This window comes from Erpetoichthys calabaricus, chromosome 1 (genome assembly GCF_900747795.2).
Source record: "Erpetoichthys calabaricus chromosome 1, fErpCal1.3, whole genome shotgun sequence".
Taxonomy (NCBI): Eukaryota; Metazoa; Chordata; class Cladistia; order Polypteriformes; family Polypteridae; genus Erpetoichthys; species Erpetoichthys calabaricus.
Genome location: NC_041394.2, coordinates 104,212,312 through 104,789,027, shown reverse-complemented (window position 1 = coordinate 104,789,027; position 576,716 = coordinate 104,212,312). Strand labels below are relative to the sequence as shown.

At 37.2% G+C, this 576,716-nt stretch overlaps 2 protein-coding genes and 1 long non-coding RNA gene across 4 annotated transcripts; 2 read left to right on the top strand and 1 right to left on the bottom strand.

Moving 5' to 3' along the window:
• Positions 1 to 24,693: 24,693 nt before the first annotated feature.
• Positions 24,694 to 61,981, bottom strand: LOC114647571 (uncharacterized). The gene is given in 11 exon segments (XM_051923214.1): positions 24,694 to 24,907; positions 24,909 to 24,913; positions 25,361 to 25,419; positions 25,583 to 25,650; positions 25,652 to 25,748; positions 26,399 to 26,490; positions 26,616 to 26,752; positions 26,844 to 26,863; positions 26,898 to 27,014; positions 27,149 to 27,272; positions 61,799 to 61,981. Coding segments are annotated over 11 exon segments (1,116 nt in total).
• A 22,494-nt stretch (positions 61,982 to 84,475) lies between these two features.
• LOC127528917 (uncharacterized) lies at positions 84,476 to 91,573 on the top strand. The gene is made up of 3 exons (XR_007935540.1): positions 84,476 to 85,033; positions 88,519 to 88,628; positions 91,328 to 91,573. It is a non-coding gene; the product is annotated as an uncharacterized LOC127528917 (long non-coding RNA).
• Positions 91,574 to 164,692: 73,119 nt separating this feature from the next.
• LOC114654218 (protein Wnt-7b) lies at positions 164,693 to 420,400 on the top strand. 2 transcript variants are annotated; one of them, XM_028804638.2, is made up of 4 exons: positions 164,693 to 165,139; positions 180,011 to 180,237; positions 324,064 to 324,335; positions 418,700 to 420,400. In XM_028804638.2, exons 1-4 carry the CDS (start codon positions 165,069 to 165,071, stop codon positions 419,177 to 419,179), a joined length of 1,050 nt encoding a protein of 349 aa, XP_028660471.1. In that variant the 5' UTR covers positions 164,693 to 165,068; the 3' UTR covers positions 419,180 to 420,400. The 2 variants fall into 2 exon arrangements, with proteins under 2 accessions (XP_028660471.1, XP_028660464.1); XM_028804631.2 differs by lacking the exon at positions 164,693 to 165,139 and adding an exon at positions 167,174 to 167,814.
• Positions 420,401 to 576,716: the final 156,316 nt, after the last annotated feature.

The following is a 576,716-nucleotide window of genomic DNA, read 5'->3' as shown; positions in this document are numbered from 1 at the left end:
GAAGGCAGACCATTTCTTTGTCTGCATTTCTACTGAATCTTTAAAAGAAAGATGTGAAAATGGAAAGCGCAGCTTTCAAGTCCTATCATCAAATAAGATGTTCTTTCTGGGTGTGAACTCTGTTACACTGATAATTAATTTGTAATGTTAAAAATAAATCTACATGCTAGCTATTAGTGCAATACATTTTAATGAATAGTAGCTGAGTATTATAATTTTTCCAGTATAATTAAGAGAACAAGATCTACCAAAAGTAAATTAATAAAACTGAGAATAAACAAGAGACGAAGTGTCAGAAAAAAAGAACAGAACAATACATTTTAAGCAAACTTAGATTTATATAGAAGCAAATTGGTTTTGTATATAAAAAAATAATTTGTTCATTTATGAACAAATAACATCCGTAATGTGAATGTTCAAGTTTCCAGTCTCCCCTCCCCCTCGCCTAAAACATACACAATTAGGAGTTCTGAAGGAGTTAATATTTAAAAATGATTATTCAAGTCTTGGTCTGAATAATTGCCTCACTTCCTATTCAGCATTGCCCGCTGGCAGGCAGTCGGGCCGGTTTGTCAGAGCTGCAGCTTTGAGCTGGCACATAGTATGGTCTTCCATTTTCTCCCCAGCTGGCATGTTAAAAAAAGGTATTTCATCACGTACTATCATATATTCACAAATGGGAGACAAAAAAAAGTTCTGCATAATAAGGTGCCAGACAACCATAGAAAACAAACAAAAAAGTTTCTTGGCACGTTGAATTTTTTCAGCCAGCCTCAATTGACCTATAAACCTTTGTGACTGGAACAAATGCAAATAGCACTGACTTGCTTACACAGACCACTAAAGGGTATTCAAATGAGCTGTGATCAACAATGAGCTACTGGGCAAAGCCTCGTGAAAATCCAGTCTGGGTTTCAATGGTGCAATGTCTGAGAATGAACAGAGAATGGAAGGAGCTGTCTTCCACCAGTCTGGCAGGATAACACAATCGACTTTCAGTTGTTCTTCAAGATTCCGAGGAAGTACTATTAACAGACTGCATTCCTGTTTTTTTTTCCTCCTAAATAGGAAAGGCCATATAATCTTTTTTTTCTTCTTTTGTACTTTTGTGTTTCTTAATACCATACTAAAAATATGTTATTGTACAATAAAATGCCCAATGATATTTACAATTGGATTCTACATCATTAATTTATTACAGCCATGGCAATAAACCTAATAAAAAAGATTAATAGGTAGAATCAGGCACCATTTTCCCAGGACAGACTGAAAAGAATTAGCACGCCATTGTTTCAATAAAGAACACACAATGCTTTGTTTAATCTCTCTATGTGTATAGTGTATAGTATTAAAGCCTATTTTCTCATTAGATATTGCCTTTCTATTTTATAATTTTATTTGAAATATTTTTTCTACCAGCTGTATGAAAATGCAGAAAATTAAGAAAGCCCCTTTAAGATATTCCAGATTGTATGTGCTCTTCACTAGTCTAAGACAAAACTTCATCCAAAAGGAAAAACGTTTTTAGTGCTCTTTTGTTGCAGTATGCGTTGCTTTTATGAAATCCCTGGTTCTAATATATTATTACAAAAATGCCCTGAAAGTCAATGTTATTAATATTTGGACCAGTACCTGTATTATTATTATATAATTATAGATATTTTGTTTTTGGGTAGTATTGCTCTTAATGTAGATTTTACTATGCATCTTGCTAGAACATGTCTTAAGCATTTTATTGTTGCCGGGTGCATAGTTTAGAGATGTTTCTTGCATAATATAATATTGATTTAACACAGTTTGTGTTCTGTTTGCATAATAAATAAGAAAATCATCACTGTATATTGTTGTCTCTTTGATTAATGAGTCCATCCCACAGAAAAATGTAAAACATATTTATTTTACATTAAACCAGATACATCTAATTTTACATATACACAAAGTATTAATTTTACTTTATCTTGAGATGTTTGAAATTGACTTGTAGTAACGAACAATAATGAATACCATAGAGTTAATTTAAATTATATATATTCTTTTTTACAAATTTAAATAATTTGTGCAGATTTTATAAGATGTACAAATTATAAGATGTCCAAATATAAAAATGTAGGATATTAAATTGTAAGATCCTCTTAGGCATTTTAATTTTAGACCCCCTTCATGGGCTACAGTAATTTTTTCAGCTTCTCTAAATTAACTTAGCTGTCTTTGTCACCTAGTTTTCCTCATTGTTCAAACAATGTTTCATTATAGGGGTTCTTGTCTTTTTAATTTCAGTTAAACAATTAAGTAAACCAGGAGCACTATAGGATTATACTTAAAGTGCAGAAAAGGACTGTTCATTTCAACGAAAAGTAAATATTTTTGAATGAATAAGAGCATCAACTGTAGTGTGGAGGAGAAGGTACACAGTGAATACATGCAATACGTATATGTACAAAAATATACTTATCAAAGTACATAAAATATATGTTGAAATCATTCACATTTTGTACCTAAATTATTTTGGATTTCTCATGTCAGTAATTAAATGTGAATAAAAACAGCACCATTTTTTCATGTGATTGTAATCGATCAGACTGCATTTTTCAGATGAAAAAGATAAAATAAATGTTAGAGTTCTTAATGGAAATATCTGTGTGGAAAAATACATAATTCAAAAATTGTAACCTCAAAACTAACAATAATTCAAACTAACATGAAAAATGTCATTTTCCTTTTGTTGCACTTTGGTTTATTTTGTGATTTTTTTAGGGTATGACTAAATTACATATTTATCCCTGTAATCTGTATGTTTAGCTAAACCATATGCTGCCAACATGGCATATACTTGATTTCAAGCAATTATAAATGAAAACAGTGGATAACAGTATTCAGCTATAACTGGTGTACAGGTTTGCATAGATAGACAAGGCTTCATTCCATTTCATAAGTATTGTACACATTGTTCTTGACCACTTCATGAAACAAAGATAATTATTTCCTGATTAAAACACTGATTGCAATGAACATTTTCATTTGCTGTGACTTACAATGGTTCTGTCTGAGATAAGTTTGAAACAAATAAACTTGTCTAGAGTGGATAAATTAAAGAGTCCTGCAGATGTATGACTAATTCAAGGTACTTTTATTCCAACACAAAACATTCCTAAACTATACCATACCCATTGTAAAAGTTTTTATTAAAGTTATGTTACTTAAGGCCTTCCCAAGTTTACATATACAAAATTGCAAAATGTAACTTTAATTTATATGATGTAGGTGCAGAAATGTAACGTTTTGAGATTTGTTATGAAAGTGCTATCAAAAGGAAGCAGTTGTTGAAGAATAAATAAATTAAAAAAATAAATGTCATATCAGATAGATACCTGTGTATTCCTTTGGACATCCCTGTTCACAATGAATTCGCTACTCCTGTGTAATTCTTAAATGCTTTACTAAATGTTGTTCACCCCTGGAATGTTTAGTTAGGCATCTAATGCTATTCTTAGTAAAACTTAATGAATGATTTGATTTGAGGTGAACCTAGACAATAAACAGGCAACGATGGAAAACATAGTTTTAATTTTAGGAGGACTGTATTTTGGATGGGGTGGATTAGTAGGGACCAAAAATACACACAAAAGGGGTCTCTGTTGAACAGGGGCAAAGCCTTATAAGGCCCTATTGCAAGAATAAAAGGAAAGTTATGGAAAAACTATTTAATTTATTGTTCTAAAAAGGTTGCAAGGAAGACCTCTGGGGGCAGAAAAATATATGCTGAGAGAGTACTACAGAAGTAGTTACTCCAAGTGCACAGAGACAAGAGAATGGCAGTATGAACCACTGAATAATATGCTAGAAGGCTGCATTAGACTGTGGTATTTTGTTTGGGATCCTGCTGTAGGTTGTAATGGACATTCTTCTAAAGGTTTAAAGGTGAGCTAGTGCTCAGAACCTTAGGATCACACGGGCTAGCTCTAAGAGGATGTACCAAGAGTTCAAGGTGATATTCTTGACCCTAGATATGATCCTCTAATTTCTCTGGAATTATCTCATACTGGGGTTTCAAAGCTTCATCTTGTCAAAAGCTTGGCTAAGTCAAAGTAGGATATCAGATTGGTAAAGGGCTCATCTGTGAGGAGAAAAAGGAGCCAGAGGTTCAGAAAAAAGAACCTACGGTAGTTGAAAAAGAATACTTTGTGTGGTACTAAAGAATGAATGGACCAGCCACTTCATTAAATAGACAGGAGACTGCCTTCTAAAGAAAGGCCTAGATGGGCATAGGAGCTTTTTTCTGTTTGTTTGTCTTGTACTTCATCACTTGTTCTGCTATTACCTCCCTTGTGCACATTATTTAAAATAAAACATACCTTCACCTCTTTGACCTTCATTGTAGGTTTGAGGGCAACTCAAGAACACCTTTCTGCTTCCACAGAATTAAGAAATGATGTACAAATGTCAGGTGAAAAAAATGTTTTTTTATTGAAACAAGTACAAATTCAGTAACATTGGAAACAGGAGAACATCAAGGATTTAAGGGATTCTGGGATCTGACATGTAGGAAAAGACTCATTCCAAGCTATCATGATATTGTAGTCTCTTCAGTGAATTGTTAAAAATGCTGTTATTTTACCTAAATTGATGCTAGTTGTAAAAAGTAGTTTCCCTGCCTTTCTATTTGAAATGAACTTTTTTGCTGATTTGGACTGTAAGAAAGTGTTCACTGTAGCTGATATGTTCTAGGTATCATTATTAGTCTACAAAATATTATATTCTTTTTTAAAGATGATAAATGTTGTGGGCGGCACGGTGGCGCAGTAGGTAGTGCTGCTCGCCTCGCAGTTAGGAGACCCGGGTTTGCTTCCTGGGTCCACCTTGCGTGGAGTTTGCATGTTCTCCCCATGTCTGCATGGGTTTCCTCCGGGTGCTCCGGTTTCCTCCCACAGTCCAAGACATGCAGGTTAGGTGCATTGGTGATCCTAAATTGTTCCTAGTGTCTGCTTGATGTGTGTGTGCGCGCCCTGCGGTGGGCTGGCACCCTGCTTGGGGTTTGTTTCCTGCCTTGCACCCTGTGTTGGCTGGGATTGGCTCCAGCAGACCCCCGTGACACTGTAGTTAGGATATAGTGGGTTGGATGATGGATGGATAAATGTTGTTGTAGTTATAAGTTCATTTAACTCATTAGGAATTTAGAAATTTTATCATAATTGTTGGCTGTGTTATACTTGAACCATGTAACTCTTCTATTTTTACTTACATGAGGTATATATTTGAATTTCTTGACCTCGGCTGTTTAATCCATCGACTCTTCTTCTCTTCCATCTTCATGACTGCTTGAAGATAAACCTGCTATAAATTTTCAAAAATTATCTTGGTTAATATGCAGAGAAATCTGCAGGTGACAGCATTAAATATAAATTGTTATTAATTATTGGTGGTTAGCATTCAGAGCAATTTTTAAGTATAAATATTGTCTTCATATGTATACCATTCATTGGATTTACTGCATCTCTTTTAATAATGTGAATTGGATGCAAATAAACCAAGTACTGCAAGAATTAATTATTTGTTTAGGAAGCCATTAGTGTCATAGAGAGGCACTGTGATGCACTTTTTAAAATGGTGACCACACAGTGCCAGTAGACTGGGTGGAGTTTGCACATTCTTTCCATGTTTGCATAAGTTTTTTTTCATTGTACTCTGATCTTCCTCTCACACTCCAGCATGAAACTGTAAGGGTTAATTGGGTGAGGATAAATGAGTTTCTGTGCCCTGTGATGGGTTGCTGTTTTGTCCAGAGTTTGTTCCTCTTGTGTGCTAAATTCTGCTGTGATAGGTTTCACCTTCCTACGTTCCTGAAAATGGAAAATCAAATCCAGTGGATGAATGGCAAGGTTATTTTCATATTGCCTTTTGCTCTATTATATAAAAAATAATTTATCATATACAAAATAATTTACTGCAGTGAAGTATCACTTTGCCGATTAATTGGCACTTCAAAGTTCTAGTTATGGTATTTGGCATTAGTTTTAATAGAATAGGTTGCAATGTGTTTTAATACTGAAGGCCTTGTTTCTAATATTAATTATGTAGATTGATGATTGTCCACTAAGTGAAAATGTGCCTTAGTGAGCAGCTACTTAAAATTAAAGCCTCATGCTAACATTTTACTTTAACTGATATTAATGGTAGACTGCATGATCCTGACGTGAAATTTAATCACAGTTTAGTTATCACCTTTGTTCAATTTGCACATTTTTCTGCATAGGTTTTATTCATCTGGCTTAGTTTCCTCACACATTAATGATGACTCCCTGTAATTGACTCTGTGTGGGTGTGCCTTCTTATCAACTGGTGCACAGTTCACAAGTGGCTCCTGCCTTTTGCCCGGACTACTCATCAGCTCTCTGGGTTGGAAAACATGGGTTTAGAAAACAGATCACATCATAGGCCCTATAACAATTCCTCAGAAACTGTTTTGCCCAAATTTAGCCCAATGAAAATAAGTAACTTTTTTTGTTACAAAAGTTGACAAGGCAAATACAGTTGGTTTGCAGAACTTTGGAAGTATTATTTAAAAATAAACAATACATTTGAAGCGTATGAGTATGATTTTCTTATTCAGATAAGAAAATATACTGTAAAATTTACTTCTCTGTTCTATTCTTGGACTTTTTGTAGTTAAGGTACTTAAAGTGAAAAAACAATTTTAGCTTCTTCCTTCAGACCCTGTTTTTTATATCTTATAATTAACTACAATTAGAACTTTCAGCTACAAACATGAATGGTACAGTACTTTCAGTCTCAAAATCTTAACTGGTACCTGACTGACTGTGGGGCAGCAACCCCTTTCCTCTGTGGTTTATCTCTTGTTCGAGTCAACATTTTGCTTAATGTTATCAGTAAAAGGAAAATCATGTACTGATGCATGTTTATTAGCTTGCTAGAACGTTTTCTAAAATAATCAGTACTGTCATTGTAAATTGTAAACCTACTGTAAACTAAAGTATTAAAGTGTCAAACACAAATTCATTGTCCAGAGCACAAGCTTCACATAAAGAGCAAAGGGGGAACATAAATAAAATAATCGCCACTATCTAAATCACACTATAGTCCTCTAAGTGGGTGCTAATCCACATGATAGATACAGAAAGTATTGTTTAAGTTATGTTTAATTTTTATGGATATATATGAATAATTTTTGTGTAGTAGTGTAGACAATTAATGTGACCAAACATTGATTTTTTTAATTACTGTGCTACATTTAAAGCCACTTGATAGGAAGTTGAAACCTGTAGATTACTTACAGATAAAATAAAAATAATCTGCTTGAATATTTATTTTAATTTCTTACAAATTATTATTATTACTATTATTATTTTGCTGCACAGCATTTTAAAGTTAGTTTGTAGGTTGCAGGTCTTGCAAAAATTTTTTTTTTCTTATACAGTATATAGTTTTACTTTAGGTTCTGTACTATAGTATCATCTTGTGTTTGTCTTTTATGTACAGAAAATATGCACGTCAATGGAAGGATAATGAAAAGAAAATGTCAAGAGCAAGGCTACCCATGCAAATGTAAAGCAGTTACTAATCATTGTAAATAGTTACATTTTCTCAAGGAAAACACCATCTTGGGAGGTCTCTTTAAAACTCTTTCATCGAGAACTTGCTATTCATCTCTGGTTGAGATGTGCTTATTGATGATGTGCTAATTAATTCAGTACTGAGTCAGGATAAGGGTATACATAACAACGAGGGTTGAATCACTGACTGCAACTTTCCAAACAATTTGAACACTTACAATGGCATAAATTTACAGATTGTCGTTTACCTTCTCTCTTGTGATCATATTTTAAGTTTTGGTTAGTACCTAATTATGATTCAAATTATTTCAAAATGTTTTGGTTTTAAAGTATTACAAGTTTTTAAGGCTTATGCCTAAACTTGCGGTTAACTTGTGAGTAGTGACCCAGCCCTTATGTCTTGTGTATCAAAATCAACAGCACCATCTAGTGTGAATGAATATTATTTCAGATAATGTTACATATTATTACGTTAAAAGATGGGAATGAATATAAAATATGAATTCCTTAAAATATAACTTAAGAATGGTAATATAATATTTTGTGTCTTTGGTATGTGCTACCTTAATAGATATGTAATACATTTACTGTATGATTCCTCTCCCAATAGTTGGTAAAAGGCAATTCTGGATTCGTTAGTCCTGCTGCCAGCATGGACTTCTCTCATGCCTGGCAATCTTTGGTAGAACCTGCCTAAAATGTTCAGAACCTTTAAAAAGTTTTTAAATTTTGCTATATTACAAATGACATATAAACTTTTCTTCCAACTTTTAACATTTAATACAAGATCATATACTCAGTAATAAAAATGATTAATATATAACTACATGTGTTAATATCAAAACTTGCTGGTACAAAACATAATGAAACTACACATTAATATTTGTTTTGGTGACATCTACTACAATAATACCTTTCATTTCTTGTGTCTAACAGCTTTTCACATTAGTAAGGAGGGATTTTAGCCCATTCCACTCATTAGACTCAAAGCAAATGTAAGTTTTTATTATATAACTAGCAAAATACCCACGCTTCGCAGCGGAGAAGTAGTGTGTTAAAGAAGTTATGAAAAAGAAAAGGAAACATTTTAAAAATAACGTAACGTGATTGTCAATGTAATTTTTGTAGGCTTATTTTAGTAATGAGAGTGAATTTGATGATTGTAAAGAGTTTAATTTATGATTGTAAATGTTGTGTATGAGAAATGCACATTTTTAGGATGTAAGGATCTCTTTGTAAATAACGTTTGCAGTTCTGCCCTTGGGCTGTAAAATGACTGCGCTGTCTGCTGAGCTTACTCTTGAGCATGCAACGTAGAGTTGGCCATGTGAGACGCAATCTTGTGTCAAGTCAATGCCGACCTTTTTTAGAGTCTGGCCCTGTGACTTATTTATTGTCATAGCGAAGGAAACCCTTACTGGAAATTGTAGGCATTTGAATTGGAATGGGAGGTCAGAGGATATGAGAGGGATGCAAGGAATAAATACAGTCTCCCCTGAGCCAATTCCAGTGAAGACAGTTGCCTCAATGAGGTTCTTGTGCAGAGACTTGATCTGAAGCCTGGTGCCATTACAAAGTTTTGGTGGTTGTAAGTTTCATAGTAACATAATTGGTGCACCAACCTTTAAAAGTAGAGTATGAGGAGGCATGCCTGGATGATTAAGAGTGTGAAGAAACTAAACGAAAAGGCAGGAGTCACCAGCAGGAAGACGTGAAGCAAGGCAAACAATAACAGGCTTGAAGCGGTGGAGTAAAGAAGAAGGGAGTAGTAAGCATGATGAACAGCTGAGGAAAGTAAGAAGCTAGTGAGGAGGCACATGAGCGTGGGATGTCGTTAATGTATATACATGTGGTAGGTACACAGACAGTGGCCGTGCAGAAAAAGGAAGGGGGACTGGGAGCAGCCCTTGTCTGTCTCTGCCATGAAATAAATCCTCTGTTAACGGAAATAAGGAATGAAATCACCAAAAGGAGAGGTCAGTTCTGAAAGTTCCTTACGGCATAATGGTGAGAAACGCCAAAAAGAAGACGTTATTTTCGAAAGTTCGTTACGGGGCACGGCGCAAAATGAAACATACTTAATGTTTGTAAGTACAGTGTAAAGGATGAGCATGGGAAATTTGGGCTTCCTACGTATATTGGAAGTCGCAGAAATAGTGAGGAGGGGTTTCCCCTATCAATATATGCAGTTTAGGGGGTACACCCATTTCACCCCCTTGGGTGTTGCAATAGGACATTAAACATACCTAACTTTTGTAAGTACACTGTAAAGAATGAGCATGCGAAATTTCAGTTTCCCACCTATATGGAAAGTGTGAGAATTAGTGATGAGTCAGTGAGGGCTTTGCCTTTTATATGTATAGACTAGCAAAATACCCGCGCTTCGCAACTGAGAAGTAGTGTGTTAAAGAGGTTATGTAAACATATATATACATATACATATATACATATATATACATATCTACATATACACATATATACATATACATATATACATACATATACACATCCACATATACAGTGGGTACAGAAAGTATTCAGACCCCCTTCAATTTTTCACTCTTTGTCATATTGCAGCCATTTGCTAAAATCATTTAAATTAATTTTTTCCCTCATTAATGTACACACAGCACCCCATATTGACAGACAAAAAAAAGAATTTTTGAAATTGTTGCAGATTTATTAAAAAAGAAAAACTGAAATAACACATGGTCCTAAGTATTCAGACCCTTTGCTGTGACACTCATATATTTAACTCAGGTGCTTTCCATTTCTTCTGATCATCCTTGAGATCACCTTCATTTGAGTCCAGCTGTGTTTGATTATACTGATTGGACTTGATTAGGAAAGCCACACACCTGTCTATATAAGACCTTACAGCTCACAATGCATGTCAGAGCAAATGAGAATCATGAGGTCAAAGGAACTGCCTGAAGAGCTCAGAGACAGAATTGTGGCAAGGCACAGATCTGGCCAAGGTTACAAAAAAATTTCTGCTGCACTTAAGGTTCCCAAGAGCACAGTGGCCTCCATAATCCTTAAATGGAAGACATTTGGGACGACCAGAACCCTTCCTAGAGCTGGCCGTCCGGCCAAGCTGAGCTACCGGGGGAGAAGTGCCTTGATGAGAGAGGTAAAGAAGAACCCAAAGATCACTTTGGCTGAGCTCCAGAGATGCAGTCAGGAGATGGGAGAAAGTTGTAGAAAGTCAACCATCACTGCAGCCCTCCACCAGTCAGGGCTTTATGGCAGAGTGGCCTGTCAGAAGCCTCTCCTCAGTGCAAGACACATGACAGCCCGCATGGAGTTTGCTGAAAGACACCTGAAGGACTCTGAGATGGTGAGAAATGAGATTCTCTGGTCTGATGAGACCAAGATAGAACTTTTTGGCCTTAATTCTAAGCAGTATGTGTGGAGACAACCAGGCACTGCTCATCACTTGTCCAATACAGTCCCCACAGTGAAGCATAGCGATGGCAGCATCATGCTGTGGGGGTGTTTTTCAGCTGCAGGGACAGGACGACTGGTTTCAATCGAGGGAAAGATGAATGCGGCCAAGTACAGGAATATCCTGGACAAAAACTTTCTCCAGAGTGCTAAGGACCTCAGACTGGGCCGAAGGTTTACCTTCCAACAAGACAATGACCCTAAGCACACAGCTAAAATAACGAAGGAGTGGCTTCACAACAACTCTGTGACTGTTCTTGAATGGCCCAGCCAGAGCCCTGACTTAAACCCAATTGAGCATCTCTGGAAAGACCTAAAAATGGCTGTCCACCAACGTTCAGGATCTGCAAGGAGGAATGGCAGAGGATCCCCAAATCCAGGTGTGAAAAACTTGTTGCATCTTTCCCAAGAAGACTCATGGCTGTATTAGCTCAAAAGGGTGCTTCTACTAAATACTGAGCAAAGGGTCTGAATACTTAGGACCATGTGATATTTCAGTTTTTCTTTTTTAATAAATCTGCAACAATTTCAAAAATTCTTTTTTTTGTCTGTCAATATGGGGTGCTGTGTGTACATTAATGAGGAAAAAAATTAATTTAAATGATTTTAGCAAATGGCTGCAATATGACAAAGAGTGAAAAATTGAAGGGGTCTGAATACTTTCTGTACCCACTGTACATATATATACATATACAAATTTACATATCTACATATATATATACATATGTACATATATATACATATAAATATATACATATCTACATATATATACACATATATATACATATGCACATATATATATATATATAAATATAGACATACATATATACATACATACATTCACATATATATATATATATATATATATATACACACATATCTACATATATATATATATATCTATACTAATTAATAAAAGGCAAAGCCCTCACTGACTGACTGACTGACTCATCACTAATTCTCCAACTTCCCGTGTAGGTGGAAGGCTGAAATTTGGCAGGCTCATTCCTTACAGCTTACTTACAAAAGTTAAGCAGGTTTCATTTCGAAATTCTATGTGTAATGGTCATAACTGGAACCTGTTTTTTGTCCATATACTCTAATGGAGGAGGCGGAGTCACGTATCGCGTCATCACACCTCCTACGTAATCACTTGAACTAAAAACAAGGAAGAGATTTACAGCACGAGTCAAACGCGGGAACGAAGGTAAATGACGTTAATTTTTGAGTGTCTTTTAATACTGTGTAAGCATACATATTAAAACATGTGCAATTAAACGTGTGCATTTACGGGGTGATTTCTCAGGCTTAAAAGCTCGCCTTTTATTAAAAAGGTAAATGCTAACTGTTTTCATTCTGAAGGGCACAAACCACGTTGGATTTTGTAATGATAGTTGATTAGTAAGGTCTATTAAGGGATACGTACAGAATGATTAGTAATGCCTGTGAATGCCGATGCAAGTAGGAGAATGGGCGTGAACTAAATAACGATTAGTAACTTGTAGAGTAAATATCTCTAAAGTCTGTCTATTAAAAAGTTATTATATCTTTCACTCGTGTGTATTGATTAAACTACGAACCTAACAAGATCACTACATGGTGTCAGAAGTGGCGGATTGGAAGAGGAATGTGAAGAAGAGGTTCAGCTTTTGAACGAGTCGCGTGTCTGTTAGTAACCCGAAAACGTGATCAGAAAGCGCTAAGACATTCTAGCAAAAGAGAAAAACAAATATGTTAGGATTACAGCCCCCACCAAATCTCCAGTTAAAGGGAAATGTAGCTGAAAATTGGAAAAGATTTAAACAGAGATTCGAGCTGTATCTTGCTGCGATTGAAGCAGATAGGAAAAGTGAAAAAATGAAAGCGTCTATGCTTCTACATGTAATTGGTGAAGAGGCGCTAGAGGTGTATAACAATTTTCAGTTTGAAGAAGATGGAGACAATATGAAATTGAACAAAATAGTTGAAAAATTCGAAACGTATTGCAACCCAAAGCGCAATGTGACGTTTGAGCGGCACAAGGTTTTTTACATGTTTCCAGAAAAGCAGAGAAACAATAGAGCAGTATGTGACGGAATTGCGTAATAGGAGCTGTTCTAAGAAGAAACCGTCAAGACATCAAAAGACCAATAACCTCTAATCAGAACACTAACACCAGTGAAACAAATATTAACGAGAAAACAAGTATAAATCAGGAAAGAACATCAACTGCAAATACAATTAGCCAGAATATCAAAATGTCAAGTAAAACCACCAGAACGACTCATTGAGACATGTTGAGGATTAAAGGAACATTTTCAATTAAGAAATGCTGAATTCCTTTAACAGTTGTGCTTTTTATACATAGTTTGAATGCTGGATGTATGCCTGAAATGTTCTGGATAGTTCAGTTGTTTGAAGTGATCAAGAATTAAACGGAGTGATTTCTCAGGCTTAAAAGCTCGCTTTTTATTAAAAAGGTAAATGCTAACTGTTTTCATTCTGAAGGGCACAAACCACGTTAGATTTCAGCCGTTAAATGCGCAAAAATGTCGGTACACCAGATAAATAAGCGCAACATATTATCAGTTGTATTGTATGCTTACAATACATATAGAAATGTGTTAATCGTTAACTAATAGTATCGGATGGTGTTTTTCGACTCGCACCTTGATTTAAACGATTGCATGTCTTGGTGGGTTTGCATAGCTTATTGTCAATATCTTTACACCTCTTTTTAAGACTTATTGACTGAAATGGGCTTTCATGAAAAAACTTAGGGCTTTGCTACAAGATACACCCTCCACATGTTAAGGAAGTAAAAATAAAAGGTATATATTTCTGTTTTATTTAAACCTTTTAAGTTCGTATGCATAGCCCCATTTGGTTGTTTAAGTTTTTTTTTTTTCTTCAGTAATATTTAATCTCCTTAAAGAAAAACAACATATGCATTTTACTTTTTTTGTATCTCTTTAGTAATATTTTAGTGTAAAAGGATAACGAGTATTTAAACCTTTTATGTTACTTTATAAAGTTATTTTACACAATGTTGAAAAATTAATAAGAAAGCTACATATTTTGGCATCTGCTGCTTTAATTTTCAATGAAATGAAAAAAGCTCTCCAAGAGAAAACCTCAATGAAGAAGAAACAGTTTGCACTATCTAAAAACGAGAAACCCTCATTTATAAAGGTTTGCTGCAGATGACTTAACTGAAAATAAATGAATAGTTCCTATGTGTATAATACATATTTATCTATTTAACTTATGCCTTTATTCCAGCAACTTGCAACAGCATCTGAGGTACAATTTGTTACATTACTTTGGTTTTTTGCAGCACAGGCAGGTGAAGTGACTTCCTCAGGGTCACACAGTGGTGTCAGTACCACGATTTGAACTGACAAGCTCCGGGTTTGCTTAAATATTACTGAAGAATGAAAAAAAAACGAAAACGGGCAAATGGGGCTATGCATACAAATGTCCATCCATCCATTATCCAACCCGCTATATCCTAAATACATGAGCCAATCCCTGCCAACACAGGGCGCAAGGCAGGAAACAAACCCCGGGCAAGCTGCCAGCCCACCGCAGGGCGCACACACCCACACACACCCACACATCAGAGACAAATTACAATCGCCAATGTACCTAACCTGCATGTTTTTGGACTGTGGGAGGAAACCAAAGATATGTGTATATGTAGATATGTATATATATGTATATATGTATATGTATATATATGTTTACATAACCTCTTTAACATACTACTTCTCCGCTGCGAAGCGCGGGTATTTTGCTATATGTATATATATATGTGGATGTGTATATGTATATATATATGTATATATATGTATATCTACATATGTATATATGTATATGTATATTTATGTTTATGTGTGTGTATATTATATATATATAAGACAGCAACACTCATAACAATAACAACACAATTACATTGACAATCATGTTACGTTATTTTAAAAATGTTTCCTTTTCTTTTTCATAACCTCTTTAACACACTACTTCTCCGCTGTGAAGCGCGGGTATTTTGCTAGTATATATATATATATATATATATATATTCACGGCATTCGTAGTCTGAATCACAATCTGATTGTATGGGTGGTTATCTACCAGGTAACGCTTATGGTTGGCCAGCAAGTCAGCTAACATCCGCCACGGTGCCTTCAGTTGTGAGAAGCAGATCATAGAATGGTTGAAAATAGTTTACTGTCAAATACTGCAAAGAGTACGCGACACGTGTTTCGCCCTAATTCTGGGCTCATCAGGTGTACACACTCACTGCACTCTCTTACGGGAATCGATCCTCAGACGTTAGCGCTAGAGGCGAAGCCCCTAACATTGCGCCACGGCGTGTGTTTCTATTATTTGACAGCATGTAGATCGGGGTAATTACATTCACGGCATTCGTAGTCTGAATCACAATCTGATTGTATGGGTGGTTACCTACCAGGTAACGCTTGTGGTTGGCCAGCAAGTCAGCTAACATCCGCCACGGTGCCCTCAGTTGTGAGAAGCAGATCATAGAATGGTTGAAAATAGTTTACTGTCAAATAATGCAAAGAGTACGCGACATGTGTTTCGCCCTAATTCTGGGCTAATCAGGCGTACACACTCACTGCACTTCCTTACGGGAATCGAACCTCGGACGTCAGCGCTAGAGCTGAAGCCCCTAACATTGCGCCACGGCGTGTGGTTCGTTTATTTGACAGCATGTAGATCGGGGTAATTACATTCACGGCATTCGTAGTCTGAATCACAATCTGATTGTATGGGTGGTTACCTACCAGGTAACGCTTGTGGTTGGCCAGCAAGTCAGCTAACATCCGCCACGGTGCCCTCAGTTGTGAGAAGCAGATCCTAGAATGGTTGAAAATAGTTTACTGTCAAATAATGCAAAGAGTACGCGACACGTGTTTCGCCCTAATTCTGGCTCATCAGGCGTAGACACTCACTGCATATAGCCAAATTCCCGCGCTTTGCAGCGGTAAAGTATTGCTTTTAAATTTTAATTAAGAAGAAAAGAAAACCTTTTTAAATTGAGGGAAAATATACCAATAACAATTTGTTAAGGATCTGTTTTTTTTGAAGCTGCCTTTACACAGACTGTCCACTGTTTTATAAATGAACGCCATATAAGGCCGTCCTTTCTCCTTGCTTAGCGGTTCTGTATTGTTTTATTGTTCGTTTATTACGATTGTTATAGTTATTGTGTAGGTATTTGAGACTCACTTTTCTGTTCAGGTACCCATTTCCTTTATGTAATCCGTGGATTCTCCGCTATTTTTTATTCGTTTATTACGATTATAGTTATTTATTGATTCCCTTCTTTAGCTGACTGCCTGCTCATATAAGGCGCTCTGCTGTTTTTTTGAAGCAGTCTTTACACAGCTTCTCCGCTGTTTTATAAACGAACGCCATATAAGGCCATCCTTTTTCCTTGCTTCACCAAGGAAGCAGCCTTTTTATTTAATCCACGGGTTCTCCGCTGTTTTATTGTTCATTTATTACGATTGTTATAGTTCTCTTTGTATACCACGTTGTCAGTTCAGCACTCCGGCGGTAATATGACCAAGTCGTGCAAGCTTACTATTGAGAATGCAACGTATAGTTGTACAGGAGAAAAGCAATCTTGCCAAACTTAATTTAAACTTACGGTTTACACCGTGCTTTTTTTCCTCCGTAGCTGCACTTATGAATATGCTTGTATGCGTCACTCGCTCGCTTCTTATTGTTTCGCTGCCTTCTCAATTGTGTAATGAGTGATCACATGTGCTGCGTTCAGTCGGTTCACGTGAGCCGCTCTGTTGTGTGATGTTGCGATGTCCACGGCTATATTTAATGTTAGCTAAGACCCGGCACTTAAAAGTTTCTCGCTACAGCAATTTTAACTCTGTTACAATCTATCCAAAGTCTTGTTTATACCTCGTGTCTTCTCATTAAACTTGTATGTCGCGAATATGGTATTGCAAACGGCAGTGGGAGCGTTTCTATAAACTTAATTTAAACTTACGGTTTACATCGTGCTTTGTTTCCGCAGTAACTGCACTTATGAATATGCTTGTATGCGTCACTCGCTCGCTTCTTATTGTTTCGCTGCCTTCTCAATTGTGTAATGAATGTTTTCTTCAGCACTCTTTGGGGCTCTTCCTTGTTTTCTACGTACTGCGTTCACAGTCAGTTCACGTGATTACGTGGGAGGCGTGATGATGCAATACACAACTCGACCTCCCACGGCCAGCGAGCTGCAGTCCATTACAGCAGGGTTCCCCAACCCCTGGTCCGCGGCCCACTACCGGTCCGCAGCCGTCTGACAGCCGGGCCGCGAGAGATCTGCCGGCAACGGCGACTCACTCAGACTTTTCAGAACGCTTGGCAGGCGGGGCTTTGCAGCGGTGCAGAGAGAGGACAGAGACTGAGGTGAGAGACTATTACAACAAAGTATTTTTATGGTCCTGACAGTTTCCCCATATGACATGAGTCTATAGAAGTCACGTTACTACGAAGTACATTCAACAGATGCGTTCATTACAACGAAGTGACCTTGAAATTCTTGAACGAATCATCCACAGAGCAGTTAGATCTGTGGTCGCAGCTCAGTTGTGCACGTTTGCACAATGATCCCCAAACAGAAACATTGTAAAAAAATCTCTTTCTTCGAACTTTCCTCGTACTGTTTTTTTTTTTTTTTGCTGTTTTTGTTGTCTGTGGTTTTCATTGATTCCTTTTGCTTATTGCTTGTCAACATTTGAAAAACATCCATTGGAATTTAACTCATTGTCACCCTCCTATAGAAACGGCAGACACGAAAAAAAGATTGCAGTGTTAATGTTTGTGATGTGCAGTCTGTTAGATTGGCAAATGTAAAGAATATGTCTTTGTTATATGCAAAAAAAGAAGAAAAATCTCAGATTGCAAACGTATGCGAACTGCTTAATAACTTTAATAATAATAGAAATGTTATGTAAATTGTGTATAAAACAAAATGGATTAAATTCATTTTTTTCCTCAGAATTCTATACACAACACCCCATAATGACAACGTGAAAAAAGTTTACTTGAGGTTTTTGCAAATTTATTAAAAATAAAAAAATTGAGAAAGCACATGTACATAAGTATTCACAGCCTTTGCCATGAAGCTCAAAATTGAGATCAGGTGCATCCTGTTTTCCCTGATCATCCTTGAGATGTTTCTGCAGTTTAATTGGAGTCCACCTTGTGGTAAATTCAGTTGATTGGACATGATTTGGAAAGGCACACACCTGTCTATATAAGGTCCCACAGTTGACAGTTCATGTCAGAGCACAAACCAAGCATGAAGTCAAAGGAATTGTCTGTAGACCTCCGAGACAGGATTGTCTGGAGGCACAAATCTGGGGAAGGTTACAGAAAAATTTCTGCTGCTTTGAAGGTCCCAATGAGCACAGTGGCCTTCATCATCCATAAGTGGAAGAAGTTCGAAACCACCAGGACTCTTCCTAGAGCTGGCCGGCCATCTAAACTGAGCGATCGGGGGAGAAGGGCCTTAGTCAAGGAGGTGACCAAGAACCCGATGGTCACTCTGTCAGAGCTCCAGAGGTCCTCTGTGGAGAGAGGAGAACCTTCCAGAAGGACAACCATCTCTGCAGCAATCCACCAATCAGGCCTGTATGGTAGAGTGGCCAGATGGAAGCCACTCCTTAGTAAAAGGCACATGGCAGCCCGCCTGGAGTTTGCCAAAAGGCACCTGAAGGACTCTCAGACCATGAGAAAGAAAATTCTCTGGTCTGATGAGACAAAGATTGAACTCTTTGGTGTGAATGCCAGGTGTCACATTTGGGGAAAAACCTGGCACCATCCCTACAGTGAAGCATGGTGGTGGCAGCATCATGCTGTGGGGATGTTTTTCAGCGGCAGGAACTGGGAGACTAGTCAGGATAAAGGGAAAGATGACTGCAGCAATGTACAGAGACATCCTGGGTGAAAACCTGCTCCAGAGCGCTCTTGACCTCAGACTGGGGCGACGGTTCATCTTTCAGCAGGACAACGACCCTAAGCACACAGCCAAGATATCAAAGGAGTGGCTTCAGGACAACTCTGTGAATGTCCTTGAGTGGCCCAGTCAGAGCCCAGACTTGAATCCGATTGAACATCTCTGGAGAGATCTTAAAATGGCTGTGCACCGACGCTTGCCATCCAATCTGATGGAGCTTGAGAGGTGCTGCAAAGAGGAATGGGCGAAACTGGCCAAGGATAGGTGTGCCAAGCTTGTGGCATCATATTCAAAAAGACTTGAGGCTGTAATTGCTGCCAAAGGTGCATCGAACTTTTTTCATATTGTCATTATGGGGTGTTGTGTGTAGAATTCTGAGGAAAAAAATGAATTTCATCTATTTTGGAATAAGGCTGTAACATAACAAAATGTGGAAAAAGTGATGCGCTGTGAATACTTTCCGGATGCACTGTATCTTTAATAAATTGTGAATCACTGGATTGCTGATGAATTGATGAAAATGTTCGTTGGATCACACTTCAGAGAATACAAAGAAAATTTAGAACTAGATTTTAATTCTGTTGCCAATCACACAGGTGTAGATTCGTGGACTTCTGGCAGTTTCCAATATTTTATTATACAAACATAAGCAGCCCAATAATAGAAATGAAAGATACTGCCATACCACCTTCTGCTTTAGATCTCTGTACAGTCACCTTTTACATGCATAACTATTTTGAGTTGTAGATCAATAATGTTGAATCAAACTTCCCAAAGAAGGATTTCTTTTTACATAGGGATGCTGTAAAATACATTGTAAGGTTTCTAAACTTTTTTAGGGCTCCCCCCAATGGGACGACATGCCGAAGACTGTCCAAAAATGCGATCACTGTGTCTATGGAAGACAGCCTATCGGATGCCGGGACAACCGCAGGCTCCCACTGCTGTAGCAGCTTGCCGCAAAAACAAATCTGAAAAGATTGTGGTCATGTTATGAGCACCTGCCGTCGATGGGTGATACAAGGAACATTATAACTGCAGGGAACAGTATTACTTGGCCATTAACCTGTCCACGAACCTGCCTGATTGCTGTATCTGTGTATAGGAGAGTGGTAGATCCCGCTACAATAAATAACCATGCTGTTCCTTTTTCAAGCTAAATAAAGTTGTTTTTGCTAAAGTACTGAGACTCAGCCTCATGTTTTGGAGTGCAAGACAGGGATTCACACATCATAACATATAGAAGCTTTGGGAGGAAAATCATATTGACTATATTAATTCAACATGCATTAGTAAGAGGGAGAGAGGACCATCTATGTTTGATGTTTGTCATTGTATGTAAATTGTGCTTAATGAAATCATTGGTGTTTTCTTGCAGTAATAACACCCAGGTATTTAAACTATTTTGGGAAAAAGCGATCTAGCTTGGTAGTGATCAAAAAAATTCAATGGAAAAACCAAACATTTATCATGCTAATTTAGAATCTTCACATCTTATGAAATTTCACTATAGCATTTAATTCTAATGCCATACAGTAAATGAATGTGGGTCCAAGATTTCTTCATTCTACATTCATTACTCACAGCATTACAGGTCACTGCAAAATGCTTTTATGAAATGGCAGTGGCCCCGAGTGCCACAACTGAATGTTAGAAAAAGCACAATAAAAGTAGTGATTAATGACTAGTCTATCAAACAAATAGATTTATGATGAGAGTAAGTCATTACCCCTGCCATTCACACTTTCAATTAGGAAAAGCCAAAATTAAACAGTTGGGTTTTAAATAGTTTTGCAAAGTGCTGAGCCATGCTAGCTATTACGATCTGCTTTATGATTTAATTTTTTTTTTAATGTTCCTTTGTCTCTTAAATATTTTTGAACATCACTTCTGGGTTTTTTTTTTTTCATTTTTTATGAAGTTAAAAAGGAATTCCTGCTGTGCCATATTGTTTTTCTTATGGCCACCACCATTTTAGTACTATTTTGTTGGTAATTGCTATGCCATTACTAGGCAGGATGGCCAAGAGTGTGCAACACTTGACATTATTGTTGCAACAGTATAAAGGTCAACTTTGTACATTTCCTTGTTATCCAAGATTGTGGATTGACTCAAATTCTTTAGCATTAGTTCTTGAGCTTTAGCATAAAAGTTATGAAATCTTTTTTGCCCTTGACTACATGACTTATAACTTAATTAGTGTATGAAATCTTGGACTTTTTATTATGACTCTTGTTACACTTCCAGGGGTTTGTTTGATTGATTCTTGTCTTTCTGGTTACAATCTTTGAGTTGTTATTTTTGATATAGCAAAATAATAATAATAACAATAATAATAATAGTAATAATAATAATAATACAATTTATTTATATAGTACTTTTCCCATGCTCATGCTCTCTTGCTTACATTTCAATTCAAAACTGCTGCCACCTAGTGCAGTCAGTATATTGGCCTGGTATATCTCCAACAGTAAAGTATTCCAGATTTTTAGTGAATAAAAATAAAAGGTGGCCACACCAGTTTTTTATGCTTTAGTGTTGACATATTAAGCAAACCAGTGGTTCTAAGATTACAAATAGGAATAATGGGGTTCAGATACTCTAGATAAATTTGGTTTGATCTTGTGATATTGCAAAGCTAGGATCTTAAGATCATTATTTAGTACATAAATTGGTCTAAGTGATGCACATTCTGTCAAGTCTTTGTTTTTATTTGGAGAGAAAGTAATTGACACCTAATGTAACATTTTCGTAGAATTTTTTCCTGTAACTGTAATAAACCTTGGTAACAATAATTATACTTACTGTGGGGTTCCCACAATCATGTAAATCCATAAAGAGTTATGAAAATTAAATTTAATTTCCCAGACCTGGAAAAGTTTTGAATAATTATCAAATGACTATTAAGTTTTGGAAAAGTCATGGATTTCTTTGATATCCATAGAGTAAGGCCTATATAATGTAATTTTGTAAATTAGCAAAATCCTGAAAAGAGGATTGCATTCATTAATGTTATGAAAATTCAAGTAAGCTGTGTAGTGAACTGTAATGCATATCCCAGTGTGCTAGGTAAATGTGTGTTCGGTAAGCTCTGCTAAACAAATGAAAAATACAAGCTATAAAAGGCTCCACAGAGATGTAGACACAGGATGTGTGAAATATAAATTATGCAGTTTGACGTGAAGAGTATGGGTAAAGCTGTACTAGCAAGTCACTGGAAAGGTAAAAAGGTGTTAAGAATGAGAAGGCAGCAAAAAAAACAACAAAAAAAAAAAACGATTGGATTTGAAACCTTGTTCAGCTCCTCTTCCGCTATCACAGCAAAGGTTAGTGCAATTCCCTTATGTGATGAGGTAGCTAAGCAAACAAAGAAATACAGTATATGTCCAACATGGATGTATGTCTACTGAAGATTTGTAGGTGCTGAAAGTAATTTGTCAAGAATAGTGCGAATCAATCATGCAGCAGTTTTGGACAACTATTGATAACAATGTTCACTCACAGTGAAATCCTACCTAAATTTTCATGTTGTGAAACAAAATATGCATATTTTATCAACAAACTGAGAAGGCCTTTCATTTTAATTAGACACTTAATCAATAAGCTCAAAAAAACAGATATACAAGTGAGGAATTGGAATGATGGGGAAGTGAAAACTAAGTATGTAGGCACAGAGTTTATTAACTGGAGAGAGTTTGACTTGTTACCGATAGAGCTTTTGCATAATTTTAACAAAACATTGATCAACATAGGATCATATTATCTGTGATGTTTTTCATGATAAGTAAATATAGATTGAACAGATGGGAATTGGAACATACCATTTCCAGCCTCTACTGGATATTCAAATATAGTCTTCCACGCAAAGAGGACTTTGTTAAAATCACAGATTGGAACCCATTTATGCTGAAATTTTGTCAATACTACAGGTTAGAAAATATGGCCATATGTGAAAGATAATTATGCTCTGAATAATATTGCTATTTGCTGAGAACCATTTTATAATATTTGAATTTTAATTCTAATACTGATTTTAAGCAGTATTTCTTTTTTAGTTACTAAACAAAAAATGTCATCTAATATTTACATAACGTGCACATGGCGACATAAATCATGTAGTCCATGAGGATCATATCATTCTTTATATAGCCAGATGCACCATAGAAGAAAAACATGTATATCTGATGCACATTAACAAGCAAATTGTGCAGAAATTAAATTAAATAAAGCAGTAACCATAGACGCTGATCTGATTCACAATTAACACCTCTCAGTATTAATATTTCACTTACCATATTCAGTTTTTCAGGATGTTATAATGTAATATATGTAATATGTAAAAATAGCTTGTGTTTATGAAGCATTTCATGAACGAGAAAAGTTATATAACAGTTGACCTACCTGTTTTGGCTAACCATTAAGAAATGTTGCCAATTTTCTAAGAATGAAGATATTATTGAGATTAAAGAGTAATGCCATGCAAAAGTGTATTTCTAATAAAAGTTTTAACTCTGCAAAATCTGTGGGAACTATAGACCATTTTATTTACTGATTTGGTTTTTGTTTTTTTCAAAGTTTAATAAATCATATGTTTGACTTAACATTGTTCAAGTCTTTGTACAATTTATAGTTCATGGCTGTAGTCAGTATTTTGCATACCTGAAATAACTAATACTGCGGTGGGTTGGCACCCTGCCCAGGATTGGTTCCTGCCTTGTGCCCTGTGTTGGCTGGGATTGGCTCCAGCAGACCCCCGTGACCCTGTGTTCGGATTCAGCGGGTTGGAAAATGGATGGATGGATGGAAATAACTAATAATCAAATCATTATTCCTGTAGTGGATTCAAGTGTGCAATAGTTGAGCCACAGGAAAATTTGTAAAGCAGAAGCCTAAAGATATTATTAGTTAACTGACACTGTTATAAATCCCACATACCTGTTACATCTGGATTATTATTGTAGCAAGTAAGTTGCAGAAGTGTTTAGAAGCTATGGAAAAGTCATGGAAAAGTTTTCTGAATTTTGATGGTAGAAAAGGATGGGAACATTGTTACTGAGATGAAATCTCTTTATAAAATTTCACTGGATGGCTAAGTGGGCCAGTAATGTTCCTGCTTTGCCATTAGTTTATGGCATCTTGAATTTCACTGAGATTATTGAGCTTTGTGGTATTTTTATTTTATTAAAGAAGTCCTTGGCTACATCCACCTTCTTTACACTGAAAGGAATAAAAGACTAAACAGTATACCTTAAATGTGTTGTGAACGAGGGACATGCACTAAGGGGCGGATACAGTGGCACAAGTCCCTGCCACTTTCCCTTCACTGGCCCAAGTGATCTTTTCTCCTGTTTGGACCTAAGCACAAGTATGTGAGAAGAAAGAAATAAGGAAAAAGAAACAGTACAAAATATTTAAAAATCGATAAAACAAAAAAGCAGGTTTCCAAACCAAGAGCATTTAAAAAAATAAAAACAGCCCAGTCTCGATGACAATTTATAGAGGACACAAGGGTTAATTTACATAGATTTACATAGTTGTACATGTACATATAGATTACAACTGCTATTAATCCTCTTGTGCAAATACTGATCTGTAACACTGAGCTTATCAACATACACAGCACTATATGCATGGCAATTGTGTCAAAAATAAATTATAAAGTGCTAGTGGTGACCATTTAAAAAGGATAACATTAAATAAATGGCTCTAGACATTTGCCAGAGATTCTTCATAGGTGATGTTAAAGATGTAATGAAGTCTGAAAAGTTCATCTATGGCAGTTAGGGAGATGGTTCCTGCACAAAGGATGAGCTGCTTGTCAACAAACACATCAAAATTGTCGATCCTCTTCTTGGTTCGTCCTACTGCATGTAGATATGGTTGGTGACCTTCTGTCTTGCTTTGATATTCTTTTATATGGACAGGACTATAAAAGAATGACAAGTTAAATTTGCATTTGATAAATACACGGCACTTTCAAAACAGAACAGAATTATTTAATACATTTAAACACTTCAAACAATGAATACACATTTTAAATTAAAGAGTGATAAGGTTGAAAATAAGAAAAGTGCTACAGCTAAAATTTAACAGTAAGTTTTGAGGTTGTCAGCAATTACAAGTTACAACTGTTTGTAATTCACGTCATTGTTCAAATATGTTGGAAAACAAAGACAAGTACAGACCACTGTGATATGGTTAAAATTGATATTAAATTTACATGTCATAAATAAGACTAAAAAAATAAGATTACATATTGGTCTTGGGTGAAAAGCAACAGAACAAGTCCCTTCAGTACCAATCAACCAAAAAAAATTCATCCATGACTGTACAACACATTGCAAAGACATTGATCTTGCATTAGTAAATTTACCTTATGAAAATGTACAAGCCTGTCAGCATCAATTGGACTGATTTTAGCCTTCTTTCTTCCTGCTGAAGGTGGTAGCAAATACAACAGCAGCAAGAAAGGGGAAATGTCACTGTCCCAGTCTGATGGAAAAAGAAAAGGGGTCAATGCTCAGAAATATTAATTAGTATACAGTATAGAACAGATAGTCTTGCCTGCCATTTAAAATTTCAAAATTCTACTTACCATTTTCAGACTGTTGTTTCTCTGATGCACTGATACAACTTTGAAGTTCTGCTGTCAAAGTGAGAGACTGCTTCTTTGATGACTTTCTGCTTGAATGCTGTCTCCCACTGCTCAAGCAAATTTGCGGTTGTTTCAGTATTGAATAGCAAAATAAAGTCTTGATTCCCTTAATGAAATTGCACACAGCAAAACAACACAAATCCATCATGTCTGAATCACATGGAGTTCCTTAAACCTAGAAATAAATATAAGGGAATGCTTGTACTTATCAAACCCTTAACATCTAAAAATTTTGGAAAGATTTTTAAGATGTCATTTGAGCTTTCTGGTTTGTGAACGAGTTCTTGCTGATGCTTAAAGGTTTACTTTATCTTTTGCCTAACTTCAGTTTCATCAGATGTGTGAAGAAGGCATGAAATGGCTTCTCTGCATGCATCTCCATCAAGTCGTTCAGTGACCTCTGTTCTTCTTAAACGACTTGGTCCACCAGTCTCACGAGACATCAAGCAAACACATATTGGATTCTTCCTTGACAAAGTTTTAAGCCGCCATGCAATGAATCCTGTTCCCTTCTCTGGATCATAAAAATGTTCCTAAAATGAAAGGACAAACAAGGAAGCAATAATATACACTTATTAAATCTCAACAGTAAATTACAACTATATAAATGCTTCAATTAATCATACCAAATAAAAATTGTCAAATACTTGCAAAACAAAAATATTAATAAATAAAATTCATGTATTTATTTTAAACAATTCATTGCAGTATTCAACTACATAAAAGTACATGAAAGTGAAAGAAGTGTGCTTACACAGCCCTTTGATGAAAATGGGTCTCTTAGAGCAGTGTAAAGAGAAACAATGCCCAAGGCATATGTCTCTCTCAGTTTACGGGTGAGGATCCTCCTGAAAATTTTATAAGATTAAGCAGAACTAAGTCATTTATCCAAAACTTAAACCTCCATATCTATATGAATAGACCCAACGTAAGCTTGAGATTGTGTGCATTTATCAATGCTCTAGTATCTAACCCATGAACCACTGTCATATGGCTAACAAGAATGTTAACAAGCTGCCGTTTTGTGCTGTGCTTCTGTGTTTTAATGAACTCATATTCTTCGAGAACATCCACACCATCAGGTTTTTCTTTCAGGGCGTTTTGAACAATCTAGTTATTAAACATAAAAAATATATGAAGGAGCTATATGATGACATCACACACAAAAGTTATCCATGAAGGCAGATATAGCCACATTTACCTGTTTTGCCTTTTCTGCAGCTGTCATTTTGAACTTGCAACTGTCAGTTTGAACTTGCAGACAGGTTTGGCTGTGTTCTCTCCAACCCTTCTACATCACTTGAGTTTGAAAACATATCAGTGCATGTACTTGGTGTTGAGGTATTCGTGGGTGAAAATTCTTTTTTCAAAAAGGGAAGAAGAATATTGATTAATTTTCAAATATTTTATGAAGACATTTGAACATTTCTGAAAGAAATAAAATGCCATCAGAAACATCCAGGTCAGCAAAATTTCTTGTGGAGGACATTTTACTGTGAAGCATACCTGTGGGTTGGCTTTGAATCAACTCTTGAAAAATATCTTCTTCCACATTAGTATCTGTCTCATCAAAGACTTGAAGTGCATTGTTTGCTGTAAACCCAATTTTGTTTTCACTGATAATGACTGACTAAAACAGGAGAAATTTGATAATAAATATTATAAAATTAATTTTTCAAATCAGAAGTAACATTAGCTAACGTTTAATTAAATTCAAATTTACCTTCGTTTAGAAACTCCTCAAATTTGAATCCATTTTGCAATTTGATATATTTCTTCACTTGAAGGTAATTCACCTACACCAGCAAAATGATCCCTAATAAAAGAACTTCGATGTTAGCTTAGAGAGAGCAGCTATTTAACAATCTGTTAGAACAGATTAATATTGGCTAAGGCAACTTTGTTGTTGCTACATACAATATTTAAGAACATAAATATATCTATTATGGATGGATATTTTTGTCAAAATTACATAAATAAATGTTTAAATAAATACATCTATGAATAATTAAGTATAAGTTGTTATTTGGGGATAAAAATGACATGAAATGTAAGTATAATTGATTAATTTTAACTAAGAATATGTTATTTATTTATTCATATATTTATTAATCTCTATAGTTATTTATTTAACCCCTTGTCATCTGAGGGCATTTTTCAGCAATTTCCACTAAAACACTATAATAAACCCTTATTATCCAATAAATAAAGGAAGGACGGTCATTTTTTCACTAAAACTTGACATATAACTTATCAAATGTGCTAGATATTATGTTTGTGTCTAATTTAAACATTCCTTTACTCAAAAACCAATGTGATTTTTCCATATTTTTTTTATAAAATACAATATATTTCAAGGTCAAGAATGCCAGGTCAGTTGGTTTTTTTTTTTACCTCTGAGGTGTTCCCAGACATGTCGACTCTACCTGTGAAAAGTTTCATGTTGATAACACAAAAAAATAAATAGTTACAGCATTTGGCACAATGGCTCCATAATATAAAATTTATATAATATAATATAAAATATTTACAACATATAAATAATTTCATATATATATATATATATATATATATATATATATATATATATATATATATATACACATATATACACACATACAAAAACACTCACATTTGCATTTATTTTTCTCATCTTTGGCACTATCCTTTTTTCAGACATGGGCATGTTATATATCATTGGAAACATCTCAGTCCCAGCTTTAAAATTGCGTGAAGATTGCAATGGCACGACCCACTTAGCCAGAGCCGTCAGATCACTGTTACCGTACCCACCTGCTCTTTAACATTGAATACCTCACTAACACTTCATCCCGGTGTGACGAGCTTGGGATCATTTTATTTACCAGAGGCTGCTGTCAATTTTAATATATAACATGTCTATATTTGCTATTGCTTTCCGAAGTTATATGCAACAACACATGAAAATCACGCTCAAACTCACTATGAGTGTGTAGTAGACGCCCATTGGCTTTCAAACAAGGTTGTTTTTGTCGGTGTGTGTCGTAGTTCATCTGTTTGATATGGTGAAAGGTGTTTTATAAAACATTTTTTTTTACCTTTGTCGCTTTGAGTTTAAGAGGTATTTGGACCGAAATATCCCTCCATAATCTACTCGAATCATTAATTTGCTAAAATAACAAATAGTCTATTTCGATTTTTCAAGGGATCTAACTTGTTAATATTGGCATGAAACGCTAACATTATAAATGTCACTTATAAGCATAAAATGGCAATATACTTGCTATTATAAAAATGTATTGATTGACATTCAATCATTTTTTAGTTGTTAATTTGTTAAAAAATAAGTATTATTCTCACCTTAATTTATCAACCTTCTCTCAGTGCATTCAGTAATGGCCATCATTAAAGAAAAAGGAAGTGCTGTTCCAACAATGTATATACGAGGGGGGACCCAAAAATAACCGGAAGTTTGTTGTTGTTAGGTTAGTACTTGTAGTACGTGGTTGGGCCGCTAGGGCGATCTAGTTACACTCCTCACAAGTCAGTCTGCCAAGTGCCATCAGTCTGGAAGGTTGTGCTTGTGTTCAGTGAATTTTTTTGTAAAAGTAGGTTGCGCAACAGTGTGAGAAGGAAACGCCCTGATTTGTGGGAGTCGGGCGATTGGTTCTTTCATCATGACAATGCTCCATCTCACACTGCTCTCAGCATTCGCCAATTTTTGGCAAGAAACGGTATGACAACCCTGAACCACCCACCCTACTCACCGGATTTAGCTCCATGTGATTTCTTTTTGTTCCCTCGGATGAAAAAAGACTTGAAAGGAAGGCGTTTTGCTGACGTCGAAGAGGTAAAACAAGAAACGACCAGAGCATTAATGGGCATTACTTCAGACAAATTTAAAAAATGTTTCGAACAATGGAACAAACGGTTAGATAAGTGTATTTCCGCCAATGGAGAGTACTTTGAAGGAGACTAATTGTAGTTTGTACAGAAAATTAAATTAAACACGTTTTAAAAATATTTCCGGTTATTTTTGGGTCCCCCTCGTATACCTACTCCCCAAAATAACATACACTCTGTAACACTTCCAAGTGTTGATGTCCTCAAATCAACACCAGAATCAACACTTGTTAACTCAGAAAAAATTAACACTGAAAAAGCAACACTAAACAACACTGAAGATTTTGCTGTGTAAGCAATGTGCTGTGTTAATGCTAGGCAGGCTGCAGTTTACTATACCTTACAGAAATAAAATATAGTCTGTGATAATTATTGCTATTAATTCCACACAAAATCAGTAGTAAATACTGGTGTGCTGGTTGTGTTCTTTTATATAACATCATGATATGGAATGTCTTTTTCCACAAACAGCCCATATTCACCTTGTTTATAACGGCAGCTTTTTAGTTGGCTTGTTACAAGTTTTTGCCACTCCCTGTTATTAGAGATTTATCAAATAACTTTTTCTCAGGGCTCAAAATTTTCTGTCTCTTATTTCTACTGCATTACAAAAAGTTGTCCAAAAGTGCTGGTTAGACTGAAAGGTTGTGGTTTCCAAGAGCAGGACAATATGAAAAGCATCTGCTCTGCCATTTGACGGAACCCAGGGCAAATGTTCACGTACATGGACATTGCTTTAACTTTTTCACTGGCTAAGTGTTCTCAATGTAACTCCTTTTTAAAGTCAGATGTCAGGAACCAAATGCAGAATGGTTCATCATTAGGCTTTCTTAAAAACTCCAGACAGGCCTTAAATAGATTTTTTGAATAACTGGGTTTTATTTTCAACATTGCACAGTGACCAGTATTTTTTAGAGCTCATTATATAGCTTACACAGGGCTCCAGACTGTGACTAAAATAGTCACAAATGTAACAAATAATTATAATTTGTAATAATTTAAAATTTTGTTGCTATTAGTGACTGATATAATAACTTTTTTATTTATCTTTGGTTATTTCAGTGCAGTTTTAACCACATTACCACCATCATCAATCACTACTGTTCTCTTGCTCAGATTTAAGTTTTAATTTAAGATTTAAGATTTAAGATTTAATTTCCCATTGGGATTAATAAAGTATCTATCTATCTATCTATCTATCTATCTATCTATCTATCTATCTATCTATCTATCTATCTATCTATCTATCTATCTATCTATCTATCTATCTATCTATCTATCTATCTATCTATCTATCTATCTATCTAAGTTATCAGTTATATGTAGGCACCAAACACACAAGTTTACTTGTCATGGTGTTAACAGCAAGTACTTTCTTGGTAGATCGGTTGGTATGTGGCTATTTGAACAGAATCTGCCTCTCAAAGAGGAAAAATGGCAGATATAAAGTGATTTATAGTATGATTGGAGTAACAGTTCTTTAGATAGTGACAGCAAAATAGGTAAAGGTGATAAATTTTATTTATTGTTAAATAAATTTTAAGTAAACTGAATTCGATGATACTACTTTTGAATCTACGTAGTGAGAAGTGCTGCTGCTGTTCATTGAATCTCCAGTGAGCAAAGCAGGTATATTGGGTTTTAAAGATCTCTTACAGTATTTATCTGTTCATAACTGACATGTTACATATAATTGTGACTGAGACTAACAGATGTGCACAAGAACTGATACACCACTGCACACTGAAAACCAACTACAAAGTGAATACAGTGATGTCAGTCATGAAGAGTTTTTTTTGGCATTTATATATTAAAGCATAATTTGGAAGATTTAAGTTGAAATGTAATGTAAAGGAAATATTTTACTGCAAAGTCATACTGCCGCATATATGTTAAATATGAAGCTGGTATATGTATGTATACAGTCAGTTGAAGTGCACCTGAGTAAGTACTATACTAGCAGCAGATCAAGACCAGATTACATAGAATAGTACAAGGAGGCAATCTCCTTCAGTGCTGTCTCAATAAACAGCAGAACAAGGTCAGTACCAAGTTTAATTAATCCACAGCTAAATCTGTTTTCCTAAGTTAGCTCCAAGCATGTATCTCTGCATCCTGAAGCCTATTGCTCAGCTAGTCATCTGATTGACACTCAATGGTAGCACACTTGATGTCTCGTCCTCTCTCCATTAAGGATGCTTGAAGGGTTAGAGCTCATGGAAAAAAATGCATCCTCTTGTAAACTTATTAAAAAAAGATGAAATCATTAAGTGACAGTAGATCAGCTGTTGTAATTGTTTTCGTGTATGAAAGGCACAGAAATCTCTATAAGGAAAGAAATGGCAGCAAAAGTTAAAGGTAAATAGCATAATATCTGAAGCTTAATTGTCTCTCCGTAACTCATTGGCGGATCTTCCATCAGAGTGACCTTGGAGGTACTAAACATGGGGATCTGCTCTCCAAGGAGCCTTGGCATATGCAAGAAAAAATAATGCCTGTAATTTTCTCTTTGTGATTTTACCTTGTGCTCTTTACAATTACACATACATTATATTGCCCCCAAAACAATGTAATTTATGAGTGACCGCATGCTCTGATTGTTGAAGGGGTCCACCCCCCAGCTTGTGTTGTGTTTATATGTGATTTTAATAGAGTTTAAATATATGTGTTTGACACCCTGGGGTTAGTGGGAGTGCTAATCTGGTCTTGCTGTAATTCATTTCTCAATTGTGTAGATAATACTTAAAAGTTGGTACTTGTCATTCATTTTGCACCCAGATTTTCCTAATAACAAAATTAATCCAACAGTCACTAAAACATATAAAATACCTTGCCATAGGTGGGACAGTATTCGTAAAGAATGACTCATCGCAGCACACAGTAGAGCACAATCTCTATATGATACATATTATGAGAGGTGTCATATCAGATCTAGAGGGCACCCACAAAGATATCTCCATGACACTCCAAAGGTTTACAATACGAAAGAAACTCTCCCAAAAATATCCTTCATTGTGTACTTTCCAATTTCTTATGGTCATCAACTTTGAGTCTTTTTTATCAAAAGATAATGGTTAAATGGATGTTTAGCTGCATTTTTCTATATGTCAATGTCTCAGTTGTCTCTTTTGAAGTAAATATATATTATTTAGTATTGTTCTGTACTTCAATGCAAATATAAATCTAAAATATGGTTTCTATATTTTAATGACATATTTGTGCTTTTTCATGTCAATAACACTGTGTCTGATGCTTGCAGAATTCATTTTGTAACATAACCAACTGTACCAAGTCTGTTACACTTGCTCATGAGGTGAGTTAAGTTAGCATGCAACTTTGTTCTCGTTCTCTGACTCCAAGAAGCACACTGCAACTGCACTTATAGTCTTAGTCTTGGTTGGTTGATAGTCTGCAGCTCTGAGACACATAGTAATAAACAACACTGGTTCTGACCTTATCAGCATGTGATCTGTTAGCACACTGCAGCTGACCCATAGAGTCACTTGGTAGTAGCAGAAGCAGTGTGATTCATCGAAGCCTCATTTTTCTATGTTATGCCCCTTTATCACAGAATGCAAAAGTGTCTATTGGTGAAAAATAAGTAAGCATAGAGATTACTCTTCATATAATATAGGCTTCTGTAATACTTTCATGTGCTAGCTAATTTTTAATAATAGCACAAACATAAAATTGCAGAATTTTTTTTAAGTGTTTGGTGCATCTCCGGTGGCTCTTTCACTATTATAATTTATCATAAGAAATCACATAGTGAGTTTAAAGTAAATATTGACAACAGTGCATATGAAAGACTATCTAAATCAATCAATTAATTCAACAGACTTTAGCGACATATTAGAAGTTCATGTCTTCAAGAATGTCCTTGACTTGGGTATGACAAAGTTAAACCATTGATGTAATGTGACTTTTTTTAGTAAAGCAGGTCATGTAGTTGTAGGGTGAACTTAACTTTTTAAGAGGATACATCTGTTGAACAAAGAAAAGGTTTTAAAAACATACACACACACAGACACAGAGACAAAGCCTAAAGCATAAAAATGCTCCTGATTTTGCAAATGGGAAGTGTGCCCCAAAGGAGACCTTGGTCCATGTCCAGTGCCTGTACAAAAACTGTTGAGAAGGACTTTATTAAAGAACAGAAAGTAAAATGTAATGTACCAATCTCACGCAAGGAAGTACTGTTCACAAAATATACATCACAAACCCTGCTGATGAAAAGAATGGTATGTATAGAACAACAACAACATTTATTTATTTATATAGCACATTTTCATACAAATAATGTAATTCAAGGTGCTTTACATGATGAAGAAAGAGAAAAAAAGATTAAATAAGAATTTAAATAAGGGAACACTAATTAACATAGAATAAAAGTAAGGTCCGATGGCCAGGGAGGACAGAAAAAACATATGAAGACATAGAAGACATATGAAAATGTGCTAAATTTATTGGGTAATTTGCAGGTAAAATTTAATCACAAACACTGAGTGAGACTTCAAAGAAAAACTACATTTCAGTCATTATAGACTGTGGAACCGGTGCATCTAAAAGAAATAATGTGCATACTGCAAACATATTTCTTCTGCTGTACCTGTGAACATTCTTTTAGGATTAGCTAAGATTAAACATGGCCTTTCTCAGGAAATACTATAAACAATAAAATATACATTTAATAATGCAGACCAGCATAACTGCTGGTAAGATAAAATCTGTGCTTTGGGTCAAAAGTGGAAAAGGTGCTTTCCTAAGAGGAGAGATAGGAGAACATGTATTTTCATTTAACTATTGTGATGTAGAGGTTGTCACTCAGATTGCTCATCAAAGGACAGTTTGCAGACATACCATATAGCAGTAGTTTGTATGAGGTCATCTTGACCTGTACAGAAACTTCATAAATGTTTTGTATTTAGTTAAGATCATGCTTGTGCTACAGATATCAGTTGCACAATGTAAGTGAGACATTTCTGCACCAAACAGTATAAAATCAAAACTGCACAATTCACCTAATGTCTACAATTATAACATGAGGCGATTGGGACAGGATCACCTCAGATAACCCTTCACTTGAACTTTTGACACTGAGCCCTGTGTGTGGCACTAGTTCAGGTGTAACAAGAGGAAAAGGAGTATACATGGTTGCCAAGTGAAACTTATATTTTTTTGTTCAGTGATACCTGTACTATCTCAGAATCTAATGAGCAGACACTTAGTTTGTGACTATACAGTGGTGCCTTGATTTGTGAGCATAATTTGTTCCGGATATGTGCTTGTAATCCAAAGCACCATCCATCCATCCATTATCCAACCCACTATATCCTAACTACAGGGTCACGGGGGTTTGCTGGAGCCAATCCCAGCTAAAACAGGGCACAAGGCAGGAAACAAACCCCAGACAGGGCACTAGCCCACCGCAGGGCGCGCACACACAAACCAAGCACACACTAGGGACAATTTAGAATCGCCAATGCACCTACTGTAACCTGCATGTCTTTGGACTGTGGGAGGAAGCCAGAGTACCCAGGGGAAACCCACGCAGACACTGGGAGAACATGCAAACTCCACACAGGGAGGACCCGGGAAGCAAACCCAGGTCTCCTAACTGCGTGGCAGCAGCGCTACCCACTTAAAATTACACCAGAACAAGCAAAACAACATTCAATCAAAAGTACAAAGATAAACATTTAATAAAATTAACATATGTTAAAACATAATCAACACTTAACACACTACCCCACCCAGTTCAGACAGCAATATAAACCCAAATTCCATTTTGAACTAGGCAGAGGCCCACCAGGGTATTTTTAACAGTGTTAATGAATCCTTGCCAGATTCTGAAGGAGGTCAACACCATCCAATGTAAGGAAAAAGTGATATTTTCTAGTTTTAAAATACAGTAACACATTGCTTTACTGTTGCGTTACAAAGGTTGGGTTAGGATTCTTTCAGTTAAGCAAGGTATGTCTGCATGCACATAGTGTAGTATAAGAGATCACAATGGATGAATGGGTGCATAATCTTACAAAACAATAAGAGTGTAGGACCTTGTAATCAAAAAATGCAAGAAATTACAATCTGAAAATGTAGAATTATAAAAAACCATGAATAATATATGAATACATAAAAGACAAAAATATAACTGCATGTAACAGTAAAGTAAAATCACATAGATACTGACTAACAAAATATCAAAGATGAGATACATTTTATACAAGACAGACACAAACACAATAAACAATAATACACAAAAATGCACAAATGTATGCTCAAGAATAATTTTATATAATAAGACATAAAAGCTTACAACTAAAAGATACACTGTCTGTCCTTGACAATATTTTTAATATTTTCCCTTTTTTATTGTTATATATTTACCTAAATAAGAGAAGCCCAGCAAACAACTTTTACACATGGAGTCAGAAACCAATGCCAGATAGCCCCATCATGTATAACAGGATTGACTAAATAGAGAACACGGTAGCTAACCAACTATAGTCAGGCAGTGAATCTGGTAGATAACCATACATGGAGCAATGGAAGAAATTTTATTGCACCTTCTGTCTTCCCACGGTACATTAAAGAAGAGTTCAAACAATATTGCACTAGTGAAGATAGACAGCTAATTGAGGTTCAAATTAGGGTGATGTTAAAATAACAACTGAAGGAGTTGATAGTTACGGCTTTTATGCACATGCACTACATGAGCCTTTTAAGGGCCCTACATTGGTAAATATTTGGGTGATGGAAAATGGTGTGCTACAGTTACTAATGTTTTTTTCCCCTTTTGCCTTTAGAGTGGAGGAAGCAGCCATTGAGGATTTCTAACATCACTTCTGCTCCACCTCCTAAAAGCCACACTCCTTCCACCCAGTCCTCTGTATAGGAATGAAGCCAATGAGATTAATTATGTAAAAGAGAAAAGAAAACTTTTTATGAAGGCTCAGATGTTCTCCACTGGCATTCTGTGGGTCATCAGGCAGGGCACTGGCAACCTCAAGTTAAAAAAGAAGTGAACGAGAGAAAAAGGAAAAAGAAAGGGAACGAGCATAAGCTCATACAAGATGAGATCAGGAACAGGATGGAATGAGTTCTGTGTTCTACAGAGCAGAGATGGAGATAGAGAGATCCAACTTGGAGGAGAGATCCCGATCCAATGAGCGATTTCAGGAAACAGTGAAGGCATAGTAAGGCTGGTGTAGTAGAAATTTAACATCTTATTAAAGAAAGACATATCTGCTAAGAGGACAATTCAGTAATCAGGCAGGAGAAGAGCTGTTCATTGTATCTTTTAATTATTCCTCAGCAAAATTCCTTAGAGGAAGCATTCTTTAAAAGTAGTTTGTTACAGCATGGTCAGAATGACCACAATGGTAAGAGAAACAAAGAATAGAGGTTCATTTTATAAACTGTTGAATATACATACAGTGTCAATCAATGCATATATTTTACTCTGGTTGGTTCATTGGTTTACACCCAAATGATTTATATAAAATAAAAGTCTGTTATATTATATTCTGGTTCTTCTTATACCCTTTGAGATGAGCTATCACCCTTGAAATTTCTATGCATATAACAACTGTCCATTCTCATTTATAGGACATCTGCTGATTTCTTAGTCATCCTTCAGTACATTTTGTATATTACATCAACCTTTCTTCTGGTACATTCTTTATTTGACCATCTCAGTATTTTTCCTAAACCAATTCTTATATTTAAATGTGCATTTTGTTGTTCACTTGACCTTTATCTGGTTTCCTGGTGTGCCTGAACAGGTTTCTGACATTTATTAAGCACTAGCAAAATACCCGCGTTTCGCGGCGGTGAAGTACTGCTTTAAAATTTTTATTAAGAAGAAAAGTAAACCTTTTTAAACTGAGGGAAAATATACCAGTAATTATTTGTTAAGGATCTCCTTGTTTACCATGTTGTCAGTTCGGTCCTCCGGTTGTAATATGACCAAGCTGTGCGCTGAGCTTACTCTTGAGCATGCAATGTATAGTTGGCCATGTGAAAAGCAATCTTGCCTCAAATCAATGCCAACCTTTTGTAGGGTCTGTCCCTGAGACTTATTAATTGTCATTGCGAAGCAGAGCCTTACTGGAAATTGGAAGCATTTGAATTGAAATGGGTTTCATCGATAACTTTGCATCCAGCTTTTGAGAGTTTAAATATTCATAAACATCGAAGTGTCCACTACTGAAATTGTCACCTGTGAATCTAAGATGTTTAAGAAGCATTGGCGGTTGTCCAAAGGTATAAAATATTTGGCCATTTTGGTACACTTGAAAGCGACAACCGAACAATTCAGCGGCAGCCATCAACTCACATGCAGAACCATAGGTGAAGAGCTTAAACATTTCACTCTTATAGTGCTCCTGTGTAGTATAATTATCTCCTGTACCGTCATCAGTCCACACCTTGAACCTGTCCCAGTCATTCAATACATAAGACACAATGTTCCTCCGGATATCAAGAGTGAGCCTGATATGGCCGTGCAATATGTAACACGGAGAATGGAAAAGGCAGTCCCCATCTCCGGGCATGGAAACCACTCGGTAAGTGACAGTTCTTTGATCGATGGTGATCACCTCGATAGACATGTTAATGGGGTTACGGTTGGAACGCTAAAGTAAATGGGTACCTGAACAATGTAAACTAAGTCTAAAATACCTACTCAATAACTATAATCATAATAAATGAACAGTAAAACAGCGGAGAAGCCGTGGATTAAATAAAAAGGCTGCAGTTATCAGCAGTGAATACTGTGGCGAAACAAGAAAGGGAATGAAGAAACTGGAGCGACAGACGGCCTTATATAGGCAGGCAGCCAACTACGTGGGAGGTGTGGGGATGGGGGACCCAATGCCGCCTCACATGGCGACCGAGCTACAGGCTATGGACGTATATATGTACGTAAGTAGGATTCAGTTAGCGTTGGGAACCTGCGTACCAAATTTCTTGAAGATGGGCCCATAAGTAACAAAGACCATTGGAAAGTTCAATATGGCGGCCGACAGTGGCGTCATACCACAGAAATAAGTATGTACATCGGTTTCGGTTAGCACAGGGAAGCTGCCTACCAAATTTCATGAAGATGGGGCCATAAATACGAAAGTTTAACATGGTGGACGTTGTCAACCGTTATGACCGTTACGCGTAGAATTTCAAAATGAAACCTGCTTAACTTTTGTAAGTAAGCTGTAAGGAATGAGCCTGCCAAATTTCAGCCTTCTACCTACACGGGAAGTTGGAGAATTAGTGATGAGTGAGTCAGTGAGGGCTTTGCCTTTTATTAGTATAGATTTATGCTATTTCTTTAAGATGAATTCTGTTTTACCCCAAAAGTATTCTTCCACACTGGCAAGAGAAGTGAGCACTTCAGAGGGAAGTGGTCAAGGTGGAACTGTGTGTGACATCAAGAGAAGCTGCTGCTGTTTTGGGGGATGGGGTAACAGCAGTGACCATAAGCAGGTTTCCTGGGGGTTTGACCCAGTATCCTATCCATCCATCCATCCATTTTCCAGCCTGCTGAATCCGAACACAGGGTCACGGGGCCCAGTATCCTACTAGAGGCCAAAATCTATTGGACGCTCCTGGGCAGTACTGACTACGCTTTCAAATGGGACTAAGGGATCCTTTGTTTTAAACTGCTTTTATACTGATTTTATTTTAAATCTCTCGCAAAGTGACTTATGTGCTCTTGAGTTTTAATTGAATGTTATTAACTATTTATTTATTGATTTGTCCTGGACACTGTTTATGTTGTAGACACTGTGGGTGCTTTAATTTTTTATGATGGAATTAAACAATTCTCAAGGGAGAAAGAAAAATATAAGGGTGGATGTTAATACAAGAAGAATAAGATGGTGGTAAAAAGTGAAAGTCAGGGTCAAGATGTATCAGAGAAGAGACATGATGATAAGGGAAGAAGTACTGCTGAGGAGCAGAGTGGAGCAGGAATGGCCAATTGCTCATGGAGGTCCTGTGGATGCTGATGGATGGCAATGGAAGAAGGGAGAAGGGCTCCTGTGGTCCCCAGAAACATTGAGGGATTATGGTGAGGACAGAAGACATCACTTATAGTTGAGCAGGTCTTTTGGGGGAGCAGCTGAGAAGAAGTTATGGAAGGATGTACTGAGGTTTGTGAATTTTTAATTGCCAGCTTCTGACTGTGTTTTAGTGTTTAATTGTAACCCATTTTTTTTATTAATGCATGTTAACTTCCCAAATTTACTGTTTTCAGTCTATGATTATTTATTGACTTTTTATCTGCATTGCACTTTAATTTATATACTGTCTTATTTAGTGTTTTTATAATAAATACATAATGCACATTTTCTGCCACTCTTGTTGTATTTGTCCTAATTCGTCCTAGTCCACTTCAGTTAAAGACTATTTACCCAGGTTCAGAAAGAGTATGCCATCTACAGACAACCTGAACATCACAATCTGTTATAGCTTTCTTTTTCCAGCTAGACTGAACCTAAATTTTTATTCCCTGTGACCAGAAACGGCAGAACTGGAAATGGAGTGGATGTGACATCAACCTTCTTCATTCAGACTGTGTTTCTCTATTGTAAAGAGGGAAACGGAGAGTGAGTGAGTAACTGTTACAAAAATCACCACACATTTGCGTTTGACATATGCCTCCATTATCAAATTTGACAGCATAAATAAACTGGTAATCAAACTTCATGTTAAATCAAAGGGAGAGACTTTTGATTGTCTAGCAGTAGAGCACTTCTCTAAAAGCAAATGATTGTAGTACTTTGTTTCGTTTTGACCTCAGAAAGAATCTTTAATTCACTACTTTGTAACCATTCTGACTTCTTAATAGCAATAGTAATAGAAGTTGTAGTTATAGTAGTACTGTTGCTCACATAGTTATTCTAATCTTCACAGGCACCACTGCTATCTGCTTTCTAATTTATGAACATCCCAGTAAAAAGTATTAGTTTTTCTGTTGCAAAATTTGCCATTCAAGATAATTTGGACATCAAGATAAAGTTATTGTCATGTGTACATAGTGCAATAAAATTCTGGTGATCATTGCAAATAGTAGCTCCCAATAAACAAAATGGCATTATGAAACAATAATAAATAGGAGTAAGAATAATTAAAATAAAAAGTGAAATATATCAACATTGAAAAGTTCAAGTTGGAAATTAATAATAGATTCTGAAATCTTGATGTTCAAAATGTAAAAATTAACCCAAAAAGATCTATTAGAAAAAGACAGAATCTTAACAGTATGCTGTTATCCTTGGAACAAAGATATGACCACTTCAGAATGTGCATTTGCTTTTGTGTGTTGTAAGCAACAAATAGTGGTTATGTTATACTTAACAAATTGTATTTTATATCATTTTAAATGTTTCTTCAGAATAAAACCCTTTCAAGGGCACATGGTAAGACCTGAGAGAGGAAGACAGGCAAAGAGAGACTGTGTGCTACGCCTTCGAAGCAGGCTTATAATATACCCATAGGAAGCTAGAGGGCAGACACCAAAACTATGTCCTCTTACTTCTGCTACCTGTGAAATAAAATATGTAAAACTACCTGTCACACAATCTCTATTCATGGAGCAGCATTGTTCATAGTCAAACCGTCCTTAGAAATGTTTGCTTCACCATGAGCTGAACTTGACAAAAGTCAATGGGAAAGGAGGAACTGGACTAATTTTGAATGAAGTAGTCCTTTAAGCGTCCCTGAGGGCTGGGGAAGTATCTGCCAACTATGCCTTGTAAATAGTAATGAATCTATTGTTATTATTATTGCTCTAAGGTTTGTTATGATTAGGCACTGGGCAAGCATGGCTCTTTGCGCACACATTTGGCCCATTTCCCCTTCCCTAATATGGGCTCAATGCACAGCTAGTTGGCCATCGGGACATGAAGATCAGTTTGCGCTACCTCATTCTAACACTTCCCTGTTTGAGCTTAGGAGTAACAACAGAGAAAAAATGTGTACAAGTGTGTATGTGCACACCTAGAGGGGGTCAGTTTTATATACTCAGGAGGCTGTTTATGTAAGTAGCTGATCTGCATGGCAAGGACCAAAACTTGCTTAACTGAGCAGTGAAGGTACAACAAATCTATGAAGAACAACAAAGTATTTTCATAATATGTTCATTTAATGTGCTTCTCAAATAAAAATACTGCACTTTTTTTTAATGCAATCAGGGTTCAAAACCAGCTGGAGTAGTGACATCACACATGCGAGAACCAAATTAAGTAGTTATTTAAACATAAGGTGGAATCAGCTTACAATATGCATGCATGAAAGTTTTGTTCATGGTTGCTACAGGTATGTGATGTCATGCTGGCCTTGCAAAGCATCATAGGGAGCTTGGAAAAAAAATATTTGTCTAAGATATTCACACTGCAAATTTCCAGAAGAATATTCAGCCAACAAGGTCAGTGGCGAACACAATGTATTTGCTACAAAAAATGCTTTAGCAAACTTCACCGATTAACAATAGTCCTTAGTAAATCCATTCATAGTAAATTGAATGCCTTAATTAAAAAAAACAAATTTAGACCTTAATGTTTGTAACAAGCACTGCTCCCTCTTTTCTACAAAATTTGAGAAAAGTAATATCGCTGTGGTTTTTACTGTAATCTCAAGAATGAAGCAGTTTAAAGTTACATTTTTGGTGAGGCACTGAGAACCATTTGTGTAGGAAATACATCTTTACCTAGGCATTTATTTTCATGAAAATGAATGTATCTTTTGATGAAATTTGCATTCGCTTATGAAATCATTTCCAGTATTTTAAAAAGGTCTGTATATTATAAATGTAGTATTTTTGTTTTCAGTTCTTGGATGTATGCTATTGTTTGTTTTTCAAGTTATTTCTTATTTAAACATTTCAGTGCAATTCACCTAGTTTTCATAAGCAACAAAGACAGCACCTTGGCTCAAATCCTGACAAATGTCTGTCGGTCAAATCAGGAAACCTGACACATGGAACAGTTTTTATATATCCACATAAATGCTAGTGCAATTTTTGTTGAATCATGAGATTAACAATCTAAATCTTATTAACTCTGGAGATTTAATGCACAAGTTCATATATGCAACAGAATTACAGTATAAAACTAGGTAATTTTATTTCATAGTGCTCTGACAGACACACTGACAGTATGTGCATCCTCAGTTAAGCTCTCTATTAACTGCATGTGTAGTCAGGAAAGGTTTTATGTAGTGGGTATGATTCATGGAAGAAACAAGTGCAAAAAATACTTGGACTTCAATGGTGGTCAGTTGAGAGCACTACTCCATCAAAATAGGATACTTCCCACCAGTATGTGTCCACAAATTGTTTGAAGTATATAATTGTATCCTTTGAATTACATAACATTACAAGAATAAATCATTTATATATATAATTGGGATGCATTTTGCACTGCTATAGCAGCAGTCTCATGTTGGTGATCCTCCATTATCAAAATGCAGGCTGTACGCACCACCTGGAGCACAAAAAGTAAGCTGTTATCCACAGAAGTTAAACATTACCATCTATTCAGGCTTTTGACTCCAGATAATCTATACATATTAATAAAAGGCAAAGCCCTCACTGACTCACTCACTGACTGACTGACTGACTGACTCATCACTAATTCTTGAACTTCCCGTGTAGGTGGAAGGCTGAAATTTGGCAGGCTCATTCCTTACAGCTTACTTACAAAAGTTAGGCAGGTTTCATTTCGAAATTTTACGCGTAACGGTCATAACTGGAACATGTTTTTTGTCCATATACTCTAATGGAGGAGGCGGAGTCACGTATCGCGTCATCACGCCTCCTACGTAATCACGTGAACTAAAAACATGGAAGAGATTTACAGCACGAGTCAAACGCGGGAACGAAGGTAAATGACGTTAATTTTTGAGTGTCTTTTAATACTGTGTAAGCATACATATTAACACATGTGCAATTAAACGTGTGCATTTACGGGGTGATTTCTCAGGCTTAAAAGCTCGCCTTTTATCAAACGCGGGAACAAAGTTAAATGACGTTGTTCACTGGCTTTTAATACTGTGTAAGCATACATATTAACACATGTGCAATTAAACGTGTGCATTTACGGGGTGATTTCTCAGGCTTAAAAGCTTGCCTTTTACTAAAAAGGTAAATGCAAAACTATTTTCAATCATTCTATGATCTGCTTCTCACAACTGAAGGCACCGTGGCTGATGTTACGTCACTTGATGGCCAACCATAAGCGTTACCTGGTAGGTAACCAGCCACTCACTTCACTCCTTTACGGGAATCGAACCTCTGAGGTTTTCTTTTGTTCTTAATTAAAATTTAAAAGCAATACTTCACCGCTGGAAAGCCCCTCTAGCGCTGACGTCCGAGGTTCGATTACCGTAAGCGAGTGCAGTGAGTGTGTACGCCTGATCAGCCAAGAATAAGGGGGAAAGACGTGTCGCGTACTCTTTGCATTATTTGACAGTAAACTATTTTCAACCATTCTATGATCTGCTTCTCACAACTGAAGGCACCGTGGCTGATGTTACCTCACTTGCTGGCCAACAATAAGCGTTACCTGGTAGGTAACCAGCCACTCACTTCACTCCCTTACAGGAATCGAACCTCGGACGTCAGCGCTACAGGCAAAGCCCCTAAAATTGCGCCACGGTGTGTGGTTCGTTTATTTGACAACATGTAGATCGGGGTAATTACATTCCGCGCCACGCCGTGTGGTTCGTTTATTTGACAACATGTAGATCGGGGTAATTACATTCACGGCATTCGTAGTCTGATTCACAATCTGATTGTATGGGTGGTTACCTACCAGGTAACGCTTATAGTTGGCCACCAAGTCAGGTCGAAGTGATCACTCGAGTGAAGGCAGCTTCACAAAAAAACAGATCCTTAACAAACTGTTATTAGTATATTTTCCCTCAATTTAAAAAGGTTTTGTTTTCTTCTTAATAAAAATTTAAAAGCGGTACTTCGCCGGTGCGAAGCGCGTGGATTTGACCGACTGACACATACAGACATATTCATGAGTGCAGGTACTTCGGAAAGAAAGCACCGTGTAAACCTAAAGTTTAAATTAAGTTCATAGACCTACAAAAGATTGCCATTCATTTGAGGCAAGATTGCTTTTCTTCTGTACAACTATACGTTGCATTCTCAAGAGTGTGCTTGCACGGCTTCGGATATAGATTATATATATATATGTATGTCTATATATATAAATATGTAAGGTTATAAGTACTGCCTTACTTCTCTTTAAGAAAGGAAGATGTAATGATACTTGATTTAAACGATTCCATGTCTTGGTGGGTTTGCGTAGCTTATTGTCAATATCTTTACACCTTTTTTTAAGACTTATTGACTGAAACGGGCTTTCACGAAAAAAGTTAGGGCTTTGCTACAGGATACACCCTCCACAAGTTAAGCAAGTAAAAATAAAATATATATTTCTGTTTTATTTAAACCTTTTAAGTTCGTATGCATAGCCCCATTTGGCTGTTTAATTTTTTTTTTTCTTTCTTCAGTAATATTTAATCTCCTTAAAGAAAAAGAACATATCCATTTTACTTTTTTTGTATCTCTTTAGTAATATTTTAGTGTAAAAGGATAACCAGTATTTAAACCTTTTATGTTACTTTATAAATTTATTTTACACAATGTTGAAAAATTAATAAGAAAGCTACATATTTTGGCAGCTGCTGCTTTAATTTTCAATGAAATGAAAAAAGCTCTTCAAGAGAAAACGTTAATGAAGAAGAAACAATTTGCACTATCTAAAAATGAGAAACCCTCATTTATAAAAGTTTGCTGCAGATGACTTAACTGAAAATAAGTGAATAGTTCCTATGTGTATAATACATATTTATCTATTTTACTTATGCCTTTATTCCAGCAACTTGCAACATCTGAGGTACAATTTGTTACATTACTTCTGTTTTTTGCAGCACAGGCAGGTGAAGTGACTTCCTCAGGGTCACACAGTGGTGTCAGTACCAGGATTTGAACTGACAAGCTCCGGGTTTACTGAAATATTACTGAAGAAAGAAAAAAAATGAAAACGGGCAAATAGGGCTATGCATACAGATGTCCATCCATCCATTATCCAACCCGCTATATCCTAAATACAGGAGCCAATAAGTAGATATGTATATATACAGTATATATATATATATATATATATATGTATATGGTTGAAATAGTTTACTGTCAAATAAATGCAAAGAGTACGCGACACGTGTTTCGCCCTCATTCTGGGCTCATCAGGCGTACAAACTCCACTGCACTCCTGACGTCCGAGGTTCGATTCCCGAGAGGGAGTGCAGTGGAGTTTGTACGCCTGATGAGCCCAGAATGAGGGCTAAACACGTGTCGCGTACTCTTTGCATTTATTTGACAGTAAACTATTTCAACCATTCTATGATCTGCTCCTCACAAACTGAGGGCACCGTGGCGGATGTTAGCAGATTGCTGGCCAACCACAAGCGTTACCTGGTAGGTAACCACCTATACAATCAGATTGTGACACAGACTTCGAATGCCGTGAATGTAATTACCCCGATCTACATGCTGTCAAATAAACGAACCACACGCCGTGGCGCAACGTTAGCGGCATCGCCTCTGGCGCTGACGTCCGAGGTTCGATTCCCGAGAGGGAGTGCAGTGGAGTTTGTACGCCTGATGAGCCCAGAATGAGGGCGCACGCAGGAAGGAACCACGGCCACCAACTTTAAGACCATTGGATTACGACGACAACTCGCAGAGCCACGCCCACCAACTCGGACGCGTCAACTGGGAAAAAAACGCCGTCATTTATCTTCGTCTGGGCTACAGTACACATGCACCTCTGAGCCACGTTGACTTTTCGCTTACGACACACGACCGCGTGCACCATAGCAAACTGTTTTACACACTACATGCAGCAATTCGTTTCCGCGACAAACATGCGTCTTCTTACATGGTCCTGCAGGAACACGGAAAACGTTTCCCGCCCACCAAAGCAGGACCATGTAAAAAGAGGCATGTTTGTCGCGGATGTGAATTGCTGAATGCAGCGTCTAAAACAGTTAATAGGCTGCAACAAAATTATGAAAGTACGGGCGCATTTTTTCACACAAGCTGTGTGTGTGTGTGGGTGGGTTGGTGTTAGTTAATTAGTTCCTCGAAGGATTTCAACATTTAATATGCACAAGCGGTAACACTGCAAAATCAGCCCAAGCCAGAAAAGACGGCTGGCAAAAAGTGGCCGACAAATTAAACGCGTGTGCATTGTACTTACTGAAAGCAGCGGTACGGATTTTGCAAATGTTCATTTTTTTCCCTCTGCTTAAAAAACATTTAAAAAGTGGCGTGATTATGCGGCGTATATTATGTCGCGGCTTGGTATGCAGCATTTATAACAGTTTGTTTGTCGCGGATAATTTGCCTTTTACTATATAAACGCGTGTGCATTGTACTTACTGAAAGCAGCGTTACGGATTTTGCAAATGTTCATCATATATAATCCACCAAGTCGGCCGACCGTGCGGGCGCATTTTTTCACACAAGCTGTGTGTGTGTGGGTGGGTTGGTGTTAGTTAGTTAATTAGTTCCTCGAAGGATTTCAACATTTAATCATCATCATATATAATCCACCAAGTCGTCCGACCGTGTGATACAAACGACAGAGCACCGCCCAAGAACTCGAACCGCTAGAGAGACACGCCCACCAAGTCTAAGAGCACCAACTCTAATACGCCTGCCCGCCTGACTGTTAACAGCGTTCAACCCCAATGTGCTGGAGTGTAAAACCATCACAACTATCAGACGCTGTCTATATCTAAGAAGATATATAGATATTCATTATTCATCCAGCACGCGTCCACCCACGCTCTCAAGGCATTCACAGTGCCTGCTCATGTGCTCGAACACAACAACTCACCACACACAAATCTTGCTTTATTTGACTCAACACGGGAAACCTCACCCTGCCCGGACACGGAGAGGATTGACAGATCGATAGCTCTTTCTCGAATTGTTCCCCACGAACGAGGAATACCCACTGAGTGCGGGTCATACGCTCCCCACCCCCCTCCTACTACCGTGGTCGGGTGACTTGGTGGATTATATATAGAAAAGCAGCCGAAACCACAAAGAACAATGAAAGGACAACGTGGCTCAGAGGTGCACAGATGACAGTGACTCAGGTGAGGAGTTGGGGGCAGCAAGTCTTTGATAGGTTGCAACAAAATGATGAAAGAACCGGCGCATTTTTTTCAAACAAGCTGGGTGGGTGGGTGTTAGTTAATTAGTTACTCAAATGATTTCAAGTTTAATATGCACAAGCGGTAACACTGCAAAATAAGCCCAAACCTGAAAAGACGGCTAGCAAAAAGTGGCCGACAAATCAAACGTGTGCGCATTGTACTTACTGAACGCACTGTTACGGATTTTGCAAATGTTCACTTTTTTCATTCAAAGCGCTATCCACACAGGGAGAAACCGGGAAGCGAATCCAAAATCTTCCACAGTCTCCTTACTGTTAACCAGCAACACTACCACTGCGCTACAAGGCAGAAAATGCAGTTAAAGAATGCACCGGGCTCAATTTTATTTTCACTTCTGTTTGGACAACTGTGTCGTTCAGGAAGTGTTCACCCATCAATACATAATTCTGCGGCGTATGCTACGCCGCGGGTTGGCTAGTCTTTATATAAAGGGAAAGAGAGAAAAAGAATTCTTTTTCTTTTTCCTGTATGATACAACACCCCAAAGGTTTACCTAGTGTTATTAGGAAATGTTAGGTAGTAATTCAGTAGCATTTAGACAGAGCTAGGTCAATAGCTAATAGAACATAAGAAATCTGACAAATGAGAAAAGACCATTCAGTCCATCAAGCCTGTTTATCTAGCTAATAGCTAAACTGTCCCAATATCTCACCCAGATACTGAACTGTACTTCTTAAAGATTGTCATCAGAACTTTTTGTATCATATTGATACAGATCAGTAATCATTGTGAAATTCATCAATCTGACCTAGATTGCAATCATTTATTGGACCTTATTGGATGCCGTGCTTGACCCCTGCTTGTGGGAGGAAAAGGATAAAGGACTTTACTTTTTTAAGGCTCTCATAGTAATGTGATATATTTTTGTACTTTAACTCTTTGAACTATCCATAGTTCTGTAGTATCCCATTTTAGCCTCTCTCCGCTGGAAGTGTTGCATTGAGTTTAAAATCTTGTTGTTTGTTTTTAAAGCCTTGCATGGTTTCGCTCCAAAATATATCTGTGACCTCCTTCGCCAGAAGTCTACATGACAATCATCATCAAGTCCTTCCATGAGAACCCTAAATACAAAGAGGACTGTTCATTTATGTTAGGTAGAATGCCCAGAGGAGGCTGGGTGGTCTCATGGTCTGGAACCCCTGCAGATTTTATTTTTTTTCTTCAGCCGTCTGCAGTTTTTTTTGTTTTTTCTGTCCTCCCTGGCCATTGGACCTTACTCTTATTCTATGTTAATTAATGTTGTCTTATTTTAACTCTTACTTTGTCTTTTTTTTTCTCTTTTCTTCATCATGTAAAGCACTTTGAGCTACATTATTTGTATGAAAATATGCTATATAAATAAATGTTGTTGTTGTTGTTGTTCACCACCAAGAGCACTGAGGTCATCTGGACGACTGCTCCTTGTAGTGCCAAGATCTCAGTTGAAGTTAAGGGGAGACTGAGCTTTTTCAATTGTTGCTCCTAGGCTTTGGAATGACTTGCCTCTGCACATCAGGTCTTCACCCTCTATCGAGGTCTTTAAAAGTTGGCTTAAGACCTACTTGTTTTCTTCTGTCTTTCACTGTGTATGATGGAATTATGGTGGATGTTATAATTGGTTGTTTTATTAATCTGCGTTTGCATGATTGTTTGTATTGTGTTGTGGAGCTCGGCCCGGACATAGACAGGCGGACACATTTACATCACCCAGCACACATTTATTATAATTCTCCATATTTACAACCAGTGCACACACACCCCAAAGTCCCCAAAAGTCCAGGCCAACAAGTCCAATGCCTCTTCCTTCAGGCTGCCTCCTCGCCTCCTCCAAGACCTTGTTCTTCCTTCACTCCCGACTCCAGCCCACTAACAGAGGGAGGCGGCCCCTTTTATAATCAGCCAGATGTGCTCCAGGTGCCTCCCAACAGTCTTCCGCCGGCACTCCCCAGTGTGGCGGAAGTGCTGGCTGCGCACCCGGAAGCACTTCGGGTGTCTCCGATCCTCTTCCCCCCAGCACTCCCGGGTGTAGCGGAAGTGCTGAGGTCCAGGGCTCCAAAGGCATTGGGGTGCCTCCTGGCAGTGACCACGGGCCCCTACAGGGTTGAGCTTCAAAGCTCTGTACCCGTGGCCCCCATAGCCACCAGGGCGGTCGCTCCCACGTGGTCTGGGGGAGGCGTAAGCCCTCCTCCGGGGCGTCCTAGCCGTTCTCCCCCCCAGCCACCTGTGGCAGTGTTTATTTTAATGCCTTTTTGTTTAACACTTTGGCACAGCATCTGTTGTTTTAAATGTGCTTTTATAAATAAAATAATCTAATCTAGTATTTCAAGTCCAGCTGCTTTGTGCATCAGCTTTTTATGATGGACCAGCAATGAAAGCTGCAATGTGTCTTTTAAATGGGAAATTCCATTACAAACCCCATCCAAATCTCTCTCATTAAATGTAAAGTTTAATGCAAAGAATTTTTTTATTAATGAACATAAGTCTCATGTATCATTTGCAAGCAAAGTACTCTGCTGACACAGATGTCAATGGCATTAATACTGGAGGACACCTTCAAAAAACTATTTCAAGACAGTGCTTTTAGGAAATCTATGTAAAGTCAACAAGAAGCAAACAACCAAAAGTAATAGCAAAGTGGATAGCTACAGCTAGAAGTCAAATTCACATGAGAACATGAATTGTATGAAAACAAGAGGGGGGCAAAAGTAGAAGAGTTGGAACATGCAGCGATTGTTCTTCTCACTGAGACTCCTAATTATTGGTAAGTAACCATAACTACATTGTGGTTAAGTACATTATATTGATGAACACTGGAATCTGCATTCATATACAGTAATCCCTCCTCCGTTGCGGGGGTTGCGTTCCAGAGCCACCCGCAAAATAAGAAAATCCGCGAAGTAGAAACCATATGTTTATATGGTTATTTTTTATATTGTCATGCTTGGGTCAGAGATTTGCGCAGAAACACAGGAGGTTGTAGAGAGACAGGAACGTTATTCAAACACTGCAAACAAACATTTGTCTCTTTTTCACAAGTTTAAACTGTGCTCCATGACAAGACAGAGATGACAGTTCTGTCTCACAATTAAAAGAATGCAAACATATCTTCCTCTTCAAAGGAGTGCGCGTCAGGAGCACAGACTGTCAGAAAGAGAGAGGAAAGCAAGCAAATCAATAGGGCTGTTTGGCTTTTAAGTATGTGAAGCACCGCCGGTACAAAGCTGTTGAAGGCGGCAGCTCACACCTCCTCCGTCAGGAGCAGGGAGAGAGAGAGAGAGACAGAGAAAAACAAACAGTCAAAAATCAATACGTGCCCTTCGAGCTTTTAAGTATGCAAAGCACCACGCAGCATGTCGCTTCAAGCAGCTGCACAGAAGGTAGCAACGTCAAGATAATCTTTCAGCATTTTTAGACAAGCGTCCGTTTTGTCTAGGTGTGCGAACAGCCCCCCCTGCTCACACCCCCTACGTCAGGATCAGAGAAAGCCAGCGCAAGAGAGAGAGAGAGAGAGAGAAAAGTAAGTTGGGTAGCTTCTCAGCCATCTGCCAATAGCGTCCCTTGTATGAAATCAACTGGGCAAAACAACTGAGGAAGCATGTACCAGAAATTAAAAGACCCATTGTCCTCAGAAATCCGCGAACCAGCAAAAAATCCGCAATATATATTTAAATATGCTTACATATAAAATCCGCGATAGAGTTAAGCCGCGAAAGGCGAAGCGCGATATAGCGAGGGATCACTGTACTCTAATTGCAATAAAAACAGAAGAGAGGCACTATGCTTAAATGTGGACCAAAAATTTTATGGACATAGCAAAGGAGCTAAATATTGAAAAGAAAGTTTCCATACTTATCACAGATAGTATAGTATAGTATACTATAGTAAGGGTCTTCAATTCATATGTACTGTACTGCACAGAGTCTTAGCACAAAAGCAAAATGACAGTGGGCAAAAGATGGAGTCTCTTGTACAAGACATTGTGGCAAGATGGAATTCAACTCTGGAAATGAAAAGGCATGTCTTTGGAAACCCAACAGCCATTGAGAGATGCTCTGGTCTCATAGAAAACCAGCCTCAGCATTGCCAGTGACAGCTGAACTAGATAAACTGCAGAACTTGGAGGCACTACTGAAGCAATGCAGGTAATTTTCAATATTAAGGATAGCTTATGCATATACAAGTGTATGATTGTCTGAGCAGAAAGGTATTTGCATGAGCAAGGGAGGGAGCGAAATAGGGAGAGAATATCACTGTGAGATTGTGTGTATGCATGTGCAAAAGAGATACAGTACAAATATCTCTATGGCCACACTAACATGGATACATTTAAAAACAGTTGTTAATGTCTGGAAAACATTCAGGATTAAATCACTTAGAGATCTGTACTTAGACAACGTCTTTGCATCCTATGAACAATTACATTCCAAATTTAACTTTCCAGCAACACAGCTTTTTCACTACCTCCAAATATAGAAACTTTACTAAACAAATCCTGTCCATCTTTACTCACCTCCCACCTACCTCTATGCCGGAAAAAATATTGATCAGTCTTGATGACTCAGACAGCATTTCTGTAATATATAAAAACATTTTAAAGTCCCTCCCTTTCAAAGATCCCAGAGTACAGTGGGAAAAGAATCTCTCACTCAAAATTTCCGAAAAGGAGTGGAAGGTAGCAATGTACAGAATTCACTATGCAAAGGATAGAATTACTCAACTCAAAATTATATGTCAAGCGCATCTCTCTTGATTAAAATTGTCCAAAATTTTTCCAGGGCAAGATCCAACCTGCGAACATTGCAATCAAGTTCCAGCCTCATTGGGCCATATGTTTTGGATATGCGCCAAAGTAACATAATTTTGGGCCAAAATCTTTAAATGCCTTTCAGACAGCCTTGAAGTCACCCTCCTAATCCAATAACAGCTGTGTTTGGTGTGCTTCCAGATGGGCTTAAAGTGGAGAAGTAATTGCCTTTACTTCACTATTGGCATGTAAACTTATCTTTCTCAACTGGAAGAATTCTAACCTCTTTTAACTCAGTGAGTAACTGATGTTATATATTATTTGAATTTGGAAAAAATCAAATTCTCACTTCAAATAACATCAATATCATTTTAAAATAAGCATTTAAATCAAGGAAGTGGATTCTCTTTCCTTTTTTATTCTATTTATATTTATTTAACACATTTTTCCTACTATTAAAGTTTTACTCTGTTGGTCTGGCTCTCTTTCTCTCTCATTTGATTTGAACCTAGTTTTTGTAGAACTTGACTTGCTTGTATGGAATGTTTTTGATTTTAGATAAATTCAATTAAATGTATATATATATATACACCACAGGGCACACACACACACCCACACGCCAAACACACACTAGGGACAATTTAGGATCACCAATGCACCTAACTTGCATGTCTTTTGACTGTGGGAGGAAACCGGAGTACCCAGAGGAAATCCACACAGACATGGGGAGAACATTTAAACTCCACGCAGGGAGGACCCGGGAAGCAAACCTGGGTCTCCTAACTGCGAGGCAGCAGCGGTACCCACTACGCCACTATGCCGCATATTATATATATATATATATATATATATATATATATATATATATGCATATATATATGTATGTATATATATCTATATATATACCTACTTCTAAAACAAATGTTTTAGATTTTCTATTTCTATTTTCTTCTATTGATTTTCTGTTCTCTTTTGTGTAGGTCCTTGATGAAATTTTTGAGAAAAGAAAAATGTGTTTCTTGCACAGTAGATAGATAGATACTTTATTAATCCCAATGGGAAATTCACAATATTGCTGCCTGCTTGTGCCAGCACTCTTGGGTAATCGAGAGCACTGATGCTGACCCTGCCTACATGGTCAAATTCAAGCAGACCTTAAAAGAATAAGGGAAACACCAACTTTACATGGCTGTAGATGGCACCACAGCATTCTTCCCAAGGTTTAAGAACCCAAAGTGCCTTCACATAGGTGTGAGGGGTGGGGTATGGGCTTCAATCAACATCAAGCTCAAGTAGGAGAGTCTAGTATGAATGCAAGCAACAAATTCAGGGTCACTGATGAAAAAATTCAGTTCTTTTAACTAATGAGAATGAGGATTGGGAAGTGTGTTGAACATTATAAAGCAGAGCCCACCATCACCACAGAGGACTGTCCACTAAGGTGGCAAGAATAAGTAGAGTCACACAGCATGGTTCCCTTTGCATGCAAGTACTTGAGAATACCTGCCACATCAGTACCTTGTAAAAGGTTGTTTTCACTCTTTAAGCATTTTGTATGGAAGAGCACAACACTTTTTTATTTGAAAATGTCAATAGACTTTTTTTGTCTTGGTGATTGGCTCAGTGCAAAGTAATAGGAAAATGATGGGGGCTGGTTTATTTTGTGTTTTGTAAAACAAAAGGGGAAAAATTAAAAAGTCTTGTCACTTCTTGTTTTGGGGAATATTGTGTTACAACAAAGAAGGTATGGCTATAACAAAATGCATTACTTTTTATTTGAATAATCTTTTTGTAGGATCAAATTTGAAATAACAAAAAGTTATGATTAATCTCAGTTAATTACAAAAACAATATGTAATTAATCACAATTAAACATTTTAATCATTTGACAGTTCTAATCTTTTTTTAGAAGACATCCATGAATTCATTGGTCTCTTGTAGTTTCTGATTTGGAAAGTATTTATTGGTTTAAGTGTTCCTTCAAAGTGAAATGTAGCTGCTTATCCTGTATATAGTTCATGGATGTTTGATATCACAATATTGGCAGAAGTTCACTTATAAAGTTGCCAATGTTTGAATGTCAGTTGTAAGGTCCGGTATTCTTAACAGTTTGCCTTATTTCCCCTAAAGCACTACCTACACCTTTTGTATCTAATAGTCTAAAGTGGTTCTTCAGCCAACTAGGAACTCTGGAGAACACACAATGCTCCGTTTGCTGCCTCTTATAATCTCTCTCTCTCCCTCTCTCAAAACAATAGCCATAATTCCCAATAATTCCCAGTTTTTACCCCGAGTTTTATTTATAAATTAAGTTCAGAATGCCAGCTCACATAGAATCTCCCTTTATACAGATAGAATCTTCACATTCATCTGATATTCCAAATAATCTAGACCATTTTAAGACATTTTAAACCCTACAAAATCAATAGCGCAGAATTCTGTAATAATAACATATAGATTCAGGCTTACTGTATGTACCATCATCCATTCCTGTGACTGAAAGCTTCAGGTATGTTGAAAGTTGTCATCTTTTCCTCAGGCAGATGCAGATTCTCCAAAAACTACTGTTTCAAGATCAGAGCCTCTGTTCTTGCTTGTCAAAACATCTTCTCTTCTCCTAGCTGTGCATTGTCATTATTAAAATGAGTATTGTCCAATGCTTTTATTTTATAAATGCCATGGTCCCACAACTCCTCCATCTGATTGTTGGCGTCAGGCCAGGCTGCCAATTTTCTAAAATGACAAAAGACCAAATCTTAAATATTCAACTTTAATTCATAACATGTGTGATGATTAGGTATGTATTCTATGTTTTTGTCTGTCACATGGTAATGGTGATTGTGAGCTCTTGGTCCCCACAATCACATTTTTGTAATCTCTCTGTCCTTTTTCTTTTTTCAAGACAGGTGTCTCTGTTGACATATCTAACCATGCATTACATCTCACGTTCCTTTCACAAAGACTTGGCGTCTACCTTTTGTGCCCTACTTTGTAAATATAGTTGTACTTCTCTTAATTTCTGTTATGATAATGGAAGGTCAAAAAGAAATAAAAAGAGTAAATAAAGCCCTAGGCTGGACAATCTAGAACCGAGAGAAATGGAGAAAGTCCCTCTATTGTATGCTAAACAAAAATAAGGTAAACAAAAATGAAAACCCAATGATGCAGGCCAGAACAGAGACTACATCTGACAGATCTGAGGTCAGAAAGAGAATCAAAATCACAAACCCAAAACACTAAACAAAAATCAAGATCAAAAAACAAAGCAAAGGTTCTTTAACTATTTTGTTTTAAATTGCTCCAATCTGAAACAATAAAGAAGTTTTGTTGTTGAAAAAATACAAGAGATTTCAGGGAACATTTTTCAGGAGCAATGTGTTGCCATCTTTTATAGGTGGAGAGTGATGACTCAATACATCATGCTACCACTGTGTACAATGAGTGCACCCAGCACTTTTCTCTATGTATGTTAGCATCATTCCTGTTTTCTTCTTTTGGATCCATATGTGTTGCTCTTTATCCAAATATCTTTTTTTGAGAGATACCATTATTAACTCATTTTTATTCTTCTAGATCTATCTACACTACATTTTACATTACACTAATTAAAACGTCTCTCTCTCCCTCTCTCTCTCAATCTCTTTCTAACTCTCTGTCTACTCCAGACTGGAAAACTCTACCGCTATCACAGCCAACCCACCTTTAGATTTTGGAATCACGGATAATAGGACATTCATTGCATCTATCAAAGACTGAAATGCACATACTGTATACAGCTCTAGAAAACATGTTTGCCTGTTGCCCAATGATGCAGCCCTGTGTTTCTTCTTTTATGCTACATTCTCCACTTGAACTTCTTCTGACTTTGCTGAAGTGTTGCAGATAAGCCTTTTAGTTATAGGGAAATGTTAGCCTTTCTTAGACTCATGCTTTAACTTAAGAAGACATTAGTGTTAAGGGTTATGGGAGCTAAGTTAAAGACGAAGAGCTGATTTATCAATTCTGAATTGTTTCCTTCACAACCCATGTCTTCATGAATGCTTAACAAACAGTGATCATTGTGGCAGATGGTCGGGGCCCTTACCCAGCCCAGGATGTCTCCACAATGGAAAGACTGGGAGAGAGAACATGTTTAGAGCATTATCTCACCCAGAATGCTAGAGGGCAGCCCCTCTGAGTTGTTGCGACATCACACACTCCCACAGTGCTTCTTGGGAGTTGGAGTTTGGTACAGCCTTGTTGGGTCTCGTGAGTGCCGCCAGGGGGTGCTGCAGTGGCTGCAGAGCCCTACTTCTACCTCACCCAGAAGTATTTCTGGATCATGCTAACGGGCCACCGTAAATGCTTCTGGGTGCGGCCTAAAAGCCGCCCATTGCCACTATTCCTGGAGCCAGAGTCGGGAGGAGGAGGAGGCAGAGAAGAAGAAGAAAAGAAAGTGCCATTGTTGTGCTTCACCATACTTCGTGCTTGTGTACTGTGCTGTGCAGCTGGGGAATGCAGGAAAAGGTTTCCCCTAGCAAAAAAAATAAAACGTGTGTTGCTGGACTTGTGCCTGGTGTCTGTCTGTGTTGGGTTTGGAGAGCTGGTGCGCTCTTTGGTGTCCACATCATTAAAGAATGGTGTTTATGAAAGAAATCACGTTTTTAGTTAATGATATTATAAAAGGAGCTATTTAAAATAAAAAAAGATTAAAAAATGAAACCTCACTTTATGTTGTATATGGATTGTATCTGGATATGCTTTTGTGTATAAAATGAAATTCTCACAATAGTAAAACATATTATTGAATGGGTTAATGTTAGCAGCATTTGTGAGCACTTCATTCTGTTACTTTTGGAGAACAAAGAAGCAGCTGGAATGGCTGCACTTGAAATAATGTAGCTGCTTTGATCACTAAAATAAAAATCAGCTTTATGTCTTCCTAATGAATGAAGTTTGTATTGAGTTTACATAAAGTTTTGCCAAACTGGAATTAGATGGATTCTCTTTATAAGCTTCCAAAGTTGATATTGTGGTTTAAGGTCATTTTTTAAAACATCTGCTCATTTCAAATGCAGAAAAATAAACTTTTTTTTTATTAATCCCACTGGCATCTTTCTTTATTTTCTGATAATTTGGCAGCTGGACTGACAGGGAGCATATGTTTAGTTGGGATTATAACCTTACCAGAAGAAAAAAAAAATGGGCAAGGGTATTACCAGAGTATTAATTTGTATTTAACTGAGCACAAAAGTAATGAGTAGAAATATTGTAATATATATAGACACATTTCAGTTGCACTGATTACTTTGTGATGTGGTATATTCAACAGCAAGTGGCTGTGGCTGTTTTCTTGTTTGAACTTTAAGAAAAATGCTCACTTTTGTTAAACAAATGAAAGCCATGATTAAGAAATTTTAGATTCCCAAATCTCTGATTCTTGTGTTGCTGAATTAAGACATTTTGTCTATTTAATCAAACTGTTTTGCTAATAACCACTACTACTACTAGCCAACAGCACATATTTTTATGGAAAGATATTTTTGTTGGTCACAGTGTTTCATGGATGTCCCATCCAGGATTGGATCACTTGCACCAGTTGTTTCCACTGTAAACTTCATAATGTAAATCAATTAGCAAATGAATGGATGGAAAAGGTAGCAGGAGTTAAGGAGACCAAGTTTCATAGTACGTCACACTCAGTACTGGAAAACAGTAACAGTGGATGCTTTAAGTTGCTGGTAGTATTTAATATTGTATGTTATTTATTGATTAAAATAAAAATAAATAATAAAAATTAAAGACTCCTACAAAATTATATCAGAGTGCTACATATTCAATAGCATTAACTTTATGTTCATTGTTTTTTAGCCAGTACAAATAAAATGTTTTCATCCCTGAATGCGACAGTCACAAAAAAGACATATATTGTTATTAATATTATAATTAAATAATTTTCATGAGCCCAAAGGGATGAAAAATAATGAGTTAAAAAACTGTTTCATTATGTCCATAATCCAAAAAAGTTACAACCATAGGCAGGCATCAGACAGATAGGCAAAGTTTTCAAAGAGACTAGACAAAGAAATATAAATCCATGGATGGGCAAAACTAGAAAAATACAAGATAACAAACTAAAGTAAACAGGGGGTTTTCACAGAGGCTATAAGTCAAAGTGCTATAGCACTTCTTAAATTAGGGGCTTCCATTGTTATTACCCTTACCTATATAATAAAGTGACACCTAGATCGGTGAGATTTCTAAGTACTCTATCACTAAATTGACATTTGGGTGCTCCCTTCAAATGATGCCACTACAATTTTAAACAAGTTCCTGGACAATTTTTAATTGTTCATTGTAAATGACTCTGTTAATGTTTGGTGGCATAAGTGGGAACCTGATTTAAATTTTGTGTATTTGGAATAGGCCATGGTTTTTAAGTCACTGAAGCATACAATATGTTATTAATGCAATAGTTTGGGGTTTTATTATTAGTTGTATAATTATTGATAATATTCTCACAGCTTTTCATTTTGTGCAGATAACTAATGTAAAGGGTGCAATCAAAAATTCAATGCCTTGTAAAGGCTATAAATGTGAACATCATTAAAAAACAGAACTGACACATGTTCAATTTTATTTTTACGAAGGTGATGGTTTTAAGTTTATTATTTTTTAAACGTGTTGACAGATACAATATAGTATAATACAATTACTACATATTATACTAATTGGTAATCTTGTGCAGCTTTCCAGTGTTAATGTGAAATTGTCCCTAGATTTCTCCAGAGTGAGAGCAATGAATCATGCTTTTTGTTTTCATGTTCTCTTGGATGAGGCCAAACACAAACACATAATGATTTCATGTCTTTAATAACTTATATTGTGCATAATCTTCTGTTGTATTTATTCACATAAAATGTCCATGAATTCATTTTTTTGGGGGAGGGAGCTGCCTTCCTCACCCACTGTGTTAACAATTCTGTACACCAAATGATTAGACAACCAAAAACATCTGCATCATTGAATAACAAACTAATGCTTAAAACCAGACCTCCACTGCAAACTGGATGAATTTACAGCTCTTTTTTAAAAATCTATAGGTTGACAAATCTTAATATTTTGGTCAGGTGAAGGAATGACCGATTCCAAAAACTAATGTTGGGACACCAACCATGTCATCCTATTTAATCAAATGAAGTTTTAAAGCAAAGCAAGTGCAAGTTGGCACAGGAAATAAAAAAAAGTTCAAAAACAAACAACAAAATGTAGCCTTCTCGAGGCTGCATTTTACCTCTCTCTTGAGTGGGTCAACTCAAGAGAGAGAAGGCTAAGAAACCAGCAGGTAACACTGGGGTTAGAGTCCTTGTGGACAAGGTCAACTCACACCCCTGGAGATAACAGTGAAGTTTTGTGATTGCCTCTAGGAACGGCCTCCCTTTTAATCACTGCTTAACTTGTTTCCCGGTCCAACAGTTTCTGGCTGAGATAGGGTGTTCAGCTCTGTCAACAGCCTAGCTCAATATGGCTCCCAGGCTCGTGTCTGAGATGTTGGTCTGGAGGAGAAAATGACAGAGAAAAGTTAGGGGAGAACAACGCGATGGTGTGCGTTGGCCCCATGCTAGTGGGTCCTTCTGGGAAGCCTCTTGAACCAGCTACTGTCAATAACGTACCTGAGGGATGAGCCAGCGAATGAGGACACTAACACAAAGCAAGGGGTAGATGTATAAAAATACAAAGTGCTTTTATTAAAATAATGTAAAGCAAATCTGTGTCCAAAAGTGCAGTGCAAAAATGTTCAATAAATAAATAATCCAATAAAAAAAACAGTGATGGTGGAGGTTTAAAACAATTTAAAAAATAATCCATTAAAATGCAGTTAACACAGCCAGGTGTCCATCTTTTAAAAACACAGTCCCTGGTGCATCATGTAAAAACGGCCATCTCCTCAACGTACCCCTAGGCAAGGTGTTGCAGCTGAAGAGACGCCTTACAATTCAGCCAACCTTCTATGCCCTTTCTCCTAGGCTCGGGCCCTGTAGCGGTCTCTGGCTCCCAGAAGGGCAAGACCCCGAGCCTCCAACTCCCGCTGCCAGGCTTGCATCCCTGTAGTCCATTGCACCACCCACAGGACACCTCACTGTGCCTGCCATTACTCCTGCAGCTTCCGCTGCCTTCCTCCTGGCCTTATGCGAAGTCACTCCAGCTTCCAGGTCACTTATCTAGAGTGGCCTTCAGCTCCTAAGCATTGACCACACGCTCCCTCGAGGGACTTCCTCACAGCTGCCTGCCTTCTTTCGCGCTCCCTCTCTCCTGACCACTCTCTCTCAAGCCCTGGCTCCCTTTGCTTCCTGCCATCTCTCCCATCTTTTAACTTCTTTTTCTTTCATTTCCTATTCTTTTCCTCCTTTCTTACTTTGCCGGCTCCCTTTTATCTTCCTCTATGGGTGTGTATCGCTTTAATCATGCACTGCAGAAAGCCAAAAAGCAATTGAGACAGACCACACCAGCATGCACAGGTGCGTCTCGCCCCAATTACTCCACCTTCTTCCTGCAGCTGTGTTTGCACGCACACCCACATAGGTCAAACTGACCATTCATTCATTTATTTATTTATTAAAATGGACTCCTGACTATTAAGCCATGGACCTGACATTATACCACACACTTTCCCCTTTAAGCCTCCAGTTTCAAGGGAAAGCTCCATGCTTCAGCCAAACTGGTGGCCTCAGTCCACGGCATGGACCCACACTGCACTAAAACCAACAGTAAAAGTACTAAAACAAACCCATTCATAAAAACAAAACCCAAGCTCCCTCTGTAAAATCAAGATATTAAAAGAAACAATAACTTTAAAGTGACAAGTAAAAAAAGTAATAAATAAATGCTCATTCAAAATCTCAGTTCTAAAATGTCCTCCTCAGGCTTGAATCCATGGATTCCTTATAAAGTCAGGCATCTATCCTACTTGCTCTTTCTCTTCCTGCAGTCTTCAGTCCTCACCGTCTCACCTCATTCCACTGCTGCTACCAAATTTGGCGGTGCGGGTCTGCTCCACACTCCCTACTACATGCGAGAGCCTCTTTAACTCTCAACCATTAATAACATAACCAGGAGCAAGGGGTAGGTGAAAAAGGATACAAGTGTTTTTATTAAAATAAAAGTAAAAAGTAAGGTGTCCAAAAGTGTAGTGCATCAAAAATTTCCTTAAATAAATAATCCTTTAAAACAGTAAAAGTCTGTGAATTTAAAATCCAGAATAAAATCAGAATAAAACGAACAACACAGCACAGTCATGAGGGTACTGCTCCATCTGACAAGGCAAGCTCAACTCCTTCTTTGTCCTCAAAAAAAAGCTTTCCAATTGCTCGATCAGCCACTGGAGACACAAGCAGCCGCTGTTCTCTCCGACCCCCATCTTGGTTGTCCTCCCATCTTCCTTCTCGTTCACCCAGTGTATCTTGGATTCCTGGGGAGGATTCCACCATGCTCGCACCACACTCCTCTACAAATATTCAGCATGGTGAGCCACCCCAAGAGTGTCAATCATTTGCTCCAACGTCCACGCTGCCTTTCCATACTAGAAGGCTGGCTTGTCCTGCCATTCCACCTGATGCCGGTGTGACCTACAGGAGGCGCACCAACCTCCCAAACCCAAACCCAACACAGACAGACACCAGGCACAAGTTTCAGCAAAACACAAATTTATTTAAAGTGGGAACGCTTCCCAAACCATGTTCACAAGCAGCACAGTACAATAAACAGCACAAGTACAGTCCCCAGTATTGTTTCTCCTTCTCATTGGTTCTCTGTCTCTTTTTCTTTTTTTGCCCCCACTCCTCCTCTGACAAGCTTTGCCTCTCGCCCTCCCGACTCTGGATCCCGGAACAGAAGCAGGCGGTTCCTTTTAAACAGCACCTCGGAGTACTTCAGGTGGCTCGTTAGTGAGGTCTGGAATTACTCCCTGGTGTGGTGAGAGCCCAAAGTAGGGCTGTACAGCTTCCACAGCTCCCCCTAGTGGTACCCACTGATCTCAAGAGGGCTGCAGTGAACTGTACCTCCCTGCATGCCCTGTGGGAAAGACAGCAACCGAGTGGGACTGTCCTCTAGGGCCCCGGGGGAGATAATGTCCTGACTACACATCTCTCCTCCGGTCCTCCCACAATATTGGCATCCTACAAGGGCCCCTGGCCAACTGTGGCACTGGTTTCATGGCTCTCTTTCTGCTCTTTCTCGTTCTTTTATTTTTTTCCCCTGTTTCCACCTTGTACTCCCTTTTTCTACACTGGGGAGGTTTGCAGGTGCGATTGCATGATTACCACCATGTCAGCCATGGCAACATGTCAGCATCCTTGCTTCCAAGATTAGCTAGGTCATATTGGGTGGCCATGCCCTTATCTGCTTGTTTATCTGGCTGGGTTTCACCTCCAAGTGAGTTTTCTCCATTCATGGCCAGGCTCATCTTTTCATCCAGGCACGTTTGATCCCTGTCAAGTTTACTTTGAGGCGAGTCAAAACCAGTGATATTTTCATAATGAAAACGAGAACTAGAACTAAAAATATTGTTTTTTGTTTTACAAGCACGAGAACTGAAATTAAGGCAAACAGTGAAACTTGGGTTTAATATAATCACGTGATGCAACTTTCGTAAAGGACCATTGTTTGTTTGTTGAGCACATTTAGTTTGTCGGGTTGAAGCAGTAAGCACGTGTGGTTGACGATTGCGAGTTTTTGCACAGTTTTGCACATGTTTGCGGGTAGAAAGCGAGAAAGTAATGTGTGCAAATACTTTAATTAGAGCGCAGATGATGATAAAAGCAAATGAAATGAGTCTTGGAGTTTCAGTGCAGGACTTAGTGGAAGACGAGCTCTTCTCTGGCACTTCAGTACTGGCAGCAGAAGTCATCAACATACAGTCTGCTGGTGCCAGTGGCCGAGGACCTTGTCTGTGCACTTGCATCACAGGCGTTCATAAAGCAAATATTTTCATTGTTTGGCTATCTGTGCAACGGATATCATTGCAGCATGAACAAATCTCTCGAAATGTGTGCTTGTTTGAAGCTTAACAGTAACGTGATTGCACAGACTGGTTTCTTGGGTTGAAACATTTGATCTTGCTAACTATACTCATCAGGCCACATAATCTGTTTGATCAATCATAGTTAAGCTGTGTTTAACGGCATTATGAACAATGAGTGTATTTTGTTGACTGAAACATAACTTGCGTTGAAATACACGTAAGCCGGCGTTTGTGGTCTTGCAACAGAAAAAAAAATCTAAAATTGTACTAATATTATGTAAAAAGGCCAGAACTAAATAAAACAAAACAAAACTAAAATTTTAAACACAGAACTAAATAAAAATAAAAATTGTTTACTCCACTGAAAACTAGAACGAAATAAAAATTAATTTTATAAAATAAAATAAATACTTAAACTACAATTAATATCAGAGCTAAGATATCACTGGTACAACCTGTTAACATTCCATAAGGAGGCTTTGGTAGTAAAACCAGCTGCCCTTGGACAAGAAGCCTGCAGATGTTGGTGGGGGACTACTGCATCTTGCTGTGTATACAGGTTAGGTAGGCCTGTTTACCGTTATGTTTTTGTGACAGGATGTAATGGCCTGCAACAATGGAAATACTGCTGCTGAAGTATATGGAAAGGGTGTTCATTAACTCGAACTGAGCTTGTAAAGATAACCATGAGAAAGGTGTGTGTTTATTTGTCTTGAATTGCCCATCCACAATCCATTATGTCATCCTCTCAGGGACAATTTTCCATGCTTTGTCCCAGCTCCTCACAGTGGTAACGGTGAAGCAGTGGTGAGGAGTGATCCCTTTTCCAGGGAAGAAGCTCACCCTCTTTTGGACTCAACTCTGGCCTCTATGCTCTTACAGCAGCTCCCTGCAGTGCATTGGCCTAAGTTATTTCACTAAATCCTCCAAAGCTGCCCAGGATTGCCTCATTACTGAGCAGACAAGGTGTCCTGGGAGGGCATGGACCAAGAAAGCATCTCAACCACTGACTCGGCAGTATGTTTCCCTGGGTGCAAAAAGTGGGTGAGCTTTCACCAAAGTTCAAATGCCTGAGCCTGCATTGGGCACTCAGGGTCAAAGCGCCATTCCCTGCAGCATTGGGCACACAGAGGTTAGCTCATAGCAGGCCAGTATTTCTCTTTAAAGAGTAAGGTAGTCCACAGCAGCTTGTTATCTTGTTCTTTTAAATCATTTGTTGTGACTCCTCTGTCAAAAAATGAATGAATAAACAATGCTGGAGGATGGCTGTGTGCTCAGAGATGAGCAAATGGGTTTTTGCATCATTCTGAGGGTGCATCGGGATGAGTAGCTGTGCTGGCCCTTGGCCTGTTCTCAGTTGGTGCACCTTGGTGCAGCTTATTTACCTGTTCTTGCCAGCTGCTGTACAATGTCTGTCAGGTTAACTGAGTCTGCCATGTCAATCGAAAATGATCCTGCTGACTATACAATATAATACAACTTATTTTTGTATAGCCCAAAATCACACAAGAAGTGCCACAATGGGCTTTAACAGTCCCTGCTTCGGCAGTTCAAAAAGAGACCCCTTTCAAGGTAGGTTGGGCGTGCAGTGGGTGTCAAAAAGAAGGGGGTCAATACAATACAATACACAGAACAGAAGAAATCCTCAATTCAGTATAAAAATAAAAATTTTACAAGTACGAAGCAGAATTTAAAAGTAGATGATATGCCACCTTTTGTTGGATGAGGTAAGTCAGATAAGAAATGTTGGGACACAAACTGGGTCATCCCATTTAATCAACTGAACTTTTAAAGCAAAGCAAGAGCAAGTTAGTGCAGGAAACAAAAGGTTCAAAAACAAACAGCAAAACATAGTATTTTTCAAGGCTGCACTAGTCGGCTGCCTTAAACGGGTGAACTTTCGTAGGAGCTCTGTTCTGCAGTTTGCTCTGTCCACAAATAGGTGCCTCCTTCCAAAGGCCCTTGGTTTTGGAACTATGATTAGTGAGTATAAAGCATATGGCCATGCTCATAGTGCAAAATTTGCAAAAATGCAGAGAAATTTTAATTCCCCCAAGAATTAATAATAAGACACAACAGCAGCAATAGGGACAAGCACCTCTAGTGCCTAATCATTAATGACACTTTTTCCACAAGCATGAGGAACCAGGCTAGTTTTGATTTTATTTCTTGAAGATTATAGGTTTATACAATTATTTTTATCATATGCACAGAGTACAGTGAAATTCTTAGCTGCACATGTTAATCAGAACTCAACATGTCATGACTCTTTAGCACCATGATCAATAATTATGCCCAGTGGCATAATAAAAAACAGACAATTAGTGAAAATTAGTAGATATCCCATGTTAATCTACTCTCTATATATAAAATCCTAAGCCTAAAAGTGCAACGATTTTCTGTAACAATTTTACATGACATTTTTATGTCACCTTTTTTGTCACGCTTTAAATTGGGCTTATTTTAAAATGTACATACCCTGTATATATGTTTGGTATTATTCTTTTCAGAATTTATCAAACTTTAATGTGATGTTGTTAGATTTTCAGATTCTTATTCTGTTTTTAAATTATAAACTAAAAAATATCAAGAACTCACGTCCCGCGAGACGAGACTTTGTGCCAAGAGATTTAACCACGCCGGGGGCCAGAAATAAAACACAAATAGTAGGACAGCTGCTGTGTAATCTTTTAAATGGTTGAAGCACCACGCGAGATGCAGATCATGCGGCACGGCAGCAGCAGCAGCAAGCCAGCAGCTGATCGTACAAAGAGGAGGTAAAAAAAAACTATATTTGTTTCCCATTGTATCACCATTTAAGAGGGGATTTCGGAGGAGCGATCGCGTCTCCTTGAGTTGCGTTAAGCCCTTCTCTTCACAACGCGACCGGCAGAGACATGAAGTGGCTGGCATGTATTGCATGCCGGGGGGGTTGGCGAGTAAAGCAAGCAGGGGGCGAACCCCCTAGTACGTATATAAACATCTCTTTTTACTGAAATCATCTGCAATATGTCATGACTTTCTTGCTGTTTGCTACACATATGGAATGACTGCCAATGAAAATGCCTTCAGGAAGGCTGCAATGACATTGTTAGTGATTTTTTTCCACCTATGTCACAATGCAGATGATGAGACTATACTCAAAGCAATGTTTCTCTCTATAAGTACAGCTTATAAATGTTAACCTATTTGTTTTATCTGGGTTTGCTTTGTGCAATAATCACTTTTTTGTGGAAAACATACTTAAGTGTTTTTGACCTCAGACAAAGTGCAATTTTTTTGGCTGATGACAGTGTTTATTGTGAAGTCTATTGTGATGCATATTCATTAGCAAATGCAATTCAAAATCAATGTCCCCTGTACATGTGACAATATAGACTCTTTATACTAGAACACATACGGGACACAAGCTTCCTATTACAAAATTTACAAACGCATACATTGTATGTTGTTTGTTTATTTTTGATATTAAATTCCTTTTATTTCATTTTGTAATGCACTTTGAGCTACATTGTTTGTATGAAAATGTGCTATTTAAATAAATGTTGTTGCATTGTCACCTTTTGGTTAATTTTAGGTCTTTATAGATTACAAATGTTTTTTTTGTCACATTTCTTCTTCTGCATTTTGCTATCCTGAAGCACTATAGAGCATTTCTGGATTTGGTTACAGTTTAGCTTTTAATCACTGAGTCCTTTTAACTACAGCCATGCATTGGCTCTTTAATGTTTTAGTCTCCACCCTCATCTTTTCTTGTGAAGGCATTTTTGACCTGATTTGAGGACATGAAAAAGAGAAGCAGTGAAAAGAGTTAAATGTACCCAGTAAGAATTCTGCCGAAGTTTAGTAAGAATCTGTGACACTCAATTTGTAACAAATGCATAATTTTAGTAAAGTAACTGCTTTTGCATTCTCTTAATTATGTAAGAATTAAGATACAAGTATTACAAGAGCTCCTCATATCCTGCACTGCTCTACGTCACTTCACGTTAGCACAAAACATAGACTGTGTTGGCTTCTTTTTATATTACTTTTCCTGAAGACATGATGTCTCTTTCAAATAGCTGAGTGGTTAAACACAATAGAAATAAAATGTTTCATGCAAATAAACTATTATTTCATTTAAGCACATCATGGACCTTGTAAACCTCTGTTGAAATAAAACAACAGAAAACATTAACGACTATGGCATATTTGCTGGCCCTTCCTTTTCTGCTATAAACTGTAGAATATTCAGTAAAATAATAATGCATTCGATATTAAAAGAAAATAAAGTTACGTTGACCTTCACACTGGAAATTACACAGCATATGTTTTAAACATGAATATTTGTCCCATTTGTATAAATAACTCCTGCGTTTACTATATTTCACAACCTTATAATTCCAAAAACTGATTTAGAAAATTAATGGAAGTGTGGATAAATAGGAGTTTCAATCATAAAAACTGCATGAAACTGACTTACTCAATTTAGGTAATAACCAGGCACATGGATACAACCACTTATTACTGCTTTATTTAGAATACTAAATAGCCATTTTGTAATAAAATGTAATTTTGAAATACTACACTAAATCTTTAAAAAGTGCTTTTTATTTTGTGGTTAAAGTGTAAGATTCAGATGTGTAAAACATTTGCAGAATTACAGTACCTAATAGAATTAATGTGGTTATGTACTTGCACCCCCAAAGATAAATCAAAAAGAAAAGAAAAACCAAATAAATTATACTATAACATCATTAATTTTTAAATGTCTATGCCTTTCTACTTGTTTCAAAAGCAAATATGTAGATTAGTTTATATTACTGAGTTCTTGAAAAAAAGTGTAATAACTGTCAAAATAGCAATATATGAAAATATTTCCTTCCAAATGCCAGAGTGGGTCAACAAGGTTTGGAAACTACATACTTGTCATTTATGCTCCAAAAGGTTCTCTAGGGCAGTGGCTCTCACACTCAATCCTGGGAATCTAAAGTGACTGCTGTTTTTTGTTCCAACCAACTTCTGTTTCTAATTGGACTCCAAGCCTAACTAAACATGCTGTGATTTCCCAGTTGATGTGCTTTGGGATCAATTTAGAAACTCCAAAACTAAGTTTGATACATTTTTATTAGTATGTACCAAACATTTTTGTTTGGAACATGGGGATGATTTGTTGTTTTCAATTTTTCATTTAGTTTTTAACATTTTCATTGTATTTTTCATAACTTTTCCAGTTGTTCTGGGGCTTCATTTATAAAGCTTGTATATGCACAAAAAGATACTTGGAAACGCAACTTCAGATCGGGTTGGGAATACCATAGCCAAGCCTGACTCGCTTGTCTTTATCTGCTGTCATATGGTGTGGGAGCATATACATAAAGCATTTTCTTACCAGCATAAAAAGGCAATTTGCACCAGTGTCTAGTTTTCCCTAACAAAACTGGAGCAGTTTAATGCACTCTCCAGGTTGGCTCCACACTCCTGGGTGCTTCCAGGAGCCTCTTCAACCTGTAACCATTGACAGTCATGTACCGAGATGAGCCGTCCAAATGAGAACACATATATTCAGCTAGGGGTTGATGCATAAGTGTCAGGGCATTTCTGAAAAAAAAAGTGCAAATAGTACAGCAAATCCAAGAATCAATCGATAAATAAATAATCCAATGAAAGCAGTGACAGTTCGTAAGTTAAAATCCAGAGTTAAAATCAGAGTAAAACTAATACAGTCATTAGGTCTTTAATGTTCATTCTCTGATCCCAGACGAGCCCAGCACAACTCTATGTCCGTCTCCCCAGTTCACCCACCCTTGCTCAGCAGGTGGAGACTCCAGCAGCTACGGTCCTCTCCACTGACCCCTGTCTTGGCTGCCCCCAATCAGTGTCAGGTAGACCAATCAAGGTTGGTTGTCCTCCTGTCTTCCTTCTTGCTCCCCTGGTGTACCTTGGCTCACTGGGGAGGACTCCACCACGATTGCACCCACTCCTTTAAGAATAATCAGCAGGTACAATCCGCCCCTACAGTGCCAATTCTTCATTTCGCAGTGGGGCTAACAACCATGCTGCCTCTTACTCATTTGCAGGCTGGCTCGTTCTGCTTCACCACTCAATACTTCTCTCAAGGCTCTCTGTGTCTCTCTGATCTCTTTGTGCTTTCTCTCTCTCTCTCTCTCTCTCTCTCTCTTCCCCTCTCTGCCATGCAGGTTCATTTTATATGGCCTGATTGGGCGCAGGTGTGATAGGCTGTCTTGTTTGAGGTGTGAATGAGGCACCTGACTCATCCCTCTATGGTACCCGAAAACTTTATGTGTTCTTATATATAAAACCCTGGCAAAAATTATGGAATCATTACTCTTTCAGGATGTTCATTAAACTTTGCTGCAAAAAAACAAATCACAGATATGACACAAAGCTATTTTATTTAACAGCAGAACACTCTGGCATTGTAAAACATACCTGAACAAGTTAAATGATTCCATCATTTTTTCCTCATCGTTGAGTGATTCCATAATTATTTTCTGTATTTGATCTGAACAAAAACTGTGCCATTAATTACAACAATTTCCTTTAATTTTTTGAGGTATGTTTTAAATGGCAGAATGTTCAGCTGTTTAATAAAATAGTTTTGTGTCATATCTGTGATTTATTTTTTTGCAACAAAGCAAAATAGCTCAATGAACATCCTCAAAAAATAGTACAGTAATCCCTCGCTATATCGCGCTTCGCCTTTCGCGGCTTCACTCCATCGCGGATTTTATATGTAAGCATATTTAAATATATATCGCGGATTTTTCGCTGCTTCGCGGGTTTCTGTGGACAATGGGTCTTTTAATTTCTGGTACATGCTTCCTCAGTTGGTTTGCCCAGTTGATTTCATACAAGGGACGCTATTGGCAGATGGCTGAGAAGCTACCCAGCTTACTTTTCTCTCTCTTGCGCTGACTTTCTCTGATCCTGACGTAGGGGGATTGAGCAGGGGGGCTATTCGCACACCTAGACGATACGGACGCTAGTCTAAAAATGCTGAAAGATTATCTTCACGTTGCTATCTTTTGTGCAGCTGCTTCCTGAAACGACATGCTGCACCGTGCTTCGCATACTTAAAAGCTCGAAGGGCACGTATTGATTTTTGCTTGCTTGTTTTTCTCTGTCTCTCTCTCTCTTTCTGTGCTCTTGACGGAGGGGGTGTGAGCTGCCGCCTTCAACAGCTTTGTGCCGCGGTGCTTCGCATACTTAAAAGCCAAACAGCCCTATTGATTTTCCTCTGCCTTTATGACAGTCTCTGCTCCTGACTCCTTTGAAGAGGAAGATATGTTTGCATTCTTTTAATTGTGAGACGGAACTGTCATCTCTGTCTTGTCATGGAGCACAGTTTAAACTTTTGAAAAAGAGACAAATGTTTGTTTGCAGTGTTTGAATAACGTTCCTGTCTCTCTACAACCTCCTGTGTTTCTGCGCAAATCTGTGACCCAAGCATGACAATATAAAAATAACCATATAAACATATGGTTTCTACTTCGCGGATTTTCTTATTTTGCGGGTGGCTCTGGAACGCAACCCCCACGATGGAGGAGGGATTACTGTAATTCCATAATATTTGCTAGGGGTTGTAGAAGAAAGGAAGGGTATATTTTTCCCCAAAATGGAAGCCTATTCTAAAATGTTATTGATTAGATACTGCCATATTTTAAAATAGTTTTGAGCAGATCCTCTTGTTTTTTTTCCAATTTCAAGTAGTATAGACAGTTACCCACTGACTTGGCATGTTGTCCCTGTGTCTGCATGGGTTTCCTCTGGGTGCTCTGGTTTCCTCCCACAGTCCAAGGTTAGGTTAGGTCAGGTTAGGTGCATTGGCGATACTAAATTGTCCCTAGTGTGTGCTTAGTGTGTGGGTGTGGGTGTGTGTGCCCTTCAGTTGCGCCCCGCCTGGGATTTGTTCCTGCCTTGCACCCTGTGTTGGCTGGGATTGGCTCCAGCAGACCCCCGTGACCCTGTCTTAGGATATAGTGGGTTGGATAATGGATAGATGGATGGTACTTTAAGCCTGTCGTGGAGTACACCCAACACAGCTGTTAAAGGGTTGGAGTGATTGTGATACCGAGGCTGTCAAATAGGTATGCAAAGATTTTTGTCCAAAATGCTGTTAATTTGGTGCACACCCAGAACATATGGCCCAGTGAGGCTGGAGCTAGATTGCAACATTCACATGTTGAATCTTGCCCTGGAAACATTTTGGACAATTTTAATCGAGACAAATGCTGATTTTAAGTTGAATTATTCAATGCTTTGCATCTATGGAGCTAGAGTGTATTCTATGCATGACTGCTTCCACTCCTTTTCTGAAACATTAAATGACAGAGTGTTTCCCCAATGAGCTCTGGGGTCTTTGGAAGGAAGGGACTTTAAAATATTTTTGTAAATTGTAGAGATGCTATCTGGGTGTTCAATACTGATCAATATTTCTTCTGAAATAGAACAGGTTAGGAGATAAGTAAAATTTGGCAGGTTCTGTTTAGCAAAGTTTCTGGCTTGAAAGCAGTGGAAGAATTGTGTTGATGAGAAGTTGATTTGAAGAGTAATTGTTCATACGATGCAAAGACATTATCTCTGTACAGGTCTCTTAAGTGTTTTAATCCTGGACATTTTACAGACATTAAATAGTGTATATGTTTGAGAGGGTGGGAAAAGGTGGTTGTCATGTAGGGGTGCAACAAATAAAAGCTTGTCAGTCTTAAAGTGCTTCCTACATTAGCTCCATATTCTGAGATAGTGAAGGACAATTGGATTATTAGTGTATTGATGGTAATTTGTATTAACTGCGGCACAAAGGAGTGAATAGAGAGAAGTATTATTGAAGACCAGGCTTGTGTATATTCATTGATTTGTGGCAATGTCCAGGCTGCCTCATGCATAACGGCGTGTGTAGAATTCACACTAAAACATGGCATACGGACAAAAACGGAAATGTGCGTACACACAAAAAAATCCAGATGCATAAATCTGTGCGCACACCAACTTCCGCATTCTTCCACTCCATAAATCCTGGTCAGCATGAAAAGTAACATACGTGCACATGCCTGCTGCCCCACCCCGTCTCCTCCCAGAATTATACCTTGTTGAATAAGCAAATCAATATAAATATCCCTTAAGTTCAGCGTTCTGTGAAAAGACAATGGCAAAAGCACAGAGGAAAATAGAAAAATTTCAGCGAATACCAAATAGCGGCAAAGAAAAACACACTATTTGTTGGTTTAAACAGTGGTATACACAACAAAAGGAAATGGATCGAGTGACATAGAGTGTCAGAGAAGCTCGAAAGCTCAAGTTCAAAAAGTCGCACAGTGGCAGAAATAAATAATAAGTTGTCAGATATCAAAATCACAGTGAAAAGGCGAGCCATAGCCCATCGTCTGAGTGTCATATAGAAGCTTATTAGGGCACAGAGAAAAGAAGAAAAAAAATAGGGACACAGTGGGAAAAAAAAACTTGAAATGTCAACTTTAATTTTGTCATTAAAGTAGAATGTCATAAACTTGCATCTTAAAATCGTTTAATTTAATAGTTTCTCAAATCTCATCGTAACTAAAGTAGCAAATTAAATGCTTTGTTTTGTATGTCTTATTCTATGTGTGTGAATCACTACTTGCTTCCTAAACGGGCTTTCTTTTCCTCCAACAGGACACAGAATACATTACATTCATGATATCACAGCTTGCTGAACAATTTAAATACTAAGATGTATACTTGATATAATTTTCATGATGATAGAAGTTAAAGCATGTATTAAATATGGGGGCACGGTGGCGCATTATTAGCGATGAACTGGCGCCCTGTCTGGAGATTGTTTCTGCCTCCCACAAGATGCTTGCTGCACCATGCGACCCTTTGATGAAATTATTTATTGCAGCAGTACTGTCTCTCTCAAATGTACTAACCTCCTATTCCTGTCCTTACTTTTCTTTGTCCAAGTAACTAATCGCCACACAATCAGCTCTATAATACATGTACAATAAGTAAGCTGAGAACACCAATTCTTCAAAACTTTTAAGGAACATTGAAATATCTTCGTAGTCATAAAATTTTATATGTATAATGTAATAAACATACTTTGCTGCATTTCATCTTAAAAATGATATCAAGAGCTCCAAGAAGATAGCGCTTAGAATTCTAAATCGACTTAGAAGCCAGTTGTCATCATATGTAAATACACGCTTTATAAAGTGGCTCAGGTTGTGCAATATTATAACTGTATCGCAAGTTTACAGTGTGGTAATTGTACTTATATGTACAAACAGTTCTACCAGGAGCACTTGATGGACTGATTGAGTGCGTTTATAGTTCTTGGGATGAAACTGTTTCTGAACCGCGAGGTCCCTATAGGAAAGGCTCTGAAGCATTTGCTGTATGGGAGCAGTTCAAATATACTGTGCACATGGCAAAGGTAGCGTGTGCTTGATGCTGTTGTGATGGATGGCCGGCAAGAGCTTCTGGCCCTCGCCCCCAGGCCGCCAGGAGGAGCTCTCCCGACAGCATGGACGTGCCCCGAATTCCAGCAGGGCCTCATGGACTTTGTAGTTTTTATGCACAGCCCTGCTGGATACCTTGGGGACCACCGGGAGTTGCTGTAGGGAGGCTCGTGGACTCTTATGTGCGCTATAACCTGGAAGTATGTCCTGGTCACGTGAACAGGAGAAGTGACGTACTTCCAGGTTGAAGAAAATGACTTTTACCCTGACCCGGAAGTAATAAGGACTTGTAGACTGTTGGGCAGGAACACCTCCGGGTCAGGGAGTATAAAAGGACTCTGGGAAAGCCCAGACACTGAGCTGAGCTGGGAGGTACGGTGGCGAAGTGTCTGGGAGAGGAGGATTGGTATTGGTAGAGTATTGATTTATTATATGAGTAGTGTGGAGTGGAGGGTGCTTTGTGCACGTTATTATTATACAATAAATAATAATTGTACAGTTACCTGGTGTTTGGAGTGGTACCTGAGGGTTCAAGAGGTCGATAAACGCCTCTACTGCTACACTGTATACCAATTCTCTTTCCAATCAGCTGCTGTAGAGTTGTGATTCCACACTCAGATACAGTGGGATAAATTCTACGAGTGGTGCAGTGAGAGTAACAATGTTAAAGCAGCTATGGTGTTTGGAATAGTTTGGCCATTCCGTGGACCATTATATTGTTACAGGTTAATTACAATCAGATATCTTAAACTAATAAACAATATGTGATTAATTTCAGTGTATTTGATAAAGCCGTGTCATGGATGTGGATCTAAAAAAAAGGGAAACCACACTGGAACAATAGCATTGCTTTGATGCTGGGTGCCGCCAGTGTGCAAAACCAAGCAGAGAACTTGTGTACGCCAGGGATTGAGCTGGTGTGAAAATGCGCATGGCTTTACGCCAAGTTTAGTTTTTATACATCACCATTCCTTCAATTACCAAGAGCATTATTTCGCTCTTCAATTACCATTATTTTGCTCTTCAGTTACCATTCAATTACTATACTATTCAATTACCTTTCAATTACCATACTATCAATTACCATTATTTAGCTCTTCAATTACCAAGAGAATTATTGCTACTTATAACTCTTCATAACCTTTTATAGCTACAGCCAGCCATTTTTTTCATGTACTCTCCACATCTACAAATATCACTCGGTCTAGTCTTTCAACCACTATTTAAAGTAACTTCCTCATCTACCTGCTTTCAACTCAGTTACCCTTTATAATCATAATTCAAACATCTGTTCTGAATTACCTGGAAGATATAAAGAGGAATGGACTGCCTATCAAGTGCTTAATTAACAAATGCCCTCATACCAAACTGAATAAATGACACACTTGCATAGGAATATAACAAAACAGAACATTCTCAAATTTGATCAATACATTTAAGGTTTGTGGAGGTCCAAGGCCTATCTGTGTGCAGCAACAGATGTGAGACAAGAACTAGCCCTTGGCTGGGTAAAGGTCCTTGACAGGATTTACTGACGTACACACCTACACCCAGACTCTGCTGATTTAGGTTCTGTAGTTAACCTAGAACAAATGTATTTGGTGATACAAAAATAAATCTAGATTATTTACATATGGAGACATAGAAAAAATGTGTGAACTCTACTCTGACAACAACTGGGAGTATGATTTAAATCCAGGACACTGGATACATGAGGCAGCTGCAATGCCACAGTGCCACCCCAACATGAAAATAATGAAACCAAGTGAATTTGCAAAACATGCATGGCAAATAATTATTAATTGTTGATAAACAAGATGAATATTCAAACGTCATCACAAAGATCAATAAAAAAAAAATGGAGAAAAAAAATAAAATCTGCAGGGGTTCCAGGCCATGAGACCGCCCAGCCCCCTCTAGGCATTCAGCCTAACATAAATGACCTCAATCAGTCCTCATTGTATTCAGAATTACAAGTATATCAGCCTGGCCATGAACATTTAGAAACAATACTACAAATTTTACATATGAAAGTTTAAAACTCACCTTAATATAAAATGTAAAAAACTCATAACCTTGAGAATGAAATCAAACTCAGATTCTTCGAAGTTTTTTATTTGGTTATTCCGAGTTTAACAATTAACCAACAACTTTGTTTTTCTGGTGACACATTTTCTTTCTAGAAATTCTGTGCAGTAAATGGATATCTCCTGAGTTGATGTGTATTACTCTTAATCAAGTCCTTTTTTCTTGGTTATTGCCTTTTGAGAATTGCAATTTCCTGCTTAACACTCCTGATTTCATGGCAACATAGCTTTTCGGTTTTTAATTTACTGAAACATCTGTTAATTATTTTCAATACTGATCATTTACCTGGAATTTGGACTGAGTGAACTCTGTCACAGATGGAGTTGCACATGTGTACATCATTTAGGAACTCTGCCTTTAAAATATACATCTCACTTTATAGTTCTTGAAATTTTTTGTTTATTTGAATCATCTGGAAAGTTAAAAAGTAACAAGTTTTGATTTTCTGTTTCTTAATTTGTTAAGCCCCCATTTCCTTATTTTATAGAGGGTGGTAAAGTATTTACTGTCTATTTGGAAATTGTTTTTAAGAGATTAAGGTAGACTTGAAGTTGAACACTTCCACCTAAGCGAGAAATGACATTGCACTGGCTACTCACTGTTGTTCAGTTGCTTTTAAAATTCTGCATTAACCCTTTGGGCAACAAGCTCAATAACAACTACTAAATAAATCATGTGACACAACAACAGTCTGGCATTGTCTTACAAATAAAAACAACACCATGGAAATGCTAAGAAATAAGCAACAACCTGGCTCTACCTTAGAAATAAGGAAGCCCCTTAAGATGAACTTCATGTACAAAATCAAAATATAGGGAGTGAGTAAGTCAGCAAAAAAAAAAGAACAATTAATATACATGTAGTGTGAATGTGACTAACTATTGCCATCCAAAGATTGTTCACCATGTGTAGGCACTTTTGCTGCACTTTTGTGTTTGTGCAAATCTACAAAAGCTTGTTCCAAAATCTAAGAAATTGCTTTCTGTAAAACAAAGAACACTGGCTACTGCTATCACAGCTTGGCACAATTGCAAGGTGGTACTTTGTGCTCTGATTGGCTATGGAAGGCCATGATCTGTCCTCTCATTGAAAACATCTGGCATTGATTTAAATATGCACTCCGATTTGCTGGGAAACTTTGGAAAAAGTCTTTGGCTAAGATTGGCCAGTCAGAATATGGAAATGTGAAGGAGAAGAGAATGGTATTCTTGTGGTTATTTCAACAGCTAGTGAATGGCACAACAAAAAGTCAGGTTTATTGTTAGAAAACTCCTGCTATCTGCTTTTATGAAAAATGTTTATTTCGCCAAACTAATCAACAATTAACTGGGCTTGTAAAAAGGTGTTATGAATGTATCATCTTCTTGTATTGCAGGTAGTATGTTGGTAGCCTTAGGGCTGGTTTATACTTCATGCTCAGAATGCTCATGCACCATTGGCTGCCACGCGTTTCCAGCGTTCATTCTGAGCACGTCCTCAGAAATTAACACATTGCCTGCAGCAGTTGGAGTACCAGCAAAAAATCAGGGGGCACAGTGTGTTCAAGTTGGAATTTGATGTCAAAGTCTTTGTTTACTATCAACATGTGACAGCAAGCCGCTTATTCTTATCCTACAGGATAATGTGCATGCTTCGATGTTTGATGAGTGATTCAATGTAGTGAAGTAAATCATCAGACTTAAATGCTGACATGTATTTGTGGTGGGTTTCTTCATCTATTTCTCACATAGGCAATGCAAAGTCCACATATTCCTCATTATATTACATTTTAAAGGTCTCACATACCATCTTCTGTGGTGTCTTTTTCTTCTTTTTTGTTATTTTCGCAACAGCATCAGACTGCATTTGAGCCACAGAGAAAAAAAAATTAAGGACACAGTGAAGGAAAAAAAGGTCTATTTCATGATTAAAGTTGAAAATTAGAATCTAATCTCGTAGTTTATATTGTCATTAAAGTAGAATGTTGTATATGCCATCTTAAAACTGACCCACTTGTTAATCACTATGTGCTTCTGGGGCTTCCTCCTGTGCTGACAACAGCAGCAGACAGTGATTGCTACAGAGATCACCTTAAATTTATTATATTTCAGCTCTCTGCACATTTAGAATCCTTGTATGCTTGATATCACTTTAATGATGAAATGTGTTAAAACATGTACAGTGGTGTGAAAAACTATTTGCCCCCTTCCTGATTTCTTATTCTTTTGCATGTTTGTCACACAAAATGTTTCTGATCATCAAACACATTTAACCATTAGTCAAATATAACACAAGTAAACACAAAATGCAGTTTGTAAATGGTGGTTTTTATTATTTAGGGAGAAAAAAAAATCCAAACCTACATGGCCCTGTGTGAAAAAGTAATTGCCCCCTGAACCTAATAACTGGTTGGGCCACCCTTAGCAGCAATAACTGCAATCAAGCGTTTGCGATAACTTGCAATGAGTCTTTTACAGCGCTCTGGAGGAATTTTGGCCCACTCATCTTTGCAAAATTGTTGTAATTCAGCTTTATTTGAGGGTTTTCTAGCATGAACCGCCTTTTTAAGGTCATGCCATAGCATCTCAATTGGATTCAGGTCAGGACTTTGACTAGGCCACTCCAAAGTCTTCATTTTGTTTTTCTTCAGCCATTCAGAGGTGGATTTGCTGGTGTGTTTTGGTTTCATTGTCCTGTTGCAGCACCCAAGATCGCTTCAGCTTGAGTTGACGAACAGATGGCCAGACATTCTCCTTCAGGATTTTTTGGTAGACAGTAGAATTCATGGTTCCATCTATCACAGCAAGCCTTCCAGGTCCTGAAGCAGCAAAACAACCCCAGACCATCACACTACCACCACCATATTTTACTGTTGGTATGATGTTCTTTTTCTGAAATGCCGTGTTCCTTTTACGCCAGATGTAACGGGACATTTGCCTTCCAAAAAGTTCAACTTTTGTCTCATCAGTCCACAAGGTATTTTCCCAAAAGTCTTGGCAATCATTGACATGTTTCTTAGCAAAATTGAGACGAGCCCTAATGTTCTTTTTGCTTAACAGTGGTTTGCGTCTTGGAAATCTGCCATGCAGGCTGTTTTTGCCCAGTCTCTTTCTTATGGTGGAGTCGTGAACACTGACCTTAATTGAGGCAAGTGAGGCCTGCAGTTCTTTAGACGTTGTCCTGGGGTCTTTTGTGACCTCTAGGATGAGTCGTCTCTGCGCTCTTGGGGTAATTTTGGTCGGCCGGCCACTCCTGGGAAGGTTCACCACTGTTCCATGTTTTTGCCATTTGTGGATAATGGCTCTCACTGTGGTTCGCTGGAGTCCCAAAGCTTTAGAAATGGCTTTATAACCTTTACCAGACTGATAGATCTCAATTACTTCTGTTCTCATTTGTTCCTGAATTTCTTTGGATCTTGGCATGATGTCTAGATTTTGAGGTGCTTTTGGTCTACTTCTCTGTGTCAGGCAGCTCCTATTTAAGTGATTTCTTGATTGAAACAGGTGTGGCAGTAATCAGGCCTGGGGGTGGCTACGGAAATTGAACTCAGGTGTGATACACCACAGTTAGGTTATTTTTTAACAAGGGGGCAATTACTTTTTCACACAGGGCCATGTAGGTTTGGATTTTTTTTCTCCCTAAATAATAAAAACCATCATTTAAAAACTGCATTTTGTGTTTACTTGTGTTATATTTGACGAATGGTTAAATGTGTTTGATGATCAGAAACATTTTGTGTGACAAACATGCAAAAGAATAAGAAATCAGGAAGGGGGCAAATAGTTTTTCACACCACTGTATATTATATTTTACAGCTAAATCGTTAACTTTATTTAAATGATTAATACTGTTATTATTTACACATGTGGGGGGCGGCATGGTGGCAGAGTGGTAGCGCTGCTGCCTCGCAGTAGGGAGTCGCATCCCTGGTGTCCCCTTCCTATAGTTTCACTGTTTTCCAGGTGGGTTTCCACAGTGTGCTGCTTCCAATTACATGCAGGTTTGGGGATTTGGCAACTCTAAAATTATGCTAATGGGTGCTTGTATTCACCTTGTGATGAGCTGATGCCCCATCCAGGGATCGTTTCTGTCTCGTGCCTGATGCTATCTAGAATGGGTGCATCCCATCCATGAATTGACGGATGTAATTGTAATGGGCTTGAATTCAGGGTTTCAAAGAAAAGACAAAATTCCTGGAAAATTCCGCTACAGGTTATTGGTGATGGCTATCTTCGGAACATAAATATTTACCTAACTTGCAAAAGAGTCACCCTGTAGCAACAATGGCTTGTACCTGGCTCAGGTTCCCCTAGGCCTGAGGCTGGTAACGTAATCATTAAACATTCAACCTTTTCAGAGATACTGTGGCAAGGTGTTCTGAGAATTTAATGGATGTTTCCAGCAGTTCACAACAAAGTGAAGCCAAACATTGTTTTCTCACGGTGATGATATCTTTGACAACTAAACATGAAGTATGCGCACAAGTATAAATAGTACGCTGCATCTCATCATGGGAAGTATAAACCTGACCTAAGTGTTAAAGCAGCAAAGGAGAGAGAAAATATAGACATACGTATCACTCTGGCTACCCAAGCCATTTTGATTGTCACCTCATTCCAGGTTGCTTTTCATGATTTACTGAATACTTTTCTGGCCTAGTTAAAGTTTAATTAATTTCTCCATTGAACCTTTCTGTCTGTTTTGTTCTCTGTTTTGCATATCTACTTAAAAAAAAATAACAGGTGCATTTGTAAGCAGACTCTGATGCAGTAGTCTATAATCTGTTAGTGAAAAATATTATTGCAAAGAAGATAATCACAGATGATGATTACTTTTTTATGTGACAATGGTTTAAGATTGGGATGAGGGTTTATCTGTTAGGACCTCCTTGACTGCATTTATAAGATCATCAATGACTGAATCACCTATGAACTGGTGATGAAGGAAAAGACAGATTTTTGGCATTTGTTTCATAATATCTTCAGTTTGTTATACTGTATTCAAAACAGAGTCAGAAATTCCTAGGGGTGTCATAGAGCTCACAATAAAAAACTTATCTGAATTGTACTAAACTCAATATGTTTATGTTGTTGTTTTGTTAGCTTGATCTATAAAATTTGCACTTTTTTGGTTAGTAAAGGCAATCTGAGTATGAACATTGCGTCATTGGTCAACTAAAATGCACATACTTACCGAATGAAGTTTCTGAACTCATCACTGCACCATGTCAATTTACACGACTGAAAATTGCTAACCGTGTCCAATTTACCGACTGAGTGCCAAACTTTCAGCACATTCTTGCTCGCCCCTTTTCCCTTTTTGTGACATATAATAGCATGTTGCCTGATGGAGTCCATCATGTACAAAAGGTTAATAGATACTGCAAGTTCAGCCGCAGTCTCTATACTTATTTTCTTTTTCCAATCTATTGTGTAAAACACAAGACATCAAACAGACCAGCTTCTGTTCTGTTTGTGAACTCCAAAACATCTGTGTTGTTTATTCCTCGTCACTGCATTGTACAGTATGCATTGCACTTCTGGAGGAGCATTTATTGGTTGTGTGTTTTTTGCACAAATAGTCTGCCCCTACGACTAAGACAAAATCAAACCTTATGGGGTCATGGACTAGCTGGATTGAGTCACTGGGCACATTCCTTTATGTGATTGGCTTCTTGGGAACATGTCGCCGACTTCCACAGACTCATTTAAATTATGTAAATTAAAGCTTTAACTGAAAATTGTTGAAAAAGTTGTTTAATGTGACATGATCTTAATGTCTTATTTAGTTGTTTGTTGAAAATGAACATGACTGGTGATGTTTCTCCTTCAACTCATTAACTAGACAGTTATTTTAGTTCTAGAAACTCATTCACTTAATTTATATAATATTTCCATTTTGACTATTTAAATATATTCTTCTTTTATTTTTCATTGGTATCCTCAGATTCTTGTATGGCAGGTGAGGTTTGTGTATTTAATTTTTATTAACATTAATGGCTGGGAAATCAACTAAATTAGTGCAAAAGAAAGGAAGTGACATGTAGCTGATTTTTTTAATTGGCACTAGAAAAGGAAAGACTATTTATTTTCTCTGTCTGTTGGGGTTTTTAAATGAATAATTTGTTAATTATTAATTAATACAACACTATGGGCATGGCGAAAAAAGTACAATAAAAAACTGCAGAACAAAATTTAGGAAAAATCTATAGTATAGCTCATTATTTTCATATGCATTAAGTGAACATGAATAAATTAAAGTTTTTAAAAATGATTGTGTTAAGGCTGATAATTTAAATTCTATGTCCATTTTTAGTTGCACACAAGAATGCATAAGAAGAAGAACAGAGAATGTGTGGAAAGGTGGGGCAGAATCAATACACCAGGACTGTACTAATTACACTAATTAGAACAGAAACAGCCACTGTGGAGACACAGACTGAAAGAGACAAATATGCATTGTCAGTAATTGTTTACATAAGGCAGTATGTTGGCTTTGTTGAAGGCACCAGCAAAATAAGTACACTGCCTAATCAAAAAACTTCAATGAACATATTTCTCACTCAAACCCTGTGTTTCAGTATTTAAATCTGAGTACAAACTGTTGCTCCAAGCATCCAGGAACAATTTCAAATCTGCCTTCAAACACGTATAAAATTGTTTCATTAACTACTGAGAACCTCAATGCTTGTGACACAGCTTATAGTCAATTATAGACTATAGGAGCAAAGTTAGCTGTGGAATAACCACTAATGCCTCTGTCTGTGTATGTTGAGAATCAAGCAACAAACACAAACAGCCATCAGAACCACAGCTCTGGTTTTAAGGTTTGCAAGCTGCTCATAGATGAAGTTAGGTGATCTCTGATGAGCATGAATTGTACATGTACTGACGGTATTAGAAATGGAATCAGGAGATGGGTACGGCTAAATAAACTACCTAAGGTCAAAACTGGGACAGCAAGGATAGAGTAACAGAGCCCAGAACATGGGATAAAAATTGAAGTCAATAATTAAAAAAACAAAAGTGATTCAAAATCAAACATTTACATGTAAACTGATCCAAAATATAAGTCAATGATCATGATCAAAGGGGCAGCAAAAAGTTTGTAACCAGCATTCAAACTACCATATATACTCGCGGATAAGTTCTCCCGCGGATAAGTTGGGGCTTGATTTTACTGTATAATTTCCAGTATTTTATGATGTCAGTCATATAAGTCGAATGCAGAAAACTCACGATATTGGTACAAGAGATTATGATATGCTAACACCCACCTGAGAGAGTAACCATGGAGCACACTGCTTTTTTTCTATGTATTGTGCCTACATGACCACACAGTAATACCTGAACTATTCTGAAGCAACGTTTGCACTGTTTTGTGTTTTTTGTATCTCACACCCTCATACACCTTTTTCGTAAGAGCATCCATTATCTACGATGGAGTGTTTGATCAGAAAAAAATATGAAGCAGGTTTTAAATTGAATGTCGTTGAAGTAGCGAAAGAAATTGGCAACTGCGCTGTGCTGCAACAAAATTCAATGCGTCTGAGAGACTGATGTAAGATTAGAGGAGGCAAGAAGATGTAAAAAAAAAATTAAGTCTCGCATTTTTGAACAACATACAAATCGGGGAATGATTTTATGATCGATTTTTAGGGTTTCAAGACCCAACTGATATGTGAGTATATATGGTAAGAATTAAAGAAAATAATACTAAGATTTTTAGGTTTTCTATACAAACTTGGCCAAACTAGGAAGTGTCCAATGGTGACTTTTATACCTATGACCCTGTGATGGCACAAATCGCACACTTCCTGTTGACCTTGCATGTCAACTGCTTAACAACAGAGACAACAAAAAGCACAAAAGCACTGATAATAAAAACCAAATGGTGGTATGAGAGAAAGTAATGCAGTTAATTAATTGAAGATTCCATTTTTTTTATTATATATTGGTTGGAGACACAAAGATGCTTTAGACTACTACTACAATTAGATATCCAGGGCTTTTGATGATACACCTGTTATGATTTCGGTTAATTGTAAATATTTATATTGTTATTGTGAATTTTTAAAATATTTTGCTATTCCATCATAGGTTTTTGGGGTTCAGATACCATTTATAATATTATTATATTGGTTTTTAGTTGTTTTACATTAGTTGCAAAATATTCATAGTTTTTCTGATGCCATTTTGTTTTTCTCATGGTCATTGTGATTTTGTTGATTTTTTGCATTCTGTTGCTAATTTGGTTGCCACTTAGGGATGATTGGAGGTTAAGATCTTTGATGTAATCAAGTCAATAGTGCAAAGGGTATCAAGAGGCACCTCCTAGTCATATGAGATTCCAATAAGGAAGTTTTGTGTGTGGTTCTTCATTTAAGCATGCCTGGTTTAGATCATTTGGCTTTGTTTTTTTGTTTCTGGATTAATATTTTTTTATTATTTGATTTAATTGAGTTCCTGTTTCAATTTTTATCTTTTGGTCCCAAATCCAAACTGTCTCCTGGTATACTTAGACTGCATAAAACCTCTACTATTTTAGCGCTATTTACCCACTGCTGAATATGCCATGTTTAGAGCACTTTTCCTCTATTTCTGGTAGCAGTTTACATCACCTTACTTTATTCTGACTAGTGGTAATTTTTGACAGTCAGAGGACTTTTTAAAACTTTATTAGAAAGTCTGAGGGCATATTTTCAAACCTTGGCAGTAAGATTAGATGATGGATCACAATCTGCTATTGCCAGTCAGAGCACAGAGCATCACCTTGTAATAGTGCCAAGTTGTGACAGCGGCAGGCAGTGTTCCTTGTTTGTAGAAAGTGATCTCTTGCTGCATTTTTTTTAATTTGGGAACAACATTTTTACATTTGTATGGAATCAATGGCTGCAAAATATTTTTCAACAGCAGAAGTGAAGGCAGTGAGAAGGAAAGAGGCTACTGCTTTGTGCTTACACATGCAAAGCAGCCCATGGCTGACATTTACCCAGATTTAGACTAGATGTAAGTTGATTTTACTGTTTTTATACAGACCTACTCACCATGCTCTGCTTTTGTACATGAAGTACTGTACATTAGCAGTGGCAGGCCGTTGTTATTTGGAGCCTACCTTTTTCTACAGTGCTGCTTTTATTTGTAAGAAAGTGCCAACCTATTGTCTGCTCACATGCTCAGCTTTTGGAGCCAAATCAGTGATGATTATTTTTTGTTAAAAGTAACATCTTATTTCACTTTCATTTTGTTTTACTTGGAGCACACCAGTAATGTCTTTTATTTTTGTGAGATTATCATTTTTTTTTCTATAATGTTCAGTGGGACTGCCTCTGGAAATGGGCCACAGCAATGGGGAGGATGTAAGAGAAAGAGAGAGATAGAGAGTGAAAATTTCAGCAGAGACTTGAATTTGTTTACTTGTTTCAAAACAAAAGAGGTTGTGGTTTTCACTGTTATATTCAAATAATTTCATTGTATATATTCTGAATGTTTCATCATGTTGCAAAGGACTGTTCATAATTGGCATTGCAGAAAAGCGGAATTTGTGCTGAATCAGAGAATGTGAGACACAACGATAGTATAAAATATCACTATGTTACATTTAGAAGTACCAAGGTATGTCCGAGTGGTGATTTTTGGTAATGATGCCCTAAGGGTTAATAATTTACTTTAACATATTATAGACATAAATATTTGTATGCACTCTGAATGATAGTCAGTGTAGAGCGTTATGCAAAAAATAAACTGAAATTTTATCAAATTAGACCCACCTCCTTCTTGCTGTTTCAGAGGAGGAGGAGGAAGATGACATTTCCAAAGGGTGTAGGGGTTCCTTTTCATGCTCCTCGATTATATAATCAGTCAACATATCCTACTCTTGCTAGGAACAGTCAGGGCAGCCTCCCACCTTTTTTCCTAAGGTGTTAAATGGATTGCCAGAACCTCTTTGAAACTGTGCAAAACTCATTCTCTGTGGTCTCTCCAGACCATTCCCACCCCCTGGGTCTTTGACTCAGCCACAATTGCAGCTGCTGTCTTTTTGGCTTGCCAGTAATTCTCTGTCAAATCTGGAGACCGTCCTGCTGTCTTCTGTACAGAAGACTTCTTTCTTCAGCTTGTCAGTTTACAGACAAAATCTGGATCAAATCCAGGGATGCTAGGCCTTCTAACTTGTTTAGATATGGTTATATTATTTTTCTTCATAAAGTTATTTGAATTTTATTTACAAAAACCCAAGAGAAAACTTGCCAACTGAAATGAAATGCCTTGGTGTATAGCTTGTTGTGACCTTTAACTGCTTTCATTGAATGTGCTGCAGCTTGTCTTGGTGTGCTTTATGAAAGGTGCTATGGAAGAATAATTAATTTAATAGTTTACAAATAAAACACAATAAAACAATTCTTATGAAACAGATGTTCCTAATTGTATTGTTTTACTTGAAATTTTCATTACATGTACTTTGTTTTTACTTTATGACAATTATCTGTTTTGAAGCTAAAGCTGTCTAACTTTTGAGCTTTTACTTCATTATAAACTACACCAAAAATTGTGTGATCATTCACTGTTTTTTGTTGATTGATTGCCTCTTAGGAGCAATTAGCCTGTAATGTCTGTAATTGTGCTAGCCAGGCAGTATGTTTGATAATATGAAACTCTCTATAAATAATGCATAATTTAATAATTCATGATGCTGTATTTACCAAAAGTACTCATCAGAAACAATCTTTCATTTATTTTTTCTCCTTGCACCAATGTTCTGGAAAGCATTGTTTAATCAGTTCAAAGATTATGTCATTACGACCACTAAGAGTTAACTGATGCAAGTCTGTTTTTCCATCCAAATTACTGAAATGCCAACCAGAATGGAGACATTTATAATCATTAGGCAGCATGCCAAGCTAGAGTTTCTATTTCAGATTTCTGAATAGCAGTAGCCTAAATTCTCTATTCCTAATCTCATTTCATATGAAATACTACTCTGTAAAATCCATTTTGCTTTGCTTTCCTTAATACTTGAAGGGATATTAGAATTCATTGAGGTTTATCCCAAGAAAACAGCCTTAAAGACCGTCTTTAGTGAATACTGTCAAAAGTGTCATTAAGAAACCTGCAAGTTCATCTAAAATTGGAGGGGAAAAGAAATGGGGAACTTGCCAAAATCCTAGGCACTTCATGCCAGCGACTAATTTTTCCAACATGAGTCACACTGTAACCCTGGAAAGAAAAGCATTTGCATGTCCTGAACTGAACTTTGGGAAATCGAAAAAAAAAAAAAAAAAACTAACAGTATTCTGACAATACTGGAATTTGAAAATAGATTTTCAAGAATAAGGGTATTTCAGCAAAGTATAGTAGTATTGAACAAACATTCTGAGTGAATAAACATTACAGATGTTTTTAATTTCAGCATCATAGAAAGAAGGTGGACATTTAGAAATGCTAGATAGATATATAATACTCTGAATAACATTCATGAATACACATGGATTATACAATAGACTGAATGTGCAATAATTAGCAGTTACTTTCAGTGAAACTGCCCAACTAAAAAATTTGTTTAGCAGTTGGAATCCAAAAGCTGAGAAAAGAGAAGCCAACAACATTGTCAAACCAAGTTTGAACTAGGCTAACAACAAAACCACAACATGTGGTTATGAACAAATTTGCAGTTTCGTTTAAGCTATTACACTAATATTTATCTTGCTTGCTGCCAATGTATATATCATAGTAAAGAAATATTGTCTCTAAAATTTTAAAAATGGCATTTGGTTGCCATTACTTCATTTACACAGTAATGTAAGTAATTAAAATAAATATTGTTGTCATTTTAAAATATCTTTTATAGGCTTACTACTGTTTAAGTTCTATTTGTGATTAGATAGATAGATAGATAGATAGATACTTTATTAATCCCAATGGGAAATAGTTTAACAGAAATAAAATTGTTCATTCAGGATAAGCAGAGGAAATAAACTCCCATTGTCTAAAAGATTTTTCGGACCTTAAATATTTAAGTGAATACTTAAAAAATCTGAATTCAATAGCAAAAGGAACAACTATGTTATTTAAAGGAATATTTTTTAAATAAGTTATTAACATGCTAAATGTTAATTTATTAATCCATCTACACTCCCTGGGACTCATGCATACTCCCAGTTTCACTCATACCAGCTCCCTGCCTTCTTACACACTGCTATGCGAAGGTTGCCATCCCTGTGATATGTGTTGCATATCTCCCTCTCTTTCTCTTTCTTTATCACTTTCTCTCTTTTCTGGTTTCACCTTGGCCTTTCTCTTGATATATGCCAGTCTGCTAGGTCTGTTCCTGTAAAGGTTGTCTTTCAGCCAGTGATAGTAACAGACAAGGTCAATAAGCAAGTGTCAAATATGTGAGCATAATGTGACTTTTACAGGGACTGATCTAAAAATGCTGCAAAGAAGAATAATTTGGATGTGGCACGTTCTCATTACTGTTTTCCTTTGCTACCTTTGAGCAAGAAGACCATGACCCAGAAGAAGAACTCAGAACTTGGCTCTAGCCATGCCTCCCCTGGTTCCAGCAACTTATTTCCAACATGACGCAGTCTGAAGACTGGAGTTTGTGGTATGCACATCTGTGTAGCATTGTATTTTTGTATTGTTTGTTTGCTCTGCTATTGATAAATAAAACAGGAAATGTTTGATACCCCAAATCTCTTTACAAATTTTGTCTCTTACGTTATAAACATGATGGGTGTTTCTGACTTACAAGTAAAAGACCATGAAAGGGATTTGGATATTTGTGTTGTCACAATATTATATCCCTCAAGGCAATACATAGAAGAATCTTGTGTCATACAAACTATTAAATATAATTTATAGAACATTGTGCCAGAATGGTATAATGCAGTAGTGTAATCCCAAAATGGAAAATGGAAAGAACAAAGACAAAATAAAGCCAAGACCATGAGATAAAGCCTCAAAATCATTAATCAAAAAAGCAGGAGTCTAAAGCCAGTAAAACAGAGAATACCAAGCAAACAGACCTAAAATGCTAAGCAAAAGTCATAGCTGAAAATATAGACGCATAACATCATAAAAATAACAACAAAAATGAATTATCCTCATAAAATAAATATTTTAATGCAAACAATATGCACAATGATATTCTGCACACTTCAAAGCCTTTAAACCATAACAGCAGTTAGACTGCATCTGGAATACTATGTGCCGTTCTGGTAACCACACTGAGAAATAGGAATAGCATCTCTAGAAGCTGTGCAGAGAAGAGCAAACAAGTGCATCCTGGGACTAAATTCTAACATTTTTGAGGAGCTAAATGTCTTCAGCAGGCTATATGTTTATTTTATGAATAAGTGCACACAAGATGGCAAAAAGCAGGTGAGACCTCAAAAAGATCCACCAATCAAGCGTTACAACTGGCAGCCTGACCCAAAAATCCACAGGTCAGCTTTGGTCTGCACAGGCACAAAATGGAAAATTGGCTTTCAAGTTCAAGTTCAAAATATATAAAACTGAAAAGAACAGTCAAGACCTCTGGCTTGAGTGACAAGTCCAAGAAGGGATTTTTATATAGGTAGTGATTTATTTATAATTTACAAAAGAACAGAAATTGAAAAAAGGCAAAGCAATTTAGTCCAATGCATAATAGAACTGAAAAAAATAATACAGTGTACAATATTTACAATAATACACTTTTTCAATGACACTCAATGAACCTCTGCTGGGACCAAGTCCATCAGAATAAAGGTGTAGGGTGGTGCCAGCAGCAATGATGTCAGGTGGGCATGCTTCTTGGACGTGAAACATAATAGTTTAAAAACAACAAAAATAACAATAAAATGGAAAACAAACATAAACCAGGGAATAAACTCTGGCTGTAACATGTCAAAATGGACATAATATAAATCTTTAAAGTTCTCAAATTTAAAATTGGTACACTTAATTTACTTCAATACAATAGTAGACACTGCGCTGAAGATAAAAACCAGGAATCACTGCTTCACTTAACTAATATCTGGCAAACTAGACTAAATAACTGAGTTATGTAATCAACATGGAAATGTTGACTGCATTTAAAAAAACAGATGGCTTACAAGCTAGTGATTAGGTGTAGTTGTTGTGCTAGATGGTGCACATTCTCTTCTCTAAAACACCAAATTATGGATGTTCATATCTTATATTGCAGTAACTCTTCCCTTGTTGACCACACTCTCAAAGATTTCGGTTTGTGCATTTCTGGTCTTCCTATAAAACGCAAAATAACTAGGGTAGCTCAATTTCAGATTCCAGCAAAGGTCGTTCAGTTGCAAAATACATTTGGATACTAATAAACGTACTAATAAAAACATTTCTGAAAATAATATTGTACTAAGTGTGTTAGAATAAAGCTAAAAATTTTAGAATAAAACTAAATATTTTTGTGATTGTTTCTATCTACTCAGTGGCTACTTTATTGGGTATGCTTACCTAGAACCATGCACCACTGCCATTGATTCAATAGCATTATACCGGTCCTGCAGATTTATTGCCTACACATTTTGGCAGCATACTTCCCATTTCACCTCATGCCAAAGGTGTTATGTTAAACTGAGATGTGCCGACTATGGTGGCCATTGGAATAAACTAAAGTCACTGTCACGTTTGTATGCTTTAGGTATCTGATATTTAGAATAATTCAGATGGAGTTAAGAAGCCTACTGTGTGTTAAAAAAATCCTCATATCTAAACACTACTAAAAACCATTATGACACAAAGCAGGACATATCAATGGGTTAATGTTGTTTCTGAAACTGCTATTTGTATGACACAGCAGAAATTGAGAATCTTTATGCCAGATGGCATTTTTCAAATTGTCATTTGTTTAGTTTTGGCCACATACCTACTGTCTCATCTTTCTGTTCTTAGCTGTTCTGACGCACATCCCTTTCATGTTCTGATGCTTTCTGCATACAAAAAAAAAAGCCCTTCCACACACCCCTGCTATAAAGAGTGTGTATTTGTGATACTTTTCCTTTAGTTTTAACAAGTCTCAACATTCTCTTTTGACTTCTCTCATTGAAAAGTCCCCTATTAAAGAGATAAGGTAGAAGTGTAGCAGTGGCATGGAGATGATCTGGAAAAGTGAACTTTGGAAACATCTTTCAAGATTAAAATGATCAGAAATATATCACAAAGCTATAAATGATGATGTTAATTACCAACTATGCAAGATCATATTTGTATAGATTGTTCTAAGACCATTAAATAATCATTTATTTGTCAGATAATGTTGAATTCATAATTATAATTAATCCTTTAAAGGCCCTGTTTGGAGTAACACCAGAGCTGGAGCTGGGAGGAAAGAAGGCATCACTTGACTGGAGAAGAGCAGTGCAGCAGAGGGAGGAGAGAAGGAGAGAAAAAGAAATTACTTGTTTTGTATGCTTGTTATTACAATATATTTGCAATAAACACCCTTTATTTGAACCTGAGACTGTGTTGGTGTGTTCATATTTGGGGCTCACTGGTGCCTCCTGGCCTGCACAACATGCAATATTGATGCTGCAGAACTTCATTGGCCAGTAGAGCAGTCTCCCTCCGTCCTATATTTAAGAGCATCTTATCTTCTGTTTTCTTTAACTATGGTATGCCGGATTTATCAAAGATTTTTTTTATATATTTTGTGGAGCACAGTTTTAATTAGATTATCAGAAATTGCGTCTATTAGCGCACACCGAATAAAGTACATCATTTATATACTGTATCACTCCTCATAGACATTGCGCCATAGGCCTGACTCAGAATTCCTACTGTCAGTTCTGCTATGTAAATGGCCCAGGTGCCTTAATGCATTTATTTTGGGACTGCAGTCTGGTTTCAGTTTTCTGGTTAAAAGATTAGAAATTTCTGAATTCCACTCTTCCTATAAATGTTCCCTTTCTCATATCTTTCTTTTAGTAGATCTCTCTGTTTTTCTCTTTTATACAATAAAGATTGTTTGGCTTTAATTCAGAAAAAAACAGAATATAAACAAAAATTAATATTCATCACAACATCATCACACTGATATTTTTAATCATGTCTCTACTTCTTTTGAAAGGTTTCATCCCACTTCCATACAAAATCAACTTCAATCTCTACTGCAGTACTAAGTATTGAGACACATGTTGCAATTCCCAAAGGACTTTTACTGGAATATGTATTTAGAAGTGCTATGTAAATTCAACAAATGCTTTGCCAAACACCATGTGATTTGGTTAAGGGTCCTGATCAATGCTTTTTGATTTTTAAGTCACTTGTTACTCTTCTGTTTTTGTGAATGCCTGCTAAGTTTTTCTTTTGACCATAGAGTATGGTAAGTGAAACCACAGAGCTGAGATGTCAGATTTAATTTTTATGTTATCCTAAAACTTGTAAACTTGTAAGAGCTGTTCCAATGTTGGTGACGCTCATTTTATCTGCTTCCACCAATACACTAATGTATATACAGCTTCCGATGTGAAGGAGTGGGTACTAATGTCTGCATACTTACTGACTGGTGTGTGTTCTGAGCCTAAATCTCCAAAAAAGGCCCAAGGTCAAAAAACTCAAAAGCTATCTAATGCCTAATTTGTCAAAAAAGTAAAGGGAAACAACAAACTCACTGGCTCAGTAGACAAAAAAGAAAAAAAAAACAGTTCAGACATTTACAAAATTTCTAAATTCTACATTATTAAAAAAATGAAAAAGTAAAAGCAAAAGGTAGTCAAAAAAACAGACAACTCCAAATATCAAAAGCAATAATCATAAACAGAATGTCACATGTACAAATTGTCAAAGACCAGCCACACAAAAAAGCAGGTACAAATGGAATATATAGGGCTGTTTTGTTTGCAAAAATAAAAAAATATAGAAGAACAAAGACAAAATCTTGACACTATGTTGGCACACATTGCCTAAAAGTCGACCTTAAAAATAATAACTCAGATTCATACTGAGAAACAGAAACAGAAAACATAAGAAATTTTTTTCCTTTCAGTTCATTGTGCCTGCTTAATTATCTTACATATACATTGTCCCATTTCATCGTTCAGATTCTTTTTAAAGGTTTTCAAGGAGTCACTTTGAACTGCATGACTTTGTAGTTTGTTCCAGGTTGCCATTACTATTGTTATGAAGAAGTTCACTGTTTCACTGAAAGGATGTTAAAGGCTTAAAGTTTTATTGTTGTCTTTGAGAAACATGAAGACCGGGATTAAGTCCCTATGGGATCTGCTCTACATAAGGTAAGAAAATTAATCTCACAATGTAAAGTATGTTAAAAACAACAGATTATTTTAGCTCAGTATATTTTCTCCTTGACCATGTTCTTCCAGGATTAGTCCCACCCACCACACAAAATCACCAAAGTAATGCAGATATCTGTATCAAAGTGTATAGCATATAAGTTTACAAGAGAGTGCTCCAAGAGCTACAGTCCATACAGCACAGCAGTAATGATTGTACAAAAGAAGAAAATTCTGGACAAATTTAAATAAGAAATAAATATACAAATACTGTGAAATGTGACAATAAATAATAAAAACATCAAATATGACAATAAATTGTCAATAATAAATAAGTGTCACAAAAAATATTTTTGTTTTAATTATTTCTTCATTTATTTATTTCAGAGACACTCATACAACATTAAATTAGCCCTGAAATAAAAACTTTCAGTTGTCAAAAGTTGAGAGAGTAGGCTCTAGTAAAGACTGTTTTTTTGATTGGTGGATCATCTGCAGAGCTTTGCATGATTTGGCAGTCATGTGTATCCTTAAGGTTGTGACTGTGTGCATAGGACACAAGTTCAAGAAAAAGCTGCCAGAATTACTATGTGAAGAGTGTACTTAAATTCAAAAACTTCAAATTCATCACTAGGAGTGTCTGTTGTAAATGTTGCACTTGATGGCCAAATTTTTATGCCTGCTCTACCAATGATGAACATAATGTTATTTTGTTATTTTTATGATTGACAGAGTTGGCAAAGTCAGCTTTCAATTGAGATTATTAACAAAAGCAAAATGCTAGCCAACTTGTTACTCAAAACCAAACAAGGATTATAAATGAGAAAAGGTCTACCTTCCTAAATTATTTTTCTTCATGTGCTTGAGGGCCTGTCTCTCACTGGTCTTCCTAAAAATGTTTCAATGTTCAGACATCGACCGTCTTACATATTATGACCACCAAACTGCAGGGGTTACATGCTCATTCATCATGTGTCCAGCAATTGTGCAGCATCATACTGGCAAAATGGCAGCACTCATGAAATCTAGAAATACATAATAGTGATGTCTATGAAAAAGCAAATGTACAAAAGGGTGACCTGAAGTAATGAATCAAAACTTTTTAAATAAAAATAACATTATTTTTCAAAAATTTAAATGAAATGAACAAAACAAGGTTTCAAAAAAAATGCAGATATGTGCAATAGTTATTATTGGCATACAAATAAAATGCAGTTAAGTGTACCAAACATTATTCCTCAGTGGTAATCTACAGAAATAAATTTCAAAGGATTTTAATTGAGTAATGTTATCAGATGTCTGAAAAATGTAAAATAATTTTTTAAATAAAACTATTGTTTAAACTACGGATAATCCAACACTCAAATGTTTAATCAAAATATTATAAAAATATGTTACCTGCAGATAAGCTGAATATAAAAATTTAAAAACAAAATCACTTCTGGAAAACCTTTTTAAAGCAACGAATAACCTAATGCAATACTTATTTTATTAAAATTAAAATATTGATTTTGCTTAAAAAGAAACCAACAGATACGCATTACTATGGAAGATTTTAAAAAATACTGAATTTTATTTCGCACAAGTTTGCATTTTTAAGATGTTGCCTGCAACTTTGTAACAACATGCAATGTTCATGCTCCATCCATTTGGTGACAGCTAATGAGAAAGACGTTAAGTCCTTGTATAGTGCAATCAGGTAAAAATAATTAAATAACAGTCATAGGTATACATTTAATCTACATGAGCTGAGGGATACATTTAATCTGCCCAGTTTAGGACCACAGTAAAGCAGTGATTATTGCAGCAGCACTGAATGTAAGGAAAGAAACAAACATGGCACGTTGGTTCACTGGAAGGCACAGTCGCACAACCAAGCAGAAAAGAGTGTATGCCAGGGATACACTGAGATTTTGGCACAATTTAAAGACCATTTTGCTGTTGCTGACTGATATGCTGAATCTGCCTGAATTTAAGTTTCATTGGCTATCATTTCACGTGCTGTGTGAGAAGGGTTGCAATGGCCCTTGCAATTGCGTCAAACGATTGGGCTGTCGTACGATCAGAGCAGTTTCTGTCAAGTTATAATTTTCAGTTGGCTGTCTTGTAGTGTGAGCAATATTCTGATGTGACTATAAAAATGTATTGTTTATCAATTGCATTATATTGTACATTGAGTATTGCTGATGTCTTGCTCATTTTCACATTTTTGATTTCATAAATATAAATATCATATAAAACATAGCAACACACATATAATTGGCCAACGACAGAAGTAACTTAGAAAACCTTTACTGGAAGAATCTAAAAATAAACGCACACAATGGTTAATTACATAGAATATGTACCTCTGATTTTCTCCATAAAATAGACAGAACTTATTGTCTGCACCTCAACCATTCGAGTGTACAGTTATGCTCTTTTCTTTGTTGACATTTTCAGGAGCCTGTGGCCATGAAGTTTTTCTAAATGAGCACATATACAACTGCCGACTGTATCGTGCAATGTGAGTAGTTGCTTGCCCACAATTTCTAATAATTGCACAGTGTATGCCCGGCATTACAGAAACCTAAAAATAAACTACCAGTCTAGTTTTAATCCAGCTATTTGCTTTAGATATTTTGACCAGTGGCTAGTGTTTATACTGCGAATCTTCAGGGGCTTGTGTTCACAGATGGAAAAAGGATATGGATAATATTTGCTTCACTGCACAATAATTATTAAAGTTTTTTATAAAATACAAGAAAATTATCAGATTTTGCGGGGTCACTGGTCAATTTCATAAAAGTTCCTGTATGGTCTTAGGATTCAATAACAAAATAAACATAATTGCAAAACAAGTAATAATGAGAAAATTATGCTTCAGGTACGATTCTATAATGTTCATAGAGGACCTCTCATCATCATTACTTTCCATATAGAGATTTTGGGGCCTTTCATATGCTCAGTGAATAACGTTAAAAACAATGTTGATCTTTGGCCCATAAATAAGACAAACACAATTTTTGGATCTATTTTGGATACTAAAATTCTTAGTTTCTTAGTTATCTATGAGAATATTATGTTCAGTAGAGAATGAGTGTACTTAAAACAAATGTATTACATTTTGTTTGTGAATATAATGGAACATTATGAATGGCAAAAGGGGGTTTTTGGACATTGTTTGAAACACTGGGTCACTAAATGATCTAGACACTTTCAAAAGAAGATAGTATCAGTGGTAAGCTAGGCTGGAGAGATGTATGTTGTAGCAATGAGAGGGCCATGTCACATAGTGATGAAACAATGCAGAAACAGAAGAAATTAACACAGTCTCCTTCCCTAATCTTCGAATATTAATAGAAAATCCACACTAGCAGATATTTGTTTCTGAACAAAGGTCTATCAGAGTGACAGAGAGAGAGAGATAACATGATTCAGTGATTTCAAAATATAATTTGAGCAACTGGAAAGAGTGGAGATGTAGCTGGACAAGCCAAGGACATGGCAAAAATCAAGGAAAACATAAAGAGGTCCAGAGAAAGCTGAGGAAGTAAGCAAAACATAATGGAATATGTTAATCCTTAAAGGGCTAAAGGTAAAGTCTGAAAGACAACATCCAAAATGCATCATCTGGTAAGTGTCAATAGCTTGTCTATATATGAAGCGCAACTACAAATAAAAATCGCGTTAATAATATGCTGCCTTATTGTCAAAAGAGATTCCACAGCAGAATCGTCACTAAATGGAATCATAGCCAGATTACTGGCTGCAGTGTAGTGTGGCATTTTAGTCTTCTACAGTTTTGAGTCAGAAGTTATTTTTGAGACTAAGACTTTTTTTCATGGATGAATGAATGAACTGTTTTACTTGCTATGCTATGTCTATCTTATATAACAGTACTCATGTGCTCAAACCCTTTATTTATGGGTCGTGGAAAGCTGGAGCCTTTTCCAATAGCACCTGGTACTTTATTAGCATTGATACATGTAAGTTATCTTGGAATAAAGTACTGAGAAACTGTGAGAAGTGGTCCTTCTCTTCCTTAGTTTACAAACAGAAAATGGTAGTAACTTAGATGCGCATGCTTGTTAATTATATTATCTTTCCTTAGCAAAGAGGTGTGCATATCCTGTGTGGGTTACAAGTTTTGGTGTACAATGTATTTTGCTACCTGTACAGCTGCAGGAGTTTGTCTTGTAAATGCGCAAATGCATTGCCTTAACAGTTATTGATGATGTAGGTATGCTTTGAATGATTGTATTTTATAACTGGATCAGTATTTTTTAGACAGATTAAACTTTTTGATGGGAAATGTTGCAAATAGAAATATTTTATAAACGTTTTAGATAATAGTGTTTAAAATTACACTTAAATCTATACTTCCTCGACCCGCTGCAGTTCGCATATCAGGAGAAGGTGGGAGCGGAGGATGCCATCATCTACATGCTACACCGATCCCTCTCCCACTTGGACAGAGGCAGTGGTGCTGTAAGAATTATGTTTCTAAACTTCTCTAGCGCCTTCAACACCATCCAACCTCTGCTCCTTAGGGACAAGCTGACAGAGATGGGAGTAGATTCATACCTGGTAGCATAGATCGTGGACTATGCTAGACTGGACAGACAGACCTCAGTATATGCGTCTCGGGAACTGCACGTCTGACATTGTGGTCAGCAACACAGGAGCGCCGCAGGGGACTGTACTTTCTCTGGTCCTGTTCAGCCTATATACATCGGACTTCCTATACAACATGGAGTCTTGCCACGTGCAAAAGTTTGCTGACAACACTGCTATCGTGGGCTGCATCAGGAGTGGGCAGGAAGAGGAGTACAGGAACCTCATCAAGGACTTTGTTAAATGGTGCGACTCAAACCACCTACACCTGAACACCAGCAAAACCAAGGAGCTGGTGGTGGATTTTAGGAGGCCCAGACCCCTCATGGACCCTGTGATCATCAGAGGTGACTGTGTGCAGAGGGTGCAGACCTATAAATACCTTGGAGTGCAGCTGGACTGGACTACCAATACTGATGCTCTGTGTAAGAAAGGACAGAGCCGACTATACTTCCTTAGAAGGCTGGCGTCCTTCAACATCTGTAATAAGATGCTGCAGATGTTCTATCAGACGGTTGTGGCGAGTGCCCTCTTCTATGCAGTGGTGTGCTGGGGAAGCAGCATAAAAAAGAAGGACTCCTCACGCCTGGACAAACTGGTGAGGAAGGCAGGCTCTATTGTAGGCACGGAGCTGGACAGTTTGACATCTGTGGCAGAGCGACAGGTGCTGAGCAGGCTCCTGTCAATCATGGAGAATCCACTGCATCCACTAAACAGTATCATCTCCAGACAGAGGAGCAGCTTCAGCGACAGACTGCTGTCACTTTCCTGCTCCACTGACAGACTGAGGAGATCGTTCCTCCCTCAAACTATGCGACTCTTCAATTCCACCCGGGGGGGGGGGGGGGGGGGTAAACGTTAACATTATTCAAAGTTATTGTCTGTCTGTATACCTGCATTGTTATCACTCTTTAATTTAATATTTTTCTTTATCAGTATGCTGCTGCTGGAGTATGTGAATTTCCCCATGGGATTAATAACATATCTATCTATCTATCTATCTATCTATCTATCTATCTATCTATCTATCTATCTATCTATCTATCTATCTATCTATCTATCTATCTATCTATCTATCTATCTATCTTAGCCATATTTGACCTTTTTATGGATGTTTGCATATTTTGTCATAAACTCACTGTTGTTACCATGTCTGTATGTATGTCCTGATGGAACAACTTAGATCCCAGTGGGCCTGTTTTGTTGATATTTGGCACACTTATTATTCTTCATGGAAATTTGTCAAAAAACATCAATTTTCATCAGAATATCTCAAATAAAGCATCTTGTACAAATGTTTGACATTTCAAGATCTTCAATTGAAATGCATTGTGGAATTTTCAGACTTGGCTATCTTAAAACAGAGAAATATTCCCTGTGACTTCAATTATACAAAAGTTTACTATTTCAGATTCACCTTGAGAGACATTACTTCAACTTGTATATTTTGTATGTTTTTCTCTTTTTACTCATCCAAGAGATGTTCTTGATGGCAAAATAGATTCCAAGTATACATTACTGAAATGCTGGGAGAGGTGTATGTGTGTACAAGATACTCCTCTGCTACACAAGCTCACTTCCCCTGCTGCTTGTGTTAAGTTAACTGTAAAAAATAAAATGTTACTTATCTAGAAATGATTGCAAGATGGCAGAAATTATGTGTTACTCTCTAAGCATAGAGTGAACAAATATATACTCAGTATTTATATTATAATAAAAACAAACCCACGGGCGCATTATTTACATTCTAATGAGAATTTACTGGCAAACCTCCAGGCCAGTTCTCCATCATGGTTCAAAGCAGCAAACACTTTTCCATTAGGACTTCACCAAAGATTAGGGCAAGTCTTTTAAAAATGTTTAAGAAACTTAAACTACAGACTTTCCACAAGTAGTAACTAACAATAACACATTAATCAACACCAATTTTACATTTTGAATTGGAATCCCTGCTGTCAATGAAAGCACCTGTTTGGGCTGGTTTTTACATGATATTGTAAAGCACTGTAAAAAAAGCTTGCATTTAATGTTGTCTACTAATGTATGTACTGTAATTGCATTCTATTGTCATTGGTATTTTTGTATAAGACTCAGTATTACAAAAACATTTAATAAAAATGTGATAACTGACTCTTGGATGAAACTACTACAAAAAAGTAATATGGTTCTACTTTCAAATACATTAAATAACTCCCCAAAAGCACCTGAATATTATACCATGCATACATTTTCAAACTCGTTCTACATGTCTTTCCCTGTTTCATAAGCATCTTCAAGTTCAAGATTACTGTTATGTGCACATAGTACTTGACAATAAAACAATACCAACAATAAAAACACACAAACAAACCAAAAAAATGTAAAGCAGCATGCAATATATATCTTATGCAATTATATATGTTGTGACATGTGAGTCACTGTCTTGCACCCAAACGTCGAGGCCACAGACTTCAGGAAAGCCAGCTTTAATCAACTTAAAACAGGAACAGCCAGGGTATTTATTGAAATGGGAGTTACCACTTCCACAGACACAGCCAACAAGCAGTGACATTATCAGTCATCCTGCCTTGGCTCTCTTCTTCAGGTCAGGAACAGATAGTCTTCGTCATCAGGCAGGTTCAGCAGCTGTGGATCAATGGCTGGGCTCAGGTCATCCTGGAGCCGTGGAAAACAGAAAAGAAAAAGAATGGGTCAGGTCAGTGGCCATTTTAAAGTGTTACCCACTTTAACCCTCGGCCAACAGATGTGTTATGCAGTGAGGAACCCCACAGTCCTGCACCTGTACTTATCAAATGTCTCAGAGAAGTAGAATGGTCCCAACTGGTCAAAAATCTCAGAGTGATGCAAATTTGGTCCTACTTTTACGACCAGGATTAAAAGCATTATATCAGTTTTTCCTCATTTAGGAAAATACTCCTTTCTACACTAGGATTTAGGAGAGCTTATAAGCTGTGCTAATTTGCTAGGAACAGCCAGAAGACGGCGTTCAGGCAGAGATCAGTACAAACATCCTGAAAAAGGCTGAAAAATGCTGAACAACAATGAGCTTGTAAAAAAATATTGACATCAGAGAAATAGAATAATGTTCATAACAAATCTTGTACATTATGTGATTGCTCCATCTACACGAGAAGCCAAGCACGCTGTCAGGTTAAATAAAGGTTTTGCTAACGTTAAGTATAAAAAGCAGCTTTGCAATATCGAAAACTTGTAAAACTCACAACCAACCATTTCTTGAATTTTGCTCCAAACTTTGAACAACCTTACAAAGTGTGAGGTAATACAAAAGCTGCATTCATCCAATTCGACATAAAAATCATTTCCTCAAGTGTAAATGAGCACACGTATGTGAATCACCAGTGATATCACAGTATCAGCACACAGGTGGTCATGGATGCAGACTATACTGTAGAAGCCAGCATATTGTCCTGAAGATAAGTGGGGCTGGATGGGTGACTGACAACAAAATGTCCCATAAGTACGCTGAACTCTGAATTTCACTGACCCGTAGAACATTCCCGTTATACTTTACAAGCCTGGGAAGGTTCAAGACTGCAAATGGAGAATCCCAGGGCATTGAATACACAGAATATAAGGGGGATGTCACAGAGAGAAGCATGACACAAAACAGTTTAACTCTTTGAGGGCAGAATATTTTTCCCCCCAAAAAAAGCAGTTTTCTGAAAAGCACACAAAACGATGGTTTAACACTTGAATCAGATTTGCATTGGGTGTGATGAGGATGGATAGGATTAGAAATGAGTACATTAGTAGGTCAGCTCAAGTTGGATGGTTGGAAGACAAAGTCAGAGAGGCGAGATTGCGTTGATTTGGACATGTGCAGTGGAGAGATGCTGAGTATATTGGGAAAAGGATGTTAAAGATGGAGCTGCCAAGTAAGAGGAAAAGAGGAAGGCCTAAGATAAGGTTTATGGATGTGGTGAGTGATGACATGCAGGTGATGGGTGTAACAGAGCAAGATGTAGAGGACAGGAAAATGTGGAAGAAGATGATCCACTGTGACAACTCCTAACGGGAACAGCCGAAGGAACAGCCAGGCGGTCGCAGTTGCAGTGCATCACAATCAGGTTTGTGCCTCTTGTCACTGTAAGTGGCGGTCCTCCCAGGCGAACATTGCCATAGGTGTGTCAGATACATGAACCTGTTTGGAAGCTCGATCAACTGGGGATCGATATATCAGTGGGGGACCGATCAGCTGATGCGGGTAGGTCATATTCATTTTAAATCACTTGTATTAAAATCGGAGTCCGTCAAGTCAGAGTCCAATTTAGCGATATTATGCAAAACTTTGTCCACCAAGTATTTTGCTTTAAGCATTCACTTTGATCTCTTGCTAAATGTCGATCCATTTTTGCCATTGTTTGCTCCTCGCTACATACGCGAGCGCAGGGAATCTTGGTCAAACCAATGAAGCTAATTTTCCTTCTAGCAAAGAAAGTCTAACTAAAATACAATAGTGGGTTTTGTCACTGTTTACAGTTGATTACAACTATCAACCCCTCCTTTTGACAAAAGTCGACATCCGCCCTGAAAGAGTTAAGATGACTAGGAACACTTGATGTTGATGCAAAGTGACACCAATTACCTGTAACTCAGTGTGACATAATACATTATTATGTTTTCCCTATTCTTTTTTTTCTTCTTCATCTCCTGCTACTTTATTATCATTATCTTTGTGGTGAAGCCATAGTGTTAGTATCAAAAACTACAAAACATAATTGTGATTTTGAAGAAAACTACAAAATACCTTCATGTGTGCCATTTTGTGGCTCGGGGTGTTGTAAAATTGTGACATTATTCATTCTCAAATGGGAACTCATACTCCTAGCTGGAAGTAGGTTTAGGATGCTTAAATAGTTCTCATGTCCTAATCTGAGGTACGGCAAATTCTTATCTTAGTCAGACTTTTTTTGCAATTCTTAGAAGTAATTTTGAGATGTTTGAATAAATATTGATACTGGTCTGGCTTTAGTGGTATTTTTGAGGTACGCATCCTTCTTGCCATCTTGTGTTGTTGCATTTCACAACACATTTCATCTGCAGCAATGCTATCACCACACAATACTCGAATTGGGAAAATGTAAAAAATGATCAATATAATAGAAAAAAAGGTTAAAATGACAGAAAATAGTGCAAAAAAATCACCAAAAGCTATTATATTCAGGCACTAGAAGAGTTGGAGAGAAGATATAAAATGTATTTAGCAATACTGTATGTATATGAAGTGAAGGGCGGCATGGTGGTGCAGTGGTAGTGCTGCTGCCTCGCAGTAAGGAGACCTGGGTTCGCTTCCCAAGTCCTCCCTGAGTGGAGTTTGCATGCTTTGGGAACACAAAAGTGGATTTTAAAAGTAATTTTAGTAGGAGCGAGTGGCTAAGGTTGAAACTAGTGCTCAAAAAAAAGCTTTGCCTCGCTAGATGTTCTTTAATATTTTAAATAACAAAAACAAAAAGATTTTAAAAATTGTTCAGAACAAACGCTCATGTCTTTTATGTACTGTACTTTGAAAAAAGAACAATTTCCACATTGTCTTTCTTCAGCCTTATAAATCCGAATCAAGTTAATGGGTGCTGCCATGTTATGTACCATTTACAGCAGCAATGTTATCATGTGCACCATATCACTGTGTGGCGAGTAGGGAATCACAAAATGTCAGTGACTATTACACAATATTGTGACAAATAAACAAAACGCAATAAAATCACGGCAGTTTCAAATTCACTTTAAATAATTAACTTAGGATTTATGTCCTGTAAATGTTTCCTTTAAAGCCTCTCATTTTTTCAAAGCAGTGAATGTCTTAAATTTAAATCTTTAAACACACATCATCCTTTCTTTTGTGTGCAGTGTGCTTCAGGGCTTCAGTGTTACGTCCAGGTTATTAGCAGATGTACCCTAACATCCTCCCTGTACCTGCCGGAAGACAATGCTCATTTCCTTGTACTTTTGTGTCAATGGAAGGAAATGATTTTAACTCTTCAGTTTAGTGCTCAAATAGAAAGTAAAATTCCAGGACACACACACACACACAGATACTTGCATTTTTAAACTGAACTTCCCTGCAGATTTCCTGCAACTGAAAAAAATATTATTTGATTGTTGTTAAAAATAATGCAAACTGAAAGTTGTGCGTAAATGTTAATGTCTGATTAAGTATTTCTCAAGGCTTTTCAGAATGAAAGGAAACCTGATGACATATTACTGATATGTGGGGCAAAAACTACATTTCTTCATAGACATATACAGTATGCAGTATTTATAATAGTATAGTATAGCATTTATACTACTGGTCAAAAGTCAATCAATTGAAATGCAATGAATGACCTAAAATGGTGAAAAGGTAAGCAGTAAACTGCAAGAGGTTTAAATTTAAAGTTTAGGTTAGCAAAAACTGAAAAAAAGGAAATTTCAGAATATTATAAATGGGCCTCCTTCAGGGAACAACTAATAGGTTATAACCTACAAGATGTTCTGCAGCAATTAAAGTAAATTAAGCTTTGCAAGTTGAAGCAAACAATTTGCACAGGTGTCCCCAGTTTCTGTTGATTACTTAAAACCCCTCCATCTGTCTTAAAGCAGAGTTGGAACAGACTGTGTTACTAAATCCTATGAAGTACTACTTGGACAATATTACACTGTAGAAAGGTGTAAATTTCAGTAAAAACATCAGTTAACAAATGAAATGAGACAGAGCATGATTACCCTTAGAAGTTTAGGAGTTTCATTTAGGGAAATTGCAAAAAAAATCAAACTGTCAGTGAGTACTGTATCCTACTGAATCTAAAGGCAATTGGAAACTGGAAGAAACTCTGATAGGAAGAGATCTGGCAGACCCAAAGTCACAACCCAATCAGAATACAAGTTTCTGAGGGTCACCAGCTTAGATGCTTAACAGTGGTTGAAAAAAGCAAGTCTCAGTTTCTACTGTGAAGAGGAGACTTTGTGCTGCAAGCTTGACCGGGGTTAGTGGCAGTGAGAAAGCCATTCCTGAAAGGACAAAATAGTACTTTGAAATACCAGCTGTGGACTACCGAATGTCTTATGGACCAATGAATCAGAATTTGAAATCTTCCGTTTATCATGCAGTGTTTGTACATTGTCAAGTTTGTGAAAGGTGGTTCTTCAGTGTGTGACACCAACTGTCAAACATGGAGGAGGAAGTGTGATGGTCTGGGGTTCTTTTGCTGGAGGCAGAGTTGGTGACTTGCACAGAGTGACTGGCATTCTGAATCAAAAGGGTTACCACAGTTTAGCTGTTATATTAGCAAAAGGTGGCTACTTTGATGAATCAAAAATTTGAATAAAATTTTGTACACTTAATGATTCCCTGACTTTTTTTTAATTTGACGTTATTTATTTGTTCTATGCCTTGATGTCATGAAACATTAAGACATTAAACTGTGTGCATTTCCTTAACAACTGAAAAAAAACTGAGGTGTTGTAAAACTTTTGATGGGTAGTGTATATGTATATATATATATATATATATATATATATATATATATATATATATATATATATATAGTAAGTACCGTTGAGGATATGTGGGCATCCCAGCTGGGATGGAGACTGATGTCTTGCCTGTCCAAGAGGTCATAATAGAAGGACTGCAGAAGCGGAGACACAACTTAGCTGGAATGCCCTGTAATTTTCATCCTGGCTGGGATCAAGGTATAATGAATGGATTGGATGAACATGGATACTGAGAGCAGTTCATACCCCCACAGAGAAAGTGGCAGTATTTCTCTAGGCTGATCCCAGTCAGTACACCTGCAGGATTGCATGGGAATTGGATTGCGAAAGTACAGCCCTGTCGGGGTCCTTGGGTGCCGACAAAGGGCACTGCTGGGGAAGGACTACCCTGATATTCATGTGATCCGGAAGTGCTCCCGACATGCAGTGCTGTAACACCTTCAACATTTCTTACTTGAAACGGAGTCCGTCACCTCACATCAGGGAGTCAGAGTTGGGAGGACTGGAAGGAGAGGAAGACATTTATTAACGTGATATTTGAGGCTGTGTGCACTGTAAAAGGAGGTTGGTGAAAATAAAAATCCATTATTTTAAACTCATATTTTTGTTGGGTGATATTGTGTCTGAGGTTTGGGGTTCAATGGCCCCTGCTTGTGGTTACTCTATATACAGTATACATGATTGCATATTTATTGTTTTCAGAATGGGGTATATAATCTCCACTCTCACCTTTATTGTATTACTGTATTTATTTGGTGATGGTCTTATCAAAGAAAGATTGCCTTTCATTTATTTGTATTGTGTTTATGTCACTTGTACATGTTCTAGAGAAGTTATAACAGATGAGAGAAATCAGAGCTATATAAAACATATTTCTTCCTCTTAGTCTCATTAATTAAAGAATAACATAGATCTTATGCATATGATCTAGAATGATTCTAAACCCGTCAGTAAACTGTCAATTTCCAAATAACTCCAATGTCAATTACAACAGATTATTGTATAAGCCATGTTGGATTCCATGCTTGACAACTTTGTCTTGAGCATATATTTCAGTGAGTAAAAACCTGTCTGATTTTATTCATTTTGATTGTGGATGGGCTGCCTCTAGAGCCTTTCAATGGCATTTACTGTATACCATTCAACCCTTGGTCACTCATGTTGCACTGCAATTGTGCTATACTTACGTTAGTAGCTGCTGACCCCTGGTGGTTGAGATATCCTGAGGAGATTCAAATTACTCAGTATTTCTATATGGCATTTCAGCTTATGTCTTTAATACTGGGTGTAATTACTTACTAAATCAACTGGCGCCAGTAATAAACCTCATATTATGTAGCCCCTAGCAGCTGAGGAAATAAATTACAACATACTTATAATGTTGCATACTTAATAACAAACTTAAAGGTTATGTTCTCTAGTTTTTTCACTGAGTGTTTAATACAGATGGAGAGTTTATCAGTTACAACAGTCCTTAGGGCACAGGATACAAATGGAATCCTAAAGAGACTTGACTGAAAGATGACAATCACTGTATCTACGGTGTTATATGTGACTATGATATGCTGTGATTAAGGTACATCGGTTCTGAAAAATCACATACTGAATTACAATATAAATACAATGATGACAAATAAAACATTGATTAGAACTTTTTTTTAAACAAAATACTTACACTCATTATTCCTTAGCACTCATTTAGACTAATGTATCTATTTTTATAATATTTGGATATTTCCTCGTTTGTCTTTGATGCATCCTTTATGTTTTTTTTTTTACTACTTTTCTGAGAGGCTCATTTGAGAAACATGAAATGTTGAAAAAAATCATATATTTGTTCATTCTTTTGGGTTTGCTGCCCTCAGCAGGTTGAAAATCATTTGCAATGGCCACTGCTTTCACAGTTTAAAAATTAGATTAAACAATTAAACTAACTATAAAACTATTTCACCACCTGCTGGCTAGTTTGTACACACTGGGTGAATCATTTTAAAAGAGTAATTTATTCAATAAAGCTATTAGTGAGTAAACATACAGTAGGGTTTATTCCCCAAATCTTTATTAACACAAATTAAAACAGAAATGGGAAGAAGTTTAATTATTTAAAAGGTTATCAGTTTATACTTTGTTGTAGCACTCTTCCTCTTGGTTAGGAGGTAAAAGGAGAAAACATTTAACTGTATTTAAGTTCAGAACAAAATGATGAGGTTTTGATATGTCTTCAATTTTGTTAGGTTATAAATTGATCTATTTGTATGGAATGATTACAATAAAAATTAAATAAAAAAAAAATGATGGGTTAATGTAATCAAATAATATATGTAAACTGTTTGTGATATGACAAGTATGAATCAAACTATGCAAGGTTAGTTCATGATACACCAAAAGGCATCATAGTCATTTAGAGATTATGTGATTTCTTTTTTTAATTTTTTTTTTTCTGAGCATCACAATCTTTCTGATTACTCCATTTGATGTAGACTTATGTTTTACAATTCAGAAAATCTGGACCTAAAGGTAATTTTTTTGTTTGAAAGTTATGTACTGTAAGTAGACATTTTTCACCATTTTGTTTTGGCATTTTTACTACAACTCCATTTTCTTTTCAAGGTTGCCACCATTTTGAGGTTTGATTGCTCGGACATAAGCTAGACTTGGTAGGCTCCTGTCCACTGAAGCTGAATTATAAGCCAACACCACAAGGACCTAATTGTCCAAGTTTATGACTAAATAGGAAATTCTCAGTGCAAGTTTCCTAAAACCTTTTAGCAAACAATTCAACATTCTGTTTAAAAGCCTTTGATTTTGCATTCTCCTTTTGGTTAGTCGACAGATACAGTAGGCTTGATTCCTGGTTTGACCTGAGCCTGCCCTTGTGATTACTCATTACTTTAAAATGTTATCGGACTGCATAACACACATTACTCTTAACATGTTACCATACTGCTCTTGAGATTGTGTTGCAGAGCTTAGCACAGTATGCTCAGCTCATCAGCATAATTTTAGCGATTTCTGAAATACAGAGACAGATTATTTCAAGACCAGTATATAAAATCAATGCCCGAAATGAACACTGACATCAACAATTCTAGATTGGTTGAGAATGGGCAGCTGGTTGAACTAAGTCAGGTTACTTTTATGTGCCTACCTATAAGAAAAGGTTGACCTTTGATACCTCATGAGACTAAGCAGAGATTCTCAAGCATTATTCATTTAAGAATCAACTTTGTTATAAATGTTTATCCTAAAATTTATTAGGACAAATAACTTTAGATAAAAAGGAGCCATGAGATACAACAGAGATAAAAAAGATGAAAATTGAGAATTTGTTTTAAAAAAACATGCTGGGTTTTGTGAAATTTCTTTCTAGTCTTGTTTTAATTTTACTTCTTATTTATTTTTATTTATTTGGCTGATGCCTTTATCCAAAGCAGCTTACAACATTTAAAATGCAATTGGTTCCATTTCTTTTGTTTTTCCAATTGGAGAACAGGTAGGTGAAGTGACTTACTCATGGTCACACAGTGTCAGTAGCAGAGTTTGAATCCACAACCTCAGGATTTAAACTCCAATACTTAAACCACTACACTACAATACTAATCTGTTTCAAAGCTTCATATTTTTCTTCCAAACTGAACAAGATCTAATTGGAGCATAGCAATATAATTTTATAACAACTAATACAAATATTTTAGAAGCAAGGACTACAATTTTGTAATCATAGTGAGGTGTTTTATTACCACAAACAACTTGTACATTTCAGAACATTTCACCCATGCAGTATACTACTGTACACAATGCAAGTACTTTCAAATTCCAAAAACATCAAGACTAATGATGAGTGAACCTGGCTAAGTTCATTTCGCTGTGGGTTCAGTGAAGGCACAGAAGTGTTCACAAACTTCACTGAACTCAGCAAAATGCATTGAAGTCAATGGGGAAGAAGGAGCTGAACTAGTTCTGAGTAAATCGTAATGGTGCAATGGTGTTTCAAGGGTCCCTGAGGACTAGGGAAGTGACTGATCATGGCTAAATATGTGATCTGAGCTGTGAGACAGCAGTGCTAACCACTGCATCATTAGGCCTCAAACAACAAAAGACGCAGAGACAACTGTGAGACAAAGTGGCTAAAAGGAGTTGACATGTTTAATTGTTTGAAGATGCATCTTTTTTTCCATGCATCTGTGCAGATTTTTCATACTTTTTTCTTCCATCTGGAAGAAATACCTTGTAAATAGTAATAAATATTTTGATTTTATTATTTCATAGCATGCCTTCTGTTTTCTGATGAGGGAAGTGGGAGAGCTCTGTCAAGGCTTGTTAAGATATCTGTAGATAGGCACATGGCTATATACAGTACATGCACAATTAGCCATGTGGTACCATAGAGCATACAGGAATCAGTATCATATATCTGGTGACAGTACTCACAATATTCTCAATATGGTCAGCTAATGTACCGCTCAAATGAAAATACTGCAAGTTTTTTGTTTATTTTTGTAAATGTACGTGGAAGAGATATCCGGCAGTGTTTCTCAAGCTTGTGTGGCTTCAGGACCCATTTTTACCCTTTTAAGTTCAATGGAGACCCACATACAGCAATCGAAGAGTATGGGGTGGGAGTCGAGTTGAAACAATTGCAAGTAGAAGAAACAAGTGCTGTTAGAGGTAGGGAAAAATACTGTCAAGTGCTTCAGTTGACAGGAATTTGTGATTTCAGCTCATATCAGTAGCTGAAAGAGCATTTTTATCGTTGTGCACTTGCGATCCAGTGACAGCCCCGTCTGTAATGATCATACCATAGGCATGCATGCAATTTCTGTGCACGGCTTCTACATCTCTGTGATGTCACATTGGCTTTGCAAAGCGTCATGGGGTGTTTGAAAAAAATGCTCACTTAAGCTGGCTGCACAATAAATTTCCAGGGAAATGTTCAATGAGCACTGTGAGAAACTGATTTATTTGTGCAGATACTTTCATCAAGAAGAAAGAAACACCTTGTAAATTCTAATGAATCATTTTTTTTTATAACTTCATAACCTGTGCTTTCTGCTGGGAGTGGAAATCACATGGCTAATTTGCATGCATAATTAACCATGCAGTGCTGTACTGTCAGCAGAGCTCAGTATTATACTGTATGTCTGGTGGCAGTACTCGTAATATTCTCATTATGGTCAGTCTAATGTCAATTTAAAATGGTGCAAGTTTATTTATTTAAACACATGCAGAATGAAAATCTGGGTGTCTGAAACATTGCCAAGTGGAAGAGTGTGGATTCCCCTTGGTGATATGAGTGCAGTTAGAGATGGGGAAAATAGCATAGTCAAGCACGATAGGGCTTTTTTCTTATTTACCTAGTGTACATGTGACGTAACAATGGCCACATCTGCAATGATCTTAACAGTAAACATGACTGAAAGTTCTGTGCATGGCTGCTACAGGTCTGTAATGTCACCTTAGTCTTGCAAAGCTTAATGGGGCACTTGTAAAAAATGTTTGTCTAAGATTGGTGCACAGCAAATTTCCAGAAAAATATTCTGCGAGCAAAGTAACTAGTGGATGCAGCATATCCACTTTTAAAAGTGCTTTGGTGAATCTCACCAATTAACATTATTGGCTACGAAATGGTCCCAACTTAGCATCATATTACCACCACCAATTGTACCATAAATTCACGCAGTTTAACAAAATCCTCACTGTACCATCTCAATGTTGTTGCAAAAATTAAGATTTATCAGACAAGATGATATTTTTCAAATCATCAATCCCCTAACTTGGGTGATCACATACCTACTGCAGTCTTATCATCTTGAGCTTTGCTGACAGGAGTGTAATCTAATCTGCTGCTCTTATAGCCCTTCCATCTTCAAGGTGCAACACAACATGTGTTCAGAGATGCCCTAGGATACACCATTGTTAAATAGAGCTGTTATTTGACTATCTGTGACATTTCTATTACCTCAAATGAGTCTGGTCTTTCTCCTTTGACCATTCTCATCAACAAGATTTTTTTGACCACAGAATTGTCACTCACTGGATGTTTTCTGTTTATCATATCACTCTCTGAAATTGTATGATTATAAAGATTATAGTGCTTGAAACCCCAGGAGGGCAGCTGGTGGCTGGAGAATCTCTGTGAGATGCTAGAGCAACTTCCTTTAGTACCAGTTAAGCATCTTGACCATCTCATGCTGTATATGTACTGAGCTGAAGCCATATGAGTAATTGTATGGAGAAGCAAACTATTTGCGCTAACAAACACTACAAAATTGCACATTGAGCGTATGGATGGAAACACCATTGTAATTGTGTGTCACTCCTTTTCACATAAAGCATTCCCTGTGTTGTCATTAAGTCTGAATTCTGAGTTTTCAGGCATAGCTAAGCTTTTTGTTATACTGTTTTTTCATGACAAATGTGTTCTGATTTTTCAGCTAATAAATACAGAGGTTTTGGCGTAATGTAATTATACTTAAAAAGTGGTAGTGCATGTTAATTAGTACTAGAAGATTTTCATATACTGTGAACACACAACAACAAGAACAATATAATCCTATGAATCTAGGAAATGCTCCAGCTAACTGTTTTAGAATATTAGAGCATTAGAACAATCTAGACAAGAACAGGCCATTCTGCCCAGCAAAGCTCACCATTCCTATCCACTTAATTCTTCTAAAAAAACATCAAGTCTAGTTCTGAACATCCCTAAAATCTTACTGTCTATCATGCTACTTGGTAGCTTTTTCCAAGAGTATATGGTTGATTTTATAATTTCCCGTATTTTATAATGTCGGTCGTATAAGTCGAATGCAGAAAACTCCCGCTATTGGTCCAAGAGATTATGATATGCTAATGCCCACCTGAGAGAGTAACCATGGAGCATACTGCCCGTTTTTTCTATGTATTGTGCCTACGTGACCACACGGTTATACCCGAACTATCCCGAAGTGACGTTTGCATTGTTTTGTGTTTTTTGTATCTCACACCCTCATACACCTTTATCGTAAGAGCATCCCTTATCTATGATGGGGTGTTCAATCAGAAGAAGATATGAAGCTGGATTTAAATTAAAAGTCATTGAAATGGAGAAAGAAATTGGTAACTGCACTGCTGCAACAACATTCGATGTGTCTGAGTACCTGTTGCGAGACTGGAGGGAGCAAAAAAATGTAAAAAAAAAAAACAAAAATTAAGTATCACATTTTTGAACAGGTGTATAACTCGGGGTATGATTTTATGATCGATTTTTCGGGTTTCAAGACTCGACTTATACGTGAGTATATACAGTATGTCCTTTCTGTAGGCTGGAGATTAAAACTGCACACAGTACTCCAGAGGAGGCCCCACCAGTGCATTATAAACTGAAAACTAAGGGCCAAATAAAAAAATACTTCTTTGTTGATAAACCTCTTATTGAGTTGTTCTATATCTTAAAATATCAATACATTTATTCCAAAAGTCTGATATTTTACCTTTTTCTTCCTAATTCTTGAACATATTGCAAATATATTTACTGAGATGCAAGTGCTGCAGGGAGAAACGTCCTGTATAATCTGAATTCTGCTTTAAAGAAGTTACACGCTCAACTAGAATGCTGTAGTGTTTCCTTAGGTTTATAAAGGGTTTGTTTTCAGGTGAGTAGGTTTATGGCTTTAAGGCTTCACCAAGAAACCACAATTATTTTTCTGGTTATCTTATCTTAATGTTAGTCAAAACTCCTCAGCAGAAAATCAGGTAAATCTGGTTTCTGCTAAAAGCATACACAGAAACATGCATGACTGCTATTGCATTGGTTTGTGTGACTCCTGCCACTTTTCTCATGTCTCTTTTGTATTTGGTAAACTTTTAGTAACACTTTTAATTACTACCTGTTTATTTCTGAATAAGTATGGATTTTGATACTAGGAATTATAATTTAATTATAAGTTCTTATAATGGGAACTTTTTAATTTGTTTCTAATGGCTTATAATCAGGTAAAAGCCAGACTTTCAAATGATTTTTTTTTCATTAGAAGCCAATTACTCACAAGTATTGTATATTTTCTCTTATGTTTTGTATAGCTCAATTAAAACGTTTGGTTTTGAAAAGACAAAAATGGTAATATTCCCTATCTCTTTATTAAGGTGACATACTGTGGGTATTCATACCCTAAACTCTCTACATACTTTATCGTGTTGTAGATTAAAGTTTAAATGTATACATTAGCCATTTTTGCTCATCATTCTACACTCAATAATCCATAATAACAAAGAGAAACAATGCTTTCAGAAAGATTTGCAAATATATTGATAATCAAAAGCTGAAATATTTTATTCAAATAAGTATTCAGACCCTTAATTCAGCACTTTGTAGAAGCCCCTTTGGCTGCAATTACACCTTCAAGTCATCATGGGTTAGTCAGGGTTTTATGCTAGCATTTTATACCATTCTTTCTTTTAGATCCTCTCAAGCTCTCTGGGTTGAAAGTGTCTCTAAAATACCATCTTTAGGTTTCCCTGCACATGTTCTATGGGGCTTATGTCAGGACTTTGCCTGGGCCACACAAAGATAGTAAAATACCTGTCCCAAAGCCACTCAGGCATTGTCTTGGCTATATGCATGAAGTCATTGTCATGGTGAAAGTGAACCATTACCAGGGTCTGAGGCTGTGTGCACTCTGAAGCAGGTTTTCTTTTAGAGCTTTACTGCATTTGGCCACATTGATCTGTTACTGAATTCTGAAATTCTGCTCAGTCTCTCTATCATTACTACTGAAAAGCACCTCCATACTATGCTTCACCAGGGGTATGGTAGTATTCAGGATGAGCAATGCCTGATCTTCGTCAGGCATAGTGCTTGGGACTCTACCTAAAGAGTTTGATTTTTTTCCTTTTACATCAGGCCCATCCTTTATTGTTTAACCTAAAGTTTCAGAATTTTACAAAATGATATTGCCTGAATGCAAATAGTTGATTAACTGTATCAAATGCCACAGGTATATTTTTTTATATTTTTTCAGTAAGGTGTCTTAGACATGATGCAGCTGTTGAACCAATTACATCTAAGCAGTGGCTGAAAATTTAAAGAAGCCTTTGTGCACAATATGTAAAAAGATGTCAGCCTTATAGGTTAGGACGTGCAGAAATGCAAGAAGTGGCAGCATCAACACTACCAATAGCTTTGCAGAGATTTGCAGTGCAGGAAAGGAAGTTTAAAACTACAGCTGCAGCTGATGGTAACACCATCTGAGAGTGTGACACCCAAATGACTATACATTTTTTGTGCAGGGTCCTCGATGAAATGATCAAGTGTCCTTGCTGCATTGAACAGTATTGTTAAAGTATGATCATTTCTCTGTTGGGGAGCTATGTTCATCAAGTCACCCAGTGACTTGCAGCCTGTGGGGGTCTTAATCCCAGGTTACTGCACTGGATGAGACTAACCTTAGTGATGCCACTGAACTGCAGTACACATGCAACACTTCTCTAGTGAAGTTATGCAATTAAAGGAGGAACATTCACAATCAAAAGCAATATAGAAACAGTCATTTTTGGCTTGGCTTTGCATGGAGGTTATTTTTCTCTCTTTGTACAGAAGCCAATTAACAAGTCTGTCTCATCAGTATTTTCAGTGAACTGCCTGTATCAGATCATCCAAAATACACAAACATTGTAGCACGTGTGGTGCGTGGCCGGTTAACTATTCTGGCCCTCACCCCCAGGCCGCCAGATGGAGCTCTCCCAACAGCGTGGACGTTCCCCGAATTCCAGCAGGGCCTCATGGACTTTGTAGTTTATATGCACAGCCCTGCTGGATACCTTGGGGACCACCAGGAGTCGCTGTGGGGAGGCTGCCGGACTCTTACTTGCCCTATAACCCGGAGGTGCGTCATGATCACGTGACAAGAGGAAACGACGTGCTTCCGGGTTGAAGAAAGGAGCTTTTTATCCGACCTGGAAGTGTTCATGATCACATGGACAGAAGGGAGAAACACTTCCGGGTCAGGGACTATATAAAGGACTCTGGGAAACCAGTACGCTGAGCTGAGCTGGGAGGAAGGGTGGCGAAGTGTCTGGGAGTGTGGAGGATTGATTATTGTAGTGATTAGTGTATTGATTAGTTATATGAGTATTGTGGAGTGGAGGGTGCTTTGTGCACATTATTGTCTAAATAAAAGAAATATTTGGACTTTTACCTGGTGTCTGGAGTTGAGTCAGAGGGTTCAAGAGGACGGCAAGGGCCTCAAACTGCAACAGTGGCGTAGTCGGAAGGATTCTCTAGCGCCTTTTGCAGAGGACCTGTATATAAATTTTCTGTGGGCAGAGAACCCGGAGAAGGCAGAGAACCCGGACACGCAGAAAAAACATCGCAAAAACCCCAAATTTCACCAAGTCCGTATGGGGAAGAAAAGAGGTAAGCAGAGCGTCAGCGCCAGCGGAGAAGCTCTTTTCATAATGGCCGACGCTCGGGAGGAGCGTAGGAGCGACTACACAGAGCGGGAGAAGCCTACGGGAGAAGACTGCAATGAGGTATGTGCTGGGGAAATAATTGCAGATAAGTTGAAAATAACTCATCTTGTACCTTGCACCTACCTCAGAATAGATCATCCGGAGGCTCTGCGGGATGCAGACAAGGCTCCCACTAACGGTGGTACGTTTTCGTTCGAGCTGATGAAAGAGACAAAAAACTTCCACATGTCGGCAGCCGACGAGGGACACGTGACCCAACCCGAAGCTTTCTGGGAAGGAGGAGGTCCACGTCCCGCTGTTTGCTCCTTCTTCGAAGAAAAAACAGACTTGGACTTTCCAAAAGGGAAGTGGGAGGCGAGCGAAGCACCGCTCACCCCGCAAAAAGGTAAGGAGGGCCGGGAAGTGGCTGATCGGTCTGTAGAAAAATTAATAAAAACAGACTGCAGTTCGCCGAAGGAGGCAACCCGGCCCTCAGACAAAAAAGACTCCAATTCCCAGAAGCCTCCGCGAAGCCCGTCAGAGCACGTGCTGACAGCGGACGTGCTCATTGGCTCCTGGCCGTCAGGTAAGGAAGTAAACTTGCCTCCGGCCGAAATAAATAACTTTATAGACGTGCGGGAACTCGAGAAATTAATCGAACCCATACAAAGTATTTTACAGATGTTACAGACGATAAAGAAGATCATCGGAGACCTGGGAGCGACGGCCGAAGCGCCGGTAAAGAAGGTGGATGACTACCTACGGCGACTAGGGCGTGAGCGTCCTGTCTTATATGATTTGGCAGTACAGGTTAGTAAAGACGGTACCGTATATAATAATATAGGGACGCAGTGTGAAACGGGCCCGCGTTTAATAAGTACCGGGTGCCAAAGCACTGCGTGCCCTACAAGGGATTGTGGTACGATGATAGAAGGGGTGGGGGAAGCGCCGCTTGAACCAGGGCAGCTGAAAAGTGCTGTCTCCTGGAACGATGCGGGGCTGAAGACGCCGCCTCGGGTTAATTTAAAAACAAAGGGCGTTCAGACAGTAAAAGGGCTCTCTTTTACTAATAGAGAGACCCAAACTGTGGAAAAGCCCCAGATTAAAAAGGAGATCCTAAAAGAGAAACGGGAGTCTCCTGATAAAGTGATGAGAGAGTTGTTGTTAGAAACTGAAGGGGCGGGGGAAGCGCCAATCAACCCGGAGCAGTTGGAAGGTACTGTCTCTCGGGGCGATGTGGTGCTAAAGACGCCGCCTCCAACTAAAAGAAGGTCAACGGGCGTACAAACGGCAAAGTGGCTCTCTTCTTTCAATAGAGAGACCCAAGCTGTGCACAAGCCCCAAAGTAAAAAGGAGATCCCAAAAGACAAACGGGGGTCTCCTGATAAAGTAGTAAAGGGTGTAGAAAATGCAGAGGCGGCTATGGAACCTCCCTTGGTGGAGAAAAGGGTGGAGCTCACAGAGTTCCCGCGATGTTTCCAGTCTCGTGGAGCAAGACAGCCGGGAGGACGACGGCTCTGTTATAACTGTCATCGACTGGGCCACGTTTGGCAAAGTTGTCCTCAGGGGACAGGGGACAGGGGAGCGGAGGAATAACCGATACACCGTTCCCCCTAGGTTCTCTGGGGGATCTAGACAACAGAGCCACGGCCCGGAGGCCGTGTCCTCCTGGAGGAGGATGTCCCTCGGGGGACTGGACGCTCCGCCCCAGTTGGCTTCGCTAAAGGGAGGGTACTGTGGTGTGTGGCCGGCTAACTATTCCGGCCCTCACCCCCAGGCCGCCAGATGGAGCTCTCCCAACAGCGTGGACGTTCCCCAAATTCCAGCAGGGCCTCATGGACTTTGTAGTTTATATGCACAGCCCTGCTGGATACCTTGGGGACCACCAGGAGTCGCTGTGGGGAGGCTCCTTGAAGAAAGGAGCTTTTTATCCGACCTGGAAGTGTTCATGATCACATGGACAGAAGGGAGAAACACTTCCGGGTCAGGGACTATATAAAGGACTCTGGGAAACCAGTACGCTGAGCTGAGCTGGGGGGAAGGGTGGCGAAGTGTCTGAGAGTGTGGAGGATTGATTATTGTAGTGAATAGTGTATTGATTAGTTATATGTGTATTGTGGAGTGGAGGGTGCTTTGTGCACATTATTGTCTAAATAAAAGAAATATTTGGACTTTTACCTGGTGTCTGGAGTCGAGTCAGAGGGTTTAAGAGGATGGCAAGGGCCTCAATCTGCGACACACGGTATTTGTTGGTACTGTTGTGTTTTTTTTTTTTTTTGTTGCTAACAACAGAATCATCCTAAATTATTTGTCGTTACTTTTTTTCTGGTGATTTACTGTTTGTTTCTACTTTGAAATTGTAGAGCATCATTTGGAACATCTTGCTTTTTAAGATTGTCAGGGCATTGTAGTAATCATATGCAATTGTATGGATACATTCATTTATAACAACTTAGTTTTGAAAAGTGATTTCTCAGGAATAAGTTTATTTTCTGGTTTTTCAACCTTTGACTTTTGATGTTTTGTAGTTTTTCTAGTTTTGGCAATAGGTTCTTTTTTACTTTGTTTGTTCTCTAGCCCCTGATCTTTCTGAGTCACATTATTTTCAGATCTCTGACATCATTAGAGGTACAGCACTAATTTGATTCTGCTCTGAAGTTTGATTTTACTGTGTATGGAGTTTGCCTGGGACCATTATGTTTACTTCAGTTTACTACAGGAATTCTGTTTTTTTCCTCCTGTTTAAAAACTAAAAACACCCCTAATAGCTCCACCATAGCAACATGTAAGTGAGATGACAGTGTTGTGTCTAGGCCTCATTTTTTTCCTTTCTTTGGTGTCTTTCTACTGTTAGTAAAAATATAAAAACTTAAAGACATCTTTGCCATTTAATGTCAATTTTAGTGGGGATGTACACTGTCATTCAATAACAGAGCCTTTCCTGGTGTATATACGCACTGATTTATACAGGATTCTGTTTTTTTTTTTTTTAAATAAATCACCTCCAGAAAACAAACTAACGAATTAAAATGAAACACAAAAATGCAAGTGACCATTTAACCTGTGTACCTGCCTCCAGCCATTGCATTTATATTCAGGGAACATGACCCGCGGCTGGAATACCTCAGGATTATTTCATGGAAGTTTATGAAACTGCACGGGTGAACTGACTTTCTGCCTGTTGAAGGATTTCAGATATGAACAAGTATGAGGAACATCCCATAATGTAATGTTTTGACTCACTTTTTGTGTAGCACAATTTTCGTCAATGAAAAAGCTGTTGAACTCTTGACCAATGAATGAGGCAGGAAGTTCTTCAATTCAAATGCTCAGTCAGATTTGAGTGAGTTCCATTTTTGTTTATAAGAGAAGTGATTTATTTAACCACAATTTAGTAAAATGCATTTGTTTGGGACATTGAGAGCATAAATTATTCGATATTTATAATGGAAAATGAGTAACTTGAGATTTTTTCATGGATATTTTTGATATTGTTTACTGTTGTCCAGCATTGTTCACTGTAGCTGCATTTGTCAAGGTTTCTAATTGGTTCAAAATAGTTAAAACTTCAACTACCAAAAAGGCATTCCAGCAGTTAGTATAAAAAAAGAAAAATTTTCCCAATCCACATGTCTTCATTTCAAAAGTTTTAATGAAATTCAAAGCAAACAGTTCACACAAAAAATAAGGAAGATAGCTAATAATAAATACAAAAAAGAGAAAAACGTCTTGTCTATGATGTTCCATTTAAGGGTTAAGTGTCTAAGGTACATTTCTTAAAGTTTCTATATGTTATCTCATACATTAGGACCATACTAGTGTAGCTAAATGCTACGATAATGGTAACAGTAAGAAAGCTATATGCTCTTAATGCCTTTTTTTAACAGTTCATGTTTCTTTCTTGCTGTCTAACAACAATCTGAGAGCATTCTGTTATCTAAATACAGAAATATAGCTGAACATTATGAACATTCCATTAGCTTATGGGGGTAGAAGAGAATGTGAAAACTACATTCTATTCAAATTAAACAAGGACTTATATGAATTTACCATTAATGTTAACTTGCCTCTTACAGTCACCATAGACCCCTATTATATCAGAAACGTTCTTACTTTCATTCTTAATGAAAAAATTAGGTAATTTTTTTTCTCTCTGCTGTCAGTACAAACTTACATATTAAAAAGTATCATTTTTGCATGGAGTATTCCTTTAACTTCTCAGCATCTTTCAATAATATAACAGATCTAACTCATCTGATGTTAATTAAGTGGAAGAACACTCTTGGTAATACGTTTAATATGTGATTTGAAGGTTAGCTCTGAATCTAAAATGATGCCTAAATTCTTTACTTCTGGCCTTATTTGTAAAGCCAGATGGTCTGTTTTATTTCTAAGGTTCTTACTTTTTTTATTTGCTGCCAATAATTACATTGTTTGTAATTTTCTTGTTAAGTTTAAGGAAATGATCACTGTTCCATTTTGAGATGCTAGTAAGATTTGTAAGAACAGGGTATTTAGAGCTTCAGGCTCATCTGGTGGTATCAGTAAATAAATCTGTGTGTTGTCTGCATAGCTATGGTAATTCATCTTATGTTCTGACATAATTGGGCTTAATGGGAGTATATAGACTGAGAATAAAAAGGGAACCGAAAAACAGCCCTGTGGCATGCCATACTTAATATCATGGATTTCTGTCGCATAGCATCGTTAGACATGCCAGTTTCAATCGAGAAATGAACTTGGGTTTCTTCACGTTTTTTAGTGTTTGACTGAGTTTGTTTCCCAAGTTACTACCCTTGGAAAACATGATGTTAACATTTCCTTTCTTGCATTATGTGGAGTTGGACTTGCATGTACTCTCCAGTTATTTACACTTTTTTAGACTTTTCTTTTTTGCCCAGAAAAATGTTGTGAGCTAATTTGTGATGCCTCTGTAGGTAAATTTTATAGTTTCTGTGGTTTTTACTCTTAATGTTGTGACCACCAGAGGGCGTTACAGCACCCCAAACACCAGACACAACTTCACAGACACAAGTCCAGTATGAATAAAATTTTACTCTCACAAATGACTTTATACAAAGGATTCCAAAGTGGCATAAACCAAATACAATACAATTCTCTCTTTTATTCTCTCTCTCTCCTCCACACCTCCCAGGCAAGCTTTCTCCCTCTTCCACCCGACTCCAACTCACCTAGATGAGGTTGAGTGGTCTCTTTTATCTTGGACCTGGGATTACTTCTGGTAGTAGGGCATAGCCCAGTGGAAGTACTTCCAGGTCAATCGGTAGTCCCAGAGAGTAGGGATCTCTGGCCAACCCCCCACCTCCACGCAATGGTGACACCTGCAGGAATCCACCAATTCTGCTCTATTGGACTCCAGTTCCCAGCATTCCTTATGGGTGTGTGTACTGATAGTGTTGCTCAGGGAGGCTGCCATCTATCATGTTGTTTTGCAAGGGGCCTTGCCAGGTTGTCTCTCCCTGTCCTTCCATTATACTGGCCTCCTGACCAAGCAAGGATCCTTGTTCAGTCCCGACCAGGATGCTAGTCTCTGCATGCCATCCATTACAGTTATCCCAGCTGAGCCTTGTAGGGTGAGGTGGCAAATCCTGCGAGGGGTACAGTTCCAGTAGAAAAATGCTATGTACCACTGTATCCATGATACCTGTTTAAAACTGAGGGAGCACAGTCAGTGATATGGCTCTGTCTGCAATTAACATAATCCTGGTCACCCTCCCGCATCCTGTAAGGGCAGTGTCTCCAACCATACCCCAGCTGTTGACACTCGTAGCAGTAGATCTCTCAGTTCAGACATTGTATCCAGTGATGATGGAAGCAGGAAGGAAACCCTGGCTTTTTCTTCTGCTCTGAGGGTCCAAGCTCCACTTTTATATTTTCTATGATCACTAGGGCTAGGGCAACAGGAACACATGACCCCAAGAGCTCTGGTGCTCGAATGTTAGGAGAACCTGAGTTTTTAACAGGATTCTCCTTTGTACTTTGTGATATATACACAGTCTAGGATGCCCTATGAAGTAAAGACTCAGTCCCCTTACTGTCTGTACCCCTTTCAGTAAAGTTTTAACAACAAAAGAATTTGTAGGAGTCTGATAGTCTGAACACTGGCATTACAAAGCCATCCCTTTTTATTCTGAACTCCCTCAGTCTGAACTGTTGTTTCTCTGACTGATGGCCCAAGTAGCGGAAGATCAGCCATTGTACATTTGTCAATTGTTGGAACTGTGGCTACTTGGTTTCTCTCATGTACAGTATGTCTGGCATCCCTTCACTCTGCATTCCTTTTTCTCTGCTCACTCTGTCCTCAGCAGTCTGCAAAGCTATGGGAAGCTATTCTGTTACATTTGACACAGTTGTTGGAATGAGTGCTACTTGATTCTCTCCTCAGCTTTATCAGGAATCATTTCAAACTGCATTCCCTTATGCTTTACTGCACAGGGAAAACTTATTTGTATAGGTGAATCAACTTTAGGCAGAAGTCCTATGCCTATCCATTTCACATAGGCTTCCAGAGTTTCCAACGGTGCCTTAGTCATGTCCTCTATCTCCTGTATTATTTTTTTAAGAAGTTAGAGTACCCATAGTAGGGTTTGTATGGGCTGTAGAAGCATCTCTAGCTCTTGAAGATCTATCCGACACATGGGTGGTTTTGCCAGTTTTCGGACGGGGCTTTGGGTGTTTCTCTTTCCTCCTTTGAAGATGGTCGGTATGGGCACCCTTTGCACATTCCTTGTCAGGTCTTGCCATGCTTCCTGGGGGCTGTAGTTCGGGCAAATGCCACATCGACCAGTCTGTTCCAGCTGCATTAATTTGGTGCCAGTTTCCAGACACAATTCCCAGCTACAGTTATTGAAAGAAAAATGTGAAAGTTTCTCACTCAGTTCTTCATTTCTATGCTGTAGTGCAACAGGATTCACTGCTCAATTTCTGGGTTGTCCACCTTGGTTTTCCCAAGGGGCATCACTTTGTTCCCAGTGACTGGTCTCCGCCAATGGGATGTCTTTGATGTAGGGCCTTCACTTTGCTGTTGCCGTATCGTGACCATCTTGCCTAGGTGTAGAAGAATGCAGGAGACGGCAAACCACTGATTCACTGCTCAAAGAGCAAAAACACAAATGCCAGGTGATCGCTTCCCCAGTTGTTTGCACCCCATGGTGAAATGTACCTAGGTGGGTGCCAGGTCTGCTGTAGAGTCCTCCGGAGTATTGATGAGCATGTCTTCGGAGAAATCGTCCACCCTTTTGGAGTTTCATCTACTTCCCGTAACCAGGGCAATCTTCCTTCCAAGATTCCTCAGCACTCAGGCAGACACACTACAGCGACAGAATGTTTGTATCCTGAAGATTTTTCCCCTCTTTTCTGCATTTTCTTCCCCATGGTTATAATATAACAGTCACGTTTAGCATGCACTGTCTATGGTTAGTGTGAGGTGATTTTGGCCACAAGAAATTTTTTTTTTAAATGCAGATTCCTGGCAAGCAGATGGCCAGGAATCCTGCCAACTCCACCACTTGTGACCATTAGGGGGCGTTGCAGAACCACCAGCCCCAGACACAACCTCACAACAAAAGTCCCAGTATGAATAAAAGGTTTATTTTTACAAAGGCTTCCAATGTGGAATAAACCTAACACAATAATATTATCTCTTTCTTTCTCTCCTCCACACCTCCCAGGTGAGCTTTGCCCTCCTTCCACCACACTCCAACTCGTCTAGATGAGGTTGAGTGATCTCTTTTATTCTGGACCCGGTAGTACATCTGGTGCTAGGGAATAGCTAGATAGAATTACTTCTAGATTAATCGGAAGTCCCAGAAAGTAGGGATTATGTATCCCTGCAGCATCCCCTGGTGGCACCCATGGAATCCAAGAAGGTTACTCTACCAGCCTTCAGTTCCCAACATGGCTTGGGGTTGTCTGTGCTATTAGTGTTGCCCAGGGAGGCTACAATCTAGTGTATCAGGGGAACAAGTAGCCTTGCCATTATACTGTAAGGATCCTTGTTCAGTCCCAGCCAGGATGCCTGTTTCTGTGTGCCATCAATTGAAATGTATACATCACACAATGTATCGTACACCATGGCAAAATTTTATTGTTACAACATTGCATTAAAAAAAAACTCTATACTCGGATTTGTTGTTTTCTACTAACCATGTTGATCTTTAAAGGTGTCTCAGTCACTGAAAGTTTATATACAGAATTTTGCCTCTTGCAGCCCAAACATTTAAGCAAAATCAGAAAATGGTTTCTACTGTGTTCTGACTGATATGATCACAAAAACCTTGTCAGGTACTTGGGGGGGAGGGACCTGATATCATATAATTTTTTTTTTGCCCCACCTAGCTGTACATAGGAAATCACAGAAAAAAATAGTATCTAGTGTCAAGTCATAGAGGTAGCCAAGACTTGAGTAAAATAGCAAGCATTACATAAGCAATGAGTGAAAGCAGGCAAAAGGTGTAAGGACAGCCACAGAAACAACAGAAACACTACCTGAAATGAAAAGTATGAGGTACCATTACATTGTGCAGATGAACAGCTTAAAAGGCAGCTGCAAGGGAGCCTGTAAAAAAGAGCAAGGCTACCAAAGTCAAAAAAGCATTCCATCTCACTGACAGCTAGCATTCCTTTTAAGGCTAGTGAGCTACTTAAAAGAGCAATGCAAACAGCAAAAAAGTGACAAGGTGCTACACTATTAAATTTATTAGGGCAGGTACAGTGGCTCAGTAGTTAGCACTGCTGCCTCACAGCACAGGTCACACTTTTGGCCACAATAATTGGTTCAGCATAGCTGGCACATGCTTCCCTAGCATTCAGGTACACATAAGAAGACCATTGCACTATTATAATCCAATCATAACTAGTTCAGTTTCTCTCCTCAATTGATTTTAATGCATTTAGCCAAACATGATTCATTGGGCTACACTAATCACTAAATAACACAACAATGAACATTTTATCTGTTTTTTTAAGTTTTTCATTTTATGTTTTTTATTGCTTTACCAATTTTTTCTTAAAATCTATAAATGATTTAATTCTAATCAACAAGATGAGGTGTATTATTAGAATCACTGTTCTCTGCAGATTCACTTGCAGCAAACACTGTCGCATCATCATTACCCAAAATGCCACTTTCTTATGATGGTCCTCTCAGAGGCTCTTTAAATGAAGGTATACGATTATTTCCAGTACACGTCTACCGTTGTTTGTTTCTTTTGTTTCTTTTTTTGTCATACATTAGCTTGTAGCAAACAAGTGCATCTTCAAGTTTTCTTTTCACTGAAACATAACATTTTATATCTGTCATCCAGCAATTTTAATGTTACTGGATTACTTACAGTTTTGTTTAAGGGGCCATAATGAATACAGTATTCCATCCATCCATCCATTATCGAGCCCGCTATATCCTAACTACAGGGTCACGGGGTCTGCTGGAGCCAATCCAAGCCAACACAGAGTGCAAGGCAGGAAACAAACCCCGAGCAGGGCACCAGCCCACACCGCAGGGCACACACACACCAAGCACACACTAGGGACAATTGAGAATCGCCATTGCACCTAACCTGCATATCTTTGGACTATGGGAGGAAACCGGAGCACCCGGAGGAAACCCACGTAGACACAGGGAGAACATGCAAACTCCACGCAGGGAGGACCCGGGAAGCGAACACAGGTCTCCTAACTGCGAGGCAGCACTAGTGCTATCCACTCTGCCACCATGCCACCCTGAATACAGTATTTTTTTCACAAAAACTAAACTATAAAATATTGTGGCAAGATAAAAGATGCACAGTAGAAAACAAATGTCAATGGACAGGTCAGTGTAAAATGTTTTACAGAATGTTTTTGTGTTCAGTACTGTATTTTATTACTGAAATATGCAAAAGCATACCAAAAGTATTTAAAACATACCTGTTTCTCATATCTGTTCATTACATATGAAATGTACTTATAAGATCGATATATAGATTGTATCATTCTATGGCTGCACGTAAGAGATAAACAGGCAAAAAGATCCTTCGCTCCTCAGATGTATGTATTAATAATCCCAACTTGTTTACTATAAATTGGTGCTTGACTGCATATATATATATATATATATGTGTACTGTATATATATAAGAACATGAACCCAGCGTATGCAGTTTAAAAAGAAGACCATCCAAATAATTGAAAAGACATTAAGACCAACAACCTCCAAACCCAGTCTTACTAATCCATCCCCCTCTTACACCCACCTACCCACCGTTCTCATTTGCTGTATATTGCTTTTGAGGAAAATGATTAGACATACAGGTAAGCAAAGGCCATATACAGCAGGTGAAGGATAGGGGTGGGGGTGAGCTTGTAAGGGGGAGGGGATTAATAAGGTGGGGTTCATAAGGTGTTAGTCATAAAGTCTTTTTTATTATTTGGATGTTCTTCTTTTTAAGCCTCAATATGTTGGGTTCAGGTCCAAGTGTTTGTTAATGCTGTTTTTATTAGAGAGCCAAGCTTCAGATGGCACTCTTGGTATTGGCCCTGAATTTTACTTTCACAATGTCCCAGTTAAACATGTGTCCAGAGGAACTTGTATGTGTGTAAATCAGAGACGGTGGGTCTTTCCTTCTGATGATATTTTGATGTACCTGTATACACGTTGCTAGTGTTTTAGAGCACATGGAATGTTGTAAACTGTGTTTCTTGTCTCTGTGGTTGATAGGACTGTCCATAAAGTGTTTGCTGGTTTGTGCACTATCTTGATCCCAGATCTAGACAAGTCAAATTCTGTCCTTTCTGACACACCACAGTGATAAGGAAGGGTGTGGTAAGTGCAGTGAGGGATATACAGTACTGTACAAAAGTTTTAGGCAGGTGTGAAAAAATGCTGTAAACAAAGAATGCTTTCCAAAATGGAAGTGTTAATCATTTATTTTCATCAATCAACAAAATGCAGTGAATAAACAAAAGAGAAATCTAAATCAAATCAATATTTGGTGTGACCACCCTTTGCCTTCAAAACAGCATCAATTCTTCTAGGTACACTTGCACACAGTTTTTGAAGGAACTCGGCTGGTAGGTTGTTCCAAACATCTTGGAGAACTAACCACAGATGTAGGCTTCCTCACATCCTTCTGTCTCTTCATGTAATCCCAGACACACTCAATGATGTTGAGATCAGGGCTCTGTGGGGGCCATACCATCACTTCTAGGACTTGTGGTTCTTCTTTACGCTGAAGATAGTTCTTAATGACTTTGGCTGTATGTTTGGGGTCATTGTCCTGCGGCACAATAAATTTGGGGCCAATCATACGCCTCCCTGATGGTATTGCATGATAGATAAGTATCTGCCTCTATTTCTCAGCATTGAGAACGCCATTAATCCTGACCAAATATCCAACTCCATTTGCAGAAATGCAGCCCCAAACGTTCAAGGAACCTCCACCATGCTTCACTGTTGCCTGCAGACACTCATTATTGTACCACTCTCCAGCCCTTCGACGAACAAACTGCCTTCTGCTACAGCCAAATATTTCAAATTTTGACTCATCAGTCCAGAGCACCTGCTGCCGTTTTTCTGCACCCCAGTTCCAATGTTTTCGTGCATACTTGAGTCGCTTGGCCTTGTTTCCACGTTGGAGGTATGGCTTTTTGGCTGCAACTCTTCCATGAAGACCACTTCTGGCCAGACTTCTCCGGAAAGTAGATGGGTGTACCTGGGTCCCACTGGTTTCTGCCAGTTCTGAGCTGATGGCACTGCTGGACATCTTCCGATTTCGAAGGGTAGTAAGCTTGATGTGTCTTTCATCTGCTGCACTAAGTTTCCTTGGCCGACCATTGCGTCTACAATCCTCAACGTTGCCCGTTTCTTTGTGCTTCTTCAAAAGAGCTTGAACAGCACATCTTGAAACCCTTCTGAAAGCATTCTTTGTTTACAGCATTTTTTCACACCTGCCTAAAACTTTTGCACAGTACTGTATATAGTGCATTTGACATGTAAAAGAGGGAATGAAAGGAGGAAGGGGAAAACTATTTTAAATTATTATTCTGGCACCAAATTATTTTGACAATGCTGGGTATTTTCAGTTCTGAATAGATAGACAGATAGATAGATAGATAGATAGATGACATTCTCAGGATGAAATTTGGCTCTTTACAGAAGCTCATCAAATAAATAAATAAATAAATACACAAAGCGGTAGATACGTAAATAAATAAATAAATATACGTAGACGCTTTGGTTTGAACTCACACCAGAATGACTATAAAGCAAGAAAATAAGAAAGAAAGGCAGTGACAGTGAGGCATTATGCTGACTGTTGGTATAAAGGAGTGCTATTAGCGTTTCTTGATGCACTTCTGCTAAATAACAAAAAATAAGGAAAAATAAAGAAGATAAACAAATTAAAATACCTGAAAAACCAACAGGTTTTGTTTTTTATCAGTTTGCAGACTATGGGCATTGTTGTCAAGCTACCAATAAACTTTACCTAGTTTATTAGAGATACTGCTGACTCAGCAGATGTTTGGAGTTTGTATTGCTTCATTGCCAAAGAACCTTTCTGAAGCACAAGCGACTTGTCAACAGCACTCTTCTTGTGTATGTAGCCCTAGTGAGTCCTTCTAAAAGTGTGTCACAGAACATTTAATATTGAAAAAGGATTTCTTCTGTGAGAAATGCCAGGTAAGTTGTTGGCAACAAAATGCAGACACCTGAGAAATAAACTGAAAGGTTTTTCACTCATGATTTTCTGTTCGTAAGGTAAAGGTTTTGTTGATGACCAGCACATTTCTACTTCAGGATTTTGAATTATAACTTAATATACAACATATTGAAAGAAATCCAGCAGCTCATCAGCTAGTCAACACTGACATCAGTGCACCCTGTAATTTACTTTCAGTGTGTGCTGCTGTATCAGTTGCTATGCACAACTGTTACATTCAGTCACAATTACATCTAGTATGCAGTCACTTTTGCACAGACTGAAATCTTGTGAGGGATCGTCATTATCTGTCTTACACCCAGAGCAGCTTTGAATACTGCCCAGAACCCTTGTTACACCACTCAGATTTGGACAGGGCATCATAATTTACTGGGTGAACAAAATATTCACCTTCATATGCTTAAAATAATATAATAAAATAATTAGAATCTATCATAATGTAAGTGTCAATTTCGGAAGAACTGTGTCTATAATTATCTTGTTCATGTTTGATATGCTCCAACGGCCTGTATTTGGCCCTCCTGCCACTGCAAACACTGTTTAAACGTCATTAGCTGCTGTTTACTAGAGACATGTAAACTCGGGGATGATGATGCTTCTGCGACTAGCAGCGAACGATTTATCTGAGAGATAATAGTAAAGGGGTAAGGAGAAATTAATCGGTCAGTCTAGCAGCATGAATGAAATGTTTATTAGTATATTTAGATTAATTTCAGGGCTGCTGTCGCCAAGGTTAGCCAGTGCAGAATAACAATCCTAATATTTTTTGAAATATATTATTTTTTGTCAATAGTGTTATAGCTAAAGTAATAGTTTTCTGTAGCTTTAGTTTTTTTATCACATTTTTGTTAATAATTAATATATTTCAGTTTATAAAAAAGTTTTACTTTATTATAATAACCTTGATGTGGTTGGCTTAGGGATGTAGGGAGACCTGGGACTGCCAAATGATGTTCTGCAATGATGGCAATAGAACTCTGGGACCTTTTGTGTTGCCAGAAGTGATTCTGGAGATTGTCTCACAAATTGCTTCAGACTAAGATATAAAATCATCACAGCCAAATTACTTGGGTAGGCTTGGAGATGGTTGGTAATTTAGAGAAAAAACATCAAATTAGTAGGGAGTATGTGGTTTTGGCACAATGTTTGAACAGTGGGAAAGTGGACATGACACCCCACTAAGTAGACAGGAACTTCTACAATGAGCCATAGTTGGCTTTTGTTTCTGTTTATTCTTTAAATACTTTATGTTTATCTGTTAGCATTGAAACAAACCATTTTATAATAAATATTTTGGCATTTTTGTTCCACCTTGAAGTGGCACACAGAGGTCACCCATATCTCATTCACATTCATAAACAAGTTGTTGTCACCGCACACTTCTTTAAAGTTAGTAAATCCTTTTCCTATATGCCCTTATTTTGTTTTGGTGGATCTGGATCAGCCCAACTACTGTGTCATCAGCAGGTTTCATGATGTTTTTTATTGTATCTGGCTGAAAAATCATGGGGGAAAAGTGAAACTAGCTTTCAGCTAAGCAGTCTTGATGATCTCTGGTATTTAAAATATGAGTAAATAAGATATTGCTGTCTGTTGTTACCACTTGTGGTTCATTGATTAAAAAATCACTCCCCCAAACACTACCCCCAACTCCATCCCAGTTGTCAAAATTTCATGACTGTTATTTTTTCTTATATTAAAGTAAGTGATAAATACACAAGAACACACTTTTGATGAGAACAGGCAGATAATCCCAACCTACCTTGTCGATTTATATCATAAGTTTCTCAAACCTGTTTAATCCAATTCCAAGTCACACAAACTGGAACTTCTCCTAGCAACATTGGGTACAAGTTAGGAATCAGTGCTGGACAGAATTCAATCTATTACAGAGCCCACTCACCCACATTCTTTCACGATCAGTTTGGAACCAACAATTAACCTTACATGCACATCTTGAGGATATGGGAGGAAGGCTCACGCAGACATGGAGACAACATTCATACTCCACACAACAACAACCAGGCGTGCCATTCTGTAAAACAGCAGCACTAACCACTATACCAGCAATTTCCATCCATGTAATATTTGTAACAAAACACATCAGGTGAACAATTGAAAGTCAGTAAAGTACTACTGTCAAGTGAACTGCTTCATAGCTTATTCAGTGGTTCAGTTGTTCTCTAAGCATTGACATATATATCTAAAATATTTTAGGTAACAGCAGACCTTTATTGATGTCATGATTTTAGTCACTTTTTAAATCAAGTTGCCCTTTCATTTCCTTTTCCTTCAGTGAAACAATTCAATTCTTTCAAGATTACCCCATAACTTTTTCCCTGCAGTACTCAAATAAGCCTAGCAGCTCTTTTCTGGACTCAACCTTACTCCTGTCACTGCATTTTCTCTTTGTAATATGGACACAAAAACTGCACACGATTTTACAGATGTGCGTTTTACAGCTTAAACATTTTCTGATGTATAACAGGTTAGGCAAGCCGATATAATGTATTATTTTTTTACTTTAGTACTTCTGCGTATTGTCTGTCTGTAGACAGTGACCAGTCCACTGGGATTCTACATTTTTTCATGTAAGACATACTTTCAAGTTTAAGACTATCCACTATGTAATTATTCAGACCACATCCTCCATTGTGTATTTGAAATATTTTACTTCTGATGTTTAAAAGTCAACAATTGTTTACTTCATGTATCATATACTTTATCTTCATAAAACTGAATTCTATCCAAACCCCTCTAATTTACTGTCATCTCAGATTTAATCAGTTTTTGTTGTTTATTTTGTATGATGTTGATCTTTGTTCAATTTGCACACTTCCTAATTGAAAAAATTCTGAATTAGTATGATCTGTTCTAATTTGGGGTGTTTATAAGAAAAGTATAGGTTTACTTTATAAAGTAGAAGTATATAATAAACAAGAATAGCTGTGTCAGTTATTTAAAATATTAAAATATATGCATCAATTTAAATATTTTAAGTCTCGATTGCAATAGAAATTTGTCATTTTTAACCCAGAGGTCCAAAGAGGGCTAGACACCTAGTAAAAGACCAAAAATCAAAAATAATATATTTTTAATAATCATTAACCTTGAAACAGCCTACAACGAACCCCACATACTTAAGTTTGAAATGTGTCATTTTTAACCTTCTGAGAGTGGCTCTTAGAGGGCTAGGACAACTGGTAAAGAATCATATATCTAAAATATTACAATATTTATTCTCAGCAAGGTTGAAATAGCATAAAATGACATGCCACATGCCTATATTAATGATTACGATTTTTTTAAATGTTTGCAAAAAGGAGTACATTTGAACCCGTGTTTCATTAGAAGGTGAACCCCTGGGTCAGTTGATGTAGCATGTACAACTTCAAGTCCTCCTGATCATTTTTGCTAAAGAGACCTATTTTTCCTGACTCAGCAGGAAAACAGAATAACTGATTTTGTGAGTAACCATAAGAAGCAATCAAAAGGACAAAGAAAAGAAAGGAAAATTAAACCATAGTGACTGTAACCCAGGTGAGAGGCAAAATCAAGGTAAAAAAACAGGCTATAAGTCAAATCCAGGCAATACAAGAAGAGAAAACACACAATAGATCAAAAAGAAATTAAGGATTTTATCTGCAGATCGGATAAGGCTTACCTTTTATGCCGGTTGTTGATTAAGTCACGGTCACAACCCTGGAACGAGGGACATGAATCCAACAATGGTACACAATATGGCTTCTCTTGAAGGAAAAGGCTACAAATCATCAGTTTTCAGCCTTAATCATGACACTATTGGTTTACTCTTTATCATAAAGGTGTAATTTCCTTCTCAAAATGTGATGAAAAAACAACCTAAAAATGAAAAAGTTCTGGTCTAAAGTTTAAAAAATATGGGTTAATCCCAAAAAGCTCAATGTATTCCATAACTAGACATAAAGATATGCTGAACATTATGGGGATTTTCTCCTACTGATGAGTCAGGTGGTGCCGGACAAAAAAATCTAAAGTGATGTCAAAGCATTCATAAATAATTCTTAAAAACACAAAATATTATTTGCACAGTAATCATAATCTTTTGTATGTTGAAAATAATCAGAATACAAAGAGAAAATGTGATTAAATAGCTGACAGGCAATATAAATGGAAATTGTGAGTATTCCTTCGATCATATTACTTTCCTCTGTTAAGTTTCATAGCAGAATGTTTTGCAGCATTAAGCCACTTCAAATATACCGTAATGAAAATAATTCAAATTTATAGACTGCTCATAGTGAAATTTGATCAGATTTATAGTATGAATGAAGCAAAGAAAACCAGAAACATTGTACATACAACTCTCTCACTTTTACAAATTCATGCATTCCGATTTTTTATCATCATAAGCATCATTTTCCCCAAAGATCAGTTTAAATTCTCTTCAAACCAAAGCAGATGCTGTTTTAATTTCACAAAAGTAACCAAAAAGTCCAACACTGCCATCTAATGGAACACCAAAAAATTTGATGCATAATGTAGTACTAGGGTGTTGTACTGTGTTAGCCATTATGAATGTAGAGAAAAGCCAAACAAAATGACACCTTTTATTGGCTAACTAAAAAGATTACAATATGCAAGCTTTCGAGGCAACTCAGGCCCCTTCTTCAGGCAATAGGGGCCTAATGTAAAAGTGTGGGCAGTTAGAACCTGGTTTCATGTGCATAATATATTTTTGTTTAATGCAATATAAAAAATTTAAATATATGAAAAATGTCACTATACCTGTAAAACATGGTTAAATACAGGTAGTTTATAAACTTGGATTTTAATGCCTGAAGAGGAAAACAACTATCTTTAAATTCAAATACAAAATGATGCAACACACTATGTAATAGATTAATAAGTGCCACAGTGAACAAGGGATGTACACATATTGTAGGAAGGGCATTTAGAGACAGGGTTGGGCTCAGCATTATCTAAAGTCTATGGAAGACACAGGGGTGAAGTGGTCTATGGGGCTAACAAAGGACAATATGACTTGTGACCCAGAAACTTTACAGAGCCAGACGACATACAGTAGGCAATTTGTACAAGGGGCAGCACAGTGCCCCAGCATGGAACCATGTCCTTTACCAGCTAGGAGGCATTTTCACCTCTAGCATTTCCTCTCTGACCTCTCTCTCTCATTTTTGCAGCGGGTCAGACCTCTTTCCCAGTTGCTGAATGGCCTGCCTGCCGGTACCCTTGCAAGGTATACCATGCTCTCATTCTAGTTTCTGTTGTATCCCTGTTACAGGGTATAATTTATGACATACTCTCCCCTGAAAACCCCCTTGTTTTCGCACTGTCTTAATGACTTATGTTTTCACTACCAGAGCATTGTTAGGCTTTTGCTGTCTGACAAGTTAGTGTGGACAACTGACCAGTCCCAATTCTTTTGTCCACCAATCCACATGTCATCACTGCTAAGAAACTACACTACACAACAGTAGCATTTGTTTTTAGGTTAGAATAAAAATGTATACTTTCAGAATTAAATAAAGAGAAGATATGCATTCGGATCTAACTAACCTGTAATATTTTCCCTCCATTTTATACATTCTTTAAAAAACATTTTATTTTGAAATTACATTTTTGTAATAATGTATTTAATTTTCAGAAAGACTGCAACATTTTCACACGTTGTAAAAAAAACGTGTGCCCAACTTTAAAACATTGAGTAACTGATTTCATTAGACTTTTCAGGTTAGCTCAAACTTTGAACATTTTATTCTCAGCGAGCTTTGAAAGTTGGTCAAGCTTATAAAAATATGTTCTAACTTTGATCCTTTTCAAATCATAGCTAACTCTAAATACAAACTTCTGTATTGCTACTGCAATACCTCATTTTTCTAAACCTAAATACATATGAGGGAATGAAAACAGTAGACTATCTTATATATAAATGTCTACGCGTGGAAGTGTGTGTGTGTCTGTCCGACCCTGAAGTGAGAGGTGGAGTCAGGGTAAGGGCTCCACTTCCGAGGAAACAGAAAACTCACCTGGCCGCTAATAACACAAGAAAGGCCAGCACGTCAGGAAAACGAAACCTCCAAAGAAAGAGACATTCACTTAGCTGCTAATAACACAAGCGAGGCGAGCATGTCGGCAAAACGAAACCTCCAAAGAAAGAGACACTCACTTAGCCACTTATACACAAGTGAATCCTCCTAGGAGAGAGTCACCCAGAGTAGTTCCTTTCAACTACCTTGCATCTCTACATTTCAATTTTTTTTTTAAAGATTTCGATAGTTTCTAGGACCCTGGACTTTTTACAACACAGGCTTACACATCTGGTTAAGGTATAATTTTATTAACTTTAAGTGCCATGTAGAATCTTAAATAAAGCATTTTTAAAAATCAAATGTCAAGACTACAGTTAGGTAATGTAAAGGTTCACATACTTTCCTATATTCTTTTGGTACACAACCAACAAATGCTAATTATAAAGTATTAACTTTAAAATCTATAAACATGAAATTCCTTATTGCAATGACATGGTCAATATATACTGTAACTAATCTCAGTTCAAGAGATAGAGATACTTTCATGACAGAACTGTGAAACCCTCTTTTGGTTTAACACCCAGAAACAACTGGCAACAAAAGTACAGATGGTGGCCTATGAAAATAAATTTGCCCCTTGAAATAACACATTCTATAACCGAGTTAAATAGAAGTGAAAAACACTGTCTTCCAAATGTCTAGCTCATGTTTAAATATCGCAACATTTTGGTCTTCTGTTGAATCAAAATTCCCACAAATTAGTTTGTGCTTAACAGAGGTGTCAAACGGCAGGTTTTTGCTTTATTCACTTTCTTTCTTAGTAACTAGTTACTACTGTCTCCTAATAGAGCCTACTTCTTTTACCTTAATTTTAATTGACCTACATTTTAAGATTCAGAACTCTGAACCGATCCTTTTTTCGAAAGAAGAATGTGAAGGTCTGGCAAATATTGATCTGTTCTTGACCACAAAACAAACTGATGGCTTTCTCAGAAAAAACAAAACAATTAAGGGCTCTCAATCTTAAAGAGCAAGTCATTCACAACTAAGGCAAAATATGTCTTTGGCATTAACAGAAACTGATCACTAATGAAGAAAGTGGCTTGAACAAAAGCCTGCAGCCACTGTGGGCCCACCAAGATCTGAGTTTGACACCCCTGAACTAAGATAATAAGATCAAGCTGAATTTGAGATGTTGATCTTTTAAAGTGCGGTCAGCGTCAGTCTCAACCTCAACCTTTACATTTAATGTTAGGTTTGCCCCAAGTGTTTGTTTTATAACTTGGACAAACACAACATAAAATGTTTCAACAAATAGCACAGCCTGAAAAAAGTTAAAACTATTTAGTTTATCGAGTTTCTACAACTTTTTTCACTTAGGATTTTTTACTGTAGCATGATTATTTAATCCGTGCATTAGATTCCACATGCAAAAGTATAAATAGATTTGTGATCCCTGCATTCTAGTACAGTATATGCAAGAAATATTTGTGTTTGCTGTTGCCGTAATTAGCCTACATATTGTATTAATATAAAATGTTTTAGCAATTTTAAGTAGTTCCAAAATATATCATATATTTTGTAACATTAATTATACATATATGAAATACTTCATTAACAGAATGTAATAAACTGTAAAGTGTAGCATATTATGCTTCATTCAGTTAAAAAGGCAATACAAAATTCTTGACGCTTCAGCTGTATTTTTCTTTAACCTGCTTAGTCCACTATAGGTTAGCCAGACCATATCATGACAGCATCAGGCAGGAGATTGGAAAAAGTTCAATGGTTATCTGAAAATGGCCTACACAGCAAAATTTAAAAATCCACTCAGACCATCATCTTAAAATATTGTACTGTGCAAATAGTCTGAGAGAAAATCCATTGACACTTGTTCTAAATGTGCTATAGATAGATAGATAGATAGATAGATAGATAGATAGATAGATAGATAGATAGATAGATAGATAGATAGATAGATAGATAGATAGATAGATAGATACTTTATTAATCCCAATGGGAAATTCACAAGAATTTAACACCCTTAACACAATTTAATATAGGAGCAGAAGTATGAAAGGTGTATTTAAATAAAATGCATAATGCTATCTAGAGCACTGCACAGCACATCATAACAGTAAGTCATTATTCCTCTGTTATGTCACACACTAGCAGCATGCAAATTACGACCTCATTCAGTGTTACAAAACACCTTCAGGAGTTCGGCTTCCTCACTCGCAACAGAATATACTGAGGTGGTACAATTTGGAATCGTGAGTTGCACCTATTACAATCTGCACATATTGTTAAAGGAATGCATCAGTTTCCACTGTTTTCCACTGTTTGTGATGATAATGGAAGCTGTTTCAGTATGTGTGTGCTTTTATTAATTTGCACATCATTATCTCCAAGAGGGCATTTTCACAATTAATTAAAATTCATCCAACGTTCCTAGGCTGAAAGCAACCAAAATGACCTCTGCAACGTGCATGCAAATGAAGTCATTAATGGCAGACAATGGTAGCATTTTCTTGTTAATTATTTAAAAACTGAAACAATTAAACATCTGTCAGAAATGCGAGACTAAGATTAATATTTAAATATCTCAAATGATAATTACAATAAATCAATACAATTTAAATGTATATTTGAAACAAATATTTTAATAAAAAGGCAAACCTTCTACAGACTTTTTATATCAAAATCATTTTCCAAAAAAAAATAAAATGGTAAGAATGTAACACTTTATGTAACACAATCTTATCAGGCTTATTTTGGTCTTAATTTCATTTACAAAGCATTATGATCTTTTTATATTCTGGTAAAATTACAGTAGTTATAAATATGAAGGCTTCACAGGTGTTATTCTAATGTATGTAATATCATGAGAAATATCTCTGACTTCCTGCGGTGGGTTGGCACCCTGCCCAGGATTGGTTCCTGCCTTGTGCCCTGTGTTGGCTGGGATTGGCTCCGGCAGACCCCCGTGACCCTGTGTTCGGATTCAGCGGGTTGGAAAATGGATGGAATGGATGGATGTTTCTTTTCCTTTGTGTTTCGATTTTTCTTTAGTTTTCTCTGTATTGATTTTGAAGTAAATGGTTGCATCTTATATGTTATTATTTATTTCATTGGGTAGCATGCCATTGTAGTGCTCTGCTATTCAAAAAATAAAATTAAAAAAAAAAACTAAAACTAAAAAGCCCATGCATTGCAGAGATGACTAACCATTTTTTTTACATTTTGCAAATGTCATAAAGACCAAAAGAAGCCTTTGTTTAGGTCTTATTACATAAGTGTAAATGAATAATAGATATATTTACAGTAGGGTGGCGCAGTGGTAGCGCTGCTGCCTCGCAGTAAGGAGACCTGGGTTCACTTCCCGTGTCCTCCCTGATTGGAGTTTGCATGTTCTCCCCATGTCTGCGTGGGTTTCCTCTGGGTACTCGGGTTTCCTCCCACAGTCCAAAGACATGCAGGTTAGGTGCATTGGCAATCCTAGTGTGTGCCGGGTGTGCACCCTGCGGTGGGCTGGCGCCCTGCCCGGGGTTTGTTTCCTGCCTTGTGTTGGCTGGGATTGGCTCCAGCAGACCCCCGTGACCCTGTAGTTAGGATATAGTGGGTTGGATAATGGATGGATGGATATTTGCAGTACTTGAACTAAAGTGTTACCTGTAAACTTAAGAAAAATTGAACTGTACCTATTATTTGATTTTATCAAACAGATGCAAAGTTTAAATCTTATCAAAATTAATTTTCAATCGAGTGAGTATTAAGATGCATTTGTTAGCCTCTGATTTTCTTTGAAAATTAAAATAGACAGTTTTAGACAAAAAAAAAGAACATCATATGTGTGAAGTCAGTTCATTCGTGCAAGTCAAAGAATAAACATGAACAGTGTTTATTATTTTCTTAATATCAGTTGTCACTTATTTAATAAAAACTAATAAGACTACTTACTTGCATTATCAGAGTCTTTATTTTAGTTCCTGCCTATGTCACTTTTTAGGGTTATCATACACCCAGCTCTGTGGAAAAGTCCTCTTTTAGGCAGAAATCTGCGTGTCCTGGTGGATTTTACAAAACTGTCAGTTTGTGTAGGTTTTTCACACTGTGGCCTAAGATTTATGTTGACTTTTGTGGGCCTGTAAGCCTGTATTCACACTATATTGACTATGCTCCAAGCATATACACATAGATAAACTTCATAATTTTAATAATTATATTAGATTTTACTCTTTTACTAATTAAAACTAGCATAATCATACTTTCCTCCAAAACATTCTAGATTAAAACCTATAATAAAAAGAATGTCACATACAGTAGTCACTTTTTCCTTTCAAGAGAAAAAACCCCACAAAAACAAGGATTCTGAATCTCAATATGTAACAGAACACATTCCAATCCTATAACTTTCCAATATGGCACTGCACAAAGCAATATGAAGTTTTGTCCAGTGAAATATATACGTACCATGAAGTTTACTCAAAGATTTTACCAGTTGCTATAAAAATAAAAATCAAGGTAGTAAATACCCTTTACTTAATACTGACTTATTTGCCAGATAAATGTGATTGGGGTTGATGGGGCTGACGTAGGGCTCCACCACTCTAACATAACAGCAACAGATTTCCCGGCCCCAGTAGAGGAGAACCTCCTGTTACCTCGTGATGGCGGCTCTGGGCTATACTAATGTCAAAGTTAATAACAAAACTAAACCAAAACCAAACTCAGTTTTCAAATACTTTGTTTGCTTGAGAGCAAGTCTGTTATTAGTTAATTCACTGTTTTCTTAAAGTTTAGTTTAATCACCGATAAAAATGATACGACCTTTAATATTCTGACTTCCATGATGTCCCCCATCACATAGTATACACACCATGTGCCTAATAATGAGTACCTTCTGAGTGTCCAAAATGGCAGCTCCTGTTAAAAACATGTGCACCAAATAACGTTGGAATGACATCACCAAAATAAAATTAAAATAATTAAAAAACCATTAATAACAAATTACTAATATTTTGTCATGAATTACAGTCTAGTACTGGTGTGCATCTTTCTTGTAGAGTATTTGTTTCATTATTTATCATTTTTATTGCACTGGTGTTAGCAACATCGTGTCACCATTTCTGTCGTCTGTTATTTTCAGGGGCACATATTTTCAGGGTGGGTTGCTCATTTCATTTGTGCAGCCATGTTGCTTATAGAAGTCACGTGGTCTGCATCGGTTGAGTTATATAAAGTCATATTTCCTTATAACTGTTCTCACAATGTTAAAAGAATGGCTAACAAGAAAAAGAAGACATTCTTGGACTTAAAAGTTTAAAGGGTAGAGGTCAAAACAACAAAGAGAATCTAGAAACAAAACTCCAATACATTGCCATGCATGTGTACCTGGGGATCATCTTCAAGGCTCAACTGAGATAGGCGATACCACTCTAGAAAGAGAGGGGGTACTAACGTTCTTCTCTTTCACTCGCAGTTCTGAAAAACCACCTAGTGAAGACACCTGGTCCTACCTGTTACATTTAGAACATGTCCAGTTCTTTCTGGACCCAGTGCTAAAAATCAGGATGACCAGCCAGAAGGAGGTGTCTTTTGTGGACCTAACCATTGACAAAGATGGAGCTCCTCTGTGACTTGCTGAATCAGCTCACTAAGCGTGTTACTTTGAGTTACTGCAGCCTACATTTTTGTGGTGACGCCATGCACCCATTACTTTCTTTTTTGTTCATTAAAAGGGGAACACCCAGTTGGTTCCTCACATCTCTCCTCATGGGTTCTAGCAGTTTGTTGCTTGGTTACAATGCAAAACAAGAATCCTGTCTATCTTTTAGTAATCTCATGAAAAATCCTGACTACTAGAAATTCTAAAGCACTAACTACCACATAAATGATTGTTTTTTAAACATTTAGTGCGCTGCTATCTTAAATAGGGACGACCCAATGAACTGCAATTTCCATTCACCACATGATAGCAACAAATTATAGTTACCAACAACAAAGTCTTAAAAATGGTGGTGTTCTGCCCAATCTGAATAAAGGGAAAGTTTATTAACAGTCCAGAAGATAAGTGTAAGTCATAAACACAAACAAGGGTCAAAACTGGGAAAACAAAAGATCAATTGCCAAAAACAAAAAAGCAATGAATAAATGTAGTCAACAGAACTTTGATAAAAGAATTAATAGACAAAATCATTTACAAATACCATAAGGATATATCCTCAATACTGGATTCTACAGAGCATGTGATGCCAGCTTGTAAATCATGATCTGTATAAAGTCAAGCATGACTTCTGGAAACGTTGACTTTTAGTTCTCATATATGAAATATAAGGAATCAGTATTGGAATCCTCCACAAATTCCATTTCGAGATTTTGATGAATCTCAATGTTTTAGACCTCCCTGAGTCCGAAAATACCATTTTTGGAATTATGTCTGTGTGTCTGTCTGTGTGTGTATGTGTGTGTGTAAACACAATAACTTGAGTACGCTTTCAGATAGGTCAACCAAATATTGCATACAAATATTAGGTACAAAATGTAGATTTCTATCAATTTTTGGGTTATTTCTGATAACTGGAAGTGGTACTTTACCTTTTATTAGTACAGCTGCAGAGTCCGATTTATTCAACTTTACTTTTATAATAATTTTTCAATATATTATTAATTTGATTTGATTTGTTGTTGATGATTCTTTAACGTACATAATATAAGAATATAATCATTGTTTTATGGTTTACTCCTCAAATATCCATCCCGATATCTGAGTATACGAGAAAGTCTAGGGGAGACCACTCTCGATTTTTTTTACTTCAGTTGCTATTCTTACATGACTGGTACTCTGACTGCTTCCTGTTGTTCAGTTTTGAATTTTAGTGATTTGTGTTTTTATAATTATTATATTTACATATTTTTATATAATTTTATAATTAAATAATTTAAAATAAATACAGTATATTATTGTTATTTAGTTTTAAACCTGGAATTCTGTTTGTAAAATTAAACTACTATCATGCAGTTAGCTTGTATACTTTTGTTATACTGTTATATTTATATATTATTATATTTTTGTTTACACTGTTTTTAAATAAAATACAGTATACTGCATTCTATAATACTAAGTTAAATTTATTTTCATTTACTTAATGTAGTACACTACTAGTTTTCTTTGGCATCATTTACCAAGAATTTTGAACTTTGTTCATACAAATGTAGACGTAGAGTACTGTCCACAAGAAATGCATGAATTATCAGTCAGTCAGTCAATCATTTTCCAACCCGCTGTAACAATCCATTATTCATTTAAGCTACCAGATTACAAACAAATTGTTAAATATTTAATACTATTTGAAAAGATAAATTGCAATAATTCTACATTTATGACTCTCTTAATCATAGAAAAGGTCATACAATCAATTACAGCTTCGACTAGGCCAGGAAAATCCCAGAGTTGGCCCTGGCTGTTTATAGCAAACTGTATAAAGAAACAAAAACATAAATTCAGCAATAAGGTTGTGAAAAATTATTATCCTAAACATCTTTCATTCAGAGAAAAATATTCAGTTTTTTTTCAATGAATGTTTGAGTCACATACAGTATATCCAATACTGATGCCAGGTGCTACCTGACAAAACTGTAGATTTTTGTATATGAAATGTTCTTATTGTCAGACATGTGTGCATTGTGGGGTCTTCAGGGCTCTACATTAAGGTGGAATACATCCGTGATATGTGACATTGTGCTGTTGGTAACATCTCCTCCTCATTTGCCCATAGAAATGAGGGTATCCGGGAGGACAATTTCTGCCATGGACAGAAAAAAATCAGTTTATTGTTCATTCTTAAGAAGATTCTTCATAAGAAGGGTCAAAATAGACTGTATTTCCTACGAAGAGTCAGATTTTTAGGGTCTGAAACACTATGCTGTGAATGTTTTATGAGTGTGTGGTTACCAGTGCTTTTTTTTTCGCTGTGGGTTGTTGGGGAGGCAATATGAAAGTGTCAGACATTAAGAGGCTAATTAAACTAATTCAGAACCCTGGCTCTGTGGGACAAGAGAAACTGGACAGCTTGGAAACTATGGCAGATCAGAGAATATTGTCTAGACTCCCATCTATTATTGAAAATGCTAATCATCCACTTCACAGTGTTGTGGTTGGTCAGAGGTGCGTTTTCAGCAGTAGACTGACTAGCATAAAGTGCTCCACTAAACATCATAGGAAATTCTTTCTCCCATCAGACATCAGACTCTATAACTTATCTTCTGGTTAGTCATCCTTACTATAGCTGTTTCCTTTTTCTCTAACTACTTAGATGTTGAATAAATTGTTCTTATCACATGACTAATTTTTTGTTCTCAGAACGTGCAACATTTTTACGTAACGTGCAGTATTATTATGAGAAGTACTTCAACAGCAGTATGCTATTGTTATCTAGTATAATAGGGATTTTTTGTAAGATACTCACATGCATAGTATTTATTGTATTTCTTTATCACATACCTGTAGAGCTTAGTGAATGATGATTTATTGTACTTTATTTTGATATTTATAATCTATTCATATTTTTTTATTTCACAGGCTTATTTTGTATACTTGCTCTTAGCGTTACTTGTTACCTGTGCATTTGTCTATACGTATAGTTATAACATACACAGTTTCCCTCTGGATTAATAAAGTTTCTGATTTTGACTCGTAGCCATGCGTCTGAGAGCAACAACACTCGTGAGCAGACATTTGACTGATGAAGTCAACATTTTTGAATTGTTTTTGTTATGTTTGCTATTTCTTTGGCCTGACCAGCCATTCATTAAAAGGAGTATGATAGAAGGTGCCCAAAATTTTGGTGCTATGTTGTAAATTTTAGAGGCATGTACAGCATTCTTGGTAGTGTTTACTGCTTATTTTGTTTAGGCAAAAAAGAAGACCTTTCACTGAACTTAGGAACAGGAATTGTGAATTAAAAACCATTCTAAACAAGAAGCTCTGTGCAAATGACCATGAGGCATAACATAGTGGGAGCTGGTAGATCTCAAAAAATCTCCTTAGTTTAGTATAACATGGCCCAGGAGTAGATAGTTCAGTGTGATCAAAGTTCAACCATTTTCAGGGTTTACGTGCTGACTGGTATCTACCAAATGCTAACAGAACCTGATGAATCTTTCTGTCTCCATGTGTTGCTGCCAAAGTGAAAGGATATTTCCCAATGTTATCTGTGCAAGAAATAATAAAAAAAACATAATTGTTAAGACCAGTGTGTACTGCCATGGTGGAAAAACATTCATCATTTTAGACAGGATCAAAAGATGCAGAGGGAAGCTCAAAAGAAAACTACAATGGACAGGATATGGATAGGAATGGATAGAAAACCAATGAACTGAAATACCAAAGACCAAATGTTAACCAAAAATCATAGTCAATTGTATTTGCACAATAAAGTATTAACTCGAAAGAACTACAGACTTGCATTGTGAAAGATTTGTTTTAAATCTAAAATCTTGGATTCTAGGGGAAGTGCAGTATCTTAAGAAACTAATGTCATGACTCATAACTTCCAAGAATAAAGTAATGACTACAAGCCACTACAACTTAAAATGGCAGTGATCATGATAAACAACAAAACAAAAAATTAAAACAATGCTAAAGTACTGTAGGTTTATGTTGTCTGTATTGTCACATGTACATAATATATTTAAATCTTACTTGCACATGCAAATTAACATCCAACACATCTCTAGTGTCAAATCATGTGACTATGTTACTACAAAACTTCCATCTTAAAATAGCAAAAAATCAATTAAAACAAATGTACTAAAGTAAACAAACAATAATCACTGTGACTGTTGCACGGTGTTTCTCAAATTGTGGTATATATTGAGGTACCCACAGGTGGTACACCACAGCTGTGTTTTTATAACTGTGGTTCATAACATTGAAAAGAACACATGGGGTTAAATTACAGTTTTTAACAAAACTGCTGAATTTTGGAATAGCCACAGTATCAACATGGGAATATAAATTTCATAGCTAAGAATTAAAATAAAATGAAAATGTCATTTTTTTATTTCTTTCTTTTTTACAACTTCAATAAAGTTATGCATCAGCTCACAAAGACTTCTTATGTCTACCCTGCACATGTGAATATTTGTGTGCTCTTTTGATCTTGCTGACACACTTAGCTCCACCTTAGCCAGCATTACCGAACTATTGAAGATGAATGTCATGTCATAATTGAAAGGATCAGATAGTAAGAGGACTGATGCCTGTTCCATTTGCACTACTAGCTGTGCTATTCATTCTGATATACTGTAGATAGCGCTGATAGAGATGTCAGGCATCAGAAAACAACTGCAAGATGGTATCACCCAAATTATATCAGTTGAAGATTTACTTATACTGAGACAGAGCAAAATCCAAGATCCCAGTGTGTTGTGTGCTATGAAATTCTCAATGGTGAAATATGAAGCCTGCATATCTGATGACAGAACACATGTTACGAAGAATAGGCTCATTGATTTGTTTGTCAGAAAGCTCAGAGATGTGTAGCGGTCATAGTCCCCCATAAAGAACTGTGCTACTCTAGTTTTAAAAGCACAGGAAGCTAGCCCGACGACTGCTAAGGCAGGTAAATCCCCATCTTTTGGCAAAGAATGTTATAGTTTCTCCATGTTTACAACGTATTAGTTTCATGAAATAAATCAACTTTTTTTTTAGAAAAAAATGTTTTTAAATCTTTAGAACATATTTTGAAAAGATGTGTGCCCATCTGTCTGTTAGGGTGTTTATGTACCTATGATAAAAAATTTGCTAACACCAACTGAAGCATGAGTGGATTGATTGTTATGAAATTTTGGGGACAGGTTATATTCTTGTTAGCCTTGAGAACTAATTTGGTTTTGGGTGAATTTTAGTTAGTTGTCTCCACACTTTTCAAGTTCACTGCTGACACCAACAACAGCCAAACTACTTCATATACATTTAATATATACAGGATTTAGGGCTTCTTTTGAACTTTTGTCTATTTTGGATTTAATCCATACTGCAAGATTTTAATATTTAACATTTTTAAATGCAGCAGCTAAACTCTAATTACAAAGGAACATTGATTACATTTGATGCCTTTATTCAATTACCACAACAGATTTGACTTTAAAACACACCAAAATGTGAAAAGAAACTTCAGATGTTGTATCTTGCATTTACATTGGAAAAATCACAGTGTATTCTGTATTGATGTTGTAAATATGTAAAATATGATGTTTTGGCTACATCGTGTTTTTATTACTAAATAAAGACCTGACACACATTATGCATGAATAAAAATTTCCTAAACCTTCTGTCAAATGACACAATTATCCACAGAATACAGTAAATAATATGGCAGATGTCCGAAGAACACTAACACAACACATTAAAATGACGGATGCCTTTCACTACAGCTAGAGGAAACTAAAGATGTCAACTAGTATGATAGTTTGCACTAAATATTAGTCTATGGACTCATGCCATGAAGATTTTATGCTCTGTAAACTGTTACAGAATAAAAAATACACAAGAAGCTATATTCTTGATTCTGAATATGTTTTTTGATGGTAATGGCATTGCCTAGAAAAAATATGTTGGAGCTTTTAAAGGTGTTGCCCAGGCAGTATGTGGCCAACACAATGGTCTCGTTTCATGGATCAGACAGGCTGCCCTGTATATGAAGAATTATGCACTGCAGAATACACCAGAAAGCCTTGGCTATCACAATGTCCAGAGGATTTCAAATCTGTACAAGAACTGGCTGTTAAAGCTGTGAATTTTATCAAGGATCACCAATGAATTTATGACTGTTCTGTGCAATATGTAATTAAATAGGCAGAGAACATGTTCAGTTTTTGCTCTATACTGAAATGAGATTTTTATCAAGGGGTAACGTGCTGTCAACCCTCAATGAACCCCAAAGTACAGATGTTTTCGCATAAGCACCAGTCTCACTTGGCAAGTCTATTTCATAATCTAGTATGGCTTACGAGTTTACCTTTTTGGATGATATATTCCTTTCTTTGAATGAAGTAAATATGGGACTGCTCTTCAAGATAGTATTCTTGTGCGTCTCCTGACACAGGAAGAACAACTTTCACACCTTTATCCACTAAAGGTCAAACCAGAATGGATTAGGAACCATTTTATAGTTGATGGTCCAGGTATACCAGATCATCTGACCTTTGCTGAACAGAAGAGATAGTGTGAATTATCATATAATATAACTTAGATAGAAGAATGGAAACAGCTGTCATTGTTGAATTTCTGGATACAAGGACAGAGTGAATATGCAGCACTCTCATTAAAGCTGCATAGTTTTTGATGCCTTCAGCCATTACTTACCTTTGTGAAAAAGATTCCTAGAATAAGTCTTATTATAGGATGCTGAGCCAGACCTGCATTTGAGGCTCATTGGCCTTGTCCCTGACTTTGCAAGGTTGAGCTCAGCTACACCAGCTCCTAAGTGATCGGTGACATTATTATTTGTTTAAGTATATGTGACAGGGGTTAAATGTTCAATGGTCCCAATTTGCTGTCTAGACTAGAGTTACTATTTTGTCTCTCTTGATTCACTCTTAAAGTAACTGCAAATTAACTAAGAAACTACAAAATAAGACCCAAAGGCCTGTCTGTGACTTTTGCATTTACTGAATAACTTTTTTGCATTGTCAGCTGACCAAGGAGATAAGACAACCACCACTTTGGACTGTGGGCTGGCAGACTATTAAAAAATAAAACAAAACCGGCTAAACTGTAGGTTGGCTGGCTGGACAAAAGCAAGGCATCCACCATTCAGTAAATAAATTACCAACTGGACTGAGACAAGACAGACACCACTCAAAATTATAAAGGGCTTGATACTGTATATATTTTTGGACTTATTTAATAATTTTACCATCTTTTTTGTGTATCATTTCGGGAGGTTTTTTTGGTCACAGGATGATTTACTGTCATTTGAGCTCCAATTGTTTATTGTAAAATTGTTGGGGCTTCTGATATAAAATGGAGGTGTCCATTGTCAGACTTCCCTCTGTTGGATCAAAGAGTCTTAAAATGTTCTCTGCACTGTTAATTAGCAAAAGAAAAGTATAAAAATTAGTTCCATGTTTGCTCAGGTTTGACATTTGTTTTCCCTCAGACTTTGAGTTTGGTTATATCACAAAAGAAAAATTTTCAAACGATTTACTTTCCTTGTTTTGGCCATGCATATTTTTGACTGAAAGCCTTGTACCCTTCATCTCCTAGTATTTAATTTTCTCCTCACAGCCATTTTTGGCCTTTTTTAATCTTTCCATAACATACCACTGGATTTTTTTTTAACCAGCCTGATAGAGGGAAAGTATCATGCAATAAATTACTGAAGTATTAACAAGGGATTAAAAACATTGGAGAATTTATTTTAACCCTAAAGACTATAGCAGAAAGTTCTGGCTTGTAAGACTCAGGTTTGGCAACTTTCTTTAAGAGTGGCTGTTTTATCTTGAAAAGGCTTTGGAGCAGCTTCTTTCAAAGCTTCTTTTCCCTCTTTCACACCTCATTTCACGACTCTTCTCCTACTTTCATAGACTTACCGTCCTTTTGGCATATACTATTCCCAGATGCAATGTCATTGCACGCAGGATTACAATCCACTTCATGCTCCCAGTGGTTTCTTCAGATATCACCGAGGTGTAATTATCATTGTAGCTTATCTATTGGGATCATCCTCTCACACCCCTAAATTACCTAGCAGGGAAAATAACTTGGTTCTCAGCTCTCAGCTGTAGAAGTGAACAAACATGCAGGCAGATAAGCAAAGACAATATGTTTTAATCTATTCAAACAGCTAATGCTATTAACAAAAGCAAATTGTGTGTAGTAATTCTCACTATACAACGTGGCTCGTCTTGTAGGTCCATAAGCAGACGAAGATCATAAACACAATATGTGTGTTTGATATTCCAGAAATTTTTTTTTTGGTGTTGCTGGATCTAGTAGTGGTAGTGACTCAAAGCTTTTCTGGTTTGACTTCCATCCATAATCAGCTTATTTGTCCTTAGGTGAGTTTCTGTCCCTTAAAACGACGTCTCCCTTTATTCACAGCTCATAAATATGAGTCCTGTCTCCAAAGAGGCCTTTGTCTTTTGAAACTGATTTTCTCTCTCCCACCAGTATCTAAGTAATACTTCATGTGTATTCCTAACACATTCTGCATTGATAATGCGTCTTTGACACTTTTCTATTAAAATAAACACAAAAGTATTACAGAGAAGGTACATTTTGTCTGGTAACAAAACAGGCTGTTTCACTTTTGTAGAAAAACCTCAGTCAAATTTTTAAACATTTTTCCTGCTCCTTCCTGATACCGTGGTCTTTCTGATTAAATAAAAAATGAACTGGTCAGTTACGACTTTTAAGACTTGCTTGGTTAAGTACTTGATTAAGTGCAAAAATTTAATCTTTTAGAGGAGTGAACAGGAGATCCAAACCTTTTGTGGCAACTATGGCAAAACCAATTAGCTCCAGTACAAAAAAGTCCATGCCATTGGAGACAAGCAATGTAGGAATCAGTTTTAAGGCTAAATAACAAAGAGTAATCTTAGGCTTATCTATTATTTGTGGAGATTCAAGACATTTAGTAGCAGCATGTTCTAAAATGTAGTGAAACTGAAGAGTTTGTCTCATGTTGAGGTTGGTGACGCAGATATTTGTAGTCAATCCAGTTCCACGTTCATTTTTTATTTTCCAGTAAATTTTTACTATCTGTTCCTTAACTGGTAATAGCAGCCTCAAAGACCATGTACTATCGTAAGAATATGAACTAGATGAAATCATCTATGAATGAGATAATATTCATGTTATGGTATTTATTATTTATGTATTTTATTGTTGTTTTTGTAGTTTATGAGTTGTTACATGTTTCAATTTTTATTTATTTTCTGTCATGTTTATAATTACATACTGTCTCTTGAAATGTATGTTCCATGTTCCTTCTGGGCGGGGCCCCAAGAGGCTGGCCCACCTGTCAGTCTCCATTGAGGAGCTACCACCAGCCCTATAAAGGTAATGGAGACAGGCAGTTCAGGTGGAAAGCATTCATTATTGTGAATTGTGAGTATTTTTGTTCATGGTTGAATTTTCTGATTTTTTAATTATTATTGCTCTTGCTTTAAGGAATCTTGAACATTGGTACACTGGGCACGTTTTAATGGTTACAGGAAATTTATAAATATATCCCATGTTGTGTAGAATGTAGACACACCAGACAGACCAAAACAAAACAATGATTTCTCAGGCAGACATCTGGATGCTGCAGACTATAGGTAGTAAAGAAGGAGTGAATTCAAACTTACCACCTCCCAACATTTAGAAAACCAGAGGAGATGATAAAGTTGAGGAGGAAAGGTATAGGTGAAGTAAGTAACAAAATTTACCAGTCCTTTATTAGTATGATGGGATAGCTGGAGAGTCAAAGAGCAATAGGTAGGTGTCATGCTGGAAGGAAACTGAAGTTGTCCAGCCTAGTGAGAAGAAAAGCCTGAATAAGGACGTAAATTGTAATTGAGGAATGGTCGAATTTGTTCATGCTGTGAAGTAAGAAGCAACAGAACTCATGTAGTCAATGAACAAATATGTTGATTAAAAGACAGAAGTGTCCTCTTAGTACTACATTTATCTGAGAGTCCTATTTAAAACACCCGCTACCAGCAGCATTATTCTACTCCCATTTGTGCACTTCTACTTTTGGTCCTTTAACCATTTAGCTTTTTTTTTTTTGGCTTTCTGCTTTGTTTCTATTGTTTAGGATTTGTGATTTTGGAATAACTGACTTATTAGCTTAAGAGTTTATTTTATAGCAGTTTTATTTAACTTCAGTTCTTTGTTCTTGTTTTTGAAATTTAGAATTTTGTATATATTATTTGAATTTGTGTTAAAAATTCTGGATTCATTCATTTTCCATTATTAAGATGTGTTTATTAATTTTATTGAAAAATGTATTAACAGTTTGGACTAAGTGATTCAACTTTTTTGATTTACTCATCTCTCTAGATTTCACACTAAGAATGCCAGATATTTTCTGAAAGTAGGAGGTGAAATTATTAGGAACAATTCTTACAGAAACTTCTGCTTTTAAAGTAGAAAATATGATCACTAAATTTCTAACTTATAGAGGTTATGTTCAACATAACGTTCATTCAACCACAATGAGATGGGACAGTTGAAAATTAGGAGTAAAACGTTTTGGTTAAAAGGATGTAATAAAATGAAGATCTGCAGATTGTCGGCATGAAGGTAGTAAGTGAAACTATAAAAAGATGTGAGTGCCTACGGAATGAACACAGAGGCAGAGAGTGAAAAGAAGGCACACATCCATTCTGAGGAATGAATAGTGATTTATTCCACAAAACACAAAAACATCAACCAGAAAGTTCCAACTTGGAGCAGCCAGTGGAGAAGCAATGATCCTAAGTTTATTGAGAAAACAGGTAAACAGAAAGTATAAGTATATCAAACATTGGTGGAAGGTTTAAAGGATAAACACAGAGCATAGGAAGCAGCTGAGATAGGACCGTGAGCATTAAATATAGGATGTTCCAGTTAAGAAATCTGGTTGTAGGGGGTCTAGCAGGCACATTATTATTCAAATGAAAACGAGAGAATTTTAGCTAAAAAAAGTGCCCTAATGTTTTGATGGAAATAACAGAAGGAAGACAAAATAGCAGACTAACATTGATAATATGTTGATTTTTCATCAGAATTATCAATTAGGTTGTGGATGAAATATCTATGTTAAAAACATGCTGGATCAACATTGAACTATCATTGAGGATTGCTACCACATAATGTTGGTGAAAACAACATTGAATAAACATTGATTATTAGTTGACGCCAATAGAATAGAATGTAACTGCTCCTGTGTCTGACAACAGCAACATTCAATACACATTGATTTACAGTAGATCAATGGATGTATTCATCATTCAGCATATATTACTGAACAACCCATGATGCACCTGACTACATAGTAAGTCTCTATAGCAGCCAAGTTAATGGACCTCTAGACAAAGAGTATCACATGAGCCTTCATGAAGAATACAGGAATGGTACCTGTATGCATCCATCCATCCATTTTCCAACCCGCTGAATCCGAACACAGGGTCACGGGGGTCTGCTGGAGCCAATCCCAGCCAACACAGGGCACAAGGCAGGAAACAATCCTGGGCAGGGTGCCAACCCACCGCAGGACACACACAAACACACCCACACACCAAGCACACACTAGGGTCAAGTTAGAATCGCCAATCCACCTAACCTGCATGTCTTTGGACTGTGGGAGGAAACCGGAGCGCCCGGAGGAAACATGCAAACTCCACGCAGGGAGGACCCGGGAATCGAACCCAGGTCCCCAGATCTCCTAACTGCGAGGCAGCAACGCTACCCACTGCGCCACCGTGCCGCCCACCTGTATGCAGTGATTTATTAAAAAAACAGAAAAAAAGAGGGACTGGCCTGTGGTTACAGGACAGATAAGGACATTTAAAATGAGTTATAGTAGGGAAGGAGTAAAAAAAGTAAGAACTGTTGAATTGGAGGACATGTGAAGAAGTGCTTCTGTACATAGGTAGCTTTACAAATGTAGAAGGAGACCTCAAGTGATATGGAGGATCAGATATAAGTAACAGTGGACATCAAGAGAGAATTGAAAAAGAAGAGGTGATGAAATTACCATTCTGAATGTTGTTTCAATAAATTATTTCTTTAGTTAAGTTTCCTTTCTCCAAGAACTTTCAACTACACCCCGTTCCCAGCTGGTAGACCAAAGCATTTTACTTATGGTGCCAAGCAGAGTTGTGTCGCGGTGCAGTAGTCTATTAGCCAGTAAAAGCACTGTGAAGAAGCTGTCTGTTGTTATGGTGGTCATCGCTGCTCTTGTGAAAAGAATGGAGATAAACGCCATCAACTCAGAGAGGGAGAGGCAAGTTTGTTGTTCCACGTGAATGTCACTGACATAATAAAACTGAATAATAAAAAAGCGCTACCTTTAACAAGCAGCCAAAATTTAAACTGTGTATTGCAGACTCAAATAAAATGTATGTTCTTATTATATTATAGTAAGAATAATAGCAGCTCACTACTCAAAATGCTGCCTTGAACCCAGAACCTTTTGGTTATAAGGCAGCAGTTCTTACCTCTGCTCCATCCAAGAATACATATGAACTTTCTCTCGATTGAAATTTGAGCTTGGGTTTTTAACTCATTGACAACAACATGTAAATTGAATGATTGTTTGGTTATATTCTTGAATAAAAACACACTTGTTTATTTTATATTTGGACTAAAGTCTTATTAGCATAACATGGAAAAAGTTTCTATTTTAGGTATGTGTTCAGCATTTCTTGCCTTGCATTTTGTGTCATCCTACACGTACACAGATCGTTGTAGACACAGATCACACATGAAATTCATGTATTCCAAATAACAATATAGGATTTACCCTATAAAATTCCAGGTACCTCACATGCAGATAAAGAGACTTGAACTAGGAGAACTTCAACTCTGTCTTGGATGGTGTAACAGGCTGTTTGCTGCTTGTGCTGATCAACACATTTGCAAAACAATAGGCACTGATGAGGAAGTATGAAGGAATTTAAGGTGGTCCGGGATTACGAATTTTTTCGTAGGCTTCAGGGATTCTAGTGTTAATAGAATGCAAATACATGCATTAGTAGAGTACATTAAATATGTGCTTTGTAACAGAACTTCACAATATCATGAACAGTGGATTCAGAAAGTATTCAGACCCCTTTACTTTCTGCACACTTTATAGTGTTATAAATTTAAATTTAAACTGATAAATTTGCCATTTTGCTCCTTAATCTGCACTCAGTAATCTAAAAAGACAAAGCAAAAGCATGTTTGAGAAAGGTTTGAAAATGTATTAAGTAAACTGGAAACCACGGCAGCATGGTGGCGCAGTGGTAGTGCTGCTGCCTTGCAGTTAGGAGACCTGGGTTTGCTTCTTGGGTCCTCCCTGCGTGGAGTTTGCATGTTCTCTCCATGTTTGCGTGGGTTTCCTCTGGGCGCTGCGGTTTCCTCCCACAGTCCAAAGACATGCCAGTTAGGTGGATTGGCGATTCAAAATTGGCCCTAGTGTGTGCTTGGTATGTGGGTGTGTTTGTGTGTGTCCTGTGGTGGGTTGGCACCCTGCCTGGGATTGGTTCCTGCCTTGTGCCCTGTGTTGGCTGGGATTGGCTCCAGCAGGCCCCCGTGACCCTGTGTTCGGATTCAGCGGGTTGGAAAATGGATGGATGGATGGATGAAACCAAGAAGGTATCAGAGCTAATAAGTGAAATTAATAGAATAGCTCAAGAATATGCCAGGTGTCCAAGTGAGGCATTCCATAGGAAAAGACAGGCTCTGCATTCAGAACTCAACCTCTTAATAACTAAAGAAACTGAACAACTCATTTTTAAATTAAGACATCATTACTATGAACATGGAGAGAAAGCTAATAAGATCTTAGCTGAACAAATCCACAAGCAGGAAGTTCACAATGCAATCCCAACAATCACCAACACAGATGGAGACAAAATCATTGACCATAAAAATATAATGCACATATTTAGAGACTACTATAAGTCCTTATATTCTACTGAGTTTAAAGAAGACAAGACACAATGTACAGTAATCCCTCACCTATCGCGGGGGTTACGTTCCAGAACCCCCCGCGATAGGTGAAAATCCGCGAAGTAGCGACCTATATTTATTTTATTATTTATACATATTTTAAGGCTTTATAAACCCTTCCCACACTCTTATAAACCTTTCTCACTCTCTTGTTAACCTTTCCCACGCTCTTATAAACACTTCCTATGCTCTTAAACACTTTCTACATTCTTAAACACCTCAGACCAACACTGCATGCAGCGATCAGACGTCAATGTGTCTGCACTCGCTTTGTGAAGGGGGACAGCTGAACTCTGAGCAAAGCAGAAATGGACTTTGTGCTGCTTCTGCCAAAATGCCTGCTTGTCGCTCTGCGCGTTCGGAAGGAGGAGGATGAGTGGGGGTGTGTGAGGGCTGAACACACGTTAGCTCAAACCCCCCACCCCGGAGGCGCAGTACGCTCCTGCCACTTCGCATTGTCAAGGGGGTGGGGAACTGAATGAATGCTAAGGAGAAGTGGACTTTGTGCTGGCTTTGTGCTGCTTGCCACTCTGCGTGTCAATAATTTAAAAGCCTGTACATCACCTATTTTCCTGTCTCACTGTCTTGTCTTGCGTGAAGTTAAAATGTTTTATAATAGTGAGATGTTACTCATATCCTTAGCCCGACATCCACATATCATATGTGTTAACAAAGTGTGTTTTATAAGTTTACATGTGTTTAAAGCATGTGGGATGGGTATTTTAAGGCTTAAACTATAAAAATGTTTATTTATATGGTCTTTCTATATCGCGGATTTTCTCCTGTTTCTGATGGGTCTGGAACATAACTTCCGCGATAGGCGGGCAATCACTTGTATTTAAAAACCCGCGAAGTCGTGAATCCGCGAAAAGTGAACCGCGAAGTAGCGAGGGATTACTGTAATGCATTTCTGGATGCACTACAGATACCACAAATGGATACTCTCAGTGTAGAGGAAAGGGATAAGCCTTTGGCACTATCAGAATTACTAGATGCTATATACTCACTTTAGAGTGGGAAAGGAGCAGGCCCTGATGGCTCACCCTGTCGTTTATAAAACATTCTCAACTCAGCTAGCTCCCCTTTTATTAGCAACATTTACATTAGCTAGAGACAATAAAATTCTACTTCAAACTTCACCAAGCACTAATTACCATCTTTCCCAAACAAAATAAGGACTTATTACAATGTACATCATACAGACCAATTTCACTTCTGAATAATGATGTTAAGATACTCTCCAAAGTCCTAGCTAGAAAGATTGAGAAAGTGCTTCCTTCGGTAATATCACAAGACCAACTGGATTTAATAAAGGCAGACACTTAGCTTCCAATCTTCGACACCTGTTTATTGTAATATATTCACCAACAAAGTCAAACACCCCAGAGATATTATTATTGTTGGATGCAGAAAAAGCATTTGATGTGGTTGAATGGAACTATCTTTTCACTACATTGGAGAAATTTGGGTTTGACCTGAACATCTGTGCATGGATCAAACTACTGTATACCAGTCCAGAAGCTTCAGTTTGTATTAACAACATTAATTCAGACTACTTTAAACTAGAATGTGGTACCAGACAAGGATGCCCCTTGTCAGCACTGCTTTTTGCAATCATCATTGAGCCATTGGCAGTTCACTGTCGAAATGCTTATGAAATAAAGGGGATTATTAGAGAAGGACTTGAACAGAAAATTTCTCTATATGCAGATGATATGGTACTGTATATATCAGATCTACCAAATACTGTGCCTGCAGTCCTAACAGCACTAACAGAATTTCAAAAGATTTCTGGTCACATGATTAAATTGAAAAAAAGTGTGCTCTTTCCAGTGAATTCTCAAGCACACAATATTAGATTGGACACCATCCCTCAGATCAGTTTAAATACCTAGGGGTAAACATCACAAGTAAACATAAAGCTCTTTATCAACAAAATGTTGCCATCTGTATGGAAAAAAATAAGCAAGACTTGCATAGATGGTCTACCCTTCATCTCACTTTAGTTGGAAGAATTAACATTGTTCAGATGAATATCCTTCCTAGGCTTCTTTTTTATTTCAAAACATTCCAATATACATTAATAAATCAGTTTTTAAGAAATTAGATTTAACCATAACCTCATTTATTTGAAATTCAAAACATCCACATATCCAAAGGGCGACCCTACAAAGACCTAAGGAGGAAGGTGGCATGTCTCTACCTAACTTTCAGTTTTATTACTGGGCAGCAAACGTACAAACTATAAAAACCTGGACATTGACACAAATAGATGAACATACACAGGCTTGGTCTGCAATAGAAATAAAATCCTGCAGCACTTTATATTCCTTGCTTTATACCCCAATAAGTACATGTCATCTCCAATATACTAAGAACCCAATTGTGCTTCACTCACTCAGAATATGGAACCAATGTAGGAAGTATTTTAAGAGAGAGAAGCTTTTATCTGTGGCACCTCTGCACAAGAACCACCTTTTTCCACCCTCTCAAATGGACACAGTTTTAAATGTCTGAAAAACATTTACATCACTTAGAGATCTTTACATAGACAACGTCTTTGCATCCTACGAACAATTAAACTCCAAATTTAACTTTCCAGCAACACATTTCTTTCACTACCTTCAAATTAGAAACTTTGTTAAACAAAACCTTCCCAATTTTCATCACCTCCCACCTACCTCTATGCCGGAAAAAATATTGATCAGTCTTGAAGACTCAGACAACATCTCCATAATATATAAAACTATTTTACAGTCCCTCCCTTTCAAAGATCCAAGAGTACAGTGAAAAAAGGATCTCTCACTCCAAATCTCAGAATAGGAGTGGAAGGTAGCAATGTACAGAATTCACTCTAGCTCCATATGTGAAAAGCATACAATTATTCAACTTAAAATTATAAATTGGGCACATGTCTCTCATTTAAAATTGTCCAAAATGTTTTCAGGGCAAGATCCAACCTGTGAACATTGCAATCAAGTCCCAGCCTTACTGGGTCACATGTTATGAACATGCACCAAATTAACATCATTCTGGACTAAAATCTTTAAGTGCCTATCAGATGGCCTTGGTGTTGAAATTACTCCTATTTCCAATAAAGGCTGTGTTTGGTGTACTCCCAGATGGACTTAAAGTGGAGAAGGACAAACAAACTGTAATTGCATTTTCTACAATATTGGCACATAGATTGATCTTGCTCAACTGGAAGAATCCTAACTCTCCTGTTTTAAGTCAGTGGGTAACTGATTATATACTATTTGAAATTGGAAAAAAATAAATTCTTACTTAGAGGATCTGTGCAAAACTTTTTCAAAAACTTATTTTTACTAGCTTAAAGTTTTACTCTGCTGGCCTAGCTCTCTTTCTCGTGGGTGAGGGTTGATTTGTTTTGAACCAAGTCTTGTAAAACTTAACTTATTTGTAAGGAATGTTATTTGATTTTAATAAAATCAAAAAAAAAAGAAAATTTATTAAGTATCAAAAACTACAGTTTCTGATTTACGTACGTATTCAGAGCCTTTGCTGTGGCACTCCAAATTGTACTCAGGTGATACCTGTTTGCATTAATTATCCTTGAGTTGTGTCTATCACATAATTGAGTCTACCTGTGCAGAACTGCATTGATTGGTCATCGTTTAGAAAGGCACATGCCTGTGTATATAAACTGCCACAATTCACAATGCATGTGAAGATGAAAACAAAGCCATGAGGTCCAAGGAATTCTGTGTAGACTTCTGTGATAAAACTGTGATGAGGCATAGCTCAGGGCAAGAGCATAAAACCATATCTAAACCTTAGAATGTTTCCAGGAGCATACTGGCCTAAATAAGTGTGAAATGAAAGAATTTTGGAAACAGCAGAACTCTGCCTATAGCCATCTATCCAGCTGAACTGAGTCAATGGACAAGATGGGCCTTGGTCAGGGAAGTGGCAAAGAACCCAGTGGTCACTCCAACAGAGCATCAGAAGTCCTCTACTGAAATGGGAGAATCCATTGGACAAAAGACCATCTGAGCAGTACTCCATCAATCAGGTGTTTATGGAAGAGTGGTTATAGACAGAAGCCACTCTTAAGTAAAAGACATCTGGCAGTTTAAAGGACTCTGGAAACATGAGGAAAAAGATTCTCTGCTCTAATTAGACAAAACTCCTTGGCCTGAACTCCAAGCACAATGTCTGGTGAAGGGTTCTATTCAATAAGGGCACGCACAAAAAGGCGACCTTCAAAAGGGCGACCTCAATTGGGCGCGGAGAATAAAAGTGCACATAAATAAAAGCGATCTTCAAAAGAGCGACCTCAATTGAGCGCCGAATAAAGGCGAGCTTCAAAAGGACGACCTCAATTGAGCGCCGAATAAATGCGCGCGCAAATAAAGGAGCGCTTCAAAAGGATGACCTTCGGAGCGAATTAAATTAATTGTCCTTGATTATGCTAATAGACCGCATCTCGAATATCTACGTGGCATTGCACATAATCTACAGCTTCAAGTGTAACTTGCTTTCACCTTTTTATACATTCAGTCATTGCCTTAATCTAATTTTCTGTAATTTTGAAAACAACGAAATATAGAGAGCTTTAGAAATAGTTCGTTGGAAGTAGTTCGTTAGAAGTTCATGCATTAATTAATTGGATGTTTTAATATTCTTGCTTTCACCTTTTTATACGTTCAATCATTGCCTTTAATAAATTTTCTGTAATTTTATTGCGTTTGCCTTTATTCGCTGCGCCCAATTGACGTCACCCTTTGAAGCTCGCCTTTATTTGCGCGCGCCTTTATTCGCCGCTCAGTTGAGGTCGCCCTTTTGAAGATCGCTTTTATTTATGTGCGCTTTTATTCGCCGCGCCCAATTGAGGTCGCCCTTTTGAAGGTCGCCTTTATGTGCGCGCCCTTATTGACGGATACCTGGTGAAGCGTAGTGGTGGCATTATTATGTCACAGGGATGCTTCTTAGCGGCTGAGACAGAAACTGATCAGAATTGAAGGAAGGATGAATTAATAAAGTATCTATCTATCTATCTATCTATCTATCTATCTATCTATCTATCTATCTATCTATCTATCTATCTATCTATCTATCTATCTATCTATCTATCTGAAGTCATATACAACAAGGTCCTTGAATAAAAATCTGCTTCAGAGTGCATGCAACCTCAGACAAGGGCGATAATTCAACTTTCAGCACCACAATAACCCGAAGAATACAGCCAGGACAACGCTGGACTAGCTTTGGAATAGGTATGAATGACAGATTTCAATTTTTGATTTTTAATAAATTTGCAGTCAAGATGCTGTTTTTATTGAAATGTAAATACTGTGTACAGTACATGTGTTCACTCCATAATTACAGAGCGACACTCGCCTAATTTCATTCCGCTTACTTTCACTTTTACATAATAGACTTTTTGGTGACATGTTGCATGTTGATAATGCAACCTCAGTACATGTGACAAAACAACTACTACTTTATGCTTTTTTTTAAACCATCAGGAGAAGTGAGCTGCTGTACCAGTAGCTTATATGTATGTGCCTCTCTTGACATGTAGTTAACTTGCATTGGGGATTTGTTTTGCCATCGAGAGCAGCTGTGGTATATGTTAATTAAAAGAGGAACATAAACAAGTTAAAATGACCTTTTTCAAAGTATACTTGAAACAGTAAACTATTCCATAACTGAAGTCACACAGAATGTTCCTGTTTCTAAGATATACGAGTTTGCAAATTCAGCAATGATTTTTAATGGAAATTTCAAAAACATACAAAAGTTGAAGAGAATCCATCTCATAACATAAAGCACTTTTGTACTCTCATGAACCTGAATTAAATGAAGGAGGTATTTTAATGGGGTGGCACAGTGGCGCAGTGGGTAGCGCTGCTGCCTCGCAGTTGGGAGATCTGGGGACCTGGGTTTGCTTCCCGGGTCCTCCCTGTGTGGAGTTCTCCCCGTGTCTGCGTGGGTTTCCTCCGGGCGCTCCGGTTTCCTCCCACAGTCCAAAGACATGCAGGTTATGTGGATTGGCGATTCTAAATTGGCCCTAGTGTGTGCTTGGTGTGTGGGTGTGTTTGTGTGTATCCTGCGGTGGGTTGGCACCCTGCCCAGGATTGGTTCCTACCTTGTGCCCTGTGTTGGCTGGGATTGGCTCCAGCAGACCCCCGTGACCCTGTGTTCGGATTCAGCGGGTTGGAAAATGGATGGATGGATGGTAATTTAATGTGGATTGACAGGAACTGGGACATTTCATATTAACAACACAACAGGTTACAGACATTTCTTCTTAATATTGTAGTATAGAAAGTGTTCACAGTTTTGGGGCAACACTAACTTGCAAGCTAAATGCTCTGCTTAGCATTTTCAGCAGAGTTCTGAATTAGATCTTTATTTTGACAAAGCATAATATGGTACTTTTAAAGTCCCATCTAGCTACAGCACAGTTAATTTTGCAACCAGTATATATTCATTAGAGGGTAGGATGGTAGTGCAGGGTTTAGCACTGCTACCTTACAGGTCGTGTTCCTCAATTTTAAATCCCATGTCTGACCAGTGATTGTGTGAAATTTGTACTCCATGTATCTGCATGGGTTTTTCTCCAAGTACTTGTTTCCCTTTGACAGTCTCAAAGATGCTAGTTGTATCCTTTGCTAATGATTCTTTTTTTTTTTTTTGATTTTATCAAAATCACATATCATTACATACAAGTAAATCAATTTTTACAAATATAAGATCGAAAACAAATCAACCCCCACCCCTGAGAAAGAGAGCCAAGCCGGCAGAGTAAAACATAAAGATAGTAAAAATAAGTAAATAGATGAATTAATAAGTGAATAATGATAGATGGAGAAATCCTCAGTGCTTTAAAAGCTTATTCTAAAATGTTATTGATCAGATCCTGCCAGGTTCTGAAAAAGTTCTGCACAGATCCTCTAAGTGAGAATTTGATTTTTTCCAGTTTCAAATAATATAAAACATCAGTTACCCACTGACTTAAAAGAGAAGAGTTAGGATTCTTCCAGTTGAGCAAAATAAGTCTACGTGCCAATAATGGATTAGGCAGTTCAAAGAATATCAGGTTTTTTTTGGGGAATAAAGTTTCAAACAGTACTCCACATGTGCTGGACAACTACTTAACCTCTCTCTTTACTTGTCATAGATTTCACAATATATAATTCTATTAGCACTTAAAAATCTCTTCTCTACGCTCTAATCTTGTGGACAGTGAAGAGACCAATTGAACTCTCAAATCTAACCTTTTTCTATATTCTTGCACAAGGCCTCCACTGTGGCAATTTATAGAATATTTCTTTAGATTTTATTGACATAATGTACATCAATTAAATTCTGATGGTGGTCCTTCCCTGTCCTCTTGGGTTGGTTTTTGCCTTGTTCCTGATGCTACCAGAATAAGCTCTTGTTTCCTGTGACCCTGAATCAGATTAACCAGGTCTGAACGTTGATGGATAGATGGATACAACAGTAGACATTTTGCTGACTACGTGGTGTCTGCTAATGCACATAAAAGCTAAACAAAACACTGACTATCATGGCCCCCTGAATGCCTATGCAATAAGGTCAAATTATTATGTTTCATAGTGTACATAATTCATGTGCTAAAATATAAATATAGCATTATGAAATAATAAAAAATCAGAGCTGTAGTGGATGGTGCTCATAATATGATTGGCAGGTTTTAAGTTGTTAAATTGAAAGGCACTTGAGCTGCATAAATAATTTTATTAAGTATTGGAAAATCCAAAGTGGCCCAATATAAGTGTAAGCGTGGATTTGTGTTTGAGTGAATTGTGAATGACTAACACCATGTCCAGCATTGGTCCCTGTCTTTTTGCATGGTTCTGCTAAGACAGGTTCTGATCTCCATGACTCTGAATTGAACTAAGAGATTGAGAAATGGATGGATGGATATAAAGTAGGTATACAATACATGTGTGTGTTTAAATTTTTCATTACATGTTGCCATTTTGTTCAAAAATGTTGGATAGACATGACAGTAGACGGTACATGGGCTAAAGTTAAATCTTGCATAACAAAAAGTTCAAGGTTTAAAGATTTAAAAGAAAAGGTGTGCAATTTTGGTACCAAGTTAAGTAATTCAAACATATCATAGAACATACTTTAACATCACATTATCACAGCTATATAATCCAATTTAGGGTCATGGGGTGACACTGAGTGCATGGCAGAAAACATCCCTGGACAGAGAGGCAGTCCATCACATGTCCCATTTACATACATACCCACGCTGACACTCAGATGAGGAGTCCATTTGAAGCTGCCAATTAATGTAACACATACATATGTAGGTATGTTGGTGGTAAATCACTTACATCAGGCAGAATTCCCAGTGTAGGCTGAGTGGTCTTTTGGCCTAGAAGCCCTAAATATTTTGTTTTTTATTCCAGCCTAACTAGAGTTTTTAAATATTATTTTCTGTCCACCCTGGCCAACTAACCTTTTCATCATTCTACATTTAAAGTCTCTATTTGTCTTAACTATATATCTGGCTAGTGTACGTGTGTATTGTTTATTTATGTGTTCTATTTATGCATTACTATTTTTATTTAATTTTTGATTTGTTTTACTTTGCATGTATCTACTTTTTTTGATATCTTGTAAAGCACTTTAAGCTACATCACTTGTATGAAAATGTGCCTTAGAAATGTTGTTGAAAAACTCCCAGAGACATGGAGAGAATGTGTACACTAACAATGTCCAGAGGTGAGCTACTAACCCAGGATGCTAGGTACACACTATGCTACTAGGTCACCCTTAATGCTGTATGCTTTTTTTTAATAGTCATTATTTTTCACATTAGCATCATTCTAATGTGTAGGCGCCAGAGAGAAGTGACTTGTATGTTAGACATGCAAGAATTTCACAGTATTGTGTACATGTAGCAGTACTACTGCTCCTGCTGCTTCATGATGATGAAATATAGTTGACTCATGATGTCTTAAACATCTATCATGTGATAATTTTTTTCACAAAATTATTCTTAACTAATTAAAAAAATAAAAAAACACGGTTGGACTTTTCACTTTACTAATATGTTAATTCTGTTGGGGTGTCCAAGGGAAATATTTTGCAGTTGACTATGCTCTTTTTCACCACAAGAGGGAGCCGACATATTTTTAATGTTCTAATGTTCTAGTGAACCGAAAAGTTTTTTTTTTAACCTATCATTCCTACAAGGATTGTGTCTCTGTCCGTGTGATGCTTAAAGGTTTTAATGCTTTGTCACAATTGCAAACTTGTTCATTTCTCTAAATTTTATCAACAATTTTTCATAGAACAAAAAATGTTAATTAGATAAATTGTTAAAGAAAGACGTCTTTTTAAGAAAATGGATCGGAAATTTTTAGGGTATTTTTCTGTTTTTGCAACTTGCTAATGCCAATAACATTTAATATTCACCGCTTACACAATTTAAAATGTGATACAATATTTGCAAATATTAAAATGCATATCTATCTATCTATCTATCTATCTATCTATCTATCTATCTATCTATCTATCTATCTATCTATGCCCATTTCGATAATCGTACGGTAAAACTGAGTCACTAACATGTTTATTAATGTTTACAATTTGTATCAGCAAGGAATATCGATTCGTAAGTGTTCACGTATTCTAGTATTTACATAGTTATGATGACGTATAGTTTTATTGAACTTTAGTAATTTTTTTCATTAGTTAGCAAAATATTCGATTTATTGGTTACGCACTTTTGACAAATGCGTTATAGTTATTTCGTCTAAACATGAATTGTTTTCTGTTTTAATTAATATGCATCAAGTAGAAATACGAATTATTTTCGTGTTTCTTTATGCAAATACGACTTTTAAAATGTATTTGATAATATATTCTCCTTCAGACATGTACAATAATAGAACATAATATTCTTAATGATACTGTATTTAAGCTTCTCTGTATTAGTAATCATTATATTTGTAATACCATAAGCTTCTGTTGTTTATAAATAAATAACTTTCAGAGTACATTAATCGGCCTTTCAATCAATTTTACGAGGCATTTCTATATTTTTTTTGTTTTATAGTAATTCGATGTAAGTGATTAATTGATTAATACTTATCAATTTCTTCAGCTCAACTGAATATTAGGTTTTATTTGTGTTGGAAAATTGTCCTTGTTCTTATTCGAATGCTGTCATCTATCGTGTAAAATCTGAAGTCAACGTCCTACAGACTATGGGGAAAAAACTGACTGTTAACCTAGGCAGCTAACCGTAGACTACGACCTGTTGCTCCACTTGTTTCCCAGGATGCTTTTTCCTAAACTACTGCTAGACGCTTCAGTGTGTTTGCCCCTTTGCTGACTGCTATAAGATCGCTAACCTGATTGGCCGAGGGCGGAGATATTTCCTTTTTCACCTGTACCTGGACTGCCTATGAAAATCCGATGATGACGTCAGGGTCGTGCTGTGGGGCTCGGAGAAATAATAATGTTAGTGGGAAAATCACCACCACATCTGCAGTTCTCTAAAACTGCTTGACAGGAAGCACGGAGTGGAGTTAGGCTACCTGGAAATGTTAACACGCGTATAAACGCAAAAGTTCCATCGCAAAAGAATTCGCGGAACCTTGTACTAGCTCTGGTCGTATACCACTTTAAATTCGTTTTTATTTCTGTTTTATAACGTTGCATCAGTTCATTGCGGTGACGAAGAATCGATGGATTTTAAAGGATATGAACTTCAAACAGGCGCTACTTTGCAAATCTGCAGACGATTTCTCCTTGTGAAAGGGTGAAATGAGTCGTGTGTTCAAGCTTGAACCGCATTTTGGTTTTAAATGGCTGTTAGATCATGTGCAGGAACCTACAACATTATACTCTGTATGTATTTTTGTGTTTTGGCGTCATCTACGTAAAACTCGGGTAAGTTCATAAAAGTCTTTCTAAGTTCTACTTTAACTGAATTTTAAACAAATTTTTATTAAAATAACTGCTTACGCTCACTTTGCCTTTAAAGTTTTGTTTTTTTTACCTCAAATAATACACGTGTTTGCTGATTGTGTGCATGCAAAATATGTTCAGTTTTATATGCTCACTTTTGTTCTCACATTTGTACCGTTCTCTAATGCTTCTTGTTTTTAAGCGTAAAATGTCACATTTGCTTATGTTGATCAAAATGGTCTTAACAGCACGTTGTAGGGAATTTGCGATGCTATTCATCACCAGGAATTGTTGAAATTAGCTTAACAGAGGGCCTGCCCATCTGGATGTTTAAACCATCTGAAACACTCCAGAATCAACAGGTTAAACAAATGTGTTCTCTGAAATGCGCCACGACGAAACGTGATATTTGCAAGCTCGAGTTAGCCACTTATTGTCACAAATTTTGGAGCTGACTATGAGTTTGAATGTACTGTATATTAAAATCTGCGCCTACGATTCTTGCTATTCTCTCTCCCTCCCTCTGCCACACGTTTGTTCTCTCTCTCTTTCCCTTTCACATACACACACGCACACACACACCTTTATGTTCATTACGTCCCAGCAAACGTAGTTGCAAATCCACATTCCATCGCTGCGAGCGAGGTCTTACCTGTTTTTGTTCACTCCATATTGACTTGTCTACAGCTTACGCACTACCATGGGGTTTACTGAAATGGTCTCTAGTGGTCTTCACTTTAAGTCGTTTAACTACTGAAACGAAAGTAAACATCCTTTAAAATCAAATCACAATTTGTAACAAAATGCTCTTATCAACAGCCTTGTTCCTCCACTTGTTAATCTATTACTAATTTGTAACCTCAAAGGTAAAGCTCTTTAGACGTATATACAATAGTCTATTTTCTCACCTCGCCAATCCAGTGAAGCTTTGCGGAGAGCTGAAATCAATTCTGGACCGGAAGCCTCATAAATACCGGGATAGGCTCTGAACCCCAGCGTAGCTGATCTGCATTAGATGTGGTAGAAAACTGATCTAAACAATATACACTAGTGTTACAATACACGTTTTTAACTTGGCCATGCCTGTTTACTCTGTACGAGCGGTGCTGATCACAGTTTGAATGTGTTTCAATGATAAAGCACGTTTCATTTGGTCCTACGGTGTGTTAAATCATGACACTGCTTTGTTTGATTAGAGGAGTTGTATTTAGACTTGAATATATGTACACTTTAAACTTTGAAGGACGGATTTATTCTTCAGCTCCCTTGAGCGCTTTTTTCCCAGAATACTAAAAACGAGGACAGTGCCTTGCATTGTTAGCTTCTTTAAAAGCATGCTTATTGTGGTAATACATAAGAAGTGTACTTGGAATCAGTAAGAAAGTGTGAGTTTTATCTAATAATAAGTATTACCTTTTAATTTTTAAGTATACACAAATTAAAGTGTGGTCCAAAATAACATATGCTGCTGGTCAGTTGCATAAGGTTTGTTCTCAGATTTATTACTACGACTTACCATGAAAGTTTCACAATGCAATTCTAAACAAAAGAACTATCTTCGAACAACTCACAGGTTATGAAATTATTCTTTTAACAATACAACAGAATTTCCCTACTTATTATAATATATATTTTGATCAATTCTACCCCCTATCTCTTCCATCATGCTCGAATTATTTACAAATGCTGTTTACATTTAATAGGTGAGCCCAGTGTGTATACAGATTGTATACAGATTGTGCGCATTGCACATGTTCATCCAGAAACACCGTATTGGTATTCATTTCACTGATTTTACTGTTTAAACCCCAGTTCATTCATGTATTATCCATTTTGTCTCAGTTTTACAAAGTGTTTTAAACAGCGACTCTAATCACAAAATACGTTAAGAATGCTATCTAATAAAAAACTAGGATGTTTAACTTTTAAAGCAAATAGGATTTGGGCGATATTTTGAATGATGCCAACTCTACTTGCTCGTCTTATTTCTGATTTTTTTTCTTTTTTTCTTTATTCCTTTTCTGCAACATTTCAAGTCCTCATCGCAGGTACAGGGCATTGTACGATTGTCTTGTTAATTCACCAGAAAGAAATGTGCCCATTCGTGTAGCGCGAAGGCAGATCGTGCCGGCTACATTCTTTCTTGATGAATGAAAGTTTTGTGGTGTCTAGGAGAAGATCAATGTCACCCAATTGTCACGTTTCCTAAAAACCAAAGTGGGCGGATTACAGTGCGTCTCTGCCCAATGGCAGCCCCGACTCTCATGGGAGTAGAACTGAATTTTCTGCCATCCAAATCCCTTAAACCGAAGCTCATTCCAGAAAGAGAACCACACTCTGTTACAGCTTCAACCACTGAGACATGACAGACGGAATCCCGGAGCCAGCTGCACGCGCATTGCAGCGCAAGCGGAGAACAGTGTAGAGCCGACGTCGCGCGATCAGCACCGCGGACAATTCACGTCCAACTGGGGACAGTTGTTCTGCTTTTTAAACACAACCAGTGGGACTGACTGAAGGACTCATTCCTTACTTCCTCACTCAGAAACAGGAGCTGTTGTGCTATATGCCATCATGATCATCTTCTCCTCCCGAAGTGTTCTACTTTCAGTGTATTATCCACAGATATTTCTCATCCTAACCAGCGGCAGTTACCTGTAAGTCAATTCTTTAGAGTAGCTTTTCAGTAGTCTGTAAACGCGTCTCACGATCAAATGTGTGTCGTTTCTTGAGATGGTTCACTCGGAAGTTTTCAGGGAAGGACACTGTATCGAGTTAGTCTTTAGTTGAATCTATCTATCTATCTATCTATCTATCTATCTATCTATCTATCTATCTATCTATCTATCTATCTATCTAAGTAAAAGCAAATGTTTTCATGCAAATGCACGCTGGAATCAAAACAAGCCGGAACATCCCCACGTGGGTTACTAAACTTGTAGCGACAAATTGTATCGGGCAATTCAGCCAAAATGTTTGAAATGGTTTTGGAGTTAAATACCTTAACGTGAAAACAGAAGGACGTTTTAAGATATTTCAAGTTGCTTTTTACTGTCTTCTTCTTAATACCCCAGTACCTGAGGAATGTCTTTTTGTAACTAACACTGTCGGACGTCACTTGCAACAAGTGCAAGAATCTGTAGACGCCGGTGGCACTTAAACTACTTTAACAGAAGGAGGGCTTACGTGCGGCAAGGTAGTGATAGACGGGTGTGAAATTCGTAGTAAACCTGTGTGAGAATAAGTGATTTACAGTTCATGGATAAAAGAGTGTTATCGGTTTAAAAAAATATATATTGTTATTATTGTTGTTGTTGTTTTTGTTGTTGGATTTGTTTACATAAAAATAATAATTGTCGTAACTATATTGCATTAGATATAAAAATAATTGAGCTTTGTATTAAGATTTAAAGCAGTCTCAGAGCTCTGCATATTAACTTTGTGTTTTAGACCCCAGATGATTCTACCATGCATGTGGTTTATGGTGAGCCTTAGAAAAAAAAGACATGTCAGTGTTTAGTTTTGGTTAACGTGGTTAGTGTTTCTTAAAAGTACATACCATAGTCTATCCATAATCAGTCTCAATTTAGAGTACGAACTAAGGTGGGGGGGGGGGGGGGGGGGGGGGGGGGAGTGTGTTATGAGAACTGAGGGAGGGGGTCTTTGTTGTTCTTAACAGCTTTTATGGATTAATGTTCATTGTTTCGAATTGTTTTTTAATGTAACAGCACACATTCTGTTCAGTGCATATCCAGAAGCGACATTTGTTAATTTGTTTTTGAGCGTTCTTCCTTTTGTAGACGTTTCGATGATGATGTTCTGCCACTATTTGTTACCTCACCATGTATAATCAGACTGTTGAGGTGTGAGAGTTTACAGTATGCTTGATTGCTGCGCTTGCGTGTGTTTGCTAAATCCTATCGGATGAGCCGTTGAGACATTTAATATTGCTTTAATGGAGTCACGAGCGCACGTATTCAACTGCGCTATACAAACTACCAATGTTGTGATTATAAACCGAGATTACGGTAACAGTAATGCCAACTAACTTTTGCATGTGTATTAAACAATAAAAACTTTGACTGTTTTTTTTTAATCGATTACAACCATTGACCTTTACAAGTAATCAGGACAATGGAATGCCTTTCTTTAAATTAACGTTAACATTTTAAATGATCGTAGTTTTATACTTGATTAAAACCCAATGGTTCTTACCAGTTAGATCAACAATGATGTTAAAATTATTCCATTTCTGTTTCCCATACATTATTGTACATGAACTCATAAAATATTAAACAAGTTACAGCGGGTTCAGAAGATACTGACAGTATAGAACATTTTTGACATTTCACACCAAAAACTGCCTACGGTTTTGCTGATCGGTGTCCCAATTCTACCAGTTGTATATTATTAAGACCACAGAACGCATATTTGAGGACTGCTTCAATTATAATAATCCTACTTTTGATAATTCAGTAATCACAGTCGGTGTTCTTTCTAATAACGTCTGATTGATCATTTACGTCCAATATGGCATATCTTAATGTTAATAAAACAAGACAAATGTTGTTTTTCTGATCAAAGATCAGCTATTATAAATTCTTTTGTTTTTTTTTTAATCTGGACATTCTCAGAGCTTGTACTGAGCAAATGCAATCCATATGTATTACTGTCATAGAACATTACCTTTGACTTAACCGAGTTAAAAGCCCTCATCTGATTCATAATATGCTTTCTGTACAGTTGTAATTGATTAAAACATTACACTTATTAGTCTTTTGTGAATACTAAAATATTTATATTTTGTGCAAGATCAAGGTTGTCAAACATAGACAGTAAAAGTGAACAGCTGAATGTTCTAGTCATGATAAACCATGAACTGTTATTGAAATAAAGACAGACAAATGAAAGATTGCAGCATTGGTTCTATTGGTTATAGTTTGGCTATGCTGAAAAGTATCATCATAACTAGAAACAAAGACAATGAATTCTTCTTTGTATTCATTTTCTAAATCAAATTAACAATGGTTACAAAATTCTTGCAAAATAAACCCTTCAAGAATAGAGTCGGATCATAGCACAAAGACGCATGAGGAATAGTAAATTTTCTAAGGAGTTTTGTGAGATGAGCTGGCAATAAATGTGCCACTAGATTAAATTAATTTCAGAAATAAAAACTTTATACACATGTGAGCAATTACACTGTAAAACATAATTGACCACTTAATCACTATGCTAAGAATCCAACTAATCTTCCTCAAGAATACATAACACAGATCTACTTAAAAGCATTGCGTGGATGATTACAAGGCACAAAAATAAATAAAGCAGAAGAAAAGAAAAAGAGAAAACTCACACAATTACATTAAAACAATAACTAAAAAAGCAAGTGTTCTCATAAAATTATTGGCAATTCTTGTTGCTTAGAACACTATGTATTTGTTTCCAGAACCTAAAACAGAAAAACAGCACTGCATATATAGTATATTATAACACATTTTCTGTTGGTTAGTCATGCTGCAATTCTGACTTTTGTCTCCCCAAAAATCTGTTCACTTTGTTAGTATTGTTTCTGAAACGCAATACAGAGTTTCATCCATGACAAGTGAGCACAAACAATGAAAAAAATAAGTTAGTATTATAAATCTCACATTTGACATGATTCAGAGTAAAATTTTTCTTTCTGCTTTGAGGAATAAAAAAGTTAGACATGCAAAAATATCTACTCTATGGAGAAATAATATATTTAAATATAGTAAATGACCAAACCCATTTTTCATTTTTGTCTCTGTTGTAAATTTGTAAAAGACAAATTAATTATTTTATCTAAAAATATATTTTTAATTGGGCAAAGTTTTGTTGGTCTTCATTAACTATTTTTAATGCCTTTTCTTTAAACTTTCAGGACTGTACCACAGTCTTATGCAACATCTTCGTACATTATAGCACATTAGATGGTTGAACATCCCTTTAGTAACAGGGTATCTAAAGTTAATTTAAATTAAACTGAAGTATTTTTATCAGTTGGAAAACCACTGAAAAAAGATTTGTGGCACTGTGTATTGTATTGTTGCCTGCTTAGTCCGAAGATCTCAAAGTGCAAAGTCAGAATGCATTTTTCCCTTGGGATTTTTCCCAGTATTCCAGTATTTCTTCCCAGAGATGCATATTTAATATTAATTGATGACTCGACCCAGTGCAGGATATGTGTGTATGAGAGAGAGATATGTTTTAACCTCTAGAAAACCAGTAATGAAAAAAGAGGATTCAGAAAGTGGAATATTGGAAAAAAAATTAGAGTTTTATAGCACTTTATAAAATCTTTTAATTTTAATAATATGAATAGCAACAGAAATGAGAAGAGGCAGCAGTAACAAAGAGAAAATCATTTTGGTTTTGTCACTATAACAAAACCTGGGGTTGTGAGGCACATCATCAGTTTCAGAAAGTTATTCTGTTTCAAAGTAATCCAGCTTACCTACACTTTGTATTCAAAGGTGCTTAAAGGTCAGAGTTGTACATTTCTTAACCCTAACCCACATTCTTCCACAGTTACCTGAAATGAGCTTTTATCAATCAACATTGCAATTTCTTAGTAAAAGTTGTAGCTGCTTGCAGACCATAGCCCACACAGTTTTTATATAGTTAAAGTAGTGGATAAATTTAAATTTCTCATAAAACCGGAGATTATTCATATTAAACAAACATAAAACATTGATTGTGTTAAGGTTAATTTTTTTTGCTTCAGATTTAAATAGCTCCCACCTTAAGTAAATATTTAGTTACAAATGACATCTTTGACCATATACTGTATATATAAATAGTTACCTATTAGCATTCTCATGTTTAATATTAAAGATCGTTGGTAGAATCAGTTTCCAAGTTTAAATCTTTGTATACAGTACATTGATGTCTGTCAGTTTTCCACCAAAAGTATTTTTTAAAGCTGTCACGTTTTAAATGAGATCACATTATTGTTGTTTTATTGTCCATTGGAAGTGGTACTTTTTATTAAAAGTAAGCAGGCTCAGTAAATGAGTGGATGGATGGTGTACTCACCTTTATCCTCTCGTTGTAGGAGCAGGAAGAGTTCTGTATGCCGTAGCTGATCACTACTTTCAGTTACGCAGCAAGCTAATGTGAATCCCTGTGTTTTAACAAAGATGCATTTCTCTTCTCTTTTCTTTCATGTTGGAGCAAAACTCGTAATCTACTAAATTAACAGAATTATCCAAAATGAAAAGTCTATATCCAGTGTCAAAATTTGCATCTCTGCCTTCTCACAAAATCATAACTTTTTTTGGAACCTCATTGTTATTCATGAGCTGTCGTTTAGCCTTCTAGACATTGAATAGCAACTTCTAGGAAATGAATTCCTGTGAAGCTCAATCTGTGAGGCAATCCTAATGTGCATCATTGAACACTCTGTGCTGTAGTAAATCTGGCACATTATGCTCTAGTTCTTTACATGTTCCGTTTAAAGACAACCTCTGTTATAAAATTTAATTCTAACATCCTTCTGATTGTTTTGTGTGTACTCCACCATTTAGCAATTAAATGATAACAGCTCTTAAACCTTCCCATATGTTCATGTTCTGTGTCACCAAGCAAGAAGTGTTTGGAAGAAAATAAATTATGAAGATTGCTGCAACGCAGCAATTTGATATTGAAGTTGCTTGAAATTTATTGCCAGGCAACATAGTTGCTAGGACTTTCTCTTGGTGTTACTTTCAAATACATAACAAGGTAACTACAATTAATCAACACAACATACAGTACATGACACCATCACAAAATTACATATTGTACAGTAATAGTGAAAAATATTTTGCATAAAACACATATAAAAAGAATAAAGTAGTGTTGCACTCCTGCCCAGTAGTCTGACCCTGGTGAAAGCTCATAAGGACTAGCCAAGTGATTACCTAAAGCTGTAGCCTATCCAAGTGGTGCTGAGTACATGCAAGGCAGGGTCAGCCCTAGTTTGGACACTTCCACAATGTAAGGCGCTCTCAAGCTCATCCTTACTGGACCAAATTAGATTTGACAAGCAACTTAACTTTGTCTTTGGACAAGGGGTATTGGCAAATGAGGTACGTAGATTCAGAAAAGGATAGATGGATAAGTGGATATGATAAAGGGTTACTAAAGAAGGAGAAAAGACTTTATGCATCAGTCTTTCCATTACAACATTTACAGAATTTACTAAGCAAATTAACTTCTTGCTCACCTCATTTTTTAAAGTGCTAACATATAGTACAGTATAACACTCAGATAAAGATAAACCACTCCAATGCAATTAAAATGGCTAAGTCAGAATCCCCTCCATCGCCCCTTTATTTGAAGCAAACATGCATTTGTTTTATAATTAAAAAATGTGATATGATATTTTTCCTCTAAATCACCAAGAGGGGCACCATGTTTTCCAATTTTAATTTGGGTGGGGAACATTGTGTGTCATTGACTGAGATTGACAAAATTAAATGTACATTTCAAAAAAGTAATCATGTAAACTCCATCTTCACACTCAGGTCCCTCCATAGATAAATTGAAAGTGAAATCTTTGTAATGTTGTTCTTTAATATTTAAAAAAAATGTCCAAACCAAATTTAAAACTTTTGTCAAACCGTTTGAAAGGGTGAATATAAGAAGAAGACCACACAACCTTAACACCACTCAATTTATAGTGGGGCTTACTAAACCTCTAGTAGAGCAGATTTATACCAGAAATATTTGAAAATGCTGCACAAGGCAGAATTTGTTAAAGATTAGGTACTAATTTCAGCTGTGATGTGGATTTTTACAAATTGCTTATGGAAGAGATTATTGAGCTGTTTTATTTCTACCACAATCTACTGTGACTTTTTAGAACATCAAATTTACATGTGTTTCATGATAAACATAGAAGGTCTTAGCAATGATTGTGAAAAAGAGGGTGCAACATTCTGCATTTAGTACTAGATCCAAAGTAATAAATAAAAGTAAGAGTACAGATCTGAAAGCTAATTATGAGTTTGGCATATCTGAATAGCAACAAATTGGATTGTGAGTTTTGTGACTTGTAGAAATCACATCAAAAATCACTCAAATGCGTCAACTTATGGGTACATATTAGGACAGTCCACCAACCTGGAAAGACTTAGCAAGACAGCGGAAAAGTGAGTTCAGTCGGGAGACAAATATTCTGATTAATATTATGATTTTCATATTTAATATGCTACAGTGGCTGTCTGTTTGTCTGTCCAGGAATTTAAATCACCTGTAGCTCGCAAACCGTTTAAGCTATTGACCTGAAATTTGATACACATATACTACGTGACTTCTACTATCCACTTTCAGGGTGATGATTGACCTCCAAGGTTATTCCTCTTTTTATTTTATTGTAGAATCAACTCTCGGCAGTGGCCAGCAGGGCGGCTGTGTGGTGCATACGTACGGGCGCCATTCACATTCCTACCACCTTTGCCGTCACTTCCTCTGCCTCTTCATATCTTAAATCATTCTTGAGGCAGATTGAAGACTTAAGTGCCAGCTTAAGTGAAAAATTAAGGAAAACGTACTAAGTAATTGCAACACAAACTCTGACTTAATCAGTTTTAACACGAAAAGATGCCAATGAAAGAAGAGAAGAAGCGGGCCACTAGGGTGGAGAAAAGAAGAGCTGCTCAGGAAATAGCAAGCGTGTCAACCTCTGAGCAAACAAATGCTAAACATACAGAGAAAGAGTAGGAAAACTATGAATGCTGAAGTGAAGGGTATTCACTGCACATTATCGTGCAGTATGCGGTTACTGGTAACAAATATTGTATGTAGAACTTTCTGGTGGACAGTACAGTGATTACACTGCTGGCTAGGTTCAGATTTGAGCCCAGATTTTGCCAGTGTGGATTTTGTAATCCTTTCTTTGTGTCTGTGTGAGGTTTTCTCAGGACACTCCATAAACAGGCATGCTAGACTGAATGGCAACGCTGCATTAGCAATATGTGAGTGAAGGCTGCTACTCTATGTGTTCCATGACTTGTTCATGCCTTGAGCTTGATGTTACTAGAACAGACTGTGGCACCTCCAGCCCTGAACTGGGTTAAAGCAGATTTGATAACGGATTGTTTGAGTATATAATTTGGAAAATATTCCAGTAGAAATAAGTCAGATCTACCATCAGAAATGACTTTCTGCTACTTCTCATAATATGATAATTCTCATACTTACTTGTTGTGTAGGTTCATGAAATTGTTTTGTGCATTTCAAAGGGCTCCTGGTATTTTTGTGCTTGTGGAGCCAATGATAACAACCAAAACATTACAGATATATTGCATGTATGTTACAGTGTTTTTGCTCATTTAATAAAGTTCTTGTACAATATAAGATACCTCTGATCTTGCTTTAGATAGTTTTCTTTTTTCTGACACAGACATGAATACTGAGCACCATAGCTTTGTGGGACATAAACTACACTTGTGGGTTACCAGACAATCTGGACAGATGGATTATTGCCAGTTATATATCATTTTTCATCTGTTCAACTGGCTTAGTCCAATTGGGAAGCTATCAACACAAGGCTTAGAAGAGATCAGACTCAAAGAAGCTTTGAACTAGTGACCTATTTCACTAATGGTGTCAGTTTTTCTGTTATTTTTGCTTAGCATGTTACTAATTCAGAGATTTGGTGTTAATTGTTAATAAACAGAGTTTTATCTAGAATGAATGCCCTCATTCATGGGTTTACTTGAGTTGTGCCCACTTTTCTAGTTTCTTCTTTTTCTTGCATCTCCATTGCTTTTTGATCTTGGTGATTCATTTATTATCAATGTATCTTGTCTTATCCTTTCTTTTGTAAGTTATGCATTCTGCCCTTTGTCTTTATAAACATGCCACTGAATTTTTCCCGATTTCTTGTCTGCATTTTCAAATGCAGTTATAGATGTCAGTCTCTGTCAGCTTTCATTTGGGCTATTTGAAAAGTCAGGCAGGAGAATATTCTGGACCTCTTGGATAGAGACTTTGGAAAATGGCTTAGCAGTTGAATGTGGATCAGTTGCTAGAAATAGTGGGGAAACACTTATGTGCTTATATGGCTACTGAATTAAGTTTTTAGTGTAAAGAGAGGAGACCATGGCTGTTTCACAGTTTGTACGTGCCTTTGTTTCTTTCTGTCTGTGATTTCCATGGAAGATTATCCATCCATCCATTTTCCAACCCGCTGAATCCGAACACAGGGTCACGGGGGTCTGCTGGAGCCAATCCCAGCCAACACAGGGCACAATTCAGGAACCAATCCCAGGCAGGGTGCCAACCCACCGCAGGACACACACAAACACACCCACACACCAAGCACACACTAGGGACAATTTAGAATCGTCAATCCACCTAACCTGCATATCTTTGGACTGTGGGAGGAAACCCACGCAGACACGGGGAGAACATGCAAACTCCACGCAGGGGGGACCCGGGAAGCGAACCCAGGTCCCCAGGTCTCCCAACTGCGAGGCAGCAGCGCTACCCACTGCGCCACCGTGCCGCCCATGGAAGATTAGCTTTAATGTTTCTTTAACAGTAAAACATAGATGTTAAAGTTTTCAGTTATGAATTTTAGATAAAGATGCAGCTTTCCAACAACATATAACTTGTATTTTATTTTAATTTCCCACAAATTAAGCCTTCATAAATTAAACTTGTTTGTTCTCTTTAAATATGTTAATGAGCTTCATGGGATATTTTCTTGTTTAAGTCATTTGTTGTTCAAAGGTAGAATTAAGGTGTTTAAACAACTTAAGTTTTTGAATTTCTCATACCCTAGCTGCAATATAGGAAACATCTTTACAGCAACTACAACTTCATAACAGTTTAATCTGTGTTTCTGTCTTTTTATAACAGTCCTAATTCATGAAGATAATATAGTAAACTGAGATTTGGTTTCCTACAAAATGATGCTATTAAATTCAATTAGCAGCTCACTTTTTTTGTAGCATCAATGTTATATATTTTCTATTTTATAATATTTTATATTAATGCATGCACACATATTATATATATTACAAAATAAGTAATGGAAAGAGAAATTGTGAAGGGTTGGGGCCGGTCCAGGTACTCCATTTAATATAAGAAAATAAAAGAAAAAATCCCAAATGAAATTGTGGACGTCTGGCGTCTTTTGTAGCCTATTGCTACTGTTTCTCAAGGAGTGTTCTATGCTCTTTGGAGTGGGTTCTTCATTTAAAGATGACTTCTGATGCTGTTGTTTCTTAAATAATTGTGTAGGCAAAAGAAGTGGGACCTCCAGAGTCAAACTGGAAGTGATCTCAATGATCGCCTTAGAGTTCATCTTCTGGTTTGTGGGCAAGAGAGAAGGTAGTGAAAAAACAATCCTCCTTCAGGTCTTCAGGACAAGGCTTTCCACATCAAAGCCTTGTAGTGCTTTTTATGCACACATATGCAAATATATGTATATATATATATGAAATTGAAATCTGTGTAATGTTGTTCTATAATATTTAAAAAAAAATGTCCACACCAAATTTTAAACTTTTGTCAAACTGTTTGAAAGGGTGAATATAAGAATAAGACCGCACAACCTTAACACCACTCAGTTTATAGTGGGGCTTACTAAACCTCTAGTAGAGCACATTACCAGCAGATTTATACCAGAAATATCTGAAAATGCTGCACAAGGCAGAATTTGTTAAAGATTAGGTATTAATTTCAGCTGTGATGTGGATTTTTACAAATTGCTTATGGAAGAGATTATTGAGCTGTTTTATTTCTACCACAATCTACTGTGACTTTTTAGAACATTAAATTTACATGTGTTTCATGATAAAAATAGAAGGTCTTAGCAATGATTGTGAAAAAGAGGGTGCAACATGCTGCATTTAGTACTAGATCCAAAGTAATAAATAAAAGTAAGAGTACAGAGTTTGGCATATCTGAATAGCAACAAATTGGAATGTGAGTTTTGTGACTTGTAGAAATCACATCAAAAATCACTCAAATGAGTCAACTTATGGGTACATATAGCTGGACCAGGACAGTCCACCAGCCTGGAAAGACTTAGCAAGACAGCGGAAAAGTTAGTTCAGTCGGGAGACAAATATTCTGATTAATATTATGATCTTCTTCTATAATACATTACCGTGGCTGTTCGTTTGTATGTCCAGGATTTTAAATCACCTGTAGCTCGCAAACCGTTTCACCTATTGACTTGAAATTTGGTACACATATACTACGTGATGTCTACTATTCGCTTTCAGGGTGATGATTTTATTACTCTTTTTATTTTTATTTTATTTTATTGTAGAATCAACTCTCGGCAGCGCGCAGTAGGGCGGCCGTGCGGTGCATGTGTACGGGCACCGTTCTCATTCCCTACCACCTTCGCTAATCATTCTTGAGGCAGTTTGAAGACTTAAGTGCCAGATTAAGTGAAAGGTTAAAGAAAACATACTAAGTAATTGCAACACAAAAACTAACTTAATCAGTTTAAATGCGAAAAGATGCCGACGAAAGGAGAAGCAGCGGGCCGCTACGGTGGCGAAAAGAAGAGCTGCTCAGGAAGCAACAAGCGCATCAACCTCTGAGCAAACAAATGCTAAATGTACAGAGAAAGAAATAGGATGAATACTATGAATGCTCAAGTCAAATGTATTCACTGCACGTTATCGTGCAGTGCACCGTTACTGGTATATATATAATGTTTGTGTTTGTGCGTATCACATGATGATGGCAGAATCTATCTTGGAAGAATCATTTGAGGCAGAAATGGTCCCTTCTTGGGTTGCCGTTCCATTGCTGGGCACAATTAAACACAACCCTACATTCATTTGCACCACAATGTTTTACACTGTAATATATATTTTTAGAATGTGTAGGTTCATGAAAGGACAAAAAAATGCAACACCTGCCAAGAAAAAAACAAAAAAAAAACATAGATACAACATGCCAACCAAGGCTAGAATATGAACACAGTCATCTGGACTTCCCAACAGGCAATTTTCCAATAGGCAATACTTTTTCATGGTATTCCGAGATTGTGCTTTTACAATATGTTTAATGTAGACAGTAATACACTAGATATAGAAAGCATGATACTTTTGACAGACAATATTTTAAAAACACTAATCAGAAACAGTTTCATAATTCAACAATAATCTCTTTAATTGAGGTTAAAATAAAGTAGAGATAATCTGGCCTGCAGTAGTGGCTTCAATCCTGGAACCAAAGAAATTTCATGGTGCAGTGCAAAGTATAAGTTAACTGAATAGCATGCTATGATCATCCATGTAACAAAGACTGAATGTTAGTGTTAGAATTGTTGCTCGGATTGAGACAATTAGTATAATTCTGAAAATCATAACAAGTAAAGAGACTGAAATGCTGAGTTTTGTGCTTAAATTTGTAGATAATGAGATCTAAGCTTTAGAAACAATGTACTTATTTGCTTGGCAGCCTTTTTTCTTGTCAATCAATGCAAGCAGATCATAAATTGATTTTAAAAAATAAATCAATTTTTTGATATATTAGCGCAGTTGGCTTTTAAGAAGTTGACAGTCCTTCATTAGGGTTTTTTCAAAGTTGCAGCACGACCTGAATAATTCTTAAATAACAATGAGGATTTTCTTGCCTTGTTCAGATTCTAAGCACTGAAACATTAACTATCCAGGTTTAAAATAGAACATACCCACACAATAGATTATGTTTTACATTACATTGACCACACTGTGTAGGTTGCCTTGAACAACTAAAATGTTTGTAAGGTCATCTATTATACTTTCCAAAGGGTGCTGGTGGCTCTGGTTACATTATTTAGTAATAAGTATTTTAAGCCTAATATCCAGTTTTCAATGTTTTTCATTGTAGAGCCCTCTCTTCAGTGGTGGCTTTAGGAGCAAATATAATCTGCAATAAGATCCCAGGGTTGGCTCCTCGACAACGGGCAATCTGCCAAAGCCGCCCTGATGCCATAATAGTGATTGGAGAAGGCGCTCAGCTAGGTATCAATGAATGCCAATATCAGTTCCGCTATGGAAGATGGAATTGCTCTGCACTAGGAGAAAAAACTGTATTTGGACAAGAACTTCGAGTAGGTAAGTAGGACATTTTATTTTTTTACACTGAACCAGTTTACCAAGTAAAGCATTTATACATTTTTTTAATAAAAAGATTCTGTGGAAAATTAACTTATTTGTTATTTTACAAGCATACCACTAACAACATCCATGTAGAGTTCAGTATACAAATACAAATTCATCCTTTTGTGAAACTTTGTTTTATCATTCATATACTGTATTAACATACCATTTGTGTATACTGTATACTATTTAGAGATACTCTGTAGCATTTAATCACATGAAAATGGAAGTTGAGGGCATTTTGTACTATTCTATTCCATGTATAAGGTGCTAATGTATGTAAGCAATTAAATTATTAAAATTTATGTAGAAAGTGGATCCTAGATCCTAAGTGAAGAAGCTATGTGAAAGGAAAACAAGAAAAAATTGTACAAAAAATTATACAAGAAAACAGACTTACATTCTTTAAGTGGTTTTAGTTATTCTATGTGTGCTGGTTGGATTCCGTGTAATAATTACATAGCACACTGCATTTCCCATGAATAAACAATAAATAGTCAGTAGGCATTGATACAAGAGAGGGATAATATATAATATTACATGATTTAAAATTTTGATTTATTATGTTTCTTACTGGTTTAATAATGACGGAGGGCTTTATTGGCATCTACTATACAAACAGGCAGGCTAAAAAATTATTGAAATATCTGAAGTTCATGGAATCTTCTCTTCAAAACTGGATGACTTTGAACCTGAAGGATTTTGTTTAGGTACTTTTAACATGGTGTAAAAAGAAAAGAAAACAATCTTTTACCATGTGTTCATTCTTCTGCCATACTGCTGGTCAAGCATATATTCAGGCTTCAGTTAGGTCGTTCTATTGATTATAATTCGTACATTTTACTTACTGGTGTTGGAAGTAATTTCATTAATTTGTACTGTAGATCTTTACATTATAGTTGCCTATAAATGGTACATTTTGGTCAAAATATTTTTAGAGACGATTAAAAGGTATATTCCTAATTATTAAATCAGGGTAAAATGGCAAAAGTGAAAGGCCTGTTGCCTGCTGCATATTTAGTGTACAGTATATTAAATGTCTAAATGCTCTTATTGAAGCTTCAGCCTTTGTTAAAGGTTATTATCAAGACACACCATGTCAGATAAGATTTACATCTTTGATAAAACATTTTAACTAACCACATTTAAGTAAAAACAAACGGATCACCCATCTGTCCTTTTTCTGTCTATCCTAGCTTATCCAGCTGGGGGTTGCAAGCCTGACCCAGTATCAATGAGTACAAGGCAGAAACCAGTCCTAGAAAGGCTGCCAAGCAAATGGGTGACACTTACAAAAGATAAAATAAATACATAAACAAACACTGTCAATGACCTGTTCCATTGTAATACATATCACCCAACTGATACTTGGCAAAGTTATCATTCTGTCTGAATAGAGCAGTTAGGTCTTTAATCATATTGTACACCCGGATTTTGTGATTTTTATCACACTCTTCTTTGCAAAAGAGTTCAGAATTGGTTAATTATGAGGGAATCCCCTCATGCAAAACTCTCTTCTTAATTCACTCCACAGATATTCCGTAGGATTGAGGTGCATGTACTTACTGGTCAATTCCATAGCATTGAACTTACTTTTTTAAGCCTTGATTGAGTTGACTGTGTGCTTCTGATTGTTGTCATATTTTAAAAAATGAAATTGCTGTTATTTATACATATTCATTTTATATTCTATCCTATTAAGTTCTCCTGACCCCTTAGAGAAGAACAGCCTCATAGTGTTATGCTGCTACTTAGAATAGAATAGAATGCCTTTTATTGTCGCTATACACATGTACAATTTGATTAAAAGCAGCTCCTTCAGTGCAGACATATATATAGAACACAACAAGTAAATAAAAAAACAAATAAACAAATGGTGCAAAAAGTTGCAAAAAAAAAAAAGTTCTGCAACGCTATACACAAATGGAAAGAATAATAAAAAAATCGAGTTACTGCACATTATTTAAATACTGGAAAGAATAAATAACTATTGCACTATTGGGTTATTGCACATAATTTAAATATTGCACAATAATGATGATCATGTGCAGTGAGTAGTGGATGTTGGACCGCAGAGAGTAATGATATTGTACAGTATACAGATATTACACAGTTATTATTCAGTACCATTTAGATATTGGATATTGCACAGTTGATGGATAGAAGGAAGTCCAAAGGTTGGGGGGGGGGTTAGACTGTGTAGTCAGTGCATGTGTGAGTTTAGAATGGTTATGGCTTTTGGGAAAAAACTGTTCTTGAGTCTGTTTGTCCTTGTTGAGATGCACCTGTAGCGCCTCCCTGAGGGCAGCAGGTCAAACAGATCAGAGCCAGGGTGGGAGCTGTCCTTGATGATGTTTTTTGCTCTGCTGAGGCAGCGGGAGGTGTAAATGTCTATCAGGGAGGGGAGAGGGCAGCCGATGATCTTCTGTGCTGCCTTTACTACTCGCTGAAGCCTCTCCCTGTCTGCCATGGTGCAGCTGCTGTACCATACTGTGATACAATACGTCAGCAGGCTCTCAATGGACGAGCGGTAGAAGGTCAGTAGCAGGTTGGAGTCCAGGTTGTGCTTTTTGAGGACCCTCAGGAAGTGTAACTGCTGCTGAGCTGGTAGTAGTATTTTGTTCTCTGGTTGTTGAGCTGTCTTTTCTTTAAAACATATCTTTTGGACTTATAGTCAAAATGTTTAACCTTGGCCTCTTCAGGTCATACATTCTTTGTGAACATGTCTTCTCGCAAAATTGATTTGGTCTTAGTGGTTACTTTTAGATACACAATTTCCATAATGCCACCCTATAATTATGATGTTCAGTTTTAATTTCAGTTTGTGCTCACTTTTAATTTAAGTTTAAATATTTACCATCTTCGCTGCCAAATTTAAGTCCATCGTTAGGGTTGAGTCACATATTTCTAGGGCTTGGCCTATGAAGTTGCAGCCTCCAGTTTATCTCCATGATGGGATAAAACATCAGCTAGGAGCTCAGTCCTTTATACAATCTGCGGATACAATACCTTAAGGTAAAAGAAAAGCAAAGCTACTCATTTCTTCACATCTTTCTTGGTTTTGCCTTCTTGTCTAGATTTTGACTTTGCTTGTTGCCTCTCATTTGGGTTTTGGTCACTATTTTATTTGTTTTGTTTTGCGCGTATCTCCCAGTTCCTATCTGAAAAAGTTCACCTGTCAGTTCTGAAGCAGGACAATAACGTGGTCCTTTTTTAATGGGGGTAATATGGAGTGGCCAGTTCGGGCTGTAAATTTCTAAAGCTCTTTCAAGAGTGTTTTTGACCTATTGGTTACTTCCCTGATGACCTTTCTCCTTGTTTATTCATCAGCTTTGGAGGGACATCCTAATCTTTGCAATGTCCTAATGATATCATATCTCCTTGACTTCTAATGAAGGTCTTTAATGTGATTCATCCATCCATCAATCCACTTTGTTAACTTGCTTTATCCTGTTCAACTTTTCAACAGTAGCATCTTTCAGATCATTTGTTAGCTTCTTTTGGATCTTGGATATTGGTGCACTATGCATCCAAAAAACTATCAGAAGAAATTCTACAGGAACAGATGATTTTAATTTTGGCTTACAATATTCATATGAGGACATCAGGATTCTGACAAGTATATAGAAGGTGATTCTTTATAATAATTAGAGATACAGACAGGGATAAATGAAGACAAAAGATCTTAATGGCAACCCCCCCATGAGGGAAGCAGTTTTAAGTAAGAGAAGAAGAATACTGATATTAGGTAAAGCTTGTCTTTGTATGTGATTTGGAACATGGTTAAATCAGAATCCAGTTACAGCACCCATACAGCACACTTACACAACCAAGCCATTGAAAGTTTTTATTTTTAATTATAGGTGAAAGAAGGTCTAAAATGTTTCACGATTATTTCAGCATTTACATCAAGCAAATGCTGAAATTTCAATAAGGATGTGTAGAATTTTCACATCTTGGTATACCAGTGGAATCAATAAATGCCCAAAAGGTATTCTCATTTTGGTTACAATACCTATAACTTCAGTTTGAGTCAGGATTTAATAAATATGAGATACAAAAAATGGTTTGACTATAATTTTCACAATAATTGTCACTTGTTGACTTTCACTTTATTTATCTGACTTAATCCAGTTTTTTTTTTAATTGGAGAAATTCTGTCTATATCTTTTAGTCACTAATTTATTCCAAGACCGGGTTGCAGGCAGTCATTTTTAAAGTTTATTTCCAGATTTTTGGTAATGTATGTACAGTAGAATAAAGTGTGGTATACAAACTTTGGAATGCTTTTTATAAAATGTACTGTACATTGTATGTGTTACAAAAATATGAAGTGTTTTATATGAATATCATATAGCTCTCTAAATTCTATCTTATTATTAATATATTGTCTATAAACTTTCAGTTCTGGCAAAAAGAAAACTGCCTCAAAGTTTTGTAATTTTAAACATATTTACGGTTTGTATATTCTAGGAACTATACACCAGGATCAAAAATAATTTAAATGCTGCAACTTGTATTTTAACAAATAACAGAGTGTATCTTATAATGTACCACACTTTTCTGCCTGTTTCTGTTTAGTTTGATTGGATTTATTCCATGTAGGAATTGGAATTGGGCATGCAAATTTATGGAAAGAATTTTTTTTTTTTTTTGCCAGGGATATTTTTTTCCTAAATAATTGTATTTTTAAAGTGAGCAATATGTGCTGTATCTTATTTATAGGACCACAACATCAAGCTGTTCTGTATGTATAGCTGGGATAGTCATGAAGTGGAATTCTTTGGCTCAGACATACCCGATTCTTTTATGGTCAGCCTGTTTTGCTTTTGTAGTGTCTATGATTTATTTAATTTATTTAAAATGTAACTCACTGAATATGACTGAAGCATTCAGCTTCAAAGTTAGCATTAAAATGTGAACAAAATAATGGGCTGTTGCGTGTACTTACTTGCATTATTTATCTTTTTGCCCCTTGAATGCTCCATGTTAATTGTTAACAGGCAATTTAAAATGACACTGTGTGTCTGTAGATGCTGCTGTATAAATATCTGCAGTGCTGAATTCGCACAAAATTTTTATCTAAGCCACTAGTAACCAACTGGGTAGAGTCAGTGCTTGATTTACAGTGGTATCAGGCTGAGAAGATGAAGGAGCCCAATTTGAACAGTCTTCTAGGTTTTATTTAGATTTTTGAACATTTACTCATTTGTTGATATTACATGCATTTCTTTTGAAACGCTACAGGTTGTATATATATTTTTAGGTGACATCAATAATGTTGTAAACACTCTACTAAGCAGTGCTGAAGAGTGTAAACAAATTGTTGATCTTAGCTAAGATGGTCTAGCACAGTTAGGACTGTTTCCATTTCAAGCTTTTCTTGTTCTAGAGATGGTGTTTTCTAAAATCCTACTGTCATTTAAATACTGTAAAACAGCTTTAAAGGTAACCAAGAATGTGGTTTGTCTAATGTTGTCCTTTGGACCTTGGATATTTCATCACAAAAAATGTCTAATTATTGATTTCTGCTCAAGTAATTCTGGAAATTATACAATGTTATCATGAACAAAGGCAGAATAATGTAAGCAGTGTCTGTACTTAAGACTGTAACAAAGTCACTCCAACTGTATGTTGTTCCTCTGAGATACACTGCAACCTTTTGTAACAAATTTTACTTTCAACTCAGTTGCTATATATTTATATATTTAAGACATTTCACATAATCAAATACATTTCAAAGCTGGTGAGTTGTTAGAATTTCTTAAGATAACTGTGCCCAAAACTGTATAGTTAATACTGTTAAGCATTGTGGGAAACAGCCCGGACACAGACAGGCAGACACCAATGGTTTCAAACCACACACACGTTTATTCATATTCCTATTATTTACAACACCGCACAACCCAGTGTCCCTGCACCAAACACCCTCAAGTCCAGGCCTCACACAATGCCTCTCTCTTCACCGCCTCCACTCCTCTTCTCCAACCTCTGTCCTCTTCCACCCCACTCCAGCTGATGAATGGAGGGAGGCGGTCCCTTTTATGCCCACCTGGATGTGCTCCAGGTGCCTCCAGATGAGCACTCCGGGTGTCCCTGGTAATCCTTCCGCCAGCACCTCTGGGTGTGGCGGAAATGCTGACGTCCAGGCCTTTTCAGGCATCTGGGCACCCCCTGGTGGTGACCACAGGTCCCTACAGGGTTGAGCTTCCATGCTCTGTTCCCATGGTCCCCATAGCAACCGCCCCCAGCCGCTCGCCACAGTATACAGAACAGTGGGAGAATTTTAACACTTAAAAAAGTATGTTTTCTCGTACAAACTTGTTTTATGATTAAGATGAGTGGTTACCAAAGATGTAGTTACATAAAGGAAGGAACACAAAGAAAATTCCTTTAGAAACAGGTACACACTTTATTTCACATGAGTTAATCGTGATTTGCCATTACATAGCATAAAAAAGAGCACATGCACAATATACCTATTTTCTGTGACAGTTGATCATATTGTAAATGTGCTTTCCCTGAGTGTTTTCAATATATGTTTTATATGCTGAGACACAGCATAATTCATGTCCCTTCTACTGTTTACTTTAAAAAATACCACGCCATCTCCACTTTATAATTGTTGCTGCAAAATGAGGGGGGCACCTCTGCACATTTCTGATGTGAAACATAATATTCTTTTAGATCAAAACTGTATTTCACAGGTTTTAAGATATTTATACTTCAAATTCCTCTTAAGAACTTGTGCTAAAACTGAAAGCATTACTAGGATGCAACATTAAATAGATACTTAGCCCTTAATAAATCCAGGTACCATTATTTAGATTGTTTTGGCAGTGATGAAACATTTGTAAACAACTTATTACTGCATGATGTTAGCTTTTGCTTACAGCATATTGTGTTATATTGGATTTCATAGAGAAATGGTACAGTAGGTGATGGTTTTATATTTTTTTACATTGTAATGCTTTACTAATAAGGGGAGTTGTTGATTTTTTTGTAGGAGAAAATGTAACACTACCAATATGCTTAAGAAACATACATATTTATTTCACATTTTCAGCTTCTGATTCTTGTTTTTACTTGATAGCTAAAATATCATAAACAAGAAAAATAAATATTAACACCACTCTCAGTTAAAGTTAGACTAAATAGATGACATAATTTTAACATTTATAATTTACTAGAATATGTTAAAAGTGAATTTTGAAATGCATGAAAAATCTATCCTTCCATTTTATAATATTTTTAAAGGCTCAATAGGAAGTAGAGCCTATCCTGGCAGCATCAGGCGCAAAGCAGAAGCCATTGACATACCTGCACTGGGTCAGTTTAGAGTAACTGATTAACGTAATTCATGTTTTTTGGGATACTTGAAACAGCTGGGATTCAAACTCAGTCTTGTGAAGCTGAAGCATTAATCACTACACCCCCATGTTTGAAAATGTCTCATAAATTATACTTTTATATCAATTTATTGAATGAGTCATGTTAAAATATCCATGAGCAAGGATTACATAACAAAGTGGGAACAGAGAAGCAAAGCCATTATGTCTGTTTTTTACAGATGCATTCATATTGTTTTTGTTGGCTTTTTATTATTTTTATAAATTGACTTTGGAGACTTGAGAAACATAGCTGATGCCATTCATATGAAGTACATCTTTGAGCTGTTATCTGCTGATAGAAAAAAAATGTAAGTTTGTATTCATTAATACTGTTGCACTTATGTTTAGTTTATTGGAGTTTGTATGTAATCTCTTTCAAAAGTTAAAACAATACATTTCATAGCAAAGGGCTTTTTAGGAGAAAATTGTAAAAGTTTATTTCTAGTGGTGCTCAATGGTCTAGTTTATTTGTCTTAACCCAAAATAGAAAACAGTCACATAGTGCAGGCTTTATTGTTGCTGGTTACTTGCTCAAACATCACTGCAATTTTATGCATATAATTTGGTAAATACATCCTTCTTATTGAGATTTTTAAATAAATTGTTTAATTTATAATGCAGCCAAAATTAGTTAAACAATATGGTACTGTATAACAATACATATGGGAGTACTGTGCAAGTCTGAAAATTATTCCGTTTTCTTTAGTCTGTACTATTGTACATTTTATTAGTGGTAATCAGTTATATGTATTCTGTTCAGCCACAGTATTAGTAACTTTCTAGTTCCTTATTGATATATTGCTATTTTGTAGTGTATTTATATTGCTGCATGCTTTTCTATATGCTTTTACTCTATGTTGTTGTACCAGCAGAAATATTTCCTTGTTTTATCACATTATTTCTTGTTTCCTTTTATTGTATTTTGCATATTCGTGGAAGATAATAATGGGTGGTTTATGCAAAATGATCTAGTGACCACTATATTTAGTGACCCTTAGGGGGTGTAACAGAGCCCCAAACCCCAGACACAACTTCAGCCACACAATAAATATTTTTATTTGACAGTATACCTTCACAAAGGCTTCTTCTTCCCCAATCCACAATGCAATGGTTTTCTCTTTCTCTTTTTCTATGTTTTCCTTCTCCACTCCTATCCGGGTGATCATCATCCTTCTCCACTCCTGACTCTGACTCATCCAGCTATGGTGGAGGAGCTTGTATTAAGCCAGACTCAGGAGTACATCTGGTGCAATGAATTTCCTTCAAGAAGTACTTTCAGGTCAGCTGGAACCACTACCCTTCAATGGAGTCTACAGTATCGTGTCAGGAAAGAGGGGAAGCCAGGGATGTGCTTTAAATTGACATAAATCTAAATCAAAATATCTTCTTTGAACAACCTGCCTGAAATTACCACATGGTTTGTTGATGAATATTTCTTGCTAGTTTAATGTGAAAAACACAACAAACAATGAAGGAAATGGCAGGCAGTTAAAATTTACCAGTTTATTTGAAAATAATTCATACTTTGTTGATGATTTATTTTAGTTACTACCTGCAGTGTTACATTTGTTCCCATTTCATATCTTCCCTGCATAAGACGTATATTTTTCTGTTATGCAAAATATACAGTAATTTCTGTCAAAGAAACGCCATCATTAATATCTTGCATTTTTTAAGAAATTAATTCACATTACATTCACAAGTAGCAAAATAGTGACTTTTTAAAATACCATGTTAAAAGTTAACCTTTGAACTTCAGTCCACACTACTTGAGTCCTTTCCTTTTTCAGCACCACGGTCAGCTCCTCTACAGACAGGTCTGCTTTAAGTGATGAATGGTTGAGATTTTCTTTACTTAGTAACTATATGGTTTTGAAAATCATAATGATAAAGGTACAGTAACCAGTACAGAATAGTTGGTAAATATATGAAAAATGCATAAAAAAAATCAGACCTATGTATTAATGCAAGCACAAAATGTTCTTGTTCATGCATATTATGACTTGAAACCAGTTGATGTCTGTTATACCAGACTGAATAAACGCCAAAACTGCAGGTACCGTGCAAGTTCAGACTTCAACGGCAATTGCTAATATCCTGAGAGTGAAGGTTTATTGGGTAGTTTTAACAGTCATTTAAAAGCTTGCTTAGTTAAACCCATTATTTTCTTGTTTTTTAAATAAATATGGTGTAAATTATATAATGTAGAATAATGTATGAGTTCTTTATTTCTTGCTTTCTTATTTTCAAAACAAAGATTGCTGAAAAACACAATTTGATGCCAAATTTGATTCTCAAATGTCTAGATTTATTTGAGAGATGTGGGGAGTTGAAATGTTCTTTATTGCTTACCCTTAAGTCTGGACACATTGCCAAGATTCTTTAACGTTTTACTGTTTTTATAGTATGATATTAGCCAGTTAGTGATTTTTTAACAATAGAGCACTGAAATGATTGTGAACGTGTTTGCCTGTTTTAATAATATAACAAGATCACAAAATAATTCTACCAAAATTACCAAAGAGTACAAAAATTATATACTTATTATATAAAATCATCAGAAAAAGTGTGATGGGTAATCGGAAAAACAGAAAAACAGAATTGAATAACAATACAGAAAGTGATGGAATACATGTGCCAGCTAACCTTTCAGCCGTTTCCATAAACACACCAGCAACTACCATTTGGTCAAAAATGTACATACTTTGATTATATGTAGCTCCTTTATATGGCAAACACAATTCAAAGCTATTCTAGAATTTTATAGAATGTATTTTATAACTGGAGCATGGGCAGGTTAGGTAGCTTGCTTAAGTTCAGCACAGAAGGTCAGAAGTAAAGCTGAAGCATCAGGCTTGCAAACTGATTTCTGGTGTGTTGTCCACCAGGTTCCACTTTTACTAGAATCAATGTTTATAAGAATATTTACAGTATGTAAACATCCATAAGCAAACAAAAAACATTAGTGAAGTTATCTTGAAAAGCTGTCTTTGTCAATGTCAAAGTGCAATTAAGGATGGCAGTTTAAAGCTTAATACAAATGCATTATTACTAGTAACCTAAACATATCCTGTTTTCTGAAAAAATACATCAGTATACAGCACTTTGCATCTGCTATGGCAAAGTAAAGGAATACCAGTCTTTTTGTGAAACTGAGTCTTTTCAATCATTTGTTTTTTCTTTTTTCATTTCTTTATTGCTGAAAACATCTATTTAAAAAACCCCAAAACAATCGATTAATTTATTTTTTGCCTGTTTATACTTTTGGTTTTTTTTTGCTTTCCACTTTTTGTTTTTCATCACATTATCTAACAAACTACCTGCTTTGTGCAACCCAAACTATGATGTTAACTTTTATTCATACTTTAGCCATTATAAAGAAAAAATACATGTGAAATGTAAGGTCAACTAGGATGCAGGAAAATATTACCTAGGAAATTCTCCATGATAGCATCCATGATGATAATTTTGATGATAATTTAATTTTTAGTAGTGGTAGTAGTAGTAAATCTATCATGTGTACAGAGTACAGTGAAATTCCACCTTGTATGTCCTGCCAATATATTAAAATGTCACCACACTGTGGTGCCATGATAAACAAGAATGTTTTAGATTACATAACTTCATTTTATTTAATTGAAAAGGCAAAACAGCTTGCCTGTTGTACCTCTTGCTCCTGTTTACATGTCAGTCACTGTGTGTCTGTGTATGTTGCATTGTGTCATTATTATCTTCATTTGTGGATTTCACATATAGCTAACTTTTAAATCACCTGACACATTAAGAGGTCATCAACATTTAACTTTTAAATTAGAAGCCGTTTTGTTAGAAGAGATACTGGTCCATGGTTTGGCTGTCTCCCAAGGGTCCTCTAGCACACAGGGGCCAACAACATTTTTTTAAACCTTGCTTGTGCAGTATGAAGGTAATTCACCAAGGACAAGAGCAAAGGATGGATGATCACAGGGGAAACAACACATTAACACAAGTACAACATTCAAAGGAAACCTCCTGCCACCTGACCTTGTCATTGAGGTGACCACTTATACTGGTTTTTCGTTTTTTATGAGTATTGAACCCAACCAAATCAATCCACACAACACCAGTTCAATACAAATTTCTTGGGTTTATTTTATGTTAGTTCATTCTGCATACCAGCATGTTGTCAGAAACGATTAGTCCATTACAATTCTATTCATAAGCATCATTGATTGACATCTTGTCATTTTTTTTTTTTGTGTGTCAATTATTTATTCAACAAAAACCAACATTACACTGAGTTTTCTTTGGTTTGTATACCTGGTGTTGCCCTGTTTAAGAATAATAATTTAATTAAAGGAATTCTTCTTTCATTCATTCACATTTATGAATGAGAATCTTTTGCTCCATGCTTTATACAGAACTGCTTGAGCTGTGATGTTTGATGACTTTTCTACTTGTACAGTCACAGTCCACATCAAGTTCTGCACAACATTTCAACGAAATTTAGATCAGGGTCACTCCAACTATACATTTCTTGTTTTTGAGTGAATTAACTCGAGTGTTCTGGGTAGTTATATTGTTGCACTATCCATTAGTAAATTACCTAATTAGTTTTGACCAATAGTCTGATATATCTAGTCTATTATACTCTAATACTTTGGGCAATGCATGATTTACTCAGATAGCCCAGACTGTAAGGCTGGAAAGGAGCTACAAGCTCCTTTTTTTCTCCTGGTTTATGTTTATTTTCTGTTTATTATTGTTTTTGTTATTTCTGAATAATTATTTTTCATTTTTTTATGTAATTTCTGTTTTGTTTGTTTATTATTTAATATTTTTGTACTGTCCCTGTACTTTGTGGATGGTAATTCAGAAGGTGGGGGCTATACTAATGTCAATTCTGCTGGCTCAGAAAGAGGACTTTAGCAGTGGGTCATTGAGAGTTGTGTGGAGTTGCTGTTGCTTTTCTTTAGATTCTTTCTGGTTTCTGGATTTTTTTATTCTCTTTTGGGATTTCTTATTACTGGATAATGGATTAGATTTTTCTTCCCTAAACTCCCCTTTTTAGCAACTTTTTAAGCAAAAAAGTGTTTTTGATTATAAGTTTGGTTAGTTCTGGTTTTGAATTCACATTTAACAACTTGATATTAAAGACTTTCTTTTCATCTCTGGGTCCGTCCTCATTCGTAGCTGCTCAGTTGGCAGTACAGTGATCTCCCACATACCAAGTTTCTACCAATGTCTTTCTGACAGTAATAACCATGGCAAGAAATGCATTTAAATTCTTTCATGCTAACTAGAGGTTTTTGAAGACTTTATTGAATATCTTTTTTTTATCAAAGTATAAATAGAATTTAATGAAAGTGGTTTCTCTTGGTAGACTGATAGTGCCTTTAGAATTATGTGATGATACTGTTTCTGTTTTGGTCATTATTCGTTAGACATTTAAACATTTTCCTGTGAGCCTTGTTAATTGTTGACAGCAGTTTAAATAGTTTTTTGAATCAGGAAAGAAATCATAGCAGGGGTAACTAACCTTATTTGAAAGTAGACACAAAAAATGCTAACAGTTCTGAGATGCAAAACAGAATTTGTAGTAAAGAAAAAGAGCAAGGTTAAGCCAGAGAAGAGCACTGCATGGGAGCCAAAGTACAAACTGAGGTAAGGACAGAAGAGGTTTCTAATGAGGGAACTTTTACACACACAATAATCCATATATTTTTTTAAATATTGTAAATTCTAGTAATACTACATATTTCAGTTTATGTGAATATGTCAATGTTTTTTAATATATATTTGTCATTTTTGTATATTAAGTTTCCACTAAGTAAAAATTTGCTGAACATATGCTGTCATATTTTATTCATCTATAGAAAGTAATATTGAAGAAATATGCATTAAACAAATTACTAGCATTAGAAACTTCTTTAAAAAAAAAACATCAAGCTTTCAGTACTTGTGTCAGTGTGAAATACATCACAGCCTGCATGTGCTGACACCAGTAAATGGATTCATTGAACAACCTGTGTTTAATTTTTTTCCAGATTAAAACATTACCCATAATTGACCGTGCAGAAGTATAAATCTGGAAACACAGCATATTACATATCTTATACCCAATGTATTTACAAATACATTTGTTAAAATATATTAAGGGTATTTCATATTTCAAATGTAATCATAAAAAATGCAGTAGGTATTAGAGCTACATATATTTAACATTATATTGTAACCAAACATCCAGCGTCCGTGCCCAGTCATAGTGTCGGCCAGCGTCCACAAGAAGGCTGCAATGTCCATTGAACAACAAGAAGTACATAGGTTCCTACATGCACAACATGATTGAAACAAATGGATTTACCTTTGTACCATTGTGCTTGTTTTAATAAAGTGTTTCGCAATGCTAGTTGCAATATATTTCATTTTCATAAGGAAGCACACGTCACGCAATGGCATCATCCATAACAAAAACAAAATGGAACCTGGGAGAATGCATTTCATTTTCAATATTGTCAAACATTTATCCAGTTCAAAAATAAATGTTTTAATTCTCTAACCCCGCTGCAGGGTGGGGTTTGTTTTGTTTTGGACGTGCTCTGACTCTTCGTATGTCAGAGGACTGGAACATCGTGAAGTGGGATCTAGCCTCATGTGGGGAGGCAAAATGGGGGGGGGGGGTGGGGGGAGAAAGGGGGGAGAGAAGGAGAGCAGGTTATATCTAATCTATTCTTGTAATCCTTATAATTATAAATATCAATGCAACAAAAGGCTAAAATGCAATAACTCATGGGGAATCTTGAAACTAAGATTAAAAGTGCCATATTACCAATTAAAACTATAAAATGACATTAAAAACTCAGAATCAATGTCTCCATGATGAGACAGTTAACTTTGTGAGCTGGAATGTTAAAGGCCTGAATCACGAATTAAAGAGAAAGAAAGTATGCTCTCACCTAACAGGCTTAAACGCTAAAATAGTATTTTTACAGGAGACCCACTTACTAACCAAGGATCAGTTCTGACTACAAAAAGACTGGACTGGCCAAATGTTCCATTCTAGCTTTATAAAGAAAACTAGAGGGGTGGGAATTCTCATACATAGAACAGTTCCATTTGTAGCATCAGATGTAGTGTCGGACCCTGAAGGGAGATACGTGATGGTCATGGGCAACTTATATAACAGTAAAATGATTTTGATAAATGTTTATGCACCCAATGTTGATGATAAGGAATTCATGCAAAATCTATTTGCATCCATTCCCAATGTGAACACTCATAAAATTATAATGGCTGGGGACTTTAATTGTGTTTTAAATCCACTCTTAGATAGGACTCCTGTGACAGGGGGGACGACATCTAATACTGCAAAGATAATTACACAGTTTTTAAATGATCACAACTTATCAGACCCCTGTAGGTTTCTTAACCCAAACTCAAGAACAAATTCGTTCTACTCACCAGTGCATTATAGCTACTCAAGAATTGATTATTTTTTTTATAGATAATAATTTCCTGCCTACAATTAAATCATGCAAATATGACAATTGTTATCTCTGACCATGTCCCTCTAGTCTTGGAGCTAAAATCATTAAGCCCCTCACACTCACCTCGTAGATGGCATCTTAACCCTCTTTTATTGGCAGACGAGAACTGCACAGAATTTATATCCAAACAAATCAGCTTCTTCCTAGAGACAAACACGTCCACAGAGGTTTCTGCAGGAACACTCTGGGAAACTCTAAAGGCCTTCTTAAGAGGACAGATTATTTCATATCTTTCCCATAGAAATAAATTAGGGGTGGGGTTTGATTAGTCTTCAAATTTGTTGGGTTACAAATTGATCTGTTTGTATGGAATGATTACAATGAAAATTAATAAAATAAAAATATAAAAATAAAAAATAAATAAATGGAATAAAACGCCCAAAATAAGTTTCAATCATTTTTAGAGGCCAAGGGGAAACTGTAAAAAAATGAAGACCAAAAGCAAGAGTGTGACAACAAAAATGTGCAATATGTAAAACATTTATCAAAAGGAGTTTACTAATCATTTTACAGACAAAATTGAAAGGGAGAAAATACTGCAAACGTTTTGTATTATACTATTAATTGTACACAACAATGAATGTTCTGTGTCACAGAGAAGAAGTACATGAGTTTTGGCAATAACTCCTCTGCTAATGTGGAAAGCTGTTCCCTGCGGCCTGAATTGGCCAGATAGATGTGAAGATTCCAAAAGTGCAATTTAATAACAGCAGCAAGCTTTTATAATGTGAATGAAAAAAGCTGACACATCTTGCTTTTTTTTTTGTAGAGCATCACTGCCTTCTCTGAATAGACTTCTTCTATACAGCTTTAAAAAAAAGCACTTTGGACTGTCCTGTGATTGACAGCCAGATTGCCAGCTCCCTCTTCTCTGCAGTCTCAGGGAGACTTTTATATTTGCCCAGATAAATACTGTACATGTGCCTCATGCAGGTGCTGGTTATGCCAATTCATTTTTTCCAGTCCTTTAACCCAATGATTATACCTTTATGTTTTGTAAATACTGTAAAAGTGGACCAGGAACCTGCATAAACCATCACAAAAATGTGGCAAAAATCTATGCTTGGAGACTATAAAAATTTCCATTGCTGAACAAACCCCCATCTCCATCCATCCATCCATTTTTCTACCCGCTGAATCCGAACACAGGGTCATGGGGTTCTGCTGGAGCCAATCTCAGCCAACACAGGGCACAAGGCAGGAACCAATCCCGGGCAGGGTGCCAACCCACTGCAGAAACCCCCATCTCTTATATATTAATTGACAAAGCATATTTAAATTAATAATGTAAAGTCTCAAATTTATTGTAGTGATGAAGATGAAAAAAAAATTTTTTAGACTACATCAAATCTGAAAGGGAGTCAAAGGAGTATTCCCATTTGAAGATACATAAAACAGCTATGCATGAAAAGTGGACAAACACTCTTACATGCTGTAAAGATTTAACAGTTTATCCTGTTCTGTATTTTTAACATATTTATTCTTCTGTCTTCTGATACTAGAAATATTAGACAGCAAAAACATATAGAATATAAATAAAAACAAATATAAATATGGGCTGAATGTAATATTCTAGTAAACTTGCTCATATTAGGAAATAATGGGAGAGGGTATTCTGAGTATTCCCTAACAGAGCTTAAAGAATATAGAAGCTAAAGTATATTGTAAATTAATTTTATCTGTAGCAGTGGACAATGCACGCAACTACACTAAATTTGTGAGGGTCATCACTCAAACAAGCATAAAAACTAAATGCGTGGCTCCTTCAACTTACTGCAGTTAGGCAAAAGTTAAATAAGTAAAGAAGGTTTTTTTCTGCCCACATGTCTTGTCATGCACCTTCTTTGCATCTTTTTTTTCCAGTAAATAATTAGCTTTACCTTGTGAAAAAGTTTCATCCAGAAGTGGTGCAATTTGTATGAAGTCAGGCATAAGAAAGTAGCATGACCAGGTTTGTAATTCTGGCTGTGTATGATTCTTCCACTAGTAATCCCCATTAGAGGGGTCAGTGACCAGACATTTTCAGGTAGTGGGAATTTTGAGGCTGCACAGCACACAAAAGAGTGCTGGTGACTGTGGTTCCTTCAAAACTCTCATGCATGTCAAGAATTAAGTTAAAGGCCTAAGGAGCAAATCTACAGAAAGAGCACCATCAGTGTTTTGCAACATCAAGGTGAGTTGCAGTGGTCAGCATGGGCTGCTGTATAATTACCATTTACTGAAAACTTGTGGACATGGGACTACTTTCATGGCGTCCATTAAAATAGCTCCAATTGTCTACACAACATCATTAATTGTGATTAGATTAGTGTTATGCTCCAACAGCCTTGGTTGTCATGAGTTGGCATCAGCTCATCTTAAGTGATTTGTCCCGCTTTTCCTGGGGTACTAATAATTAACTGACTTGTGCATAAAGAAACTGTGGAAAACACTGCAATTCTGAAAACATAATTAAACAGAGAAAACTACAACTCCTTCTATAACTTACTGTATTTGGCCACTCAACAATGTATTGAAGAGGTCTTCTCTACCATTTCCTGAGTGTTTTTCCAATAATAATTCTTGAACACAAATGGATATCATTTCAGAAGAATGCTGATGTGCATTAGGACTCCTCCCTGGCTAGCTGCATTCCCGGACCAGACCCTAAATGTGTGGGACATTTGGATACATCTTTTCCACAGACTATCACTTTCCTGTTGAAGCTTTAGTATAATGCTTGGTGGGATGTTCTTCAACACATTGTTCTGCAGATGAATGACTCCATGTCAAAGCTCTCACCTGCTTTTTTTGCCAATCATGTACATTTAATTTGATACCAATGACCATATTTTGGACATTTATGTTACACTGCTATTGATTTGGAATCTTATCTTACTCTCTATGCAATTTGTTGTGTATGACAATTTTTATATAAGTAGCTTCTTCTTTAGCATTTTTTGTTACAGAGTGCCTATTCCATACTTATGTGTGTTTTTTTTAGCATGGACTAAGCCTTTAAAACATACATTTTTTCTGTTTCTTTTAAGATTATTTTCATGTTTTTTTTTTTCATTTTTTCTATTATGTTTCCTTATTCTTTAATTACAGAATATAATATATGCTGTCATTTAAGATCACATAAAGAGTATAGGGTGGTCCAGATCTAACTATGCAACTTTTAATGCAATGCAATTCAATAAATTCATAATTAGATCTGGACCACCATGTATTTTACGGTTTCTCCATACATGATTCAAATCTTTACACAGTTTGTTTTCTGTTAACAGCTACTATTGTAAATACATCAAAGAATCAAATAAGATATCCTGAGGATTGTTCCCATCTTATTATAATTTGTCTGTCTTTTCAGAAATTTTTGGTAGCTTTAAGGCAGTGCTTTTCAACCAGGCACAAGAAAATGAATACAGACTGTCTGTTTAAGCAGCAAATGCTTGGAGATCTCCTGTATATAAATACAATTTATTCACTGCATTCTTGTTTTTTTTTTCTTTAATAAAAGTAAAGATAAAAGGTAAGGTTTATAGGACAGTGGTAAGACCAGCAATGATGCATGGAGCTGAAACATGGGCTGTAAAGGGAGCGCAGAAGAAGAAGTTAGATGTGGCAGTAATTAGATGGATGTGTGGAGTTACAAAAAATGACAAAATAAGAAATGAGACAATCAGAGGTACAACAAAACTGGTTGACATATATATAAGAAAGTATAGCATGTAGGTTGAAGTGGTATGGACATGTGATGAGAAGAGACAATGAATATGTGAGCAAAAGAGTGATGGAAATGGAAGTACAGGAGAAGAGAAAGGGAGAGAGGCTGAAGTAAAGGTGGATGAATAAAGTAAAAGTAGATCTAAAGGAAAAGGGCTTGACTTGAGAGGAAGTGCAGGAGCAAGTTGTATGGAGAAGGTTGATTAAGCACATTGACTTTACAGTACATGGAAGAGGAAAAGGAGGAAGAAGAAGAATTATTCTTGTTTTTTTTCCTACTGCAGTAGTTAGTACTCTTTGGCTTAATATTTATATTATTTATTGAAAAGAATTACGGTAATAGGGCATGAAACTATGGCATCCACACTCCCCACATGTTTTTAGGAACTCTCTTGAATTGAACAAAAAAGTACAGATAATCATTGTCACATGAATAAAAAATGTCATCTGCTAGTAATAAGGTACCACTATGCAGAAGTAAACAACTTTCAACATGTAAGTACAGAGAAAGTTCAGAGCTGACAATAAGTATTGAACACAACCAGGCTGCTGGGGAAAATACTGCTGCACATTCTTGTCAATAAAATGCACATCAGGAGAATGTCACCCTCCTGAGACATGGGAAAAAAAATACTGTCATCATTAGTGAACAATGGTATTAGCAGTGGAGTAAATATGTGAAAAGATGTGAGTTCTGCACATTTTCCATTTTGCAAGTAAAAAAAAATACATTGTTAACTTTTTAATATCTATTTATTTTTTCTGTCTCTTATAAGTCATAGATTGAAGCAACCACCAAATGGTCCCTGCATGGAGATTGCAAGTTCTTCCCATGTTTGCATGGGTTTCTACAAAAAGTCCCAAGACATTCAGTTTATCTGAATTGGCACTGCTAAATCGGCTTGTGTGCGTGTGTGTGTGTGTGTGTGCGTGTGTTTGTGTTTGTATTATCACCCTCAGATGGACTAGAGCCCTGACCAGGTGTTCTTCCTACCTACACTGAATAATTACTGGGATAGGCTCCAGCTGCCCCGCAACCCTGCCCTTGATTTTCAGGTTCAGAAAATGGATAGAAAGCAATCATCAACGCTTGGGGAATAAAAGTTTTGGAGATAAGCTATCTGACAGTAGAAAGTTCAGGAACCTTTAGCAATCACCGAATGCATAAGAACAAGAGTTACCCAGAAAGGAGTTAAAATTTATTTATTTTAAATATGGATTGAAAATGACTGAGTAAATGCAAGAAATTTGAAACAAACTATATTAGGTTAGATTTTAATAACAGTTAATTAAAAACATAAGTATGCTAAATCATTTAATTATGAAGGAGCCTTATTGTTTTGTTTGTTTCTAAGTGGTGTTATTGTTTATTACCTGAAGTATTTTTATGGTCTAGCAGACATCCTATAATAATGTTTCCTGGCCATTATTTCAGCATTATAGTAGCAATGTCCAAGCAAAGCTGACATTTGACTGTCTGCTATGTACCATTTTTTGCTCTGCCATGCATAAGGTGATAATAGTAAAATAAAAAAGGTTAATACAACGATATAAAAGTTGAATATGTGAAAGAGCTACTGTGGTGGCAATGTTGCATTCCTGCCTAGGTGATTGCATGTATGCAAGTTTGTACTTTCTCGCTACGTCTGTGTGGCCTTTCCCTGAGTACTTTTTTCTCAGATGTTCCAAGAATGTGCTTGCTAGACAGATTAATGACTTTGAGTGATTCTGCGTGACTGTTCTCTGTGGTGTCTCATTCAGGTTTGGTTCCTATATTACATTCAGTGCATTTTTGTGATTCTTTAGTGCAATAAGTGATTCATATTAGAGCTGTTTCCTAAGTGTGTCCTTATGCCCTAATTTTTAGTGTGCTTTAAAATTATTCATTTAACTATGAAATGTTTAGTTCTTTTAGTCTACTTCAGAACTTAATGCAATAAATTTATTTCCATGCAGATTAACCTTACAGTGTTCCAAATGCTTTATCAGAGATTAAATTTACATAATTCTTAGGTACATTTATAACTATTATTTGTAGTTAACTTTCTGCTTTTATGATAGTACATATGAAATAATATGAAATCTTAATCGGTATTATTAGGACTTTTACAATTATTTAATGTAAAAATGTGTCAATGAGAAAAAAAATTAAAATAAAGTGCTTTATTTCATAGTTTTCACCTCTTTGCTGTACTAGTTGTTGGAGAAGCCAGTTACTTTTAGAAATCACAAATTAGTTGAATTGAGTTCCTTGGTAGGAGGGAGTTTAACTTGAGTTCAGGTTACATTCATCAGTATCTTGGAAGTTCCACATTTACTGTAGTTAATACATGAAGAACACTAAGGAACATGTAGAGCAAAATACATAGAGACTTATTGAAAAACACCACTCAAGGGGGAGGCAATAATAAAACTCACAGCCATTTGAACACATTTTTTGTGATATGTATTGCATTTTCTGTAATATTTTGTTATTTAGTTTTCCTGAGGCTCTCTTTTGCTTCCTGTGATCTATGATGGCCTCCGTGGCCACAAAGAATAAGACAACATAATACTTAAATGTGACTTGTGGGGCCATTAACGCTGATGTCATGTTGGGCATTTTTGCAAAAACAAAAAAATGTCTGGCAATATGTTGAGATTGACTGTTTTCATTTGTGCTTTTTCCATGTAGTTTATTTTGAATCATTCTTTTTGTTTTATTGTGATTGATTTAGTTTTTGTGATATTATGTTTTTGTTAGAAGCTAGTTTGATTAGGTAAGTACTCAATCGTACTGCATATGATTCTGGTTTAGTAATAAGACTTTCAGTTCTCACATGCTTTCTCTAAAATAATGTTAGGGTCTATTACATATACTATTGCTGCATTAGTTTTTTTGGGTTATCCTTGTCATGATAACAACATACAATAGCTGAACCAGAAGCAAATCTTCAGCTTCCAGTCACAACAAAATGATTGTAAAAACTATTTAAGGACAATAGTGTACATCTATATGGCATAATCGGTTAACAGGTGATGATTAATTTTCCCAGCCAGCTCCACTCATACAAGGTGTACCATAAGGCTGTATTATTTGCCTTATATCTGCTCCCTTTGGGGTGCATATTTCAAAAGCACTGTGTCAATTACCATTGATATTCTGGTTATACCCAGCTTTATCTTAAAGTTGGCCCTAATATCGCTTCATCAGTAACAAAGCTGATGGAGTGTATTGATGATATTAAAAGCTGGATGGCACAAAATGTCCTCTCACTGAATGAAAATAAAACTTCTTTCTCTAACAAAATTGACACTTTCTACACTCATATCATCTTTGAGTCATCGCTATGTTTTGATAAACAAAACTCCACAGTGGTAAAGTCTAGCTTCTATCAACTGAGGCAAATCTCAAAATTAAAATCCTTTCTTTTACAGAAGGATTTGGAAATAGTGATTCATGCTTTTATTACATCTTGGCTACATTGTTGTAATTCACTATATATAGGATTGCCCAAATCTGCCATGTTGCTCCACCAACTGGTTGAAAATGCAGCAGTTAGATTTCTAACCAGCACTAGTAAAATAGAGCATATCTCACCTGTACTGGCCTCTTTCCACTGGCCACCAGTGAGATTTTGGATTGGTTTTAAAAATTTTTTGTTTGTTATTAAGGCCTTGCATGGCTTCACCAGAAAATACATCTGCAATCTCCTTTATCCCTTCTTGGGAACAAAGGCTTTGAGGTCATCTGCTCAACTGCTCTTTGTAGTTCCAAGATCATGGCTGAAGTCTAGGGGTGATAGGACCTTTTCTAATGTTGTTCCTAGGCTTTGGAATGATCTGTGGTTCTGTATCAGATCTTCTCCTTCTATTGAAGGTTTTAAGACTCGGTTAAAATCCCACTTTTTCTCTTCCACATTTCATTATGGGTAACGTGGTCCGAAGGGGGAGAATGGAAATTAAGTAGTGATTAACAAACTGTTTTACATTCTGGTTGGTAGAAATTTTACATCAGAACCTTCATGATTAACATAAGATAGTGTCTAAATGTGTCATATTGTGGGAAAAGGTCACATATAATCTTGACCAACTTTTTCCAATTGGGGCACCTATTTAAGGTTTAATAAGACAAAAACAGCATCAAATGGTAAGTTATATGCTTGGCATATGTGTATGATTACACTGCTTCACCCTGAAACATGATGTTGGCAGCACTATAGAAATACTTGTCTGGTTCAAGATGTGAAAGATTTGTAAAAGAATGAAGACAAAATAGACACCTTAAAGAATTGAGAAATTCTGGAGAAAAACTTGCTGCTGCCTACAAGAGTCCAATCTCTTGAGAGAAGTTATATCTTCTATTGGGAAATGACTTAAACTTTCAAAGACACACTGGAGTTCCTTAAAAACTGAAATATTGCCCATTTACAGTAAAACCTAGACCGGACTTCAGTCAAGAATACATGGTAGCAGTTTAAAATCGCCCTTTGACAGTTGTCTCCATAAAATCTGACATAACCTGAGAGCATTTATGCAAAGAAAACAGACAAAGCTGTGATGGTATGTTGTGCAAAATTAATAGAAATTTCTTCTAAAACACTTCAAGGTTTAATTTATACAGCAGGTGCCTTTACTAAATATTAACTCAACAGAGTAAACACTTAAATGCAATCAGTAATTTTTCAGTTATATTTTTTTTCTGCTTAATTATTGTCACTGCATATCTTTAAATTTAATGTAGTAATCTACTGGCACTGAGTACCAGAACAGGTTTCTAAGGACGTACACATAATAAGAAAAGTCCAGTTAAAAACTTGTAAAGATTGGCATTCTTTTATTTAAGATAAAAATGAGCAAGAGGTTAAGCAAATGAACAGAAGATCGATTTAACATTTGTATTTAACACTGTTTACACTGCAAAGTGCATACTGTTCATAATGCCTGTAAAATAATGTTTGATGGATATACAATACAAGGATATTCTCCATCTTTAGAATATTTTATTAGCATTTGAAAATGCTGATTATTTTAATTCTATTAAAATGCCACCATTACATTAAAAGATGTGTTACTTGAAATTAGTAACAATTATTATATGTTACATTAATTGTGTGGTCTGGTGATGCATCATGAAGAAACTGCTTTAACCCTGTGGAGCAGCTCACCCTTCATTCATCTGGATTTGCTTCTTCAAAACAAAGAAATTATGTTAAGTTGGTTGCTGAATGTGAGTAAGTTTAGGAGTCTGCTGTGCCAAGGGCTGGAGCCCCATTCTCTTTTGGTTCTTGCTTTATGCCTGTTGCGTATGGTAAAGCCTGCAGATGCACTTGAATCTGACTGTCAGTTGATGTAGCATGCACAACTTCAAGTCCTTCTGATCATTTCTGCTTAAAATACCTATTGGTTTACTCTTTATAATAAGGGTGTAAAATCCTTCTCAAAATCTACAAGGTGTAGGGCATTTTGGTTGTAGAGGGCCAAACATAGGGAGTAATCCCTAAAAACTTGATGTCATGCATATTGTCTTGCAAGGCAATATTCAAGGAGAATATTCCAGAAATATATATTTTCATTGAATGCAGGTTGGTTTCTGATGTACTGTATATAGTGATAGCACGTTATCAGAGGATTTTCTGACCCACTGAATACAAGATAAGCTGCAGGATTGCAGGAGTACCTTAGGCCAGCACATAAAGCTTTTATGGAGGATGGCCCTAGTACTTGCAGAAAATATTCCAGACACTGGAAGAGACTAGGTGTTTTACCCAAGAAGTCATTCCTAATGGGGATTTAAAAAGATCTTTTTTTTTTTTACTCAATCAGTGAGCTTAAAGTCAGCGGGTGGGTTTAGGGAAGGGCTTGATGAATAGGAGTAGGAGGTGAAGCCAGAGGATCAAGTAGGAAAGGTGCAAGAGGTAAGAAATTAGAATATTATGTGGCACAATAGAGGGAAGTGGGTCATCCTGCCCACAAATAGAGAAGACATTTGATTGTAGGAAGGCCCAGATAGGCAGCATATGTAATTTGAGACTATTGTTACTACTTCTACAGTCTCCTTCTTTACAATAAAAAACATCCTTATTGATTTTTTTTTCTTTTTTGTGTCATTCTCAGTTTTTGGGATTGCTGAAAAACACCCCAAATTATCACATTATAAGAATAATTCACCATTATATCATAATACAAATATTTACATGTGTAGGTCATTCATTTTCAAATGCTTAAGTTTAAAGAAATATAGAAAGTATCACAACAGAATTCCTTGTCAATAGTTAAGTAGAAAATACGAACCTTGAAGGAAACCTTTACATAAGAGCCTAAAACACGGTGCTCCCTTTTTTGCACATTTAACACAGCAGTCAGTACACTTAAACTTGTTTTTGTAAGAAATATTTCTTACAGATTTTCAAAAGAATTCAGTGAATGCAAGTATTGCATGTTTTCTGGCCCCATCATAGGTTTACTTGCATTTGGAAATACTGGACTGATCAGTAATATTCTTTGAAAGATTAAAGCCTTTAATACTTTGTAACAAATGCAGAGGAAAGATATCGGTTTGTGGTTGGCTGAATACACTGGACCCTTGTGTCAGTTGCCTTTGAATAATGCCATATTTCCGGCAGCCTTTGCTTGAATAAAATTTCGCCTCAGAAATGGCTTCAACCGCGGGGAACAAGATGTATTAAGATTTCTGGCAAGGTCTGGTTTTCATATTTGAGTAATCATTTAAAGGCATAAAAACAAGGCAGCAATCAAATCAAATAATACATTTACAATATACAGTACATTGCAAGAACAGTCTTTTTGTTCTAAGCTTTTGAAGAATGATTGAACATGCTATAACTATAGCGTCTTTTTTTAGAAAGAATCAAAAGGTGAGCATGATGGTATTGAGCCCATGCAGTATATGCAGGAGGTGGCAGTAGTACGTGGGCTCGGAGGTACAATGAGTGTCCTTTTCCTCTCTCTTATATGTAAAACAATTATTAGACTGTCCATCCATCCATCCATTGTCTCCCGCTTATCCGAGGTCGGGTCGCGGGGGCAGCAGCTTGAGCAGTGATGCCCAGACTTCCCTCTCCCCGGCCACTTCTTCTAGCTCTTCCGGGAGAATCCCAAGGCGTTCCCAGGCCAGTCGAGAGACATAGTCCCTCCAGCGTGTCCTGGGTCTTCCCCGGGGCCTCCTCCTGGTTAGACGTGCCCGGAACACCTCACCAGGGAGGCGTCCAGGAGGCATCCTGATCAGATGCCCGAGCCACCTCATCTGACTCCTCTCGATGCGGAGGAGCAGCGGCTCTACTCTGAGCCCCTCCCGGATGACTGAGCTTCTCACCCTATCTTTAAGGGAAAGCCCAGACACCCTGCGGAGGAAACTCATTTCAGCCGCTTGTATTCGCGATCTCGTTCTTTCGGTCACTACCCATAGCTCATGACCATAGGTGAGGGTAGGAACATAGATCGACTGGTAAATTGAGAGCTTCGCCTTGCGGCTCAGCTCCTTTTTCACCACGACAGACCGATGCAGCGCCCGCATTACTGCGGATGCCGCACCGATCCGCCTGTCGATCTCACGCTCCATTCTTCCCTCACTCGTGAACAAGACCCCGAGATACTTGAACTCCTCCACTTGGGGCAGGATCTCGCTACCAACCCTGAGAGGGCACTCCACCCTTTTCCGGCTGAGGACCATGGTCTCGGATTTGGAGGTGCTGATTCTCATCCCAGCCGCTTCACACTCGGCTGCGAACCGATCCAGAGAGAGCTGAAGATCACGGCCTGATGAAGCAAACAGGACAACATCATCTGCAAAAAGCAGTGACCCAATCCTGAGCCCACCAAACCGGACCCTCTCAACGCCCTGGCTGCGCCTAGAAATTCTGTCCATAAAAGTTATGAACAGAATCGGTGACAAAGGGCAGCCCTGGCGGAGTCCAACTCTCACTGGAAATGGGTTCGACTTACTGCCGGCAATGCGGACCAAGCTCTGGCACCGATCGTACAGGGACCGAACAGCCCTTATCAGGGGGGCCGGTACCCCATACTCTCGGAGTACCCCCCACAGGATTCCCCGAGGGACACGGTCGAATGCCTTTTCCAAGTCCACAAAACACATGTAGACTGGTTGGGCAAACTCCCATGCACCCTCCAGGACCCTGCTAAGGGTATAGAGCTGGTCCACTGTTCCGCGACCAGGACGAAAACCACACTGTTCCTCCTGAATCCGAGGCTCGACTATCCGACGGACCCTCCTCTCCAGGACCCCTGAATAGACTTTTCCAGGGAGGCTGAGGAGTGTGATCCCTCTGTAGTTGGAACACACCCTCCGATCCCCCTTCTTAAAGAGGGGGACCACCACCCCGGTCTGCCAATCCAGAGGCACTGTCCCTGATGTCCATGCGATGTTGCAGAGGCGTGTCAGCCAAGACAGTCCTACAACATCCAGAGCCTTGAGGAACTCCGGGCGTATCTCATCCACCCCTGGGGCCCTGCCACCAAGGAGTTTTTTGATCACCTCGGTGACCTCAGTCCCTGAGATGGGGGAGCCCACCTCTGAGTCCCCAGGCTCTGCTTCCTCATTGGAAGGCATGTTAATGAGATTGAGGAGGTCTTCGAAGTATTCCCCCCACCGACCCACAACGTCCCGAGTCGAGGTCAGCAGCGCACCATCCCCACCATATACAGTGTTGACACTGCACTGCTTCCCCTTCCTGAGACGCCGGATGGTGGACCAGAATCTCCTCGAAGCCGTCCGAAAGTCGTTCTCCATGGCCTCCCCAAACTCCTCCCACGCCCGAGTTTTTGCCTCAGCAACCACCAAAGCCGCATTCCGCTTGGCCTGCCGGTACCTATCAGCTGCCTCCGGGGTCCCACAGGACAAAAGGGTCCTGTAGGACTCCTTCTTCAGCTTGACGGCATCCTTCACCGCCGGTGTCCACCAACGGGTTCGGGGATTGCCGCCACGACAGGCACCGACCACCTTACGGCCACAGCTCCAGTCAGCTGCCTCAACAATAGAGGCACGGAACATGGCCCATTCGGACTCAATGTCCCCCACCTCCCTCGGGATGTGGTCGAAGTTCTGCCGGAGGTGGGAGTTGAAGCTACTTCTGACAGGGGGCTCTGCCAGACGTTCCCAGCAGACCCTCACAACACGTTTGGGCCTACCACGCCTGACCGGCATCCTCCCCCACCATCGAAGCCAACTCACCACCAGGTGGTGATCAGTTGACAGCTCCGCCCCTCTCTTCACCCGAGTGTCCAAGACATGTGGCCGCAAGTCCGACGACACGACCACAAAGTCGATCATCGAACTGAGGCCTAGGGTGTCCTGGTGCCAAGTGCACATATGAACACCCCTATGCTTGAACATGGTGTTCGTTATGGACAATCCGTGACGAGCACAGAAGTCCAATAAAAAAAACACCGCTCGGGTTCAGATTGGGGGGGCCATTCCTCCCAATCACGCCCTTCCAGGTCTCACTGTCATTGCCCACGTGAGCATTGAAGTCTCCCAGCAGAACGAGGGAGTCCCCAGAAGGTATGCCCTCTAGCACCCCCTCCAGGGACTCCAAAAAGGGTGGGTACTCTGAACTGCTGTTCGGTGCATACGCACAAACAACAGTTAGGACCCGTCCCCCCACCCGAAGGCGAAGGGAGGCTACCCTCTCGTCCACCGGGGTAAACCTCAATGTACAGGCTCCAAGTTGGGGGGCAATAAGTATACCCACACCTGCTCGGCGCCTCTCACCGGGGGCAACTCCAGAGTGGTACAGAGTCCAGCCCCTCTCAAGGAGATTGGTTCCAGAGTCCAAGCTGTGCGTCGAGGTGAGTCCGACTATATCTAGCCGGAACCTCTCAACTTCGCGCACTAGCTCAGGCTCCTTCCCCTTCAGAGAGGTGACATTCCACGTCCCAAGAGCCAGTTTCTGTAGCCGAGGATCGGACCGCCAAGGTCCCCGCCTTCGGCCACCACCCAACTCACACTGCACCCGACCTCCTTGGCCCCTCCCATAGGTGGTGAGCCCATGGGAAGATTATTAGACTGCTTTATTATAAATCTTCTCTTTATGTGTCTTATCAAAGCAACATTTCATTAAGCAGACCGAGTTGGTTTGTCAAGATAATAAGCCATGCCTCTAATTAGTAACTGAGTGGCTGATGCAGCACATGACACACATTGTAGTAATTTGCTTGATTCTATTTCCATTAAGACAGCTTAGTCTCAGCTAGTTCACCTACTGTGGGTGTCAAACTACAGGGGTGGTGCAGTGGAACACAGGATTCCTAATGACGACTCTGATGTCACAAAGCTGGAGAAGCCACAAGGATAGATGAGTTGCTATGGCAGAAGGAAGTAAAGGCTTCCCTTCAGTCAGACTATGGTCTGTGTCCAAGTGTAGCAGATAGAAACCCAAAAGCAGGTCCATGACCAAATCAAGGTTGCACTAAATAGTCTCTTTACTTTAGAAGACAGTAGGACTTTAGACCTCCAACTTGCAATAAGTTTATGTGGTAACGGCAATAAAAACCACTGGAGAATTATTGCGAAGGTGAAATCTCACATTGGGAGCAGTTTATTCTAACCATTCATCTAAATGGCTGGACAAAAAAAATCTTGAGGGATTAAAATAAAAAAAAATGGCACAGCCTACACTTCCAACCTGAAATTCATTGCGCTTTAGGGGATATTAAAACAGGCAGCCAATAATGTTATGTGGTTTGTTTAGGAATGCATTTTCGTTTCTGTCTCTTGAAATGTAATGTTTTATATTGTATCATTTCAAAGTAGTATGATACAACTGTTAAGGAACCACATTAATTTTAAAGATAATTTTTCGATTTTAGCATTTTGAGTTTTCTACTGTCAACATAAAATATTATGTGTATAAACACGCACTCATGGATTAAATTACGCTGAGCAGCAGAAGTACATTAGTCTGACAGCACTAGCTTTTATATATGAATATTTAAGTCACATTGATTTTATTCAACCCAGTGACTGTTTCTTTAATTTTTTCTTCACAAGTTTGATTTGTGAATTTGACCCGCAGTACAGCTATTTTTGGGGCATCTGTGTGAAGGGGGTGAGGATGTTCCTATTATTATTACAATTTTCCCAGCTGCCTGCTGCACATCAGTGGAGTCTTTGAAGGTTATGCTTCAGTAGGTTTTAAACAGTATGACTTTTGCTTACAAATAAACTTGATTTTTTATTAAAATTTTCAATATTGAACACCGTCCTAAGGTGTTTTATAAATTCAGTATAGAGCACGTATTTTCAATCATTACCTGGGCTTGTTTTACTCAGTATACAGCTATGAAGAGCTGAAGTATTTTAAAGTAGGAACTAGTCAATACATTTTCACCACAGGATGTAACAAAGATACTTGGACACTTTCTTACATCGACGATCTGGCTATTTAATTTAAAATTTTCAGCATTAAAGTAATACTGATATTTTCTCATTGAAGCTACTACTCTGTGCAGACTCGAGAGAGAGAACTGTTGCAAGTGTTCCTGGAAGTCAGTTCTGATCACCTTGGCAAAAGTATTCTAGTTAGATGCAGTGGCGAAGAGGATAAATCCTGACTTTTCAAGACTGAGATTTAGAGGAATCATTGCCAGTGCATCATTGCCAGTGCCCGCTTGCACTGTCAAGTTCACAAGAGCAGAAATTCTCTGTCAAAGGCTTAGGAAAGAAGTCATTATGTCAAGCTGCATGCTGTTCTAACTCCAAAATGATTAGAGAAGTCACTGAAAGGTGTATACTTCACAAAGTGGCGCATCAAGACATTTGTTGACTGCTAACAGTGGGTCAGCACAGGCAACTGTACTTGGTTTGCTATATCATAGGTCACCGTAAATATATCACAACCTGTGCCAACTTCTATGATTAAGAAAACACTGATTTTTTTTTTGGTTTGAAGACATTTTTTCTATAGGTGAGAGATATTGTTTGGGTCCCACTTTAGGGTCGCAGGTTGCCACCAATGGGTAGAAGTTGCTATTGTTCATAATGGTAATAAAGTTGGTCTTAGTAAGTCGCGCATGAGATCATGTTGGGTCACCACTCCAATGATTGTGCTTAAAAGCTCACTCCTCTACTTTAACCACAGCACTTGATTCACCCAGGGGGAATATCAGATGATTGTGCTTGATTTATCTAAGGGGGACCACCGTCTTTACTCTAACAAAACACTGTTAAGTTTAAGAAACACTGATCTGGAGGATTATGGCCTCAGGGAATTCAAACTTGAGTCTTTTGTAAATAATTTTTATTAGTTTTATGGTTTATGTCTTTGTGCCTTGTTTCTTTAGATATCAAATTAGGTTTTAGTTATTGATTTATCAACATCACATTTTTCACCTTAATACAATTTATTTGAATCTTCCAGTCCATATTTCTTGCCTGGGCAGCCTGTCATTATTTGTACCTTGTGGCAGAACAGCATCTCTACTTTCTTGGTAATTTGAGCATGAATTCTTACTAAGAAAATAAGGTGATTTGTATCCCGGGTAGCTGTCAGTGCCCACCAAGCAAAAGACATTTATTCCCCAGACATTAACAGTGGTCATTAAAAGTGATAGCATTAAAAACCTTTTCTGATTGGGAGACATAACTTGTAAATGTATAGTTGCTTATTTGTGTTGACTTCCTGAGGATAATATAAACCAACAATCAGTAGCAAGCATGATCCCAAATTACAGTGTGTACGCCAGTTAGTCTGACCGCAGCATTGTTCTATCAAGTGCAGGCTGTGGCACAGCTTCACACTTCTTTCTGTTTGTTTTTAACTCTTGACAGGCATAACTTCATTCCCCCCAACAAGAGGCCGATGAAAAGAATTATGGTATGAGAGTCACAACTGGTTGGGCAAAGAGGAGAGCAAGGCACAGATTCCAGAATGTGACTGTTTGCCCACTAGTTCTTTTAGACACAACTGTCTGCAATATTCTTTCCCTTATTTAGACTAAAGTAAATATACACAGACTTAATTAGGTTTTTTTTGTTATTTTGAGTCACTTTTCACTTTTTTAATGTTAAAAACTACATCTGCATTGTCATCAAGACAAAATTAAGTTTATCCTGTACATTTGTTAATTTTTGTGAATCCTTCTTTTAAATTTTTGAACACCTATGTAGTTACAATGGGATACATGACTTCTTGGCATTCTGAGTGAAAGTTGATAGACTGATACCAAATGAATTAATGAATTTGTTTTCTAAACCTGTTTATTCCAGTAATAGTTTCAGAGGGCATCATTGAGTACATGGCAGGACCAAACAATGGGCAGGGGGGCGCACTCACTAACTAGCCAATTTAGAGTTGTCAATCAACTTAGTCTACACGTCAGTTATAATCGGGAACTGGGGTACCAGAAGAAACAAACTCTTACTGACACAAAGGAAATGGGCAAAGTGCACAGATACAGAACCTGGGCTGTGAGGTAGCTGTGCTTACACTGTATTATTATGCCGCCTAATACAAAATTTATTTTCTATTAGATAAATATTCTGGTGCAATAAAAATGATTTTAATATTATATTAAAGTAGAAGTAATACCATCTGGGCTGGTCCACAAAGTATGTCAAATCTCTTATACTTTATGCCATTGGGACAAATGGAAAAAAAATATGGTTATGCCAGAGTCCTGTTTACAGACTATACTTTAGCATTTAGCATGGTTGTGCCAGCAAAGCTTATCACTAAGCTCCTATGCTTCAAATTTAAGGCACCCTCTGCGATTGGATTTTGGACTTCCTAACTAGCAGCCTCCAGGATGTACAGATAGGAAGCATCACTTCCTCCACACTGATCCTCAGTATAGCCTCCCCACAAGGTGGTGTTCTGGGCCTTCAATGTGCTCCTTAATGACTGATAACTTTGTGGTCAGACATGGCTCCATCAGTGTCATTAAAAATAATAAATTACATTTATATATGTTTTACATATATGTAAAGTAGACAGTAGGGAACATCTTCAAACATCACCAATGTGTAGTATTCACCTAGATAATGCGATGGCAGCCATTCTTATGCCATTTTGCTCACCACACATTAGCTTTTAGGTGGTGAAGGGGTGAGAAAGATAGTTAGCCAATGAGAGAGAAGGGATGATTGGGGAAACAGAATGGATGAGGCCATGGTTTGCAATTTACCTAGAACATTGGGGTACACCTTAATTTGAATGATGCTCAGGGACTTTTTACGACCACACAGAGTCTGGACCTTGGCTTCATGTCTCACCTGAAGGATTGTAATTCTTACAGTAGTGTCCCCATTATTGTAGTGGAGCATTGGGGTCCACACACAGACCCCCTGTGGCTTCATCAACGCCTCTTCCAACAACAGCCCAAGCTTTTCATAGATGGTCTCCATCCAAGTACTGACTGGCACCAAATACGCTTGGCTTGAGTAAATTAAATGTTCTGAAGTGCAGGTGGTATGGGTGCTGGCTAATTAATTTAAATCTCTGAATACACTTTATATTTTAGGTTTGATCACCAACAATGATGAGATGGCTTACAGAGAAAAGAATTTTCTGCTGCCAAAGTGACACTAGCGGAACAATCTCTCACTTAAAGATAGCAAAACCAGGGACCTGGTCATAGACCTGAGAAAAGAGGAGGATGACCTCACTACCATCAGTATTAGTGAGGATGCTGTAGAATGGGTCAGAATCTTAAAATTTCTGTAAGGTATGATCTATTATGACCTGAAGAGTGCTTAACACTAACTAACGCCTTCTTTTCCTTAGACATCACATTAAAACCACATGTCTCCAACTATTCCTAACAGCAACAACAACATTCATGAACATATTTTCATACAAAATGTGTGGCTCATGGTCCTTTAAATGAATACAAATACAATTTAAAATAATATATATATATATATATATATATATATATATATATATATATATATATATAAATTACAAAAATATGAAAGACAAATATTACAAATCACATGGAAACAATACAGATACACAAAGAAGTGAAAGAAATTGTACAGTCCAAAAACATGAATTAAATTATTAATTAACTAAACTAATGTTTAAGTCTTTGATGGTTATAACTGTAAGTTCAATACTTTGATCAGCTGGATAAGAAGGAGAGGAAAATAATAACTCAAGGTGACAAGATGCTGGAGAAAATAAACCTGCATGGATTTTAAAGCCAAAAGACCGTCCAGCCCCCACTGGGCATTCTGCCAAGAATAAATGTGCTTAAGCAGTTCATTATTGTTTTGATGCACCATCCTAGAAGATTAAACACAGTGGGTCTGGTTAAAACTCGGAGCATCCACATTCCTTCCAATATCACAGGCGGCTGCAAAGTACTTTGATCAGATGGTAGTGCTGCAAAATGCCACTGCACAAAATCATAAAGAAAACAGAGAATAGAAGAAGTTAGTAATAATTTCATGTCTTTCAAGTATAGGATATTGCACTACATATTATAATTCATTTAGATTTTTTTTAAAGTCCCACAGTATTAGCATTGTATATCTCTATCAATAAAGCATTCAATAAAGCATTTCTGATTTTGAGTGGATAACAGCAAAAGGACAGCTCACCAGTTATTTTGTACTTAGCTATTGCAATAATAAGCAGACTACTGTTGTAGGGTGTAAGATTAAGGCTGGGAATGTAAGGGGGGCAGGCACTCCAAAATGAACTTGCTCCAAAACTTGAAGCAAGATTATTCAGAAATTTATTTTCAGTTAAGAGCATTTTAAAATCAGTTCTAAAGGGCAGAGGTAACCAATGTAACAATACTAAGACCGGTGGGATAGGCTCCGATTTTCTTTTACTGGTTAAGGTTGCAGCTGCTGCATTTTGAACTAGCTGCAACCCCTTCATGGCTTTCTTAGGAAGTCCACCAGGAGTGCATTACAGTAATCTAGTCAGGTAAAAGCAAAGGAATGAATTTGTTTTTCAGCATCTTGAGCGATCACACATTTGCAATGTTTCCTAAATAAAAAAATACGGTCTTAGTGAAGTGGCTAATGTGTAACTTGAAGTTTAAGATCTGAGTCCATAATAACAATTAAATTCTATACTTCTGGCTTGATTTGGAAAGCCAAGCAATCATGACTTTTATGTTTAGCTTCACAATTCTATAATGCTAATAAGACACTGGATCAGAGATGTAGAGCCTCAGGACCATCAGGTGCTATCGATAAGTAAAGTCATCAGCATAAATATGATAGTTCACCTTCTATTTTGAAATCATGTGGTTTAATGGGAGCATACTCACTGAAAATTACAGAATTGTCCTTGGAGTACATCGTATACAAAATTCTGGACTTCTGACATACATCACTACAACATCTACCTGTTAAATTAGATTGAAACCACTTTAAAACATTACCTGAGAACGACACCCATTGACTAAGCCAATAAATGAGAAAACTGTGGTCTTTGTTGTCTTGTACTGACATCTAAGAGAACAGGAACATTATGTTGTTTGTGTCAGAATTACCTTTCAAGTCATTAACTGCTTTAACCAACACGGTCTCTGTACTAAGATATGTGCTTAATCATGCTGAAATTTATCAAAAATTATTTTTTATAATTTAGTAATTATTTAACTGCTGAAAAACTACTTTTCCTGATTTCAGAGATAATGCGCAAAACATCATCTGCTGAGTATTTTCTTTTCTGCACTTGCTTCGCTCCCTCGTGAGATGTCAATGCCATCTTGCCTTTGTTTACATTTGTTTACATTTCATAACTCACGCACCCGCAAGGATTTAATGCCGAGTCAAACATTCCTCCAAGCAGAGAGGGAATGCCTGTGACGTAACAGTGAGTTTTGTCGCTGTTAACAGCTGATTGTTGCCCTCTACTCCTGGATGTCGACTAAAGTTGACATCTGCCCTAAAAGAGTTAAAAAGACAAATTAGAGATGGGTCTAAAATTGTCAAGGACAGAGGAATCTGGATTATTTTTTTTACCAATGGTTTCAACTACAGTCTTTTAAATAATCTAGGAAAATTAGAGTATCTAACAGGCAGTTGACGATTTCTAGTATATTATTTACCACAGTCCTTCGCTTTTTCAAAAGGGGCTAGGTGAAGGACACAAGTGGACAATTTCATCTGAGTGATTATTCTGGGAAGTTCAGGTAAACCTATTTTAGTCAAGGAATATAATGAGCATGTCGAGGTTCAACCTTCATTTAATTTCATAAAGGTATAAAGTCTGTAGATGCACAGCAGTTACAAAAGTAGAATTTGATAGAAACCTAGTGTAAACAAATAAATTAGTACCCCCATTTAAAATTAAATTATATCCAACTTTAAAAACAAGCATCAATAAGATAACATCAATCTTGTAAGTTATATAAGGTCTATAGTCATAATTAAGCATACTGAAGTTGTGGGAATGATAACATCATTAACCTTTTTATTCTGATGTCAGAAAGGTAAGTATGTTAATGATAAACCTTTGCAAAACAATAACTATGCAGTCACTGTGGGACCCATGTGGCCCCAGCGTAGCTGCCCCACTCGCATTAGCTATGCTTTCAACACTGGTGCTCAGTGAAATCATACTCACTGGCTTCTTTTATATAATAGTTAAAAAAAAACAAAAACTTGACATTGTGATCTTTCATATTGTTGGTTGATTTGTTGTATCATTAGGTCTAATTGCTTTATCGATTGTTAATTTATGATTGTAAACTTACCAGCTATTGCAGCTCTTCACTTGTGGCAATCAACTTTTGTTAACTGTCCTACATTTGGTGAACAAGAGCCTAATGTTACTGGCATTAGCATTACAGAGGATGATGAAATGAACTCAACAGTATATAACACACACACGCACACACACACACCCTGCCTTAGAAAGTCAAACAGAAGTAAGAAATTTCCCAGCCATTCTCCACACACACTGTAAACTGGTAGTACAAGACCATGGGCATTCACTACACTAGAGTGAGGAATAAATGTTTATCCAGATATAAAAAGCCAATCATATGGACTAATGCATGATTGTTTCTTATGTTTGTGCATTGTATATTTCATTCAATGCATGATGTTATATTGTTTTGTCTTTTTGTTTGATTTTGATATTGTAGCTCTCTCACAAGTCTGTGTACACCAGACAGTAAACTTAAAGTTGAAGACAAACTATTTTAAATGAACTATAACTTAGCTAAGTAACACAGCAGAAAAAATTTTCAATAAGTATATAAGACAGTTAAAAGCTACAAAAAAGTACTGAGCCAAAGGGAAGGCGGAATCCGTATTGGTCAAGATCACTTAATTTTTGAAGCTTCCACAAAATTAGAGAAATGTAGAAAAACAGCTGTGTGAGGGAACAAGGTATCTATGGCAACTAAAGACTAACGGAACACACCTTTGGAGGGCCAAGGCGTAAGCTACAAGCCAGGCAGACAGGCAGCTCTTAAAGATGTTTAGAATATCTACTTTTGGTATGAGTCTTGGCAGCTCACTTCTGCATTTTATCACCAGCAGTGTCAATTCTTATGAGGAAACTGCCCATCAGTTCTTTACTGTTCTCTTGCTGTTTTCTACAAAAAGAAGAATGAATTTGTTATGCTGCACAAGCATTTTTTGTAATGTTTTATTGTAATTTACAGATTTATTGCTGTTCATAGGAAGTACAGGTCCAGTAGAAATTTCAGCCTATTTTTTTCTTTTTGCTTCTGATTATCACCTGCCAATCTATCAGTATTTGTGTAATTATTTTCCTAAAAATTATCTGTTTTTCACTTAATTACTGTTGGCTACATGCTGTAATTAAAAGTTAAAAAAAAAGGTTTAACAAGATGTTTCTTGATTTCAGCTTTTAAATAAGCTAGCCTAAAACTGAATTGATATGCATAGATACCCTCTATGTTTCTTGCATAAAACATCTGGATCTCCATAAAAAGATTTATAAGGTTTTTAATTTACTAGTAAGTACAAGCAAAGCATTTATTATCTTTATCATCTTTAATATCTTTAATACAGTGTGGCATTCATTTAATCGATTCTGCTGGAAACACATACATGAAGTGAATTATCAAACTACTACAGTATAGCAAGTACATTATAAGAGCAGTATAGTTCTTTTTCTAACAGTGACCTGTATTTGCTTTTAAACACACATTATTGATCAAATAAAACAGTAAAGTAAAGAAACAAATGTGCTCAATTTATTAAACTACAGCAAACAAATCTCGTTTACACCTGCTGGATTCTAGGCACTCCTCTTAACCCTTCATGTACAGCAGATGCTTGATTTTAATGAGCAAGTAAGAAAAAAGAAGCAATAATGAATTAATTCATTACACCCACAATTTGATTAATGTCATGAAACATTATATGTTGCTCTTGAAAGTAACCAATATGTATGGGTCAAATAAGAGAACAAATATACATTTGTCCATTTTTTAAACCTAGGACTTCCATTATGGGCTGAGAGGCAACTTTTTCCTTTCCTGTCCTATCCTAGAAGCGTCAGGTGCGAGGAAGAGATGAAATGCCAGTCCTTCAAAGTACACAATCACATAAACATCTACACTTACCCAAACAGATTAACTCTTGAGTTATTTTCACATTCGCACTTTAGAATATAGGAGGAAATTAGAATATATGGAAAAAATAATTGCCACGCAAGGCAAAAATGTAAAGTCTACATAAACTATGATTGGACAAACTAGGACAGCACTGACTACTGTTTCATAAAACTACCGTACAACAAAAACAAGAGTGAGTTAAAAATGAAACGTACGCCTCACTTTCATTACATTTTAAATTTTTACAAACATTTGGACACTGTCCCATCTCTTCTAAACTGAAATTTGCTTTTGCAGGACCACCACCTACACCTTTTGGTGTCATTCCAGGCCCTGTGGCTGAGTATACACATTTACTCATCAAACTGTTCACACACAAGACTCCTCAGAAATCGAATGACTGAATTATTTGAGCTGTGCAGGTTTTTCAATCACTTTGAAAATACTGAGAGGTGTGCATGGAGGTTCAGATCTAAACATTCAGCTATCATTGTGTAACATCCATCCATCCATCCATTTTCCAACCTGCTGAATCCGAACACAGGGTCACGGGGGTCTGCTGGAGCCAATCCCAGCCAGGGCACAAGGCAGGAACCAATCCTGGGCAGGGTGCCAACCCACCGCAGGACACACACAAACACACCCACACACCAAGCACACACTAGGGCCAATTTAGAATCACCATTCCACCTAACCTGCATGTCTTTGGACTGTGGGAGGAAACCGGAGCATTTTTCATTTAAATTTAAATTTCTTTTACCAAGGCCCAGCTCATGTCTGTGCAGTTATCAACTATTTCCCCTAGTGATGTGTCTTCTATGAATCGCTCTGACTTGCATTTAATCTCTCAATCTAAATTGTTAAGTAAATAAAGAACAACAGTGATCCCAAAACTGACCTCAGATGAAACTCCCCTCCAAAAGCTCCTGTGCCATTTTTGTCATTTGAATTTATTGAAGCTGAGGATTAGTGTTTATTTACTTAGTGTTAGCAGCTGTAGGGAGGGTTAATCTATGAGTCTTTGTTAGGGTCAAGAGGATAAGAAAGACTTTCAGAGTTTATCACTGGCAAGAGGCCACAAAGACACAAGTATCAGCTTTCAAAATAGTTGTATCGTTTTCCATAAAGAATTTTAAATTGCCAGAAATGCAGTAGCTGTAGCCAATAAGCAAGTGCACGCCAAACAAATGATGTGTTTTAGTCACTGCAGCCCTGCAGCAAGAAATTTAAAAAAAAGGGAGAGAGAATTTTTCATTTAGTGAAGCAGGTATGATGACAGGGGATTTGGCAGCACTTGGGAAATTTCTCATGGGTCTGTGGCTGTAACATCCATTATGTGAAAGATATGAAAAGAATTAACACTTAGCAATCAGGCTGAGCATATGCATGACTGGTAGTTAAACATCAACATACTGTTGTTCTACTCTAGTCTATAACCTTTTAAGAAAATTATAGAAGTATTACAGTATTTTCTACTATTCATTTTCCAGTTAAGTGATATCCTTTCTCCACTTTAACATATGTCCTTTGTATACTGTGAATGGCAAACCTACTCTCTATCTGCATTGTTTCATTTGTCTTGCCTTGATGTCACTCTTGTCTCTTTCACCTGTTAATAGAAATAAGTGTGCTAATGTTGCAGCCTGGTGGCTGGAGCGTGGAGCTTAAAGTGAAAATCTGTTGGTTCAGTCTCCTCCATGACCAAGTCCATTAATCTGCCAGTGTAACAACGTTGAAAAAAAGATGTACATGTCTACAGCTGTACTGTAGCCTTCTACATATACAGCATATTGGTATGAACAACAGAATCACTAGAGTAAAATAAACACTTTAAAGTCTATACAGTATGTGAAACATGCTGTTCCCATATCTTCTTCTTCTTCTTCGCCATATCTCAGTGTTGTAATTGCACGTCGACGTGGGCTCTAGCATGAGGAGACATCAAACGCCACAGATCTCTGTCTTGGGCCGTCCGCGTTACATCTTGAAGTCCCAAGTCATATCTTGAGAGTGCTGCCGACACCCATGTCGTTCTTGGGCGCCCTCTCTTGTTGGTTCCGTCCACTCTTCCATGTAGTGTGATGTTAGCAATCCTGTTCTTGTCCATCCGTAGTACATGACCTAGCCACTTTGTAGCGGGGCCACATAGTGTTTAAATGTCAGTTCTGAGTGCGTCTCGTTTCATTGTCCCGTTTACTGTTTGTGCATCAGTTAATGCCGTCCCCGTAAAAGGGGACGGATGATGGAAGGAGACCACAGCCACAAACCTGGAAAACACCTGTTTACAATCAATCAATCACAGCCGTCACAGGATTATTTAAGCCATCAGGAGGAGAAGGAAGGGGAAGGAGAGAAGGAGATTTTTTTTCACAATCACGACTACACTGTACCTGTTCTTTTCCATATCGCGCTTAGCCATTCCAGTTTGTTTTTCCATCTGCCGGATTTACTTCAAGGACCTCACCATGAGAGACCCCGGGGTAGGACTTAATCATCCACCACACACACGAGGATTCACGGTGAGGCTGTTCCATTTTTTCCGGGGAGAATCAAACAACGCAATATCACTAATTCAGTCATCCGCTTTCAGGACAGTTTCTTTATTACCGGACTCACGTTCTCATTCATTTTCAGTTTATCATTCATTGTTATTCGTGTTGTGTGTTTATTTGTTACAGGGACAAGGGAGGGTTTTTGTTGTGTGTGTATATATATATTTGGTGGTGTCTTGTTATTGCTGGGGTGAAGGGATATTTATATTTATATATGTTTCTATTTTTTACATGTCTTATTTTACTTAATACATATAACCCGTTTAAATTTTACATCCTGTTTTTGTGTGCTTATATTTTTCACCGTCGATTGTGGGGGAAAAGTTCAATTGGTAAGAAGTACGGCTTGATAGTAAGATTATTTCTCAGTCAATTATCCAAGCCACAGGTCTTGGGAGTGTAGCTGCCGGCTGGGTAAAAGGGGTCGGCCGTTACAACTTATGTTGTCATTCATGCACTCGTTGCACTATCGTTTCTGTCTGGTTGAGGGCCTTCCTGATGTCTTCGTTTCTCATCTTGTCTATGATGCGTACTCCAAGTATCTTTCTGAGCGTTGCCATCTCGAACACGAGCAGTTGTCTTTCTTCAGCACTTCTAAGAGTCCACGTTTCGCATCCGTACAAGGCAATCGGTACTATAAGCGAGTTGTATAGTCTCATCTTGGTTATCTTGTTGATGTTCTTGTTCTTCCAGATGCTGTCCAGGTCGCTCATTGAACTTAAGGCTATGGCTGTTCTCGTTCTGATGTCTTTCGAGCTGTCACACGTTATGGTTAAGGTCGATCCTAAATACTTATATGTTCCCATATATACATTTTTTAATACCAAGTAAACACTATAATAGCTTAAAATAGTGCTGACCAACTTTGTGGTGTCCTCTGTCCGTACGGCTTCAGAAAGTGCCACAGCTGTGGGAAACATCGTGCATTGCTCCTGTTCCAAAAAAGGCAGGTGCCTCTTCACGTAATAACTACAGACCAGTGGCACTTACATCTCACATCATGAAGACTTTTGAGAGGCTTGTCCTGGACTATATGAGTCCTCCTATGGTAGACCACCTTGACTCACTGCAGTTTGCCTGTCGGACAAAGATCCAGGTAGAAGATACAATTATCTATCTGCTCTACAAGGCTTTTTCTCACCTGGGAAAAGGAGGTTGTACTGTGAGGATTATGTTCTTTTATTTCTCCAGTGTGTTCAGTATCATCCAGCCATTTCTATTAAGGGTTAAACTCAGAGATATGCAGGTGGATGAGCTTACAGTGTCCTGGAAAATGGACTTTCTTTCAGGCAAACTGCAGTTTGTGGAACTCAAGGACTGCGTTTCTGATGTGGATGTGAGCAACAGTGGAGCACTGCAAGGAACAGTCCTGTATAATTTTCTTTTCACTATGTACACCTCAGACTATAAATATAACACCAAGCCATGTCACTTGCAGAGTCAGGTGGAGAACTGTGTTTCTTAAACAGAAAGAATTGCCTGAAGTTTAACATCAGCAAATTCAAGAAATTGGTTATTTACTTTCTCCGCACCAAAGAGACTGTGCCACTATGCAGGGACTGGATGTAGAAGTGGTGCACTTCTTCAAGTACTTTGGGGTCCACACCAATGACAGATTGGACTGGTGTTGTAACACAGAGAAACTATAAGAAAGGACAGAGCAGTCTGTTTTTCTTAAGAGCCTCCATTCCTTTACTGTGGGTACTGACATCCTTCACATGTTCTACAGCTCTTTGATGGCCAGTGTGATTTTCTACGCTGTGGTGGGCTAGTAACATCACTTCAACAGAAACCCACTGGATCAACAAGCTAATTGAAAGGGCAAGTGAAGTTATGGGACACACTCTGGACACTCTGAAAGTAGTAGCAAAAGAAAGAATTAAAACAAAACAGAGTGTCATTGTGAACAATGCTGCACATCCTCTTAATAACAGACTGACATTGAATACTTTCAGTCTATGAATTATTCAGTAGATGTGTATCAGTAAACACTATTGGGGCTTCTTTGTACCAAGTAACACTTGCACCTGCACAATGCCTCACTGTGACTACCTAGTCGGATGTTCTCCTTCTTTTTAAATTCTCCTTCCTTTTTAGTCATTGTGGTAGACTATAATGTATGTGTGTATTTTGGAAAGTGGCCTGGACACAGACAAGTGTACACCGTAGGTATAAAACCCAACACACGTTTATTCATATTCCACTATTTACAAGGTGCACACAACCCCAAAACTCACCCAAAGTCCAGGCCTCACAATGCCTCTCTCTTCTCTTCAGGCCGCCTCCACTCCTCTCCTTCAAGACTTCGTCTACTCCGCTCTCGACTCCAGCCATCGAATGGAGGGAGGTGGCCCCTTTTATCCTCACCCGGACATGCTCCAGGTGCCTCCTGATAATCTTCCGCCAGCACTCCCAAGTGTGGCGAAAGTACCGGCTGCGCACCCGGAAGCACTACGGGTGTCCCTGGTCTTCTTCCCCCCAGCACTTCTGGGTGTGGCGGAAGCGCTGAGGGCCAGAGCTCCTCAGGCATTGGGGCGCCCCCTGGCGGTGACCACAGGCCCCTATAGGGTTGCGCTTCTAAGCTCTGTTCCCGTGGTCCCTAAAGCCACAAGGGCGGTCGTCCCCTCGTTGTCTGGAGGAGACGTAACCCTCCTCCAGTCCTTCTGGGTGTCCCAGCTGGGTACCACCCCCAGCCACTCACCACAATATGTATACCTACCTATTTTTTTTTTTAAATGTATCTTTAATGAGCTTCTGTAAAAACACAAATTTCCTTCTGGTGCCAAAAATTCTATCCATCTAAGCTGGAATTTTTTTTGTAGCCTTATTTTATTTTTTATTTTTATTTATTGTTGTTTATTTAGCATAGGTTCAAATCACAGTAACACTTTTACAGGTAAAATAAAATTATATTTTAGCAAATTCATTTTAGAAAGGTGGCATAAAATCTATACCAACATTTGTTCATTTTCAATTATCTTATTCAAACAAAATACGTGGTAAAAAGAATGTAAAATTGTCCTGCAGCTTTCAGACTGTATATAAGTAGCAGGTGGACAGAGGTGTAGCTGGAAATAGAGCAGCGACAGGGCCCTGTATAGTCCTGAGAATCCTTTCCTTCTTCATTCTCTTCATCTTTTCCCACTTCTATGTGGGGTTTATGTACTGGAGCAACCTTCTCCAAACATTATTTTCCTGCATCTTCTCCCGTGTCAAACCTTTTTCCTTCAGATCTTTCTTTACTTTGTTCATCCACCTCTGCTTCTGCCTCTTTCTCTTCTCCTGTACTTCCATTCCTATCACTCTTTTGCCCACATATTCATTGCCTCTCCTCATGACATGTCCATGCCACTTCAGCCTACTTTCCCATACCTTCTTAGATATCTCTAACACTTTTGTTGTAAATCTAATGGTCTCATTTCTTATTCTGTCATGAATGGGGCTTCAAAGTTCCTTCAAGGCCAGTGGTAAGCTGAAGCAAGAGTTTGCTTGTCAAAAGGATGAAATGCATGACATCACAATCATGTGTTTGTCAGAAATTGTATAAGACAGCTTTGGAAAATTGAGGAGACTGGTGCCAGAGGATCATTGGTGTGTCATGCAGCAATAACAAGTAATCTTGGATTTGCAGGTCATTTGCAGAATTTTGACAAAAATATGATAGGAAGCCATTAGAGCTAGCTGAGGGGTGACATATTCATTATACTTGGTCCATGTCAGAACTTTCCTAATAGGATTTTGAACCTGTTGTAATTTATTAATATTTTTTCCAAGAAGACCGTACAAACTAAGTTTTAGGTATTGAGGGGTGATGAATGAATAACAGAATATTTTTACATCACAGTTGAAGAAGAGTTAGACAGTACTAATGATTGTTGGCTAGCAAATGGAAGTCCTCATTAGATATGCAATGTGATTTTCATCCATCCATCCATCCATCCATCCATCAGACAGCCCGCTATATCCTAACTACAAGGTCACAGGGGTCTGCTGGAGCCAATCCCAGCCAACACAGGGCGCAGGGCAGGAAACAAACCCCAGGCAGGGCACCAGCCCACCACAGGGCAATGTGATTTTCAGAATAAGGAATATTTTCCAGTATTTTTTTAATGAAATTTGTATTAAAACCACATAAAGTTGAAAAAGACAAGAATGAGATCTGCACCGATTTTAATATAATAGGAAAACAGACATGACACACCTACCAATCCAAACAGAGGTCTGCCTATTTATTAGAAGACTGTACTTTAAAAGAAAAGCCCTGAACGGCCTGTAAGGAAGTTAAGACCATCAAAGTCAGATCTGCATAGCCTTATAGAAGTTATTAAAATACTGTAGAACTGTGGTGGTGATCAGAACACTTCTAACTCTGAACTAATTATACTTTATCACGCCATTTTGTCTAACACAGAGGACAGATATTACATTGATCATTGTCACAAAATGCTCTAGCAGAGTTAAATTAAAAAAGAGGACTTTCAAAGAAAGAAAGGGAGAGAATGAGGGGAATCCAGCAAGAGCATTATAGCTACAGTGCTTTTGCAGCAATTGTCTCTAAAGTAAATAATTAATTCTGTATAAAGGAGAGAAATGAACAGAGGATAATTTAAGGAAGTGAGATGTTGCCTTACAGGATGGAGGCCATAAACATTAGACCAGATACTAAATACTAGAGGACATTCCCAAAATGTGTTCAAAGGTGCCTGGACTGTTCACGGAAGAGTAATTATAAAAGAATGGATCAGAAACCAGGCCACCAGCATAAACATACAGTATGTTGAGTAATATGAAATTGACAGACAAACCTACTGTAAATTAATTCTTTTGACAATTAGGGTTTTTAGAAACCATAGAAATGTTTTTGAAAACTGATTATTTTCTCTTTTTTTGATGGGGCATCATTCAAGAAATGGCTAGACTCATGAACAAATCATCACCAAATGAAACCAATACATTAAGTGTCACCATTTGTTCTAACTGCATCAAATCTGAGAGAAAGTCTACAGTACATGAGTGTCTGCAGAACATGCAAACTTTGCCTAAGAATCCCCCAAGTAGAGAATTAAACTAAATGCAGAAACGTTTAAAACATGCATTTTAAATTAAACCAGATAAGCCCATACAAACTTACTGACTATTGAAAGATTCAAATTATTATTTCAATGAAAGTAATTTTATGTAGACCATATGTTTTAACATTATTAACGAAGCAGGTTATTTGACACAGGTGACATATTTCAACCTAACTGTAATAAAATTGCATTTATGTGCTGCAATTAAAACAATACATGTATAACCACCACTAGACGAATATACAAAGAGGTGAAATATAATATAACTACTTAATTCTTCAGGCTTAAGTAGCCAAATAAGTGCCTCAGGTCTTGGAGCAGAATTTCATGGTTGGGATGTAATGTGCAGACAGTAGAAGGATATCCACTAGACCAAGTCTGCTGAGAAAGCTGACTGGTACATTTCAGGAAATCTTCTCTTCTTCAGAGCAGAGTCCAGCAACTAGGGATAAGAAGCATACAACCCCCAAATATTGAATAAATGATATTTACAAATGATAGAATACATATAGGTATCAGTGATCAAGGCCATCTGGTTAAGATGAACTTACATAAACAAAAAAATAAAAATATAAAATATATGTTAAGTACCTTGTATACAGGCATACATCACAGAATTGCAAACGGTTAGTAGCTAACAACATCTTGAAGTATGGCTGAAGACACACATTGACGAAAGTGAATAAGGATACATTCTGAAAAGCACAAAATGAAAACTATGATTGCAACGAAAAAAAGGCAAAAAAGGCCCACCTTTTTGAGTTACTAGTGAATATGAGAATATGCAAGGAATGGTTACAAATTTATAGAGAAAACTGTACAAAAGAGGAAAGCATTATTTATCCATCCATTATCGAACCGCTATATCCTAACTACAGGGTCACGGGGGTCTGCTGGAGCCAATCCCAGCCAACACAGGGTGCAAGGCAGGAAACAAACCCCGGATAGGATGCCAGCCCACCGCAGAGCATTATTTATGTGAGGCAGATATGAAACAGAAATGATGAGAAAGAAGCAATAGTCGGATATTACCAGAATATCACTTGTAAAGTGTCCAACGTCAAAAAAGTTGAGCAGAAATGACAGTCAGAAGTGGTAAACAGATGGATACGGAAGGAGATGTATTTACAGAGAACAACCTAACATCAGTAAATGCGTTCATGACCAGAATCAAGTTTCTATAATCCAGAACGCTTTGCAGCAAAGTAACAAATTATTAAAACCCCCTCCCCGGGGTTGCAAATGGGCAATTTCCAAAACCATATATTAAGGATCAGTGAAAGCATGGTTACCTTCTGTGAAGTGTCTTGAAACTGCATGTTTGGTATTGCATGCTCTTATATGTACCGTATTTTATGCTCCATAATTATTCCATAATAATAATACTTATTTTGACCTTGTGAAATGTCTGTAAATAAATGACAGCCCATGAATTACAGTCTGATCTGTGATTCAAGGTGATGATACCTTTCAGAGTAGCAACTGTATTTCCTTTGACAACATTAGTACAACAGGTGCAGTTCATGCATGGAAAGTGTCCATTTTTGAGAAAGGAGCAGTTATTTTGGTGCGCGATTAAGTTTAACTACAGTTTCACAGATGTTATGTGTTACATGTAAACAAGAAAAGTGTGATGGTCATCATATGAGGGACGAAAGACGAAATACATGGCAATGTCTCAAAACAGATCTCTTTATCTGATCTGTATATTAAGAGAAGGTTAAATTGCACATTAACCTACCAGCCGTGTTCTGTTTATGAGATGGCTAGAGGAGCCTGTTATATCAGAGTACAGTATAAAGCTCTTTTGAAGGCCCACCACACCAAGGAAGGTCATATATAGTGAATTAGTGTTTGGAAACATGAGGTGATAACATTTTCTAAGTTGTTAAGTTATTTTTAAACAGTGATGTCATACCACTAACATAATGTCAGATTTCCTTGCTCATTTTATTGGAAGATCACAGCTAGATATGTCAAGTGGACGTTTTCTGTTGGCTTCAATGTTGTTGGTTCATTCATGTTACAATTATTTTTTGGCAGCTCATATGAAGCTTTTATTGTTTCATCTTCAGTCTTAGACCATTTCAACTTCTTCAGCCCTCTTTTGATACTATCCTTTAATATTCTGATAAAGAAGCAGAAGTTATTTTTACTTTATCTTAAATATTTTCAGGATTTATCCTTGCCATTCCATCTCACACTTTATATATTCATTATTTATTTTGACCCTTTAATTGTTTTTCTGCTGGTGCGTAATGTTTGTTGGAAATGTTCAATATTTTAATGTGTTTACAAAATGGATTGCTTGATGTACTATCCAAAACTTTAATTTACTAATACCAACTTAAAACGACTAAGAAAAAATGCCTACTAGATACATCGTTGATTAAAACATATATGTGTATAATACATAAGAGGAAAATAAAAATTCTGCTTTCATATTCCTGAGTAAATTTAATACACACAAAGACTTTAGACTGGAGATGGAAATGTCATTTGCAAGAGTTAATTGGTAGGGTAAAGACCAAATTTATTCACAATGTACAAGCTACTCTCAGATTTCATAACAAATACATTGTATTATTAAAATGCTTTATAAGCTACACAGTCTGTGCTAATTCAGAGGAGGGTAGTTAGTATTAATTATGGCAACATTAATTTTAATTAATTTGCCTTATGAATGACATGTGTTTGTATTGGTATTGGCAAGTGTAGTTCGGTTTGGGCTTGAACTGCTGTGGCATTTTTATAACTAAAAATTATTAACTCATCAGCTGTTTTTAGAAAGCAGTCTACACAAGAATTTTCAAATCTGTATAAATCTGTCATGGAATGGACAATTCTAAATTTTAAACAGTAACCACACTCTGACTGAAATGTTCCCATGGTAGGGGCAATTGAGTGGAAGGTTACAGTATCAGATGTTCCTCTGAGGCTATGCTTTCTCCTATTGCATAGCCCCAGATGTGTCCAAAAGTCTGGAAACATTTTTGGAGACATAAAAAATGTTTCATACTGGCAAGAGTGTGGGAAGATAGGTATGCAGTTAGAATGTCATATACTATGCCTTATAAAAGTATTCTCCATTTTCAATATGTCTCTGCGTCATAATGTTTGATGGCCAACAAATGATGCATACTTAAGATTGTAGTTTTTAATTAAAATCTTAACAATGAGGCAAAACATTTTTATCTCTGAAATTTGTCTAATGTAAGCAGAAGTCACAAAAAATAATACAAAGAAAAAAACTAACATAGATATAAATATTCAGCTGTTACTGCTCAGAAAACTGAAATATCTGATATGTTGAAAAGTTTCTTAACATACTACACAATCCGTTGAATGACAGCACAATATTACCACCAGTAGACACTCAACCATTAATCAATGAGGGTCCAGGCACCATAAGTAAGCTGACCCAGAGCTCCAGAGCTTTTCTAATGATTCTTAACCCTTTACATTTCACATTTTTCTCTCCTAAATGTGTTGTAGCATTTAGATTCTGGATTTCTTATCATGGCAGTAATGATTAAACTATATTGTAAATGTTTACCCTGCTTCTGATGGATTTTTAATGCATTGTGACTACCATTGTTTAAAATTGCATTGGACAGCATATTGTGATCCTAATGTACATAATAGGAAGTTCTGTATTTAAAAAATAATGTGCTTTGTTTATTAATGTTTCATTGCCCATTAAGGTCATATAGCATTGAAAATGAAAAAGAAATATAATCCTACTGAAATAAGCCATCTTTCTCATTTAAAGTGTAAAATGTTCAGTTAAATCTTTGAACTAATTATTTTGTCATCAATTTTGCATGACAAATGCGAAGCCTTATTGTGTCTAAGAGCTAATATATGCATGGCCTGACATTCAGGTGCTTTCGGAGAGATAAGTGTTTTGAAAGTGCTTGCATTGCAGTTTTCACATTTTTGTTTGTTAAATATTTTTGTAACAGTTGTCATATTCAAAAAATACAGTAATGGTGATGATACATTGGAATTAGATGTTTGCATGGAACATAAAGTACATGTTTTTTGGCAGCATTTTCCAATATCACATAGATGATAAAGAAGCCTAAAAAGACCTGTGGTGGCTCAATGGCTTTCACGGACAGCAGATTCCAATTCAAATCAGGAAAAAATTACTTTGGTTGATGTGCTATTGTTAGTTGTTGGGTGTGGAGAGTCTGTGACTGCTGGAAGTTCAGATTTCTTAAACATAGTCTTTTTTGAAAAAAGTGACTGAGGGAGAATTAAAATCTATATTGAAGTCTCCAAGTAAAATTGTGGGGTCCAACAGCCCATGATGGATAGCTTGTCCTTGTGGTGCTTTGCCCGTAAATTATGGTGTCAAAGAAATGGCGAATCATTATGAACCACAGATAGTGCAGCCACAAGGTTGTTTTCAATATGACAGAAATCCTGAGTACAGTGATCCCTCGCTATATCGCGCTTCGCCTTTCGCGGCTTCACTCCATCACGGATTTTATATGTAAGCATATTTAAATATATATCGCGGATTTTTCGCTGCTTCGCGGGTTTCTGCGGACAATGGGTCTTTTAATTTCTGGTACATGCTTCCTCAGTTGGTTTGCCCAGTTGATTTCATACAAGGGACGCTATTGGCAGATGGCTGAGAAGCTACCCAGCTTACTTTCTCTCTCTCTCTCTCTCTCTTGCGCTGACGTAGGGGGGTGTGAGCAGGGGGGCTGTGTGCAGCTGCTTCCTGAAGGACATGCTGCAAGGTGCTTCGCATACTTAAAAGCTCAAAGGGCACGTATTGATTTTTGACTTTGTTTTTCTGTGGCTCTCTCTCTCTCTTCCTGCTCCTGACAGAGGGGGTGTGAGCTGCCGCCTTCAACAGCTTTGTACCGGCGGTGCTTCGCATACTTAAAAGCCAAAAAGCCCTATTGATTTTTTTTTTGACTGCTTGCTTTGCACTCCTTTGAAAAGGAAGATATGTTTGCATTCTTTTAATTGTGAGACAGAACTGTCATCTCTGTCTTGTCATGGAGCACAGTTTAAACTTTTGAAAAAGAGACAAATGTTTGTTTGCAGTGTTTGAATAACGTTCCTGTCTCTCTACAACCTCCTGTGTTTCTGCGCAAATCTGTGACCCAAGCATGACATTCTAAAAATAACCATATAAACATATGGTTTCTACTTCGCGGATTTTCCTATTTCGCGGGTGGCTCTGGAACGCAACCCCCGCGATGGAGGAGGGATTACTGTACACATTTATTCACTGTATGCATAACATGTCACAGAGCCATTACTAGGGAGCATTTCCTTCTCATTCATTCCCTGTCACAGTTCCCAGTCTCAGTTACATTCATTAATTTTTGTATAAGTTAAATTGCTTGCATTTTTCAATTTTACGATACTGAATATCATGTAACTTATCCACTGCAATTTCAAGGAACAGGAGAAGTAAAATAAATAAATAAATAGCTAAGGAATATACAGGTAAAAATACAAAATAGGACAAACAATACTTTAGTTTCAAGTTCAGATGTTCTCCCCAAATCCATCTGCTTCTACTCAGTTCGGAACCCTTTACTCCTGTATTGGATCCAGGAAAATGTGCTAACCCAAATACAAGTTGGTATCTATGATTTATTTTGATTAGCAATGCTCCCTATGAGCTTTAGAGTCCTGAATTTCTGCTCCCTACAAACTTTAGAGTCCTGCATTTCAGTTCCAGTCTGGTCAGTATTTGTCGATTTTGCAAATTTGCCTCTTATTTGTGTGTTTTTTTCTGTGAGTACTCTTTGTTTTATTCCCATATTTAAAAGATGTATGTATTAAATTAATAGGACACTGTAAATTGGCTACCGTGAGTAAATGTGTCCTTGGCACGGACTGACCCTACATCCAAGGCCAGTTCCTATTTAGCAGACAGTGGCTAGGATGGTCTCCTTCTCCTGTAGTTCTCAATTAGATTAAGCAAGTTTCTCAATTGATAGTTTTAATTTTTTAAACAGATGTAAATGCTTAAAAGAGAAAAAAAGTTACATACACTTTTAAAAGTAACTGAGAATTTAAGAATATTGAGGGATTAACATTTTTTTTAATATATAGAATCTGTATGATAGATAGACAGATAATAAAACAAGTTGTCAAATAATGAAATGTGCATAAAGTTCAGAAAATGCATGCTGATTTATAGAAAAAAAAACCAAAACCTTTACATGATTACAGGAAGCCAGAGCAGTCATTAAAGTCTTTTGGAAAGTGGGGCACAGCATGGGGTTCAATGGTGAACCTTGGTCCTAGCAACTTCACATTTTTCTGTTTAGCCCCTCACTGTGGTTATAAATAGAGTGGATCCATTCCATTACCAGCTATTGAACTGCTCTTGGATGCAGGATTTTATTCATGTTTCTTTTGCTAGATGGCCCTTGATACGAAGAACAGAACTGCTTTGTTTGGACTGGGAACTTCCCAATGAAAGAAAGCTGTTGTGAGGCATTAAAGTGATCCTTCAAGTGCTTACTACTTGGTCACCACTTAAAACACCTGATACCAACACTACCACTCCTAGTCTGTAAAGAATTATTGAATTGTGAAAGACTGCATTTTAAAAGACAAGCTTTGAGTTTATTGTAAAATTGTATTTGAAAGGAAACTTTTAAAATGATTTTTCATGATGTTAAGTTGAAGGGTACACATATTATGGATTATGAATGAAGTATTGAGCGATAATTGGACATTTTTGAGCAGGCTGATTATGTAGGGTAATGTAAAGCTTCTATACCTGTATGTGTTCTGATACCTGTTAAGAGATGGCATGTCTTTACCACTGCTGTCTTCAGTTCAATTCATATTTAATGTGTTGTCATACCTTATAATACCATATTCTGTTAAAGAGGTGTTCAGTATTCAGTAGATAAGACAAAACGGTGAGTTTATAAAGTTTCTTGTAAGTGTTGGGCTGTTTTTTATTTGTCATTTCACCTGCCAGTATAGCAGAATGAAGCTACATCTGTCTATTTAGGATTGTACTCTATGTTAGGCCCTTCAAACAGCTATAACTACTTGTTCCATGATTTTTTTAAAAAATAGACTCATCTCTCCACCCTTTAAATAAAAGTTTGGTATTTTTCTTCATGATCATGGTACATATTCATTTGCCACATGTGTACTATAGCTATGTATATAGCTAGCTGTGTTCTATAGTACTTTTTATAAATTAAAAAGAAAAGTAGTATTGCCTGCATCCAAGGTCCTAATGGGGGAAAAAAAGCCTTAATAATTACCATGTTACTGAATATTGATCAACGTCTTGAGACTGAACACATATCCATGTCATATCCATGTCATTTTAGGAAGGTGAAAATAGAAAAAGCAAGAAAGGTTAAGCATGCATGCAGTGTGTAATCAATTGACAAGAAGTGAGCAAATATTATAGTCATAGACTTAGTTTTAATCCTGTTAAAGTTTAGTAAGTTTTGTTACAGAAATTTTAGCATATGCAGAGTTGTAGTGCAGAGCGATCTTTGCTGCCTCACAGTACTTAAGCCTACATGTTGTTTGCTTGTTCTTCCCATGCATTTATGGATTAATCAGTATCTGTGAGTATCAGTGAGTTTACTCAGTCAAAAATATTGTTCTCAGTTCTTTTATTACCATATCCTCAGCAAAAGTGACTCAGCATGTGGTATAAAATTCAATAATTGGTTTGTGCTCTTCAATCGGTTTCTTTGTGATTTCTCACTCTCTGCCTTTTTCACTTTCTCAGTATTTTTATTGTTCCTGCACATGACATGCCATGGAAAGTGTATAATGCTGAGTGTGGTTTGGTTCTGCGAAGTAGTTATTGACGTGCATGTGGCTTGGCTTTGGAAAAATATAAGGCTTTTATAAAAAAAATGCAATGCAGTGTAATCAGTTCTCTTTAAACTTATTGTTAATAATTTTGATTTCTCCTTTTTATCAAATTGTTGAAAGGCTCTCATTGTGTTTCATTCTATATGGGATGATTTACACTGTTTTGTGATCAGCTAGAAAAATCCATTCTTTAATATATTGTACGTTTAGTATCGGAGAGTATAAAAATATAAAATAAAATCATCTATGGGCTGGCGCCCTGCCCGGGGTTTGTTTCCTGCCTTGCGCCCTGTGTTGGCTGGGATTGGCTCCAGCAAACCCCCATGACCCTGTAGTTAGGATATACAGTAGCGTGTTGGATAATGGATGGATGGATTAAATCATCTAATGTTGTATGTAGGGTGTGGTTCTGAGTGTAAGACCTGTTGTTTGTAGTAGTAGCAAGGGCTCTTCTATACCTGTTCTAGATCATAGTAGAGATGCAGTTAGGTCCATAAATATTTGGACAGAGACAACTTCTAATTTTGGTTCTGTACATTACCACAATGACTTTTAAATGAAACAACTCAGATGCAGTTGAAGTGCAGACTTTCAGTTTTAATTCAGTGGGGTGAACAAAACGATTGCATAAAAATGTGAGGCAACTAAAGCATTTTTTTTAACACAATCACTTCATTTCAGGGGCTCAAAAGTAATTGGACAATTGACTCAAAGGCTATTTCATGGGCAGGTGTGGGCAAGTCCGGCGTTATGTCATTATCAATTAAGCAGATAAAAGGCCTGGAGTTGATTTGAGGTGTGGTGCTTGCATGTGGAAGATTTTGCTGTGAACAAACAACATGCGGTCAAAGGAGCTCTCCATGCAGGTGAAAGACGCCATCCTTAAGCTGCGAAACAGAAAAAACCCATCCGAGAAATTGCTACAAATATTACGAGTGGCAAAATCTACAGTTTGGTACATCCTGAGAAAGAAAGCAAGCACTGGAGAACTCAGCAACGTAAAAAGACCTGGACGTCCACGGAAGACAACAGTGGTGGATGATCACAGAATCATTTCCATGGTGAAGAGAAACCCCTTCACAACAGCCAACCAAGTGAACAACACTCTCCAGGGGGTAGGCGTATCGATATCCAAGTCTACCATAAAGAGAAGACTGCATGAAAGTAAATACAGAGGGTACACTGCAAGGTGCAAGCCACTCATAAACCTCAAGAATAGAAAGGCTAGATTGGACTTTGCTAAAGAACATCTAAAAAAGCCAGCACAGTTCTGGAAAAACATTCTTTGGACAGATGAAACCAAGATCAACCTCTACCAGAATGATGGCAAGAAAAAAGTATGGAGAAGGCGTGGAACAGCTCATTATCCAAAGCATACCACATCATCTGTAAAACACGGTGGAGGCAGTGTGATGGCTTGGGTGTGTATGGCTGCCAGTGGCACTGGGACACTAGTGTTTATTAATGATGTGACACAGGACAGAAGCAGCCGAATGAATTCTGAGGTGTTCAGAGACACACTGTCTGCTCAAATCCAGCTAAATGCAGTCAAATTGATTGGGCGGCGTTTCATGATACAGATGGACAATGACCCAAAACATACAGCCAAAGCAACCCTGGAGTTTACTAAACCAAAGAAGTGGAAAATTCTTGAATGGCCAAGTCAGTCACCTGATCTTAACCCAATTGAGCATGCATTTCACTTGTTGAAGACTAAACATCAGACAGAAAGGCCCACAAACAAACAGCAACTGAAAGCTGCTGCAGTAAAGGCCTGGCAGAGCATTAAAAAGGAGGAAACCCAGCATCTGGTGATGTCCATGAGTTCAAGACTTAAGGCTGTCATTGCCAGCAAAGGGTTTTCAACCAAGTATTAGAAATGAACATTTTATTTCCAGTTATTTAATTTGTCCAATTACTTTTGAGCCCCTGAAATGAAGGGATTGTGTTAAAAAAATGCTTTAGTTGCCTCACATTTTTATGCAATCGTTTTGTTCACCCCACTGAATTAAAGCTGAAAGTCTGCACTTCAACTGCATCTGAGTTGTTTCATTTAAAATTCATTGTGGTAATGTAGAGAACCAAAATTAGAAAAAAGTTGTCTCTGTCCAAATATTTATGGACCTAACTGTAGGTGCTTTCTCTGTAGTTCACAACGGATACACTATAAACTGTCTTCTCTAGCTGCCAAGTCCCATGTGAAACCATGTCTGGGTGTCCCTTCTGCTGCTCAGTTGAGCATACTTCATCTTTGGCTAGAGATAAAAGGAGTAAGAGCTTTCCATTTTTGAGCTCCCCCAGCAATGAAACTGAATTAAGAATCCTGCATTTAAGCTCAAGCCCCCAGTGCTCCTGTAGAGTCACACACCATTAAATACAGTATACCCACTACTAGGCACAAGCACACTTCATATATCCTCATTTCCTATAGCATTATAATATATGTTATTTGGCATTGGGTTAATTTGTACATTGTAGCAGGTACTATTTCACAATTACTCAGAATCTTCAAATCTCATTCTCAGAATGGATCGATAGAGGTTAAACATTTATTCAATGGAGTATGATTATATCCAGAGGGAGAACATCAGAAAAAAATCTGTCTAAGAAGTCCTGTCTGCCACTGGTGCTGTATACTATTGATAGCCAAAAGTAATTTGTTCAGAATTTAGACTAGAAGATGATTACAATAACATACAGAAATGTTTTGACAAGAACAAGCCATTCTACCCACATACTGTAGTTTAGTAATTTTATTCAGTCAGTGTTTCCAAATTAACATCAAGTTAAGATTTAAAGCTCCCCAGGTTGTTACTTTCAACCACACTGGAAGCAGCTGTTTTCATGCAGTTAAAATTCTCTGCGTGAAGAAGTGTTGACTTACTGTATGTAAGAATACATTTTTTGTTAAATAAATGTAATTTCTATAGGGAACCTTCTAGGCATCAAATTTTGAGGTTTCTATCATCACTTTAAAAGTAACAAACCATTAATTTCTAAAATAAATCTTATGTCTCTTCTCTTGGCATTTCCAGCCTACTTGTTTTTATGATATAGGTAAAGAAATTTCTCAGAATAAAAGATACGTGCACTTATAGTTTTAAAATAGCCTATCAAGTTTTGTATTTAAGACATCAAGATAGGCCAAGTGAACACTGGCAGGTTAGAGTATTCACAGTAATTGTGCAATTTGTTTTCCGCATCAATGTAAATAATCACATTTATTTATTTACAGTATATCATGTTTCTGAATCTGAGTGTGCTGTGCAAAAAATGATATACTTACACCTGCATTATTTAAGAAGTCTTGCTAGTAGAAGCTGATTAATAAGTTGTAGAATTCTGGTAATTAGTTCAAATTGAATAGATTCTTGTGTTACATTTCTACAAGTGAGGCTAGTTTGATCTTGATTAATTATTGGTACCATTTTTTAACTTGACACCAACTTGACTACAAATGAGAATTCAGTATTTCACTGCCATATTAAAATGAAGGAGGCAGTAATGCACCAATGTGATGTAAAGAAAGTATATTAGTGGTACAAGATGAAAAACTTTCATTAATTCATAATCTTCCCTTTAATTGCTGAAAGTTCCATTGGTGGTAATTTGAAAAATTTTATTTAATCTTGCACACCTGCAAATATTGATAGAGCAACAGATTTTTGGAATTTAACAGTTTGGTATTTTCTGTAAAGTATTAAATGTGTAAAACACTTAAGCTCTTTATTGTCCAGTCTTCTCACAGCTCACTTCTGTCCATAACTGGTGGTTTGGCTATGCTAACCAGATGTTGTGCTCATTTGACCAGACTCAGGAAAACTGCTACCTGAACAACCTTGGTGATGTTTAGCTCAATGCAATTAAATGTATTTTCCTGTAACAGTCTTCACTGAGTGGAGGCTTAGAGTATGTAGAGGTAAATAAAAATCACAAAGCGTGCATTCTTACAAATACAAATACAGATTAGGTTACACACACAGTCAAATAAATCAATTTCAACCTCTTTCACATAAATGCTTTCTAACAATACATCTCCAATATTAATATCTCTGACACAAGAGTAGTTGACAACTGAGGAGAGAAAAACATAAACTCCAGTCAGCAGCATTCCTAGGGAAAATAAACCTCTGAGAGTCCGTGGTCAGTTATAACAAAGTTAAAAGAGACATAGCCACAGTCCTGTTGACCTATGCAAACCGGCCTTCTCATTCTACACTGTTATGTAAGACTGTGGCTTGCAGTCTAATAAAGGGCATATGAAACTGCATGACGTTTCGAGTGATTTTCAGTCATAGACTTCATTTATGTAATCTTAGTGAGACAGGGGCAGTCATTGCACAGTGCATTCCTGTGTTCACCAGTTGTGTAGTCTGACATACTCATCAATTTAGTCCAACTAGTCTGTGACTTACACTAACAAAACTGATTTTCTCTCAAGTAGTTGGGCAGAAGGGGTGCAGAAGCAGGAAATCAAATTAAATAAGGATTTTAGTTAAAACCTGTACTTTATGCCAAACATAAATACAGTACTTTTGGTGAAACCTAATGCCATTTCAAGAATTTAAAGATTAATTAGAACTTCAGAAATGAACAGTTAGCAATGCATTTTCAGCATATAATACTGGAAAAGAAATAGAAGTGATAGGGTATTTAATGGACAAAAACATGACTTGCTGTCAGTATGATTGATGATCTTTCTTTCTTTCTTTCTTTCTTTCTTTCTTTCTTTCTTTCTTTCTTTCTTTCTTTCTTTCTTTCTTTCTTTCTTTCTTTCTTTCTTTCTTTCTTTCTTTCTTTGTTCATACATACATGGGGTCCTCGGGTTACGACACAGTTCCGTTCCTATGACAGTGATGTAACCCGAATTTTGATGTAAGTCGAAACACACCCTAGCCTAAGTCACTTACCTATCCTAATACATTTGCAAAATCATAATCTAGAACATAAAAACACAACTAAGCCACAGAAAAAGAAAAAGGACATAAATATACTGTACTGTCCACTGTACTGTAGTAACAGAAAAAATAACAAAAAATAAACCTTACCTTTATTCCTTCTGATCTCTTTACAATGTCTAATTTCACTTCCATTGTGATGGCTTTTCTCTTCTTTCAAAGAACTACCATCTGAAGACTCTGACTTTCATTTAGGAGCCATGATAAGGGCCAAAAAATTACCAAACAAAGCAACACAAATGGAACACTTGTGCTGCATGCAACTAAATGAGTTTGCCAACTCCCTCACTCAAACGCTGCGTACTTCCACCACGTGCAACCAAACTAGTTCACCCACGTAGTCTGTAAGTACGACGCTAACGGCGTAAGCCAAAACACTCACGTCTCAATTTTTTTACGTTTTTATGGGAGTGAGCATTGTAAACTCGTAACATCGTAGGTTGAGACGTTGTAACCCGAGTACCCCCTGTATATACATTTGATAAAACAATGCCCTCATACCTGCAGCTATGGGCCGCACTCATCCACACACTCAAAATCATACACAAAATGGTGGCCGAAAGACACTCTGCTTGACTTCATATGCTAGTTTTACTTTTTAAGCACAAACAGCTTTAGAAAGTACAGGAAACATCAAATCATTAGAAGAAGTAGCTCTGGTTCATGGCAGTGCTCTTGTTGATGCCAGAAAAGGCAGGTTCCGCTCACTGCAAATGACTTCTAAAAACATTTGATGACTAAACTAGCAGAACAGCAGATATCTTGAGTGTTGAGCAAGAGGCTAGTTATAAGTTTAGCTTTAGTCAAAACTATTAGCTAGTTACAAATGTGAAAGTTATTTATAATAGGTGAAATATAGCCCTCTCATACAGTTTACATCATCTTCACACACATGTTTTTCTGTTGCTATGGTTTGGTCAGAGACCCTCTCTGGCTTTATTTTTTTAATCGCTGTTTATTTATTTTGCTGCTTTTCCTAATTTAACTTGGAATATTTGGATCAACAGTACAGAGTAATGGGAATTGTGGAAGAGAGGTGGAAAAGAGTGTAGGCAGGGTGGAATGGGTAGAGTAGAGTGTCAGGAGTGATTTGTGACATATGGGTATCAGCAAGAATGAAAGGGAAAGGTCTACCGGACGGTAGTGAGACCAGCTATGTTATATGGGTTGGAGACGGTGGCACTGACCAGAAAGCAGGAGACAGAGCTGGAGGTAGTAGAGTTAAAGATGTTAAGATTTTCACTGGGTGTGACGAGGATTAGAAATGAGTACATTAGAGGGTCAGCTCAAGTTGGACAGTTGGGAGACAAAGTCAGAGAGGCGAAATTGTGTTGGTTTGGACATGTGCAGAGGAGAGATGCTGGGTATATTGGGAGAAGGATGCTAAGGATAGAGCTGCCAGGGAAGAGGAAAAGAGGAAGGCCTAAGAGAAGGTTTATGGATGTGGTGAGAGAAGACATGCAGGTGATGGTGTGACAGAGCAAGATGCAGAGGACAGAAAGACATGGAAGAAGATGATCCGCTGTGGCAACCCCTAACGGGAGCAGCCGAAAAAAGAAGATATTTGGTAATATAAATATAAATGTTTGATATTTTTTCATTTGTTGTTAAGTGTTTTTCCGTTTTTCAATCATTTCGTAAATTTCTGTTTGTCTATTAACATTATCATTGTGATTAGTTATATGCTATGTCCTTTGTGGGTTGAACCTGGGGGCAAGGGCCTTCCCGACACTTCTGCTGTAGGTCTACTTCTATTGTGTCTCCAGCTTCAGTAGAAAATACTGGCAGAACTCTCGGCATTATTGCTGATGCATTGACTTTTGTTAATGTTTGTTTGGCTCTTTTTGGACTTTGGATTTGTCTGAGGAGTTTTGATGGATTAAGTGTTCTTTTTTGATCCTTTTGTTTATGAACTGTTCTCTTGTGATTGGATTTCTGGATAGTGGACTTTTTATGCTGATCTCATATAGGTAAACCTCTATGATCTGTAATATTTTGTTTATTTGCTTATGAATTCTGGCCTAACATCTTCATAAATGAAAAGAATTATTGTTTAATTATTGGTGACTAGAGATTTTTACAATTCCTCTTCCTGTTGTGATCGGTTGCTCAGTTAAAGTTTTTTCAGTTTTTTTAAATGAAAAAGGTATGCATTTAGAGTAATGTTTTGAAACCCAAGAAATTCAAATGTAATATTTATATTTCATTTTGAGTTATTTTTAACAGTGGTAAAAATCAATCAGATTCTTCCATGACACCATTTTGTTTTTAAAGGGGGCAACAATTTTGTCATCCTTTGTTGGTTGTTTCTGTGCCATTGCTTAGTAAGGTCCACAGGAAGTGTGAGGTGCATGATCACTTTGCTTAATGGCATAATGGGCCAGCGTTATGGACTTCCTAGTCGTTGAAGATTGTGAATATCCAAAATGTTTCTGTATTGCTTTCTTTGCTGTTTGACTTCTTAGTTTTAGACTTTATTCAGTACCTTCTTGACTATGATTTAGGATTTTATAGTCTTTAAAACTTTGAGTGATAGACTTTCTGGTTGTTTCACCTTCTGGTCCCATACTTTAAAACATACTTCTCTTCTTCCATTACAGGCAGAACACTTCTCTTTTTGAGCATTTTTTGAATTTGAAAATTCCCGGAACATAAAACAAGTGCCATTGCACTAGTTATTACTGTTTCTCAATTTTTCATTAATCATGCCTTTATCCCATATAGCACCTGTAAAAAGGAATAGACTCGACACACGTAAAAAAGGTTTGGGGCAGCCACCCGTATAATATTCCTAGTTGCAAAGGTTTTCTTTTGCTTTCAACAGAGTTGTTGACCGTACAGAGTCCAAGACAGAACTGTTGAAGGTTGGAAAAGATGGTGGTTTTAAATGGTCAGACAGGAAGTGATGTAGGGTAACTGGAAGTGATGTAGGGTGACCGGAAGTGATGTTTTTCTGGCATCAGCCTGGGTGCCAGAACTGGAAGTGACGTTCTTCTAGGCACCGGAACTGGAAGTGACGTTTCTCTAGGCGCCGGAACTGGAAGTGACGTTCTTCTAGGCGCTGGAACTGGAAGTGGCGTTCTTGATTCAGATAGGTTTTCCTGCGGCTGGTCTGCAGAGACAACAGGAGAAGGTTTAGTGCACCCCGCCCTCCCCTGGCCTGGAGTGGAATTTCCTTTACTTGGTCTACACAACGTCCCCCTACTCGCACGTGTGTGACACACCTAACTCTGAGTAAGCACTATCAAAAGTTAAATACAGGACATAATAAAAAGTAAACTGAAGTATCACAGAACTGACTTTTTGAATTGAAAACCCACCTCCCCCCTCATTCATTGATCAAAAGTCCTGTCTTCAATTCAAAAAGTTAATACCATGAAGTTTAGTTTCCTGGTTATGAAGTGCGCTGATTACTCTGGAAGTATCTAACTATATTTTATCAAAAAAGAATGTGTTTTGAACATTTTGAGCATACAGCTAGATAAATGGCATGTGGATTATGTGGCGCGAGTAACGTGAGATATTTGTTCTTCTTTTTTCCATGGAGGTTTTTTAATTGTTTGCCATTGTATAGCACTGGGTCCTTATTGGCTTCTATTACATCATATTTTTTCACTCTATTCTGTAAGAAAACATTAAATTCAAAATGATAAATCATGGAACATGAAAAATTATTTCATTTCAAAAAATTCAGTATCATTTATGTGTGGAGCATTCCTTTAGTCATGTGTGTTTATAGACGGCAGTGGGCTACTAGGACTACCAGGTGTTACAAAATTAAATTCATTTAAATTAAATTAAAAGACTAGTACATTGTATCATTTAAAAAGTTCCTTGTGCTGTAAACTGTTGTGCTTAAGCCATTTCTGCACCAATCAACACACAATGTTTAGAATTCCCACTTGTAGTCAGTTTACAAACCTTTCATGGTCTTGCTGAAGGTCTTCTGAAAATAAAGATATAGTACATAAAACCATATGAACCACTAATTGAAATGTTTTTCTTGATTCCACATAGAAATATGTGAATGTAATGAAATACAATCTCCTGAATCCAAAGCTCTGTTCTCTATTCCCTGTAAATTACTGGATAATGCTATAGTTTATTTTTCTTGTTTATAATAATTGCTTACAAGTTAAGCTGTACTCTCTATAGTTACAAGGGTAAGCCCAATCAGCTTTCCAAAAAGCAGACATTAATGGTTTTCATATATACTGTGTAGTCTGTTACCTTCTTGAACATTCTTTGATAAGTGTTATCTGGTCCCGGCAAATTATTTGAGTTTGGTCTTTTGCATCATCTTAATACTTCACTCTTTGCCTTATCTTCCTTATGAATACTGGAAGAATTATGGCTTTTTCACAGACGGTATGGTATATTATTACTTTGGAGCTTTTGCTTTTTTGTTTAGTATTAATATAATTTCTTGTTTGTTATTTATAAGAAATTGTTTTTTGCAGTTTTTTTTTAATTTTGTTTCATTGGTTACATTTTGACAAGCAAGATAGCACAGTAGTTTAGTGCTATTACCTCAAAGTTGTCAAGTCCAGGATGCAAATCCTCGTCAGGGCACTGTAGATTTAGCATAGTCTCTCCTTGTTGGGTGAGTTTCCACTAAGTTCTCCAATTTTCTGTCACATTCCAAAAATGGGCATATTAGGTGCATTGGCATCTCTAAATTAGTGTATGTGTGTGAGTATGGCCTGCAATGGACTGTCAACTTGTTCAGAATTGGCCTTTTATGTCACTGAGACAACTCCAGATTGGGTTTATGTTTTTTATCGGGTTGTGCGATTCAATAAAGCAAGAACAGAGAAAGAGTTTGTAGCATGAAAGACCATACATATAAATGTACACATAATAAAATAATGCAGAAAGATTAATATGTTGGACTGAGTCCAGACACTAGAATGGCAAACTATAAAAACATCTGTTCCATTTGTGAGATTTGTTTTGACTTTTATATTCTTGCTCTTTCTTTTTATTTTTTGACTTGTTAATTCATTTTTGATTGTCTGAAATTTCTATTTGGTACAGTAACAAACACTGCCAAGAAGATTTGTCTTCATCATCTTTTCATGAGAGCTTATCTTTGAATCAGGTCATTAAAGCCAAAATGCACATAGAGGGAGAATGCAGACTTTAGCATATTTGGAACACTTTAATAAGATTCTCAAAAACAGACATCCTGCCTCATAATGGGTGAATTTCAAAATATAGTCTTTTAATGTACATTTAGGAGAAGACTCATTGGATCTCGAGTCATTGCTTTGTCTTTTTAGGAAGAGTTCTGCTTCCTCTACAGGACTGCATGTCACTGAATGGTTTCATTTTTGGCTTGTTCAATGACAAATTCTGTTAAAGATGTTTCCTACTTTGGGAGATATTCTAATAAAAGTTATGCTTGGAACATTGAATAAAAGGAATTAAGCAGAAAAAATTCTTTCATAAAGTTAAAATTGTGGAAGATGAGTTAACACCAACAATGAAGAAATGAACTTTGATGGGATTTAATGAGGCTTTAGTGTCAAGTGTACTCTCAAGGTGATGTGGTCATGTTTGTCACTACTTTTCCTGTGACAAACACAACAAAATAAAACATCTGCTTTTGAAGAAAAGCCAGTCTTGAGATAGTTTCTTCTATGAACATTTCTGATCAAATATGTGTGATCAGGTATTTTTTATGTTACATCACAGATTTGTTTTGATTAATCACATGGTTTTCTCATTCAGCCAAACCCATCCATATGCACCATAATGTCAGCCATCATCAATGTTAGTCATCTCATGCCTATGCATGTGCATTTAGAGTAAACATACAAAATAATTAGAAAGGCAATTTTTATTTGAAGATATTTTTTAAACAAAAGGTGCAGAGTGAAATTTTCACACAATGAATATCTGTAAATGTTGTAGCCCAGTTTTTCCAACATTATTCCCTAAGTTCAGGGCTTTTTTCCAACCAGTTTAACAATCAATGTTTTCAGTCTAACTTTCGACTGATCTCATTTTTCGCTGAGCTCTTCTTTTTTATTAATTTATTTGAAGAAATAAAGAAATACGTGTATTTCTGCAAAAACTTTAAATACATATCTTTCCTTTGCCATTTTCTTTTGGGTTCAACCTTTTCCATGTAGTTTGCTCTGTTGTTTGTATCCAAATACTAACATCATTGAATGCTGAAGGGGAGGAATGACTTCAGTGTCATATTTACTTGTCTGCTTATTTGTAGGAAATGTTTCTTGCAGAACATCTGTGTTTGCTTTGCTCATCATTAGCATTTAGGCACAATTAAGTGGAAAACATAGCAACCGAAATGTAAGCATTTTAAACTAGAAAAGAAAACACATATTTATTAATTTCATATAAATATTTGTAGGCCACATAACTAAACATTGATATCAATTAAAGTAAGAATGACGCACTGATTATGAAATTCTTTGGAATAAAATTTGACATTTACAAAGATCCTGAATGGCCACTTAAGAACATAGAATTTAGGAAATTTGACTGATGAAAGGAGAGCGTTCAGTACATCAAGCCCATTAGTCTAGCGAGTAGCTAACTGTTCCAATATCTCATCCAGATTCTTCTTAAAGGTTGTCAAGGTTTCTGCTTCAATGACATGGCTTGGTAGTTTTTTTTCAGAGTCCCACAACTCTTTGTATAAAGAAGTGCTTTCTGGCTTTAGTCCTAAATATACTTTCCCTTAATTTCCACCGGTGTCCTCAAATACATGATTCACCATTAGGTTGAAAGAATTCTGCAAGATCCACTTTATCAGTTCCTTTGAGAATTTTCCAAACCTCAATTAGGTCCCCACGTAGTCTCCTCTGCTTGACACTAAACAGGTTTCATTCTCCGAGTCTGTCCAAGTAGGACATATCCTTAACTTCTGGGCTGCACTTAGTTGCTCTCCTCTATGCAGTTTCAAGTGCTGTTATGTCTTTCTTGCAGTGTAGTGATAAAAATTGCAGACAATACTCCAGATGCAATCTCACTAGCACATTATATGGGTCTGAACATAATGTCTCTTGATTTATATTCAGCAGTTTTAACAATATAATCTTATATAGTATTTACCTTTTTAATTGTTTCTGTAAAGAAAAGCACACTATGCTAATAAGTGGAAGTCTATTTAATAAGAATAAATTGTAATTTTGAACAGTCTTGGAAATATGCTGCCTACTATAACACATGGCGACTGAGATATATAGTACGGGGTATGGGGTTCATTGTTATGGGTAGCTACCCTGCCAGACCAGGGTGAAATGCCTCTGGGTCTTCCACTGTAGGTTATGCTACCAATTTATTGTCCATTAGCTAGTCCAAATAATAAATAAATCCAAATAAATTGTTGCTACAAACAATCCTATTTCAAAGGCCATTCATTTTATTTCATACATTCTGTAATATGTAGAGACTAAATGTATAGTAAGTTGTCAGAAGTCTACTGAAGTTCTGTAAATTTGATCAGCTTTTCATATTTGACAAATGCCTTCTGTTAAGTGGGATGCTAATACAAATCATTTGGAAATAAATAAATGTGTGACTTGTCTAGATAAATACTTTTTTCAGCCTAGAGCAGAGCTAAATTAAATATGAATTTAATTTTAGCAGTTGCATTTCTGGAAATATGAATGTTTACATTTTTCACCTTTAGCTAGAAAATGAAAGAAAAGGCATAGTGTAGATCAGTTTTGATGTTTATTTCAAGCTATCCTATTTTATACCACATTTTGTCTGGTCATGAAAAGATATGTCATATATTATTTTGTTCAATAAAATTAGATTTGTTGCATAGTTATCAGTCTGATTTGTGGGAATCTAATGTTGAAAAAAGTTTAGTTGTTATTACTGTTATTTTATCTTGTACTGTACTTTGTTGCGCTAGAAAAATGAATTGTAGTGATATCCCTCAAAGCAGGGGTGTCAAATTGAGTTCCTGGTGAGTATCTCAATATTGTTTTGGGGAAAAAACACTTATGGGTTCTGAATATTAAAAAGAAAGTTAATTAGGTAAAAGAAATACGGTATGTGAACTCCAGTAATTGGTCAATAATTAAGAAGGTAGCTCTAATGAAGGCCTGTGAGTTTGACTTTCCTACCTTACAGACTTAATTGTAATGCATTATCATTTTAAAAAATGGAAAGGAAGGACAAAATACGTCCATGGTTTTCTGAACTTGTCAGTTACTGTGATGTTTCACTGTATTACTGATCTCACTCCCACAGGATACAATTTAGCATGGCTGTGATGAAATGTAGACAATGAATGGCTTTACCCAAGGGAATCTATTGAATCAGTTAACATTATACAGAAAATTTAGTGTTCTATCTACAGCAACAAACAATACAGCTGGCTAGACCAATATACCAATTACAGTACAACCCAGGGAATGGGTCAGTTACATCATTCAAAACTACTGCTTTTGACAGAAAAGCAGGGATTATCCACAAAAGCAAACAATGTGAAAAACCGCGATGATGTTAGTATCAAGGCATACATGACAGCCAGTAATCTTTGCCTAGAATCGATACAGCAGTAATCACACATCTTGTAAGACTATTGAGATGCTTGTGATTTTAACTAGGTGTAGAAAATGGAACTGGAATGATGATAAACATCCTAGAGCCGCATGTCATGTTCTTTTCTATAACGTACAGCCCTCTTAACAAGAAGCATCTGTTCTCTTATTGTTAGCTTGTACTTGCACTCACACCTTTCAGTTTTGTTAATTGAGTTTAGTATATAAGCACGCAGTTATTGAGTCGTATGTCATTTAAGTAGTACTTGATCTTGGCTCTTTGCTAATGCTTAATTTTCCAGCTTTTAAGAAAACCTGCAATTCTTACGGCTCTTTTGAGTGTACCTGTTTTTGAGATTGCTTTGTCTACATGTTTCTCATTTCATACAATGTTCACCTTTTTATCTGAACTTCCAGTACCATATCTCATATAATACAGTTGTCTCTGCATGTGTGTTGCTGGGTTCCTCAGTACAAAACTTGTCAACTATAAAACTCTTATATAATTTCTGATGATCTGATAATAGCATTTATTGAGGATATCTGAAAAATGAATCATTCGGTAAAATGTACACAGAAACAGAGAGTACTGTTTGCACTATGAATATTGTCCACAAGGACTGGTCTTTTTAATTTATTTTACAGTTTACTTTGCTTTTTCTGTCTTCTTTTGAGATTTAGGTTGCTATGCAACCCTGAATTGGATTATGTTAATTTGAGAATTGTATACTGTATTATTATACAGGATGAACAGCACTTTCTAGTACGAATTATGTTTACATGCACTAAGAGATAGTCTGCTATAGTATATGGCAAAAGTCTGTTGCGTTTTTTGTTAAGGCTCAGTCTTATCTGAATATAAGACTTAACACTAAGTGACATTTTTGTTTAAGAAAACAAAATCCTTTAAGTCTTTGTACAGCACATATTCAAACATTGAATGTATAGGCAGTTTCCATAATGTGTGAAATTTGTTGAACATCTCACATTATAAATGTGACATCATACCACATATTTTGGTATGTGTTTTATTGCCAGTGATTAGTTTTGATTTCACTAAATGTCAAGTCTGTACTGCCTTGCTTTGTAATGTATTGTAAGAGAAAACACAACAAGATCATAAAGGTTTGGGGAACCAGATAATAACTGATGGAAAAACTGCAAAAAACGGTTTGACAGGTAACATCTTCGCAGATGCGAATCCAACAGAAACTGACTAAAAGCTGGCAGCGGAGCCGGTTATAAGGCAGAAAAGACGGAAGGGTGGGTTCAGGTGACTGGAAGCACGAAGTAACATCAGATCTCATTGTGCCGTCAATCTTTGGATCTGCAGGTAGAAGAAGAAGAAGAGAGGCATTAGATAACAACACCATCCCTTGACTCAGGGTGGAATTACTATTCAAGGAGCCAAGAAGTTATTCCCCAAGCACACATTTGTGACAATGTATAGCAACTGAAGTGCCTCTTATATTTTATCCATATCCAAGGTGTACTATCATATTAATTCCGATTTAGTCTGTGCATACTGGTTTCCTTTATTGGCTGCTGTAAAAACTCACTTATTGATGTTTACAGCTTTTAGTGACGGTGTTCTTTTTTGCATAGCTAAGCTACCCATTAAACACGCTTCATTAACGTTGTGTTTTCCCACTTTGGGAACGTTAGAATTGCATAATAAAAAAGCAACTGTTTATTTTTCCTAACTGAATTTTAGACAATTTTTTACTTTGCATTTCTCTATATTTACCAATTGAGCAAATGTTATCGCTTAACCAGGTAACACAAATCAACCTTGGACATGTAGACACTCTCCCTTAGAGCACAGACAGAACCTCAGGGCATAGTCACGTCACGTGCATATCTAACCTTATGACCCCAAACAGGATGAATCATAATGTTTGTTCTGTATAAATAAAAATTGAAATGTTCAAAAGCTGCCGATCTCTTGCTATATTACAAAAGGTATAGTCTGTCCAGTTCAAGATTAACAACTAAGTAAAGACTAAAAACTCATGCTCTTTACAAAAACTATTGTTTTAATACACAATTTTGTTTTATGTATGTTGATGTGTCTCTAATGCTTGGTTAAACCTAGTTTTTTTTTTACAATATGTTGTACTTTGCCTTACACACTTGGACCAACAATTTAGGCTCTTCATGAAAAGAATGTATTTTTGGCTGTACTTTTTTCCTTTCCAAGTTGTAAATGTGGAAATATGCTTACCATTACCTTAAACCTAGAAACAAGTTTTTTGAAGACTGAGAGAGTGAACTTTCCTAACAGGCCAAAACAAGAAGTGTATTGGTGACAGTTTATTTTGGGAATCTGATATTCTTAGTGAAACTTTGTTCTTTTTCTAAGAGAGACTTTGTATTTTTTAAATCAAGGTCAGACAAGAGGACAATGTAATCCCTAAGATGACATCTAACATGTAATCAGTTGATCAGCAGTGTTAAAATGGAAAAGCATTCTCAGAAATAAGCACGATGCTAGTACTTGATGACATTATCAAAAATATAATGAAAAGAATGTGTAAAACAAGCAAAAAGCAAAAATATAAAAATTCGTAATGCAATTTCTGTCTAACATTTACAGACTTGCTACGTAAATGAGAAGAATAGCCATACAATGGTTTAAAAACAGTAAACCGTTCAAATGCTTGTGTCTGGAAACATGGTCATGCTAGATAATCATGATATGTATATAGATGGATTCCAGCTGCAGCAGGGCACTTAAGTGTGTGTTTTCTTGTAAATATTGCAGACTACGGTGCCCACATCATCCCCACTCTTGTATTAGAGCACTAGATAGATAGATAGATAGATAGATAGATAGATACTTTATTAATCCTAAGGGGAAATTCACTATTTCCATGGTATCCACATAACACTCTCAAACATTGGTAAAGATGAAGCCTATCCCAACAACATCGGATCCAAGGCAGAAACCATTCATAAATAGTAAGCCAGTCAAGAGCACACCCACACTCCCAGCAGCACCTTCTTCTCATTTCTGTAGACTGTTGTTCTCTCTTAAACTGCTTAACATTTAGATTAGTTGCAATCAAATTTAAATTTAATTGAATTGAACCTAAAGTACCTAATTGAATAATCAGATAATTGAGGTTTTACTCCATATAAAACTTTGAGTAGTAATAAAAATATTACATTGATGTAGTGTACATAGGGAACTTTTAACTATTCCTTCCAAGAATAAAATTTTATGTAACAAGACCTTTGTTTTTTTTTTTTTATTTTATTTTTTTTTATTTGACTGTTTGCTTTGCCAGGCTGTAACCAAAATTGATAGTGCTTGGCAAATGTTATGACAACTTCCCTACTAACTTTGCAAATTAAATTTGTCTCATTTTGGAATCATTCACTACCCAGATTATTGCGGTGGTCTGTTTAACTGTTTTCATCCTGAAGCAAATGACAGTTTAGATAAAATCTCAATTTTTACTATTTCAAAATTGAGAATTGTATGGAGTTTAGGCCTGCTGTATTATATTGACTATTTTGTAGAAACCAATAGCAAAAAAGTCCTTCTATGACTTATAGTTATTTAAGTAAATGATCACATACACAGTACAACGGCATTCTTACTTAAATGTTTCCAATAGAAAATTAAGTGTAGTTTTTCAGGAAATGCAATAAATAAATCAAACAGCAGGCTTTGAATATACCATCATACAGTTAATAAAACATGTGGCTACATGTAAAAACTGTTACCTACAATTTGTTTAGTCATTTTTTAGGTACCTGTGTGATTTAGGGAACAATTGTAATATCAGTAGCTGAAAGGCTATTTTGCAAAATTATCATTAATATTTCAAAAATGTTACCATGCACTGTAGTTGGCAGATTTTTTGTTAGGTGCCTGTATGATTTAATTAACAATTGCAATATCAGCCTAACAGGCTTTTTTGAAAAATTATTGTAAATAAAATAAAGTACATGTACTATGTAAATGCATACAGATGAACTAGAGAAAGAAAGGTAAGTTGGACAAGCTGGCAGGGAAGACTGAAATTGAAGAATTTCATCCACAGAATGCAGAAGAGAAGAAGTGGTCTTTGAAAACTGTTAGGAATGAAGGTATCTTATAGTCATATCTGGGCCCAGTTTCCATAATTCAAAGTACAGTATTATAAACTCGGCTTTTTCCCATTTCATGAAGCAAGCTTAAGTCCTAGTCAGCTGCTTTACCATAGGAACATGTTCTTAATCTTAAACCAGCTTCAGCGTAGTCTGGCTTAAAATGAGCTGTATTTTTGTACTGTATATAGTCTTTCATTTTTACTCTATATAAACACTTAACACTCTTCACTGAAAATATACCACCAGTTCTTGTTTTTCAGTTGGTCAAAGAATCAAGGGGCAATTGTTGTGTCTTCCACTAAAGATACAACCCTGAAAACTTTGACATTTTATTGAAGCTTCCAATCTTTTCTATAATTTTCTCTTGGTGGAATTTATACTTAGCTTCCCATCTATTTTTTTATGTTTACTTGTAATATAAAGAGAAAATTAAGAAGCAATTTTAATAACATTGTATTATCTTTCTAAAGGGGATTTAGACGATTCTTGATATACCTTTCAGATATACAGTATTTGGGTAGAAGTACTATAGATTCCTCAGCTAAGGTATTAGTTAGCTTAAAAAAATCTAGTTGTGCAAATTAGACTTAAACTTTGGACTGCACCACACATTACTAACATAACACAACATTTTCACATGCTTAGACCTGCCAAGTGGTAACCTGAATGAGACGGAAGCCTGCACTGCATAGGGTGGTAGTTCATGACAGGGCTGCTTATGAACACACCATTCATTCACGTATGCCAAGTCAATTTAGAGTTGCCAGTTTGCTCGGCATATAAATCTTGGACATGTGGGAGGCAAACCAAGTTCCACAGAGAACATCCCCTACTAGACTTGACTAAAGGAATCACACAAGTAGAAATAGTGCATCAGCACAAACATACAGTATAAGTGCAGTTTATCCCTTAATTTGCTGTTTTTATTATTTAATTTTACTTGCTGACATGCTCCTTTAATAATTACAGCTTGCTATCTTGCATTTACAACGGCCATTGTGGTCTCACTTTATTTTGAGGCTTTCTGTTTTTAAAAACTAATAAACTACTCAAGCAGAGGCAGTATTGCACTTTAATGTTTATAATTTTCAATATATACTTTCATCATCTAAACTCACTGGTAGAGGTCTTTGTTTTGATATCTATTGCTGCTCCTTTTGTGAAGCAGGTTTGGACACATGAAGTCAGCTGAAATGGACAAAGACTGAAGGTGGCCTATCTCTGACATGGCAGAATGAGTTGATCCGCCAAATTAGAGTTTAGGAGGGAAAGTGAGAATGTGAACTCCAAAAGGTTGAGTGAAGATTTGTTGAGTTATATACTCACTATTGATTAGATATTACAGGACACTCATGATATTACACTATTCTCCTAAAATGTAATGTCACTTAGAAATTATTTTATTCAAAGGAGCAGTGGTGTTTTTGGCAGGAAAATTCTTATGAAGGGCCGGAACCATTCTGAGAAGCTTTGTAGAGAGTCTGTGTGTGTGATGTCCAAGCAGTTAAAGTTTAGAACATAAAATTCCCCCTGCCTTTAATCCCCAGCTAGTCCACAAAGTCTTTTAACCAGGCTGGATGGTTTCTTATTCACTGAGGTCTCTTAAAGTTGAGTGGTGTATCAGCATCCTGGGTTCCACTTAGAGGCCCATATAATGGTGGAAATGAAAAACTTGAGGCAATGTTAACAACAGAACGGGCTAGGTTTGTGTTTTGGTTTGACTTGGGGGGTCGGGGTATGTGATGGGATATGGCAAATAGACTGTTGCTAATGCCATATATTGTGGGTTAGGGACTTTGTGAATCCAGTTGTCATGCCAGCAAAATCCATCATAGAGCTGAAATGTAGATGAAACGTTGTTGTTTGTGGAAGATGTGTCCAGATACTTCATTAATCCTAAAAGAAGACGTTTGTTGAGGAAGGTGTTAGTCCTCACATGCACCTAGTCAGTTAGCTTCATTTTGGAGGGCATTATTATAGCTTTCTAGAGATAATCTAGTTATACAGGAAAACTCATATTTGAAGCAATTTTACCACAATGCCTTGTCATGGTTTGTGAAAATTAGAAATAGCCTTGGAAGAGAAAAAGCTTATGCCATGTGATAAGTGGCCCGTAGTGCTGTGCTTGTTTTAAATAAGTAATTACACCCCACAAAGTGCAGGCTGTAATCAGTTGCAGGTGGGTGTGCGAATGTGCTTCACTCCAGGGATGGAAGGGGTGGATGTCCGCCTGATTGAGAAGACATGTGCAAGTGTGCACATCAGTTTAAAAGGAGCCTACACAGGCAGAGAGGGGAGGAAAATGAGATAATGAGAGAGAGGGAGAGAGTGTTGTGTCAACAACATCGTGGAGAGAGGCAGGATGAGCCAGGCAGTATGAGTGCGAGGCAGTGTGGTCTTAGGCACGGAAAGGAACGAAGGATCGGTGCTCTAGGGTCGGATCATCCCCACTGATTAATTGTTGAGGAGTGGGGACGATTGAGGTGGCATCCTATCCCAGGTTTCCAAGGTATGCTAGGGCAGTGAGAAGGAAGATGGGAATTCAACTGACTCCACTTGGAGACGGCTAAGACCAGGGTCAGGTGGTGAGGACCACAGCTGCTTGTGTCTCTGCCGGCTGAGTGAGTAATGGGTGAGCCATGGTGATGGAATTAGCCAGGGGCTGGGCTCGTCTGACAGATTATGGAGGGCGCGATGGTTGTTGGTATTAATCTCCTTTTAATCTGGATTTGAAACTCATGGACTGTCACTTGTGGCAGGCGGCTGGCGTCCTTGCCCAGCTGGGACGCCCCTGCACACTATATTCAGGGGGAGCAGCCCTGGACAGTGCAATACCTCCCCCTGGACGCTAGATGGCCGCCCCCCTGGGGTGGAGCAGTGCCTCGGTTTCCCACAGGGCTCCCTGGGAATTGGAGTTGGGTGCAGCCCTGTTGGGTCCTGCAGGCACCGCCAGGGGGTGCTGTGTTTGGGACTCCTGAGCCCGTGAGGGCAGCATATTCATCACACCCGGAAGTGCAGCTGGAACTTGGTGATCAAGCACCTGGAGCACTTCTAGGTGAACTATAAAAGGAGCCAGCAACCACCCTCAGCGGCCAGAGTCAGGTGGAGGAGAACAAGGTTGCTTGAGAGGAGTGGTGCCAAGGAGGAAGAGAAAGTGCTTTTGTTACTTGTGTGCTTGAGAGTGTGTTGTGTCTGTGGGTACCGGGAAGGCGTAGCCCACAGACGAAGAAAAATAAAAGTTTCTTTGTTTTTACACGTGCCTCCCGTGTCCAGTCTGTGTTGGGTCGGGCGCTATATAGCGTCCATCTTACACACTGTTTTTATCAATTATTTATTTTAAAAAATTTTGACACAGTTTGTTTTGATTGACTTTGTTTTAAATAGAAGCACTTATTACTTTGCACCTACCCCTTGCAATTTGTTAGTGTCCTCATCTGCAAGAACATTCCTCAGGTGTGTTATTGGTGGTGGCAGGTTCTAGAGGTTCCTGTAAATACAATGGTTAAAGTTTTAATTGTTTGGTGGTAGTTACATCAGTGTCTTGGCAGATTCCTGTTATAGAGTCAAATCTCAGATCTAAATACTGTTAAAATGTTAAGGATGTGTTTGAAGTGCTTTGTATCATCAAGAAAGCACTCAGACATCATACAGTGTAAGTTGTATTTTCTCCCTGCAGATGTGACTGAAACATGTATGGCAAATTCATCAAAAGACAACACAAGGCATTGAAGTTAGTGGTTCTTCTCCTTTAAATGTTTAAATCTACTTACATGGAAAGCTGTTAATGAAAGCAGAGAAGGTAAAAACTGCAGATGTATTAATTCAACTTTTGTAGCACATAAACCTCTTGGAGTCTACGGTCTTTATGAAAATTGGAGTCTAACATAATTAAGCTAACTGGCTAATATTCTATGATTTTAGTAAAGCACTGATAATGACTATTACCTATAACCTGCATGTTTTATTTGTTTATTTGTTATTGTTATAAAACAGGTAACCCAGCATAATTAGAGCAGTCAAAGCCTACACTCATTACAGATCGATAAACAAAAATAAACTGAATTGAATTAAAAACAGAATATTATTATTAGTTTTCTTGGGGCAGTGTCTTGCAATTCTGTCATACAAATCCAGTTTCCTGAGTGTGTGGTCTTTGTCTGTGGTTGCATCCTCTCATATTTGAATGTTTTTCTTTGAGGTCTTCCTCCCACATTCCTACGTTTATGGCTGCTTGGGTAACTGGCAAATCTCAGGTGGCACCTGTGTGAGCATGGCAGTATGTGTGAGTGGGCCCTGTGATGGACTGGGTGCCTTGTGCCCAGGGCACTTTTCTGCCTTAAGCCACAACAACCCGCCAGAGCAGTGAAATGGATTAAACAGGTTTGGAAATGTCATGCTCTTGTTGTTATTTTGGCCAAACCCTTTACTGTCAGTGAGTTATGAATTTAGGATACAATGACAATATATTTGTCAATCATGATGTGATAGCACAAGAATTACAAAGCACAAATGTTACCTATCAACAGAAATTAAAACAAAGTAAGAAAAGATATACAAATGATCATAATACAAAATAGAACTAAGTAATAGTGAACTTAACATACTGTAAGATGTCAATTGCAGAAATGGGAATTCAAAAGGTTTCTGACTTTTGGTTGACAGGAATCAGATCTGATAGTGATGAAAAGATCAATGCATAGATTGGGAGAAAGGGGTAAGGTTGATCTACTGCCGTTAATTGGTTATATGAGAGAAAACTCAGTCAGTTGGTAGCTGGCCAAAAAGAAATTGCTTAGATGAAGGTAAAGGAGGTTGAGTCCAAGATAAGAACAGAGCTCTTCAGGGAGCTGTACGCCAGTCACTTGATTCTGACATAGACCCTAGTAGTATTTGGAAATTAACTGTAAAAGTTCATGAAGGACAGAATACATGCAACAGGTAAGAAGACTTTAGGTATAAATTGTAAAGATTCAGCTGCTGAAAATCAATAACAAGGAACTTGATCAGCAGTAGTCAACCCCAAGTAGAAGAAAAACAGAACACGAGATTGAGTGGCACAATAAATAATAAAGTAATGGCTCTTGTGGATTTAATGTACAAAGAAGGAAGCATGTTCAGTGTAGGGAGCAGAGTTGTCAAGGATCACTCATACTGTTTAGCAGTTCAATAAGACATAAGGCATAATCACAAGACAACTAGCTATAAATACTGCTGTTAAAGCTGATAACTCTGTTAGAGTTTATGACTTTGATTTTACACATACAAAGTACTTTGCATTTGAATCTTTTGTCAGTCATTACTACTGTTCAATCACTTTTATGTAGTTAGACTGTGCAAATGTGTATCCTTGTTTGACATTCAAAACCTTGATCTTCCTTTGGGCTGATGTGATTTAATTTCCTAGTGTTAAAAATGACATGCTTTATAATAATAATAATAAATTTTTATTTATATTGCACTTTATATTTTAGCAATCCCAAAGTGCTACAGAGTAAAAATAGAATAATAAAATAAAAAAAGAACAGAAGAGTCTATAAAATACTTTAACAAAATGACTTTCTAAAAAGATGAGTTTTTAGGTTTCGCTTAAAGGCCTCAGTCGACTGTGGGGCTCTCAGGTAATCAGGGAGGGCATTCCACAGCCTCGGCGCCACCGATGAAAACGCCCTGTCACCCATGCTGCTGAGCTTAGTTCTGGGGACTTGAAGAGTGTTAGTGAGTACAGAGCGGAGGGAACGTAAGGAGTTATGGGGGGTAAGGAGTTCCTGTAGATAAAGAGGGGCATGTCCATAAATGCACTGATGGGTAAGAAGGGAGACCTTGTACTCTATTCTGAATGAAACAGGGAGCCAGTGAAGGGTTTTCAGGATTGGGGTGATGTGATCATACTTTCGCACCCTCATCAGGATCCTGGCAGCGCTGTTCTGAATATACTGGAGTCTCTGGATACTCTTGCCAGGAATCCCAATGAGGAGTGCATTACAGTAATCCAGCCTGGAAGAGACAAAGGCATGGACGAGCTTCTCTGCATCTGCCAGGGTGAGTAATGGGCGGAGTTTGGCGATGTTCTTGAGATGGTAAAAAGATGACTTACAGAGATATTTGATGTGGGTGTCAAAAGTAAGTTGGGAGTCCATTCTAACACCCAAATTAGTAACAGATGTGGAAAGAGGAATATTTTGGCCAGAGAAAGTAATACTGGTGATGGTAGAAGAGCGAAGATGATGTGATGTACCAACTAAGATGGCTTCTGTTTTGGATCTGTTCAACTGAAGAAAATTGAGCCTCATCCATGCCTCTATCTCCTCCAGGCAGGTAGACAATGTAGATGTTGGCAGAGGAGCAGTAGAGGAGGTGGGAGTAGTCCTGAGGTAAAGCTGAGTGTCATCGGCATAGCAATGGAACGATAAACCATGTCTGCCAATGACAGTTCCAAGGGGGAGCATGTAGATAGTAAAAAGGATAGGGCCCAGCACAGAGCCCTGTGGAACACCACAGGCGACGTTGTGGGTGTGGGACTTTGCGCTGCCAAGGGCGACATGCTCAGTTCTGCCAGTCAGGTATGATGTAAACCAATTTAGAACAATTCCTGAGAGTCCAATAGTGTATTGCAGGCGGTGAAGAAGGATGTTATGGTCTATTGTGTCAAAAGCAGCTGTCAGGTCAAGGAGGATAAGTAGTGAAGGTGAACCAGTATCTGCCGTCATCAGAAGATCATTGGTGACCCTGACCAGGGCTGTTTCGGTGCTATGGCCAGGGCGAAAACCAGACTGAAACTTTTCAAACAGATTGTTCAGTTTGAGATGATCGTGAAGTTGTGCTGCAACTATTTTTTCCAGAACTTTGGAGAGAAATGGAAGATTGGAGATGGGCCTATAATTGGAGAGAATATATATATATTTAATATATATTTTATATATTTAATTACATACAAATCAACTCAAGTCAGTTTTTATTGTCATCTCAACAATATACATGTACACAACGTGCCTTGAACACCATAATGCAACACATGGTATATAAACCACACAAATTCAAATAGTGCTATAATAATAAAAATGTATTACACTGAGTGCATAATTATACAATATTATGCAGTAAACAATACACACAATATCCATGCATGGCAGTTTAAATACTGGCAGAGTATACAACACTGTACTTTTGAGCCCATATCTTGCCTATATTTGAAATCAGTTTTATGAAAAATGTAATATCCAAAAAGCAGCTATAATTATATTATACATATCTGATTATTATTAACATCATCTTTATTTTTAATTTCTTTTCAAATTATAGTCCAACTGTAATAACATGTTTTACTTCCACAGTGCATTTCATCATGTTTTCTTTTCTTAGTATTCTTTGCTTTATTTTATCTAATGCCTGGTACATATTAACAGCGTATGCACTTATGTCTAATGAGATGATTAATAAATAAGTATTTCTTTGTTTATTAGGAAGATGCTTTTTAATTATCACTTCATTTCCATCCAGTACTACAAACAGATTTACTTTAACTTTTTGTGTTTTTGGCCTTAGTGAACCTAAGCAGCGCTCAGTGAGATTTACTCTTGCAAATAAGTATTTCTTTGTTTGTTAGGAAAATGCTTTTTAATTACTGGATCACTTAATTTCCATCCAGTATGGCAACCAGTACAGATTTACTTTAACTTTTAGTGTTTTTGGCCTTAGTGGACCTAAGCTGTGCTAAGTGAAATTTAATAGGATTTTTTTTATTTAACACTGGGGTGAAATACTTAATTTTTTTCATCTTTAAGTATGGGACTAATTTTTGCCATTTCTATAGAGTCACAAAATATACCATCTTCAGCTTTTAATGTTTTGTGAGAAGCTTTTTATCGCTGTTAATCATGGCATGCTCATGGTGGCACTGAGCTCTCTAGCAGAGCTGATTTGTAAAACCCTTCGGTAGATTTAGCAACTAGGGGCTTTTAGTGTAATTTAGACTGAAGCTATGTTAATATTCACTTCTCTCCTTCTCCCGGCAGTTCTTAATGAGAATTGTAATACAACAACCTTGGGAGACATTGCAAAATGACATCGTCTGCAGTTTCATCGGTATACTGGCATTACGCATATCAAATTTTATAATAACAAAGATCACCTTTGTTTGAGAATAGGCCAAAATGCCTACCATGATGAAAGACTGCTGGGTGAAGCTGAATTTAGAAAAGACTGATGTACTTATTGTAGGCTGTGGGAAAAGCTCTGAGTTAGTTTCCTAGACATTGAATCAGTATCATATGGAGAAATACATAGTAAAGTATCTTGTTTGTTTTCTCACTTCATTTTTGTTCAAGCATTAAATGACTTGAAATATGTCAGTGCATTTTTGTGTTTCACCAGGTCTGAACAAGGTTGGTATCTCTGCATCTCTAGCTAAAGAACACATAAGCCATCAAGAGAGTGAGCCCTTTAGCTGGATACATTACTTGCTGTAGACAATATATGGTGTGTGAGGGAAACATCATGCTGTGTCCTCTAAATCCACCTGTGCTATTGGCATATTTACTTTTGTTTTTTCATTGTTGAATTTGACATGGTTAAAGACACACACTACAAATTATGGCACAATATGTAAAATAATAAAAACAATCTTCTGCTGCTTTTATGAATATTTACAAAGTACTTTGTGAGACTGTTTAATCCTTGTAGAATCTTTTTGTACTAGCTATCTTACACCAAAGTGTTAGATCAATATATTTTACAACTCTTTCTAGTATTGTCCAATTCAGTTATTTTTGTCTAATCGGAATGTACAGTTTATAGACAATGAATGATTAATGAGAAGGTGTTGGCAGCTTCAGCAGAATGTGGATACTGAAATGATCTTTCTTCACAATGGAGTTATGCGTGCACAGCTGCATAATATTGAAAAGTCTACCTTTTGAGCTCCATATTCTGGTGTCTCACAGCATAACCTGAAAATGACTGACTGCCCTAGTGTTCACTTTGAAATGATCTGGATACTCTTCAGTTTCAGCAAAAAGTCCATCTATTCAGGAATTGAACCAGAGGCAACAGGAATTGTAAAGTAAAGTAATAAATAAGATGTAACTTCAATTGATCCTCCAAAATCTGTAGCTGAATGGGGCAGGTGACAGTGGTGTTTTTGATTATGGTTGTTGTCAACTGGTCATAGTTCAACGATTATTTAATGGACAGATATTGCTGGACTCCTTTTATGTTAAATTAGTTTTGACCTACTTTATTTTCCTGTCTGTTTAAAAAATCTAAGTATGTGTACTCATTATGCAGTTAGTGATTTGTAAAGCTTGTATTTGTTTCTACCAGTGAGCTTGTCATGACACTGTGTGCCTGTACTCCGTGAAGAACGCTATACAAAAATACACTGAATTGAATTGAATTGAGTCATGAAACATCCCGCGTTCAGTTAAAAGCATATGTTATCAACATATATTATCACTGTCCTCTGAGTACAAAACGTTGGAATCTAACTCTCAGCCATTTCATTGTGCTTCATACATAGTGACTATTTTTGGTTTCAACACTCACTCATCAAGGACGTAACAGCGTAACAGGCATGCAGTATATCTTGTATGTATGTCTGCAGGTCTAGACACACTAAAATGGTGAAAAAAAACCAGTTGATAATTTTCTGAGGAATTGGCAAGCTGTAATGGGTGCATAGGCTTGCCTGTATATAGAGTTTGTAGTTATATCCATTTTACAACCCTGCTTGTACTCCTACTGAACACCAGTGTGCTGTTTGAAAACCTGGTATCCATATTTTTTGCTGTCTTCAACTTTGTAACTATTTTACCATCTGCATTGATCAGCTTTATTTTTGTATTCAGTATCAAATTGCTTCTTCATGTGTTGAATTATTCAAGCTGATTTCATATGCATGTACCACTTTTCGTCTTGGTCATTTTTTAAACTAATACAGTATTAGAAACTCAGATAAATACAAAAATGTGTATTCTTTTCACTAATTGTCTTTACTACACTGAAGCACTACCACAATATTTGTAAAGATTAAAATATAAATATTGTGATAACAAGTAAGGTCAGTTGTTAAGAAGACCAAAACTGACTGACTTTGTTCCCATTAGTTCCCATAACCACATTCTTAAACAAGAATTGCATTCTTTATGTTGTGCACACAATATGTTAATCCAAAGTAGACATTTGATGTGTCAGACATTTTCCGTACAAGCTGGATATATTGTATGACATATAAGCTGAATATTTAATATATAAGTGAGACAATTGCCATTTAACCTGGACAAATTTACCCATTAAGATGGATATATTAGACTTTTTTGTAAATTTTTGTTTCTTTTTCCTAAATACATTTTTGGTGTTATTTTGCACATCGATCAAGTCTTTCTTTATGCTAATAATGCTAATTGTTATTTTTGTTGTCACAATTACTCTTTCAAGATTTAGCTATTGAGAATGGAATTTGTTGCACCGCTGCGTGTGACATCTTTATTACTGCAACTTTTTAAGAGAAGAGTACAGATTAGTCAGTATTCAAATATGTGGATAAAAGACTAAAAGTGAAGGAATCGTATTTGGTAGTTAATTAGGGGAACATTTAAAAGCCTACAGGGAATCCAAGTTTTTCTAACCCCTAATTTTGGTCAACATTTTGGGCTTGAATGTTTGTGCTTTTTGATTTCCTGACATTTCCCTTTCCCTTTCCTTCTCTATCCTTTGTATCGCTACTTTCAGTTTTTCCATTTCCTGGTCTACAATACATAATCTTTCAAGACAAGTTTAGCTTCTTCAAAACAGAAATACAGTGATGTCTCAGTCACACCCATTTCATCTCTTCATTATCTAGTTCACTTTAACTGAAGGGCAAAAACTGAAAATTACTGTACAATAAAATTGTTTATTATGAATTGGAAGTTACTATTTCCTGTTGTGAATTTTAGTTGAGTATTATCTACCAATTTTTTCTGAAATTTGTCAGGTAAGAAAGACAATCTAGTTATACTCACTAATCAGGGTGCTACAGAATGGTGATGTGTTGCTTGTTGTCTAGCACGTGCAAGTAAGAATTTTGCTGTATTCTCTAAACATGAGAATCCTCTTTAATAAAACCCCTGTGTGCATCCAGTGTCCGTGTGTGTGTGTCTTCTGGTGAAGTTTGCATACGCTGGGCACGGTGCGATGCTTCAAAGCAGATGCTTCAAAGGCTGCCTGACGTGTCACACAAGACAGAGAGGGCGAGACCTATAAAATATCACGCGGCCGATCCAATCGGATTTCTGGAAATGAGGTAGGACTTAAAACAAAAGGCACGAAAAATCCAATCAGGTACTGAGACGTGGAGACCAGCTTCCTCAAAGAGGTGGGATTAGTGTTTGTGGTTATGCAAGTGTTCACTCTGAGGATGTCAGATTTGCGATTAAGAAGCCTGGCCTGGTAAAGTGTAAAGTGTCATTCGTTGAGGGGGTTTTCCTAAACATATGAATTTTCATGATATTACAATAGGATGACTTTTAAAAGTAGATTTATTTTCGCGCACATAAAATCCGTTGCTTGGGAGATGCCACACATACAATAATCAGCTGCACGCCAGCACAGATTAAAATACTTGCTGAAGAACTGCAGAATACTTTCTGGAGAGACGCCACAAGCACGATTATCAACTACACGCCACACATTACATCAGTTGCTGGGAGGAATCTGCTGATTGCCCACTGTTGTTACAGAAAATTAAATGCATATTACGGACATCAAAGCCAGTATTACTGTCAGAGAAAATTACAGGCATTTTACGGAAATACAAAGCAGTATTACTGCGAGAGAAAATTAAAGGCACACAATACAGTGACGCATATTACAGCCACATACAAGCTAGTATTACTGTAACAGAAAATATTACGGACGTACAAGCCTATATTACTGTGACTATCTACTAACAACATACCACCCAAAACAGATAATGAGCGTCAGAAAAACACTAAAAGAGAAAGACTCAGAAGAGCAAATAGATCTATAGAGGAACAGGAAAATGCGCATAACAAAAATTCTCAAAGAGAATGCACTACTGTTCTAGCGCCCGTTATTGTAACGGGCTTAATGTCTAGTAATGATTATATAAGCCTAAAACACTACAAATTGGACATTTTTCATAAAAGGGGCACATTTGCACAACAAAAAACCCACATTTGAAGAAACAGCTTTTTTACTTTTGGCATCCGTTAAATGTACAAAAAAAAAATGACAGTGCAAAAAATGTGCATGACATTTTACGACTATTTTTACATCTTGCATCCTCTTGAATGCAGAACAAATGAGTGCACCATTTCACAAATAGTTCTCCGTGTAAGTATGCCAGTAATTCTCTGCAGAAATGTTTGCTGTTAGTTTGGACTGTGGACAGTAACAGACTGTCTGTCACCAGCTACTGAAAAGAAACTTCCGGTGAGTCACAGGATATTTGCTTTAACTATCATAGTCAAAGGACAGAGGAATACAAAGAGACAGATACCCTGGATTTCCTTTCCATTGTAAGACATGCTAATATTGTATAGAATATGATTAATTTCTGAATTCCATATCCCAGAGGGTACCCTTTACCCTTAGTAAAGCTTAAAATTTGGTTTTCTCTGTTTTAAAAAATCAGAGACATATTTGTTTTTGAAAGATGATGAAGGGGATCTGTTGAACACTAGCCTTATGAGCAAGTACATTTATAGAAAACAGGAATACTCTGATCCAGTGGTGTCGTGAGTAGGAGGGCTTCCCGGATTTCTGGCTTCCAGACCCTGATCTTTAGAATCAGTTATACACACTCAGATATGGAAGGCTTCAGTCTTCTTGGCCATCATATAAAATATGGGTCATGAACAACGGTAAATGGGTTATTTAATCTACACATTTAACTTGCGCAAAACCCCAAGGGGAAAACTGTTCAATTTTATCATACATATTCAACTCGCATGCTGGCTCACATTGGGACACCAACCTCCCCTCTCTACGTTCTTCTGTGATATTAAATAGAAGTACGAGTCACATAAACCCTCCTTTCAGATTTTTATATGTGCGTAAGTGTGTGACAGACACAGAGGGTGCTATGACCTTGATCACTGCAAATGCTACAAACACCCTTACTCTGACCCAAATATATCTTAAACCCAGCAAGCGTATAAAAATTATTCTTTACCTGTGTGGTGCAGTAAAAAATCTGTCTCAGGAATATAGAGTAATAGATCTTCACATAAGGAAACTGGTCTAAACATTCTCTCCTAATTCTTTGAATATCAGTACTATTATGTAGACAAGTGCAAACATTTCTAAGAGTAGTGACTATAAGAACAGTGCCGCTTTGTCTTGTACTACAGTATAACATGATCAAAAGCAAAATATTTTCAGTTTTTGTACAAACTATAGCCTCAAAACTAGAATGCAGCAATTTAATACAAGCAATAAACTTTGGGCCTCTGGGCCTAGAAATCCCTTGGGATAGTGCAAAATGAATTGTGTCTACCAATGCCTCTGTACATTCCTCAGTGTTTAGTGGTCTATCACACACAGATGGTTTCAAGTAGAAAAGTCTTAAAAAGTTATTGAGATGAGTCAACACCTTACTTCACTCTATTCCTCTGATTAAGTCCTTTGATATCCCTTATAATACGTTTTAATGAACAGACAGATATGTTGGGTCTGACATTGTTTTCTTGCAATATGTTAATATGAAGAAAATATTTAATCAGATTAAAACAAGATATTAGTCTGACCAAGAGCAGAAACATACTTTTTATACTGTAGTCTTATTAAGACTGATAGAAAAAATAACAAAGAGAAGCAAATAATTAAATAAAAGATCACAAATGTCTCTGTCTCCTTGTCTCATGCAATTTCTAATAAATGAAGTAGAAACGAAACCAAATTAAATCAATTTTCTCTAAAAATCTATGTTGTAAATGGCTAAGAGTGTTATAAAAGTAAAACCCTACTCCACAATAATATAAGTTAGGGCATTGAGAAAAAAAAACACATTTCATGTATAAGTTTTTTAAACACTAAAGAACATTACTCACTAACATATGTGAAATTAAGATGATTGAAAAAATACAACATATTAGTACATATTAGTACCTAGTTTCTTAAACTATGGGCTACAGGTTGCCGGCGTTGGGTTAAGAGGGCGTGTGCCCTCTTCAACGCGGTGGTGTGCTGGGGAGGCAGCATAAAGAAGAAGGACGCCTCACGCCTGGACAAACTGGTGAGGAAGGCAGGCTCTATTGTAGCATGGAGCTGGATAGTTTGACATCCGTGGCAGAGCAACGGGCACTGAGCAGGCTCCTATCAATTATGGAGAATCCACTGCATCCACTGAACAGTGTCATCTCCAGACAGAGGAGCAGTTTTAGCGACAGACTGCTGTCACTGTCCTGCTCCACTGACAGACTGAGGAGATCGTTCCTCCCCCACACTATGCGACTCTTCAATTCCACTCGGGGGGTAAACGTTAACATTATTCAAATTATTGTCTGTCTGTATATCTGCATTGTTATCACTCTTTAATTTAATATTGTTTTTGTATCAGTATGCTTCTGCTGGAGTATGTGAATTTCCCCTTGGGATTAAGTAGTACTAGGGTGTTGTACCGTGTTAGCCATTATGAATGTAGAGAAAAGCCAAGCAAAATGACACCTTTTATTGGCTAACTAAAAAGATTACAATATGCAAGCTTTCGAGGCAGCTCAGGCCCCTTACATCTTACGTCTTGCCTGAAGAAGGGGCCTGAGCTGCCTCGAAAGCTTGCATATTGTAATCTTTTTAGTTAGCCAATAAAAGGTGTCATTTTGCTTGGCTTTTCTCCCTTGGGATTAATAAAGTATCTATCTATCTATCTATCTATCTATCTATCTATCTATCTATCTATCTATCTATCTATCTATCTATCTATCTATCTATCTATCTATCTATCTATCTATCTATCTATCTATCTATCTATCTACAGTATGTAGGGCCATGGCTCACCGTTGTATTTAATGGGAATGGGTCACACATGGATTATGAAGTTTCGCATGATGAGTTGCCATGGGTTGTTTAAGCATTCAACATTGCATTGCTATGACTGTCGGCACTGATTCTCTCATGATGGACTGGGTCTCGAAGACGTTAACAAAGGCAAGATTGGATCATGAGAAAGAAAAGAAAGTTTAGGAAAGCTTGCATTAGTATATCACTGTACCATATTTATAATTTGAAGTGTACATTTCAAATGCCTGCTTTTTAAAATTCACCATACAACATTAAAACACAACAACTGACAATGAATGAAACGTCATCTATCACCAAAATACTCCCAAACTTAGCTAATATATGTTAGATAACAGTGATGTACACAGACCTATTGAGGGGTAGTGGCTCAATGAGAGAAGTGAGAAGTAAGTGAAGAAGGACTTAATGAGATACAATTTGTTACACTTTAATCCTGGGCACAATTTAGTGCCTACCTTTATATGCTTTTCTTTTATTTTACTGGAAAAGCTTCTGTAGGTTCAGAAAGAGCAAAAGAAAGCAAATTACTCATGATAATGACCAATCAGGCACATTTATTATCAACTATTGGTAGTTTCCTTAAGGATGTGATGAAAATGAAGTGTTTAAAGGCTTGCAGACCAATGAATGATCACAATTGTATTGTAATAATTTAAAAGAGAATAGAATTCATTGAGTCCACGTGCTTGAATAAGCGTTTCTGTCTACAGAAGATAAGCAGATTGCAGCTTCACTTATGTACCAGGAATTCTATTTGCAGTGCTCTTGTTTTAAAAGATACTGACTGTATTTTGTTTCAATATGAGATAGGAAAGGTACTATTTACTATCTTTATGTATTGCCAATTGTTGCTTTTCCCCCATTTCTTACAAAGAAAAGGAGGCGTACATTCAGAAGAGCGTACAGGAGAAAAGCGAACTTGGAGCAGGGGCTTGAGTCACCTCCTTGTACACATGCCTAGTCAAATATGTTGCCAGTATTATGGAATAATTGCACCTGTTCCTTCATGTCAATCATCTAGGTGTGATTTGAGTGTCAGTGTGAGCAAATCCTACAAATATACTGTATGTCTCTTCAATAAAGTTTGGTGTCTTTGGAAGTTTAAAGAACATGTGTTGTCCCATTGAGGAAAACCTTTAGGTCGGAATATTAAAGTCCATTATTAATTCTCACATTTTATGGTTGTGATTTAATATCATTTAAGGGAGACTTTCTAGGCCTAGCTTGCCTTAGAAAATGCCATCTCTGACTGAAACCCTTTTGTGACTTGAGCTGACGTACCAACCCTTATCAGTTTTGACCACTATCCTTCTCTATTCTAGAAGCCATGGCTTGTCTTTGACCTGCAAATTGTGAATTGTTTTGATTTATTTTAGTAATATATATTTTGGGTTGTTTTAAGAAGATTGCTAAATAAATGATAAAGAAATGCTAGTTATAAAAATATTGTGGAGAAAGGTATCTTTATGGATCTGTCTTATTTAGCACACTATCGTAAACTTATACGTACACAAAACAACAATAATAATAATAATGATTATAATAAACTATAAAAAAGGAATAAGGTTTAAGACCCATCATTTTCCTCAGGAACATTTTCAAGAAGTTGCGGTGGTGATGATGATGATATTTACAACGCCAGTATGATGATAGATGAGTTGATGATGCTGGATAATGAAGGCCAAAAGACAAGATAATGGTAAAAAGATGGTTTTTCATTTCACATGTTACTCTCTGCCAAAGATGTTAGTTGTTAGAAGAAGCTGTACCCTGTGATACGAAGAAATAATCCATTCCAGAATAGCTTGGGAATGGAGAATCCAAAAGTTGAGCTCTTGAGAAAACTCTGCAGATATCATGATGTGGCCAAGACTGCTTGGAAAAATATGGTTCAAGCTCAGGGGGCATAAAAACCAAAATGGTACTGACACCAAGTGCCACAGCAGGATAAGGAAAAGAAAAGAAAAGATGGGGGGAGACTTACAATAATAACATCCAATCAGAATGATTTCTGCAGTTATTAAAAGCATCATTAACAGAAATAGTCATTTGCTGTGCTAGGATGATGTGTTTTCAGCATTGACTTAAATGTCGAGACCAAAAGGGCCTTTCCAGTATTTGCAGGTAGATGATTCTAGAATCTATTGGTACTAGAAATTATTTGTGCTGGGAATTTTAAGTAGACCTGAATTTTCTGACTGCAGTGTAAGCTAGAAAATGCATGAGGTGATTAGTTGTGTAAGCAGCAATTTGACTATATACACAGCCTGGCAGTAAAACATTACAATAATAAATTGTAATTTTGTAAATAAATGAACAACAAATTATATATATAAAACTGCCTTTATTTTTTAGTGTTTCTCAACTGGACAGTGTTAGCCTTAGGCTGTATATGATGACTTAAGTATACATATAAATCAGAATCAAAGATAATACTTATATTTCAAAAGCCATTTGAAATAATAGCTGCTTCAGCTGTCTTACTGTTTACATATTGACCACCATGTAAATGAATATAAAAACCATAATGGCACTGACACCATTTTGATTTTACTCTTACTCAAAGCTTTACTCTTATATTGTTCTGCCTCACTGAAGCAGCACCTCTACTTGAAGAAGCACTAAGTTCATACAAATTAAACTTAATATCATGTTTTGGTCAACATCTCCTTACAGAAACATATAAAGATCTGAGAAAATGGTTCCTGCACAGAATCTCATGAGACATCACATAAAACAACAGACAAGAGTAAGGGAGATGTATCATCCAACCAGTGTACATTCAGTTAAATTTCATAAATATAAAGTAAACCAACTAAGTAACTTAGCATTTCCTGCTTTGATGGGTATTGTAATATAATTTACAACATCAGTTAATGCTCCTGAAACTAAGGTGTAATGAAATCTGCAATGTTTTAATTAAAATCTGAACCTGAACCTAAATACCTGGGCAATTTGTTACTTTTATAATATAACTTTTAATTATATTATTATGACTGAAGGGAAGCAGATGGAAAATGTGAACACCATTTAGCTGGATATGCCTATGAAAGAAGTTTAACATAATGTAGTGCATGCTTACTGATATGAAAATAGTGTTATATGTGTGATGTATGTGAGGACTTGACTCAATGACATTTCAACTTCCTTTGCTCTGCATACATTCTGCCATGCCTGCTCAGTTCTCTTTCTATTTTTTGTATCAATATACTTGTTAAATTATTTCAGTTAAATTCTGTACAGTTTATTTTTTGAAAATGGTTTAACAGACATTGATTTCCTGAAGAGAATATGCTATCTGTACATTATAACAGCTAGCCCGGGCCACAGACAGACATGACACCACACACACATTTATTATACTATTTACAATAATATTTACACACTATTGCAGTCCTTCGGCTTCCTTCACTCCTCTCTCGCAAGCTCTGTCCACTTCCACCCGACTCCCGCTCCTCGAATGGAGTGAGGCGGCCCCTTTTATAATGCCCCAGATGTGCTCCAGGTGCCTGATGATGAACTTCTGCCAGCACTCCCCAGTGTGGCGGAAGTGCTGCCCTTGCACCGGAAAGCACTCCGGGTGTACACCATCCCTGGTCTGTCAGCACTTCCTGGTGTACCGGAAGTGCTGTCCCCCAGAGATCAAGGACCGTCCAGGTACCCAAGGAAGAGAAGTGCCACTCTCCCGGTCCCTCCTTCCTCCAGGCGCCCTGTCGGGGCAGGGTTCCTGGCCGTCTATCACAACATGTTTAAGAGTTTAGCTTGTTTAGAACTTCCCACTTATTGTTTGCATAACTCTCTTGGTGTGTTTATCATTAATGATGTATACAGTACATTTTTTTCATTTAAAAGTATGTCATAAAAGGAAACAATTCTATGGAACTTAACTAGTTTGATAAACGACATAAAAATAATAATACAAAAAAACTTATAATATTGGTGTAAAACTAAAATTACTTGCATCAGCATAATTAAGAAAATATCAAACTTACAGCTATTCAGCTTAGTGAGTGAAGCTGTATCAAAAATCTTCATATTTTTGACAACAAATGTGTAAGCTTTTTATCCATCAGTTAGGTAAGATGGCAAGAAATGCCTGAGGTAGATGAAAGAATTTTAACAGAAATGATATAATAAAATAAAAAAGTATGCAAAAATATGGATTAATCTATCTCAGTATTCTAATTCAGAAAAATAAAAGTATGAAACCAGTCATTTGGGGAATTTCTTTTTCTTCTCTTTTAGGTTTTGAACTTCTGCTGATCAGAAGTAGAGAAAAGCAGCGTTGTCCTTTTGCTGGCCATCAGTTAATTACAGTGTACTATAAAATTTCAATATCACAGAGAGTAACTGCTAGGTTACAAGCATTCCATATGTACTGTAACTCTTATAGCATTAGAAATATCCAATCTATAAGCAAACTCCTGCCAGGTTACACAGAGCACATTGCTGTTCACTAAAACAGTAGCTTTGGAAATGTTTTCAGTAAATTCATGAACTGTTCTTGATTGTGACTACATGTTTAATTATACGGTATATCCTTTTATAGGTTGTGATTTAAAGTTGTTCTGGCTTCTTTTCATATAATTTACTGCTTCATACTAAAAGCAACTCTGCACCTTTGGTGAAGAACTTCAGTTTAGTTTTGCTTGCTGATTCAGCATCAGCCTGCAGTGGAAAGGAGAAACCATGCTTTGGCACGAAGCATTTCTGTAATGTTTACTACCACAGAACATTAAATTTGTCATAAGAATCACATGCCTTGTTTGCCATCCCTCTTGTGGCATGGCAATGTTTTTTTACATCCAGAAGGAGGAAAAAGCTACATTGTGGGGAGTAAAAGTAAAATGTCACAGGTGCTTCAGACAAATCTGAAGTACAAAGTCCTATGAGTCCCAAATGACCATAAAAGTCACACTTGAAAATTAAAAAAAGAAAGTTAAAGGAATCTGATTTGAATGTTTCAAGGCAGTGAAAAATAGTTGTGTTTTTTGTCAGTATTTGTAAAATACAAGTAACTCATGAACTCTTTATACATTCTTCTAAAGACAGACATATATATTTTTTATAATTTACAAAATGCAGCAACCTCCCTGGTGAGTATCATTAAGAGGAAACATTATAAATTAGGTTGATTTTGTCAATTTACCTAAAATTCATGTGTTTGGAAGGTGGGAGGCAGATCCCTTGAAAGGAGGCAGAGAAGCGGGCAGCTGTCCAGGATGCTGGCCTGGCCAACTCCACAATCTGCAATCCCTCTATATACACACACACACACACAATTACAAATGCATTCCTAAATATTTTAATAAAGTGACACTCAAAATCCTTCTTACTTAAGATGAAATATAAAATTAGTGGAAGAGCAGATGCATTATTCAAAATAAACTCAGTAGTGCACTAAACAACTGCATGTCATCAGGAATGCGGCATAACTAAACTAGCTTGGAAAAAACGTTAGTGGTGAAAAAATGGCAAGCACAATCAGACACAGGGACAAATTACTTCAGGCTGGAAAAGAGGGAGAATGCACCCGAAGTGTCTTTTGAAAGGTTTATTATAATAACCAGAATCAAAGATCACAAGAACATAGGTGGTGATCTAGATGACAAGGGTGCTAGTGAGAAACAACTGCACATGCTAGTTTAGTAGCTATTTCATCACTTAACTACCACATTTCATAATATCCCTAGTGGGAAGAAACTGGAGAAAACTCATGGGAAAACTTATAAGTTCCATTTTAATTGCAACCAGGCTGGGGATCAAAAATCTTCTGTAGAACTTTGAGACAACAGCATTAATCAATATTTTCACAGATATTCTCTTCTCTGTTTGTAATATGTGTGCGTGTATGTGTGTGTCCTAGAATCTACTACTTGCACAGTGAAATAGATGATTAATCAGTATCACTTCCACTTTGCAGAACATTCTTCTAGTGTTGAAATAGAAGTCGTCAAGCTATTTTAAAAAACAGAAAGTTAGAGTCAGCATTGTTGACTTTGTGCACCAATACTTTACACAAAATGCATATTGGGCCAATCTTAGTGTGATTATGATGTGCCTAATTTGTTATTTAGATGTCATAGTCAACTGGCACTTATTTCTTTTTGTCTATTCATAAATGGATACAGCACAATCCTGTGACTTTGAAGAACAAAGTTTTGCCCACATGGGTTCATTGACTCTATAGCCGGTAGCTTAATTTGCAGACACACTCATTTTTTGCAAAACATCTATTAGACTGGGCTCTAAGGAAGCATTTTTATTTAATTATTCTTCTCCAACATAAAAACATTTGGGGTTCTTGAGGGCTTCAGCTAGCGGAATAGTGTTTTAAATCAAATCACCAATTTATGCAAAAATATACATAACTTGCCTCTTTTGTGCTTTTTTGAAAGATATAATTCCCTAAATGCAGATTTCTTGTCATCATTGCTTGACATGTATGACCTTGTCAGTGTAGTAAGACTTTAGTTGAAGAGTTGAATTGTAAGACACTTATCATCTTGTCTGGCACTGCTTTGATGTTAGTCTCTCCCATTCTGTCCTGAATGAAGACTTTTCATTCATCACTGTAATCTGCCTATGCGAACTGGCCACTGAGTAAGATATTAGATTGCTGTCTTTTCACTGCAGGTGAGAGTTCAAGTAACCAATCAGCTCGTTTTCTAGGTAAATAGTTTGGTTTAAAATCTGTTTTGTGGTGGAAAAGAAATTTGGATTGCACCCAATCGTAATTAGCTGTCATTTGTTTTTCCTTTAGAAGAGATGTGCTTGATTGCTCACTACTCCAAATTTTCAAAATCAAAGTACATATTTTTTCATGTTTATCAATGCACTATTGGTTTTTTCATATAGTTGGGAAAAATGTAACTTCAAGTCATATGGAGTAGGAGTAGGAGATATTGTATGAATACAGTATAGAAACTGTTTCTGCCTTTATGAATATATCATAAAAATACATAGCAGCTTTGATATTGTATTTGTCATTTCAGAATCAGAATCACTTTATTGCTAGCATGTGAAACACACCAGAATTGACTTTGGTTAGGTGCAAAACATTTAATACAAGACATAACCAACTCAAGACAACACAATTTCAACCCACATTAACCTGACATTGTGCAAACCACTGTACAAATACAACAATTTCTTGAACAAAACAATTACAAACTGCAATAGTTAACTCAAATAAACAGAAAAACTATACAAAATAATATGGGCATCAAATAGTACAAGTTGAGCAAGTATGAAGTATTTACGAATAGACAAACATTGTTTCAAAAACAGTAACCCTATATAGGTTTATTTAAGATCTAAATAATTTGAGGAAAGGAGCTGTGGAGATGGTGTGTAGTTCGGGTCTGCGCTCTTTTTCAGTCTGGCTATGAAAAGATTTTTTAACATTGGGAGACAACACCCAATGATTTTCTCAGCTAAACAAATCACCTGCTGCAAAAGAGTCTTAGAAAGAGAGGAAGCAGAAGGAAACCAAAAGGTGATGGAGTAGGTCATAATTCTCTCAATGATGACTAAGTAAAAATTTAACAACATACGCCTTGATATGCCAAGCTTCTTAAGTTGGTGAAGGAAGAATAGTTTCTGCCTGGCTTTCTTGATAATGGAAGTGATGTGCTTGTCCCATTTTAATGTATTTGTGAAAGTAGTCCCTAGGAATTTAAACCACAGACACAGTCTGGCCATTAATTTGCAAAGGTGGACAGTCCGTGACTTGTCAGCAGAAATCAATCCTTATTTCCACTGTCTTAATAGCACTGAGCTCCAAGTTGTTACAAGAACACCATTTTATAAGACGGCCCACCTCTCTTTCATAGAAAGACACGTCATTATTGAGACCCAGTATGATTGTATCATCTGCAAGCTTTAGGATTTTTACAGATTTGTCCATGGATCTACAGTCATTTGTATAAATTGAAAATAGGAGGTGTGAAAGAACACAGTCTTGGATGGAACCTATGCTGATTAACATTGGATCCAATATATAAGGGCCCAGTCTCACATACTGCTTCCTACCTGTCCAGAAACTCATAATCCTCTGGCAGACACCGTAAGGTACACTCAACTAGATTAGTTTAATCTGAAACAACTCTGGAACAATGGTATTGAAGACCGAGCAGAAATGCACAAATAAGACCCTCACAGAGGTGTTAGACAAGTCCAGTTGCTGAAGAATATAGTGGAGGCATAAATTAACTGCATCCTTCACTGAGCGATTTGCCCTATATGCAAACTGAAGTGGATCAAGGAGAGGGTCAGTGATGGATTTTAGGTAGGAAAGCATGAGACATTTTCATAACCACTGAAGTCAAAGCAATTGGCCTATATTCATTAAGTTCAGAGATTTTTTCCTTCTTGGGAACTGGAATGATAGCAGCAACCTTAAGGCAGTTCGGAATTTTGCCCAGCTGCAGGGAGGTGTTGAATATTTAAGCGAAGACCAGAGTACCAGGGAGTACCAGAGAGTACAAGGTGAGACTCCATCAGGGCCAACTGCTTTCCTAGTATTCTGTTTCCTGAAACGTTTTTGTACCTCTTGAATATGGAACATCTGGTATTTTTTGAATAAATTTAGCTTTTGTAATATTCTAAGTCTTTTCAAATATATAAATGCAAAGAATTATTATTATTATTATTTTGTATTTAAAAAAGAAGTACAAACCTTTATAAAGTATTAAAAAACATTGTAATCTGTTATTTCAGCAAATATGAAATACACAAGGCTCAGGGTGTGCAATACTTAGCATACTGTACACTACAAGAAGTCAAAGTCAAACATGCCTTCTTTCTTTGGACCATTCATTACTGCCAAAATGTTCATCCTGACTAAATCCTGCATTGGTAAAAACAGGGCCTTAACTGTGGGTAACTTATGGGCATCTTCCATATCACTTGCAGAAGGGGGTCTAGAAATTGTCAGGACCACCAAGCTAGAATGCCTGCATGCCTCAGCTCCACAGACAATTTCTATTATTACAAGCATTTATGCAGCTTTTGTGTGAAGTTGCTATGGTTTGATTTTTCAAGTATTCTGCATTTTTACAAAAAAGCAATAGAAAGTTCAGGTTAGAACTCTAGTTAGGTCTAAAAATAAATAAATTAATAAACCTCTTCCTGCCTAACACCACACACATAGACTAAAAGCTTTTCCTTTGAATATGGGTGTGATCACTCCAGTCCAAATACTGGCAGCTAATGAGTGTTCTTATGCCAGAATAGACATTTGCTAACTTCCGTGGAAGCCTCAACATTGATCCCAAACCAACCACCCAAACACCTAAATATTCTTTTTTTATTGGTAGTCACTGCCAAACAACTGCCCTCTGGAGCTCAAAATCAAACATATACATTATATATAAAAAAAAATTGAATACCCAGTGCTCTGTATCAGCGGACTCTAATATATTTTTATAGATCTATAGTAATATTTAAACATTTGTAATTGGTTTGGTTACATTTCCTTACTGTAAATAAAAACAATATATACTTTAGACATGTACATTAGACTTGCTGCAAAGAATTCAGACAGTGGAATATATTGGAAAAAGATTACAATTGGGCATTACAGTGTTAAGTTTAACAAAATGAAAACATCACAAAAAGAGGAAAAGTTAAATGCTATGAATAGTCTATTAGAAAATATATTTCAGAAAGAGGACAAAGATTACAGAAAAAAAATTATTTATTTTAACAAATTGAAAGGTCACTTAATCAAAGTCTTTCTGACTGTCATTATCATAAACACTACTGACAATGAATCAATGGATATTTTAGAATAATAAGAATCGGAAATGTTTGAGTATACAGTGAAAGCAGCCATTTTAATTTTACTGTTCCATTAATTGTAGGAGGAGCTGCATTAGATTATATTGCTGTGCTGTGTCTAAATTAGTATTTGTTTTTTGTGAAATTTTTGTTTAATTTACATCATGCATTTGCTCCCGAAACCTACTTTTGGTAACCAGTAACAGGCTGTGCAGAGACTGTAGATTTTCATGTGCACAACAGCTTAGTTTGTCTGGCTAAGTGAGTACCCACAGAGCCAGTGATTGTTATGAAGCAAAACCAGTCACTTGACTGAAAGATTAGTTTGTGAGATTAACTGAAAGCTTAATCTGAAGCAGAATCTGAGTAAGGTCTACCATAATGTGAAAGTGTGTAGAGAATCCCTACTGTTTACTGCTGGGGTAGGCTGCATTTGTACCATATACCAGTGATATAATACGAGGGTGTGAGGTCTGTTTCAACTAAACAATAGACAACAATTAAATATAATGTACTGCATATACATAACTACAGAAAATTAGTGAGAAAATAAAATAATGACATTACTAGCAAGAAGGGGAAAAGCAAGCAGAGACGGTAATAAACTAAATGGTGCATGCTAATTATGCATAGCTACGGACAGATGTGACATTACAGCAATGATAAAAACCTGGCTGAGGACAGTATAAATGTTAACTTTATTAAGAAAAAAAGACACGATTTACAAATTTACAAGGTGGCGGTATAAATTTGTGCAAATCTGACCACAAGGCGTGTTGTAGGTGGAATCTGAAGCACATTTTACTGATAATGTTTATTTTTAAAAGAGAATGCAGCATATTTAGAGGAATGTTTTTGAGAATGGGTATACAGTTTTTTCACATGCTAAATTTATGATATCAGAAAAAGCTTTAAAGGGGTCAGTATAGTTTGTAGGTTAAATGTATTTTTTTCTTTTATATAATTTTTTCACATTTTGTTTTAAGTTCAATTCATTGTAGTCGTTGTTTGTGTTTTTTTTTGTTTCCCTATTGCTCTTTGTTCTAGGGGATGCTTTCCTGCTGCAGCATAGTCACAACGCCTGTGTCAATTAATGATGTGCAGATGATATGCTACTTAGGATTGTTAGAATTAACCACTTATATTTTTTGAAAAAAATAAAGGAAGGACTCTCAAAGTCTAAAAGCACTACCTGTTTTAAGACTTCTGATATTATGTCTTTCCTTTCTTAAGTATGATTTATGGATTTGCTAATAAACAGCAAGAAAGTTTGCCCAAGCAATCAGCCTTTGCTCCTCGTATGATTGGAAATTCAGTGACTTCAGTAGTGAAACTAACAGTGGCACACACATTTTTTCTTAAAATGGCATTTTTTTATTTACAGAAGAGGTATGTAATGAATGTTAATTACCCAAATTCAAATGCTTTGAAATTAACAAAATATGAAGCACAATAACAGAAATGTATTTATTCAATTAGTATAACTGTTTTTATACAATCTTAGTCTTGCAGTGCATTATAATACAAAAAAGAGGGGAAATGTGTTAACACTTACCACAGGCCATTTGGGCAATATATGTAATATGTGATTTAATGGAACTGATTATTAAAGAAAAGATAGAGAAACAATCTTTAATACTTAGTTTGGGGAGACACTTTATTATTATGCTGTAGTTTTGAAAGAAAGCATAAAAATATTTGATAAGGACTGAGCAAATACACTACAAACATCCATCCATCCATTATCCAACCCACTATATCCTAACTACAGGGTCACGGGGTTCTGCTGGAGCCAATCCCAGCCAACACAGGCCCAAACCACAGGCAGGGCGCCAGCCCACTGCAAGGCGCGCACACACACACACGCACACACACACACACCCACACACCAAGCACACACTAGAGACAATTTAGAATCGCCAATGCACCTAACCTGCATTTCTTTGGACTGTGGGAGGAAACCGGAGTACCCGGAGGAAACCCACGCAGACACGGGGAGAACATGCAAACTCCATGCAGGGAAGACCCGGGAAGCGGACCCATGTCTCCTAACTGCAAGGAACACTATAAACAATAATATTAAAATTAATTTATAAAATGTCTTCAGATACAGAAATTTAGAATGCAACTGCTCAATCATGGATAAAGTAAAATAAAAGAGGCTACATCCCAATCTCCTTAAGAAATTTTAACAACTATATGTGAACTTTGGGACTAATTGTAAGTTACTTTACTTAGTTTATAAAGCTCTACTTGAATCTATATTATATACTGCATCTGTTCTGCTATTCATTATGGCAAATTAGATGAGAGACCTATTTTCCCTGTATCCTCCTAATCCTTTGTTTTAGCAGTTTAGGACTCTCCTACTTTGATTTAAACTTTTGTCATTTGGATTTTTTTTTTCTTATTCACTGTAGTATTTCTATAGTTTGTATACTTATGTAATCCTTTATGTTGTCATTTCTTCATTATCTGTATCATCATAATCTCCAGGGTAAAGGCCATTTTCCAGATTTTCTCAGGTTAGCTTGTTGTCCTACTCTCATCCCCAATCTGTTTCCTCCACTTTTCACAGTCCTTGAAATTTTTCGAGGTAGTTATCCAATACTATCTCCAAACATGTCTTCTTTGGCCTCCTTTTTGAACTTACAGCCTCCACCTCTAGTTTGATACACTTCTTCACTCAGTCATCCTCTGCCTTTTGCTCCTCATGCCCAGGCAACCTTAGTCTTCTATTGCACAGCTCAACACATATTGCCTCCACTCAGCATACATCTCTGTGATACTCCACACCAAGGACATCAGCAGATTTAGTATTTATTAGGGACTTTGCCCATACATCAACATATGTGTTAGATGGAAAAGCGGGGGTGGAGTTGTCCCCTGTGGAGTTTTTGTGAATTTGATGAGAGGTAGCAAGGACTGTCCCATTGAATTTGCAAGCATTTGGCAAACAAGGGTGAGAGTGCCCCTATGGAGTCTTCGTGCTGTGGAATAAACTTCCCTGTGGAGTTTACACATAGTCGACGAGGGGCCCTTGTGGAGCTTTTGCACAATCAAAGAAATGAGCTGTTGCACAGAAGTCCATGAATGTCAGAGAGCAGAACAAGAGGAAGAAGGGCTGGCTCTCAAAAATTAGCAGCTGGAAGCTTAAGTCCTTTGTATGGGTTGAGGGGGGATCAGGGCCTAAAGCCCTGGAATCCTGCCCTCAACAATGCCACTGCTCCAAACATCCATCTAGCTTGGTTTCATGTTCTGCTTTCATCCACCTTGTCTGACCCCCATAGAACATATTACTCCTCGCACAGCTTTTATAAAATAAAGACTCCTTTAGAAGTTTTATACACACTATGCATCATCGCTATCACTGTTGTGGCTGTACTTCTGTTTACACTCAATATGTCACCTAAATCTCACACTGTAAAAAATGTCAGTAAAGTTAACAGTAAAAATACTGCAAATAGTGAAAGTAAAAGACCTTTTCTGAAAAAAAGGAAAGTTACCTTATGTTATACTGAAAATAACCTGTATATCTTAAACAATACATTTCATTATTTTTTACAGCCAAGTTCTGTAAAATCGATATTTTTCTACCTATATGCTGAATACCGTTTATTGATGCATTACGGTTACACTGAAAAAAATCTGTTAATTTTACAGTGTAAAACTGTTAAACAGCGAAGGTAAACAACCGTAAAATGTAAAACGGTAAATCGCTGTTTCAGTAAAACTAGTTATGATATTTGCATAAGGACACGCCCCTTTTACCCTATTGTTCTCATCTAAGTTAGCGGGTGTATTTCTCCCTGCGTGCTGAAGGTTTTTTGAGGTTATGGAAGCTGATTTATGGTGGGTTGTATTCGATAAATAGGACGCCATACACCACAAAAGCAAATTTTACTTCCCCACCAGACAACGTGCCATAACTTCCTTAAACACTGAATTGTTTTCAATGTGTATAATTAAATGGTACATGCTTGCTATTGATTGTTGTTGTTACTTTACTGATTCAAACTGTGTACTTGGGTTTGACCCTGACAATACATATTGTTTATTGATTGCCATATTTATTACACAACATGAATTTCTGGTTATGGTTAAACATTCCCTTCTGTTGGAATTTGTTACAAAGAACAAATAGTTTTTACTACAAAATTATACCGTAGACCTAAAAATATTGTCACCTTATTTATTACAGTAAAAGTTTGGCAACCCAGCTGCCAGTATTTTACTGTAAATGTAACATTTTTTTTTTTAAAGTGTACCGTAGAGCAAAAAATATTGTCACCTTCTTTTTTACGGTAAAATTCTGGTGGCACCAGCTGCCAATATTTTACCGTAAATTTAACATTATTTTTTTTTACAGTGCAGGACTTTCCTACTTTCTACAAAATAGCTCCATTGCTAATGTCTACATTTACACTTACTACATAAACATTCTTCACCCCTTTTACACACTTTCTACAAATAAAGGTCAAACTTGCTGCCTGTAGGTTACTCCTATTACCTCACTACCACTCTTGTATGTTGTAAGGGCGTCTGTCCTTAAAAACACGCTGCTTCTAAGCCTCCTGTTATGTTATTTGTAGTTATTATTGAATTTTTTACTTTACTCTATTTATATATATCATTTTTAATTGGTTGTAAAGCACTCTGAATAATTTTATGTACAACAGGGACTTTATACAGTACATACAGTTACTTAACATTATTACTATTATTACTATTGTAGTTGTCACAAATGTCTTTGTCAAAGGTAGGATCTTGACTCAATATTATACCTGGAAACAGGTTGAGATGAAGTAGTTTTTGTTCTCCTTTTAAGAATCTTTAACACAGGGATCTTTTCTAGTGCTTGCCCTTTACCATTTTTAAATGTTATATTGTGACCACTAATAGACCAAAATGCTTCAAAAATCAGTGGGATGCTGTTTGTGGATCTCAAGTACAAGATGGTGAGAATTTTAATAAGATGAAAGTCCATTCCTTTTACCAACATTTTGATGTATTACTGGTCCCTGAAATAGGTTCTGCTAAAACAATATTGAACAAGAACTGTGGATATACATTTTCTAGCTGAAAACCTCAGTTACCACAACTGGGTCTGTAATTTGTCCCAAATATACTTTCATAGCAACAGGCTGTAAAGAGGGAATGAAAATAGTTGAAGTCTGGACATTAGTCAACTTTTAAAATGATATGCCAAGCAGTGATTTCCTAAACCAACTTTGAGATCTAGTGTCTGGCAGAAATAAAAATACACTAACTGGGTTAATAGAGATATTTAAATTACCATAAAATAAAAACAGAAAATAAAGGAAAAGTCCAACATGTGCTTGCTAACATTTGTAGTATCTTAAATGAGAAATGCCTCTCCAAATAAAAAAAGCATTCAAGAATACCTATATATGAATAGCATCTACTTAAGCTAAATACAATAATGCATCAAAAATGGCTGTTGATTTCAAAATAGTATTTTTTCAAACCTAACGCTAACATTTTGCTTGAATTGCTTATTGTTGGCATCAGCAGTGTAAAAAAAGACCATATGTGATCCATTTCTGTTGGCTCAGTATACAGTATATTCTGAAAATCCATGCCAGGCCCTCTTGGCTATTACATTTACCTCAGGATTATAGTTTAACCAATTAGCACCTAGTCAGTGGTTACACCTGAGTAACAGGGGAAAATGGCTCCACCATTTCCATGGAATGTATACTTTTAAAATAAAACGATATTGAATGATATGAGCAATTGAACCTTTCAACATCCATGATAGATGTGTCCCACTGCACAATCTTATACAAGGTCATTCTGACTGACTATTGAAGGGGGAGTCACACATATCCTTCCCAATCTGTGCACAGTCCATGAAGAGAAAGAAAGAACTGGCATAGCAGGAAAGGCATGAAGATCATCTCACAGTATTTAGTAATTTGTCTTTATGAAAAATACATATTAAACAATTGAGAATCATTTGTTCAAGTATATTTATGAAGGTTGTTTTCTATATATGTACTTGTATCAAAATTTTATCAGCTTAACTTTTGTTAGCTAATTTGTCGGAAAATAAAAAATATGTTTCTTTTTTAAAGTGTGTTGCTTTATTGTACATTTATGCTATACAGTACTATACTATATTTGCTATAGGATATATAAAGAATTCTGACATATAACATTTGGGCTCTATGTTCTCCTAAAGATTTTAAAGATCTCCTTCATTGAGTCTGAAATGTTCTGAAAGTCTAAAACATGCTACCAGTTGGACAGGTAACTTTAAATTTCCCCTGTCTAAGGACATATTTGTGTGACATTTGATAACAATGTGACAAACTGCCACCCCATCCTGATTCTGCTTATGCAGTTGTCAAATGTTGTGGGTTCAGGCATAGCTGTCCCATCATTATGACCATGATTCAAAGGGTTAAAGCTAGATAGATAGAAGAATATATAATTTGAATAATACACTTGATGAAATACTGTAACAGCTTTATATTAACAAGGTATGCCTTTAAAAATTAAAGCTGGGATTATAGACTGCTAACAATAACAAAACATAATAAACAAATTTTCCAACAATAAACAGCAACAGAAAATGCAGCATGAAAATACAATTTTGAAAAAATGGATTCCTTTGAGATTGATGCAGTGAGTCAAAAATCAAAAATTATCTTTTCCATCTGTACAGTAGTTTTCATTTCATCTTCATTTTTGTTGTTGTCTTTTTATACTTATGGATTCCTCTGTAAAGCCTTCATGTAACTCATCTTTAGTATGAAAGACTGTGTACGGGAATGATGACAATATCACATTTTAAAATAGTTGTTGTCCTTATTAGTTATTTTTATTTTTCATTGTGCTTGTCGAAGATGTTCAAAGTTACTTGACAGTGAAATCTTTATTTTCACTTTCTATCATTTTTTTAAGGGTGTGAAAATTGTCAGTGCTTCTACCCCTTCAGTTTTTATGCCATTAATCATGTGAGCTGTTTCCAATTAAGTTCAGTGCTAACGTGATTTGTAGTAAGCTGAGCTGAGTTGTATGGATTATTTTATAGTGAGGTTCAGTTCTACAGTGATCTTTTTATTTTGCATTTTTATTCTTTGCATGATCATTTTTGTTTGTGTTTTGCCCTTTGGTACCACCATACAATTCCAAGCAAATGATTTTAAATTATCTCACTGCACAACAATTTTTTTTTAAAGTCTTGCTTCCTGAAACGTTTTTGCTGATTGTGACAGGTACCTACTGGGTATGCAGAAATATAGGTTTTACTGCATCATGTAGGAACTCTGAGAAATAGACATTTATATGTTTACTGACAATAACGTATTTAGTCACGTTTATGTTTCACATAAGCTATTAAATTCAACAGAATTAAAAGTGTTTTGCTCCTGATTTTCTTTTGTATTCATTGTCTGGTGCATCACGTTGCAGTGTCTAACAGTAGTCAGCAAGCATTGACGGATTCCAGTTGCACTGGTATTGTTTCTCCATCGTAGCAATGTCCTGGTGAAACCTTTCACTGTGTTCGTCACTGGCAGCACAGAGATTTGCGGGGAAGAAGTCCAAGTTTGAGTGGAGGAAATGAATCTTGAGTGACATGTTGTACTTCATTGTCTTGTATGCTTTGAGAAATTTGTCTACCAGCTGAATGTAGTTTGGGGCTCTATAATTGCCCAGAAAATTGTCAACACTGTCTTTGAAGGCTTTCCAGGCAATGTTTTCTGGCCCAACTAACAGATCTTCAAACCACTTGTCACTCATAATATGTCTGATCTGAGGGCCAACAAAAATGCCGTCTTTGATCTTGGCGTCAGTTATTCTTGGGAACATCTGTCTTAAATAATGAAAACCTTTGCCTTTCTTGTTCAGTGCTTTCATGAAATTCTTCATGAGTCCCAGTTTTATGTGAAGAGGAGGCAAAAATATGTTTGCCAGGTCAACAAGCGATTCATGTGCCACATTTTTCTGTCCTGGAACTAACTTTTTACGGAGTGGCCAGTTCTGTCAAGAATAATGCGACTCTTTGGCACAGCTGTCCCATTCACAGATGAAACAACAGTACTTTGTATAGCTGAGCTGCAGTCCTAGTAACAGTGCAACGACTTTAAGATCTCCACAGATATTCCAGTTGTACCTGGTACACTGGACGTGCTTCATCAACAGTTCCATATTCTCATACGTTTCTTTCATGTGTGCTGCATAGCCAACAGGTACTGAAGGATAAACGTTGCCATTGTGTAGCAAAACAGCTTTCAGGATTAACACTGATGAATCAATGAAGAGATGCCACTCTTCCAGGTTGTGATCACAACCCAAGGCCGAGAACAATCCTTCAATGTCACAACAGAATCAGACTGTCGACTTGTGCAAAAAAATTGGTTATATCATGATGTCTGTCTCGAAACACAGACATTTTAATACCTGGTGACAGCAAACACCATTCGTGCAGTCTCGAACCCAGCAGCTCGGCTTTTGCTTTTGACAGACCCAAATCTCTGACCAAATCGTTCAATTCGGACTGTGTTATCAGATGTATATCGCCTAATGAGCACAGTTCAAAATCCGGGTCAATATCACTGTCAGTACCCTGCATTGCAGTTTCTTCATCTGGTTCGTCTAAGGTCCAATCCTCTGGTGGTTTCAGAATTGGAAGACTGCCGTCATGTGGCACGGGTCTCATTGCTGTAGGCAGATTAGGATATTCAATTGACTTCTTGTTTTTGGCAGAGAAACCAGACACATTAGTCAAACAAAAGCAACAGTCCGTCACCTGGTCTTTCTGTTCTCACCATATCATCGGAACAACAAATGGCATCGTCTTTCGAGTGCCTCTGAGCCAGGCTCTCAGACTGACAACACATTTCGCACAGCAGATGTGAGGCACCCATTCCTTGTCTTGATCACGAATTTTGCAGCCGAAATACAGATGATAAGCTTTCTTCACAAGAGCAGTCATCCAACATCTCTGAGGCGCAAGTGTATATTTGCCACAGATATAGCAGAATGTATTGCGGCTGTTACGACATTGACGAGACATATCGCCCGACACCAAAACATCTATAGCATCAAGCTTACTTCCTGTTATATTGCTGCAGATACTATACTTTACTATACTAATACTATACATACACACTGACTATCTTTTTCTTCTTCTTTCGGCTGCTCCCGTTAGGGTTGCCACAGAGGATCATCTTCTTCCATATCTTTCTGTCCTCAACATCTTGTTCTGTTACACCAATCACCTGCATGTCCTCTCTCACCACATCCATAAACCTTCTCTTAGTCCTTCCTCTTTTTCTCTTGCCTGGCAGCTCAATCCTTAGCATCCTTCTCCCAATATACCCAGCATCTCTCCTCTGCACATGTCCAAACCAACGTAATCTCGCCTCTCTGACTTTGTCTCCCAACTGTCCAACTTGAGCTGACCCTCTAATGTCCTCATTTCTAATCCTATCCATCCTCATCACATCCAGTGCAAATCTTAGTATGTTTAACTCTGCCACCTCCAGCTCTGTCTCGTGCTTTCTGGTCAGTGCCACCGTCTCCAACCCATATAACATAGCTGGTCTCACTACCGTCCTGTAGACCTTCCTTTTCACTCTCGCTGATATCCGTCTGTCACAAATCACTCCTGACACTCTTCTCCACCCATTCCACCCTGCCTGCACTCTCTTTTTCACCTCTCTTCCACAATCCCCATTACTCTGTACTATTGATCCCAAGTATTTAAACTCATCCACCTTCGCCAACTCTACTCCTTGCATCCTCACCATTCCACTGACCTCCCTCTCATTTACACACATGTATTCTGTCTTGTTCCTACCGACCTTCATTCCTCTCCTCTCTAGAGCATATCTCCGCCTCTCCAGGGTCTCCTTAACCTGCTCCCTACTATCGCTACAGATCACAATGTCATCAGCAAACATCATAGTCCATATTATTATTATCTATATATATTATCAATATTAACCAAATGAGCAGGATCAGTGTATGCAAGCCACCTTTATAGCATACTGAGACAGCGTCAAACTCGTTCAGACCTGCTCAGGCATGCCCAGGATGTCAACTTCCACAGAACAGCTTCCAACCTGGCCTGATTCCATGCCTGGACATGCCCAGGCTGCACAAACCGTTTTGGATAAGTCACTTACGGGAGCGAAAATGTTTGGATACAAATATAAGAAAAAAATCATGACAAAACTGAAGATTTCTCTGAAACGGTATGTGATGGGTAAATTTTGATGTGATATTCGTGATCAGCACCCAAAAATCTATAAGAAACAACCAACAGTGTTCAAGAAGCAAAAACTTTGAACAGTAATTTCAGACAGAAGCTGCACTTGGCATAAAGATATTCTGAATCTTACATCTGCTTCTCTCCTGAACTTCATCCCATTCTATTTTTAATCTCTCTGTTACTATACTGTTAACAATAATGTCTTGTTTAATGTTCAGTGATCATGCTTACACAGAGGCAACCCAATTAATAATAAAACTCTATTTATTGTAATATTGAAATCAAATCACCCATTAATAATTGTATGCATCTCCTGTTTCTTTTAGTTTTATTGTAATTTTCTCCCTGTTTTAGGTGCATTCGCACCTATAATGTAAAAAGCACTACTGCAATAGCCATCTCTATGTGTTTTTCTGTTCACATGAAACAGCTTGGCTACCAGCAGACTGATTTTGTTGAAATATGGCGGCACACTTATTCTTCAAGGAAATTTGTTGGGAAAGTTCATTTTTTTAGTTGAGATATCTCAACTACAGTGTTTTGTACATATCAGTGAATTTCCAAACTTGTCTATGTGAAAACATAAGAGACATTTCTGTGCGATTTCATCTACAAATTAGTTTACTGTTTCAAGTTTACCTCGAGAGCAGTTATTCATACTTGTATAGCTTTTTATATTTTATGTCCTTTTTGACAGCTGGTCCTGATGGCAGAACAGCAAAACTACTGCAGTTGTGTGCACTAAGGAAAATGCACCTCACTGCAGGACATGGGATGGGGCGGGGTTAGATGTGGGGCAGGGTTTGATGACCAATGTTACCATACAAGAAGGGCATGCCATTAGATGTGTATTTATTTTATTCACTTTAGTTACAGTGATCCCTCGCTATATCGCGCTTCGCCTTTCGCGGCTTCACTCTATCGCAGATTTTATATGTAAGCATATTTAAATATATATCGCAGATTTTTTGCTGGTTCGCGGATTTCTGCGGACAATGGGTCTTTTAATTTCTGGTACATGCTTCCTCAGTTGGTTTGCCCAGTTGATTTCATACAAGGGACGCTATTGGCAGATGGCTGAGAAGCTACCGAACTTACTTTTCTCTGTCTCTCTTGCGCTGACTTTCTCTGATCCTGACGTAGGGGGTGTGAGCAGGGGGGCTGTTCGCACACCTAGATGATACGGACGCTCGTCTAAAAATGCTGAAAGATTATCTTCACGTTGGCTACCTTCTGTGCTGCTGCTTCGTGAAGCGACATGCTACACGGTGCTTTGCATACTTAAAAGCTCGAAGGGCACGTATTGATTTTTTTATCTGTCTCTCTGTCTCTCTCTCTCTCTCTGCTCCTGACGGAGGGGTTGTGAGCTGCCGCCTTCAACAGCTTTGTGCCCGCGGTGCTTCGCATACTTAAAAGCCAAACAGCCCTATTGATTTGTTTGCTCCTTTGAAGAGGAAGATATGTTTGCATTCTTTTAATTGTGAGACTGAACTGTCATCTCTGTCTTGTCATGGAGCACAGTTTAAACTTTTGAAAAAGAGACAAATGTTTGTTTGCAGTGTTTGAATAACGTTCCTGTCTCTCTACAACCTCCTGTGTTTTCTGCGCAAATCTGTGACCCAAGCATGGACAATATAAAAATAACCATATAAACATATGGTTTTCTACTTCGCGGATTTTCTTATTTCGCGGGTGGCTCTGGAACGCAACCCCCGCGATGGAGGAGGGATTACTGTATTATGAAATTCTTTATTTATTCAATGCAGTAGTAAATATTGTTTATTTATTTATCTATCAGTGTAAAAGGTAAGCACCATCACCTACTGCACCAGAATGTGAGAGGGAAGTTCATTATATGCTAAAAGGCTGGCTCATCACCCCATCATACACTCATCTCTGCCACAGCGTGGCTTCTTGCATGAACTTCAGTCACACCAGCTCACTTCTCCTGTTCTTTTAAAGCAAAGAGGACAAGTGAGATGATTTTCACATCCAAAAAATAAAAAAATAAAGGCAACTTAATTTATGTATAAATGCATGAAAGGAGGCTGGATTACACTTTATGCTGAAGTGACTGAAACGTGTACTTAGTATTTCCATTACACTAAAAATGTCACAGGTGTATTATTGAAAGATTGCAATGATTGCATATTTTTTGATACTGTAATTAATTGGCAAAGTGCCAAATTGATCCACTATCTATCACATTTTGATGCAACCATGAAGGGTAGTTCTTCAAAAACATGATATGAACAGTTTGAACTACAATTAGCCACTGAACCTCCGCATCTAACAACAATGAGGAATATTTTCCATTAATTGAGTTGGAATGTGATATCTATGAACAAAACTTCAGACATATATCGCCTAATGTTATAAACAAACTTGTTTTAAATACATTACTACTACAAGTAATTACATTTTATCGTCACACTATTTCTTGAATGTAATTAACGGTTACAAACAAAAAGTAATAAAATTGTGATAACAAAATCTTTTGATGAAGTAATTAGAAAATTTTAAACAGCTCTAACTTTAAAGCCAAGCCTGTGAAACGAACCCGATATTACAAAATTCATAAATTTTCTTACTTGTTCTAATTTTTCTTCTCCCAGTTATGAACATCCAGGCTTTTTGTACTATGGTTCTTAAACAGGTTTTTTGAACTATGCACCTGCCTAACGTGTACTGTAGTATAAGGAATAACACTGTAGCAATATACTGCATATGTATGTGGGGCCATTAATTTCAATCTATTCTAGGTAACATTTTATTGTTTTCACTTTCTGTATGATTTTGTGGGCATAATGTTTGCAGGCAAGAGAAGTGGCACTAGGTTTTGCCAGCACCAGCTTATGACTTGCCCAGCAGATACTGACTACAGCAAATGCTTTATACAACATGCGTAGCATGTATATATTTACATCGAGGAACTGCAACCAATCATCTGCAGTTGCTTGATGATGACATTGACATGATGATTTAATTGTATTTATGCCTCCTGATATAATATAATAACAGAAAGAGAGACAATTCCAATTTAGATAAAATGTTTATTTTTAACTGCTATCTCTGATTGTGTTTATCAATTTTGTCATATATTGAAAAACTACAAGTTTGTTAAAAATAACTGCAGTAATTGGACCAATTTCATTCTTTACCACACTGCCTGATTGATAGAACTTTATAGATAGATAGAACTTTATTTGTCCCCAGGAGGAAATTTGGCTTTTACAGAAGCTGTTTAAATAAATAAATAAACATATAAACAAGTATAAAAGTAAATAAATAAATGTACATATACTTTGGTCTGAACACACACCAGAATGAGTATAAAAAATTAAAAATTAAAAACAATGAAAACTTCTGACTTGGCTGTCACAGTCACAGAGAGGCATTATGCACGTTATATCAAGTTATACTTGTTATATCAAATTTTGTAGCTCCTGTTCTAAAATGCATTTATTTGATAAACATTTAGAAAAAGTATGTCACATTATGTAATTTTTGTATGAACATTGCAGGCAAAATGTAAGGAAACTTCTTAATGAAAACGTAGCTTCATCTGGAAACATGTGGGTCAGCTTACTCTCGGTATGTGAAAGGCCGTCAGCTAATTTGTCGGTGCTGTGCTTAAAAACATTTTTAATCTTGAAAATGTCTTCTCTGTTCTTTTTTCCTTTTTACTAATTCTTCAGCAGCCAGTTGATTTTGGCAGCTTTACATTTGTGTGACAAGTCGTGTATTTCACGGCAGGGCTTGGTTGGTTGAGGTTTGGCTCTGGCTGCATGCTAATTCAGGTCTGAGTTTGTCCGCATCAAGCTATAATTAAATCATCACTTAGCCAAATGACTCATCAAAGTATCTGTCCAGTACTGAGCATCTCAGTCTCTTAAACTGTCAAGGCCAGCGTAAAGGATTGCTTCTTAGAATTGTTTTAAATTTGCCAAAAAAAAAGTATTTTTTATATTTGATCCTGCATAATAAATATGAATTTTACTATCAGCATTTCTTAGTTGAACTCTCAATGCATTTTAGTAACAAATCATAATATTTCCACTCAATATTTTACAAAAGCATACAGTGGAACCTCAGTTCACGAATGTCTTGGTACAGGTACAAATCGGTTTACGACCAAAAAGTTCGCCAAACTTTTGCCTCAGTTCACGACCACACACTCGGTATACGAACAAGCCAGTTTCCCTTCCGGTTTGTACATGTTCAGTCTCTCCCTGTGCATTTCCTGTGCAGCGAGCAAGAGAGAGAGAGCGAGAGAGCACGACACACACACACACACACGCACACACACACACACACACACAGAGGCAGCGCGAGAGAGAGAGACGCACACACACAGGCAGCGTGAGAGAGAGAGAGAGACGCACTCATAGGCAGCGCGAGAGAGAGAGCTGGACGCATAAGGTAGGAAGGCAGTTAAAGAATGCACTGGGCTTGATTTTGTTTTCACTTCTGTTTATAGCGATAGGTTCGTAGCGTGCATTGTTGCAATGTTACTTTTCTTGGTGGTTTATTAAATTACGGATTTTTTCAAATGTTCATTTTTTTCCCTGTGCTTAAAACTCATTAAAAAAAAAGTGTTTTTAGCCAGCGGTTGGTAGCGCTATAGTGCGAACTATTGCAGTGTTAGTTTTCTCTGTTTTTCAAGGTTTTCTCAGTGTTATTCAATGTTTTTACATTTAGTTTACTATTACGCTGTGCATTCTATGGTTTAATTAACTATATTTGTGCTTAAAAACTTAAAAAAAATATATATTTACATACAGTTCGTATGGTCTGGAACGGATTAGTTGTATTTACATACAATCCTATGGGGGAAATTGCTTCGGTTCACAACCAAATCGGTTTACGACCAGAGTTTTGGAACGAATTATGGTCGTGAACTGAGGTTCCACTGTATATGTAGATTTGCTTGTTCATTATCAGTTACCGTGTAAATAAAGTTTGAAATAAACTTCAGTAAAGAACTATTTAAGGTATGAAATTTTGCATAGAAAGGCTTTCAATCATTGCACATTCTATTCATAATTAATAAATCCGGAAAATCCACAAGACTGCAATTGCTTCTATTTGCAATATTAATAAATGGGGAACTAGAGAATATTGTTGTGTTACGTTATGCAATTTTCCTTAGCTCTTTTCCCTACTAGGGTGCTTATGGAAATTCAAATGACTTGATGAAACCTAAGCAAAATGTGCATTATTTCAATTGTAGTCTTGATATTCAATGTAATTATTCAGCTACTAAAAAGAAGTATTATGTACTGGCCAAAGCTGAGGATTTCTATTCATTTGTAGAATACATTTTTATTTAAAAGCAAATATCTTTTAAGCACAGCATATTTTCTCAGACTTTTGCTACCTTGATTAAGAATTTACAGAAATGTGTGATTTCTTTTGTGAAACATAAAATGAATGAAACAAATGAAAATCCCATATCTTCAATGAAAGAATCTGTGTGTATATATGAATAAGCGATATATTGAGTATTTGTCATATACAGTCATGTGAAAAAGTTTGGGAACCGCTCTTAATTCTTTGGATTTTTGTTTATCATTGGTCACAACTTCCTTTTAATATATGACATGCCTTATGGAAACAGTAGTATTTCAGCAGTGACATTAAGTTTATTGGATTATCAGAAAATATGCAATATGCATCATAACAAAATTAGACAGGCGCATAAATTTGGGCACCCAACAGAGATATTACATCAATACTTAGTTGAACCTCCTTTTGCAAATATAACAGCCTCTAGACGCCTCCTATTGCCTTTGATGAGTGTCTGGATTCTGGATGGAGGTATTTTTGACCATTCTTCCATACAGAATCTCTCTAGTTCAGTTAAATTTGATGGCTGCCAAGCATGGACAGCCTGCTTCAAATCTTCCCATAGATTTTCGATGATATTCAAGTCAGGGGGCTGTGACGGCCATTCCAGAACATTGTACTTCTCCCTCTGCATGAATGCCTTTGTAGATTTTGAACTGTGTTTTTGGTCATTGTCTTGTTGGAATATCCAACCCCAGCATAACTTCAACTTTGTGACTGATGCTTGAACATTATCCTGAAGAATTTGTTGATATTGGGTTGAATTCATCTGACCCTCGACTTTAACAAAGGCCCCAGTTCCTGAACTAGCCACACAGCCCCACAGCATGATGGAACCTCCACCAAATTTGACAGTAGGTAGCAGGTGTTTTTCTTGGAATGTGGTGTTCTTCTTCCGCCATGCAAAGCGCTTTTTGTTATGACCAAATAACTCAATTTTTGTCTCATCAGTCCAAAGCACTTTGTTCCAAAATGAATCTTGTCTAAATGAGCATTTGCATACAACAAGCGACTCTGTTTGTGGCATGAGTGCAGAAAGGGCTTCTTTCTCATCACCCTGCCATACAGATGTTTTTTGTGCAAATTGTGCTGAATTGTAGAACGATGTACAGATACACCATTTGCAGCAAGATGTTCCTGCAGGTCTTTGGAGGTGATCTGTGGGTTGTCTGTAACCATTCTCACAATCCTGCGGATATGATGCTCCTGTATTTTTCTTGGCCTGCCAGACCTGGGTTTAACAGTAACTGTGCCCGTGGCCTTCCATTTCCTGATTACATTCCTTACAGTTGAAACTGACAGTTTAAACCTCTGAGATAGCTTTTTGTAGCCTTCCCCTAAACCATGAGACTGAACAATCTTTGTTTTCAGATCTTTTGAGAGTTGCTTTGAGGATCCCATGCTGTCACTCTTCAGAGGAGAGTCAAAGGGAAGCACAACTGGCAATTGACCACCTTAAATACCTTTTCTCATGATTGGACACACCTGTCTATGAAGTCCATGGCTTAACGAGCTAATCCAACCAATTTGGTGTTGCAAGTAATCAGTATTGAGCAGTTACGTGCATTCAAATCAGCAAAATTACAAGGGTACCCAAATTTTTGCACAGCCAGTTTTTCACATGTGATTTAATTTCATACAACTAAATACTGCTTCACTAAAAATCTTTGTTCGGAAAACACCCCAGTACTCAGATGTTCCTAGGAAATGAAAGACACACCACTGTTATCTTTTTTATTGAAAGTAGAGAATTATTATGCAGGCCGAGAGGGGTTCCCAAACTTTTTCATATGAATGTATAATGTATGAGTGTGTGTGTATGAGTTGTTTCCATGCTCCCGTACCACAATGATATAAAAACAAGATTACACTACTAAACTTTAAAGCCTTCAATATTACTTTCTTTAAATATTAAAATGTGCCATAAAAGTTCATGTGGAGATCAAGATTTTGGTATGTATCTACTGCATAAAATTTATACTACTACGTTTCACTTGAAACATATTTTATATTTCAGAATGTCATGAAACATTTTCTTAGGCCCAAGGAAGTCAATATGCTATGGTACACTTAAGGAATTATTTCGGGAAGTATATCTTAGTGGCTTAGTTTATAGAATATCATATAAACCACAACGTTACTAATTCACTGTGTGACCATGAACAAATTGCTTAACCAGCCAGAAATGACTGTAAAATTTGTCATTATTATATTTATCTAAAGTATTGGTTATTAGTGTTATAGAAGTGCCAAAGATAGTTCATGGTTTCTTTTTTAAAAAACTTGTGGTGGACTAGGCCTAGGTTATACACAAATCTTCATGTATGCATTTATTTTCTGAACCTGCTTAATCCAACTTTGGGGGAGTCAGAGCCTGTCCCACCAGCTTCAGGAATGAGTCAGAAACAGCCCATGATGAGACACTGGTTTATTACAGTTCAGATCTTAGTACACACCAACACACACTCATGTAAGACCAATTTAGCATTTCCAGTCAAACTAACATATAAATATGCCATATAAATTTATAGGCTGTAGGTGGAAACTAGAGCATCTAAATGAAAAAAACAAAACAATCCTAAAGCAGTTTAGTAATTTTCTGTTAGGGAAAACCGACTTCAGACAGTGACTGAAGTGAAAGTAGTTCTCTGGTCTAAAGAGATGTGAAGCATTAATGTTACCCACTGTGGCTTCCTTATTCTGAAATAATTGTAAGTAAAAAATATACCTATTTCTATCTTTTTATCACTTCATTTAACCTTTAAATCATAAGGTATCCTTATCAAGATTTAACAATTAAGAACATTTTTATCAATTCATTTGTCATCCAATTTTCCTTAGGAGAATCGTAGTGGCAGCAGACTCAGTAGCACTGACCAGGTTGTCCTTGCCTGAACAGCAGACTTCAGCTCCTTCTGGAGAATTTTCAGGTACTCTCAGAACAGCCTGGAAATAAAATCTTCTCAAGTGTCTCTTTCCATTTGACCATGCGTGGTGCTTCAATGGAGTATCCTCATTAGAAGCTGAACCCTCTTCAGTTGACATATCCTAGCTTGATTGACATAATTCTCTATTTAGTGATGCTCTAAATTTATCTTGCTTTTCACCCTGTCTTTAAAAAGCAGCCCAACAACAAAGGAAAAAACTTCTGCTTCACTACACTATCCAGTACAATGCCTGCAAAACTGCTGCCATTACTGCTGACTTGATCCAATGAACAATTACAGTGCCTTCAGAAAGTATTCAGACCTGTTCACTACACATTTCGTTATGTTGCAGGCTTACCCTAAAATCATTTAAATTCATTTCATCCCTCTTCAAATTGCACTCAATAACAAAGTAAAAACAGGATTTTAGAAATTTTTGCAAATTTATTTAAAAATAAGAAATATCAAATTGACACAAGACGTCAGACCCTTCACTCGTACTTAGTTACAGCACCTATAGCAGCAAATAGTCTTCTGGGATATCACATGAAAATGAACTATCAATTTCAAACTGGTCAGGTGGCTGCCTACATGAGTGAACAATGTGATGGACGGCTCCTGTCCTGCTAGACCCTGAATTTTGATGTTATGGTTGACCATATGTAATTACACTATTTAGATTGCCTACTCCTATTGCATTTAGCTTACTATTAAACATACATCTAATTTAGTGTCATACCTTGATTTTCCTCTTTTAAGCATCCTTCAGTAATTGCAAAAGTAGGTTGAACCTTATTGAGTAGTTTTTGGTTATGTTACTATTTTCATTTTTCTTCTATCATTTTTATTAGTAATCATCACTTTACTTGACAATCAAATCAAGTCTATGGAAAGTTATGACATAACTGTAAAGTACAGTGCCTATAAAAAGTATTCACTTTGATGTTTTTGATTTATCATAAAAATTATTTTGTGTTTTATATTTATAATTAAGTCAGACCACTTTGCAGAGATCTCTTTTCACTTTTACATTAGATAGACTTTTTTACTGAGCAGTGTCAAAAGCCAAATTAAACCCTCTGTGCTTTAGTGTTGTATTACATAAACATCCTGTTTTCTTGTGTGTTTATATTGTTTGGTTTATAGCATTTATGGCATAATCCACTATTACTATGGTTTTTGGGTATCAGCCCATGCAATTAAGTGTATAGCCATTAAGTAACAAGCATTTAGCCTTTAAGTGCATTTTTTTTTTAATTCCTGTTGTAACTTTTACTATTCCAATCACAAAAAATCAATACAAATTTTCCACCCTATTAAAACTTAACACATAGCACAACTGTCATTTGAATAATTTTGATAATATGTGCAATCATAAAAGATTAATACATGATATTTCACACAAAGGGATGGCATAGTGATACTTGTGCCTCATAGATCCAGAGACCTAAGTTTGAGTTTCGTGCTTAGTTATCATCTGTATCGAGTTTCTATGTTCTCCCTGTGTCTGCATATGTTTTTCTGCCCCATCCCCAGACATGTGAAAGTTATGTCAATTGGTGATTCTGAGTTGGCCCCAATGTGTGTGTGTGCATTGCAATGGGCTGGTGCTCCCGGCCAGCATTGGTTCCTGCCTCAAATTATTATGTTCAGTGCCAAACAGCATGGTAGTATTGCTTAGGTCACCAGGTCAAACAAGCAGTAAAACTGTCCTACAGACAGCAAAACAGATATTTCCTTACATCAGCTAAGTTATATACAGTATACAGTAGGTATTATTCTTTTTAGAAACATGTCATGATTTAATGCACCACATTATATGATGGATGTTAAATTGCATTTTTGCTGTTTTAGTGCATATGCTATCATAAAATATTTATTTGGCTGTTTGTCTCCTTGCTTTTTGATATTAATTAATAAATACATGTTTTCAATTTCAGGCTAATGTTCCTTAGATGAACCAGACAATATATATGTTTTATTTCAGTACTTGTACTGTTTTCTAAATTCTTCCCATTATTTTTAAAGAATCATAATTAGAATGAATAGTGAATAGTGTTTTCATAACTTTCTGAGATTTTTTTTTTTTGGATCAAGTTTTTATTGAAAATACATCCATCTATCCATTCATCTTCCAAAACCACTTAACCAGGTGAGGTAGCAAGGTAGCTGAAGTCTATCTAAGCGATCATTACGTGCAAGGCAGGAACAATCCCTACATAGAGTACCAGACCATCACAGGGTGAACACACACACACACACACACACACACACTTCACAGGCCAATTTAGCAATGCTAGTTTGTCCAACCTGCATGTCTTTGAACTGTGAGAGGAAACAGGAACATCCAGACGAAACATGAAAAGATATAAAGAGACAAAACATCTTAAAAGAACCAAAAGTACATTTTTGAGTATAGTAAAATAACAACCCTAGACATGGCGCCTACCCCAACCCAAAAGCACCAAGAAATTCAAAAACAACAACAGATAAGCCACAGTTGACCAACCGGTGAAGAGCATTAACAAAAAGGCTTAGGGACAGGTCCGTGACGAGGGCCACATGGTACATGCTCCTGCAGTAACTATCACACTGAAATATTTCTAAAGCTAGTCATCAAAAGACCCATTGATCCTCTGCACTTAGAGTTCCAGTAACGTCAAGTTGAAAATGGATGATTCCTACACATAAAAGGAAAGGGCACTGGAAGATTTCCAGCAGGAGGCTGGGGCAGCTTTTGCTGCAGTTGTCACCAAGACAAACATCCTCATCTGGGGAGCAGAGAGATGAAGCAAACATAAGGTCTAGTATTAAAAAGATGTGTGGAAAATGAGGAAAATTAGTGGAGTGAATTAGTTACACAAGACCAAAACATAAACATTGAAAGGAAATCACAATATTTACATAAGCATACCCAGGGATATTCCAAAAGAAGAAATGACAGTTAGGGTTAGTGGTCAGTCCTCAGGCATTCTGTTTACAAGGGGATAAAAAAACTGTTAAAAAACTTAAATTGTTTTTTTCTGGAATAGTTTGGATTTACTGATATCAAACAACATATTTCCAAAAACAACCCTCCAAACAACAGATAAGATAGAGGAGTGTTCCTGTTGCCAAACTAATTTCATTGATAGTGGACTAGAAGATACCTTGTATTACATTGAATATAAAGCTGAAACAGGCTTCTGACTAGGGGATAACACATCAGAGCTTATTGAGCCTCCAAGATCTCCTTAATGCACTTTTATTGATACGTTTCATGTAATCACTTCTTTCTTTTAATAAGGTAGATTTTAGTCTGTACTCGTATGGTTCTATCACAAATCAGACCAAATAGGGGCAACATTTGGAGTAAGGCAGAAACCCACTCTGGGCTGGATGGCATTGGGCACATTCATACGCCAATACTCACAGTCAAACACATCAAGCCACTTGTTGCTGAAGACAGATTTCGTTTGAACAATTTTGAAAAAATAGAGTACTTCACAAGAACCAACATCATTTATTGGAGTGTTGGATTGTGTTCAACTGGTTACTCAAATTAAGTGCCATCTGGTACTCCATTTCCTGAACTTCTAGTTTAGACAGCATTAGACATTACGTAGTAGTATAAGGGGTGCCAATCCATTGCAGGGCACACAAGTATAGTCCCGTACACTTTATTACAGTGGACCAGTTTAGAGCCACCAATTAACCAGGTATGCACATTTTTAATATTTGGCCAGAAAACCAGAGCACCTGTGAAGAGCATGCTAAAATCTCACAGGATTGATGAGGCTGGGATTCAAAGTCCGTCTCCTGGAGCTGTCACTAAATAGCACTAACATCTGTGCCAATATGCTGGGAATTAATTCTTTTAAATGAGATATTCAACATGTATTTAAAAAATCAGCAAGTTTTTCCGACTTAGTTGTCCAATGGGAAGTGTGTGGCACAGTTTTTGCAAATAGTGGAACCTGAGAGTGTTTCTCAGTGCTCAGGTAAGTCTAATCGCAAGTTGCTTAGCCTCAGGTATTTTTTACCTTTACACTCATGCCTCGATGGTGCATTTTCATCTCTCTGCTTGCTTATGTTTGCCTTTTTGCCTCAACTATTAAGCTAGAAGTTTATTTTGACTACATCCTTGCTTGTTGTCTTTTCTTACCACTTGTGCGTGCCAAGTTTAGCGACCTTTGCTCTCTCTGAACACATCTTTGCATCCTCTTGTTGTTCACTCCTCAAAAGAGTGCCTTTAGTAGCTTTTGTCTCTCCCTGATGGTCAATGTCTTTCAACTCCATTTAATCTCAAAGTGTCAACCTGTGATAAAGTATTCAACCACAAAGGTCAAAGCAGTGGTGGGTTGAATACATTTGCTTCTAAAGGCCTGACATTACCAAAGAGCCAGTTAAGCAGGATTCCTATCAGACAAAGCAAATTTTAGAAAAGTACTGCAAAGTCTTTGAAGCACGTCATACATGTTTATCTAAATCAATTATCAGACAGCCACAGCCATGTGTGAACTCAGTGTTGCTGTTTCCTGTTTGAGGGAATTAAGTGCTATGCACAATCGAGTTCTTACACATGGACTATCAAACACATTTTGTTTCTTTAAGGATGTTTCCCCGATACACTACAGTCTACAGTCACTACAGCTGGTTTTTGCTCCCAAATGAAAATATTTCCTTAAATCTTTCTAGTTAATTTTTTTCTGATTTATGCATCTAAGCTCATAGTACTGATTTTTTTAGTATGCCACCACATCTTTATTGAACTGGTTTGTGTTGCTAAATTCTAATCACATTTGTTCTGAGAATGGGATAGTAAACTTGTGGAAATTTTAGGGATTTTTTCTTTAGAACCTATTTGATTTAAAGTGATGTTGTGCCCAATGTTTTATTTTTCTTTTAAAGTTATTATTTCATTAAAGAAGCTTGAGGGGTTATTTATACACTTTTTCCTTTGAGTGCCTATTGTCTCTCTGCTATATCTAGTATTGGCTGTCCACTGCAGAGCCTTGGTGAAACCACCTACAAATAACGGTACTATCGCCATGCCAGTAAGGTCAGGTCAGATAACAGAGTCTACCCATCTCTTGACTAACACATAACAGTCTGTGCCCACATCTGCCATCAAAATAACTTTTATCCTGTTCTACAAACTTCTTTCCACAAATTAGAAATCCACCACCCACTTTCTCGTATCCACACACTTACGTTTTCACATTTCCTGTTTAATGTCAAACAAAGAAGTAGATGCTTTGAGGGAGAAAATGGAGTAAGCCACAAACGCACCCTGACTGGATTGCCACTCTATCATGGGGCACATTTGTGTACTCACTCATGGTCAATCATTACAAGGCCTTTAGGAAGATTAAAGAAAGAATGTCAGAAGCGGGGCGGCACGGTGGCGCAGTGGTAGTGCTGCTGCCTCACAGTTAGGAGACCCGGGTTTGCTTCCCGGGTCCTCCCTGCGTGGAGTTTGCATGTTCTCCCCGTGTCTGCGTGGGTTTCCTCGGGGTACTCCGGTTTCCTCCCACTGTCCAAAGACATGCTGGTTAGGTGGATTGGCGATTCTAAATTGGCCCTAGTGTGTGCTTGGTGTGTTTGTGTGTGTCCTGCGGTGGGCTGGCACCCTGCCCAGGATTGGTTCCTGCCTTGTGCCCTGTGTTGGCTGGGATTGGCTCCAGCAGACCCCCGTGACCCTGTGTTCGGATTCAACGGGTTGGAAAATGGATGGATGGATGTCAGAAGCATAAAAACTGCCCCATCCTGAAACCAAAAAGAAAACCTTTAATATATCTAGCTAGTTCCTAAACTAATATTTTGTTATTAAAGATTAAATTCACTATTAAAAAGGCAGTAAACGTCTGGAGACACCCATAACCCTGCTGAAGTATGGATTTCAGCATCTACAAGTTTTTGCTTGGAATTTGGCAGGCCCACAGGATAAGTAAATTACAGTATACTTCACTGAAATGTCAAGTGGAATTTCAATTTATCAATCTCATCTCTAGAGGAAAAAAGCTTGGCTGAATTGAAGCTTACTCTAAATTTGCATTAAATGCTAGAGATGGGTGTTAAATGTCCACTGGTGAACAATAAATACAGCAGGCTTAATATAAAATATCTTTAAGGAAGCCATCTTAATATACAGTCCTTTAAAAAACTAAGTACAGCATTTTTAATTCTTCACTTTAACACATCAAAATATAAAATTAGATAAATGTTACCTTAAGTGATAAAAACATAAAAGATTTTACTTTTCAACAAAAATAAGAGAATATGTGAAAAAGTATTACAGTACATTGTTGCGTTTTCATAACAAATGCACACATACTCATGCAAAATGAATAGTGTGTAAAAATTTAATAAATGAATGTTTGAACATTTGTTCAAAAATAAAGTTGTACTAACAGGTTACAATGAATGAAATGGTGCAAAGTGGGAAAATATTTTGTGATATACTTCACAATAATAAACTTAATCACTCCTGCAGAAATATACTGTAAGGCAACCATATATTCATTGTACAAAAACAATTCACAAATGGAACAATTCAAAATGTATTTCAAATGTATGTGTTATGTCCCATTAACTCACAATGCAGGTCAGAAATGACCAGTAGATGGTCAACCAGTTCTTAAAGAGTTTTCTCTATTCCAGGGATTTTGTGTGCATTTTGTTGTTTCATTTGGTGTTGTATTTTGAGTAATTAGTCATTTTTAACTTAAATATATTACTCTATACTACACAGGAACAATATTAAATTATTAAAGGACCAGTATTGGTGCACTGCACGATAACATGCAGTGAATATACTTGACTTGAGCATTCCTAGTTTTCATCCTCTTTCTCTGTACGTTTAGCATTCGTTTGCTCAGAGGTTGATGCGCTTGCTGCTTCCTGAGCAGCTCTTCTTTTCTCCACCCTGGTGACCCACTTCTTCTCTTCTTTTATTGGCATCTTTTCACGTTAAAACTGATTGAGTCAGTTTTTGTGTTGCAATGACTTAGTACCTTTTCCTTCATTTTCACTAAGATGGCACTTAAGTCTTAAATCTGCCCCAAGAATGATTTAAGATATGAAGAGGTAGAGGAAGTGACAGCAAAGGTGGTAGGAATGAAAATGGCGCCCGTACGCATGCACCGCACGACTGCCCTGCTGGCCGCAGCCGAGAGTTGATTCTACAATAAAATAAAATAAAAATAAAAAGAGGAATAACCTTGGAGGTCAATCATCACCCCGAAAGCGGATAGTAGACATCACGTAGTATATGTGTACCAAATTTCAGGTCAATAGGTCAAACGGTTTGTGAGCTTACAGGTGATTTATAATCCTGGACAGACAAACGAACAGCCACGGTAGCATATTAAAGATAGGTCTGATATTTTTCAGGCTGAAGTTATTTGATCACAATCATGGTATATTAATCAACAAATTAATGTATACAATGATTATGAACAAATAACTTTGACTAAAAAAATAGAACTTATCCTTTTTAGCGTTTTGAGAAATTAATGAGAATTATTAATATGTGAAATATTGTTTGCAACTTTGTAAGTTCTTTTTATTTTATTTTGCTTGTTTCAGTGGTAGAAGAATTTGTTATACTGTACATATTCAACATTACATTTTTAATAAGAGTAAATACAAACTATATTTCCACAGTCCTTAGAAAAAAATAGAAATACTGCATATGAATATGAAAGTTATGAAGATATGAAACATGATTTTCTGAAATGCAGTTTCTTGCTTTGAGTGATTGTATAATCAGAATAAATATGTTTTCAGATCAGGTTGATGAACTTACATTGTGCTTTGTTGTTTTTAAACGGAACTTAAAATATGTTACAGCAGGTTAAACATAAATTCAAATTTCCATTTTTGAATTAAAAGTGCACTTTCCTCTGCCGAAATCCATCAAACTCTATCCACAATAATTAGCGAGGATGACATGATTATTAGTACATTCCACCTCAAAGGCTGGCAAAGAAATAAATAAATATTCCTTTGCTTCATTACGGAGTAGCAGAAATGAAATCCTGATGATAACTTGTAATAACTTTGGCTTTTGACATGGCTGCAAAGAAGTTTATCACCTATAAGTTGTTATGGAGTGTTTGCAGAATTGCAAATCTGCAGTTTAGACCTGTGGATCTAATGCTCGGGCGGCACGGTGGCGCAGTGGTAGCGCTGCTGCCTCGCAGTTAGGAGACTCAGGTTCGCTTCCCGGGTCCTCCCTGCGTGGAGTTTGCATGTTCTCCCTGTGTCTGTGTGTGTTTCCTCCGGGTGCTCCGGTTTCCTCCCACAGTCCAAAGACATGCAGGTTAGGTGGATTGACGATTCTAAATCGGCCCTGGTGTGTGTGTGTGTTTGTGTGTGTCCTGCGGTGGGTTGGCACCCTGCCCGGGATTGTTTCCTGCCTTGTGCCCTGTGTTGGCTGGGATTGGCTCCAGCAGACCCCCGTGACCCTGTGTTCGGATTCAGTGGGTTGGAAAATGGATGGATGGATCTAATGCTCTTTAAGTCTGTTCAATTCCCAAAGTAACATCAGAAGTTGCTCTTGAGACATTTCATGCTCTACTGTTATGAGTTGTAATTTATAAGGTTGAAACATTTTTATTGCGTCTTCACTTTCCATGACTCTCTCATGGCAAAGGTGACTGTGATAACAAACCTGTTCATTTCTCTGACTCATTGAGCACTAAACATGCATTTCATATCATGGAGAGCAGTTAACAAAAGACAACACTCAGTCACCAAGTTCAATAAATCTCTCATACTAAACAATTTGGATTGCATTTAATTGTTATCACCTTGAAGAAGAAGAAGGACAAGAAGAAGTGACGATTGGCACCATCATGTTCATTACTTACATATGGGCAGTAGCCTAAGGTATCAGGATGATGTTTCACTTTATTGTCTTCTTCCAGTCAAAGTATTCAATAAGTCCTCTTATCATGTATACTGTATTATGTTGTATCGGAAATTTATATTTTCATGTCTCCTCAGAATAATTGACAAAAATTCAACAGAAAAAATTAATAAATTGATTAAATGTATGCTAAGTGGGCAGCACACTGCATGCTGTATAATAGCTGACCCTGCACTCTGACTCCCAAATGTCATTCAAGAAGATAATTTCCCCTCATGGATTAATGAAGTGTATCACCTTCATCATTATACTGTATGTACAATTATATACAACATATACAATATGTATTTGGAAATAGGCTTTTATAAACACTGTTTGTTATGTTACAATATTTGAAATCTTATGATTCATTGTTCACCTACTTTACAACTTATAGGTAGAAATTATCTGTGAACCATCCAGTGTCAATGACAATGGCCCTGTATTGGGAGGAATGAGAAAAGTGACTGTGCAGGAAGGTGGAAGTCTTTAAAAGTATAATTTATCTTTCTATGATTGAGAGTGTTGTATATGTCCTGAATGGGAGGCCTCTGGGTGCTGCTAATATTCTGTGCTGCCCTCTCAACACTTTGCAATGATTTATGATTTTAAGCAGATAGGGTGCCATACCAGGATGTAATGTAGGCAGTGAGGTTGGACTCCACTGTGCACATGTAGATGTTTGTGAGATCAGATGGTGAAACGAGAGCTGTCTATAGATGTCTGAGGAAACAGAAGCAATAGTAAGCCTTTTTGACAAGAGCCAAAATGTGTTCTGCCTACTTCAGTTCGTCAGTTATGGTCACTCCAAGAAATTTAAAGCTGGCAGCATTTTCAACAGTATCCCCTCCCATGTAGATGGAAGAGTAAGTATGCTTTCAGCCGTCTGAAGTCTATTACCAGCTAATTGGTTTGTTGACTTTGAGGCTGAAATTGTTCTCCTGGCACCAATGAGTCAGCATGTAAACATCTTCTCTGTAAGCCCTCTCATCATTGTTGGGGATCAGGCCTATGGTGGGGGTGTCATTAATAAATTTAATGATGGTGTTGGAGCTATGCCTGGCCACACAGTCATAGATGAACAAAGAGTAGAGAAGGGATCTACCATGTGGCATGCCTGTGTTACGGGTCAGCTTTGAGGATGTGATGATGCCAGTCCACACATTCTGAGGTTAGTTAGGAAATCCAAAATCCAAATGCAGAGAGAGACACTAAATCCTAATGTGAGGAGTCTGGTGATGGTACAACAATGTTAAATGTGGAGCTGTATTCTTTAAGGTCTGTGTAACAGTTTGTATTATCAAGATGTGCTAGAATGGTATAAAGTTTCAAATATTTCAAAACTGAAATTCACCTTGCTTCACTGCACTACAAGTGTCCCAAAATTAAAACATTGCATTTGTCTTTTGAAGCTATAGGGTCAGAAACTGATAATGGCATTCATTTTTCCGATTTTCACATATTGTGTTATATACAGTATACTATGTATTGATTATCATTTTGGGCAGCACAGTGGTGCAGTGGTAACGCTGCTGACTCGCAGTAAGGAGACCTGGGTTTGCTTCCCTGGACTTCCCTGCGTGGAGTTTGCATGTTCTCCCCATGTCTGCGTGGGTTTCCTTTGGGTGCTCTGGTTTCCTCCCACAGTCCAAAGACATGCAGGTTAGGTGCATTGGCGATCCTAAAATTGTCCCTAGTGTGTACTTGGTGTGTGTGTGTGTGCCTTGCAGTGGGCTGGTGCCCTGCCTGGGATTTGTTCCTGCCTTGCGCCCTGTGTTGGCTGGGATTGGCTCCAGTGGACCCCCGTGACTCTGACTGATTATCATTTTATAAAGTTTTGTTAATTTCTGAAATGTTATTGAGGTACCAGGCATAGGTACAATATTTATTAAATATTTGTTAAGTATATGATGCCCATGAGTAGTTAGAAAAGGCAGGCACATTTTAGCTTGCAGAACAGAGTTTTTAAATTGGCAAGGTATTTAGAGAAGTGTGCAGAATGAGCGAAATACATATGCTTCCTTTTGCATTCAATTTTGCCAATGCAAAACACAAAAAAATGGTATGTGAGTCAAACACAATAGTGGTGAAGATGTATTGTTTTTGCCTATTGTGTGTGTTTTATTGATTTTAAGCTAATCCTTTTACATTTTTTTCACATTTTCCTAAAATAATATTTATTATTTTTCCCATTCTTGTGAGGATGTACTACTGCATCATTGAAGCATTTTATTATTGACCCTGTATCTCAGAAAGTATAATATGTGGATGAAGTATATCGTCTCATGCCAAGTAAAGATATATATGGTTGGGCAGGGGAAGCGACAAAAATATACTTTACCTCACACAGCTTTGACAATGGTTCAGTTCCCACGGGATTTTAAGTGATATTAAAAATGAACCATTTATCACTATGAAATTACTTCTAAAAAAATTGTTCTAAAGATAAAATCCTTTTAACATGTTGGTGTTTTGACAGCATAATGGAGAATTGGTAACTTCTATTTCCTCAGGGATCCAGCTGCCTGTGTACACCTTGATAGTACCTGTGCGGAATTTGCATCATCTTCTTTTTACATATTGTTTACTCAGAGGCACACATGCTAGGTAAATTTTTAATTGATACACCTGAGATTTGTAGAAAACATATCAAATGTTGAAAGTGAGACATTTTACTATTTCATGAAAAATATTAGCTAATTTTGAATTTGATGGCAGCAACACATCTCAAACAAGTTGGGACGGGGCAACAAAAGGTATATGGTGCAAAAAGAACAGCTGGAGGAACATTTTACACCTAATTAGGCTAACTGGGAACAGGTCAGTAACATGACTGGGTAAAAAAGAGCATCTTAGAGAGGCAGAGTCTCTCAGAAGTAGAGATGGGCAGAGGTTCACCAATCTGCAAAAAAAAAACTGCATCTACAAATTCTGGAACAATTTCAGAATAATATTCCACAACATAAAATTGCAAGGACTTTGAATATCTCATCATCTACAGTACATAATATCGTCAAAAGATTCAGAGAATCTGGAGGAATCTCTGTGTGCAAGGGGTGATGCCAAAAATCAGTATTGGATGCTCATGATCTTTGGGCCCTCAAGTGGCACTGCATTAAAAACAGGAGTGATTCTGCCATGGAAATCACTGCATGGGCTCAGGAACACTTCCAGAAATCATTGTTTTTGAACACAGTTTGCCACAAATGCAGGTTAAAGGTCTATCATGCAAAGAAGCAGCCATATGTGAACATGATCCAGAAACATGGTCATCTTCTCTTGGCCAAAGCTCATTTAAAAATTAATTTGGCAAAGTCTAAAACTGTTGAGTGGTCAATCTAATCAAAATTTTTTTTTGGAAAATATGAATGCTACATCCTCTGGACTAAAGAGGAAAGGGACCGTCCGGCTTGTTATCAGTGCTCAGTTCAAAAGCTTGCATCTCTGATGGTATGAGGGTGCATTAGTGCCTATGGAATTGACAGCTTGCACATCTGGAAAGGTACCATTAGTGCTGATAAGTATACACAGGTTTTAGAGCAACATATGCTCACATCCAGGCAAAGTCTTTTTAAGGGAAGGCCTTGTTTATTTCAGCGTGACAATGCTAAATTGCATACTGCATCTATTACACAAGCATGGCTTCGTAGTAGAGTAGTCCGAGTGCTGAACTGGCCTGCCTGCAGTCCATACCTTTCACCAATTGAAAACATATGGCGCATCATGAAACGACAAAAACAACAAAGATGACATAGGACTGTGAGCAGCTGGAATCCTCTATCAGACAAAAATGGGACAACATTCCTCTCCCAACAGTCCAGCAAATGATCTCCCCAGTTCTCAAATGTTTAAGGACTGTTGTTAAAAGAAGAGGAGATGCTACACAGTGGTAAATATGGCCCTACCCCAACCTTTTTGAGACATGTTGCTGCCATCAAATTCAAAATGAACATTTGATGTTTTCTATGTTCTATTTTGAATAAAATATGGGATTATAAAATTTGCAAATCATTGCATTCTGTTTTTATTTACATTTTACACATGTGGACACTTTTTGTGACTGAAGACAGAGAAGAAAATTAAAATTAGTAAAAACCTTTTATTGATACATACCAGACAAGGGTAAAATGACAGAGAAATACAGTCCTAGGACACCGCACTTCATCTGCCTCGAGCACAGATATCCTTGCTCTTTTATACCTTTCTAGTCTCCTGATCGTTGACCACGTAAGCAATAAAAATAGCGTCCTGACTCATTTTGTATTATTCCAATTGGTAAAGTCTTTACCCTAAAGGTATATTTTCTTGTCACACACATCATTGAAAGAAAACTTCCAGAAAGTATATATGCTTTTTGTCACGTACGCAAAACACAAACAAGTTTGATCATTCTGTCCTATTTTCTGTACTTACACACATACATTTTGTTCAATTACATCATTTTATGTTTTTACACTCCTCCCTTTTTGAACAAAATGATGTGGGCAGTAGAATTAAATTGAAATGGTTGATGAAGGGGAAGGGGGGGGGGGGAAAGGGGATGGGGAGGAGAAAATGGAAGAAGCTAAACGAGACATGTGCTCCTCATGTAGCATATATGCCCTTTCCATAGAGGCGGCAAAGTACTTAGATAGAGATCACCACCCATCCTTGGGTAGCCTGAGAGGGTGCGGGTAACAGTCAACAGAAAAAATATTTTTAAGATAGCCATTTCTTGCAATGCGATGCGTGGATCCAGGCAGGCAGTCCTTCAACTTTCACGGCATGTGGTGTGGATAGAAGAATTTGGAATGGTCCTCTCCACCTAGGCTGATGCCAGTGTTTTCTCCGAGTATCTCGAACCAGGATCCAGGTGCCCAAGGGAATTGGTAAATCCTTAGAAGGTGGGCTGGTCCTCCAGGCTTGATTAACCTGCTGGTGGACTTCCTTCAACGAGGTTCGGAGACCTGCAAGACTAGAGAGAAGATCATTGTCCACAGTATGCAAATTCACATTTCCTACAACCATGCCAATGGGCATGGGACGTCCGGTCAGAATCTCAAACGGCGATAGTCCCAGTTGTCGGTGTGTCCGTCCCCTTAGTCCCATTAAAGCTAAGGGTAGTGCATCCGGCCATGATAAATTAGTTTGTTCACAAATTTTTGCGAGTTTAGCTTTTAAAGTGCCATTGCATTGTTCTACGATGCCTCCGCTTTGGGAATGGTATTTACAATAATGGTGCACATTAATTTGGAGCCAGGTGGTTAATTCATTTATAACGGAGTTCACAAAATGAGTGCCATTATCTGTTTGTAACTTTTGAGGGATACCCCATCTTGGAATAATCTCTTTAATTAGTGCTTTAGCTACTGTTTTGGCATCGTTGTGTTTTGAAGGGAAAGCCTCTACCCATCGGGAGAACACATCGACAATCACAAGACAATATCGGTACCCTTTAGACGGGGTTAGTTCAATGAAATCCATTTGGAGGTGTTCAAACGGACCCATTGGATTAGGGGTAACGGCGGGACTTACCTGGGTACCTTTTCCCACATTAAACTTTTGACATATTGCACAGCGTCTGCAAAATTGCTCTGCATATGTAGAGAAACCTACAGCTTCCCAATGTTTTTCAACATCTCGAACCATGGCATCTCTACCTGCGTGATCGAGGCCATGGGCGATTTTTGCCATTCCTGGGAAAGAGGCTTTTGGGAGAAAAGGTTTGTTAGTGTGTTTATGAGTCCAGACTCCATCAGAGAGGGACCCTTCTTTGGACCATTTTCTCCTTTCGATATCCGTGGCTGCACTCTGTAAAGAAATAATTTGATTATCAGGGTCCTGGTCATTTTCTCTGTTGGAATAAAGAAATTGGTGTGTTATTATATGCAGCCTCTTTAGCAAAGTGGTCAGCTAATTCATTTCCTTTGCTAACAGGATCCTGTTTTCCTGTGTGAGCTTGACATTTAACAATCGCTAGCTTTGATGGTTTGGTTATGGCTTCTAAAAGGGATTCGATCAATTTCTGATGTTGGATGGGTTTGCCAGTACTGGTCTTAAATCCTCTTAGTTTCCATAGTGCTCCATGATCATGGCAGACTCCAAAAGCATACCTGGAATCCGTATAAATTGTTACGATCTTCCCTTCGAACAGCTGACATGCTCGAGTGAGTGCTACGAGTTCAGCTGCTTGTGCACTCAAGCTTGATGAAATTCGATTTGCTTCCAGCAGGCGGTCCCCTTGGACCACTGCGTAACTGGTTGAGGGTGCTCCATTTTTCAATCGCAAGGAACATCCATCCACAAAAATCATTTCTCCAGTTTCTAAAGGTGTTTCCTGTAGATCTACTCTAGGTTTTACAACCTTTGCTATTTCATCATGGCAATTATGTGGTTCTCCTTCGTTGTTAATTGGGAGAAGAGTGGCTGGATTTAAAGTGGAGCATCTTTCAATTGTAACATTTGACAAAGTACAGAGTACATTCTGATAGTGTATTGCCCTAGCAGTAGTGAGATGTGAAGTTTTGGCTTGTACTAGGATAGAATGTACAGCGTGAGGCACTTTAACTGTTAGGGGGCTCATGAGAACTACATCCGTGCTTGCTAATACAGCTTCTGTTGTTGCAGCCACAGCACGAAGACACGGAGGAAGTGCTGCGGCCACTGGATCCAGTTTTTTAGAAAAATAAGCCACCGGTCTTTGTTTATCTCCATGTTGTTGCGTCAGTACTGCATTCATAAATCCCTGCTTTTCGTCCACGAACAAAGTGAATGGACGAGAATGATCAGGCAAACCAAGCGCGGGCGCAGATAGAAGAGCAGTTTTTAGGTCACAGAGAGCCTTCTCAGCCTGTTCATTCCATTGGACCTGGCCAGAAAGGGGGATGCCAGGAGTATTAGCCAATTGTTGCAACGGCTGTGCTCTTTCAGTAAAATTTAGAACCCACTGTCTGCAGTAGCCCAGAATACCTAAAACAGACATAACCTGTTGTTTTGTGACCGGTCTAGGAAGATTTTGGATGGCTGTAATGCGATCGCTAGAGAGAGCTGTTGTTCCATACGTAATGTCATGACCTAGATATTTTACAGTTGTTTTGATTAGCTGCAGCTTAACTTTAGAAACTTTATGGCCATTGTCCCCCAAAAACAGCAACAATTTCTGGGTATCTTTTGTACAATCTTCTTCCGTAGCGCTACATATCATCTACATACTGTATCCCGTCCGGCCAAAAGCCTTCTAAAATTTTGGGCAAGAGCTTGTTCATATACACAAGGGGCTTCAGTGTATCCCTGAGGCATGACGGTCCATGTCCAACGGCGGTACCGCGTTTGACGAGATCGGAATGTACGGCGGAGATGCCAGCCTCTGCTTCGGGAGACAGAGGATATTGGGCACGGTGCGGGCGGAAGGAGGATTTCGGGTGGATCACCAGAGGCTCACAATGGGCTATCCTTCCATAATCATTCTTTCCCTGGGACCATAGTGAATCAGAGAGCATAGAGAGCCAAGAAGGGAAAGTGGTTTGCAATGAACAAGCAAAAGAGGAAGGACGGCACAAAGCGCGATGTACTAAACAATCAGTTTGAAACACCACTTTAGTTATTAAACGGTCAGGAGTATCAAAAATACCTGGAGTAACTTGTAACCAGTCTGTTCTTTCAAGGCATTTTTCCACCCATGGTCCTATTTCCCCCCATTTAACAGTGCGTGATTTAGCTAAGGAAATATGAGGCACTGAGCCGCCAAGATAATATATATGCTGTAAGCATGTAAGATGAACAGAAGCAGCTGCCTTTGTGGATGAAATAAAAACACAGGAGATGTGAAGGGTTTCGGGGCGAGTACCAGAAGTAAGGAAAGATTCTAGCCAGGGGGTGTCTACTTCTATAGGGAAGTATTGGGCAAAATGTCAGGGGCCTGTAAATTGGGAAAGAGACAGGGGGAAAAAGAGTGTAGGGCTTTGAGGAGAATGGTGTGTGGGGAAATATTTAAAGTCCAAGCTGCAAAAGAGGGTTTGGGGTAAGGGGCAATTTGACACAACAACTTGGGGGTAGAACAGAAAAAACCTTTGTCAGTCATAGAAATAGAAAGAGAAAGTTTTGTCATGAGATCTCTTCCTAAAAGGTTAACTGGACAGAGCTGATTTAAAAGAAAACGATGCAGTAAGGTATGTCCGCCAGGACGTGACTGGACTTGAAGAGGTTTTGATACTTGGAGAAGGTGAGGTTGTCCAGAAGCAGTAAGCACAGTAACAGTCTCGTTCGAGGCAGGGACCTTTGCCAGCGAGAGGGTAGATCGAGTGGCACCAGTGTCGATTAAGAAAATAGTCTCAGTGCCAACAACGAACAATGTCAGTAAAGGATCAGTCTCTGAATTATGGGTGAGCAAAGGTAGTTGAAAAGAGTGGCTGGAGGTCCCTGCGTTTTCCTATGGCCAGTATTGTTGGTCAGGGGTGTCAGAAAAAACAGGTGGAATAAGGGGAGGCGGGGGCTGTTGCTGTCTGTGAGGGCACTCCCGACGAAAATGTCCAGTTTCACCACAGGCGTAGCAAGAGTAGGAATTAACATTGGGATTAAAGGGAGAGGGAATAAAAGGATTCTTATTGTGGTCAACAGGAGGAGCTCTAAAACCATCTCGTCCTCTTCCTCGTCCTCGTCCCCTTCCTCTAAGGCCATATCCTCGGCCTTGGTCAGGAGCATTCCTGGTATAATAGTTCATCTGTGCTGCCAATAATTTGGCATGAGAGTCCGATTCCTTCTGCTTAGTTTGTTTTTCGGCATGTTCAGCATGTCGTTTGACTTCATCAAACGCGGCACTTTCCCACTCAATACAGGAAGTGCGGACCTTGTTTTGTATATCAAGGCGCAAACCGGAAACAAAAGGTGGAACTGCAGCACGGGTGCGGTCATCAACATTTTCCAAGCCCGAGTGATTAGCCATAAGGTCTTGAATCCTATGTGCCCATTCATCAACCGTCTCGTCTCTCTTTTGTTTTGCAGCAGAAATTAGGGACCAGTCCGTTCCTTTTTTATATTTTTCTGCAATATTTTGTCTCAACGCCTCCCATTGTGGGTTAAATTCGCCTTCTCCACCAATCCCCTGTCCTCGAGTTAAAGCTGGGTTCCATACCCATGGAACGTCATTGCGGACACCCCTGCTAACAGTGGCCCATGTGGTCCCAAGCTTTCGACGAAGTACCTGGGTCCATTCAGCAGCGTTAGGCTTATACATGCTATCTAACTGATCAAGTTGTTCAACAAATTTTAGTCCTCCTACTTCCTTTGGATCTGGAAGTGCATTTACGACATCCTTTAGTTCTTGGATGTCCCAGTTCCGATTTATCATAACTGTTGTGGGATTTTGGGGTCCGGCTGGATGGGCAGGGTTATAATGGGGATTGGGAACTTCTATTAAAGGGCAAAGGTGAAGGATTTGGAGAGAAAAAAGTTGGAGCTGGTTTGTGAGTGGAGGTTTGACTTCGAGTGCATTTGGAGACGGGGGTTTGTCTAGTACGGGGTGGGTCATAGTGATCTGTGCCTGGGGGGTCATCGGGGGAAACTTCTGCCAGTTGTAGTGTAGGGGGGGGGCAGTCGGAATGGGGGATAGAGGAGGGGATAATGGAGGTGCCTGAGGTTGGTACTGAGGAGGGGAAAAAATAATAGGATAAAGGGGGTCTTTATTTGGATTATTCTTCCTTTTCCTCCCGTCTGCCTGTGGTTCAGTGCCTGTCTGAACTTTCTGTAATGTAATTAGTAATTCCTCTTTCTCCTTTTTAGCCTTTCCCTCATTTGCCCGCAACAATTCATTCTGTTTCTGTACTGCTTCTAAATTTCTGTCTTTTATTACTAATTCCCATCTATCGAACATTATCCATTCGATATGGTCCACTATTATAACAACCCTGCTTATTCCTACACAGGATCTTCCTAGCTTCCTGTATTTCACTTACATCTCCTGTCCCCTCTATCGGCCAACGCCCACCACTCTGTCTATTCCATTTCCTACATGCCTTCTTGAAATCTAAACCTGTTTTCTTTTCTATAAATTTCCTAGGAGACCCATTTTTATGGGGCGTCTGTTGATCCTCCGAAAATAATTCTTCCAGCATTAATGATTTTGATCCCCCTGTGCGGCGATTAACAGGCTTACTGTTATAAGTTCCCATTATGTCCCCTTGCTCTTCCCGGGTCCTGTATTTAATTTTCCAACTATATACTGATTCGTCTAATCCCTTGTACGTATGAATCAGCGAGGTATTAAGTGTGCCACTCACTATTCCCTTACTGTTCCCTTCTTTTAGTCCCAAGGGGAGACACCCAACTATCGGTCCTGTCCCAGTTCCCAGGAGAACACGGTATTCCTATTAGTATGTAGATTTATTTATTCCGTCCTAACAGCAAACCTGCAATCTGTGCTCTTTTTCTGTTTATGTTTCCATATATATATATACCACCCCGTTACTCGTCCCGTTAGCCTGTCCGCTCACATCCCCGGATTCCAGCTCAGGTGACTTCGTGTCCGATTCGGTTCAGCAGAATACTACATCAATACGTCCAGCCGAGTCTAGGATATGGGTGAGGCCAGTATCCTTTCGTCAGACCTTTCGTATGCGTCAAACTGCTTGGGTCAAGTCTCCATCACCTTAAGCAACCTGTTGAGATATGAATATGACTAGACGGTCAACAGGAAACTCGCCCTCCCGTAATTTAGAAAAAAAAAAAAAAAAAAAAAAAATGTTCGGAAATTCCCCGGTGCTTACCCCAGCCTGGAAGTGTGCAAGCTCTGTCTGGAAATCCGTTCAGTCACCGTGGATGTAGCAAAGAGGAGACCAGGGACTCCTCACGCAAGAACTCTTTCAGGACAGGACAGTCCTAACTTTTGCCAGAGCTGCATGCTCTGCTGCCGGAGTACTCAAGTTGACGGCAGTCCGCTGGTAAGACGGATCACTGAAATGGTCTCGCTGGAGGAGTCGACCGGTCGTCTCTTGCCCCACGTCCGGGCGCCAAAAAACTGTGGACACTTTTTGTGACTGAAGACAGAGAAGAAAATTAAAATTAGTAAAAACCTTTTATTGATACACACCAGACAAGGGTAAAATGACAGAGAAATACAGTCCTAGGACACCGCACTTCATCTGCCTCGAGCACAGATATCCTTGCTCTTTTATACCTTTCTAGTCTCCTGATCGTTGACCACGTAAGCAATAAAAATAGCGTCCTGACTCATTTTGTATTATTCCAATTGGTAAAGTCTTTACCCTAAAGGTATATTTTCTTGTCACACACATCATTGAAAGAAAACTTCCAGAAAGTATATATGCTTTTTGTCACGTACGCAAAACACAAACAAGTTTGATCATTCTGTCCTATTTTCTGTACTTACACACATACATTTTGTTCAATTACATCATTTTATGTTTTTACACACAGCATACCAACTTTTTTAGAATTGTGATTGTGCATTTTTGTACCCTGTGATGGACTGCTGCCCTGTCCAGGATTGTTTCCTGACTTGACTATGGCTTTATTGGGTTGTCTAAGGTTGTGACCACTGTGACCCTAAATTTGATTTTTTTGGTTGTGATTCCATATATGTGTGTGCCCTGGAGTATTTCTTTCCTCTTATACTTAACAATATTTGTTTTTCATATTGTAACTTGTGAAATGTTGTGTTATTATAATTTTACCCCTCTTCAAGTGTTGGCAATCACAGAAACAGACTTGTCATCTCCGTCTAGGATTGCATTAGCAGCTCCAACAGTCACGAAAGAAGAACTCAAAAATTGTCACTTCTTTCCCAGCCAACACTTTTCTGCAAAAACAATTTTTTTTGGTCTGGGGAAAAATTTTAGGTGTTCTTTCTAGATGTTAGGGTACTGAATCCACATCTGCAGCAAAATTGCGCTATCACATAAAATTTTTCAGAGGTGCAGATTTAAAACACTATATTACAGAAAACATGTAGTGTTTTTAAAAAGTAATTATTTAGATTTGAAAAAATTATAAATTACATATTGTAGCAGTAGAGGCGTGTGTCCACCTCTTGAACCCTCAGGTACCACTCCAAACACCAGGTAAAAGTCCAAGACTTCTTTATTTTCGTATTACACAGTGCACAAAGCACCCTCCACTCCACACTACTCATATAAACCAATCACTAATCACAAACCAATCCTCCACTCCCAGACACTTAGCCACCCTACCTCCCAGCTCAGCTCAGTGTACTGGGCTTTCCCAGAGTCTTTTATACCCCCTGACCCGGAGGTGTTCCTGTTCCATTACCCACAAGTCCTTATTCCTTCCGGGTCAGGGTAGAAGTCCTTTTCTTCAACCTGAAAGCACGTCATCTCTCCTGCTCACGTGACCAGGACGTACTTCCAGGTTATAGGGCACATATGAGTCCATGGGCTTCCCGACAGCGACTCCCAGTGGTCCCCAAGGTATCCAGCAGGGCTGTGTATAAAAACTACATAGTCCATGAGGCCCTGCTGGAATTCGGGGAACGTCCATGCTGTTGGGAGAGCTCCTCCTGGCGGCCTGGGGGTGAGGGCCGGAATAGGAAGAAGGCAATCCATCACAATATATAATTGTTTTAAATATAATTATTAGTTACAAAAGGCAGTCACTTGGTAGTTTTTTTCTTCTGAACGTGTTTCATGGTTGAATGACCTACAGATGTCTGCTAGCATAGACAGACTCCACTTTCCGTAATAATATCTTTTCATTTGATCGATGTTGTGGAACGGGCCCCAGACACAGACAGGTAGACATGGTAAATTCACCACACGTTTATTTACAGTTCTATTTACAAATGTCAATAAGTGCACACACAACAAACCCCCAAGACTTCCCCAAAGTCCAGGCCTCTCACACTCTACTTTTCTTCACTTCAGGCCGCCTCCACCAAGCTCAGTCCTTCTCCTCACCTGACTCCAGCCCTCAATGAAGGGAGGTGGCCCCTTTTATTATCCTCCGGATGTGCTCCAGGTGTGCTCCGGCAATCTTCCACCGACACGCCTCAGTGTGGCGGAAGTGCCGGCTGTATCCCTGGAAGCACTCCGGGTGTTCCTGCTCCTCTTCCCCCCAGCACTTCCTGGTGTGGTGGAAGTGCTGAGGTCCAGGGCTGCCAAGGCATCCGGGTGCCCCCTGGTGGTGACCACGGGCCCCTACAGGGTTGAGCTTCAAAGCTCTGCACCCGTGGCCCCCAATGCAACCAGGGCAGTCGCCCCCTCATGGTCTGGAGGAGGCATGAGCCCTCCTCCGGTCCTCTTGGGCGTCCCGGCTGGGTACCACCCCGAGCTGCGTGCCACAATGTATTGGTGGAACCTCTCACCACGTTCATCAGAGACCGCTCCAATGTTCTCTAGGGACAAAATCGAAATTGGAGTATAGGAAATTGATTTTTAAAGACATTTTGCATGCAATTTCTAGGGATTAAGAAAAAAGCTCCTCAACAAGCTCCTCATAGTTTTCAGCATTTGTGTTCCCAAGAAAATTGTGGTACAGGCTTCCAATAAAGGAAGGCTGTGTATTCTTTTGCCATATGCTTACCTGCTACCTGGTCATAGCACATGCACCTTGCATATTACTGTAAAAACATTTAAATGATAGCTTGCTGTCTTCTGGACAATATAAGGCAACTTTCCAACCTTCTCCTGTAAATATAAGTTTCTGGTTATTTTGAAGGAATAAGAAAAGAGAAAAAAATAATGACTTAAAGCAAAAAAATACTTGGGGGTGTTTCTACCTCAATTAACATTAAGAGGAAGGCTGCCATTTTTAGCTCAAAAAATAAAATTCTGTACGTCAAAAATACAGATGCCATAAAACAAATGTAACCTATTTTTATAAAAGAATAATAATAATAATTATAAGAAACAATTTTATTCAACTGCGGTGGGCTGGCGCACCGCCTGGGGTTTGTCTCCTGCCTTGCACCCTGTGTTGGCTGGGATTGGCTCCAGCAGACCCCCGTGACCCTGTAGTTAGGATATAGCGGGTTGGATAATGGATGGATGGATGGATGGGATTTTATTGAAAAAATGTTTTTCTCTGAATCCGATATCATGCAGAAATGGTTTGTGGTAAAAAAAAGTTACATTTCCAGAAGTTGATTCAGCACATTTTAGTGCAGGCAAGTGCAATCAAAAAATCTTTAACAGCCACTGAGGCTTCACATATATATGACATACACCATCCTGTGTGGCTCACCCAACTGCTCTGAATCTCCTAATGCCAGTCCTCTCAGCTCACAGATGGCAGAAACTTGGAATTTCCTGGATCTGTAGTGGCATCTCCCTTTTCCACTGGCTTCAACCTTCTTTGATGATGTTGGTGCCTTTCCTCATCACAACCACTCAGTTCTACTACCAATATAGAGGTTCAGATGCATGCCTCTTTTATAGTGTGGTTTCTGAGTAGTAAGCAGTTATTATTATTATTATTCAGTGGACCAATCTTCAAAAAAATTTTTTAAAAATAAGTGAATCACAGCACAGACCATTTTAAAATGATGTACTGATGAAACAAATCACTAAATGAATCAAACAAATTACTGATGTCTAACACTGAATCACTGATGAAAAACAAAATAAATCACTGATTAATCAAATACTGAATATCTGAAATGAAAAACACATTTCAAGAAGTATATAAAGAAATGCACTTCGACTTGTCACATTTATCCTAAGCTATAAATTAATCTCATGGGTTGTTTTGTATTTTGTCTTTTCTAGGTGCTTTAAAATTCAATGCAAAAAACTCCTACTGACATTGTCATATCTGTCTGTCCTCATGAAACTTGAATCCCAGAACCAATTTTGCTAAAATATGGTAAATCTATAGTTTGCTTTAAGGAGATTTGTCAGGAAACGTTTCATGTTCATTGAGATATCTCAAACCGAATACTCTGTACAATACTCTGTTTGCATTTGCAAAAGCTCCCATTTAAGTCATTGGCAAATTTTCCAAAATCATCCACCTTAAAGTAAAGAAAGTTTCTGGGAGTTTTCAGTCACTGAAGAAGTTACTGTTTCCAAGAGAGGTTGTTTCAACTTCTATACATAAATCCGAACTACATTTAGTCATAGACCCTCCAAAACCAACAACTAACAACTAACAATGTTAGAAAAGTCCAGTTTTTATATCACTTGAGGGGAATCTGATGTCCATGAAAGCTACCTATGCCACTGAATGCTTAAATAGGTTCAGTTTTGATTTACATGATATTTTAAAATTTCTGTATTCAACTAATGCATGTAATTACATTCTGTATTTTTGCATATGACCTCATTGTTACAAAAATATTTAATAAACACACATGATATGTTTCTTTAAGTAAATAGATAAAAATAAAATCAGCTATAACTTTCAAAACAGTTAACTAAGTCCCCAGATGCATCTGAATCTTACGCCATATGTACATTTTCTAATTTGTTTATTCATGTTTTCTTTTCTTTTATTAGTATTATATATCTTTTGTGGACTGCTGGTGAAGTTGCTTGACTGCATGTTCTGTATTGTCTTCTTTATAAAAATCTGAGGATATTTCAGTTGGTGTTATGAGCTATGTGTTCTTAAGCTGTGTACACTTTTTAAGCTATTCCCTTCGTATTTTGTAATTAGACTGGCAATTTCCATGTTTGCTAGTGATTACCTGCGTAATAGTAAAATACTTAAACAGAATCTGTTGTCATTGATTTGTCCATGGACACAGGTTTGCTGTTGCTGTAAAATATTACTAATGTTATAAGTTATCATTCACTGCACTGTTAATTTTCCTGGTCTCAGAATTGTAGCTTGTCTACTTGCTAACTCCCACTATCACCCTGTTTGTGGGTTTTGGCCTAGCCACTATTCCAATTTTAATTGAAAGGTACTGGCAGAAACAGAAGAAGGCAGGTGTGGTTGAGATGAAGGAGTGTGTGTGGAATACGGTATGTTTGGTGAGGTTTCAGACGGCCTCAAACATGTACTGACAGTGTAGATGGTACATAATGTTGATCTGAATAGACAATATTTTCTAAAGCTGAAAAAACAAACAATATGCTAACTTCTAAGCGTAGCAGACATGCCCTTTTTAGAGAATGCTAGAAGTATCTGGTGGGTTTGGGTCAACTTATGTGTGTTAGGTCAGGTCTTGTTATGACGTTAACCTGCATCCAGCCCTGCAAGTAGGTCCTCCAACTTACAGGGAGAACTTGGGGGTTGGTGGCAGGATTGGCAAATACCTGTGTGGTGCTGAGGTGTCACCTGCTGCATTCAGGTCCCAATCCAGGTGATTCGTTATGTGGTGGGTGTGGCAACATGCTATTAGGCATGCTTCCAACCTCTTCCTCCTCCTCCTTCAGGTCAGGTAAGGTCAGGTTGGGTGTCAGGACAGCACAATTGTTGTAAAGCTCCGTAGTGGTTAGCTTGTAGAGGTGAATGAGATCCATCCAGGATATTGTGTGGTTGTAATGGACAACACACTACTTCAAAATTTTGAGGATGCTGGTGGCAACACCTCATGATCTGCACATTAGGCTGTTGGATCCAATTAAAAAAATGGACAAGAGACTGCATTTTCCAATTTATCAAACTATACAGCCTCCCCATGAAAGCTTAAAAATGGTAGACTACTGGAATGAAACCTTTGGCCAATAGTCATAACTCAGGTGCAGAGTGAGAGATACCAACATACAGTTATGACTTAGAGATTAGCAAGTCTGGAAAAACATGGGCTATTTTATAACTAGCATCAGCAAGTAAATGGCATTGTCTCTGAGCTTCATCTACTGGTGATCTTCAGCACACAACAGAGCGGTTTGCAGCCATACGTGACAAGGTTGTCATGAGAAACAACATCTGTAAGCCAAATGTGTCTTTTAAAGGGGGACAAGCGGACCCAAGAAGGGGATTTACGTACCACTTGTTAACAAGTGAAAGTAAATATGATTGTGAATTTGACTAGTATAAGCTACAACTGCTTCAGAGAAACCATTCCGTTTACTGGTTAGACTGTGCCCCCTTCGTTGTTGAGCATTGAATAATGAGCTTTGATTAGTGACCAGGCTGGTACAATTAGTTAGTAAAAGGCTCCTTGAGTTCAATAAAGTTAACTTATTTCTATAAGTAACCTACGAATAGTTTACATTTGCTTTATAGATCCATTAAATTGCTGTTGATTTAGGTGGTTTCGTCATGTAAATCATTACTCTTAGCAAAGCAGTAAAGTCATGGGAGGATTGCGATCGATTTTTTTTTGTTTTCAGAAATGTGATCAATAATGTACAAAGCTATTATTTTTTGACTTGCCCCTGTTAAATTTCCACTTAAGCAACTGTAATTAAAACCTACATAAAAAGGTAACATATTTTGAATTTCTTCAGTATATGATAGGAAGTGTACATTTTCCAATTATAAATTAATTGAAATGAAAGCTGAAATAGCAACAGCAATAAAAATATTTATTTATTTATTTATATAGCACGTTTTCATACAAAAGGTCAAGGTCAGGATCTTTTTATTGTCACATGTACAATTTACAGCAAAATTCTTACATGCGTAACATTTCTTGCAGACACAATAATCAACATTAAAAATATCAGCAAAGGAAAAAAGCTTAGACTTAAATCTAATATTAATAGTGAATAGCACTAAACGGAACACTACCCACACAAGAATTATAAAAGATGAGGTGCTTAATTCACTCAATTGATTACAGATTACAGTTTATCATACAGTATATGACAGTTGAGCAACCTTATTACCTGAAGGTAGAAACTGTTCCTAAATCTCACAGTTCAGGTGTTAATAGTTCTATAGCGCCTGCCTGATTGAAGGAGGGAGAAAAGTTGTCCTGGTATGGTGACCAAGAACCTTTATGATTTGAAATGCCTTTCCCAGATAGCGCTTAGCATCTTGCAGAGATGATATCCTTGTTCCAATGATGATCTGCACTGTTTTCACCAACCTCTACAATACCTTGCAGTCTTTAGCTGAACTGCTGCCATACCAGCACACCATTCACGATGGACTCTACAGTACATTTATAAAAGTTAATGATGACTTCTAAACAGATTTGGGCCTACCTCAGATGTCTGAGAAAATAAAGTCGCTATTGATCCCTTTTGATGACTTCTGTAGTGTGTTCTTTCCAGCTAAGATCGTTGATGATCGTAACCTCCACTAATTTAAAACTGTCGACTCGTTTCATAGCTTCTTCCCCAATGTAATTTGGGGTGTGATTTACCCGCTGTTTTCCAAAATCAACGATAATCTCCTTTTGTAATCAACCTTATGATGGTGGAATCATAAACAAAATTTATAATGGTATTGAAGCATTATCTGGCCATACAATCATGGATTAACAGAGAGTAGAGGAGGAGACACAATACAGTACACTGAGCCTACTTGTTGCCAGTGTTCAGGATCATCATGGAGGAGGTCTGTCTATCAATCCATACATGCCGGGGTCTGACAGTCAAAAAGTAGAGTGAGGCACTGAGACTCTGATCAAGGAGCTTCATGATCAGTCTGGACAGAATTACAGGGTAGCTCAAAGTACTTTGCAAGAAATAAAAGGAAAGAATTACAATGGAAGAGTCCTCAAGAATAGCGTTAATTACTATTAACTAATGCACTTTTTAACTCTCTAATGGTTATAGTATTATGGAGCAGGATGCCTGTGGTCAGACGGCCAAGGTGGAGTGGAAAAACAAAAACTGCACACAACAGAATGCTGGAGAAAAAAAGACCTCTAGGGTTTCCTAGTACAAAAGACCTTGCAGAACCCAAAATAAATAAAAGTGATCAGAAGCTAGAGTAAGCATGTATCAGTATCGTAAGGTTTTATAATAGTTTTTAATTTTCAGGTTTTAAGTAAAAAATAACAATGTAAACAATATAGAATTTTTCATAAGTTAGGAGAAGGATAAACAATGTAGACATTTTATTGAGGTGAAAGATTCAAACAAAAGCTACAGTATAGAAGCTAAGTCTTTGTTATTTAACATTTCTGTTTATTTTTGACTTTGGTTTGAAGAACTTTAAGTAAGTCAACCCGTCTTTAGAGCACCTTCAGCTGCTTGAAACTGGCACTACTAGTTGCCGACATTGGTTCATTCACTTTCCTCAGGGTGAGCTGGTCAGAACTGCAATGCAAATACGGTGTTTCTGTCAGCAGAATTTTCTATAAGGAAATCAGGACCTGATTAGGTCTGAAGGGAAAACTCAAGTATGTTGCAGTTTTATAGAAAATCAAAAGCTGTAGTTGTATACAGTATAGGAATTTTAATTACTAAATATTTAGTATTTATCTAAGTAGGCAATTGACGCTCAATGAAGACTTTACATAAACATAATTATAGCTGAAAAAAGTGGTTTGCAATACTCAAATTAAGTAAAGCATGATTTACAGGTATCATCATTTATTTGGAAGAAGTCTATAGTTATTGTTGCACAGTTAAGTTCAAGTTCTAGTTTAGGTTTATGAACACATGACAATAAATTAGAACACATTTCTTGTCAGTCTCCCACAGACTATTGACAGTGACTCAATAGCAATAACCAGCAACATTTTAAAAGTTGCATTGTACAATGAATGTAATGTATACTGAAGGCATAGGATAAAAGCACTTTCTTGCCGTGCTGTGACTCAGATAAAAGTACTATATGGAACACCAAAGCATGCAGGGGCAGTGGTTTTACTAAACCAAAATAAAGCTTGGGGTGTACAACTGGATAAAGTGATGCATCAAACCATTAAAAAAACCTACTGCTTTTTAGTATGGCTAACCACTGATCATCATTAGCTACCCTTATGTCTTCATCTCCCAATTCACAAAAAATCTGGTCACATTACTCAACTCACACCCTAACCACAGACTCAAATTACTCACTGGTAGGGTATATCTGTAACCCAGTGGGGCAGAGAAAGAGTGCCTTCTAGAAGTCATGGAACATATGTGAACCCATTCTGGCAAGGGAAATATGTCCCAAGTGGCTTCCTGTTTGTCCCCTGTGGCCTCACTTTGGCTCTCACAGAAATTCTGTGTGGGTTCCCATTTGTAGTTGCAGAGGTTGGTGTACCCACACAGCCATGTAAATTGGCCTTTTAATGTGGGGCTTTCTCTCAGAACATTGCCCCAATAAGTCAATTTTCTTGTTGCATGTCAAGATGATGCCACGTCTGTCCCTCCCAACCCCACATCAGCCATTCAATACATTACATTCCTCAAAATTATAAAAAAGAAGAGAAACTTTATTTTGAAATGAAGAAATTGGCTGCTAATAATGATTTTAGTTTGGAATAACAATCTGCTAAATGTATATTCAAATTAATAAATGGTTGCTAGTAGTTTTTAAAATACAAAGCATAATTTAGCTGACCATTTGCTGTTTTATCTTCACAGGTAGCAGGGAGGCTGCATTCACATACGCTATTACAGCTGCTGGCGTAGCACATGCAGTAACAGCGGCATGTAGCCAGGGCAATCTAAGCAACTGCGGCTGTGACCGGGAGAAGCAGGGCTACTACAATCAGGAGGAGGGCTGGAAGTGGGGAGGCTGCTCTGCAGATATCAAGTATGGCATTGAGTTTTCAAGGAGGTTTGTGGATGCCCGGGAGATCAAAAAAAATGCCAGGAGGCTGATGAACCTTCATAATAATGAAGCAGGAAGAAAGGTAACTGATGAACAAGACAAGCTTTTTCTTTACTGATCAGATCATAAACGGAAGCTGCACAAAATAAGTTATAGGCTACACCTGATTAGTCTTATTTTTGAAAAGTTATTTTTATAAAATTAAAGGTGTTAATACTTTCTCTGATGGTAGAGAAATTATTTGTAACATTTTCCATACTGGCAGAAGTCCATAGCTCTGTGTACATTTTGGGTCCTTCATAGTTTCTCAGAGCATCATATGCTGGTTTTCAGTGATTTTTATAGGATACATGTTCCTAGAAAGAGTGACAGTTCTCTTAGAATTTTGGGTACAACAGTATTAGAGCTTATATATAAAAATAACAACTGCCAAAAAGTTGCCCAAAATGCAGTGGATATTTTTCTGTTTGCACTTGAATTTATGGCCATAATGAAAATAAATACTGTAAAATATATAAACTGCTTCAGATTGTCAACTGTTCTAAAATATGTCTTCAGTGAAATCAGACAGGACATTATGGGTATAATAAAACACGGTCCAGGTATTCATGTAATAGAGAAGAAGTTCTACACGTTTTTCGCATATAATTTCTACTAGTTCACTTGAAAGGATTGTGACACAGTAGTAGTGATACTAGTAGAAGTGATGTTGTCACATGTACAAAGTACAGTGAAATGTCCACTTGCCTTCTTCACCATCACAGAGCACTTCATGACTCTTCGACACTATGATAAACTAGAATTTATTAAAATTCATAACTTTGTATCATTTCATGCACTAATTAACCAAATCCTTGTGGATATGGCACTCACAAGGACATAGCAATTTTGAAATGAGACAAAAATATGGCTTACCATTTTCATGTTGACAAGAACTTTGTTTTGATGAGTTGTGTTAATGGTCTATAGTAAGTTTTTATATGTCATGTATCCTCTTTGGGAGTCTGTATGTGAAAACAAAAGGAAATAACATTGCAAAATTTGTTCATATTTTGAAAAATAAATAATGATAGTAAAATAAATAATGCAATTGGGGTTAATCTACTGTTGGAATAGTTCTGTGGAAAGCTTCCACAAATTCTGGAGTGAAGGTAAGTTAGTAACACTGTTGATTCAATCTGGGTAATGGTGAGAAATTTACTTTACCACTCTTTGCACTCAGAGAGAAAATGCAAAATGAATTGCCAACTGCAAATAAAGAAGCATATTTCTTAACTATGTCTTATCTATAAAATTTGCTAAAAAAGATTGGGTCAGGAGTTCCTGAAGTATTTAATTTACAGTTTTCATTTAGAAACTGCAAATCTACATGTGATTGCATTTGACTATTACATATTCCGATAACATTGGTCATAAATTAGTTATATTTTTGATAAACCATGTGTTGAAAACTAATTTATAACTATAGCTAATTTACTATCACCTGCAATGTAGGCCTGTTCGTAATGGCTGCCATTTTTCATGCTAGTTTTGACTGTTTAAGAAGTTCAAAAAGATGATAGTCCATAGAATAGAATATCTGTTACTAAACTTGTAATTTGTCTTGTTTGTCTGAATGGTCAAACTGAACTTTATTCATGAATATAAAAGTTATGTGATCTTTTGTGCTAAATGGCTGCATTGGACTTGGTCTTTCAGCATTAAAGTTACTTTAGAACATTAGAATATTTTGATGAGGACAAGCCATTCAGTCCAACAAGCTCATCAATCTCTGTTCACCTAATTTCTGCAAACACTGAATTTTGAAAAGTCCTATTTTCTACCACACTACTTGGTAACTTATAGTATATGTTTACTTTATTTTATGTGAAGATAAACTTTCCAACTTTTGTGGGAAATTGTCCCTTAACAAACTTCCATCTTTGTTCTCATATTCTTGTAGAAGAACTAATGTATAAAATAACAGCTTTAATCCACTGTACTTCTTATCGTCCAGTTGCTTAAACCAAAAATGTTCATCTTCTTCAACCTTTACCATTGCTTATACCTGTCATTCCCAGAAAAAGCCTGGAAGAGGTGTTGGTGAGGCTTGTATGTCTGTTCGTGTATCCCAATGCCCGAGTGAAGTGACTGGGACACTGTGCTGTAACAAAAAAATTATGAGACATAAAACTGAGGTCCTGACTCTCAGTGGACATTAAAGATCTCTGGGCATCTTTTGAAAACAGTAGGGTGTCCCCTGATGTCCTGGCTAAATTGCCCACTGCCTGGTCATTCTGACCCCCTAATCATCCCCTGTTCCTTATTTACTAACTATCTGTCTCACGATTTCACCACCTAATACAGTAGCTAATGTGTGGTGAGTGGACTAGCACATGAATGGCTGCCATTGCATCAAACAGCTGGATGTCGCATATTGGTAGTGGTTGAAGTGATTCCCCACTATCTATGTGAAGCTCTCTGAGTAGGATAGAAAAGTGTCCTATAATCGTAATTAATTAATTAAATTATTAGTTGCTCTTATCTAGTCTTTCTATAGTGCTGCAATGTCTTTTGTATAATATGGAGACCAAAAATGTAAACAATATAACAGATGAGGCTTCATTAGTTAGATACACAGCTCAGTCCTAACCTCGCCTGGCTTGTACTCTACGCATTATGCTATGTCACCTAACATCCTGATTGCCTTCTTAATAGCTTCTGTAATCTGTCCGGAGATCATTGTAACTCCTAGGTCATTCTCATACAGTGTACTTTCAAGTTTCAAACCTCACGTCATGTATTCATTTGCAACATTGCTAATTCTTATGTGTAATACTGTGCATTTACTTACATTAAATTACGTAATGTAAAGTATTCAGTTGTGTGCAGGAGAAGTATGTATTGTCTGGTAGGATGAGACAGCTGAAAGCAAGACAAACAGGGCCAAGAATGGAAGCATACAAAATCAAACAACAAGCTAAGGGCAGGTACATGAAAGATAGAAAGATCATGCATTTAATATGGAATCTGAAATTGTAGTCAAAAGGGAACACACAAAGGTTTGTTTTGAACTAATTCATAAGCAAACCACACTAACATCACAAAAATCTTTTAGTGGTTACCTTTAGTAGATGACCTGTTGAAATGATGATAATGTTGCATAGATGATGGCACCATGTAATGACTTCTGGTAACTGAACCCTAGCAACATGCTATCACAACATGGCAGCACCAGCACAAAATGGCATTGATCATGCCAAAATAAAATAATAAATAATGAGCAATCACATTTAACTTGTTAATAATACAAAATTATGCCAAAATAAAAATGAAACATGGAGCTCAGCAAAAAAATGTATAAAAAAACGTAGACAAAATATGAACAAAAATATAATTTAGCACCAGTTTATGATTATAACAATGAGTAAAATCAGTAAGACTTTTCCTTTTAATTTTCAGTAATCCTATTTAACAGAACAAACAACACCCAGTAACACATAAAACAAAGGGGAAACCCCTCAAACTTGGTCACTTTTGTGGGATTTTTTTTTTTTTTTTGTGAAAGTTGTTTTAGTTTGTTCTGTTACAGCACTACGTACCTGACCTTCACTCTTGAGGTCTCTTAGCTATTTTATGTTAAAACTTTTAAATTTATACAACAGTAAGCAAACAACAACTACTGGTAGTTTCTTTTCTCATAAAAACAGAAATGTTTAATTTTCCATTTCTTACTTTGATGGCTTTAAAAATTGTCATGTTTAAGAAACTTTTCAACACTGCTGATCTTTTTCGCTCCCTGCATCAACATGCAGTTTCACAGTTCACTAGGCACAGCAAGTTGCTAAAATAATAATTCACATTTACACAGCAAATGAAAAAGAAAAATTCTTAAAGGCTTAAAAAAATCTTATATTTTAATTCTTTGGCTGCCCACAGCACAAAAAATCCCATCATGTTCCGCAAAGAAGTTGATCCTACAAGCCATGCAATGACAGACAGTTTGCAACACTTTGTAAGTTTGTTAGACAAAGCCCTAATTTATGATGTAGGGCTTTGTCTGCCCTTAAGAATAATTCCCTATGGTGAACACAAGGGTGCAAGCACATTCTTTTGTTAACATGCACAAACACATATAATTCTCACAACTCAAAGGAATCTCCCTTGGCAACTAAAAAACTCTTATAAGCCATTCACTGTTTTTGACAAAAGGATCAGCATAGTCGCAAAGTACTTGTGTTCTCCTGCAACCCCATATTCTTCATGTCTTTATTTAATATTTAATAATACTTCTGTAAAATTATTTGAGCTGTTTTGTCCTATTTACTCATATCAATAACTATTACATTATATGTAAAATTAACAGATAAGGTAAAATAACCGAGAAAGTTACTGTGCAATTGTAAATTTGTGGCTGGCAATTAAAACATTTATTTAAGATTAAATGCGTTTTTAAGAAGGCTTAAGTTAATGCAATATTTCATTTTCACAGAATTACTTTTAATAGTGATTGAATGGCAATATATGAGAAAAATGTCTGCCCCTACATTTTGCTCTGTTTGATTTTTTTAAGCTTGATGTTACCTGGAATGCTTGCAATATTTCTGAGTTCTTTATAACAATCTCTTGTACAAAAAGATTTGTATTTGTAAAGAAATGCTTAAAAATATAGGTTATGCATAAATTTATGTGATGCACAAATAAGTCAGTCATATGAAAAGGTATGTTTATCCTCTATCAAATGTATGGTTTTACATATCAGGACATAATTAATTAATAATTGTCTAGTTCTTGTAATGTATTAAACTTCTATAAATCAAACCTCAACTGACCCACAACACATTATTTTATCATTTTGTATTCAACATATAGAAGTCATCTGAGTAAATAAGTATAACCCATGATTTAGTAGCTTTTCAAACCACCGTTAGCCTCAATAAAAGTAATCTTATTTTTCATGAATGTTTAAGTGTATGAAAAAATTTCTCCCACTCCCTCTTACAACACTGCTTTAGTTCATTAATGTCTAAAAGTATTCATTTATGAAAATAGGTGGCACGGTGGTGCAGTAAGGAGACCTGCTTCCCGGGTCCTCCCTGTGTGGAGTTTGCATGTTCTCCCCGTGTCTGCATGGGCTTCCTCCGGGTGCTCTGGTTTCCTCCCACAGTCCAAAGACATGCAGGTTAGGTGCATTGGCAATTCTAAATTGTCCCTAGTTAGGGATGGGAATTGATAAGATTTTCACGATTCCGATTCCATTTTCGATTCTGTTTAACAATTCGATTCTTTATCGATTCTCCTATCGATTCTTATTTTTAAAAAAGGAGAACACATGGGTCGATTAACTTAGAACTTTGTTTTATATCTTATCTTTGAACAAGATAGAAATTTAGGAGTAGCATGACCTTACAAACCCAACAGTGAGATCTTAAGAGATCCATAGCCTACGGCTCCTCGATGGGGTGCCACGGGGTCCCCAGAAAAAAATGTGTAAATGTAAAATAATAATAAAATAAATATTCTTCTGTAGCAATAACAAAGTATAACATAAATTATTCTGTGGCAATTACACAAGAATGTCCAGTAACATTTACACTCTCCTTTTTAAAAGTATATATGAGCTGAGCACTCAAAAATAAAACTACATCAGCCAGCAACAAATACAATCAACTCAAGTCCAATGGAACTGCGCACAGTGCAATTCTGCAACCATCAACTATTTTGACAGCTACATCCATGTTGGCCGCATTATCAACAGTGGCTGCACAACCTTGTCTTTGATACCATACTCCTCCAAGATCTCATCAGTCTCCTCTGCTACAGCTGTCCCTGGTATACTGGTTTGGTTTTGAGGACTTTTTCTTGAGCCTGGCCATTCCTGACATAATGCAGCGTTACTGTGAGGTAATGATCTTGACTAAAACTTGCCCATCCATCTGCAGTGACGGCTGCCTTCAACACATGTTTCAGCTCAGAAATGGAAACGGATGAAACATCTGGTAAGAGGAGAACACGCAAATTTGACATTCCCTGACTTAGCCTACAATTAAACACATTCACTTACCGAAAATCGGGGGCATCTACTGTGGCAAATGGGTGCAAGCCTTTTACCACAAACTTAGTCACTGCTCGATGACATTCGTCTATCCTGGCCTATGTCATTTTACTTTTCCCCGCCTCTGTGAAAGGAGAAGCTACCGGTAGACTGCAGCGAGAACTGCCAGCATCTGAGACAGCCAGACTCTGTCTGTCTCTCTCGTCATGGTCATCTAAATGCAATGCACAGTAATAGCAGGTTTTGCAATAAGGCAAATCGCGCTAACATAATATGCAATGTTAGTTGATTAGTTACCTGCCGTATTAACTGGAGAGGACCTGCAAACGTTACCGCTGCTGCTGGGTTGAGATTCACTAGTCCGGAGCGGATCAAAAACACGACATTCATTTAAGGTTATCGCGTGTTTTGTGTGCAAATGCTTTTGCATATTCGTAGTGTTTCCTCCCTTTGATGAAATATCTACTTTGCAAGTATTGCAAGTTGCCCTGTTGTCCTTCTTTCTCGTAAAGTATGACCAAACTTTTGAGCATTTGTGCCGCTTAGGCGCCATGTTTCCTGCTGGGTAAATGACGCTACGCAACGCGGTGACGTCATTCGAGGCGACTGGAATCGATAGGGGAATCGTTTGCATAAATGGCAAACAATTCCAAGGAATTGAAACAGTGGGAACCGGTTTTCAATTCCCATCCCTATCCCTAGTGCATGCTTGGTGTGTGTGTGTGTGTGTGTGCACTGCGGTGGGCTGGCGCCCTGCCCGGGGTTTATTTCCTGCCTTGAACCCTGTGTTGGCTGGGATTGGCCCCAGCAGACCCCCGTGACCCTGTAGTTAGGATATAACGGGTTGGATAATGGATGGATGGATTTATGAAAATACAGTGTTTCATTGAGGCCAAGGTTCCAGGATTTATGGCCTTAGATTTTATTCTGGAATAATTTGATAAAAATGAGAGTTCAAGGTGGACTCATTGATTAGGAGGTCTTGTGACTACAGGATAGCCCAGAACAACCATGCCTCCAGTTTCTATAAAATTCCAGTCCAATGTCCAGAGGACGTTGTCACAGAAATCTTGTGGTTTTTGTGGTTCATTCAGAGATAACTCTGCAAACCTTAGCCATGCTATCATATACTTTCAGGAGAGGAGAAGTTTTCTTCTGGATATGCTTTCATGGAAGCAAAAGGTGTTAACACTTTTTCTGAAGTTAAAGCCATAAACTGTCAAATTTACCATACATATCAAGGCCCATTGTGAATCACACTTTCTCAGAGCATCATTTAATGATTTTCAATGATTTTTATAGGATACACACTATAATTCCGATTTTTGTAGATAATCCTTTAAACCTTAACCGTCTGTTGTCATGTGCATTTAGCATGGAATCGCCCTGAGATGATCCTGTCTTAGGATGTATTTACAGTAACAAAATTAACTATTGGGTTTAGCTCTGTGTGCTTAAACTGCATATTAACAGCAGATCATCTGTGTGCTTAAACTGCATGTTAGCAGCAGATCATGAGAAGCTGCTTACTAAATCTAAATGCCCGTTCAGTGTGCATCTTGGAGCTGGTGAAGGGGAACAAAGCTGCATACTAACTTAAACCACTTCTTGAGTAGTTTATCTGACTTATTGCAGTGGTTAATGTTATAAAATGAATATCCGCTGGCACGTTTATTCAGATTCATTAATTGAAACCTTTACAAAAGTAAATTGTACTGTGTAAGTATTTATTCTAACTTAGAATGAAGTATTGTGCAGTAAGGAATCAGTCATACATTACTCAATGTCATAGAAAACATGAGATGCATGTAAAGTTTAATATTTATCATTTCAGATGTGTGTTAAAAAAATTCATGATTACCTTATATATTTTATTGTTCCTTCTTCTTCAGTATTGTCTGTGCTATGGGTAAATTGTGCACTGAAACATGATGTGAGGTTCTTCCAAGCTACATTCCTTCTAACTATTGTGAAAGTAGCTTTGCAGGGGTCCTTTAGATTAGATAAATTGCATTAATCCCAAGGGGAATTTTTGATACATACAGCAGCAGAAACATAAAAAACAAGGATACAGATTCAGAGGACAGCTAATGCAGCCAATCAATCAATCAATAGATAGATAGATACATACATACATACATAAATGTGTATTGTACAAAAATTTCAAAATGAAGTACATTGGGAGGAAGTACTGAACTGCCTGATAGCACTGGGCAAAAAAAACCCCACAGGGGTTCTTAGCATACAATGGTGGAATGAGCCTGTAGCTAAAGGTACTCCAAGAAAGTGACTCCTGGAGGGAATGGTGGGGATTTTCCGGGATTTCCAATTTTGCCATGATCCTCTTTTCCACAACAGATTCCAGTGTGTCCAGGGTTAGCCCTATGATGGAGTAGGATTTCCTGATAAGTTTATTGGGGCATTTACATCTGATATTAAATTTTCAGCAATACAGATTGCATAGGCCTCTGGTGCACCCTAGTGTATCATTTGCACTGCCATTTGAAATTATGTATGTATATTGTCCAAAATCTGACAAGGTATTATATATATTTTGGCAACCCTTATATTATTAATAAATTATGAAAAGAATGATACCAAACATATATTGTATGTAGGTTTTAAAATGAGCACGATTTAAAACATGACAAAAAACGTGACATAAAAGTGTCACCTTTGCACTTTTAGGCTTAGGATTTTATATATGTATAATGTATAGATGTATAATTTATATTTGATAGTAATTTTTTTTCCGTGTATGATGATGATTTTTTTATTTCAAATTTAAAAATCAGGGCACAAGAAATTTTTAATTAGTTAGTATAAGGTTAGATAAAAACTAACAGTCTTAGCGCCACTTCAGTGTGGGCTTTCCCATCAGTTTATCGCCACTTTCTGGAGCGTGTTCATTACATTGGTGGCTTCTCTAACATGAGGCAGAAACCTCTTGCACTTTAAGTTACATTTAGTTAACCCTTGAGTTACATTCAATCGTATTCCTTATGTTTAATAATTAATTTTGTTATAGCTTCATATACACACATATATACGTATATATACATATATTTACTGTATATTTAGTATTTGTAATAGATTGTAAAAGATTATTTTATATTAATTAAAAAACCCAAAAAGAAAAAAATGACAGCAACTTGGGACAAAGCCATGAGTCACTTCTTTTAAGGTATTCTGTGTATATTATCTTGCATCTTAGCATTTTAGGAACATACAGTACCAATCACATATATTTCAGACTAAAAATGAATTCAGATTTGTGAACTGCAGTCTTAGGAGTAGTATTCACATTGATGTCTTCATACACTAGTGCTCACTGATGTCTTACCATTCACTAAGTAGTGCCAAAAAATAATCGAGTAGAGGTTGAGCAGGCTCAATGTAACCATTGTGGAAGCCAGCTAGGACACAGACAGGCGGACACATTGACATCACCCAACACACGTTTATTGTACATATTTACAGTGCACAAACCCCCAAATACCCCAAAAGTCCAGGCCAACCTTGAATGCCTTATCTTCTTCAGGCCACCTCTTCTCCTCTCCACCCGAGCTCTGTCCTTCTCCTCACCCAACTCTCGCTCTCGAATGGAGGGAGGTGGCCCCTTTTATAATCACCCGGATGTGCTCCAGGTGCTTCCCAGCAATCTTCCACCGGCACTCTCCAGTGTGGCGGAAGTGCTGAGGTCCAGGGCTCCAAAGGCATTGGGGCGCCCCCTGGCGGTGACCATGGGCCGCTACAGGGTTGAGCTTCAAAGCTCTGTACCCGTGGTCCCCATAGGTACCAGGGCGGTCGCCCTCATGTGGTCTGGGGAAGGTGCAAGCCCTCTTCCGGTCCCGGATGGGTCGCCCCCCCTCCCCACAGCCACCTGCGGCACCATGTAATAATAAATCTAGAAAAATGATAGAATGCCTAAAGAGCAGCATTTATCCTGGCAGGAACTGACAAGCACAAAAATATGTAAAAAAATGAAAAAAGACAAAAAGATGTTAGAAAAAAGTCATACAATAAAGTCATGAGTTTTGCATGGAATAAAGCATGGACTCATGAATATCCAAACATTACTTTATAGGACCATGTTTGTTTTAGTTTGGTCATTTACAATATTTGCCTGAATAAGACATCAGCAAAACTCTAATGTATTGTCAGCTCAGTGTATTGTCATTATACTTTGGAGTACAATTAAAATATTTCTAAATTTATTATTAAATAATTTATTATTATTATTATTATTATTAAATGTATTATTATTCATTTATACATTTATTATTATTATTAAATAATTATTTATTATTTATTATTATTATTATTATTATTTACTGCACTTGTGATATGTATTTTGAATTTCTGCACTTGTCATCTGGCCACACCTAAGTGTTTCCTTAAATATCAATGTACATCATAACAGAAGAGAATATTTTCTGAGGAAAACAACATGCAAACAAAAAATAGTTAAACAGTTTACCAATAAATCTGTTTTACAACTATAACTCCTGTGCAGTGCTATAATCTTTAGTTACAGTAACTGTAGGTCACAGACCATGAGTAGCAACAAACTGAAAGTTGGGTATATGGGGCAAAAGGTAAACGTGATTTGGTAAAGAGGTGCACCAAGACAGAGGTCGGGTGTTGGGGGATGCCAAAGAAAATCTGATTGGAGGTGGTGTCAGATGATATGAAAAGATTGGATTTCACACCAACAAATGTCCATGATAGTGCAGGTCAGTGGAAAAAGATTTTGGCAGTAACAAGCTAACCTGGATGATGATGATGATGCAGTTTTGGGTAAAGAGCAGGGGACTGGAATGCCCATTGCAGGAGCTTGATAATGTGAGTAAACCATTTTCATGTGGATTTGGAGGTATGTTTTAGATCATTGTCCTGCCCTAAGGCCCAAACACAATTTTTGGTAGTGGCGGGCAGATTTTGATAAAAAATCTCCTGATATTTGTTGAAAGTCCATTATATCATATAGTCTAACTGGATCCCTGGGCCTTTGGAAGAAAATTAACCTCACTGATCCAGCAATATACTGTACTTCACAGTGAGGATCTTTTCTGAATGAAGTTTTATGCCAAACCTACTGTAATTGTGGTGTTTGTTGTGAAAAAGCTCATAAAGAAAAAAATGTTTAATATGAACTAAGAAACCAGTTCCAACCAATATTCCAGTAATATTAGATGACCTCCAGTCACTTATATTTGTTGTTTGATAACAAAAGTGGCTTTCTTTTGGCAAGACCACCAAATATCTTGTAGGAATGCAGGCAGTGTCTTACTGTAGTTTGGAAGAATTGGTGAAATTAGCTTCTGCAGCTAGCTAGCCTTTTGAACTGTCATCCACACTGTGCATCGAAGCAAACAGGCTTGTGTCCACTTCCAGGCAGGTTCATCACAGTTGCAGTTGTTTGAAACTTCTTATGCATTTGTCAAATAATGGAAATGGTGGTATTCAGGCAGGCAGTTGTTTTTAACAGCCATTGCCTTATTTGTGAAGCTCAACACCTTTTTTGTCTTATTTCATTTGTTTTTTATTTGGTCTGAGCCTCATTGACTTATGACATTAGAAGTGTGTCCTATGTGTTACTACAAAATTTACACCCCAGTCAAACAAGAAGTCAAGGATCATGATATAAGAGTTCCTAAAGGCTCAGAAGTGCTTTTAAAAGATAAAAATTAAATGGGGATATATGTTAATTAGATTTTCCTCATGAAAATTTTGTAAATTGAGTTTTGAGGAAAAAAAGTTGTATTTTTTGTCAAGATTTGAATAATTTTTTCTCATAATTTGAGTGTAATTAACAATTTAACAATCATTTAATAGCCTTTTTTTGGATCTTCTCCAAGGGAGCCATTAATTTAACAGAGCACTGTATGGTATTGAAACCCATGTCAATACACTATAGTTACACTGACATCATTTCTTCTGAACTTTCTTTGTCATTTATTTTTTATGAGGAAAAGGGTAAGATAGGAGCACTAGCAGTTCCATTATTTTATTACTATATTTTTTTACTTGTTTACAATTTTTAAACTTTAAATGATTGTTACATTTTTTAATTCCAGTGATGATTACTCTTGACCGTACTTTAATCATCTCCGGATTTATGGTGTATTTGTCTCAATATTTACTGAACCCTCTGAATGTGACTTGGCTCTCTTATGTTCTTGGCTTGATTAGCTAGCTACAACTTCTTGTGCTCTTTAATTGAACTATACAGTTTCCATTTCATTCATATAAGCTCCAGTTAATTTTCTTGAGCGCTGGGATATGGGGATTATTTGTCATTTCAACTATTTCCATCTTTGATCACATAAACATTTTGAATGGCTTATATTTAAATCTTCCAAACAATTTGGGTATTAGTTACACAGTCCATTTTAAAGGAGACATTTAAATTAGCACTTTGCTGTGAATCTGTCTGACCTACTATTGCTTCTCAGATTTAATTCCGCGACACTTGACGATATTAAATATTAATTTGGATGCTTTTATTTCACCTAACACTAATTCTGTCCAAAAGATAGCCTCACCATTGTATGATTTTGTCTAAAGTGCAACAACTGATACAAGATAGTTACTTCATAAATACATGTCTCTCAATTAGGTTACTCCTTCAGGTAATATGAGCATTGACATGCCTTATTCAAATGGTTGGTAAAGTAGGCTAACTTGCGCTCATCTCAAAATCAAAGCTCTTATTCTACTGATACTTTTTTAATAAAAGAACACTTTGATTATGCTGAAGCATGTCAGTTCATATTACTCCTAAGTTCCTGAAAGGTCAGGTTTGGTTGGGGAGTATGCACTGGTACAGCACATTGCCGCAACCACCACGCGATGAAACAGCTCAGTATCCTCCAGGCAGACACACAGTCCAGATCCACTCCCTGGAAATGACCATCTATCAGCCAGGTGTTACGTGGGCATCCCCATGGTATGGTCCAGCTGCTAAGGTCCTCAATAATGAAGACCCTGTAAGCTGGATCACCCTCAGGAAATTGTGCCACATGGCTGTAGTGCCGAAACTGACACTTCTTCACAATGCAGGTAATGTGCCTCATTCAGGACTCCATGAGCAACCGCTTGTTCGACACAAAGTCAAACCAGCGGTACCCAATGATCCTCCAAAGAGACATAGTACCAAAGGAATCCAGCTTTCATCTTGGGTCACTTGATAGCATCCATGTCTTGCAACCATATAGCAAAACAGAAAGCACTAGGACTCTAAAGACTTGGACCTTTGTCCATGTGCAAAGATATCAAGAGCGCTACACACCCTTTTCCAGTGACCTCATGACCCCCTCCTCGCTCCTCGCTCAATCTCTCGAGAGTCCCGATCAGAGCCTCCATTTACTACGCGAATATCACAGCATCGTCAGCAAAGTCAAGATCAGTGAATTTCTCTTCACCAACAGATGCCCCACAGCCACTGGACCCCACAACTCTGCCCAACACCCAGTCCATGCAAGCATTGAACAGAGTAGGAGCAAGAACACACCCCTGATGAACCCCAGAATCAGCTGGGAAAAAATGTAGAGGGTTTGCCTCCACTCTGCACACCTCTCACAGTACCAGTGTACTGTCAAACACTTTGTGACAATCGACAAAAGGTACAAAGAAACACATTTGCACTCCATGAGAACACTCTGTGCCATGATGCGGTCAATGGTAGACTTCTTAGGTATAAAACCAGACTGCTCCAGTTGCTGGTAGGTGTGCAAGTGATCATGGATTCTATTGAGGACCTTACCCGGCACCAAGTGCATTATTATCCTCACAATCGAAGAGATCACCCTTCCCTTTCTAGATAATGCAAGGAGGGCATTACAAGGAGGGCAGCCTTGCCACCAGCCTGGAGATATTCACCCCAGATACCACAGATCCCTGCAGCGTTCCCTACCCTCAGCTGGTTCACCACCTGTGAACTGCTTTCTGGCGGTTTCGACTCTTCTAGGGCTGAGGCTCCTGAGGGTTTTCCCCTGTCTCCTTCATAATGTAAGTAGCCTTCCTATGAGTGGCTGCAGCTGAACTACTTTTACAGAGAGCAGAAAGGAGTCCTGTTTGTTGTTTCGGAGCTGCATGAAGTCTTTACGGTGACTGGAGTGCCAACCCTCAAGTTTTCCCAGCAAATTGGAGGACCGCTTAAAGGGCTGGATACAGTTTAACATCATATCCAGTTCCTGAAAATGACAGTGAAAATTCACACCTAAGATATTTATTTTACAACATTAATAAGCCTTCAGTTATTTAAGTTGCAAATGAAAGATCAGTGCACTGTTTTCAGTAAAGTCAAGTGTAGCATCTAGCATTGATTGAATGTCAGATAGTTTTCCCATCTCTGTTTTTGTAAGCTTTTTAGTTACGTTAAGTTTTTTATTGACTCAACCTCATGCCTACTTATTTAAGGCATGCATGACTCTCTTATGTTCCAGTTAAAATCTAGCAGAGCTGCTAAAATGTCGTGTTACACCAATTTTAGGAAAAGTAAACTTTCAACTCAGATTTAAATTATAGATCTGTCTCCAATCTTCAATTTCTAGCGAGCATTCCTTAAGTGAAATGTTGCTAATGACAAAAAGAAACAACAACAAAAAAAATTAAATAACAAAATCAGTCAGTCATTTTCCAACTCGCTATATCCTAACACAGGATAATGGGGGTCTGCTGGAGCCAATCCCAGCCAGCACAGGGTGCAAGGCAGGAACAAAACCTGGGCAGGGTGCCAGCCCACCACAAATAACAAAATCATTTTTTGTTTATTTTGTGTTTATTTTTGGGTGAGGGGTGTGTCAACTAATGTTCTCATGTCATCTGAAAATATTATAAAGACTGATGGATTTTAATCTTTTTACTTGTTGATGTAATTTCAATTTATAAATGCACCTATCTCTTTATAATGAAAAAATAATTGGTTTAGTTTGAATTTAATGCAGTTCTTGCTTTTTTATGGTTTCAGATATTTTAACTCCTTAGCACTCAAGATGTTGAATTTGCCAAATCAATTTCAAAATTTTAAAAATTGCAAAGTTTGTAAAATAACCAACTATAGCTATTTTGTTTTCTACAATCACTGATTTTTCAGTCAGGCACGAACATTGCTATTTATTGAAATTACTCTGAATACACAGAAGTGAAAGTTGTGCTTGTGTTGAGTGATACTTCATACTTTTTCAACATCCCCCAATATGTTTCTTATTATTTCTTTACTTCCTGGTGTCTAGATAGATAGATAGATAGATAGATAGATACTTTATTAATCCCAATGGGAAATTCACATTCTTCAGCAGCAGCATACTGATACAATAAATAATATTAAATTAAAGAATGATAATAATACAGGTGAAAAAAACAGACAATAACTATGTATAATGTTAAATATTAACATTATTTATGATGTAAAACAATTTTGGCACATGAGCAGTACTCCTGAATCATGTAGCATGACATCTGTGTGAAAATGTTAAACTCCCTCTCTTTTAATAACATTGAAAATGAACACTGTGTTCGTGAATGAAAAATTAGCAGCAATACAATGAAAATTACCATTTCAAAAGAATCTTCTAAAAGAGAGAATGTTAAAATCATACGCTTACCTGAAGAAATGGAAAAAATACCCCAGTGCAACTTGGTGAAACGAAGCAGTAGGCATTATGCAAACAAATTTCATCTCCTTTGTAAATGCAACTTCCTCTTCCAGCTTTTAGGTAATGATATCCCACTTCTTCCATTTCACCAATAGAAAGAATGTATGAAAAAGCATTACAGTAATCCTCAGAGACACCTGTTGAAAGAGCCCAGATTAAAATTCTTCCTTTGTTATGATTTTGCTTTTTCTTAATTTCTTATGTATTCATTCATGTTCCTTCTGGTGTTTTGGGAGATTTGCAAAATGAAGAATGGATATTTATGATTTATTATTTGTTGAAAAGAATTGTTAAAATTTGTGAAATATTTAACGTCTTATTGCAGCACCATTTTGTTTTTCATGGGTGTTGCCATTTTGGACAGCTTGTATACATTTGATAGCCATGTTGCTACATAGGACAATCGAACTGTATGTCACAACCCGTGATGTCACAGTATTGAGAATTTAAAGTTCTGGGTCATGCACTTTGAGTTTTCTTAGATTGTAGCCAAACACTTAAAACTCCTAAGCGATTGTACTAGACATTCAGTCTTTTTGTCTTCAGATTTTTTTGCAATATATGATATTTTGACTGTGTCTGTGTTTAGTGATTTGACTGCTACAAATGAAAGGACTGACTCACAGTTTTGACCTTAGCTCATTTTTTGATTTACGATTTTTCTCCCAATTTTTTTTTTTTTTAAAATACATCTTTTCCTCAAAAAGCATTAGATCTTGACTGCAGCATGGAATCTGAGCAAAAGAGAAAGGTAATTAATCCACTGATATAGAAAGCTAAAGAGATTAACTTAAATCACTTCATACATTTGCCAGTCTGTTTTAGAATCACCAGATGTATGTCAGAACTGAACATAGATAGCATACAAGATCATTGGAAATTCCACTCACACACGCACACACACACTTCGACAAATTTAGAGTTGCCAGCTAACTTAACTTGTACATCCTTGGTGACATAGAAAGAAAACCAGAGTAAATGTGCAAACTCCACACATGCGCTGATCAGGTTAGAGATTTCAATCCTGAGATCTTGGATCCATCAAGCAGTAGCAACATGAACCACTGAATTACCATGACACCCATTTACTGCTGTATTTTTTAAATATGTAAAATCATGCAAATCGAAAGGAATTGTTTATTAAAATGTGAAAAAGCAAGTCATGCTTAAGGATGCACATTGCCAAGCCAGTGTTCTTTTTTTTTTCATTCGGAGATTAAGGTGTTGTACCGTGTTAGTCATTATGAATGTAGAGAAAAGCCAAGCAAAATGACACCTTTTATTGGCTAACTAAAAAGATTACAATATGCAAGCTTTTGAGGCAACTCAGGCCCCTTAATAAAAGGTGTCATTTTGCTTGGCTTTTCTCTACATTCGGAGATTAAGAAAACATGCAGTTTGTCTAGGTGTGCATAATCTTTTGTATACGACTACATATATTTAAAAGAAGAGTAACACCTAGGGGTGCATATATTTTCTTGAAGCTTGTTTAAACATAAAAGAACAAAATAAAGACCTTCGATATAACGGTGGACCCCCATCAATATGCTTATAGGCAGAACCTCTCCATGCCATCTCTTCTGTGATTCTTCTGGCTCTCACTCACCTGTAGAAAAAGGACTTCTTTGTCACATTACTCTTCTTGGATTTTAGCTGTGCCTTTAACACCGCCAAATGTTGGTGAACAAACTGTCCCCACTTGGATTAAACTCAGTACCTTTGCGGTTGGAGTTTTAAATTTCTAACAAACAGGCCCCAGTCAAACAGAAACCATGGCATTATATCTACCATCATCCTCAATACCGGCACCCCCAGGGGTGTGTTTTAAGTCCTTGCTATATCCGAACTATCACATAGTGAAATCTACAGATGACACAGCTGTGTTACGACTTGTCACTCATAATGATGAGTCTGCATACACAATGGAAGCAGCTAAACTGGAGGCTTGGTGTAAGGATAACAACCTTAGCATCAGTGTCAAAAAAACTAAGGAAATGATTGTGGACTTTTGACTGACTGATACTCTCCCTCCTCTCCCCGTTTACATCAATGGAGAAGAGGCTGAAATTGTCACCTGCTTCAAATACCTGGGGGTACATATTACAAATGACCTCTCTTGGAGCTACAATACGGCCTGTCTGGTAAAGACTACTACATCTACTTATTCAGGAAGCTGAAGCAGGCTGCTCTGTGTCCCTCTATTCTGATGTCCTTTTACAAGTGTGCGGTAGAGAGCTTCCTCACCTCCTGTATTACTTTTCTGCAGACAGGAGAGCACTGCAATGAGTGGCTAATCTGCACAGTGGAACATCGGCAGCAGCCTACCCAGTATAGGGGACATTTACAACAGTAGGTGCAAAAGTAAAGCCTCCTCCATTATAGAAGATTTCACTCATCCTGCACATGAACTGTTTGCCACCCTCTCATCAGGCAGGAGACTGTGCAGCTTATGGGCTGGCACTACCAGATTAAGGAACAGATTCTCCTCGGATGCTATTAGACTAATTAATACACCATCATTAAATCTGACTGTACACTCTGTGTGACTTATATTACACTTTGCATTTTGTTTCAGTAGTCTCATGTGTTAAACTATTTGCTGTTACCTTTCTCACTTGCTGCTAATTATAGGGCATACTGCAATAATATTTCTTTTAGCAATATAGTAGTTATCTTACTTTACTGATGTATAAATGTCATTTCATTCTATTTTATTGTGCTTATCTCTGATACCTTTATCATAAAGCTTTGGGGGTTAAGGGGCTACTTTTGGGATACTATTTATTGTTTTTTTTTTTTTTTTTTATGAGATTATCAATGGCACTGTTTAATTAGTGAGTACCGAATTTCGTTTCTGGATGTTGGAATGACATTAAAGATCCTTGATCCTTAAAATATTCTGTTTGATCTGTGTCTTTAAGTGTGCTCTTTTCTCCTAATTTTAAATATTGTGTTATTTTGTTTATACACATTCGACTATTCTGCTACCCAGGTAGAGAGACAAGACAGACTAAGGAGTGAGTAGGAACTCATCCTGAGACAAATAAATGGAGAAGCAGCAGTTTCCATGTTCATTATGTAATTGACTGAAGAAAGAGTATTGCTCTTTTAAGTTGCCTCTCTTGGGTCTTTAGACCATCTCTGGATGAGTATATAGTTGTGTTTTTGTTTCTCTCCTATTAGAGAACAGATTAATCATAATAGTATAAATGTTACAAGACCATTCAGAGAAATTATTTAATTATCATAGACAATGGTAAGTGCATGTAAATTAAGAAACTAAATCCGAGTAGAAATTGATCAAATAAAAATTCAGACTTATAAAAATATAATTAACACTGCAACAGATCTAGTGACACAGCTGTAGAAATACATATGTTGTAGTTGCTCTGGTTTATTTTAAAAACAAGTCCACAACACTTAGCACAAAACCTGGCATGTCAAGAGAGCTGAGATCAGATAATGCAACGACCATGAGTATTAATAATGGTATTCATTCCTTCAAATGATCTGAAGATGTGTTGTAAAGTAATTGGCCATTACTCGAAAAAGAAATGTTGAAATGACTGCTTGAACTCTTAATGTTATACTATATGGTATGTGTACATTTTGTTGGTGTCATGAACTTAGTTGTTAAACATTGTGTATAGATTAGGAAAAAGTTAAATGAGTGTATGATAAATTATCCTTAGATCTACAGATGTGCAACATAATGGGGCAAATTGCCAGCTAAAGTAATGCCTATTTGAGAAACACAACAGCAATAGAATTTAACTTTCTGTGAAGACATGCTGAACATTACATGGTATTGTCAGGCCTTAATGCTCTGTTAAAAATTATTCAGAGTTTTACTACATGTTAATTAGAAATGCCTTGGCAGTGAATTGTATTTTAATCCCTTGGCATGGAGCAATGTTTGTTTAATATTATTCATCACAGAATACAAAACAACATACTAATAAAAACAACTTCAATTGAATTGTCATGTGACAAATGGATCTAATTAATAACAAAGCTTTGAGCATCAGCAGCAAATTGGAAATTTTCCCAAATAGAGAACAGACTACTTAAAGCTGTATCTCTAGCAAATGCAGCTAAACTATACATTGACAAGTATTTTTAATGAAAAACAGTAGACGTCTTGTGCTTCCAGCTATTTGTTAGCTATACTTTTATTTTTTTCTTTTACTGTATATCTGACAAATAAGACATGACATTTGAGTCCATATCAGTCAATTGAAAATGAGAAGTCTTTAAATTTTTATTAAAAAGCCAACTTGATGAAGAAAATATTTCAACTAACATTATAAAATTTATTCACACTGCATTTATGCACCTCCCAGAAAGAATTAAAAAAAGGAAAAGGTTGCTTGATTATAAACTATATATATATATATATATACTGGTACATAAATGTATTGTAACTAAAGGAAAACACTAAGAAAATGAGGGTTGGTGTCCCACACGATACACCGTTTAATATGAGTGCTTAAGGGACAAAGTGTGGTTACAATCATGTCAAAGTAAGGTTCGACGGTTGGTCATATAAAAAAAAGTAGGGAGCTCCATGCTTCCTTGAAGATGGTCCGTATCTTAACACCGATTTCTGTGTATCTTCTAAACTATATGTTGTCGGTAGCGGAAAGGGTAGGACCATGTTGGTAAAGGATGTGGCTTCCACGGTCTTCCAGGGTTTTCTCTTCCTCCATTCTATGGAAACACAGAGAACAAATGTTAGTGGAAGTGTCACACTAAAATTCCTTCCCTGTGTTTGACCAGCATATCCCCACTTTCAAGGGCTCTTGTGTCTGAGACAAAGAGATGTGTAAGGTGTTGTGGTCCCAGGTGGAAAGCATTCTGTCTAATTGCCATTGAGCAAATGTCGATAGGGGAAAAAAAATCTCAAACATACAGAACACTTGCTCAGTGCCACTGTTGTCTCTTCCGTTGTCTTGTTGTCTTCTTCTCTGTTCTGTTCTTCACAAACTTGATGATAAGGAATTGGTCAAAGCGACAGTTATATTTTTGCTACTAATGTCACTAACAGGTAATTTCCTTAGCAATACAGTACCAGCTGCTGCTCAAAATGGCAGTGCCCATGAAAACAAAGATATAAATATAAATATAACTGATTTAAATATACTTCAAAAAAGAAGATATTAGGAAAATCAAAATCTCTACTTTCCAAAACCTAATATGAGCCTGACAAATTCACCAAAATACCACAGAAGAACAGAACAAAAATTAAACTGCAAGCATGACATAACACCAGTGCCCTGTTCTTTCAGTTGACACTGACTTCTTGTTTCTCTATTTCCTGTAAAGTTTGATGTCAGGAGGGGTAGAGTTGAAGGAGGGATAGATGTGATGTCATCGGCCTTCTTCAGTGGCATTCTCAGGCAAGGCAGAAGTGAGAAATGAATCACTAACTATGCAACATCCTTTACCTTCCCACATGCAGCCAGAAAAATGGTTCCCTAAGTGGCTATACTGTATATAAATATAAGTTAAACACTACACACAAAGGTATGAGTTAACATAAATTACCCTCTAAATTGTTTTCACAACTCGCATAGCACAGTGAGTATCTCTTTAACAGTTGCCTCTGAGGTGGCTGTAACCTCAAAGGCAGAGTTCTTGATTTCCCTGAAAACTTTTGACCTATGACCTGCCATTTATTCCTGCTTACTTTGTTCTATGTTACACATGTAAGGTAATTATTGCACCTCTTATTTGATTTTCAAGGTGGGACAGACTGCCTTGTACTTCTGGGTTCCTTTTTTTCATACGTCAAGGGTTGTGCACTTCACAAAAAAGAGGAGAACAGGCTCTGAGTTACCCAGGGTTCTTTTCTCCTCATTTTAGTGGTTCCCAATGTGCTTCTGTGGGGAATGAACTTAGTGTCAGTGTCTCAAGTAAACAGGGACATTATTCTGCTTGGCAATAATACAAACACGTAGAGGTGAGTGAGTGAATGAACAGGTACTCGAAAGCATGATGTAAGTCAATCCAACAACAAAGTCTAGCTGAATAATCTCTCTGAAGCAGAGCTTCAGTAAGTGATATAACAAGAAAACCTTTTTAAAAGTGTCCCTTTTGTAAAACCATGTAAATGAGATAATGTTCCCAAATGCAAGTGTGGCAAAATCTTTCCTTATTTTTGAAAGAAGCCAGTAACTTCCCAGAAATTATGAAATATCCAACAGGCAGCAGAGGAGGTTTCTTTTTATTGAAAAGAGCTCAGAATGTTAGAGGAGGAGCTGCTAGTAAAGGAAGAGAGTCTTGATGCCTATACTTATAAATGAATCATCTGATGAAAGAAATAAAAACAATGATGTGTGGTCTGTTGCAAACGGGATTGAGATCAGATTGACTAATGTGCAACTTAATAGTCAAGGACTTTAGTTTTGGCTTAGGTTTTGGTTTTAAATGAAAGTACAGTATTGGTAAACACTCAAACGTTTTTTTCCTTATTTTGGTTTTAGCTAGAAATGAAAAAGAAAAAAACTTTCAGTCATCTCTTGTTTGCATCCACTCTTAGTGCCAAAAAATAAACAACTGTTTCATTAGTAGACGAACTTCATCAGCGTGACAAATTTCCTTTTTCTCTAGATTCTGATGCCATGAACTGATTTTATGGCATTGCATAAAATTATAGTTGAGAATACATTTTTATATATTTTATTTATTATAAGAGTACTCTAAGAGCATGTGGGACCATTTGCGATTTATACAACCTGTGTTTTTTTGAACTGTGAGAACAAACGTAAGTATTCAGAGATAGTGTAAAAAATTACAAAATAAAGTATGCATATTGAATATAGTCAGGACATAATATGGCAAAACGTTCTCCAAAACATAGCAAATGATCTAGTAGCTGTTAGTAGTACCCTGTTAAGTGGATTTAAACATGCACGGTAAATAAAGAAAATCATACCAACAGCAAATGATGCATCACGAGCATTAAGTTCATGGATGACAGCACCATTATTGGTCTAATTACTAATGGCAATGAAAAACACCTTATAGAAAAGAGGTGTCTTGCCTTGTGTGCTTCCAACAACCTAATGCTCAATACCGCCAAGACCATTTAAATGGTTACTGACTTTCGCAAACTGCGGTTATAACCTCCCCACTAGAAATTAATGATTCTGCATTCAATATGATGGATTCCTTTAAACGTTTGGTCACAGCTGTCACAAACAGTCTCAGCTGGGACATTAACACCACTTCCATCACTAAAAAGGCACAGCAGTGATTGTACTTCTTATGCCAACTAAAGAAATGAAATATTTACCAGCCAATCTTAGTTGAATTTTACAAAGCCATAATTGAAAGTGTAGATAGATAGATAGATAGATAGATAGATAGATAGATAGATAGATAGATAGATAGATAGATAGATAGATAGATAGATAGATAGATAGATAGATAGATAGATAGATAGATAGATAGATAGACAGATAGATAGATAGATAGATAGATATTTTATTAATCCCAGGGGGAAATTCACATACTCCAGCAGCAAAAAATATTAAATTAAAGAGTAATAAAAAATGCAGGTAAAAAAACAGACAATAACTTGAATAATGTTCAACATTTACCCCCTCTGGTGGAATTGAAGAGTCGCATAGTTTGGGGGAGGAATGATCTTCTCAGTCTGTCAGTGGAGCAGGACAGTGACAGCAGTCTGGCGCTGAAACTGCTCCTCTGTCTGGATGTGTAATCACATTCTCCATTGTTGTCTGGTTTGGTTCAGCAACGGCACACTCTAGATCTAAATTACACTGTATAATGAGTCTGCTGAGAAAATAATTGGCAGGTCTGAGGCAGACCTGTATATGTTTCTTGTCACCAACCATGTCATATGGATCACCACGGACTCATCTTACCCAGCATATCAGTAATTTCAAAAACGCCACTCTGGTAAGTGCTTCAGGTCAATTGAAACTAAAACTAATAACTATCTCAATAGTTTACTTCCCAGAGTCGTGGCCCTCTCGAACCAGTAACATAACCTGTTTTCTTTGTATGTTCATACATTCTGTCATATACTGTATGAAGGTGTGTGTGTGTGTTTATAGTGTATGTACATGTATGTGTGTCCATGTGCATACATGCTACACATTCATACTTTCACTTGCACATCACCATTTGCACATCTCCTTTATAATTGTACTATTCTGCAACTTTGTTTGAAGTTTTTCTTTTTATCTTATGCTATTTATGTTATTTCTATATGATGCTTGTGTTCTGTTATAAGCCACACCAAATCTGACAAGTCAAATTCCTGTACATTAAGTACTGGCGAATAAAAGTGATTCTGATTCTAATTGTTAATTTTTGCTGCCCAAGTTCATATTGTAGTAGCTTGCACGTGGAATAACAAGAGCAGCTACCGCAGCACATCTTTTCTCTTGGCTGGAACAGTATACTTCATGATGTTTAGGAATGATACATTGTAGTTTACATTGATGACAGTCTCCTGTAATAGTAATAATAATGATAATAATAATAGTTCTTTACATTTATATAGCACTTTTCTAACTCCTCAAAGCTCTTGTAAGTAAGTGGGGAGCCACTTCAACCACCTCTAATCATAAACAATAATTATTCAAAGCTGACACCTTTACTCATGTATTTGCATTTAAGAAAGAATGACCTTTATATCTAAATTTCTAAAATATGTGTCAGACTGCAAGGTACTTAATACTTAGTAGTCATGCTTCACTTTTCTTGTGTCCTCAAGTTTGTCGACCAATTCAGAAATGTCTAAGAGAACGGCAAAGCAGCACATAAAGGATAACGTAGTAGTTAGTAAAATTAAAAGCAGAGTTTATCTGGGTGTTCACTGCTGCTTTAATATGTGGGAAATTAGTCAAGAATGTTGTCTGTAACAGTTTGGACTTTAGTAATCAGACCTGGCAAACAAGAATAAAATGTGAGGCTCTATTGGGCAAATACAAGAACAATGCTTTTTTTGAGTGGCAATGGCCAAGTAGCTAAGTGCTAGACAGAATCATATTCACAAACAAACCAGGATTTATTATCAGAAAATCTTTTATACAAATAAATGTTATTTCCAAACGGAGAACTAAACTGTACAGTATGTCAGGAAAAGCAAGCACCTCAGAGACAAATTCTAAAAGACAGAGGTGAACAAAATTAAATACCTGACAGGCTACCAGTGACTAAACTTTTTTAATGAAAGTAAGACTGTTGCTAAAAGTCTAACACTCAAATATACACTACTGTGGCCTGCAAGGTGAAGCAGATGTACAGTAAAAAATACAAAAGAATACCGAGGCCTATGTTCATAGATGGACAAGAACTGGAAGCTGTGGGTTGATTGGTACAGTAATAACATAACAAAATAAACAAGTTTGGGGACTGGCTCACTGTACACATACCAAGAACTCAGTGATACCTGATAAGGTGAAAGTTGGCAGATTTTAATGAACATAAAAAGTATGATGCCTTATTGAAAGTGACAGCTCTAAAAGATAAAAGATGAGCTGACAGAAGAGTTTTAGCCAGCTCAGAAGTACTGCATCGTTAACAAATTGAGACATGAAGATTGTGACAGAGAAAGTATTTTAAATGATGAATGACCTGCAGGAACCAAACAGCTATCATCTTGGCATGGAGGAAATATGTAAACTCCAAAAAGGCAGAATAAGCAGCAGGAACCACACCACCAACATGGCACCTGTTAAGATAAGCAGGCAAAATTAAAAATAAATAAATGAATAAACAGAAAAACTGAGCTAATAATGATGGCTTATTTGTGAAGCTTGCTTCATCCTCTCATTTTGCAAAGTTGGATTGGGCACAGCCTACATTAACTAGCTCCTTGACCACTGCAAGAGGTAAATACACAAAAAGGCCAGACCCTGAAAGTACAAAAAAAAAGACCACAAAACATACTCTAAATGTCTAACAAAACAAATTATAGACAGATACAAAAGTGTATCAGAAGTTCAACAGAATTAAATGATAGGAAATTCCAAATTAGAAGGGTGTTTAATCTTACTATGCTTACAGTTGTGCTTTGTGTGTGTGAGCAAGTGGTCACTAGTACCACTGGATCCTGCTCCATGACATCACGTGTAATTATACAGCCGCATACATTGCACCACATTGCCACACTTGCTTAAGTCATAGCATTGCTGTCTTGAATTATGTAGAATAATGCAAAATCACTAGCCCAGCTATACAAAATGAAGAACTTACAATTAATTAACAAAACTCCAATTTGCCAGCATGCCACTGGCTGAAAAAACTAACTTGACTAATATAATATTTATATGTATATAATTAAATTAAAGTTGCTTTTAAACACCATCATTTAAAAATGTAATAATTTAGCCCAATGTATAATGTGGCAATATATGCCTTTACTTTCATGTAAAGAAATTTCAGAATTTTCACGTGAAGGAAAGAGCTCCCTTCGTTTATTTCACAAGCTCCAGTAAATGTCCATTGTAATATATTGTATTTCCTCAGTAGTAACAGAGCTCCTTGAGATATTGCTATCAATGGCTGCAAATAAAAGTTGAAAGGGACTACATACTCACTACATTATGCCATTTTAGGACTGAACCTAATATATCTGTATTGATTAAACGATTACACTCCAACCCAAAAGCTTCATTTTGCACAAATGATATAAATTCTGAATTTCACAAAATGAAACCAGACAGTGTGTTTTTTCTTACCTGTTTTAATTGCCGTTTCTGTTGAATCTTGCAAACAGTCGTAGCAGTGAGGAGTACAAGGGAAAGAGCTGAACAAAAAGTGTCTCTCTATGTATATACGAAATGTTGCTTTATATTAATCACTCATAGTCATCACTTCCATATAAACCTAATGTTTCAGAGGAATTCAACAGAATTTTAGGGTTTCAATATTAATTTAAATTAGAGCAAATGATTTTTGTCAGTATATTCTGATCAGTCTATTCACAGCAGTTTACATAACTAGACTCATTTAACTTTTAGCGATGACCCCGATTTTACATTAGCTCAGAAAAATAAATATAGTTAAATTAAATATCCTCCTCAAATTTTTATTTTTTCAGTGTATTGTAATGTACATCAATATTTATTTTACAAAAATGGACACAATTCTATTTTTTCATTTAGAAGAGGCCACGATTTAAATAAATGAATTCTCTATTTCTTCTGATTACAAATGTACATGTGATCATCAGGGAGGTATTTGGATTTGTTTTCATTTTTATGGGAGCAATAGTCACTATGATAAGGTATAGAGAATACATCCAAAGTAGAGTGTGCATGCATTGTGAACAGGGCCCTTTAATTAGGTTTGTGAAATCTTAGAATTAGAATATGCTTAGAGTTAGAAATATAAAATTTGTATGTGTAAAACATTGCCTGTTGCTACTCAGTATTGCATAATGCACAAATCCCTGCTTGGGAGCAATATCATCAGTTACTTAGTCACATATTTTGGTAATGTCTCCTGCTCAGATCTTACTGGAATAAAGTCTTTATTTACCAGACAGTAATCCATAATTTTCAGCTCAATTTTGATTAAAACTTAATGAGACATTACTACCTAATTAACAATCCATTGTGTGTTAACTGTATGTTGTTCTATCTTGCTCAGCAGGAAGAATTCTAACCTGTTTAATTACAAAATGGGTGAATTATGCACTGTTTTCCTTAAAATTATATATATAAAAACTAAGTTCACATTAAAAGAAAGAGTGTGAATGTTTACTTAGAATTTTACAGGGGTGTATTAGTGTTGTCCTCAATTAATTGGGCACCCTGAGCCATTTTTAATATTTTAATGTCTTTCGGTGTTTACTTCATATTAAATGTTTTGCAGTCACTGCTCTCATGATGGGTAGGTGAGGGGAATCTGGTCTCATTTGAATAAGATTTAATATGATATATATATATGGTGGTACACTGATTAGCACATCTCCATGATCTACTCTGTTTTCGATTAACAGAATGGTAACAAGCAGTGTGAAGTTTGCATAGTCTCCCTGTGTTTGCATTGATTTTTTCTGGACTCTTTGAGTCTCCTGTATTTCAAAGACATGCATTTTAGGTTAATTATTATCTTTACATTTTCAATGTATTTGTATCAATGTAGTATACAGTGTAGGATACCTCCTTATCCACATTCATCAGACTCTACAATGTTCTTCCTGTTTAAGAAGCTGAAGGACCTTGGTATTTTGAAATTCTTTATTGATTAAATTGTTTCCAACGTCACTAAATTAAAAATCTCAAAATTACAAAAATATCCGCACAAATTCTGAGCTGCTCTTTCCATATCTGTTATTTTTCCATATTTCACTTTTTCTAGCATTATTTTTCAGTGCTTTGCCATGTTATATTGACAAGTGAACACTCACCTTTCTACACATTCCAAAAAATAATTTTTAGTAAAACTTACTACAGAGAACTCCAGTGACATAAACGGTAGAGGAGAAATATCATCTTGATATTGCCAAGATCTCGGCTGAAGTCAAGGGGAGACAGAGCTGTTTCAGTTGTTGCTCCTAGGCTTTGGAATGACTTGCCTCTTCACATCTGGTCTTCATCCTCTATCGAGGTTTTTAAAAGTCGTCTTAAGACCTACTTGTTTTCTTCTGTCTTTGACTGTGTATAACGGGATTGTGGTGGATGTTATAATTGGCTGTTTTATTAATCTGCTTTTGCATGATTGTTTGTATTGTGTTTATTTTAATGCTTTTTTGTACAGCACTTTGGCGCAACCTCTGTTGTTTTAAATGTGCTTTTATAAATAAAATAATCTAATCTAATCTGATAATCTTGATGCTTTAGAAAACAGAACATCATGTGCTGTGCCCTCTCAGGGCAATTATAATAACACCAGATTTCAGCAGGGCATAAACATAGACTTGGGGATTTTGGTTTTGATCCCCACGAAGTATACTTTTTGACAGTTCCAATTGATTGACTATAGATGAAAATATTATTATATTATTAATTATGATCTAAGTCTCTGCAACAGGGTTGAATGATGGGTTGGGAATGTCTGTTAAAAACTGATTTGATATTATATCCAATAGATTTACACGAGGTGGAAACATGGTGCCTTACTTGTCTGCATATTGAATTCAAGACTGATTCTTTTCGTCCACACTCCCATATGTGTGCTGCCATTTGTCTAGAAAGTGCTTATAAGCCAGGAGTTCATGGTCAAGTCAAAATTTGGTTTTATAGGAACATCAACAGTATCCAATGTATGTGATGTGCCTAAATATTAAAAAGCTCAGCACCAAATTCAAAAATAGATTATCTACCTCAAAAGAAAGAGCCAAGTCTAGATATACAGTATTAATAGTAGAGAGGAAATTAAAAGAATCTTGAGAATTACAAAAGATGGCTAAGTTTCAGTGTATCAGGCAATAATTGAAAGAAGTGCTGATGTCCACAAGTCTCAAAACTGCTTCTTCAATTGCTTCTGTCACTAACACAAGTTTGGAGCTACTCATTGAAATTTGTTGTTCATACGATAAATCATTCAGACCAAAAAATTTTATGGAGCATAGTCAGTATCTCACAATGTTAATATGCATTGTTATGTCAAAGTTCAGATTGCCATTTGTTCTGTTTTCTCTTGAGAGTTTACTTAAGTAATACTTCTGGAAGGGTGTGCACCATACATGTATATGCCTTCCTTTACTAATTTATATAACATTGTTTAAATGTTATATTCTTTTTCTAATGTGATCTTGACAAAATCAGACATGTCCAATCATTCTGTAAATCAACTGGGCCCTTATCTTGGTTTTCTGCTACCTCCTGCATAAAGTTCTGTTTCACTTAGATTTATACTGTATATTGTAGGGTTCAGATCAGATTTCCGATGCTCTTTCAATGGAAAAAAAATTGTATTCAATGAGATAATGGCATTAGGCTGTGGAGCCAAACTGACATGACCTTTTTTTAAAGAACGAGGGTAAATGAAGAAGTGAAAGGTATTAAGTACTAGAACGAACTGCAACTTAATTCACCCAAGATTACGAGAAGTACCCAGGGTTGTGGCAGCATTTAGACTGAAGTGCTAATCAACCCTGGAGAAGATGCCAGACTGCCCACCTTTTTAGGTAGTCATGCTTCACACATATGGACCAATTTAAGGTTGAAGATTAATTGAATATAAATGCCTTTAGGGAGCAATAGAAAGTGGAGTGCCTGGGAAATTCCCACAACCAACTGGAATCGTAAAGGCATGAGGAAACAAGCAAAACTTAAGCAAAAATTACTTTGAACAGCTATACAATTTCAATCTTTTGATCTTCATGGAAACCTGAAGAATTTGACACATATTCCACCTATGCCTATTCCGTTTTAAAGTTGTTTTTTTTTTTGTATGATTGATTAATCTGTGTAGGAAAGAGATGCAATGCGGATTCTTTTTGTTTCAAAAGGAAACTATAATATGCAATTTGGAAACTGACTAATTACAGGGTGTATAATACTGTGGCACCAAATGTTTATATAATGAATTTGCTATTTTCAACTGTTGTGTTTTAATGATTTTAAAAGAAATGCTGAAATTGGAATACGTGTATTGTCTTATGTATGTTGTCAAAATAATGTTTGAGCATACTATATAATACTGCGTGAGGTATCTGCCAGCTCATTTTACACAGTTAAATTAGATTAGAGAGAATATTAAAGAAAGTGCATGGTTTTAAAAAGAAAAACTATAAATGAAGGTATTTTAAATAATAAAGTAGTATGTTATTTATCAAAAGGCTGCTGACAAGAAAATGTATGCTGCTTCTAAAAGCTGCCACATGTGTGCTTACATATACAACCAGATTACACTATATTAGAAACTGAGGGGCACTACAAGGGGCAAATGTGCTGTAGTAAAAGTAAGAAGCAAGAGATGCCTAACTAAAGAAATTTAAATTAAATATAATACTTTTTGGGTGGCAGAATGTAAGAAATACATTTTATTATGGTTTTATCATTCATGTTTTAATTCCAAAAAGTTCACAAGCTATTACTATTTTTGTTACTTAAATTTAATTTCTTCTTCTAGTGTTTCTTATATTTCATCATACATTGCATTGAAAAATTCTTTCTTATGGTCCATACTTACTGCTTTGTTCTCATGATGCTGCAGTTAAAATATAAATCTATGATCCCTTCTCTTCTCCATTGTAATATTGGTTATTTTGTGTGATCCTATCTAACAGCACTTTTACTTTTAACATCTTTTGCTGTTATGAAATGGCAAACTTACCCAGTGGTCAATTTTGGGCATTTCCTTTCTTTTGTACTTCTCGTGCTTTGTGTACCTTAGCCTTTTTCTTACATTATCAAGTCTCATTTGCTTATCCATCGCTGTACTGTTTCTTGCTCATTTTGGATAATGTCTCATACAATAGACCCACACATTGGCATGTTATGCCACAGATTTCGTATTGTTGAGTTAATGATGGCTGATATCATTTAATCATTGGTTGGAGAGGCAGGAAGTGGAGGTTACTTTAGAAGAGACATGAAAAGGCTCAGATTTTGAGGATTTGAGACCTAATCAGTGTGCTCCTGACATTCCTCAAATGCAGAACTCAACTCAAAACACTTTATTAATCCATATTACTAACCGAGAATGCTAAACCGGATGATGGACGCAGGCACATCCGGCAATGGGCCGTAGCTGCAAAAAGACGTACTGCGCAGGCGCAAAAAGAGTCCGCGAGAGTCGGCTGAGGAGCCGAGAAAGGCGGACAAAAGAGGGCGAGAGAGGCGGATGAGGGGCCGCGAGAGGCGGACAAGACCACAGAAAAAAGGAGTGAGCACAGGAAAAATGGAGAAATGAGGCGCAAAGAGCACCGAAAAAAGGAAAAGGCACATAAAAAAGTATTCAAACGCAAGCAAAGCACGAAACACATTGCACACGAAACTAGACCCAAAAAAAAAAAAAAAGAGGCTCGCGCACAACAGCAAGGCCCCCCCCCCCCCCCCCCACAGGCACTGGACGGGACACACACCAAGAGGGGGATTCAGCAAGCCCATGGAACACAAAAAAAAGAACACAAAACCACCCCACAGACCCTACAAGCAAGGGACGGGACACACACAAAGAGGGGGATTCAACAAGACACAGGAACACAAAAAGAAAGAAGACGCTCGCGCGACAACAATCCTCACCCCCCCCCCCCCCCCACATCCATAAGAAGTGACACCCAAAGCCACATATTCTAAAGTGAACGTCAACACCTTCTAGACAGCATAGGTGTCAGCATAGGTGGATCTCCTTACAATAAAGCACTATTAACCGTTCAACTGCAGAAAAGGAAACATATTAACAGTGACTGCGATCCTCCTTATTACTTATCCATATTTCGCATGCTGAGAAAGAAACAAGTCATGAATACACGGTCACGGGTACAAAACGAAAAGGAAATGATAACAGGAACAAACACACGAACACGAAAGAAACAACAAAATAGACGGCTATGCAGCATAGGTGGATCTCATTACAATAAGGCACTATTAACCATTCAACCGCAGAAAAGGCTCCATATTAACAGTGAGTGCAATACTCCTTATTACTTATCCATATTTCTAAAAGAAAAAATGTCTCGACTCCAAAAACGCAAAGCTCAACTAAAGCTTCTAACTAACGATGTACCTAAAAGTAAAAACTTTATGAACTGCATTAAATCCTACAATAGTTCATTTGCTTTTGCATATACCGGAGTAAATATCAGGCCACCAAAAGGCAATGGACCATACTGCTTTCGCATATGTGCACAAATACTGCATCGCATTGGAACAGTGCACCCTGAAACAAATCAACAACGCAAATATGCACAAATCTACATCCTAGATCCACATTACGCAAACTATCAATCAAAGTGCTGCATCGCAACAGGCACGGATTCAAAACGAAACACCTCCCGTCTCCGACATACGTTAACGGCAAGGAAGGCTACAACGGGCTTCTCACACAGCACAGGCAAATCGATTACAGCTCCAAAACAACACGTCCCCAAATACTACACATGCAACAACGCGCCTCTCAAACGGCACAAGGAAAACATACACCAGGAAAATTCATTCGGATTAATGAATGTCATTTGCAATCATTGTCATTCAGTTCACTTCCCTGAAGAAACAACTGGCAATACAAGTTATACATTTACACGTTGTTGTCAAAAGGGTCAAATTAGACTGCCTTCTTTACATTCATATACTGAATATCTACAGAAGCTTATAACTGACGATGTACCTGAAAGTTAAATCTTTATCAACTACATTAGATCCTACAAATCGGTATCCACTATGAACATTAACGGTGGCACTGCACGTGACATCCGTCTTGAAAAAATGTTGTTTATTGATGAATGTTCAATGGCATGAAGTCACTTACTCAACACCATTCATAAACTTCTACAAACGTTTATGAATAATAATATTCGATTTGGAGGAAAGGTACTTTTATGAGGAGGAGATTTTAGACAGTGATTAGCTATTCTTCCAGATGCCATGCACTCAGCTATTGTTCAGTGCACCTTAAAATACGCAGACAATTGGCATTACTTTCAAAAGATACAGTTAGTAAAAAAGATACGATGTCCAGAACCAAATCATAACAATTGCTTATTACAACTGAGAGATGGTACACTCACCAATACAGATGGACTTCAGCCACATATTATTACAATTCCTCAAGCCTTTATCTGCGACGACTTAGTTACAGAGACATTTGGAACAGCAATCTCATTAGACCAAATGCCCCTTTTAACACAACGCACTATATTATGTCCAAAAAATATTAATGTGGAAAACATAAATACCCAAGTCATTCCATTACTTCCTGGAGAGACACAATTCTTTCTAAGCTCTGACAAACTTGACTCTGATCACAACAATAATCATCTTAAATGACCTTACAAGTTCTGAGCTGGAATTACCTTTTACACTTAAACGGCGTGTACAAAGACATTTTCAAATAAACCTTTACACTGTGCCACACACTTTATTGTTTGCTTTCTATTTGCATCATCTACACTGTCACACTATTCTATATCTCATTCATACATCACGCTCTTTGTCATTCCCAACACCAGGGGTTGGCGAGCGAAGCAAGCAGGGGGCGGAGCCCCCTAGTATAATATAAAAGACTAAGGACACAGGAGTACCGTAGGTAAAATGAGAAGATGTTTAACAGTAAACAATGGTAAAATGTAATATACTGAACCTAATGCCGCTGTTGGCCTTCCTAGGAACCACAATAAGATCTTACTTCCTCATGAGGTGGCTGGACCACTGGTTCCAGAAAAATTTTGTACATTTACCTACCACAATCATTTCAGCCTCCTTTCTACCTGCCATGTGTACCCCTTGCCTTCCATCCTCTTGCCTCAAAATACAATGGGCTCTTAAACCATTTTTAAGGCCCAGCTTGTAAGAATGTCAGAACCACTATTGGTTGCCTTGGAAGCACTTCCAGGTGAGGAGTTAGGCAGTCCCATGGGACTTCCTCTACCGGCCCCTTCCGTTCTTGTAAACCTACAGTGTTTTATAATTCAAAACTTGTTTACCTTTCAGGTAGGAGTTTTGATTATCACAGTTTTTTATGTTCAGAGTTATTAATTCTTTACTTTTAATTTGTAAATTAAAGGGAACGGAGATCTCAAAATGTAACTGCAAGTGATGTTGTACTACATCTGCCACCACTGGCAGGTTAGTAACGATGACTTTGCTTTGCACTCGACTTGTAGTGATGTGTATAGCTGTTGTATATTAGAGTCCTTAAAAGTACTGAAGTGCTCCTTGAAAAAGTGTAAATATTTATCTTACATCATTTGCCTATTTGTTTATATCCAAAGCCAAAGCTGTTACCAGTGTACCATTGTTAGAGCACTATTTAAAACCCTTTAAGATGGAAACCCCATTCACATTTTTTCTCTTTATCTCTGAATCTTATGAAAAAATGTCCTAATACAAGACATTGGAATGAACTTTATCATTTAAAAAAAAAAAACATTTTTTACTGCATTTATACCTACATACCCATACTCCAGCTTTCTTTCTATTTTGTTCCCAGAACTTGGCAGAAATTGCTGTCCAAACAACACATACCTTTATATGATCAAATATCTTGTAATCAGACAGAGGAAGTCACCAGCCACCTTATGGCCATTTTCTGATACAGAGGACACTGAAAGTGCATTTAAATATTTGTGTCAGGTCATAGACAGACAGTATAGGCATAGCTATGCTCCATTACTCTTACAAACAGCCAGTATTCTACACTTAACCAGTAAGCTCGCTAAATGTAATGTCTTGCTGATGCTTCTTACTTCATTTATTTAAATCATCAAATAATGTCTTAGACACAACTGATGTTAAGGCACTCTTGAAACTCCAGTTTTCCTCCCATATTCCTAAGGAAATGCTGGCTAGATTGACTGGTGTTTCCAAACTGGCCCAATGTGGAACAGAGTGTTTGTGTGTGCCTGAGTGAGCCCTCTTGTGTACTTTGCCTCCTAATGGTGGGCTCAGTGACCCTGAATTCAGTTTAGCAGTTTTGAGAATGTTATGTTTATTTGCTTATAACCCTTTATTTAGGCTGAAAGTGTATATTTCACTTGAACAGACTGATTTATCATCTGATTTAGTATGACATCTAGAGATGGGTTATCAATCATCTCTTCATTTCTTCAGTTCTCTGTCAACTCAATTGTGTAACAGCACTGGCCTTCTGTTCTATTTCTTGCTAGGACATGTCTGGATGTAATGCAGTATTGTCATGGCTCCGCTGGAGTGATGTCATCAGGACTTGTAATTTGATGTCTTCTGCTTGTGGCAGAGGCACCCCTATCCTGACTCCCTGGCACCTCAAATATTAATTTGTCAATGTTAGCTTTTTGCAAGAGTGCTACTGAAAAACCTTGGTTCCTACTATGAACTGAAGGTGACTTCCATTGTTGGCTTCCGGAGGGGCATACTTTTGGTGCTTGAATATGCAACTTGCTGTCTTAAACTTCCATCTGGGATGACTACTGGATTCCCCCATTCTGCAACTTCATGCAACATCTGCCTTTGAATCCTCTCTGAACTGACAAAGTGTTGCTACTTATATTTCTTCCTTCTTCAACAGGTTTTGCAATTTAGACAATACAGGGCATGCAAGTGAAGATACATTGCAGAACATATTATTATGTTTGATGCATTTTGCGGTATATTTGTTTTATTCACAAAATGTCTTTCTGGAGATAAGTAGTGAGTGTTACACACAAATCTCTGATGCCAGTTACCATCTTGTCAATTGTCCCATATCCAATAAGCTTGTTCTTCCCAAAGAAATGGTATTGATGTTAGCAGCTTTACTGTTTAAACACTTTACTTTGAAACTTATTTATTTTTTATTTTACTCTAGGTCAATTCCTGAGATTATGTTTATAATTTCTCATAAAGATTATAATGACTTAATTCTTGTCTGACAATATACAGTAGTACTTTTTTAAAAAACAGAATTTTAGGCCCCCCAATACACAATCTATAACATCAAAATGTTTTAAAATTTAATCTATGGAATGATTCTGTAATGTCTGTTATGCTGAATTAATAAGGCTGAGCAACCTTTTTAAAACAGAAGAAATATGGGGATTTTCCATAAGAGTACAGATGTTCACACAGTCAGTGCTCCAGATGGGACATTAGAAATGATTAATTCTCCACTGCTCTATTTCACTCCTCTAGCACTCACTACAGCACACACTGTCATATAAAGTATCTGCACACTATTATTCTGTAAAGACCTTGTACGCTAGTGGTGAAGGATAGTTCAAAAACCTTGTTGCCAACAAACTGAAAAGTACTGAAAAATAAAATCCTACTATCCTTTTGATTCCGGACCTGTTTATAGTTCTGATTTTTTTATCTTTGATTGCCAAATCTGCATATCCTTCAAGATACTGAGAAACACTGGATGATGTACTCTGCAGGACTCCTCTCTATTCATTAGCTTCTAAAAGAAACACATTTAAGTTGTGAAGTCTTCATTGTAAACTACTGGGATAGAGTACAGCAGCTTTCAGACCTGGGAAGTCTGGATCAACCGTGAAATCCTAGGCTGCCAATTATGATCATCTTCTAGCAGTCTTTATGTAAGGTAATGAAAGCCTGAATGTGTTCAGTTAATATACTGTATAATATCAGTCTAAGTGGACAGGCTAATTTTGACAAAAATACAAACATGAGCTAAAAAATGAACAGAACTGTAGGTGGCTGCTATCAAATAGGAACCTGAAAAATGTAGTTTTGCCAAGAATTGCTGTTTACCATATATAAATACCTTATAAAAAAACAAATAAATAAAAATCTTAACCTTCACTTTCTTTCAATATGCATATACAGCAACACCAAATAAGTAATTTGTGAAGAATACTGAATGTTTCCAATGGCAGACATTTGAACCTAAATGAGAACAGCTAATCTCATTATGATTCATAGAGCATGCCATTTATACATTTTGACCAAATTACTCATTGGTACATGAAAATTAAAACTTTAATCTTCACAGCATAAAATTCAGAATGATCGTGATAACACATGATTGCTTACAGATTTTCACAAAAATATGTTTACAAAAATGTATCCTTTTCGTTAACTTAAGACAAATGTGATTTGTGCTTTATGTTTTGAGACTTTCTTTAGTCTAAATACCTCAGATAACAAGAAGCTGATTTTCATTTTAATATTAGCTTTTACTGAGGAATGTTTTCTTTCTCGTTCATTCATTTGACATTTTTTCTTTGTTTAACTGACGAATTTCTGCCTTAAACCATAACAGACAGTTAGGTCATTTTGATACACTTTTCATAAAATTAAGGATTTCTCCGTAATTAGAAACATTGTGTTGTGATACTAGAAACTGATTTGTCAGTACAGATTGAGACTTGTGCGCATTGCTCTCACTTTATATTAAATATAAATAGTGTTTTTATATTGTATATATGCTTAAATTTGTCACTCACAATAAAGAAATTGAACTAGTAATTTGAAAATGTGCTTTTAGTTAGGTCACAATGACATGTATATTTATGGATATACCTCTAAGCTGACTCTTGCCACTCTATGCAATTTATGATAATGAAAAGGATAAACATTTTGTATATATTAATGATTTTATAAACAATAATAAAAACTATTTTCAATCCACTATTCATATTAGAAATGCAAAAAATACTGTGAGCCAATATTCCTGTTTATGTGTTTCTTCTGTGAACTCAAACAAAGAATAATTATTATGCCGAATGCAATTATTGCAAGGCATGGCTGATATTTATTTATAAAATATGAGCCATAGTAACTGTCAAAGGCAGGTTATAGATTAATTTAAAAGTATTTGCCATCTCTTGGCCAGTATTTGAGTGTGTGTGAACCAGCGCTTCCTTTCTCATGCAGGTTTCAGTAAAGCTTGCATCTCAGACACTGTCATTATTTTCAAGGCGTATTTCTTGCTTCCTGCCCAGTTTTGTGCTTTCCATCTTTAAAGGCAACTCTCTCAGCGTGTTACTTTATTCCAACTTGTGCGTTTCACACTCATACTTCCTCTCTCATGATGTCACCAGAGCCAGACTGACGAATCAGATTGCTCTGAGGGACTGGACACACAAACCATAGTGTTTTATTATATAGTAGATAGATATATTTAATGAATACATCTGTTAACACCAAATATCTATTTAAATATCAACTAGGAATGCAGATACATATAAACATGAGGTCAGGGTAATCCCACACTATAGTCAGGAGTGAAAAAAGATGTTGAACTTTACTTGATTTTATGCAATCAACAGTAACCCCTCCAATTCAATTCTAAGTGAAGGTAATTTTTATGAACCTTTTGTTGATAATATTTTAAGACTTCATATTTAAAAAGACTCATTATCAAATTTCCTTAATTTAGTGTCCATTTTAAATGACGTCCTGATATTCAATTATTTCAACTTCAGTGGGAATTTTTTTACTTCATTGTCTTTTCTTTAATATTCAAAAACTGAATTCATTTTCTTTGGTTAAAATATTTTTCCTTATTTCATTGTTTATGCTCTCAAACAATGCCTTGCATGAATATTTCTGAGCTTGAATCTTGAGTACCATTTTGGAACCTCTCTGTTGACTTTTTATATTACACAACTTAAACCAGGATAAACCATTTTATGTAACAGAATTTCCTTTAATTATTGTATTCTATTTTTTCATTATTATTATTATTATGGATTATGGAGATATTATTTGCAGACCTGCTCTCAACAAACACCTCAGTAAATGACATTGTCTTCCAATGATCTGTCACTGGTGCTCTGTTTTGCATACATCATTGACATTTTTTACACTAGCAAGTCAATAATTTTTAAACACAAGTTGCAAACTGCATTTATATCTGTTTTTATGTTAAATTAGCTGGATAATCACTTCTCAATTTACTTAAGCTGTTTACCTTGTCAAGCAGTAATTCTACTCTAATTCTAGTCTTTTCCGAGACTTTGAATATTTTTAAACTGCATTAATATTTCTAAAACATGCAATGAATTTGGTAAGAAATGCTATTATGTTGCTAAAGATTGTAAAGTATTATGCTTTCAGCTTTTATTACATCCATTTTATTTATAAAAAAATTGACAGAGATTATATTGATTAAAGCACTTATTAACATGTGTTTTGACAATTTTATATACATTTTATTATATTGGCAATGTTTTTGCTTCTGATTGAATTAACTCTGTAATTAGTCTATGTGGTTAAAGATTTTAAAAATGTAATTTTTAAACTATAACATTCCAATCTTTTCACCTCACAGCTAATTTAGTTTCACCAATTCACCTAACCTGCATATCTTTGGACTGTAGGAGGAAACCCACACAGACACAGGGAACATGCAATCTCCATGCAGAAAGGACCCAGGACATGAACCCAGGTCTCCTTGCTATGAGGCAGCAGCGCCACCAATTGCCACCATACTGCCCAAGATGGAATTTAAATTTTTCATATTTTTTCATATAGGAACTAGCTAATGGAAAGCACAGCAAACACCTCTTCAGGTCCTCACATCAGTTGTTTGGAAGAAACATGAAATAGGAAGAGAAATATCTAGAAATTTGAAACTCGGTTGACCAGTGACTCAGTAATTTGGACACAACAAGGGGGATGTCTTCAAATACATATTGCATAGGTCTTAAAAACGCAATTCTCAAAAAGTATTAATTCAATAAATAGTGAACACCTTACAGGAAGAACTTTAATGCATGAATATCTGAATTAAGCTAACTATAAAATTAATTAATGTTCAGTATTTCTATGGCACAATTGCAACAAGGTTACTTGAAAATGGCTTTTTCGTTCATTCTATTAAGTCCCTCCCACTTCCAGTAACCTAAGAAAGAAGTTGGATTCTACTTACCCTAACATTTATCAGGTGTTTGCAAACCTTATCATAAAGGTCTTGCATATATAATCATTAACTACCTTCCCTCACAAATCTGATTGTTCTCCCCAAGCTCCTTCGATATGATTTCCTTCTTCAAATCTCTTCATGACTCCAACTAGCCTTATTACAGCTTTTAATATCACATACCAGTAGAAATGAGGTCACTCACCATGTGAGTGAGCTCGTGTATGAACTGACCTCATGATCTTCACACCTGTTCCCTCTGTCCCATCACTCGTGCCCTACTGCACACTCTCTTGCTACTACCACCACCTTCAACTTGAGACACCAACTCACCTGACAGTGCCGAGGATAACTGTGGCCTACACACCCAAATGCAGCAAACCTCACTGCATCTGTCTCTGACCATGCCAGGAAACCAGGTGTTATATAAGCTGTTATCAAGCATGCCTGTCATGAATGTTCACTGCTACTGTATGTCACAGTATGACATTAAGGTGGCCACTTGAGTAATTAATAAGTGATTAGGATCCAAACCTTTTTAGTTACATAGCAAAAGCCTGATACTACCCCTGTAAATCAATGCTGAAACACATTTTCCACACTTTAATCTTGTATTTCGCTCTTTTAAATAACCTTCCTTCCCTAAACATGAATAGACTACAATCACTTGGATTTTTGCTGCCCGTGTTTTAACCAAAATCAAATGTTCTTACAACATTACTCTCCAGTTGGCTTATTTATAGTAGGTTTCTATCCAAAATCAAATTAGTTAGATTTCTGCCCTTTGACCTGGGGTATAAAGTTTTTTGTTTCAACTGTACAAACTGCTTTTTTTTATCGCTCATATCAGTTAATGTTCTTAGACAGCTGAGGCTTCTCTTCTGTACCAAAAACCCATGGCATTAACTCTGTACAAACTCTCATTCAGTTTTGCCACTCTAGTAGGTTAATTTGTGAGTCACTTTTTGTCTTTTTGTTTGAAATTATGATTAAATTCAAACCTTTTTCCTTTATCTTTTTAATTACTTTTGCTTCATTTACAGGTTTCAACAGTTACTATACTAACCTGAATTGCTAAATAGGTCCATTTTATACTACACCTTTACTTCCTTCTATTATAACTATTTGATATGTAAATCCCATTTTAATATTTGACATTAAACTTTTACAGATATTCTATGAAGCATCTCAAGGTATCTGTTGACTTTGCAGTTTTTATTTTTATTTATTTCTTCAGTATTAATTTTAATGTGTATTTGATACTGATTTTTAATTATCTTGCTTTGTCAATTGCCTTAGGATAGTGCATGTTGTTGTAATGAAGGTTACGGATTTATAAATTATTAAATAAGAAATTCTGTCATATCTCATATCACTCTAACTTTTAGGTGACCTAATTAATTGTCATTAAACAGGTTTCTAAATTCTCTCTCAAATGCATCATAGATAGGTAGTTAGTAGTAGTACTACCCTGGAGCTGTACATGACCAATTTTTGCAGCACAAGATTTGTATAGAGAACTTTGTTGTACAAAACAGTGTAAGAATTTTGAGATGATGTTACCTAAGACTAAGAATCTATATAAAGTAAAACATGTTAATGTTCTGATTTTGCTGTTATGTTTAGTGTACATGGTTTATTTTTCATGGGATCTAGTAAATGCATGCTAAAAATTTAATGAAAATATTGATAGACAGTTCTTTTATATCTTCTGTTTATAAATCTACCAGCAAACCCGCGATTCTCAAAAGAATCGCAAATCCAAGAATTGCAGTCACTTTCTGTTCCCTCCGATATTTGGAGGGAAGAAAAATCATGAAGGGTGGGTGCGTCCTGGGAAAGTTTTCATTTAATTAAATAAATATATTTGTACTAAAGCGGTTTCTTTTTGGATCCATGACTCATCTGGTTCTGGTGTTTCAGAAGCGTGTTGTAGGCGCCTGCGTTCATTGTTTATATCCATGCGGTCTCATTTCTGTTTTTCTATGACTGTGTCGTTAGCTAGAAGTCGTTTGCTGACGGTGGCAGATTCGCGTGCTGAAGTGACCATGGCGGCGGATCCGGGCTTGGAGGGCTACATTACTAAATGAAGGGGGTGGCGGTTGTACTGTGTACGGCTTGCTTGTGGCCTCTGGCATCTGTGCATATATACAACCTGGCGTGCACGCTTTACCTCAAGTTTAGTTTACAGGTCGTGTTGTGTTGTTTGGGCGCCACCTACTGACTCTGGGAAGCCGCTGGGTTTGACTCTGGGGCGCTGAGGCGCAGTGCACATGCGCCTGCGCTGTCGGTGCTTCTGGCCTCTGGCCTCTGCAATCTTTGGATATATACAAACATTACTAAACGAAGGTTGTATATGCGGTGGTGTGCGCGTTTGCGTTCGGGCGGCGGTTGTATTGTGACCTTGTTTAGTTTACAGGTTGTGTTGTGTTGTTTGGGCGCCACCTACTGGGAAGCCACTGGGTTTGTCTCTGGGGTGCTGAGGCACAGTGTGCATGCGCTTTCGGTGCGTCTGGCATCCATTCATATATACAACCTTCGTTTAGTAATATAGATATGCAAACTGATGTAAACAGATGGTTTATGCAGACTGATGTAAACAGAATAGTATTTTTCTATTTTTGTTTGTTAGTGGTCAGTGTTACTGCCTTTCAGCTCCTGACATCTTGGAGTTTGTATTATTGGCACCTATCTGCTTGAATTTTCCAAGGCACCTCCAGTTTCCTTTCACATCCAAAGATACATTGATGAGAAATTCTAACCGATGAGCAACTTGTTGTGCGATGGATTAACATGCTATCCACATTTGCTTCCTGCTTTTCCCCATTGCTATTGGGTTTGGCTAGAAATCTTGGCAGGAGATACTAAATATTTTTAGCTTAACTTAGTCAGGACTGGGTATTTGCCATCTCATAGCTTTCACCACTGTAATGAATACAAGTCAATGTCAGCTTGTTGCTCAAGTCTGTATCTTTCAACAACTATTTTTGTGGAGAAAAAGCAAGGCATCAGTGGCTCATCTTTATAGTCTGATGATAGTTGTGTATTTGCATTTTCTTTTAGAGTTGTTCATACTATGAAGTTGGTCATAATTTTCCACAAGAACTTGCAGCTGTTGCCAAATCTTGCTTCTTTTGTCCTTTCACAAGCCTCTATGATTTTAGAAATGCATATCCTGAGCAATCGCAATTCTGAACTACAGAAGGTTGAGGTTCAGTTTGTGCCATTCGAGATTGGTCAGAAACACATCTTTGATATGTATGCACAGTGCTGGAAGGGTCATCAATTTGAACTTGGTGGCAGAGGGTTGAAAGAATCATTGAGTGGAAACATATTGCTCTTCCACCAGTAAATATGTAGAGTAGCAACAAGGATTGAGAACCTTTTGTAGCAGTTTCTAACACTATCTCTCTAATGGTAGAGTGCTTGGCAGTGTTTGTGGCCTTGGCTAAAGTAGAGTTTACAGCACTGCTTCTTTGTTGTTTACCAATTATTCGATCATTTCAGAACATGTTAATTCAAGACATTCCAACACATTGGAATTCATCCCTGCTGATACAACTGCACTTGTTGGGTTTTCAACTCAGCACTGTTTGCAGGACTGTGTTTAGAGTGTCCTACAATTTTGTGACATTGATCAAAGGAGGCCTTCAGTTCCAGGTGCTGTGTGCTTCACCCGGCACGTTCTGAAATTGCAGCATTCCTAAAGTAGCTGTCACTTTACATGCATTGTCCATGGCAAAGGTCATCACCTTCTCATAAACTCACCATTATCTTACCACTGACAAAAAGTTTACAGGATAGTGTCATTTTTCAATATGTTTAATTCAGAGAGTAAACAAGTTGAAAATCCATTTTATGTCAAGTAAATGACCAGTAATGCCAAAGTAGCTGTCATTAACCACAGATGACCAATAGCAACCTGTTAAAGCAATACATTCAACTCCTTCCATGACCTGACTGATCTTCCCTCTCTTTTGCTTGTACAAATTGTCAATTCCATTGTTAATGACTGCCCTGGAAAGCAAAGTATATAACTGATTTCCACTGGTTACACATATTACATCCTGTAGTCCTTCATTGGTAATAATGTTGATTGGTCAACAATTTCAGCAACCGATCATTAGTAATGTTGTTGCATTTCTGTAGGGCGGCACGGTGGCGCAGTGGTAGCGCTGCTGCCTCGCAGTTAGGAGACCCGGGTTTGCTTCCCGGGTCCTCCCTGTGTGGAGTTTGCATGTTCACCCTGTGTGTGCACCCTGTGGTGGGCTGGCGCCCTACCCAGGGTTTGTTTCCTGCCTTGCACCCTGTGTTGGCTGGGATTGGCTGCAGAAGACCCCCGTGACCCTGTAGTTAGGATATAGCGGGTTGGATAATGGATGGATGGATGCATTTCTTTTGATCCATTGGTTTTGACTTCTCCTGGTGTTGACTACATTCAACCAATGTAGTCTGGAAGAACACAGATTCAGCTTTTTTGGATGGTGTGTCTGATGTCAACAACTAACCCTTAGACATAAACACAAGTTTTCCGCCTTTGCTTCAGTGACCCACTAATACTATTGGCTTGAGTTTAATTTGTGCTGCTTTATTAAAGTCACCTCCCACCCAAACATGACATTTTGTTTATATGTTATTTATCTTGTGTAGAATCAGTAGGAAGACAGGGATTATTGAGTATTGAGGCTAAATATGCTAATTTAAAAGTATCAGATAATGAAACAGAAACAAGAATAATGTAAATTAAAGAACATCTATCAAGCCTTACCTGTGTTGTACAGGTGAGGGTTAGAAATAATAGAACAAATAGCAGACCTCACCAAAAAGACAAAGTAATGTTTTTTGCAGTTTAGAAGCACAAATTAAAAGAGCTCTAAAAATAGTATATGATGAAAGTGAAGTTGTTGATGCGCTCATTAAAGCATTTTCCCCTGCAGTGAAGCTTAGGATTTATTTTGAGAGTTAATCTGATCTGACCTTATCTACAATGATACATATTCTAAGAGCTCATTATATAGAAAAGGATGCTACAGAACTGTATCATTCTCTTACATGGGCAATACAAGACATCAAAGAAACGTCAGTGCAGTTTGTTTTATGTGTAATGGATCTTAGGCAAAAGTGCTTTAGAAAAAAAAGTACCACCCTACTTACAGAATAATCAACAAATAACCGATCATTTTTAAAGCACTCAATTAAGACAATAATGCACTTTGTAATTAAACATTTTGGAACTACTTAGGGTGCGTTTCGATAATACGATTTGCATCACAATAATAGATAAGTACTCAATATTGCCCTGTCTATGTAGTAGAATCATTAGTGGGAACAACTAAGTCATGGGTTCTTCACCAAAATCTTCTTTTACCATGTCTCTATTTGATGCATAAGCCCAACATTAAGGACAAAGGACCAGGGGCCTCATGTATAACGCCGTGCGTAGAACTCACACTATAACATGGCGTAAGCACAAAAGCGGGAATGTGCGTACGCACAGAAAAATCCAGATGCAGGAATCTGTACGTACGCAAACTTTCACGTTCTTCAGCTACATAAATCCCGATCAGCGTGAAAAGTAACGCACGTGCACGCGCCTGCTGTCCCACCCCAACTCCTCCCAGAATTATGCCTCTTTGAATATGCAAATCAATATAAATAGCCCTTAAGCTCAGCCTTCTGTGAAAAGACAATGGGAAAAGCACGGGGCAAATATAAGAATTTCAGCGAAATACCAAGTGGAGGAAAAGGAACAACGTACTATTTGTTGGTTTAAACAGTGATATAAACAACAAAAGGAAGTTGATCAAGTGACAGAGTGTCGGAGAAACTCAATAGCTCAAGTTCACAAAGTCGCACAGTGCCCGAAATAAAAAAAGAAGTCACATATCAAAGTCGCCGTGAAAAGGCATATTGTAGCCCACCGTCTGAGTGTCATATGAAGGCTTATTAGGGTACAAACAAAAAAAATAGGCACACAGTGGGAAAAAAGCACGAAATGTCTACTTTAATCTCTAAATTTCCACTTTAATCGTGTAGTTTATTTTGCCATTAAAGTAGAACATCGTAAAGTTCATCTTAAAATCGTTTAATTTACTAGTTTCTCAAATCCCATCGTAACTAAAGTAGCACGTTAAATGCTTTGTTCTGTATTTGATCTTCTTTGTGCTCTGTGTGTGAATCACTACCTGCTTCTTAAACGGGCTTTCTCTTTCTCCGACAGGACACATAATCCATTGCAATCATGATATTACAGCTCTCTGAATAATTAAAATACTGAGATGTATACATGATATCTTGTTCATGATGATAGGAATGAAAGCATGTTATTAAACATGGGAACACGGTGGCGCAGTGCTTGTTCATGTCTCACGCAAGAGGCTTTCTGCGCCATGCGCGACCTTCGATGAAATAATTTATTACAGAAGTACTGTCTCTTTCAAACATACTAACCTCCAATTCATATCCTTACTTTTCTTTCTCCAAATACCCAATCGCCACACAATCAGCTCTGTAATAGACGTGAAGCCATCTGTAAGCTTAGAATGCCGATTCTTCAAAACTTTTAAGGAACATTGAAATATCTTTGTAGTATGTGTTTAATTATTCTATTCATCTATCCTTCCAGTGTTGCATCAGCACCAGCAAGAATACAAAGCAGGAACAATCCCTGAACTAGCTAGCGCTGCGGCACCGTGTCCTTACATGTTTAATTATTAACAATATAGATTATTTAAAAGAAGTTAAAGTTTTATCTGTATAATATAATCAACATATTTTGCTGCATTTCATCTTAAAAATGATATCGTCATCATATGTAAATACGTGCTGTATAAAGTGGCGCAGGTTGTGCAATATTATAACTGTAGTGCACGTTTACAGTGAGGTAATTGTACTTATAAGTACAAACAGTTCTACAAGGAGCACTTGATGGACTTATTGAGTGCATTTATAGTTCTTGGGATAAAACTTTTTCTGAACCGCGAGGTCCGTACAGCAGGAAAGGCTTTGAAGCGTTTTGCCATGGCTGAGGCAGCGTCTGCTTCATGCTGTATACCAATAATTCTCTTTCCAATCAGCTGCTGCTGTGATTCCCCACTCAGATACAGTGATATAAATTCTCCGAGTGGTGCAGTGAGAGTAATATGGAAAAAGATGATCTGCTGTGGCAACCCTTAACGGGAGCAGCTGAAAGAAGAAGATTCAGTGAGAGAGTAACAGTGCTAAAGCAGTTATGGTATTTGGAATACTATGGCTATTTCCTGGACCATTATATTGCTGCAGGTTAATTACAATCAGATGCATTACACTAATAAACAATATGCAGTTAGTTTCAGTGTATTTATAAAGCCGCGTCAGGAATGTGGATCTAAGAAAGAAAGGGTAACCACACAGGAACAGTAGCACTGCTTTGACGCTGGGTGCCGCCAGTCTGCAAAACTGAGCTGAGAAATTGCGTACGCCAGGGTATGAGGTACCGTGGAAATGTGCGTGGCTTTACGGCAAGTTTAGGTTTTATACATCGCGATTTGAGCGTGGAAATGTTCATACGCAACATTTCTGTGTGTACGCACCGTTTATACATGAGGCCCCAGATGAACAAAGAAAGAAAACACAAAAGAAAAACCAAGAAGGATACCAGCAAGGGAAGAAAAATGTTAGCAACACAAAAGATCAGCACTCAGGTGATGATGAGTATAAATTTTGGATTTATATCCCGTACACCAGTGATAACCTAAACCCCAAAGCTAGAGATTTCTTACCTAGACAAGTAAAGTTTTGTCAGGAACAGGAGCAGGACTAATAAGATGACAGATTCACTGACTGATTGCTTTCCTGATACCAATAAAACACAGTGTCCTTCACACCAATAATACTTACTAAAGAAGCAATAATGCCTATGTGAATATTTTTAAAGTGCAGTGTATGAGTTCATAGATTTTACTTATCAGTTTAGTCTGGGAATTAAAACAAGTTACAATGCTTTGGTAATTCTCAGTGACTTAATTCCTCAAGGACTGTCAGTTGAAATTAACATAAGGATAAAGAAAAAAGCCAAGCAAAATGACACCTTTTATTGGCTAACTAAAAAGATTACAATATGCAAGCTTTCGAGGCAACTCAGGCCCCTTCGAGTTGCCTCGAAAGCTTGCATATTGTAATCTTTTTAGTTAGCCAATAAAAGGTGTCATTTTGCTTAGCTTTTCTCTACATTCATAATGGCTAACATGGTACAACACCCTAGTACTACATAAGGATAAAGATAGACTGGAGGTTGTAAATACATACTTATAGGGCAACAAGTCATTTTTATTTGAAGTATAAGATAAAATGTGTTTGATAGAGGCAAATGACTTGTAGATGTTCAAGAAATGTATGTGAGATATTACAGGATGCTTGCAAAAGGCCTACCAGTATTTCTGTACACCAAAAACACCTCAAGAAAAGACTTAAGTTTCTTGACTTGAGTTGATGTCATTCTAATGTCCTGATGTGTAGATTTCACGAAATTAGTTTACTTTGCTCTAATACTTAATCTATTGAAATGTTCATTGGATAAAGGTTTATATTTGTTACACTTACTAGGAAAAAAAAAAGTTGAACCACATTTTTTATTTTTGTGTGGAGAGGGTATGATACCAGTAATGAGTTGCATAAATTACAGTTTGAGCAGTGCTTTGTAGATTTACTTTTTAAAGTGTGGCATATATTTATATATACATAGAGTGTAAGTATGCGAAGAGAGAGACAGCAAGAAAGAAGCACAAGTGAGGCAGAACAGAATAAAAGAGAAATAACAAGAAATCAACATATCTTCCCAATCTACACTTTTTTCTTTTGTTTAGTGTGTTGAAATTCAGGAAATGTTAACTGTGAACTGAGTTCTGTTGTGAACTGTGAAACAGAACTCGTCACAAACTCCTCTTAATGGGCAATTGCCTGGATCTTCTGTGCCACCTTTATTACCTTCAAGTTTCATACATATTTTCCACATACCCTTCATTTCAAGTTTTCCGGCCTATAACATATTGCCCAGTTTATCTGATTTTTATCAGTTGCAATTTTTCCTTCACCATAAATTCTGTGAAAATGCTGAACATAACCAGGGTTGCCACAGTGCCTTTAATTTAACCCACCCAAAATATTTCCACTGATATTGGAATCACCAGTACTGACCATGACATAGTTTCTCTCCCTGCAGAAGTTCACAACTATCCATGCTTAAGGCCAAGGTGGGCAAGAAAGCATGATCTATTAATGGTCTCCCTGTGTTTTGTTGTGGTAGTGTCCTAGGATGGCCCTACTTTCCCTTTCAGACTCTTTTTGACGTAGGCCATAACAGAATGCCTCAAATCCCTTGTATGTTTTTTCTTACCAGCCTGGTCACTGTCAGGATCGACTATCTATTGTAGTTAAAAAAATCCCCCCTTTCTTTTACATCTGTAACCCAGAGGAGTACCAGGAGAGACTAGAGAAAAAGTAATGCATTTTATTAATACATGGATTAGTTTAATTTTACAGTCTTGCCCAAAATGTAAGTTGTAAAATGATCAGATTCAATACACTTGAAAAGGCTTGGAGCAGCCACCTGTATATTATCCCTGGCTGCGATGGTTTGATTTTTTACAAGATGTTTCTCTGTTGGAGTCCAGAACTGAACTGCTGAAGGCTTAGAAAGATGTCAGCTTTAAGGGATCAAACCAGAAGTGATGTATAGGAACCGGAGGTGATGTATGGGAAACCGGAAGTGGCATTCTTCTGATGTCAGTTTGTGCATCAGAACCGGAAGTGACCTTCTTCTGGGCGCCGGAACTGGAAGTGATGTCATCCTGGGTGCTGGAACCAGAAGAGATGTTATCCTAGGCACTGAAACTGAAAGTGACGTCATCTTGGGCACTGGAACTGGAAAGGACGTCATCAGCGTTGAGTCAGACAGGTTTTCCTGTCGTGCCATTGGAAACAGGCATCAGCATTGGCTTGCAGTACACCGAATATTTGTATGGCTGCAGATCTAAAAACTGCCTCATAATGCATGGATTGGACTCCAAGTGCAAGGCCATCCACTGTAATGGCGCATGGTCCATCACAAGAGTGAACTCTTTCCCCAAGAGGTAGTATCTCAGCTGAGTAATCGCCCATTTAATAGCCAAAGCTTTCCGCTCCACTGCCACATACCTGGTTTCACAATCCATCAGTTTCTGACTCAGATACATAATGGGGTGTTCAACTCCATCGACGCTTTGGCTGAGCACGGCTCCAAGACCTGTGTCCGAAGTGTCCGTCTGGAGGATGAAAGGCATAGAAAAGTCAGGTGCTTTCAATATAGGAGCTGATGTAAGGGCCATTTTCAGGTCAGTGAATGCAGCCTCTGTTGTATCATCCCATACCACGTGATTAGGTATCCCCTTCATTGTGAGGTTTGTTAAGGGCGTTGCTTTCTCAGAAAATCGGGGTACAAACTGACGATAGTAACCTGCTAAGCCGAGAAAGGCCTGAACCTTGCCACTTTAAAATGGCATCTATTTTAGAACACTGTGGTCTCACCAGACCTCTGCCCACTAGATAGCCTAAATATTTGGCTTCAACCAACCCAAAGTAACATTTCTTTGGATTAATAAGAAGACTGGTTTATGTGACCGCAATACAGCACCAACCTGCTGTATGTGTTCTTCCCAGTTGCTAGAATAGATGATGACGTCATCCAAGTAAGCAGCACTATATGAATTATGAGGACAGAGCACTTTGTCCACCAGACATTGGAATGTCGCCAGTGCCCCATGTAATCCAAATGGGAGAACACAATACTGCCAGTACCCGCTAGGGGTGCTAAACGCAGTCTTTTCCTTAGCAGAGTTCGTTAAGGGAACCTGCCAGTACCCCTTAGTCATATCTAGTGTAGTCAAGAATTTGGCGTTTCCTAGCTACTCGAGGAGGTCGTCCACTCGCGGCATCGAATAAGACGACAGAAGTCATTGCAGAATCTCTGACTTCCATTGGGCTTTCTGACCAAGATGATAGGACTGGACCAGGGACTATAACTTTCCTCAGTCACACCTAGGTCCAGAATTCGTCTAATCTCCAGCTCCACTTCAGCTTTTTTTTGCCTCGGGAATTCTGTACGGGCGTTCTCGGACTATAACCCCGGGTTTCGTCCTAAAATCCTATTGTAATATCATGAAAATTCGTATATTTAGGAAAACCCCTCCAACGACTGACACTTTACACTTTACCGGGCCAGGCTTCTTAATCACAAATCTGACATCCTCAGAGTGAACACTTGCACAACAACAAACACTAATCCCACCTCTTTGGGGAAGCTGGTCTCCGCGTCTCAGTACCCGTTTGGATTTTTCGTGCCTTTTGTTTTAAGTCTTACCTCATTTACAGAAATCCGATTGGATCGACCACGCGATATTTATGGGTTCCGCCCTCTCTTTCTTGTGTGACGCGTCAGGTGGCCTTTGAAGCATCTGCTCAAAGCACCGCACCGTGCCCCGCACATGCGCACTTCACCAGAAGACACACACACACGGACACTGGATGCACACAGGGGTTTTATTAAAGAGGATGATCCCTGATCCCAACAGATCAACCTTAATACGTTCAAAAGGGATATTTCTTTTAAGGGTACGGGAACTAGAGGAGTGTGGTCCCTCCTAGGAATCTGCCTCAATTGGCACTCTGGACAAGATGTGCAGAAGCGGTGGACCCCCTCATTAATTCCTGGCCAAAAGAATCAGAGCTTAATTCGCTCAAGTGTTTTTTCAGGTCCCAAATGGGCTCCCAGGATGTGTGCATGTGCTAGTTCACATACTTGTCGCCGGTAAGTCCGTGGTACAAACAACAGGGACCTCACCTCTCCCTCATGTTCTGCCACCCAGTACAACAGATCGTTATTTAACACAAAGTGAGGAACCTGTGGCATCTGATGTTGGTCGTCTATCAGAATGACTGCATTCTTTGCAAACTTAAGGGAGTTGTCATTCCACTGCTGCCTTTTACATGAAGCCAGGGTCTGCCTAAATTGAAACTGCAGACATGTGAGAGGATCGGACTCAACCTCAACAGGGCGGGTTTTCATTCCGAGGCAGCTCAGCACTTGTTGATGACGTTTCTTGCCGAGACATCCCGGGTGTTTCCCCATCATCACCAGAGGCCGAACTCTGTCTCTCAGCCAACTGTATACATGGCGTGGAGGAAGTTGAGGGCATTGATTCTGCGTCCGTGACTAGACCTAGGTATCTTGGGGGAGTAGCGACTGTGTTACCGCTATTAATGTCTACCCAGTCTCTGCCTAATACCACGGGGTAGGGGGGACTGTTCATCACCGCCACTGTCAACGTTTTTGATACGCTATCCTGGCATATGTAGCATTTGGCAGATCTATTGTACCGGATATCCCTGTGAATGCAGGTTATACAGGTCTTAATCTTGAGCCACTGTCACGGTAACACTAGATGGCAAGTAACAATGGAAATGTTACTGCCAGAGTCAAATAAGGATACAGCCTTAATTCCATTAACTAGCACTCTTTCCATATGCGAAAAGACCAAAGGATTAGCGAGCACACACCGTGCCTGCCCCATATCACTCCGCCGACCTCTTTGTCGCTTCGCGGAGTCCTCCAACATGCAGCAAGTTCCACCTGAGTATGCTTCGCGTTGTAGTCACGACACTCAATGTTAAGGATGCTAGTACACCCGGGTTCACATGAGTCCCGTTTTGAAACTCCCAAGCCAGTTTCTGCCCTGAGGTGTTCTGTCGTCTTCACAAGGGAGACGATATCTGTATAACCCCAAACTGGCTGGGCAATTTTTCTGGACAATGCTCAGAGCAGTAAAGTGCAAGCCACCTGCTCCACTATTTGGTGGCCAGTGTTTTCATGAGGCTGTAACCACCTAGCCACCTTAGCCCACAAAGCCACTGCCTGTTTTTTTGTTGCCTTAGTGGGATTAAATGACCAGGCCATTATATTTTTCACCTGCCAGCCTGGATTTTCCCACTTTTATCAAAAGGCTTACCTTTTGTGGGATCAGAGGTGGGTAGAGTAGCCAAAAATTGTACTCAAGTAAGAGTAGCATTACTTCAAAATTTAATATTACTAAAGTAGAAGTAAAAAGTAGTCATCCAAAAAATTACTCAAGTAAGAGTAAAAAAGTATTTGGTGAAAAGACTACTCAAGTAAAGAGTAATTGTTTGATCATAATAAATTATTTATTTTTTAGAAATGTTGTAATAAGACAGACAAAAATATAAAATAATTAGCAAATTCTGCTATTTCCAAATAATAAAATAAAAAATGAGTAAAAATAAATAACATCTTTACAAAATAAAGATGCACAAATAACACAAAGTTCCAAATCTCAGTTTTTCACAACAAAGTTTTTGAAGCCAATACCTACAGCAGGTAACATGTATGTTTGAACAGTGCAAACTACTTACAGTGACAAGATATACTGACTGTACACTGACAGTATAATACTGCGTATTCACTTGCCCTCCAAATAGCACAGCTGATAGGAAATAACATTAGAACAAGGCAGCTTGTGCACATACAAGAAGTCTCACTTTACCTTGACTGTGTATGTCTGTGCATGTTTGGTTAAAACGTGCTTGTTCTTCACTCAGTGACGTGATGGTTATGCTTCATCAGGAGTTGGCTCTCATTTTTCATGTACCAGTGGAACCTTGGATTGCGAGTAACTTGGTTTGCGAGTATTTTGCAAGACGAGCTAAAATTTTTAATAAATTTTGATTTGATAAACGAGCAAGGTCTTGGAATACGAGTAGTCCGTATACGCTTTGTCTGCCGAGCATCATGTGATCACAACTGAGCTGATGGTTCTTCTTTCTTTCGTTGCGGGATTGTGGGTAATCGTCAGTCGGCGTGCCTCACTCATATAGTCAACATCTGTACGAGCGGATACTGTTTACTACAGCATTGTGACCACGTGTGTGTGCTGTGACGTGTGGGTCCCCGTCTTGCACCCCAAAACACAAAGCTGAGTCTCAATACTTTAGCAACACCATCTTTATTCAGCTTGAAACAGGAACAGCGCGGTTATTTATTGTAGCGGGATCTGCCACTCTACTATACACAGACACAGATGTCAGGCAGCGTCATGGCCAGGTTAGTGGCCAAGTAATACTGTGCCCTGCACATTTATAATGTTCCTTGTATCACCCATCAATGGCAGGTGCTTATAGCTTGACCGCAATCTTTTCGGATTCGCTTTTACGGTGAACTGCTACAGCGCTGGGTGCCTGCGGTCACTTCAGGAAGGCTCTTCCACGTGTTGTCCCGTTGGGTGAAATCCCACAAGAGTTTAGAAACTCACTCACACCAGCCATGATTCTTTTCAAAGGTAAAGTGCATGTTAATTTGTTTTATGTATTTTTACTTTATATTTTGTTTTAATCATTTTTATATGAATAGTTTTGGGTTGTGGAACGAATCATCTGAGTTTCCATTATTTCTTATGGGGAAATTCGCTTTGACATACGAGTGCTTTGGATTGCGAGCACGTTTCCAGAACGAATTATGCTCGCAAACCGAGGTTCCACTTGTATTCTTCCTTTTCCTGTCCGCTGTCTGTGAGGAGTTTGTGCCACTATGCCGCCATAGTGTGTGTGTGGTCTTGTGACTGCATGGCTACATCTGATTTGTGAAACAGAGCCATGTGATTATTGTTGCTACGTCTGATTGGTGAAACGGAGCCATGTGATTATTGTTGCTACATCTGATTGATGAAACGGAGTCTTGTGATTATTGTTGCTACATCTGATTGGTGAAACGGAGTCTTGTGATTATTGTTGCTACATCTGATTGGTGAAACGGAGTCTTGAGATTATTATTGCTACGTCTGATTGGTGAAACAGTCAAGCAGTAGATCCACTGGCAGCTTCTCTATGATAAAAATATATCTAATGTGTAAATGGAAAAAAGTAACGAGTCGAGTGTTGCCCGATGTAGCGGAGTAAGAGTAGCGTTTCTTCTTCACAAATGTACTCAAGTAAAAGTAAAAAGTATGGTGCAGTAAAACTACTCTTAGAAGTAAAATTTCTTTAAAAAGTTACTCAAGTAAATGTAACGGAGTAAATGTAACTCGTTACTACCCACCTCTGTGTGGGATGTATATGGGTAGTCTCCATGCTCAGGAGCCCATAGTAAGTCCCCAATGTGGAAACTGGAAGTTTCGTCATCCTGAGCACTGGAGCTGGAAGTGATGTCATCAGCATTGAGTCAGACAGGTTTTCCGGCAGCTGGTCTACAGAGATAACAGGAGAAGGTTTAGTGCACCCTGCCGCCACCTGGCCTGGCGTGGAATTACCTTTGCTTGGTCCATACAACGTCCTCCTACTTGCACATGCGTGACAAAGTAAAGTAAAAATGTATGCTGGCAAGAATATACAATATGTTGAATAATTAGCTTATGTTGTTTGATTAGGTTACCAGATGGACTCTCTGTCTTAATGTGTAGATGGTCTTTGGTTTGATGTGGTCCAGCATGGTTTCTGAATGAAATGGCAAAGACACAGCATGGCCCCTCTATGTATGTGATAGCAGATACAGCAAAATGGTCTTCTGAATTAAACAGAGCAGCAAAGTCTTTGAACTTCTTTGTTAAAATCAATTTATCCAGTCTTTAACACACCATTTGGATGAGTGAGGGTATGTTCATGTCCTTTCATTTCAGTCACCAGCCTCCATTCCATCTCTTGCCTTTCATCTTAGTCACTTGTACTCCCCCAGGCTGTCTTCCTGGAAGGAGAAGGGTTGCTCATGTTTCTGAAACTTGCCCTCATTCCAGATGCTAATAAGTTCTACTTTTGATGTCAGTGAATGAGTATTAAAACAGCAGTTTTTCAGTTAGTAGGGGTGTAGGTTACAGCAAAGGGCTCTTTTGCAATTGGTTACAACCAGATAGGTGCAGAGATTTCAGCTCCTTAACACAAATTACATACCCACAGCATCACTTAACAAAAGTTCTTATCAAATCTACTAGGGTCATAAATGTGCCTGAGGAACAACTGGCTTATCCAGCTTATATGTAAACATTATTATTTTAAAAATAAAAGAATGGCTGATTTAATAAATTTATTTTAAAAAAAAAAACCATTATCACCATGACATACTAGACATGTATTACCAGTTTTCCCCTCTACTACATTATGTCATACTAAAATACCAAGAAGCCTGAGTTTTCCATCACTGTACATAAGGGTAGGTGGTCAAAACCAGTACACTTGATTCTGCAGAAGTGCATGTACATTTTCGTAATAAAGTGTTTCACATAAAATACAAAGAATGAAAAAACAAAGAATGTGCATAATGCAAGACATTAACATCTTAAACTAGAGTTATCTTGAAGTGCTTGATAGCTATATGGCGGTTTGTTGGTTTTGCCTTTTGTTAACCATATGTTTATCGATGGGACCTGTGCTTATATCAGGTTCATATTCAGTATGATATGCAGTCACTGAATTTTCTGTGGAATGTCTGTGGTGGTGATGTAGTTGCTCACTTAGGTCTATGATTTTCCAGTAATTAGGTATAATGTACATGGCGCATGACATGAAATTACTCCATAACTATAATGTAAAATTATAGTGCAAAGGTCTTTATTTTGAAGTGCACGTTTGAAACCATTTCTTGCTGTTCTTCTTTATCCCTCTCAAATTTCAAGTAAGAAAAGCCTGTAATGTTAAAATTTCATGAAAGCTTTATGAATTCCATATTGCATTCTACTAGTCATCTGTGACTATATTTGTGAGTGAATCTGTTTATGGTGCTGTGTTCAATCCTAAAGCTTACTGTTTTGTGCCTCCTGTTACTCTGTGGTGTAGAACATTCGGTTTCATTCAAAGCATTTTATTGTGTATGCCAGAGAAGACTAAATTGGAAACCTAAATCTCAGATTGCTCTGATATGAAATGTTGGCAAAGTAGCCTGGCTACAGAGATATACTGAATATTCAGAGGTAGTCTTATCTACAGTATGTTATCAAATAATTAAGTATAATAAACTGTTTTATAGTTTTCTGTTTTATTATGTATGTTACCAAACAACAGTAAAAAAAAAAAAAAAAACATTATACTTAGAGAAAATATCAATTAATAGAGTTTTCCAGGATATAATGTGTACTCTTTCATTAATGGTAATGTTAAGGTGATCGGTTAAGCAGAGTTATGGAAACAGCAGATTCTAAATATAACCAAAATAAAACAAAGAAAAATAAGACTAGAAATGAAAGACTTACTCCTATTTTCTTTATTATGTACCGTATAGGTGCCACCTTTATCAAAGGGCTCATTAATATATATACACTACAATACAGTATATTACTGTTATACTGTTATGTATTTCCAGATGTATATGCAATGTTACTGAAGGTTGAATTTTTTTTTGCTTACACTGCTGACTTTGATTTGGGATGCCATGATGGTGCACTAGCCTAGTGTAGCTGTCTCACAGCTTCAGGAGAATTGGTTTAAACTTCAACTTGGTCTTTACTTGCATGGAATTTTGTGTGGAATATACTTGCATTTGCATGCTCACATTTCCTCTGAATAATTTTAAAATTCTCTTTCACATAGAAAAAGACAGGCACTTTAAGGAAATCTGTGCCTGTAAATATGGGGGTGTATGTGGATGTGACCTATCGTCCTATTGACCAAGGAATCGAAACAGTATATTTTGTAATGAAATATGACCAGAAATTAACATATAGTCAAAATATGTGCTGAGTTCAAAGTATCAAAAAGTCAATCCGATCGATATTCAAGCCAAATACACAAACCGGGAATGAAAGTATCTGAATTAAAAATGTTAAGATCTTAGACTGGAGTTCACACCCTGAATATTCACACACACAATACTATGAGTATCCTAAGTCTTTGAAGATCTGGAAATCCACGTGCCAACCTTTGCATGGTCAGACGAGAAAGTCACACCCAGACCACTCTGTGTGCATACAAAATCATCCCAAAATGGTAGTACCCAGGAGAAACAAAATGACTTCTTCAAATAACATAAAAACATTTCAACTCACTAAAGCTTATTCACAATGAGAAACAAATGTAAGATTCGGATTCAAAAGTATTGTAGGATAGACATATAAATTCATGATAAAATCCCACAAACACCCCCAAAAAAATTAAAGAAAAATGCTGATTGTAACAATGATAGATTGGTGCCATATTTAAGTTTGATTTTTGCCTTGTGTCTGATGTTCCTAGGCTATCTCTGCTCTTCATGACCATTAGTGAGCATTGTGATTTGATTACAGCAGTTGTTTAAAGCAAAAATCACTTTCCCCAAATCACCCTTATACCCGAATTTGTGGAAAACTGACATTTTTAATTATATTTTGGAGCTACAATATCTCACAATGATCATCTCTAATAATTTGATTTGTGTTTTTTAATTTGTTCACAATTTTCTAAAATGTAATGAAAAATTAATGTGTTTTCTGTTGAAGGCACTGTGAAAGAGAAAACTAATCGTAATAATGTGGGGGGAAAGTAGACTGTTTCAATCCAGTTGATATGTGTATAATTGATATCATTGATTTGTTTAGCACAGTTTATTTATTCATGTTACTTATCTGTTTATTACCATCCTGTTCATACTCTAAATAATGGATACTTTTAAAATAATAAACATCTGTTTTCTTAAACCTGTTTATTCCAGGGTTGCAGGCAGCACAGTGCGCAAAGCAGAGACAAATTATTTAAGGTGTCAAGTTATTTTACTAGTCAGACTAAAATGTATCTCTTTGGATATCAGGAGAAGGCTGGCATACCAGAGAAAAAACCCACACACAAGGGACAAATGTGCAGCTCCGCAGAGAAAGTGGAAACTAAAATGGTATCCAAGTGGAGTGAGGCGCTACCTGATGTGTAATGCTTCTAGAAACATCATTACAGAATGATTAATTCATTTTTAAAATTCTATTGACTATTTGCTCATAAGTTGTGCATACAGTCCAAACTGTTGTCATTGGGATTGCACTGCAGAAAGATAATTTGGATGAGTCTGTGGGCGTGGCTTTGCATGAAAGGGTGTGCTTTTGAGTTAATGCCAATATTTTTAATTTGTCTTGATGTTGCAGCTGAGGCTTAGACATCTGTTCTACATCTTGTTGTGGTTTCAGCGGAGAAGTAATTAAAGCCACGATTGTATCTTAAGCACAAAAGAAAAAAATGCCAAAACCTCATATAAGTAGATGGTGTTTTGTATTTTCTCCAGTGAATACTGTTTACTTTGCTATAACAAAAAATACTGTGTCTTGCCTAATCACAGTAAGCAATATCAGTTTCACTTAAGTAGGCAATCTTAACTCGAGCGGCTGTAAAATCCAGTTATGTATGCTTAAATGCGCATAACATCCAGCAATTCTTTAAAAATGGCAAGGGCCTTCTTCAAGGCAAAAGGTCTCAGTTTGCTTCTAAGTGTCTTCGTTCCTCATGTCTGACATAACATGACAAGAGAAATTTTATAAACTCAGATTGTTAATGAAACACACTTGACTAACCAAAGAGACTAAGAAATTGATACTTAAAACACAATCCCAAAAACTGCCTTTCCTATTTTTATAAACCATTTGTAAAAGTAGAGGCAGCTCACTATTTTTCCACATATCAGTCTTCACAGCATTCAAGTCTCTGCCAACCATTCCTGCCTGCCAGTGAGCCTTTACCTACTGCCACGGCAGTGGCCATCCATTTATAATCCATCAAGAGGTTCACTTTTAGTGTAAGAGGTCACCTCCAAAACATAAGAGCTAACATGTATTGCTGGACATTCTTCAACTCCAACTTTTACAATTAATGTGGCAGACACCAAGGACTAGTCCTAGAACTTGGTCATCCATTTACATAGTGCTGAGGCTCTCCTGATCTCTACTCCATCTGGTGTTCTTACCTCATAGATAAACATAATAGTCAAATACTCCACTAGAATACAACCTCCACTCAGCCAGCAATCATCAGATTCTGAGGTCCACTGTTAACCTTTTGCAGGGGTACCAACAGCACAATATTCAGCTATTGACCCCAAATTACTACTCAGCTAAGGCAGTCATTGGGGGTTTTCCCATCCTCATTTTAATTTTATTCCTTTGGTTAATAAATGTTAAGACAAAGACACAGGTACTTTAATTATACTTGGTAATAGCTTTTATGAATGATAGAAAGAATTTTTGCTTTAGATTTGTACAACACATAGACAGAAATTCACACACAACACAGAACACAAAGTGCCCACCTACATAGTGCAGAATAGTAAAAGAAAAATGCATACACGCAACTCTCTGTACTACACACAATGTACCCATTGTATAGTTAACATATGCCAATATCTCTTATAACTGGCTAGCATGAAAATGGAAAGAGGTATCTGGATATGAACAAGAACCCCAAGCACCTCTTACTATACTATGATAGAGTTAGCTGGTGACTAAAGATGCTCTAGGTCAAGACCTTATGTAGGGGATGAGCAGCATTGGTTGGGATGGCTTCTAATTTTGCTGTTACCTTCTTTTTTGCCTTTGGTACTACCATGTCCATGTCTAATCTTTTAATACAACTGACTTTCCTGATCAGTATATTTAGTTTTGTGATGTTACTCCCCAGCTGAACAGAGCTAATAATAATCATTCTATGTAAATAATGTATTTATTTTTATATATTTTTTATTACTATTATTGAAGCAATCACTGGGTCAAGGTCGTTTATAACCCGATGATTGCCTGAACCTTCTTTGGGGTGTCTTTGTGCTGTGGAGTTTTGAGAAAGTCTTACAATAATTAATCAATCTAAAATTCTTGAGAAAATATTGTATTTATATAAATATCGATGACCATGCGTATTCATACTTAAACCAGAAAAAGAACCTGCCTTACTATAACTTCTCTCTTACCATTAGCCAAGTCAGAAGTTTTTTCTTCTTTTTTGTAATCCTTGTGTATGTTTGATGGGGGTTATTGTTATTTGTTATGATATTTGTATATTTCTTGAACTCCTGTAAAAATAATAGTCTAGCTTTCTAGCAATAGATAGATAGATAGATAGATAGATAGATAGATAGATAGATAGATAGATAGATAGATAGATAGATAGATAGATAGATAGATAGATAGATAGATAGATAGATAGATAGATAGATAGAACTTTATTGCCCTCTGTATTTTGAGGTATGTCTTTATTTGAAGAATATCTCAAATACAATTTTAGATATCTCAGTATAACTTCTAGTGAATTTCAAAATAGCAAAGTTGCATTTTGAGATATCTTAAAATGAATGTATTGAGATATCTAACAAATGGCATAACTAGCAGAGTAAAAAAAAAAAAGATCTTACATAATCCTTGTGGCCAGTGTCATTGTTATCTGCATGGTGTTGTCATCACTGCATCATACCATACATGCATACTGAACACATCAAGTGCTGCACAGACCCACTGCTGGCACAAGCTACCTAGCAAAACCTACCAAAATGGCTAGTATCATTGTCATCTGAGGTTTTGGTACTGTTACTACATCATAACAAACTTGTCATTACTATATCTGCATTCAGTTTTGCTGTTTGCACCCCCCACCCCCCCAGGCTGTTGTCAACCTCTGTTCTTCACAACTATTCTATGGCCTAATAAGCAGAGCAGAAGAATTCTTTATTCCAGACAATTGTCACTGTGATCTGTGGGGATAGTGCTGTCACCACACCATCTGACGACTAATATAATTTAATGGTGGAGTATATAAGTTAGCATTTATATATGGTAGACTTTCTCACAGAGTATTTTACAATAGCAAGAGATGCATTTTATGATGTTTTAAATAGGAATGCTACCAATGTTGAAACCTATGCAGAATTAATTCTACTATCAAAAAACATACTGCATTTTCTACATTGTATTTGTAATATAGGGTTGAACAGTAGTTGGATCAGAGCAGGTAAGCAGAATGGAGAAACAGTAAAGTTGGTGTCACTTGCAGTGCTCGTGTTTTTGTTCCTAGCTATTAAAGTAAACAGCACATACTGTCAAAACACATACGTTTTGTTTGCCCAAAATGCAATAATGTTTTGATTATCATGTTTCTCTGGTGGAAATAGATGCAAATAATGTCACTGGCAACTTACATAAAACAGAGGTTTATATAGTCAGAACTACAAAGATATATCATTCAAACAAGAATAATTACAAAAATAATTGTTTAGTCAATGGTAGAGATTCTCTCAATTAGAATTGCCTGATCTCTGTTTTGATTTCAGATCTTGAGCATCTCTGATCTTTTATATTTCTTTTTCTAGGTTTGGCCAAAAAGCAATGACTGCAGTAGCAAGGAGGTTTATCTAATATGTAATGATAGTCAAACATTTTAAGTAACTAAGTTGTAGGGTATGGTTAACTTTTTATCCTTGCCTGGGGAGAAGAGTTACTAGGGCACCGCAATTAATTTAATTTTCTTCTTCTTCTTTCCTCTTATTTACAGAAGCAGAAGCCTTCATACAGTACAGTATACCCCACTACCTTTAGAGAGATTCAGATTATAATCCGAAATTTATGCCATTTTTCCTCACAATGCTTGTCTGAACTACTAAAAATGTTTAGTGATGTGCAAAGGCACCTGCTAACATCCTTAAACAAAATATGAATTCTACTACATACCACACACTTGCACAGTTTGCTCAGAAACACTATGTATTTCTCCAACTTAATGTCAAAGTTAATGGATTATACATTTCAGGAAAGCTGTTATTAGGATTCTCATGCATTACAACTTTAAACAATACACTACATGAATAAATGACTGTGAAGTGATTCCTGTCTGAGGAAACATTTACCTCCATTTTAAACTTTATTTACGGCGATGATAAAAATTTGTATGTAGTTAAGAAGCTACAAACTTACTGCTTGACAGAAGCTTAAGAAACACCTCATAAATTGCTGGTAAATGCAGCTACATGAAGACAAAGGAAACATAATCCAAACATTAAAGTGAAATATTATTCTTAGTGTTTTACAGTTTTAAAAATGAGTGCTGGAAATTCAAACCAGGTCTTGAAAACAGATGACATGTTAAGGAGAAAGGAAATTTTGTTTCAGATAAGTGGCCACTGACTTAAAAAGTGTTGCAAAAGCCAATAAGCATAATGGAGTAATTGTGATCCATTACTGTGTAAAGAGGTGTATCATTCTTTACTTTAAACAAAAATCTCTTCCAAGAAATGGACAAAAAGAACCATGAGCCATTAGTTTGTAGTAATCTCTCTGAATGCACAAAAAATGTGAATAGAATTATTTTAATAAATTAAGGCTGTTCCTCTTCTTTTTACGATTCTCTCTGTGTATGGACCCGGGTTCAAACAATAAGTTATGATAGATAAAATGAAAAACAATGAGCAACTTTCACATATTCTTTGTGCTTAGATTAAGGCTATTAATCAGTTGCAGGCCAGAAATAATGAAAGTCAAGACCCACATCAAGTTCTAAATAAAATTCATTCTTCTTCAAGCTTTGCAAAATACAGTCTAGCCAAGCTCAGAATTGTATATTGTATATAGTGCACATGTCTCTTAACCCAGACCATCCAAAATGTGTTTGAGTTATATCAATAACTTTGAGGGATACCTTCAAGTTCCTGAGAGAGTCATATTTGGATTCATCTTATTAAATCCTATCAGAATATTGCCTTTGCTTACTTATGAACTTTGTGATTGCAATAATCTTTAACTCTTTAACATCTCTATCTGGAATAACACCAAGTGCAGGACCACCACTTTTGTGATAACTTACATTAGATTGCTAATACATCATCTCTTCCTGCCCAGCTGGAGACATCCTAACCCACCTACCATAAGACAAAATGTGAAAGGATACCTGTTTTGCTTAAAATCAGAGAAATATTAAAACCACTCCAAAAATACTTTAGACTCTGGCAGAAACATTTCATTGTCATCATTCATCATCATTAGTGTTTAGCTTATCTTGATGAGAATAACAATAGCATTTCTTTGAACTGCGTTGACCATTTCCCTGTCCTCATCACTCACTACTGAGGAATTCCCAGATGCTTCCATGCCACCTAAGAGATATAATCCATCCTGTGTGTTCTGGGTCTGGCCCAGGTCTTCTGCTAAGTCTTGAACACCTTTTGAGGGAGATGCCTAGGGAGCAGGCTTACTTCCCTTTTGAGCATTCTTATGTTCGAACATGGTATCCATTATGGACAGTGAATGATTAGTATAGAAATCCAATAGTAATACACCATTCACGTTCAGATCAGGCAAACCATTCCTCCCAGTCACTTACTTCCAGGTACACCTGTCATTTACCATGTGAGCACTAAAATCACCCAGCAGGACCAGTAAATGGTATCATTTTTAGCACCAAATGGAATACCAGAGGGAATATGCCCTATGCCCTAAACATTGGTTTGCATGCCAAGGTCAAGTATGTGTGTATTTGTTCTACTGTTGCCTGTCACCAAACTGGCACTGCACATGATTCTCGTCAAATCTGTATGATGAACTCACATGGCAGAGCCACATGGCTTTTTTGGAGTGAGACCAACATGCCTATGTGGTTAAGCCAGGTACCAGGCTGTAACTGGTGAACTCCACTTCCACAGCTGGCTCCAGAAGTGGATCTATCAGTGTTCCAGGTGATTTTCTCTTTTATGTATTTGAAACTATCATGAGGGTTATGAGGATAACGTTCTTTGTTAGACTTGTCCCCTTAGACCAATTTGCCACTGATGATCCCATCAAGAGCACAAATATCCAAACACCACAGAGTTCTGATGATTATTTTAGCAAGTATCTCCACAAAGCCATTGTTACAATTGGATGAAGGAGGTTAATGCTTACTTAATTAATTGAACATGCTGAACCATTGCTAACCTTTCAGATATATGTTTGGCAGTTACTGTATACAGTATTAATCATTTCTTTTTCCTTTGCTGTAGAAGGTGGTGAAGAAACAGGTTGTCTGACCTGAATAAAATGGTATAGTGTGCCTTTTAAATCTGTAATGCATGAATTTTAAAGAAAACCTAAGTTTAATAAAATAAGTGTTTTAAGGGACATAAGATATTACAGAACACAATTTCTTGGCACGCTGATCTGGAAGTTTTACTAAAGATTTAAATGCATGATTATATCCTAAAGTATCTGCCCAGGTAAATACAAAACTTTTTTTTTGCCGGGTGTTGCTTTCTGTTTTCTACAATCTAGAAACTATATGAAATTTATGCAATTATAGCATTACTTCTAAAAATCACTATTTGTTCCTTTGGCACTTGTCTTGGGTGTATGGCACAGTAAGCAGATTAGGTTGTTTATGCAAAAAATGACTCTCAGTAGATAAGTTATGAAGACTATCTGATAGATTAAAAAAACAAGTAGATGCTAAAATCTTGTTGGACACCTTGTAGCAGATTGACTGTTTTAAACCTGACCAAGGAATGTTAAAGGAATGTGCTTAATGCATCTGCAGGAATGAACAATGGAATGCTTTTGCCATTTCTGACAATGTATGTCTTCCTTGTTAAATGCAAAATGTATTCTTCTGACATCTCCGAGTCACTATGCTTGTTTGGCAGGACAGATGGTCTTCCTATTTTGACTGTCTTCTAGCATGTCAAGGGTTTTTATAATAGTTGCCTTAAAGCATTTACCTAATTATATGCTACCACTGAGGAAAACATGACTATGTATTAAAAATGAAAGATTTTAGTTCAATCAGCAGGCAGCTGCTTTTGTGAAATCAAAAGAAGTCAATATGTTTCCCTGCAGTGAGAAAGGGTTTTGTCAATTTTAGGGAGCACAACAATGATAACAAGAACATTAGTATTATTATTTAAGATATGTTTATGTGAAACAGTAAGCTATGTTTAATTATCTATAAAATAATACAAAGTGTCATTTGTTCTCAATTTTTGTCAGTTGCATAGGATTTTTTTTTGTGTCTGACTGGTTGTTTCTACTTTTCAAACAGTCTCACTTTCCAAAGTACTAACATATATTCTCTGAAGCTAAAAACTTTGATAACCAAAGTAAGCTGCCTAGTAGAAGATGGTCACAATAACCCGACCTGAGGACTAGGAAAGGATTAAATTAAGAGCAGCATTCCTAGCAAAAGTCACATTCAGGCAGCTCAAACATGGTTTGAACATAACAACAGCAATAAACATTAAGTTCACTCCTTGACAGAGTAGAAGTAATTTTCACTAACTTAACAAATCCAAAGCTTTTAATATTTAGTGAGGTGGAATCACAGTTTGTTGTGTCAAGGTTTGATGATGCTTGTTTTTGGAAGTAGAAATCATCATCATCTTCTTCTTCTTCTTTTACCCTTTAACCCAAAACCCAAGTTAGCAGCCTTTATAAATTTCCTCTAGTTTTGTCTGTCCTTACTATTCTATCTTTGAGTCTCTTTCTACCCCTCAGCATTCTCTCTGTGACAAGTTTTCTCAAGACTCACTCAGTCATCTCCCCATCATTTATTCTTGCCGCATGTCCATGCCATATCGGTTAAGCTGATTTTCTCACTGATCATTACCACTCCTAGCCCTTCTCCAAACCTCTTCATTCTTCAGTATAACCCTCAGTTTGACACCCAAGGCCCACGACTGCGTTCTTGTTTAAGCTCTATCAAGTTTCTCATTCTTTCTTTACATTATTGTCAAAACATTTGTACCATACATTCACAACACTGGCCTTATTACTGTTAAACAGATCTTTACGTTTATGTTTCCTGCCACCCTTTTACCTCTTACCCCTGATGCTTCCCACTGTTTCTTTCATGCTTTCTTTATTCACTTGTCTTTTTCCATTTCACAGACCCCTCTTTGTATATTTTTTGTTGTGGAAGTAGAAAATACAGACTTTTAAGCCTGTTTACTCTTATAAAGTGTGTTCTTGTTTATTACTCCAACACTCTCTACACTATTAGTTTTATTCATCTGTTTTCTGGATCTTCTCATCTAATTCAGGATAAGAGAGAGTCGGCTCCTATCTGTCACAAGGGAAAGACATTCACACATCCACACTCAATCAAACTGGGCAAATTTAGACTCACAAAAATCAGCCTAACAAGTAGGAGGAACTCTAGAAGACCTGGAGAAAACACACATGCAGTAGGCAAGAATGGGCAACCTCCAGAAAGATAGTGAACAGTCCAGTATTCAAACCCTGAATTTGTATGGCTAACAGTGCAATTCTAATACTTTGTAATTAAAATAGAAACTTACATGCAACAAAAACAAATAATTCTAAATATAACACAACAGGAAATGTGTAATAGTAATATTTTCTTAAAATATCAAATTAGCACAAATTAGCAAAGAGAAAAAGCAAAAAAAGTAATATCTCTCTCTATATATAAAATCCAACATCTGTCTGTCTGTCCACTTTTTACAAGAGAACTAATTAACAGATTTAGATCGGGTTTTTTTCTATAATTTGCTTCGACATTCTGGTTGATTTTTCAACTTCTCTCATTGCACTATTATAGTTCGGTTGCGGCACCGATTTATTCGCGTGAATCCGAGAGACAGGCTTCATGCCGAGGGGAGGGGGAGGCAGGACCTCAGGAGTAGGGAGCCAGGCGGGGCCCTCCTCACTCACATCCCAGCCTCCATTTAAGTTGCTCTACCTCTCGCCGTCATGTTTGAGCGTACCTTGCCTTGGCTTAGTTAGATATTATTAGAGTCTGTTAAAGAGTAATGTTTGATGATTTTGACAGAGAGATCACAGCTACGTTTTAGAGTGCATCTGTTCATTGGCAGAGATATCACAGCTAAGTGCTCTTCTCCTCACACGGGGGACACTCTCCCATCAGAGCTGAACACGATCAGATACAGTAGCAACATTTGATGTTTTTAGAGTACCTCCCTTCTGCTTGGCCAGAGATACACTGCCAACTTTTTACATTTTTGGCAAAGAGATCACAAGAGCATTCTCACTTCTGAGAGCAAAACCAAAAATATTGTATACTAGCAAAATACCCACGCTTCGCAGCGGAGAAGTAGTGTGTTAAAGAGGTTATGAAAAAAAAAGGAAACATTTTAAAAATAACGTAACATGATTGTCAATGTAATTGTGTTGTCATTGTTATAACTGTAGCTGTCTTTTATATATATATATATATATATATATATATATATATATATATTATATATATAATATACACACACACATAAACATTTATATACATATACATATATATACATATCTACATATACACATCTACATATACAGTATATACACACATACATAAACACAGACATAAGACTTACTGACTGAAACGGGCTTTCATTGACAATCATATTACGTTATTTTTAAAATGTTTCCTTTTTTTTTCATAACCTCTTTAACACAGTACTTCTCCGCTGCGAAGCGCGGGTATTTTGCTAGTATATATATATATATATATATATATATACATATACACACATACATGCAGTTTTAATAACACAGAAATCAATATAAACATTAACATCATTATCATATGAGAATATGAAGTAATATATAAGAAGCACATTTCATATAAATATAAATTATTAAACAGTAAAATCTTCTTCTGTAATTTGCTACCGTGGCAATTTGTGTGTCTGTCCAGGATTTTAAATGACCTGTAGCTCGCAAACCGTTTCACCTATACACTTGAAATGTGGTACACATATAGTACGTCACGTCTACTATCCGCTTTATGGGTGATGATTGTTTTACTCTTTTTATCTTTATTTTATTTTATTGTAGAATCAACTCCTATCTGCGCACAGCAGGGCAGCCGTGGGCGGATGCGTATGGTGTATTCACTCCATGTTATCGTGCATTGCGCTGTCAGTGGTATTTTGATAAAAGAATTTGAACAACATATAAGAAGCGTATAAATTATTAAACAGTAAAACATTAACATTTAAGAAGTAAAGTTACATTAAGTACTACTGCAGTGCCTTCGGGTATACCTCATTTTTTGTTTGCCCATTACATGCTTAAATGTATACATTTTTTGGTGCACCTACCCGAGAACACGCGACATATAACTGAGCGTGGGAGAAGCATGGATTTTAAACACGCGTTGAGTTGATCTGCTGGTCTCCCTCGTGGAATAACTGGTAATGTTTGACTAAAATGTACAGCGAGTAAAACGACATTACCTCCTATTTTTTTTTTTACGATCTCTGAGATGTTGCTTTTTTCGGTTCAAGGCTTCATAAGCTCTTTTATGTTGTATGGTGTACTTATCCCAAACCATCATCTTTGAATGTTGCAAGACTTTCGCCTTGTATGTAGATCGGGGTAATTACATTCATTGCATTCCTAGTCTGAATCACAATGTGATTGTATGGGTGGTTACCTGGCACTGTAGGGTTGCCACCCGTCCTTTAAAATACGGAATCGTGCCGTGTTTGAGAATGAAATTGCGCGTCCCGTTTTGAATCAATACTGGACGGGATTTATCCCGTATTTTTTTTATCATTTTTTTTTTAAAGCAGCGTCTCATGCAAATCATCCCACACGCATTTTATGAAGATGCCTCCTTTCCTACTTTTGATTGGGTAATACTTGATGTCATCGTTAGTTTGATTGGTGTTTTTAACTGTCCAGTGAGGAGGGCGTGTCTTTTAAGTACAGTCTGCAAAGTGTTGGCACTGAGATATGGCGTCAGCGCCATAGTTGAAGCCCCTAACGTTGCGGTGAGCAAGTCGGCTAACATCCGCCATGTGCCGTCTTTCAGTTGCGAGAAGCAGATCATAGAATGTTTGAAACTGTTGCCCCTAACGTTGCGCCACGGCGTGTGGTTCGTTTATACCTCGTGTCTTCTCATTAAACTTTTATCTCGCGAATATGTTATTGCAATCCGCAGCGGGAGCGTTTCTATAAACTTAATTAAAACTTACGTTTTACACCGTGCTTTGTTTCCCTTATGAACATGCTTGTATGCTTAACTCGCTCCGTTCTCAATTGTTTAATTAATTTTTTGCTCTTCGCTGTTTGCGGCTGTTCCTCCATTTCCCCCTACTTCGTTCTTTTATCTCGCGAATATGTTATTGCAATCCTTAACGGGAGCGTTTCAATAAACTGATTGAAAATAGTTTTGCATTTACCTTTTTAGTAAAAGGCGAGGTTTTAAGCCTGAGAAATCACCCCGTAAATGCACACGTTTAATTGCACATGTGTGAATATGTATGGTTACACAGTATTAAAAGACAGTGAACAACGTCAGTTACCTTTGTTCCCGCGTTTGATAAAAGGTGAGCTTTTAAGCCTGAGAAATCACCCCGTAAATGCACACGTTTAATTGCACATGTGTTAATATGTATGCTCACACAGTATTAAAAGACAGTCAAAAATTAACGTCATTTACCTTCGTTCCCGCGTGTGACTCGTGCTGTAAATGTCTTCCTTGTTTTTAGATAGATAGATAGATAGATAGATACTTTTAGTTCACGTGATTACGTAGGAGGCGTGATGACGCGATACGTGACTCCGCCTCCTCCATTACAGTGTATGGACAAAAAATATGTTCCAGTTATGACCATTACGCTTTGAATTTCGAAATGAAACCTGCCTAACTTTTGTAAGTAAGCTGTAAGGAATGAGCCTGCCAAATTTCAGCCTTCCACCTATACGGGAAGTTGGAGAATTAGTGATGAGTCAGTCAGTGAGTGAGTGAGTCAATCAGTCAGTCAGTCAGTGAGGGCTTTGCCTTTTATTATTATAGATCAAGAGGCCCTCAGATATGAAAGCTATCAATATAAATTCTCCTCAATACAATTTTTTTTTAATTGATTTTTAAAGTTTGTCACTACTACACGAGTGGAGCCGCGGGGAACAGCTAGTCTACAATAAATTACATGGCTGTTCAGACTCAATATGGCAGTTGTACCAAGCGCTACAGCACAAAAAAGCAGTGATAATTTTAATGGAATACTATGAAGGCCTAACAGTGAGTCTATCAATGGAAAAAATAAACTTTCACAAATAAACACCTATGATTTCACACAGTAGTTGATTTGGAAAGAAATAAATGGCAGTGTTCTGTATTTGTCTGGCAAAGCTTTTCAAATTTAACACAAGTTCTTAACTTTTCCCCCTCAGCAGTTTTGACCATGCTATTATACATACACAACACTGAAGGTGGGGTACTGGGGAATAGTGCGGTATCCTTCAGAGTTTCATATGTTTCATATGTGCTATTATAAATATATTTTGGGGATGTTTGTTTTGGCAGAGCAATGTTTTATTAGATGGGCAACCTGCTAAATCCAGGATAGTTTGGTATTCTTCACTTACTGTATTTATCAGGACACATAGCCTGAAATGAAGATTGTCCCTGACAATGAGATGTCTGCTCACCGTAGCAAATTATACTGGCTGTGAAACAGCGAATCATTATAACCTGCAAATGATGGTGCTGTGAAGATGGTTTTGTGTAAATTAATGCTGGGTAATATTTTTTCCTCTTGTGCATAATGTCACAGGACAAATCATTGACAGTTAAATAACCTTTTGTTGTGCTGTTGGGAAGACTTTAAAAACAGAAATAATTTGCTGATACAGAGGTTTCTACCAGGCAGTAACAACAACTTCCTACCCACGCATGTAGTCTACTGGTGTTTTATTAATTTGTATTAGGGAATCTGTTTGCTGTAAGACATGACTATCAGAGGTAAAAAAAAAAAGAGGAAAAAGTACAAAATATGCAACTTGGTGTTAGTGCTATCAAGGTAAAATTGGAACAGTAAACTTTTTTTGTTGACGTTTCACAGAATGTTTCTTCATTTTAAGATAGACAAGTTCACAAATTCATCAATACTTTTCAATGGAATATTTTGAAATGTGTAAACTGTCTATAGTGGGATCTGTTCAAGATATCACAACAAAAATGAACTGACTTAACAATTTTCCATGAAAAATAAGTGGCGCCATATTTCAACAAAATGTGTACATGGCAGGCCAAGATGTTTCAAGCGGACAGACAGATAGGCAGACATATAGACATGGCTACTGAAATAGGTGCTTCACACATTATAGATGGATGCACCTGAATACAATATAAACTGCTTGAGTACCAGCTCTAACAAGACTATGCTAAAGTAACTTCAACCTTGATTTAAAAGCTATCATTCTATCTTACACTCTGTTCATAACAAACATTTAATTTCCCTGCACACTCCAAGCTATTAATATTTTTTGATAGATTGTAAATAGAAATTTTACAATCTAATTATTTTACACTGCGTCATTTTCTTGCAAAACAGGTTTACCACTGTGATTCCCAATTAGTTTGTCCTTTGTGTCAAGTCATCATATTGTTTTGTTCATTTGCCATTTTTCCAGGGACTCTGGTGGCACTTCCTAATCATGATTCACAGTAATACGGACTGACTATTTAAAATGACAAAGACCGTCATGAAAAGTTCTGTAGATACTGAAATTATAGTAGAAGTCATGAGATCTTAATTTAAATGCTGAAAATCATTCAAAGCTCAAGGCCTAGTTCAAATTGATTAACTTTATGACTACTGGCAGCAGTGGTTAGGCCACCACCCAAAAATAACACAGCAAAGGAAACAAATTATCTATGTCCAGTTGCTCTAATTTCAGTACGCTAATATACCCTTAATATACATGCTTGTACTTTATTCATAATAGCCATCAGACTAATAAAATACAATACAATGCAGAGGTAATATTGTTGCCTTATTCCATTACAGAACCCCAAATTGAAACTGCATTAATTAGCATATTGGGTATAAGTATTCACTGAAGAGGAGAGTCGTCAGATGGAACACCACAGAAGGGTTGATGGTGGGCTGCTTATTCCGCCAGCCAGTATATTATCAGTTATTATTGCTCAGAAACAAAACAGTTGTTTAAATTAAAATTTTAAATTTGTGCAAACGTGTGTGCGTATGAGTATGCGCTCCTTCCAAGTTAGACTTGCATCTCCAGTGTTGTGAAGAAAACATCAGATAAAGAAGAAATAAAAAAACACAGATGTCAGCTTAAAGCCACTTTGAGTGCAACTGAAGATGTCATTTTTGAGAAAGGTTGCTCATATATATTGGTCTCAGATATAAAACGGTAACATTCAAGCAGACTTGTCTCTGGGCATGCCAGAATGTCTGAACGTGGTCTGATTACATTTTTCTTGGGAGAATTTGATGAAGGAGTTGTGCTTCTGTGTTAATTGTTCATCCAAAAAGTGCATGAAAATCTCAACATTTTTATTGTCTTCTGCTTGGTAAGTAGTAGAGCTCAGATCAGCATTTCTGCCAAGATATTTACAGACTTTAATTTTATGATTCAATGCTCTGCTCCTCATTGAGGCTGTAAAACGTTAATCCTTCATGTTAAACATGTTCTTTGGCAGGTTAGTTTCAGAGCATTGGTTGCTCCCGTAACTAAGCTGGATGTTGTCAAATCTTTCTTTCTGGAACAGGAAAATCCTGATCCTGTTCCAAAAAGCAGTATTAGTAAATTATCCGCATCTTTGGCCTCACTGATCATGTAATTGTAGTGTAATCTGTTTCAGGTTTGGCTAAATTCAGGTTTTCTGGAATGAAGTTGGCCAGTGTTCCTTGAATCCAGACTTATTTACTTACTAACTGAATTCCACACTAATCCTGCTTTCTGGAACAGACCCCTGAACAAAACCCACGAGGAATCATGTTGCCCCCATGACAGTTGTTCCAGGTAAAGAGCCACAAATCCTCCTCAATGAATTACTTGGAAAACCCTAGTACTGTAAATGTGAAGAGTTTATAAACCAATTTAAACACATTTTTGAATTACAACCAAGTTTCTTTGCCTCAGAAAAAATCTAAGCTTGCTGTTACGCTTTAGGTTTCTGTGGGGAAACCTTTGAATCCTCCAATGCAGAATGTAATAAAGGTCATCCATGATAATTAAGGAGATTTTTTAACTGCACTTCATTCAGCTTTTGAAGCAATGAGATAAATACTGTCACTACATCCTGGTTATTAGCCCTTAAGCAAAACTAAAATATATTACCGAGTATATAATAAATTTTACAACAGATTCTTCTGGTTTTGGATGAAACAATCATACCATAATCTCTGTTTTTAAAAATGGGCTTAATAATTAAAAGTTAGCATGGTTAGTCATAAATTGTGAAACTAATTAAAGAATTGCAAGCATCTAAAACTAAGAATGAGGTTAACAGAGAGAAAAAGGGGAACATTTCAACCAAAACACTGGCAGAAAGTAAACATTCAGAGGCTGCAGTGGAGTTGAGGGAATCAGTAATTAGTTTTAAGGAGACTTATTGTTTTTAATATTTGTAAATGGGAAAAAATGCCTAAAAAGTTCACATTCAGTACAAAAAATATTTAAAAAGTTAATGTTCTGAGCAGATTTTATGGATTAATTCATGTTCATTGCTCTTGAAAATGTGAACACAATTAATGAACATCATTCCCTGAGTAATGTTAATGAGAAACACTGGTAATGGTTATATGCAGAGCCTATCTTAATAAGCTTATTCAATTACTTGGTGATCTTGCTCATTATGTACATGATGTAAAATTCCTTTTTTTAGCAGTTTGACAAGGTACAGAATTCTACAATGTAGAATAAATGTTCCTGTCTTCCACAAGATGCTGCTCCTCCAAGTCCTGCATGGGAAGAAACAGGTGCCAAAAATATGCTTCCATTCTCCTTCCATTAATTTAAAATTTACTGAAATGGTAAGTTAAATGAATGGAATGTTATTCAGTTCGTATGCTGTATTTTTCAGCTCATAGATCCGTCTTCAAATTTTGTCCTATTTAGTTTAGAATAATTCTGCCTAACAATACTGATATCGTATTTGGCTAATATTCTAAGCATTCTTATTACATAGCATATTGTTACCTATGTCTGTTAGTTTGGTTCAGTCTTGGAGACAATATACAAGACTGCTGATATTTTACTTTTGTCTTATAGTTTAGAATGATGATGAATGAAGATAGTGTTCACAACTAGTCAGACATACAGTACTGTCATTCTAATCAAATTAACCCAAATTCCTATTCATATGACCTTGAGCTATAATTTTAACATTGAGATTTATAGTTTTCCAGTAATGTATAAGTGGCATATGCGCACTGTTGTTTGTACTTGTATGTCTCGTATGGACTAGTAACGGCACTATAATATAAATAAGAGACAAGGATTGCAATATAGACAATATGAGTATTTACATTGAATACAACATCTGATAATATTTATATGAAATATAGATTAGTTGAGTGTACAAGCACCTATACATTAGGTGTATTAGTCAAAACACAAACTGCAACACTGCACTCCTCTCAAACCTCTTCCATTTGCCAAAATCTCAATCCATATTTAAACACTTCTGTATTACTAAAATGAGAAACCTACAAAGGCTTAAGTGCAGTACTTCCTTATAGATAGATAGATAGATAGATAGATAGATAGATAGATAGATAGATAGATAGATAGATAGATAGATAGATAGATAGATAGATAGATAGATAGATAGATAGATAGATAGATAGATAGATAGATAGAACTTTATTTGGTTTTTTGCTCAATGAATAAATATTATATTATCATAGACAGCAAACCCCCTCTTAAATATAAAAAAACAATAATTAAAAAGAAAAAAAATTTTGACTGTAAAGGCATATTGCTGTTTTTTATGAAGGATCCCTAGTAGCATTTCTTTACACACTACATTTAGGGTAGCGTGTTGACGCAGTAAGGAGACCTTGGTTTGTGTCCTGAGTTTGCATGCCTTCCCAATTTTTGCACGAGTTTCCTCCCACTGTCCTAAGGCATACAGAATAGGTGTTTTTGTGGTACTAAATTGTCCCTAGTGTGTTTGGTGTGTGTGTTTGCCCTACAATGGACTAGCACCCTGTCCAGGGTTTGTTCCTGTATTTTGCTAGTTGGAATATGCTCCTGCAATCCACCAATCCCCCAGCTGCACTTGTTTAGGGATATGCAAGTTAGAAAATGACTGACTGACTTTATTTTTGCAAGTAAAGTATGAATCCTACTTACTGTAGGTATCCACTACATAATGTGACACCACAAATTATGTCACAGATGTGTTAGTAATTTTATTCAGACCCTATCAATCGCAAACAACGAATATATTGAAATTAATTTTTTTTTAAAAAGTCTCTATGGTAAAGTGAGGTCCACAGCTGTTTGCCATTTTGAATAAATAATCATGGGGCATGGGAGTGTGGCGAGAGCAGTTCACATGCGTGAATGACCCTGCACTTAGTGCACAGGTGTAGGATCGCCCACAACCCTAATTGATGCCAGCAGCTCCTGATTACCACAGCTGTGCCACATCCCCATTTTAAAAGGGAAGCATGAGAAGGGAAGAATCGAGAAAGAAAAGACGGAGGCTAAAGAGAGAGTGAGAGAGAAGGTAGGACGTGGAAGGGTCTGGTGCAAGTGAGCAGGAGGAAACAGGCCCGAGGGAGAGAAGGCAGGCAGCCGGGAAGTAGAGCCCCTTGAGCGGAGTGAGAGGCTGATGCCCAGGGGCTGAAGGAGTGATCGCTCTGGCTGTCCAAGTTGCTCAGTTGTGTGTTAAAAGGAGCAAATCGCCATACATTGGGAAGGCAGCAGGGGTCGAGGAGGCTCCAACATGAGCGCAATGGGGTCCCAAGCCTAGGTCCGGAGAGGGAGACTTATCATAGCCATGGGTACCCAGACCTGTGGAAGGTCAGCTGTGTTTGTCAGAAAGGCAACTCCTCTGCTGCAAGGCCCGTATGGGATAAGAAGAGGAACCACCAGTGAGAAAGAAGGCATCGGCTTTTTATTAAAGACAGTTTCCTGCCCGTTGATTTTAACCTTGTTTTAATGGATTTATTTATTTGGTCATTTTAATCTCTGCATGAACACTTTTTTTATGGATTATTTGTTTATGGAACTTTTTTGAGCACTGCACTTTGGGACACTTGTTTTGTGGATTTTTTATAATAAAAGCCCTTGCACTTTTCACAATCCCCTTGCTTCATGTGTGTTTGTCCTCATCTACCAAGCTTATCTCTGTTTACGGTACTGGCAGTGTCGGGTTCAAGAGGCTCACATTATAGAAAAGGGAGCCAGGAGCTGACTCGTACCGTCACAGTCTCTATTTTTTTAATGTACAGATGCCTGGCTTCTGAAAAGATCAAAGGTGCTGGGTGGTAGCCCTACCCAGTCCTCTGACTTAATGGTTAAAGAGTTTTTAAGTATTTTTGCTCAAGTGTAGAAAATCTTTGTGGAGTCAATGGAGGATCTGATCGGGGCTCTCAAGAGACTGAGTGAGGAGTCTGGGTGTCTGGGCTGGCAAGAGTCCTGGATAAAAACCAAGATCCAGGGCTTCAATGACCTCTTGGGCACTGCCATCAGCAGTGTGTCTGTCTGCGGAGAGACCTTATCTAGAGGTTTACTTACCTCAGCAGCAACTTTCATGTTTGTGTGGCATTCCCGATTATATGTTCAAAAGGACAAAAGTCCTGTTTATATGGCTACAAAATATGAACACTATCCAGTGATGTGCAATGAAGACTGGACTCCTTCGGCACTGTGTCTCTTCGGAGTTTCTTGGGTACCGCTGGTTTGACTTTGTGTCAAACGAAGGGTTGCTCACGGAGTCCCGAATGAGGCACATTATCTGCATTGTGAGGGAGTGTCAGTTACGGTACTACGGCCATGCAGCGCAATTTCCAGAGGGTGACCCAGCTCACAGTGTCCTCATTGTTGAGGACCCAAGTGGCTGAACCAGGTCAAGGGGACACCTACGTAACACCTGGCTGCAGCAGATAGATGGTCATTTCCGGAGGGTGGGACTGGACCGCGTGTCTGTCTTGGGAGTTGCCAACCAGGATCCTGAGCTGTTTCGTTATGGGGCAGGGGCAGCAACGCACTGTACCAGTGCATGCTCTCTGACCTGACCTGTAGAAGATAAGTTATATTCCCATTCTGTTTAATGTTTTAGTAGGGAAAATGTACCAAGGTTTGTCACAACTGGGAGTATTCCAAAATATCCCTTATTTTTTGAAAACAAACCCCTAGGCATTTGGAGAGCAAATGTTTGTTCATGGTAAATTTTGTTTTCAGGGATCACTTCAGTTTCAGGTTCAATTTTTGGTCATTCTGATTTTGGTGGTCAATTAAATTCAGACTTTTATAAAGAAATTTTCTAATTGAACAGTCTCAGAGTATTGAACACATTTGCAACATAACACAGTTAAATCAAATGAAAAATGCCATCCAATATACATATGAAAATATACAATTTTATATTTACAGTATGTATGGTAAATGCACATGCTACATTTTAAGTCTTGCAGCTTTTATGTACATAATGTCCTAAAACAGGCAATGTAAGTAAATGCTACATAACAAAATATAGGTCTAGGCCAACTAGTGAGGTAAGCAAAATCCTAGTTTACATAGATCAAACAGAAAATATATCTTCCTAAGTCCCACAATTCTTGAGAAAGAGTGAAATATAAATCTGTTTGACCTAGGTCAGCAAGCCACATTGCCCTTCCCTGGCTTTCTGCAGGGTACTACAGAGCAGGCTTCTGTAAATGATGATGGTGGAATTGCATGCTGTTCTGACACTATGGTCTCTTACTGGTGGCGTCATTGTTTTCCATCCACTCTGAGGCCCTCTTCCAGAGACTGGGGAAGAATTTGGGTAGAGTTTCAAAGAAAAGACAAAAAGAATGGGAAAGGCTTACTAACCACTGGACGAAATGATGGCCACAATTATAGATTGGCTGAGAAAAGAAAAGAAAACATAACAAAAAAAAAAAAAACAACAACTAGGCAATAATTCAAATTGGTTAGCCACCAGCAAAGTAGCGAAAGGGTATTACACCTTCTGCTAAAACACTTGATTATTCCAAGTGAAGTGTTTCCTCTAGTTTAGTAAAGGCTGTTTCTCCCACTCGTGAAAAATACATCTTCAGATTGGTGATGATTACCAGTTCCATTTTTACAAGATTTTCCTTCAGTTCTTTTGACTTGTATTCATAGTTTGTTTTACATGTTGAGATAAATTCTTGTAAACTCTCCAGTTGTGGGAAACTGAATCACAGTGTTCCCAGAAGTTAAATATGGACAACCCACTTCAATGTGTAGGTTTCCAGCACCACTCACAGTAAACGAAACCAAAAGGAGGCACATAAAGATTCTTCTACAGTATGCAGTCATGTGAAAAAGTAAGTACACCCCATGGAAAATGTTGACTTCAACATATTTGAACAGGCAAGCAGTAGCTCTTCATGCAAATAGCCTCTGCATGTAAAGGTGATATATTTCAACAATTTATTAAACAAATATATCAATAAATGTAATGTTATACTGGGGAAAAAGTAAGCATATCCTTGGCATTAGAAGTTGGTATTGCTGCCTCTAGCAGAAGTTACTTCTTGCTGGCATTTTTCATAACTGCATAGCAGTCTCTGACATCAACTGGATGACATTTTTGTCCAGTTCCTCCATGCAGAATTAATTCAAACCAAGATGTTTGTGCAGATTAGCAATCTGTTGAAATCTACACCACTTGTAGATGATTTTTCTTACAATGGAATGATTAATGTCAAATAATTTGGCAATTGTTTTAAATCCATTGTTAGACTCATAGACATCCACACTCTTTTTTCTGAAGGCCTTAGAGAGTGCTTTTGACCTTGGCATGATGACACGGCACACATCAACAGCAAAGAGAACACCAGACCTGAGATATCTGTGGTTTAAAAAACACGGGTTCTACCTGCATACTCCCCTAAGGGGGTTCTAATCATTGACACCTAATTTGGAACACCTGATTCCAATTTTAAGAATTTAAAATGGTGATAAATTTAGGGGTGTACTTATTTTTTCAACATTTCAGATCTGCATTTTTTTTTTAATTTAGATTATCAGAAAGAATGCACCACGTCCATTTTAAGTGCCATTTGTTCAAGCATATTGCCTTTATATGTAGACACTGTTTGCATGAAGATCTGCTGTTTGCCTGTTTGATTATGTTCAAGGAAAAAAATCAATAATTTCCATGGGAAGTACTTACTTTTTCACATGACTGCACATCTTTTATGGCATTTTGATCACTTATCTTTCATGCATGTGCATGTTAACGATTTTTTTTTAAAGCGTCATTCCAATTGGCAAAAAGTACGCCTTACTATTTAGAGATAAATTTAACAAATATAACAGACAGTCCATAGTTCCTATACTGTAAATATCTGTGATTTCTTTTTCTGACGAAAATAAGCATGCTGTTGACACTGGATGTAAAGTAAAGTTCTGCTTAATTCCTATAGGACTCTTCCAATTTTTACTTCCGTGTAAGGAAAATTTGGTGAGGGAGTGAAAAAATTCATGTTCAGATTCTGATTCTCTGATGTTCAAAACATGGAGTGAAGCAGCATGTCTGTACTGGGTTGCCTGTGTATATTTGTGTGGCTTTGGAAACCTATGTACAATGATAACTTCCATAAAAATTATCTATCTCTTTCAAAGAAGTTGCATCACTTTTGTCTGTCTCGCTCCAGGCCTATTTATTTTGGTCTAGTCTGATCCAGTGCTTATTTCTACAACCTTCAAAAACTGTTTGACCTATGTGCAATGATAACTACTGTAGAAATTGTTTAATTCAACTTTTGCAGCCTGCTCTGTAGTCATACCTTCCAGGCCTATTGATTTGCTAAATATTTGTACTTTTTGATATACATAATTTATTTAAATATACATGTACACACACACAGAAGCTCACACAGGCACACACACTCAAATGAACATACAAGTGAAGATAGCTGACAGCTTGTTTGCCATACCAGGGCACATGCTGGATGATGAAGAGAAAGAAATGAACACACTGCAACTTACACACATAGATGTGTGTAGGTCGACATGCACAGGAGCATTAAGCCACATCTGTATCAATCTGCCAGTTTATACAAGCTTATTTATGTCATTTGACCCAATGTGTTTAGCTTCAAATTAACAATTATTTAAGTTGTCCCCTTTGAAAATTTCCTATTCATTTTATATTACATTTAGCCTACATTTATTTGTGCATATATTAAATATTAGCTAATGTATTTGAGTGCATGTTATTTTTCAGTCCATTACAATCAGTTGTAATGCTTTGTAAAATCTCCTGTTGAGTGATTTCCTGTATTATCACTAAAGTGAAGTATACAAGGAAGTACTGTGTGGACCATTCCATATTGATTATTTATTTTTATGTCTGTGTGTGTATATTTATTCATTGAGTTGTTTGTTTTGTTTATTTTTATAATTCTTTTTCTTTCAGTAAAACACTCTAAGCTACACTTTTTGTGTGAAAATGTGCAATAAAATACATGTTGTTGTATACACTTTGGCCAAAACCTTTGGGAAAAAATATATTCACTCAGTTTCTTCATAGTAGAATTTTTAAGTAGAAGAAATGGTTTACAAATGTTATAAGAGTGTTCAATGTACACATACTCATGATATTAATAAACTGGATTTTTTTAACAAGTTAATAACAATTACAACCTCTTTACAGCCACTTTTGGGCTAGTTTCAATTGTTAATAATAATAGTAATTCAATATATATATATATATATATATGGTTGAAATAGTTTACTGTCGAATAAATGCAAAGAGTATGCGACACGTGTTTCGCCCTCATTCTGGGCTCATCAGGCGTACACACTCCACTGCACTCCCTCTCGGGAATCGAACCTCGGACGTCAGCGCCAGAGGCGATGCCCCTAACGTTGCGCCACAGCGTGTGGTTCGTTTATTTGACAACATATAGATCGGGGTAATCACATTCACGGCATTCGTAGTCTGTGTCACAATCTGATTGTATGGGTGGTTACCTACCAAGTAACGCTTGCGGTTGGCCAGCAATCTGCTAACATCCGCCACGGTGCCCTCAGTTTGTGAGGAGCAGATCATAGAATGGTTGAAATAGTTTACTGTCAAATAAATGCAAAGAGTACGCGACACGTGTTTCGCCCTCATTCTGGGCTCATCAGGCGTACACACTCCACTGCAGATTGCTGGCCAACCACAAGCGTTACCTGGTAGGTAACCACCCATACAATCAGATTGTGACACAGACTACGAATGCCGTGAATATATATATATATATATATATATATATATCACTTTTCAAGGTAGTCAAAGCACTTTACACATTCACTTCAATCACCACTAATATGCTGCATCCACCTGGATGAAAAGATGGCAGCCAATTTGCACCAGTAAGCTATCACACATTAGCTGTTAGCTGGTGAAGAGGAGAGTGATGGTTAGCCAATCAGAGACAGGGAATGATTAGAGTGCCATAATGACTAGGTTGTAGTGGATAATTTAGCCAGGACATCGGGATACACCCTACTCTTTAAGAAAGATGCCCAGGGATCTTTTATGACCACAGAGAGTCAGGACCTCAGTTTTACATCTCATTCGAAACACATTTTTACAGCCCCAGTGTTGCCTTCACTGCACTGGGATCCATATTCAGACCACAGGGTAGGTACATCCTGCTGGCCTCACTTCCCAAGCTTTTTTCTTGGTTGATCTCTCATCCAAATTCTAGCTGGGCCCGAACATGCTTAGCTTCAGGTGGATGACCTGTTCTGAAGTACATGTGGTATGGCTGCTGGCTGACATTTTGCAATGGGCCACATTCACATGTTTTCTATGGCTGTGTTTTCCCAAGGAAGTTATTCTGTTTTCACTCTTGTTTCTTCTGTTTTAGAATAAAATATTCTTAATCCAGAGGACAATTTCAGTTTTAAGAGTATCACCAAAACCCTCATCTTTCCATTAACAGACAAAAGTGCAAATGCCTATTTGAAGTTTGCTGTTATACTAAATATTTTTCCAACTTTTGCAAAGCATCATTCTCCTATTAAATTTCTCTTCAACAGAAAATTTTCAGTATTTTCCACTATGGTCAAACTAAAGTTGCATTATTTGTTAAAATGCCAAAATAGTGACTTTAACAATGAAATTAATTAACTTACAATATATACATTTATTGCTAAGTCAGTAAAACACTTCCTTAATATGATAGAAATATAGTATGCGAAAGATTTATCATTATCAATAAACTAAGTATTTTTAGAAATGTTTTCCATTTCAGAAATTTAGATATTCTATCAAAAAGGATGCTGTTTGGTAGAAAATATAAATAAAGTCTCCATAACTCATGTGACTGATGTACTGAAGTTCTTCCTGTGGACTTCTGCCAAGCCACGGTGTTTCCTATAAAGGCCAATTTAACCCCACCCTTAAACGGCTGCATAAAACATTCATTTTAAAACCCGGAAAATTAGCCATTTTTAAAACAGTTTTTCATTCTGGAGCTTTGTGGTTGGATTTTGTTAATCTTCATGCATTGACAATGGCAAAGAAAGAGCAAAAGACTTTATTGACATAAACTATACAAAAAATCAAGCCACAGTTATTGTTTTTGCTTTTTGTGCCTCCTCAGCCTTCTAATTACTACTACATGTCACAACGGTCAAGAAAGTACAGATTGTCACAATTAGTGAGCAGGACAACAGAAGCAGCCTGAAACATATGGTTTGTCAGATTTTATTTCCTAGAACAATACATCTGGCAGTTGCTCAAGTTATGCTAATTCAGGCTAATTGATCCTCTATCCACTTTCTATAATTGGATGAAGGATAATGATATCCAGGACTTAAAAGAAACATTATTAAGGATGTGAAGCTAGCATATTGTAAATGTTACAACATTCTAAACTCTGTTAATTTTACAGTGGTATATTAAGCTTTACATTTTACTTTAGACCATAGTAAACACTTAGATTTTGATTTAGTGAGTCTGTTTTTCATTCACTAATTAATGAGTAGTTAGAAAATTTGAAAAGTTTCTGTGCACATTTTAATTAATTATATGTTTTGTCTATGTCCAAGGGATTTAGAAGCTTTATTTGCTGTATTTAAAAAAAACATGAATATCCCTATTACATGTGCAATGGCCAAAATATTTTTTCTTACTATTGGAATATAACTACGTTAAAACAGAAGATCCACACAGATTACCAACAGTAAATTAAAAATACAATAATACCAACATTTGATTATCCTACTTCAGACATCAGGCTGTTTCTACTCTATGGACTGCCATGTACATACATATGCCTAGGTAAAATTTAGACATATACTATATATACTGTACATATTTATTTTTTTATATATTAATTAGATCCAGTTGTTCTATTGTCAACCTTAATGTATAATTGTTTTAATTAGAAAAACTTTTTCTGATAAGAATGAAGGTTTGTTCTGCAATTTAGTGGTTAAAATTTCCTTAACTATACCTGTTTGTTTTTTTTATTTAGTACTTACACTAAATTAGTACTTATTTAGTACTTTATTTATACTTACATTTATTAGAAACTATCATAGTATTAATTAATGATAATAATCCAAGTAAATGTGGTATACGAAGTATCTTTGTTTTTGTTGATTAATGCACCTTGAGTTGCATGTAAATTTATGATAAGGTGCTATATAAATAAAGTTATTATTATTATTATGACTTTTCCAAATACTTATTTTGTACATTTATTTTAACATTACATAAAAAAATTCCAACCATCTTAATCTAATTCAGGGGTATACCTGGACAGATGCTAACCTGGCAGCACTGGGCACATGGCAGGGAGCTACTCTGGAAGTGGTACTAGCCCATTACAGGGCCCACTACTGCCAACACTCACGCAGGATTGATTTGGAATTGCTAATCAATCTAATATGTGGGTGCAGAATTAAAAGCAGAGTACGCAGACATGGAGAGAATGTGCAAAGAAGCATTTTCCTGAACAAACTTATCAGCAAACCATACAGTAGATACAATGAAAGCTGTTGTGAAAAAGAGAATGATAGAAAAATTGAACATCATCAACAAAAATCCCTTTCATTGCCTTGAGGAGACCCTCACTTGCACCACTTTGAGCTGCAGGCTCATTCCACCATGGTGTGGTAAGAAGAGCCTCTGGGGGTCTTTTGTGCCCATTGTTATCCAGCAATTCAAGGCTTCCACCCGATGTGCTTGTTACGTTTATTTATTTATTTACTGATGGATGGCTGTATTATGTATCCCGTGACTCTCTATCCTTGTTTTTTTATGTTTCTGCTGCTGTATGTGTTTGAATTTACCCATTTGATTAATAAAGTGTATCTAATCTATTCTAATATAATCAAACTGGGATTTAAAACCAGGATCTATGAGAGAGCATCAGTAGCCGCTGTGGTACCATATCCTCTCTGTTGTCATTAGTAAAGCTAATGCAGAAAAGAGTAACATATTTAAAATATCATATAATTTTATGTACAGTACCACCCTTGTACTGAACACAAAATGTCACACATGTCACAACATGAATAATACTGTTAAGTTAAATCAAATTATAGTAAAGTAATTGTTTATAAGTTATGAAAAGAAGATGTTTAAGCAGTAAAAATGTATTTAACTGTTATTCAGATATTATTTAAATATTATTACACAACTAGAGTAGAATACGCTTAATAATAAAAAGGAATTCTGTATTCAGTCAGTCATCTGTCCGTATATTCAAACAGTTCATGACTCAGTTTAAGATAATAGGAGCATTAGACACAAAACAGGACTAGGCCCAGGACAGAACACCAGACCAACGCAGGGCACACTCATTCCCCATAGGTGGGTTAATATAACAAACATAAAGTTTGCAGACTCAGAGCCAATCCCAGCAGCACTATAGGCTGGCAGGAAGCAATCCCAGATTGGGCACAAGTGCATTGTAGGGCCCACTCCTGCAAACAACTACACACACAGGGCCAATTTGGAACCACCTTCACGTAGATGTCTTTGGGGATGTGGAATGTGAAGAAAAGCTTGCACAGATATGCATAACTTGCTATGAATGCTTCATGTAGAAAGTAATTGAGAGAGGATTCATATCCTGGACTATAAAGAGTGAGGAAGCCTTTCTCAATTTTTGAGTGTTGAAGTTTCAGTTTGTGTACTACAGTGTATTTATTTTACATTAATTAATACCTGAGCTTATTACTTTTACACCAAGTTCTTCCCGATTGTGTATAAAATATGCAAACCAAATTACCAATTCAGTAATAACCCAAAGGGCAATGACTGAGCATTCTCTTCAGGCCCCTGTCAAATGTTTGCTTTACCAGTACTGTACAGTGAAAGGGGTTGTTGTGTTCTTTATGTTTTACTTTCTTCCTTTATTTTTTTAAAGTATTTAATTTACTTGTGATGGTCTCTGGATAGCACTCTTCAGCGGCACATAAAAAGCAGAAACTTAAAAAAAAACCAGCACTTTTTTAAAGAAAAATCAAAATAAACAAACAAACCCCAAACCACAGTTGAATGCACCTCAGTGCCAAACCACACTCACCCTGTAAGCAGTTGTTGCCTGTTTTCCAAGCTCCCTAGTCTTTTGCTTTACTTACCAGTCCCATGGGCTTATATATACCAGCCTGATTCATTAAACACACACTGGTGTCAGCCTTTTTCTATTGATTTGAAAAATGAGCTCAATTCACTCTTCTTGCAATGTGTATATATTTTACATAACAACTGCAAAAAGGAATTAAGTATACAACATTAATAAAGCACTGTATTTAGTTTGGAGAAAATGACAAAAAAGATGAGTTATTTACAATAACTGTAACAGATTAGGAAGCAAACCAGAAAAGGTTTCTTTCAGCACACTTTCTGCATAACCCCCTCATCTTGACCCTTTTCTGTTAACTTGTTTACTTTTTGCATCTTTTAGCAGCATATTGCAAACATATAATGAAAAGCAGGGTTATTTCTTTGTCAGGTTTTACAACTGCACAATATATCTTTAGTCCAGTATTCTAAAATGAAATGATGAAAATTAACATTTTATGGAGTAAAGTTGTGCAATGAGAATTTTTGATCAATGGATACCTTTTCCTGCTAATAGTTAAACCTGCCTGAATTTAACTTCAGATGTTGACATTTAGCAAAAGTTTTGATGATTATAAACATGTTCTGGAAACAAGTCACAAGGTGCTTATTTTAATATCCATCCTTAATATTTTAATGAACAAAATGAAAAATAATCATCATCATTTTAGTATATTATAATGCTAAAAGGTGTTAAGAGCCACCCATTTAAGATTGAGGATACAGGGAATTTAGAATTGTTCATGGCAGGAATCAGGCCATAAGACACCTGGCCGAGAGTCAACTTACAATACACTGGCTATACTTATGCAGCTAAAAAACTGACAGGATAAGCAGGGAAACACAATAAGATAAATACCACAAATATAATAAATTCACAGATGAGAAAGAAAATTAAACCAAATGAAATTGCTGGAACCACATACTCCTAACATACAATAAATATCATAGAAATATCTAGACATTTGGCAAATATAAAGCTAAGTTTATTTAGATAATCACAAGAAAATAATTTAGCGTCAATTTGTCAAAAAACTGTATTAAAAAGAAACATATCTAACACAAAGAAATCTACAACAGTAGAATTATGGAAATATCACAAAACCCAATCAATAACTAAAGAGGGCATGTGCAATGAGTTACAATTGAATGTCCTGTTATAATTTATATAGCTTGGTCAATGATGATTCTAGTCAATGCATTTTTTTTTTGTTCTTTATTTTGCCTTATACAATTTCTTGTATTTGGAATTTGTTAGTTTTTGCATACCCCTTGGGGTCAGAGCGCAGGGTCAGCCATTGTACAACACCCCTGGAGCAAATTTAGGTTAAGGGTCTTGCTCAAGGGCCCAGCGGAGTAGGATCTCTTTTGGCAGTGATGGAGATTTGAACCGGCAACCTTCTGGATACCAGCACAGATCCTTAGCCTCAGAGCCACCACTCCGCCCCGTTTTTCATTTTCACATTTTCAGTAGTACGCTTGTGAAGCTGCCTTCAAGGGTGTAGAATACCGCCAAGATGGTGGTACATTTTCTTCTGGATGCCATAGGGCACTTGACCATTACTTAACATAGTTGCATGTCTCTCTGTAAACAGTTAATATGTCACCAGTGGGTGGTAGGAATAGCCCTATAAATGCTTTCATGAAAGTTCAGACACATGCAGGCATCATTTATAAACATGGTTGCTAGAATGTCATGAGACAAGTGACATGCGCATCAAAATAACTACAGCAAAAAAATGGTGGTGCCCATTCAAACAAATACACAAAATGGCAGCCCCCATGAAAAAATAATCTTTCAATATGGCAATGAATTGACACCAATGAAATAGCAGTTCAATAAAAAAAAAGTTAAAAAAAAGTTTCATTATTTGTGTACTTCTGACAGTTTAATTGGAAGGATGCTCTGTGATGCCCTGTGCCCTCAGCCTGGCACATATTAAACTCTTGGACATCTTGTAGTTGGTGGTCAGTGAGAGAATGAGACACTCAGACAACAGTTTTCAGCAAAGTGCACAGTAAATGTTTTATTATAATGTGAACTTTCTTTGAAGAAATAAATAAATAAATAGTACATGGTAAAATTATCACTGTCAAACTGTCCATAGTAGAGATTGAAGAAAAATAAGCATTTAAACTGTAAATCAAAAAATATTTTTTTAAAAACAATTCCAAAACAAAAAGCAGATGTAAAAATACTATCGCAGAGTATCTGGAGCAATACTCCAAGCACCATCATTCTTCCTCCAAGACTGGTTCCATGCCTCTCACTTTCAATATCATCAGGGGCCCAGTCTGGAAATACGGTGTCTGCACATCGATCTTCCTAGACCCACTCTCTCTAAGTTGCTCTCTCACTGTTCTTCCCCATTCTTTCAGATTGCACATTCATTGTATTCACTTCTATTTTGGCCAGGGACCCGAATCATGCCCTCTTCTTCTCCTCTTTTCTCTAGTAGTCCAGGTGATGGCTCCTCCTCACCCTCAAGCTCTATGGGAATAACAGCACTCATCAGATAGGCTTCTCTCTTTCTTTCGATACCAGCTCTACTTAAATAATCCTGGCTTTGCATACCCCTAAAGAGGAAGGAGACACCCAATTACTGCCTCATTCCCTTTATGCTGCCTCTCTCTGCAGGGCTCACTCACACCGGGATGCAATACCATAATCAAATTTTTATCATCTTGCATGAAAGACCTACACTTCACTATCTAGTGGATTATAATTACTGGTCACAATTCAGGCCCCTCTGACTTCCATTTGCCCACATTCCTCTTGTCAATGCCAAATACCTAATACACATCTGCAGCACCCTCTCTCTCGGTACTTACGTGTACACTCAAATCTGATTGATGAAAAATATAAGTGGCACTTCCTGCCATATGCTGGGGAAATTTGTTATACAGAGCTCTACCAACCTAATAGATTGCAGCATGTGACCCTGTGTGTCATAAATTTTAATTTTAATTTTTTTCTGAGTGTTATTATTTTTATATGTATCTGTTTGAATAGTATACTATGTTTTTCATGTCAGGGAACATGTGGGTAAACATAATTTGATTCTTGATAGCAATTTTGTGAAATTAGTAATATTACCATTTTTTTATTATTTTCAACAAATCCAATTTAGTTTTTTGCATGGCTAATGCTATTTTGTGATTTAGTAGATAACACACAACCAGGAGTTACTGGGGCATGTTCCCAGAGGTTGCGCCAGATCACGACAACTTAAATGACGGATTGTTGGACACATTCATTGTCCAGGATTGTGTATTTGAAAGCCTTATAGTGTTCTTCTGAAAGATTCTCTTTTTTCTTCTGGTTTGTACTGTTTATTTTTGGTTATTGACTTCAAGTTTGCCTTGTTTCTTGAGCTGTTGCCAGTTCTTTTTGTCCTCACTGTTGCAATTTCTTTTCCTGATCCTTCTAAGCCTCTGTTTGCTTGCATTATCACTGGCAGAACATGATATGAATAATATATGGACACCTGCTATTCACTGGAATGTGCAGGTGACCAAGAATTTGCCTATTTATTATGATAGAGGTACTCAGAAGTACAAGGACATGTGGCGTTGTTTCTAGAAGAAGAGCCCCAGGAGTTCTCAAAGGCATTCTTGATACCAGAAATTATTTCTGGGGTTGTTGTGAACATAGTTACTGGCATAAGCTTAAAAATAAATTTTGGCTATTTCAGCACTAAATTTGGACCCAGCAGGTCAGTGGAGGTAAGACAAGAAAAGAACGGTTAGCTAAGATTTCATATGTTTGTTTATTTGAAACTTTTGCACTCCCTTGTGTTTATCCTCTTTCTTGTGTTGTTATTTTTCTACTAAAATATTGGTTTGGTCCCCTTGGTATTTATTCCTGGGTTCTGGAACAGCTACTGGTAATAATGAATAGGAAAAAAAATGTTGGAGATGCATGTATCAGTTCTCTCTGCTAGAATGTAGTGTTCAGTAAGACCTACTGTAATCAGTGATGTATTCCTGTTGTAGTTGTTTTATGTTCAATTTCAGGATAGTTTAGAAACTGTGAAGTATCAGTTAATGCCCAAAGATATCAGGTCTTCACAACAGAAAATGACTTGTCTATTTCTGTCACTTTTACTGTACATGCTGCAGAGATTTATGTGACATTGGTCCTCATCCTCAGCGACATCCTATGCAACTTTAAGCTGCCCAGCTACACAATAAAGCCCTCCTGAACTAATCTGTCTAAAGAGGCATACTCGAGAGTAATTGAAAATCTTTGTGCCTGAAGAATACTCATTGATGGAATACAGCTATTATCAGACTTATGTTCCTGTAGAGGAGAAGAGGGACTACTAGAGGGGCTGCTACTGATTACTGCCAAAAAGCTCTTGAGTAGCCTTTTGTTCACAAGGAGACTACATGCTAATGTAAAAATAGATAGCTTCGGCTTGATTTGAAAATAGTGTTCCTTTTCATTTGCAAGTGCTGCACATTGGATTCATTGCATTTAATAGCTTTAGAATCCATCCCTATAAGAGAATAGAGAGAATTTGTAAGTACTGTAGATGACATCTACTCATGGTTTGCAGTGTAAATTCAAAGATGTTTTCAAACATTTAATTTTTACACAATATTTGTCAAGTCTCCTTTGTTAAGCTTTTTGTGATCTGAGACTTTAACAAAACATAAAGCAAACTTCGAATAAGGATTCTTCACAGTTTTTGAAGAACATAAAAATAGTATTAACTTATAAATTTGTAATTATTAACAGGTAAAATATTTAAATACATTTAGTGAATTATCTACATTATATAATCCTACAAACGCATTACTGCATTTCATCATTAAAGTATTATATATCATCTTGTCAAGTATAAATCTTAAATATTTAGAGAGCTGTTGTGACGTGCATTTAATTGTGCTCTGTCTGGTGTGGATTGGAGAGCACAAATGATTCAACATGGTAATTTAATTTTATGAGAAACATTCAGAAATGAAGTTTTGACCTTAAAGGGATACTCTGCCTAAAAATTATATTTTTTTATTTTTACTTATCCCATGAGCTTTGTAGTGGAAAGCAAGAAAATTTTTAATCACATTTTTCATGCAGAATGGAGAGAAAAAAATGACATAATGATACTAAAACTTCATGAAATAAGTTTTTGAATTGAAGATCTGCCTCTTCCCCTCAATCGTTGATCAGTAGTCCTGTTTTCAGTTTAAAAAATGACTCCCATGAGGCTTTAGTTTTGTGTTTACATTTGTGTGTGGATTATTCCAGAAGTAACTATTTAACAGTTTTTAGCAAAAAAAAAAAGCATGCATTTGGATTTTGCCACACAAGTATTTTGAGATTTTTTTTTCCCATGGACATTTTTTACATTGTTTGCTGTTCTACAGCATTGGTCACTGTTTGCTTCTGCTTTTCTTTCCATTCCTTGTTAAAACACAAGATTCATTCTTTTTTTCTTGGTCACCACTTCAAAGTAAACAGAGTAAGTATCACGTAAGAAAAATATCTTTTTTTTTGGTGGAGTATTCCTTTAAGATGAAGTTTACAATATTCTTAGTGTTACTCTTAAGTCTACCTCTTTATACTGCACATGAAATAATGAAACAATAAAAGAATGCAAACAACCATTTGTGCTTATCCTGCCAGTAGGGAAACACTTTTTTTTTTCATTTTATTGAATTTATTTAAAGTATGTAACATTCCATGCAATCAAGTCAAACTTAACAAAACTAAACTCAATTCAAACCCCCTCCATGAGAAAGAGAGGAAGGCCAACAGCCTAAGAGTAGAAAAAAGGAGGAGAGAATCCTTTTCCCCAATATAAATGCTTATTCTAAAATGTTATTGATTATATCCTGCCAGGTTTTAAAATGTTTTTGAATACATTATATAAGTGAGAATTAGATTTTTTTCAATTTCAAATAGTATATAACACCATTTTCCTACTGACTTAAAAGAAGTGAGAAGATTCTTCCAGATAAGCAAGATAAGTCTGCGTGCCAATAGTGAAGTAAAAGCAGTTACAGTTTGTTTGTCCTTCTCCACTTTATGCCCATCTGAGAGTACACCAAACACAACTGTTAATGGGTTACGAGGGATTGTGACACCAAGGATGTCCGACAGGTACTTAAAGATTTTTATCCAGAATGATGTTAAATTCGTATTCGCCCAAAACATATGGCCTAGTGAAGCTGGAGCTCGATTGCAATATTTGCAGGTTGGATCTTACCCAGGAAACACTTTGGACAATTTTAAACGAGACAGATGTGCACGATGAAAGATTTTAAGTTGAATAATTGTATGCTGTGCACATATGGAGCTCGAGTGAATTCTGTGCATGTCTGCCTTCCACTCATTGTCTGAAATGATGAGTAAAACATCCTTTTCCCACTGTACTTTGGGATGTTTGAAAGGAAATTTTAAATGTTTTTATATATTAGAGAAATGCTGTCTGACTCCTCAAGGCTGATCAATATTTCTTCCGGAATAGAAGTAGGTGGGAGGTGAGGAACACTGGGTAAGTTTTGTTTAACAAAGTTTCTAATTTGGTGGTAGTGAAAGAATTGTGTTGATGGAAAGTTAAATTTAGAGTGTAACAGTTTATAGGATGCAAAGACGTTATCTATGTACAAATTTCTAAGTGATTTAATCCTGTATGTTTTTCAAACATTAAAAACTGGTGTAAGTTTGTGAGGGTGGAAAAAGGTGGTTATCATATAGACGTGCCACAGATAAAAGATTCTTTATCTTGAAGTGCCAACTACATTGGTTCCATATTCTGAGTGAATGAAACACAATTAGATTGTTAGCATATTGATAGCATTAATTAGCATTAATTAATTAGATTGATTAGCATTAATTGTTAGCACATTTTGTGAATTTCCCCTTGGGATTAATAAAGTATCTATCTATCTATCTATCTATCTATCTATCTATCTATCTATCTATCTATCTATCTATCTATCTATCTATCTATCTATCTATAAAGAAGTACTGCAGATTTTTGGGTTTTTGCGGACCAAGCCTGTGTGTGGGAAAACACTTTTACTATTATATTTTTTAAGGATATTTTATTAACTGTTGTCAAAGCTTATCATGCAATGGATGATACCCATACCTTCAAAGTGAATTACTCCTTAAAAATATATATATATTTTTTTTTTTTTACAATTTAACTTTATGTAACAAAAAAGAAATCCAGCAAGTTTGTATGGAAAACGTAATTTGTGTGTTTTTTTGTGTATTTCAATTATGCTGAAATTGTTCAAAGAAAAATTTTCCAGTGCTTATTCCAGATTTGCTTTATAAAAAATGTTACATACTATATTTTAACTCTTGTAATTCTGTATAAATAAATACATTTATGACAGACTAAGGTACTTAGTATGCTCACATATTAACAAGTTATATATTTTTCACAACTAAAACTCAAAATACTAACAATTTTCATATTTTGTCTATATGGCACAGTCAACAGCTTAACACTTGTTATTGCTTATAACTTGGTGACCTCAAGATGTATAAAGTTAACAATTTCTGAATTTCTGTGGATGTGGATTAATAACGTTTTATTAATCATTCCAGATTATTACTTATTTGCTTAGTTTTTATTTGAGGCAGTTTAGCCATACTTGATTCTCATTGTAAACTTGAGCCATGTGCAAGAATTTGATAAAAGCTAATGTCTGCTACAGTCACAAGAAAATCTGTCACCTATACTAAGAAATCCAAAAAACAAATGATTTGAGAGGAAGAAATGTACCTACAGAAAAAAAATAACAAATACATGCATGACAAAAAAGTAGGACTGGGGCTGAACATGGTTTTAATTGGTATTTTTGTTATTTTAGGTTCTTGAAGAGAGGATGAAACTAGAATGCAAATGCCATGGTGTGTCGGGTTCTTGTACAACTAAGACTTGTTGGACAACTCTACCAAAGTTCAGGGAAATTGGATATATCTTAAAAGAAAAATACAACGACGCCGTACATGTGGAGGTAGTGAGGGCTAGTCGCCTTCGGCAGCCAACGTTTCTTAAAGTTAAGAAGACACGCAGTTACCTCAAACCAATGGAGACCGATCTTGTGTACATTGAAAGGTCCCCAAATTACTGTGAGGAGGATGCAACAACAGGAAGTGTGGGCACCCAAGGAAGACTTTGCAACCGCACCTCACCGCACACAGATGGATGTGACTTGATGTGCTGTGGTCGGGGCTACAACACTCACCAATACACCAAAGTATGGCAGTGCAACTGTAAATTTCAGTGGTGCTGTTTTGTTAAATGCAACACCTGCAGTGAACGGACAGAAGTATTCACCTGCAAATGAGGCACAAGAAAGAAGGTTGAGGGGAGCTGGTTTGGAAAGCGAGATGGCATTATTTCAGAAACACAGAATAAACAATAAGTGGAACACAGCTCGCCATGGCATCATTTTGCACATTATTTTTATTTTCTTCTCTTTGCAGAATGCATCAAAGCAAATTTATTAAATGATAAAAAGATAGACAAGCAAGGTCAAGGCAACGATGCCCAAGAGATAACATGTTTATCATGCACTGCTATGTATGCACTGATGAAGATGCAAAGCTGGGATATTAATGGCTGCCCTCACATCTTTTTTTTTCCTCTTTAGAGGCATGGGCAGTTGGGAAGACTGTGGTTTATTGCCTACAATAGAATTCCCAGATTTCTTCACAAACAATAAACTTCTTATTCTCTGGAAGGTAACACGCTGTATTGAAAAACAACTCTGTTAACTATAATGGTTCATTAATAGTCTAATGACTTTGGAAAAAATCTAACAAAATTTCAGAATTATGTCCAAAATGTAATGGATAAACTGGGAAAAATATTGAGCTTTGCTGAAATGAAGAAAGCTATATTAGCTTAGTGCTTTTAAATACATTGAGGCAAATGTTCACTCCAGTAGAAACGAGCCTTAAAACATTGCCTACCTATCCAAGGAAGAAAAGACATTGTTAATTGTCCAGGCACACTGGAACTGTTTGTTTGAACACTGAAAATAAATTGTCTATTTATGTTATAGTTTCTTAAAACAAAGCACTAACGGGTAGAGATGTCTTATTTGTATTACGTGTTTTAGAAACTCTTAACTTATAGGTCCAATCTTGGGAAGCTACCCACTTATTCTGTTGCTACTGATTTCTTTACATTAAAAAAGACACAAATAAAATAAAAGCGGATACATATGCAAGCAAGAAATGTACTGAACGGAAATCAATGAAGTTGCTCTCTGCTATTCAGTGAAGAACAGTCCTTCAAGTGCAACAAAAAAGGGCGAGATTCATGTGGTTGGGAAAAAAACACAGAGTATAGTCTCAAATTTCCACTACAGAGGGGTCTGTAGGATAGGAAGCAAAAAGGTCAGCAGGGTTTTAGTTTTGTTAACTTTGCCAAGTAATATTGAATACTGAGAGCCCCAAAAAGCATGCAAATGAAATGGGTGTCCAAACAGCACACCTTTTCATGAAATAAAAAATGAGCGTATTTCCCAAAACTGTGTCCAAAGCAGTCTGCAAATGCCATCTACAAATAATTGTATCTGCAAAAATGTTTTTTATTTACAAAACACTGTATTCTCCAAAGTTGTTAACTCCTACAACTGACAGCTTTTCAGTTTGCACTGGTCACTTCAGGTGAAGTTTGAAACTGGTTTTATTTTCTTAGATAATGTTTCTATACCTATACCGTATGTAAGTATATAGCATTAAATGGAAGCATCTTAAACATATTTATATTGCATTGAGATTACTTATACCAGCTCTTTGCATAAAAGGTACTCTTTGTCTTCTTAAATAGGTTATATTGTATGATTGTGTGCCTGATTACTGCCAACAATTGTAAAGAATAATCTCAAAGTGGTGCCTTTCTGCATTTCTGTGATATATATATATATATATATATATATATATATATATATATATATATATATATATATATATATATATATATATATATATATATAATGAGCCTTTCTCTTTGCAGATAATGTAGCACAGATTTTTTAGTTCAGCAAAGTCTTAAAACCTTTTATTTTACTTCCAGTTAAGTATTCTGTTCAATTATTGTGAGCTACATATTATGCTGTACTTCATGTAGTTTGACTCAAACAATGTGTTTGGCTTAACACCACAAAACTGTCTTGTCAACAGATCCTGAATGAGCCAGGCATTTTTTAATTAATCAATATTATGTTACATCTAACATCAGACTAGTCTGCTTTGATATTTAATGTCTAAAATTGCTTACAAAATAAAATGCAGTAATTAAACAGCTATTATGTCTTTTACAGAACATATAAGCAGAAAAGCCTTTGCCTTTATTAGGGACTGAAAATAAAGGATCAAACAGCAACATGATTATGCTTTATTGACTAAAGAAATATCTTGAAAACCATACACTGCATATTCTGCAACAGAAACACTGAGCAAAACTTCTAGTAACCAAGACTTCTCTAAAATAATTATATTTTTCCAGAAGCATATGCATTTCTTGTTTGTTCATTAGTTTTTCCAGTTTTATAATAATAATTCTAGAGTTTGAGGTCCATAACTCAAGATGTTATATTTAATATGTCAATTTGCAATATTAAACAACAAAATTACTTTCATTACCAGAACTCGAATTTTCTAAGCCAAAGTCTCTGAGAACTGAATACTACTTGTTAGCAAGTAGGAAAGGAGCCAATTATAGATGGGTACAGCCACCCCAAATTTACTAAAAGAGGGCTAATTTAAAGTCACTAATTAACTTAACCTGCATGTCTTTGAGAAATGGGAGAAAATCTAAGTATTCAGGAGAAAAAAAATGAGTGCTTGGGGAAAATATGCAAAATCTGCACAGACAATGGACAGAACTGCTGATCAGTCCTTGGCCTTTGAACATTTGAAATAGCAGTACTAATGATTCTATCATTGTGCTACTTAAACAATTACCCTTTCACTTTATACTCATTGTGGACTTTTTGTGCAAATTTCATCTTTGTTTGCAAATGTAATAATTAACACAGAAACATTGCCAGTGTTAAATGAACACTTTAATGACACTATTTTAAGGGTTAGTTTGGCACTAAAATCAATGTAAAACTTACAGCTTTACTAATCAAATAAATTATGTATTCACATTACATTACAACACCGCCGTTCTTTTGAAATGAAATGCTTCCATTAGGCTATCAGCCACATTTCAAAATAAAACTTTTTTATATTGTCCTTTAGAAAAAAGAATTTGTAAATTATGTAAAATGTAATGAATAAAACCTCAGGAAAGGATTTTTTTCAACAATGTGTTTGAGAACTAGTGTTATTCAAGGCACTGGATGATAGGATAAATGTACTCTGTACAGTGCATAGAAGACAGACTTTCTCAAGGTAAGGCAGTTATACTCATTAATCATGGTGTATCTGTGATGAAGTTGAAAAAAATATATTAAAACATTTAGCTCTGCCTTTAATATACTTTTACTTAAAACAGACATTATCTTTAAAACACAATGAACTGTAAATCTTACCACAATGCTTTATGGTGCCTGTAAACAATAGGTGACCAAGTATGATGTCAGAGGTTTAGGGCTGGGTAATGCTGATGGATTGCATTATTATATCATCTCCTAGAAGAACTGGATATACTGTATGGTTTTATTCGTCATTTGAAATATGAAATGTGGGTATGGCTAATAATGGAGCGGATAATGTAAAAAATTTAGCCAGAACTTTTTTCTCAGTTTTAGGTAAAAGATAAAAATGGATTTACATATAATATTATTCACCAAGATAGCAATAACTCAAAATGTATGGTTTATATTATATGATACAGTATGTATTATATGTGACTAAATTATTTAATGCAATCCTTCACATATGATATGAAAATGATAAACTCGAAGCATATGCAATGGCAAAAAACATAAAGGTAAACCATATCTGTCCCATGGACTGTACCTATCACTTATTATAAGTGAGAGACAAAGGCTAGGAGTTTACTTTTGTGATGTATTAACTCTTTATGGGCTAATTTTTTTTTTCCATTTTCTCCCAGATCTGAATATTTTACCCAAAAACTCAGTTTTCTAAAAAGCATACAAAGCAAACACTATATGCGTTTAACATTAAACGTTTGCTTTCTAAGATTGGCTGTAACACTGCTTACATACTTACCACATTCCTGCTTGCCTAACCATTTATATTCTGAAAGGTACTATTTGGAAAAGAAGCAGCTACCTGCCTTTTGATTTCCAGATCACTTGCATCAAAATCGGAGTTTGATAAGTCAGACTCTCATTCACCAATAATTATGCAATAAAGCAAAAAAATTAATAATACCCACAGAGTATTTTGCTTTGCACATTCACTTTGCTCTTTTGCCCGACATCAATGCCATTCTAGACGTTGTTTACTCTACGCTCCTCGCACACAAACACACAGGGATTCGATGTCAAGTCAATGTGTCTAACAGTCCTCCTAGCAAAGAAGGTCTAACGTGATGGTGAGTGTTTTCGACGTCTACCTCTGATTATTACCCTCTGCCCTTGGATGTCAAGTAAAGTCAACATCCAACCTCAACCCCTGCTGTCGACAAAAGTTGACATCAGCCCTGAAACGAGTTAAATTGCACCAATGAAAACAGTAACAAACATAATCAAATGAAAATAAAATTAAAGCATTCAAGAGAATCTTGTTCATATAAGCTCATATATCACTGTATGTCCACAATCCCTGATTTCAGAGGACAAATGAGAGTGGAGGCACAAAATTCCAAGCTTTGTTCCGGTGCTGTAATTGCCTCTTAAATTCAATATTTTTTGGGCATCAAAGTGTAGTTTGTACAATTTTTGTTTATGAGACATTTTCTTTACTCCGGTGCTGTATAATATAGAAACACCTTGTCACTGTACTTTAGTTTTGAGAATAGTTCTAGTTTGAGCATAAAATTTTCCATGTACTTTAACTTTTTTCTTTAACATTTTCAAGAACAGCTGCTTTTACTCTGATATATTTTGTTGAAGGCACTCATTACTGCAGTATTAAACCCAAACACAAAAGACTATGCAAACACGCACAATGCTTTACTCAATTATGTAAAATACAGCCCCCTCCCTTTATATACACCAACTGCGAAAATCTGCATATATCAAGAACGTCTTTAATATCCTTTCTTGTTTGATGAACCACAATATAGCTGAATTTTTGCTTATTCTAAGACCAAGGTGCTGGTTTCTTGATCACTTTTCACTGGTTAGAAGAGCTTGTGAGACTCTCGCTGTCTTTAGCAAAAAGAGTGTCATTTGCAGTCATGCGTGGGAATTGGTATATTATGTCACCCACCTCAGCTTTTACCAATAAGGCTTTCATCGTGTGGACATGACAGAAACTGCTGTTCTACTACACACAGTCTTCTTAACACACCAAAATATTTCTCAACAGAGTTAAAGACACAAGAGTAAAGCGAATAAAGGACAAAAAGTGTAGCAAATTTATATTGAAAGAGTAAACAAAAAGAAGTGGTAAAAAATATCATTTAGAAAAGCAAATCATTTACACTTCAGCCTTCTTTTAAAAGGTAAAGAAGACAGCAGTTCCCTTGATCAAAAAAACGTAAGTTCTGATTACTCAAAAACAAATCTTACCAGTGATTGTTTTGGGAATGTTTTAGAGAGCCAGTTTTTCAGTAAGATGTTCAGATACCCTGCAGTGGGCTGGCGCCGTGCCCGGGTATTTGTTCCTGCCTTGCGCCCTCTGTTGGCTGGGATTGGCTCCAGCAGACCCCCATGACCCTGTGTTGGGATTCAGCAGGTTGGATAATGACTGACTGACTGTTCAGATACCAGTGTGTTCAGTGTGTAAACAGTCAACAGTATATAATATGGTCGGCAGAAAGTCGAAAAAAAGTTATTAAGCAATTTGTGGATATCACTGGTGTAGTTGGATGGCATAGGTATTAGAATTAACCCCCCACATCAGTTAAGCCTCAAAATTCTTTGTAGAAAATAATATTCTGCTGTAAATGTGCAAATTATTAATAACAGAAAGCTCATTATAAGGAAGTTTTTAGCCACATTGCCAGCCATATGAGCAATGATAGCCACAGCCAGAAGGTGAATGTCAGGTTTGAATTCTCCCCAAAATAGATTTGGCTTTGGTTTCCTCTTCATAATGAGTGCTGATCTTTCCGGAAGTATTGTTTGGCAAAAAAAAAGTAGATGTTCTGCATGTTTTCAGCATATAACATGTGAATTATGAGACACATGTATCATTAGATTTTTTTTCTTTTTCCATGAACATTTTTCACATCATTTGCCATTGTACAGAACTGGTCATTATTGGCTTATATTATATCAATGTTTTTCTCTTTTCTCTTAAAATATGAGATTTAAAAATTTTCTCCATCACTACAAACTACATGGGGTAAGCAACATATAAAAATATCATTGTTTGATGGATTATTCCTTTAAAGCGTTTTGTGGGGGCATAGTTTCCTTTCACCATTGAGTGGTTCTCCCTTCTCACTGATCTTCTTGTAAGCCTTTGAGAAATGAATTAAGGAACTTGCTGAAAAACTAGTGAGAAGAGCATGAGTGAAACTCTCACCATATGTTCTAGAGAAACCACCCGCAACTCTGGAATGAATTTCAAGCACATGCCACAAGCTCTATCAGCTATTTAATTTCACAGTTACTTCAGGTACACCTTTTGCTGCAGCTTGCAAAACTGAGCATGGCTCGGTTTGGTGCTGCAAAAATGCATCTTTGGTATTAGTTATTTACTTATATGTAACAAGACCTTAACAAAGGCTTCTTTTAGTCTTAATTACTCATATGAAACATCAATAAAGTGGCATATTAAAAGCCTTTGACATGCTGGTAAAATTAAATGTGAATATGAAGGTTTCACAGGTCTTATACTCAAAAGAAATATGTCCCATTTAAGCCACTTATGACAACTCCAAAGTGAAGTTTATACTAAAGGAGAACACCTTCAATATAAATTGTTAACTCACAAGTGTGTTCTGTTATCTTTACTCTCATTCTTTTTTTACATCATCTGCCCACACTCATCAGAGAAGCCCTGTGCCTGTTGTTCTGTCTCAGACGATGCATTTATATTTGAGTTTGGACTTTATGGCTGCTGTCTAATATAAAGCACACAGCACACAGAGCTCACTCATTCCAATGTATGTCAAACTGCTGCATAACAAAGCAACCTTTACATTATGGCAATGGAGAAAATAGGAAGGCCTGAATGAGGAGCTCAATTGTTTTAATTTATTAATGGCTAGATGCTGTTGTGAGTGTTAGTAATACATAATAGCTCTACAAAAGTCAATGCAGAGTGGTCAAAAGGTATACCCAAGAAATGGAGGTACCAAACAAGATTAGGCAAAATCACTGGTCAAAAAACAAGCCTGAAACCTTCGGAGCAAATAATAATATAAACCAAAATGCAATAGCAAAGTTGAAGTCAAACATTCATTACAAAAAGGATCTTATAATGACTTGCTTGTTTTCTCCTAACTAACACTACATTTATTTGTCTTGAGCTTTACTCAATGTTCAGATAAAGAAGTCCTGCATAACTCTGTCTTAAATATGATTAGCGTGATGATGTCACAAATGGGATGCTGTCTGGTTGCCAACAGCAAAATGACCACAACCTCATAAAATGGCAACACCCACAGCAAGACAATAAAAAAATTAAGCAATATAACAAACATCTAAAAATTCTCAGAATGCAATTAACAGATTCCAAAGAATAATCTTCTAGACCCTATCTCTTCCTGTGTATCAATAATATCCAGGATATTCAAGCCCAAACATTCTATCAGTAATATCTGACTCTCATAATCTCTTGTCAGCATCAAAAGTGCGTTGACAACAACAGCAACAATAAACAAAAGAAATGCCTAAATATTGGATAAGACCTATGCTCGTAATAAATTTCTGAGGTTGATGAGTTGAACAAGGACTGAAAAAATGACTGCATAATGTTAATAAATTATTTTACGAAAATATTTTATGATTATTCCTAATGCAAACTAGGAGGCATACGTAAACTCTAGCGATCAAAATTAGAAAACAATTTATGAAAAAATGTTTCTTTCAAATATTGGTGACCATCACTGCTCAAAATTTTAAGTTATAGTGAGCATTAAGTATGATTACTTTTCTACTAGAATGCTTTCAGAAAATAACCAAGGCAAAAAAGTCAATCAACAAAAATCATTTAATTTTGGAAAATGACAGTGATCAACATTACATAACGGTTGCAGCTGTATTGCAACAGAAGCCTACAAATGAATTTTGTCAATCGTTTTTGACAATTACAACTTTCAAAATTTAGTAAAAAGTGTAGAGGCCCTGGCTTTCAATGACTGGCACATCTGCACCCACACGACATGACCAATATATTGCACTTCTCTGGCTTGATTTTGTTCAACTCATCTACCAGCCTCTTACACAATCTGGCAACAGTAGCAGTTTGTTTGTCATAACTTTGTTGCCAATTATCTTTCAGAGATTCTCAATTGGGTTCAGAGCAGGAATCAGGGACGGCCATTTCATCACTTCGATATTCTCCACTTCTAAGAATTTCTTCCCCCATTTTGCAGTGTGGCAAAGGGTTTGCAGGGAAGGAACAGCACGTTGCTGAAGGAGGTCCTGATAAACATTAGCATTCTCCTTGCCATGTTGCTGTATAAGAGGCATGACTCCTGCTGCAGAGAACATCCCCCACACCATGACGCTTCCTCCGCCAAATTTTACTGACTTTTTCAGACACTTTGGGTTCAGTCTTTCCCGAATTAGACGCTGAACATAATGTTTCTCATCTGAACCAACTACGTTAAACTTGCTCTCCTCACTAAAATTAACTTTGGACCAGTTCTCCTCAGTCCACAACACGCACCACAGGAAAGACTAGTCTATCTATTTTTTTCTTCTTTTTGATGACAGGCTTGGTCATCTTGTGCAAATCTTTTTATTTTGTAATGTAGGAAAGTATACACTGATGAAATATGATTACAATATGTCTCTTCCATTCATGTTGAGATAAACAGTGACTTTGTAAATTACAAAACGTAATTTGTTCTCAGGTTTTGAACCGTTGCTTAGACAATGACTATGATTTCCACAAGAGAAGCACTGCCCCTTCTTATAGATTAAACCACTTTTACTTTTTACATGTTCTCTATCATTTCTCATGTCCCAAGCTTCCCTAATCAGGGCAGTGACTTTGATCGGAGAACATCTCATGCAAATGAAGACACTTATGCAAATCAGTAACTGTGGGGTAGAGATCTACAACATATTAAAAGAAAAAACACCCTCCATTTTTAGATTTCCTGTTTGTGATCCAAACTTCTGGTGTCAGCACCAGTAATAGTTCACAGATCCAAAAACAGGCAAAGAGGTCTGACCAAAAAGTGAAGGTACCAAAATGAGCAAGCAGAGTTCTTACAAAGAACACTTGGAGCATAGACATATCCCACAAAGAAATTTAACTAGTGTTTAGTGAAATAATTACAAAAGAAAACACTTGGGAAAAAGAACACAGGGAACGTTTGTGTTTAATGGGAAAAATAACAGCAAAGCTTTAATGTGTAGTGTTTAGTTGGAAAGAGAATAAAGGTAAACTTTTGGAGTCTAATGTGCTGAATGCCAGAAGATAAATCAAACAAGCAGCAGAGAGAAACAACAGAAGAAACACTGTTTGGTGAGGCAAGAACAAAAAAATGAGGGTACCGAAAAAGGAGAGAAAGATGTGCAGCCTTATTTTTAGAGAAGAGAAGAAGAAGAAAAGTCAAACATGCATAGCATAGATTTTCAAGTTGGGAAGCGCACAGAAACCTGGGCATTAAATACACAAAAAGGTGCAGATGGAAATCAGAGGGGGATTCAGTTGTGTTAAAGCACGGGAATGCTGAATGTATGCAACACAAGATTCAGTCTTCAATGCACATGAAAACTCCAGTATTAAACTTGAAAATATTTTTTCAGAAATCTTTTTTTGAATACTTCTGTTGAAACATTACTGTGATTCTTAAATGGTTTGTTTACAAGCTTGACTTATATTTCCTAATGCATGAGTAGCAGAAACAATGCAGTAGACTGGTGAACCACTTCTGCTGGCAGTATAGTCCAGAAGTCTTCTTCTCCTTTTGGCTGCTCCCATTAGGGGTTGCCACAGCGGATCATCTTCTTCCATATCTTTCTGTCCTCTGCATCTTGTTCTGTTACACCCATCACCTGCATGTCCTCTCTCACCACATCCATAAACCTTCTCTTAGGCCTTCCTCTTTTTCTCTTGCCTGGCAACTCTATCCTTAGCATCCTTCTCCCAATATACCCAGCATCTCTCCTCTGCACATGTCTGAACCAACGCAATCTCACCTCTCTGACTTTGTCTCCCAACAGTCCAACTTGAGCTGACCCTCTAATGTACTCATTTCTAATCCTATCCATCCTCGTCACACCCAATGCAAATCTTAGCATCTTTAACTCTGCTACCTCCAGCTCTGTCTCCTGCTTTCTGGTCAGTGCCACCATCTCCAACCCATGTAACATAGCTGGTTTCACTACCGTCCCGTAGACCTACCCTTTCACTCTTGCTGATATCCGTCTATCACAAATCACTCCTGACACTCTTCTCCACCCATTCAACCTGCCTGCACTCTCTTTTTCAACTCTTCCACAATCCCCATTACTCTCTACTGTTGATCCCAAGTATTTAAACTCAGCCACCTTTGCCAACTCTACTTCTTGCATCCTCACCATTCCACTGACCTCCCTCTCATTTACACACATGTATTCTGTCTTGTTCCTTCTGACCTTCATTCCTCTCCTCTCTAGAGCATATCTCCACCTCTCCTCAACCTGCTACCTACTATCACTACAGATCACAATGTCAACAGCAAACAACATAGTCCAGGGGGACTCCTGTCTAATCTCATCTGTCAGCCTGTCAATCACCATTGCAAATAAGAAAGGGCTCAGAGCCGATCCCTGATGTAATCCCACCACCACCTTGAATGCATCTGTCACTCCTACCGCAGACCTCACCACTGTCACACTTCCCTCGTACATATCCTGTACAACTCTTACGTACTTCTCTGCCACTCCCAATTTCCTCATACAATACCCAGGCTCCTTTCAAGGCACCCTGTCATATGCTTTCTCCAGGTCCACAAAGATGCAATGCAACTCCTTCTGGCCTTCTCTAAACTACATCAGCTTCTCAAAGTACTCTCCTCAACACACTCACCTCGCTTGTGAGTACATTTCCATCTTTATCTCTTATTACCCTAACCTGCTGCACATGTTTCCCAGCTCAGTCCCTCTGTCTAGCCAATCGGTACAGGTCCTTTTCTCCCTCCTTAGTGTCCAACCTCTCATACAACTCATCATACGCCTTTTCTTTAGCCTACGCCACCTCTCTCTTCACCTTGCACCTTATCTCCTTGTACTGTTGTCTACTTTCTGCATCTCTCTGACTATCCCACTTCTTCTTTGCCATCCTCTTCTTCTGTATACTCTCCTGTACTTCCCCATTCCACCACCAGGTTTCCTTTTCCTCCTTCCTCTGTCCAGATGTCACGCCAAGCACCCTTCTTGCTGTCACCCTTACTACATCTGCTGTAGTTTCCCAACTGTCTGGTAATTCTTCACTACCACCCAGTGTCTGTCTCACCTTCTCTCTAAACTCAACCCTGCAATTGCAATCTTCCTTTTTCATCTTCCACCATTTGATCCTTGGCTCTGCCCTCACTCTCTTCCTCTTCTTGATCTCCAATGTCATCCTACAGACCACCAACCTATGCTGTTTAACTACACTTTCTCCTGCCACCACTTTGCAGTCTTCAGTCTCTTTCAGATTGACTCTTCTGCATAGAATGTAATCTACCTGTGTGCATCTTCCTCCACTCTTGTACGTAACCCTATGTTCCTCCCTCTTCTTAAAATTCATATTCACTATAGCCATGTCCATCCTTTTGGCAAAATCCACTATCCTCTGACCTTCTTCATTCCTCTCCTTGACACCATACCTACCCATCACCTCCACTATTCCCTTCACCAACATGCCCATTGAAATCCGCTGCAATCACCACTTTCTGTCCCTTGGGCACACTGTTCATCACTTCATCCAACTCACTTCAAAAATCTTCTTTCTCATCCATTGCACACCCAACTTGCGGTGCATATGCACTAACAACATTCATCATCACACCAGTTTCCAGCTTCATAATCATTACTCTGTCTGACACTCATTTCACCTCCAAAACACCCTTGACATACTGTTCCTTCAGAATAACCCCTTCCCCAATTCTCCTCCCATCCACACCATGATAGAACAATTTGAATCCACCTCCGATCCACATGGCCTTACTCCCCTTCCATTTAGTCTCTTGCACGCACAATATATCAACCTTCCTTCTCTCCATTGTATCTGCTAACTCTCTCCCCTTACCAGTCATACTGCCAACATTCGAAGTTCCTACCCTTAGTTCCACTCTCTTTACCTTCCTCCTCTCCTCCTGCCTCTGGACACATCATAACCCCCCACCCCCCACCCCCCTTCTTCTCCTTCTTATTCTTCTTCTTTGGCCAACAGTAGCCCAATTTCCGTCAGCACCTTGTACTGGTGGCGGTCGTTGTTAACCCGGGTCTCGACCGATCTGGTAGAGAAATTTGCATTGTTGTCCGCATATTGATTTGGCAAAATTTTACACTGGATGCCCTTCCTGACATAACCCTCCCCATTTATCTGGGCTTGGGACCAGCATGAAGAAACACACTGGTTTGTGCATCCCCTGTGGCTGGGTTGGCAGTATAGTCCAGAAGTAATTGAAATATTATGGGGGAGCTGCATCATCATTTGCTAAATAGCAGTATGTTACAGAGGTTACAGCTAGTTGTTTTCACAATATACATGAGATCTATATGAGATACAGTATGTAACAACTTTCATGCTTTCCAACATGAACATCATACTCTTCGGATAGCCCAATCAGAATGTATGGGATGTCTATATACTAAACAAGCAGTAGTTCAGTTTTTCTGAAGATTCATTTGTAAATGTACAGGGCATGCAAGAGTTGATGGAATCTTAGAACGAATAAATACAGTATTTAGGAAAGCCATAATATTTGTTTTGTTATGGAAATGGGCCTAATTCCTCATAAACATTGCAGAAGCAGTTAAAAGGAATTGGGAAAGATTTTTAGCATCACTTTGGCTTGTGATACCCTTTACATAATCCAACTAATTACAAACTTATTTGAGCTGCACATAGAATGGGAACTGATGGAGTTATTATGCATTCCTAATGGAGTTTACTTTTTATGTATTTGAAAAGATGCTAGTCTTAGAGCACTAATATGGAAACACTTTGCAATGAATATTGATCCTAACAAAGTTAATAAAAATGCTTTATTTCTTAACCTGGCAGACACTGTGATTAACACTTGGCACTGCAAACAATGAGGTTGTGGGTTAAAATCCCACTAATGACACAGTGTGGCCATGAGCACCTGCCTGTGCTCCAATTTACAAAATAAATATAACCAATTTTATTTTAAATGTCGTAAGGCTCCTTTGATAAAAGTGTCAACCAAATAATGAAAAACAATTCCAAAGTATATTAGAGATAAATAGCCCCACAAATGGGTGGCCTAATTCTGTTCCAGCTGTATATACAGTATTATGATCAGAGATCTGCGACATAGCACTACACGAAGAATAAACATCAAAAACTTGTTTAAAGGTGCAGAAATATTATGACTTTTATAAAAATTAAAAAACACTAAATTTACTGCATATCTGGAAAGTCAGGAATTTCTTGATCAGTTTTGTATTGTGTACAACACCTACAGACATCAATGAATCACCATAGACCAAACTACTGGAGCAGTTATAGAACACAACTGAGTTACTCAGTGGTGCACACTACTAAGGAATAGTTTTACAAAGCAACAGAATTGGTGATGCCCAAAAGAATTCACAAGAATAATGGCAAACCCATTCAAATGACAGTCATTTACGATACAACTGGAAAAAGAGAAATCTCCAAATTTACACCTCCATCTCAAAAGCGAATAACTAATGACATTCCAGATTACAATAAAATCAGAAAAGACCTTATGTTTCAACATGTCTGGTCTATTGTTGCACCAGTCTTTCAATTCATTACAAAGTTGAGATCTGAAAATTTTAACCGGGTTTTGGTTTCACATCTTTACAACTCTTTGAGTGAAAACAAACTTTTTGACTTTGCATGAGAATGAAGAATATCATTTAACAGCTAGTGTACTGCAGATGTAATGTGATTATGTAGTGTTCCATAAAAGCCCTCTGTTTGTATAAACTGAGATGTTTCAGCCATCTTTGTCTTATGACCAAACTACAACTGTTTTAATTTTGCAGTCAGCCAAGAGCACTCATAATATGTATTCTGATGCTGCTGTTTGTGACAATGAAGAAAATATGCACACATTAACACAGAAGTGGTTTCATTTACAAATTGCTTAAGCATAACAGAATTAGTGATTTGACTACGTCATACATTTATTTGTGAAAACTCTTCTCATTCTAACAGATATTCAACAACGTTTGCCTATTTTCTCTATCCACATTGTAACAAATTGGATCATTGCACATGCTGCCATGATTAAGTGCATAGTGGATCAAATCAAGGATCGACTCTACGTTTATTGTACGACGCACTCAAGTGAATGCTCACACTCAACTTAGAGCGAGTCAATTATCTTTGGGAGAAAATTCGAGTATCTGGGGGAAAAAAAAAACATTTGAATACAAGAAGAATGTGTAAATACCAAACAGTCAATAAGACCCAGCTTTCTGTAGGTATGACACTACAGTGATGACCTGTACCCTAGCAGTGCCCACCATCCATCCACAATTTGACTTGCTTAAGGACAAAGTCACTGGGACCCAAGCCTGCACAGGTAGTGCTAGTGAAAGGCAGGAGCCAGCTCTGGTAAACACAGAGTTCAATTTATTTTAAATTTGTTTTATCCTTACATTTGAATCTATACCTTTAGGGTATCTGTTAATTTACCAAATTCAGTGCTCAGTTAATCAGTGACTAATATAAACTAAAACAGGCAAATGACCCCATGAAAACCTTTGTGGAGCCCCATATTATTATCTTATTATTCTTAGAACAATACTTTCACCACATAATTTATTATTTTGTGTTTATGTCATTTCTATACTACTCTGCTCAGTATGTGACCGAAAAAGTCAATCAAACATACGAAAAGATGCAAGACCCTCTGATCTCAGTCTTACCAGAAATAACATACTGCATGGACAGTGCTGTTAATATAAAATACTCCATCTGTCTTGTTTTTATGTTTGATGAAAATCTCTAAATTTGCTCTACAAAAATTGTAGTTGCTGAAAAAGTTAAATTTGTTCGAAGGAAAGGGAAATAGAAATGTATGTCTTTCTCTTTTGGGTGTCTAGGTTTTATTTATAAGCTCTGATTGCACAGTTTCTGTCTCTGCTGAGACTCAGTCTGCAATTCCATATTAGAATATTATATTTTTTATGTGGTGGCTAAGCACTCATTACCTTGATTTGAACATAATGACTTCATGTAATGTTTTATTGTTTTATACAGTAATTAAATTGTATTTTTCCAGCAAGCAAGAACAGCTTATTCTGGTGAGACATTATACTGATATATAGCTATTTGCACTGATGTAACTGAACAGCTCTATTCATATATACTGTACAATACATAATAAATAAACAGGAGATATGTAAGAATGTTGAGGTTCCAGAAGGGAAGCCTTGTTTATTGATATGACTGGTGCAATCCTACTTCCAGCAGCAACACAAAGAGTTGTGCTGTTTCCATTCATGTCCTGATGCAACAATGGCTATCAACCTATCCAGCTTTGATGAAGGCTGCACCTGGGGGTCAAGTCAGGCTGAGGCCAAGGTTCCACTTCTGTGTCAGGGACTTCTGGACTGTGAAGGACACAGATGTTGTTCTTTATTAGCTGTAACACATTTCTGAGTATGCAGTTCATATTAGGCATGAGATAAAATACTTAGTCTAAGATAAAATTCATATTGTGATTTAGGATTCATGAAACAATATATACATGATATGAAACTCATTAAGAAGAAAAATGAGAATGTCAACATTCTGCTATAACAGCATCCCCTACAGTTGAAAACACTCATTAGATACAGGCGTAGTGGAGACAGCCCTAGTGTTTGACCAGAAAAGTCAAGCATGGTGAATTGAACTGCTTTTGCTCTTCATCAAGCTAGAGGACAGAGAGCAATGAAAGATTCACTGCTCTATAATTCCTACCTGCTATAATCAAATTTCTGAATCAGTATCAGTGATAGACATCTTGAGCACTCGTTCTCACTTCCACGGCTTGTGAGAGTTTCAGTAACTGAAGCTTGTTGCTCCCAGTAGCATTTGATTATATGATGAAAATTGTTTCAATATGGTAAATTTATGTTTAGGCAGTCCCAGTCATTTTGAAAACATGTCTATGGATGAAGTGGTGCTTCTGTTAAACAAAATAATGTCATGATTTGATGAATAAGTTTACAGTAGATTTATTTGGCTGATCCTTTTATCCAAAGCAACTTACAACATTTCAGATATAATTGGTTATAGTTCTTTTGTTTTTCCTATTGGAGCACAAGAGGTTGAAGTGACTTACTCAGGGTCCCATAGTGTCAGTGGTGGGATTTGAACCCACAACCTAATGGTGTGAGATCCAAAGCCTTAACCACTGTACCACACTACCTGTGCATGCAAAACACTTAACCTGCGGTGATGTTGCTTAATCAGGGATGTCTGTGTTGTGACCTGAAAACTTTTACCTTTACATAACAATACAGACGGTGAATCACGATTTTGCTAATGTGCAGTCAGAGTAGCATGTTATACTCCAGTTCTTGTTTTTCAATTAGACTTTTAAAACCCCTGCTTTTGTCAATTGATGTTTTTTGTTTGACATTGTGTTTCATTTCATACCATATGCAATATTAGGCCACATTTTGTATTGTCAGTATTTTGTATCACAAAATTCGATATGACAAAATTTTGTCTCATGTCTGCGATTATTCAATATAATTGATTAATAAATGTAAAAAATGAATCTAATCATATTTTCTTAATCGACAAATCATCACATTCCCTCTCCTGAAATTTCATGTCGACCTGCTATAATGCTTTGTACCCTTTTTGAGTAGGCTAATCATGGTGCCAGCTGTACCACATTTTTTACAGGAAAGTCCCACCAAATTTCATCCAAAAGTCTTGTAGTTCACAGGAGAAACTGACAACATGGTTCTTAGTTCACTATGCAAAATACTGATAGTGTTCTACAGCAGCACTGTTTCCATTTATGAACATGTGAACTATAGTACAGGACAAGACGTCAGTACTAAAATAAACCCACCTACACTTAGCTGTCTGACAACTGTTCTGTTAGGGACATGAAGCTGATTAACTTAATAAATTAATGCTAGAGAGTAGCACTGGAAAAAAAGTTCAACTAACATATATAAATCCAGTCAGTTAATCTGTTAAATGCACTCACAAATTGCTACCTTTATCACTCGTTAGTGTACTAAAGTAAAATAATGTTTCAGTACATACTGTACGCCATCTAAATACCAATGACTAGTCTGTTGAAGGCACTTGCAGGCAGAGTTTCATATTCACCCTTAGTCAGATGCTGTATTTATGCCAAGGCCGGCAACCTGCAACACTTTTTAACAGTTTAGCTTTTTAGTCATAAAGAAAAATACATATCAGTGATAAAGTCCTATATAAAAATACGACATCCTTATTAGTTTATTTCTAGATATTTTTCTCCAGTGATTTTAATTTTTAAAAATCACATTCAATAAACGACCAGTTTGACTTGGAAGATATATTTTTAAATCTAGAGCAGTTGTTGCAGATGATTTAAACTGAAAGAAAGTTTTGACAGAATACCTCACTGCACTACACTGGCAGGCAAGCCGCTTTCTTCAACTGAAATTCAGACTGGATCAACTGTGAGGACTGCACAGCTGAGTAAAATCCTGGTTCTCATGTTAAAAAAGTCTGAAAATTACCAGTTCTGAAGGGAAAGGTTTATTTCAGGCTTCTCTCTTACATTGCCATGGATGACCTTTCCTCCACCGCCTTCCTCCTGGAAAGGAGCAACTGGAAGGGCAATGTGTGGAGCTATACAGAACACCATCAAACGAGTGTCCTGTGGTGTAAAAATCTTCTCCTACTTCATCCCTTCCCATTCTAAGTCTGAAGCAGAATTGCTGTGTAAAGTCATGTGTGTATAGTACAGAACGTCTCTTCTCTACAATAGTGAAATACACTGGATTTTTGATGGTTTAATGAGGCACCCATTACACTGATGTGGTAAACTATTTATTAAGCAATTTATGAGGTTGGCTTTCCATAAAGGGAAACATTATTGATGAACATAACGAATTTAAACATGAAAAAAATGATTTCCACTTGTATTGTCAGCCCTTTTCGTCTCCTTTTTTGTATTTAGTTTGTGACAAAAAAACAGTCAAACATTAATAAATCCAGTACCAAAGATGTCTCTGCCAGGAAACAATATATAGAAGTTGCAGTAAAAAAGCTGGCCTAAATAAATACATACATTTTTAATATGACAACGGTAAAACAAACAAAAGGACTTAAAACAATGATTTCAGTGCAGACATTGTCATTATGGAAAGAAGAACAAAGTAGTACCAGAGTCAGTACTGTTAAAATTAGCTGTTACAAAAAACGTTTAATTTATATAACCATTAAACACTAAAACCACCAAGCATTTTTAGCACTATAAGGTCCTTTTGTTCTCACTAAATATTGTTTGCAAATATTTTCATTTTAAATGTTAGTGTACATTTTCAAACAAAACAAAAACCTCCAGGGTTATGCTGCTACAAAGAAGAAAACTGCTTCAGTATTTATTAGTGAAAAGGAAAGCATCACAATTTCAATCATCTGGGCTCATAAAATAACGCATAAAGTAGAATCCATCCATCCATCCATTTTCCAAACGCTGAATCCGAACACAGGGTCACGGGGGTCTGCTGGAGCCAATCCCAGCCAACACAGGACACAAGGCAGGAACCAATCCCGGGCAGGGTGCCAACCCACCGCAGTGAAGTAGAATCAAATTTTAATACTGACATTTTACCTGTTTTTCTATTTGCTTTATTGTGTGTGCATTCTCCAATTTCACACTACTTCAATTTTATGGGAAGGAAAACAACCTGAACGGATGCTATGACATGAACGACTTTTCAAAGTTTCTCTCTGACTCAACGTAAAACCATTTCACTATTTACTTGTAAAAAGAAAAATTACACTTTTCAATCAGCTTGAAGTATAAATTATTACATTAACTCAAAACAATATTTGTCTATACTGCTAGGTCCATAAGTATTTGGACAGTGACACAATTTCCATAATGTTGGCTGTTTACACTACTACAATGGAACTGAAATCAAGAAATCAGTACATGATTGAAATGTAGACTTTCAGAATTAATTTAAATTGTTTAACAGAAATATCATATAAGCCATTTATGAATGACAGCCATTTTTATACATGGTCCCCCTATTTTCAGGGGCTCAAAAGTATTTGGACAATTGACTGAGAAGCTGTTCCATAGCCAGGGGTGAGCAGTTCCTTCATTATTTCATTAACTATTAAGCAGGTAGAAGGTCTGGAGTTGATTCCAAGTTTGGAATTTGCATTTGGATGCTGTTGCTATTAATTCTCAATATGAGGTCCAAAGAGTTGTCCATGCAAATAAAAACAGGCCATCATTAGGCAGAGAAAACAAAACAAACCTACTTGAGAGATAACAGAAACACCATGCCATCTGGTGCATGATTAAAGAGAAGGAATGCACTGGTGAGCTCAGCAACACCAGAAGGTCTGGAAAACCATGGAAGACAACTGTACTGGATGATCGCAGAATTTCCCTGGTGAAGGAAAAACAATTCACAACATTTAACCAAACTAAGATCATTCTTTGGAATGTAGGCCTATCATTGCCAAAGTCTGCAATCAATAGAAAACGTCACAAAAGTAAATACAGAGGGTTTACCACAAGGTGCAAATCATTGGTAATCCCCAAGCACAGGAGGGACAGCATAGACTTTGCCAGAAAAAAAAATCTTTAGAAAACCAGTCCAGTTTTGGAACAGTTTTCTTTGGACAAATTAAATTAAGATCAATATATACCAGAATGTTGGAAAGAGACGACTATGACCAAGAGAAGGAACGGCTCCTGATCTGTGGCATATCACATCATCTGTAAAACTTGGTGGAGGCAGTGTTATGGCATGGGCATGTGTGACTGCCAATGGAGGTGGGTTACTAATGTTTACTGATGATAGGACTGCTGACTAAATTTGCAGAATGGTTTCTGAAGTGTACAGGGCTATACTGTCTGCTCAGATTCAAACAAATGCTGAAAAACTGACAATCAACTGTCAGCCAAAGTTTATCAACTGACCTCAACCCAATTGGACATGCATTTCACTTGCTGAATACAAAACTGAAGACAGAAAGTCCAACAAACAAGCAGCACCTGAAGACAGCAGCAGTAAAGGCCTGGCAAAGCATCAATCAGCTGGAAACCCAGGAGAAGGCCATGTGTTCCAGGCTTCAGGCAGTCATTGACGGCAAAGGATTTTTAACCAAGTATTAAAAATGATTGTTAAATTCATGATTATGTCCAAATAATTTTCAACCCCTGAAAATAGGGAGACCATGTATAAAAAATGGCTGTCTTTTCTATACAGCTCATAAAGTATTTTGTTAAACACCTTAAATTAAAACTACAAGTCTACACTTAAGTCACATCTTGATTGCTTCAATTCAAATCCATTGTGGTGGTGCACAATGCCAAAATTCTGAAAATTGTTATCACTGTCCAAATACTTATGGTAAATAGCTTATTAAATCATAGCATTACTTACTGTACATGTTACATGGATCATGTAGGTAAATGGCAGGCAGCATGATGGACTCAGTATAACACTGTCCACATCATTATTCTGCTATTATGTTGGTAGTCTCAGCAAAAAAAAGATGCACTGTATTCACCTTTTTGTGTGGGTTCTCTCACTGCCTCCACATTTTATCAGTATCTGTCTTCTCTGTGTTGTGTCCTCCCACAGTGTGTTGACAGCTCCCGTGTTATCTTGTTTACTCTTCAATACAGAGCAGGCTTGTCTTTTGAGCAAGTTGCTTATTTGTCATGCAAAGTGATGTGAAAATATTGTACCAGTATTTCAAAATAGCTGTACTCAAATCAAACATTTTTCCCTAAAAGGCATACAGTCAAGTAACCATAATGTATCGGTCCTTCCATTTTCATTTTCGGGTCTGCTGGGTCTGTGAAAAACACTGTCCAAGTTAGCACTCGATCGCTCCATGTGCTGCTTTGCATGTTTTCCCTTCCCATGTTATATTCATGCAGGCTGTGCAATGTGTACTCCACAGTGTGTGAAAAACACTAAGATGCCATTTCAAGTAAGTTTATAGTAGTTTTACACAAAACTGTAATAACTGGAGTGATGACAGCTTTCAGGTTTTTTTTTCCATCATTGCACATTGAAGTACAGCAGCATGTTAAGGAAAAGTCAAGGTAGGACAAAACCCTTACATGCATAGAAATGAAGTAATTGAAGATTTAAAAACACTGCACCAATCGGCAATGACCGTGGTGCTTCTAGTGTTAATACATTGAAGCTGAAAAAGTGCATTGGTTGTACTTTAGTCTTCCCTTCAGTAGATATGAGTTGCTGTCCTCAGGAATATGTTTTCAATTTCTATCATTTATATTTTACAAATAATAATAAGCTGCTTTTTGCTGAATAATAATAGTCAAGCCAGCCCTCTTGGATTTAGAAAAGCAATGAATAAGCATCAATGTACAGTACATCTCAATTTAAGATACATTTTTTAAAAAAACATGTGTAATAAGTGAATTTACATAAACAAATGTTTACTGTATTCAATCATTTATTTAAAATGATTATATTAATACTAACACAGTAAGTACATTTACTTTTGATCCTTCCTTCAGTTTCTAAATATATGTTATTCTAACTTATCTCCACTCTCTTTGTTTAAAAACAAACAGAAAAAAAGCTGTTTGAATGAGTTCATGTATTTTGCTTTCAAAGGCAATATTTAAAATAATTAAATAAAAATTCAAATACAGAAAACTTTCATGTGCTTATTTGAATTATTTGGGCAAAGTAAACCATTTGATTAATCAATAAAATAGTAGACAGATGAGAATTAAACCCTGCCTCCCTACTGGAGTTTACTACCAAAGTTGAATGTTCCTTTGTAAATTGATATAAAACATACGACTTGACTTATTTCTTGTGGAAACACTGCTCTGTCTTCTGAGGGTTTTGGGAGATACTTTCTGCCTTCTGTCTAGATCCCTGACATCTCTAGCCATCTAATATATTCAGAGTAATAATTACTTGCGGTGCATCTGAAAACAAAATGAGATGAGAGCTGCCAGCCCAAAGTGAAAGGCAACACAAGAGATGGTCAAGGAGGCAGACACCAATAAAGAGCAGAAGTACTGTCATGTGAGAGGATCTACAGTTCATGCAACAAAACAAAAGCAAATAAAGTGCCACCATTTTGTAAGTGGGAGATGCTCAGACTACAAAAATGCCTGCAGTCTGGTACTGCTATGGACTGCTGTCCTAATTTGTCATGAGATATGTAAGTATAGCTATAAGTCTCACAAAGTATTTATAACACCAAATCAGGAAAAGTTGGGATGGTATGGAAAATGCGAATGAAAATAATGCAGTGATTCTTAAAATCACAACTTTTTTGGAATGTGCTGTAGGCCTGAATAGATGTATATTAACAAATGAAATGAAGTTGATCAAACAAAACATGGAATATCTTGAGTTCATACTGTGCAATGAAATAAAACTCAAAGTAAATTTAAGAATCACTGAGTTTTTTTTTATCTGCATGTTCCATACTGTCCCAATTTTTTCTGATTTATGCTTGTACTGTATTTACAAAAATATTCGTTTTTATTTCATTGATTATGTTATGTTTCTAGATGTTCTTTTGCTGTTTACTATTAAATGCTGAAACTGTGTTATGCTGAGCTTGTGTCTCAGCATCCCTTAGGGTCCTTCTTGCTCCCGTATGGCAAGATTCATGCAGGAAAACAAAAGAAAAATGTCTAAAGTGTTGCTGTAAAGATTTTACGAATGTGTGCTGACTTGATGTGGACTGTTTTATAATATGACTACATGCTGCTTGCACCTTTAAATGTTTGCATATGCAGATAAATATGATTTAAAATTATTTCTACAAAAAGTTTATTTTTCCTATGTTGTTTTATGTATCCAGCTGATGGAAATCGATTGTTTTGTTTTTCACAATAAAATACTAATAAATACTGAAGTAGTTTTCTGCCATGCAGCAGCCCAATGCTAGAAAGTTTGTTTTTTTTAATTGATCATGTATGCAAATATATGCAATAATATATGAAGTGTGCCAAGAAATTATTTCTTTTTCCATTCTTGCAAACTGTATTAGGCTACTATGTACTATGGTATATAGGGTAGGGCAATAGGCATGCACAATCAAGATGCCAAGCTAATTCTGTTGTCACTTGGTGTAGCTTCGGAGGTTATAGCACTGAGAGGAATCCTTGGGGGTTCTAGTGTTAAAGCTCCCTGAATCCCCAAAATGGGCTGGTCCTTACTATATATATATGTGTTTGTGTGTGCATGTGTGTGTTAATTAAAGCAGCATGATTTGGTGACATAGTGGTTAACTGTGCTGCCACACAGCTCCAAGTGACTTGATTAGAATTGCAGTTTATTCACTATCTGAGTGATGTTCAGTAAGGGTGGAAGAAAAATACAGAATTATTTACAAACAGCAATTCTGAAGTATATCAATTTTTAGATCACTAGGCCGGTTTAAAAAACTCAATTTTTAAGTTTAAAAAAGCTTGCTAAATTTACCACCAACAAAGTGTACAGTAACTGTGTCTGCTATGTGATTAATTGGTATAGCTTGGTAAATATGAGATGCACACAACACAAGATTTTCCATTGCCATGATAATAGTTTACTGATGTCATTTTTGTAATAGAATTCATAGTACATACATTTACTTATGCTGCTGTAGTAATGTTCATGCATGGTTGCTGCACATGGAAATATTTTGCTGATGAAATGTGCTCACTGGTAACAGTGCATAAAGAGAACATGACTGATCAAGGTTGTCACTAATGTAGTGCCATTGAAATTTAAATCTAAAGTCTGGGCTCATTTTAGATTTCACAAAGTATATAGAGAACTTGAAATGAATACCGCTATAAACAAAATTTGCCAAAGTAAAGACAAGTATTGTGGTAATACCCCTAATGTTTGCATGTATCTCACTTGACACCACCTGGAGATAAATTGTGATGATGCCAAACCTGAAGCTTTGCCAAGTAAGCAACACACTCTGGACACAACTCTAAGCAGATTTTCCAGCTGTTGTGACATGGCAAAATTTATAACACAGTCTATTGCATATTTTAGTTTCAGGGACCTTCACCTTTGCACTGTAGTACAGAATACAGGATTCCACAACATGATTCATACTCTTGAGTTGAGGATACGTTATTCCATCATAATATTTTTTCTCAATTACAGCAGTTCCTGAAATGTACAATGAGGCTAGAGCAGGATTCAAACAATGTAACTGAGAACACAAACAAAGATAGAGTTGGTGCACTACGTTGTTGACCCCATATAATTAGATGAGAAATAAACAAGGAAAACACACAGTAAATGTAGAGTAGTCTTTTCAGAGTTCTTAATTGAACCGAAACAAGACAGACAATTTCCAGGTTATGAGATCAAGTGGCAGGAAGATGAGGGTCCAGGTGGACAGACACAGAAGTCTGCCTTCTGTCAATCTTCAGTTCTGCTGAGGGAGGAGAAGAGAAGGCATTAGTACACAGCGCCAAACCCAGGTCCGGCAGGTAATTACCATCACCAAAGTCCTTAAGCTGTCTCCCATCGGCACGTGTGTGATAACAGTTATTCTGTTAATTTTGAGATAAAATTTCTTTTCAATAAAAAAACAGCAATAAATCTTAATATCGAATCAAAAACATTGAGAATTGCAGTACTTTAAAAATCACAACACATATCAAATTGGCAAGTAAATATTATTGTAATATTGAATGGTAAGGTCTATGTCGATTCCCGACGCTAGTGTTCAAAAATATGTGTGTTGTGCTAATTGGCAAATCTAAACTGCCCTCCTGCGAAAGAGCATGACTATGTGTGCAAGTGAGCCCTGGGATGGACTGCTGATTTGCCCTTGAACTGCATTGATCAATATTGAAAATGGAGGTATGGATTTTTTTTTAGATTCATTTTTTTATTAGTAAGAAAATAAATCAAACATGGGTATAAGAATAAATAATTTCACATTTATAAAAGAGGACAGAAAATTATAATAAAGGAAACATACGGAGCTCATAGGAGAATTAGTTCACACACCCCACAGAAGGGAGTCTGCAGCAAAGGAAAGAAAAGGAAATAGAGTGAAAAGGCAGAAAAAACATTACTTTAAGACTATAAAATGACAACAAAGTTCAGAATCAATGTCTCTATGACCAAACAGTGAACCTGGTAAGCTGGAATGTCAAAGGTTTCAATCATGAATTAAAAAGTATTGTCTTACCTAACAGGTCTAAACACCAAGATAATATTTATACAGGAGACCCAATTATTAAGCAAAAAATCAGTTTCAGTTGCAAAGAGACTGGACTAGCCAAATATTGCACTCCAGCTATACAAAGAAAACAAGAGGTGTGGGAATTTTGATACATAGAACAATTTCATTTGCAGTATCAGATGTAGTATCTGATTCTGAAGAGTGAAATGCGATCAGTATGGGTAATTTATTTAATTTTAAAGTGATTTTGATAAATATCTATGCACCCAATGTGGATGATTGAGACTTCATCCAAAACATATTTGCATCCATTCCTAATGTAAACAATCATAAAATGAAAATGACTTTAATTGTTTTTTAATTCCAGACCTGGATATGTCTTTGACTCCAGGAGTGATAACATCTCTTGTGGTGTGAGATTTTGTATATAAGTTGATAAATATTTTGTATGTCCTTATTTGGAACTTAGACAAAGCAACGTAATATTAATGTTACATTATTGATAAGAACAGCAATGGTTTGATGGTTAAGAACCCCTCCCCCCCTTTTAGGACTGAGTCTTTGTAATTATTATGACAGGGTTGGGGGAAGTGCCTAAAACAAGTTTGGCAAGTGATTCTCTACAGGACTTTCTCAATCAACCCCCATAGGAAAGCCAATGCATCAGCTGAGCAAATGGTTTTGGAGGCAGGTGTGAAAGGTATTGTGTGCCCCATTGGTCTGAAGTATGGCTGTTCGGGATTGGTCTGAATCAGAGGCCATTCTATAGCATGACACCCAATTGGTGTAAGGGTTTGAAGAAAGAATGTATACATTTGGTTGCTTTACCCTTCCCTCTCTCTTTCATACCAAGTGATGAAGAAGCATCTCACACACCATGAACTGAAAAAGACCACACTAAGAAGCACAACTCGGCAGCCATATTGAGACAGGCATGCGGCCTGTTATGAAGAAAGCTGACCAAAAATGATGCCTTAGCTAGAGACATTTTAAGTAACGAAACAAGTCAGTGTGCCGCCTGAACTATACATCAGCATTTGTCAGGTTGTATGGTTGCCAGTGTTCACTTGTACTTTGCTTAAGGTTATTATTTATGATTATTATCAATAATACATTTTTTAAAATGTAACTTAACTCCTGCTTGTCTTTTACTACACCTAATTGCCTGAGGTTATACATTTAGAAATGAAGATTGAGAGAAGTTATATGGTACGATATCACTGTTTATAAGGTAAGTCTGTGAGATTTGAGGCATTCTGACAAAGGCTACACATTAATAATACAAAAGGGGAAAGTAGAATAAAGTCAAAGCAACATCTAACACTGCAAAAATAATTACACAGTTTGTAACTGATCATAACTTATTAAACCCATGGACATTTCTAAATCCATACTCTAAGAGCATATTCCTTCTTCTCACCAGTACATCATTGTTACTCAAGAATTGATTATTTCTTTATAGATACATTTTTTTTTTTTGCTGACGATCAAATCTTGCAAGTATGGCGCTATTGTTATCTCCGACCATGCTCCTCTGATAATGGAGCTCAAATCACTGTGCCACACATCGTGCAGTTGCCGTCTTAACCCCCCCCCCCCCCCCCCCCCACACACGCACTTATTAGCTGACAAGAACTGTAAACAAGAATTTGTATCCAAGCAAATTGAATTTTCTAAGAAAAATGCATCCTCAGAGGTTTCTGCAGGAATACTCTGGGAAATTCTTATGACATTTCATATATCTCCCACAAAAATAAGTTGGAAACCAAGAAGGCATCAGAATTAATCAGTGAAATTACCAGAATAGATCAAGAACATGCCAGGTCTCCAAATGAGGCACTTTATAGGAAAAGACAGGCATTACAATCAGAACTCAACCTCTTGAGAACAGAAGAAACGGAACAACTCATTTCTACTGTTTCTATTGTGACATTTGAGCTCCAGTGTCACTTGGCCACATGTTTTGGGCGTGCACCAAACTAACATCATTTTGAAGCAAAATCTTTAAATGCCTATCAGACAGCCTTGGTGTCACAATCATTCCTAATCCAATAGCAGCTGTGTTTGGCGTACTTAAAGTGAAGAAGGACAACAAACTGTAATTGCCTTTACTTCACTATTAGCACATGGACTTACCTTGCTCAACTGGAAGAATCCTAGTCCACCTCTTTTTAGTCAGTGTGTAACTGATGTTATATACTATTTGAAATTGAATTTAGAATATCTTTTCTAATCAATAACATTCTAGAATAAGCTTTTATATTGCGGAAAAGGATTTTCATTCCTCTTTTCTACTCTTAAAGTCTTACTCTGGCTGTTGGCTTTCCTCTGTTTCTCTTGGATGGGGGTTGAATTGAATTTAGTTTTGGTAAGTTTGACTTTATTGTAAGGAATGTAACTTGCTTTTAATGAATTAAAAAAAATGTAGAGAGTTGAGGAATGATAAAATTAAAGAATGAAGACTTCCCGACAGAGGGAGTAGCATGGCCAGGAAATTTCCTGCAGGGCACTAACGGCAGCTTGGCTGCAGTAGGAGCAGTTAAAAGAAGATGGATGAAAGAAACAGAATGTAAAGATAGAAAATAAAGGTTCAGGAGGAGGAGGAGGATATAAAGGGAAAAACAGAATGAAGGAGGAAAACATTATAGAGAGAAAGTTTGCTACAAAGTGCCAGACTGCAACAGTAAGAGGACAGTGCAGAACGCATAGAGAAAGGTGTCAAGGAGTTAAAGGAGGCCAAGATGAAAGATAGGGTCTAGTCCTAACCCATAAGGTCATGTCTCAGGTGAGTAGGATAAAGGTGTGATGGTGATTCAGATTTTTTTTAACGGTTTTGGATTCCTTGAAAATTAGTACTACAGTACAGCACTAGGTTTGAGTAAAAGTCTGTCATCAAATTAGAGATGATAAGAAGGGATCTAAGGGAAGCTTTATAGAGGAGGGAATAAAATATGCTGCTTTTAAAAACTGTAAAACATCTGTGTCTTTGTGTTGTCACTCCAAAAATGGAATGGAATCTCAAGATAGATAAACATATCATAACATGCAGAAATAAGAAATTAAGAAATCAAATTAACAAAAGAACAACATAAAACAAAAAATGTGCTGCTGTGTATAACATTTCTATATAAATGTGAACTGTTGTATCTTTTGCAAGGTACCCACCTCCAATGTACCTTACTAAGCTATCCCTTTCCACCTCCCTACGTTCATTGTCTCTGACAACACAGGCATCTCTTCTGCCTGCCAGGGAGTCTTCATTTCAACTCTCCCCCTGACTAAAAATGCCCACCTGGCAATCTTAAGCCCTCAATATTCCTTTGAGGGCCAGGCCTTCAAAAATAGCTCCACAGCTGCATATTTTTCAGATGCCATGCAACTCCGCTCATCCTCCTTTGTGACCACATGCTTGCTTATTGGCTGAGTGGTCTCATTAACACCCTTCATTGCCTCTTAAAGAGTCATCATTGCTTCCATATCTAGAGACCTTGAACTGTCAGCTTTTGGCATGGACATCTTGTTTTGGCATGGACATCTTGTGGCCTTTTGCTGTGCAGGCTCCCCTTTAGTAATATACTGAATAAATTATCTTGATTTTTGTCAGAGTTTTGCACTTTGTAGGAAATTATAAAGAAACGTCTTCAAAAATGTTTCACTCACAAAGCAGATGAGGTAGATTGTGTTTTTGTCTCCAGGATTAAACAAAAGAACAACATGTTCTTAGTTTAGTTTTGACCCAGAGAACTGTCTTTTACTAGCTGCGTAAATTGGAAGAACAATCTGTGATTACCACAAGTGCACTTTGCATTCAAGAAATATTCATATATTTGCTATGGCAGCCCTACACAATATATACTACTGAAAATGTAAAGTATCATTATTTATCACTATTAAATTATAGTAGTAATTAGTAATAAAATATATGTATTGTATACATAAAATAACAAATGTACAAATAAAGAGACTAGATTAAACAAAATCCTACCTGTCCCACTAAGCCTATCTAGGATAATATATAGACAGCTTCACAAGAGAGGATTTCACATACATTTATTGTGATATTGTCATCTCACTCTTCCATAATTACATTAATTAGTAAAACCATTACATTACAAATAATTTGGTCACTTAATGAATGTGCACAGCAAAGAGAAACATACACAGTACTATATTAAGCAAAAGAAGAATAAGAGGTGACATGACTGAAGTGTTTAAAATTAGGAAGGGAATTCATATAATGGATCATGACTGTTATTTTAAAATGAGTTCATCAAGAACACGTGGACACAGTTGGAAACTTGTTAAGGGTAAATTTCACACAAACATTAGGAAGTGTTTCTTTATACAGAGAACCATAGACATTTGGAATGGTACCAAGTAGCATGGTAGACAGTAAGACTTTCAAAACTAGACTTGTTGTTTTTTAGAAGAATTAAGTGGATAGGACTGCAATCTTTGTTGGGCTGAATGGCCTGTTCTCATCTAGATTGTTCTAATGTTCTAATATACAGAATGATTTATAACCTTCATTCAGTGGTGGAACCCACAGGCGGAGCTGGTGGCATTAACTTTGTGCCCCACCCAAATATGGGAATCCACAAATGTGACAAAAATATAATAAAAAATTTTTAAAAAATGATTACATTCTGGTTCATCTTAATGCATACAAAGTCATCACAAGACTATTACCACACATGCTATTCTGATAGTAAATGGGTAAGTAAATTTCAGATACAGTGGAGTGCAAAAAAAAGCAAGAAAGAGTTCTCTTTACTTCAACTTTGACTCTGCTCACACATTTCTTCATTTTTGCTTCATACCAGCCAACAGCTTCACCTGGTCAATGCAGCATTGACAAAGTGCACCAAGAAGAGCAAAGTGACAAAAAGTAGAGAAAAATATGGATTGACTGAGCAGGTGGATAGCTTAAATGAGAAAGACCAATCAAGTGACACGAAAACCAGTGCAACAGGTGCAGATGAAAGCAGTAGTAACAAGAAAGAGAAGAACAAACACACAAACGAACCAGTGGCAACTGGAGACAGCTGTAGTAAAGTAAGCATCACTGGAGTGGAAATCCAGCACTTGAAGATGGCATGATTTTCTGACTTCAGGCAGTCATTGACTGAAAAGGTCTTTCAACCAAATATTAAAAATGATCATTAGATTTATGATATATATTAGTTTGTCCAAATACTTTTGAGCTCCTGAAAATAAAGACACCATATATAGAAATGTCTGTCACGGCTCATGCAATATTTTTGGTAAACCCCTTAAATTAAAACTGAAAGTTTATACTTCAATAACAGATTGATTGCTTTGTTTCAAATCCATTGTGGCAGTGTACAGAGACAAAACGTATGACAATTGTGTCACTGTACAAATACTTAAGGATCTAACTGTAGTTACCTTTAAAAGGGCTGCACAAATACTCTAACAAAGGCCATGGAAACCTCCTGCCACATTACTTATATTCATCGGTTCCTGGAATGATACCACTGTAGAGATGAATAAACAGTAGATCACTCCAACAAGCTATGCCTAAACCTGGAGATGTACAAATCACTTTCAAGACAAACGATTCACCTGAACGAGCGCAGCTTGCTGCATTGTACTCATAGCTTGGGGGAGATAATATCAGTAAACAATGAAGTTTTGTTGACGTGATACTGAAACTTTATTTCAATAATCAGTTATATTTATTTGCAGAGAAACCAGTCATCAAATATTAGAAGACAGAAGAAGAAAAAGGAAACATACAACCTAAATTTGTATAGCCAAGAGAGAGATATCCATGTAAATTAAAGAGGCCATTCTTCTCAATCCAGCTAATGCATTCTTAAAAGTATGTACCATGGCAGAATCTTCGTCTTCTTCTTCACTGGGCACATTCTCATTTTGTAGGTAGCTCTGTACATTCATCCTCTGACAGCATGATGTTTCGTTTCATGTTAAAAACTGCCTGTGCCCCCTCAATGTTATACCAACACTGCATTTCACATCTCTTGTATCATATCTTGTCATCCATCTCTCTCAAAAGCTGTATAGAGTCTGCACCAAGCCAATAGAGTTGGCTTCTCTTATACATGTTTTGATGCCTATTTTTAGTAAGTGATGTCAATCAAAAAGTGCTCGACTGAGAACGTCCCTTGGTGTTGCTACTGTCTATGAAATTATTTTAAACTAATTATTAGATACAAGTTAACACAGTTGCTAAGCCTCTACAGTGTGTTTCACATCTTCTTACATGAATATAATCACTGGTTAGTTTATCTGAGTTTAAACATAAACATTCTATACATTTCAGAAAAAGAAACACTTTAACATTTGCATATCTTTTCCAGAATTCTTGTTTATTTGCATACATGTGCCTCAGGATTAATGAAGCAGATTTTTTGGCTGATGTCTAGTTTTTGCTCTTCTAGCCTTATGGTTGCATCTTTCATGGCTTGTTGCCACATGAGAGGTTGGGCATCAAACTAAAAGAAGTGGGAGTTTAGGGTTTGATTAGTAGATTGGTACAAAATTGGCCCAGCCACAGGAAGCAGAGGGTTATTGTGCAAGGAACCTTCTCAGAATTGGCTGATGTTAAGAGTGGTGTTCCACTCTTCAATTGAGCCTTTTCAGTTTAAGCAAAAGAAGATTAATGACTGAAGTGCTTAAAATTATGGAGGGAATTAGTTTGGTGGATCGAGACTTATTTTAAAATGAGTTCATCAAGAACACAGGGACACAGTTGCAAACTTGTTAAGGGTAAATTTCACAGACACATTTGGAAGTTTTTCTTTACACAGGGAACCACAGATATGGAATAAGCTTCCAAGTAGTGTGGAAGACAGTTGGACTTTGGGGACTTTCAAAACTCCAGCATTGCAAGGCCAACCTCTGTCTTAGTAACATTAGATGCATTAGATCCGTGGTTGGATTTTCAGTCTACCATAGACACACTCGCAAACACGCTCGGTCAAAGAACCAGGAGAACATGTCTTTAGGGAGGAGAACTAGAGTAGCTGCAGGAAAACCCACACAAATCAGGAAGAATGTTCACATTTTGGCTGAGAAATGCCAGGGCCAGGACTTAAACTCAGAATTCTTGAACTGAGAGGCACCTGCATAAACCACTGTGTCAACCCAGCCATTTTCTGAACTAGCAAATTCCCCTACAGTGTTCTGTAAAGATTCAAATTATTTCAATAAATTTCTCCTTGTGACCAATACATGACTTGCATGTCCCTTAAACTGGATGTATTCCATAAATAAAAATAATAAAAAAAGTAAAAAGAGAGTTCGATTTCACTTAATTTATGGCAAAGCCAATAATTTAATGTTATCTAGGTGGTGCAATGTGTTGTGTGCTGAGGACACATTTACAGTGTATGCCTAATCCTCTAAGAAATCCATGAATTCTTCACATTTAAGAAGTATATATACTATATATATCTAAATATTCTAAATGGTATAGTCATTAATTACATTTCAATTTACTTGGAATTAAATATCTTGACTTTTTGGAAACTCTTCAATAATTTTCTTCAGAAAATGACTGCAAAACTGATTCAGACTATGCCTCAGTGAGTTTGAGAAATGATAATCACAGTGTGGAATGTCAACTTGATCAGGTTTTTTTTTTGTTTTGTTTTGCATTAAGTCTGTTTTAGTTTAAATACAGTCATTCAGTCATATCATGTATGCATTTTGCTCACTATGCTGTAAACCATTTTTCAGAGGCTCTGTCTGCCCTTCTCTGTTTTCTCAGTATTGCTGCAGATATGCAGATCATCACTGCATACTTCTAGCTGTTGGTATTTTGGTGTACAATTATTGTCATTGTCATTTATTGATTATTTAACTCATGCTGCAGTTTTGTTTTTTTCTTATGGGCAACAGAAAGTATGTGTGTTCAAATCCCAATACTGCCAGAAGGTATACTACCCCATTGGGCCCTTGAGCAAGCCCCTTAACCTGAAAAATGCTGCAGGGGTGTTGTATAATGGCTGAACCTGTGTTCTAACTGCTAAAGGTCACACGAAGAAAGACAATTTCCTCTCTGGGATTAACAAAGTATATCAAATCAACAAAAATGCTAGGTATTAATCATTACATATTCACTCAACAAACTGCCACGAGAAGCCGGTAACAATTAAAGAAGCACATTGATATTCCAAAAAAGTGTATTTATCAAATGTAAATCTTATAATGTCATTGAAAACCAATTTGTATCAGCTGTAAATGCTATTTTTAAGCAAACTATTAGCAAGAAAACATTAGAAATCTAGATAAATCTAAAAAGAAAGTAATAACTAGTAAATAACTAAATTGACATTTAAGGTATATTTACTCTTAACGTACTATGATGAAAGACAAATGTAGAAAACAGGGTTCAAAACCTTATTCTCTTCAGCAGTTTTCAACAGTTTTCTAAGCACAGGTCTATATACTATGGTACTGTATCATATGTAAAAGTAATACTGAACTTAAATAACTTAGTAAACACCTTGATTACATACAGTATATTGTGTGAAGAATAACTACAGTATATAAGGATTTGTACTCACTCTTAGGGTTATATTCATGTCATTGAGGATAACTGTCATAGACAGTTATTACTTACCCTAATTCTGAAAAGGTGTTATACTACATACTGTAATATAACCCATTCACAGAACATACTGAGCCAGTATTTTTGCTTGCACATACACCACTCAGTAGTAGTGACTAAGAAAAAAACAACCCGTCATCACATGACACCTTCAGTGTTGGAATGGAGCCAACATTGCAATAATTAAAAAATTAAAAACTTTTGTTTGTGTCCTGATTGGCTCATGGTTCAGACTCAAAACACAAATTTGGATCTATAATGAATAAATCAGAAATAGATGATTATGTTTATTTAAAAAATAAATTTGAAAGGCAATTTGGATCCGTCAACGAATAAAGTTGAAATGACTGGTTATTATAGCATTAAAGCATAATAGAAAGGTGTAATTTATATGAGTTAACTCACATTGTAGCTTTAAGCTAGTCTCTCTATTATAAAAAAAAAAAATCTTTGGGAGGGAGACTAGGGAGACGAAACATGATCTTCTCGGTAGACAATTTGAAGTACTGCGAGAAACACTTTAACATACTCTCAGCTCTTAAAACAACAGCAAGCAACAAGCAAAACATGCAGCTCACCAGCAGCAGAAACCCAGCAGATGATCCGACCGCTTCTCCTTGCGTGCCGTTCAGCCACCCTAATTCCCCCTCCACCCCCCACCCCCCTTCAACAATGCGAGCGGCAGAGACGCGAAGTGGGAAAAGGACAGCTGCTTTCAAGCTTCAAGTACTAAACAAACACAATGCAAGAGCAAAGACCTTGAGTGATGTCCTTTTTTTATCATCCTGACGCTCCCCTCAGGTGACTGCTTAGTAGTTAGTGCTCCAAGGTGAGAAATATAATCAAGTGAAGCCTTGAAGTTGCAGCAGCTGAAAGGAGGGCTCAATTATCATCCCAAAGTTGGAGGAGCCATGGGTGGGGCCCAGTCCATCTGCTGACAAAGGCAAGATGTCTTTCTCCAGCAGCATGGTTGGAACTACGGAACACAATGGAACTACAGGTAGTTAATTGCATCAGCAGATATGATGAATAATTATATTTTAAAGTTTTCCATTGTGCTAAGCTTAACATACAATTATTTTTTTAAAGTGTAATCGCCATAGGGCATGTGCATCTGTCGACACTCTCAGGGTTCACAAGGACAGGCTTTAGTAGAATGAACATGTATTCTGTGTTGTCACACCCTTAGGCTTGAGCGCAGTTTGTCTCCCAAACATTGATGAAGCTGAAAATAGACAGAAAGCCCAGAGGGCCTTAACATCTCACAGGTTCTTCACATCAGTGTATTCATGCACTGATCATTAACCCCTGTGCCCTTTGAACTCTCCCCACCCAGTATGGGAATGCTATAAGTAATGAATTCAGCTATGCTTCTTTCACCCTGCCCATAGCTAGTCAGATTTCTCATTTTGCTTTTTGTAAAAGATCATTTATACCACACTATCCACCAATGGTACAATAAAGATTGATTGGCTTGCTTTTGTGATGCTATTTGAAAACTTCTTTAAGTCCAAAATCAAAGAGTGTGTTATGATCAGATATTCACAATATTATTTTTTCAGAACATTGAAGTTAATTTATTTTCATTTATTTACCAGTTGTGCCACTTTAGCTCCCTGGTGCACATTAAAATGTCAGACAGGAATGGAGCTCTGGCTTATTATATACAGTACAGCCTTTACTGATTATCTTCTATTTTCTATAGATAGATAGATAGATAGATAGATAGATAGATAGATAGATAGATAGATAGATAGGTTGCTTACAGCCCCATCTGTAGCCTTGCACTCAGAAATGCATTCCTTTTTTTAACGAAGGCAGCCAATTGCCTCTTCAGATAGTAGCTTCCTCTTCATTGAACTCAAAGTATTCTGTAGCAGCAGGCAGAAAAGCAACAGACACAGTTGCAGTCAGAACGGCTTAATCTTACATTTAAGTTCTGCCGCCACTTAGCTGAGTTTTTGCTGTGATTAAGCCTCAGTCTGTTCGGTAGGTAAGCCTAGCTCATTCATTTGAATGGGATCACACGGCTGACCTAGAGGATCCTGCCAGCGTTGGCATGTGGATAGTAGCACAGAAACAGTTTAGCTTTTCTAATCTCCTCAAAAATATCATCATGGGAAATGACCATTCGCAGATTATCTCCTTGCAGTCACTGTGTGATTTGGTCAGAACACTAGCGGCAGGGGGTTCATTCAAGATGCTAGCCCTGAAAGCAGATGTATGGGAATTTGTGGAGAAAAAATAAAAAGCAACAAGTCGATCAAGAATCTTTATATTACAAGAGTAAAGTGAACACAGTTGTTCTATTTTCTTAATTAAAAAAATGTGTTTTGCCAGTCCATTGTGGACAATAATATGTGAAGTTATGCAATATGCTCATTTTCGCTTGATCAACAGAAAGTACTGCACTGTACAACAAATAAAGTAATAACAAAACCATACCTTCAAAATAAGTAAATAAGAATCACAAAATACAGCAGCAGCTAAACCACATGGAGTAAGATAAGAGTTCGCTAGGAAATGCAGCCCAGGTTATTTAGCTGAAATGCAAAGGAGAACAGAGTGTAGTAACAACTTTAAGCTGGAGCAACCAGGATGCAGGATTTGTCAAGTTATAATTCAAAATATAATTACCTCCTAACATAAGACCTTAAATACCAAGAGCTACGTGATATAGAGAGTGTGCGAGCCAGGCACAGCTGTTTACAGCGAAGAAGCAAACTCTGAGATAGCAGATAAAACAGAGAGAGCGCACAGCTGTTGCACATAGCACTTCAGCTCACAGCTAAGACACAGTTGTTTAAATAAATAATGAATGAATCTTTCTGGAAGAGACAGGTACGATAAGGAAAGCAAAGACTGCAATGAAGCTGAGAAGAAAGACGTTTTTTGTGAGTATGTGTGCGTGTGTGTGCTGTCTTAAGATCCCAGCATACATCTAAATACAAAAGTGTCTGTTTTAGTGATAGCCGGGAAGATGCAGTGTGGGAAAGGAGATGTTTGAGAAAGAGAAATGTGTAAAATGCATTGCAGGCTCATCCTACCTTTCTGCTTCTGCAACATTTATGACATTATAGTTTTCACTAAGAAAGCTCTGTTGATTCAAAACATCTTTATTGGATACCACATATACTCTGAACTAATAATATACAGTAAAAATGTTAGCTCTTAACTCTGCTCCGTTCCTGGTAATCAAGAGCATTTTTCAAAGGAAATGATTTATCATCATAAAAAAAAACTTGAAAAGTGGTGCAGCACCACAATACAGTGGCAGTCAATTTTTTATACATTATTTATATAAAACATTAGAACAACCTGGACGAGACCAGACAGACGAAATTCACAAGTCCTATCCACTTAATTCTTCCAAAATAATATCAAGTTGAGTTTTGAAAGTTGCTAAATTTCTACTGTCTATCACAGTACTTGGTAGCTTGTTCCAAGTGTCTATGGTTCTCTGTATGAAGAAAAACTTCCTAATGTTTGTGTGAAATTTACCCTTAACAAGTTTTCAATTGTGTCCTCTTGTTATTGAAGAACTCATTTTAAGGTAACAGTCCCAATCCACTGATCCAATTCCCTTCATAATTTTAAACACTTCAATCATGTCACCCCTTAATCTCCTTTTGCTTAAATTGGAAAAGCTCAGCTCTTTTAATCTTTCCTCATAATTCATCCACTGTAGTCCTGGAATCAGCCTAGTCACTCTTCTCTGGACCTTTTTCTAGCACTGCTATGTCTTTTTTGTAGCCTGTAGAGCAAAACTGCACACAATACTTCAGATGAGGTCTAACCAGTGCATTATAAAGCTTGAGGATAACCTACTTGGACTTGTACTCCACACATCAGGGTGCTATATAACCTAACATTTTTTTTAATTTGGTGTGCTTCTCTTGAAGTAATATTACTGGCCCAGTCTACCACAGTGTAGAAAAATGAACTATTAACGAGTTTTTTCAATGACTTTACATTTCTTCAGAAGTAATGTTTAATAAATGTCTTAACTTGTTTGCTTATTGAAACCACTTTTTGGAGAGCTGAAGCCTGTAATAGCATCGGGTGCAAGGCAACAACCAGCGTTAGACAGGATGCCAGGCCATTGTTAGCTACACTCATATGTACACCAGCACTCGCTCGTCAGTGCCATACTAAGTTTGAGTCACCAATAATACTTAATATCATACCTTTAGGAAGAGAAGGAAACCTGGAATGTCCAGAATAAGTCCAACAGGACATGGAGTGAACATGAAAAATGGTGCCTGGGCAGTTAATAAAGTCATAAATTATTAACTATAAAATCTTTTGCATAATAGCAGGATTATGCTTGCTTTCATCAACACATTATCTCCAGAGCAAAGGTAAAACACATCTTAACATTCCACATATAGTTTTCTTATATGACATATCCAGCTATGCCATTATACATTTTTATAGTAGGCCTAATTGTAAATGCATTGCTTTTCCATGGCTCAAATGACATTTTGGTGTCAGTCCATAGTACAGTCAGTGTTGGCTGGGTCACAGAGCAATTGGAACAAGTCCGAGATATATAGTATTTCAGTCCAATGTTTTGACATTTTGAAATCTGCCTTTTACAAAAACAAAAAACAAACGATCAGTGTTAGCCAAATAATTAAAATTCATTTTTATTAAGAGTTGTTTTATTTTTTTTTGCAAGAGTCTCATAAATAGCAAATCACTTTCTTAACAATATTTAAACAACATATTTCATCATGTCTGTTTTCTCTGGGTACTCCAGTTCTCCTACAACATCCCAAACATGTACGGGTTACGTTCATTGACGCCTCTAAATTAGCCCTGAATAAATGTGTGTGGGCCTGTGCAAACATGGCTCCACATCCAGGAGCGTCTCTTGTTCTGTGCTTAATGCTACCAGATGGGCTCCCTTATCCAGCCCAACATTAACCACATTTAAAAGGGCAGCACAATTAGCACAGGCATGTTTCTGTGGAGGCAGTTAACACTGCTGCTTTGTGAATCCAGTGTTCTGTGTTTGAATCTTGTACTTTCCTGTTATTTTTGTGCAATTTGCACATTGTCCATGTGTCAACAAGAGCTATTCTCTGGATACACTGGATTCTGCCACACCCAAAAGATAAATGTGTTAGTTTGATTGGTAACACTAAACTGATTATGGACTGACATCCCATTAATTACATTTACAGTATATAGATTACATTTATATATTTTTTCCACAACCAATGTGTAGCATCCACCTGGAAGATGTGACAGCAACCATTCTTGTGCCAGTACGCACACCACACACTAGCTATTAGGTGATGTGAAGATAAGAGAGATTGCCAATAAGGCACAGGGGATGATTAGTGGCCACAAGGCAGTGGTGGGCAATTTATCAAGTATATTGGGAAACACGCTATGCTTTTCAAAAGATGCCTTATGATCTTTTATAACTACAGAGAGTTAGGACCTTGGTTTCAGGTTTCTCATCTGAAGGATGGTGCCAATTTTTACAGCACATCACTGCACTGGGGCATTGGGATACACATATAGACCACAGTGTGAGCACCACCTGATGGTCTCACCAACACCTCTTTCAGGAGCAACCCAAGCATTTCCTGATTGGTCATCCAAATACTGGCCAGGCCCAAACATGTTAATCTACAGGTAGATTACCTTTTCTGAAGTGATGATGGTATGGCTGCTGGCCATTCACAGCTGGTACCTGCTGAGATGGGCTCCAGCCCTCTATAACCTTGAATTTGATTAAGTAGGTTTGATAAAGAATGCACAGATAGATCCCTAGCAATATAAGTGTCAAGCTTTGAATCACATAGAGAGTCATTAGTGAGAATTGAACTGGCAACTTCATGGGTAACAGTTAAAAACTTAACCCTTTCTGCCCTGAACTTTCTGTTTTTATGGGAAAAATTATTTTGTGAGATATTCTACCTTTGGGGTGTCTAGGAACCTCAAAAATGAAAAAACAAAAAATGATCACTATTATTATACAATAGCTGCCAAATACTTCAATCTTCTCGAGGAAATAAAATTGAAAGTGGAGCTACTTACTATGTGGTGCGCACAATCCGGAAACGTCCATTTTCAGTTCTGTGTTTCGCGAACTGTATGCCAGTCTCTCCAGTCTGCACTAATAGTAGCATGCCTGGTTCCAATGGCTGTAAACATACCTGTGCTTTACAAAAATGGCTGCATATTTATGTACAGTAATCCCTCGCTACTTCGCAGTTCACTTTTCGCGGATTCACGACTTCGCGGGTTTTTAAATACAAGTGATTGCCCGCCTATCGCGGAAGTTATGTCCCAGACCCATCAGCAACAGGAGAAAATCCGCGATATAGAAAGACCATATAAATAAACATTTTTATAGTTTAAGCCCTAAAATACCCATCCCACATGCTTTAAACACATGTAAACTTATAAAACACACTTTGTTAATACATATGATATGTGGATTTCGGGCTAAGGATATGAGTAACATCTCACTATTATAAAACATTTTAACTTCACGCAAGACAAGACAGTGAGACAGGAAAATTGGTGATGTACAGGCTGTTAAATTATTGACACGCAGAGCAACAAGCAGCACAAAGCCAGCACAAAGTCCACTTCTCCTTAGCGTTCATTCAGCTCCCCACCCCCTTGACAATGCGAACTGCGCCTCCGGGGAGGGGGGTTTGAGCGAACGTGCGTTCAGCCCTCACAAAACCACACACACACACCTCCTCCTTCCGAACGCGCAGAGCGACAAGCAGGCATTTTGGCAAAAGCAGCACAAAGTCCATTTCTGCTCAGCGTGAGTTCAGCTGCCACCCTTCACAAAGCGAGTGCAGACACATCGACGTCTGATCGCTGCGTGCAGTGTGCAGTGTTGGTCTGCGGTGTTTAAGAATGTAGAAAGTGTTTAAGAGCATAGGAAGTGTTTATAAGAGTGTGGGAAAGGTTAACAAGAGAGTGAGAAAGGTTTATAAGAGTGTGGGGAGGGTTTATAAAGCCTTAAAATATGTATAAATAATAAAATAAATATAGGTCGCTACTTCGCGGATTTTCACCTATCGCGGGGGGCTCTGGAACGTAACCCCCGCGATAGGTGAGGGATTACTGTACTAGTAATAGGACTTCAGGGCTGAATGGGTTAAGTTGCTACACTCCAGTACTACCAAAACATGCAGCTTTGTTAAACTATCTCCTCACGCACTTTCTAATCCTTTTATCCAATTCTGAGTCACAGGTGTCTGTTATCTGTCCCAACACCACTGGCACAAACAGTGGAAACCATCAATTCTTTTATAAAACAAAATAAGTCATACTGTCTAGGAATACTTTCTTGGTTCAGTCTGTGAACTTTTGCAGTTATATTCTCAATGTAGTGGGAAACATTTAAATATGCATAATCTTCAAAAACAGTTTTATAAACAAAACATCACATATGCAAATTATCCTAACAATTTACCTGTTAACTGCTGGGATGCAGGCATATGTAAATAAATTTGGAATCAACCTAGCCATTTCCAACAATTTCTCAAAACCGCTTATTTGTGAAAATCCCATGGTTTACAAGTGTTTTTGGGGCATAATGGTTAATTTGATTGATGTTACAGTAGTTCAAGAGATCTTATGCCCAACATTGAAGTCAAAGGGCATCCCAGCTGTAGTAACAACATGCCAAGGCATATGTACACACTACCAAGATATCAGAAGGGGAATACTTTTTACGTTCTGTGACAGAGAAATATGTATGGAGCAGTTGTGGCAAGAAGTCTGTGTCGCCCCAATTATCACAGTTTCTCCACTAAAACCCCTTTCTACAGACACACCTCATGCATTCTCAAGAAGTTCAAACCCTTAATTACCAGTTTAACTCATGCTAGGACCTGTTTGAAGATGTCCTCCTGCCCTGAGAGTTGTGTTTGGTATTCTAATGGGACCTCTTATTAGTAAAGGTTGGTTCAGTTCTTTAACATTGCCCATCAATGCTCAAAAAGGAAAAACAAAGTATAATCTAGGACGAAACATCCAATGTACTCCCAGGACCTTGATGGCAGGTGAGGATAAAGCCACAGAAGGTCAGTAGAAGAATGAGCAATGTTCTAGGGAAGATTTAACAAAAGTAAAACAATTTCTTCATCACATCACTTTCAAGGATAGCTTAGAAGTAGACTCTGTGATTGTTGAGAAAAATTGATATTTGCTTTTCCCTTTGAATTTGTTTGCCAATATTCATCCTCCAATCCTCCAATTCATAATTTTTCTTTTCACAACTCAATCTTGCCACCCTTAATGTCCTCTAGACCCAGTCCCAGTCCATGTTCCCCCTTGGAGAATCAATGTGTCATAGCGGAGCAGTGTCAATTGCTTCAACATACCACATCAAACCATGATGTGGCACTTTGCAAACCATATGTAACCTATTCCCATTAAATACATCAGTGAGTTGCAAACTCACATAACCTAACAGTGGCAACTTGTGTACCATATCTTAAGAAATGGCGCTTTTATGTATGAAACCCTGCAGTTGTCTGACTACTCTTTCGGCTGCCACTTAACTTTCATATCTGTTTTGGTCCTTCTTCTGTTTTGATTGAAAATTTCACACCAGTACTTGGAAATCATGGCCCATTTTGGTAGGACCTGAAATTCTTCACGTTTCATTAGCTTATGGTCTATTTTGTATTTTGGTGTTCTCCCTGTACTACTTTTGAAGACATAGGCCTCCTTGGCATCAATCTGGTTTGATAGGACTGTTGTACAGTCTCCTGTTGTACCAAAAAGCTAGTTAAGTTAATCATGTGAAACAACGCAATGGCTGCTGTGTGACAAATGTGAGTGACAATGTATTAAAATAAATGACTAGATTGATCGTTTTGGTAATATTTTTATTGTGTAAAGTTAGCTATTTGAAAAAGTGCCACAAAATGTAGTGGATTCTGGAACAAGAAGCTACCCACCGCCTAAGCTAACAAAAGAACTGTGCTGGGTGTTACCTCAGGACATTACCGCGCACCACATGTTTTACCAGCAAAGGTATCTTGTACAACCATTTGGTAGAGTGGCAGCCATGAAGCAAAGGGTCAAAAGGCTACTTTGCTTTTGGCTCCTTTATTTGTCAGTTTGGTATTTATAATAGCATTTATAAGTCATGTCTGTCTCTTCGATTTGAGTGCATATTCCCAAAAAATAAAAACTGAACTAAACACATTAATTGGCCATTGTTGTTGACCATTGCTTTAATTTGTAGGCAAACACAAAGATGTTGGAGTTTGGGGTCCTTTTGTGCACCTTTTGGGTTCCCCATGTGGCTGTTTTGTAGGGATGTTATCCCCTTTACTGGGCTGTCATGAGACATGTCAATGTAGCAACAATTAACTTCCAGGATCCTCCCATGATAGGAGCCACTTCCACTGATAATTTTAGAAAGACATGACTTCTAGTGTTCAGAAAATATATACTAGTAATAAACACAAGGAGAGTGTTCCTGAAGGACAAAACAACATCCATTCTGACACTTCCGATAATTACAAGGGCACAAATCTTTAGCCTTAAACAACCTGGAATAACTGCTTTCAGAAAATGTTACACTCATCTAAACACTTAATAAATGTTACAACAGAAACCTGTGGCCCTGTATCTCCCTACAAACACGTGCATATCTTATGTTTAATCTAGCTTGGCATCATGGGAGCTTGAGCCTGTCTATCCGAGCAGCAGTAACACGTAAGGCACTCTTAAACTCACACAAAGACAGTTTAGAGTTCCTATTGAACCTATCCAGCATGTCTTTGGGGATGGAGCAGAACAGGGAAACAAAGATCAGGACGCTGGATCTGTAGCAGTAGCTCAAAGAACTGACCACCTTCACACTGTTTATTACATTTTCTTGTTTAGATATTTGAAGCAATTATTTTGTCACGAAATAATTTACACTGCTCTGATTTAGTACATCATAATCCTACCTGCAAAACAAATTCTATCAAAATGTTTAAAGGTTACAGGCAAGACATTTTGCTAATACTGATAATAATTACTTACTAGTTGTGCAGAGGAGTTTGCATGTTCTCCCCGTGTCCGCGTGGGTTTCCTCCGGGTACTCCGGCTTCCTCCCACAGTCCAAAGACATGCAAGTTAGGTGCATTGGTGATCCTAAATTGTCCCTAGTGTGTGCTTGGTATGTGGGTATGTGTGTGTGTGCAACCTGCGGTGGGCTGGCACCCTGCCCGGGGTTTGTTTCCTGCCTTGCGCCCTGTGTTGGCTGGGATTGGCTCCAGCAGACCCCTGTGACCCTGTAGTTTGGATATAGCGGGTTGGATAATGGATGGATGGATGGATAGTTGTGCAGAAATGGATATTCTGAAAATGGACTGGTTGATTATTTACTAGACACTTTACACTAAAATGATTTGTATTAATATTTATCACTTCGTGATATATGTTTAAATTATTCACAATTATACATAGGAGCTAATTATTTATCATTTATTGTGCTATCCATCATAAACAATGCACAGGGTGACGGGGGCTTTTTTTTACCCATTTGATTTATGCTGTCAGTCTTCTTTTCCTGTATTTGAAAAGCATAACAGCAAGCTAGCAGAGCAGAAGTAAAAAGTGTTTTGTTAGTTGTCTGAAACCCTGGGGCCCGGAATCAGATAAGCCTTGATATTATACCCTGGATTGAGCTAAATAAATCCATTTGTTTCTGACAAACATTTTGTCATTAAAAATATGAGATAGAAAAACAGACTTTGCTGTGTATGCCTTGTTCTAAACCTGGCATTGTGGAAGTGTCACAATCATTAGTTCATTGACATATGTTTTGCAAACGAATGCTTTTGGTCTAATTCACACTGAGAGCTACGTGTCCGCTTTTCAAATAAACCACCAACTGAACTGAAAAAAAAGCCAAGTGACTTGGAGAGTAAAATAAGGGGGTTCACTTGTGCCATACAAAACAAAACAAAACCTGAGTCATCTGAGAGCAGAGTTATAAAAGGGATAAAAATAGCATGTAGGTGTGCCAGTTTTAATTTAGTTGAAATAAAAATGGAAGCATAATCATACTGAAAAAAAACAGGGAGATCACCAAGTAAGAGCTTTCCCAAGAAACAAGGAAATAATCAAATTACATAAAATAAAAAAATATGCCAGAAAGACACACACAGATTTTTGAAATTCTTTCATGTTCTTGCTGCTTCTAAGTCTGAAATAAACAAATGTAATCTTAGCGCTGAATGTCAGGAGCTGGTAATGGAATGTGGCAGGTACAATGTGGAAAAAAGATATTTTTAATCCAAAAAAATGTACATACTAATAGTGCCGCTGTTGGCATCTAGTCAGGTTTTACAATAACAGAAGGCCATTTCTCTTTAATAAGCCATACAATGCACGATGAAAGAAAACTGTTCACTACTGTAGTAGCCGATTACAAGGTCAGCATGACACCATAAGCCAAAAGACTAAAACAAAGGAACTTTATGTAGATAATAAAGAATAATAAATCAGCTCTCTAAAAGAAATTCCCTTTTGTTCATCCCTTGACCTCCTATTATATAAACAGTCCTTCTATTCATGAAGCTTGGCTATGTAAGTTTGGCAGACGGGATCTTCATACACCTGGGTGATAACAGCAGTGGGACAAGAAGACTTCAGCACTGGATGGTTTTTCATTCTTGTACTTTAATAACAAATTCAAATGCTACTATCAAGTTGGGCGGCACGGTGGCGCAGTGGGTAGCGCTGCTGCCTCGCAGTTGGGAGACCTGGGGACCCGGGTTCGCTTCCTGGGTCCTCCCTGCGTGAAGTTTGCATGTTCTCCCCGTGTCTGCGTGGGTTTCCTACGTGTGCTCCGGTTTCCTCCCACAGTCCAAAGACATGCAGGTTAGGTGTATTGGCGATTCTAAATTGGCCCTAGTGTGTGCTTGGTGTGCGGGTGTGTTTGTGTGTGTCCTGCGGTGGGTTGGCACCCTGCCCGGGATTGGTTCCTGCCTTGTGCCCTGTGTTGGCTGGGATTGGCTCCAGCAGACCCCCGTGACCCTGTGTTTGGATTCAGCGGGTTGGAAAATGGATGGATACTATCAAGTTATATATTCATTGCTGAAGTTGTCCATATAGCTGGAGTTTTCGAGTTAAAAAAGTAATGATGTAAAAGATATTTATGCTTTGCTTCTAACTGAAATATTGACATCTTCTGCCTCCCTGAAGAAGAGCACTAGACCCTAACATAAAATCCTCTGTAATTCACACGCAGTGTATACTGTCCTGTACATCACAGAAACTACACCCTACATGTTAATGCAAAATGTCTATCCATCCATTTTATGAATCTGCTTGTAAATCATATAGCAAGAGAACCTTCATCTTGTGAAAAGAAACCAAACAACCTGGAGAAACAGAGACAAAGGGAAAGGGTGTGAACTCAAAGACTGACAGGGTTCACTGCTGAGTCCTGGTGCTTGGACCTGTGAGGCAGCCTCCCAAGTCAGGATATGAATTATTAAAGAAAAGTTCAGTAATTTTAAAAACCACTATAAGTAAGAGAAGTAAACTGTTAATTCACAGTGCGTGTTTGTTATGTACAGTCACCAAAAATGTGTCAATTTTGTGAATATAATTTCAGTACTCTCTAAAAAATAGTGGTGCTATAGTGGTAGCCATATGCAAACCATTCCCAAAAAACCGATCCACATGAATGTTCCAGAAAGAATCTTTATTTTTAGATCTGTAACTGGCTCCATACAGTAAAATGGAAAAACAAAATGGCAACAGATTTGTAAAATACCAACGAGTCCTGATTTTAAATAGACTCTTACTGTATACAATAACACAGGCTACGTCCAGATTTTCTTAATTGGTAGTGTCCTGTTAGATAGCCTACCAAACATTAAAGATTTCAGCTTTTTTCTACATATTGGAAAGTTTTTCAAAGTACAAAGAACCAACTTCATATGCAGAGAATCTTCCCAGAAGGAAATGGTGCTTTGTCAAGCAAAGATGCTACAGTATAACAACCACACAACCCAGTAAAGAATGATAAAGTGCCATTTAAGAGCCAGTATTTGTAAGAGTGTGAGAGAAAATCATAGCTTCGTAGCTATGAGACTTATTTTGCTGAAAATATTATATTTTTTCTGTTTACCTTTGGCCTTACATAACTTGTCGTAATAAATTGTACTTTTTCCAGTGACCCTTTTAGGTTTACAAATACTAACTATGAAAACGGTGGAATAATACCAATATCTTTCTTGTGCTATCTTCTGTAGATTTCTGCTAAAGGCTGTGAAACTGTGACACATGTCACAGACAGAGGTCAGGCTGATTACTAATTTTTCTATAAGAATGTGTGATATTTGGTGTAATGTTCATCAATCGATTGCACGGTCTCTTAGCAAATAATCTAGCAGCACCTTTTGAGTAACTATAGCTTTTTCAGAAATTATTTAAAGACAGCAAGTTTACTTATTGACGCTCAGTGCTGAATCTTCAGTTCTCATGTTCTTACTTTTATTTACTGCTTTCGTATGTTCATGCATTTTAAATGATTTAACCTTATATTGAGTGCCGTTTGCCATAGTTCTTATGTAAAAGTCCAGCCGGTCTCAGACCACACAGCTCTACTTCTAGCCCTAATTGAGCGTCCTGCTACATGTAGAAAGAAGGCTGTAATACTGGACTGGTATGCTTCTTTTTATATATGTAACTTGTATGCTTAACTGCTTATTGTATATACTGTTTACTTACATGCTTATGTAAGTCCTTATAGAACTGAGTAACAAATCTAAGCAGAAATTACTTCCTTATACAAGAAAATCCCATTACTCCCAGGAGGGATCCTACGCCGTTGGGCACTTAACCTGAAAATTGCTCCTGAGGTGCTGTGCAATGGCTGACCCTGCGCTCTGACCCCCAAGGGACATGCGAAAAGACAATTTTTTTTCTCATGGGGATTAATAAAGTGCAAACATTGAACAAAAAAAAGAACTTTAACTTGTCATTGAGGTTGCTCCCAGGATTTCTTAAATATTTTGGGACTGTAGAGCGCTAAAAAAAAAATGGATCCATGGAATCTCTATGAAAATATAATAATAAAAACTGTTTCATGTTTCGAATTTCATAAAAGTAAATGAGAATGATGTGCTACCATTGTATGACTCCAATCATCAATTTTGGTGTATGGTTTGTTAAAGAGAGCTTCCAAGTAGGTGTCATATTTAGCCAATTTTGTTTTTGTTACAATGCCAGCTGAAAATCTGCTTTTACAAAAACAGGTAGAAGCAAATTGGAGTAGGAAACTAAATGCTTACTTATTCCACATTCACTATTTTACCTAACATTTATCAAGGAGTAAAGGAAAGATGAGTAAGCATAACTTCCTCATTCATAGATCATCCATCCATCCATTATCCAACCCACTGAATCCGAACACAGGGGTCTGCTGGAGCCAATCCCAGCCAACACAGGGCACAAGGCAGGGACCAATCCCGGGCAGGGTTCCAACCCACCGCAGGACACACACAAACACAGCCAGCACACACTAGGGCCAATTTAGAATCGCCAAACCTGCATGTCTTTGGAATGTGGGAGGAAACCGGAGCGCCCGGAGGAAACCCACGCAGACATGGGGAGAACATGCAAACTCCACGCAGGGAGGACCCAGGAATCGAACCCAGGTCCCCAGATCTCCCAACTGCGAGGCAGCAGCGCTACCCACTGTGCCACTGTGCCACCCATTCATAGATCATTCTTTACTTATTTATTAAGATTAAATGGACCCAGAACCCACAAAAAAAAAACCTCCTATATTTTGACTTTTAGGAAAATAGTCTTCAAATTGGCTCCAGCAGACCCCCTTGACCCTGTGTTAGGATATAGCGGGTTGGATAATGAATGGATAGATGGATAGTCTTCAAATGAAAATAATGACATTTTGTAAATGACTGATCGTAATAAGTTTTACTTGGTTAACATCGTAATCTTAATTTCTCTTTTCTGCCTCATTCATTTGGTCAGTTTGGTTTTGAAGAAGATGTTTTCAGTTCTTTGTATACAAACTTTATGTTTTGTTTTTGGGTCTTCTGTTTTATTATAACTGTTGAATATTATTTCATGTACTTTCAGAAGTGATAAATACAACTTTTTCAAAATTGTGCCGGGTAACATAACTTCATTTTCCAACCTTTACCTTTTAAGAACTGCACAAGATCAAAATTTCAGTTTGATGGGGATAAAATGATTTCTGCTCATAGGTCCTCACAAAAGTCTTTTAAAATGGGACCACAAAAAACATCAAACATCCATACGCAATAATAAAAAAAAAATAACTTGAGTTGTTGACTGATATTGGTAATAAAATAAAAAATAACTACAATAATACTGATATTAGTCCTGCCACATGCAAAAGTTCGCTGACGACACTGCTATCGTGGGCTGCATCAGGAGTGGGCAGGAGAAGGAGTATAGGGACCTAATTAATGACTTTGTTAAATGGTGCGACTCAAACCACCTACAACTGAACATCAGCAAAACCAAGGAGCTGGTGGTGGATTTTAGGAGGCCCAGACCCCTCATGGACCCCGTGATCATCAGAGGTGACTGTGTGCAGATGGTGCAGACCTATAAGTACCTGGGAGTGCAGCTGGAAGATAAATTAGACTGGACTGCCAATACTGATGCTCTGTGTAAGAAAGGACAGAGCCAGCTATACTTCCTTAGAAGGTTGGCGTCCTTCAACATCTGCAATAAGATGCTGCAGATGTTCTATCAGACGGTTGTGGCGAGTGCCCTCTTCTACGCGGTGGTGTGCTGGGGAGGCAGCATTAAGAAAAAAGACGCCGCACGCCTGGACAAACTGGTGAGGAAGGCAGGCTCTATTGTTGGCATGGAGCTAGTCAGTTTGACATCTGTGGCAGAGCGACGGGCGCTCAGCAGGCTCCTGTCAATTATGGAAAATCCACTGCATCCACTAAATAGGATTATCTCTAGACAGAGGAGCAGCTTCAGTGACAGACTGCTGTCACTGTCCTGCTTCACTGACAGACTGAGAAAATCATTCCTCCCCCAAACTATGCGATTCTTCAATTCCACCCAGGGGGGTAAACGTTAACATTATATAAAGTTATTGTCTGTTTTTTTACCTGCATTATTATCAATCTTTAATTTAATATTGTTTTTTTGTATCAGTAAGGTGCTGCTGGAGAATGTGAATTTCCCCTTGGGATTAATAAAGTATCTATCTATCTATCTATCTATCTATCTATCTATCTATCTATCTATCTATCTATCTATCTATCTATCTATCTATCTATCTATCTATCTATCTATCTATCTATCTATCTATCTATCTATCTATCTATCTATCTATCTATCTATCTATCTATCTATCTAATAATGTCACATACACATGCATTTGGGGGACACATTTGGGGCTGTGACATAGTGAGTACTACTAATCTACAGAGAATCGGGGTGCTGTTCTTAACTGTCTCTTCTTTATTCCCACAGTCTAGAGGGACCTGAAGCAGACAAAGCCTGACCCAACTTTGCCTCACTCCATTAACTTTGCCCCTATGCCATTCACTTGAAATCGGATGACCACAAGAGAAGGAACTCCACACTACATTTTATTGACTAAGCCCCAGAGACTGAATGCAATAGTCAAAAGCCATTGTTTTTATTATACGCAGAAAGGGGTGCATGGATAGCGACCCAAACTTCAAATCTGTACATGCAATATCCACAAAACATTCAGTTTAGCTGATGCGCACAACTAGATTTACAGTGTTGAATGTAACACTGCATGCATCAAACAACAGAGACGTTTAGTAACTATCGTGATAGTGGATCCTCTGCTTTCTGGTTTGGAGGAGCTCAGATCAGTGCCAGAAGAGATGCAGTGAGTGTGGTATCCAGTTAAGGCTATTCATTGGTAACCACTAGTTTTTTCCAATAGCCACAGCTGACAGAGGGCAATAGTACTGATGGCTCATGGAACATTAGAGTTTAAGTAACACTTCCCTAGACCAAATACACATATCCTTGGCCATATCTAAAGAGTGACAACCATGAATAAATATCAAAAATATGTAAGGTTTACTAAGCTGTGGTACATGTTCTTGCGTGCCAAAATGTAGAATGAAAATTAATAGAGTAATATGGTTATAAATACACACAGTTCCCCTCAGGGATTATATCAAATCAAATCTGCATCAGCCTTAAACTTGTATTTTTAAGTGGGTTGTCCAAATTGGAGTTTTTGGTGTTTGTTTATTACTATCGACATATTCAATGCATTAATTTATGGATATTGCATAGCATTATGCTATGCATTGCTTGGAAATATATATGAAAGAATCAAATCTGTGAAATCTAGTGTGCTATCCATGAACCATACATGAATAGAAGAGGAATACTAACATTTATTATCATTATTTTTTTTTTTTGTTCTTTATTTTGCCTTATACAATTTCTTGTATTAGGAATTTGGTAGTTTTCGCATACCCCTTGGGGTCAGAGCGCAGGGTCAGCCATTGTACAGTGCCCCTGGAGCAATTACAGGTTAAGGGCCTTGCTCAAGGGCCCAGCAGAGCAGTGGCTTTTTGGCAGTGACGGAGATTTGAACCGGCAACCTTCGGGATACCAGCGCAGCTCCTTAACCTCAGAGCCACCACTCCGCCCTAATTATATTAGTTTTTATAACACATTTAATAAATTAAATGCTGTTCAGGTTCAAGTAGACTGACATGTGCATGCAGTTCAACTAAACAGTTACATGCAAGCCTCCAAAAAATGAGTGCCAGTTGTACAATACCATCAACAAGCAATTAATACAACACCACACATGAAATGCAACATCTCGTGATCTACTGTATACTGTACAAAGAACAGTAAGTAGTGCCTTCTGGATATGAGAGACTGCTGAGTAGTTTTATGACCTGTAGATAAAAGCTGTGCTGGACTCTAGAAGTGTGAGGATTGTCACACTTGTGTGCATAGGAGACAGCTAAAGTGCTCAAAACAAGGTAATTCCTGGTCAGACCAGAGTGTGGCAGAGTGCACTAATTCTTTCTCTTATCTCCCCGCAGACCAAATGTGGGAAATTCCGCGTGACTCCCATGACATCACTTCCGGTTCCATCCATGAAGACGTCACTTCCAGACCAACAGAAGAACCCACCTCCTAATGACGTTATTTCCACATCCTAAGAAGTTGCAGCCTGAAGATCCTCATTTCCAGTTCTGGTCCCATGAGCCCTCCTCTTCCTGTTTTTCAACTATGTATCCGCCATGTTTTCTAACCTGTTCAGTTCTGTTTTTGGACACTTGTCTGTAAAGACCATTTTTCTCATCTTTTGCATTTGCAGCCACTTCCAATTATACAGGAGGCTGACCCAAACCTTTTTTCTTGTGTCAAGGCTTGTTTATTTACCATAGGATATAATGGTTCTGTGCTATGTCCCAGAACGGAGGATGAACAAGAACGGCAGTGTAAGATGGCTAAGGTTTCTAGTCCAACATGTCTTGCATATGTCCTGAATCGTAGTGAGCTGCATTTTCTAGTAATATCCTAAAGCTGGCGTCACTGTCTGCTGAGGTACTTTGCACTCCTGAGCTCAACAGGTGCTGTACAAGAGTTTAACAAAGAAAGCCAAGATTGGCTCTACTTTGCTCCTTTTGGAACTTTTGAGCATAGATGGAGACATCCACATTTTCCTCAGATTTCTGATGAAGTTAAGGTGATGCTGAACCTTCTTGCCTTCTTATTTTCAAAGAAAATGCGAGTGCATCGAACATCTTCACAAAATTACAACAAATTTTACATCATTCAAGTTTTCTTTTATATGTCTTTTAGATCGTTTGTTTTTATCCACTGCATGCAGTTAATTTCTGGGGATTACTCACCCTGAAGGTCAATTGACAGTATCTAAGTGGTTTAGGCAATAGTCCAACCAATCCAGTAGGCTGTGATATACAGTCAGTTTAAACTTCATCTACTTGGATTGTAGCGGCAACAGTTCCAACTCTGTCAGGGTGTGGCTTTCCAAATATTTAAGATTGAGCAAGGTGGAACCCGAGCTACACAGGGTCTTCAAAATTTATTATCACATATTTAACTCGTACTGTCAATCACATCTTGAATCCATCCCTGACTCACTATGGGTTTAAGGTAATGGATGGAATCCCAAAGTATGAAGTCCCAGAAATTGTGAAGTGTTGCAGTGTGGGGTTAGGTTTATTGCTGGAGCTTTCATATTTGAGAACTGATGACATGAAAAGGTGAGCCATGGGCATTTTGGTGCTATGCAAGCACAAGCGATCAATCATGATGCTTCATGTAATGTAATTAATGCACATTAATGTAATGTAATGCTTAAAGTAATGTTACTGACACCATATTGTATAAACGTAGGTGACAAGCACATTTTGTCAAAGCTTTGTCTGACAAGGGAAAAACTCTGCTTGTTTCAACTCTCAGCATTACACAAATAATAATGTTTTAGTTCTGTTATGTATGTAGAGTTTTGGCATTATTTCAGTTTGCTTTTCATGATTACCACCACTTTGTGTATAGTTTCCTTCACTATTTTAGACATCTTGACATCATGGTAGTCAAATTATAAAACAGGGGTGGCCAACTCCAACCCTGGCTGCAGGTATTTTTTTCAACCCAGTTGCTTAATTAGAAGCCAATCCTCACCAGTAGCAGATCTTATTTAATTTCATGGCTTGTTAGTGTTTTACAGTAAATCTGCCATGTCAGTTCATTCTTAAATAATTGATTTTCTTTCCTTTCCAATGATACATGTATCTTTCAAGTGATTTGAAGCCTAAAACGGATGAATAATTTTCACTTTCCCTTCCGTTTCCTTCTGAGTATTTAATTAAACCACATAGTGAATGATGAATACGCACAGGTGGAAATGGAGACAAGCTATATGTAGAACTGCTGGTTCTTTTGTCATTTGCAAGCTATGGCTAATAAGGGCCAGTTAAAACAATGAATACAGCTGTTCAAGACTAAAATAAGCAAATAAGGGTTCAAAATCTTAACAAGTTAGACAAGTAAAATGATGCAGAAAAATGTCACTCGAGCACTAAGTGCTTCATCAGTAATGAATTATTTCTCATGAAGCAATTGGGTTGTAACAAAAACCAGAAGCCACTGCAGCCCTCCAGGACTGATATTGCTCAGCCCTGATTTAAAGCTTAAATAGCAAATAAATTAAAAGAAGTTAATTAGCAACAAAAACCTGTCACTAATTAAGAAAATGTTAGAATGAAAACCTGTAGCCACTGTGGCTCTCCAGGATCAGCGTTGGCAGCCTCTGTTATAAAAGATGGCCACACAGTATGAAAAGGATCTGGGCCTTGTTGAAAAATAAAAGGAAGGCCCTGCAAAATAATGACTAGGTTAGAAATTTCTTGAATTGTATTTCTGTTATTGACTACAAGTTTAAAATCTTGAGAATTATGCCATTTTAAATTTGACAATGTCTGCCTTTTCTTCTTATCCCAAGGGTCACAGCATCAGCAAAATTAAAACCTTACAAAAATATTTTTACATTTTTGTTGTGGATAATTTAGAAGGGTTTAAGAGTAGACCACATCAGTTCTTTTATATAGAAAAAGCCCATTTGGCTAGTTATACGGAGAATGTTAGTTTTTCCCTTTGACCTTGGGGTTTTTCTGAACTCCAAGTTGGTTCTGCCTCTGTTTATATTCCTTACTCTGACACATTTATTGGTTTTGTAAAAGTATCTGTCGATGACAATTTTGCTTAGCAGAAAGTTTGCCTAAGCTCTGCGACTAAATTATGATACAGTGATTGAGTAACCAACAAGAAAACATCTGTTTCTTTTTATTTTTCTTTTGTGCCATTGATGTGACAGAGGCTTCATATCACAAACACACTGAAGCCCACCAGGTTCTGCCTTCACCCAGGTCAGTACGGCCCTCATCCAAAAATATGAACAGCTCACTTCAAGGTTTCCACAGGCAGATATTAATTTACTAAGGTAATCAACTAGAATATGACTAGAAGAACAGCCACTAAGAGAAATAATGTATTATTTGTACCAGCGGGAGCTATGTATGTAGGAAAATATGTTGAAACCTTGATGGTACTGGCTGAAAAAGCCTTAAAAGGTCACTAGAGAAATGAAAAAATGCTCATCTGAAAACTAAAGAATAACTGTTGGAGATTTAAAGTCCTGAGGGTACGGCACCCACAAAGCAGTTAGCAAAACCACTGAAAAAAAGCCATGAAAACTATGGAAGCTTCATTTAAATGTCCCTAGCACCTTAAAATCTTAACAGTTTTAAGGTTTCATCACATTTTTTTAGTCTCTGAAAGGAACACTTGGATGGATAAAACACAATTCTTGACCCACGTTTGGACTCCTAGTATTTGTTTGAACTGGCTGATTTAATTTCAAGTGCCAGGTTTAAAGGATTAGAAATTTTCAAACCAAAAAATGTTGTGGTGTTGACCATTGACATTTTTATTTTTCTTTTCAGGGAGGAATTTCAGATTTTAAAATTAAATACATGAACCATCTCTGTGGATATAGTTGAGTTAAATGACTTCTATCTATTCATCTATCTGATTTCTAAACTGCTCAGAAAACTTTACAAGATCTTTATCTTCAGTTATAAGGGAACTTAGTTTGGTTCTGTTGTCTTTTTATCCTCATTCTTCTCTGTCTGTGATGAGGTCAGCTTTTGTGCTTTTTAAGGCATTTCATCATTATGCAAATTTACCAAATATTTGCCCTTTGTTTACATTAGTATACCTATCTGATTATTAACCATTTCCATTTTATAGTTGGTTGTGTATTATTATCCGTCCATTTTCCAACCTGCTGAATCCGAACACAGGGTCACGGGGGTCTGCTGGAGCCAATCCCAGCCAACACAGGGCACAAGGCAGGAACCAATCCCAGGCAGGGTGCCAACCCACCGCAGGGCACACACAAACACACACTAGGGCCAATGTAGAATCGCCAATCCACCTAACCAGCATGTCTTTGGACTGTGGGAGGAAACCTACACAGACACGGGGAGAACATGCAAACTCCATGCAGGGAGGACCCGGGAAGCGAACCCAGGTCCCCAGGTCTCCCAACTGCGAGGCAGCAGCGCTACCCACTGCGCCACCGTGCCGCCCGTGTATTATTATTTTCATCATATTTTAGTTTACTCCTCTAGTATAGATTTATTTTTAAAAGGACCTTGGATTAACAGATTTTATTATAAAGATATGTTGGCTGATTATTAATAATGATTTCGATCCAGTATTCTTCCCCTACAAAAAATTCAAAATGCTACAATGCCATCAATAAACGTCTAATAATGAATCATGTCTGAGCCCAAAGAATTCACCCTGAAAAGAGAAAGCTTAAAATTCCAGCTTTAAACAGTTGACACTGAGCTAACTGCATGAGTTGTCCTTCCTCTTGAACTCAACGTTTAAAGAGAATAATTCAGTTCTTTCAATTGGGATATACTGTACATGATTGATTATGCTATCTAACGTTGACTAAGCCAAGATAAATGTTCCTTACAGGAAAATGGATTTGATATTGTTATGCTTTTTATGTCTGGTACATTCTAAAGTTTCAATGAACATTCAGAGACCAAGAATTGCAGGGAATCATTTAACATTCACATACGAGGAACAATTTAGAGTATTCTGTCATTTTTAATAATTTGGACTTAACTGAAAAAATGCAATGTAAAAATTAAAGAATATAAAACAGTAAAGTTATTTTTTATACAGTCTAAAAGAAAATAATTACCAAGAGTGGGAAACTGCAATGCAGAGTATAGAGTGTATATGAATGACATCTTTGACCTGGGGTCTCTACCACTCCAGTGTTTTGTAAAAGGAGACTAAAGGAGGTTGACATCATGATGGGCATCCAGTCATAAAAACATCATCTGGGGCAATCGGCCAACCAGGGTGAACACAGAAAATGCGGTGACAGAGAGAGAGAGAGAGAGTATGCACATGAATACAGAAAATACTTAAATGCACATAAGAACAAGCATACACTCTTAAAAATAATAGTTCTTCAATGGGTTGTGTGGTTTCTTGCAGATACATTGCTTGACAAAGCATTCTGGGACAGGTTCTCTGCATATGAAGTTGGTTCTTTGTGCCATAAAAAAACTTCCTAATGTGTAGAAAAACAAAAACTGAAATATTTAATGTTTGGTAGGGTACCTAACAGGACACTAAGAGATTAAGAAAACCCGAACTGAGCCTGTGTCATTGTATGCAGCAAGAGTCCTTTTAAAAGCAGGACCCATTGGTATTTCACAAATCTGTTGCCATCCATTCATGGTCTTTTAAGGAATCTGCTACAGATCTAAATAAATAAAGGTTGCCTGGCCTCATGTGGCCAGAGTGTGTAAGCAGTTCCTGGATGACAAAGACATTGATGCCACTGACTGGCCCGCTCATCCTCCAGCTCTCCTTGTGTATTGGCTCGTCTCCTGGTATCCCCTCCTTGCTCTTCAGAATGTGCTGGAAGACACAGTAAACCTTCTTGTGATGGCACATATGGATGTGCCATCCTGGAGGGGCTGGATTACCTGTGCAACCTGAATCGACTGCAGGTACTGCCTCATGCCACCAGTAATAACAGGGGCACTAGCAAAACACAAAACTAGAGAAGAATCAGTTAGGAAGGATAGGGAGAGAGCAATTGTCTGTAGCCACCACCTGCAAAGCCATTCCCTTTTTAGGGGTTGTCTTATTATTGCCTCTCCAGTGCACCGGTTCTCACTTTCATTTGCACCAAAGTAGGAGAAGTTGATTCAGAATTCATGGTCACCAACCACATAATGAGATGGAATCAAAATCAATGCTTGGGATACTAACCAGGTAGTCCTGGTTCAATAAACAAAAAGTTCCTTTCCTTAAAAAGCATGCGGTTGTACAAAAGAATGGCATTGCTGTCAACATCTTGAGACAAATCCTGCGGAGCTCTGTCTCAAATTGCTGACTCTCTCCCAGTCTTCTTCCAGATTGTATACATCTGCTCCCAGTAGGGACGGGGCATCATTCATTAGCTGAGGTCAGCTAAGCATCTTCAACCGAGTGTGCCTTGGATCTGTGAAAAAAGAGAAAGTGTTATTGATAGTGCCCACTAGTAAGCTAGTGCTTACCACGGCAAATATATATATCTATTGTGATAGTTTGAGGTCTCCGTGACCCCTTGAACCCTCAGACTCGACTCCAGACACCAGGTAAAAGTCCAATAATTATATTTATTTGGACAATACAGTGCACAAAGCACCCTCCACTCCACAATACTCAAATAATAAATCAATAAACAATCAATAATCCTCCACACTCCCAGACACTTTGCCACCCTTCCTCCCAGCTCAGCTCAATGTCTGGGCTTACCCATGAGTCCTTTATACCCCCTGACCCGGAAGTGTTTCTCCCTTCTGTCCATGTGATCATGAACACTTCTGGGTCGGATAAAAAGCTCCTTTCTTCAACCCGGAAGCACGTCGTTTCCTCTTGTCACATGATCATGACGTACCTCTGGGTTATAGGGCAAGTAAGAGTCCGGCAGTCTCCCCACAGCGACTCCTGGTGGTCCCCAAGGTATCCAGCAGGGCTGTGCATATAAACTACAAAGTCCATGAGGCCCTGCTGGAATTTGGGGAACGTCCACGCTGTTGGGAGAGCTCCATCTGGCGGCCTGGGGGTGAGGGCTGGAATATTTAGCCGGCCACACACCACACTATATACACTTTACCTGTATATACACACAATCTTGCCATGTTTCCATTGCAGTTATGTGCAAAATAGAAAAGTCGACAAAATACAAATGGGAATTGACTGTTTTTCCACTGAGTGATTTTATGTGAATAAAGTTTGTTTTATCACCTGAAATTAAATATGATGACCGATATTATGGGTGTTTTTTCTGTTATTTCAATTGCTTATACAATTGCTGTGTCCATTTTTAATCGGGAGTGAGTGAATACAATAAAGAGAAGGCAAACTCCCTATACTTGGCAGAGACCACGTATTAGGGATTTCTTTGAAATCTTCCACTATGATTTTACTTAGGAGCTCTGGGTACAAAATTCTAGAGTGAGGAGCTTAACTTTCATGGAATTATGCAATGCAATAGGCCCTCTTGTGTCCCCTGCTATAGCATACACGAGGGAGCCAGTCCTGACCAAGAAGCGCATAGCCATCTTGCTTTATAAAGTCCTGTGCAGAGTACAGGGATGTTGCCAAGATTTTTGGTGTGAGCAAAACCATCATTCACATGTGCATATATGTGGTGTGTCAGGGCATATGCACCAAACTAATGAGGCGATATATCACTTTACTTGATGTGGAAGAGGCATGGCAGATTTCACAGCACAAAATACCTCAGGTGTATGGTACAATCAACGGTTCACATATCCCTATCCGTGCACTAAGTGATGGGTATCAGGATTATGTTGACAGATAATGTTGGACATCTGTTGTTCTGCAGGCAGTCCTTGATGACAGATTAATGATCAGGGACATTTCTGTGGGGTCACCCAGTAGTGCTCATGATGCTGTTGTATTGAACACATCACATTTGCACAAGGATTTGAAAATTTACGTCATGTCATGTGACCTAAATGCAAAAAAAAGTGTTTCCATTGCAGTTTTGCAAATTATTGCTTTGTCAAATTGCCTGACAGTTTTTTCAGTGTTTTTTGTTTCGCAATTACAAAATGCAAATTAAGAGGTTAATGGAAATTCAGCTTCTGTTATTCTTAAGTGATGGATTTAAAGCTAGAAAACAACCCCATACAGACCTAGTAGACTAATTGCTCTGCTTTACCAGACAATATATGATCAGTTAAAAAGTGAAAAAGCATTCCAGTTTGTATGTCTCAGTGTGTTTAGTGCAAGTATTGAAATCTAAACCCAGCGTTAAAGGAGTATTTCGATTATCAGCCACAGTTTGTTTTACATGCTATAAGATCAAGCAGCTCAATACAGAATCCAACAAAACTGTTTCCAGGCTGTTAGCTTTTATGAATAGCGATACAAGGTGTTATTTTATAAAAACTTATTGAAGTGAGCGACATTAGAAAGCACTGTTTAAAAATACAAAATTCTGGATATTTTTATGTGCAATAAAGCAGTATGTTGTGGGCCACATAAATTATGACTTGTGGTTGTACATTGACATTACCTTTGCCATGGACTCATCCAATTAGGATTTGATTTAGATTGGGAATCTGCATAGTTCATCATTATTTAGTATGTGGTACAATGGTTTTGAAATTGTTTTCTCTAAAAAAAATGAACAACATGAATATGAAATATTAGACTGCCTCGATGGACTGTTTTTGAAAACATTAGAACAAAATTCTTTTCAATAACACTAAGATATGTGGTTGAATTTTTTCAAGGTTACTCTCTTGTCTGATAAAAAGTTGACCTTTCAGAAGTGACTTTACTTTTCAACTGTCACACAGTAAGGCATGGTGTTAATGAAAAAAAAAGTTTAGGATTGTATTAAAGTGTCAAAACGTTCAAGAAATGTTGTCATAGTAAAAAATAATAATCCTAATTTCCTTCCGCTGTCATGATTATCAAATAAAAGTGGTACACTAAAAACACTAGACATCCTGAACTCAGTCTAAGGAGCCTTCACTATAATTCTTGCCTATTTTGAATACACATGAAAATGTTAAAAAAATGCACTTTTTTAAAGATTAAAAGTACATGATCATGCTAAAAAATACGCTTTTATCACACTGCAAAAACATTTTGCAAATATATTCAACAGCCAACATATAGTTTATCATTAGCCATTCAAACAACAATTTGCAACAACTGTTGTGATGCACTTATACATTTTGTTTTAAACATAACATTAGCCAGTTTTACTGCTTTTAAAATGTTCCATGTACTTCAATGGAACATATTACTTCTCATATTAAACATATGGGAGCAATTATGGGTAAAAAGAACCAAAAAAATGGCATCTAAGACATTCAGGGTACATTTTAGCTCATCATGGCTGTCAAAAAATATAATGAGAAACAGAATAAATTGTCCTGAATTAAATAACAAAACAGGAAAAGAATTTACTAAATCAATACAATTCTTGCATCTGAGACCATTGTCGCTCTACACATATCTTATTGTTTGCCATTTCCATATTACATTTGCAACACCAAAAATAAACTGTTCAATGAACTATAAATAATATTAAAATAAAAACAGAATTATAGAGAAAAATGTTAACAATTTTATTACACTACATGAGTCACAGAGACATGTTCTAATGTAAAACCAACTACTAGGAAATTTCAGTCTGCGAAGTGGTGACTCTAGTAAATGGTTATTCCAAACAGCTGGTAGATTAAGAACAAGACACAAAACTACACAACGAAAAACACATTTATAAGACTAGTGATGATTCACTACTCATCTCGGTGATTTGGCCATTCATAATTTAATGAAGATATTCACATTTAGTATATTTTATAAACTTTATCAATTAGTTTAGGATCAGTCACAAGCAGACAATCCTAAAATTTATTCTGTTTAAACTGCTACACTAAAAATAGTAATCTTTATAATTATGTAATTAAAATGTTACATCAAAAACAATCATTTTTAATAGCAATCTGGGGTTCTAAACAGTCTCTGTCATAGTTAATCACATCAATGGCTGATACTGAAACTATTCCAAGTAAAACACGTCATAAAATTCATGCGTGGTGTAACATTTGGGGATATTCAAAGACTTCACAAAGTGTTTTGGAAGTTGAAGTATTTTAAATTTTTGTTCATTTATTCAATCAAAGAAATCACATACTTGTTTAATTAAATGTTTTTGAAACAATTCATTACATCCAAAAAATAATAGTGATAATAGAGTTTAACTATAAGTATTAGTAGAGGACATAAAATATGTGCTTTCAACGACATTTTTAATGTCTTGTACTTAAAATCCAATGCAAGTATATATGTAATTATATTATTAAGTGAAGTATGCCAACATCAGGTTGGAGATTGGCTAGCTTGAGAGTCATGACAGTAATAAGGCCTATGCCTTCTTAGGTTGTGCATTGCACAGACAAAACAGAAACAAGGCAAAGTAGAAATAGGAAGCCAATGCTGGTGTTGAAACTAGGCGGCTACAGAGACAAACATAAGCACAGTCATCTGAGGACATGGTTGGCTGGACAGAAACACATAACTGTCATCACCTCACTGAATGGTAAATATTATTATTAGTAGTAGTTAAACAGTCACTGGGATAGCTGGTCAGCTGTACAGCCTAAAAAAGTGAACATCTGCTGCTTGAGCCAACAGCACATTGCATGACTTCTAATCAGTTGGAACTACATATTTACTGACTGCAGTTGCTGGATCTTGTCACCTTGAGAATGTCAGATAACATGACTAGGAATTACACAACTGTGCACAGATCTTACAGATGAGTTTCACATTTCCAAAGTATTACAATCTGCCTGACTAGTACTGATGCCTGTACAAAGTTTTTCTGGGTTTGGTAAGTTCAGCTGCAGTCCTGACCCTTTTGTTTTTCTTCTTCAATTCTGTCATGATTCTTCTCAGGTTCTTCAGACAAGCCACTCTTCTGTTTCATTCATTCCCTGAGACCAATGTACTTCTGGGTGAGTGCTCATTAATTGTCAGCTCTTGTATACACAAAAAACAAGTATGTCACTTAAGATGAAATCAAAGATGTCTGATTTACTTTGGAGTAAGTTAGGATAAGTCTGACTGAGTTGCTGGGGACGTCAGACTACTTGCCTTATGGTCAAAGGAGTATGCCACAACTTCCCCTGACTTGCTAGGATTACAAAAATGAAGTTTGCAACCCCCTGGAGGTAGTAGTGAAGGAGAAAGTGAAAACAAAACTGAGTACCATTATGAATGAGATAAGAATCAAACCAGAGCTTTCTAAGCTGGGTGTTCTAAGGTACTTTGGGCAGTGTTGTGAAGGTAAGGTTCAGATTTGTTGTAAATTTTTAATTTCAGTTTCAACTTTCAATATAGAACAAAAAGATCTACATTAGGGTTGTCAAATTAGTCCAAAGTTAAGATTTGAATACTCATATTAAAAATAAATATGTATTTAACCATTCTGGGTGCTGTATATATTTCTGTGGTGTATGTGTATTCTTAGACTTCTTATTATTCATATTTTACTTTTTTAATTAAGGTGTGTCAGCAAGGGATGACAAACATATGACTTGTGTACATCTGGTTAAGATAAGCAGGTGAATGCCACAGCCTTCAAACAGTTGTGACAATTGAAAACACAGCTCTCCACTAAAAACAGGATTGTCTCTGCACACAATGTAGTGTAATCAAAGACAGAACAGAATGGGGAACAGTTCACACACATACACTAAGAAATACAGAAAAAAAACATAGCTGGTGGGCAAGAGATGAGGTGTGTGGGGCCTCACCCAACTTCATACTTTGTAACAAAGGATGCCAATATGCAGAAAGTGCCTGAACAGCACATTAGCTGAAGTAGCTAAATGAGCATTGCTTGCATTGAATAGGCTCTTTAAAATTATGACAAATACAGTATATACAGTGCATCCAGAAAGTATTCACAGCGCATCACTTTTTCCACCTTTTGTTATGTTACAGCCTTATTCCAAAATGATATAGATAGATAGATAGATAGATAGATAGATAGATAGATAGATAGATAGATAGATAGATAGATAGATAGATAGATAGATAGATAGATAGATAGATAGATACTTTATTAATCGCAAGGGGAAATTCACATACTCCAAAAAATTAAAAATTGATAATAATGATAAGATTGATAATAATGCAGGTAAAAACAGACAATAACTTTGTATAATATTAATGCTTACACCCCCGGGTGAATTGAAGAGTCGCATAGTTTGGGGGAGGAACGATCTTCTCAGTCTGTCAGTGGAGAAGGACAGTGACAGCAGTCTTTCGCTGAAGCTGCTCCTCTATCTGGAGATGACACTGTTTAGTGGATGCAGTGGATTCTCCATGATTGACAGGAGCCTGCTGAGCACCCGTCGCTCTGCCACAGATGTCAAACTGTCCAACTCCATACCAACAATAGAGCCTTCCTTCTTCACCAGTTTGTCCAGGCGTGAGGCGTCTTTTTTCTTAATGCTGCCTCCCCAGCACACCACTGTGTAGAAGAGGGTGCTCGCCACAACCGTCTGATAGAACATCTGCAACATCTTATTGCAGATGTTGAAGGACACCAGCCTTCTAAGGAAGTATAACCGGCTCTGTCCTTTCTTACACGGAGCATCAGTATTGGCAGTCCAGTCCAATTTATCATCCAGCTGCACTCCCAGGTATTTATAGGTCTGCACAATCTGCACACAGATTAAAATTTAAATTTTAAGATTTAAATGGATTAAATTCATTTTTTTACTCAGAATTCTGCACACAACACCCCACAATGACAACATGAGAAAAGTTTATTGAGGTTTTTGCAAATTTATTAAAAATAAAAAAATTGAGAAATCACATGTACATAAGTATTCACAGCCTTTGCTCAATACTTTGTCGATGCACCTTTGGTAGCAATTACAGCCTCAAGTCTTTTTGAATTTGATGCCACAAGCTTGGCCCACCTATCCTTGGTCAGTTTCGCAAATTCCTCTTTGCAGCACCTCTCAAGCTCCATCAGGTTGGATGGGAAGCGTCGGTGCACAGCCATTTTAAGATCTCTCCAGAGATGTTCAATTTGATTCAAGTCTGGGCTCTGGCTGGGCCACTCAAGGACATTCACAGAGTTGTCCTGAAGCCACTCCTTTGATATCTTGGCTGTGTGCTTAGGGTCGTTGTCCTGCTGAAAGATGAACCGTCGCCCCAGTCTGAGGTCAAGAGCGCTCTGGAGCAGGTTTTCATCCAGGATGTCTCTGTACATTGCTGCAGTCATCTTTCCCTTTATCCTGACTAGTCTCCTAGTTCCTGCCGCTGAAAAACATCCCCACAGCATGGTGCTGCCACCACCATGCTTCACTGCAGGGATGGTGCCAGGTTTCCTCCAAACGCGACGCCTGGCATTCACACCAAAGAGTTCAATCTTTGTCTCATCAGACCAGAGAATTTTCTTTCTCATGGTCTGAGAGTCCTTCAGGTGCCTTCTGGCAAACTCCAGGCGGGCTGCCATGTGCCTTTTACTAAGGAGTGGCTTCTGTCTGGCCACTCTACCATACAGGCCTGATTGGTGGATTGCTGCAGAGATGGTTGTCCTTCTGGAAGGTTCTCCTCTCTCCACAGAGGACCTCTGGATCTCTGACAGAGTGACCATCGGGTTCTTGGTCACCTCCCTGACTAAGGCCCTTCTCCCCTGATAGCTCAGTTTAGATGGCCGGCCAGCTCTAGGAAGAGTCCTGGTGGTTTTGAACTTCTTCCACTTACGGATGATGGAGGCCACTGTGCTCATTGGGACCTTCAAAGCAGCAGAAATTTTTCTGTAACCTTCCCCAGAATTGTCCTACAGACAATTCCTTTGACTTCATGCTTGGTTTGTGCTCTGACATGAAGTGTCAACTGTGGGACCTTATATAGACAGGTGTGTGCCTTTCCAAATCATGTCCAATCAACTGAATTTACCACAGGTGGACTCCAATTAAGCTGCAGAAACATCTCAAGGATGATCAGGGGAAACAGGATGCACCTGAGCTCAATTTCGAGCTTCACGGCAAAGGCTGTGAATACTTATGTACATGTACTTTCTCAATTTTTTTATTTTTAATAAATTTGCAAAAACCTCAAGTAAACTTTTTTCACATTGTCATTATGGGGTGTTGTGTGTAGAATTCTGAGGAAAAAAAATGAATTTAATCCATTTTGGAATAAGGCTATAACATAACAAAATGTGGAAAAAGTGATGCGCTGTGAATACTTTCCGGATGCACTGTATATATATATATATATATATATATATATATAGTACTGTTTGAAAACAATAAAATTTAAAAACTTACAAATACAAAAGTAAATTTGCCTCACATTTGATAAAACATCAAAGAAAACTGTAAAGCTTACCAATAACATATGAATCATTATTTGTACAACATCTGTCATTAAAGATTTTGACTTCAAATGTAATAACAATTTCCCTACAATAATCTTGCTACTTAAATTTGATAGTTTCAGTCATTGATGGATAAAAGCAATGCCATCATGCTTTAAAAGTCTACTTCCAAATTTCTAAATGTGTATGCAGTTTCCTTATCTTTAAGACACACTTTGGTGTGATCTGCAACGACTGTAGAGGCTGTTCACCATCATATCTGCATCATCTCAAGTTAATCTACTGACAGCTTTAGAATTGATTATTCCTTTATTGTTGAAAGAACACTTACTGGATTGAGATTGTAATGAATTGTATGTGGAAATTTGGGTGGAACTGGCAAAGCTACACTAATCTGGCCATAGTGTGTGTATGTCTGTGTGTGTGTGTTTTTTCGCCCTGTGTTGGACTGCCACCCTGTCCAGGGTTTGTTCCTGCCTTGTGCCTTGTCCTAGCTGGGAAAAGCAATAGCACAACGTGACCCTGGAATAAGCATGTTAGAAAATGACAGAAATTTGGGTGTAGTTGTTGTTGTTACGTTTAGTGAGACCTCAAGTGTACTATTTTTTTAAGTATATCTTTGTCATGTTTATTGCTGTGGGGTCCAAAAAAGTCCAAGAGAAGAAGAAACTAGAAATCAGATTATACAAAAGGGAACTTATATTAAAAAGAAGAAAAAAAGATGCCAACATAACAGGTGTGCTCTGCCTGGCATACAACAGCACTCCTAATCCACAGACCAACTGCATATAGCTCACAGCTCTTTTCAAAACCCTGGCCAACCAGTGGCATCATGCCATTTTCAACTGCTCTTCTGGTACCAGCACTTCTGGTAATCTCCCTTTTTTGGCTAAGGTGGTGGAACGTATTGGTTGCTACACAACTCCATGCTTTTCTTCTAGACAATACACTCAATGAGCCTTTTCAGTCTGGTTTTTGAAAAACAGCACAGCACTGAGACAGCTCTTCTCCGTGTAGTTAATGATCTTCTCCAGTCTGCAGACTATGGTTCACTTAATATTCTCCTCCTTCTTGACTTAAGTGCAGCATTTGACACTGTTAATCATGACGTCCTCCTGTCACGTCTCTCTGCTGTAGGGATGTCTGGCTTAGCCCTTCAATGGCTCACATCATATCTTTCTGATAGGCAACAGTTTGTCACACTCGGCCGATATAAATTCTTCACCTCACCTGTGTTGCGTGGTGTCCCTCAGGATTCAGTCATTGGGCTATTACTTGTTCTACTTTATATCATTCCTTTGGGTCAGATTATTCGCAGACATGGCCTTAACTTCCACTGTTATACAGACGATATACAGTTACATCTTAGTACACACTCCCCTACAGATTCACCTCCCAGCACACTCACTGACTGCATCACTGATCTTAAGCTATGGATGGAAAATAACTTAATGCCAAGAAACCTGAAGTGTTACTGGTAGGTCCAAACACCCAACTCTCTAAGGCATACGTGTTTGTTTCTGTTGATGGTACACTTGTAAAACCTGCTCCTGTTGTCAGAAATCTTGGCGTTTTGTTTGATTCATCACTTAACTGTGAGCTACACATTAGGTCTCTTTCCAAAATTTAATTCTATCATTTCCATTACATTGCCTGCCTCCATCCTTTTCTGTCCTTTAATGATGCTAAAACTCTGGTTCATTGTTTCATAATGTCTCATATTGATTACTGTAATTCCCTCTTCATCGGCCTCCCTGCAAAATCTATACAGAAGCTACAGTACATTCAGAACTCCGCAGCCAGAGTCCTCACCCACACAAAGTGTTTTGCTCACATCTCCCTTGTTCTCTCCCAGCTTCACTGGTTACTGGTTCCATCAAGGATTAAATTCAAGATTCTGCTTCTCACCTTCAAAGCCTTACATTACCTTGCCCCCCTCTGCCTCACTCAGCTCCTAGCTCCTTACGGTCCTTGTCACTCTCTCAGATCCTCGAGCAGTAATCTCCTTACTGTCCCATGCACAAGACTCTCCACACTGTGAGGCAAGTCCTTCAGTGTTATATCTCGTCAACTCTGGAACTCTCTTCTTCAGTTTCTCTGAGATTACTCCTTTTTCTGCACCTTTAAATCTCAACTGAAAATTTTCCTCTTCTATGAACTTTTGTCTTCTGTGTAATTCTTTTTGTATTTATTCTGTATGTAAAGCGACCTTGGGTTTGTGAAATGCAACTTATTATTATTAAAATGCAACTTATTATTATGTAAGTTATAAATCCTGGCACATTTTCATTATAATATATTTAACCAGTCATTCTTTCCTACAATCCTGGTTTGCTTTGTAATTAATACTTGTTGACCATCTGTAAAAATCCAAGGCTTTCTCTTCTATCACAAAGTCAGATTGCATTCTTTCAGGAAAATGTGGCCTGACAACCTAGAGCAAATTTCTATTAGTCTTCATGTTTTAACATGAGGTGTGTTCAAGTGTTCAACCACTTAATTCTCTGTTTTAGACAAATGCTTTATTAAAGTTCTGTACCAACCTTCCAGCCAAACAATTACATGCAGGATGTCATTCAGTTGTCTTACTTAGTATGTTTAACACATTTAACTTTGGAAGGCTTCAAACTCAACATAAAAACTGAGGTCCTTTATCACTTACAAGCTCTTTTAAGCAACCCATATACAGCAAAAACAACTCTCAACACCTCTATTGTTTTAGTGGCTGTTATAGTTTGCATTGGAATAATGACTGATATTGCTATCAGTTACCACCAGAAAATGTTGCCATTGCTCTTCATGAAGAAAACTGCCCATGTCTAGGTGTGACCGGGACTCTACTACTCTGTTGTTTGCATGTGTCACATTAACTTACTTCAGATTTGATGCAATGGTCAAAAGTAGGCCACCAAAACGAATTTCCAGCCAATGCTTTCACTCTGACTATTCCCCAATGACACTCATGTAATTCAGATAACAATCTGCTTTGGACTTTTCAGGCACTACAACACGAAGACCCTAAACAATACAATCATCATATGCTGTCATTTATAGTTGTCTATAGAAGTATCGCTGTAATGCATTATCTTGTACATGTTTTGGCCAGCCTGATTTTACCATTTGTTTAACCACCTTCATTAATACATTTTTCTTGGTGGCTTTAGTAATATCCCTTGCTGTATTAGGTAATTCATCAATATAACAAACTCTGTACAGAGAATTTGATTTTACTATATCAACATCTTTTATAAGCAATCTAGATAAAGCAGCAGCATTTAAAAGCTGTTTTGATTTCTTCTATTTAATCTCATATGTATAAGTAGCTAATAATAAGACTAATCTAAACATGCGTATAGCATAGTATTTATGACATTTCGTAACTCCAAAAATGAGACCTAGCACTTCCTTTTCTATTTGGGTACATTTCTGTTCAGCTTTGGCTAACATGTGAGATGCATATTCAAGGAGTCTCTGTTGTCCATGAGGATAGACAAAATTGGAATTCATTTTCCATAATACTTTAGCAGGACTAAAAAAGTCCTGAGTTCTGTTTCATCTGCAGGTACTGCAGCTCTTTTTTAGGGTCTCAGTTTACTCTTTCATAGGATGAATACCTGTAGCGTCAATTAACTGTCTCAGACAAGACATGCTACCCTGCAAAAAGGAACATTTTTCTCTGTTCACTGTACCTGTGCAATTTTCTATGGACCTCCTTTAAATTTTTAAGATGATCTTCTGTATCTTTACACATTATTAGTGTCTTTAAGGTAGGAAATTTCATTGTCCGTTCTTTGCAAAATTTGATATTACGAGACTTCTGAACTCTTTGAGATCCTCAGAGACCCTCCCCAATGGGACAAAATGCAGAAACGTGACTGCCACATCTGTTGTCCATCGCCAAGGCAACCACAGATTCGCAGTACCACAGAAACAACTTCAAGCTGCCCGCTGCCACATGATGTGCAAAGTGTTGGTCACCCGATGGGTGATGTAGGGAACATTATAATTTGGCCAATGACCTTGGGTCGACCCTGCCTGTTTGCTGTGTTTGTGTTTAGTAGAATGGTAGATCTCGCTACAATAAATAACCATGCTGTTCTTGTTTCAAGTTGAATAAAGCTGGTTTTACTATAGTACTGAGACTTATCCTTGTCTTTGGGGTGCAATACACCGACTCACACGTCACAATATATTGTCTTTTGAAAAATGGCTGATGCGTTTCTATTTCTTTCTGTGTCCTTTTTCTTCTACTCATGCTTCTATATACTTGCATTTACTTTAATTAAATACAGGATACCTCGGGATGATAGTAGAAAAAAAAGAGTAAAATAACACCACTGCTAATGTAGTTCCATCTCAGACATCCCAAAATGAACGAGAATAAAATTCCTCAGAAAGAAATGGAAAAGACAGCTAGAGCTTCATCTAAATCTAAACAGGCCTCAAGTTCAAATTCAAGGAATGGCTTGCCAGAGATTGACCTGGAACAGAAAGGCAAAAGAATAGATTTCCGGGGACTTGATGCTGCAGCATCAGCTCCAGCCAAGAGCAAAATTGGGAGTGAAACTGCAAGTGAGTCGGGCCAAGAGAACTTGTCAATTCCAGAAAGTTCATTGGAACTTTGCATGTTCTTACTATCCCCAATGTCAACTATTCCCAGCAAGTCAGCAGCACCAGCTCCAACCAGGCTTGCTACTTTGCCCACAGAGCATAGAGAAGACCAAACTGAACAGTCCAAGCTGAAGGCAACAATTACTGCAATGATTACAATGATAAAGGAGCAAAAAAAGAAATATAAAGAAGGTTACAAATGATACAAATGATATAAGGAAAGATATAAAAGACATAAACATGATAAACAAGAAGCTGTTTCAGGATTTTAAACACCACGGGCCTCATGTATAACGCCGTGCGTAGAACTCACACTATAACATGGCGTAAGCACAAAAGCAGGAATGTGCGTACGCACAGAAAAATCCAGATGCAGGAATCTGTACGTACACAAACTTCCACGTTCTTCCGCTACATAAATCCCGATCAGCGTGAAAAGTAACGTACGTGCACGCGCCTTCTATCCTGCTCCAACTCCTCCCAGAATTATGCCTCTTTGAATATGCAAATCGATATAAATAGCCTTCTGTGAAAAGACAATGGGAAAAGCACGGGGGAAAATATAAGAATTTCAGCAAATACCAAGTGGAGGCAAAGGAAAAACGTACTATTTGTTGGTTTAAACAGTGGTATAATCAACAAAAGAAAATTGATCGAGTGACATAGTGTCGGAGAAACTCGAAAGCTCAAGTTCACAAAGTTGCACAGTGCCTGAAATAAAAAAGAAGTTGTCACATATCAAAGTCGGCGTGAAAAGGCAACTCGTAGCGGACTGTCTGAGTGTCATATGAAAGCTTATTAGGGTACAGACAAAAAAAATAGGCACATAATGGGGAAAAAGCACAGAATGTCAACTTTAATCTCGAAATTTCCACTTTAATCACGTAGTTTATTTTGTCATTAAAGTACTGTAGAACATCATAAACTTCATCTTAAATCGTTTATTTTACTAGTTTATCAAATCCCATCGTAACTAAAGTAGGACGTTAAATGCTTTGTTCTGTGTTTGATCTTCTATGTGCTCTATGTGTGTGAATCATTACGTGCTTCCGTTCTTTCTCTTTCTCCGAAAGGACACAGAATTCATTACATTCCTGATATTACAGCTCTCTGAATAATTAAAATACTGTGATGTATACGTGATATCTTTTTCATGATGATAGGAATGAAAGCATGTTATTAAACATGGGAACACGGTGGCGCAGTGCTTGTTCATGTCTCACGCAAGAGGCTTGCTGCGCCATGCGCGACCTTCGATGAAATAATTTATTACACAAGTACTGTCTCTTTCAAACATACTAACCTTCAATTCCTGTCCTTACTTTTCTTTCTCCAAATACCCAATCGCCACACAATCAGCTCTGTAATAGACGTTAAGCCATCTTTAAGCTTAGAACGCCGATTCTTCAAAACTTTTAAGGAACATTGAAATATCTTTGTAGTACATGTTTAATTATTCTATCCGTCTATCCTTCCAGTGTCGCGTCATCACCAGCAATAGTACAGCGCAAGGCAGGAGCTATCCGTGAACTAGCTAGTGCTGCGGCACCGTGTCCTCACATGTTTAATTATTAACAATACTGATTATTTAAATGAAGTTCAAGTTTTATCTGTATACTATAAGCAACATATTTTGCTGCATTTCATCTAAAAAATGATATCATCATCATACGCGCTTTATAAAGTGCCGCAGGTTGTGCAATATTATAACTGTAGTGCAAGTTTACATTGGGGTAAGTGTACTTATAAGTACAAACAGTTCTACAAGGAGCACTTGATGGACTGATTGAGTGCGTTTATAGTTCTTGGGATGAAACTGTTTCTGAAACGCGAGGTCCATACAGGAAAGGCTTTGACGCATTTTGCCGTGGCTGAGATAGTGTGTGCTTGAAACTGTATACCGATAATTCTTTTTCCGATCAGCTGCTGCTATGACTCCCCACTCAGATACAGTGATATAAATACTCCGAGTGGTGCAGTGAGAGTAATATGGAAAAAGATGATCTGCTGTGGCAACCCTTAACGGGAGCATCTGAAAGAAGAAGAAGATGCATTGAGAGAAACAACACTAAAGCAGTTATGGTATTTGGAATACTATGGCTATTCCCTGAACCATTATATTGCTACAGGTTAATTACAATCAGATGCATTACACTAATAAACAATATGCAGTTAGTTTCAGTGTATTTATAAAGCCCCGTCAGAAATGTGGAGCTAAGAAAGAAAGGGTAACCACACAGGAACAGTAGCACTGCTTTGACGCTGGGTGCCACCAGTCTGCAAAACTGAGCGCAGAAATTGCGTACGCCAGGGTATGAGGTACCGTGGAAAAGTGCGTGGCTTTACGGCAAGTTTAGGTTTTATACATCGCGATTTGAGCATGGAAACGTCCGTACGCAACATTTCTGTGCGTACGCACCGTTTATACATGAGGCCCCTGGATAGGTCTTCAGCCACAGGGGCGATATTTTCATCTAACACTACAAAAACAATTACACAGTTTGTAATTGATCACAACTTATCATACCCTCCGAGATTTCTAAATCCAAACTCGAGCATATTCTTTCTTCTCACCAGTACATCATTATTACTCAAGAATTGATTATTTCTTTATAGATAACAATTTTTTGTCAACGATCAAATCTTGCAAGTATGATGCTATTGTTATCTCCAACCACGCCACTCTGATCATGAAGCTCAAATCATTATGCCACACATACTCATCTCGCAGCTGGTGTCTTAACCCACTTTTATTATCTGACGAGAACTGTGCAGAGTATATCTCCAAGCAAATTCAATTTTTTTTGGGACAAATACATCCTCAGAGATCTCTGCAGGAATACACTGGGAAATTCTGAAGGCATTTTTTAAAAAGACTAATTATTTCATATCTCTCCCACAAAAATAAGGCAGATGCCAAGAGGGCATCAGAGTTAATCAGTGAATTTACCAGAATATATCAATAACACGGCAGGTTCCCAAATGGTGCACTTTATAGGAAAAGACAGGATTTATATTCGGAACTCAACCTCTTAGACTGGTCTAGTCTGTTGTTGGAGGTGCAATGGTTGGGGGAGCTCCATTAGCGACAGTGTTTTTTTATATCTATATAATTTTGAGATATCCTGTATTTTTTCAATACTAAATATCTAATACTTATCTAATACTAAAATGATTTTGATTAATATCTATGCACCTAACGCGGATGATAGAACTTTCTTCCAAAATGCATTTGCATCTTTCCCTAATGTGAAAACTCACAAAATTATAATGGCCGGAGACTTTAATTGTGTTTTAAATCCAGACCTGGATAGATCCTCAGATACAACGGTGATAACATCTAATACTGCAAAGATAATTACACAGTTTGTAATGGATCATAACTTATCTGACCCTTGGAGGTTCTTAAATCCTAACCTAAGAGCATACTCCTTCTTCTCACTCATACATCATTGTTATTCAAGAATTGATTATTTCTTCATAAATAATAAATTTTTGCCCACTGACATATCTTAAAGTACGACACTATTGTTATTTCTGAACATGCCCCTCTGATCACAGAGCTTAAATTACTGAGTCCTACACACTCATCTCATAACTTGCATTTTAACCTCTGTCATTAGCTGATGAGAACTGTACAGAATTCATATCCAAGCAAATTGTTTATTTTCTTGAGACAAATGCATACTCAGAGGTCTCAGCCTGTATAGTCTGGGAAACCCTAAAGGCATTTTTAAGAGGACAGATTATTTCATATCATTCTTACAAAAATAAACTGGAAACCAAGAAGGTGTCTGAGTTAATCAGCCAAATTACCTGAATAGATCTAGAATAAGTCAAGTCTCCGAATGAGGCACTCTATAGGAAAAGACAGATTTTACAATTACAATTTAACCTTTTGACTACTAAAGAAACGGAACAGCTTATCTTTAAATCACAACATCATTATTATGAACTAAGACCAATAAGATCTTAGCTCAACAAATCCTCAAGCAAGAAGTCTGTAATGCAATAATTGCAATTGACAATACAGATGGAGATAAAATTATTGACCATACAATTATGGCTGATACATTTATTCTTATACTTACATTTATTCTGTACTTATATTCTATTCAGTGTAAATAAGATGAGACACAATTTAAAGTTGTTCTTGATTCATTAGAGATACCACAGTTACAGCAGATAATCTTATAGTGCTGTGGAACTGAATAAACCTCTGGGCAAGATTCAACTTGTGAATGTTGCAATCGATCTCCAGCCTCAGTGGGTAAACATGTTTTTGGCATGCACCAAATTAACATTATTCTGGACAAAAATCTTGTAATGCCTATCAGACAGCCTTGGTGTCAGAATCACTCCTGCCCCATTAACAGCTATATTTAGTGTACTAAGAGATGGGCTTAAAGTGAAAAGGACAAATTGATTGTCATTGCATATACCACACTACTAGTACACAAACTTATCTTGCTTGTATAAGACAGTGGGTAACTGATGTTCTATACTACTTGAGATTGGTAAAATTTAAATTCTTGGTTAGAGCATAATAAGTATTTATATTAGAGAAAAGAACATTCTTCCTTCTTTGTTGTTTTTAAAGATTTGCTCTTGCTGTTGGCTCTCCTCTCTTTCTCTCTTGGGCGGAGGTTGAATTCTGTTTTGTTAAATTTGACTTGATTGTATCTAATGTTGTCTTCTTCATTGTAAAAGTAAGTCTTGTTTGTATGGAATGTTATTCAAATAATTAAAAATAATCAATTCTGACAGACATTTGTTTAATTGTATTTCTGAATAAAAGAAAAAAATAATTTTATTGCAATTGTTATATAGTAATTTAGCACTTATAATATATTTACATCATTGTAAAGCTTAAATGTGTACAATCCCTTAGCATGTTCATGTTTGTTTTAACAATTCTTTAATGGGCATGCTAAGTCATCCAATTTAAATCCAATTGAGCATGCCTTTCATATGCTGAAGAGAAAACATAAGGGGACAAACCCCCCAAAACAAGCAGGAGCTGATGATGGCTGATTTAGGGGCTTAGTGGAGAATCACCAGAGAAGATTCCCAGCACCTTGGGCCTCATGTATAACGTGGTGCGTAGAGTTCACACTACAACATGGCATACGGACAAAAGCGGAAATGTGCGTACGCACAAAAAAATCCAGATGCATGAATCTATGCGTACACCAACTTCCATGTTCTTCTGCTATATAAATCCTGGTCAGCGTGAAAAATAACGCACATGCATGCGCCTGCTGCCACTCCCCAACTCCACCCAGAATTACACCTCTTTGAATATGCAAATCAATATAAATAGCCCTTAAGCTCAGTGTTCTGTGAAAAGACAATGGCAAAAGCACGGGGGAAAATAGAATAATTTCAGCGAATACCACTGGAAAACGTATCAAGGCAAGGAAAAACGTCATTGAGTGACATAGAGTGTCAGAGAAACATGAAAGTTCAAATTCACCAAGTCGCACAGTGCCCGAAATAAACAAGAAGTTGTCAGATATCAAAGTCGCCATGAAAAGGTGTGTCGTAGCCCACCACTTTAACCTGCCTGCACTCTCTTTTTTACCTCTCTTTCACAATCCCCATTACTCTGTACTGTTGATCCCAAGTATTTAAGCTCATCCACCTTCGCCAACTCTACTCCCTGCATCCTCACCATTCCACTGACCTCCCTCTCATTTACACACATGTATTCTGTCTTGTTCCTACTGACTTTCATTCCTCTCCTCTCTAGAGCATATCTCCACCTCTCCAGGGTCTCCTCAACCTGCTCCCTACTATCGCTACAGATCACAATGTCATCAGTAAACATCATAGTCCACAGGGACTCCTGTCTAATCTCATCTGTCAACCTGTCCATCACCATTGCAAATAAGAAAGGGCTCAGAGCCGATCCCTGATGTAATCCCACCTCCAACTTGAATGCATCTGTCACTACTACCACAGACCTCACCACAGTCACACTTCCCTCGTACATATCCTGTACAATTCTTACGTACTTCTCTGCCACTCCCGATTTCCTTATACAATGCCACAGCTCCTTTCGAGGCACCCTGTCATATGCTTTCTCCAGGTCCACAAAAATGCAATGCAGCTGCTTCTGGTCTTCTCTAAACTTCTCCATCAACATCCTCAGAGCAAACATTGCATCTGTGGTGCTCTTTCTTGGCATGAAACCATACTTCTGCTCACTAATCATGATCTCATTTCTTAACCTAGCTTCCACTACTCTTTCCCATAACTTCATGATGTGGCTCATCAATTTTATTCCCCTGTAGTTACTGCAGTACTGCACATCCCCCTTATTCTTAAATATCAGTACCAGTACACTTCTTCTCCACTCAGGCATCCTCTCACTTTCCAAGATTCCATTAAACAATCTGGTTAAAAACTCCACTGCCATCTCTCCTAAACACCTCCATGCTTCCATAGGTATGTCATCTGGACCAACAGCCTTTCCATTTTTCTTCCTCTTCATAGCTGTCCTTACTTCCTCCTTGCTAATCCGTTACACTTCCTTATTCACTATCTCCACATCATCCAACCTCTTCTCTCTCTCGTTCTCTTCATTCATCAGCCTCTCAAAGTACTCTTTCCATCTGCTCAACACACTCTCCTCGCTTGTGAGTACATTTCCATTGGACCGATCTGGTATGGAAATCTGTATTATTGTCCGCATATTGATTTGGCAAAATTCGGATGCCCTTCCTGATGTAACCCTCCTCTTTCAAACATACTAACCCCCAATTCCTGTCCTTCCTTTTCTTTCTCCAAGTACCCATTCACCACACAATCAGCTCTGTAATAGATGTCAATCCATCTGTAAGCTTAACGCGCAGATTAAAATATCTTTGTAGTAAATGTTTAATTAATTCTATGCATCTATTCATCCAGTGTTGCGCCAATCCCAGCAAGCATACAGCACGCGGCAGGAACAATCCCTGAACGGGGCACCAGATAGTGCCTAGCGCTGCAACACCGTGTCCTCACACATTTAATTATTAACAATATAGATTATTTTAATGATGTTAAAATTTTATCTGTGTAATGTAAAAAACCTATTTTGCTGCATTTCATCTTAAAAATGATATTGTTATCATATGTAAATACACACTTTATAAAGTGGCTCAGGTTGTGCAATATTATAACTGTATCGCAAGTTTACAGTGAGGTAATTGTACATATAAGTACAGACAGTTCGACAAGGAGCACTTGGACTGATTGAGTGCGTTTATAGCTCTTGGGATGAAACTGTTTCTGAACCACGAGGTCCCTGCAGGAAAGGCATTGAAGCGTTTGCCATATGGGAGCAGTTCAAATAGTGCATGGCTGAGGCAGCATATGCTTGATGCTGTATACCGATAATTCTCTTTCCGATCAGCTGCTTGAGAGCTACAGTGAGAGATACAGTGGGGTAAACACTTGAGAGTAACAACGCTAAAGCAGCTATGGTATTTGGAATAGTTTGGCTGATTCCGTGGACCATTACATTGTTACAAGTTAATTACAATCAGATGCCTAAACAATATGTTGTTAATTTCAGTGTGTTTGATAAAGCCATCAGGGATGTGAATCTAAAAAAGAAGGGGAAACCACACTAGAACAAAAGCACTGCTTTGATGCTGGGTGTCACCAGTTTGCAAAACTGAACGGAGAACTTGCTTTCACCAGGGACTGAGCTAGAGTGAAAATGTGCGTGGCTTTACGTTGTTTACTTTTTATACATCACGATGTGAGTGTGGAAATGGGCGTACGCAACATTTTTGTGTGTATGCACCATTTATACATGAGGCCCCTGGTGATGTCTATAAATCATAGACTTCAACCAGTCATTGCATGCAAGAGATATGCAATAAAGTTCCTAATATGGCTATTTTAATATACCTGCCATTGCTGTGTCCCAAACATTGTGGTGCCCTGAAATAAGCTAGACCATGTTGAAAAAGTGTCATTTCTACATGGTGTGACTGAAATGTATGTAAAGACTCTGAAATTGAAGTCTGCAATGTGTACTTTAATTCAATCAGAATTGTCTGATTTGTAATTTTGGACTGTGAAGCAAAGGAGTAAATCAAGGAAAAATGTGTCGTAAACATTATGGAGGGCACTGTATATCACATTTCCTGACATTAATCTTTTATCCCAATGCTGGATAACATATTTGCAGTTTTTTTGCACGTCTTGATGTAAAGCATGTGGACAGTGAATATTGTTTCTTGAATTTATTACTTCACTGTACAAATCTCTTAAATATTTGTACAACCCATTTTTTTAAACATTTAAAGTAAAAAGGCGTACAATTTGGAGAAAAAAAAATAACTTTCTGTTAATAAACATAAAAACTTTGTTTATCTATTTGTATTTTTCTGGCACTTGCTTGCAAGCTTGGTCATTCCATCAGTACATTATATAACAGTATTTGAATAATGAAATGGTCAACTAAATCTTACATTTCCCATCATTACATCAACATATGTCCTGCAGCTATTCATTGTCATTCAAAATCCATTTAAACAGTCATCAACAGACAGTTATCCATATCAGTCCAGAAGCATTGTGAACTTGCAAATATAAGAAGCCAAGAGGTCATGGACTGGTGATTTCAGCTCACACAGCACTGCCACAAATGATCAATAACAAGATGAGGGGGTGCATCTTACTGTGTCTGTGGTCTTACATCGGCCTAATGTATTACTCATTTGCTGGAAAGTAGATTGTTCTGTCTGGCATTTCCTTAGCAATTCCTTTGTTTAAAAAAATGTGCAAGCAAAACTGAACCCTTTTTCCTACCCTACATAAAATGAATTATTAAACCTTAGGCTTTTGTTCCAGCAATGCTATGTACACAGACTGGTAGACAAAGAGGTCGATATGTCAATAACATCAGCTAGTTTTTTAAGCTAATATGCTAAATAAGGAAAGAACTTTTCAATAAAAAAGAAGAATCATTTGGAAGATCACATTAGAATGCAAAATCAGTGGCACACCAATCGATTACTCAGTGATGGTGTACAGCATGTTTTTTTTTCTTTAGATGAATTCGGCTTATAAGTAGATGGTATTTTTGTGATCTTTGAATTACTGTGAGCCTTTTCAATACTCTGGCATTTTCTTTTTAAATTTGGTGATTTAAAATTTAAGAGTGGAGACGTTTCAGTACTGGTTGTATTTTAATTCCATTTTCTATACTGACCAGAATGGGTTAAGTTTAGTAGATGAAGTTCATTCCCATTTTAACATGCTATCTGCTTTACTTGTCTTCTTGTCTTTCTAAATGGAAGCTTCTTTTATTAATGGATGAGCGTAAGTAAATCAGACAGCTAAATCAGACCGCTGAGTAAATTTCGTGCATTTACTTAGTAAGAAGCGTAAGTGAAACAGACAGTTCGCGGGATTGCTGTGGCAATTTACTGACACAGCAATTTAAGTGAAGCGAATGGCAGACAGACAGCCACGTGTGGTAGAAGTGGGGCTTTAGTCAAGTTTCACTTAATCTGTTCGATAGCGTAAATTTTACCACCAATAAATGCCACATGCATCTGATATGTTCCAGGCTGGTTTCTATCTCTTTGTAGTAGCCACATCTTTATAAAAAAGGGACATTTTAGTTGTTTTTTATATGTAAAGTTATTCTCACAAATTCAGGTCATTTTAAACTCTAAGTTCATTTCATTTTGACATGCATCATAGTTTAATTTTGATAGTTTAATTCGATTGGGACCTATTGCAGCTTATATTCATAAAGCCAACTGCTCCAAACATGCAAAATGTCATCCTGAACAATATACCGTGAGTCAAGACATATGTAAGAAGCAAGTAAACTCTAGTTGGAGAGACTGAGTCATAGGTTCAAGTGATAGAAAAGCTACAAAAAGAAATGTATTTTCGACAGAGTGAAAAAAGCTAGTCATAAAAAGGACATAAAAAATAGTAATGACTAGGAGCCAAAGAATCAAAAGGGTTCATAAGGTTTTAACTAAACAAAAGCCAAACAGGCAAGCAAATCAAAAGTGAAAAATGAATAGGAAGACATCCTGGGTTACTAATGATTCTTTCCCTAACTAGAATTAAAATAAAAACCATTATAGGTTTTTCTTTATTTATCGCACAAGACATCACAAGACATCACTGTGTAATGACTGCACACGGTGGCAGCAGTTTTACCTAAGATGGAAACAGGAGATATAACGAGATATACCGTGATTGTAATAGCGAGTTTAGGTCAAAGCCAGGAGGACTTGATATAAATAAACACTGGTCAGAATGCGAGACAAAATTTGAGAGTTCGTAGTGATTGAGTTAAATACCAGAATATTACACATAGCCTAAGGCAAAAACGAGATGACAATTAAAATCAAAGAACAGACAACAACTCATAGCCAGACAGATCTTTAAAACAATGACACTTGATTTGAAGTATTGAATAAGTCACAAACTCGGGCGGTAAAGGAGTGTATAATACTGACCATAATACTGTTGCGGTTATTATGTCACACGTAACACACCCCTGATGTCTCTCCTAGTAAAAGTCTGGCAACCTTGCATTACAAAAAACAAGCAATTGTGGCACAACAAAATGGCTCCTTGGTAAGGCGTATTTCAAAATTAGCATCTTCAAAAACGTCCTCAATCAAAAAACAGACCAGACCATCAAATTCCTCTAAAACCCTCAAAATGATATCTCCATTATTTTTGGAGGCCAAGTAAAAGTTTGTTAAAAGTAAAAGGAGGACACTGGCAATTGCGGAAATGTTTTCTGTATTAGATTGTAGCTGTAAGTAAAAGTTTTACATAGAATTTTTGAGTGAAGCTTTGAGCATGCTACATCATATTGTTTGAGCAGCACAGCACACATAACCTTTCTTCCCTAAAAACACCTTCACTTTGAAAATTAACAATGTTAACAAATACAGAAACAAAAATTCAAACGCAGCCGGATTCACATGAAAGACAGTGAGCTAGGAAACATTTTACAGGGAGACGTATTCTTCTGTTCTGGGGAACTTGCCAGAAGTAGAGAATAAATTAGGCTTCATGAGGCTGCCATGTGTTTGGGTTTCTTTATTAAATGATTCAATCAGTGGTATAAGAAAGATATATTTTAATATTTTACTTGTTATGCCTTTCTGCCTTGCTAAACTTGTAATATCTAATACGTTATATTTTTGGTTTCTTATTAATGGTGATTGGTTCTTTGAGAGTCTTATGTTAATTACCTTTTTGATACACAGAAGTATGGTTACATTATTAACGAAAGGTAAGCAGTAAATCCATTGGGGTAAGATAAAAAAAATCTTTATTGATGCAGAACAAAATCATGGCTAATATTCTATTTTGTTATAACTCTGGGCATGTAAATAGTGTGGTATCCAAAATTCATGAACCAAGACATACTTTGGCCGAAACATTAACATCAACATACAATGATCCAGCTTGCCACTATTAATTTGAACAGTTTGTCATTGCCCCAAGTCCCTGATTTCTTTGTCCTAATTACTGGGTCCACTAACACAAGCTTTCCTTAAACACAACATGCTGAGGCTTGAGGCTAGAGACTTGGATCTTCTGGGCTATCATTCAGTTTTTTTTTCCATTTATTTGCTTTTCTCCTTACTTACAAAAAGATATTCTTTTAAATAGTGTTCATTTTCTTTCTCAATTTTCCCTTGTTCCCTTGCATAAATTTTTCTCTGTTTGATCTTCCTTAAGTGAACCACCAACATTCTGCACGAGTACCTGGCTGCAAGAGGGGCCTGACAGCGTGTGTTCTGCTCATAAGCCCTACAACATCATTAGAAATCGACAACCCTATCGTCATTAGGGATTGACATGCCCCAAGCTGTCATTACAAACAAACATTGAAGCCCCAAGACATATGACATTCATTGTGTAATGTCATTCTGAGGTTTTTGAAAATATTTATAATGTTTTTCTCTCTAACACGAATTTGATGGTTTTTATCGATTTTTATAAGCACAGCTGATACTGCCATTTTGTGTCCTTGATGCTCTAAAAGAAATCTTATTTTTGTATCCGTCATGCCATTATTCTGAGACTTCAAGATTAAATAGTGAGGTGTATTTGTTATATGCTCAAGATGTAACTGTGTATTTACTGTCAGTTATGATCTTGACTATGTCATACTTCCGAAAAATACCATAATTCAATTAAATGTGTAAATACAATGATACATGCCATTAGTGTGTTTCATCAGATTAGCCCATGTATATTTTAAAATAATTCTTTTCTCATCCGGTATTTATAAAATATTATAGTTCAATGGTAACCACATTTAAATATTTGTATGGAGACTGGTAACAGTCAGAATATTATATAATATTAATTATTAATATTAATAATAAGTGTTACCTGAATATTAACAAAATGTATTTATTTCCTCCCAAGATAAAATGTGTGGAGTATTTTTTGAATTACAAAACAGAACCATAGCTCGGTTTACCAAAATAAATCTATTAGAGAACCAATTTGAACTTTCTTACCTTGTATTACAGTTTATTGATATTAAACCTCATAATTATATAAATATATTAAGACATAGTAATTCATTTTTTAATCAATGAAAATGTAGCACATGTTTAGCTTTAAACATCTTTTGAAGCTCCCTGCAATAAAAATATAAAATAATTATAATGATAACAACATGCAATTGTTGTACAGTTGCCTAATTTAAATTAAATGTTTTGCCAATTAATAACAAAAAACATTTGGTATTTGGTATTGACCATATCATTTCATTTTTTCTAAGGAACCTATGATAATATGTAAGAGAGTGTGCCAAGTTTACCAGAGTGTACCTGAATTGAACTGAGTAAACTTCACATGCAATCAATATGTGAAATATTAATTCTTTCATAACTTGTGTGCTTAAGAAGCTGGCTGTGTGCTAGTAAGCAGATGCAAGTAATTAGCTAACTAATGTCATTTCCCTTTACTGCACATAGCGCAGTGCTTAGCGCTGCTGCTTTAGCGATCCAATGACTTGGGCTTGAAGGTATAGCCTGCTTTTATAAACTTGCCAATTTCCACTTCTGCGGAGTGTAACTATGTGAGTAAAACCAACAGTTAAGCAATTTGTTTTGTTTCCAGAAAATTATTTATACTCGCACATGATGGTATTTGATGCACATATGAATGTATGCGGCGCACATGCAATAATAGCTGGTGCAACCTTAAAGTTCCTGGAGCACAGGCTATGTTAAGTGGTGGGCACAAGAAAGTAAGTTGTACACACCAAGTTGTTTCCCAGAAAAAAAATATTACACCATGTCCCCTCAGGGGTTCTGTACGTGTGTCCAATGATAACTGTAAACATAAAGCACATTCCTAAACCATCCCACACTCCTTTAATAAATAAAAGCCCACTCATCTGCTTTTTATATCACCATGCCATAAAAGGTGGAAGCATCGTCAAACTGAAGTGCAGTGGCCATCGTAAAGTTGTAATTTGGTAGCCCCAAACTGTACTTTTGTAATTTTTTTAATCTAATTTTATCTCATACATATGTGAAAACATCTTGTACGCACTGTACAATATAAGAGTTATAAAGGTTAATTTTTTTTACTGTGCAGTTCAGAGCTTCCATACATCGCCAGTTTTACAGTGTTGTTTGTTCCTAATGAGGTCTCGAGGCTTGTCAATTCCTAATGACTACTTGGGGCTTGTGAGCGGTATAGGCAGTGACAGAGAACACGTACTGTAAAGCTCCGTCTGCCGCTAGATGCCCCTCAGATTCTGCTTGTGGAGCTTCTACCAAATCAGTGCACCAAATTTTGTAGCACTGTACTACTAAATGCAGTTTTTTTCTTTATTATAAGTAAGACCTACAGTATATGATAACAACAAATATGTAAGAAGGTCTTTTTAAAGCCCTCCATATGGGAAGACATAGGCTTGTTTTTCATATTTTGCAACAAGACTCAAATGTAATTATCAAATTACTATCAGTAATTTCATTAATTGAATTTCCCAGAAAACACAACATTTTCTGCCTTTTTTCTAATTCTTTCTATTTGATTTTTTACCACGTAAGAAAAATCAAAAAACTTATTTTCTTGTCCTTTCCTAATATCATATTCTTTAATTGAAAACACTTACCTTCTCTATCACTAATTTTCTTTTCTGTCTGTTATGCTGTCTACTGTATTTCCATCCCACTTCTGCCTCAATATTTTTTTTACTCTTTAGTTGCTCTAATCCTTCTTTAAGATGTTCTCTCTGGGTACAGTCACTGTAAAGATGGTATGGGCCTCTCACTGGAAATGTCATGACTTTCTCATGCTGGAATGCCTCTGTATTCAATCCTGTTCTTCTTGAACTCTTAGCAGCTAGGATTAAGGGGGCATTCCAGCACCAAGATTTCTAAATGTCATCTATGGGGCAGCCGATCCAGTGCCAGATGGCTTGCTGCCACCATCAAGCTCTTACCTTTATTTCTAAGACTTGGAATGTGTTGTATGGGAGTGTGTCTCTCATTGGCTTGTATCATTAACCTGTATACTTGAAAAGACAGACAGGTCATGACAAGTTGGGGAACCAGCAGGTGATTGCTGTATAAATGATAATGAAAATAACAAAAGTCAATTAACAACAAAATGATAACGTCTTTCCAGATACAAGTCCAAGTTCAGATTGCCCGAAGATGTCAGTGGAGTTTAAGAGGTAGGCGAGGCAAAAGAGGCAGGTTCAGGTGACCAGAAACTGGAAGTGACATCACTCGTCATCCCTCCGTCAATCATCAGATCTATAGACACAATAAGACGAAAGGCATTGTGTGACAGCGTCAACACTTAATTTGGGTAAACTTTATACTTGACAAGCTCTGAAGCTCCGTCTCAAGCATACGTGTGTTATACTTATTACACGTGTTTTTTCAGAATTATGCTTGGTTGGATGAAAGAGGGGGAATTTCTTTTAATCTTATTCAATAATTTCTCTTTTATAACTGCTGATTACTACCCATAATTTATTTTGTTGGCTGGTTGTTCTTGTTTGTATCATTAAGCATTTGATCACATAAAAAAGTTCTTAGCTTATTGACTTTAGAATCATTTTCATTTAGAATGTATAAGCTGTCTCTTTTCTTTTAAAATTCTATATGTGTTTTCTCCATAGTTTTTTCTAATTCTTTTTTTTTTCTTAATTTTTAAGGATTTTTCTTTTATTTTTCTTTTTTTTTCTTATTGTTCGTTTTCCTGAAAACACTTTGAGGACCAGCAACTCTGAATCACCTCACTTGTCAACATCCCAGCAACGAACACTGAGCCTGTTAAGTGTATTAATACAAAAAGAAAGGCATTACCACGATCAGTTGGAAACGGTTACATTCTAAGAAGGGGCAAAAAAAAAAAAAAAGAATAAAGGATCATGAGAATAAGAAATTGTTAACAAGACTTTTGACAAGGAATAATTAAAAAACAAATGGAGTTTGTTAATCTGAGACAAAATAGCAAGACAAAGAAATAAAAGCAAAAAGATCTAAACATAATTAAGATTAAATCACAAAACTTTAACACTGTGAAATGGATGCTGTCATTTTCTTAGTGTCAGGAACTGGACTTCACAGTGATTGCTGCTGATTATGTGACTAGCAACAGCAATAACCCTGATAGCCACATGAATGAAAATGTATATAAAAATGACGTATGAAAAAACTAAATTGTATCCCATAGTAAAAATAAAATCAAAACTGAAATATGCGACATCCATGACATCATATAGCCATGCACATGCGTTTGGTAACAGCATCTGGAACACAGTCATGCTCTATCTACACCATTCCCAATGATGCCTGAAAAACACTAACGAAATTAAAAAACCATTAAACAAATGCAGAATTAATTAGGACAGAAAGAATTACACTCTGATTGGCCTCGTCAGTGACAATGATGAAGCTGCCTACAGGGGGGAGATAAAAGACCTGACCGCATGGTGCCATAACAACAACCTCTCTCTGAATGTCACTAAAACAAAGTAGATCATTGCTGACTTCAGAAAGAACAAAGGCAGTCATGCTCCATTCCACATCAACAGCTCCCCTGTTCAGACAGTTAGTAGCGCCTTTTGTGGTCAGTCAACATCACCTGCATGTTCAAAAATGATCAGCAACAGCTCTTTTTCCAAAAAGGCTAAATAGCTTTGGCATTGGAACCAAAACATTAGTGAACTGTTATGGCTGCACTATTAAAAGTATCCTGACGTGAGGCATCATGGTGTGGTTTAGTAACCTGTCTTGACAGAATCACCAACTACTCCAAAGGACTGTCCATACAGCCTCTAAAATCATTAGGGCAGACCTTTCACAGCTTCATATTATCTACTCAACTAGATATCTGAGAAGAGCCGAATCCAACATTCTGATAACAATTATCCAGATCATCCCGATTTTCACTTCTGCCTTCTGGAAAGCCCTACCAGAGCCTCACCACTCGCTCCACTTGATTCAGGAACAGCTTCTTACCCCAGGTCGTGAAATCACTGAACTACCAGAAACCTGATCCTACCTCCCCAGCACTGTGTATTGTACCCACCTGCTGGTTTATGTGTAATTGTACTGTTCATTTCTTGTTTTTTTTTAATTCTTATCTTTATTTATTTGTTTTTTCATTTATTTATCTTCTGCTACTCTTATTTATTTACTGTACTTATTTATACATCACCATATCTGTGGCACAAGAATTTCACCATGCTCATGCAGTGTATGTTACAATCAAGATAATCTCTAATCTATAATTTATTTACATATAACCAGGAATATATTCATCTTTCTTAATTATCTTCTATCAGATATCACGCATAATTTATGATAAAGCAGTCTTATCTATTCTTTGCTATTTATATACAGTAGATGTTGGAATTAATAACCTAGTGCTGCTGCTTTGCAGTAAGGAGACTGTGGAAGATTGTGGGTTCGCTTCCCGGTTCCTCCCTGTGTGGATAGCGCTTTGAGTACTGAGAAAAGCGCTATATAAATGTAATGAATTATTATTATTATTAACCTGAGAAAAAACACACTTTCTCTGGCTAGCGTTAAGCCAGCTTTGTAAGGTTTGCTGCTCTGAAGAAGAAGCACATATCCATTAAATGCTTCAGTACTGATAACATATTTAGAATATATGGGTTACACAGACGTCTTATTCAGGAGAGGTATTTATGTTTGTAATATATTATGATTGTATATGCTGTGTTTTTGATTTAGTGTATTTATGTATGTATGTTTCTGCTGGTATACCTGCTTACATTCAAATATTTCATTTTTTTAATTTCATGTTTTGCTTATCCATTATTTGTTGTTTTTTGATTTATTGGGTTATTTGTTATCAAACACACTTAATCCAGTTGAGGGTTGTGGTAGACTGGAGTGTATCACAGTATAATTGACCACAAGATGGCCATATTTAAAACAGAGTCTGAACTTTGTTTTTTTTTGATCACCACTTAGGTTTGAACCTTCTGGTTTTGAATATAGTTTTGATCACAACTGGTTCAATCTACCTAAAATTTGCTAATCTCTTAATGATTGTGTTATCAACCTTGGCTATACCCTGACTTCCTTTCAGTAATGTTCCCTGCCACTTGATTACTTTATTTGGTCGGTCTACACTTGATGCAAGCTGTTTACTTTAAACTCTAATCATTTTTCATTTCACGAGACTTGTAATTACCATATTCCCACAGTTCTCTCTGCAGTTGTATACCCTGGGTCCCTCAAACCTTTATGTAAGAATTAACTGGTGCTTATTTTGCACATAATCACCTTTGTTTGAGTAGCATCCATGTAAGAACCATGAAATGCCGGCATTACTGAAAATCCATCCTGAAGCTATACATCCAATGACATCACGCAGACAGGCACTAGGGCATTACACGTTTTCACTTGCAATTGCAGTCACTTATAATTTACCATTCTTGTGAGATTCATTTGAAATACTCCTTTTGGTTTGTAGCTTATTACTGTTTATTTTGTTTATTTTATACTCATTTGATTTTCATTCATTTTCAGCTGCATAGTACTAGTAGTACATAGTGAGGACCATTATGTAAATGAAGATCATTATTGTCTTTTGTAGTTAAAGCTGAACACTGAAACACTTATAAAACATTTACATTTCTTTTAAAATTTCCTACATTTTGCTTTGTATTATTTTTATACAATAATAAAAAGAATAAACACATCCAACATAAAACTGCCATCAGAATGTCGGCTCACAGCATTTACTGTACATTGTCTTGTTTAATTAATTTTTTTATTGTTATATTTTTCATACAAGACCATATGGCACTGATGGGATTACAAATGCTGCCTCACAGTTTCAGAAGCCCAAATATGAACCTCAGCCTGGTCATTGTCTGTGTGGAGTTTACACTTTTTCTCTGCTTACTCTGATTTTCCTTTCACATTCCACAAATATGCAGATTTGTTCTAATGGCATCTCTAAATATGCTTGCTATGAATGAGTATGAGTGTATACGTCAATGTGAGTCCCCTGTGAAGAGCTGCTGCTCTGTACGGGGTTGGTCTCTGCTGTTTGCCAAATGCTGCAGGGATGGACTCTCACCCACTGCATCTCTACGTTGGATGAAGCAGCTTTAAGAAATGAATGGATGTCTGGAAACAAAACTGAAAAAGGTGGTTACATTTACAAAAGACGAAAGTGCTGCTAACACAGAAATCCTGTTGGGTCTTTTCCAAATTAGTCCTTATTGTGTTAAGTGATATAATTTCACAGAAGGCTACATTCCAGTGCTACTTTCTTTGGAATTCATATTTAAATATATAATAAAAATTATCTATAGGCTGAAACAATTTAGAGTTAAATGGAATTCCCCTAAAAGCTTCCAAAACTAACAAACTCTGAAAGTTTCCAAACAGCAAGGGGCTTAACATAAGTGACACTAATATAAATGATGCCAAAACACAAGGGGATACTTTTATCTAAAAGAGTATTTTTGGCATAAGTATTGGAATTGGAAAATGTAGCTATTAATATAACAAGTCTAATGACACATTGCTGATATTGTAGCTATGCATTAATCTTCCCAACAACTGGTATTTTTATTACGTTTTAGTCTTCAAAAACATATAAAAATGAACTTAATAAAATTGCCAAGTTACTCATCTTATACCACTTAAACAGAATATGAATTTAAAAGACACGACATGGTGTACACATTCAAACCACATTACTTTCCGGCATTTGTTGTTTTTCCTCCATTAATTGCTCAGCTTACATGAAAAATGTGTTCTGCAAATGTCATTTTAAACGCTTGTATATAATAAGCAATTTGGAGAAGATAATAAAAGTATTAAGGTTAAATTTTCAAATATTTCATATAAAACAAAGATATATTATTTATCAGTAACATTAAAAAATGCAAAAGAAATTGCATTTTTTTTTCTTCATTAAATGATCATTTATCTGAATGAGTCAAACAATTCTTATTTGGTAAAGTAAAAACGCTTCATTTGTTTTTTTTACTTTTACTTATACTACTTACTGTGTGTTTTCATTACCTTGTACTTCAAATATGTATGTCACAGCCAATAACAAGTAATTGGATTAAAACAACTAACATATTATTAAAAATAATTTATTAAATAGTGTCTAGTTAGAATATTCCATGAATATAGTTAGAACATTCCTTTAATACTTCTGCTAATCATGTTTTATTTTATATCTACTGCAATCTGTAAATTTAACTTAATGGAATGTTTTCGGATGGTATTAGGTATTTAAGGTATTCAGTGAAATAAAATGAAGGTTGACTAATGAGAGGGACACTGGTGTGTGTACGTCTTGTAGTGGACTGGGTTGTTCCCTGACTTGCATTCAGTTCTGTCCGGATGTCACCACCATCCTGCCTGTGACACTTATGAAGACAAAATCGGTTCAGAAAAACAATGGATGAATGAATGGGTGGACGGATGATTATTCACTGATTGTGAGACTGGATCCCAGGTGTGTTTAGTTTAGAGTACAATCAGATTGCTTTAAACATTAAAAAAAATTTTAAAATAACAAGAACAGCACAATGCAAAATGAAGATGCTTTCCAACTTGTTCCTATTGACTAAATACTTTGGCATTTTCTGTTTGCATTTTGAAATTTACACTGAAGGTGGTGTGTCTTTTCATTTTGGAGTACTGTATCTAAATAACAAAGAATACACAGAGATGCACCTGATAATAATGAATGCCAAAAAGGGGCCATTTGCTCTTTAGGATGAAACAATTTCAAAAAACAAATACAATAATTATAAGCTTATAGGATAATTTTTTAATTTTGAAAAAGTGTTCTTCTTTGTAATATTTTTATCAAGATTTATTTTTTTTTACAGAAGAGGGTATAACATATAATAATAAAATTAAATCGCACAATATTATACCCTCTTTTCTCATGGAAAAATTAGCAGTACAGAGTATAAATAAAAAGTCAGGTGTTTGTGACTTTTTCAAATTGTGCTAATCCATGTCCAGAAAGGATTCTTGAGGAAGACTTTCTACTCTTTATTTGCAGACGAGAATGTAAAATAGACCTGTCTTGTAAGCACTGGTATCATTTTAAGGTATACTAGTGTCATTTTAAGGTATACATGTACTGTAATAATGTGTAAGCTAAGCCTGCATTTTCAAGTAATGTTTTTGGGTAAATTATATTTTTCACCATTCTATGCAAATTGAAAAAAATGCCTTTAACACTTTAGATTAGGTCCTGCAAAAATGCAAAAACGCATCATTTAGCCTTGCACAACAAGACCTTAACAAAGGCTTCTTATAAACTTAATTATGGTTATAAGCTTCAGTAAAGTGGTCATTCATCTCTGTGTAGTGTGGCATTTGATATGCTGGTAAATTTACTGAATATGAAGGATTCACTGGTCTTATAATGAAGTATGCATATGTCTCACTTAAGGCACTTCCAAAGTGAAGTTGTTTTAGAAGGCCACATTGTACAGATGAATAATCACTTACTTACTGATGTTTTGTAAGTGTATTATCACCAAAAGAAGACTTTGTTAAGGTATTGCTACAGTATGTTAGAGTAAATAGAGTGTAATATGTAACAGATGCACTTTTGCAGTTGTTTGCCATTTATGTATGTTCCTTTCGATTTAAGTAGTAAAAACAAAGTGTAGGTAGAATAAAACATTTTTTTGCTTTTAAGGGTGCAGTTAACAAAACCTAATAATAATAAATCTATGCTGGTATCAAAATGAGATCTGAACCTCTGATTTTCTCAGTAGCTATAAGATTTTGTAAATGTAGGTGCACAAAAAAAGATTATAGCAGAGAAGAAGAAATACTGCAATGCCTTTACTTACAGTAGTACCCCATCCTAACATAGGCTGAGAGATCTTTAGTTTTGCTCCACAATGTAAGCATCCTAAATAAATACATTGTACTGTAAAGACAGAGCAGCATGTGTAACACATGCACGTCAGAGGATCACCTTCCTAGTTCTTCACAGGTAGGTGATACCACCCTTCGCTAATTACCTTGTATTCTCTTTGTTCCACAGCACAGAAAGACCACCTAGTGAGGGCAACTAATTCCACCCTTTTCTGTCCCTTGGCTAAAAATATCGAGACCACCCTGAGGAAATTGTCACTTATGTCTTAAGTAACCAGGAGAGGAGCACCACCAAAAAGAACCTTGCTAAAAAAGCCTTGAATAGCCCAATTGTTGAGAGGCAACCTTATTTTGTTTAAACTGATATTGAACACCATCACAAGTTATTTTGTTTGCATTTTCTGACAAATAAACAGGGACTGCCGGCTTGGCACACCAGAGTGCTGCAGTTGTAGCAACCTGATACTCCTCGGAAAACAACACATGTCGTATGTGTACCAGGAAACCCTTAGTTCTGGACTTCCCCTCTCAATAATCAGAATCACTCTATTCTAAAACACATGTGCCAAATGCAGACCAGCTCAAACATTATGGCAGAAAAAAGAGACATAATGATAAATCTTCATCTCATACCATTATTTAAGGGAAAAACATCTAATTTTTTTGTGTCAAATAAGGCTTCAGGTATTATTGCACCGGTTTTATCCAGGCTATCGCTTTTCGATTAAACCTGAGACTACTTATGGTGGTAAGTATGTAGACTCATTCAAGTCTATCAAAGATTTTTCTTGACGATGACAAGGTTCACATTATGTTAAAAAGATAGTAAAGGTTAAAGAAAAAGTATGCATCCTTCATAAACCCAATCTTGCATTGCCAATTTGTTATTTCTTTCAAAGAAAAGCAGTTATTGAAACATGCTGGAGATTTATGTTAATGTTATATTCATTCAGAGCATTTTGAAGCATTGATGACATGGTTTGAATTTTTAAAATCAGTTTAAAGAGGAATCGTTTAGTCTTTTCCTTTATGCACAGATTTAATATTATCAATTGAAAGAGTTGATAGTGGTTCTTATGTATTTTAAATTGGTTGCAGGGTTGAAGTGAAGCTGTTCATTTGTGTCTAATGATTTTTGGATTTTAAGGAATACAAAATTGAAAAATATTTGAAATACCTTATACTGTGTTTTTATTATTCATAATGTATTATTATTTTGTTGTGGTTTTTAATTAATATAATGTCGAGTTCTGTCTTATGTATTTGGTGTGCTCTTATTATATTTGGAATATGAAAGACACTGTTAAAATAGTAATTATCTAGTATTTTTGCAGACAACTGTTAATCTCGATCAGGATTAAAACATAAATGCTTTGTAAACATTTGGAAATTTTGGAGTTAATACAATAGGTTTGGAAAGAGAATTCGGTGGTGAGGATGAAAGATTAAACTTTGAAATAAATCCTCAATTAAAACACTGGCTGGCATGTATATGTACATGTTAGAAACAGAAGAAAAATAAAACTACTGAACATAAATAAATTCAAGGTCATCTCAGTTGGGAATGTAAAAGTTAGACAGAGTTATCTGAGTTTCATGCAGCCTTCCAGTTACAATTATGCAGCAGGCTCTGGAAACATCAAACACTCAGTGTGGCACGGACAGAATTGAACACCAGTATTTAATATAAAAATAGTAAATGATAAAATGAAAGAAAAAATAAATAATAATAGTTTAAAATGAACAATCTGAATCCTTGGTTAAGTACAAAAAGGAGTAAGGGAGAGAGAGGTTAGGAGCACACGCTGCTGATACAGTGCATTGCCGCACCCACCACATGACAAACCAACTCAGGATCCCAGATTAGGACCCGAGTGCAGCCATGCAATGGGTGACACCTCAGCACCACACTAGTTCAGATGGAATGGAACCAGTCTGAGGTTTTTTATGGTGGCTGGAGTGCCAATTCTGCCACCAACCCCCAGGTTTTTTCCCTGCAGGTTGGAGGGCCTACATGCAGGGCTGGATGCAGATTAACGTCATACCCTGGATGGAGCAATTGCAGGTTAAGGACCTTGCTCAAGGGCCCAACGAAGTAGAGTCACTTTTGGCATTTATGGGATTTGAACCAGCAACCTTCCAATTGCCAGTGCAAATCTCTAGCCTCAGAGCCACCACTCCACCTTGTAAAAATAGAGTAAAAAGATAGAACACAAAGTGCCTTACGTAGCTGCCAGTGTAAAGCTGACCATTGCTTTTAACTGATTATTTCAAGTGTCTTTATCTCATCCGATGTTCTGTTGTAATATTTCTTTCTTAGCACCCACAGGGGTTTGTGCATTAGCTTTAACCCTTACAAAATATGATGCTTGCTTTACTTTTCATCTTTTGAGACATTCATCTCCATATAGGTTTATTTAGTGATTTGCTTTTGTAGTCTGTTTTTGTTCCTATGGACTGCATTTAGTTGTTCAGCTTCAGCTTGTCTGTGATTATCCTTTTTCATGGTCTGAATCTATTAAATTTTAGTGTAGGATTTGTAAGTTGTTTGTGCTTAATAAATGGTTAATTCATGAATTGCAGCAAGAGGCCAAAATAATAAAAGGAAACTTTATAACTGAGTGAAATTTATCGGGAGGCACTTCTCTCAATTCTGTTTTTGTTTTTGCATTGCACTTCTCAATGACGATAGGCCCCAAACACAGTGGGAAGATTTCTGGTAAAACTCAAGTATAAATTTTACAAATTATTAAATACAGAATTAGTACAAATTTAGACAATGATTTCTTTAAACACACAGGAAGACAAAGTGCTTTGAAACTGATTAATACAAATGGAATCTAACAATATCTGTCCTTTAATAAATTGTTAGATTGTGGCTAGCTGACAACAGAGGAGTGCAAAAACAAAAACAGCAGAAAGTAAACCTCTGGGGAATTCACTGTCAATTATAATAGAGAAAGTCAAAGACAAAGGCAAACAAAGTCACAGTCCTGGTGACCTCCAACTAGCCGTCTACCACCTCCTGGGCATTCAACAGCAGTCTGTACTAAGCTGACCAATCTGCTGGTAGAATCATTCCATCTGATGATTCCGAGGCTCCCAGTATCCCAGAGCTGCTTGGCAGTAGAGCAGTAGTGCCACAACAAGATACTGATAAGAGGAAAGAATAAAATAGGGTTAGTACAGTTTATACTCATAATTTTGTACAAATGACTGAAAACAGAAATGTAATATCCACAACTAACCAGCAGCTCTAGTCAGGGTATTCTATAATAAAGCAGTAAACCTTCAACTTGGGTGGGCCTTAAATGATGTTGTTATGTTAATTTGTTCATTTTTTATATTAACAGTATTGATTATTTAGTTTCTTTATGCCCATGTGTATTCTGATGTGTTCTGTGTGTGTTGTGGGTGGTCCCTCAAGATGCAAGGCTACCTGTTCATCACCATCAAGGGATTGCCCTCAGCCTTGTAATGGCAGGAACAACTCACAGTCCCATGCTGTTCATTGAATGTGTTTGTGGTGTGGTGAGTTTCTTGGATTTGTGATTTTTCTTGTGCTTAATGATTTACTAGATTTTTCACCTAATACTTTGTTTTTGATTTCATATTATATATTTCTAATTGAGACTTGTTCACCTTGCATTTTCTTTACATTTTGTGGCATTCCTAGCTATACCTTTTGTGCTTTTCGGAGCATTGCTGCTTAAGAAAATTTTTCCTAAAAAAAAAAAAAAAAAAAAAAAAAAAAATATATATATATATATATATATATATATATATATATATATATATATATATATATATATATATATATATATATATATCCATCCATCCATCCATTTTCCAACCCACTGAATCCGAACACAGGGTCACGGGGGTCTGCTGGAGCCAATCCCAGCCAACACAGGGCACAAGGCAGGGAAACAATCCTGGGCAGGGTGCCAACCCACCGCAGTATATATATATATATTTAAAGATTCTTCATTAACATTTTTGTAGTCTATTTTTGGGACTTTCTTGCTTTGGGACTCTGGGGGTCATAACAAGCAGGCAAATCATACCAGAGCTTTGGGACCCTGTAACCAAAAGCTCGACCTCCCAATGTGTATTTTATTAATCCTTTTAATATGTAATGTGTGCTCTGGTTTGTAAGTAATATTAAGTTCAGATAGGCAAGCAAGGCCTTTCTATTTAAGGCTTTATATGTAAGAGGGAGGATTTTGAATTTAGCCCTAAGCTTAATTGGAAGTCCGGGTAAGGACTTGAGAAACGGACTTATGTGTTCGTACTTTTTAGTTCTGTTAATGATTCTTGTTGCACCAGCATGTTTTAAATTAACTGAAAGCTGCATATGGAATGATGAGAACAGCCAGTAAATAATGCCTTGCAATAGTCATCCCTACTAAAAATAAATGTATTAATTAATTTCTCAGTATCCTGCATATTTAGAAAGTATTTACATTTTCTGCCATTTTAACATAGAAAAAAAACATGTTTTAAACAGTATTGTAATGTGTGTTTTAAAAGACATATAAGTGTCAAAGAAAACACCTAAAGTGTATGCAGGTTCATTAAAAGTAATAGTTATTGCAACTGAGTTAAATAGTGACAGAATATTGTTGCAGTTCAGCATCATTCCATCCATTAAATAACATTAGCTCTCATCCATCTACTCCTTTAACTCACTAACATGGTTAATTAAGAATACAATCGGAGAAACGTAATTTGATCTCAAAACAGGATATAGTTAGGTGTTATCTGCATATTAGTGAAAATTAACGTTAAGTTCCTTAATGATAGTTCCTAATAAAATCATGTAAAGTATAAAATGTAATGATCTGAGTACTGATCCCTGCAAGACACCACATTTAAATTCTGAGTATAATGACAGAGGTCTGTTCTGTACTGAAATCGATATGATACATTTGAAATAAATCATGCAAGGACAGTGCCTGAGAGCCCAGTGTAGTTTTCCAGCCAATGTAATACAATAGAGTGGCCAATGGTGTCAAACACTGTGCTTAAATCTTAAAACATAATCAGTGTGTAATTTCCTTCATCAGAAGATATCAGAATGTCATTTACAACACGTGTTAGTGCCATTTTTTTTTTACTGTGAACAGTATAGAAGCCAAACTGGAATTTCTCAGATAAATTGTGATTTATAAGGTAAAACAGATGCTGTGTGGCAACTACTTTTTGAAGTATTTTAGAAAGAAAGGGTTCCTTTGTTCTAGGTCTATCATTATTAAGTATATGTGTGTCTCGCTCTGACTTTTTCTTTAATAATTTGATAACTGACACTTTCAGTGCAGTAGAGCCTGAAGAGGCTGAAGCCAAATCAGAAATCTCTGAATTTTCTAAAGAAACTGAGTAAATCTAATTTACAGTTTTCATAATTGCTGTCAGGTTCTTAACACAGTCCTCTAAAGTGCATATTTTCCAGAACAACTCTAAATTAAATATACATTTTTAGCAGGAGAAGTCATCTGTACTTTGGGTAGGGAAATATAACATATAAACATGCCCTCAACAAGCATCAAACAGAATGAATTTACATTTAGCGCTGAGTTCATCCTATTTAGGTCTTCTCAGTTACTTCTGGGCCTTGGAGTTCAGCTGGTTGGCTGCACACTTGCATTCAGGCTTTCACCACCAGCTCGATGATTGACTTTGCTCTGCTTGTTTCTTTTCCTAGTCTTGCGCCAGCTTTTATTTCAACTGGAGTTTTTGTTTTTCAGACGGATTCAATCATTTTTCTGCTCCTTTGTGTCTTACTCCAAAAAACGCAAGAAAATATAAAAAAAAAAACACAGTATATAAGGAATATGAATTAATTCTTGGTGGTAAAATACAAATATTTTTTCAATTCCTGGAAAAAGTAAAGAATATCAGGGTTAACTCCATAAAGATAGAAAGTAAGAAACAACATGTTTAATGTGCATAGTGTAATAGTGTTTCAATTTATAGCAAGTGTTGGTTGTGAGGAAATGCAATGAACTTCTTTCTGCAGAAGTCTTGCAAGGATGCCCACAGCCAGATATTTGAGTTTTTTCAAAGGAAGGGAGTATACCAAGTAAGGGAAAACAATCAATAATCTGCTATCTATCACCTATGTGATTTGTGCTTTAAATGTTTTACAGCATGTATGTTCTATTTTTGTTCTTTTTACCCACATATGTTTAGATTACATTTATGTACATATACTGTACATGATTTTAAGCTACAAAATAGAAATGGTTCAAAGAGCATGCTTTATGCAACCTAGAGCAGCAAAAAGACTTCAAGGACACATCATTAATGTAAAATTTCTCATACAGACTTTAAAGGTAAGTTGGCTTTGTGGGAATGCTGTCTTATGGATTCAGTGGCCTGAGTTCAAATACTGAGCCCAGCTGTATTCTCTGTAGACTTTTCCTTTGCACACTTCAGTTGTCCTCCCACATCTTCAAGAATATGCAGGTTAATGTAATTAACAAGTCCAAATTGGCCCATGTGAGTGTTTGCATTAGTTGTCTGTGTAACCCTGAACTAGATTAAGAGGCTTTGGGAATGCAATGTTATGTTATGTTACTTTAAATGTGGAAATACAGGTATGAGAAAAAAAATGGAGAGATGAAGTACAGAAGAAAAGGAACAGTTATGTTTGGATATTTGTATTTGGTCTATTTTTTAAGTAAAGCGTATGACAAATTTCTGAAACAGGCACCACATTGTAAACTGCTGTTACTGTTTAATAATTTCCTGTCAGTCTAGTTATTATTTATTGCCTTGAGCATGGGAAAGGTGCTATATAAATAAAATGTATTATTATTATATTATCAAAGTGGACCAGAGACTATTGTTTTGATTATAATGCCTTGCGTTCTGCTTCTTCTACAGTTGTTTAAATGCATGCAACATTAGACGTCTTGTGGAGTTTTACTCTGTAGTGTTTTGAGTGTCTTTCGATAAGTGTTTTGGGTGGGCCTGGAAAACTGTTCTTATCAGCTGCAGGAAGCATTTCTCTAGAATTATGGAAGAAAGAGGAGACACCAAAGGAGAGACATTGTGTGTGAGGAGGTAAGAAGGGACACGCCTTCAGCAACAGTATTGTGGTTGGCAAGTAGACAACCACCTGATCAGTAGTCAGGGGTCCAAGGCTTCCAAGGTTCATTATTTCTCTTATCTTATTGGTAATTTCTCCCCCCCCCCCCCCGCCCTATATTTATAAGTTCCTCAAGGACTTTATTTTTACAATATGCTGTGTGTTTATTTCTGCTTTCTATTGTTAGCTTTATTCTCAGTCAGAGATGCCTGAAGAGTGTCCCTGTTGATTGCAAGAGTATAAGAAAATTCCAGCATCTCTTTTCATTTCCTGCATGTCTGGATTACAGTCTAGCTAAAGTGCCGTCTCAGCAATGGACAGTAACATAGAGGCAGCTGCAGCTATGCACAATAACTGAACTCTGTTTGACTGTCCTACCTTTAGATCTGGTGTATTGAATATTCTACTGTTTTGACATGTTTTTAAATGGTTACAGCAGAGCACGGTCTTTGTGCCATAACAGCAGTCAATACAATGCACACTTTAATGAAACTGCTGTGTTTCCAATAGTGATGCTTTTTTAAAAGTATCTGCAGTCTTCCATACACAATTTGCTACATACAGCTAGGTTAAAAAAGACTTGGAGCATCAATGATTCCCTCTTGACTCAACAACTCGTCCTCCATTCTTCTGAGTTTGAGCTGATGGAATCCATGGCTTATGATGATGTATCACTTGTGAAGATGTTTGGAATAATATTACTGAATTCTCAGCCCTGCACAAAACATATCTTTATCTGTTTCTAGCATTGACAGTAAACCCCCATGTTGAAAATGAAGCTAGTCATGATATCCGAGGACTTTGCCATGTTTGGGAGAATGAGAGCACCTATTGATATCTTTTAGGGCAGATTCAGTTGGAATCCAATTACAAGCCAGCATGGCCCCTATTTAGTAAACTGTTTAGTAACAAAAAATCAGGCACCAAGCTTTTGAAACACTGCCCTAGGGCAATTATTCCTGTCTTCGGCTATTAATTATATCTTGTTTTGCTTTGTCTGTCAATTGCTTTGTCAATTTTGGTATGCCTTGGTGTTTATTGTTATTGCTGCAATGACTTATAATTCATATTAGAGAAGACATCAAAGTGTCAGTTCAAACTCTTGCATTTATGCATCAGTTCATTTATCCTTCCTCAGTACCATAATTAAGCAGTGGTGTATAACTAGTGAGTACACAATGTATTTTTTTAATTTCAAAGGTTGGATTTGATAATATCATTTATATTTGATAATACAGTGGATTACAGCACATCTCAGAATTTAACTTGAAGAATTAGAAATATTTTAGCCATCCATGACTTACGGTGGTACAGTGGTAGCGCTGCTGCCTCACAGTAAGGAGACCCGGGTTCGCTTCCCGGGTCCTCCCTGCATGGAGTTTGCATGTTCTCCCCGTGCCTGTGTGGGGGTACTCTGGTTTCCTCCCACAGTCCAAAGACATGCAGGTTAGGTGCACTGGCGATTCTAAATTGTCCCTAGTGTGTGCTTGGTGTGTGTGTGCCCTGCCTGGGGTTTGTTTCCTGCCTTGCGCCCTGTGATTGGCTCCAGCAGACCCCTGTGACCCTGTAGTTAGGATATAGCGGGTTGGATAATGGATGGATGGATGACTTATCTAAACCAGCTTGCTCCAAATTCTAGGGTCACACTCTATTGTCAGAGGGGGACATTTTTTTTGTACACTGGGTGGTTCCATTTCTCTCTTAGGCAAAGGAACATGTAAATATTACATTTAAAACACAGCAGATGAAGAGGCAATAGGCACCCATTGTTGGGACTGGGGTGAGAAGTTAAAAGGCAAATTTCCTAGGTAATCCCGTTACTGATTATTGTCATGGCTGTCTATAGGATAAAGGTATTTGCTGTCTTGCAAAAGAATCACCGCTTTGAAGTTTTAACTGGTTAAATATACAAGCAATACAAAATTGTGATAAAAGAACTGCTCCTTCCTTGGAAAATGTTTGTATTTACCTGACTTAGAAATTAACATGTCTGAGAATATTGGTTTCTAGTCAGCATATGTGTACTCATTGATAGTTACTAACAATACATTTTGTTAAATTGTGTTTACACTATTTGTTAAACCCAGGAAATTTGGATGTGCCATTGTTTAATCCATCGTCCTGCTAATCTAGGCGGGGACTGAAGGAGATTTAAACTTCTGGGCAGGAGAAGGCAGGGAAAGGGACAGTCCACTGAGAGCGCCGCCAAGACACTCGCACCAAGCACAGGGGCTCTACTGGCAGACTGGGGTACGTGGCTGGTGCGACGTGAGGGACAAGGTTGGTAACACTTACCCCCAGGGAGGAAGAGACAGCTCCACAAGAAGACAGTTGTGGGTCCAGCGAGAGGGGGAAGCTGCATGTAAGGACCGAGCAAAGCTGGCGGACGAGAAGTGAGGCTTCCCTAGGTCATAGCAACACAAGGCGCCCAGAGTGAAAAAAAAAGAATGATAAAGAGACGCTGACAGGGATTCCACGATTTTGACAAAACTTCTGTTGGGAAACGAGTGTCCGGTGAACCAAGTGCATTAGTGGACAGTAGGATGATTAATTGTTGGGGTAACACAATGCACAAACTGGACTCTGCACTTCTAAAGGTTGTATCAACAACAACAACATTTATTTATATAGCACATTTTCATACAAACAATGTAGCTCAAAGTGCTTTACATGATGAAGAAAGAGAAAAAAGACAAAATAAAAAAGAATTAAAATTGGGGAACACTAATTAACATAGAATAAAAGTAAGGGCCGATGGCCAGGGAAGACAGAAAAAACAAAAAAAAACTCCAAACGGCTGGAGAACAAAATAAAATCTGCAGGGGTTCCAGGCCACGAGACCACCCAGCCCCCTCTAAGCATTCTACCTAACATAAATGACCTCAATCAGTCCTCATTGTATTCAGGGTTCTCATGGAAGAATTTGATGATGGTCGGTCATGTGGACTTCTGGCCTTTAACCCATGAATGTAGGGACATCACGGTGCTTTGATTAGGTGGTGGTGGCGCAGATCCTCCAATTCTTGTTTTTAACTTGTTTTTATTCTTGATATTTTTAGATTTTGTTATGTTCGTTTATCTTTTTAATGTACTTTATATTGTCTTGTGTAATAGAAGTTAGTGTTGCTTTTCCTGAAATTACTGTTGTGTCTTTCATTGTGTGTTTACTCACCACCCAATTTAAAGAAACCTATGTGCTATTATCGGTAAATTTCAGGAGTTCCCAGTCTCTTAATAAAACTGGGAGGCGTAGTTGGATATTTTAACGGTGTCTAGGTTAGATTACCTGTAAGTGTGACCAGACAGCTGTCACACTATCCTAGCAGCATTGAATCCAAAGCTGGAAGTAACCCAGGACAGGATACCAGTCCACTGCAGGACATTCTCATTCATACAAAATCAAGTGTGGGAGGAGAATGAGAGCGACGGAAGATGATAAAAATGCAAGGACAACCCAGATAGTGACTGGGCCGGGACTCAATCACCGGTCGATGGAATTGTGTGGCAGTGCTAGATCACCGCTTCTCCATCTTATCTATTCTTCCATTGTCCTAATCCTTTCAAAAAAGGAAGATGCCAATGTTGGAAGCTATATTGTGTATTCTACTTTTGATTGCATTTATAATTTTGTCTTGCCTTACTTCAGCCATTTTTTTTTAGAATCTGGAGGTCTAGTGTAATATATAAATTAGTTTGCAATGCAAATGTTTGTTAGCAAATGTTGATATATTTTTTCAAAAACTATACTAAATGGACACTGTATGTGTTTCTTTTTTCAAGTTATTACATGATGTTCATCCTTCAAACTCACACAGTCATTCATTTGGTCATTGTGACCGTATGGAACCTCAACACTGTTGATTGAGCTGGGACACCCCCCTCGCCTGCACATATTCCTTCAGTACATAAATAATAGTACTGTAAAATGATAAATACTTATACAATTAGTCTGCATTTTTCAGTCTTTCAGGTACTTCGTTTAAAACAAAATTTTCTTCTTCTTATCCGCTGTTCCGCACTGTCATTACATATCCCAAGAACAAAAAAAGTCCATATATGTTTTAAAAATATGCATAATGTACTTTTACTAGTTCTAGTTAGCTGAATTCATGGCATGTCATTTTCTAATCCACTTAACCCAGACCAGGGTTGCAGTGGGTGGTGGAGCCTATCCCAGCACACAAGTCAGGAACAAATCCTGGACAGGGTGCCAGTCCATCACAGGGCGAACACACACACCAAACACACACTAGGGCCAATTTAGCATCACCAATCCACCTAAGCTGCATGTCTTTGTACACCGAGGGTATCTGGAGGAAGCCCACATAGATAGAGGGAGAGCATGCAAACTGGGAGAACCTGAGATAAAAACCCTGGTCTGCTTATTATGAGGCAGCAGTGCTACCTCTGCGTCGCCCTGGCTCATTTCAGAAGTCATCAAATAAGAAGCTATAGACCACTTGTTAAAACAGCCATCCTAGATGTTGGCCCTGAAGAATAAACCAACCCAGAAGCTAGCCAGATGTACAGAAACAAAAGAGGAATAGTGGTCAAATAAAGACTTTCACATTATTATTCCTGCGCTACGCGACAGCCACTTCACATATGTGGATTTCACTTTCACCAAACAACAAATCTTTTAATTCTCGCAGATACACCTCTTCATTGGGAAGAAACACTACTTTTCCCTGATGGCAATACGAATTAGATGATCTACATGTCTCCGTCTTAAAGTTTAAATTCGAAATTTCGCTGTTCCATTATTTCACCGAGTAATAATTTCCATTTGTTAGCGCTAATGCAGTCTTTACTATCATTTTTTGAGACTTTCGAATTTTAGTTCTTTCATTATCTCTAACCTGCTCTGCATGTGTATCACGCCAATGTTTTTGAATTATTTACGATGTTCTACTTTGTCATCTACCTTTTGTCATTTATTTCCGGCCCCGGGCATGGTTAAATCTCTTGGCACAAAGTCTCGTCTCGCAGGATTTGAAAGTATCTCTCTGAAAAAGTCACGTCTCGTCCCAGGCTAAAAAGTCTCGTCTTGTCCCAGGATTTTTTTATATAATAAAAAGAAATGTCTGTTAAAAAACAGGTTTTCAACCTATTAAAAGGTTGCTGAAACCCTAAAAGAATGCAGAAATCTCAATAAATCTATTACTTACATCACCCAGCTAAACACTTTTGCCAGACCATAGAGAATATATAGGCTCTGTGTTATTAGTGAGTTTGTGTTTACAGAATTTACATAACGTTTAAGATTTATCTACACCTCAGTTAATTCTCAACCAATTCCACATGATTCCAAATCAATGATTATAATGCATTTCAGAGATCAAAGATCATCTTGTAAAGCTATGAACTACTATAATTGGAAACAAAAAAGTTTTAAATGAAAATGTATCAATTTCAATTATTCTGATTTTTTTGAAATTAAGAAAGTTTAGAATAGAATTTGGCATGTATTAAGCTATTAAAAAATAAATATTAAGAATGTGCTCTGTAAATTTAAATGTATTTTAATATTTTTACATAGATATATTATACATGTATATTAATACATTGATGTTTTTATGAAAGATATCCTTTATTCTAGTATTTCAATACTGATTTGAAATATGTAAAACTTTTTAATAGTTGATAAACATATTTTCTAACAAACATTTATCTAGTGAGTATAAAGAGTATCTGTGAATTAAGTCTTTATCCACTTGAAAACATGATAGAAATTACTATAATTTTAGGGGGATTTTTTTAAATAAGGAAATGATTGTTATTTTAAGGTTTTTGGTTGGTACCTATACTTTTTATCATATTATTAACATTTTCTTTTTACAGTGAGCCAAACCAGAAATATGAACCTAAAGTCTGAAGGTTTTCACTACTTTTCTGGTTTAAAATATAAGCAAGTAACAGAGTATTTTTAAATAACTGAACATTAATTAATCTGCATGAAAATCTAAGAATTTAGTCTGAAATGTGTGACAGATCTATCTGAAAACAAATTATGATCTTCTACATGTGAGCTCCACCAGTATAAGGTAAACATAAAAAAGCCTAATATTGCTAACTCAGATTTTAAAGGTTATGACTGAAAGGGCATTCCATACATGTTTATTCAAATTGTAATGATTTCACGCTTACTTAACAGATTGACAGTTCTTTCTTAATTGACCTGATTGCACTTCATAGACCCATGATATTGTATATGGTGTACCACAAGGATCTATTCTGGGCCTGCTGCGCTTTTCAATCTACATGCTTCCATTAGGCCAGATTATCTCAAAACACAAGGTGAGCTACCAAAGCTATGCAGACAACGTACAGTCTATCAATAGCACCTGATGACCTTGATCTTGGTGCACTTAGCTCTCTGATCAAAGTCTTACCAGTATTTCTGAATGGATGAGTAGTACCTTCTCAAATTAAATAAGGAAAAAAAAAGAAATCTTAGTGATTGGCAAAAATGGAAATAGCAAGGGCATTAGAAATAAACTTGATCCCTTAGGTTTAAAAGTCAAGGCAGAGGAAAGAATTTAGGGACAATCACTGACTCTAACCTAAACTTTAAATTACATATTAACCACATTACTAGTGTGGCAGGCGGCTGGCATCCATGCCCAGCCAGGACGCCCCTGCACACTATATTCAGGGGGAGCAGCCCTGGACAGTGCAATACCTCCCCCTGGATGCTTGATGAACTCCGCCATTGCTGGTCCCAATCCTGGATGAAAAAGGAGGAGGGTTGGCCGTTGGGCTAGTAACTCCACCCCATAAAACTCTAACTGCTATAGAAACGCCAAAAAGAAAAAAAAAAAGACTACCTTCCTGGGACATGAAGGATCTCTGAGAACTTGGAGACATATGACACTAGAGGGTGAAAACCGGAAGGAAGCAATCGAGCCAACCAACCTTCTTTCGACCAGGAGAACCCTTATCGGCACATGGAATGTCAGGACCATGTACGGACAGGAAAGACGGCACATTTAGCTGCAGAGATGGAAAAGAACAACCTGATCATGTTGGGCATCAGTGAAACCAAATGGACACAAGTCAGACAGAGAAAACTGAAGACAGGAGAAATGTTGCTGTACTCTGGGCATGAAGAGAGTAAAGCAACCCATACGCAGGGAGTAGGCCTCATGTTGTCCAAACAAGCACAGAAGGCTTTGATTGGATGGGAGGCACACGGCCCCAGAATCATCACAGCATCCTTCAGAACCAAACACAAGAAGATAAAACTCAACGTCATCCAGAGTTACGCTCCAACTAATGACTCTGATGAAAAAGAAAAGGACCAGTTCTACAACAGACTGCAGAAAATCGTAGAGACATTTCGAGCCAGAGACATCGTCATCCTTATGGGAGACTTCAACGCCAAGATTGGACCCGACAATACAGGATATGAACAAGTCATGGGGATCCATGGGCTGGGAGTGATGAACAATAATGGAGAGAGATTTACGGAACTGTGTGCGCTCAATAACCTGGTCATCGGAGGCAGCATCTTCCCTCACAAGAGGATCCACAAAAGCACCTGGGTATCACCAGATAGCTTGACAGAGAACCAGATTGACCACATCTGCATTAGCAAGAAGTTTAGAAGATCCCTTCAGGACGTTAGAGTTAGAAGAGGAGCAGATGTGGCTTCCGACCACCACCTAGTAGTAGCCAGCATGCGGCTGAAGTTGAAGAAGAACTGGAAGGAAACAACACAGTGTAGAGTGAAGTACGATGTCAGCCGTCTAAAAATCTCCAGCGTCAGGGAAGAGTTTCGACTTCAGTTGAAGAACAAGTTTGAGGTGCTACAAGAACGGCACCAGGAAGAGGAAGGAAGTAGGGTGCAGATCAGCTGGCAGGCAGTAAAAGAGACACTGAGAACAGCCTGTCAAGAAGTGGTCGGAACGAAGAAACAACATCACAAAGAGTAGATCACAGCTGTAACCTTGGGAAGGATAGAAGAGAGGAAACAGTAGAAAGCGGCAGTCAATAACAGCAGGACTAGGGCATCAAAAGCCAAGGCCCAAGAGGAATATGCAGAAGCCCATAGAACACTGAAGAAGAGCATTAAGAAGGACAAGAAAGACTACATAGATGGACTGGCAGCTGAAGCAGAACAGGCAGTGTACAACGGTAACATGAAACAGTTGTATGACACAACTAAGAAACTATCTGGTAAATAAAACAGGCCAGAGCGACTCGTCAAAGACAAGGAGGGAAAGGCCATCACAGGACTAGGACAGCAGATGAATAGATGGTCTGAACATTTTGAGGAACTTCTGAACAGACCAGTACCACCAAACCCTCCAGACATCAACCCAGCCAATGAAGATCTCCCCATTAAGCTGACCAGAGAAGAGATCAGGAAGGCCATCATCCTGATGAAGAACAGGAAGGCAGCTGGACCTGATGACATACCAGCATTAGCCCTAAAAGCAGACCTGGAAGCATTGGTGGAGATGCTGTACCCCCTTTTCGAGAAGATCTGGGAGGAGGAAGAGATACCAACTGACTGGAAGGAGGGTTACCTAGTCAAGCTTCCAAAAAAAGGGGACCTAAGTAATTATAACAACTACAGAGGCATCACACTCCTGTGAGTGCCAGGCAAGGTCTTCAACCGGATCCTCCTAGAGCGGATGAAGGACGTCGTCAATCCACAATTACGAGATGAGCAAGCAGGTTTCAGGCAGAATCGATCATACACAGACCAGATTGCAACGCTATGTATCATAGTCAAGCAGTTCTTGGAGTGGAATACACCATTGTACATCAACTTTGTCGACTATGAGAAGGCGTTTGACAGTGTGGATCGAGGGACCCTGTGGAAGCTCCTCTGGCACTACGGCATCCCAGCCAAGGTGGTCAATCTGATCAAGAGTTCATACGAGGGAATAACCTGCAGCGTGATCCATGGAGGGCAGCTCACCAACAGCTTCCAAGTGAAGACGGGAGTCCAACAGGGATGCTTGTTATCCCCGTTCCTCTTCCTCATCGCTATTGACCGGATCATGAAGACATCCACTAGTGAATGCAGGAATGGAATCCAGTGGACCTTGTGGAGCCAATTGGAAGACTTAAAGTTTGCCGATGATCTTGCACTTCTTTCCCACAGTCAGCAGCAAATACAAGAAAAGACAAACGTGTTGGCAGCCACATCATCACAGGTTGGACTCAACATACACACGGAGAAGACAAAGATGATTAAGATCAACTCCAGCAGCAACAACCCAGTCACCTTAAATGGAAGTTCCCTGGAGGAGATACAGTCCTTCACCTACCTGGGCAGCATCATCGACCAGCAGGATGGAACAGATACAGACGTCAAGGCAAGGATCGGCAAAGCAAGAGCCGCCTTTATCCAGCTCAAGAACATCTGGGCTTCCAGAGAACTGACCTTGACCACCAAGGTCATCTGTTCAACACAAATGTGAAGTCAGTACTGTTGTACGGGGCTGAAACCTGGAGGACAACCAAAAACACCACCCGAAGAATTCAGACTTTCATCAACACCTGCCTCAGAAAGATCCTCCACATTCGCTGGCCAGACACCATCAGTAACACTAATCTATGGGAAAGGACCTGCCAACATTCAGTAGAAGCAGAAATCTGGAAGAGAAGATGGGGATGGATAGGGCACACTCTACGCAAACCGCAAACCAGCATCACCAGACAGGCTCTCAGATGGAACCCCCAAGGAAAGCGGAAGAGGGGGCGTCCAAGAAATACCTGGCGACGCGACCTTGAGGCAGACATCACAAGGATGGGCTACACCTGGAGTCAACTAGAAAGAATGGCTCAGGACAGAAACCTCTGGAGATCTACCTTTGGTGGCCCATACCCCGGAAGAGGTGGAGGGCATAAGTAAGTAAGGATGCTAGATGCCCGCCCCCCTGCAAAAGCTAGACCTCTTATTAATTTACAAGATGCTGAAAAATTAATTCATGTTTTTGTTTTTAGTCGACCAGATTACTGTAATGCACTCCTAACAGGACTACTTAAGAAAGACACAAATTGGCTACAATTAGTGCAGAATGCAGCAACCAGAATCTTAATTAGAAAAAATAAATTGAGCACATATCACTAGTTTAAGTGTCGTTACACTGGTTACCTGTGTCATTCAGAATTGATTTTAAAATGGTTTACAAGGCCTTAAATAATCTTACTCTGTCCTATAATTTGCAATGCCTGTCCTCCTACACTCCAAGTCGTAACCTTAGGTTTTCGAATGGAAGTCTCCTTATGATTCCAAGAGGCAAACTTTAAAGAAGTAGTGGGGTGGCCTTGTGCTGTTATGCAATCAAAATCTGGGAATTCATCTGGGTAGTACTGTGGATCATTTTAAAAAACTGCTAAAAACCCATTATTTTAAAATGGCTTTTTTACAGATACATTTTAGTGGTATTTCCTAATATAATATTTTGGCATAGAATTATCATATTCTTCAGGGATCCACATCTGTATTAATCTCTACTATTGTCTTCTGTTTTTTCCAGGTCTTCTGTGGTGTCTATCTATGCCACCACCACCTGATCAAGGCACCTTGAAGGTGGGTGTCTCAGCTGTCCATGAGACCAACTTCATCACATCCTATCATGTGAAAACCAAGAAATCTGATTTAGGAACATTTTTAATAGGTAGAATGCCCAATAGGGGCTGGGTGGTATTTTTGGCCTTGGAACCCCTGCAGATTTTATTTTTTTTCTCCAGCCTAAATATAGGTTTTTCTTTTTTTTATTTTTCTGTCCTCCCAGTCATCTGACAATACCTTGTTTTGCTGTTACTTATTCTTTAATATTATTGCCCAATCTTATTTGTTTTTCATTTCGTATAACTTTCTTTTTGTTGTCTTGTAAAGCACTTTAAGCTGCATTGCCGCTATGAAAATATGCTATATGAATCAAAGTTGTTGTTGTTGTATTTATGTACCATTACAGCTTGCACCACATCCACACGGCGTCACAGCTTAGTCTCAATTAGCATCTCATTTGCAACAAACCTAAAGCAATATTTGCTACTCTTAGGATATAACAAAAGAAGCAGATTGATTTAAATCTCTAACCAACTTAAACTTAGCACCATACTTTGAGTTACTCTGAATCACTTTAGAAGGCTAACAAAAATACTGTCGGTGAAATAATATTGACACAACACATTTAAAGTAAGCATCCATTGCTTGGAAAAAATATAGTGAGATTTAACTAAAATCACTGAAAAGTAAACCCACATTTATTAATAACTAGCAAAATACCCGCGCTTCGCAGCGGAGAAGTAGTGTGTTAAAGAGGTTATGTAAACATATATATACATAAACATATATACTTATATATACATATCTACATATACACATATCTACATATATACATATATATATACATATACATATCCACATATATATACATATATCAACATATATATACACATCACATACATACATACACACACACACACATATATATATATATATATACACATACAGACACATATATATATACATATACATATTTACATATCTACATATATATACACATATATCTCTATCTATCTATATCTCTATCCATCTATATATATATATATCTCTATCTATCTATATATCTATATATATAATATATATCTATCTATCTATCTATCTATCTATCTATCTATCTATCTATCTATCTATCTATCTATCTATCTATCTATCTATCTATCTATCTATCTATCTATCTATCTATCTATCTATCTATCTATCTATCTATATATATATCTCTATCTATCTATCTATATACATATATATCTCTATCTATCTATGTATATATATACATCCCCGTGCTTTGCAGCGGTGAAGTACTGCTTTTAAATTTTTATTAAGAAGAAAACCTTTTTAAATTGAGTGAAAATCTACCAATAACAGTTTGTTAAGGATCTGTTTTTTTGTGAAGCTGACTTCACACAGCCTCTCCGCTGTTTTATAAACGAACGTCATATAAGGTCTTCCTTTTTCGTTGCTTTGCCAACGGAAGCTGCCTTTTTATTTAATCCTGTTTTTACGATTGTTCTGTTTGTATATCACGTTGTCAGTTCAGCACTCCGGTTGTAATATGACCAAGCCGTGCAAGCACACTCTTGAGGATGCAACGTATAGTTGTACAGGAGAAAAGCAATCTTGCCTCAAATCAATGGCAACCTTTTGTAGGTCTATGAACTTAATTTAAATTTTAGGTTTACACGGTGCTTTCTTTCCGAAGTACCTGCACTCATGAATATGTCTGTATGCGTCAGTCGCTGAAATCCCCACGGTTCACACCGGCGAAGTTCTGCTTTTAAATTTTTATTAAGAAGAAAAGAAAACCTTTTAAAATTGAGGGAAAATATAGCAATAACAGTTTGTTAAGGATCTGTTTTTTTGTGAAGCTGCCTTCACTCGAGTGATCACTTCGAGCTTTAAGCCTGAGAAATCACCCCGTAAATGCACACGTTTAATTGCACATCTGTTAATATGTATGCTTACAAAGTATTAAAAGACACTCAACAATTATACAGTATTAAAAGACACTCAACAATTAATGTAATTTACCTTCGTTCTGCGTTTGACTCGTGCTGTAAATCTCTTCCTTGTTTTCCCTTCACGTGATTACGTAGGAGGCGTAATATGTGATGACACGATACGTGACTCCGCCTCCTCCATTAGAGTATATGGACAAAAAACAGGTTCCAGTTATGACCATTACACGTAGAATTTCGAAATGAAACCTGCCTAACTTTTGTAAGTAAGCTGTAAGGAATGAGCCTGCCAAATTTCAGCCTTCTACCTACACGGGAAGTTGGAGAATTAGTGATGAGTGAGTCAGTTAGTCAGTCAGTCAGTGAGTCAGTGAGGGCTTTGCCTTTTATTAGTATAGATGAAGTTTCATAAGTGCATGTGTATTAATAAAAGGTAAAAGAGTCAAAGGAACACATTTTTTGTAAAATTATTTCAGGAATTTAATTTCCAATTTAGTTAAAACTTTTTTTGATTTCAATTGGTGTCTTGTAACTAAAATGATGTGTCTGCTTGTTTGTCTTAAGTATTCCTTTAAAACAGTGAAAATAAAAGCTCCAACAACACACTAGTCAGGGTTTCCCCATAAATGTTCTCTTTTTGGGTGCCAAATTCGGCATCCTGGCAGATTTTATAAAACTGTCAGTTTGTCTGGGTTCTTCACACTGTGGCCCATCTTTCCCAGCCAGGTTTACTTTTTGCTAAAGTATTATTTAGGTTATTATTTTTAAACATCAGATGAAATCGAAACAGCAATGCTGTAGATTAGTGGTTCTCAAATGGTGTGCTACACACAAAATAATTACAAAAGCCCTTATACCGACCAGTATATCCCCCCCCCAAACTCTTTCATTCAGACAAACTGTCACCCCACAGTTTTTTTTAGATTTTGTGTCCTCTTTTTTGGCTTGGGAAAGATGGTAACCTTAACACTGCTGTTCCGTTCAAAATGGCAGCTGCAGTTCTTTTTTGTTTTGTGACTAGATGCACTTCAGTGTCTCATTACTTTCTAGCTACCTTCTTCCAGTATAAGTTTGTAACAAGTTGGACCCGATAAGCTGAAATGGGTTGATCGCTACTGCTCATCTTCCTAACTGTAAGGTGGCTAATAAAAGGATAGGCCAATATCACTCCCTGAAGCGCCCTGCCGTATGTCCCCTTTTTGAAATAATCAGCTTTAATATCCAAGTAAATATACACAGTATATGAATAAAAAAAACAGTTATAAAAGGAATTTCAGTGAACAGGGAGAAATGTATTATACTAAGAAGAAATACAATAAGATCAAAAACAGCAACAATCCATTTTCTCAACCCTCACCAACAGACAATAGCCGCTAAATGTATAAATAAAAATATATACAGTAGAAACATCACATCCCAGCCCCCTTCCAAAGACTTTCAATAACAGGTGAATGAATGGTAGATGCTGGCCATTCCAAAAATGTTTCTGTCTTAAACGTAAAATGATTCACAATCAGTCTGCGCCATTGTAACGGAACCTGAGTCCGCTAGTTGTAACGGAATGAAGGATTCACGTTGCTGGAGAGAATCGCTGTCCTTCGCCTATATAGACCAGTCTTTTGGAGCTGCAGAACCTTTGCCATGGCCAAGGAAGATGCTAATCAGTTTAGTTGAGTTTTTCTTGTCTTTTTTCCCCCGATGGCTGTTGTCCTCTACTTTTTGAAAACGCTGCCTTTAGAGGTGCCACTGTGAATCACCTGACTATTCCTTTGCAGGAAGTATGGGCTATTTTAGTGCCCGCACATGCAGAACAGACAGACGGCAGATAACACACAACATTTTTTTTATGTGGCAGCACTACATAGATCTCCACTCCCAGTCACTGGTACGTCACGTCCAAAGTAAGGCTTGATATTTACCACATGAACTGTTTCAGTTTTAGCATCTAATCCACTACTAATCTAATCTAATCCACTACTATCTAATTTCCACATGGAAGTTGACAGGTCCTAAATGTTTAATAATTATTTCTGTTCCCAATCATTGGACACTAGATTGGCTGCAAATCTGTTGCCAGCACTGGAACATTATAATTTTTGGCATGCCTGGATGTCAAACTCACCAATCTCTTTTTGACATGATGCTTAATTTTTTCAGAATCTGAATAGTGGTGTATGTCTTAGAGTCAGGGAGAGAAGCTGTGGTGATGAGACAGTCAAGGGGATCTTGAGTTGTCTGCTGATTGCAACCAGAGCAGGTGTCTCACCAGTGGCCTCATGCACCACTGTATTGATGACAAATCGGAGATCTTGTAGCCACTTATCCCAATCTTGAGGTCGATCACCCACACAGGAGGCACCATAGCCTTCAGGATCATATTCACTTTCTCTGCTAGATTGGTCTGTGGATGGTAAGCCGTGGTGAGCTTTTGTTTGAACCCACAAGCTGTATACAGTTACTAGAGCACAGAGCTGGTAAATTGCTGAACCCTTTCAGATATTTTGGGTCCCCCCAGCTGGTGAAAATTTCATCTTTCGGGGTAAAACAAATCTTTAGAACCATAGCATCCCTGACTGCAAACATTTTACCCATTTTGAAAAACAGTCTACAAAGACCATCAATACCATCTTTTGGGCTCTGGTTGAAGGTAGAGGCCTCATCAGTTTAATAGGATTTTTCCAGTCTTTTTTCCTTTGATGGCTGTTCTTCAGTCTCACAGATGCCAGCTAAAAAAATCCGGATGTCCCGCCTTCAGGAGTGCTGCTGTCAATCACCTGACTATTCCTACACAGGATGTATGGGCTATCTTAGCGTCCACACAAGCAGACCAGATAGGCAGCAGAAATCACATAAAAAAATGTTATGTGGCAGTGCTTCAAGATAGCTAAAATGTATGTATTGAGTTTGACAGAAACAGTAATATGTCTGGACAATCGTGTTGAAAGTTTAGAAGGTTTATTGCAGTTGACTCATGATTTCCTCCTACATAATGCATCTAAACTATCCTGCCACTATTGCAGTTTTCATATACATTATTTTGTTGTTTAGGAACTGCCACCATCTACTGTATATGTTTCGATTAAGTACTGTTGAAGCAAAGAATCAGTTCCAGTGCTGATCATGTCTTTATCTGTTTCTAAGCAAATCTATCATAGATTAACAAATCAGATGTTAAAAACAGTTCAAAACAAGGAAAGATTTCGCATTTTAATTTATGATTTAGAATTTTTTTTTATACTTTACAAGATTTACATTTTCCAAAAAGCCTGATCATTCTGTAATTCAATATCTTCTTTATTTCCACACAATATTTTTCTACTAATTTGTATAGTTTAAATGAACTAAATTGAATTAAACTTGACAAGCACCCAATACTATTGGTATCAGAAGTATTTGCTTCATATAAAACTGCTGCTGGAAAAAATGAAAATATTTATTGAATCTATATTAACATTTAATATATATGGTTGATTGTTTTGTCAAAAGAATTTAAAATCTCAATTGAATATATTATTCATATTCTTAAGACTGTTAGTTTCCAAAAATGAACTCAGGGATTGTACACAATATCTTTAGTAACATCTTACCAGTATAGTCAATCATGTTTGAGCTAACTTACCCCCATACTGATGTTCAGAGGGTTTGATTGACTTTCTGTGTTTCTTGTATGTTTCCATATCAATGGTTTCTTATTGGGAAATATGCAGATTTTTTGTGTGCACAGTCAACCACACAATGTTTGATGAATCCCATTATTAGCATCAGATTTTGGATTCTGTAACCAACAGACTTCAGCACGTGTGAACGGGCAGCATCATATTCTTCACACTGACCCTCAACACACTTACTCCATAGGGTAGTGAACTTAAAATGCTTAGACACATTTCTCTATTATAAAAGGAAATCCTGAGACAAGACTTTCTCTGAGATAATTTCAACTCTCGTGAGAGATAATTTCAAGTCTCGCGATACAAGTCATTTTGCCAAGAGATTTTGACAAGTCCCGTCCTCCTCTCAAACATTTACAACCACGCCCATGGTCCAATCACTTCTCATTCGTGTAAATTATTATTATTATTATTATGCGGGATCAGAAATAAAAGACAAAGAGTAGAAGACAAAGTAGAACATAGTAAAGAAGTTCAAAAACGCTGGCGCAATACACATGCATAGCAGCTTAGAGATTATGAAAGTACTAAAATTCGAAAGTCTCAAAAAACTGAGACTAAAGATCACATTAGCACTAAAAAATGGCAATTATTACTTGGTGAAATAATGGAAAAGCAAAAAGATTGAATATATAGGTGATATGACAGAAGTATGTAGGTATTGTTTGGTTTTAAAGTTTAAGTCGGAGACTTGTAGATCGTCTAATTCATGTTACCATCAGGGAAAATATTGTATTTCTTCCCGGCAGAGATGCAAAGCGGCTGGTGCCGGAGGCGGAGCCCCCTAGTATTGTATAATATTGTGTGTCTGTGTGATTTTTTATATTTATTGTAGGAGGAGAATGGGCCAGGAAGGAGGATGTGTTATTACCTGGATGGGGGGCCAAAATGGAAGGATAGATGGGATGGGCAGCTGGACAAGGAAATATCTTTACGCCGGGACGGAGAAATATGATGGATGGACCAGCAAAAGCCAGAACTTGGGAGTGGTTCCATTCCTCGTATGAGAACCCAGTCGGGACAACCACAGGGGTGCTAGGGAAATGGAGTCCGAAAGTGCAGCCCTGTAGGGGTCCCTTGGGATCAATAGAGAGCGCTGTCGGGGAAGGACCACCTTACTCTCATTATGGCCCAGAAGTGCTTCCTGGAAGATATGGCTTGGCCCCAGAAGCATTCCCAAGTCCGGCATAAAAAGAAGCCCGCTGCCATACATAGACGAGTCAATGTCAGGAGGCAATGGGTGAGAAGAAAAGGAGGAAGAATAATTGTGATTTACTGTTTATTTGTGGCTTATTACTGGAGAGGTGATTGTGGAACGTGCTTTGGTGGAGTAAAAATTCTTTATTTTACTCATTCAACGTCTGGTGAGTTACTGAGTCTGTGGTTTGGGGCTGACTTTTTGTTATCACCCGAGTAACTTGACAGTGGCCCAGGGAATAGCCAGAGAGCCAACTGGCAACCCCATTTAATGTGTGAATTTAAATAAACAAGTGCACAATGGCACAGCATAAAACTTGAACAAAAAATGCAGTTTCTGGCTTCATTTCAATGCCTCTTAAGGCACACTTACAGCACAACATTCCTTTTAAGAGTGGGTCAATAATTGGGAGCTCTGTTCTTGTAGGCTTGGGTCCAAGAAATGCCTCCTTCTGGGGCTTTTATAAGACTGGGCCCGGAAGGGGCAGGACCTTCTTTGTGTATGTCATATGCCCTTACCAGGCATCTTCTCAGAAATGCAAGAGGAAAAGAGAGAACAGTTAACTACAACGCCCCCTCATGCCCCAGAGTGGTATTGCCTCTTTTGACTGAGCCCTAAAGGTGACTCCCAAGTGCCCGTGTGCAACAATATACAGTATATATATATCTATATATAAACTGCATGTTGTATGCTATTTTTAACTTTTTAATTCTGCTAATGTTTTCTTTATTTATGCAAATAAGAATTTCATTGTAGTACGTTATGTACGCATGACAATAAAGTTGATTTGACTTAGTTTTGTGGCTCCTACTGCCTTCCACTCTCTCTTTTTGTTTATTCATAAACCTGCATCAGTGATCTCATTCAAATTACACTTAAAACCTTGTCTTTTCTCTCTCACATTTTAATCAGCTTTACTTTAATTGATACTCTTGTATTGTATTGTCAAGCACAACCATAGGCTGCTGCAGTTGTGCCTACTTGGGTAAACTTGTCAAAGTATTTTTCATGGTAATTTATTAAGCATTGCATAATCATTTCTTTAATCTTGTAGACTGAAGTGTACTCTTTTTCTGTATATTATATATGTATTAGTTCCTATGAAACATACAGACACAAAATATAACCTAGACTGAGTGATGTACTTGCATAGATTTAACATTTTATCTTTATCTTTGCCTTCAGCACTTATTATTAAATTAATTTCAAGGGTAAACTACCATGACAGAGGAACCTTTTAAAGATAATCTTAGCACTAATGCACTGAATCCTGAAAATATGTTAAATAAATGACCTAACATTTGCATAATGGAAAGGAGATTTCATTTTTTTCAAATACACTAAAGTTTGTTTTTAAAATTACATTGAGTTAATGTAGCATTGTGAGTCTAGTAATGGATGTGATTATATATAAAAAGACACAACGTTTGCCTTATTTTACGTCATAGAAGCTCTGAAAAATATTTAAAGTGCATATCTACACAGACAAATAATAAATAAAAGTAATCTCTGATGAGATGATGTGTTGCTGAGCCCAAATATCCATTGCCTAATATGTGCCTTTGCTTCAGCTTTTCTGTTTTCAGTATTATAATATCTTTAGGTTAAAATTGATATATCTAGGAAAATATTAACCTACTCTCTAAATATCAAAAAACACTACATTTTAAACAATCACTAAAGTTAAAAGCAAATGACACAATAAATATGCCTAGTGTGAAAACGATTTCACTCAACAGCCAAAAAAGCCAGCAACATAAAAGTGTATCACTGAAGCAGAGCGGCATACCGTGTTTGCAGGCCGGTTTCAGTATCACAAGCGGGAAGCAGCTTTGAATTCCATTCATTGTATGTCTCCTTTGGCTGACCCTGCTAGCCACAATAAAGGTGAACAAAAGGGAACTTGCTAGTGCTGCCAGCTTTGAGGCCTGGTGAGAGGGTACAGCTTTATTTCCAGAGTTTGTATTTACTCTGAGATAGTTAATCAAGGCCCAAAGATCACCCTAGCATTACCCATACCAATCCGTCATGCCTGTCTTCTCTATATCAGCCACGTGACCAGCTTTTAAAACGAGTAATGGATTTAGCTCACCACATTGCAACTGTAGATTGTGAGGAATTACTCCTTCTTGGCTTTTTCATGACACCTTTTTCATGTAATGAATAACCTCACAGAATTCTTGCCTGCTCTCTAAGCTCCATGGAGATCTCCACTCCAAAGGCAGCAGTGCAGATAAAAGCTCCTCAGAAAGAGACTCATCCATTTCAAAGAGACAGAAAGAAAGTAGATAGTCAGTAAACGACATGTCAAGTATGAAGGGGCAAAAAATAATTACTTACCAATTTATTACTGTTCATTTTTCATGTTAAAAAAAAAAACTGAATTCAGTTACTATGCTACTGTATAAAATCACAAAAATCCACTCAGTTTACATGGTTTATTATAAGTGGCCTTAAGGAAGCAAAACTTAATTCCATATCCAGTATATTTTAGCATAAGAATTATTTTCTACTTGAGCTCTTAATCAGTGTTTAGTATTTGTATGCATTTTTATTATCTGATTGAAATTGTTATTTTTATTTATTTCGGCAGTATGTACCCTTAAAAATTACTCGTTAAAATCATGGTAAAATTAATAATGAGTTATTAAGTTTACTGCATATCTATTTAATGTATTATGTTTCATGCTTTTCTAGTCAGATTGGCTGATTTTTATTTTTCTTTAAAGTAGTTAATTGTATTCTACGGATCCCCTTAAGAGACATGAGTGAGGAAAAAAAAATCGATGGTGAAAAAAAACAAACCATTTTTGTTTCTATAGCATTATTTTTTGTCAGTATTCATTAAAACTTTAAAACATTTTAATATTGTGACATCCGAATAAAACACACTCAGGAGCCGTTTGTCTAGGAGAGTCTTCCAAATGGCGACTGGCTTTTTATTTGATATGCCGCAATATAAACTTTGCTGTACCACTGCCCATTGTCTGGGTCACGGGAACACCTCCAAAATAATAAAAATAATTTGCCTTCATCCTATCTACCTCTTTCCTGCCCTTTTAACTGTCAGCTCCTTTCTCAGCATGATGCTGTGTCTTTTTCTTGCTCCAACGACCACTTCTGCTTCCGACTACCACCTCAATTTTTCTCCATGCACCTTTAATTAACCCTGAAACCTGTCACTCAGCTCTCTCTCTAGTGAGGTGCCCCATACCCTTACAAAGTGTGTTCCCCCAAGACTCCACCCCAGCACTGCTTCCACATCCTACAGCCCATACAGTGGCAAGACACATCACAATATTACACCTTGTTAGTATTGCTCCAAAACTCTTTAAACATTTTAATATTAAAGTTTTGTTTGTTCTCCTAATTGAGTAATGGAATTCAGATGATTTAAATTTCAAGTGAGAACCCAAACCTCTGGTTTTATATTTTTGAAATGAAAGGTTACTTTATCAATTATAGCATGCATTCATTTACATTAAACAATTACTTTCTAAAGTAAAACCGTAGCTACTGATTTAATAAAAATTACTAGGCTAACACAAGTAGTCAAAAAGTTAAACAAAAGCCTTAAACTTGCAAAAACATCTCATTCTAAGTAGCAGAGCTCACTGTTTTACAAAACCTAAGTTTTAGAGGTGCAAAATGTTGATGACAAAAATACCATGTTGAATAAATTGTTTTTATACAGGTTTTTGGAACAGCGTTTTAATATAAAAAGGGTTATGTAAAATCAGTTGAAAGAACCTTGCAGAAGGAAAGTTTTGAAATAAAATCTGCATCTGTAGTTACGAGTATTTAGCACAAAAATGTGATGCATACACGTGCATAGCTATCATATTATTACCAAGTGAAAAAACTGTGGGCAAACACTTCACATCAAACCCTTAAATAATCCTGAATCTATGGCTCGAAGCCCTTAAAATCTACTCAATTAAACATGCAGTGTGTAGCAGTGCAGTTTGTTTCCGAATATACATTGTGAGGCCAGCGACATCTCACTTATGTCAGCCATGTTACAACAACTGTATTGGTTAAAAACAAATGCTTACGGAGGCTTCCTTGAAAATGTAGCCTAGTAAACCAAAAAAATATAAAAAAGGAAAAATTTAAATTAAAGTGTACTTCTAACTATTGGAATTCAAAAATATATAAATCAGCCAATGCTTCAGATAATTGAGCTCTTTAATAATAGTGATATTTAGGTAAATGACTCTAAATTGTAAATATTGGCATCTTTCAAGGACTTCACAAAAACCTTAATCTGGGCACAAACGCCGACCATCTGCCTGTACTGACAGCGGGAATCCATCCTCATAACAAGTTGAGCCAAAGGACAACTCTTTCAGCTTATAAACTAGCATGGTGCTGGAGAGTAGCAATGTGTTGCATGTTCACTAGCAGAAGTAAGTAGCAATTTCACAGTACTCTGTATATGTGACAATAACGACAGCTTATGAATTGGTCTTATATCTGTGTGTGCATGTGTGTGTATGTCTAAGTGTGCCTGTGATTAAGTGATGTCCCACATAGGGCTGATTTGTGTTCAATAATGCCAGGATAAACTCATTGACCCTGTAAATAGTAAAGCAGTTTTTTTAACGTTAATGCTTTAAATGGTATTTCATTTACAAAGTAAATTAAAAAATAATAATGTGCCAAGCCATTAAAATCAATATTGCCTAAGACTGACTACTATAACTACTTTATCAACATTTATCAGTAACTTAAACATACAGAATAAATCACCAATTAAATGATTATTTTTGAATGTGCTACACCAGGATGGTGCTAATAAGAGGCTGTCATATAATTTCTCAGTTTATTGTTTATTTTATATACTTTTAGGTAATGCAAGATATGACTTTACTTTTCTACTACACACACTAGGCAATATAGAATTCCTCCTTGTGACCAAAGAGAAATGAGGAGCCAGGAGTGAAGTAAAGATGAACAAATTAGATTGCTCACTGAGTAAAACTATTCCATCCAGTATTACTACATCTTCTTCATCTTCTTTCAGCTACTTATGTTAGGGGTTGCCACAGCGCATCATCTTCTTCCATATCTTTCTGTCCTCTACATCTTGTTCTGTTACACCCATCATCTGCATGTCCTCTCTCACCACATCCATAAACCTTCTCTTAGGCCTTCCTCTTTTCCTCTTCCCTGGCAGCTCTATCCTTAGCATCCTTCTCCCAATATACTCAGCATCTATCCTCTGCACATGACTTCCAGTATTACTACATAAAGAACTATTATGGGGTGTTCTGTAAGTAAAAAGTGTTAGTCTGGTAATTAGGATGTTACTTGAAGCAATTTCTCACACTTGGGATCTGACATTGTAGGTGGACAAAGATTTAAGCATTGTACAGTTTTTTACTGAATTATCCTGTGTTACTATGTTTTACTCAAATTGATGGAGATCATTCAGTTTATAGAAAAAAACTGGAAAAATTTGGTGCATTATGCCAAAATCCCTCTAAGTAAAGGTGGGAATTTTTTCATAAAGTAGGCTTATCTCACTTCAGGTAAGGTCTGTGTTATGACTTATGATTTATTAACTGTGTTATTATGACTTATGACTTAAAATGGAATCCATGGAAGAATAGGGAGGCCAAAAGCTTTGTTAACTTATTTAACGTATAAGAATATAAGTACTCACCATAACGTACCTGGATGAATTTTATCGCCTGACCAAAGATGAAATAAGTCTATAATACAAAATATGCCTGAACGTCTACATCAAACTGACAGAAGAAAATGAAATATAGAGTCTTGGAGTAACGTATTCAGAGTCAAAGTCTAAATGCTACCAAGAGTTTGTAGCTAGAAATAAAAATCAGAAGTTCACACCTGAATATCCTCACTTAAGCAAAAATTCCTCCAAACCGTCAGAAAAGACAAATCAATTATACTAATTATTTATAATGTTTATTTATAATTATCAATTATAATTATAGGAAATGTCTGGGTGTAGTTATTGCTGTAAAAGTTTCAAAATCAATGTGATGTTGAAATGAGGTCTTATTTTTTACCAAAGTCTTTTGGCATTATATATCATCAATACCTTTACCGATACTGATACCTTTTGTTATTTATTTACTTCTATTTACTTCTAGACACAGTTAAGAAGGAGTCCAGTCTTCGTCTCAGGTCACTGGATAGTGTCAATGTCTCGCAATCATATAGCAAAACAGGAAGCACCAGGACTCTAAAGACGTGGACCTTCTTCCTTTTGCATAGATATCGGGAGCACTGCACACCCCTTTCCAGCGACTTCATGAACCCCCTGTGTTCTCCCAATCTGTCTACTGACTTCATAGGAAGAGTCACAAGAGACATGAATGTCGCTGCCGAGGTAAGTAAACCTCACAGCAGTGACTCTGCCCAAGAGGGCATTAAAGGCCTGGACCTTGGTTTTTATCTAGGACACTCACAAGCCCAGACACTCAGACTTCTCACTCAGTCTCTCAACCGCCCTGATCAGAGCCTCCATTGACTCCGTGAAGACTACAACATTTTCTGCAAAGACAAGATCAGTGAATCTTTCTTCACCAACAGCTGCCCCACAGCCGCTAGACCATATGACCCTTAGCAACACCCAGTCCATGCAAGCATTGAACCGAGTAGCAGTGAGAACACACAACTGACGAACCTCGGAATCACCTGGAAAAAACACAGAGGTTCTGTTTCTGCTCTGCACAGCACTCATAGTGCCCATGTACAGGCTGGCCATGACATCCAGCAACTTCTGTGGGATCCCGCAAAGTCTCAGAATGTCCTACAGGGCAGATCGATCAACGCTTTATAAAAAGTGACAAAGGCTGCAAAGAAACTGTGATGACATTCAAGTTTGTGCTTAATGAGACCCCTCAGTGCCAGGATGCAATCCATAGCTGACTTCTTAGGCATAAAACCAGACTGCTTCTGGCCAGATAGGGGTGACCAGTCCCATTTTCCAGTAGTTGGGATGACACCTATGTCCCAAATGGAAGCAAAGATTGCTTGCAATGCCAGGAGAGACAGCCTTACCACCATTCTGGAGAAGTTCACCCCGGAATATTTTCTTTTTTCTACTGCTGTTCACTGAGTGCTGGCCTGGGATTTGTGGTGAGTGTGTTAAACAAAGATGAGTGTCAGTCACTGAACCCTAAACAGATTTCTATTAATTGTATTGCTGATAGTGCTGATAATGGTATTCTCATCATGCGGCTGCCCTGGGCTTAGTTAGACTCCTGGGGTAGCGGTACAAGTTATTATCCAAAAGGCTGGACATACAGTATGTGTGCCCAGTGACCCAGTGAGATAATTCTGCTCTGTAGTAGATTCTCATATTATTGATACTTGAAACTTTGTGAACTTTTTGTATGTTTAACAATTTTTGTACAGGACCTCGTATTTCTTTTCCAAAGTTTTAAACCATTTAGTTTCTAGTTTTATCTTTTTTGTGGTTGTTTTTTGTTTGGGAACTTGTAGTTTTATTTTATCATTTTATTGTGACACCATTTTGTTTTCCTAATAGCCACCACCTTTTTGTATTTTGGTTTTCAAGCAAATGTCTGTCGCCATGCAATACCTTGTTTACAGTGACATCTTTGCTACAATGCTACTTAAACTGGTGCTATGTGATATCAGTGTTGTTGAATACTATCTAAAACCTTTTGCAACTGGTTCTCTTTAGATCGTTTTTATGAAAACACATTTTGCATACTGCCTCTGCCATTTGATTCATGCTTTAGAATTCTGCTAGTCCTTTTGGTAAATCATCTGCTTTATAAGCTTTTCTTCCTTTAAATATTATTGGAGAGCTCAGCATCAAGGGTGCAATGGTAAGAGAAGGAGGTCCAAACATGTCAAAAAGGGGTATGAGTCCTCCAAAACATTCCACAAAACAAGTCATGATCTTCACTGGTCAGCCCAGAAGAGGTTTATCCCCAGCTAGTCAGTCCACCAACCTGCTACCCGCAGGTTTTTGCCTAGACAGACCCCAAATTGGGAATTGGCATTAAAAGTTCAAAAAATACAGTCAAGAGTCCAAAAATGTATCAAAATGTCTTGTAGTGATGATCCAAAACAAGGACTCTTTATAAAAGAAGGTGTAATGTCAGTGGGGAGTGGTGCAGTAGAATTGGGCTGGGTGAGACAAAGAGCCCAACTGACATCAACAGGCACTACACTCTGCTCCATTTGCAACCCAAATTCCAAAAAAGTTGGGACACTGTATAAAATGTGAACAAAAACAGAACATAATGATTTGCAAATCTCATAAACCTATATTTTATTCACAATAGAATATAGAAACATATCAGATATTGAAAGTGAGACATTTTCCTATTTCATGAAAAATACTAGCTCATTTTGAATTTGATGGCAGAAACACATCTCAAATATTTGGGGCAGGGGCAATGAAAGGCTGGAAAAGTAAGTGGTACTAAAAAGAAACAGCTGGAAGAACATTTTGCAACTAATTAGGTTAATTGGCAGCAGGTCAGTAACATGATTGGGCATGAAAAGAGCATCTTAGAGAGTTAGCGTCTCTCAGAAGTAAAGATGGGCAGAGGTTCACCAAACTGCAAAAAACTGCGTCTACAAATTGTGGAACAATTTCAAAACAATATTCCTCAATGTAAAATTGCAAAGACTTTGAATATCTCATCATCTAGAACACATAATACAGTGTAACCTCGGTTCACGATCATAATTCGTTCCAAAACTGAACCGAAGCAATTTCCCCCATAGGTTTGTATGTAATTACAATTAATCCGTTCCAGACCGTACGAACTGCATGTAAATATATATTTGTTTAAGTTTTTAAGCACAAATATAGTTAATTATACCATAGAATGCACAGTGTAATAGTAAACTAAATGTAAAAACATTGAATAACACTGAGAAAACCTTGAACAACAGAGAAAACTAACACTGCAAGAGTTTGCGCTATAGCGCTATGAACTGCTCACTAAAAACACTTTTTTAATGAGTTTTAAGCACAGGGAAAAAAATGAACATTTGAAAAATCCTTAATTTAATAAACCACCAAGAAAAGTAACATTGCAATAATGCACGCTACAAACCGATCGCTGTGAACAGAAGTGAAAACAAAAACAAGCCCAGTGCATTCTTTAACTGCCTTCTCTGCCTTATGCGTCCAGCCCCCTCTCTCTCGCTCACTCGCTCTCTCTCTCGCGCATGTGTGTGTGTGCCTCTCTCTTGCGCACCTGTGTGTGTGTCTCTCTCTCTCGCGCATGTGTTTGTGTCGTGCTCTCTCTCGCTGCACGAGAAATGCACAGGGAGAGACTGAACATGTGTGGAAATCATCGGCGCACACAAACCGAAAGGGAAACTGGCTTGTTCGTATACCGTCGTGAACAGATGCAAAAGTTTGGCGAACTTTTTGGTCGTAAACCGATTTGTACGTGTTCAGAGATGTTCGTGAACCGAGGTTCCACTGTATCAACAAAAGATTCCGAGGATCTGGAGAAATCTCTGTGTGTGAGGGACAAGGCTGAAAATCATTAGTGGATGCCTGTAATCTTCAGGCTCTCAGGCGGCACGGCATTTTCTGCTTTTTTGTATTTATATGCTTCCCCTTGGCTATATTATTCGTAGCTTTGGACTGGGTTATCATTTTTATGCAGACGATACTCAACTCTATTTCAATGTTAAAAGTGAAACTTCATCAGAGCTTTCTCAGCACAAAACCTGCCTTAGTGAAATTAAAACCTGGATGGAGCAGAACTCTTTAAAATTAAATTGCAACAAAACTGAACTCCTGCAAATTGGGACTAAAGTGCAACTTAATAAAATTAGCTCCTTCCTAGTCAGTCTTGGCGGTGATCTCATCAAACCTGCCTCTACTGCAAAGAATCTTGGTGTCATTTTTGATTCCTCCCTTTCTTATTCCGCTCACATAAATCATATTAAGAAACTTTCTTACTTTCACCTCCGTAACATATCACATGTTCGATCCTTCCTCTCCTTTTCTAACGCTGAAAAACTTGTCCATGCTTTTATCATATCCCGCATCAATTACTGTGATTCCCTACTGGCAAGTGCCCCTTCTAATCTTATATCACAGCTCCAGCTTATTCAAAACTCAGCTGCAAGAGTCCTTACATGGACCAGCAGCAGCGAGCACATCACACCCATCCTGTCTTCACTGCCTGCCTGTGTCTTACAGAATTGAATATAAAATTCTACTAATAACCTACAAAGCCTTAAACAACCTTGCGCCAAACTACATCAGTGACCTTCTTCATCACTATGTGCCTGTCCACCCACTAAGGTCCTCTGATTCTGGCAATCTTGTTGTGCCCCACACTAATCTATACTTCATGGGTGACAGGGCCTTCAGCTGTATAGCGCCCAGACTCTGAAATGACCTACCAAAATTAATTAGATCAGCTGACTCCATGAATTCTTTTAAAAAACAACTCAAAACTCATCTGTTCAGGAAGGCTTTTAGCTCTACCTGACTTTATTACCCTTATCTCTGTTTACCTCTATGTCAAGATGCTCATGTAACCTGTGTGTGTGTGCTAGACCAGGGGTAGGCAACGTCGGTCCTGGAGTGCCACAGTATGTGCAGGTTTTTGTTCCAACCCAGTTCCTTAATGAGAACTCAATTATTGCTGATGAAGCACATATTGCTTAAGTGACATTTTAATGCTTCATTTTAGTGGTCTCGCTTGTTAAGGTTCTCCAACCTTAATTGCTTATTTCAATCTTAAACTTCTGCATTCAGTGTTTTAATTGCTCCTTATTAGCAATAAGATGTAAAACAGGGGTAGGCAATGTCGGTCCTGGTGAGCCGCAGTGGCTACAGGTTTTCATTCCAACCCAATTGCTTAATTAGAAACCAATCATTGCCAATCTCAGACCTTATTTAATTTTATGGCTTGTTAGTCTGTACAATGTAAGGCTTTTATATCGTAGATTTTTTTCCTTTCCAAGGATATCATCCAAATGATTTGAAGCCTAAAACAGATCATTTTCAGTCTGTCACATTTTTCTATTAAGTGTTTTATTAAATCAAACATGATGAACACACACAGATGTAATTGGAAAAAAGCTAGCTGGAGAACTGCTGGCTGCTTTGTCTTTTACATCTTATTGCTAATAAGGAGCAATTAAAACACTGAATGCAGCAGTTTAAGATTGAAATAAGCAATTAAGGTTGGAGAACCTTAACAAGCGAGACCACTAAAATGAAGCATTAAAATGTCACTTAAGCAATATGTGCTTCATCAGCAATAATTGAGTTCTCGTTAAGGAACTGGGTTGGAACAAAAACCTGCACATACTGTGGCACTCCAGGACCGACGTTGCCTACCCCTGTGCTAGACCATCAATTATGTTGTCTGTTAGGCTTTTTCTCTGAATTTACTGTCTTAATCTTCTTTATTTATTTATCTGGTTTGTACAATGCTATATATATACCCTGCTGTTCTTTCTTAAACTCTGTGAAGTGCCTTGAGCATGGGAAAGGCACTATATAAATAAAATGTATTATTATTATTATTATTATTAAAACAAGCATGTTGGGACGCTATGTAACATGTAAATAAAAACAGAATGCAATTATCTGCAAATCTCATAAACCCATATTTCATTCACAACAGAAAACATACCAAATATTTAAACTGAGAAAATGTATAATTTTAAGAAATTAATAAGGTCATTTTGAATTTGATAGCAGCACAAGTCTCAAAAAAGTTGGGGATAGGGATAGGGCCATGTTTACCAATGTTTAGCATTCCCTTTTCTTTTAACAATAGTCCGTAAACATCTGGGAACTGAGGAGACCAGTTGCTGGACTTTTGGGAAAGGAATGCTGTCTAATTCTTGTCTGATATAGGATTCTAGCTACTCAACAGTTGTAGGTCTTCTTGTATAAGAGATAAGTAAGTCTTTCCTTTACCTCAAAATGCTGAAAACGATGCTGATTTTGTGGACTGCTAGAATCCAGAGACTGTGGGTTCGTGGATAGCCACCAGTAGTTACTACAGTAATAACATTAAAACTGAGAAGGCTTGTGGTGTGTGTGTGTGTGTGTGTGTGTGTGTGTGTGTGTGTGTGTGTGTGTGTGTGAACCCATGAAAGAACAATTGGCATAGTCAGCAACCTTTTTACTGTTGCAGAGATGCAAAGTGGTGTGGAGGTCAGGATGAGATAGAGAGAGAGAGCCAGCTGACATCACCAGAAACTGCTCTGCTCTGTCCTGCAGATAGAGGAGTCTCTCCTTAACTCAAAATGCTGACAAGGAGGCTGATTGAGAGGGCCTTTAGAATCCAGAGTTCAAGGGCTCATGGCTGGAAGCTGGTAGTTACCACAGTGCAGATCTGTGTACTCAGAAGTCTCATGGCTTGTATGTGTGTGTGTGCGTGTGTATGTATGTGTGTGAACCTATGACAGAACATAAGGTATTATTAACAAAATAGAAAAATGGGAAAAATAGTCACATATCCCAAAACACAATTCAAATAGCAGAATCCAAGAACATAAGCAATGATTCACAGAAACCTGAAAATATCAAAAGAAAACAGTACTCACAGAAACTTTAAAAAAAAAAAAAAGCTTATTGAACCATTACTGCATCTTTTCTCTGGCCGAATTGTAAAGTCAGATGGAGGACAGAGCAGCAGCTGTGACCCTCAAAGAGCAAAGGAATGCACATTTGTAGAGATAGCACATAATTAATGAATAATAAAAAAACAACAGAAATGACACAAAATATGATTAATAATAATAATGATTTAAAGTTAACAAAAATAACAATAAAACACTAAATAAATATAAGCCAGGGGAAAAAACATTTTACTGAATAAAAAAATGAGACAACTTACAAAATCATTCAAAAGCCTAACCAGTATGAATATATTTGATTCTTTGAAGAAATATTATAAAGAGCAAAATATATTTTATAAGAGTGTGTTCTATTTAGAGTATGGAAAAAGATGATCCGCTGTGGCAACCCTAACGGGAGCAGCCGAAAGAAGGAGAAGAAGTGTTCTATTTAGAGGAGGGAGACAGACAGAGAAATCTAGTCTGCTTAGCTTCATGATTCACATTGTTATGTTTTTTTTTTTGTTTGAGTACACATGCTCATATCAATCTTCTATAATTCTTGTGTTATTAATAAATTGTACTGAGAGATTCTAATGGCCGGGGCCCCGAGTTATGATGTGTTACTCACATAATAATGAAGCGATAGAAACAAAATAAATACAGTGCATACCTTGATAGGTAAATGATCCAATCACATTCAGTGTTGGAAATGGTCACCTTCTTTTTGCAAACACAAATAAACACAGTGCTCCATATTGACAAAAGTATCTGCAAGCATTGTAGGGGTGATGGCAGCAATTTCCTGTTCAATGTTTTACTGTAATTGTTCTAGAGTACGAGCCTTGTTCTTGTACGCTTTTCCTTTCAGTGCTCCCCAAAGGAAGAAATCCAGAGGTGACCCATATGATTCAATTTGTGCCATGCTGCGAGCTGACGTTTGACAGGTTGCCTCATCTTGCTGGAAATAACCTTCATTGATCTTACGGTCATCCAGTTCATTCAAAAATAAGTCAGAAAATGCACCATGCCTCACTTGTTCATACATTTATCCAGGAATACTGTGATCTTTATTTAATTTGGATTGCTTCATTAAGACAGTATACTATTTTGATAATTAAAATGGACATTTCTAGGTTAACAACCTTCCTGAATTTACAAAAAGAGAAAGTAAAGGTGGTTTAAGTGATACTTTATAGATTTAGGAACAGAGATTTTAAATCAAAACTTCTCTTCCTGCATTAAAAAGGTAATATATAATTCAAAACAGTTTTTGCAATTTTAAAGTGAGCTCTTACACACATTTCCAAGATTCACAAGCTATAAATCAAATTTGCAGTGATCTTTCTGTCTCTTCACCATTCTTCCAGGTAAGCTTTGTCTTCCTCCTCCTGACTCTGGCTGCTGTCCTTTTATACAAAACCCAGGAGCTTTTCCTGGGTCCTGAGACTGGCTTGGGAGTACTTCTGGATAAGTTTGTAGCCCCACAAAGTAGGGCTCACTAATCCCCTCAGCGCCCCCTGGCAGGAGCCACAGAATCCAACAGGACTGACCCAACAAACTACAATTCCCATGATGCCTCATGGGTATCCACAAGGGTATTGTAACTCAAGAATACTGCCACAGTGTGTGGGGGGAGGCAATGACCTGAATACATTGCCTTCCTCTGTCCTTCCATGATACTGGTGTCCTGGTCAGGTAAGGATCCCAGTTTAGCTCCGACTGGGATACCAGTTCCAGTGTGATGTCTCTCACAATATATACTGTTTCTATTGCAGTAGCTAGTTAAATAAAATACCTTTAAAAGCACTCCATTTAGAATGCCCTTTATTACATCGAGAACGCCATTTGTAATCATAAATTCTACTTGCTATTGATCTTGTACTACTACATACTATTTACTTGTACAATCCCCCACAGATTACAGGAATTTTAAAGGCAGTATCCCTGTATCCCTTTATGGGGTCAGTATGCAACTTTATGTAAATGATCTGCTTCATCACTTCCATATGTGTTAACTGCATCACAGTAATTCCACAAAATCTCACAGTTTGAGAATAATTTAAGGAAACTTGTACTATTTGACATAATGCTGCAGCACTCAAGTTCACTTCAGGACATTTCCTTCTACCAGCTTGTATCATTTCATTTGTATTGTATTTTTAAACTTGATATTAATGAACATGTTAAGCAAGATCCTACAACCTGGCCTCAGCATCAAATAACAGTAGCAAAGTAAATCAACGTTATCAAAGTATTTTTTTTATAATGTTTTTGTAAATCCCAGTTTCTATAAATAGGTCTTTCTTTGCATTTGTTGATCCTCTTCTAGCATGCACTTGCAACATTGATGGATAAATGATCTCAAGACAGTTCTAGTCTTTTTTTAGCAAAACATCTCTCAATAATCTGAACAGTTAGATCCTCAGACAATGAGTGGAAGTAACTCCCAGACAGAATACATTCTTCCTTGGTCTGTGTACAAAATGATTTAATTCAGCTGAAATTATATGTTGCATGCTTTTCTCTCAACCTATCCTGCCAAAACATATCTTGGACTAGATCTTAATTGTCACAGATTAGAGACACTTTTGAAAAGATTGGATTTTGAATTCTTGCATCTCAATGGTTGTGGAAATAAATAGAAGATTGTGATTAGTCAGCACAGTTCTATAAGTGACTGTACTCCTGTTTGGCAACATTTTAAGGGAAGTATATGGCAGATTAAGTCAGTTTTTGTTAAAAACAAAAATAATCATGGCAACAATTCCTTTTAAAATGGCAGGCTATTATACACCACAAAACTTGCATAAAAAGGTAAACAATGACAACATTTTCTAACAAAAGAAATGCAACTATTAGTTATCCTCCAATTTTTTGAAAGCATTGCTTTTTAGAAATGGTTGGAACAATGCAAACAGTAAGCCATTAGGTAAACCAAATGACAAGCTGTATAGTGCCCTGACATGTATCCAAATAGCCTCAGAAAGGTTAAGGACTGCAGACAGAAAAGCACAGCTTTGATGTGTTGACAGGAATGTAAATGGATACTCCTGATGGCACACTTTAACAAATCTTGTACTTTTCGCAGGAGGCATCCTTGATTGTGCAGAGGAAGGGCAGTTAGCACATTATAAAGGACGTTGTACTGAAGTGGCCAGATGCCCCACATTGTGCAAGTATTTGAGTAAATGGTTATGCTGTATATTTACCTGAAGGCTGTTACACCACGCTGAATTCCTAGTGTCTGGGTCTTGAAAAATAGTGACTTTCTTATGTCACATTTTAGAAGATACATGTGACATCTGAAGACAGTTCATTGACTAGAGCAAAGATATGTCAAAAACAGTTCATTTGAATGGTGCTCTGTAGTAACTGCTTGAAACAAGTGTGAAATCCAGCATTGCCACGTGTGTATTGTGCATGGTAACACTAGTCAGGGAAGCACTAGACCACTTCCGGTCATCAAGTGGTGTCAACAGGACATTACTGCAAACAACAATGGACACAGCCTTTCAAAAGTACACAAAATGGCTGGGACAAAAATCTGAAATGATACAGCAAATGATGGCTGGTACAGTGCCCTTAAAAAGTATTCACCCCTCGGGTATTTTACCATTTTATTTTTATACAATATTGAATCACAGTCACTTTAATTAGTTTTTTTGACATTGACCATTAGAAAAAGATTCTTTAATGTCAAAGTGAGAACAAAGTGGTCTAAATTAATTACAAACATAAAACACACAATAACTGATTCACCTTCTTCGAATCAGTATTTAGCAGATGCACATTTAGCAGTCACCAGCTTCGAGTCTGATTGCACAGTTCTCTATCAGCTTTGCACATCTGCAGACAACCATTTTTTACAAATTTTTCTTTGGAAAGCTGCTCAAGCTCTATCAGGTGGCAGGGGATCACGAGTGAACAGCCTTTTGTCAAGTTCAGTCACAAATTCTCAAGTGGATTGAAGTCTGGACTCTGACTTGGCCATTTCAAGACATTAACATTGTTTGTAAATCATTCCTGTGTAGCTTTGGCTTAATGCTTCGGCTCATTGTCTTACTGAAAAACAAATCTCCTCCCAAGGCACATGTTTCTTGCCAACTGCATCAGATTTTACTCCAGGATTTCTGTGTGCTTTGCTGCATTCATTTTACCCTCTACTCTCACAAGCACCACAGGGCCTGCTGCAGAGAAGCATCCCCACAGCCTGATTCTGTCACCATCATGTCTGCCTTTGATAATGTACAGTGTTTGGCTTCAGCACTGATTCAATGTTATAAAATGATAAAATGTGAAAACTTCCAATGGGGTGAAAACTCAGTATACAAAATACAAGAAACATTAGACATAGAATAGCTGCAAGGTAAACATTATCATGGAATGCAGCGCAATTAATCTAGCTTGCTGTAATTTAAATCTAGAGAAAATCTGCACACCTATTCAAAGCTGCTGTAAATGATTTATCAGCTACATACAGAACAGTGAAGACATGCAAAACCTGTGGATCTTAAGACAAGAATTCATTGGCAAAGCTACAGTTTTCAGATACACCAGAGAGGAATATATGCAGGAATTACAGATATGGACAAATTTGTTGATACCCCTCCACTAAAACAGAAGAACCCATAATTTTCTCTGAAACAGCTTGAAACTGACAAAAGTAATTGGCAGCCATCATTGTTTATTCCATACTAAGGGGTTCCCCCTGCTCGCTTTGCTCGTCAAAACCCTTGGCCTGCGCTACTCGCCAGCCACTTCTCATCTCTGCTGCTTGCGTTGTGAAGAGGTGGGCTGAATGCACCCCAAGGAGACGCGTTCGCTCCTCCAAAACCCCCTCTTAAACGGTAATATAATGGGAAACAAATACAGTTTTTTTACATCCTCTTTCCTCGATCAGCTGTTGGCTTGCTGCTGCTGCCATGCCATGTGATCTGCATCTCGCACAGCACTTTGAACATTTAAAAGCCTGTACAGCAGTTGTCCTACTCTTTGTCTTTTATTTCCAGCCTCAGGCGTGGTTAAATCTCTAGGCGCAAACTCTCATCTCACAGGACGTGAGTTCTTGATATTTTTTAATTTATAATTTAAAAACAGAATAAGAATCCGAAAATCTAACAATATCACATTAAAGTTTCATAAATTCTGAAAAGAATGATACCAAACATATATATGTAGGTTTTAAAATAAGCGTGACAAAAAATGTGACATAAAAACGTCACATAAAATCATAGATTTAACAAAAATCAGACTTTGCTTTAGAGTTTTGATTCAAAAGAACATTTCAAATCATAACACAAATGCAATGGAATGGACAAAAATGATGGGACCCTTAACCTAGTATTTTGATGCACAAATTTTAGAGGCAATCACTGCAAATGAGCAATTCCTGGAGCGCTCAATGAGATTTCTGTCCCAGTTAACAGAGCTTTCTGACACTGTACTGGGCAATATGTTTCACTCCAGAATATCTTGAAGGTCTTGAGGTGTCATTGTTCCCTGCACAGACTTAGGACACCACATGCCAAACACAAAAAAGCAGCTCCAAACAATAACCAAGCATCCTCGATGTTTCACGAGTATGGTGTTTATTTCTTTGAAAGCTTTATTTTTTTTGATTGTGGACTTTGAGCTGATTTGACTTGCTGGAGGACATTCTCCCAGAGGCATTGTGGCTTGTCAATATGCATTTTAACAAATTCTTTTTTATACTTTTTTATGTTTTTCTTTCAACTGCAGTGTCCTCCTGGCTCTTCTTTTATTGAACCCACTATCACTAAAAAAGTGACAGATGGTACGATCAGACACTGATGGACCTTGACCCTGGCGTTCATCTTGCATCTCTTTGAAAGTTGTCCTTGGCTTTTTGTCTGCCATTCTTATTATCCTTCTGCCCATCCTGGGTTCAATTTTTCTCTTGTGGTTGTCCAGGGAGGTTGGCTACAGTCGCATGAATCTTGAACTTCTTAATATTTGTAGCTGTTGTCACATAAATGTCAAGCTGCTTAAAGATGGCCATAGAGCCTTTGCCTTTAACATTCTTGTCTATAATTTTCGTTATGATCTTCTCAGCCACACTCTCCTTTGCTTTCTCTGTTCCATGTTCAGAGTGGGACACACGATGATAAAAAAAAAACCCAGAATGACTACTTTTCTCCATTTAAACAGTGTAAATGACTAATGTCCGATTGGAGACATGTGTGATAGTAATTAAAGAAAATAACTAGTTTGAAAAATCCCTCAAATCCAACTGTGATCATAAGGGTACCAACAAATGTGTCCTGGCCTTTGTGTAATATCTTTGTAGAATAAGCAATACTTTATCTCTTTACTCACTTGTTTTGCTTTACTTGATGACATGTCAAAGGCATGCGAGCATACATGGAACAATTACTTTTCATTTAATCACTTTTCAGGAGGCATACAGCACACGTTCAATGAGCTGTCAGGGTACCAACAACATCTGTCCACATCTGTAAAGGTATGTTTCATAAGAACATTCTTTAATAAAGGTCAATCAATGGCCACTTTATCACATCTGAAGCAATGCAAGCTGATAATAATATATTAAAATGAGGCTGTGTAATTACTTCAAACAATCACAACGGTGTTGAAACAGGTGTTTTTATTTTTATGAAATAAATTAAAATTACTAAGCCAGTAAGAAAAAGTAATGTCATGATCCAACACATCCAGATGTGTAATTTATCTGCACAGTCTGTAATATGTTACATTATCTAATATAAAAACATTCTCAATCCAATTCAGGGCTCCTGGAAGCCACAATCTGTGCCAGGAACATAAATTAAACACAGTAAACAACCCAGGACAGGGGGCCACTCATGCATACAGGGTTGGTTTAGACTGAACACTTAACATCACACCTGTACCTTTGGGATGTGAGACGAAACTAGAGAATGCAGAGAAAAATCCCCACAGATGTGGGGAGAATGTACAAACTCCAATTGCCAGGCACAGGATTGGAATCCAGGGATTTGATCCATGAGGTAGAAATAATATCATGGCTGGATTAAGGTGGGTGCTATTGATGCTGCAGCATTAGGCCCATTCCTGAAATAGGCCCAGATGAAAACAGACGAGAATTTTCCCGAAGCTGAACAGTTTTCCTTTGCTATATTAACTTTGCTAAGGCTCGAAAAACAGCAATATAAGTAAGCAGCACTAGCACAGTAGTTAGGGTGACAATATGCCTAGGTTAAGTTGATCTGGTTTAGCCTTTTCTGCATTAAGTGCACTTTTCAGACAATTGCTATTGAATGTTGATGTTATATAGTTTGATGTTAATCTCGAGTTGTATGATACTACGTCATTATTATTATAATAATAATAATAATTCATTACATTTATAGATAGATAGATAGATAGATAGATAGATAGATAGATAGATAGATAGATAGATAGATAGATAGATAGATAGATAGATAGATAGATAGATAGATAGATAGATACTTTATTAATCCCAATGGGATATATAGCGCTTTTATTCATGTTCAATAAAGACTGGCTGGTTGCGTCGCAAGCAATTAAGGCTCTTTGGTCGGTCTGAGTGCACATGCACCAATGCCAAGAAAAAATAGGCCTTTTTTGCGCTGCAGCATCAGGCCCAATTTCGTCTTAATCCGGCCCTGAATAACATTGTTCTGTACCACCATGCCAGCCAATTTATTATAAAAAAAAATCCATAAAACCATCCATCCATCCATCCATTTTCCAACCCGCTGAATCCAAACACAGGGTCACGGGGGTCTACTGGAGCCAATCCCAGCCAACACAGGGCACAAGGCAGGAACCAATCCCGGGCAGGGTGCCAACCCAACGCAGGACACACACAAACACACCCACACACCAAGCACACACTAGGGCCAATTTAGAATCGCCAATCCACCTAATCCGCATGTCCATTACTTAAGAAAATTGTTAATATGTATATTTTGAGCTCATACTGTTCTTTTTTCAGATGCAGCATTTTGCTCTGCGTAAAGTAATTCAAGGATAGGATATCATCCCATTTCCCTCTCTTTCCCTGATGTAACTATTTCTGACTTTTTATTTAAAAAGTGTTTTTTTATATTTTGATTCTGTAATTACATTATTATAGTTAAACATTAGTAAAATTCCTGTCACTGCCCATAATGTGTGTTTCTAGTTGGAAGTGTCGTTACATACCATAAGAGAAAGCCCCATAGCTAAAATTACCCATTTTTATCAAACATGAGCCGCATTTGTTTAGTGGAGTGTAAGCTCAGGGTATTCATTTTAGACTGACACCAAGGATGAGTCAACCCAATGAAAGAAACCAGATATAGACATATTCTATCATAAGTGGCTCAGTGAACTGAGTTTTGGTGTACCATTTATTTTAGATATTTCCATGTTTTTTTTTTTTCGCTCCGGGGTAGAGAAAGACATATCAAAGCAGCAGATGTAATAACATTGATGAATTACAGTGTGCACACTAATTCAAAAGACGTGGACTTGCAGCAAAAAACCCCAACTGAACAAATATAAAGTTTTACTCAGCACTTCATAGTGTAATTTCCGTGCCATTGTTTAGAGTATAGACAATACTATAAAATACATATTGGGAACAAAACAGAAGGATTTTGTTTATTTAAACAAATACAGCTGTTGGACAAAGAACTAAGAGAAAACAGTTCCAGTTTGAAGTTTAATGTTTTTCATATTTTCAAATACATATTTAGAACAACCATATTTACACAAGGCTCTGGAAATCCCGAAGTCAACATTGCTCTTACCCCCTCCCAGTTAGGTGGGGACCACTGCGCTAGTGGAATCCCACTGAATCCTTTTAAGTATGTCAGGGTAATCATATGTTCAAATTAGCACTGGAGAAACAATTTCCTTTTTTAAACTATCTCTGAGTGTTCTCTGGCTTTGAATGAGGGTTTTCATCCTGAGAAGTTTACGAATGATGTCATCTGAAATCCATTCCTATTTCTTAAATGGCAAATGTTTATAGTTACACTACGAAGACTTATATGTGCCTAAAACAACTTGAAGAAATGTTTTGTCTTCTCTTTTCACAGTCCTACTGTAAATGACTGATGCTGTGGCACAGGGTTCAAAAACTAAAATATAAGATACTTATATAAACATGAAATGTAAAAGATTTAATAATAGGTGATTATTAAAATTATTATTATTAAAATTATCTGCCATTTATATGAAACTGCATTCTTCAAAAACACAACAACAACAACATTTATTTATATAGCAGATTTTCATGCAAAGAATGTAGCTCAAAGTGCTTTACATGATGAAGAAAGAGAAAAAAGACAAAGTAAGAATTAAAATAAGAGAAAACTAATTAACATAGAATAAAAGTAAGGTCCGATGGCCAGGGAGGACAGAAAAAAAAAAAAAAAAAAAACTCCAGACGGCTGGAGAAAAAAAAAATCTGTAGGGGTTTCAGTCCATGAGACCACCCAGCCCCCTCTAGGCATTCTACCTGACATAAATGATCAGTCCTCATTGTATTCAGGGTTTTCATGGAAGGACTTGATGATGACGGTCACATGGACTTCTGGCTTTTAATTCATCGATGTGGGGACATCATGATGCTTTGATTAGGTGGTGATGGCGCAGGTCGCCACCACAGAAAACCGGAAAAAGAATAGAAGAGAAAGTAGGGGTTAGTACGGATTTTGGAGCCACCATGAATAGTAATGATAATTAATTGAATATGCAGAGCATCAGGATTAAATTAAAATGAAGTTATGAGAAAGCCATGTTAAAGTAATGTGTTTTTAGCAGTTTTTTAAAGTGCTCCACAAGGAATAAGTCTAAACACAAAGTCAAAATACTGCACAGTTTCTGAGAAAGGACAATAAAAGATCCCGTGTAATTACAAGCTTGGATCACTTGTTGCTATAAAGCTGTAATATCTGAGTGTTTCACACAAGGACATATTTGTAATGGCTATACTTTCTTTATCTTATCTTATTGGGTTAAATATAAAAAGCAAAATGGTTTTGTAATTTAATTTCACAAAATAATAGTTCATTAAACCTTTTATAGAACATAAAAACAGAATTACAACATTAATTTTACTTGCTTGAGCATCTTGACCTTTTATATTGTTTGTCCATTGTATTTGGACACTTCAAAATACCTGTATGATGTACGCCCTTAGCCACTTGTGGTCCCTGGCCACTTTCTTGTTTTGCCTTCCCACCTCACAACAGTGGCTTTTATGCAAAATATGAGATGTGCAAAATAGAGTGATGTGATGGGAAGTGTGGTGCAATCAGAAGTTCATGGGGGACCCCTTCTCCCCAAAAAGTGTTCACAACTTCATGGGGTAGGTTACTTCTACAAATGGTCCTGTGCACCTGGGAGGTGTGGTATAGCGGGTCCATGGCTTAGCAGAAAAGGACAGTTTTTAAATAAATAATTGTCACACTCGCAGCTTAAAGAGGGGGCATGGTAGTGATCGGTTCTCGGATGCAATGTGGTGCGGGCGTTTCCTCACTTAAGTGCACAGGTGAGGAATCGTCCGCATCCATAATTGATGCCAGGAACTGCTAATTGCCACACCTGTGTCACTTCCCCATTATAAATAGGAGAAGCGCGAGTATGGAGGGTGAAAAAAATTGAGAAAAGAACAGAGGTTAATGGAGAAGAAGGCAGTAGGAAGAGAAGGAGCAGGTGTAAGCGAGCAAGCGAGAACAAGCTTGCTGTGAGAAGGAGAGGCAGCTAGGAAGTAAGCCCTAGCGGGGTGTTTGGCCGGCACCCGGGGCAGTCGGTAGTTGTTGCTCCTGCTGAGCGTTAGTGAGGAGCAGGAGTGACCAGAAGGAGGTTGGCTTGCCGCATATGGCCGCAGTAGGCAGCAGGAGGCTTGGGAGGTGGATGCCCCAGCGTGAGTGCCCTGGTCACTGGGGAACCCAAGTCTTGCATCATCACAGCAGGTTGTTATAAAGAGTGATGTGTTGTGAAGTGTGGTGCAACCTGAAGTTCACTGTGGAAGATTGCCACTTCGCAGGGGAGATTACTGCTTCAATTTGGTGCCTCATACAACACACCACGGGGATGGCTATGAAGAGTGATGCAGTGCCAAGTGTGGCACTCCACCTTCACCAATACCACTCCCAAGTTCAAACTACTAACAGATTTGTAAGATGGTGCCAGTGCGTCTTGTCAACCAATCAGCACAATTCATTGCCTGAGCCCCACCCATGATAGTTTCTATTTGAATGAAAAGTATATACCCTGGGGTAGAAGCTTAAAAAAGCACCAGGAACTACAAATGGCTGGAGTTTTTGCAGTGGAAGTGCTTCAAACCTTCCCAGAGTTTCCAAAAAGTTCCTGGTTCCTGTAAAACATTTCTGGTATGGAAAAGTGATTATGGATTGGACCTGTACTAGTGAATGCAGATACTGAAATGAGTGTGCCCTACATGATGTATATAATGATTTTCCTTTGTCATTCTGGGGTGTTGAGTGTTGCTTGATGAGGGAAAACATGAATTTAAATAATTTTGGCATTACACTGCAACATAACAAAATATGAAATCAATGAAGGGGGATGCATGTCTTTTTGTTGGTATTGTGCTGTTGTCAACTGTATGAGGAGACTTGCAAGCATGAATTTCATTGCACTCCAGTATATACACATGGTAATAAACTGGAACTGTTTGGAGCCCCATAGCCATGCATTGTGTTGGATAATTTTTTTCAGAGAATGGAAAACAGGTCTTCTGATTTTCCTACATTGTGCATAATGAGGATAATGAGGCTGGGATAGACTTGACCTCTTCAATAGGTTCAGAAAACAACAAAAAGCAATGGCTAAAAGACAAACACTATTGATTCGACCTTGTAAAGCTATCTCATGCAGCATGAGAAGATCAGCTCTGCAGCAGCTACATAGTTGCAGCACTGATGCCTGCTTTTTCTAGAAGCTAATTTTACACAGAAGATCAGTTTGGCTCTACTCATTTCATTTGCTACTGCTAATCTATTAAAAAATACCGAAGTAGGGGTCATATTTTTCTTCGGAATGTCCAAAGTTAGTTTTTTGCAAAGATCTTACCAAAATGTTGGTGTTTCCATAACAGCAGCAGGCTTCATATTCTCAAGGAAACATTGCACATTGCAGAATTGATATATACTGTAACATTCTTTGTAAGATTATGATTTATTATATGATAGCGTAGGTGGTGGAAATGCATCAGAAAGCTCTGGCACTCAGTTCTGAGAATGTAAATGACCTCCTTAAAACCTGCACTTATTACACACTCCTTCATTTGGGTTCCTTTGCTTTTGGCATTGTATGGTCTCTTCAGAATTTTTATTCCATTCGTTTTTGCTGTTCTCTGAAATATTGTGTATGGGTAAAACAACTTCAATTGCAGTAATAACAGAAAAGGCCAGTTAAATCCTGCAGCATATTGCAGTGAAATATGAGACTAAAAGGATAAAAACATTCTTAAAATACCATTTTTTAGTTTCTACACATACTGTACATTAGCTCAAGCACTTATTCCGTTTTTTACTGTTTTTGCCATGTTAGACCAATTTATCACATTATTGCATTTATGAGTGTGATGATAATAAGCTCGCAGTAATGAACTGCTATGAAGTGTTTAATCTAGCCTTCTGTATCATTGACATTTTTGACATGTTTTCTGTAAAGTAATGTGTCAAATGACTAGCTGGAAACTGTATTCATCTGCAATGCATGAATTAATTTATCTAAAATAAATCATTCATATCCATTAAAAAAATAAGTACTTGCGTGAGAATTATTTTCTAATATATTTAGAATTCAGCTTATATTTGGAGGTTTGTCTCTGCCTTACCTCAGTGGTTTCTGTACATTTCCTCAAATTAACACTGTAGTTCTAAAATAAGCAGTGAAAGAACTAAAATGAAAGAGAAAGTATATTCATGTCTTCAAATATTTAAGTAGTCATGTACATCGTTTTATCATCCAGGCTAGTTCACTTTTATAACTACCTTCTGGGATATGACAGTAGTGACCATCTGTTGGTATGGAAAGTCAATCTATTCCAGCCTCAGCACAAACTCTTCAAAGAGATTTTGTTCGTTATGAAGTATAACTTTCAAAATCATAAATGACCCCAAGTCATACTCCTTTTTAAATCAATTTTTGCAGTTTTGCTTTTTAAACATCCTAAAATAACATGCCATACCCAAGTACTGTATAATATTGTAACATGATTGGGGCAATCCTGAATGTATCATAAAAATGAATCACATCTTTAGGTTTAAACACAAGGAGAGGAAAAAAATGGAATAAAGCAATACATCTACCACCCTTCTGGGCCTGACTAGTAGATTTACTGCCCTGTTGTTTCAGTGGTGTGCCTAACCCACTTCCTCACAATGTTTAAAACCAAAGATCACTCCTTTAAATATTTCTCATACCCCACGGTACCCCTTCTGCCCACTCTATCTCCCACCAGCCATACCTCATCCTCTCAGGCCAGAAGGGCTTTATAATCCCCTGCCTTCCAACACTTCCGGGATTGCTTCCATTCCTCCTTGACTTAGTTCCAAGTCAGGAGCTCCTCTCCATTTGGACCAAGGACGTACACTGGAGCTCCACTTAGTGGATTGTGTTGTCCCTGCAATTCCAGAGTTAATATTAGCCTTAAAGAGCCAGAATAGCAAGACAATGTCTTTGTTGCATCCTCTTCTGGGGACAACATTTGTACACTATTTAGTAAGTATTATATATGTTAAGTTATTGCTAAGGAGGATGCAGACAAGTACTAAGAAGGACTGTTTTTTAAAATGTAAAGCAGTTTTTTTTTCTTTTTCTTAACCAACTCTCTCCAGCTTTAAAATACATCAGTAAATCATAGGAAAAACTTTATCCGGACAAACATTGATTGATCTGTAATAAATTAAGGAGGACACTTGTGTAAACGCCCTGGCTTTTCTGCATGATTGTACCACAAGTTGACAAAAACCTCAGCTGAATATCCTGTTGCAGTTCCTCTTAACAGCTGTTATAAACATTTACTGAAGTCTGCTTCAATAAAACCAGAGCAAAATTCATAATAAGACAGAATTATGTCTCACTTGGAAGTGTGCTACAACGTTAGATGCCATCTTTAAATAGTGTAAACTGGAAGCTCCTGCATTCAGTTAAATTTTAAATAATTGCAAGATTGTCTAATTTTCAAATTCTTTCCTGTAAACTTTAATAAGCTTTAAAAGACACCTGCTCTGGTGGTTTGCATTACTTAGTAGAGAACAGTGAAATGAGTAGTTAAGTTACAGAAATTTAAAGAAATAAAGAAAAATATTGTATTAGCTTCTGTTTTAGGCTACAAAGACCCCTTTACTCACTGTTTATGTGTCTGTAGTAATTTTGTCAAGTTATTTTTTATCCAGCGTATGTGATAAATTGGCAGTGACATTCACAATCTATACAGTTGAACAGAACTAAAACCAGCTGTCAAACAAGAAATGGAATCATTCTTTATCGTACATTTAACACTTGTTATTTCCAGCCACATGTGTCTGAGGTTATAAGTGCATTAGTATGTTTAAGCACTTCTTTCTGTTTCTCTTACACTTGACCAGCATTTCTACCAAAACAGGACATCATAATGGAGGAGCTGTTAATGCTGTTGTCTCACAGCTCCAGAAGCCTCATGTATAAACGGTGTATGCACATTTCTGCTTTTGTCCGTACGCCATGTTTTAGTGTGAATTCTATGCACAATATTATACATGAGGCCCCAGGATTCTTGATTGATGACTTACTGCATCACTGTTTGTGTGGCGTATACTCGTACCCCTTTGTCTTTGTGGCTTTTCTTTTGGTTTTTTGGTTTGCTCTCATATGTTTCACAAATTGGCCAGCCTAAATTGAACTTGTGAGAACAATTTATGTATGTGTATGTGTGTGCATGTGCATGTGTGTGTGTTTGTGTGCATAAATGTACCCTGCAGAGGACTGGCATTTTTTTAGCATTACTTTCTGCCTTGCAACTAAGGAATAGACGCGTTCTTCCCAATATATGTGTAATTGAAAAAGCAGGTTCAAAAAAATACGAGGTAGGATGTTGCAACACTTAATTAGAAAGCAGTGAATGCAAATGTTCCCCAGAAACCCCTACAAATATAACGGAAGAGAACTAAAGTAAAACTGAATTTTAAAAAATAGTATGGCTGAGAAAAATCAATGTACTCTCTTTTTGTGTCTGTGTTTTACCCTACGTTGTTAAGTGTATTCATGGATTTTTGCATTCAGGATTGTCCTGCACCCCTAAGCCTCGCAAATTGCAAGAGCCAACAATATTTCAGCATGCAACATGAGTGCCCACTATACCCAGACAGACAATCCTGCTCAGCACTCAGTGTCTGTGGAGGGAGAGAATTGCTAGGCTGTATGACATTGCCACTTCAGCATGGTGTAAAAGGCCTCAGTACAGTATATCTTAAAATTAAAGGCTTCAACATAATGTAGCAGGCTTAGTTCAGCAGAAAAGCCTGTATGAGATGTTTTTAACCTTACATTCAAAACTCACCTTCCTTTTACAAAATTGCACAAATATCATACCACTTTGGACAGACCATCCTGACCTGAACATGATTAATAAGACTATCCAGACTTGATTGGGACTGATAAGGATAGGCCTTGGACCAAACACAAAGAGCAACCTCACATTCCCTGTCTGTTCCAGATGTTCCCAGGAAGGAAAACATACAATGAAGTGTTACTATAGATGAAAAAGGCTACTAAAAAAAATAAAATCTGCATTGTGCCATCCCCACACATGCATTGTGAACTTATACTACTTTTCAGAGAAGGGGAATCTATTATTCTTTTGAGGCAGGCAGGGACCAAGATTCTCTCAGTAAAGCGTTAAAATTTGCCAGTCATGAATAAAAAATAAATGCTAATTGGATGAGATTTTAGTTTGTATTCTGTAAGTATATGTTAGCACTGTTCAAAACTTTTACTTGAAAAACAACAGACAAAGTGGTACTATGATGATGGTAAAAAATAATAAGTCAAAAACAAAATAATATAACAAAATCCAAAGTTAAAATTAAGTATAGTATACCTTGAAATATTAAGATTATACTAAGTTTCTCATTAGGAACTAAGCAGATCATTTTCATGGCCACACAGATGTGCACACATTTCTGATGAATGACACTGACATACAGATTCGATGTGGAAGCACTAAAAATGTCCCAGTTTACACAATTAAAACAGTTCTGCAGTTTTTCCTCCACATCTTCAGACCAGCACTGAATCACGTTTGCCATGGGGTCCCCAGACTGCAGTCTGTGATTGTAAAATTGAAGGAAGATTTAGTGGTGATTTACCTGTCTAAGGAGATAGCAAGGTAGTAGGGTGGTAAGATATCAGATGTAACAGTGTGTTAAATGTATTAATGAAGCAGGTGTAATGCTGATGAAATTTAAGAAAAAAATCCCCATTGTGACTCACAGTGAAGCAAAAAATAAATAATCTATCAGGTTATGAACATCCATATTTTACAATGATGGTATAATAACTCACTAAGAAGAATGCTTCTGTTAGCTTTCATGTATTAAGATTACAGTGGTAGCACATCATATAACTACAGGCACATGTTTGGGAATTAGAGAGATGAAACATGCTTTAAAAGAGCAAGTAGATACATACTCTGTGGCAGATGAAGTCAAAATAATGGGAGAAATGCAAGTGAGACTGATAGTAGTGAAATTCTCCAACAAACCTTTTGACCAAAAAACACAGATTCCTATACTTAAGTGATAGCATTCAAAAACTTGAGCTAGTTGTGAGCATAGTAATTGAGAACTTAATCCAAACCAATGTGCACCAGAGCTGCTGCACCACCATCTGCCATAACCATGCCCAAATGACCAGCATCAGGGATTGTTGCCTTATTTTAATAACTATTAAAATTTACCAGTAATTTAACAAAACAGACTGCCAAAAATGAAACTTTAAGGAATAATCTGAGGCTAGGGATCTGCACTGGCAATCGGAAGGTTGCCGGTTCGAATCCTGTAAATGCCAATAGGGACTCTGCTCTGTTATGCCCTTGAGCAAAGCCCTTAACCTGCATTTGCTGAGCACTTTGAGTAGTGAAAAAAGTGCTATATAAATGCAAAGAATTATTATTAGAATTAATCTGAAACTATAAGGATAATCCTGAGTGGATTATAAGAGAAACAGGATGTAGACAGCAATCAGAAAGCACTGGACAAATCCACTTTAGCTTTAAATACTAGAGATCAGGTAACCAGTTTTTAGGATTACTTTAACATCTGTGCACCGTGTGTTGTTTAACATAAAACACATGTAACTCCTTCTGCTTTTATGTGACAGTTCAGCCCTGTCCATACGGTAGATAGGAAAACCATCTAACTGAATTTCAGAGGTCGATGTCTCTGGGGACAGCCATGTATCTAAGAAACATTAAATGAAACAATTCTTCATGTATCCCTGTAAAGTTGGGTCTTCCTCTAATATGATTTAGTTCAGTGTTTACAAACCTGTGGGCTGCGGCTGATCCTGGATGAACCCCCCCCATCCCCACTCCACAGCTCTGACGATTAAGCTTATTCACAGTGGTATCATTGTGGGTGGATTGCAGATGATACTGGATACCCTATCCAACCCCCTCTTTGAAGATCATGCTCGATTCACCAATGAGGAAAAGCATTGATGATTTCCTTTTATTAATTCAACACTCTGACACTCTGGTGGGAACCACCCCTCCCAATTGCTCTAAATTTGCAGTAAAGTAAAGGGTGGGTAGCAAACACACTGTCATGTGAAAAGCTATGTTGCGACACCCTGATTTAATTTGACTGAGAAAAGGAAATCATTTTCTGTGGTGCTTTATTCTCAGATGGATGCCTGCTTTTAATCCCAGTTTCCAAACTTTGTTATATTAGAGATGGGAATCAATTAAAAAAACGAATTAATCAAATAAATATAAGTAATTAATCAAGAACAGAAAGCAATAAGAAAACAAGACAAATATATTAATTCTCAAAAAAAAAAAAACAATCAAAATGACTGTTGACTTTAAATGCACTACTGAAAACTGATTTAACTTAAATAATACATTAAAACTTGTGTTAAAACTCTGCAAATAATATCCTCAATTTTTTATCACCATCAACAACTTGATAATTATACTCTACACAAGTGTTTTTCAACTGGTGCACTGTGGAAATAACAGTGTAGTGCCCCTGGGTCCAGACCTGAGAGAGACATGCCCCACAGGTGGTTTAGACCTGTCCAAGGAGGACAGGACTACCTGGAGAAGCCAACATAAAAGCAGCTCTGTGATCATCGTTTTGCAGACACAGCACAGAGAGCACTTTAGCAGCCAGGAGATGTGCCGGGGTCCATCTGTCTGGGTGTGTGTTCACCAGTTGCTCCCACAGAGCCAATGGTCAGTGGGCATACCCTGGGTCAGTGGAGTGAGGTAGAGATGGGACCACCTTATGAGTGGGCAATGGGACCAAGCAGCTGGAAAATGCATCTAAAGTGCTCACTAAGTGCTGTGTCTGCAAATGTCAATCTCCGAGCTGCTTTTTTTGCTGCCCCTGTCCCTTTTCTTTGAACAATATAGCATGTGTATAGAATTATTGCTTTTTGGTTGGTAGAATCATGGTGTGCTTTAGGATTTTTTGGGTTACAAAAAGGGTATCACCACAGAAAAAAGGATAAAAAACACTGCTGTACCTTTGGTCCTGGCACACTGAAAAAGATCTCCATAACTGCTATCTCACTTAAAAACTGACACTGTTAATTACTTGGATGGTTATGTCGCATTCTTTGCATAAATTAGCGAAGATACTGCAAACTTGAATAATTGGTAGGGATACTCATTACCCTTCTACTTCGTAGAATTTTGTTTTTATATTAGGACAGTGAGCACTGTAACCTACCTGGCAGACCAGCAAGTTAAATACAGAGGTACAAGAGCAGGGGGTATTGAATTAAAATTTAAAGACGTCGGACCAACAAAATTTTCTTCTATCAAACGTCTGAACCTCATGTTTGTGCTATGATTCAGATCCTTATATATGTAGTCATTGAATATCTATAAAAAAAATTGAACAAGGTATAATTACTACAGCATTTCAACAATATTTATTTTCAGTTGTCATTAAGAACTTTAAACATGTGGACCTTGTATTTGTATGGAATACAAAGAACTATGTTTAACATAACATATAAAACAAATAAACAACTCTAATAAAAAATAAAAGCAGGCCTATCACATTCATATTTTAAGTAAAAGAAAACAGAACTGTAAAAGTACATCCTTTTTTTATTGTTTTTTGTATCAGTATGCTGCTGCTGGAGTATGTGAATTTCCCCTTAATAAAGTATCTATCTATCTATCTATCTATCTATCTATCTATCTATCTATCTATCTATCTATCTATCTATCTATCTATCTATCTATCTATCTATCTATCTATCTATCTATCTATCTATCTATCTATCTTAACAATGGTCCCATCAGAAGATGTTTTTTAATGTTGCCCCAAAATCCATACTTCTTTAATTGAACATTCATTTTCATGCTGCTGGGCTATAAATAAATGTGAGTGGACTCTGGTGGATCTGTCATAGTGTGCTCTCAGTTTGGTTATTTTACATGGCCTCACTTTGGATTACCGTGGATATGTTTATGAAAACGATCTGTATTTTCTCTCAAAGTGTTGCTTCACAGTGCCACTTTTTACTAAAGCCACAGTTTCGGAACACATGAGACAAACTGGTTATGAACTACACAAAGGAAGAATGAACATATATTGGTTTGTCCATTCATCTTTGAAAGTTCAGTTTTTTGTATCTACTTTCCTCTTTTTTTGGAACAAGCCATGCTCCCTGTTTAGTTTAGTTTCTGTTATTTCCTTCTGTAGCATCCGCACATTTTACCCATGCACTGTAACAATCATGTTGATTTGCTTTCTGTTGAGTGACATGAATAGATGTGCACACCTCAAGAAGGAAAAAAAATGCTGTATGAATGTTATCAGTCCTTCTCATTCACTTATCAGAAATTCATCATGGTCTGGATAGTGCTATATGAGGATAGGACAAGAATAATTTCAACTTGCTTTCTACTGTCATGTTTGATTGACACTACCTACATCTGGCTTGTTACAGTGGTAGCCTGTGGCAAAATGAAGGCATTGCATGCAAAAGCAAATATAAACAATGGCTTTGCTTGTGTATGCATCTGCAATCAAACCATTATTGGTTTGCCATTCATTTGGGTTGTAATATTCAATAATCTTGGTAACACTGGCTAGATTTCTTTTTTCTAAATGAAAAAGAATATGTAAATTCAATCAAATACTTACTGAAGGTTACCTACTTTCAATAGTGCTGTTTGTGGTGGTAATATTGGGTGTCTTTTCCATTATAAACAAAGACAAAATTCATCAATCACAATTTTGGAAAAGAATTTCAGAGTTACAATAACAGGAGCATTTGCAGTGCATCAATTTAGGAAAAGTCAAGTAAAGATGGGAGCATAACATATCCATCCATCCATCCATTTTCCAACCCGCTGAATCCGAACACAGGGTCACGGGGGTCTGCTGGAGCCAATCCCAGCCAACACAGGGCACAAGGCAGGAAACAATCCTGGGCAGGGTGCCAACCCACCGCAGGACACACACAAACACACCCACACACCAAGCACACACTAGGGCCAATTTAGAATCGCCAATCCACCTAACCTGCATGTCTTTGGACTGTGGGAGGAAACCGGAGCGCCCGGAGGAAACCCACGCAGACACGGGGAGAACATGCAAACTCCACGCAGGGAGGACCCGGGAAGCGAACCCAGGTCCCCAGATCTCCCAACTGCGAGGCAGCAGCGCTACCCACTGCGCCACCGTGCCGCCCAGCATAACATATACACTGATGAAATAATTTGTGATTTAAAAACTCAGTACCAAAAGGCATCGACTGTTGCCCTTCTAGTGTTAGTAATAGAAAACAGGGTCTCCTCATGATGTTTCATACCTTAACCCTAAATTTCTTTATGGTGTCAAGTTTGACAACATGGAAATTAATTGATGTTAAAGTAAGCCTAGATTATATTGGCTAAGGTACACTCAACTACAGGGAGATTAACTTGAAAGAGGCCCCAAATATTCTTTCCCTTTGAGCATACCCCAAAATGAAAAAGTCTGGTCGTGTCAGATCTGGCGACTGTGGTGGCCAAAGCCCTTTTGAAATTACCCTGCTGCCAAAGAAGGACTCAATTTCTGCCAAGCTCCTTACTGATGTGTAACACATTGCTCCATTTTGCTGGAAGTAACTTTCCATTAACTCACAATCATCCAGTTGATTCTGACATTGCTTAAATGAATTGGTGATCCAATAGATTCGCACCATATAGACGCGCTGCTCAGTACTGTACACCACCATCCTGAAGAGAGGTCGAGTGACTGAGTGAAGGGGTACAGGCGGTATGCACCCAGAGGTTGCAAACAGAGGTTAAACGTCAAGACAGGTGTCCGGTGCCTCCCTCATCGCTCCGATGCAGGGGCATCCCAGCTTGTGCAAATCTCCATATACTGAGGAGCACATTGCATGTTGTTTCGTTTAGATTGCTTCGTGCTAGCAAAGTTTATTACAGAATATTCGGGGCCTCTTCCAAGTGAATCTCCCTGTACATTATTAAAATTATAAAAATAAATTTCAAATCCATTTGCAGAAGTAACTCAGTAATCCTGTTGTGTGTTTTTTCAAACCTGCAGGCATCACTTTACAATGTTTTTCCTTCAGTGAGGAGTATTTATTAGAACTGAATGTGTGTTTAACTCAGACAGTGATTATCTTATATAAAACTAAATAACATAACTCACATGTAAACAAAGAGGATACTGTTGTTTTCTCTGTTCCTACATTTTTATTCAAATTAAATCATTCATTCATTTACACATTTTCCAACCCACTTATTTCAATAAAGATTTCGAGGCGGCTGCACCCTTGATTTATTCCCTTTTTGATGAAAGTTAAAGTTAAACACTTGTGACCAATTGCTGTACTGTTTTACTTACTTTAAAATATATTTCATGGTGTGCTAATTAAAGACTTAGATATAGAAAGAGTAATGTTTTCTATGTCTTAGATCAAATCTAGATGCTTTGATCTTATTTTTTGCAAATGACATAATTCACTTTTTTACTTTTGATTTGTTATATGATATATGGTTATGGTTGCTGTAGAGAAGAATACTGCCAGTTTTACATAAAAAAAATTGCTGCTCTATGTAAACTTCTGCTTGCTGTCAAAGATGGAAAGATCAGAAAAAGTCAACACTTTTTTTAATTGAAATGCCCATTGCATGGCTGTCCTATTATTCACTATGAAATGTCTTACACCAAATATAGAATACATGTAAAGGTGATTAATGTACAAAGTAAGCCACAATCATTTTTTCAACATAAGGGCTTATGTAAAGGACAAAATATTGAAATGCAAAGCTTGTCCAGAAGCAGTGGCCTCAAACAAAATATAATTAGGAACAAAATTATGGTTGGAGGCAAAGGGGCATGAGACACAGGAGGGGTGGGGTGTAGCATATGCAGTCAAGGTGCAGTGCATCAATTTAGGAAAAGTCAAGTAAAGACGGGAGCATAGCATACACACACTGTGATTTAAAAACGTCAGAGCACGCCCTGGAATTTACAATAACATTGAACTAGATACGTCCAAATACTTTTCCACAAATCATTTTCATGGAATAAAGTTTGATGGTCTAGTTGTTGGTGGCGAGTGCATCAAAGACACAGTGGAGAGAAGGGTAGCCTTCAGGCAGCAAGGGCGTCCCTTATGTGTGAAAAGTTTAGGATGCTAATGTAGTAAGCATACATTAAAACTCAGAGTAGAGGAGTTCTGTTACATAGGCGACATGCTGGGTGCAGACAGAGCTGTGGGCATGGTAGTAGTATTGAGTGTGTTATTGTGTCAGACGTGAGATCCCACATTTTTCCACATGTTAGATGTAATGTTGGACCACAATACAGCCAAAAATTCATCTGCTTTTTTAATTCTAGCTGAATTCCCTGAATTGCCTGTTGGAAGAAAGGCATTAACCGTGCATTTGAGAAAATGTAATGAGTCTCATTGTCTAAAACTAAGAGAGGCCTCTGCCCAGAACCGAAAAGCTAAACCATAACCAAAGTCGCAACAAGGATCGCCAAGAGCTGTTAAACAGAAGATATGTTGACACCTAAAGAGATTCCCTAAAAACCAAAAATAAAGTTGTTTCCAATGTAATGTGGTGCAATTTAAGGTATTCTTCACGGCTGATTTCATTATTTAAGAACAAAAAGTATTATAAATAGAACTAAATGTTCATCACAGTCCGTAATGACATAACCCTATAAGCAGTAGGCACTGCTTATAAAAGTTAATAACATTTCATTTTTACTATAATTTACTGTTATGAATAAAATGACAACTAATAGATTGAGTTTATAGATAAAGAATATTCCTACTTTTGGTTTGTAATTTTAAGCAAACAATACTGAAATAAATAATTAATGTTTAATATTCTGTTAAACATGATCCCTACCTAGACAACTAATGCAAACTATTTCTGGTGTTTATAATATGCCTTATTTCCAAAACAGGGCAGAGAATGCAGCACAAGTTCTTCCAGATAAAAATAATGGAATCTAGAGGAAAACGATAACATTTAAAAAGCAGCCAAGATCAGTCATCATTGAATTCATTAGAAGTATAAAACAAAAACAAAGTTCTCATCACGTCTTGTTGCTGTTTTCACTTCATATAACTGAATGCTGGGTGAACTAAAAATCACATCTTCAAGAACTCTGTGATGGCCAGTGAGATTTTCTATGCTGTGGTGTGCTGGGCTGGTAACATCACTTCAAGAGAGGCCCACTGAATCAATTAGCTAATTAAAAAGACAGGCTCAGTTATGGGATGCACTATGAACCAACTGGAGGTAGTAGCAAAGGAGAGAATTTAAACAAAACTGAGTGCCATTATGAACAATTCTGCACATCTATCTATCTATCTATCTATCTATCTATCTATCTATCTATCTATCTATCTATCTATCTATCTATCTATCTATCTATCTATCTATCTATCTATCTATCTATCTAAAGAAAGTGATCACCTTCTTCTGATGCCCAAGCTAAAGTCACAGAGAAGGGTCAGAAAACAGAATGAGGGGCTCTAGATGCCCCAAAGAGTGTTTTCTTTTCCTCAAGGAAATATGGGAAGTCAGTATAACTGGGCCACACCCATGAGGGTGGAGACAACATCAGGCTTAAGACCACCCCTTCCGGCAACATGATCTAAAAGAAGTCTCCCATAATGACTGAAGACAGTTCACAAGTCTGCAGTTGAGAAAAGATCTCCTTTGGAGTGTGCACTATGTGCATCGAATGGCACCAAACCCAGAGAGGACAGGAAAGGACAGATTGTCTAAAAGAGATAATTTAAAGAGCTGAACCAGAGCACCACTGTTATTTGAGAAGCCTTGTAGGCCATACGTTTGGCAGTACTAAATAAAACATTTTATTTTTTAACCAATATGGCATGGCTATGGAGTCATTTCTCTTCCCTGTAGTCAGAGCACGCCCTGGAGTTTACAATAACAGTGAACTAGATACGTCCAAATACTTTTCCACAAATCATTTTTATATTCATCCTTTCAAATACATCAATTACTAATTTATAATGATGCAACAACTGGAACTTTACTTTTATTTTCTGCTTTATTTAATTAGGTATAGCCATTGTCTGAGTGAAGCAGGCAAGTGTTGCTAGAGCTAATGCCAGAAAACTAGAATCACACACTTAGTCACTCAGAGTGCCAATAAAATTTACTAACAAACAGCATAAAGACGAACATTTTTAATAAAAAACATGAACAATATTCATTCTGCCAGCTAATCATATTTTTACAAGAAAAAAACACCTCTACCAACATGAATTATTGGATTTTTATGGGCAACCTTTCTTTTTGATATTACGTATTAGCTGACTTGTTTTTGCAAGTCTCCTTGGATAAACACATGTGCTACATAAAGAATAATATAATTAAAAGTTTACCATCAGCTTATAGCACACACAGTAGAATGTAATTTGTAATTTTCCTAAGATAATTAAAATAGACAGAGAATCTAAATTAGTTAAGCTACAATGTCAGCTGGCACGCACATAATGCCTAACACGTGTTAGTGTTAATATTAAGCAGGTTGCTTTTAATGATTGATATACTATATTCATATGTAGTTACTGATTATTATACTGTACATTATTGTGATATTTTTATTGCAATAATACCGCACAGTATCCCATACCGTGAGCCAATTAATATTTCTGATCACAACTTTGAAATCCAACACATGGTTGCAGTCATTACATACCCAAAAATAAAGGAATATGATCATTTTCATTTTGTTCAAAAGCAACAGAAGCTCCTTAAAATGACCTTTGCAAATTTTAACATTAAGCCTTTGGTTATTGATTTCAGTGTATAAACATAAATACTAAAATGTGAAGAGGTGTAATTTTAATGCTGAGTGTGCTGATTTACACTTAACAGGTAAAGTTACCATTTTATTTAAAACATTATTGTCTGAATTCATACAGAAAAATATCAAAATTTGAATTGCATTAATATTAAGTTAAGCAATAAAATAAAAATACACAGCATAAAGGACTCTTTTGACATCCACGCTTCATCTGCTGGTAACTATGAAAATTATGTTGTCATACGCATCTGCATGGCCTACAACTTCAGGGTTTGTCAACTTGCAATTCCACTTTGAGTCAGGAGTTAGCGCTGTTTTCTAACACCTCTCCTCTCCTTCCCTTTGCAGATCCGGAAAATCGAGGGCCGATGACATACAAATAAAGTACTCTTTATTTATAGTTCACAACAAATATACCTGAGAGTATGTATGCAACAGATTACAATAAACAACTTCATCCAGCATAATAAAATGCAGCAGGATCACACTAACAACCCAAAGGCAGGTTGTAGTGATCAAACACATGTAAGGTAGCACTGGTAGCTCATCCTGTTCATTTGATTTTTTGATTATTTGTTTTGAGGTCATTTGTAATTTTATTTCCTCTATTGAGTAAGTTCCAACAGTCATGTGAAATGTAAGTACACCCCATAAATTTGTTTTTTCTTTTTTAACATATGTGGGCATATTTGCTGCTGCTGTAGAAAACATCTTGCATTGTTCCTGTTCGAATGAAGGCAGATGCTTCTTCACCAAATGACTAAAAACCAGTGGGACTTACATCTCACATCATAAAGACTTTAAGAGGCTGGTCCTGGACTATAAGAGCCCTCTTTTTGTAGAATACCTGTACCCACCACAGTTTATCTATTGGATGAAGATTGGAGTGGAAGATGCAATTATCTGTCTGCTCCACAAGGCTTATTTTAACTTGGACAAAGCTGGCAGCACTGTGAGGATTATGCTTTTTTTATTTCTCCAGGCCTTTAATACGATCCAGCCATCCCTGTAATGGGTAATATCAGAGATATGCAAGTAGATGAGCCTATGGTGGCCTGGACTATATGTCAGGCAGACCGCAGTATGTGAGACTTAAGGACTGTGTTTCTGATAACAATGTGAGTAACACTGGAGCACCACAAGGCACAGTCCTGTTTCCTTTTCTCTTCACTCTGTACACCTCAGACTATGAATATAACACCAGGGGCCTCATGTATAACGCTGTTCATAGAATTCACACTAAAACATGGCTTACGGACAAAAGTGGAAATGTGTGTACGCACAAAAAATCCATATGCATGAATCTGTGCGTACACCAATTTCCATGTTCTTCCGCTACATAAATCCCAGTCTGCGTGAAAAGTAACGCACATGCATGCAACTGCTGCCACTCCCCAACTCCTCCCAGAATTACACCTCTTTGAATATGCAAATTAGTATAAATAGCCCTTAAGCTCAGCATTCTGTGAAAAGACAATAGCAAAAGCACGGGGGAAAATAGAAGAATTTCAGCGAATACCAAGTGGAGGCAATGAAAAATGTAGTATTTGTTGGTTTAAACAGTGGTATAAACAACAAAAGGAAGTTGATTGAGTGACATAGAGTGTCAGAGAAACTCGAAAGTTCAAGTTCACAAAGTCACCGTGAAAAGGCAAGTTGTAGTCCACCGTCTGAGTGTCATATGAAAGCTTATTAGAGTACAGAGAAAAGAAAAAAAAATAGGCACACAGTGGGAAAAAAGCACAGAACTTTAATCTCGAAATTTCCACTTTAATCATGTAGTTTATTTTGTCATTAAAGTCGAACTTAAAATCTTTAATTTACTAGTTTCTCAAATACCAGTGTAACTAAAGTAGCACGTTAAATGCTTTGTATTGTATTTGTTCTTCTATGTGCTCTATGTGTGTGAATCACTACGTGATTCTTAAATGGGCTTTCTCTTCCTCTGACAGAACACAGAATCCATTACATTCATGATATTACAGCTCTCTTAATAATTAAAAAACTGAGATGTATGCTTGTTATCATGTTCGTGATGAGAGGAATTAAAGCATGTAACTTGCAGAAATTTTCTGATGATTCTGCATGTATGGGGTGTATCAATATAGGGGATGAGACAGAGTGTAAGTGTCATATAAGAACTATTTGTTTAGGTTTTGGTGTATTTTTCACTTTGTGAGTTTATTGGAGCTTATGTTTATTTATTATTACTTTAATTTGTGTAGTTCTGTTGATGACATCATTATATTGCATCACTGTTCATATTTATATATGCTTTTCAGTTGCTGTTCTGGCATTGTGCTTACATCAACTGTTGACACATCTGACGTCATGTTATTTAAGGGTTAAGGTTTGGTTTCTTGTCAAAACTTGCAAAAGAAAGACTGTGAAAATATGGAATAGTTTTGTTTAGAAATTACAGGTTTACTGTCCAGCTTGTATGTTTTTTTTTAATTCTGAAAGTTCACCCATTTGATCAACCACTTGTTTTAAGGTGTGTGTTGTGGTGTGAAATTTTGTATATAAGTCGCTAAATATTTTGCATGTCTTTATTTGTAACTTAGAGAAAGCAATGTAATATTAGTATTAAATTATTGATAATAATAGCAATGGTTTGATGATTTAGAACCCCTTCCCCCCTTTTTAGGACAGTCTTTGTAATTTTACGACAGGGTTGGGGGAAGTGCCTCAAACAAGCCTGGCAAATGTTTCTCTGCAGGACTCTCTCAATCAACCCCCACAGGAAAGCCAATCTACTGAACTGGCAAGCATCAGCTGCGCAAATGGTTTTGAGGGCAGGTGGTATTCTGTGCCCCATTGGTCTGAAGTATGGCTTTTTGGAATTGGCTTGAATCAAAAGCCATTAA

Excerpts from the sequence above, each read along its gene's own strand:
- LOC114654218 (XM_028804631.2), top strand. The coding sequence starts at position 167,732 with ATGATCATCTTCTCCTCCCGAAGTGTTCTACTTTCAGTGTATTATCCA. Across the intron at positions 180,238-324,063 it reads TGGACAAGAACTTCGAGTAG|GTAGCAGGGAGGCTGCATTC; the intron begins GTAAGTAGGACA and ends TTATCTTCACAG. Across the intron at positions 324,336-418,699 it reads ATAATGAAGCAGGAAGAAAG|GTTCTTGAAGAGAGGATGAA; the intron begins GTAACTGATGAA and ends TTGTTATTTTAG.